At 39.4% G+C, this 472240-nt stretch overlaps 5 protein-coding genes and 2 pseudogenes across 25 annotated transcripts; 5 read left to right on the top strand and 2 right to left on the bottom strand.

Moving 5' to 3' along the window:
* The first annotated feature begins 19839 nt into the window (after window positions 1-19839).
* On the top strand, window positions 19840-287841 carry RANBP3L (RAN binding protein 3 like). 8 transcript variants are annotated; one of them, XM_078066640.1, is made up of 16 exons: window positions 19840-19948; window positions 39810-39955; window positions 265784-265842; window positions 266724-266763; window positions 267265-267342; window positions 268166-268240; window positions 270199-270270; window positions 270609-270748; window positions 273449-273552; window positions 274882-274966; window positions 277358-277460; window positions 278048-278178; window positions 279561-279681; window positions 281133-281275; window positions 285182-285371; window positions 286978-287841. In XM_078066640.1, the coding sequence occupies exons 1-16, from the start codon at window positions 19935-19937 to the stop codon at window positions 287019-287021; spliced, it is 1545 nt and encodes a 514-aa protein (XP_077922766.1). In that variant the 5' UTR covers window positions 19840-19934; the 3' UTR covers window positions 287022-287841. The 8 variants fall into 8 exon arrangements, with proteins under 8 accessions (XP_077922766.1, XP_077922764.1, XP_077922771.1 ...); XM_078066638.1 differs by lacking the exon at window positions 19840-19948 and adding an exon at window positions 28096-28346; XM_078066643.1 differs by lacking the exons at window positions 19840-19948; window positions 39810-39955 and adding exons at window positions 244362-244520; window positions 244752-244955.
* LOC118524451 (centromere protein K pseudogene) lies at window positions 172094-172926 on the bottom strand (annotated as a pseudogene).
* A 4955-nt stretch (window positions 287842-292796) lies between the features above and the next one.
* On the top strand, window positions 292797-334827 carry NADK2 (NAD kinase 2, mitochondrial). Of its 5 annotated transcripts, none has more exons than XM_036107398.2 (13): window positions 292799-293298; window positions 305692-305780; window positions 306664-306752; window positions 307630-307711; window positions 314074-314157; window positions 315985-316121; window positions 317521-317599; window positions 320446-320511; window positions 321831-321926; window positions 328085-328140; window positions 328259-328312; window positions 330510-330633; window positions 332730-334827. In XM_036107398.2, the coding sequence occupies exons 1-13, from the start codon at window positions 292999-293001 to the stop codon at window positions 332866-332868; spliced, it is 1395 nt and encodes a 464-aa protein (XP_035963291.1). In that variant the 5' UTR covers window positions 292799-292998; the 3' UTR covers window positions 332869-334827. The 5 variants fall into 5 exon arrangements, with proteins under 5 accessions (XP_035963293.1, XP_035963291.1, XP_035963292.1 ...); XM_036107402.2 differs by lacking the exon at window positions 292799-293298 and adding an exon at window positions 293737-293853; XM_036107401.2 differs by lacking the exon at window positions 292799-293298 and adding an exon at window positions 293779-293892.
* A 15010-nt stretch (window positions 334828-349837) lies between these two features.
* Window positions 349838-380818, bottom strand: SKP2 (S-phase kinase associated protein 2). Of its 5 annotated transcripts, none has more exons than XM_036107410.2 (10): window positions 380565-380818; window positions 379809-380080; window positions 369042-369153; window positions 366543-366686; window positions 364857-364991; window positions 363289-363387; window positions 361994-362124; window positions 356638-356689; window positions 356354-356461; window positions 349838-351700 (listed from the first exon to the last, which is right to left on the bottom strand). In XM_036107410.2, exons 1-10 carry the CDS (start codon window positions 380606-380608, stop codon window positions 351487-351489), a joined length of 1311 nt encoding a protein of 436 aa, XP_035963303.1. In that variant the 5' UTR covers window positions 380609-380818; the 3' UTR covers window positions 349838-351486. The 5 variants fall into 5 exon arrangements, with proteins under 5 accessions (XP_035963303.1, XP_077922762.1, XP_077922761.1 ...); XM_078066636.1 differs by having other exon boundaries at window positions 349838-350030; XM_036107411.2 differs by lacking the exon at window positions 349838-351700 and adding an exon at window positions 352826-353549.
* Window positions 380819-380923: 105 nt separating this feature from the next.
* LMBRD2 (LMBR1 domain containing 2) lies at window positions 380924-422791 on the top strand. 6 transcript variants are annotated; one of them, XM_036107406.2, is made up of 18 exons: window positions 380924-381124; window positions 390677-390913; window positions 391173-391270; window positions 392757-392852; window positions 395650-395817; window positions 397007-397217; window positions 399152-399226; window positions 400400-400513; window positions 400878-401061; window positions 404162-404343; window positions 404887-405020; window positions 406370-406475; window positions 407139-407236; window positions 410775-410878; window positions 412261-412307; window positions 413647-413752; window positions 416152-416281; window positions 417184-422791. In XM_036107406.2, exons 2-18 carry the CDS (start codon window positions 390740-390742, stop codon window positions 417266-417268), a joined length of 2112 nt encoding a protein of 703 aa, XP_035963299.2. In that variant the 5' UTR covers window positions 380924-381124; window positions 390677-390739; the 3' UTR covers window positions 417269-422791. The 6 variants fall into 6 exon arrangements, with proteins under 6 accessions (XP_035963299.2, XP_035963302.2, XP_035963300.2 ...); XM_036107409.2 differs by having other exon boundaries at window positions 380924-381279; window positions 416155-416281; window positions 417208-422791; XM_036107407.2 differs by having other exon boundaries at window positions 380924-381279; window positions 416155-416281.
* Window positions 422792-434471: 11680 nt separating this feature from the next.
* Window positions 434472-444532, top strand: LOC118545304 (UDP-glucuronosyltransferase 3A1-like; annotated as a pseudogene).
* A 7363-nt stretch (window positions 444533-451895) lies between these two features.
* On the top strand, window positions 451896-471348 carry LOC118545265 (UDP-glucuronosyltransferase 3A1-like). The gene is made up of 7 exons (XM_036107412.2): window positions 451896-451989; window positions 454438-454539; window positions 461715-461829; window positions 464474-465005; window positions 467206-467437; window positions 468938-469157; window positions 470902-471348. The coding sequence occupies exons 1-7, from the start codon at window positions 451896-451898 to the stop codon at window positions 471176-471178; spliced, it is 1572 nt and encodes a 523-aa protein (XP_035963305.1). The 3' UTR covers window positions 471179-471348.
* Window positions 471349-472240: the final 892 nt, after the last annotated feature.

Raw genomic sequence — 472240 nt, 5'->3', positions numbered from 1 at the left:
TCTGCTAATGCTGTGTCTATGGATTGATTCTGAGTAGGATGACCAGGGAAGAAAGCCACCGGAATGCTCATGGATGCCATTTTCCTTGGCCAGGCAGGGGAACTGTTGTCACCTGGTGAGACAGTTCACCTATGGGTCACAGAAGAGGCGAAGGCAAGCCTCCTTCCTCACCCAGCTGCTTCCTCACACAAGATCACACCTGCTGAAGTGAAATGAACTCAGGGTGACCAGTTCATTCCTGTCAGCTGGTCTCAGTTGTGAAAAGGTGTTTCTATTAGAACTGCATTAAGTCCAGTCAGTTCTTAAAAAAAAAAAAAACTCTTAATATCAACAGGTGAAATGAAGGGAGATAATATGGCATTGGAGAAAAATACACTAAAACTGGGTTCGGGGTGTGTAAACCTTGGCAAATATTGTGGCCCTCCCCTCCAAATGAAAGGTGAGACAAGCACTGTGTTTCAAAAAAATTTTTAACCCTTTGTTCAAATAAAATCTCTGTGATGAAACCAACAGCAATGTGGCACATCAAGGATAGGCCATTAGGTTTGCCCTTCCTCTGGCTTCCCCTTCCCCTCCCCCTTTCCTCCCCCCCACTGCCAGCATCTGGGCCCCGAGTGGGTTCCCAGGGTCAGATATGGAAACGACTGAATCAGGTAACTCAAAGTACTCAAATTCTAAGAATAACGCTCTCATAAGCTGGAATAACCTCCGAGGAAAAGACAAAAGACATAAACTCTAAGAACCCAAGTTTTAGTGATGCCTCAATTAATAAATCTTAAAGAGGCTGACTCATTCTAGTAAATTCCACAATACGTAAGATGTGTGCGCTTATGTGTTTCAGGTCTCAGGCTTAGGTCTAGGGGGTTGAGTGATGATGAGACAGACTGGACTGAGGGGCTGGTCATATTTTTTATGGCCTTGTGACCTAGCTAAGCCCCGGGACAGATGTGAGAAATGAAGCACAGCGAAACAAATGGTTTGCCCCAAATCAACCAAGTGAAAATCAGAGTCAAGACTAGAACCCAGTGTTCACTCTCAGTTCCAATCATTTTCAGAGAAACATGTCCTATAATCCCAATTACATTCAGTGAAAGCTTTGTGTGATTTGATTCACTCATGAGGCCAATGTTTTAAAATCCAATATTATAAATCTGTGTTTTCCAATATGGAAGCCACCAGCTACATATAGCTATTGAGCACTTGAATGCAGCTAGTGCAAACTGAGATGTGCTGTAAGGGTAAACTATACACTGAGTTTTGAAAACTTGATCCAAAAAATAGTAAAGTATCTCATTAATAATTATACTGATTACACACTGTAATGATAATATTTTAGGTATTGGGTTAAATAAAATATATTAAACATACTAAAATCAATTTATCTGTTCTTTTTGTTTCTTTTAATGTGACTAGTAGAAAATTTTAAGTTACATATGTGACTCACATTCTATTTATATTGGGCAGCACTGTTATAAAATGGTTATTCTTTATAGAGGAGTTTCTGTTCTTTATAGAGGAGTCCTTGGAATTGGCAGAGCTGGCAAAATCTCTTCTCTAGCCCATTATCTCCCAATTTATTTAAATAGATTAATGTAAGGTGAGAATATTCGGTCTCTGCTAGTGGTAATACTACTACTAGTAAAAATAGCTACCATTACTTGAGTCTTTTCTACATGCCAGGCACTGTGCCAAGTGCTTTACATTTGCTTCATTTACTTGTCACAACAACCCTATTGTCGCTAAGTTTTATTATTCCCACTTTACCAATGAAGGAATTGAGGTTCAGAGAGAATTAGCAACCAGCCAAGGTCATAAGCTGGTTAAGTGGTTGTACTGGGTTTCCACCCCAGGCCACTCACATCCAAAGCTTGGGCACTTGAAGGCCACACAATTCCTCTTTGCCGGAACTAACATTCCCAATGAAAATACTGCCCTCGGAGTTCTACAAATTCCCACATGTTTAAAGGCACTGGAGGGAAGGTGGGACACACAGAGAGGGCCAAAATGGTTGCAGTCCTCAAGGTTATTACAATATAGTAGGGGAAAGCGAACGGGCAATGAAATATATGACAAAATGAAACCTGATGAGAGATTTAAAATGAATTTCTTTAGACAGGATGGGGATTAATTCCAGTTGTAGGGAAAAAGAGTTTCATGGAAGAGACAGCATTTCAGAAGGAACTCTGAAGATGAGGTTTCTCCCACAGTTAGGAATAGCTTGGGAGAGTCATTCCAGGTGGAGGAACGGGCAGGAACAAAGACACAGAGTGGTGTGAGGGGACCAGCAAGGACTCCAGATGGGCTCTTAATACATGGCTAAAGGATATAGAAAAGACCAAAGAGATAGAGTATACCATGTTTTGGACAGGCAGAAAGGTGGGGTGAAGGAAGAAATAACTTGCATACCTGGAGTTCTTGACAATGCAGTTAGAGCATTTCTTAGGTTGAAAAAAAGTCTAGGTGTGACTTTCAAAATCAAAGAGAGTTTTACACTAATGCATTTTGTAGAATGCTAAAGTCTTTTTTTCTAGAATCTGGTATAACAAGCAATACCATTACCACCAACAAAATCAGTCCCTAAGACCTTCCAAGAACTACCCAATCTTCACGAGCCAAAAGGAATATATCCATATGTAACAAAGACACCATGGGAGTGACCCCCTGGTGGCCAACACTCTTCCATATTCCGGGATCTCCATCAGCAGAGACAGAATGCCTTCTCATTCCCCAACCTCACCCCAATCCACACTCTGGTCAAAATCTTGGCTCTCTATTCCATTAGAGGAAGATGTGTCTTGGTGGCAATAGATTCACCCAGGAATAAACATTGCTAACATTTACGAAGCAGACAGAAAAGATTAGAAAAATGCAGCTTTCACCAGATGTAGAAGAGAGTGAATAATTTTATCAGGTAATTTGTTGGAGTCCCTTTTTAGATGTCTGCTATGTTTTTCAAATGTAATATATAAGATAGAATTCACTCCTCATGCCCTTGACATAGTGGCTGACGTTTCCCCTTCCTCTAGGGCTGCTTATACTTGTGTCTTTCCTCCACTAAATCTGACAGGACTCAGAATTTTTTCTGTTGGTTCTGTGTTCAAATTCTTCTGGACAATGGAGCCACCAGGTGAAACCTGTTGTTCTGGAGTAGTTTAGTGATTAAAATGTGGTCCCAATCTAATTCCAGCCTTGTGGGTTAAAATGTATAGGGATGGGATTAGAGAAAGGAGGCATGCTGAGGGGTAAATTTACCCCGGGTTAACTACCCTTTGCACTTTTTACTTCGGATTCATCACCATTAGCCCAGCACTGGCAAATCTTACTCTTCCTGGGACTGGCCCTATTCCAGAAGGCATTTATTGTCAATCCTGGAGCTACCCTTCTGACATTCCTTTTATCCACCAGGAATATCTGGTTTTCCCAACTTCTTATCATAGAGAATTCATTGCTTCCTTGCTGGCCTTTTAGAACTGTTTTCTTGGGTCTTCTTGATGAGATTGCAGTCTTTGAGATATTGGGCTTTATGGAAGAAGCTCCTTCCTACAGGCTTGTCTTGAGCTGCTGAGAGCTGTCTAGAGATTTTATTATTATTTTTATTTTTTAAGATTTTATTTATTTATTTGACAGAGAGAGAGAGAGACAGTGAGAAAGGGAACACAAGCAAGGGGAGTGGGAGAAGGAGAAGAAGGCTTCCTGCTGAACAGGGAGACTGATTTGGGGCTCTATCCCAGGACCCTGGGATCAGGACCTGAGCCGAAGGCAGACGCTTAAGGACTGAGCCACCCAGGTGCCCCTGTCTAGAGATTTTAAAATGCACATTGACTGCCTGATGTGATTTGTGTGATTAGGGTGAGAAAGAGGAAAAGAACAAATGAGAGAGTGGACAAGGGCACAGATAATCTTCAAAAGGATAGAGACAGGCTATGGCCAAAGCTGGGATTTTGTTTCTCATTACAAAGACTGTGTAGATTGGAAGAAGGCTCCTTCCTGATCTTTCTCTTGAGGTTGACGTAACATTTTCAGATTCCTCAGCTCCACCAGCATGGGCCCTACAGATTTTTTCTCTTATTCTAGTGCCCCTTCAGTCTTGTATTGAGCTTGCTCTTGTTGACACATTTAAATAAATTTTTTTTCTCTTTAAAATGTTTAAAGACTTGGGTCCTCAAAATATCTTCTCTTCACAAAAGAGTAAAATAAATAAAGTACTTAGTGTTGCCTTTCTACACTGCCTCACATTCTCAGCCTTCTCTCCCATTCAGATGCTTGTTCACTCTTCATGCAACAAACATTAATTGAGTCCCTACTCGGTGCCCAGCACTATAAATTTGTGAAAAAAGGAGAAGAGTTTTGGCTCTCATGGAGCTTACGTTCTGGTTGGGAGGAGACAGAGCCTGTACAAATAATTGCTCATTGCTTCTGGAAAGGGCTTTGGACCTCACGCTGAGTGGGATAGGAAGCCATTGTAGGGCTTAGCTCCATGCAGAGGAGTGGAATGCCTTTAAAAAGGCTGACTCTGGCTGCTACATGGAGAGTGGTTAGCAGTATGGAGACTAGTTAGAAAGCTATTGGAAGAGCCCAATGAGAGATGATGGTGGCTTAGATTAAGGTCACTGACCAGAGAGGTGGTAAGACGTGGTCCCATTTGGGGATGTATCTTGAAGGAAGAACTGTCAGGATTTAATGACAAATTGGACAAAGGGTATGAAAGAAAGAGAGTAGTGAAGGATGGAACTAAGGTTTTAGGCTTGAGTAAGCAGGTAATTAGAGTTTAACTGAAACAGGGTGGAGAGCCTAAGGTTCAGGGTAGGTGTAAGTGAATGAAGAGCCCTATTTTGGATCCTCTCAGATCTCCAAATGGAGCTGTCCAGGTGGCAAAGGCATCTGAGAGACAGAGAGAGAAAGATGGAACTCCACATTTGGAACTTGTCACACACATGGAATTAAGAGCTTCAGTTCTGTATAAACATGCCAAGAGAGTGCGTGAGAGTGCATGAAGACAGAGAAGATTCATAACTGAAATGGAATGGAATAACTAAGAATTGAATAGTTGAGGTTATTTTGTTTAACATTATATGTGCTAGTACACCAAACACTATTACAAAGGCTAGAATTATATCTAATGGAATCTCTATTATTCTGCCTCATATTGTTAGCCAAATTTTTACAAGCATTTAATGCTTCAAAAAGGATGACACCAAGGTTTTTGGCCTGAGAAACTGGAAGACTGTAGTCGTAATTGACTAATTTGGGGAAGATCCGGAATAGATTTCTGTGGGGTGTGGTCAGGGCAAGAAATCAAAACTTGAGATAATCAAATGGAGATGTTGAATAGGCTGTTAGATATAAAAGAAGGAATTCAGGGGAAAGGTCTGGCTTGAGATTAAATTTGGTATAATCAACATCTAGATAGGGCTTAAAGCTATTGTACATTTCAACAGATGTCATCTCCAGGAGTGTGAATGTAGCTAGAGAAAAGATAATCAAGGACTGGCCCTGTGGGCTCTCCAGTGTCTAGAAATGGAAAACATATGGAGAAATTGGAAGAGAGACAGTGAGGTAAGGGAGGAAAAAACAGAAGTGTTGTCTAATATACTAAATTACCTTAAACATTACAAATACTTACAATATCATATAGTCACAAAGTTTTTTAAAACTTAACACAAGTAGGGGTGCCTGGGTGGCTCAGTCATTTAAGCATCTGCCATGGGCTCAGGTCATGATGCCAGGGTGGGATCGAGTCCCATATAGGTCTCCCTGCTTCTCCCTCTGCCTGCTCTGCCTGCCTCTCTCCCTGCTTGTGCTCTCTCTCTGACAAATAAAAATCTTTTAAAAAAACCAAAAACTTAACACAGGTATATCAGGGCTCCTGGGTGGCTCAGTCGGTTAAGTGTGCGAATCTTGATTTCAGCTCAGGTCAAGATCTCAGGGTGGTGAGATAGAGCCCCGCATCCAGCCTCTGTGCTGGGTATGGAGTCTGCTTGGGATTCTGTCTCCCTCTCCTGCTGCCCCTCACCCTCCCTCTCTAAAACAACAACAACAACAACAAACCAACTTAACACAAGTGTAGAGTCCAAATAATTTGTCATCCAAATAAGTTCAAGGTTGCTTTCCCAAAGGAATATTTTGGAATTATGTTTACAGCTATACATTTCAAGCTAATCAGTGTTGCACACTGACCAGAAATCTTGGCAGGGTATGATATTGAGACTGCAGACATCACGGCGTAGCTTCTCAACCCTTGACTGCCATGCTGAGGTGCTCTTTAGAGTCTCTCCCTCATGAGTTTAGAGGGTAGAGGGTAGGGTGGTCACATAACTCAACTCCCAGGGGCTGATTTCTTTATCTAACACTCAAGTCAGGCTGGAGTCTTTAAGCTACCATAGGGGAGCTAGAGCACTTGATTGGACTCTGCATTTCTTTATCTTTTACAGTTATGTCAAGGTCTTTTTGCTGGAATTCTGAACCTAGGGTTTGAAGAGCCTTCCAAAGGGTCTTCTGGGGATAGAACCCAGGGATCTGTGAACTTGGATGGGAAAAAAAAAAAATCACATCTTTATTTTCATTAACTTTGAATTGAAATTCAGCAGTTTCTTCAATTATGAATGTAGGCAACAGATCACATTCGTATCAGTTGTACCCTGACTTTGATACCAAAAGTAAACACAGATATTATCACATTGCCCTACAATGATTTCAGATATCTTAAAATGTTATCTATGCTCCTCACGATTTCAAAATTGCATAGTTATTAGACCAGACGCTATGTCTTTTTTATTGTTGGTAAAGAAGCACAAACACATATAATTGTATTTCAATATAATTGGTTCCCTTTGTAATCTTTTGCAGTTTATTTATGTACTTACAATTTTTATTTTATTTTGAGGAGGGACTTTATTATACCACCAATGGGGACAATGGTGCAGAGAGGTGGAGAAACTCTCGTGTCTCTGAATCTGTGTCTTAGCATTCTTTCCATATACTTCTCACTTCTTGGCATCACATGACTTAGAGATAGTATAATCATCTTCTACTGGGTACCTTAGGAATTTGGTCAATGACATTATCTTTGTTCACAGTATCTTTTCTCCTCTGAGGTTTTAAATTTTAGGTAATACAGTCTACTATTTTTACTTTTTTCTCTACGGCTTCCAGGTTTTGAGTATTTCTTGGAAAGATCTTCCCCACTCCAAAGTTATAAAAGTACTGTACTATATTCTCCAATGTTTTCTTCCAACATTTTTATATGGTTTTTGTTTTGTTTTTTATCTAGCACTTTAATCCCATTGGAATTTGTTTTTATGTCTGGTATGATGTGTGAAACAGAATAAAGGAAACCTCACTGAAAATGGAGTTGGGAGGCCCAGAGAGCGAGCTCTCATGCCCCACCACTTGTTGTCAGTTGCAGACCCCAACAGGAAGAGGCCTCCTTTCTTTCCAACTCCAGCAGGAGGAAAAAAAATTTCTCTTCACCCAGCAACAAGCTCAGCCAATGAGAAACTGTCACCACCCTAGACTTTGGCTTTCCTCTAATGGACTTCCATTCAAAACAGCACCTCCCAACCTTTGCTTTTTCTCTGTAAAGTAACTTTCTTCTCCTTTTACTTCGGACTTGCCTATGGTTTGCCATGGCTTACATGTTCTTCCCAAATAAATCCATTTTGGTGGTAAAATAACTGGCTGTTTTACCTTTAAGGTCAATAACTTTAATTTGTTCTCCTAAAATGATAACGAATATTCCAAAACCATTTATTGAATAGTCAATCTTGTCTTCATGTACCATTTTTTAGAAGCTTTGCTGAATTACAATTGATACACAACTCTACATATTAAAAAGATACAATTGGATACATTTTGACATATGTATACACCCATGAAACCATTACCACAACCAAGATAGTGAACTACTCTTATTTCTTAATATCTTCAATTTTACTTATTTATCTTTTGAATAGTCAACATATTCACATGATTGAAAATGTAAAGACATAAAATGTTTTATTATAAAATGTTTCATTACTCATACCCAATCCCAGCCTTGGTTGTTCATTTCCTTCTCTAGAGGCAATCAATGTCTTTAGTTTCCTTTATATCCTTATAGAGATGTTTATTTATACACATATTTATTTTTTAAATTAAATTAAATAAATTTTTTGGGTAAACCCTACCCCCAACATGGGGCTTGAACTTACCACCCTGAGATCAAGAGAGGCCTGCTCTACTGATTGAGCAATTATATATATAGCAATTATACCTCAGAAAAGTTGCTGAAAATATGGTAAATGAGGAAAAGATTGACTACCCAAAAATAGAAATATTTGTGCACATATAAGCAAATACATATACTATACACACACAAAATCGTGTATAATACACACTCTTTCTCTCCTTCCTATTTTTCCCTGACTAATATATTTTGGACATCACTCCATACCTATATTTAAAAAAATTCTTCATTCTCTTTTACTTCTTAGAATTCTATTGTATATATATATATATATATATATATATATATATATACACTCAACAAATATTTATTGAAAACATACTATATGTGAAGCACTTTTCTAAGCTCTGATATATTAGTGAACAAAACAAATCCTTTCCCTCATAGAGGTTATATTCTAATGAGATCTATCATAATTTATATAATCAGTTCCCTGATAATGAATATTTAGATGGTTTTCAATCTTTTGCTCCTATAAACAGTGCTGCTGTGAATACCTTGTATATGTCAAATACACATATGCAATATATTGAAAGAATACAATTCTAGAAGAGGAATTTCTGGGTAAAAGTGTATGTACATTTGTAATTGATATGATCAAAGTACTCTTGGTAGAGGATTATCAGTTCATAACTCCTACCAACATTGTATCGATGGTGCTGGTTCTCCATGTACTGTTCTATGTGGATTTTTATTTTTGCCAATTTAATAGGCAAAAAAATGACAAGTCATTGTAGAGTTATTATATGTTTCTTCTGATTAATGATACTGGGTGTTTTTTCATATATTTAAGAATCATTTCATATTTTTTTTCCTTTTTACCTAATTAGTTGTTAGTCTTTTCTTGCCGATTTATAGAATGCATGTATTAGGAAATTTTGGCTTTTCTTCTGTGATTTAAATTTCTAATATTTTGACCAGTTTGTCATTTATCTTTTGATTATGGTTATTATGGATTTTGCTATACATAAATTCTGATTTTTATAAAATTGAAATGATCAATCTTTCCCTTTGTGGCTTATGGGAGGTTTTTATGGTACTTAGAAAAATTTTCCCCACTGCAGGATTATAAAAAACTGCAATGATTTCTTCTTGAATTGTTATTATTTTGTTCTTTGAATTTATTTAATCTACCTGAAATTATTTTTTTTCCATATGGCTGTCCCAACACAACTTATTAAATAATCTTTCTTTTCTCCATTGATTTAAAATGCCATCTTTATAACTACTAAATTTTCACATATATTTCCTGCCTTTCTGCTCTGATCCATTGATCTGTCTGCATATTCAATGTGCCAATACCACAGTTTTAATTACTGTAGCTTTATAATATAAAACCCTTTTCTTTTTTACTACTCTTGTTTTTCACAATTGTCTCAGCTATTCTTGCTTATTTCCATGTATACTTTAAAATCAGCTTACATATTCCAATATCTAATTATTTTATTGGGATTTCCCAGGAGCTCAAAATATAGCATTTCTCTTCTCTGTCCATGTTTTGAACAAATTGAGAAAAAAGGTAAAGAGTTAGGCAGATGGGAAATAAAAATACAACCTTTATTAGAGACCAAGACTGAGCTGGATAGCTAAGTATACTTCTAAACAGGCTTGTGAGCTGAACCTCAGAGCTAGGCAGATACCTTGAGTCAGAGGTAACCTTCTGAGGTAGGAGATGTCCAGGCAAGACTTTGGAACCAATGCTCCTTGTAGTCTGCTCACTTCCAAAAAAAAAAAAGAAGGAATGAATCAAGAAGGTCGATTTTATTCTTCCCAAATTTGTCAGAAGACAAGAAGGAGGAGTGAGTAAAGGGTTGGAAAGACGCCTTAAAATTTACACACACACACACCCCACCCCCCACCATGGGAAAGGAAACTGAAGTTTCCCTTCTAATAATTTGATGCTGGTAGGAGTAAATTATTACCCCCCTTTTTAAGATGAGAGACATAATACACAGAGATGTTAAGAAGTGATGCAGACACCTTCATCTTCTAGCTCGGTTCATTCCATAGGCAAAGACTTTCTTACCTTTGACAAGTCCCCTACACTATTTATTTTGAAATATTCTCTCACCCCAACATAAACATGAGAGAAATGATAAAGATAAATTTCTCCCTTGATTTTTTTTAAATTCATTGAAGTGATTTGAAATGATCTTTAATATCATCTCACAGACAAATTATCCTCAATTCAAACTTCAACGGCTTCCAGCTGCCATTTCACACCGAGCTCAACTTTCCCCAGTGGGACTTGTTCTAGGACAGCATCATCTACCTTTCTTGGCACCCGGTTTGGCTCTGTCTGACTCTCTCACCTCCGATTAAGTAACCTCAAAGTGATGCCAGCCTGCGTGCCTAGTTCCCCCTGCATGGGGTGTTTTCTAGACTTGATGGTGTCTATGGGCTTACTGCTATGGATCTAAAACTGGGAGAGGAAGACCCAGCACCTTTTCTGATTTGCTAAACTTGAAGCTAGAATGATCCAGGGCTAATTATCTACCCTACACCTGTTCTACTACCCCATGAGATCTGGCTGCACTAAAACGGTCCTGTCTTTTGGAGGAACGTATCCCTTCAAGGATCCCCGAGCTCCTCCTAATCTACACGTTCCTCTAGGTGTAGATCCCCCTTAGCCCTCCAACTCTTGCGCTCCACCCTGTGACACATGACTGTGGAATTCCAGGGCAGGGGGCTTTATTCCCAGACATATGCTCTGAAACAAAATAACGCTTTTATATCGCTGTTAATATGGCAGGTGCCCACAGGAAGAGAAAGAATAATCTTAACTGTATCTCATTACTGGAATCAAAAGAGTGAATTTATTTTTGAATGTGCTGATGGAAAGGAATTCAGCTTTATTGCAAACCTCCTAAAGAACTAATGCAAGTCATGATTACATCAGGCTTTTATGGTCTCTTTGTGTGTGTGTGTGTGTGTGGTTTTCTTTCCGTGTCTTTCTTTCTTTCTTTTTAGTTTTAAAAATCATTCTCTATCTTTGTGCTACCAAGTTCAAACACACTCCACTTAAGAGCTTGTTAATGTTCATCACAGCATCTGTGTTGTATTTTGGGCGGTCCATGGAACTTAATTAGAAAGAAAGTTGGCTCTAATTTCGTCTTTTAGTACCCCCTACTTGAAAAAATAAAGACTGGTTGTTTGAAGATCCTTTAAAAAATTATTCTTTAGTTTCCTCTTGATTTGTGTTTATTGCTCAAAGTCTTCCCAGGGGAGGACTGGAAGCAACCGTAGGACAGTTCAGGCGTTCTGTTCTATTCCTTTTCTACCGAAGGGCTCCAGATAACAGCCTTGAAGAAGGGAACACATTCAGGCCTCACAGCAGGATGTCAGTACTTTATAATAACCTCTCCCACAGCCTGAAGCTCCCAGCACCATTCACTTTGTACGAGTACCCTTAACCCAGCACAAAGGAAGACTTTGAATGTCCCTGGACCCCACATCCCTGCTGAGAGCCTAGGATGCAGGATACTGCACAGCAGTCTTCAAAAAGCCCCCTAATTTTATTTCCATCTCTGATTTCTGGGCCAGAGTCGTCTGCTTGAATGAGGGGGAGGACAGCTGTGTAAATAAATACAGATGACTGCAACAAGCTGAATGCTTCCCCCAGCTGCCTGCTATACTCATATAGGCTCTCCCCTGACTGTGTAGGATGGGTAAAGCCATGGACCAAAAGTGCCGCAGTATATGGTATTCTTCAGGGAGGAAACTGGTGTTAAGCACCCGGGAGAGTGTTCTGTATGAAATAGGGATGCTGGGCTGCCAGGTAAGCAGAAACAGTTAACTGAGTCCTATTATTGTACTTAGGAACTTTCAAAAAGCCTGAAAACCAATCAATCATTCATCCAGCAAACATTTGTTGAGTATCTACTACACGCAAAGCATGTTGCTAAATGTTTATGGGGACACTTGGCAAACCTTAGTGAGGTCTGTCTGTGCCCTTAAGCCTGTGGGTCAGAGCCAAGGGATAAGTAGTGATTAAAAGTATAGTTTCTGAAGTCAACTGCCTGAGGCTTGAGTTCTAACTCCATTGTCTCCTCACCCTGTGGCCTTGGGCAACTGGCAAAACCTTTCTGAGCTTCAGTTTATCTCTAATATTATTTTCCATATAATATCATTGTGAGGATTAAGTGATATAATGCACAGGGTCTGCCCCGCAATAAACTTTCAATATAAAGATTAGCTATCCTATTAGATAGGGCATAGACTAAGCTACTATAGACAAAAAAAAAAACCCACCCCAAATTCAGCAGCAGAACAAAGTAGAGGTTTATTTCTCTGTCTAGAGTCAGGCGGTCTGGGGCTCTAGGGGTATCTGTCATTTTCAACATGTGGCTTCATCTCTAAGGCCAAGATGGTGGCTCCAGCCCTTACCACATTCCTGCCAGCAAGAAAAGGAGGGGGCCAGGGGAGAGCATGCTTATTCCTTTTAAAGGTACCACCCAGACGTGGCACATGCTGTTTCTTGTTACATTCTGTTTGCCAGAACTTAGTCATGTGATTGTGTCAAGCTGCATTAGAAGGGTGGGAATGGCGGTGTCTAGCTAGCCTTGTGTTCAGCTACAACTCTTCACTGCGGGTGTGTGAGATGGGGGGGGAGGGGGGCCGCGAACCATCCTAGCCACCGCCGTCTTTGTTAGCTGGCCGTAGGGCTAGTGACGGTTGTTGCCGGAGGAGCCTGGGAAGATCGTAGGAGGTAGACCCTTGGACATGTGGGTTAGGAAAAAAAAAAAAAATCCAGTGGAGGGATAGAGAGCTCAGAGACATCAAAGAGGGGATTTGTTTAGAGTATATTGAGAAGTCTAGATTATCTGGAGTGTGGCATGCAGTAACAGAAGTGTGTGGGAAGCCAAGCCAGAGCATAGGTTAGCAGTGGCTCATGAAGGGCCCGAGAAGTCATTTTAGTAAACCAGGGATAAGATTTTGAGGGCCTGCCCTGGGCTCTGGTGGTGGGGAGATTGTGAAGACAGAGCCAGCTGGGAGGCACTTTTGGAAATAGAAGCAACAGGATATGAGAACTGACTGAGTATGGGTGCGAAGAAAATGGGTCAGGACGGCCCCCAGATTTTCAGCTTTGGTTTTCATCAGGACAGTGATGCCATTAAGAAGGACAGGGAAGCCAGGAAGAGGGGCAGAGAAGAGCTAGGGTAGGGTAAGATTTTGTAAGCAAGTGAAAGAGAGTTTCATGGTACTCTTATAATTATTTATTTTTTTGATAATTGTTTAATGTCTGCTCATTCCTTCACTAGTCTGTAAACTCACCTATAGCCGCAAAACAAATCATCTCAAACTTTGTGGCATGAAACTAGCAAGAAAGGTCATTTATTATTATTATCTTTCATGGTTCTGAGGGTTGACTAGACTCAGCTGGGTGATTATCACTGAGTCTCTTATTCGGTTATAGGCAGACAAGGATGGGAGTTGGACTCATCTCAAAACCCCGTGTCTGGTAGTTGATAGTGACTATCAGCTGAGACCTCAGCTGGGACTGTTGGCCAGAACATCTATATGTGACCTCTCTGTGTGGCCTGGGTTTCCTCATAGCACGATGACTGGGGTCCAAGAACGTGCGCCCCAGAGAAAGCCATGGACGAGTTGTATTGCCGTTTATCACCGTGTCACTCAGGGGCATTTCTACTGCATTCAGTTAATTCGAAGTGAGTTACTAAGGCCACTCATATTCCAGGGATTGATGGGGAGAATGTGAAAAATCTGTGGACTTGTTTTAAGCTCCCACAGTCTGTGAGTCCAGGGCCCGGACCCTGCCAGTTTTTTAAACCACTATATTGTCAATGCTTAGGAAAAAGTAGTATGTGGTGTGGTCAATGAAAGTTTGTTGAACAAGCGAATGAAGAGAAAAATCAAAGGGTTTCAGTGCCACAGATTATTCACGACAAAGACTAGGGCATATTGGCTCTTACTGTTTATTATTAGCGGGCCAGCTGTATGGCAACCATGTCTATGTGGGGGACTTGATTTTCGTCAGCAATCACTAACACCACTGGGGGAACGAGAACATTATACTTAGGGGGCCGTTGGCTCCTGAGTATGGCAAAAGTGGCTCTGAAAGGTTAAAAGATAAATGGAGGCATATTAAAAATTTTAAGAGTTTATTTGAGAAAAAATCTGCTCAAATGGGCAGCATCCAATCTAGCAGACAGAAAGGAGCTCCAAGGAGCTGTACAGAATGAAAGACTTTTAGGGGCAGAAGGGAGCAGGAACAAAGAAGTTCTGTGAAGCCAGAAAGCAGGTTGGTTATTGCAAAGTTTCTTTCCTTTAGGGAGCGGCCGGGTTCTGTGGGTGGATTACCCAACTAGTGCCGATCAGGTGATTCCTGATGGACTGAGTTAAGATTCCACTTTTCAGAGAGCACAAACTACAATGCTCAGTTTGGTGGCATGGGGCATAGCATAAGCTTCTCCAGTCTGGTTTCTAAGTCAGACCTGGTCTCACCCTGAACCCAGTCCGGTTCCTGGTTGGACCCAGCTCCACCTGGACCGGTTTCTCAGTTGGACCCAGTCTGACTCTGGCCGGTTTCCCAGCCAGCCCACCTCCAGACGCAGGGAAGCAGCCAGCTCAAGGGACTCCACAGGTACCTATGTTTGGTTGCTCTGTTGCTCCTGGGGACCCTTGGGGTCTCCTCGGTTCCCTCTTCTGATACTAAAACTGTTGAAAGATAAACCGAGGCATATTAAACATTTTAAGAGTTTGAGCAAAAATTGATTTAAATTGGGCAGCATGGGGTCCAGGAGATAGAAAAGAGTTTGGAGGAGCAATACAAAATGAGAGACTTTTATAGGCAGAAGGGAGCAGGAACAAGGGAGTTATATGCAGCAAAAAAAGCGGGTTGGTTATTGCGAAGTTACTTTCCTTTAGGGAGCGGCAGGGTTCTGGCAGGCAGATTACCTAACTAGTGCTCATCAGGTGATTCCTGACTGACTGAGTTAGATTGCATTTCTGGGAGAGCCCAAACTATAATAAAGTGAAGTCTCAGTTTGGTGACCTGGGGCGTAGCACAATTATTCCGCTTTGGGCCTGTTGTCTTGTTTTTAACAGAGGCAACACCTGAACCGAATGCCTACACCTACTGATGTAGCAGTTTTTGGTTTTTTTTCTGATGCATAACAAATTGCCACAAATTTAGTGGCTTAAAACAACACTCATTTATTAGCTCATATTTCTGTAAGCGAGAAGCCTTGGGTTCTCTGCTTAGGGTCTTCTAAAACTCAAATCAAGGTGTTGGTCAGACTTCATTCTCCTCTAAAACTTAGGGCCCTCCTCCAAACTCATGAGGTTGTAGAAAAATCTAGTTCCCTGTGGTTGTAATACTGAGGTCTCTGTTCCTTGCTGTCAGCTAAGGGTCACTCTCAGGGATAAGAGACTGCCTGCATTCCTTGCTGTGCGACAACCCCCCCCCCATCCATCTTCAAAGCCAGCAATGGAGAATTTCTCTCTCATTGAATCCCTCTTTTTATGCTTCAAATCTCTCTGACATTCTGTCTCTGATCTCTAGACCCAGATTTAAAGGGCTAGTGTAATTAGGTCAGACTCACCTGGATGATCTCCCTGTTTTTTTTATTTTATTTATTTAAAAAAAATTTTTTTTAAAAGATTTTATTTATTTGAGAGAGAGAGCATGAGAAGGAGGAGGGTCAGAGGGAGAAGCAGACTCCCTACTGAGCAGGCAGCCCGATGCGGGACTCGATCCCGGGACTCCAGGATCATGACCTGAGCCAAAGGCAGTCGCTTAACCAACTGAGCCACTCGGGCGCCTGATGAGCTCCCTGTTTTAAGGTCAACTGATTTGAGGACTTAATTACACCTGAAATCAGTATTCGAATAACTAGGAGTTTGCAGTGTTAGCGTCTGAATAACTGGGAGGTATGTGTACACCAGGGGCTAGGAATCTTGGAGGCTATTTTAGAAGTCTGTTACCACAATGGGAAATTCCCCAAACATAGGAAGGTGTATAGGTGGTTCCAATATTAGGAAAAAAAAAAAAAAAACAACTTTACAAATGTCTACCACAGGAAGAAAGAGGACAAATGAAGATATAGGAAAACTAAAAGGTAAGCATCTGAGATTGAAGTTATGAATTCTATTAAGGAACTACAGATGGACAGAGGAGTGAGGAGCAGTGTTGAAAGCCAAGCTAAAGTTGGATGTAGAAAATGGCACTAGAGGTCCTTGATGTTCTTAATGAATTTCTTAAGCAATTAGCTGCAGCAGTGAGTAAAAAAAGATGAAGCTAGAGAAATTGAACACAGGTGTTTACATAGTATGAGGATTGGCACAGCAAACAGCCTCGGTCATGGAAATAGAGGATCATGGTAAGAGCACTATTGCAGGAAAATAAGCTGGAGGTCTGAATTCTCCTTATCTATAAGGGTTTTGCTCTACACCTCAGCAATTGCACTACTTATCCAAAGGGTACAAAAATAGTGATTCGAAGGGGCACCTGCACCCCAATGTTTATAGCAACAATGTCCATAATAGCCAAACCGTGGAAAGAGCCCAGATGTCCACTGACAGATGAATGGATAAGGAAGGTGTGTTTTTTGTACACACACACACACACACACACACACACACACACACACACACAATGGAATATTACTCAGCCATCAAAAAGAATGAAATCTTGCCATTTGCAGCAATGTGGATGGAACTAGAGGGTACTATGCTAAGTAAAATAGGTCAATCAGAGAAAGACAAATACTGTATGATTTCACTCATATGTTGAGCTTAAGAAACAAAAGAGATGATCATAGGGGAAAGGAAGGAAAAAATAAAATAAAACAGAGAAGGAGGGAAACCATAAGAGACTCTTAACTCTAAGAAATAAACCGAGGGTTGCTAGAGGGGAGGTGAGTGGGGGATGGGGTAACTGGCTGATGGGCATTAAGGAGGGCACGTGATGTAATGAGCACTGGGTGTTATATGCAACTGATGAATCACGAAATTCTACCCCTGAAACTAATAATACACTATATGTTAACTAAATTGAATTTAAATAAAAAAATACAAGTAATTCAACTAGAAAAAAAGGAAGAGGTGAGGGTTTTGCAATGGATAATGTTCTACCCCTGGCCCTGTAACATCTGTGACTCTATGGTGTGGCCACAGGGTCCTGCTGAGTGGGAAAGCAAGGAAATAATGCTAGTACAGATAAAGAATAGGGATTGGAAGTCATGATGAGGACAAAAGTTAGGGTCATTAGGATTTGATGCAATAAGAAAGTGTAACGGTAAGAGAGTGAGGTAGAAGTTGATTTTATGCTACTTCCCATAAACTTTTAAAAGTTTATGGTAATATATGTCCTTTCCCCCATACCTTTCTTTGGTCTATTATTGTGGTAGATTTTACTTCTCTGTATGGTATAATCCTCACAGTACTTTTTTGTTTGTGTGTTTAAAGGTCAATTATCATTTAAAGACTTTAGCAAGTGAAAATAAATGTCTTTTATATTTATCTGTATATTTACCACTTATCGCACTATTCATTATTTTGTGTAGGTTTGAATTTCCATCTGATATTATTGTCCTTCAGCCTGAAGCACTTTTAAACATTTCTTTTCTTTCTTTTATTTATTTGACAGAGAGAAACACAGAGAGAGAGGGAACATAAGCAGGGGGGGAGTGGGAGAGGGAGAAGCAGGCTTCCCTCGGAGCAGGGAGCCTGATGCAGGGCTGATGACCTGAGCCGAAGGCAGACGCTTAACAACTGAGTCACCCAGGCGTCCCCACTTTTAAACATTTCTTGAAGTGCATATCTTCTGGCAATGAATTCTCTCAGCTTTTGTTGTTTGTCGGAAGATATTTTTACTTCATTTTTGAAGATTTTTTTTTTTTTAATATAGAATTCTAGGCTTGTTCCCCCTTGGCCCCCAGGCCCTCTTTAAACCTTCAGAGATGTTGGCCCATTTTGTTCTAGCTTGCTTTGTTCATGATGAGACGTAACTGATAATTTTTATTTTCTTGTGTATAATGGGCATTTTTCTCTTCTTTTGCTGCTTTTATAATCTTTCTCTTCATCATTGGGTTTTGGCAATTTTATTATGATGTGCCTTGGCATGGTTTTCTTTTTGTTTATTCTGTTGGGATTTGTTGGGTTTCTTGGATTTGCGAGTTTATATTTTCCATCAAAATTGGAAATATCTTGATCATTATTTCTTTAAAATTCCTTCTATACTCCAGGACTCCAATTACACATATATTAGACCATTTGATATTGTCCCATGTATCACTGATGCTCTAATAATTTTTTTAAGCCCCCTTTAACTTGTGCTTTATTTTGGGTAGTTTCTATTGCTCTTTTTTAAAAGTTTACTGCACTTTTTTTTTTTTTTTTAAAGATTTCTTTCTTTCTTTATTTGACAGAGAGAGACACAGTGAGAGAGGGAACACAAGCAGGGGGAGTGGGAGAGGGAGAAGCAGGTTTCCTGGGAACAGGGAGCCCAATGCGGGGCTTGATCCCAGGACCCTGGGATCATAACCTGAGCTGAAGGCAGACGCTTAATGACTGAGCCACCCAGGGGCCCCTACTGGCCTTTTCTTCTGTAGTGTTCATCAGCTGTTAATCTCATTTAGTAAATTTTTCATTTTGGATATTGCATTTTTCATTTCTAGAAGTGCCATTTGGTTCCTTTCTGATATATTCTGTTTTTCTAATCATTATGTTTATGCTTTTCTTTAGATCCTTGAGCATATTTGTGATATTTTAAACAGTTGTTTTAAATCCATCATCCACTAATTCCATAATTTCTGTCATTTTTGGAGTATATTTCTATGATTAATTTTTCTCCTAATTATGGGTCATATTTCCTTGTTTCTCTGAATATTTAGTGGTTTTTGTTTGGATGCTAGACAGTGCATTTAAGTGTCTGGATCTCTTTATCTTCCTTAAATGGAAGAGCAGATAGATTTGTTCTGTCATGTAATTAATTTACTTGAGGATCAACTTCATCATTTTGAGGCTTGTTTTTAAGGTTTTGTTAAGGCAAATATAGAGCACCTTTACTCTAGGATTAGTCTGGCCCTAACTCTATGGCCTGCCTTTTATGGGGTCTTCAGTGAAAAAAAAAAAAAAAATCTTCTTATTCAGTGAAGTTTCTATTTTTCTTTGATTGGTCTCATGTAGTATTACCCTGTGCATGCACAAAGTTAGTATTCAGTCAAATACTCAAAGAGACCCCTGTGCAGAGTTCTAAAGCTATATCTCTGTCTTCAATGCCCTGCAAATTTCAGCCACCTCATCTTACATAAACTTCACAGAAAAGATCTCTTCCACTCAGTAAGAACACTGTGCTCTGCTTGTTTTCCACTTCCATGACCTGGAGTCTGGTAAATGCCGTCAGAGAAAAATATCATAGAAGTCATCATCAAAATCATTTTATTTGTTTACCTTCTCTCGGGGGTTACTGTTCTCTGATGCTGGTTTCCCACTGTCTCAAAATAGTTGTTTCACACATATTTCCCAGAGAAGAAAATAGGCAAGGGACTCTTGTGTCTACCTCTGACCTTCCTGGCCTCTTCCATAATACCCCTTGTGCAATATGTGAAATTCTGTGTACAGGGGTTGAATGAGTTTTTGGAGTTAAGAGATCTGAGGTGGTGCTGGTTTCTTACTCTCCAATTAAAAATGCAGCATAGAAGAGGAGACTTCAGCATTTCTCATTCAGAGTGCTTCTGGGGAAATTATGAACTGGCTAAGGTAGGTGTTTGGGTGGTTGGTAATATGAGGCAAGCAGCAGCTATCTACCTCCTCTAGGTCCTTACTGAGTTGGGAAGACTCTCATTGATAAAGGCAGGACCTGAGCTAGAGCTTGGGGAGTGGGCTTGGAGGAGGTGGGAGCAGGGTGTAGGCAGCAAGGGGGAAAGTCCCTTGGGGGCTCAAACTCTCTGACTTTCCCCCTTGCTTTTTTTAAGGGATCCCCCTTCTTTTTCTCCCCCCCAAATTCTGATTATGTATTGCCATTCCCTGAGAGCAATACCAAAAAAAAAAAAAACAAAACAACTTTTATTGTGCCTTAAAATAAATGAAGAAGACAAATAAGAGAAATATTTACTCATTGTAGAACACCTGAAAAATACTGAGCATCCTCAGAAAACTGCCTTAGATGGTGTTTCCTTTTAATAAAGTAGTTGGTTGGAATAATATAATGCATGAAGTTGTACATCCAATCTTTAAAACCTATCATTCTAATCATTTTTCTAAAATTTCTAGCTCTGCTTTTACTTGTTGTGTTGGCATGGATGAGTTACTTAACCTCTGTGAACCTCAGTATGCTCATTTGTAAAATGGAGATAACAGTTGTACCTCCTTCAGAGATTGCTATCAGGACTAAATTAGAGAGTATATGTCAAACTCTTAGCTAGTACTTGATTTATGGTAAGCACTCATTAACTGTTAGCTAATACTTTTTCATGTCATGCAGGAATTCATTATATTATCAAAGTATGACTTTTCAATGAGTCTGTATTATGTCATTGTATAACAGCATCATGACTTATTTAACTGTTGCCCTATTTTGGACATTTATTTGGGGTCAAATTTTTGCTATTTCAATAATTTTGTGATGAAAGGCCCTTGAATATACAACTGTCTACCGTTCATGTGAAGGTAAATCCCTGGAAGTGGGAGGAACAGTTGGGGGAAAAGGAAACAGAACATCAGTGGAGGTAGAGTTTCCTTCATCCATCTCAGCTCAGACTCCTCATATAAAGCCTCAAAGGACAGCAGCTTGGGAATGGCTTCTAGAGGAGCCTGGGCTGAAGGAGAAAGGAAGGTCCTTTGGAAGATTTCTGTCTTTCCTCCTTTTTGTTTCAAATTCTCAGAGGGTTGGGACTCACTGAGCTGGGGAGACCTGAAGTCTATATCCAGCTCACTGGCCAAGTATGTGACTTTGGGCATCACTCAATTTTCCTGGGCTGCTTCTTGGGTAAAATGGAGGAGTTGGGCTTCACTTCTAAAGTTCCTTTAAATGCTGGCATCCTACAGATCTAGACTCTGATGACCTCATATCCAATATCAACTTACCCCACTTCCTATTTCAAGTGGAGAATTTAGTTCGTGCAATCTTCAGTTCATTCATTTATTCAGGAAGCATTTATCCAGCTCCTACCATTCATCCATCACAGAGGTGAATTACATGGTCTCCAGTCCTTGAGGAACTCCCACTCCAGTAGGGAAATAGGACAAGGAAAAAATTATATTGACACACTGTGATAATTGCTATAATAGAGGCTATTACTGAATCCCATGGAAGGACAAAAGAGGAGATACGTGTTTTGTTTTTTATTTTTTAATCTTTTTTCTTCTCTAAGGTTTTATTTTTTAAATTTTTAAAAAATTTTTTTATTGTTATGTTAATCCCCATACATTACATCATTAGTTTTAGATATAGTGTTCCATGATTCATTGTTTGTGCATAACACCCAGTGCTCCATGCAGAATGTGCCCTCCTCAATATCCATCACCAGGCTAACCCATCCTCCCACCCCCCTCCCCTCTAGAACCCTCAGTTTGTTTTTCAGAGTCCATCATCTCTCATGGTTCGTCTCCCCCTCCCATTCCCCCCCCTTCATTCTTCCCCTCCTGCTACATTCTTCTTTTTTTTTTTCTTTCTTAACATATATTGCATTATTTGTTTCAGAGGTACAGATCTGAGATTCAACAGTCTTGCACAATTCACAGCGCTTATCAGAGCACATACCCTCCCCAGTGTCCATCACCCAGTCACCCCATCCCTCCCACCCCACCCCCCACTCCAGCAACCCTCAGTTTGTTTCCTGAGATTAAGAATTCCTCATATCAGTGAGGTCATATGATACATGTCTTTCTCTGTTTGACTTATTTCGCTCAGCATAATACCCTCCAGTTCCATCCACGTTATTGCAAATGGCAAGATCTCATTCCTTTTGATGGCTGCATAATATTCCATTGTATATATATACCACATCTTTATCCATTCATCTGTTGATGGACATCTTGGCTCTTTCCACAGTTTGGCTATTGTGGACATTGCTGCTATAAACATCGGGGTGCATGTACCCTTTCGGATCCCTACTTTTGTATCTTTGGGGTAAATACCCAGTAGTGCAATTGCTGGATCATATGGTAGCTCTATTTTCAACTTTTGGAGGAACCTCCATACTGTTTTCCAGAGTGGCTGCACCAGCTTGCATTCCCACCAACAGTGTAGGAGGGTTCCCCTTTCTCCGCATCCCCGCCAACATCTGTCATTTCCTGACTTGTTAATTTTAGCCATTCTGACTGGTGTGAGGTGGTATCTCATTGAGGTTTTGATTTGGATTTCCCTGATGCCGAGCGATATTGAGCACTTTTTCATGTGTCTGTTGGCCATTTGGATGTCTTCTTTGGAAAAATGTCTGTTCATGTCTTCTGCCCATTTCTTGATTGGATTCTTTGTTCTTTTGGTGTTGAGTTTGATGAGTTCTTTATAGATTTTGGATACTAGCCCTTGATCTGATATGTCATTTGCAAATATCTTCTCCCATTCTGTCAGTTGTCTTTTGGTTTTGTTGACTGTTTCCTTTGCTTTGCAAAAGTTTTTTATCTTGATGAAGCCCCAATAGTTCATTTTTGCCTTTGCTTCCCTTGCCTTTGGTGATGTTTCTAGGAAGAAGTTGCTGTGGCTGAGGTCGAAGAGGTTGCTGCCTGTGTTCTCCTTTAGGATTTTGATGGACTCCTGTCTCATATTGAGGTCTTTCAACCATTTGGAGTCTATTTTTGTGTGTGGTGTAAGGAAATGGTCCAGTTTCATTCTTCTGCATGTGGCTGTCCAATTTTCCCAACACCATTTGTTGAAGAGACTGTCTTTTTTCCATTGGACATTCTTTCCTGCTTTGTCAAAGATGAGTTGACCATAGAGTTGAGGGTCCATTTCTGGGCTCTCTATTCTGTTCCATTGATCTTTGTGCCTGTTTTTGTGCCAGTACCATACTGTCTTGATGATGACAGCTTTGTAGTAGAGCTGGAAGTCCGGAATTGTGATGCCGCCAGCTTTGCTTTTCTTTTTCAACATTCCTCTGGCTATGCGGGGTCTTTTCTGGTTCCATACAAATTTTAGGATTATTTGTTCCATTTTTTTGAAAAAAGTGGATGGTATTTTGATGGGGATTGCATTGAATGTGTAGATTGCTCTAGGTAGCATTGACATCTTCACAATATTTGTTCTTCCAATCCATGAGCATGGAACGTTTTTCCATTTCTTTGTGTCTTCCTCAATTTCTTTCATGAGTATTTTATAGTTTTCTGAGTACAGATCCTTTGCCTCTTTGGTTAGATTTATTCCTAGGTATCTTATGATTTTGGGTGCAATTGTAAATGGGATCGACTCCTTAATTTCTCTTTCTTCTGTCTTGTTGTTGGTGTATAGGAATGCCACTGACTTCTGTGCATTGATTTTATGTCCTGCCACTTGACTGAATTCCTGTATGAGTTCTAGCAGTTTTGGGGTGGAGCCTTTGGGATTTTCCGCATAAAGTATCATATCATCTGCAAAGAGTGAGAGTTTGACTTCTTCTTTGCCGATTTGGATGCCTTTTATTTCTTTTTGTTGTCTGATTGCTGTGGCTAGGACTTCCAATACTATGTTGAATAGCAGTGGTGAAAGTGGACATCCCTGCCATGTTCCTGACCTTAGGGGGAAAGCTCTCAGTTTTTCCCCATTGAGAATGATATTCGCTGTAGGTTTTTCATAGATGGCTTTTATGATATTGAGGTATGTACCCTCTATGCCTATACTCTGAAGAGTTTTGATCAAGAAAGGATACTGTACTTTGTCAAATGCTTTTTCTGCATCTATTGAGAGGATCATATGATGCTTGTTCTTTCTTTTGTTAATGTATTGTATCACGTTGATTGATTTGCGGATGTTGAACCAACCTTGCAGCCCAGGGATAAATCCGACTTGGTCGTGGTGAATAATCCTTTTAATGTACTGTTGGATCCTATTGGCTAGTATTTTGGTGAGAATTTTTGCATCCATGTTCATCAGGGATATTGGTCTGTAATTCTCCTTTTTGATGGGGTCTTTGTCTGGTTTTGGGATCAAGGTAATGCTGGCCTCATAAAATGAGTTTGGAAGTTTTCCTTCCATTTCTATTTTTTGGAACAGTTTCAGAAGAATAGGTATTAATTCTTCTTTAAATGTTTGGTAGAATTCCCCTGGGAAGCCATCTGGCCCTGGGCTTTTGTGTTTTGGGAGATTTTTGATGACTGCTTCAATTTCCTTAGTGGTTATAGGTCTGTTCAGGTTTTCTATTTCTTCCTGGTTCAGTTTTGGTAGTTGAGACATCTCTAGGATTGCATCCATTTCTTCCAGGTTATCTAATTTGCTGGCATAAAGTTGCTCATAATATGTTGTTATAATTGTTTGTATTTCTTTGGTGTTGGTTGTGATCTCTCCTCTTTCATTCATGATTTTGTTGATTTGGGTCATTTCTCTTTTCTTTTTGATAAGTCTGGCCAGGGGTTTATCAATCTTGTTAATTCTTTCAAAGAACCATCTCCTTGTATCGTTGATCTGTTCTCCTGTTCTTTTAGTTTCTATTTCATTGATTTCTGCTCTGATCTTTATTATTTCTCTTCTCCTGCTGGGTTTAGGCTTTATTTGCTGTTCTTTCTCCAGCTCCTTTAGGTGTAGGGTTAGGTTGTGTACTTGAGACCTTTCTTGTTTCTTGAGAAAGTCTTGTATTGCTATATACTTGCCTCTTAGGACTGCCTTTGCTGCATCCCAAAGATTTTGAATAGTTGTGTATTCATTTTCATTGGTTTCCATGAATTTTTTAAATTCTTTAATTTCCTGGTTGACCCATTCATTCTTCAGTAGGATGCTCTTTAGCCTCCATGTATTTGAGTTCTTTCCGACTTTCCTCTTGTGATTGAGTTCTAGTTTCAAAGCATTGTGGTCTGAAAATAGGCAGGGAATGATCCCAATCTTTTGATACCAGTTGAGACCTGATTTATGACCCAGGATGTGATCGATTCTGGAGAATGTTCCATGGGCACTAGAGAAGAATGTGTATTCCGTTGCTTTGGGATGGAATGTTCTGAATATGTCTGTGAAGTCCATTTGGTCCAGTGTGTCATTTAAAGTCTTTATTTCCTTGTTGATCTTTTGCTTAGACGATCTGTCCATTTCAGTGAGGGGGGTGTTAAAGTCCCCCACTATTATTGTATTGTTGTTGATGTGTTTCTTTGCTTTTGTTATTAATTGCCTTATATAATTGGCTGCTCCCATGTTAGGGGCATAGATATTTACAATTGTTAGATCTTCTTGTTGGATAGACCCTTTAAGTAGGATATAGTGTCCTTCCTCATCTCTTATTACAGTCTTTGGTTTAAAATCTAATTTGTCTGGTATAAGGATTGCCACCCCAGCTTTCTTTTGGTGTCCATTAGCATGGTAAATGGTTTTCCACCCCCTCACTTTCAATCTGGGGGTGTCTTTGGTTCTAAAATGAGTCTCTTGCAGACAGCATATTGATGGGTCTTGTTTTTTAATCCAATCTGATAGCCTGTGTCTTTTGATTGGGGCATTTAGCCCATTTACATTCAGGGTAACTATTGAAAGATAGGAATTTAGTGCGATTGTATTGCCTGTAAGGTGACTGTTACTGTATATTGGCTGTGTTCCTTTCTGGTCTATGTTGCTTTTAGGCTCTCTCTTTGCTTAGAGGACCCCTTTCAAGATTTCTTGTAGGGCTGGTTTTGTGTTTGCAAATTCCTTTAGTTTTTGTTTGTCCTGGAAGCTTTTTATCTCTCCTTCTATTTTCAATGACAGCCTAGCTGGATATAGTATTCTTGGCTGCATATTTTTCTCATTTAGTGCTCTGAATATGTCCTGCCAGTCCTTTCTGGCCTGCCAGGTCTCTGTGGATAAGTCTGTTGCCAATCTAATGTTTCTACCATTGTAGTTACATATCTCTTCTCATGAGCTGCTTTCAGGACTTTCTCTTTGTCTCTGAGACTTTTAAGTTTTACTATTAGATGTCGGGGTGTTGACCTATTTTTATTGATTTTGAGAGGGGTTCTCTGTGCTTCCTGGATTTTGATGCCTGTTTCCTTCCCCAAATTAGGGAAGTTCTCTGCTATAATTTGCTCAGTTATACCTTCTGCCCCTCTCTCTCTTTCTTCTTCTTCTGGGATCCCAATTATTCTAATGTTGTTTCGTCTTATGGTATCATTTATCTCTCGAATTCTGCCCTCGTGATCCAGTAGTTGTTTATCTCTCTTTTTCTCAGCTTCTTTATTTTCCATCATTTGGTCTTCTATCTCACTGATTCTTTCTTCTGCCTCATTTATCCTAGCAGTTAGCGCCCCCATATTTGATTGCACCTCATTAATAGCCTTTTTGATTTCTACTTGGTTAGATTTTAGTTCTTTTACTTCTCCAGAAAGGGTTTCTCTAATAACTTCCATGCTTTTTTCAAGCCCAGCTAGTATCTTTAAAGTGATGATTCTGAACTCTAGATCTGACATCGTACTAATGTCCATATTGAGTAGGTCCCTGGCAGTCGGTACTACCTCTTGTTCTTTTTGTTGAGGTGATTTTTTCCGTCTTGTCATTTTGTGCAGAGGAGAATAGATTAATGAGAGAACAAAATGCTAGCAGGGTAACAACGTCCCCAAAAAATATACTCTAAACAAATCAGAAAAGACCTGAAGCACTGGGAAAAGAAAGGGAAAGAGAGAATAAAGAAAAAGAAAAAAAAAAAGAAAAAGAAAAAGATAAAGATAAAAACAAACAAAAACAGAACAGAACAAAACAAAACAAAAACAGAATGTTATCAAATATGATCAGGCTGGTTTATAGATCAGTGCCACACACTAGATTTTGGGTGTATTTTGGTCTGTTAAAAGAAAGTGCCTCCCAAAATTTTAAAGAAAGAAAAACTTATATATGTACAAAAATAAGGGTTGATATGATGAAGGGATAGAATATGACTGTAAAGATGGAAATTATAAAAAATTTTATAAAAGGAATTGATAAGTTGTTTGAAAAAAGAAAGAAGAGGATTAAAAAAAAAAGAAAAAAAAAAAGGGAGAGAATGTAATCAGGCAGGGGAGTAGAAAAAAACCATACACTAGAGATTTAGAGTATATTTTGATCTGTTAGAAGAAACTATGTCAAAATTTTAAAGAGAGAACAACTTATATATATATATGCCAAAAATATGGGTAACTACTATGAAAGGATAGAATATGACTCTAAAAATGAAAAATAAAAATGTTTTTTAAAAAAGGGATTGATAAGATGTTGGTTGAAAAAGGGAAAAAGAAAAATTCAAAAAAAAAAAGAAAAAAAAGACAGTTAAAAAAATAACTAACTTTATTTTTTTATTTATTTTTATTTTTTAAAGATTTTATTTATTTGACAGAGAGAGGCACAGTGAGAGAGGGAACACAAGTGGGGGAGCAGGAGAGGGAGAAGCAGGCTTCCTGCGGAGCAGGGAGCCCGATATGGGGCTCGATCCCAGGACCCTGGGATCATGACCTGAGCCGAAAGCAGACGCGTAATGACTGAGCCACCCAGGCGCCCCGGAAAAAAAAATAATTAACTTTAAAAGACTAAAGAATCATGGTAAAAAAGCCATGAATTCTATGTGCAGTATTCCCCTAGCGCTGGAGTTCTGCTGTCCTCATTGATCGGTAAACTTGGTCTTGGCTGGCTGTTCTCGCTGATCTTCTGGGGGAGGGGCCTGTTGCCATGGTTCCCAAATGTCTTTGCCGGAGGCGGAATTGCCCCGCCCTTGCCCGGTCCGGGCTAAGTAATCTGCTCCGGTTTGCTCTCGGGAGCTTTTGTTCCCTGCAAGCTTTCCGTACAGCTTTGGAGGCGGAGAGTGAAAATGGCAGCCTCCCAGTCTCCGCCCCGGAGGAGCCGAGAACTCGGGGTCCCGCTCCTCAGCGAGCCCCCAGAGAAAAGCAGTCAGTCACTCCCATCTCCCCGGTCTCTGGCCGCACTCCGTGCTCACCCGGCCTGTGACCGCGCGTTTCTATCTCTGGCACACGACCCCGGGTGGATTCTCCAAACCCAGCAGATCCCTGCGGTGCGCTCCCGCACCTCTCCTCCCGGGGGAAGAAGGTGAGTCTCCCCGGATCTGCCGCTTGTTGGGTCCCTGCTGGAGGAGCAGTGGCCCGACTGTGCTGCGGATCACAGTTTATGACAACCCCGAGCTGAGAGCCCGCGCCTCGGCTCTGTCTCTGCAGCCGGCTTCCCCGCTCCGATACCTGGGAGCTCTGCCGCACTCAGGCACCCCCGGTCTTTCTGTGACCCCAAGGGTCCTGAGACCACACTGTCCCGCGAGGCTTCCACCCCCCACTTAGCCACCGGAGTGACGTCCCTCAGCGGAGCAGACTTCTAAAAGTTCCGATTTTGTGCTCCGCGGTTCTATCACTTGCCAGAAGCGGCCGGCGGAGGCCCCTCCCCCGCCGTCTATCCTCCCGAATATCGCCTCGGATTCACTTCTCCGCATGTCCTACCTTCCAGAAAGTGGTCGCTTTTCTGTTCAGAGAGTTGTTGCTCTTCTTTTCTTCGATCTCCTGTTGAGTTTGTAGGTGTTCAGAATGGTTTGATCCCTATCCAGCTGAATTCTTGAGAGGAGACGAAATCCAGGTCTCCTACTCCTCCACCATCTTGCTCCGCCCCACGTGTTTTGTTTTTAATAGTGCTGATTGGGTGGGTCAGATGAGGAGTGGATCACCTAGGAAAACAGGCAAGCTATCTCTAATCCCCTTGATGTATGAGGCTGATTCTGAGTTTTAATGAAAGCTTTCCTGATATGAGACCATTTTCTGTCTTAAAACATCTCCATAAGGCAAATATTGTTGAGAAACTCCAAGATGAGAGAAAGAAAGTTGACTATAGAGATGAGCAAGACATTGTCTTTACCTCCTAAATAGTGATGAGAAAAGGCAGCCATGGAAGTAATCAGTATGGAAAGTAAGTGTGGAAGTAATAAAAATCAGCTATGGATGGAGCGATTTTATTCCTGAGAGATCTGGGGTAACTGTTCTCTCTGGTTTGGTGGAAAGAATGCTGGCTTTGGAGTTGGAGTGGCCAAGTAGCTCCAGGGTCTAGGACAAGTTGCCTGATAGCGGTGAGCATCAGTAAACAGAGCCAGGAACACTTACCTGGAGATAATGCATGTAGATCTGGGGTGTATATCAGACACTGAAGAAGATGGTCCTTTCTTCCTGCCTCTGGTTACTAATCTTTTAGAGTCTTTGTTTACACATCCTAACGGTGTGAATAGTATTTTTCCCTGAAGGAGTATAGATGAAGTAATGAGTACGGGGGCATTTGGCACATGCCAGAGCATTACTGTGGTTCTATAAGAAGGATGTGAACTGGAATCTTAAGGAACAGACGTACCCAGTAGACTTTTTAAGGAAGATTTTGGCATTCACCAGGGAGTCGTGCTCACTGGCAGAAGGGCACCATCCGGGTGCAGTTGTTGGAACAGGGCCTGATGCTGCGTGCTAGTGGCGAAAGCTCTCAGAGGAGAGGAAAATGGAGCAAAGGCGAAGGGGGACAGGGCCAGCTGACTACATCTCAGTCTGACTTGGCCCAAATGCCAGTAGGGAAGGGGCACTTAGGCAGGGTGGCATCTGGGGGTGGGTGGCTGCTCATGAAGTGCTGGTCACCTAGCACCATGGAGAATGTGACGAATAGTGGTTCTCACTCCTCCACCTCTGTCCCTCCTTGTATTCCAAAGGGAAAAGCTGTGATGAAAGGGTTTAAAAAAAAAAAAAAAAGTAGGGCAAGGGAAAGATAAACCAAGCAGGGGTTGCCAGGACAATAGTGAACAGACAGCTGGGTTGGGTGTTTGGGGCTGTGCAGTGAGGGAGAAATGCCCTGAGAAGAGCTGTGCTTTGTTCAGAATTCAGGCATAATGTGCAAGGTCCAATGTGACCCTCCCCACCACCCCTCCATCCCACCACCCCCCCAAAGTCCACCCAGACAGAGACGGAGGGAGATAGAGAGGGGGGAGATTTATTTTGGTGTAGGGTGCTTTGAAAGCAACACAGAAGAGAGAGAAAGTGAGCTCAGAGAGAAGGAAAATGCAGGATACCCTAGGGCACCTTCACAAGGCACCAGGACGGGAGAGGGCATCACAAACAAAGCTGTGCACTGACTGTTACTTCCCCATGTGTGGAATGCCCACTCTGTGTGTGGGGTTGAAATAGGCAGCTTTTTTGAACAGAAGAGCATTTGGTTCATTTGCTGCATTTGGGATGTGTTATCTTAGAATGTGTTTCCTATGCTCACTCTCTGTGGCAGCAGATTTCTCTCCCAATAGGTTCCCTCCAGGGTTGTGGAGATGCCTGGTTAGATCACTGTATGAGTCATGTAGTATCTCGTGCAAGCTGAGTTGCAGCATAGCTAGTGGTTAAAAACATGGACTGTGGTGCCATATTCTCTGGTTTTGTGATCCAGTTCTACCACTTGGGCAAGAACTTAACCTTCCTGGGACTCAGTTTCCTCATTTGTAAAATGAGATAATAGTAGTATCAACTATGGATGGGATTAGATGGGCTTCTGCATGTGGGGCACTGAGGACCTGCCTGGCACATGGTAAGAACGTGAAGTATTGGCTATCATTATTAATTATCTGGTGCTTAGAAGGTATTCAATAAATGTTTGCTGCTGTCAGAAAAATCATCATATCAAATACTTCCTGAATCCCCATGTGTCCATGATGCTCTCCTCTATGCTTATTTATGGTGCTCAATTGAAGACATGTTTTCTGCCTGGTAACTTACTTTCTGGGGTGGAGACACTGATTTGGACATACACAAAGAATTGAAAAATAAAATGGGAATAAGGCACAAAAAATAATGCACCAAAAAAATAAAGATGGTGAGCATAAAAAACCAGCCAAAATTTGTGTTTACTGTCTTAACAAAGTAATCTCATTTTTTATTGGTAGGGATTTAAAATTGGTTGTTGATAGGTCAATTTGCAGCTGTTAAATAGTCATATGCCTACATAGAGGGAGGTCTCTATTGGGATATCATAGAGATCATTCTTATCCTGGTGAATCATTTTCCATAAGAATATTTTATTATTATAACAAATGATAAACATATTTAATGTTAATGTTATAATAACTATCATATTATAGCAATATTTTATTTCTATAATAAAATATTAAGAGATATACCAGCTATTGTGTCATTTAGTCATCTCAAGATCCTGTGATACCAAATATTTATTATTATTCCCATTTGACAGATGAGAAAGTGGAGACTTAGTTTGAAATTGCCCAAGTCCACATAATTAATGAAAGGTAGAGCTGGTATTAAACCTAGAACTATTTGAATCCAAACCTATATTCTTAATGACAAAGAATCCAAAGCTAATAATTTAGACAATCAGAAAGATCTCAAAAGACATAGAGCTATGGACTGAAACTAACAAGACTAGATAAAATGGGGGCGCCTGGGTGGCTCAGTCGTTAAGCGTCTGACTTTGGCTCAGGTCATGATCCCAGGGTCCTGGGATCGAGCCCCGCATTGGGCTCCCTGCTCAGCGGGAAGCCTGCTTCTCCCTCTCCCACTCTGCCTGCTTGTGTTCCCTCTCTCGCTGTGTCTCTCTCTGTCAAATAAATAAATAAATAAAATCTTAAAAAAAAAAGACTAGATAAAATGGGGATAGATGGGAAAATCTGAATGTACTTCATAAAACCAGCTGTTTGAGTTTGAAATGGAGAAACTATGGCTTAATAACAGTTTGTGTGAAATACACTTGGGTTTTCTTTCTTTCTTTCTTTTTATTTTTAGATTTAAGTTTAATATGAACCAACAAATATATAACATGGCTGCCCATAAAAGCCAATTGCTGTGGTTGCAGCAATAGACGTATTATCTGCAGAAACACAACCATACAGGGACAGGAACTGGCAAATAGAACACTAAGAGAGCATTCATGTCAGTGAAGGATCTGGAAAATACGTTCGTTTCTAACAATTTCAACAACAAGGAATTACTGAAGGAATCATAGTGGTGGTGTTTTTTTTTTTTTTTCTAGAAAGCAGTAATAATTATAATAATAACACTTAATTCTGATAAAACAGTCTCCTTGACCCAGGCGTATTTATATGTATTAACTCTTTTATATCTTACAGCAACTTCATGAGTAGATCTATTATTATTTTTGTTTTATGGATGAGGAAAATTTGCTTGCAGCATAGAAAACTAAAGGAGTAGCTCTCCACCTTGTGCTTCCTCCCCGCCCCCCCACCTCTTGCTTTTAGCTTCTGCCATGATCACATGTAAGATCCAAGTGCAGTGAACAGAGTTTTTGCTTTAACATGTGGTTAATCTGAAAGAGAACTAATGAAAACTCATATCTCTTTTCCCAACTCTTTCCAGATGTAATGTAGTTAACCCCTCCTTTTCAAGAATAGCATGCAAGGGGGTAGCTGTTAAAAGGAAATGCTTTCACACATGAGCTAACTCCTTTTACTCTTTGACAAGAGGCTGCCTCTGTTGGTCAGTGTCTACCAGCCAGGTGTGCTCAGGTACGTGCCATGAGATTGTCCATCAGCGGGAAACACAGGATATTACAAGTTAGGTTTATGCAAGATATGTGCTGGATGTAAAGGCTGAACAGCCCCGACACAGACAGATATACAGAAAATAGTGTACATGCTCTTGCTATCATGGTTTTGACATTTGTTACTTGGTAACTCTATTTAAAAATTTTGCAGTAAGTACTTTCAGCAGCAACAAGCTAAAAACCAAAAGTAACAACAAAACAAACAAAACCCAAGAGGCTGAAAGAGTATATTTCATGAAAAATAAGGTCCTGAATGTTCATTTCTCAAGTTTGTTGATGATGAATATAAAACTTGCACAAAATGTTTGTTGACATCAGGGGTTCAATGACATCATTAAACACATGAAAAGCAGAGACACACATCTGCTGAAGAAACAATAGCAGCTACTTCAGAGTTAGAAGTTGTTTTAAGAGGATTGTGTCCAAAGAAAATAATTTAACATGTGCAGTTGCGGAAAGGTATGTTTACATATCACTCTTTTGAAGTGTGACTTTTCGTTTAGATCAAATATCTGTTCTTCTAAATTAATTTCAATCATTTCAATCATTTTCAATTTCAGGATTTCTTGTGTATTTACAAAGCAATGTTAAAATGTTGGCTCTCTTAGCAATAGAATAGTGTTATGAACAGTTAAATAATGCCAGTTTTTTGTCAGGGTCATCAGATACTTCAAATAGGAAATCAGTCAAGTTAATTCCAGTTAATGACTCAATTCTTTTTCCATCTGACAACTCGTGAAATCAAAATAAAGCTTTCAGAAGTTTATCTGTGGAAGGCAAAACATCTGATATAATGGGGAATACTGTGATAAATTTAGTAAAAAATTTAACATTGAAGATGAAATTATTTGTTGCTGTGGTGATATTATGAATATATGTTTTGGCAGAGCATAGCACCATGATAAAAACTGTGTTCTCATTATGACATCTGTGGAGCAGAAATATAATGGGAATTGATTTTGGTGCATACACAACTCCTAATTGCATTCAAACAAATTTCAATATTTTACCAATTGAAGTAGAAACTGACAATGGTTAAATTTTACAAATATTTTTATATATACACAGAGGGACTGAATTAAAATTTTGTATGTGAAACTGACATTAAAAAACAGAAACTTCAGCTTAGCAGTATGTATTTTCTCTTAGTCATGCATCATCAGTTGAGTCTTATAAATGTTTGAGTTTTTAAAGAATTACTTAGAAAATCAACTTAAATGTCAACCATGGGGAAGAATTTCTCTAAATTTTGTTTGCATTTTATCCAAAATCAGCTGGAAATATTTAATCAAATTATTCAATAAGGGAACAACCAAGATCTTCAGCTTTTCAAGTTTATAGCAAACTAATTATTAAAATCAAAGCTTGCAAACAGGGTGATATTGATATTTATCCGTACAAAAACAAGGGAAGAAGAAAACACCTTAATTAATGAGAACTCCAATGGTGGAATAGCTCAATGTGTGAATAGAAAAGATTTGAATTTTGATTTGGTAAGTGTATATTGAATTGGATTGAAATTGAGAAGACCTGTGATTTTATATAATCTCAGTTTGATGAACTGTTTAGAAAAATCATTAGAAAACACCTTTTAAAATGAATTTTATCTTATAAAAAATGTTCATTGAAGAAGATACTCTGGGGTAAAAAAAAAAAAAAAAAAAGGACCTCTAAAAATATGTGGGTTGAAATATGAACAGATCTTAATTTTAAAAATTAAAATCTGAGAATAGGCTCTGTTTAGCAGACTTCGCTCAGAGCTGCCTGGAGAGTGCGCAGCCCCTGTAGAGAGGAGTTTCTTGGATAAAAATATGGTCAGAAGAAAGGGGTCAGTGGAAGCTGTCATGAATTTCAAATTTATTAATCATAAAATTCAACTATGAATAACACTGAAGGCAAATTTATGAGAAAATTAAAAATAATAGTTGCACATTTGAAAAAATTCTTCACAAAAGTACCAGTGACAGGGTCTTACAGGCAGATAAAGCTAAAAATTGATTAAAAATATGTGTACTAAGGATAATTATTTCACTTTTATTATTTTTAATGTTCAGATACTTAACATAAAGACTTAAAGTTTGTCCTAATATACTCAGATACATTAATTTTAGCTTTTTAAGAAAGAATTTCGTTTATTTTCTTAAAAGATATTTTCATTTAGTTGAGAGACAGAGCGCGCATGCGCACACGCAAGAAGAGAAGAGGGGAAGAGGGGGAGAGGGAGAGAGGGAGAGGGGGAGAGGGGGAGAGGGAGAGGGGGAGAGGGGGAGAGGGAGAGGGAGAGAGAATCCTCAACCCTTCTGAGCATGGTGCCTGACCTGGGGCTCCATCCCAGGACGCTGAGATCTGACCTGAGCCGAAACCAAGAGCCGGCCACTCAACTGACTGAGCTACCCAGGCACCCCAAAAGAATTTTATTTTTGAAAATAATTTTTAATAAAATAATTTACAAGTTCTCTAATAAAAGAACACTAGTTTGTTGGTCACTTAATAATTCAAAATAGTTACATAATTTTAATGATTTGCCTTAGGTTTTTATTTGGATGCAATTTCGAACTTAGAGAAAAGTTGCAAGAATATTACAAGGAGCTCCGGTATTCCTTCACATTTCCATTTTGCGCCACTGACTTTAACATTTCCCTTTTCTCTTTCTTGCTCCCATATCAATGTGTGTGTGTACATAAAATCTTTTTTTTCTGACACATTTGAGTGTAAGCTTAAGACACCATGTCCTTTGGGGCGCCTGAGTGGCTCAGTCGTTAAGCGTCTGCCTTCGGCTGGGGTCATGATCCTAGGGTCCTGGGATCGAGCCCCGCATCGGGCTCCCTGCTCGGCGGGGAGCCTGCTTCTCCCTCTCCCACTCCCCCTGCTTGTGTTCCCTCTCTCGCTGTGTCTCTCTCTGTCAAATAAATAAAATCTTTAAAAAAAAAAAAAAAAAAAAAAGACACCATGTCCTTTTACTACGAAATCATTTCATGTGGTTTTTCTGAAAATAAGGATATTGAATTCAGGAAGTGTAACATATATATAACACTATAAGCTATAATTCATATCCAAAGTCCATCTCTTGTCTCAAGAATGTCCTTTGTCCCTATTTTCTTCCTGTCCAGGATCCATTCCAGTTATCACATAGAGCAGAAGTTGTCAGGTCTCTTTGGTATCCTTCAATCTGAAATAGTTCCTCAGGTTTTCTTTGTCTTACTTAACCTTGACATTTTTTCAGAGAACAAGCTGGCTGTTTTGTAGAATGTCCCTCAGTTTGGGTATGATTAATTTCAGGCCATGCATTTTTGGCAGGGATAACATGATAAGTCCTTCTCAGTGCATCACACCTGAAAGCACATGGTGTCAATTTGTCCCAATATTAGTGATACTGACTAAGATCATTTGGATAAGTCGGTGTCCACCAGATCTCTCCCCTGAAGGCACAGATATATTTTGTAAGAATTAATTGGAAGTCATACAAATCAAATTTTTACCCACTGTATTTAAATAACATCAGTTGATTTTATCAATGGTCCTAGATTTGACCAATGGGGCTCCTCTAAGCTAGCTGGCTCCTTGTTCTTTTGGTATGATCTCTTATTCTTTAAGCATTTCCTTAATTCTCAGCATGAGGTATTACAGGATCATCCTGTATTCTTACTGCTTCAAGCCTGGAATCAGCCTTTTTTCCAAGTATCCCTGGCTTTTTAGTAAAGAGTGGTATTTATAAACCAAGATCTGACAACTAGGTATGCTTCTTGTTACATTTGAGTCATTGCTTATAAGCCCTCTCGGTGGTAGTGCTGATACACACATACACGCACACGTGTACATCCACACACATGCATATACAAGCATGTACATATATGAATTCCTCTCTCTCTCTCTCTGTATGGGTATAGAGCCATAAATTTATGCTGATACTTCCAAGTCCATCCAGCACCGCAGGACACATTCTAGTCTTCTTCCTCTCTGTATCTATAATATATAATTACTCATTTGTTCACGCCTAGGATATACAGAAAATAGCTTCAGAATTGCTCAAACGTAATGCTGTGAAAAGCAAACCTATTAGCTAGAATTTAGTATACATTTATAATTTTATTAGGTAAATATTACATATATTGAAGTGTAGAATCTCAAGTGTACAATGTGATGGGATTTTCAAATGGATATACATGTGTAACACAATCCTTACCAAGATAAAGAGTATTTCTATCACTCCAGTGAGTTTCTTCTTGCCCCTTCACAGCACATAAGTCCCTCCTGCAATACACATACTCAAAGGTGTTTTTTTTCTTTCCAATTTTTAAAAACCACCTTAATTTAGTTTTTACCTGCTGTAGAACCTCATACGCAGGGTCATGAAGATACTCTCCTAGATCTTCCTAAAAGCTTTACAGGTTTAGTTTTTATTGTCAGGTCTATGATCTATATCAAATTAATTTTTGTGAATGATAAGATAGGAGTTAAGGGTCACTTCTCCTTCATACATATACCTAATTGTTTTAGTACATGTATTGAAAAGGCTTTCCTTTGTTCTCATTGTATTGCTTTGGTGTCCATGTTGAAAGTAAATTAATTGTGTAAGTATAGTTCTGGACTCTGTTGTCCCATTGACAATTATTTATCATTATGCTATTATATTGTCTTGATTATTGTAGCTTTATAGTAAGTCTTAAAATGAGGTAGTATAAGTCTTCCAACTTTGTGCTTTTTTTTAAAAAGATTATTTTGATTACACTAGTTTTTTTTTTTCATTTTCCACATACATTTAGAATTATCTTGTCAATATCTATAAAAATACCTGCAGGAATTGTAACTGGGATTGCTGTGAATCTATAGATCAATTTGTGGAGAATTGACATTTTTTTTTTTTAAAGATTATTTATTTGTTTATTTATTTGAGAGAGAGAATGAGAGACAGAGAGCATGAGAGGGAAGAGGATCAGAGGGAGAAGCAGACCCCCAGCTGAGCAGGGAGCCCGATGTGGGACTTGGTCCCGGGACTCCAGGATCATGACCTGAGCTGAAGGCAGTCACTTAACCAACTGAGCCACCCAGGCGCCCGAGAATTGACATTTTAACAATACTGAGTTTTCCAATCCATGAACATGGCATATCTCTCCATTTATTTAGGTCTTTAATTTTTATCTCAGTGTATTTTATGCTTTTGAGTATAGAGGTTTTGCACATTTTTGCTAAAGGTATTCCTAAGTATTTTATAGTTTTTGATGCAATTGTAAATTGAATTTTCTTAAATTTTGTTTTTCAATTGTTTGCTGCTAGTAATAGAACATAATAATAAAGTCATTTCAATAAAAAAAAATCCTACACAGTAGATTTTTAAATATTGACTTTTTATCCTGTGATTTTGATAAAATCACTTATTAGTTTTACAGTTTTGTAGCTTCCTAACAACTTCCAACTTAACATTTATGATGTCTGTGATTGGGGATTGTTTCATTTCTTCTTTTTTAATCTTTTTGCCCCCTTTTACTGGCCTTATTGCAGTGGCTAGATGATTACATAGTTTTTTTATTGAATCTGTGTAAGATTCTTATTATTACCTCCTTTGTTTCTGATGAGTAGTCTACCATCATCCATACCATTGTTCTTCTTTTAGCAATATGTTTCTTTTCTCTAAATGCTTTCAAGATTTTCTTTTTATCTTTGGTTTTCACTTGTTTGATTAGGATATACCTAGTGTGTTTGTATTTATTGTTGGGGGTTTGCTGATCTTTTTGGATCTGTATGCTGTGTTTCACAAAAATTTAGGAAACCTTTGGCTATTATTTCTTCAAATAGTTTTTCTTCCTTATTCGTTCTTTTCTTTTCTTCTGGGGAGCTTTAATTACATTAGTCTTGTTGACATTGTCTTCTAGGTCCCTGAAGTTTTGTTTATCTTCTTTCAATCTTTTTTTGCTCTTTTTATATTGGATAATTTCTATTGAGCCCCTTATTTAATTCATTAACCCTTTCTTCAAATTCCATACTCTGATTCCTCAAACCAGTAAGACTGGGACTTTTTGCCTATGCTGTGGTGGCTTTAGGCTTGTGTGGACTGGGGAGTATTCTCAGGCAAAAACCTATATAAACACAAATTTTATTGAATTCAGTTCTCTTTCAAAGATTGACTCCAATCCAGTTTCTACTGCTTTTGATTGCTCTCCAGAGCCTTCAGATGGTTGTTTTTAAATAACTTTTTTTCTGAATTATCTGCAGAAAACACAAACTACCTTGCCAATATCAGATATGGAAGCAGTAATACAAATATTATTCCCTAATTTACCTAATAAAGGAAAAATATATGTAATTAACAATTGAAATAGAACAATAAGTTATGAAAATAAAAATTTTAAAAGATTTTAAAAGACTCGTATAAATATTTGGGTTACACTTGGCAAACTTCACCTTAAAATATCTCATGTGTCAACCTGAGGCTATTTCATCACTAGAATGTAGCTCATGCAGTTCACCCAAATCAACAGCCCCTGAAATGCTCCATTTGCTGTTTAATGAGCTGAGTCTACAATTATGTACTTGAGTATTATGGCTGCATCAAATTGCTATCAAGGTGTCTAAATGCATACTCCAATGTGTACGTGTCTCATGGTGGTTCAGCCACAAACATTTCCCAGATTGGCACAAGTCTGCAAAATGCATGATGAGGAGTGCTGATAGACATGACATTCTCCTTGGCACTGTGGACAAACCTCTGAAAAAGAGCAGTGTATGACTATTTAGAACGAGCCAGGTAACTAGTAAGTGTACCCTTATTGTATAGTGAGTACTGCTGACCTTAACCCATCTTTCTTCTTTCTACTCTTTTGTAGTCCACCTTGGCAGAATTCCTGCCAGACTCATGGCATAGCTGTTCATTAGTATCAAGGTCTCTTTCTTCAGAGGATTGGTGGCCAACACAGATATTATAAGTCACCACTGTTGCAGCAATAACCAAGTATCGCATCTCACTATCAAACCGCCTGCTTTCCACAGACACTCCATCAGCAGCAACTGCTCAGATCCTGGCACCCATCAGTGGATGGACTCCTCATGGTTTCCAGTTTTCTTCCATCATGAAGACAGTAATGACTCCTTGGATTTTTTTTCCCTTGGCATGGGAGGTGAGACACCAGGAAGAGGTAGGCATACTTTTTCACAATACAGGAGTGGGATGCACAATTATTTAATTTGAATATTAAAAAAGACAGCCCTCTTTTATACCCCATTTTGGTAAAGAAGGACATATCAGTCACAAAAAGAGATCTATCTAAAACTACAAGCAGCAGAGTCAACAGTAATGCCAGAACTATAGTTTGTATTATGATCTTTATAAATATTGATGCTTTTAGGGCAGAAAGTTTGGTTGAGAATGCATTGACTAAGTGGATAAAATCCTAATTTTATTTGTATACGTCTCTTTCCTAAAGAAGTAGAATTTTATTATGTTCTATTTTTTATGGTATAAACTTGGGCTTCATTACATGTTGAGACCAATGATGAGGATGTTTGTGTGGAGAGAGGAACATGGAGACCTAAATTTAACTGGTTTAGTTTACCAAGCATTATTGTTTTTTGTGATCTGTTCTTACTCTGTTTGGGCCAGTGTGTTGATTTTGAAATGTTTAGCTGCCCCTGGAGATTTCAGTGATGAGAACATTTTAAGAACTCAAAAAAAAAAAAAAAATCCTGTAGTTCTTTAAATGCAATCACCTGTTGGCATGTGGTCAAGACATAATTCACAGTAAAACATTCGTATTGTGGGATTAGTCCATTTCCATCAGGCAAAAGCTTGTCTGGTCAGTTGCCTTTCCCAAAGGTCCTGATGGGGAGTCTTGCTGTCTGTTTTGTTTTAAGATGACTCATATGAAGGGTTAAATTCCTTGATCCTTGCCGGGGTCATGTGGTCAAGCTTATGCTGGGTATGGTATTTTACTTTTTTTATCCAACAACAGAGGCCAAGGCTCTCTTCTTTTCTCCCTCCAAAGTCAGGACTAACCTCTTCTTCGTTCCTCCGTTCCCATTCCTGTTCTCATCTACTTTTTAACGTTCCACTCATGGGCTGCCTGCCTGGATGAGGAGGCAATGAGATTTCCACTTTAATATCTTCTGTAAAAATTTTAGGTGACAAGCAAAGAATGTACAGTCTGGCAGGGAAGATACCTAATGAGAGACAGGTGCTCTAATTAAAGTGAGCACACACTGTTATGGTGCATATAGGAGGAAGCTCACCTTGAGAAAGTCTGAGAAGGTTTTCTCTATTAGAAGATATGTAAAAGAGCACAGAAGTATAATTTGAAAGATAAATATGTGCTAAATCATAAAAAAATTTGAATGACATTTTAAGGAATTCCATCTTTAATCTGAATTATGAGGAGCCATAGAATATTTTTAAGTGGCACATAAGGTTAATATCTTTGAAAGCTCTCTCTAGTAGCATTATAGAGGATGAATTGTAGACAGAAGATCTAATGGGACACAATTGAAGCAGAGCAGGCAACAAATTGTAAGGGCCCGAAAGTAGGGGCAATGAATTTGTATAAGAGGAGAGAAAGAACACAAACTATTTTAGGACAGACTCCCTAGGACTTGGATTGGCTTAGATGAAGGGTGGGCAGATGAAATAGGGCTGGAAAGGAGTTAGGATGAGTCTCCCAGGCTTGAGAGACTGATAGAGAGTAGTGGTACTGGCCAAGAGGAGGAATATAAAAATAGAAACAAGTTAGTTTGGGGGTGTTTGGAAAAGAGATTCTGAGTTCAGTTTTGAGCACACTAGATTTGAGGTATCTATGGGGAGATTATAATAGGTGTCTAAACATGGAATAAAGGAGAAGAGCTTTTGTTTTTTCTTCTGACAATTGGTAACATTCAGTAACTTTTCAGTCCAGTGTATTTTTTCCATCATACTTGTATTGTCACAATTTTCTTGATCTATTTAGTCACTCATAGATATATTTCAGTCTCCTTTGAATTCATATTCTGTGATTTATTTTTGTATCATGACTATTTTCGATTAGAAATACATTTTACTGTAAAATATGCACTTAAGAATTTCTTTTGTTTGCATTATCGTTTGATATTTGAGTTCAAAACACTTTTTACATATACATTTTTTTTTTCCTCCATGCAGCAGTGCTACAAGCAGGTTGATCAGATAAGGAAACTGAGACTCAGAGGTGGCAGGCAAGCACTTGGCTTGTGCAGAGAGAGTACACAAAAATAAAGCTGGAGAGGTGGGCCGGCTGTAGGTCTGCAGAGGAAACGTAACCAGAAGCGAGTGTCAGAGCTGTGATAAGAAGAAATAGTTTGCTGATATGGCAGAGCTGGAGGGGTCACTAGCCAGCATCAGAAACAGCAGAATAGGGCGCCTGGGTGGCTCAGTTGGTTAAGCGACTGCCTTTGGCTCAGGTCATGATCCCAGGGTCCTGGGATCGAGTCCCACATCAGGCTCCCGGCTCAGCGGGGAGCCTGCTTCTCCCTCTGACCCTCTCCTCTCTCATGCTGTTTCTCTCTCGCTCGCTCTCCAATAACTAAATAAATAAAATCTTTAAAAAAAAAAAAAAATTAAAAAAAAAAAAAAGAAAGAAACAGCAGAATATTGCCCTGGGCTGGGCTTCTCCCCATGGGGGACAGTATAGCACCTGGGTCCATTTCAAGGACCTCCAGGCATTCACATTTAATCCCACATATTAATGGAACATCTATGTGATTGGCATAAGGTTAGGAACTGGGGATATAATAATTAAATAAGACAATTCTTCCCCTCCAGGGGCTGGGAGTTAAATCTGTATAAATAGTTGACTATATACAACTGTTAAGTTCTAAAATAGAGTGAAGAATCATATACCTTGGGAATAAGGGAAGAGAGAGTAATTCATATTGTCCAGAAGTTCAGTAAATGGAAAGTGAAGAAAGGAGTTACATTTGAGCCAACTTCAGAAGGCTGGGGAGATGTCTACCAGATTGGAAAGGAAGGCAAGGGTGTTCTAAGTACCCGGAGAACAAGGGCAAAAGCTGGGAAGTAGAAAAGTGTACGGGGGTGGGTATATGTTGGGTCAAAGGGACTACCAAAGGTAGAAGCCCTCATGGAAGAGACCCACAAGGAAAGGTGGACATATTATCACCATTTTGTGGAAACTTTTCAAAGGCAGGGCCAGGGAAGATAGGTGAGGGAGGAACTCACAGACCACCTCTTTTGGTGGTAGAATCAGCAATTTGCTAGATTGCTGACACCTGTGATCTAGATTGTTTAATGCTCTCTTAGGTCCACAGGTCCTAGGAGGTGTGAGAAGATTGGCCATGAGTGAAAAGTTTGGTAGAGAATACCCTCCCTTTCTCTTTACCTTGGAGCAAAGGGAAGGTTTCAAGCAAATAGTTTTCTACAGGTTGTTAGATCAGACACCACAACCTTGGTGTCATTTGGGACTCCCTGCAGCAAAGAGATCTATGAAAAATGGGGTAGAAATCAAATGTTTATCAACTGTGGGAGAGAGGGCTGCCTGAAAAAGACAGCACTCAAGTTCACCTTGAGGTGTAAGTAGGATGAGCAGGTCCACCCAGCAGAGTAGATAGTCTGTGGAGGTCAATAAGATACGTGTTGAAGGAGCGTGTGAAGCTGGCCTCCAGTGAACAGAGCACTATGTCCAGACAAGGCTCATGTCAGCAAGGCTATTTATAAAGTATTTATATCTTATGTGTGGGTGGGGGAGGCTTCTGAGCATTGGGTAGTAAATGAGACCTTTTAGGGAGATTATTTGGATGGATGGAGAGCTGGGAGTCTCTGATTATATGTACATTTTCAACACCTGGGTTCTTACGAAGTAGAAGGAGTCTTCATATCATTTTCATGATAAGCAGACCCATTTGATACACATCAGACTTTTCTTCACAATGGAAGGTTCTGGTAAGCATAGGAATGAGTTGAGGAGAAATCGCACGAAGCCTGCAGTCAGTAGCTGAAACCAGCAGGCATTTTATCATCCCTGTGCCATGTGCAATGGCTTTTCCCAAGTGTTTTTTTATCTGTGTTTGCTTCAACCTCAGAGGACAATCTGGTCAGTCACCAGAAGGGATACCTTCAAAGAGTTTTCTTGGATAAAGTCCACCCATGTGGTCAGCTGTGACCTCATCTTACTGCTCCAGGGGCCCTGGTTTGGGACTTGATATCTCAAGCTCCTGCTTGAATGGGAAGCAAAGAGGCCTTTCTTTTTAATACCTCTCATTTTGGAACACATCAGAAACCACCAGTTAGCTTGTTAAATGTTTTTCCAGATTTTTTTTTCACTCTTAAATAATTTAGCCCATTGCCCTGCTTATTGTCAAGAGTCATTAAAGACAGCCAGCCAACTGCTTATATTCTTTTCACAAGCAAACACAAACTGGGAGGTTTGGGGAAGTGCAGGGTGGGGAGAGGGGGGCTTTTCACTTTGCTGGCACAAAATTTGGAACTGTAGAGAAAGAAGAATAGAAAATACTGGTTCAGATTTTCCTAAACTAAATCACGAACTTGATGTTTCTACCAGCGACCATAATGCCCATCTCCTGGAAATAGTCGCCTTTCTCTTTCTTAGCTGTCTCTTCAAATTTGACACTGTTCTGAGAAGGCTCCACATCCCCCCATGTTATTTATTCTCGAAAGCAAGGTTTCCAGGCTGACTCCTACAACTCCCTGGAGAAGAAGCCATGGCCAGGGCATCTTTCTCCTGCCAGCTGTGGATGCCAATCCCAAGCCCTCCTCTACTCACATCCTTTCCCAGTAACTCAATGGCTTGTGCAGATTGTTTGAATAGCAGCTGAGGTGATAGACGGGAAGGGTGTGAAGGGGTTGGGGGCAGGTCTCTTGTTAGGGCCCCAGAGAATGAGGCTGTGTATGGGACCAGACCTCCTTCCAGAACAGGCCGCTGCTGCCAGAAACAACTCATTCCCTCAAGAGCCGCTGACTCATGCCTCTAATAGGACTATTATGGTTTCCTGGCTGCAAAGTGGTCCTTTCGAAATGCAGGGTTTTTTTTCTTTTTGAAATTTGAATTCTGAGTTATGTGTGTAGATTAATTCCCCTCTTTCATGCTCTCACAGTGCTTTTTGAAGCTCTCTTCACAATATCCCTTTGCCTGACTAGATTTTAAACTTTACGTATGCAAGGACTGGTGTCTACTCTATATGCTACTGTATGTCCAGTACCTGGAATAGTAAATGGAGCATTGAGGCACATGATAATTGTTTGTTGAATGAGTGAATGAAAAAATATGTTTTGCCTATGCAGCTGTACCAAGGAAGAAAAGATTTTAAGAAGCATCAGACGCCCCCACCCCCAAAGCAATAGCAGGGGGACAACTGAGGAACATGTCCCAGAATTTCACTAGGCTTTTCTTTGGGACACGATTCACAAAGTATGGTCATCTGGTTTCTATGCTATAGTATAACAGAAGTAGATTGGAGTAGGGAGGTAAGGTACTGCTAGAGAGAGGTGACTCTAACAGAAAAAGAGGGAACAGACTATAAAAGACAGGCCAAATTTTAGCAAAGTGGAGGAGTGTAAGGCTACTGATTGAAGGGGCCTCTCACTGTACAAACATCACAGGCACTGAGATCATCTCTATATTTCACTAAAATGTAATAATTGTACTGGCAGTGGCGATGTTCAGTTATCTGGGAAGCTTACTTATGTCAGCTGGTTTATTTCCAAATGGTGCTGGGCCCCTTAGGTATTAGCATGTTTTGGAATGCTGATTTTATTTCTTCAAATCCTTTAGAAAATCTACCACTTTTCTTTGACAAGGGTAATAATAATTGTATCCTATTCTGTTTCTACTTCACAAAATATAGGACAGGATGTTCCTCAATGGCCATAGGTCGGCCAGCCTTGTGAGGAGGAAGATCTTCTAACTCATAGAGTCTTTATGCACAGCTATATTGGAAATTTCCTTCAATCAGAAACAAAAAAGAAAAAGTTGAGAGAAGAGAACAATGAAAAGAAGCTATGCTCAGGGTACAGAGATGCTAAGAATTACAGTTCCTTTGTGATGTCTTCTTTGATCCACTGGTTGTTTAAGAGAGTGCTCTTTAATTTCCAGAAATTTGTGAATTTGCCAGTTTTCCTTCTGTTATTCATTTACCTCTAAATTCATCCTGTTGTGGTCAGAGGAGATCCCTTGTATGATATCTATCTTTGTATTTACTTACTTAGTATTGAGATATATTTGAGGTATAATGTTTTATTAGTTTCAAGTGTACAACATGATGATTTGATATTTGTGTATATTGAGGAATGATCACCGCAATAAGTCTAGTTATGAATTTTTTCTCTTGTGATGAGAACTTTTAAGATTGACTCTTTCAAATATATAGTACAACATAGCCAATTTCAAATATACAATACAATACTATTAACTATAGACATCATGCTGTACATTATATCCTCAGCACTTACTTATTTTGTAACTGGAAATTTGTAGCTTTTGACCACCTTCAACCATTTTGTCCACCCCTCTACCCTCTGCTTCTGGCAACCACCTATCAGTTCTCTGTGTCTATGAGGAGTGTTGTTTTGTTTTGTTTTGTTTCCACATATAAAGATCATATAGTATTTGTTTTTCTCTTATGACTTATTTCACTTAGCATAATACCCTCAGGATACACCCATGTTGTCACAAATGAAAAGATTCCCTTCTTTTTTATGGCTGAATAATATTCCATGATATATATACGTTTTATTTATCTATTTATCCACTGCTGGACACTTAGGTTGCTTCCATGTCTTGGCTGTTATAAATGATGCAATAAACATGGGGGTGAAGACATCTATTCCAGCTGGTGTTTTTATTTCCTTCAGATAAATACCCAGACGTGGAATTGCTGGACCATATGGTAGTTCTATTTTTAATTTTTTGAGGAACCTCCATACTATTTTCCAAAGTGGCTGCACTTATTTATATTCCTATCCTTTGTCCTAAGTTTTAGTAATTCGTGTATTTCAATGAATTTTTCATTTCATCTGTTTTGTCAAATTTATGGGATCCAAATTGTTTGTAATATTTCCTTATTAGCTTTTTAATGGCTGTAATGTCTCTAACTAGAGATTTATCCATTTTACTCTTTCAAAGAGACAGAGTTTAGGGCCACCTGGCTGGCTCAGTCAGCGGTGTCTGACTCTTGATCTCAGCTTGGGTCACAATCTCAGGGTCTTGAGATTGAGTCCCACCTTGGACTCTGCCCTGAGCGTGGAACCTGCTTAGGATTCTTTCTCTGCCCTTCCACCTGCTTCTCTCTCCCAAACAAACAAGCAAACAAACAAAAAATAAAGAAACAGACTTTGTTTTTATTGATTTCTCCCTGTTATTTTTCTATTGGCAGTATCACTAATTTCTGCTTTTAACTTTAATATTTCTTTCCTTATACTTTGGATTGAATTTGTTCTTTTTCTTGGCTTAAAGTTAAAGCTTTGCTCATCAACTTTACAGGTTTCTTAAAAAAGTAATTATTTAAACAATTAATATTGTTTGAATTATCTTGTAAGACTGTTTTATCTTCAACAAATTCTGTGGTGTTATTTTTTCATTTTCATTCAGTTAAAAATATTTTCTAGTTTCTTTTGAGATTTATTCTTTTATCCATGGGTTTAGAAATGTACTGTCAATTCCAAACATTTGGGTATTTTTCATATATCTTTGTTTATTGGCTTCTAATTATTTCCCTTATGGTTACAGATATTACTCTGTATGATCTTAGTACTTTTCATTTTATTGAGATTTATTGTATAGCATAGTATATGGTGTTTCTTTATAAACATTCCACATGGTCTGAAAAGAGTACATATTCTGAAATTGTTGGGTATAGTGTTCTATAAATATTAGGTCAAGTTGGTTTGTAGTGTTTTAAGCTCTGGTATATCCTTAATGACTTTCGTTTAATTGTTCAATCAATATTTATGTTTTTATCTGAAACAACAACAAAAAAGCATTTATCTGGTTGCTTAGAGCACTCTAAATAGATTTGGAGCACATCACTAATCCTTTTTACATTGATTTTTACCATTTCAGATTCCTGAACTCTGAACTGTTTTGATCCCTTGCTTACTGGGCTAGATTTCATCATTATGTAGGGTTTTGGAAGATATATTTTTTAAATTTTAATTCTTTATTTAAATTCAATTTAGTTAACATATAGTGTATTATTAGTTTCAGGGGTAGAATTTCGTGATTCATCAGTTACATATAACACCCAGTGCTCATTACATTAAGTGCCCTCCTTAATGTCCATCACCCAGTTACCTCATCCCCCCACCCACCACCCATCCAGCAACCCTCAGTTTGTTTCCTAGAGTTCAGCATTTTAAAGAAGCCTAAGATTTTACATGGTTGAAAATTTCTATCTTTGTTTATGCTTGTCTGAGTATATCTGTGGACTTACTGTTCAGAACTTGGTACACATTATCCCAATGTCTTCTGGAATTAAATTTTCTAGGTACAAGTCTTGGGTCATTCTGAATTTTTGCCCTTATTTATGACATTTTTTCCTGTCCAGAAGTCTTCCTTTATTTATTTTTTAATTTACATAGTTTATTATGAAATGTGGTACACACAGAGATACCTTTATTCCTGAAGTTTAGTAGTTGAACCAAACTATGTCATGATGTCATGTATTAATTTTACCTGGTATGTAGTGTGCCCTTTCAAGTTGACAGATTCTGATCTTTCTTCATTCGAGGGGAATTTTATATGATTATACATCTCTGAATACATTTTCCCCACTATTGTTTTTTTTTTCTTCAAGGACACAAATATATTTAGGATGAATTGTCTTTGTCCTCTCTGTCTAGCATATTGTCTTCATTCATTTCATTTCTTTTGTTTCTCTTATATATTCACTCTTTTTCTCTTAAGACGTTCCTTCATACCATTAATGTAAAATTCAGGCATATCTATTTCATCCTTTGCTGGACCTTGGTTACTTATCTGATATAAATGGGGAGGGTTTTGGGGTACTTTTAATATGCTTTTATCATTCTGCATCCCCTTTTCCATGCCATGTTGTTATAGCATCTTGTCTTTGTACTCTTATTTTACTGAAGTGATATTCTTGTTAAATTCTTCTATAGTACACACTCTAAGAGAATCTGCTTCTGTTTCTTGAGTTCTATTCCACTTTTAGTAATTCACTTGTCTTTTGCATATATTCCTTTATCTTCTTTTTGTTGTATCTCTATACAGCTTCTATTTAATTTCTTTTAATCTTGCTTATGCCTGGGAAGCTTTTGTCCAAACCTCTATTTTCTGTATTATAGCATGAGACTTGACACATATTCTCTTTATAGCAGATGCTTTTAATACCCCACCCCATATCACCTTCCCTCACCTGAGTATACCTGTAGCTGCAGACAGTTCCTGGCACGCTGACAGCTTCCCTTCTCAAGCACCTGCATTTCTCTTTACTGCTGAAGGCCTTCTTTGATAATATGGGAGTTTGCTTGATTGTATACAAGCACACTTCAGAAGTGTGGGTGGAATTTTGCTTCTGGGGGAAACTTTTAACTGATAGGGGATAGGAGTCAGTGGATAAATGGTCATCGGAGAGTATCCACCACAGAAAATACACTGAACAAGTGGACATGATAACTCAGCCATTAGAGATCAGCCAGTCTGTCCTCAGCCACCATGCTGCTTACACAGTGGGCCCATGAAAAGTGTGGCAGTGGTGTCATGCATAGATACTCTGTATGGGTCCAACTGTTTTTGCGCTCTCTCTCACTTAGGCTGATCTAGTAATTGCCATTGCTCAATGTCCAACATGTTAGCATAGGAAATATTGTTGAGCACTTGATCTGACACTACCATTCAAGGATACTAACCAGCTCATTGGTGGCAAGTTGATTCCACTGGACCTCTTCTACCGTAGGGGGAAAGTAATTCTTTCTACTTGAGATTGATAAGTTTGCCATCTCTGTCCACAATGTCTTGGCTAGCACCTAACTGAAAATAGAATTTCTGGATTACTGATGTAAAATCCTGCCTAATGTTGCCTTGGATCAAACATTTACTTTACCATAAGAAAGTGTGACAGTGGGCAATGACCGTGGAATCCATTTGTCCTACCATATATTACATCTCCTAGAAGCTGCCAGCATGATAAAAAGTTGGAATGTCCTCTTAAAAGACACAGACAAGGCTCCAGCTTGGAGAATAATACTTTTAAGGGTCAAAGTATGTTACGTGGTGCTTTGTTCCCAGTAGACTATCATGTGGTGCTTTGTCTTTGGTAGCTAAAATACAAGGGTGGAACCGAGGGGTGGAAGTTGAACCGACTGCCCTCACTCTCTCCATCACTGTCCCAATTAGGGAGTTTTTATTTCCTATTCCTACAACTTTAGGGTCTACAGGGTTAAAGGTCCTGGTTTCCAAGGAGGTAACACTTCTACCAGGGGACACAATTAGGGTTCCACTGAATCTAAAGTCATGACTGTTGCTCTCTTGTCAATAGACTATATAAGGCTAAAAAAAGAGTTAGTATACTGGTGGTGGTAGTCAATACTGACAATCATGAGACTAATGTTTTTGTTGTAACAGTGGGCATGACCTGAAATCAGTAGATCTATCAAGGAGCCTCTGAACATTCTGTGCCTAAAGGAAGGGCAGTTTCAGCAACTAAGGATTGGACAAGGTCAAGGAAAGATCTGCATTTGTCTCAAGGAAAAGCAACCTAAGATGGCAAAAGTTCTGACTGAGTGTGAGATCCAACTAGAATGGATGCAAGGAGAAGGAGAAAATAAAATAAGTTGCTTTGGGTCTAGCTGAGGCCAAAGGGACTTCAGGTTTCCCCATTAACTGTCTTAGCTGCAGCAGCAGGGACTCCAGCTTTTACCCTTAAGCATCATTAAGAGAGTAGAATTGGGTGGGGGGCATGAGCAGATCTGGGAACTACTAAGAGTGACTATGGCAGATGCTGCTAATAGCATTTCCTATATCCCTTTGACCCACCAGAGTTCACCTGCTACCGTGAGGGGGCAGTGGATACCCTCAATGCCCTAGTCTTCTTGTCCTTCAGTGGGACAATTCTGAGGTGCATTCAACAGGATTTCTCAGGAGGTCCCAAAATATTAAGCCTCAGTTACCTATAGCAGTAACCTATCAATACCATTGCTCCTCCAGACTGGCTACCTGAAGATGGGGAAGCTGGAGCATTCATCCACCCCACTGTACCTTGTGCTAAATTGGCTGAAGGTTGCCCTTGGGGGCATGAAAGTCCTGCTCCCACAGACTGCACTAGCCTGTCCTACAAAGGCCCTGGGCAGAATGCAGAAAGACTCAATGCAGGAAGACTATGTAGTAGGCATGAGGAGGGGTACCACCAGTGCAAGGCGAGTCTGAGCCCTTCAGAGCTGTCTGTAGCTACAGGTGAAATCAGAGGTGGGCCAAGGGTGGGATTCTCACATCAGAGCCATCTGCTACACATGCCTCCTTCCTGCCTCCTGCCTGTCACTACTTCCAATCTCTCTTCTTGCTTCACATCTCAGCGTAATCTATTCAGAAGAATAGCCCTCATCATCAAGCATATATGTTGGTGGGAGTGTAAGTTGGTATAGCCACTATGGAAAATGGTATGGAGGTTCCTAAAAAAAATTAAAAATAGAACTACCATGTGATCCAGCAATCCTACTTCTGGGTATATATCTGAAGGAAACAAAATCACTATTCTGAAAAGATATCTGCACCCCCATGTTCATTGCAGCATTATTCACAATAGTGAAGACATGGAAACAACCTAAGTGTCTACTGAAAGATGACTAGATAAAGAAAATGTGGTATATGTATGCAATGAAATATTTTTCAGCCATAAAAAAAATCCCAGGATATTCTGCCATTTGTGACAACATGGATGGACCCTGAGGGTGTTATGCTGAGTGAAATAAGCCAGACAAAGACAAATACTAGATTCACTTACATGTGGAATCTGCAAAAAACCGGACTCAGAGATACAGAGAAGAGATTGATGGTTGTCAGAGGTGGGGAGTTGGGGGTAGGAGAACGGAGCAAAGGCAGTCAAAAGGTACAAACTTCCAGTCGTAAGATTAATTAATTCTGGGGATGTAAGGTATGGCATGCTGACTATAGTTAATAATGCTGTATTGTTTATTTGAACATGGCTGAGAAAGTACATCTTAAAAGTTCTCCTCACAAGAGAAAAAAATTGGAACCATGTGAGGTGATAGATTTTAACTAAGCTTATTGTGATAATCATTTTACTGCATACACATGTATCGAATCATTACGTTACACACCTTAAACTTAGAGATTATGTTATATGTCAATTACATCTCAGTAAAACTGGGAAAACATAGAAAAGAAGGGAAAGGTCATCTGATGCTCCACTGACTCAGTTTACCCAGGTAGCAGCAGCAGGTACTGTAATTTGGATTATGTCCCTGATTACAAGGTCACAGGTGAAAAACCCCTCCCACACTGATATCCTGAAAGAAAGACATTTATCTCCAGCTCAAAGAAGCTGGAGTTGGTTCCATGGTGTGGAATGAAAACACTGACCAATAGAAAGAACTCCATGATGATGGACAAATGACATTTTGCTGTAGGATATTTGATTGAATGTTATTACAAGGAATTCAGACCAGATAAACTGAAACAATAACTATGAACTTCAAGATAATCAGTGTAGAGCCAAGTACTGAGTTCTACATGAAACATTCAAAATAAGAATTTTGTGTCTTTCTACTAAGAGTCTAAAAACTCAAAGGTGGCCTGATCACTGTATGCAGAAAGGAGGTTTTCAGGCACAGGGCCAGGGAAACGTTTTTCTTGTGAAATAATTTCTGCCCTTACAATTTTGGCTCCTTGTAGCTCTGATCAATTGTTTTATTTATCAGTATGTGCCAGGTATACCACACAAAAAGTAAAATGCAGCAAAACAAATCAAAGTAGAATGGCTCTCCTTCGTGCACAACTCTTACTTTCTGGGGCATTATGACTGGTTGCCTATGAGCTCAGGGTTCCAGAGAGCAACCAAAAGTGGATTTTATTAACTCTGCTTATAAATCTGTTAAAAAAATAAAATTCAACCAAGTAAATCTGACAATCTAATTGGTTTTATTAAGTGATTCACGCACCAGGGCAGCATCCCATCTAGCCAGTAGAGGGGAGCTAAATGAAAGAAAGGTTTTTAAAGGCAGAGAGGGGGCATAACAAAAAGAAGAAAGAAATTTCTTAGGAAGGAATGCAGTGTTTTAGGCAAGGTTGCCCTCCTACGGGGAACGGAAGGGGTCTATCAGTACATTGTCTAGTATTGACCAGGAAATTCCATGCTGACTGGTTAAAGGTTACATTCCTAGGGGATTGAAACTGGAGATGAGTTCGGTATTAAGTCTTGGTTTACTGACTTGTGGGCCTTAAGCTAAGTGACATCATTTTGGGTGTGCGGTTTTCTTTTTAACAATTCCCTCTTTTTTTTTTTTTTTTTTTAGAACAGTTCCTTCCTTTTGATCTGACCCTTAGCTTAACTCAGAGATGTGATCAAAATTTAAGACTTTGGCACCACTCTCAGCTACCACTCTGTGGTTCTGGAAGCCTTCGCTGATCCTTTGCATGGCACTCACAAGTCATGAGGTTTTTGCTTTACCTCTGTAATATTCATAGGTTACGACTTTAGGTTCACATTCTTTAAGTTGGTCATCCTCTGTGTTCCTTTTCTGATGTTCCAGTTGTCATTTGCTTGGTGGTTAGCAGCTGGGAACATGTATTTAAAGCTTTTGCCGGGGAGATTATTTATAATGACTATAAGGAAGAGAACTCTCCATGTTTGGAGTACACTTTGAAACCGTGGTTCCCAACACCCAAACCAAACAAAATCACATAAGAGTCACCTTTTTAAGCCAAATGACTTGTTTTGCACTTTTATGGAATTGAGTTTGAATTTCCCGACAGGCGTTAATCCAGGTACAGCAGGTGGTTTTGGCCACAGCATGACACCTCCTTGCTCAGCTCACAGATAACGAAGAGCTGTTTATTATCAAGAACAACTTTGGCCAGAGAGGCTATTTCTGTTGGGCAACTATTCCTTTAGCAGCAGATTCTGTAATAACTTTAAGAATTAAGGAGAGGTTCTTGATCACAGCCTTATTTACATTTACCCCTAGCCAGGGAAGTTAGGGATCTGCCAAAAGGAGTAAATCCTGAATCATGAAGTCTTCCTGGAACATCCTTTTTAACCTGACGATGTGAATTCAGAGGAGTCAACCAATGAGATGTGTTATTTTGCTTGTGAAAAGTTAGGGGCACAGTTAGATTTTTTTCCCCCTGGGCTGAAATAAAATGTTCTAAATTCCAGAGGTTACTCCCCCACACACCCTTAGCAATGGCTTGGGAGATGAAGATGAGGCATTATCTTTCTAGGCCAATGCCAGAGTAAAGAAAAGGAGAAGAAAGAGAAAGGGTTTCATGTTCAGTTAAACTATGAAATCTTGATCTGTCGTCTCGGGCAGAAACAGTCTGCCTCAATTTCAGCTACTTCTCTTCCTCATCAGTGTGATTCGGAGGTCTCTGTATAGGACCAGGTGCTACGTGGAACCTTCTTTAGCTATGTGATGTGAAGCCAGGGCTTGATACCTTCTGGCTCTGTCGCAGTGTCAGTGGTCAGCAGAACTTGGTAAGTTCCTTTTCAATGGGGCTTGAGAGCTGGTTTTCTCTGATGACGTTTCTGAAATACCTAAATCACCAGGCTCTAACCTGTTGATCAACAGAATCCTTTGAACTGGAACCCAGGAAGACTTGTTTCACCTTCTGATCACAGGCTTGAGCAGAAGGCATTAGAGACTGAGAGTAGGTGGCCACACCAGCATGAGACAACAAGGGATCAAGAAGTTCACAAGATTTCGTTAAGACTTGTATGGTTTGCTCAGTGAAGTGGGTGCCTTGGTCACTGGAGATTACAGAAGATATATCCCAAGTGGGAAATGCATTTTTTTTTAAAAAAAGATTTATTTATTTGAGAGAGAAAGAGTGTGAGCAGGGGGAGGGACAGAGGGAGAAAGAATCCTCAAGCAGACTCCCTGACTCATGAAGCCTGACTCGGGGCTTGATCCCAGGACCCCGAGATCATGACCTGGGTGGCTCAGTCAGTTGAGCATCTCAGGTGTCCCTGGGAAACACATTTTTTTTAACAGTTTTCTTTTCTTTTTTTCCTTTTTTCTTTTTTCCCACTGTGAGAGCAACAGGAAAGGCTTCAACCCATCCAGAAAATACACACACAGTAACAAGAACATATCGATTAACACATCCGAAGTGGCAGATATAAGAATGAAGTTCAGCAGTAGGTGTTCAGGTGTTCAAAGGGTCCAGAGGGAGAAGGTCTGAGGCCTCTGGAGACCAAAGCAGTTTTTCCAGGATGATGGACCTGACAAATTAGACATTGCTGGTAGACGGTTTTAGCAATTTTATAGAATTTTCCCCACTAATGTCTACTTATAATTTGAGTCATCTGAACTGCACTGTGGTGGGTAAGGAATGCAAAAACCAAAAAATGGGGTTTGTCAGGGAACTGGGAAGAAGAAAGCGGCTGTCCTGGTTTTCTCATAGCCCTGACTCTTCATTTAACTTACAGCCAGTTTACCACCTTAATTTTCCTGACTTAGGAGCAGACTGTTGCCATGTTATAAGGACATGAGGAGAGCAATAGTCTGGCAATGTGGGGCCATGTTTTGCAGAAGCAGAATGGACTTCATCTGCATGAGTCACAATCTTTATAGAATCTGTTGTTGCTACCTTGTGCAGAAGTCAGGTGGATCACGTATTAAAAGTTTTCAAGGACTTTTTTTTTCCACAAACCTATAACTTTCTTTTTAAAGTTAGATTTTGTCTTAAGTTTTCCTTTTTTATTTTATTTTATTTATTTTTAAAATTTTTATTTATAAGTAATTTCTACGCCCCATGTGGGGCTCAAACTTACAACCCAGAGATCATGAGTCCCATGTTCCACTGACTGAGCCAGCCAAGCGCCCCTTAAGTTTTCTCTTTTTAAATAACCAGTCTTACTTTAAGACAAAGTTACTTTCTTTTTCCTCAACAAAAATGTTTTCTCTTTTCATGCTTTTCCTTACCAAAACATACATCCTACTTTCCTGGCATATAAAATTATTTCCCTTATTATTTCCAGTAGTCTTAATTATATTAATTAGAAGTTGTAACTCTCAGACCCTTAATTTCCAGTGAATGCTTTTCAGTAAGCCATTGTGAACTTTACACCAGTATTCTTTAGATTTGCAAATTTATGAATATATTTCATGATTTTTAGAAGCATATGCTTTTTTCAGTTTTCCAGGGTAGCACTAGCACATCGAAATATCTTTTAGTTTCTTTGTAATAAGAAGCCAAAAGTAGATAAACCTAAGTTCACTAATTAATGTTTTAGTATTTTTATCTTATTTGGAAATCATCTAGATATTTAAAGAATTTAACCTATCATTTAACCTCATTCAGTAAAACTTTAAGGTCTTAGGTTACCCAAAAAGATTTGGGAAAGTTACTTAAGTAGACATTGCTGAAAAGTTCATTTATAAACTTATCTTGCTTTTATTTAATTCACTTGTTTTCAGTAATTATGTTTAGAGTACCTACAAAACTTCATTAAACATTGGACAACTTATTGCAAACTATTATTTTTTCGGTGGTAAATCTTATAAGAGATCACATGAACTTATTTGGCTAGGAAATTCAGGTAGAATAAAAGTTTTATATTTAATACTGATAACCCTAAAGACATGTCTGTTTTAATTAAACCATAAACCTTAAACTAGCTTTTATATCGAATATTTTCCCAGATCACATGAACTTGAAAAAAATTTGGGTTAGTTTCTATCTTTTTGAGGATTTTATTTTTTTAAAGATTTTATTTACTTGCAAGAGAGAGAGAGAGAGGGGGCGCGAGAACAAGGCACGCTCCTGCAAGTGGGGCGTAAGGGCAGAGGAAGAAGCAGACTCCCCACTGAGCAGGGAGCCCAACCCGGTTCTTGATCTCAGGACCCTGAGGTCATGACCTGAGCCTAAGGCAGATGCTCAACCTACTGAGCCACCCAGGCACCCCTTTTCAAGTACTTTTTTTTTTTTAAATTAACATATAATGTACTATTTGTTTCAGGGGTCAAGTACTTTAAATTGCCCGGTCCTTACAAATGCTTGTCTTTAAACCCACTAAATAGAGAGCTCTTTCACAATTTAATTTTAGCAATACCCTCCAGAGGTAGAGCAGTAACTCACATTTATAACATATACACAAACACACAGATGCAAAAATCTTACAGTTACTAATATTTGTGGAGAAGATTCTTAAGGGAACTGTGCTCAAGTTTGGAACAAGTGCCCCTTTAGCAGTTTGTATTTGAAAAAGGCCTCTTTCCCTTTTTTCTTTTGGTCTCAGGTGATTGCGGGCTGTGTTTACATTTCAAAGACATGATAAGAGGTTTAGCTTTAAGGAACAATGAAAGAGTATAAGTTTCTGTAAGGAGGTTTCCTAAGGCCAATAATTTATTAACCTTTTGAGAGGAACTAGGGAAGTTTGGGGATTGGCAAGAAATAGATGAATTTTGAATGGCCACTAGAACTGATTTTTGTTTTACAAAAGATTTGTAAGATAAGGATAGTCGCTCTCATTTCCTCAAAGAATTGGGTTGTAACTTAAATGACATCAAAGGTTGATCTACCTATCCTACTGCATCATCCTCAATTTGTTTCTTTCCCTCTGGGGACATAGTTTTAATTTTAAATATTTTTGGCAGTCTTGAATAACCTCCCTCCACCCCCTTGGGTGTAAGACAGGTCCCCAAAGAGGGTGCAGAGGATATTACCTTCCCCAAATCCAGAGTCACTCCCAAAGACAGCCAAAAGAGAGAACCAACAACCAGGGTTGTCCCTGGCAGGCAGAAAGCCAAGCCCAGTTACGCAAAATGAGACGAGCAAGAAAGCATGGCTGTCTCTGGGAGAGAAAGTGATGCAGGATGGCTGGGTCTGAGGACCCAGAAGGGGTTCTGCAGGACCAGTCAAAAGGGTCCTTGGTTTTGAGAGGGATAGAAATCAAACTCAGGCAGAGAGGAAGTGAAGCAGGGTTTACTGAATAGTGTAAGTGATAGAGCATAGCAGACGGAGCGTCTGGGAGACTCACAAAGGGAAGGAGAGAGAGTCTTGTTTTTGCTTGGGGTCTGGGGGTTTATTGAGGATGGTGGTCTGGTATATGTATCCTCTCAGGCATCAAGGAACTGGTGAAAAAAGAACAAGTGCTCAGGTGTCCTTCACACGTCACTTACACCCTGGAGCCAGAGGTCTTGGTGTCAGTGGTCTTGGGAAAGGGTACAAGATGCCTGTGCTCAGGTGTCCTTCACACGTCACTTACGCCCTGGAGCCAGGGGTTTTGGTGTCAGTGGTCTTGGGAAAGGGTACAAGATGCCTGTGCTCAGGTGTCCTTCATACGTCACTTATGCCCTGGAGCCAGGGGTCTTGGTGTCAGTGGTCTTGGGAAAGGGTACAAGATGCCTGTGCTCAGGTGTCCTTCACACGTCACTTACGCCCTGGAGCCAGGGGTCTTGGTGTCAGTGGTCTTGGGAAAGGGTACAAGATGCCTCTGCCTGGTCATTCCTGAGATGTTATCTATTGTCCTGGAAGACTCCAAAGAAATCATGAACTCCTTTACAAAGGAGTTACAAAGAAGACATATATTATCTGAACTATTAGCATGTGAAAAGCGAGGGTGCCCATCTGGGAGCCCCTCCTATGAAGGTAGATATGGGGTTGTCTGTAAGGCCATTGACTTGGAGGAATTTTGTTTACAGTTGTGTAGTCTCTTCAGAGTGGAAAAATAATTTAGATTAGAATAAGTACTCAGAGGAGGAAAGAGGGGAGCAGTAGCTGTTATGTCACTCTTACAGTCTTTTACATTCCTCCCACGTCTTTAATTTTTCATTAGTCTTTTGCAATGAATCTTTCAATGAAACTATTTTGGAATCTTGAAACCTTTTGGAGGCGCTTGCTTGCCAATTAAAATATGTATCCCATTCAGTTTAATTTGGGAACCCTTTCTTTCAAGTGCAATTCTTAAATGAATGATTTTATCTAATTGGAATATTTCCCATAATGGTCATTGTAATTTTAGCTTGTTTTTAGGAAAATTTTACCATTTTTGTAGATAGTCACAGCTCCCTGCATTGGTTTTTAGACATGAGATAAGCAGGTGTTCCGGAAGGTTTCTTTAGAATTTAAGGATCCCATTAGTTAAGCCTTTATGTACACAAAACAAGTCAAGACAAACATGTGTACCCTCACACACCAGCAGTAACCAAAAGATGTCATTGTGGACTGGCCAAGAGAAGGCCGTGTGCACCCCCAGCAATTCCCAGCATAGATGAAGTCAGCAGACTCCATAAACAGAGACTGTGGATTGGAAATGGGGAAAGGACGAAAGCAGCAAATGCCAGGAAATGCGGAATACAGCTGGGAACTGGGGGAGGGATTCCAGTGTGGGACTGTGGACTGAACCAAGGGCTAGGGACAGGTGCTCCGTGAGAGCCTCCTGTCAGTCTACATTGACTCATTAACCTTGGCCTGGGAAGCCAATTAGGTTGGTAGCTTGAATGCAAAAAGAGCAGAGCTCAAACCAAGAGAGAGTCACTGACAGCCCGCAGAGATGGTGCAAAAGTGAACTCAAAAGGGTTTGCAAGGCATTATGTTTGTTTCTTATTGTCCCTGAGTGCTGGCAAAAGTTCACTTTGGATCCCATTGCTGCCACCAAATCTGTTAAAAACCAAAATTCAATCAAGTAAATCTGAGGCTCTAGTTGGCTTTATTAAATGATTCATGAATTAGGCAGCATCCCATCTAGCAAGTAGAGGGAGCTCCATTGAACTAAGCAAAAGAAAGGTCTTTAGAGGCAGAGAGAGGACATAACAAAGAGAAGAAACGAGTGTATTAACAAGGAATGCATTGCTTTGGCAAGGTTGCCCTCATAAGGGGAGTCAAAGGGGTCTATTAGTAAATTTTCTAATATTCACCAGGATATTCCATGCTGATTGGTTAAAGCTAACATTCCTAGGAGGTTGAAACTGGAGTTAGGTTAGGTATGAAGTCTTGGTTTACTGACTTGTGGTCTTAACCTAAGTGACACCATTTTGGGCCTGCGGTTTCTTTTTAATACAACCTTAAAGCTGGAAAACTAGAGTGTAATCTCATTTTACAGATGGAGAAATAGAGTCCTAGGGAGGTAAAGTGAGTTGCATAAGTCAATGCCACCCCCAGACAGAGTTAGTCACAAACTGTCCTACCTTCCCTTCTATTCTTCTAAGGGCCCATTCATCTTTCCCCCAAATCATTTACTCTCTCCTAAGAGGCCTGCATCCCTCCCTCCTCTTTCCCTATTAAGATGGTATTTAATCCTGAATTCTAAAGCCACCTCTGGGATTTACTCATTTTCCTTGCCTATCTCCTGTGACTACATAAGGAGTAGATGCTAATAATCTGTTTTTCTCCTGTTGATCTCTCTTTCATCACAGGCGTCTCAGCTGAGAACTCAGAAGGGTAGAAGGAAAATGATGTTTTTCTCTCCTGAAAGGCAGATCTAGATTAAAAAAAAAACCCTGGGAGACCTCTACGCATTGTAGGTCTTTGTGCCTGTAGCTCCCACTTGAGGGGTTGTGCTGATGAGCAGGCTGACAAAGGGATGGAATTTAAAATAGCCCTTTGTCTCTGGAGGGAGGGACATGTACCATACTGTGCAGCAGGTTGTTTGCCTGGAAGTGACTTCCCTTTTGCAGGAAGTTTCTTTCCCTTGCTCCCTTCTTTCCTGAACTCCGGATTCTGTTGCATTAGTTTTCCTCAGGGTCCTTTCAGTTTCTGCCTAATGAGACCGGTGGTAGCTGAGTGTGTGATTGACACTCGGTATGTACAGCTCGTATTCATCTTCCTGAGAAAGGGCATTGCACAATAAAGGATTGCCAAGGGCAACTGTGTTGGCATTTCTGGGAGCCCCACAGCATTCCCAGCAGCTCCGTTCCCGCCCCAGGGGAAGGAAACACCGCTGGTGACCAGTGGGTGGAGGGAGGCGGGGCTTCGAAAGTAATTAAAATATTCATATGCAGAGAGACCTTGAGTTCTTTGCTCATTGCCCATTAGACCTCTTTACTTTTCACCCACATACGGTTCTCCTGATTTCCAGGACACAAAGCCAAGTCTACGCTGGAGCGAAATACTTTTGGAGTACAATCAAATCAGTTGCAAATGAGTTACAACATCTCAATTGCTTTAATAGATCAAACAAAACTTCACTGTGTACTCCAGGCACCAGAACTGATCCCCCTCAGTGGAGTTCCCCAGCTCAAAAAAATGCAAATCTTTGGCCTGCCTATAGCGAGGTCCTAAGCAATGCCCTTGAGGGCTTAACCAGGACACAGTACCTTGGAAGAGAGCTCGCTGAGCATGCGGCTTGCCAGGATGGTGTAACTAGCAAGCTAGCTGGAACAGGCTCTCTTGCTTCAGGCCAGTGAATACTTATGTCAGGCCAGAAGTAAGGAAAATTGATTTTACTTACTTTGTACCCTGTGTATTGCCTGCGGAGAGGGTGGGTAAGTGAAGCAGTTGTGTGTGTGTGTGTGTGTGTGTGTGTGTGTGTGTGTCTTGGTAGCTCAGTTGGTAGTTCCAGCAAGGCTTGCTGCCCATACCCTCCCTCTTCCTCTGTTCCAGCTTCTCTCCCTGTTCTGTCTTCAGAACAGAATTCTGTGTGCTGCACATAAATGTGCATAGGATAGGCACACGCCTCCGTGTCTCAATTGGGTCCCTTTTAATTTAGCTGGGTGGTCCTCAAATTCAAACTTCAAAAGCAGGTGGAGTGAATAGAGATTTATAGGACGATCTTTCAAATTGAAAAAAACAAACTCCATTTGATTGATAAAAGTGGTTTACTGATTGATACAAAATAAATTGTACACACTTAAAGTATACAATGTGATAAGTCTAGACATATGTATATACCCGTGAACTCATCAGCATAATCAAGATAATGGGCATATTCATCACCTCCAAGAGTTTCCTCTTGCCCCTTTGTAACCCACCCTTCTCCTCTCTTCCTGGCCCCCACTCACACCATTCCCACACACTAGGCAACCACAGATCTGCTTTCTTTCATATTAGATTTGTCTTCATCTTCTAGAAATTTATATAAATGGAATCACACATGTATACTCTTTTTTGTCTGGCTCCTTTTACTCTAATTACTTTGAGATTTATCGATGTTGACTGAATTTTTTTTTTTTTTTATGTCTGATCTTACATATTGGTTACTCTTAGAAAATCTCATTTTTGACTGGACTCAGACTTAGAGGTAGAAGCTCCCAGAGTGGACAGCCTCCATCTCTTGGCAATCTGTTCCTGGTGTCTTTCTTTGGCTTTCTTCATTCTCTTGGCCAAAAGTTTAGCATATTTTGCAGCCTCTTATTTTTCTTAATATGTTATTTCTTCAGAGCAATATGCTGACGTTTGTGTCACATGATCGGTGAGTAACAAGATGTTGTATCTTGTGCGCTTTGGTTCTAGGTTTCTTACTGTCTTTGTTCAGGGGCGAGAACCACATACTGGCGGGCATAATCTTCTTTAGAGAGATCGAAAAGTTTGCGCATTCTGCTAGCTCTTTTGGGTCCCAAGCGACAGGGCATGGTAATATCAGTGAGTCCAGGAATATTCTTCTCCTCCCCCCGATTTTTTTTTTTTTTTTTTTTACAATAACCAAGTTGAGAACACTAAGATAGACATCCACAGTGCAACCTGGAACAGATTTGTGCTTTCTTTCTTCAGTCTTCCTTGGTCTGTAACAGGAATGCCGTGTAGCAGGCAGACACGGCCATGGGTCAAGACACCCTGCTTCATGGGGAAGCCTTCTTTGTCATTCCCACTACTGACTGGGACCACACAACCCTTCCATTCTTCACCCAGAGCATCAGTAGCAACTTCTGTGGTCATATGCTTCTCATAAATTTGCATTTATTGTCCCCTTCAACGAGTTTCTGGCAGCCGGTAGCTAGGAAAGAGATGTTCAGCTTCACCTTGAAGCAGCTGACCACCTCTGAGGTGCCATGAAAAAGAGCTATGTTGAGTGAACTTTGTTAGTTTGTAACTTTCAAAGAATTGGTCAATTTAAAAATTGTTAAATTTATTGACATAAAGTTGATCATACTAGTTCCTTATAATTCTTTTAATATTTGTAGAATTTAAGGTATAGTCACCTCTGTCATTTTTAATACTATTAATTTTTGTTTTCTCTGGTTTTTCCCCCTGATAATTCTGCTTAGAAGTTCTTCAATTTTATTGATATTCTCAAACAAGCAGCTTTTGGTTTCTTTGATTTCTCTATTGCTTTGCTGGTTTCTGTTCATTGATTTTTGCTTGATATTTATTCCTTCCTTCCACTTTACTTTTTAAAAAAAAAACTTTATTTATTTATTTATTTGAGAGCGAGAGAATGAGAAAGAAAGATAGAGCACATGAGGGGGGGAGGGTCAGAGGGAGAAGCAGACACCCTGCTGAGCAGGGAGAGCGATGCGGGATTCGATCCTGGGACTCCAGGATCATGACCTGAGCCGAAGGCAGTCGCCCAACCAACTGAGCTACCCAGGCGCCCCTCCTTCTGCTTTACTTTTAATTCCTAGGTTTAATTTGCTTTTCTTTTTTAAAGTTCGTAAAGTGGAAGCTGAAGTCATTGATTTGAGAACTTTTTTCTTTCTAATATAGGTAGTTACTACCGTATATTTATCTCTAAGGACTGCTGTAGCTGCATCCCACATGTTTTGATACTGTTTTTCTTTTTTTTCACTTTAAAATACTTCCTAATTTCTCTTTGATTTCTTTTTTGAACCATAAATTATTTAGAAGTTTATTACTCACACACCTTAAATATATATAATCTTGTGTCAATTATACCTAAATAAAACTGTCAAAAATGTGTATTACTTAGTTTCCAAATATTTGGGGATTTTCCAGGTATCTTGCTGTTACTGGTTTCAAATTTAATTCCATTGTGGTCAGAGAAGTACTTTGTATGACATGAATCCTCTTAAATTGACACAGATTTGTTGTATTGCTCAGAATGTGGTTTATGTTCTGTGCGCAATTGAAAGGAATATGTATTCTGTTGTGTGGAATGTTCTAGAAATATCAGTTAGGTCAAGCTGATAGTGTTGTTCAAGATGTCTGTATCTTAACTGATTTTCTGTCTACTTTTCCTAGTAGAATTATTGAGAGATAGATATTATTGAGAGACAGAGATTGAAATCTGCAATTATAATTATAGATTTGAAAAATTTGTTCTAAAGTTCCATCAAATTTTTGTTTCATGCATTTTTGAAGCTCTGTTATTAGATATATACATTTTTGGAATTGTTATGTCCTCCAGAAGAATTTCCACCAACTCCTTGGTAATAGCCATTTTAAAGGATGAGACTGAGACATTACCCCCCCCCCTTTTTTTATTTCCACCAACTCCTTGGTAATAGCCATTTTAAAGGATGAGACTGAGACATTACCCCCCCCCCCTTTTTTTATTTCCACCAACTCCTTGGTAATAGCCATTTTAAAGGATGAGACTGAGACAAGTCCTCCAGAAGAATTGACGGACTCCTTTATCATTATGTAATGAGCTTCTTTATCCCTGGCAAAATTCTTTATTCTAAAATCTGTGTGATATTAAAATAGTCACACTAGCTTTATTTTGATTAGTGTTAATATGGTATATCTTTCCCCGTCTATATTAGTTTCCTATTGCTGCTATAACAAATGACTACAAACTTAGTAACTTTAAACAACAAAAATTTGTTATTTTATAGTTCTGGAGGTCAGAAGTCCAAAATTGGTCTCCTTGGGCTAAAGTCAAGGTGTCATCAGGGTTGGTTCCTTCTGGAGGCTCTAGAAAAGCATCTGTTTCCTTTCCTTTTCTAGTTTCTAGATGCCTTGGCTCTTGGCTTCTTCCTCCATCTTTATAGCCAACAGCATAGTGTCATTACATCCTCTTAATTATCTGTTTCTATCGTCACATGGCTTTCTCTGGTTCTGACCCTCCTGCCTCTCTCTTATAAGGACTCTCATGATTGCAATAGGTCCATTTGAATAATTTCCTCATCTCAAGATCCTTAATGACATCCTTTTGCCATGTAAGGTAATGTGTTCAGAGGTTCTAGGGATTAGGATGTGGATATCTTTCAGGGGACCATTATTTAGCCTACCATACCATTCTTTTCCTTTTAACCTGTTAGTTTCTTATATTTAAAGTAGGTTTATGGTAGAAAGCAAGTTCTTCTTTTAAAATCCTTTTAATTACAGTGTTTAGGCTATTTATGTTTAATGTGACTATTGATAAAGGTGAATTTAAATCTTCCCTTTGCTTTGTGTTTGCTATTTGCCTCATCTGTTCTTTGTTCTCTTTTTCTTCTTTTGTGCCCTTAGTCTGCCATAATAAAATGCCACAGACTGGGTAGCTTAAAAACAATAGAAATTTACTTCCAATGGTTCCGGAGACTAGAAATCTGAAATAGGGTACCTGCATGATTGGGTGAAAACACTCTTCTCAGTTGCAGACTTCTTGTCCTGTCCTGACCTGATAGAAGTAGATAGGGATATCTCAAAAGTCTCTTTTCTAAGGGCATCAGTCCCATTCATGAAGGCTCTGCCCTCATGATCTAATCACGTCTCAAAGGCCCCAACTTCCAATACCATCATCTTGGATATTAGGATTTTGACATACGAATTTTGGAGGGATACATTCAGACCATAGTATGCCCTTCTTTTGGATTAAGTATTTTTGATGATTCCATTTCATCTCTGTTTTTGGATTGCTGTAACTCTGTTGTATTTTTTAGTGTTTGCTTTGTGGTTTATAGTAAACATCTTTAACTTATCACAATATATGCTCATGTGATATACCATTTCAAATACAATATTAGAACCTTATTATGGTATACTTTTATTTCTTCCTCTTGACCTCTGTGCTATATTATTTACATTCTATTTTTATATACATTATAAGCCTCAAAACGTTTTTTCTTTAAAGTCAATTATCATTCCAAGAGATTTAAAAAATAAGGAAAAACATCTGACTTTCATTTACATAGTTATACTTTCTGGTGTTCTTTATCTCCGTATGTATATCCAGATTTCTAGCTGATAAAATTTTCTATCTGCCTGAGTTACTTTATTTGATATTTCTTATAGTTATGGTCTGCTGGTAATGTCTTCTTTCAGCTTTTATATCTCTGAAAAAACAATTATTTCATATTTTTTTAAAAAAGATTTTATTTATTTTAAAGAGAAAGAGTGCGAGAGCAGGGGGAGGGGGAAAGGGAGAGGTAAAGAATCCCAAGCACACTCCGCTTTGAGCGAGGAGCCCAGCTGGGAGCTCAGTTCCACTACCCATGAGATCATGACCTGAGACAAAATCACAAGTCAGATGCTTAACCGACTGAGCCACCCAGGCACCCCAATTATTTCACATTTTTAAAAAAGATATTTTTGCTGGGTATAGAATTCCATTTCAGTACTTTGAATATGTGCTTTAGTCCCTTCTAACTTGCATTCTTTTCACTAGGAGTGTGCTATAATTATCTTTTTTTTTTTTTTTTGCATATTATAACCTTAATAATAGGCCACATAATGACCTCCCTACATGCTTTTAACATTTTCTCTTTATCATTGGAATCTCTTTATTAATGAAATCTCATTATGATGTACTTCAGTTTTCTTCATGTTTCTTATATTGGGATTTTGTTGAATTTCTTAGCACTGCAAATTTATAGTTTTCATTAAATTTCTGACCATTATTTCTATTACGATTATGATTTCCTCTTCCTACTTCAGGAACTCCAATTACGTATATAACAGGCCGCTTGAAGTTGTCCTAGATCCCACTGATGCTCTTTTCATCTTTTTCTTCAGACTCTTTTCTGTTTTTCATTTTGAATACTTTCTATTATAATATCACTAAGCTTACTAATCTAACAGTATGATCCTTTTGGGTCTTGCTTTTAGATTTTGTTAGGCAGGACCAGAACAGCTCTTAGTCTAGGGCTAATTTTCCCCTATTACTAAGGTAAAACTTTTGAATATATGCTAATAGCCCTGAACTATGAGGTTTTCTTTTCTGGTTTGTGGAAACAGGAACTGTTTTTTGGCAATATATGACCTTTGGCTATTGTTCCTTCTAATCTCATTGGGTATCCCCACCACCTTGACCTCAGCAGGCCTCAGGTCATTTCCTGATATACAAATGTTGCTCAGCACTCAACTAAAGACTTATGGTGGGCTATCTGCAGATCTTAAGGGCTCTCATTAAGCCCTGTTCCTTCCAGTACTCTCCTATGCTAACTTTAGCCATTTTGGTCTCCTCAGACTCAGCTCTGTCTCTTCAACTCAGGGATGATGCTAGCTCCAGCTAATTTTTCCTTCCTCTTCCACATCCTGGAAACTTCTCTGCACAGTAAGGTGGGACAATTGTAGATTCATTTCATTTGTTTCTCCTCTTTTAGTGTTCATTGTGTTTCATTACCTGCTGTTCAATGTCTTAAAACAACTGTGTCATACATTTTGTCTGGCTTTTTAGTTGCTTCAGGTGGGAGAGTAATTTGGTTCATGATATTTCATTTCAGCTCACAGTAGAAGTTCTGCAACCCTTCACTTAATTATTTTTTTAACTCAGTGTTTATTTAAGTAGGAACTCCACTATTATATTTTAAGTGTTTGTGTGTTTCCTTCATTAAGGGATTTGACAGAGAATTGGGTGGCTAGAACCTGACAGCTAAAATAAAAGGTATCATTTCCCCAAATGCAAATGAAGTGCCTCTGAAGTGAGAATGGAAGTCAATTAGAAACTAGAGTACTCTGGGGCGCCTGGGTGGCTCAGTCGTTGGGCGTCTGCCTTCGGCACAGGTCATGATCCCAGGGTCCTGGGATCGAGCCCCGCATCGGGCTCCCTGCTCAGCGGGAAGCCTGCTTCTCCCTCTCCCACTCCCCCTGGTTGTGTTCCCTCTCTGGCTGTGTCTCTCTCTGTCAAATAAATAAAATCTTTAAAAAAAAAGGAAATTAGAGTACTCTTTATAAGAATTGATGTACTCATCTACATTTATCTACCTATTATGTAAATATTGAGAGACAATTATCCAATTCTCATGTTTCTGCATTTCTGACCTTTGTTTTGGACTATCTTCTCAAAGATTTTTATATAGCAAACAGCTTGGAAGATAGAGAATCTTCTAGAACAAAAGACAAGATTGTCCATAAACCTGGTATAAAAAAGATTTCTCCCACTAGAGCCAAGGTCAGACCTTTTGCTTTATTTCCTTTTTGACCATTATAAAAGATTCAGGTTCTATAAACTTTCCTGTAAAGCAACCCCCTGTGTGTGTGGGTGTCACTTGATCCTCTTCTCATTGCCTTGTGGGAATTTGGACTTGAGGAACTGGCACCAATATTCTGATGTTTATGCTGTTTGCTGTGCCATGAGTAGTAAAGTCTTTAGTCTCTGACCCAGGAATCTTGTATCTTCTGCCAGCATCCATGAAATTGTGTAAGGCTAGTTTGTTTGCTTGCGAGGAGGGTAACATACCTCCACACATACCAGATTTTTTACAGTTTGACAGTGATATAGAGCATGTTTACTTAAGCTAAAGGCAATTTGACTATGTTTCCTTATACCAACAAGATCCAAACTTCCAGAAAGTGGTAGACATGGAGGGATGAGGAAGATATGGGAGGATTCTGAATGAGTGGCAGCTATGGTATGACATTGTTCTGTGGCTCATAAGTAAGTAAAGCATTATTCAAACACCAGGTGGTGTTACTGTATTATACTTATTAAGGAATCTGAGGATATTTGACTTGGAGAAGGGAAGACTCGGCAGGGCAAGATAGCCATAATCAATTATGTGAAGAGCTTTGAAATGAAGGGTAGAAATATGTGGTGTGGACAGTTAGCGACATCTAATCCTCTTTCTAATCTTATGAGGGTGCTGCACATATAATCACATGTGACCTTCAATTAGTGGGAAAGGAACTGCTGCCAAAGACAAATCTCATGTGCATACCACCAATAGCCATTCTGTTTAGGGTAAGAGAGGTAAAAATATACAAGTACAAAGGGGAGAATCTCCAACCTTGGGCATAGGGCCACAGTGGGCCTTCTAGGGGTTACTCCTGATGCCCTGTCCATATCCCCTCTGGCCTTATCACTGCAGTGCCAGACTTCTCACACCCTAAGGCTTTTTTTCAGTAGGTGAAAAGTGCCTGAGGCTTTGTTTCATCTCCTCTGCACAGCAGTCCGCAACCATGACTGATGAAAACTGGTGTATAAATCTTCAGCTTCCTCGCCTCTTGGGTTTGGTAACTTCAAAGCACATGTTCTAGCTGACTCTTTGTGTTCCCAAATGGTTTTATGCTCCAGTTATTTACAGCAGAAGGGGGCTCTATCATGCACTGTTTATTTGCTGCCTTCTTTTTCCTATCTCATCCCCCATTTCTTCTTCCATTGTTACTGGGATCACCTCCCCCACAAACTCCTTGTACATGACTCCTTTTATCAGGATCTGTAACCAAACTAAGCAGGTAAAGGGAAGAGGATATGGTTACATTGAAAAAAAAAATCACATTTGATGTACTGTCCCACTAAAATCTGAACATCAAAAAGAAAGTTGATAATCCCCTCAGTGAGGCTCTGGAGCTAAACTATAATGCAGTTATTGGCAAGAGGAATGGGTTTTTTTAAATGTCCCTTAGGACATGTCCCCTTTGAAGGAGAAAAATGCCCTTAAAGTTGTGGTGCAATGCTTGCTCAGGAACATAAAACAGATGTCTTTAAAACCCTATCAGTGAGGCTGGGAGTCCAGAGGGCTTTGAGGGCTCCAGCCTTGTGCTTTATTTGCTGGCAAGATATTTTAGATTTGCCAGAGCTTTGGGGGTTGCCATAGTATTTGTAAACAAAACTCTGTGGTCAACAGACTCTGGGGTGGTACAACACTGCTAAGGGAAGTTTGGGGGAAAGCAGGGTACTCTTTCTGGGGAAGTCTTGAAAAATGACATCTTAAAAAGGTCATAGAACACAAAGCAATGGAACTGGCCGCCTTGCTGATTGGGACAGTCACACTGACTCAGTTCCCTCCCTCCTTTCCTCTTCCAGCCTCTTCTCAGCAGATGTTTCACTATTCTTCCATAAAGATGGGAAAGAAGTTAAAACCATGAGGAAATTTCCCAGGTGCCACAAATGGTGTGGCCAGAGGGATAACCTCCTCTTGAGTCTCTGAAAATTAGTCAAAAGTTCTGCTGAGTAGTTCAGAACTGCCTGCTCTTCTGTCTTCTCTAAAAGATATTAATTGTACACAGGGTGCCTGGGTCGCTCAGTCAGTTAAGGGTCCAATTCTTGGTTTTGGCTCAGGTCGTGATCTCATGGGTCATGAGATCCAGCCCAAGTCCAACTCTTCATTCTGTGGGGAGTTTGTTTGAAGATTCTCTCCCTCTGCCCCTCCCCCCAGTCTCTCTCTCTTGCTCTCTCTCTCTTTTTCAAATAAATAAATATTTTTTAAAAAACATATTAATTGCACAAACACTTATTGCACAATCACAAAATGCCGACCTCTGCACCAGATACTGAGGAATATAAAGATGATTAAGATACAGCTCCTGTCCTCAGGAAGTCACTCACCACTAGGGGACACTGTAGAGTGATGAACACAATGACAGCAGCACCAGTCATAGTGGTCAGCAGAGGAAGGAGTGGGTAACTTGAGGGTGTGCTGTGTCTTCCTTGAAGGGCAGGATGGGCCAGTGATAACAGCATCTATTGAGCACTTAGTATGTGCCAGGTATCATTCTAAGTATATACATGTATTAACTAATACAAAACTGCCCAAGTACTATTATTATCCCCAGATAAGTAAACTGAGAAGTTAAGTAACATGCTTAAGGTCACATAGCTAAGCCAGAATTCAGTGCCCCAGGCTACAGTCTTAATGACTGCATAATGCTGCAAAAAACCATCTCTAGGGCTAAGAATATGAAAAATAGGTGTAGATTAGTGATCTTTAACACATTTTATAGGGCTCTGGTAGAGTATAGAGTCTTAGATTTGAGACTAAAATCCAGGATTTCCCAGTGACATTAGAGTCCTTAAGCAAAATGACCACAAAGTTCCTATTTCAGGAAACTGTGCTTCTAGAACCTGTTTAGAAATTCCTCTTCTCTCAAAGATGGTGACTAGGGTTCAGGCAGGCTGCCAGAGGTTTATGCATTAAAATGCAAACAAGACAGGATCCTAAGAGTATAAAGAGCCATAATTTTAGTCCACAAGGCTTCCCAGAGCCAGATCATTGTCATTATCTTTTTTTTTTTTAAATAGGCTCCATGCCCAGTGTGGAACCCAACACAGGGCTTGAACTCACGACCCTTGAGATCAAGATCTGAGTTGAGATCAAGAGTCAGATACTCAACTGACTGAGTCACTCAGGGGCCCCTTATTATCTTGATCAAGATCATTATCGTGAAAATGGGGACCCTTGAGAGCTTTGGAACAGAAGAGTCCCAAATAGGACCTAGTGTGCTAGGGCTGGCCTGAGGCAGGGCCAGGAAGAAGCCATTTTGCAGAAGGAAAATGCCTAGAAAGAGTGAGTGTATATCTAATCCAGAATGAACTTTCTGACAATGGAGAGATTGGGTGGACCTGAGGCAAGAGGAGCCTTGGTAAGAGCAAAACAGAAATGACTGGGAAAATGGGCTTCTAGCACGTAGGTGGTGAGAACTATGACTTGGCTTACTTCAATTTCAACAAGAAGACCTGGGCCAGGGTGGGAAAGAGTTTTCTCCTTCAGGACCATGGGGGAGTTAAAGGAATGACCTCATCCTTTGCCACAGGCATGGAAGTCGGGTGTGCTGCCCAGCAGGACAGTAGCCTGGAGGGTAGGGGTCTTGTGCCTGGCAGGAAGAAGGAAAACAGGGAGAGCCTGGATGGACCTGTTTAAATGTTTAAACTGAAGACAAGCTACTGAGTGATGTGCCACAGTGTTCAACTGTTCTCACCATGAAATTTCCTCAGCTATGTCAGAGTTCATTTGGGATCTTGAGCTGACAGTGTGTGCTGGACTTTAAAAGGCTAGATCCAGAGAGGAGAGGAAGAGGGGCAAATTGGGCCTCAACATGCTTGTTAATAGAGAATGCCTCCTTCCCACCCTCCCTCCCTCCTTTCATTAAAAAAAAAAGTAAGAAATGCACATAATTTTAAAGGACACAGAGTAAGATTAGTTAGGAGAAAAGCAGCAAATTGTATAATGTGACCGCCTGGGGAGGGGCTTTGGGGGTCTGGCTCTAAAATACAGACTTTCAACCAATCCTGTTTATTTTGGCTACCTTGTTCAGCCCCTCTTTCTAGAGGTACCTGCTGCTAATTTCTAAAATTTTTGAGGATTTGTTGGCACAAATCAAATTGTTTCTCAGCTTTCTGGTTTAGGGAATACATTCATGTATTTTCTGTCTTCCAACATTTTGCTCTTAGTTCCTTCTCTCATGGACTACTGGCCTTTCAGATTTATGTCTTAAGAAAAAAGTAACCTTCTGGCATTTTTAGGGGTGTTTTGGGAAGGGAAGAAAGTATGTAGCCGTATTCCATCTGCAGATTTTGTCAGAAGTCACTTACCTTCATTTTTTAAAATCTTTATTTGGTGACTGAAAAATCAACTGTAGAAGTCAATACAGGTGGGATGTAGGTTCAGTTGGGCGTCTTTATGGCTGGTCAGTCTGTCTATCAGTGTCTTATCCCATGACCAGGGACCCATTGTTTGCGTTAGTCACAATGCTTTTAGCTGATCTTGGTTTCAAAAGATATTAAATCAGATGGGAGGTGGGAGTGCAGAAATCAGATCGCCTCATCATCTTTTAGGGACAAATAGTGAATCCCTAGACTCTTGTACTTTGAAGCAAGCTTTTCCCTACTGATTTTCTGGATCCATACCTGAAGATTCATATCATCAAAGGGACAAGCCATGGAATCTCCAGGATGTAGAAGAGCAGGAGTGAAGCTATCCATTGGATAGATGCCTCCAGCTGAGGGCAGAGGCCCAACAAGAACCTCCCTTCCCACACTGTTAACCAATTCTCTGTTATCACGAAGGAAAAGCCAATGAGAGGTGACAAGAAAGGAGAAGTTTTGCTTCAATATATTGGAGAGAGCAGAAATTCTCATCTGTGTGCTGATAGGAACTTAGGGAAAGGAAGAAAATGCCCTTACCCTTCACATTTTCTGTAACTGATGGCTCCTTGCTTGGGCACACAAATATACATGAGCAAGGACTACATCATGTGCCCTGAGGGGTCTTAGTCCATCGTGGACTCTGGGTGGCTAGTCTGCAGGTCCCACAGGCATAGGATCCAAGATTGTGGCAGGGAGGGAGCGAAGAGTACAAATGCCAAAGGACAACTTGCCTAGCTTCCCAGGTGTGTAGACAGTTGATGGGCCCTACTGGATGTCCATACTGCCAGGACAAGAAAGCTTTTCCTTGGGCGCAGTGGCATAGGTGAGTTGGCTCATGGCTTAAAGGAGTGGAGCCCCAGGAAGCAGCATTTGGAACACAGCTTCTCTGGACGCTAGCATTCCTTGGCTTGTCTTAGCATCTCATGCCACTGCCCCACTTTAGAGCTTTCATTGCCAAGACTTGGAACAGTTTAGGATTGTCCCTTCTCAGAATTTGTCAAACCTTCTCCACAGCCACCAGGAAGTTCAAACAAGAGTGTCCATAGGCGCTGGAGCTGACATTACTTAGGACTTATCCTCCACTCTCTGAGGTCATTCCAGAGATTTGGGATAACATTTTCCATGGAGTAGCAGACTTGAGGAACAACTGAGGGTGCTAGTTAAAAGTGAAAATCCCAGATTTTTCCAACTAGAATTTCTTCAGTTAGAGTAGGCACGCCTGGCCATCTTCATTTCTTAAAAAAAAAAGTTCTCAGTTAATTCTTATACGCGTTAAGCATTTGAGAAACTTTAGGCTGTTTCCCAACTTGATAAGATTCACCTACTTTTTAGGCTTCTTCCCCCAAGATTTAATCCAGGGCATCTGGAATGGAGTGTGGGAATTTGTATTTTCAGCAGGTATCCCAGGTGATCCTTATCAGAAAAGTTGGAGAAACCCTGCCCTAGGCTAAGGGATGTGGGAGTGATGACTGGCCCAGGGCTTCTCGACTTGGCTAATCCTCAGAATTACAACCGAGGAGTTAAGGTACATCCAGGTATCCCTTACTTTTCGAAAGTTTGCGTTACACTACTTTGCTTTTATGAAAGACCTACATTAGGCCTGTACCTGTTTTTGCTAACTGAAAGAAATCCAAAGATGATTTGCACTTTTTATGATGAAAAGCAAAAAGAGGGTCCAGCATTTGCTTTGCGGGCGAGTCCTTATATGGGCGCGCACCCTTAGCCATGAGAGTGGCTCCGCCAAGCGGCTGGCCTGGGAACTACACTTTACGTCTCAGCATCAAGCTGCCAGAGCTTGGGACTCTGGGGCCATCTGTCCTTGATCTGTATTTATTTTGTGCATCTGTTAGCAAACTGTGTCCTAAGATAGCAGAAAGGCCTAAGAGAGGTTATTTTTGGATCTTGGCACTAAAAAGTTTTTCCTTCTAAATTAACGGTAATTGCTTCTTTACTTTATGCCATTTTTGCTTACCAGAGATGCCACTGGAATGTTCCACTTTTGGATAGTGGGGGAAACAATTACACCTAGGCCACTCCTGATGACTGATTCAGTAGGTTCTTAGCATATAATTATAATTATTATGCACGCATCTGGGCTAGAAACACCACCTCTGCCCTCCTTCCAGCTGGTCTGATTTCTATGAATTGCAAAAGTAGATTTTACCACCAGCAGGAAGCATTTGAAAGGAGCTTCTTTTCCCTTCTGGAGCAGGAGTTCACTCAAGAAACAACGATGGCAGCTTCATGTCAATTTACAGTTGACACAGCACTTTTGCATGCTTTATCTAATTTGATTGTCACATTGTAGGGTTATGAGGTAGATATTTTCATTCTGTTACTCTGCAGATAAGGAGCATGAGGCTCAGAGAGGTTCAATAACCTGCCCAAGGTCCCACAGCTTGCGTGTATGTGTGGGAGCAGCTCTTTGTCTCTAGTCCCATTGAAACAAGTAGATGAGGCAGGAAAGTTAACAAAGGAGCATTTGCCCAAGGGATTGTGGTGACATTGATGTGGGTCTCATCTGTGGGTGAAAGGCCAGCTGGGGCTTGGACAGAGAAGAGGAGGAAACAGTTATGATGCTAATATGCTTGCTTTTATTTGCTCCTGTGGCCACTGGTAGCCTTCAGTGGGATGTTCCCTTTGAAGTCTCCCACCTCCCTGTCTTCCACTTCCATGACCACTCTGCTATGGCTAGACCAAGGCCACACTGCAGCCCTTGACCAAGGACAGGGGGAGTTGGGGCTGCACAGAACATTTTTCTTTATACAAAGGCATCCTTTTGGGGCCTTTGGGGACTAATCCTTGACGTCATTAGCACCAGTGAACATGGCCAAGTGGATCTACCCTCCCTGACCATAACAACAGTGACCTAATAATCACTGACATTTCACAACTTGTCAGACACTCCAGGAAGTTGGCAAGCTTTGGGAGAGGTGGACTTCTTTTTTCCTGTGGCTCATCATTAGAACCCACACCAAACAACTACTAGATCAGTATTTATTAACAGGAACAGGGACTCCAAGCAAGGCCCCATGCTAGGGCCTCACTTACCTAGACCAAGGGATAAGAAGACGCTCTAATCCACATGACAGAGACTTGGTCACATTGGCCCCTGCCTCATACTCTTATTCACAGGAGAGCAACTGCATCCATCCCAGCCAGGGAGGTCCTGGGGAGAAGCAAAAGGTTCAGAGAAGAAAGAGCGACAGGGGCCTCAACACCCTTTGCCAGGTCCATGCTTGTGACCCGAGTATAATTTGCTTGTCGTTGTAATGAAGAAGAAAACAAGAGTGAAGGGTGAAATGTGAGGAGGAGCCGGCTGCCGAGTGATCCAAGAGTGGCTGGCTCCCTGGAAGGTTTGATTGTATTGGCCTGCATTTCCTTGGCTGCCAACGTATTTGGATCCAAAAATGGCATGGGATTGCTGGCACTAGAATTCTCCTTACCACACACTGGGAAATAATCCCAAACTGTTGGAGCAAGATGTGAGGGTGACCTTTGGCTAGGTAAGGGGTAGAAGGAGCAGAAGGGTGCAGGGCAGGGAAGGAATTCAGAGTCAGGAAGAAATAGTAATTGTTTTCCCATCCCTTTCATCAGTGAAGTCACGGGGCCCCCTGAGCTGGCATGACAAAGGGAAGAATTAAGGTAGAGGGAGAAAAAGAGAGTGCAAGTGAAAGAAAGAAATCTGTGGTAAAGAAGCTGACCCTGAGGAAACAGGGGGAGAAGGACGTGGCTCGGCTTCTGGGCACGTGCGTGCGTGCGTGTACACGCACACACACGCAACACACACACCCCTCTTTGCAATTTCCAAGTTAGCCAAGAATTAATTTTTAGATTGCTCATCTTAATCAACCTCTTTTAAAGTATAATCACCATTAAAAACATTTTTTTTTTTTGCCTTTATGTGTCCCTTTCCTTAAACCACACTAATGTTATTTGGACCACATTATAATTTCATGTTTACTTATTTTTCTCCCTCATAGCCCCACTGTTGACCTCTAATTGAGCATAAATACCTTTCATGGGCAGAGAAAGTATTGTTTCATTTATTTCCTCCTCTGCACCCCAGAGCACCATGCATGCTCCTCTGCATGGACCACGGGCTTCATAAATGCCTAATTGGTGAAATCTTCATAGGAAGGAAGGATCCATGGCTTTCCTGGGCGGCGTCAAGAAGCTGGTCGAGGCCAGGGCTCAGCCGCCGTTCTGCCAGTGTGAGCCTTGCTTTGCATTCCAGAATGTTCAGCCCACTTTGTGTTCACCTGGTCCCACAAGGTTCAGCATCTCGTCTCATCATGAAAGTCCCAATCTGGCATGGCAGAGCTTGGAACCCTACACTAGGACTGCCCTGGAGATGCCCTTTCCAGGCCGTGTTCTCAGTGATACTGTGTTCTCACGCAGTGCTTCTGGTAGTTCTGCTAATCTGACTTCCTTGGCTGGGGCCAGTGAAGGCTTCTGTAACCCTCTATTCTGAGCTAAGGGAAGTCATGTTATAGCAAGGATCCTGTGAAACAAGAATGCCCGACTACTCTTTGAAAAGAATTTCAGAAAATTCTGAGTCAAGCTTGCCATCTGCTGAAGCTTTTTTTTTCCCCACCAGCCCCACCCACATTGATTAATGAGATTCCTAATCCTTTCAGAAGCACATCCCGGTCTCCTCTCCATCTCCTAAGGGAGAGGGAACGTACACATGGTTGCAGTCATGGCTGCTTGGAGTTTCCACCCCCAACAATTCCTAAGGAAACCTAACAGAAGGTAAATGAAAGGAGAAGCTCAGGCAACTGGATCCTTACAGGCTTGCCACTGAAATTCTCCTAACCCAGGAGAGGTCCGAGGCCCCATGTTGGTACCTCTACAGATGACATGGAAAGAGAAGGGTTATTGGTTCTGGGAAATGAAAAATCCCAATGCTGCTGGGGGAAAGCTGAGTCAGCTTGGCCAGAATGCTGCTCCTAGAGATTCTGGCTCAGGAGGGCTAAGGCCCAGCTGGGAATCTGATGCAGAAAATCTAAGGACTGCATTATCAGAAACCCAACATTTGTAAATCCCAAGGCCAGACGTTGGTCCTTGGCACGTTTTGTCACCCTCACTGCCATCACCACCGCCATCTGGGGAATATTTATTGTCTAATGGCCCAGGTTCAACTCACTGCAAAGGTAGCACATTCTTCATCAGACCACATACATTTCCAGGGCCCCCAGGACATGCAAGGTACTTGTATGGTGTGTGCACCTGAGATATAGTAGTGAGACTGAGGAACTTAAAATTTCATTTTATTGTTTTCTAACTTATTTGAGTTTAAATATAAATAGCTACATGAGTCCAGTGTCTACCATGTGGCATAGGACAGAATTAGAGGCAGGGAAGGAGAACTTGATCAGCTCCTGGCTTTTGATCAGATCACCGTTTCCAAAATCAACCCCATTGGAAAATACCAAGTCTAATTGCCAAGAGAATCTGGACAAATACCTAAGATAACTTGGATGATATGTGAGAATTGACCGCTTCTCCCACTCCTCCCTGTACACACCATGATACTGACCTTGACAATCACCAACCTGCTTCCACTCATGGAGCTCTTATATTGGAAGGGGTTATGCTGCCTTTTCCAGTAATCCTAGGAGAGCAAGCCTGGGACTTTGTACCCTGAGAATGGGGGAAATTGAGTGTGATAATGAAGCCAACCCTCGGGGCTACTATAGCTGATTTATCTGACTGATCCCCAGCAACATGGTACAGTAGGACCTGGGCCCGGAAGCCAGGAAGCCTAAGTTGAATCTTACCTCTGCCCCTTGACATGTTCGTGTAACCTTGAGCCAATTACTGTTCTAAACTTTAGTTTCTTTATTTGTAGAATGGTGATGATAACAGTAATTCCAATTTCATGAGGCTGCAAAAAGTCAGCAGTCCTCCCACTCTTTAGTTTTCTGGCCCCTTTCCACTCTTAAAAATTAATGAGGACCCTCCAAAAGGACTTTTTTTGTGAGTTAAATATTTATATACAGTATTAGAAATTAGAAATAAGAACATTAAAACATATTAACTTATTTAAATATGAAACCATTCCATGTTAGCGTAACATATTGTTGTGGAAAATTTACCATTATTTTCCCAAACAAAAGTAATTAGTGAGAAGCGTGATGTTGTTTTACATTTGTGAGGATCTCTTTCGTGTCTGGCTTGTGGCTAGGTTCTTATCTCTGCTTCTGCTTTCCATCTATGGAATGGTTATATTATGATTACACTATGTTGTTTTGGTCAAAGTATATGATGAAAATCTGGCCTCACTCAGGTATTTAATTGGAAAAAAAAGAAGTATTTTCATCATCTTTTCAGATAATTGTGGATGTTTTTCTTAGCTACATAAAACTTGAAAATTGAGTGTTTTTTAAAGATTAGTTGCAATGTAGAATCTGAAACCATATCAGTAAACTTTTCATATTTTTTACACTGAAATCTATTTTTCCACCATGTACTTTTAATGCATCTTTTACCCATGTGTAATTTTGTAACATCATGAATTAGTTGTTTGGGCAATATTGGTTCCTTAAGTTATTCTGATTTTCCAAATGTTATCATATTTTATTATAGAATATCAAAATGTCATATTGATAATATCACCACCAATATCATCAGAAAAAGATTTTAAGTAATAGAAATCTTCTAGGACAATAGTGTTTGCATTCTTCTTGTGGCCCACAGAATCTTAGGTTTATCCCAAGAGTAAAACAAGATGAAGATGGCAATTAATGGCATTAGGTTTATTTTTAAAAAATCCCTCTCTGTTGTCTTTCTAGTAGTTAATTTTGTTACATCTAGTATGTTTACATTTTGAAAAACCTTATGGGAAGAATGTCTGTTCTGTTTTTTTTTAAAAGAGTTATTTATTTGAGAGAGAGAGGGAGTAGGGGTGGAGGGGATGGAGGGAGAGGGAGAGAAAGTTTTAAGCAGGTGCCACACTGAGTGTGAAGCCCCATGCAGGGCTCGATCTCACGACTCTGAGATCATGACCTGAGCCTAAAACCAAGGGTCAGGTGCTTAACCAACTGCATCACCCAGGCACCCCAAGAATGTCTATTCTTTATTCAGTAACACAGGAAATTGGATTAGGTACTTCTGTAATTTCTATAGAGATGAAGGAATCATGAAGAATAATCAGGTTTATTATAGAGCATATCTTAACACATAGAATTATTTTGACTTCCATGTAGAAAAAGAAGTAGGATGATTTGTTTAGGAGCTAGGTAGATACTGATGCCTAAATCTTTAGGCTAATTTGGGGATTATTCAATTTATTTAACAACTGCATAACCAATCACCTCAGAACTAAGTGACTTAGTACAAGAAAAGCATTTCTCATTTCTTGCGTTTTCTGTAGGTCAGGAATTTAGGAATTGCGTAACTGGGCAGTTCGGCTAGGGGGCTGCATAAGGTTTCAGTCAGATGCCGGCTCTCAGCAGGAAGCCCCAGTTACTCACCATGCAGACGTCTCCATAGGGCTCCTTGAGTGTCTTAGTGCATGGTGATGGCTGGCTTTGCCCAGAGCAGGAGACCCAAAAGAGGGCAAGGTAGAAGCCACATGTCTCTTAGGACATAGCCTCCAAAGTCACACATGTCATTTCTGCAATATCCTGTTGGTTATCCACATCAGCCCTTTTTAATGCAGAAGAGACTCCACAGGGGTGTGAATATGAGGACGAGAGCATTGCTGGGGACCATTTTGGAGGCTGCCTACCACAGATGCCTGTTTTAGGTACAGGGTTGCCTTTCCTACCTGCAGAGCCTTTATCTAGGCTCCATTCCCCAGGAGCTTACAGAATACCTACTCAAGGGTGCGGAAACCCACACAACTTAGTGTCAGACCAGGAGACCCGTTTCACAGCGAGGGAGGTGTGGGAGTGGGGCCATGATAATGGGCTCCAGGTTTGTATCACATACTGCGCCATCCAGAAGCAGCGGGTGTCTTAGGTGACACAGTCTTCTAACAGGGCAGCAGGTGCTCCAGCTCAGAGCTAATACTTGTGATGAGGGGCTATCATTCTTCAGCCTATAGTATATATATTAACTCATAGGTCTCTATACGACGCCATGTCACCCACAGGAAGAAGAAATAGGTCTGGGAATCAAGTGGTGGAGGCAAGAATGGTCTCACTGGTGGAATTTATGTTTCTTGTCCCTTTAAGTCTACTTCTGTAGAGTTGAAGGTCTTGATCCCCCGAGTAGGAACACTTTTGCCAGGGTGCACAGCAGGCTGCCCATTGAGCTACAAGTTACAGTGGTGTCCAGGTTCTAGTAGGCAAGAAGAGAGTCATCATACTGACAATGGTAATTTACTGTTAGTCTGGGTCCTCTGAAAAGCAGACACCAAGGCAGGATTAAACATGCAGGGATTTTATTGGAGCAAAAGCCAAGGAAAGAAAATGAGTCATGTGAGGCTGGGAGAGTGGTCAGACTGCGAGGCAAGTCTCGTCCCGAATGAAGTGGAGAGGGAGCAAAGGTTGGGTGGAAGGGTCCTAGACTGCTGTGCTATCTTCAGAAGTCTCAACAAGGTCACTGGGAGCCCTTGACCCAAAGTCAGCCACCAGCAGAGTCCCGTGTCTCCCAGGAAGGGCCACCATAGTATCCCTGCCATGCCCGGTCACTGGCCAGGAGCAGCTGGTGGGAAGGGCAGCCTTAAGTTTCAGAGCCAGCAGCTGGGGCCCTTGGTCAGTTACACTCCCTGGAGTTGGAGTTCTGGGTTCATTCTCTTGGCTGCCACACTGATCCTGACTAGCAGGAGGGGTTAGGACTGCTTTTATACAAGAAGGAAATGAGGAATACATGTGCAACCTCCCGGTACTTCCTTGCCTCATTAGAGCTGTGAATATATGAATATGTATATATATTTATCTGCATAGGATTATAAGACTAGGAAGAAAAATATGGAAGGATACAAATTAACTTGTAAACATGGTATGGAAGATAATGTTGACTTGTTGATGGAAGCCCATCCCAATCCCCTTTTCCATAGCCACTTTTCAGTCAGGGATGGATATATGGCACAGGTCAGGCTTAAGAGATGTAAGCACAATTCTACTGGTCGTCATGTCTCCCTTCCCCCTGCTTCCTGACCAGGATATGTGCTTGATGCATGAAGCTGCAGGAGCCATTTTAAGACCATGAAAGAAAGGCCAAAGAAGTACCAGCAGTGGAATATCTCTAGAACTCATTGAGAAAAAAAACTAGATACCTTTTCACAGTAAATGTGTATTCTAACATATAGGGTATTTTTTGGTTATGTGAATTCATGTGGTGAAGTGGTAGGTCAAGACTTAGATAAGCAAATATAAGATCACTTGAAAAATCATGTATATGATCACATGTCATCATTTACATGCATAGGTCTGCAAATATGTTTTGATAGATGTAAAAACCAGTAAAATGATTAAATATCAAAACAGTAATATTGTCCATTTAATCTACTTTTAAACTTTATTGTCATATTACTTATATATTTAAAATTCATTTTTTTAGTTATGCCTTAAAAATTTGTAATGTTGTATATATTTTTTCTGTGCCAGATGTTGATTTTACTCACCTGAAAAAAAAAAACAACTTAGATTCTGTAGACGTTCTTTATTATTTATTTTCTAATTCATTAAATCCTTACCTTTGTCATTCCTTTCCTTCTACTTTCTTTGGGATACTCTGTTCATTTTCTAACTCTTTGAGTTGAATGCTCAATATTAATTTTTAGCTTTTTTTTTTTTTTTTTTGAATGTAATAAATCCTGGCCCAAACATGAATTTTGGTCTAATGCAGTTGGTGATGGACTCCCATTTCCTGCCCAGCCCCTGTTCTTTATCAGGAGGTTGGATTAAAGTTCTCATCCTCTGTGGAGGTGGGAGAATGCTGGGCAAAGGGGAAATGGCAGGCAGTGGACACAGGAGGTGGGTCCCCAACCCGCTACTCCACCCAGAAGTCTCCTAGACAATACTTAAGTCCCAGTAGACAATCACCACCAGGTGGTGCCCAACCTCAACGGGGACCTGAATGATTTTAGAATGTGGTCAGTAAGGGGATCTCTAGATCTCCTTGCCCATAGGCTTCTCTTTCTTTTCTTCTTTTTTATCCTTTTTTTCTCTTATTATATTGTTTGTTTTCATTACACTGTTCCTCCACCTCCTGTATCGGCTTGAAAGTATTCCTTATATTTCAGATATTTTACTGGCTACAGTAAAAATTTTTTCATGCATACTTCACTAATTATTCAATCTTTGTTCTGCTTCCCCAAATACAAGGATTTAAGATACCTTGTCACATTTTCCATGTTATTGTTCTTTAGTGTTTCACTTGCTTTTGGCTGTTCCAGATTGGCTCTTATGTTGCCATTGTTTTAAGTCAATGTTTATTTCTCTGCTCATTTCTTCATATTTCTTTTGAGATTCAATTTGGGTGTCTTTCTGAAACACATCCAATTAGTAGCTTTTTCAGCAATGGATGTCAGTGATAAATTTTTTTAGCCTTATTTTTGAAAATACCTTTATTTCACCCTCATTCAGGCACAATAGTTTAGTTGGGTATAAGAGAAACACTTCTGTTTTTGCTAGTGATAATTTTGTGGTCAACCTAGTTGTTCTTTCTTTTTAGGTTATCTCTCTTTTCTGGAGCTTTTAAGAGTTTTGTTTGTTTGTTTAAAATTTTGACTCCAGTATATGTATCTATGTGGTTTTTTGTTTATTTTCTTTTATGCTACTTTCTTTGAGTTTCTTCAAACCCCCTTCCCTCTATCCTCTGCTGGACTTTATATTTGATTTAGATTTAAAAATCCAAATATATCAGTCAACTCTCCATGGTCTCTTAAACTTTCTTTGATATAGTCTATGTTCTTATTTTTCTTTGTTTTATTCTGGATGATTTTCTCAAATCAATCTAATAGTTCACTAGTTCTTTTTAAGTGCATCTCATCTGCTGCTTAATTTGATTTAAAAAATTTAATGATTATACTTTTCAGTTCCAGAAGTTCTATTTGATTATTATTCAAATTGCTCACTTAAATTTTTGAGTCCTTTTTTTTAAAAAAGATTTTATTTATTTGACAGAGAGAGAGAGCCTAAGTGGGGGAGGGTGAGAGGGAGAGGGACAAGAAGACTCTCTACTTAGCATGGAGCCTGATGTGGGGTTTGACACAAGGCTCCATCCCAGGACCCTGAGATCATGACCTGAGCCGAAGTCAGATGCTTAACTGACTGAGCCATCCAGGCACCCCTGAATCCTATCATTTTGATTTTTACTATGCTTTCTTTTATCCCCTCAATTTCAGCATACTTATTTTGCAGTGTCTTTCAGATTATTCTGTTTTTTTAGTTCTTGGGTTCATTATTCTTCCATGTGTTGTATCAGCTGATACTCCTCCCTGATACTTTTTCATCATATAGTTAGTACATTTTTACACTAAACTTTTTCTTTTGGTAAGAGTCCCATTCACCCTGGACTGTGGATAATTCCCTGCAGAGCAGTCTTTATTTACTTCTCTCCAGGTTCCCATGGTTTATACTGGTCATGGACCAGTAGTTTTGTTAACTTCTTGCTTGGGAGTCCTATGACATGGAGATAGCTTAAATTCATACCCCATACCTAGATTGGGTTTGGGACTTTCCACAGGATACATATTCTATTTCAACTAGAGCCCAGAAGAGATAGCGTGCTCCCTTGTTGCTTCTCTGGACAGTAGACAGAGTTCTTTTAGCGCTCCTTTCAAGTCCTGGGAGGATTTTCAGAGTCTCCGTTTTAAGCCGAGGTCTCAGTTTCAGCCTGAACAGCTTCCAGGCCAAATTTACTTGGGACCAGTGTCCAGGCCTGATTCTTTCTTGGTCCTTACATGTAGCTGGAGCCCTACATCTCTGGTTTTAAATTTCCTTTTGCTTCTGGCACCTAGGAACTGTCTTGGCCTTTTTTCAGGCTATGCATTTTAAAGTTTTAAAATATTTATCTAGCATTACATGTATTTGTAGTGAGGAAAAGTCTTTGTTAAGTCAGGCTGCCATATTACCAGCATTGAAAGCCTTCCATACTCATGTTTTGGTTATGCATTTCTCATTAAATTAATGAGATGCATTAAATTAATCTGGACAAATTCCCCTGACCCTCACTGATCTCACACCCCAAAGAAGTTAGATAAGCCAGGATCATAAAGTGGCCTACTTGAGTTTCCTTTTCCATTTCATTTGCATTATTTCTCAGAAACAGTAAAACAAGGATGGAACTGGGAGGGACTTTGCAATCCTCTAGTCTGATATGCTCAGTAATCAGAGGAGGAAGCAGGGCCTAGCTGGGACTCTGGATTTTGGATTCTATGTCTGAAACATGTTCAAATTCACTATCTGGAGCTGAGTGTAGAAAAAGGGGCACTGGACTTGGAATCAGAAAACCAAGATTTGCAGCCCAGGTTTGCACCTAACAACTAGCTGTAGGATCTTGGACAAGTCACTTAGCCCTTTGGGACCCAGTGTGTTATCTTTTAGATATAATGGAGGCAGAGTGCATGGGATCTTTGATTCAGCAGGTGTGAAAGGTCTTGGTACATAGTAGGCTTAAGTAATTGGTTTCTTTCTTCCTTATGATTAAGATCCCCCTCTCCCCTCTTAGAAACATCTCTTTGCAGCTGTTCATTCTTACAGAATCTGCCTGGAAAAAGCTCACAAATACCTAGAGACTTATGAAACTGGAAGGTGTAAAATTGGGAAACAGGAGGTTATTTTCCCGTTTCTCTTTTTTTCCAACTCCTGAAACTTTGTCTCTAAAAGCTAATGTGAATCTGTCTTAAAGAGTTACATATAGGCTATACAATTGTAAGTGAAGCTTCATTGCAGTCTTAAAATGATTTTCATTCTGGTTTCTCATTCATTGGCCACTGGCTTTCTTGTGGTGACCACAGAGTGGATTCTAGGCGGGGGTTGTTGGCAAACTTATTCTGTAAAGGGCCAGATAGCAAATATTTTAGGCTTTGAGGGCCACAAATGGTCTCTGTCACATATTCTTCTTTGTTTATAACCTTTCAAACACATAAGAAGCATTCTTACCTTGTGGACTATACAAAAATAGGCCATGGGCTGTGTTTGGCCCATATATGGGTCTAGCCATAGTGTATGGCAGCCTGTTCTGGACCGACATAGCCTCCTGACCAAGACAGTGAAGACCCCCTTGACTTCAGGAAACCTCAGTCAGTGCTTAGGGGCACTTAGCCAAATTACCCCATCAAGTTTGTGCAACCCTCCTTCATCCTCCACCCTCCTTTGTCCTCCACCCCACCAGCTCCTGATTTTTTAGCCTAGTTTTCTTTGTCTAAGGGAAAGAGGAGGAATGTGCATTGAGTCACTCATTGACTGGGTTTCCATCCACCCAATGACTTTGGCTTTTTCATCGGAAAGTGATTTCCTAGGTGGCTAAATTGATGCTTCCCAACACTTTCTATGACATAGCACATTTGGAAAATGACAGTCGTTTGTACAGCTCAGGATTGTTGGGGGGAAGTGAGCAGCAGAGGATTGAACAGATGTAACCCTTCATGTTCGGAGGCAACTTGGCTTCAGGAGGTCTGATGGGATCAATGTCTCAGCAAAATTATTAGGAATATAGCACAACAGTGATTGGAGTCAGACAGTCCTGTATTTAAATCCTAGCCTTGCTTCTTGCTAACGATACGACCTTGGCAAACCTTTTAACCTCCTCTGTCTTAATTTCCTCCTCTGTAGAATGAGGATAATAATAAAACACCTATCTTATAGTGTCTATTTTCATATAAAAATGTGCATGTAATATATGCATGTAATGCCCTTACCAAGGTGCTTGGTAATTAATCCTAAGTAGAATGCATTCTCCTTCTCTTTAAAGTCAACAGTACTTTTGCATTAAATGAGTTTCTTTATTGAAGAAAGTCTCCAGGAATTAATAACTTCTAGCCCTTTGAACTTTAGTTTAAAAACTAAATTGTTTAAAAACTATTGCTTTTATTATGAAGGTTTTTTTTCACTTTGTCTTCCAAGTTTAAGCCTTTGTGACCTGTATTTTTTATACAACTATTTTTGTTGTTCAAACACTGAATGCCAAAGAGTTCCTGCGAGTGATACTCAGAAGACACCATGATGAGCAGCAATCTGCAGGCCCATCTCCCTGCTTTTGAGACAATATACTAGAGGCACTTACGTCCTGCAATCCATAAAGAGTTAAAACACAATCATATAGGGTAAGAATTAAACGGAAAGTATGAGATGACATGAAAAAGTCTGGCACATGGTATGGGTTTGCTACATATTGCATAAACACTTTAAGTAAAGCTTTGGGTTGAGGAGTGTGTCCTTAGTGCCAGCAATCAAGTCATTAATAACCACAATTTGCCAATGGATCCGCAGCTGAGCCACCTGTGGGTAATCAGCATTTGGCCATTCCTAGAGAACGCATCCTCCGTCTCGGAGGGAGGAACGCTTCCAGGGGTCCTGGGATACAACAGCTGCCATAGCAGTGAGAGAGCAACAGTGTCAGGCAGTGAAGGATCCCCTTACAAGTGGAAACCGCAGGAATCCTGGGCAGGCAGAAAATAATCAGGAAAATTGCTTTTTGGCAAGGTGACATGGGTCAGCTCTCCTGGCCTCAAGAACAGTGCTCTGAGATCTGTTGTGGCTTTAATCACATTCAACCACTCTGTAGTTATGGGATGGCTTGTTGCAATGAGTTCACAGTACAATTTTGCTTTACTCTGCCTGGTGCTCTGGGAGGGTGGCGGTGAAGAAGTGGGAGATTTTGTTTCTTCACCTAAGATCCTAAAATTGGCTAGTAGGTCAGACTTTACACATATATAACACTTAAAGATAATAAGTGATGGGAATCAGGACCTCCAGGCTAGAGGTCCTCCCAACTGCTCTAACAAAACAGTAACAAAAAGGATCTGAGATAAAGAGGGTCTGTGAAGCTCCAAATACTAAATTCTCTCCTGAAGAGTCACAAAGAGGTGACCAAGTTAAAGGATCTGAGAAGTCCTGTAGTAAATACAAGATAGCTATGTTTAACAGAGTTTCACAAATGTAATTGACCTTGGTACCTGCCTTCTCACCCTCTGCAGTGATCTGGAGTTTTTTGAGTCTTTGGTTGAAAGGAGCAGATAACCAACTCTAGCTAAGAAGATGAAAAGCTAATGTTCTGGAGGAATACTGGAAGCTTATAGAATTGTCAGGAAGGCTAGAGAACCAAGCTGCCTCCTCCGGTGGTTGCCTGAGAGCTGACATGACTTAGATTTACTACTGAAAACTGGATCATTGTGAAGTCTGGAGGGAGACCATGTGACTTCCCAGAGGTAGAAGCTGAAACTGGCAGAGGGGAAATAGCTTAACTCAAGTCATCTGGCTGGTCATGGGAGAGTGATGTACCTGTTATTTCTATTATACTATCTCCTCTCTTCTATTCCGGTTTTTTCTTTGAGGGGAGAGGGAGTTTCCTTTAAAGCACTGCACCCCCATTCCGCATGCAGAGGAGAAGCCTACATCCTGAGTGTTTGCTTGGCAACCAAGAGCTGACATTTATTTCTACCTCTACCTAACCCAGTGGGAGACCTTATATTTGCAAAATGACCAAAACATGTTTTAATGTACTTCCCACTTATTTCCAAAAAGGAAATATTTTGAGGTGGCTTGACACGTCCCTATGAAAGTAATTTCATTGATCTTTTGAAAGTTGATACTTCCTTGTGGTCATGGTTCATCTGAGGTTAGAGGTTCGATAGTCCTTGCTTCCCTCTCTTTCTTCCTTTCCCATTACCCCTCATCCGGAGAAAAAGTACTCATCTTCAGGACTCACCTTCTCTATGAAACATCTACTACTTCCTCTCTCTCCTCTTCTGGAATTGCCAGATAAAATACAGGACTCCCAGTTAAATTTTAATTTCAGATAAATAATGAATAATGTTTTAGTATAAGCTTCTCTCAAACACTGCCTGGGACTTATACTAAAAAAGTATTTGTTGTTTAGCCAAAATTCAAATTTAACTGGGGATCCTGTATTTTTACATGCTAAATCTGGCAAGTAGAGCAAGGTTTACCCTCGGTAACACTAATCGCTTCTTCTCTTGTCTCCCTTCCCTGATAGTACAGGCCAAGCTCTCAGCACTGTGTCTAGCACTGTTAATCATTTTTGTTATCACTGTATTCTGCAGCTACTCCTGCCATAGTCCTTGTAACATTTTAACACTTTATAACCCTCATGTGGTTTGACTTTGACTTCTCTATCAGTCTGCAAGTCTCATGTCAGGAGAAACCATGTTTTTATAACTTAGCAACTGGATATTGTTGGTGCTTAATACATGTTGAATGAGAAAAAGAAGGAAAGAAAGACACTTGCACAATAGATAGCTGATAGAAGAAGTAATCTAGAGAGACTACTGGAGCTACAAAATTAATAGTGTTTTTTAGTCTGTTTTGGCATCTGACAGTCTTGGGTTTCAAATCACAGGTCCACCACTGACTACCCATGTGATCTGGGACACAGTGGTCTGTCATCCTCGAGATTCTAGTTCCTTATGTGTGAAACGGGGATAATGTGTTTCTCCAGCACTATGAGATTGTTCTTGCCTAGGCCACATAGAGAAGGATCAGTCCAGGTGCCCTTGGCAGTTTCCAGGGGGCTTCCATACGTACGGCCCTTCACCTGCCTTTAGCCAATTCACCACATTTATATGGTGTGGGGTGGCAGCGGACTGATCCTCAGAGGGTCATTTCCTAGAAAAACAGAAGCTGCCTTTTAAGGCACCCTTACTTTTCCCCTTTACCCATTTTAGGAGAAAATCTTCATAGATTATAAACTTTTCGTGCTCTTCTGTCTTTTTCTGTCTTCTCACATTTGCATTTCTTTTTTTTTTTTAGATTTATTTATTTTTGAGAGAGAGGGAGGGAGAGCATTGAGCAGGGGGAGGGGTGGAGGGGGAGGGAGAGAGAATCCTCAAGCAGATTCCGTGCTGATCGTGGAGCCCGAGGCGGGGCTCCATCCCAGGACCCTGAGATCATGACCTGAGCTGAAATCAGGAGTCAGACACTTAACCCACCGAGCCACACAGGTGCCCCTCACACTTGCATTTCTTTTGAATTTTTTTCCTTTAATGAGCAGTGATGGGCCTCAAGTTCCAGAATCTCCTTTTTTTTTTGACACCAAGCAGTGTTTATTTCTTTTCCCTGCTTGTGTGAGAAAGGAAAGCCTAGAGGTTGGAGTTTGTCTAGCTCCCTCATCTGGGGGAGCCCTCTCTCAGTGTGTGGGTTTGTCCCTGGGGTGAACATCCTGCCTTCCAAAACATTTTGGACAGAATGTAAACGTTTTTGGTGGTGCAGAATTATCATTGTGGACTGTGGCTTTGAAGAGACCTAGGACTTTGAGATAATTGGGGGGGGGCGCGGGGCAAGATGGCGGAGGAGTAGGAGACCTGGATTTCATCTGGTCTCAGGAATTCAGCTGGATAGGGATCAAACCATTCTGAACACCTACAAACTCAACAGGAGATCGAAGAAAAGAATAGCAACAACTCTCTGAACTGAAGAGACCTAGGACTTTGAGATTTTGACTGAAAAATCAATTTGTAATAGGAGGAGAAAGAAAATTTCCCTGCTTAACTAAGCAGGATTTACTGTAGTTTAATCAGAGACTTTAACTCCCTTCACTAAAGAAAGACTTTCACCCAAGAGCAGGTGGTCAGTAGGTAATGCAGCAGCTTAGCTCAAAGAGACAGATTGTCAGAACACAATCAGCATCATACAGAAGGATCCCAGTTTGAAGAGGGATGACTGTGCTCTGGGCACTAAATTTGCCTTGAATCTCCCACCAATGCAGAAAGTTTAGTCCAGAGGGAAGTGGTTAAGATCTGCGGGCTCTCAAGAAACTCTCTAGGTCCAACTCCCAGCTTTGCCTCTCACTAGCTGCGGTATCTTAGGAAAGATGCTTAACTGCATCAGGAAGATTAGAATAATAATAGTACCTACCACATAGGGTTGTTGTAAGGATTAAATGAGATAATGCACATAAGCAAGCATGGTGCAGAAACATTTAATAAATATTAAACTTTATGATTCTCATAAAGAAAATTTAGTAACTACTAGAGCCAAGGTTGGACTCCAAGTCCCACTTTTTTTCCCCCCATTTTGCCACAGGGCCACTGCCAAAGGAGAGAGGGAAAGTGGGGGAATTGGGGGCATCAATGGGATCCCGCAAAATTATATCTCTAGTTAGAAGTTTCACCAGTCAATTAGTTAGGATGTAGGTTCTGCTGCTAAAACCCAAAATATCAGTGGCTTAAACAAGACAAGTTTATATTCTTATCAAGAATCAGACCAAGCATAAGCAGTATAAGATGATATGGTAGCTCCATTGTCTCAGTGACCAGACTCTTTCTATTTCTCTGTCATCCTAAATATGTGGCTATTTGTCCCAGCTCCAGGCACCGTGTCCACACCCAAGCCAGCAGATGGTGAGAATGGGGCACATCAGACTTCCTTTCAAAGGACATGACCCGGATGTTGTCCATATCACTTCCATGCACACTCTATTGGCCATACTCAACTGAAAGGGAAGATGTCAAAATATAGTCTTTGTTTTGAGCAGTCTTGTGCTCAGCTATTATACTAAAATAAAAAAGGAAGAATTGTTATTGGGAGCTTAGGTGAAACAGTTCTTTCAATTGATTTATTACCGTTGTCTTGCTTCAAAGCTAAATTGATAACCCTTTCCACTCCCATTCTAGATATGCTGCAATCTATTTAGTTACCAGTAGAGTAAATGGGTCTATTTATTTCATCATTAAATATCCTAGACCGCAAGGATTCTTGGATTCCCCTTTTATCATGCTTTTACTACCTTTTATTTTCTCTCTCATTGCCAGGCTATCCATTGGCATTTTCCTTGGCTGCCAGTCCAGCCATTGGAGGCTCTCCCCTCCCGTGCCTGCCTGGTCCTTCCCTTTCCATACACACTTATATGTTTGACACTTGTACTTTTTAATTTTTAGATAGAGTTGTTTGTAATGCAAAAGGAAACTGGTTTGAGTGAAGGTTAAGTCATCACAACTTTTGTGCTAAGTCCATGGTGGCTATTGGTTAGTGCTTCTTGCTTACTTCCTGGTTCTCAGTTATGTTAGAATAGCTGAGATTGCTAAGTAAGCAAGGAGTCCTGGTATTAGAAGAAGAGAGGAGATGTAAGGAGACCCCTGATGGGGGTGAATGAAGCAATCAGAAAACAGCGCCATCTAGGGAATTTTGCCAGGATTAAAAAAAATAGTACTTAAGAATAGAAAGATGAGGCAGATAAGAAATATAGGAGGAATAAATATGGGAAAGGCCAACAAATATCCAGAGATCAAAAGCAGCTTTCTTAAACTTAAAAAAAATAGAGTTCCTGTATGTGGATGTCTGGAGTGACCCTCGCTACCAGGTTTTGTTCTAATGTGAAGCACAATCTGGGGGCGGGGAAGGGTCTCCAGTTTGTTAAGATTGTGGTTGAATTCATGTTGGGGAACTCAGGATCTGGAGCTAGTGCACAGTTCATCACCCTGAAAGCTGAAAAGAAGGCCATTGAGATGCAGGTCACCCAGGCTCTGGCAAGGAATAATCAGGGAGCTGAATGCTAGTCTTCGCGCAGGCCATTCTAATCACTGATCCTCTTTGTAACGGTCAATTTACATGTTAGAAGATCTAAAAAGCAGGAAGCGTAGAAATGGGCTTTGAATTTTCTTCCTTAGAGTTTGTTTCCAATTAATCTTTCTGAGACAAGAATTGCAATCCACTGCAAACTGTTTTGAAGCTTTTAAGAGCAGGTTTTGCTGCTTCAGACAAGATGCTAACATATTAAAAAGGAGGAAAACAGCTTAGTGTTTGGTTGGCTACCTTCCCCCCAAATATGAAAGCCACCTCTCCATATCAGTAAAAGGGTAAGACAGAAATTTCATGTATGGTGGACTTTGGGCAGCTTTCTTAGAATCACAAGGTTGGAGAGGACTGCCCAGATTTTTTAGAAATGAAAAGACTGAGGCCCAGAGAGGCCAAGCCATTCTCAGAAAGTTGCTCAGCAAATGCGTGGTAGTGCAGGAACTAATCTCCTGATCCTCCACCATACCCTACTGCCACTTCTTCTCAGAATGTATTTATAATGAAGAAAAAAGGGTGGCATCCTAAGCCTGATTAGTTTCTTTGAAATTTCTCTAAAAAGCCTATATTTTCTGAGTGGAAAGGTTTTGTGTTCAAAGAGAAACAGTGCAACCCAGAGAAGCTGCCCTTGATCCTACGTGGAGGCAGTTGGCTATGATCTCAAAGGCAGTAACAGGATGTTTCCTGCCCAAGTCTTTCTTACCTCTCTTGCCTCTGGCCTCAAAACTCTCCTATTATTATTTCCTGAAGCAAAGATATTTAACAGATGGTGGTTTCTCCTTCACACTGTGGTTAAAATGCAAACATTAACTGGGAAGAAAACCTCCTATAATTATCAGTTATTGATATTCACCATCAGTGGTTTCAACCTTTTGTGGGATCATAGATGTATTTCAGAATCTGATGAAATCTATGGCTCTTTTCTCCAGAAAATGCACAAGCAAAACTGTTATATATTTGGGTCTCCACTGCCCTCTGAAACCCGTCTTGAGAACCAGGTAAAGGACCCCCTGTTTTTAAGTAAATTAGCTTGTCCTCATAGCTGGCTGGTCTTAACAAGCAGAGCCTAATGGGCATGGAACTAAGTTTCCATGGGAGAAAAGAGCCCAGAAAGAGCTTCCCCGAAGGAGTGAGAAGCCAAGATGGAGTACTGGGCAAGCTCGAGGGAAGGGGACAAAGGAGAAAAAACAAAAAAAGGGTTCTCAGGGAAGTTTGGAGGGAAGCCAAAGATAAACTTCTCAACTTCATTGCCTTGTCTACGGTTGGCATAATTATGATTTTCAGACTTATTTAACTTACTTAGCTGACCTCTGTGAAGCTGACCTCTCTAAAGTCACACATCTTCCTGAAGTCCTTCCCCAATACACTGACTCTCAAAGGCAGCCCTGTGCTAGGGAATAAGATATCTAGCCGAGAGCTGAGTCCTTGTTTCCTGGCATCTTGCCATTTTATGCTGCTCATGGATCTTTTGGATCCCTAAAAGAGGTGGGAAGTCCTTGCAATAAACTATGGGGAGATGATATATCACTAAAACCCAGACATGATCTTGGCAAGCTCACCAGGTAGTGATGTATTGATAAACATCAAAAGAAGTCATGAATTCCAAGAAAGAAAGTGATTTAGAGTAACTCCAGTGAGTCAGATTTTTTTTTTTTTTTTTTTTTTTAAGATAGAAGGTGATTTGTGCTGCTCGGCAGGGCATGGTTGAGAAATGTGTTCAGGCTCCTCTGAGCAGTGGGAAGCCACAGAGAAGGATCCAAGCTGCCAGGACATATATGTGCCCTGGAGTGCCTAGCAGTTTCAAAGAAGTGAGTCTGGGATGAAGCTTGGGTGCTAAACAGACATTTCAAAAACTGTGAAAAGTTGCAGCAAGTCATGGGCCACTTATCAGGACACCACTAATGCCATTTCAATGGGCAGGTTCTCGCAGACTGGGGATCCTTACGGGAAGAAAGGGAGAATGTGGGAATCCCAGTTAAAAGCAGCTGGGATATAGGACTGGATATTGGGAATCCAGGTGACTGGATGCATCCGGTCAGAATTGTTTAAGAGAGTTTATGTTCTATAATCTGTCCTGCCTAATGGGTAGCCAATAGTCCCATGTGGCTATTAATACTGGAAATGTAGCTAGTGCAACCAAGAAGGACAAAAATCTACTTTCACAAAGTGATCCTTCCTGTGAGGACATAGATAGTTGGGACAGACCATTGCTCCCATGATAACATGGAAACAAAAGTAGATAAACAAAACAAAACAAAAACTCATACTAAAAAAGACATTAGAAAGCTATGGACAGGAATAAATCCAAGGGAATCAAATTCCAGAAAGGGACGAGTCCTTCATAGGTGAGAAGAGATGGTGGGGGTGGTGGGGGTGAGGGAGGTGGGGGTGGAGGGGTGGGTGCCTAGGCACATTTGCAAGTTGGTGTATGGCAGGAGGAACATCAGACAGCCATGCACAGAGGGGCTCTGCAGGGCAATGAAAAGTTCCCCAAATTCTGCATGCAGAGAATTCTATAACATCTGAAAAGCGTATCTCACTCTAGAGACACTTGAGGAGGTCACAGTCATTGTTAAAGACCTGTGTTCTATCTAAGGAACATGAAAGGGATGTGTCTTCCAATGAGTGACATTTCAAGGTCAATGAAACATAGCAGTGGTCATGGCTTTTTTCTCCTCCAAGATCCAACTAAGGCTTTTCTCTTACTTCTTGAGACAAAACTTTGAGAAAATGATTTGATAGATTTTGTGGCACAAATACAATGGAATATAAAATAGCCACTAAAATTCTCAGTAGAATATTTTTATGGTCTAATTATTTATGATAAAATGTTAAATGAAAATATAACACAAAATGGGACTATTTCTTGAGTAAAGTTATATAAAAAAAATTATATACACATGGAAGGCAATCTGGAAAAATATGCCAAACATTATTAGAGGGGCAGAATGATTTCAACACAGTCATATCAGTGTGTGTGTATATACATATATGTATGCATATATGTATATTATATATGTTATGTTTCAGTAAAAAGCTTCTTTGAAAAAATTTTAAATTGCAATTAGACATTGGAGGGTACCGAGTGTGCTGCTGGGAAGAGAGAGCACGTAAACAATGGTGCCCTGGTGGGGGGGGGGGCAGTGTGCAAGGCATGGTCCTGGGCTGGCAGTTCCCCCAGTCCCACCAGGAGGACCTCCATCAGCACTCTGGATGAGCTCAGCTGGACCAAGGGTAGGAGACTACATAATTTTGTCATTTGTCACCTGTGGTCATCAGCCAAGCCCTGTGAGAAAAGAGTATGTGTCCAGGCTCTGACCCAACATCCCAAAGGCTTGCAGGCAAGCCGACCTCACTAGAAGGCAGCAGAAAATGGGTAGAGGGCTTGTCACTGCTTGAGGTACTCATGGTGAAGACAACACTCTCAGGAGAGACAAGTGTCCCACGTGTCACAGCAGAGGAACATTACAGCTTTGCCTTTGTCCATCAAAGTGGAAATGAAAGAGAAGAAAGCAGGCAAGTTAGTTAAAGCAACAATCCATAACATCGACCATCAATGACAAATATGTATCAAGCACATATTTTGTGTCAGGTACTTTCTAGGCACTGGATCATCCCATAACCGATCAGTGTTCTGTGGTCCTCTTCTTCCAGGATCAGAATAATACCATCTGGTGTGATTCCTAGTTATCTTCCTGCCACAATAGCATTACAGTGCCTACCACATGGGAGGCAATCAAAAAATACTTTTGAATGACTGACTAAATAAATAACACCTTGAATAATTTATTAATGAGGCTGGCCTGTACTATCTCTCAATGTCTAAGGGGAGGGCATGGTGGCCACCTCCTTACCATGATGCTGCTCCTGCTTACCAGGCCCTGCCTCCAGGCTTGGCCCAGAGAAGACGAGGCTTCTGGATCAGAGCCCTTACACCATCTCCACTGGGAAAGCCTGCTGTGCTGAGGGTGGAACTTTCCTCCTCCACTCCCTATCCTTCCCGGCAAAGTTAGCATAGACATTTTTATTTAGACATTGGTTGGTGTTTTATAGTTTCAAACACAAGACCCAAGCAAGTCTCCTATACATTCATGTGGCCATTAATAGAGCTTTTCAAAAATATTCCTGTTTTGTTGCTGTTGTTATTGTTAAGGTTTTAGGGTTGTTTTTGTAGCATAATCTAACTGATCCAGACACATATGTGTTTCTGTACATAAATATATGTATGTATATATAAATATATACACTATTTTTGTATGTATGTATATTATACATATTAGTGTGTGCATGTGTATACACTACTTACTATCAGCTAGTAAATTTTTTTACTAAACTTTTTTAATTAATTTTTTTTCTTACTATCCACTGAATCTAAACTATCCTTTTTGCCTGATCATTATTTACCTCTGCTTAGACACAAATACCGCCACAAGGATCAGACTCTCCTTCTAACTGGCAAGAGCAATAACATGTGTCTACACAGATCTCTAATCAACTAACATACATCACACATTTAGCTCATCTTAGGGCTCACCATAGCCTTTTAGAACTCAAAGGCAGTTATAGTTTTTGTGCTTATTTGCATTTCTTTTGCATCCTCCACGTAATATGTTCTTAAGATTCATGTGAATTCCAGTGGTGTTGGGAAAATTGGACAGCCACATGCAGAAGAATGAAACTGGACCACTTCCTTATATCATACACAAAAATAGACTCAAAATGGATGAAAGACCTAAATGTGAGACAAGAATCCATCAAAATCCTAGAGGAGAACACAGGCAGCAACCTCTCTGACCTCGGCCACAGCAACTTCTTGCTAGACATATTTCCAAAGGCAAGGGAAACAAAGGCAAAAATGAACTATTGGGACTTCACCAAGATAAAAAGGTTTTGCACAGCAAAGGAAACAGTCAATAAAACCAAAAGATAACCGACAGAATGGGAGAAGATATTTGCAAATATCTTATCAGATAAAGGGCTAGTATCCAAAATCTATAAAGAACTTATCAAACTCAACACCTAAAGAACAAATTATCCAATCAAGAAATGGGCAGAAGACATGAACAGACATTTGTGCAAAGAAGACATACAAATGGCCAACAGACACATGAAAAAGTGCTCAACATGACTCAGCATCAGGGAAATACAAATGAAAACCACAATGAGATATGACCTCACACCAGTCAGAATGGCTAAGATTAACAAGTCAGGAAAGGACAGATGTTGGCGAGGATGCAGAGAAAGAGGAAATGTCTCACACTGTTGGTGGGAATGAAAGCTGGTATAGCCACTCTGGAAAATAGTATGGAGGTTCCTCAGAAAGTTGAAAATAGAGCCACCCTATGACCCAGCAGTGTACTACTAGGGATTTACCCCAAAGATACAAATATAGTGATCCAAAGGGGCACCTGCACCCCAATGTTTATAGCAGCAATGTCCACAATAGCCAAATTATGGAAAGAGTCCAGATGTCCATTGACAGATGAATGGGTAAAGAAGATGTGGCATATATTTACAATGGAATACTACTCAGCCATCAAAAAAATGAAATCTTGTCATTTGCAATGACGTGAATGGAACTAGAGGGTATTACGCTAAGCGAAATAAGTCAATCAGAGAAAGAATTATCATATGATCTCACTCATATGTGGAATTTAAGAAACAAAACAGAGGATCATAACGGAAGGGAGGGAAAAACAAAACAAGATGAAATCAGAGAGGGAGACAAAGCATAAGAGACTTGTAATCATGGGAAACAAACTGAGGGTTGCTGGAGGGCAGGGCGGTGGGGGGATTGGGTAACTGGGTGATAGACATTAAGGAGGGCACGTGATATAATGAGCACTGGGTATACAACAATATATATACATATATACATTGTATATATATATATATATATACATACACAATATATATACAACTGATGAATCACTGAACTCTACCTCTGAAACTAATAATACACTACATGTTAACTAAATGAATTTAAATACAAAAATAAATTTAAAAAAATTTTAAAAAGATGGAACAACAACAAAAAAGATTCATGTGAATTCCGTTCCCTGATTTCTCTTCCTTTTCCCTCCTAGTCTTAAGACATTAGGAGAGCAGTCAATCAGTACATTCAAATTCACTTGTACAGTTAATTCTTAATTATCGAGCATGAGAGGAGGTATGGGTTACCCCATACACAGTGGAATATTATTCAGCCTTAAAGAAAGAGGGAAATTCTGCCATTTGCGACCACATGAATGGACCTGGAGGACATTATGCTAAGTGACATAAGCCAGACAGAGAAAAACAAATACTGCAATCTAACTTTTATGTGGAATCTAAGAAACTCATAGAATTGTGGTTGCCAGGGGCTGGACGGGAGGGTGAGAGCGACTGTGCATATAAGGGCAAAATCCTGGGAATTGGCAGAGCAACAAGATACAAGGAGTTTGGGGCCCTGACCAGCTGGAGAGGAGCCACCATACCAGCTCCAACTTCTATGTGACAGAGAAATGAATTTTTATCTAGTGTAACCATTATTACTTTGGGTCTCCATTATAAGCATCTGATTCTGTCCTAACTAAGAGGTCTTGAAAGTGACGTGGGAGAAGTTTCCCTGGGGGATAAATATCCTCCACAAGATGTAAAGACTCATAGTTTTAAGAGAATCAATTTCTGGATGCTCAGAATGTCCTAACGATGATGATGATGATAATATTTACTCAAATTTAGCAATTAACTATGTTCCAGCACTCAATACTAATTCATTTAACATATCTTAACTCATACATATTCTTTCCTAAAATAAATCTGTCTTAGAACATGCTGTGGTTAAAGCTGGTTCTCTCTCTCACTCGCCTCCCACAAATTGCCCTTCTCCTGCTTTAAGGAAGAGATGCAACTGTCCATTTCAAATCTTATAATGAGGCCTTGTCCTTGAGCTGTGTTTTGTAACCTTTTTCTCATCATGGTCTCTTAAGGAGACTTCTAGACATTTTTTCCCCAATCATTCCCATCATAAAATTTTAATTCCACAGATGTATTCCATATATCTGTTCATGTACTATATGCATATCTGTACTTTGTACATAAAAAGAGTAAGACTTTTTATCCCTCAGGAACCAATTTTTGCCCGCATTAAGAAGGCATGTCCTAGAATATAAAAACCTGTAGGCCACCAATGGACTATTTGAAATACTGGTGTTCATGTGAGAAATTAAATGACTCTGATTTCACATTGAATCTTTTGCAGCTCATATAATTTCTGAATCTTTGCTTCAAAAAATTCAAGAATGTAGGGGCGCCTGGGTGGCTCAGTCGTTGAGCGTCTGCCTTCAGCTCTGGTCATGATCCCAGCGTCCTGGGATCGAGCCCCACATCGGGCTCTCTGCTCAGCGGGAAGCCTGCTTCTCCCTCTCCCACTCCCCCTGCTTGTGTTCCCTCTTTCGCTGTGTTTCTCTCTGTCAAATGAATAAAATCTTTAAAAAAAAAAAAAATTCAAGAATGTAACAAGTTGTCAGCTGATAAACCATTATTAGCTCAGAAAGAGTTCAAAGGATTGAATGACATTGCCATAACAAAACCCCTTCCATTTCTATATAATTATTCATATGAATAAGATTTATCAGGACTTTCGCATATAAAAATGGAATACATTAATATAATGGGACTGAATGCTGGCTCATTCTAAGGTTAAGTATTGTCTATCAACAGAAATGATTAGAATAACTCCTATTCATTTAGAGCTGCACTTCCAATAAAATTCACTTTTTTATATTTAATGATTTGTAATATATTTATGTTGGTTTTACCAAAATTACAGTGATAACTAAATTTATAAGATATCTTTCAACTCCTAAGACCTTCTGGTCATAGGAAATTATAAAGAGCACATTAAATGCTAGACTTGACATACATCCATATATCTACATCTAAACATATCTCTATAGGTGTACTTATATATAGTAGAGAAAGAAAGTATGATGGAATGGTCAATAAAAGACTATAAGAATAAAAATATAATAGGATAAAATTGTATGGAGGAAGTCAGATGGAAGTATAAGTCCAAAAGGAAAATGAATTGCTATAAAATTTCTGACTGTTAAGGAAGGACTTGTTCATATATAGTTTATATAAATGAATGGATGATGCTGAATACCAAATTGTAATACCTTCTAGATTCCCTTTAGTACATTTAAAGAGTCCTGTAACAGTTCAATTAAAAATGTCAAAATATACAGTATGCCAGAAAGTACATACTTTGCAATGATTTGAACTCATGATGAAAAATGTTAGATATCTACTTAGAAATGAGTGAGGTTTCCTGAGATTAAGAATTCCTCATATCAGTGAGATCCTAAGATACATGTCTTTTTCTGATTGACTTAGGGAAAAATGAAGGGGGGGGGAATCGGAGGGGGAGACGAACCATGAGAGACTATGGACTCTGAGAAACAAACTGAGGGTTCTAGAGGGGAGGGGATGGGAGGATGGGTTAGCCTGGTGATGGGTATTAAGGAGGGCACGTACTGCATGGAGGACTGGGTGTTATATGCAAACAATGAATCATGGAACACTACATCAAAAACTAATGATGTAATGTATGGTGATTAACATGACATAATAAAATCAAAAAAATAAAAAGAAAAGAAATGAGTGAGGTTGCTTTAAAGTTTATTTTGAGGGATGCCAAGCAAAACAGTTGAGGATTACAACCTGTTACTAAGGTTTGAGTCTGACCAGCAAGCCACCAAGAGAGGAGCAGAGGTTGTCCCCATCCCAATTCTGGTTGCTCATTCTAGCAACTGAGGGTGAGCCTGAGCTTACACAATGGGCGGGAAATGGTCCTCTGCATGAGGGGTTCAAAGGAGCAGAGTCTGGGAGTCAGGTTACTGCTGGCTGTGTGGCTTCCTCCTTCCTTGCTGCCTGGCGTCAAGTGGTGAACAGTAGCCCAAAGCTACAGACTTCAGCCTTCTCCATGCTCTGAAGCCCTCTCCTCCACCAAAGGCCTCCAGCTGCCAGGTGGCTGCCTATCACTAAATTCCCTGCGACTCCCTTGCCCCACTCCAACTGTTTTCAGCTCTTACTACACTGACCTTCTCTTTCTCCAAAAATGTGGTCCACCTGTCTAGAATCACCTGGAGTGCCCATCAAAGTGCAGGGATTTTGGTCTCACAACAGACCTATTGTATTGGCATCTCTGCAGGTGTGACCTGGGATTCCACATGATTAACTCTTCAGTGTAAGATTTACTTCTTTGCCTCAGTTCCTTTTGTCCAGCAAATGATGGTAAGTTTCTTTGCTTAGGACAGGAATTTGAGGTTGAGAGTTTGGACTTAAAACACTAGCAAATGGAGACATGGATCCAAATGAATTTCAGCCTGCTTCATTCTTGGACGACTAGCAGATACTGGGGACTTCTTGGCTTTAACCTGAAAGAGCAAGAAGAAAAGAATAATGTTCAGAGCAAGATAAAATGCATTTTCAAAAAAAAAAGAAAAAAAAAAAAAGGAACAGGAAAATCACAAAGCAAGCTGTCTTCTAATCTGATTCTTAGGACCATGACATTGGACCAATGTGTAACACTGACAAAAGAGCAGATGGTTTCCAGCACTGTACCTAACGCAGAGTTGGATGCCATCCCAGTCCTGGGGGTTGAATCAGAGTTTGAACTAGACCAACGCAATTATAAGCAGAGGCCAAGAATGGGTGCTCTGTTCAGGGGAAGCTTAGGAAGGAACCGGGTGCTTTGGGGTCTGTATTTAGCAGAGTCAGATTCAAAGCCAGCTGATTCTGGGAGGGAGCCTGAAAGAAAGGCCCCGTGAAGAACAGAGCTGGGCAGATGGATCCCTTTGATGGCACTGAAAGGGGTTTACCTCAAGAGTCTGGTAAAATGGAGCAGGGCAAACTCAGGATCTTTCTCCAATTTTCTACTTTTAAAATCCAGCAATGTCTCTGAGTTAGAATGTTCAAATTCTCTGATCAGCTACTTAGGCCACGTTTGAAATGCAAGCCACGACCCTTGATTTTTCCTAAGTTTACTACCTGGTGCCTTGTGGCATGGGCCATCAGAGCAATGTTTTCAATTATTTAAAATATTCAGGCAATGCAAAAATGTTTGCTTTGTGCCAGACCCAACAAGCTTGGCTTACTTCTTGTAGCACAGAAGACTCACCTCTTTGTGCTATTGAGAAGGGAAAAAGCAATCCCAGTAGGAGCCCTACAAGAATGGGACAAAAAACTGGAGGAATTTAAAAAAGTTTTTTTGTTGAGTAGTTCCAGCTTTGGGGAGGGTGGAATTCTCAGAAACAACTATTGTCTGGACTACAGAGGAGTTTTAAACTTTTTTGGAGCATTATCATTGCTTCTTTGATTTCACAACACTCTCTTCTCTATTACCACCTTGTTTTTATAATAATTTGGTGAATTAAAATAGTTTATTTTGGGAAATTAGGGAAGAATTTCGTGATGCTTCTGGGGGTGAAATGGAAACCCTTGTGGTCGATAGAACCAGGAATAAGAATTGCTACTCTTCAGCTGGAAGTATCTGAGAGTGGTCTCTAAGGGTTCAGAGAGTCTTCAGCCTTGGACCTTTGTAAGGTAATACTTTGGTTTCTAGCACACATAAACAATTTGTTTCCAGTCTTTTTTTTTTTTTTGGTATATCACTTGTATAGGCAACATTTTTTCCGTTTATTATATTGACTTAAGATTGTTTTAACCCACCAAAGCAAATGGGTAGACACAGATATCTGCTGCAATGTTTTATTTTTCTTGTTTGTTATTCATGTCATTCCCTTACTCACTTTAAGAACACTCATTGTTTTCTTCCTATTTGTCCTTGTCAGTCTGAATCACTTTTGCCTTGTTAGATCATGCATTCATTTATTCAGTTGACAGATACGTATGGAGCACTATCACGTTCTCAGAAATGGACGAAGCTGAGGATAGAGGCAAATGTGTTTCCTATGCTCCAGAAGCTCGCATTCCACCGGAGTTCTCACCATGTTTCTCTCAGGACCTCTATATAGACCTCCAGGGAGATGACATTCTCCTGCTTCTCTGTCACCGAGGCCTGGTGGGGGCACTTCTTGGCCTCTACTTTTCTATTCTGGCTATTTTTCCAAGGACCAGAGGCAATGCCCTTTGGCCCTTTCCTTTCTCCACCAGGGGAGAGGCTAGAGGCTTCTTCACAGGCTTTTTTACCTGACTCACAGGGGGGCCACGGAAGAAGAGTTCTCCTGGAATGCTTGGAAGGTGATGAAGTACCCTACATAAACAAAAGAGATCATAGTTACCTACCTGGGGGAGATGGAGGTGTCTTGACTACAGCCGAGTAGATATATCTGTCCTTGGGTGTTTCGCTGCAATCCTGGGGATTATTGAACAAATCTCCCTTCGTGAGAGCAGCTGTAAATCAAAGAACATAAGGCCTTCATGACACAAGAGCGATAACTCTGCATTACCAAATGGATTTGAAAACATCCAGGCTCAACTCGCAACGTGAGGAGCTCCAGCCAGTCAGCCTGGTGCCACATGTTTGTGCGTCTGCTGGCTTCAGAGCCCTCACCCTCAGCTCAGCTCTCCTCTCCCAGCCTTGAGGGAAGGGACTCACTTGGCCGACTTGATGAATGTCTTTCCTTTTTCGGGTGTGGAGAGTTGAATCTATTATAATGTTCAGCTCATTGCACACTTTTATCATTGTCGGTACATGGCCCCTTTCGTTTGTTTGGTGTTTGTTTTCTCCTTCTATCCTCATTCTCTACTCCCACTCCTCTTCCTCTGTACGTATTTGTTCTTACAAACTGTATCATGCTTGGTCTGCATGTGTTTTCCTCAGCTTTTAATTATAACCACATTCAAACCTAGTGGGAAGTTGAGTGGCCATGAATATGCCTATACCTGCCACCTAGAATCAAACATTTCCTACCATTTTGCTTGTTTAACTCCATATAAGTGTTGAAAGTAAGTTGTAGATATTGTAAGCCACCCCTTCTTCTAAAAATAAGGCCATTCTCCTACAGAAAGAAAAGATGATTTCACACCTTATTAATTATATAATTTATTTTTAAAATTTTATTTTATTATGTTAATCACCATACATTACATCATTAGTTTTTGATGTAGTGTTCCATGATTCATTGTGTATAACACCCAGTGTTCCATGCAGTATGTGCCCTCTTTGATACCCATCACCAGGCTAACCCATCCCCCCACTCCCCTCCCCTCTAGAACCCTCAGTTTGTTTCTCAGAGTCCATAGTCTCTCCTGGTTCGTCTCCCCCTCTGATTTCCCCCCCTTCATTTAATCTAATATCCAGTCTATCTTCAGATTTCCCTAATTACTAAAAATGTTTATAGTTTTTTTTAAATCAGAATTTGATCAATGTTTACACATGGTATCTGATTAAATCTTTTTCACCTCTTCTACTCTAGAATGGCCCCCCTCTTTTAAAAATAACATGGGCTTTTTGAAGAGATATGCTCATTTGTCTTGCAGAATATCCTCCATTATGGATTTGTCTGATAGTTTTCTCAAAGTATTTTATTTGTTCCTTTATGCTTTGTATTTCTTGTCAATGAGAAGTTGGATCTAAAGACTTGATTAGCTTCAGGCTGAAGTTCTGGCAAGCAAACTTCATGGGTGATTTTGTGTGCTTAGTATCACATCCTGTCAGAGGCTCATAATTTCAAAACAGTCAGTTGTCTGACTATAATGTTAAATTCGATCTCTTGGTTAAAGTGACGACTACCAGATCTTTGCATTGTAAAAAGTACAGTTTACCCTTTGCAAATTAACAAGAAATATGTGGGGATGATACTTCGGTGCACTTGCACATCCTGGTCTCCAATAACATCTCCCTTAATAACGATAGCATCCATCAGTGATTCTTGTTGGAATAAATTATCTTATTGGCAATTGTATAATTGTGATATTCTACTGCCATGATCCTTTCTACACTTATTAGCTGGAATTATTCTATAAAGCAGAGCTTTTCTTCATTGACTGTGGATACACTCATGTCTACTACTTCATAAAAAGTTAGAATAAGATATTCAATTATTTCCCTGTAACAACCAGCTCTTGGAGTAATGGGTTAATGTAATAGTCACCTCCAAAGATGAAAAACAAGATTTTTCCTCTTTCTCTTTTTATTTTACTTCATAATTTGAATGTCCTATATATACCTATACCACATAAACCTATGGGTATTATTTATTCAAGATTTTATAACCAATTATAATTATTTTTCCTTTTACTTCTCAAATTTATGTTTTCTGCCAGGACCCTGATTAATAGACAATATATCCTGGACACCACTCTATATCACTACACAGAGGTCATCTTCATTCTTTTATATGGTTGCATAGTACTCCATTATATGGATAGACCATAGTTGACTCACTCTTTGTGGATCAACTTTGACATCTCATCCCTCCACCCCACGAGTCAGTATGATGAGAATAACTTGCTTTATTTGTTTTCTAGTGGGTGACATTGAGCAATGAGGGTCACTTAACCTCTCTGTGCTTCAGGTTTCTCATCTATAAAATGGGGATAATAATGGTACCGACCAATAGCGTTGTTGTGGAGATTTAATGAGTAAATATATGTAAAACTCTCAGAATAGTGCCTAATGTATATTAAGTACTCAGTAACTCTTAGCTATTATAATAATAGCAATTATGATAATATAATTGTCAATTATTATGACTATTATAACCTTCACGTATTCTTATCTGCTTGCTATCAGCCCTGGGCAGTATAAAGATGAGCAGAAATTTTTTTTTTTTAAAGATTTTATTTTTTTAATTTATTTGACAGAGAGAGAGACAGTGAGAGAGGGAACACAAGCAAGGGGAATGGGAGAGGGAGAAGCAGGCTCCTCGCTGAGCAAGGAGCCCAATGCGGGACTCGATCCCAGGACCCTGGGATCATGAGCTGAGCTGAAGGCAGACGCTCAAGGACTGAGCCACCCAGGCACCCCATGATGAGCAGAAACTTTTAAGGGGGCAGTGTGGTTTAAAGAAAAGAGCACTGGGCTTGGAGCCCTGAGATCTGGATTCTAGTCCCTAATTTACTTCTAACCACTTGGGTAATCCTGGAGGAGCCATGAAACTCTCCTGATGTTATCTGTATAAAGAGGGAGCTGGAGAGAGGAGCTTAATTCTCTCCCTGCTCTCTGGTCTGTGTATTTTACTGGATGACTTGTTTCACACTGGCCAGAGGACAGGAAAATCTTCTGCTCTGAAAACTGGGACACCCTCATCTGTCATTTGAATTGACAAGCCCTTGGCTTTCTTCCACTCTGTGGCCTTGTGATGCACCAGAATTAGAATAAAGATTGTTCAAGATCTTTAGTCCTGGGAGGAAAGGAGGGAAGGGGAAAGAGAGGGTAAGAGGGGAGGAGAAGGAGATAAAGGAGGGGAAGAAGGAGGAGGAGGAGAAAGGAGGGGGAGGAGGAGAAGGAGGAAAAATTTATCTCCTTCTCTTCAGTTTCTTGGCTGTAGAAGAAATGTAGAAGCGGGAACTTTTTTTTTTTCTGCAAATGGGTGCCATGCCTCTCTGTACACAATATGGACATCTCCGAGTAAAGTTACTATTCAAAAAAAAAAAAAAAAAACCAGTGAAGTCCTGAGCTTCTTATCTCTAAAAATGTGCTTTTTGGAAAATGAACGCTTGAGATTTCCTTAACGTGCCCCCTGAACATTCCAATCTGTTGGCTGTCCAGTCCCAGCAGTAATAGCAAGGTTTGGGTTAAACTTTTGAACTGCGAGGAGTGTCTCAAGGCAGTCATTTTTGTGGTGTGCAGAGCAGTGTGCGACCTCGACCTCTGAAAGCCCAGGCACAGAATTAATGAGAGGTTTCATGGGCCCCTAACAGAACATCTTACCAAGAATGTATTACTCTTGTTTTTGTATGTTCTCTTGAAAGCCTTCAAATTGATGGTCAGATTGAAAACTTCAAAATTTCCTTTAAAAACCTCTGCCTGGGGTGTGTACACTTCTCTATATGTGTGTTATACTTCAAAGAAAATGTTAGAAAGAAAGGAAGAAAGAAAAACAAAAACTCTGCTTAAGTCTTACTTTCTCTAGGATAAAGCTAACATACCCATCATTCTTTCTTTAGCATTTCCCCACTCAGCACTTTACAAAGCCTTTACTTGGACTCTGGAATTGACAAACTGTAGTGTAGTGCCGAGAGCTCTCAGTTCAGGGTCAGCATCCCTGTCTCCGGAACTGCTTCTTGATTCTTTCACACAGGAGTTGCCCATTGTCGGGCAAGACCCTGGACCTTGTTACGGCTCCATTCTCTTAGCTACAAGACAGGTGTAATGTGGTTAGTAATGAAATGTGTTGTCATGAAGGTTAAATATGATAAGGGATATAAAAATGCTTCATTAACTATAGAAAATGGTAAAAAATTTACAATTAAGGTTTATATCTTCCTATTATATTTTTCTGGTCTGTCATGTTATCATCTGGCTTCCTGGGGTCCACCCTCGGCTGCCCACACTTCGTTTTCCACCCAGCAGCCAGAGGGATCCTGTGAATACACCGTATCTCTCCTGGGCTCCAGTGGTCCTGTTTTTCTCTCAGCCCTCTCGGCTCCTCACTCCCTCTCTGACTTCAATTCCTACTCTTGCCTCTCTTGCTCATTATCTCCCAACACACTGGGTTTCCTGTGAGTCTCCAAACCTCCAATTCGGTCCTGCTTCTGAACCTTTGCAATTTACTCTCCCGGGAATGCTTTTCTCCCAGACATCCATGGGGCAAACTTTTTCACTTCCTTCAAGTCTTTGCTTTTCAGTGAGGTCTTTTTGGCCATTGTGCTATAGTTGCAACCCCAACCCTCCCTAGCCCTCCTTCCTGCTTTATATTTTTCCATCGCCTGTAAACCTCTAATACACTGTGTAAGTGACTTCTTTATTTTGATTATTTTTTGTCTTTCCCTACAAGACCTAAGCTCCACAAGAGCAAGAGTTTGTGTCTGTTTTATTAACTGATGGATCCCTAACACCTAGAGCACAGCTTGACACATAGTAGGCCTTCAATAAATAGTTGTCTAACGAATGAATGAAGACCGTTTCAGGCTCACTATCGGACAGAGGATGGAACTGACATTTCGTGATACTTTTCCAGACATCGCTAGTGAAAATGAGCCTTATTGGAAACTCTGTGTGGATTCTGTATCTTCCCCCCAGGATCTTGACCACCTGGAAGATATTTGTATAATCTCTGCATGCTCTAAAATCAAGAATGCTGTTTCTATTCCAAAGACCTGTGGAGAGGCAGTAAACGCAGTGGAGATGTTCTTTGGAGAAATAGAACCTGGACCATACAAGGCAAATTTGACCCGATGCACTGATCTACTATATGTTATTGTTTCCCCACCCGGGTTTGTAGTATTTTCTTTAGCAGCATGTAATTTGGTCTTGCAGTATCTTAAAAGGTAGAATGATGAGCACACAGCTTTCCCCAAACTGTGTGCCAGGGCACACGAGTTCTAGGAAATGCTTACCTGTGCTCAAAAAAGAATAAGGGCCCCATAGTTCTGATTCACCATATGTATTTGCATCTTAAAGGCTCTGGGGAGTCACATAGCTTACTATAAATATAGGACGAGTGGCCTGCTTAATAGTTCTTAATTTATTAGACTAGGGAAAAACTTTTTCACTGTATACCTATTAATACCCTACCCCACTCCCAGAGAATATACATGAGTACTAACATTTATGGAGTTTTAGTTAATATTTTGTTAAAAGGCCAGGCACTAAAATAACATGTATGCACCAAGTCCATGCATCATGCCAGATTATTTTTGAAATCTAGACAATATTGAATTCTGCTCCAGTATATTCATTTATTTGAAATAACAGAGTAATATTAAAAGGCACTACCTATTTTGTGGCCATGATCCAGACCTTTCCAACTTTCATTTCCCACTGATCTCATGACATCTTGTATATGTTTTATTTGGCCACTGAGTGCTGTTCAGTACTCTGCAAGCTTACCTAAGGAAGGAAATCCATGTGTGGAGTATCCATTATGTTAATAATATATTCTCTGTGGGACTGCAGTTCTTTTTTGATTTTTATCAATGAAGAACTTATGAAGCACTGCTCCTTACTTTATGCCAGGAATTCCATTAGACACAATGAAGATACCAGGGGAACAAGACGTGACAAGATCATGGAGTTTGCATTCTGGTGTAGCTAGGCAAAGACACCACGTAAACGAACCCAATAATCAAAGGTTGAGCCAAGGGTTTTAAAGGAAGAGAGGAGGAGCTGAGGCAGAATAAGGTGTATGTGAGGGTGTTTCCTATTCGAGATGAGGTGACCAGGAGAGAAGGATGCTCTGAGGTAAGGACATTTAAATTGAGGTATAAAGATGATAAGGAGCTGGCCATGACAAGAAGGGGAGAAGAACATTTGTTTTAGGCTGAGGGAATGGCATGACTAATGGCTCAACCACAGGAAGCAACTTGCTAAGAATTGAAAGAAGGTCACATGGTTGGACCATAGTGTTCATGAGAGTCACGAGGTGGGGGGAAGGGTGGCATTCAATGGGTATGGGCAAATCACTCAGGGCTTTTGAGGTCATGGATTAGACTTCGAGAGAGCGATATGCTTGAATTTATGTTTCAAGGAAACCTAAAGCAGAATATACACCAATGTACTAAAATTTTTGTTAAGCGAACAGTGGACATTTTAGAGTGCTTTTAACTATCTAAAAAATACAGATCATATATTTCTCCTTCTCTCTATTCCAAACATACAATATCCTCCAATCCTATGTGAACCACTGGGTCTTGGTGAAATGTTGTTATTCTACTCCGTGTTTTATATGTGAGTCCCCACACCTAGGCTCTCTCTGACAGTCTACTTTGAAGAACAGCGACAGCCTGGGGCACACGTGAGGATTTTGAGGTCAAAGTCTACCTTCTACAGTCCTGGAGCTTGCTTTGGGGGTTTACCCTAAAATCCCCCAACATCATGGCCTTTCCTTCTTCCAAGCCCCCAAATCTTCCTCTGATCTCCATTCCACCCGTTCTTGAGCCTAATTCACACAGAAATCCCTGTTAAAGTGTTAATAGGTAATGATCATGTTAAATAAAGTGCGTTGAAGTGTGATCCTGACCAAAAGCATTTTCATTTTGAAGACAATTCTTTCAGGCAGTCTTGGCACCTAAGGCGTAGAGAGAAGAGCCATAGGGTGAGTAGGTGGGGCAAGAGGAACTCCTGCTCTGGGTGCTTCTAGAGGGTTCCCCATATTAGAGGCACATGCTCAAAATAAACTTATTAAGTCATACATGGGTATCTGTCCCTTAGGATTCTGTGCTCAGTGTTGGCACAGTATGATCCATACCTCTAAACATCCACTCTTGTGACTGACACCATTCAGGCCCCAGGGAAATGCTTTTCGCATCTCTCACCTTGTGTTCCTGAAATATCGGCGGCTAGGTCTAAAGATTTGTGGGTTATTTTACTACTGAAGTCAAAGATAGACACTACTTTGATATGTAGGAGGGATTTGAGCAATGAAAGAACTGAGGTATGACAAAATAAATTATCAGTTTTTCAAATCTCTCCTCTCAGAAAGCATGAATTCAAGAGATGCATCATTTTCCAGTAGTGCTGAACTTCCATTTTCTTGCTCTTCTTCATGCTTCAATGAGTAGTTCTTGAGGTACTCATGAATTAGCATAATACCTTTAACACTTGCAAATGGCAGTTCATCAAATAATTCATGTAACTCTGAAAGTCATATTTATGTCAGTACCGATGTAACGTGCATGAAGTATGATGGTGATCCTTTTTGTTGGCTACTAGATGAACCCTGAACTCTGGAAAAGCAAAGCTTTGTTTTTATAAAAAATGTTTAAGAAAAATGTATCAAATTCTCACAAATGAAATTTAGAATTTCAGCTTTCTTTGAATAATTTGAATTTCACATGTTGATATTTCAATTATAATTTATATTTTGCCTTTTAATTTTAATAGACAATTCTGAGTACTTCAGAAGAAAACTGACTTCTTTGGAAAACTTATAAAATAGTTTTTTACTTTTCTTTTTTTTTAAAGATTTTATTTATTTATTTGAGAGAGACAGAAAGAGCCTGAGTGGGGGAGGGGCAGAGAGGGAGAAGCCAACTCCCCACTGAGCAGGGAGCCCAATTTAGGGCTGCAGCCCAGGACCCCAGGACCATGACCTGAGCCAAAGGCAGACGCTTAACTGACTCGGCCACCCAGGCGCCCCAAAACAATTTTTACTTTTCCAAGTATTTTGCATTTATTATAATTTATAGAATTTGATGAAAACCTGTTTAAATTTTCTAAATTTTGAATTTTAATCCAAAAAATTTTTAATCTTTTAGATTATTGAGAATGAGTACAAATTACAATTATGATAGAAATTAAAAATATAAAACTCCACAAAAGCGCAGTTCAGAGAAGAGAAAAGGCTATAAAGGAAAAATTTAGTAAATCTTCAAAGAAGCCACCTGCTTAAATTTTTAAAAACTGTTAAAAAGTAAAGTGAGCAGGCTTCCATTGGGTATGACCCACATGAAATTTGCAAATAGGACATTACAACCTCTTTTTAAGTCAGGTTTTTGAGGTATAGTTTACATGTAGGAACAGTCAACCTTTTTAGGTGTTCAGTTTTATGTGTTTTGACAAAATATATATACTATTATGTAACTGCGACCCCAATCAAGATACAATGTTTTCCATCAACCCATGCCCCATGCCCCTTTCTAGTCACTCCCCTCACCCACCTCTCCCAGTTCCCAGCTCCTGGCAACCTTTGATCTGATGTCTATCCCTGTAATTTTGTCTTTTTCAGAAAGTCATGTAAATGGAATTCATACAGTATATAATCTTTTGTGTCTGGCTTCTTAGCATAATCCTTTTGAGAGCCATTCATGTTGTTGCAAGCATTGATAGATCAATTTCTTTTATTGCTAGGTATTATTCCATTATATGGAGGAACTACAATTTGTTTAGCCATTCACCACTTGATGGACATCTGGGTTCTTTCCAGTTTGGGAAGATTATGAATAAAGCAGCTATAAGCCTTCTATACAGGTCTTTGTGTGGCTATAGTGGGCTAAGTAGTTGAGTTACAACTTGGACCTAGGTCGTCTGATTCCAAGCTTGCATGTTCAACTTCTAAGTTATATTACGTGAAAACAAAATATGTAAGTAACTCCTAGTTGACTGAGAATATCTTATACACAGACGGCCTTTTGGAAAAGTTGACTTGCCCGTGTGATGGGCATTAGATGATAGCCCAAATTTATTAGAAGGTAAATTACCCATTTCTCTTGGGTAAATACCTAGGAGTGGCTTGCTGGGTCATATGGTAAGTGTATGTTTAACTGTGAGAAACTGCCAAGGTATTTTTCGAAGTGGCTGTCCATTTTGCCCACCACCAGCAGCGTGTGAGAGTTCCCCTTACTGTGCGTCCTTGCTAGCACTTTGTATTATTAGGTGGTTTGTTAGCCTCTTTCTTTTAACTTAGCCATTTTAATAGGAGGACCATTCTCTAATTACTGATCAAAACAGTTAAATTGAGCAAAAAAAAATTATTCTCATCAACAACACAACTTGAATAGGTCAGATGAAATCTTGCCATTTCTTACTACTGGTTAAAATGATAAGAATATGGGCATTTGTTCTCCATTTTTCTCTTGCCCAGGGCCCACAAATGACAGTGGTGAGGCTTTACTCACTACATCCTGTCCTTCTGCTCCAAAGTTGACTCTTTGAGCAGGTGTGTTGCTTTGGGGTCTGAGAGCCTGCCTTGTGAAGGACAGCTACCACCTCCCTCTGCAGCACCCTCTAGTGGAGGTGGAGACTTCAGGATTCAACTTGTCCTCCCTGGCCGCACGGCCCCCTCTTCCCGAGGGCTGAAAGAAAAGTCAGCATGCCACTCTGGGAGGCTTGCATAAACTTGGACATAACATTTGTCATTTAGTCACATACAATTTATCTACCAGTAATATTTTATGTAAACCAGACTTTGAAACAGACTGAGAAGTATTTGGAAAAAAAATCGAATTCCTTATCATTGTGATATAAACAACTAAAACTGGTTAACCAGTTTTAGGTCATATTTCTGAGATGTAAAGTAGCAGAGATCTGTAGTTAAGTAATATGACAATTGAAAGAATATTACAATTAAATTTTTGCACAAGGTTACAAGTGTCTATGGAAATTTTCGTACACACAAACCAGGTGTGTAGCTTTAGGGGTGTCACATGCCACCCAGAGAGGCTGCCAGCCCCTGGTCTAGAAGACAGGACCCGGGTTTAGGTAGCTTTCTCTGTAGGAGACCTAGCATGGCTCCATGGGCCACCTGATGGGATGGCGAGTGATGCCCTGAACAGTCTGTGAGCAGCTGAGCCTTCATTCCCCAACTGTCACTATGAGAAGCCTTATGGGACGTAGTAAATGGTAGCATGCTCTATTTTTCCATCCCTGGTGAGACCTTGCATAGGGTTTCCCATCAGCAAAGAGTTCAGCTTTAGGATCCTGAAATCCTGGAAGCAGGGCATTGGAGAAACCCAGCCTGTGATGGACATTGGGCGGCCTCTCTTAGTAGGTGAGGGAGAGGAGGTGAATCTGAAGCTATCTAATTTATCCTGACAGATTCTAAACTTTTTAGTAGATTGTAGAGAATGCCATGAGGGAAAAATGGACTTCCTCATTTTCAGATTCAGCAAAAAAAGGCACTCAATAGATCAAACTGTTGCCTCTTCCTGCCCACAAGAATGTGTCCCCACAGGAACGGTGTCGTTTTGTCATCTACCAAATGCAGGCTGGGGTAAAATATTTCCTGACTTGGCATTTGTGGAACCTTCAAATATTTAAGGGTACTCGCCTCTCCTCTCAGTTATTTCTTCCCTCAAGGATCACAAAAACCTTGAGAAATGTCAAGCTTCCTTTCCATATTTTCTTTACTGAATTCAAGATCACAACTTTTTTTTTTTTAGCCCTTCTAATAGATTTGGGCTATCATCTAATGCCCATCACACGGGCAAGTCAACTTTTCCAAAAGGCGGTCTGTGTGTAAGATATTCTGGGTCAACTAGGAGTTAATTACATACTTTGTATTCACTTAATATAACTTAGAAGTTGAATATGCAAGTAGTGGAATCAGACAACCTAGGTCCAAGTTGTAACTCAACTACTTAGCCAGCTATTATACTCTCTTAAAATCTGAATGTACTGCCAACCCATTTCCTTATTTATTTATCTTTGAAAGTGTTTGACAGCTTGTGTTATTACTTTCATGTATACAAACAGTTAAAGCACTTTCAAAGGTAAGTAAATTTACCCAGTTGGTCTCACAGTAAGTAAATACTTTTATTCTTGTAATAAAATGCTGTATAGTCGGGCAAGGAACTTATCCTCAATGACACTTTTTCTTTAAACAAAAACTTTTTAATTGAGATGTAGCAAACATAAAGTGTATCAATCTTCGTTGCACAACTTGGTGAGTTGTATACACCCACATAATCACATTAATTATTATTGTGTTTTGCTCTTGGAAAGACAAATATACATTTAAACTTCAACTGCCTGGTGGTTCGACATGCAAAGCACGCAAAAAGAGTGGTATTCCAAGTTACATCTAGAATACTTAACTATAAATGAAAGTGAATATTCAGCTACTAGTAAAATTCCTCATGACAGATTTTGTTTGTATTGACAAAAGATTGACATCGTTACACAAAATCTATGTGACGTTAGCCTAGATGATCTTGAGATCGAGTATACTATAAATTTTGATCAAATAGTTCTCTCCATATTTGTCTGTGTTACACTGCTCAAATATGTGATCTACATTCTTAAGTGCTACTACAAAGCCGTTGCCATATCAAATGACTCAACAGCTCATCTTACACTGAAAACAATACAAAGGATTGCCTGAAATCCACCTCTCCAACAGTCACATAATTAGTGGGACCTGGACAATGGTGAAGATCTGGATTTCACAGAATAACGTGAAATTATTCACACTGATTTTGTCATTCTTTGGCCAGTGAAGAAGACTGAGAAATAAAAATTAGCTTGGGTGGTAAAAAAAATCTGTCCTGTCTTTCATGTGACTAGAATAAAAAACCAAGATAAAGCTAGTTGCAGAATTAATAGAAAACAATATTTCCTCCAAGGACATGCTTCAAATGTCACAATACCTCCTTTCTTTGAGTGACCACTGCTTTCTTACTTATTGAGAAACTTTACTGTTGAACTGAGACTGGTTAAGAAAAAAACATCGCACTCTTGCCCAGAGGATTTAAGTCACTTTGACACAGAGGAGCTGTCTTAGTTTCCAATCCAGGGGCAGAGCTTGAGATAAGAGGTGTCCAGACTCAGCATTTCACATCCATCTTAACCTTGTAGTTTCCAAGGAAACGAGACCCTGCTTTCACTTTGCAGCCCACACTTGATGTTGACTTCTTTGAGTTTATCACAATACCACTTCAGTTAAATTATACTTAATTCTACCTTTCCCCCAAGCCCCAGAATAATCTCTTTTCCTTTGTCTGGTGCCATATTCCATGATTCTCTGGTGTGTGGTTTCCCTCTTTCCAGTGGATCAATAAATCTGCTTCGGTTGGCCTGTGGGTTTGTTCTTGGAATGCTTAAGCTGATTAGGCTCGGACAGTAGATTTCATTATTCCTGTTTTCCCAGATAAGGGAAACGAAACTCAAGAAGGTTAAATAAAATATAAGTGGGGTCATGAATAATAAGTGGTCACAGAATTCAAACCAAGATCTGAAGTGTGATGAATGAAGCCCCCATCCTTTCCCACTACACCATGCTGACCCTCTACTTTTGCTTAACAACCCAACCAATGTGAAGCCACATAATCCACTCATGCCATGTATCTCTTCTTCGCCATAGCTAGTATCCAGTTCTGACACACACCTCTGTTCCTCAAAGTATGGCTTCAGTTTTATAGTGTTCCTTTCTGCCAGGAAGCTGAATGAGCCATCTAACAGTTCTAAGCTCCTTTCTTCCTCAGCCACACCAATCAGCACATATTTCTTATTTATTTATTTATTTAAAGATTTTATTTATTTATTTGACAGAGAGAGACACAGCGAGAGAGGGAACACAAGCAGGGGGAGTAGAAGAGCGAGAAGCAGGCTTCCTGCAGAGCAGGGAGCCCGATGCGGGGCTCGATCCCAGGACCCTGGGATCATGACCTGAGCTGAAGGCAGATGCTTAACGACTGAGCCACGCAGGCGCCCTAATCAGCACATATTTCTAACAACACACTCCGAGTTTTCACAGTTGCACGCCTGTGCTTGTGCTACTCCCTGACCTTGGATTCCTTGCCCATAACTCTCTGCCTGTACAAATCTTAAATCATATCAAAGTTTTTACTGCAGATATCAGAAACCATGCTAGTTTACTTTAGCAGACAAGTACAAAGAATATTGGGTGTTTTTTCACAGAAACCATGAACAGTTGAACCTTCATTGCCCAAACTGTCATTATGAGAAGTCTTACAGGATGCAGCAAATGGGAGCGTGCTCTATTTTCCCATCATTGGTGAGACCCTGGGTAGAGCTTGGGTAGGTAATATGTCACAGAACTTTGGAAGGACCAGCACACTGACTTGAAGGCTACTCCACGGGATGGGTCCAGGATAGGCAGCAATGCTGCCAAGGACACAGGTAACATAGTTTCCATCTTCTCTGACATTAGGGAGTGCTAGACCCTCTCTTGCTGCTGTTTAATAAGCTGGGGGTCCCTCACAGGGACTAGTCAGGTTGGCACCTTATTTACATCATGAGCTTCCAATTACACGGCTGAATTCTCTAACCTTTGTCTATGTATTATTACTTTCTGAAACATCAGCCTTTCGGGAGGGCTGTGGCTCATTGTGGGCACATGCTGCAGAATGATTCAATTACTTGGGGCCCTTCAGGGTTGAATGACCTGCCAAGACCAAAGCCCTTGTGCTAAACACTTTATGAGGAATGCTGGGGACAGCCAAAGGGATCTGCTGGACCCTACAGTGGTCTCCTTTACCTCGCACCCCCAGCTTGAATGCATGCTGAGTGGAGTAATCCCTTTCCTGGCCCCTTTCCTTGTCTCATAAGGTGGGCTCCCTACACTTAGAAATAGCTTTCATATGAGTGGTCTTTTGCTTGTTTTATTCTTGTGATTTTGGTTTTGAAAATAGGCCCAATGTCTTTGGCCAGTGGGTATAATTTCAGTGGATTTGATGGATATGACAAATAAAAGGAATGATGAATATTATGTAACAGCTGGTGGACTCTGAATGGTTTTGGCTGTGATTCTGGAAAAGAATGAGGGAGGGATATGGTTACACACAAAGGTGAAGTTTGAATGGAGCCATCCTAGCTTTCTTTTGGATATCAATATTTCAGCAGGAGGCTAAAGCAGAATGGCAGAGAGACCAACGCAGTCCCTCTCCCGCAGGCTCCCTGCCTCTCTCACAGGACTGAAGAAGTTTCCAGACTTGAGACATTCTTGCATGTTTCTGGCAAGGCATCCCTTCTTCCCTAACCCCCAACACCCACCTCAGTGGGCATTATCTTCCTCTGTATAACTCAGTTACCACTAGACACCCAAGACTGCCTCCTCATTCCCCATTTCCCAGATTCTCTTTTCTGGAAGATCTGAATAGCTCCTTAAATGACTCCATCTCATACTTTTCCAGAACTCAAAACTCTTCCCCTGTGCCTCTGAAATTCAATGGATAGACAGGAAACTCTTCTTCCTCATGTTCCTTTCACCTTCTAGTCCTACCTGGTTCTTCCCTAAGGACCCTGCTCCCTCTGTAGCCCCCTGTGAGGGTAGCTGGTTTCTCTTCCACATCTCTTGGACCAGTGGGCCTACAATAGGACAGGTATCCTCTTGGCTTCTTATTGCTGCTTTCAAACCATGCTCTTCCATAAAAACAGCACTGAAATTCTTAATATTGGACTATATCATCTGCCACTTTCCTTTTGGCAACCATTTACTCACTCCAGTGTCACTTCCCCTCATTCCTGGCTCACTGTCACTTTCTCTGACATCATGTCTACTATGTTCTTGGTGATTTCAGTATCCATATAGATGAATCTTCCAGTTCACTGGCCTTTCAGCTCCTTAACCTCCTCTCCTCCAAACATCTCATACTCCATCCTGCCTCAGCCATTCACTTGCATGCACATACCACATGACCCTGTCTTTACCAAGAATCTTATCCCCTCCACTATCTTAATTTCAAGATCCCATTATCTGGGCACCACTTCTTATTTTATTTGCTTCTACCTATGTCTTCCTTCTCCATCCCACTTCCTTGCCTCCTCTTTATGAGTAACCACTATCCCTAATTTTGCACTTTTAATTCCCCTGATATTTAAAATGGCTTTATCACATATGCATGTATTCCTAAACAGTATATTGTTTAGCTGTTTTTGTTTTGGAACTTTATATAAATGATGTCATACTGCAAATAGTGATTTGAAGTTTGCATTTTTTATATGCTATTCTATACACAAAATGTCTCCATGTTGTTGTGTGCAATGGCCGTGGTTTGGTTTTATTGCTGTATAATATTCTGTGGTGTGAATACAACAAAATTTATTCATTCATTCCTCCCAAGGCTCCTTCCAGCTTTTTGATATTATTAATTCTGCTGCTATAAGTAGTTTGTACATATCTTCTGATGCATATTTGCTAGAGTTTTTCTAGGAGTGGAATCAATGGGTTCAACTTTACATGATGCTATGTTTTTTTCTAAAGTAAGTGTACATCACTTCCATTATTCCACTAAATCCTGATTTTAAAAACTCTTTGCCCTCACCAGGACCTATAATAATTGACTGTACTATCTTCTTACTTTCTTCAATGTCTATTTACCCAGCCTATAGTCCATGGTCTGTCATAATAGTCATTCCTTCATATACACCCTCAGTTCCTCTGCCTCCCCTTTCTTTGTCACGCTCATCTGGCAAAACCCTAACTCTGACCACGGCCAAATCTCTGTACATGCACCCACCCAAGAGAACGTGATTGCAGGTAACTTCACAGCCAGGCTGGCTGTTCTCACTTTACATTCATACCACTCATCTCAGCCTTGCAGTCATACTGTACTTCCTTCGTCTACTAACTCTCCCATGCTTCTTTCTTATACCTTCTCCTCTCTCCTCAAACCTCTGTCACTTCTTGCTGCATCCTCACTCTCAGCAGATGACCTTGCTCCCTTCGTCACTGAGGAAATAGAATCAATCCGAGAAGGTGCGCCATTGGCTCTCACTTCTGCCACGTTCATCTATGCTCATTGTGTTACCCAGTGCTAGGTAACAAAGCACTCTAAAACTTAGTGGCTTAAATAACGTCATTTATGATCTCACAGTTTCTGTGGGTCAGGAACTTGGGCACAGCTTAGTTGGGTCCTCTGGCTCTGGGTCTCCTAGTATCTTCCTTTCGAGTGCTCACATACCCTGATCAGTAAATAAATAGGCCAATTATGCTCCGGCCCTCAAGGACAAGTACTTATTACTAATAATGAGCTGGATGAGAAAGGCCACACGCACTCTCCTCTTCCTATGGAACACACACTAGGCAAAATAAATTTTGTACTATTAGTAAATTGTAAAACTCTCCCACATTAAACTATTTTTTCCTTAAATTACCTTTATGGTATTAGAATAATTAACAGACATCTGGAAAAAGAAAGTGGAATTCTTGCCTCACTGGAGACCAAAATAATTTACAGATGGATCAGTGATTTAACTATAAAGAAAATAAAGTATAAAGTACAAAGTACCAGGGGAAAAAAAGGAAATAATTTTTCTTATCATCTCACAATAGGATGAAAAACCTTCTTGAATAGAGTACAAAATCCAAAAGTCATATAAAAAAGATGGGTAAATTTGATTCTATAATAACAAAAATGTCTACAGGGTGAGAAAAATAATGAACAAAATGAAATGACAAATTACAAACTAGGAAAATATTTTCAACTTACAGACAAAGGATATACAATATATATAATTTATATATAATTTATACTTTGAAAACACTTGACTAATCAATAAGTAAAAGATCAATAATAACCTAATAACAAAGCAGGCAAAGGATATAAACAGACAATTGGAAAGATGCTCAAGTTCACTCAGTTAAAGAAATGGGAATTACAGCTACAATGAATACACATACTTTGTGTTAGACATCATGCTTTGCGTGGATTATATACAAACATGTTTATATATTACAAATATTTAACTCATTTACTCCTCTCAACAACCTTATGAACTAGGTACTATTGTTATTCCCATGTTGTAAATAAAGAAATTGAGGCTCAGCAGTTTGCTCAAAGACAGCTAAAAAGTAGCAAAACCACTGTGCTTCTCACTCTTTTGCACATGCAAAAAGTGATACAAGTACAAGGATATTGACTGCAGAGCATGGCACAAGGCAAACACTGGGTAGGCGTTGGCTCAATAAGTAAATAAGTGCTGCTTATAATAGCAAAGAAGGGCAACAATCTACATGCCCCAGGAGGAAACGGATTAAATAAATATGGTACAGTTAAAAGAATGAGCCACTGAGTGCATCCATAGGGAATAATCTCCAAGATTGATTACTGAGAAAAGCAAGATGCAGAAAAATATAGATGACATGCGTATCAATTACATAATATAAGGGACATATTTGTAAAAGTGTGGTCCATCTCTGGACGTATTCACAAGAAATTCATAAGGAAATTTGCCTCCCAAGAGAAGAACTAGGTGGCTGGCTGACAGAAGAGAGATGAAGAGTACTTTTCATTATATTCCACCCCTCCCACATTTTTTTTTGTTTGTTTTCATGTGTGCATCTGTTACCTATTTAAATGAATGAAAAAAATTAAAAGTGAAGTAGTGATAATTTTAAAAGAAATAAAATAGTCTATAAGCAACAGTATGGAAAAATATAGTATTACAGCATGAGCTGTTCCTTACTGACTATATTTAAAAGAACAGGAAGGAGTGGTTTTATGTGCAAAAAATAGACATGGTCCAGGGATGTTAATATAGCATAGAAGCCAGATATTCTGGATTCATCTCTTGCTTTTGACTTTGACTGCTGGTGCCTGAGGCAAGTGAATTAAGCCAGTCAAATCTGGATAATAGTACTTAATGATCAACCTTACCTCTGCATTGTGAAAACCAATTACTCGATGTTGGTGAAATGCTTTGAAGGTGCAACATTCCAGGGTGCAAGGCAGAGCCTGTTCAGACCTGTGTGCTGTCATGGGAACTAAGACTCTGGAGTCAAGGCTTTGAGGAGACTTCCAATCACCATTTAGTTACACAAATGTTTTTAAAGTGCCGGTGCTTCCAAATGTTTCTTAAATGTGTGTGCCCAAAGTATTAGCTTATTTCAGCTGAGTTTTCGGCAAACACTGCCAATGGTCCAGTGAGTACATTTTGAATATAATGATTTCAGGAAAATGAGTTCTTTTCAGAGAAGGGCAGTGAGGCTTAAGACATCACAGTGTACAATTCAATAAGGAAACTGCAAACCCTTTAGAAATTTACCGTGAGTTAGGGGCTGATGTTGGCTTTTTAACAACGTGTATTAAATGAATCTATAAAAATATAACATCCACAAGCAGCAATGTATAGTCTAGGAAAAGAAAACTAATGGAAATGAGAATGTTGGTAGATAGTTCTCCATGGGTCTCTCACACCGCTGCTCATCTTGCAAGCAATGCAGTGACTATCCTTCCGTCTGGAGTATCTTTTCAAGGATGTTTGTGGAGTTAACAGCCTTGGAAGACAGAGATAGTGTTTTCCTCTAGAGCAAAGACAGGTTTGCCAACTGTGCTTTATCAAAGATCGAAGTTCTCTAAATTCCACGTTCCTTTCCTGTGGTACAATACAGTATATCTAGTTCTTTTCACATCACTCGTGGTAACTGGGGCTTGGGTCTCCTAGTATCTTTCTTCCAAGTGCTCACATAACTTGATCAGTAAATAAATAGGCCAGTTTTGCCCTGACCCTCAAGGACAAGTACTTATTACTAATAACAAACTGGGTGAGAAAGGCCACACACACTCTCCTCTTCCTATAGAAAACATACTAGGCAAAATAAATTTTGTACTATTAGTAAATTGTAAAAATCTCCCACATTAAACTATTTTTTCCTTAAATTACCTTTATGGTATTAGAATAACTAAAAGACATCTGAAAAAAAGAAAGTGGTAACTGGGGCTTGTGTCAGTATGCTGATACTCTGGCTACTGCTGTCACTATGAATAATAGACTATCTTTTGTCTTTGACCCAGGAGTTTCGTATCTTCTACCAGCATCCGTGAAACTGTGATCAAGTGACTTCTTAGCTTGCAAGTTGAGTAATATCTCAAATTCTTCATAGTTCTTGAGAGAAAAGTACTCTCTAGATCGCTGCTATACAAGTGTAAGTCACTCATGTGAGCCACATACATAATTTTCAGTTTGACAGAAGCCACATTAAAAGGCTAGAAACAGGTAAAATTAATTTTAATAATGTTTTATTTAACTCAATATATCTGAAATATTATCTCAACATGTAATCAATATAAAAATTACTAATAAGCTATTTACATTCTTTCTTTAGTACAAAGTCTTTAAAATCTGGGGTGTTTTTAATACTTATAATACATCTCAATTTGTACTAGCAACATTCCAAATGCTCAGTAGCCACTGAGTGGCTTTCATTTTGGACAGTGCAACTCTAGACTGTAAAATATGGTAAAATGAAAGTAAAAGTTTTCAGGCCTGAAATAGATTTTTCTTTTTCTTTTTCTTTTTTTTAAAGATTTTACTTATTTATTTGACACAGAGACAGAGACAGCGAGAGAGGGAACACAAGCAGGGGGAGTGGGAGAGGGAGAAGCAGGCTTCCCGCTGAGCAGGGAGCCGGATGCGGGGCTCGATCCCAGGACGCTGGGATCATGACCTGAGCCGAAGGCAGATGCTTAATGACTGAGCCACCCAGGCACCCGAAATAGATTTTTCTTTAACAAAAAAAAAATTAAGTCCAGAATGTCAGTGATATCACTCATCAGACCTGTCACTCCGGGGACTCTGAACCATGTCCCTCATGTTCCAAAATTTAAGTCTGACAAACCTGTCAGGAAATCCTTCATGCATTATTTAATCCTCCTGTGCCCTTTAAGGTACATTCAGGATGGTTGGTTCTTCTGCAGCTGCATGTAATAAGATAGGAATGTAGGATAAAAGTCATTAAAGACAAATTTGCTACCAATCCATCAAGCCATGCCTTGTCCTCTTGTTTCCAGAAACTGAAATTTAAATGTACCTTCACTTTTTCTTTAATTTTCTCCTTTGAGAAGTTTATCTGCCTAGCTAGAGGAGGAGGGAGATTCCTAACCTCAGCCCATGTGATACTACTATTTGAATCAGAGATGAGTACTTAAACAATTTTGATTAAGGAAAAATGAATGACTTTAGCCAGACTCACTTTGCCTCAAATTTGCTCATCTGCCCTGCCTAGTCCACAGGGTTGCCACATGATCACACGGAATAATAGCAGCCATGGGGTGTTGGCAAAGGAAGGGGGAGAGCCTGAGAAGTAAGCTGCACTGATGATGAATATAATCTGTACTTACTATAAATTTTTTGCTGAACAGCATTCTTCAGACCTCAGAATCTTGCACGGGTTTGATTATGGTAAAATAAAGTAGATAACTGCAAAACTTTATCTTTGGGGCTGAGGAGATGTAACCCAAATAATACTGAGATTTAAAAGCAAGAAATATGGTTTACAAGAATCACGCACATTGCTCCTCCTATATCCTCAAAATCCTCCATAGATGGAAAAACGTAGAAGTTAGAGAATTTTGTTTTAATGTCTAACCTCATGAAATCCAATGTTCAAGAAAAGGACTTGAATAAAAATGTTATGAGATTTCATCTAAAATTTATACAACAGAATCCTTTTTGGAACAATATTGGCACAGGGAAAAGACGCTTAATCAATCAAACTCTTTGTAAGGGTCCTGTAACATTGGCAGTGGATGAATTAAAAAATGACCTAAGGTGTGGTCAAGCACCCTACAGAACAGTATCAGTCCTCAGATCCCAGACCTTAGACAACTCAGGGCCTCCCCATGGGTCTGTGGAGGAGACAATCTGAGTCCCAATATGAGCACAGGGGAGGATTCACCTCCACATAGATTTTCCACCAACTGATGACCTATTGTTACTCATGTCATTCTATTCCATTACATGAAGCTGGCATTTGGTCTAAGACTCTCACAGAGGCTCTGCCTTTCCTTCAGAGTTCTATTTAAGAACTGTTACCAAGGTGCCTCGGTGACATTGTGTCCTCTTTTGTGTGTACCCTTCTCTTTTATCCAGCACCCTGACTTCCCAACCCTCTCCTCAAGAGTCTCTTCATTTCTTCTATTGCCGTGTGTCCCAGTAGCACCACCCTTTGAGTTTCATACCTAGGCTTTGGCCAGATCCTTCCCTGGTTTTGGACCTCACCCATGTTGACACCTGGTCCCTTCCAGACTCAGCTTGCCCTGCTTACCATTTGGCTTCATTCGCTACGTCTTTGGGTAACAGGCATGTCACCCTGCATCACCGCCCAGTTGGGTGCTCTTTTAGGCAGCCGTTAACTTTGCAGGCAGCGGCTCGTTCCTTGTGTTAGACAGTCTTTCACTCTCGTTTTTCCTCTGCTGTTCTCTCTTTTCTCCCTCCAGTGAAATGACAGTGAGCTATAGGAAAAAGCCTATGGAATTTGGAGTTAACAATGACTCCAGTTTGGATGCTGAATATTGAATTCCATGGTGCCACCTTGCTGTGCAACCTTGGCAATACTTACATCTAAGCTTGGCTCTTCATCTAGAAATTTGGGATGATAACAATCAGTCCATAAGTTTCTTATGATGGTAAAAAGATGTGTGAGGGCTAGTGTGCAAGAGCCAGACATAAACTGACACATGAGCATGGCATGTTTGAAGGACAATGAGCTGAGTGTTCTAAAATCAATTGACTTTTTGTTGGCCTGACTCTTTCTGCCTGAATTGGATTTTTTTTTAAAACACATATCTATCTTCTAACTCCTGCTATATTATATTACTATGTCTTTGACATGGTCTGCTTTATCTTTTGTATTCCTTTCAGTAGTGCCTTGACCATCACAATCAGGTATTTCTTGGCTTGAGTGGAACAGAGATTTCCTGCTGGAGTCATGGCACATAAACTTCCCAAAAGAGAACTTCAGATGTTGGGAACCCTTGTAGGTTTTTGACCAGGAAATCCATAGCATGAAAGAAAGTTGTAGGAAAACCTGATACCAGTGTAACAGAACTGCTTGGAAGCAGGGAGGCTAGTGGTCAGAACATTTGACAGATCTGAGGCCCTACATCCTGTCGTCTGTGAGGTTTTGTACGAATTGTTTAGCTCTTCAGCTTTCATTTCCTTGTCAGTATACTGGGGATATTATATCTTCCCCACAGCACTGACAGGAGGATGTATGAGAGAATCCATGATACTGGATTATCACGGTATCTGGTATGGAGGGCCTGCTCAACACACATTAACTGTGAGGGTCTTAATGTTTCCTTTAAACATCTTCTGAAGCTGTTCTCAATCCAGAGTGTTCCTATTAAAATGCCAATCATATCACATCATTCTGCTCAGAGCCCTCCAATAACCCCTTCCATTCAATGGGAAGGTCACGATCCTTGCAGACACCAACTCAAACGCACTATTTCCTTTCTCAGCTCTATTTCCTTTTTCCCTGAACATGCAAAGCCTCTTTACAAAACATTTAATTTACTTATTTGGTATGCTTACTGTCTATTATCTGTCTTTCCCTACTAGAGTGTAAGCTCCGTGAGGGAGGTCTATTCTGTTCACTGTTAGGTCAGTGCTCTAGATTAGTGCCTGGCCAGTGTAAGTGCCGTTTGTTGAATGAATGAATGAATGAATGAATGAATGAATTTCCCACAGTCAGAGGTAGATGGTCTCTACCTCTTCTAAGGGCCTATATGACTTTGATGGCTATTCTCTTATGCTACTTATTATAGTCTAAATTATGCTGTGGTATTTTGAGATTTGCCTCAGTCCCTTAACCAGAGTGTAAGCTCCCTGATTGGGAATGGTGTCTTCTACCAGTTTGTTACCCCCAAAGCCTAGCACTCAGTCATTAGTGCTCTTTTTGGGGAAAAATACCTCTGGAATTCTGGACAATGTTCTCTGTCTTCACCTCACTCCTCTCTTCACCATTTCTTTACTAAGATTAAACCTTATTATCAAAAATTAATTGGTTAAAGATCTGGTCTTTCATTTTCAAGAGCAAATGAATTTAATAAATACCACTTAATAAAATCCATTAATAAGTGGTCAAATTTAATTTCTGAACATAATACTTACATTTTTTCTCAGGAGAAATAAAAACTCGTGCAATGGCCACCTTCTTTAACGTGGTGTGAGTATCAGAGTGAGACGGATTCAGTGGCAGAAGCAGCTCCACAGTGGGCCCCCTCTCCACCTGTTTCCCCTTCCCTCCACGTGGCTGCATTGCACAAGGATGGAAGTCAGGCTCCCGCACCCTCTCCTTCCCCCGGGCCGCCTCCGAGCCGCCTATCCTAAAGCAGTGTGACTTAAGGGCAAAATCAAAAGAAGTGAAAAAGAGCCATTTAAGAAAAGAAGCAGACAAAAAATACAATTCTCTCTCTCTCTCTTTTATTACCTAGGGAATTACAAAAATGTGCTTAAAAGGACATTTCTCTTATTTGGATGCTAACCTTCCTCAGCTTTTTGCCCAACTCGTGATCCCAGTAACTGATGTCTATTAAAATTTGGGCTTGTGTAAAACTAAAGAAGAAATTCCTGAACTTGAGCTTCCCACACAAATAGCATGAACAAGCCCTCAGGCAGCATCTATGGCGTTGAAGAAAGAAAAAGAAGGGCCCTCTTGCACCTCTGACAGAGGCACACTGAGAGTCCCTGGGACCTGAGTTCATCACTGCAGCCCCCGGGGACCTCCTGGAAGGCAGGTGTGCAGAAGGCAATGTTTACTTGCTGCCATCCTCCTTTCTCAACCCTGAAGCCCTGTCACTTTTATTTGATATTTCTATTTGAAACTCTTGTGTTCTCCTCAGGACCCCCAAGGGCACAGGGAGGTCTGCATGCTTCTCTTGGTCCCTCAGGGGTACACTGCCCTCTGTGACATGCTCAGGGACTCACGCTTGGAACGACACGCATTTCCCAGGCTGCTGGGCAGACATACTGGCCGGAGGGCTGTGGGCTTCAAAGGCCCGGATGAGCCCCTGTGGCAGGTCAGCCCCTGGAAGTGCCTCGGATGGGAACAGACACCTGGACAAACACAAAGGAAGCAGGATGGTTCTTTTTTCCTGCTGCCCATCTCCCTGAGCGAAATGTGTCAGAACTACCTTCTCATGGCTCACAACATAAAGAGGATTTTGTGTTGTTGGGGGCCGGGGAAGATGGTGCATGTTGGATGAGAGGCTTCTTGGTGCTAGTCTTTCATCTTTAGACTCTGAGCCAGCCAGTGCATCTGGACCTTGCCGTGTCCAGCAGGGGTCGGCCCCTCATTGGTCCCTTGCCCTGTCACAGCTAACTCTGCCTGTCATGGGAGATTCTCAGCCAAATGGCCATTGACTGATCTTCCACAGAGTGTGTATGTATCACTTTTCAAAAGCACTGGGCTCAGTGCCTGATCCCGTAGGAACACAACAAATATTTGTTGAACAAACAAATGAGAAACTCTAGAACAATTCTAGAACAAAGCTATATTTTGAGGAGTTGGACCATTTGTCTCTGATGGGATTCTTATCCTCCACCCCCTGACCTCCCAAAAGGCAGACTCTGAAACACGGATGTGAGTGAAAATAGTTCATTTGGGAAGTGATCCCGGAAACACCGATGAGGGAATAAGGAAGTGGGACAGGCAAGGGAAAGCAGCCAACAGAGGCTGCCTCATTTAGCAAATTGCCTCTGTGGGCAACTGGAGCGTAGCCCTGCTGGCGAGCTCAGGGAGGCACGGAGGGACACCCTCCTCAGAGGGACCTTCCCCAGAGAGTGAAGGGGCCCAGGTGTGTAGGTATTACCCTTCAGCTCCTGTCAGGCATTGACAAGGACGGCTCTCAGGGGCATCGTCAATCCCAGCCTGCTTTGTGCAGAGTGTGCTCTGGGGCCACAGAAAGCCTCCCAGCAGTTGGAAGTCAGGCTGGTGGGCGCGTAGATGGTGGAGGGCATTTGCAGTGTCTGCAACACCATCCCACCTACTCCAGTTTCCTTTCCCTCCATGTCCTCTGTACGATTAGCTGTCAGGGGACACCGAAGGCCACTGGCTCCTCCAGCCCTAAAGATAACAGTAAGTTCCAGAGACTACAGCCTAGTCAGACGAGTAATCTTCACTGTCTTGTTACTATTATATTGGTGGTGTGGCTAATACACATATGCATTTCAGCAAACCACAGGCTCACTTTCTTGCAGTTCATTTTGGTCGCCTGTGATTCTCTTGCCTTTGTTTCCAAATCTCAACATCTGTGTTTTAGTACTCACGGGATTGAAGAAACAATGCTTGCGTTTAAAATTGAAAGGGTTGGGAAGTTTAAAGAATAGTAGTGTTATTATCATTCAGAGGAATTGAACATATTTAATGGCATTATCATGTCATTTCCACCCAAACCTGACATATTGGACCCATGACAAACCTTAGATATTGTTTAAATGAGCTCATTTTATAGACAATGAGACCAACCAGCAGAGAGGTGAAATGATTTGTCCAAGGTCACACAGCTGGTTAGAGGCAGGACAAGATGAAGGCCTCCTCGCCCCGTCCCTGTCCCTTTGCCCTACTGCTGTTTGCTCTAACCATCTCCAAGGTGTTAGTCTTCACAAAATCTCCAGGAGGTAGGGGTCTGGGTAGTCAAAAACTATACACTACAAACTTTACCCTCCCCCAAAAGTAATTTCTTTGATTTTTTTTTTTTTTAAATAACTGATCTCATCTTGGTCCTAGAACTTCATTCACACACACACCCCCTAAAGTTTCAGTGTAAAATAACGGAGTTTCCCAGGAACTGATTCACGAGGCTAATGGTTTTACTTTGTCAATAGCCCAAAATGAGTTACTTACATTTCTCATGTTCATGCAGAAACACCTTTGCTGGCCTCCAGTGCATCAAAGCAACCCTGGCCATCTGAACATTGGTGACATTTATTCTGAGTGTCCTCCATCTCCATGGAAGTTCCAGGTCTCTCTTCTGTTTACAACATTGGAGATCTTTTTAAGAGATATATTTTTTGACATAGTGTCATGTTAAATGATTACCATCCTGTGACACATCTAAAAGAATAAACCGATCAGTCTGGTCCAAGCAGAGAGCTGACTGTGCAAGAAATAGGAGGCAGGGGGAGAGCCAGGGTGTTGGGGGAGGTGGGGTGAGAGGGAGAGCAGAAGGAGGTGCGGGAAGGATGCTTAAAGCATGAGGGACTTCCAAGAAGGGCAGGCATGGCCAGGACTGAGCAGCAACCCAGTGTGAGGGCCCTGGGAGATTGGGAAAGGGAACTTTGAGTAGGATGGAGTCCAAAGGCATGTAGCAGAACCACTTCCTATGCAGTGACCACTGGGGGCAGGGTTGGGGGTGGGGGGGGATGATGCTTAGACAGGCAGAGAGAATATTGAGGCTGGTGCTCACCATCTTCAGAGCCAAGAGGTGGCCTTCTAATCCTGACTGCACTCACATGGGAGCCAGACCCCCTCTCCTGACGCCCATCCAAAACTCATCATGCCAGGCACAGATGGCATTACCCATCAGTGCCCAAGGGCCAAGGGGTAAGTTTCAAGGCCTGTGCAGTCCTCTTGGAGCTGTGATTTCCTTTGATTCTCTTGTTCTTGTTCTATCCGAGTGGGACTTCTGTTCCCATTCTGAAGGCCACTGTTAAGTCCTATTCACTCTCAATGGCTCATTTAGTTCAGTGGGGGTTTGGGTTTTTAGAAGGTTTCCTCTTTTAAATTCTTTTTTTTCTCCCCCCCTCCTTTCTTTAAAAAGGGGTCATAAAGAGCTTTAAGATGCCATGCATGAAAAGCTCTGGATAAATGCAGCTTGTACTGGATTGTAAAATACTGTATTGTTCCAAGCTTAATTCCTTGTGTGAGACTGGAATTGGTAATTTGCTCGTCCTGAGGCAGAGGCCTAGCAGCGGGTTGCAGACTGAGCGCAAGGATGGGCGCAAGGATGGGCGCCCCTGGGGACCGCAAGGGAAACCGGAGGTCTCCAAGAGAAATTCTCCTTTTGGTCCAGATTTGGTTTTCCTGACTTTTGCATTAAGGTAAAAGAACATTTTCATGAAAAAAAACATAGCTCTGCTCTCTGAAGTGGCACTTTGGGGGCTGGGTCGGCTGCTATCTATGGTCACACAGATTTCTAAATCAGAGAAAGGACCTCCTCCCAACCTTCCTGCTCTAAAAACTCTCCCTGGCTAGTTTGTGTGTGGGGGGAGTCCCCCACGTCTGAGTGATGGAGACAGTTGGCTCTGAAGGTCCTTTTCCCTCCCTTGGCATCCAGGATGAGAGGCTGCCCAGTTTCAGACCAGCAGGATGACTGAGTTTCCCTCCCATCTGCCATGCTTATCCCTGCCTCCTTGTCATTGACTCCTTTGGTCCTTGCCTGGAGTACTCCTCTCCCCCTCTTCTTCTCTGGCTAGATCGTGCCTCTCTGCTTTCAAGCTACCCTTCTTCATAAAACTCTTATTCCAACTCTGCTGAGCTCCCTCCTCTCTGATCTCTGCGGTAGCCATAGTCATGATTGCACATTTTAACCCCCAGCCCCTTGCAGAGCAGCTTACAGAGCATTATTTGTGACTGGAGGATGTCTTGTTTTAGGGTCACACCTATCACCTTAAGTAATTTATAGAAGGGTTTCTTCTAAACAAATCCCATGCTATCTCCACGAATAATCCCAGGGAATTCTCTTTACTCTCCTTATTCTCACAGTATCAGTACTGAGAAGGGTTGAGTTTGCCATCTCTGGATCCAATTATTAAAAGCGTTCATCAGAGAACGCAGCCACTAACTGGGGGTCAGAGAAGTTCCAAGTATCTCCTGCCCCCAGCCTTAGCCCCGTGGGATACCAAGAGTGAGGTCTGGGCCCCCTGGACGTCTGGGCATGAAAAAGTAAACAGATCTCCCAGACACGGAGCTCCCACCCCCCTCCCCATCGGGAGCTGTTCATGTGCCCGTCGCTGGCCAGGGGCTGCCCCTCTGTCCCAAGCTTCCAGCTGCTTGATTCAATTCCTTTCCATGCCTTCTTCCTGCCTCACAGAAATAGCAGTTTTATAGTCATGTCATTTTGGCACAGCAGAGATTTCATGTTAAGAAAAAATAGAATTGGTGCTGGGTCATTGCTATTGAAACTATCACACCATTTTACACTTGCTCTGAAAGGGCCCTCCTCTCAACTCCCGCTCCCAGGCTCCCCTCTCTTGTGTAGCCTTTTGTGCGGCTCCTTTGGTTTTTCTGCTCTTCAGATGTGCACACAGTTTAAATAACATTCCTTCCTGAATTTGTCCCTTCATTTCCCCAGCTTCTGTGCTTGGGGGCTCTCCAGCTCCCATCCTTTTTCTTTCTTGCTAATGTTCTCTCCTCCATCCTTTGTGGACAGGCCAATTTATTCAGCACTGGCCTCCCCCTTCCTCTCCTCCCTGTTTTCCATTCCTCACACTCCTCCTGACAAACACTCCCCAAACAGTGTGTGTGTGTGTGTGTGTGTGTGTGTGTGTGTGTGTGTGTGTTTGGGATCTGGGAGAATAAAATCTATTCTGAAGAATAGATATCCCTGAAGAGGTGGGAAGAAGTTTCTCCTCCTCCCCCACAATTTCTCTTAAATGTCCAGTGTGGCCAGTCTGGACACAGGCTCAATTTTATGCATAGGTTAAGGGCTGTGTGATTTGCAGGGTGCTGGGAAGGCCACATCAGCAGGCACTCTTGGTTGCCTGCCCATCAGCCATTTCTCCCTTTCTCCTTCCTAACTGCACCCGGACTTTGTTTCTCATGTGCCTGCTGCTCAGCCTTGGGCTCCAGAGGAGGTGGGCTCGAGCCCCATTGCTGTGAATCATGATTGGTCTAACTGATCTTGAGCGTTCCATTCCCCCTTGTCCCTGATTGGTGTAGGCATGGGTATGTGAAACAAATCTATCCAATGAGAATGAAGAAGTCAGCTGGGGGCGGGGGGGCATCTGGGAAAGATTGCCCTCTATCTTTAAAAGATAACACAGAGGAATAAAAGTCCTTCTTAATGCCGTGGTATGTTGTCTGGAAGCTGTGATGTTGAGAGCTGCTATAGCTATCTTAAAACATGAGAGGACAAGCCCCAGGAAAAAGCCATTCTGCTGAGAATAGCAGAAAAGAAATATGAAAAGGAGTTGAGTCCTTGACATCCTTGTACTGCGGAAGCTGTCTTACTCTGGATTTCTTGTTTTTGAGATAATAAACCCCCTCCCTTTAAAGTCATTTGTCTTTAGTATTTTCTGTTCCTTGCAACTTAAAGAATCTTTAAACACATAGCTTTTCTGACCTAAAATGTTTCCTCTCCATATATGCCATCTCTCCCCTGTTTAGCTTGTGTGAGATACACAGATCATAATCATAATAACAATAGCTACTAATTTCATATCTCTTTTCATGTGCCAGGCACTGTTCTAAATGCTTAAAATAAAGTAATTCATTAAACCCTTATAAAGAGCTCTAAGATAAGCACTCTTATTATTCCCATTATACAGATAAAGAAACTGCAGCATAGGAAGATTGAGAAAATTGCCAAAGATCCCACAGCTAGTAAGAGGCAGTGATGCGGTCTGAATCTGGGCAGTCTGGCACCAGAGTCCATCCTCTTAACAATGACTCCATTAGCTTCCAGGAGTTGAACGGACTGGGAACTCTGGACTCTGGTTCTCCTGCGAGGGGCACATGTACTCTGTCCCCATCTGGGGTCAAGTTAGCTGCCTTGCCCTCCCTTGAATGAGGAGCACTCTTTGTACCTCCTCATGAGTGTCTCTTCTCCAAGGCGAGGAAGCCCATGCCAATTTTGTGAGAACCAGAATTGGTGGCTGCCTCACTTCTCTGCAGCTGACGGTGTTGTGGCCAGTGCCCATCAGGTGTCTGGAAATGTGATCCAGAGGCCACCATTCTTATGCATTCTTTATTGCTATCACCAGGATGAGTTGAACTAGACATTGGACAGCCTAAAGGCTAGCCCAGAGCCAGACCTGGGGAACCTTCTCCCTTTCCCCGGGCCTCAAGCTCAGATTCTTTTAAGATCCCTCTGTAACTTAAGGACCCCTGACTCTTGACCTCACTCAGTGGCCCCAGTCTGCAGGACATGGAGTTTTGTTATTAAAGGGCCTTTAAAACCCTCCTGGTCTCATCTCCTCCCACCTCCTCTGTATCCCTCAGCATCCAGTTAGGAGACAGAAGCCACACCAACTATTTTAAAAGAGAAAATTTAATATACATAACTGTTATCTAGGCTTGAAGAATTGAAAAGGCAAAAAGAGAACACAAACGTATCAGAACAGCAACGGCAGGAAGCAGCTCCCATCCTTCTGGCTGTGGATCAAAGGAAGAGGTTGGAATTACTAAAACTGAGAAACTTCGAGGAGGTGGAATTCTGAGGAGGGAGCCATACTCTGCCTGCACTGGTGGAGCAAGGAGGTATCGCTGGGGTGCTGCTGACAGGACCCTGAGGCCCCTAGAAACCAACAAGCAAGTAGGAATGAGTGAGTCAGTCCTGCCTCCTCCAACATTGCAGCTGGCGTCCGGTGCTCTCCGTGGTGGAATCCAGCACTGAGCCAGATGACAAAAGCAGCAGGCAGAGCGCAGAAGGGAGGGTTTGAACCTGAAAGACAATAGTTAATGCTCCCTCTCTCTCTCCTTAAGTGTGGTATGACCAGCTCAAGGCACTGCAAGGGCGGACATTTATCAAAGGGAATTCAATACAGTAAGAAAACTTTAATTTCGTCTCCATCCCATTTGCGTTGGAGGTATAAGACACACGTGAGGGGGCAGCCACATGGAAGAGAGAACACTCTAGAAAGGCCAGTGCAGGAGGCTTTAAAGGAGCGTAGTAGAAGCTGGTAGATGGTTTGGTATAGGAAAGTTTACCATGTACTGAGGAGGAGGGCTTTTCTTAAATTTTAGGTAAAACAAAGGAAGGAATTAGATAAGTAAGAGTTTGACACCTATTACTGTCACAGTATTGATACTGTCCTTCCAAAGATCTTTCTGAAAAAAAAAGTTGTTCTTACCTCTTGAATCTCTGGGGAGACTCCATTTCTGCTTATGGGGGGAGGAGTGATGTGTTCCTGAAGGAATGGACGCTTATTAAGGATTTCCTCTGGGCAGACTCTTTTCAGTTCTTTTACCACTTACCATCCATGTAACCCTGGTCAAACTACATTACTTCTTTAAGCCCCAGGACCCACGTCTATGAGATGAAAATAGTGCTATTTCATAGAGCTAGGAGGATTAGGGCAATACTGGAAGGCTCTTAGCCCGGTGTTCTTCATACATTGTCTCTCATTGTTTGTTTAGGTACTTTGCCCTTCTATATAAATTTTAGAATCAGCTTCTCCATATTTATAAAATATTCTGCTGGTTTAACCTGCAAAAATGGATTAATGTGCTAACATCCTTTCATGATTAAAAAACTAACAAACAAGCCTCAACAACAACAAAAAGGAACAGAATGGAACTTCTGCAACCTGATAAAGAGCATCTATGAAAAACTCTCAGCTAATATCACATGTAATGGTGAAAGACTGAGTGCTTTTTCTGCAAGGTCAGGAACAAGATCAGGATATCTGCTCTTGCTACTTCTATTCAACATTGTACTGGGCAATTAGGCAAGAAAATGAAATAAAAGGCATTCAGATAGGGAAAAAAGAAGTAAAACAATCTTTATTCCCAAATGACATGATCTTGTATACAGAAAATCCTAAGAATTTATTAAAAAAATTATTAGAACTAATAAACAATTTCAGCAAGGTTGCAGGATATAAGATCAATAAACAAAATAAATTGTATTTGTATATACTTTCTGATACAATAGCATCAAAAAGAATAAAATATTTAGAAATAAAATTAATAAAAATGCAAGGTTTGTACACTAAAAATTACAAAATATTTTGGAAAGAAATTTTAAAAAAATCTAAATAAATGAAAGTAGGTCTCAGGCTCATGGATTGAAAGACTTAATATTAAGTTAAAAATGACAACACTCCCTGAACTCATCTACAGATTTAACACAATGTCTATCAAACTCCCGGCTGACTACTTTATAGGAATTGACAAGCAGATCCTCAAATTCATAGGGAAATGCAAGAAACCCAGAACAGCCAAAACAACTTTGAGAAAGAATAAATGCGGAGAACTATCACTACCTGGTATCAAGACTTATTATAAAGTTATAGTTATCAAGACAATATGATAAAGATAGGCATGTAGTTTAATGGAATAAACTAGAGAAATATATATATATATATAAATACAGAAGAAATAGAGAAATATTTCAGTTCCATTCTGTTCCTTTTTTGCTGAGGCTTGTTTGTTTGTTAGTTTTTTAACAAAGATAGGTATGTAGTTTAATGGAATAAACTAGAGAAATATAAATATATCTGATTTTTAACAGAAGGGCAAAGGCAATCTGGGAGCAAAAGGAAAGCCTTGTCAACAAATGTTGCCAAAGCATGTAGATACCCAGAAGCAAAAACAAAAACAAAACACAAACAAAATAAAAGATATATAATTCACAAAAATTAACTCAACATGGATCATGTACCTACATGTAAAATGAAAACTAGAACATGTCTAGAAGAAAGCATAGGAGAAAATCTTTGTGACTGTGGGTTAGATTTCATAGATATGATAGCATGATTCACATTAATAAATGAAATTTCATCAAATTAAGAATTTCTGCTCTTTGACATAAGAGAATGAAAAGACAAGCCACATCTTTGTGAGAAAATATTTACAAATCACATATCTGATATTGGATGTACATCCAGAATATATTAAAGAACACTCAAAACTCAATCATGAAACAAACAACCCAACTTAAAAATGGGCAACAGCTTTCAATAGACATTTCACCAAAGAAGATATACAAATGCCAAATAAGCACATGGATAGATGCTCTTTATCATTAGTCATTAGAAAAATGCACATTAAAACCACATTGAGATAACACTACAAATGTATTAGAACACCTAAATTTAAAACACTGACCGTAGCAAGATTTGGTGAGGATTTAGAGCAACTGGAATCCTCATACACTTCTAGTGGGAATATAAAGTGGCCCAACTCCCCTGAAAAACAAATCTGGCAATTTCTTAAGTTAAACATACAGTTACCATATGATGCAGCGGCTTCACTCCTAGGTATTTACTCAAGAGAAATAAAAACATGTTTCTACAAAAATTTGTAATGAATATTCGTAATTTTATTTATAACAACCCCAAACAGAAAACAACCTTGTGGTTTAGTAAAAAAAACAAAACAAAAAACATATATATTTGGTGTTTGTCCCTGGTTCCTGGCACAGAGCTCCTAAAACCCTTGGAATTTCCTGAGTGATAGGAGGCTCTTTTGTTCTTTGTAACAAATCTCTTTAGACCATATCTGAGTTTACGCTAGTGAGGTACATTGCAGTGAAATCCCTTCAGAATAGCTTCAGGATAAGGACTGGTCGCCAGAAAGACCAGGCATGTGATTAGAGGATTAGTACTTTCAGCCCTACTTTCTGACCTCTTTCCTGGGAGGGGAGAGGGGCTGGAGATTGAGTTCATTCACCAGTGGCGGATAATTTAATCAATCATGCCTACATCATGAAACCTCCATAAAATCCCTTAAACGATGGGGGTTGGAAAGCTTTCTGGTTGGCAAACACATGGCTGTTTGGGGGAGGGTAGCACATGGAGAGGGCATGGAAGCTCGACACCCTTCTCCCACCATCCCTTGCCCTACACATCTCTTCTACCTTGCTGTTTCTGAGTGGTATCCTTTATGAGAAACTAGAATCATAAATAAACCGCTTTTCTGAATTCTGTGAATCATTCAAGTAAATTACAACGGAAGAAGGGTTGTGGGAAGCTCGGAAGTAGTAGTCAGCTGGGCAGAAGTGTGGGTTGCATGGGGACTCCACTTTTGGCTGGTATCTGTAGTGGGGATAGTCCTGTGGGACTGAGCCCTTACCCTGTGGGGTCCGTGCTAACTCTGGGTAGTTAGTGTCGGAATTGAATTGCCGGACACGCGATTGATATCAGAGAATTGGAGAACTGGTTGTTGGTGCTGGAAAAAGATATCACAAACCCAAATATCCATCGATAGATGAATAAATTGCTATATAAGCATTTATAAAATGCTACTCAGCAATAAAAACAAATTAACTATTAATACAGGCTACAATGTGGATGAATCTCAAAATAATTACACGGGGTGAAAAAAAACAGACAAAAAGAAGTGTATGCTATATGAATCCATTTACATAAAATAACAAATGTAACCTAATCTATGGTGGCAGAAAGCAGACTGGTGTTGGCCAGGGAGTGGGGGGCAGAGGAAGGAATTACAAAGGGTCATGGGGTTTTTTGGGGGTGGCAGGTAATGGATATACTCATTATATTAATTATGGTGATGGTTTCACACACACATATATGTGTGTATTCACAGGTATATATGTGTATATATATACATATACTTCTCAAATTATACATCTTAAATATTACAATTTATTGTATATCAATCATACCTTAGTAAGTCTGTTATAATTTTTTATATTCAAATGGTTATCTCTACATGATAGATTTTGAGAGTTTTGTTTACTTTTTTTTTTTTTTAAAGATTTTATTTATTTATTTGAGAGAGAGAGAGAGTGCATGAGTGGGGGTAGGGGCAGAGGGAGAGGAAGAGAAAGAACCTCAAGTAGACTCCACACTGAGAGCAGAGCCTGACATGGGGCTCAACCCCATGACCCTGAGATCATGACCTGAGCCGAAATCAAGAGTTGGACCCTTATCCGACTGAGCCACCCAGGTGCCCCTCTGTTTGTTTGTTTGTTTGTTTTTTGAGAGTCTTGTTTACTTTTACACTTTGTTATCTTTATACATTCCTCTAGTTTTGAAGCTTTCTGCAGTGAACTTGTGTATGGTAGAAAATGACTGTATACAGGAATAAAAACAAAAAAATGATATGAAAATATTGTGTAGGGCTAAGACAACGTGATTGATTTTACAGAAACCTTGTGAGTAAAGTAGTCCTTTGTGGGCTCATCTAGGAACCCAGTCACCATTTATAATGAGGCCACTGTGAAAAAAAAAAATGTGCTCTCCATCCCCAAAGCTGATATTAAATGGAACTGAATTGAATTTTCAGAACAGTTTGTTTTGTTTTGTTTTGTTTTGTTTTAGCTCTCTTACCAGTGAAATCATTTTCATTTGTTTCAGGTTTTGTTCTTGAGAGTTTCTTTTATTTTCTTGAGGATTTTTTTTTTTTCACAGTAGAGTAAAATGGTTCTTTAAAAATTGAAGCAATAGTTGGTGTGGGAAATGTCAGTGAGGACTAAGGGCAGAGAAGTTTTCTGTTTGATTCACCAGGAAAAGCTTTCAATGTGGTTACGGTCAGAAACAAGTCTATAAATATTGCACCTTGTTACGGCAAAAGCCTGTCTCCCAGTTTATGAGGCACTAGTGACAGAATTGCTTGGTGAACTGCTTCTCTCCCCACATATAGTCTCTGGCTTCCCCTAAGCCCCTCTGCAAATGACAAAACTTAAGTCAGCCTCCTGTTTCAGGACAGCTTCTGTCCCATCCATGGTCTCTACTGAGTCTGTCCTACTGTCTCATCAGACCTGATCAAACACTTGTTTTCCAGCGAAGTTCTCACCCTGTGAACTTTTTGCAGGCAGTGAAGCATAAAGCAAAAAGCAGGCTGAAAAATTTTGAATTGGTGGGACTCATGATGATTCTTAGGGGAAGGAGACAAAACTCAAATCCAACTGAACTTAGACTTGCTAGAACCGAACTACAACTCGTTAGTCCCTTCAGAACAGGAAAACCAAGGAAACACGAAGGAAGCTTGCACGGAGTTACAGTGGTTTTTTTCAGACTCACAAGGTACAACTCTATTTCCCACTCTTTATTGCCTTGGAAACTTCACACAGTCTCAAAGACACAACCTGATGTCACACCTTGGTCTATTGGAAAGAGCTCAATCCAGATGTTACACAGTTTTCTTTGACTACCCAGAGTAGGCTCAGCTATTGTTCCTTCCATTGGGTTCTTGAAGCACTCAACATTATGTTGGAATTTCTTGCTTATCTTAAAGGGAAAACCTTTCTCTTTCTTCTATGAATCTGCCCCAACATCTAGCAGAGTTCCTGACACCTAGTAGGCACTCAAAAAATGTATAGGTGACTTACGCATACTGTTTTATCAACAAATTCCAAATAAGTAATAAAGCTTAAATAAATGCATTGTTTGAAGGTAACTGATGGAACAGTGGAGGAATAAACTAAGAGGTTTCTTGTTATTTAATTTCACTCTTATTGCTATTATTTTGTAAGTTTCTCAGGGTGCTAAAGAGAAGTACGGTAAATCAGTGGCATTAAGTCATGTGATTTCATCATTCTGTTACCCTCTGCCCCAGCACAGCTGACTCTCCAAGAAATCTCTTGTTGGAAAATAATTTCTTTCTTTTTTTTTTAAGTTTTTATTTACTTATTTGAGAGAGAGAGAGTGAGAGAGAGAGAGAGAGAGAGCACGAGAGGGGGGAGGGTCAGAGGGAGAAGCAGACTCCCCACTGAGCAGGGAGCCTGCTGCAGGACTCAATCCTGGGACTCCAGGATCATGACTGGAGCAGTTGCTTAACTGACTGAGCCACCCAGATGCCTGCCTTATTGGAAAATAATTTTTAAGTCATTTTACGCATTCAGGATTAAGGTTTGTATCACTCAGCATTTTAGTTGCAAGCAATAGAAACCAACTCTAGCTAATTTATGTAGAAAAGGGACTTATTGGATATTGGTAGCTAACAGAATCTTGGGTTGGGCCAAGTAATCAGCCAAGCATAATGCTCCAAATGCCACAGTGAACCTGTTTCCTAAAGGCCCCAGTGTCCCTCTGGTATTGGAGCATCTCCAGCATCTGCAGTGTAGACTTGGACTCTGCCACTGAACCAGTTGCCCCTGTTGGCTCCAGAGATGGAGTGGAGCTGTGGTCACTGTAGCCACCCTTACTGGAATGGGTTGTGAGTGGTCCTGCTCCTTTGTGTCACTGGTCTACTATTGTAAGTCTAGGGCAGAAATAAAACTGAGGTCCAGGCCCTAGATACGCAGCTGTTGGGACAGTGATTATCTGGCATGTACTCTGGGAGTAGAAGGTCTCTGTCTCTCTCAGATGCTGGGGCCCTGGATATCCTTTACAAGGCTGTCTTAACATTACTATCTCAAGGATAGGAGGCTGGGAAATACCTTTAATATATAGCTGCTGAGAACCATCAAATACTATCTTTGTGACAATGACACAAGAGAAAAATAGTGAGACTGAGAATTAGTATAAAATATTGGACAATCATGTATAGAAATCAGTGGGTGAAGTCTGTGAATGCTCTGCAATTTTATGTGAAATTAAGTGTATTTCAAAGGCATGCATTGTGCAAAGGCTTAAGAACCTAGATCTAGATTATAGTCTAAACCCATCACTTCGTAGGCTAGACTAATAAACTGAGGCCCAGAAAGTGGCTTATTTAAGGATGTACAGGGTCTCCTAGCAGAATAAGGACTAGAGCTCATGCCTCAAACATTTGTCTGAAGAACATCTTCCAAGTGCAAAGTACCGTTTAAAGTCATGGGTGTGTTTGTCTTAGAATAACCATGTCAATTTGCACCAACGTTATTACATGTTTTGTGTAAACACAGGAGCCTGATCCCAGGCTTTGATTTCAGCTTTGTTCTTAATTATGTTGTCTTGTATTGGTGTAAATCTCACTTGCTCTCCTTATATTCCCTACCAGTGACCTAGACGTATCACCTGCAAGAAAGAGGGAGGCAAATCAAGCACAGGTGAGAAGCCCCAGGTCAGGCAATTCCAGGACCTATAGCTGCAGTCAGGTTTCTGGAGGTCTCTTCCAAGTTGAGCCCTTTGTGCACAGCTACTCTGGTCTCATTCACAGGCTCTGCTGCCTGGGCTGAAACTGCCCACCCCTCATAGCAAATGGACTGCCAGAGCGATTGCTAATTGCACTGTCCAGCCATTTGTCCAGTAGTCCAGGTGTTGAGAACTCAAAGGTCTATTGGGATCAAACAAGTAACATGAGTGAAGCTGTCCAAGGTAAGACAAGGGGAAGTGGTGGGAACTGGAGTAAACCAAAGCTGGAGCTAGCTAGTTACCAATAGCAGCTGGAGAAAAACAAAGTCAGATTCCTACTTCACTTTTTACACAGAAATAAATTGGGGACTAGCCTCAGTTCTATATATATATCAACTAAATATATATATTTGATCTCAATATCTCAAAGTAATCACTAAGCCTATAAGACCTAAGAAATGAAGATGCCCATGAGTAGATAAAGCTGTATTATATTTTCTTACCCAACTACATGCAAAAGGATTGCCTGCCACTCTTTAAGCAATGTGACAGAAGGGCAGGGAAACTATCCAGTACTTCGGAACAGATGAAAGTAATTTCAAAGCAGGTGCCTGGGTGGCTCAGTTGTTAAGCGTCTGCCTTCAGCTCAGGTCATGATCCCAGGGTCCTGGGATCAAGCCCCGCATCAGGCTCCCTGCTCCTTGGGAAGCCTGCTTCTCCCTCTCCCACTCCACCTGCTTGTGTTCCCTCTCTCGCTGTATCTCTCTCTCTCTGTCAAATAAATAAATAAAATCTTAAAAAAAAAACTAATTTCAAAGCAATAAGGGGCTGACTTGATTGATTTACAGATTGAGCAGGACCATTAGGAAGGCATGGTGTCATGATTTTATTGGGATTTTTTCTTAGTGAACACAAAATAATGGTGCATCTCGCAGTTGATGGTATCCTAGAAACACAGCATATATATTTGCTTGTGTGTGCATATAACATCTCTGGAAGAACACACAAGAACCTCTAGCAGGGGTTGTCTCTGGGGAAGTGGCACTCAGTGTTAAGGGACAGTGTGTTTGTATTTTTTGAACTTTGTAACCAGGTACCAGTATTATCTATCAAAAACTTACTATGCATTATAATTAAAAAATAAAACAGTCGCTGTTTATGTGCTGATGTGGAATGAAACCCAAGATAGTGTTAAATAAAAAAAATTAAGTAGGGCGCCTGGGTGGCTCAGTCGTTAAGTGTCTGCCTTCGGCTCAGGTCATGATCCCGGGGTCCTGGGATCGAGCCCCGCATCAGGCTCCCTGCTCCGTGGGAAGCCTGCTTCTCCCTCTCCCACTCCCCCTGCTTGTGTTCCCTCTCTCGCTATCTCTCTCTGTCAAATAAATAAAATCTTAAAAATAAAATTAAGTAAATGCATAAAGTAGGCAGTTCTTTTCAGATCCCGTCCATTTTGCTACATGGGAATGCCACTGTTCCCAGATCTTCTGATTTTTCAGTAAAAGCTTGAAATCTCAATTTTGTTTTGAAATTTCCTAATTTTTAGGTTGACAAGCGATTCGAATTCTTTCAAACATGATTAGGATTATAAAACCCATCTGTGAGTGGGCTGGGGTCCACGGACTGCCCCTTGGGGACATACATGTTGTTGCTGACAGTGGCCCTGCCACACATAGTTATGCACATTGCCCTGAGGCACCTGCCAAGGGGATGAGTGGGGACTGAAATCAGCCCTGTCCCCTTTCCACGGAGTCTGTGCGCTCCTGGGGGAAGGGTGCAAAGTGCCATCTGCTCACCAAGCGTTCCACCAAAGTCACCAAAGTTGCCCATAGGGGCACTTCTTCCTAACTTAAGCCAAGGTGGTCTACTGGTTAGCTTCCCGCCTGATGGAAGAAAGACCAGTGACTTCAGGTTTTTAAAGGTGAAACTTAAACTCAGATCTGTTTTTTTCTGCTACAAAATCGATTACTCCTCACTCTCTTGGCTTATGGACTATTTGAGGTGAAGGATATATTAGCTCAGAAGGCCAGTGGAATGAATTCACGTGGTTGCACAGGACTCTGAAGTCCTGTGACCGTCTTGGCCAAGACAGATATGGCAGGTTGTCGAGGGTACGGTTCTTTTTGCTTTGTTTGGTAAAACAACCAGCTGCCAAAGCTTTTGTACTTATTCTTCCTTTCTGGAGATGAACACACAGTTGTCACCAATACCTGATTGTCACCAATACCCGCTCACCCACCCACCCGCCAACCAGGACATTATATTGAAGCTAAGGAAAGCAAGTTAAATCAGTAGGGGTGTTTGTTGTGCTGGGCATTAATTGAGATAAGACACTCAAGGGACTTAGTGCACGTGTCCAGTACATAGTGAATTCTCAGTAAATGGTTGCTCATTTTTTTAAAATAAATTGAAAGTAGAATTCATATGTAAAGTCCTAAACGTCTTCAGACTTTATGAAGTTCGAAGTAAAACACCTTTTGTGGTAAGATAGATATCAAAGTCCTAGGCAACCACCCTAGACTTCCCGAAAATACTGGTCATTACAAGTTATGGATTCACTTAAATTTGGCTTCGTTCTAAATGTCCCTTGTCAGCACTGGAAAGCAGGAGAAAATGAGAGACAGAAAAGTCATTCCTCCCTGCTGGCTTTTTTCTCTCTGTTCAAAAATGTCAACTCTACCAAAGTGTTGCTGAGATTGCTAAGAAACTGGATGCTGTGTACTCCGATTTGGGACAAAGCAATCCACAGATTTTCCACACACTTCCTGCCCCCCGTTCCCACTACATCAACAGGGTTAAAAGCAATCTGCAATATATTATACTGGTTTCAAGTTTAGGTCTGTTTCTTCATATGGAAATAGTGATGGTTGAATCCGATGATGATAGTACCTACTTCCTAAGGTTGTTTTAAGGATTAAAGAAAGTAATATCTCTAAAGTGTTCAGTACATTGCCTGGTACGCCGAGGTGTTCAGTTGGTTTTAGCTAGGATTAGGCACCAGAAAGCAGGACTATGAAACTTCATTCATTCGTCATACACTTATCAAATGCCCTCTCTCTCTCTCTCTCTGTGCCAGAAACAAACTCAAAGACAGGAAGAATGAGCCCTTAAGTGGTTTATGTTCTAACAGAACAATAATTTAGGATAAGAGGAAAGAGAGAGGACACAGTCACAGAGTGATAAGCATCCACCCAGAGGCGATGGGAGTCTGGTTTGTGGGAATTTCGTATTTTGCACAGCATACTTTGATCTTGTTATTACCTGCACTATAGCTATAACTTTGTTTTCCATATGGAGACAAGTGGGATCAGTAATTGGGTAATTTTGACAAAGCCATGACTCACAGAATGAAAAGAATGTTGGCTCACCTAATTCATTCCTTGCAACAGTCTTCAAGAAGGTCAGTGACCAAATAATCCAAGATATCCATGTCTTCCCTTTTCCACACGGGGCCTTTAGTAGTAGAGACTCACCTGTCTCTCTGAAGAGGCACCTGTTTAAGAGCCTTCCAATCGAGGCTGCTTCTTTCTCATGTACAACTTTATTTTCCTGCAGTAAATCAAATTCTCTCTATATGAAGGTGAGTAAGCCAGGCAGAATTTCTAGGTCATGGCAGCTCACTGCCCTTTCCACTTCTGCTGATATCCATCCTCAAGAGGAGTTATTGGCCATATTCTGGTTTCTCATTGAAGGAGACATTAGAATGTCATTCTGCCACATTCCTCAGGGAAAGTATTCAGTGGAAGGCCTTCCTGAGAATTTATGGTTAAAGTTTAGTAAAACTGGAAATACCCTATTAATGTTCAAGAAGTTTTAGTAAGCTCCATGTCCTGGGCTGGAATCTGGAGTATGTTTTTTTGTTGTTTTGTTTTTGCTTTTTACGATGGTTTCTCTGACATAATTAGGGCAGCACCTGTAAGAGTTGAGGGCCAAAGGTTAAGGGGGCCCCAACTCACCTGTCTCTACCTCAGTGGAAACGCTCATTTCATTTCAGCAAAAATAAACTGGGCACCTCCTGTGTGCCCAGGACACAAGTATGGCTATTTGGAAGATCAAAGGGTTCTGTAGGTCTGCAGATACCACTCAGCACAGCTAAACCTTTAAAATCCACAGGTGTATTCACTTGCTAAACATAAATTCTTTAGCTCAGACTTAAACTGGCTTAGAGCTGGAAGAGACTTTAGGAATTTTCTAGTACTCCATGAAGGATCCCTTCTCCAGAATCCCTCGTATATGACTGTTGAGCTTGAGCGTTCATATCTCTTGGGAGGGGGAGGTCACTCCTTCCGATGAACACTGTTCCACCTGCCACCCAAAGTTTTTTGTAAGAATTAAAGTATTATAAATCAGGAAACTAGAACATAGTATGCCCTCCTCAAATATTAATTCTTTTACCACTAGGTTGGAAAGTTCTTCCCTAAACTGATCTTAATGCAACCTCTGTCCCTTCTAGTCATATTGGTTCTCGCTTCACCTAAGTTCAACATGAAACCAGTGCACTGCGTCCTGTGCATGACAGCCTGTGAAGCATTTGTGGATAGCTGCCTTCCATCCCACCATCTCTGGCCTCATCCCATGCTCCTCAGTGTCACGACCTCCAAGCAGCCTACCTGACAAGTACAGCCACAATACATCCTCCTTTTCAATCTCTCCATCAATCACCTTGTCTGTCTTCTTCAAGCACTTTTCACAGTCTGAAATTATCTTGCTCATGCATTTGCTTATTTCTTTGGGGTTAACAAGGGGCAGAGATCCGGCCTGTCTTATTCATTACCAGATCATTTGTGCCTCGACCTGGGACTAGCAAGCACTCAGCAAATATTTGTTGTTTATGAGTAATTAATTGAAACCAGTCTTTGAATGAGTTGAATGAGTAATTAACTGAAACCAGTCTTTCAACCATTCCTTATAAGATTTTATTCTATTCAGTTTCTTTGGCTCAGGTAACAGTAGCTCTATCCTAGAGATGGGGATGAAAAATAAAGAAGCTACATTAGAGCAAGGAACATCTACAAGCCACTTCCTTTTCTTACTCCTTTGAATACAGTGTGATACTGAGAGAAAAGAAAAAGCTGTCAGGACCTGGATTCTTGTTTGATATCTGCTGGTATCTTACTGTGTGGCCTCAGAAAAGTCTCTCAACCTTTCTGAACTTTAGTTTTCTCACATGGAAAATCCAGAGGGCAGGCAACTTGATCTTGAAGGTGCCTTGGGGCTCAGAAATTCTGTCAGTGGGCGTATAAACACCAAAAAAGAAGCTTTAGTGTAGTTCAGGTGTACTTAAGATCTGGTCATTCTCCACTAGCAAAGGGTCTGAGATTCCCAAGTCTGGATGTACATTTGAATCACCCAGGAAGTGTTTTATTAAATCAACTTTATTGAAATACAATTTACATGCAATTAAGTGTACATAATCTAAAGTATTCAGTTATATGAGTTTTGACAACTCTGTACACCCTGTAACCACCACTCCAATATAATATACAACATTACCCTGCTACTGGAAAGTTCCCTCGTGCCTCTTTGCAGTCAATCTACATAACCCCCTGCCCTATGCAACCACCAGCTTGATTTCGATCACCAGAGATTAGTTGTGTTTATTTTAGAACTTTATATATTTATGAAGTGTGTCATAATCATACAGTGTGTAGTCTTTTGTGTTTGGCTTCTTTTGCTGAGAATATTGTTGTTGAGATGCCATCCATGTTGTTGCCTATATCAGTACTTTGTTCTATTTATGTAGCTGAGTAATGGTCCATTCTAGAAAAGCTTCTTCAATGTAGACTCCACTGCTGATCTCGATATTCAGACCTCTGAAGTTGAAGTTCAGAAATCTGTGTGTTTAATGTGTGGTAGATGGAATGCTTCTATAGAAGTTGGGTTTAGGAAACTTTTAATTAAGGGATTTCCCCCTCAAGTTCATATAGTTCCCATGATACAACCAACTGGTATGCCTGAGAGTAAATTGGTCAAACGTTCTGTGCAGGGCTGAAAACCCTGAAAAACCTGTCGGTCTATCCCAGCCAGATCTTGTGGCCTTCCAAAGCTCATGGAGTTCGCAGTGCTTGTAACAAAGCCCAGAGAGTCAGCTCTGCAAATATTCTTTCAGCTCTAAGGCACCTGTCAACTGAGTTATGAGTCTCAGTGTTCCCAGGTAAGTCTATAATCTTAATCTATAAAAGCTCACCCCTGTCCCGGAGAACCAGAGGTGCTTAGAACAGCCTTCCATTTCAGCCCAGCTGCTGGAATTACTCATGACAGTTTTATGAGTTGTTTTACTGTCTGGTAAATTTTTTTTCTTTTTTCTTTTTTTGGTCTTAATTGAGGGATGCATTCTTTGACCATAGTACACAAACGCCACCTTCAGGCAGGAAATAGATCATTCTTTTGAAACCACAGGGAAGAATTTTCCTACATGAGAACTTTAAAAAAGTCTTGAGATCAACATACAGTTTATTTTTTTAAATTTCAGTCCAGATTTTTAAGAATTAGAACTTTTTTAGATAAGTTTTGGGTTCACAGAAAAAAGGAGCAAAAGGTATAGAGGTTTTCCATATATTCACTGCCTTTATATATGCACATCCCACCTGAGTGGCACATTTGTTACAATAGATGAACCTATATCATTATCTTGCAAAGGCTATAGTTTATATTAGGTTTACCTCTTGGTGTTGTCCATTCTGTGGGTTTGGGCAAATGTATAATGATGCATGGTCACCATTACAATATCACACAGAGTAATCTCATTGCCTTAAAAACTCTCTGTGCTCAGCCTACTCATCCCTCTCTCCCCTCTAACCCCCACCAATCACTGATCCTTTACTATTTCTATAGTTTTCCAGAATGTCATATAGCTGTATCATACAGTATGTAGCCTTTTCAGATTGGCTTCTCTCACTTATTAACATGAATTTAAGGTTTCCTTATGTCTTTTCATGGCTTGATAGCTCATCGCTTTTTAGTGCTGGATAATAGTCCATTGTCTGGATGGACCACAGTTGATTTATCCATTCACCTACTGAAGGTCATCCTGGTTTCTTCTAAATTTTGGCAATTATGAATAAAGCTGCTATAAGCATCCATGTATAGGGTTTTTGTGGACATAAGATTTCAACTTCTTTGGATAAATACCAAAGAGAGTGATTCTGGATCATATAATAATAGGTTCAGTTTTGTAAGAAACAGTCAAACTATCTTCCTGTTTCTCTACATCCTCACCAGCATTTGTTAGTGTCATTGTTTTGGAGTCTGGCCATTCTAATAGTTGTGTAGTGGTATCTCATTGTTGTTTTAATTTGCAATTCCCTAATAACATATGATGTAGAGCATCTTTTTATGTACTTATTTGCCATCTTTATATCATCTTTGGTGAGGTGTCCATTCAGGTATGTTGCCCATTTTTAAATTGGGCTGTTCATTTTTTCTTTTTCTTTCTTTTTTTTTTTTTTTAAGATTTTATTTATCCATTTGACAGAGGGAGAGAGAGAGCACAAGTAGGCAGACAGGCAGGCAGTGGGAGAGGGAGAAGCAGGCTCCCCACCGATCACAGAGCCCAATGCGGGGCTCAATCCCAGGACGCTGGGATCATGACCCAAGCCGAAGGCAGATGCTCAACCGACTAAGCCACCCAGGCACCTTGGGCTGTTCATTTTCTTATTGTTGGGTTTTAGGAGTTGGTTGTATATTTTGAGTAACAGTTCTTTTTCAGATATGTCTTTTGCAAATATTTTCTTCCAGTTTGTGGCTTGTCTTTCATTCTTTGTCTCTTGCAGAGCAGAAGTTTTTAATTCTAATGAAGTCTAATTTATCAATTATTTCTTTCATGGATTGTGCCTTTTGGTGTTGTATCTAAAAAGTCATTGTCATGCCCAAGGTCATCTAAATTTTCTCCTATTTTATCTTCCAGGAATTTTAGAGTTTGTATTTTACATTTAGATCTATGATCCATTTTGAGTTAATTTTTGTAAAGGTTGTTAAGTTCTGTGTCTAGAGCTATTTGGTTTTTGTTTGTTTATTTTGTATTTTATTTTTATTTTTTGTATGTGGTTGTCTACTTGTTCCAGCACCATTTGTTGAAAGGTTGTCTTTTTTCCATTGTATTTTCTTTGCTTCTTTGTCAATGATTGGTTGACTATGTGTGGGTCTATTTCTGGGCCCTCTATTCTGTTTCATTGATCTATTTGTCTATTCTTTCACCAGCACTGTCTGGACCAGGTAGCTTTATGGTAAATCTTGAAGTTGGGTAGTGGCACTCTTCTGACTTTGCTCTTCTCCTTTAATACTCTGAGTTGTTTGCTTCTCCAAATAAACTTTAGAATCAGTTTGCTAATATCCATGAAATAACTTGCTGGGATTTTGATTGGGATTGTGTTGAATTTATAGATCAAGTTGGGAAGAGCAGGCATCTTGACAATATTGAGTTTCTGTATCAGTGAACATGAAATCTTTCTCCATTTATTTAGTTCTTCTTTGATTTCTTTCATCGGAGTTTTGTGGTTTTCCTCATATAGATCTTGTACATATTTTGTTACCTTTATACCTAAGTATTAATTTTTTGGAGGGCTAGTATAAACGGTATTGTGTTTTTAAATTCAAATTCCACTTGTTTATTGCTGGTAGAAAAGTGATTGATTTTTATATATTAACCTTGTATCTTATAATCTTGCTATAATTTCTTATTAATCCCGGAGTGTTTTCTTAATTCTTTCAGATTTTCTGCCTAGATGATCATGTCATCTATGAACAAAGACAGTTTTGTTTCTTTCTTCACCATCTGTATACATTTTATTACCTTTTCTTATCTTATTACATTAGCTAGGACTTCCAGGACAATGTTGAAAAGGAGTGGTGAAAAGAACATCCTTGTCTTGTTCCTGATCTTAGTGAGAAAGCTTCTAGTCTCATTATTGATGTTAGCTGTAGGTTTTTGTAGATGTTCATCAGTTCATTTAAATCTCTTACGTGTATCTTAAATCTTTTGAAATATTACTAAAAGATGGAAAGAGTGGGCACTCAGGCAACACTGAACCATGAAAGCAGGTTTATGAGACGTTCCTTTTATACTTCAAATTGTTAACTGTGCTTTAAATCAGCTAGTCAAAGAAAATTGTTCATAACTAGTTTCACTTTAAAATCCAGAAAACATGTGTTCCACTGGCTAGTCATTTAATTTCTAAGCAAGTCTCTTGTATTGTAAAGAAATCTATCTGAAAATCAAAACTAATGTGTCAATTTCTCTTTAGTGTATGTATTGTTAAATGAATTCTTTCCTAACTGACCACAATTAAATATTATGGATTCTACCACTATGCTCTGTATTTTGCTTACTGTTAGTTTCATGATGGTTACAGTCATTTATTACATCTTTCAACATCTGTTGTGTGGCTAATAATGTAATAAAAACACAAAGAAATTTAAGTCACAGTTTTTTCCTTCCAGGGATTTAGAAATCCATTAGGGAGTAAAGATAGACATTAGAAACAGCCAAGAGACAATACAAAGCAGAGTGTACTTAATCATCAAAATGAATGATGTTGGCTCTAAGTATAAAAGGAGCCAGGGATATGACAGATCATTGCAGATTAGAGATGGAAGATCCTACAGAGAAGGCAGTAGCAGATTGGTCCTGATAGGGTAAGTTGGATTTGCAAAGTGAAAGGGAGTGGGCAAGGCATTTCTTCCAGATGCTTGGTCAGCATGAGTAATGGTTTGGAGCTGGGAATGAGCATGGCATGAGTAAGAAGAGCATAAGCAGAGCATGAAAAGAATGGTCTTGGGGCTTACTCTCCTTGAGGTGTGATTGTTCACAATGTTATTTTCTGTAATGATAAAGGAGGAAGATTTTAACACTCTACAGAACAAATAAAACCATGATTTAGTTTCATAGTTTATGTTGCTCACTATAAGTGTAACTATCAGAAATATGGTAGAACGATTAAAATCCTGCCCCACCTCTGCCCCCAGTGTTGATATACAGCACATCCTTTCCCTTCCCCTCGCCTCCATTTTTGGGAGGCTGTGAGGGAACTAGTCTGGCTGGAGCAGTGGGTTGCTGCATTGTAGGTAGGTTGGGGGAGATCCTAGATCCCATTAATAATGGCTGGCTTCCATTATTTGACTCTCTATCTTGGACCCCTCTCCCCAAAAGTAAGGGGCTATTCACCCAGAGAACGAAAGCCCTTTTCTATCACTGTAAAGACAGAACTGGGCTGCTGCAACCATAGAAAAATGACTAGTATGCCAAGTATGAGTAACATTGGATTTCCTGCTGCTTCCATTTGAGCCCCAGTTCTCCGTTTTTCTGATAACAGATTTCCTGCATGTATGGCTAGAGAGAGCCTGCAGTGTAGGGCCTGGTGGTATTAACGCTGGAGGTTGCCTCCGCTACCCCTCTGAGGAGTAAGGTGGTAGAATGCAAATGTTCATGGTGCTCTCTGGGGGCACAGGTCACAGGGGTACTGATCATCTCCCTAGTTCCTATCCTACTCTGGGGAAGTTTAAGAGTCACGGTAGCAATTACAACTGCCATATAAAGGTTTCAATGTGAACATTTCAAAACCAAGTATTGTGAGTTTCAAAAAAGGGCACAGAGAATTTCTCTTTCTCTCTTCATAGTGTTGACCACTTATAAAAACTCCCACTCTGAAAGACAGCAGTATATGTGTATATATATATATATATTTTTTTTTTTTTCTCTTGAGGAGTATTGTTGGTTAATGTGGATTAAGACTGCCATCCATTAATACATTCAACAAGAGTTTATTGTATACTCACTTTGCAAAATGCCCATGCTTGCAGATAGGGATACAGTGGTGAGCAAAACAGCTAGTCATTGTTTTCACGGTATTTAGAATCTAGTAGGAGAGGCAAAAATAAATAAATAAATAAATAAACTATAGCAATGAAATGCATTGAATACTCACATGGAAAGAATACACGGGAGAATATAGCAAAAGAACTTAACTAAGTCGAAGGATAAATTTGAAATTAGCCAGGCATTGGGAAGAGGAAGAGTGTTTCAGGAGGAGGGATAGCCTGGGCAAAGGACCAAAGGTGTTACTGGAGCAGAGAGTGGTACATACCAAGACCAGAGGCAGAGGCAGGGGTCTGACCATGATGGTTTCTGGAAGTCCTCTTGAGGAGTGTGGATTTGATCAAAAGTGCATGGGAAACCACTGAAAAATTTAAAGCAGAGGAGCAAAAAGTGCATATTAGAAAAAAGTGCCTTGTACCCCCTACTGAAGTACAGAGATTCAGACAAAGGCTTATTTACAAACACTAAGCAACAGGAACCCTCAAAAGTTACCCCCAATTTGGCTACATATTCAAATAGCCACCTGTTAACATTATTTTTCATTTTGGGTAAGGGTGAAATATGAGAAAGAAAACCAAAAATTGTGTCAGCACTTTAGATTCTCTAGGATTCAGAGGTTTTCATGAGCCAGGATGATTCAGGATAGAACTCACATTTCAAAATAGTGGAGGAAATGGCTTTCTTAGTGTCTGGACCAGAAGAGGTAAAAGGAAATAGGCAAAATGTTGACTGTGGTTATCTCTATTATGAGTGATTTTATTTTATGACTTATGTTTTTCAGTAGTCTCTGAATTTCTGTATATATTTTAAAATCTGAGGAAATATTCTTTTTAATTTAGAATATAACAAAGTTAAACTTTCCAGAATTTTCTCTTCTATTCTTTAATCATCCTTCCATCTTTGCATATCCTAAAGGTCATAGAGAGCAAGTTTTGATTCATTATTCATTATTCAGGATCCTGGGGCCCTGGAGGAGAAGTCTTGGGAGGTCAGGCTTGCACAGAGGCGATAAATTCCATTTCACCATTGATTTTTATAGCTGCTCTGTTTCTTTCAGCCTCTTCTTGCCCCAAGCAGCATTAATAATGGATTTCATGTCTTCTTCCAAATTTAATGTTCAGCTCTAGTCTGTCACTGATGCAGGCTCATGCAAGGAACACCGCTTTTCTTCTGAAATCCTGAACGTCCCGAAATAGCTCAGAAAACACATTTAGAGGTGGAGAGGTGGCTGGCTGTCATCAGATGTGCAGCTTGATGGAAGGACTTGGATGATTTGGTAAAGGCCTTCCATGAGATCAGTGATGGGCTCTCTCATTTTAACAGAGAGGAAATTGAGGCCCAGAGAGGTTAAGCAACTTGACCAAAGCCATGTAGCTAGTTAGTGGCAGACCTGGGACAAGATTTACATTTTCCTATTTTTATAATGTTGTTCTCCCTCTATCCCATTGCCTGCCCATTAATGATGTCAGCTTGGGAGAAGGTATTAGAGTGGGAGAGATGAGTGCATAGTGAGCTATCATAGCAGAGGCAAGAAGGATTGGGGAAGGGGAAGGATGGAAATCAACAGGACGGGAAAGCAGGAGGGCATGCCAACCTCAGGGCAAGGCTCAAACAATCCAGTCCAATCCAAATCAGTCTGGCAAGCTGTCTTTGATTGGTCCATCCGGCTGAGTTCTCCAAGCTGTACTCCCTGAACTGTGCCCAGCTGGCAGGATGAAAATCATTTGAAAAATATCCGGAAATTGGTACTCACCAGGGAGCATCTGTGAAAAATACTGACCGCAAATGAGCTGGCAGAGGCTAGTGACTGCCCCGTCACCCTGCCACAGCAAGTTTGTCTGATGGGGTTCCGGAGTTATTTCTCAGATGGGCCACTCAGCTGCCGTAAGCGGCTGGGCCTTGTGGACTTGTTTTGGTTGTGTTTCTCGTAATGCAGGAGATGTGCTCTTGAAGAGCTGTGAGTGGATCAGAGTTTTGTACCTGCAATTATGTTTTTCAAATGCACTCATGAAAAATCCCATGGTGACTCTCTGAAGTGAAGGATTTTTTTCATAAATAATTTGTCATTTTGTAAATCTGGATTTCTTAGCATAGAATCTACCCAGGGTCATCAGAATGAAGAAATTCTAGGGCACTGGGACATAATCTATATTTTTGCACATTGTTGCTGTGAATGGTAAGCAAGAAGCCGAGTTAGACCCTTTTCCTAGTAGCCTGGGGTCCTGGGAACTGGCCCACCCTGGTGGAAATTCGCCCAGACTCTGAAACCAATGCCTTCATAAGAAATCAAAGCTGGAAAAACCTAGCCCAAAGTGTTAGCTCATCCTTTCTTATCACAGGTTGTTTCCAACATAATTCAGTGATTTTTCTTGTCTCCTACACCCTAAAGTCCTTCTCCAAAATGCTGATGTTCTCAGCAAGATATTATGTAAATATTTTAGTTTGAGCTCTGAGTCCAGGCTCTTTGATCTCATTTGGGAATGAGATCACTGCTGACACCTACTGATTGTCTGCTATTTCCTGTGGTCTTTTCACCTGCTGGGTAGGATCAGCAGTTCATGAAAAAAGGGTGCTCTGAGTTTCAATGAAGCAGTTGAAAGTAAGAGAATAAAATGTTTGCTTACCATGTCTGTGTTCTCCTGAGAAAAAGAGCCTATAGGGTATATATAGATAGATATGAGAGGAAATTTATTACAGGAATTGGCTCACACAATTGTGGAGGCTGAGAAGTCTCACAATCTGCCCTCTGCAAACTGGAGAATCAAGAAAGACAGTGGTGTAATTCAGTCTGAGTCCAAAGGCTGGAGAACCAGGGGTGCTTATGGTATAAGTCCAGGTCAGAGTCCAAAGACCCAAGAAGCAGGAGTACTGATATTCGAGGGAGAAGATGGATGTCCCAGCTCAAGCAAAGATAGCAATTTTTATTTTCCTCTGCCTTTTTGTTCTATTCAGGCCCTCAGTAGATTAGGCGACGCTTACCTTCATTGTTGAGGGCAATCTTCTTTACCAAGTGTATGGATTCAAATACCAATTTCTTCTGGAGACCCTGTCATAGACACACCTGGAAATAATGTTTTACCAGCTGTCAGGGCATCTCTTAGCCCAGTCAAGTTGACATATAAAATTAACCATTACATACTCCAAATTAAATACACAAACTGTTCTGTTCGTGAACTTCTACCCTCTTGGCCTGTCATGTGGCTTTGATCTCTTTTAAACACATGCAAGACCCTACATGCTGAAAAGGAAGAAAACAATGGTGGAAATGACCTCACGAAGAGTAAGACCCTTTCTAGAGAAGCTGACAACGTCTCAGACAGGTGACACAACAGCTCTCAGAGCAGAATTCCCAAGAATTCAGGACATGAGTTCTTCAAAGGCTTTTGTCTTGTGGGTTCCCTTCCCCTGCACTTGACCTCTCAGCCCCAGAAATACAGAGGCTCTCTGGAGAGAGGACTGAGGATCAGGGTGAAGAAAAAGAGACTTTGGGCAGGGGCGCCTGGATGGCTCAGTTGGTTAAGCATCTGCCTTTGGCTCAGATCATGATCCCAGAGTCCTGGGATCGAGCCCCGCATCGGGCTCCCTGCTCCGTGGGAAGCCTGCTTCTCCCTCTCCCACTCCCCCTGCTTGTGTTCCCTCTCTCGCTGTCTCTCTCTCTCTGTCAAATAAATAAGTACAGTCTTTAAAAAAAAAGAGAGAGAGACTTTGGGCAGCTAAGAAGCATGAGGGAGAAAGAACAATGAGAAAGAAGATTTTAAATAGAATCCTATCTTCCATCTGTCCATCTGCTGCTACAGATGTCCACCTACATTGCCTAGGCTAGCCCTTTTAGCTATAGGATCCCACCTTTTTATTATGATTTTATATGTGATTGCTGCTAAACTCCCTTGGCAGATACCTTTGCTTTTTTCATATTATATAAATATTGACAATTCCACTTAAAAATATTCCTTATTTTTCAACAAATGGTGTTGGGAAAATTGGAAGTCACAAGCAGAAGAATGAAACTGGACCATTTCCTTACACCATACACAAAAATAGACTCAAAATGGATGAAAGACCTAAATGTGAGACAGGAGTCCATCAAAATCCTAGAGGAGAACACAGGCAGCAACCTCTGTGACCTCGGCACAGCAACTTCTTGCTAGACACGTCTCTGAGGCAAGGGAAGCAAGGGCAAAAATGAACTATTGGGACTTCATCCAGATAAAAATCTTTTGCCCAGCAAAGGAAACAGTCAACAAAACCAAAAGACAACCAACAGAATGGGAGAAGATATTTGCAAATATCTTATCAGATAAAGGGCTAGTATCCAAAATCTATAAAGAACTTATCAAACTCAACACCCAAAGAACAAATAATCCAATCAAGAAATGGGCAGAATACATGAATAGACATTTCTCCGAAGAAGACATCCAAATGGCCAACAGACACATGAAAAAATGCTCAAAATCACTAGACATCAGGGAAATACATATCAGAACCACAATGAGATGCCACCACACCAGTCAGAATGGCTAAAATTAACAAATCAGGAAAAGACAGTTGTTGGTGAGGAGGCAGAGAAAGGGGAACCCTCTTACACTGTTGGTGGGAATGCAAGCTGGTGTAGCCACTCTGCCAAGCAGTATGGAGGTTCCTCAAAAAGTTGAAAATAGAGCTACCCTACGACTTAGCAATTGCATTACTGGGTGTTTACCCCAAAGATACAAATGTAGTGATCTGAAGGAGCATCTGCACCTCAATGTTTATAGCAGCAATATCCACAATAACCAAACTATGGAAAGAGCCCAAATGTCCATCGACAAACAAATGGATAAGAAGATGTGGTCCATATATACAATGGAATATTACTCAGCCATCAAAAATATGAAATCTTGCCATTTGCAAAGACATGGATGGAACTAGAGGGTATTATGCTAAGCGAAATGAGTCAATCAGAGAAAGACAATTATCATACAATCTCATTCATATGTGGAATTTAAGAAACAAAACAGAAGATCATAGGGGAAAAGAGGAAAAACAAAACAAGATGAAATCAGAGAGGGAGAAATATCATAAAAAGCTCTTAATCATAGGAAACAAACTGAGGGTTGCTGGAGGGGAGGGGGTTGGAAGGGATGGGGTAACTGGCTGATGGACGTGAAGGAGGGCATGTGATGTAATGAGCACTGGGTATTATATAAGACTGATGAATCACTGACCTCTACCTCTGAAACTAATAATACATTATATGTTAATTAATTGAATTTAATTAAAAAGAAATTTTTAAAAAATCCCTTATTTACATGGCTGCCATCCACCAATATGGACTGTACTAAAAGGCAACTTCCATGTCACTTAGACATGGTGTTACTTTACTCTGAGGCTCCAGGCATGGGTATGTATCAGAATTATTGAGTGAGGGAAGGCTCATTAAGCAGTAAGGATTCTAGGTCTCATCCTAGGAATTCTGATATAGGAGCTCTGGAATAGGCCCAGGAATCTGCATTTTTAACACAGACTTCCAGTCATTCTGATATTGGTGGTTCCTGTCTGCACTTTGAGAGAAGCTGATAAAGGTACTTCCCTTTTGTTGTTGTTGTTGTTTTATTTTAAAGATTTTATTTATTTATCTAACAGAGGGAGAGCAAGCACAAGCAGAGGGAGCAGCAGAGGGAGAGGGAGAGCAGGCTCTCTGTTGAGCAGGGACCCCGATGTGGGGCTCGATCCCAGGACCTTGGGATCATGACCTGAGCCAAAGGCAGATGCTTAACTGACTGAGCCACCGCACCCATAAAGGTACTTTCTACAGAGCCGATTCAGAGGCATCTAGTGAGTCACCAGCCTCCCCTAGGCCTACACCCTGTGGTTACTGGCATAAGTGAGCATTTGCAGGGAATAAGCAAGAGCCAGGGAATTTCACTGCCATGTTTTGATGCATAAAATAGTGCCAGGGTCTAGCTTGTCAGAAGTCCAAGAGCCTTCTGGCTAGATAAGCCTTATACACTTCACAGCAAAGGATCCATGACTGAAAGATTAAAATAGAGCTTGCTTTCTGCTTCTTGAAGTATTTGATCATTAAATCATGGGAAGAGAATGGCTCACTGATGGAGGAGACACTGATTTTCTTCATAAACTAAGGGCTGATTTGGTGGAAAGGAGATTACAATTTTCCCATGTGGCTCCAGAAGAGAACCAGGAGTAGTGGAAGTGTAGGAAGAGTTTTGTTCAATAAAAGGAAGTTGATAATTAGGGATCTGGAAAGTAAACTTGGGTCTGTTGTGATGTAGTAAGTGCTCTACCATTTGAGAGTCATGATGAAGAAGCTATGTTAATTCATCAACAAATTTATGTGTTCTACATTTTTTTAAAGTAGTATAAAGTAGTGGAAAGAGTTCTGGACTTGAATCAAGCCTTGATTCAGATCCTGCATTGCTCACTTGCTGTGTGAGCTTGGGAATATAATTTAACTTTCATAGGATTAATGTGATATACAAGTAAGATATGACAAGTACCTGGCACAGAGTAGGTGCTCATATGTATTTGCTCCCTGACCCCTTCTTCTGTGTCTGCCATTGTTCTAGGCATCAGGAAAACAGATGAGTAAGACCCCATGTCCTCCTTCCAGGAGCTCCCTAACTAATAGTGGGAGACACCAGAAACATAAACATGATGAGTGACATGTGAAGGCTAATGGGGGCCCAGATAGGGGTTGGGCTTCCTATCAACTCAAGCTCTTAATGCTGTCATTTGAATTCTACTGGACACAGAGAGTGGTCTTCCACCTTGGAATAAGTACTCATCACTAGGAAATGCTAAGGGGCAATGAGAAATTATGCTATAAACCAAAGGCCAAATTCCCCTTAGTATTTTGATTTTTTTGACTCCATTAATCCAGAAAACATTTTTTGGAGCTCCTATCAGTTCTAGGTAGGGGACCATCAGCTGGGGATCTAGAGTTAATAGGCATGGTCCTTGCCCACACAAGGTTCACAGTCTATCTGTGGAGGTAGGCAGAGGTGGATAAATATACTCCACAATACCCCAATATCCATTTCTATCAACAATGTCTTCTCACTTTTCTGTATTATAGGTATGCTTATTCTTGGCCAGTTAAACTTATTTTGGCCAACATAACACTCCCTTCTATAGTAACTCTGAACTCACAACAGAATTTTTTTTTAATTTTAATTCAAAAGTTTCATTTTAGAACTTTAAAATACTGATATTCAAATTCTTTTGATCACATCTTTTTATTAGTAACTAATTTTTGAACTTGTATGTATATAAATTATATACAGCTACCACTCTTATTAACTAATTTCTCAAGGCACAATCTACCTTGTGGGCAAGGCAATCAATAATAACAATGTTTTTAACTCCATATATTAAATCATCTTGGTAATTTTAATTTGGGGGGGATCCAATTCATTATCAGGTGTGATGAGATAGTAGTTTTTCCCCTTAAATTGTTCCTGAAGGGATCCTATTAGGAGTAACTAGACCTCTGCCATTGTATTTGTATAGGCTTTTATGTTTACATTATTGCAAATATTATCTTTAACACACAGCTCATTGTGGAAGTCCATTTTGTGAGGGCAAGGTTAGTTAAAACTGAATAATGTCATTCATGAAGCCATCTGACTGGGCACGCAAAAACTCTAAATACCTCTGCCCCAAAGCAGAGAAAGGTCAGCCCCACTGCTTTGTGGAACTTCCTCACCTCTCTGAGGACATCTCATGTCCCTCCTGTGAACCCGACCGCTGACATACAGACAGATGGTGATGCCTGGGAAATACTGGTGAAGTTCATCTTTTCTCAACTTTCTGCTTTCCATTGGATCGTCTTGTATTCCGTTGAAGTGTGTATCGCCCACTTGGAGGCCGCTCAGGCTTGACAGCCAGTTCTCCAGTCCATTCTGTTCCGGTGAACGGCCCCGCACAGCTGCCTGTGCTGGACAGTAGCTCCTTTCCTTGATCAAGGAATGTTCCTAAGGCTTCTGATGTAGAAGCATTACAATGAACAATTGAAAATTTGCTACAGTCTGTTCTTCATACTCTCTTTTTAGTTGCAATCCAGCGTTCAGAAAACATCACCCAATATAAAAATTAGAAACAAATTTCATAGTTTTAAAAAGATATTTTTAGAGAACTATGTGTGTGTGTGTGTGTGTGTGGTTTGAGGGAAGAAAGTAAAAGGAGAGAAAGGATTTTTTTCACCGCAGTTTTGGGGTCCAGTTTCATGAGAGGAAAAAGAAAAGACAAATTTTGTACACTGATGATTAATATATTGTGAAAACATTCTTTCATAAAAAAAGAAACGCTTGCTGTTTAATTCTACACATAAGACACTAAACATTATTTTAGTGAAAGAGAGGAGTAGTTCTAATTTTTTTATCCTTCTCTACCCCCTCTAGAATGCATCTAGAACAGTCTTTCTTTTTTAATTGAAGTATGGTTGACATAGAGTATTATATTAGGTTCAAGTGTACAACATAGTGATTCAGTGATTCTATACATTACACAATGCTCACCACAATAAGTATAATCACCATACACTGTTATTCCAATATTATTGACTACATTCCCTGTGCTATACTTTTCATACTCATGACTTACTTATTTTATAACTGGAAGTTTGTTCCTCTTTATCTATTTCTCCCAACACCCACCCCCCCCCCAGCAACCACTAGTTTGTTCTCTGTATTTATGAGTCTGTTTCTTGTTTGTTTTGTTTTTTAGATGCCACATATAAGTGAAATCATATGGTATTTCTCTTTCTCTGTCTGACTTATATCACTTAGCATAATATCCTCTAGGTCCATCCATGTTGTCACAAACGGCAAGATTTCATTCTTTTTTATGGCTAGTATTCCATCGTGTATATACACCACATCTTTATTGATTAATTTATTGGTGGACACTTAGGTTTCTTCCGTATCTTAGCTGTTGTAAATAATGCTGCAATAAACATAGGGGTGCATATGTCTTTTTTAATTAGTGTTTTTGTTTTGTTTGAGTAAATACCCAACAGTGGAATAACTGGATCATACGATAGTTCTCTTTTTAATTTTTTGAGGAATTCATACTGTTTTCATAATGGCTGCACCAATTTACATTCCCACCAACAGTGCATGAGGGTTCCCTTTTCTCCATACCCTTGCCAACACCTGTTATTAGAACAGGCATTCTCAATATCTTTTATGCCATAAACTGTTAGCTGTTTGGTAAAAACTATAAACACCTTCTCAAAATAGCCTGTAGAGGTATAAAATAAAATACATGGAATTTTGTAGAAAACCAATTAAATTGGAATATTCAAAAATCAAAATTTATTTATTTATTTATTTATTTATTTATTTATTTGACAGAGAGCAACAGCCTGAGAGGGAACACAAGCAGGGGGAGTGGGAGAGGGAGAAGCAGGCTTCCCGCTGAGCAGAGAGCCCAATGCGGGGCTCGATCCCAGGACCCTGAGATCATGACCTGGCCTGAAGGCAGATGCTTAGCGACTGAGCCACCCAGGCGCCCCAAAAATCAAAATTTAAAAAGCAAATACATGAGATATTAACATACGTGCTTATTTACTAACACACTGAATAACAAGATCTTGTGGCACGTCTATTGTGATTTCAAAGTACGGAGGAATGTAAACAATACTTTGAGACATCTGCAATAACTAGAATGTGATTAGAAAACATCTCTAATTTCTCCTGTTGACTACTCACTAATAACACCAACAGAGTTAATTGCATATATTCATATTTGAAGAAAGTTGCTAAATTTGAAATAGCAAGTAATGGAAGTAGAGATGCAAGGTTTTCCCCATCCAATTTCATGGTCAAGGTCAAGCTCTGAATCCTACCAAAGGTCAAGCACTCCTCTTTAAATGAGGTTCCTGGGACCTGTCTTGCTCCCTCTCACAAGGGAAATTCTTGGGAGTGTAATGGTTGCATGCTTTCCAGAAGGTGTCAGACTTGCATTTCTGAAGACTGAAATCCAGTTTCTGCTATAATTTCCCCAAATAAGCAAGTTTCCTGACTCAACTTTTAAGGCAGATAATCCACCAAGCTGAGTCATTGAAAATTAGGCAAAAAAAAAAAAAAGGTGCTGATTTCAAAAGAAACAAAGAGCTTCAAGGAAACAAATTCTACAGGGACTAACAAAGTACTGTCTGAATTAAGAAATTTTATGGCAAAAAAAAAAAATCTGAAGAAAGAATTGCTTTCCTGTCTTTTCAGTACGAAGACAGGATTTATGTTGTCAGCAAGGATCAGACACTGAAATTTTTGAAAATACATCACAGTCGACTTTTGGTTGAAGCTGTGTAATTTATATCCTCACAGAGGAGTCCATAAAGAGGAGGATTATAGAACAGAAGAGATACTGAAAATCCAGCCTCTAAACAGAGGCTTCTGGGTACAAAGCAGGGATTAGGTTATAGTTCTTCCTTTCATCTGAGTTGTACCTTTAGAATTCTTCAAACTCTCCAAGAAAACAAAGAATTTATTGGAAATTGAGTGCACTGAGTAAAAGATGTTTCCTAGAGAAGTCATTGTTCACATAAGGACTATTAAGGGCTTCTAACACATCTAACACATATATGTTTAATTATTTAGTGGGGATTTTCTTACATTAATGATTAATGGATAGATTCTGACTATGTTCATTGAATTTGGGGGAATTCTCTTTCCCTCTGATATCTGAGAAAGATATAATTTCTCATTGACCATCATTAGAAAATAGCCCTTGTAATAGTCCACATTATTTCCCCCAATTGTTTGTCCTCCCTAGAAAGGACTAATGTCAAGTTTGGCCAAGCGACTTCCTTTTGTTAATGAAATATAAGCAGATATGATATATGTCAGGTCCAAGTAGAAGTTTTAATAGCCACTGAGTGGTTCCACCATCTTTTTTTTTTTTTTTCTCTTTCTTCTGCCTCAAGAATGACATGTGCTAGATAGGAACTGCTCCAAAGCTGGTATTGCAGAGGAAAAAGACATGTGGGAAAGAGTGTCAGGCTACTGTGGCTGAAGTAATGTGAGTAAGAAAAAAGCTTTTATTACTTCAAGCCATTGATACTTGGAGGTTGGTTGTTACATAGCCAAACTCAATGAAAGCTGATTAACCCAAACTCTGGTTCTTAAATTTTCCATTTTCTCCCCACCCCGGTTTAAATAGTTATTGATCTATAAACAAAATAAAATAAGTTTACTATGGATGCTTCTATTTAATGACCACTCCTGAAATAATTGAGAAAGAAGACAAAACCTTATCTTTTCTATCTTTAATCCTCCTTCTCCTCCCCCTCTTCCTCCCCTTCTTCTTCCTCCTGCTTCTGCTTCTTGTCTTCAACTAAATCTCATTTGTCGGTACCCGCTGGCTGTGGAATCTTTCTAGGTTCTTGCCAAGAAAACATAACTATTGTATTTGGGGTAAGTTGCTAGTTCCCAGGAAAAGCTCTGGGTCTCTTGGACTGGTCAATCATGACTTTGTTCTTTCTTCTGATGGGAAAAGTATGGAATCTAAAGATAAACTTTGTCCATGAAGAGACCAAGTTAAATTGACCATGTGTCATGGATATTGAGGCAGCTCCTAATTCAAATATCTCATCTCACTAACGCAGTGGTATACATAAGGACCAATATTTTGCCTCTAAAAATAGTTATCTTAAGAGAATGCATGATTTTACTTACATAAAGTTCAAAATAGGCAAAACCAAACTACATTCTTAGGTCAGGACAGTGTTTATCTTTTGGGGGAGAAATGGAATGGCAGTTGGGAAGGGGCAAGAGAAATGGAATGGCAATTGGAAATGGCAATTGGGAAGGGGCTTTGAGGTCGAAGTGTTCTGTCTCTTGTTCTTGATGCACAGATCAGTGTTTGCTTTATGATCATTTATTTATGTTTTATGTGTTTTTCTCTCTCTATATGGTACTTCACAATAAAAAAGTTTTAAAAATGCAGTTGTTGTAGCCACAGCCTACTTAAAACACGTATGAAATTAAAAGCTTGAGAATTAACAAACTCTAACTTAGAAGGCCCACTTTGTAGTGTAACTATGAAAAACACTCTCTCCATTCATTGTGCCTTTTCTGGGCTAGGAAGCAAGTGCGGTTCAATTTAGCACTCTTTTCCCCCCTATATTGAATGTTTTGTTTTGTTTTGTTTTGCTTTTGTTGGTTTTTTTTTTTTTTTTTGTAGCTTATCAGGAGGAAAAGACATTAATTAGGTAATTCTACAAATAGGTAATTATATGCTACAACAGGTAATTCTATATTGTACAACTGAGTCATTATATAAGTAATAAACTACACTGCATTTAGTACTCTGAGGAAGTACAGAATGCTGGGAATATGAAGCTTTATCTCTGCCACGCTGTTATCAGCCAACAGAGGAAACACTGTATCAGATACAACTCTCCAATCTAGAAGAGAAAAGCAAGCAATAATAAATTAGCTCAGTAGGTAACAATTTCAGAGAGGAAGCCAATGATGCCACAATAAGAAAATGCAAAAAGTACAGATACTTCACTTGCGCCTAGCTGCTCCTGCCTATTGCTATCAGAAGTCATCCAACTCCGGACAGAATCGCTGACTCCTCAGGGCTCACTTTGATCTTCTTTGATCTTCTTACATCTCTCTTTTCACACAAACCTCTTTATTTTACTTTTTTAAAAAGATTTTATTTATTTATTTGACAGAGAGAGACACAGCAAGAGAGGGAACACAAGCAGGGGGAGTGGGAGAGGGAGAAGCAGGCTTCCCCCTGAGCAGGGAGCCCGATGCGGGGCTCGATCCCAGGATCCTGGGACCATGACCTGAGCCGAAGGCAGATGCTTAATGACTGAGCCACCCAGGCGCCCCGACACACCCTCTTTAAACACAGCTTCAGACACATTCCCAGAGCCTTCAGCAGTGACATATTCCTCTCTACAACTAAGAACCTGAGAGTTGATCCTCAGATTTGTTCCTTGGTATGAACTCAACCACCTCTGAGCTTTATGGCCAGATGACAAGGCTTCTGGAATTCTATGACCAAGAGAGCTAGGCTAGTTTTTTTTCCCCTGAGAAACATTCGGCAATGTCGGGAGACATTTTTGGCTGTCACATTTGTGGGCGTGGGGAGGAGGTTGCGGCTGACAGGTAGTGCGTAGAGGCCAGGGATGCTGCTAACCACCCTACAATGCATAAGAAAGTATTATGCAGCCCAAATATCAATGTGCCGAGGCTGATAATCCACAAAGCACTTCAATTAGTGGTGAAGGGAAACTAAGACACAGGTTGAGTGACTTGGCATCACACAAGTTTGTTATTGGGCTGGGGCAGCTGCCTAGTCCTCTTGATGCTCAGCTCACTGCTTTTTTATTTTTAACTGTAACTATACCATTTCACCACCCCAAAACCCAGATCCACTTTATTCTGTGTCTTCCCTGCTTATTTAATGGGAGAATAAAAAAGGAGACACAGAGTGTAAAGCAAAAAAGTCACACCCTTTTCTACCTAGAGTCAACAATGTTTTATCCCAAGCTTTGAGTGAACAACTCTTTGGTGTAGATCCTTAGACTGGATGCCAGTTTTAAATCTAGGTGGGAAATCAAGGCATATGTAAAAAGAAAGGCCAGGCAAAGCAATGGGGCACATGACCATGCACAAAGAGGGGCCCCTGCAATGTGTGGGTGGAGATGGGGAGAGGGCATCACGGTGGGCTGTGGTGGGCAGTGTTGGTGACAGAGCCAGGTCTCCCAGCCCTATAGACTTCCATCTGGATGTGACCGGTTTGGGACATCAGAATCCTCACCCAGGTTGTAAAATTATCTCTGCCCAGCCCCTGGGCCCAGGCTCCTTCCCTAGGAGTTGATAAAAGACATTTGTTATGGTGGACTGCTCAGCACCCCTCTTCTCCCTTCTTATGGTGCGGCGTTGTGCTTTTCCTTTGCAAAACTGCTCTGCCCCCATTCTATATGATTCTGGCAGGGATTCCAATTACAGCACTCTACTGGGTATCTTCTAGTTGTCTCTCCAGATCCTCTCTCCACTCTTCTCTGTGTCCCAGAAGCCTACCGACTGTAGCTTAGGCTGAGATAATGCTTCTAAGGCCCCTATGACAAAAAGTGTCCCTGCCCTGCTTATCCACAGTCCCCCTCAGATGCAAGAGCTAACCTGATAGATTTCCTCACTGAAGTGATGAGAGCTTCCCTGGGGAGCAGAAAAAACAAAACAAAACAAAAACAAACACACCCAAGTTGAAAATCTACATTCAAATTATGCCTCCTTTTTTTTTTTTTTTAAAGATTTTATTTATTTGACAGAAAGAGACACAGCGAGAGAGGGAACACAAGCAGGGGGTGTGGGAGAGGGAGAAGCAGGCTTCCCGCCAAGCAGGGAGACCGATGCGGGGCTCGATCCCAGGACCCTGGGATCATGACCTGAGCTGAAGGCAGCCGCTTAACGACTGAGCCACCCAGGTGCCCCTGCTTTTTTTTTTTCTTTTTCTTTTATTGAGTCACTTAACCTCTCTGAGCTTCATTTTTTTTTTCCTCTGGAAAACTGAGATAATGTCAGCTGCAGGAAATGGGTCTAGAATGGGTGGGACTTCAGTACCTGGGTGGTAGTGGTGGTGGTGGTACTGGGTGAATATTTTTTTCCTTTGGTGGTGAAGGGAGGTCTGAAATCGTCTTGGAAAGGTTAATATGCAGGTCCCCTGACAACTCCAGACCACAGGCATTTCCTGTCATCCTGGGGATGTGCCTGATGTGATTTTGAGGAAGGCATGGAGCCTGGCAGTGACAGACAGAATCTGGAGCACTCACCCAGGGCCCTTCTTATTCAGAGGCAGCTTGTCCTGCCACGTGCCTCTCGCCCTGGGATGTGCTCACATTTTGAATGTGCTTCCTGAGAGGGCCCCTTGTTGTGATCCTGCGAAGTTGGCCCTGAGAAGGCTCCCTTGCCCTCCACCAGGAGGGCTTCCCATCTCCCCTTCAACTGCAGGGAGTCATGTTACAAGGGCAGTGGTGCTTTGAGAGGCAGAAGGAGCCCAGTGACCGCCTGACTTAATCATTTGCGGTGTCGTAAATAACCCTGATGACCCAGTGCCCGTGGTATCACTTTCAGGAAGTCATTGGTTGGTTTCAAGCTTGCCCTTTCTAGCCAATAAAGGCAAATCTTTCTGTGCACAGCACTAATTCCATGAACTGGTGCTAGACTGCATTGTGTCCCTTCAAAATTCATATGATGAGTTCCTAACCCCAATGTGATGGTATTTGGAGATGGGGTCTTTGGGAGAAAATTAGGTCTAGATGAGGTCATAAAGGTAGGGCCTTCATGGTGAGTTTAGTACCCTTATAAGGGAGATACCAGAGAGCTTGGATGCTCCCTCCTCCCCTTCTCTTCCACCCTCTTCCCTCCTTCTCTCTCTCTCTCTCTCTACACACACACACACACACACACACACACACACACACACACACAGAGGAAAAGCCATATGAGCACACAGTAAATGGCAGACATCTGCAAGCCAACAGGAGGGCTCCCACTAGAACCCATTCATGCTGGCACCATAATTTCAGACTTCTAGCCTCTAGAATTCTGAAAAAATAAATTTCTGTGTTTTTTTTTTAAAGACTGAGTGAAAGGACCCAGAAGATGTTTCATGTAATACTTGCCCAGAGAGAAAAGCAGAAATTCTGTAGACACTACAAGAAATTCCCCCAAAGATCAAGACATGGCACCAGCAGGGCAAGCAGGCATCTTCCTGCCTCTTCCTTTGTCACTCTTTCTCCCTTTAGCCACATTTCTCTACAGTTCTACCTCAGATTGATCCCATGTTAGCCCCGACATACGAGCCCCTCACAGCTTCGGGATGTGTCATTCATCTACTCTCAGCTGTTCCCACACACCTGCAATTTAGCTGTTAATCCTCCCCTGGCTCCTAGAAGAAACAGAGACACTCAAGGAGACATAGCAATTCTCTTCATCCACACTTACTTTGATATTTAAGTTCTGCAATGTTTGTTTTAGCGGTGCTGCTTCACAAATAGGATTTCAGTGTGCCATATTGGTATTCCTATTTCCCAAACATGACTCCCGGAGGAAAGGGGTCTTGCTATTTCTTAACTACAGACCATGACCACAGTGGGTAACCACTCTATTTCTATCTTTTATGTGGTTGACCATACATTGTTAGTCCTAAAGCCGGACTTTGTGATTAGCTTTGAGACTTTGGGAACATTGCTTCTTTTCTCTGTGCCTCATTGTCATCATCTACAATAAAAAAGGGGAGGGGGTTGATTCGAATGTCGCTTTTTTATGTCCCTTTCTGCTCTAAGGGATTGAGTTTCTATCATTCTTCATAAAATGTCAAATGTCCTGGATTTGTATTCTCTTTGTTTCCACGAGTCAGTAAGTATTTTATTGTATTTTTCTAAATAACTATTTCATTAACAAGTATCGCTAATAATGTCTTTGCAATGGGAATATTAATAGATCAGATAGTGGGAGTAAGGCCATGTACCACAGGACATTGGTTATACAATAAAGAAGCAGGAGAGAGCCCTCTGGTGACTCCAGAAGGCAGGAAGACAAAGAAAGCTGGAAGGAAAACAGAACATGACACAGCATTGCAAAGGGTTTATGAAGAAAAAGGCACCCACCCACCCACCCCCCCCCACACACACACGTGGAAACAGCTCTTCTCCATGTATAACCCTTTCCACAGCCAACAAAACAAGCAGTGGAAATTTCCAGCATGACAGACAAGCAGGTTCCAGTCATTAACTCTCTGCTTCCTGAACTTTTGCAAGGCTTCATGGTATTTGTAGGCTACCTCTGACCTTTGCTTTAGAAATTGTAAATTTTCCATGTCCTTTGTCAGCTGAGTGCTCTTTCTTTGTTAAATGATGGAAAACTTCCTAATATTTAAGTTCAATTGTTTGTTTCTTATTGAGACTCTACTGAGCTATATGGATGGATTTTTCAAAAATAACATTTTAAGAATACTAATGGATAGTACCAAATAGCAAATAGAAACATGTGCCCTGTGGCTGTCAGTATTGGTGTCAGTTTAGAAATGAGAATGTTTATTTTTGAACCAATGAATAGACTTGGATAAAACATGCACAATTATTATTCATCCTGCTTCCCCAGTGGGAAATGAAGGCTCACTGAGATTTCACTGATGGCTTTTTTATTTCCCTCTTTCCAAGCAAACAGCAGCTTGGGAGTGGAAGTGCTCTGAGCATTGGTTCAAAGAACTGACTTCAGCTGCTACTGTCAAAGCCTTAGGACCAGAAATGGATGAAACTGACAGTTGCCCCAGGACAAACTACTAAAAATAGTAATGATTGAATACTTACTGTCTGCCAGGTACTGTGTTAAGTCCTTTATAAAGTAGATATATTATTCTCAACCTTGTTTTACATTTGAAGAAACCAGTTTAGAGAAGTCAAGCAGCTTGCTTGAGATCTTGTAGCTAGTAAGTGCAGAATCTGGATTGATTTCAGGTCATGCTAAATCTGGAGACTGAATTCTTAACCTCCTGCTGTACTATCTACTTGGAAAGCTCTTTTTTTTTTTTTTTAATCTATCAAGTATGAGATTTTCAGCACTACCCCCGTCCTCCCACACCCCTAATACCATTCAATTGGGCTATGAATGAGGGTTAAACCAAACAAACAATTCAATTCTGTTTAATAAATGTGTCTTGAAATCCTACAATATTTAAGGCACCATGCTAAGCTATGCCATGGGGACTACAGAGATAAATAACCAAAGTCACAAAATTTATAGTCTGATGGTAGGGGGAAAACATTCCAACTTATAATTATAGTTGGAATGACAGGTATAAGCAGAATGCGATTGTATGATAGAAACAGCAGTAAGGGGTTGAGGAGAGCAAGACATACCTTTGCATGGGAAGTCTGGGTTGCTTTCAGGGGATTCTTGCACTGGATTTTAAAGGATGGGTGGGACTTCAAACATTAGGATTGCATAGAGAGGGTATTCCAAGGAGAAGAAGCAGCAGGAACAAATGCAGTGGGACACAGCTAGGTCCCTGAGCTTACAGTTGGATTATCCTGAGTAGGTCAATGAGGCAGTAACCTACAAAACTATATGGTAGGCTGGTAGAGCCCATCCATGAGAGGAAATGCAATGGTTAGGCTTATGCCAGGCTGCTGGAGTCAGGAGGATCTATGAAACTCTCAAATAAAGGTACCCTCAGAAGGGTGGGGCTCAGGGCAGAGTCCCCTCTTCCCACCCAGAGCCACAGCAGTTTATGAATACCACCCCTGTGTGTGGTGGGCAAAACCACAGAGCCGACCTAGGTGGTAAATCACCTTGGTCCCCAGCATTGCACAGACCGACCCAGGGGCAAACAGGCCACTGGTGGGCAGGACACACCTGTCTGGTATATACTAGGTACACCTGGTTTGGTGTACTGCTGGCAGCTTTTTTGATTGGCCCAGCCTTAGAGATATTGATTTTTATAAAACATTTAAAAGGAGAGGTCCCGTAATGACTGAGCCACCCAGGCGCCCCTGTTGAATCACAGACCCGTACCTCTGAAACAAATAATACATTATATGTTAAAAAAAAAAAGAAGAAGAAGAAGATAACAGGAAGGGAAAAATGAAGGGGGGGAATCAGAGGGGGAGACGAACCATGAGAGACTATGGACTCTGAGAAACAAACTGAGGGTTCTAGAGGGGAGGGGGTGGGGGGATGGGTTAGCCTGGTGATGGGTATTAAGGAGGGCAAGTATTGCAATGAGCACTGGGTGTTATTCGCAAACAATGAATCATGGAACACTACATCAAAAACTAATGATGTAATGATGTATGGTGACTAACATAACATAATTTAAAAAAAATCTTAAAAAAAAAAAAGGAGAGGTCCCTTTTAAGGTGATCACAATATCCTGAAGCAAAGGAACCTTATATAGTTAAATTTTTTTTATTATTTGTAGTTTGTTGTATATATTTATGCTCAATTTACCATTCATAAACTGCTTATAGTTAATTCCATTAATGCATAGTTTGCTTTTTGAAATAATTTTTCTTGATGTCTTTATAGAGTCCCAAGTTAAAGAATCTCTTGAGTGGAAGAAATGGAATTGTATTTACTCATATGTTCTTTTAAAAGGTCTGGGATAATTCATAAGAACATAACAAAAGCAGTTAGCTGATGGGTTTTGGGGAAGGGGTGATGCAGAGAGGAAAAACCATGGAGATGACAGAGAACAGGGTTGACTTTTCACTGATTATCTTTTATATTTGTTCTTGTTTAACTCATGTGAATGTAATATCTCTGACAAAAATAACCAAATAAACCAATAAAAGAACTTCAAATAACCCTATATTTTTGAAAATGCATAGATTATCTCTGGAAGGAGGACACCAAAGAAACTGATCACAAAAGTCATCTCCAGGGAGAACAGAGTGGCCCAGGGCAGGAAAAGGAAGGAGGCTTACTCTACTCCCTCACCTGTGAATACTGTGACATGGACCTTCGCAGAACCTGTTCCTCATACTGGAAATGCTTCTTGGCCTAAAGAAATAGTGTCTTCTCGGAATGGCTAATGCCTAAACTCTCATAATTTGAGTTTCACTTAGTTTAGAAATGGTTTCCTTCCGGTTTTTCTAGGAAGAATCACAACTTTGGTGACCATTTCCAGCCTAGCAAACATGTCAATGTCATAGTGGGAAAGTTCCAAGGAAAACAGAACTAACAACAAGAAATCCCTCCACCCTCCCCCTTTAAAAAAATTTTTTTTTTCCGAAGCATAACAATTTTATTTCTTTAAAATTTCTTGCAAATTAATTATTAGATGTTCCACTGTTTAACAGGTACTTTTTTCCAACATCCCATACTTTCTTCTATATCTGGATTCATTTTTTTCAATCCAATAGGAAAAAAAGAATGATGGTAAAATTTTCATAAGCAAAGCATTTGGCTGATTAGTTACTAAAGTATGGCCATTTTTTAACCTCTAACATTTCATGCAGTGTTATCAGCTGTGCAGTTGATTCTTGAATGTTTTTCTTTTTCTTTTTCACATTTCTATCAGGCAGAGGAAAATGATCTTCCAGAAACTCACCCAAGGTAATCAAGAGTTTCTCCTTATATTCTTTTATATCATGCATTTTAGTTTTCAGCTCATCAAAGATTCTTGATTCAGAAAATGTCACAACCTGATGTTTCAATTCACTGTGTAGTGCATTAAGAGATTGCAGTATCTGTTGTTGTTCATCCAACCACTGTTGCTCCCTTTCCAAGTCTTCCTTTAGCTTTTCATTCTTTGACTGAATAGTAGAGAGCACCAATTCAAGATCATGTCTCAATTTTTGGAGCTCTTCTTTGCCTAATGTTACAAGAACTTCTTCATTCAGTGGAATTATTCCAGGACTTTCTTTCTGCCATTGATTGAGTTCAGCAGTCAAACATTTCGCTTGCATAATTAATAATGACAGCTGAGCATTTGAATCAGTGAGTGTCTCAGTTCCAACAAGTGATAATTTTTTCTGACATTCTTCCACATCATTCCACATTTCTTCACATTCTTTAATAAGTTCTTCTTCAGCATTTGTAACATCTTCCATGTCTGTAGTACTGTCTGGATCTAGATCTTGCTGATTCACTGACATATGCCTTGTAATAATTAGCCTTATAAGAAAAAAAGCTGTGTGACCTTGGGCAAGTCACTTAAACTGTCTGTGCCTCAGTTTCCTTATCACCACAGTGCCACGGACTTCAGGTCTTCTTCGCCGGGCGTAAACAAGGCTTCCTGGACTAGGACGTTTGCGCGCGCTGCTTGCTGATTGGATCTGCCTAAAAAATTTTTTTGGGGGGAGAAGAAGAAAAGAAAAAGTCTTAGAAAAGGGTTGCATTATATTCTTTTGTCTTTCAATTTTCCAGGTTTCTCCCAACCCCCATGCGAACATCTCCAAGTATTCGTGTGAAATAGTTTATTAGATCCTTTTCAGGATAGGGTTTAAAGCAGTATGGAAGGAATAGAGGTCACCAGACTCTGGGGAGGGGAAGGGGCCCTTCTGAGATACAACGTGTGAAAAGGAGAGGGGTTTACCTTGGGTCAAATCAACTGTACTGTTCTGAGAACAGTGTTTAACTAGAAAAGAAGTGTACTCACTTCTTTGGGCAATAATGCAGGAAAAACCTGTGGGTGTTGCAGGGTGGGAGGGCAGTTGGGTGAAGGGGGAGCTGTTCTTACTGGCAGGTGGGGAATGCTGCTGTAAACAAGGCCCTGTTCGAGGAGGAAGGAAGTGTCTATCAGAGAGTTAGTAATGATCAAAGTTGCCCAGGAACATCCTTGTGCGTGAGATGAAGTTCACGTTACCTTAAATATCTAAGAATATACATTTTTCTCAAATACTAGATGGTCTTATTCTTTTGTCCAGTAACTAAAGAATGTAGCTAAAAATTGTGAATTCCTCTAAAGGCTCAGATTTCCTACCTGGCAAAGGAATGCATACCTTCAACAAAATATGCTGGGTTTCTCTTTGAGGGACTTAAATTTACACAAGGGAATGATAAGGGGGAAATGTAAAAAACAAGCCTAGGTTGAGTGATCTGACATATTTTTTTTTTGGATTGCAAAGTTTAATAGCTTGAAAAACAATTTCTAACTTCAGTTTTGTGCGTAGGCATGGTTTTGTGATTTCTCTCTATGGCTGAAGCAATATGAAAATGCAGCTTTCATCTGGTCACTGATCCTGATCAGGGAGCTCTAAAGGTTCTCTATTTCCTACTAGATCAAACTTACTGCCCTTCCTTGCTTGCAGTGTTTTCTGCAATATGGTCCTGAATTTACTCAGTCACTTCCATGACACCACAGCAAGTCACCCCTGCTCTATTTAGTTTTGGTTTCTTCACAGTCTCCAGACAACATACTTTCTCCCATCTCCCACTCACATCCTCCTCTTGCCTGCTGACCTGTTCACTTCCTTCCTTCAAGAACCAAGCCAAATTCAAATTTCCATGAAGATGGTCTTAAGTGGCAAAGCCTTTGTTTGTCTCTCTTCTGAATAGCACATGTCTTATGCAGCTATGGGACTAAGCCATGTCTACTTCTAGGCTTAGTCCCATGGCTAAGTCTAAGCCATGTCTACTTATGGGACTAAGCCATGTCTACTTCTAGGATTCTGACATGTCTGTGTTGACAGGTGAATAGGTCTATTTGCATGAAATGAAAAGATGCTGTCCAAGACAACAGGGCTGGAGCCTCCTGGTAAAGACACATCCAAGTTAGAGTCAAGGTGGACAGACAAGGTTGGCCAAACCTTTGGCTTCAGAGGGAAGAAGCAATGCTGGGTACTTCATAGTGTTTGTCATTCACATTTTCTTCTGCCCCCATGCCACCTTCATTGGGATTCCATTAATAGAGTGTGAAATGAATGGTGAAGAGAGGCATTCAGGTGAAGTTTCTCATTTGAATCCCAGTGCTGTGGCATTCTGAGAACTCAAGGCCATCCTATCAATTCCTTAGGGAGATGGTCGTACCTGGTGAAAGTTGGCAGTGCCCATAAGGAAGGGTTGCCAGATAAAATATTGGGTGCCCTATTAAATGTGAATTTCAGGGGTGTCTGGGTGGCTGATTTGGTTAGGTTTCCGACTCTTGATTTCCACTCAGGTCATAGTCTCAGGGTCATGAGATCGATGCCCATGTCGGGCTCCACACTCAGCAGGGAGTCTGCTTGAGATTCTCTCTCTCTTCCTCTCCCCCTGACCCCCCCCACTAATGCTCAATAAATAAATAAATAAATAAACAAACAAATAAAATCTTGAAAAAATGTGAATTTCAGATAAGCAAGAAATAGCTTTTTAGTATATCTCATGTAACATTTGGGGCATATTTATACTAAAAATTATTTGTTGTTTATCAAATTCAATTTTAACTGGTTGTCCTGTAGTTTCATTGGTAAATGTAGCAACCCTACTAAGAGGGACAGTGGTGCCTGATAAAGGGTAAAAGTCCACTGGGGTTCAATAGAATCTAGAGGAAGGAATCCAGATATGATAACTAGGCAGTTGGCCTGCTTCTCTTTCTGAATAAAAAGACAAAGCACTGAGAAGAGAAAGCCTCTTGACCCTTCCACTTGCTTCATGTCTTTGAATTACTCATGATGCCTGGAGTGATGACAGCCATCTAGAGGTCATGGGCTATAAGTAGGAGGATGAAAAGCCAAGATACCATGGACAGTGAAGCAAAAGGTTGCAAAGAGCTTGGGTCTTTTAAGACATTGTTGAGCTTCATCCAAGGAGGTTCAACCTTCTCTGAGACAACTTTGGGTTGGATCCATACTTGAATAACATTCAAATTCTGTTAGGAAGAAAGAAGGAGGAAATGGATGCTGGGTAGGTTAGCAACAATGTCACTAACAATGTAACCAGCAACCAGTGGATAGTCCTTCTGTAGACATTGTTTCTTTAGGCCTTGATTACTGACCAAAGAACACTAGGATTTTAAATATAGGTACAGAAATTAGAAGTCTAGGAAGAAAAAGAAGATAGGAAGTATATGCAATAAATGTGCTGGTATTCCCTTTTCCTCATTTTTTGTGTTTAATAGACTACCAATGTGGTTGAATGTCAAGCATAGCTGACATGGTTAAAAAAATTAAATGATTAACTTATTCCCTATAAGATCCCTGCTCATATATTCTTCCTTCATCCACACAGGGCCACTTGATCCCCTATCACCATCACTCCCATCTCCTCTTGTATGTACATCCCTACCTCAGTCACTGGAAAATATCTTTTCAGTAGTCAGGGAGAATTTAAGGACCCATAGCAGACTCAATAGCCCAAGTGTAGTCAACTTTGCTACTTATCAGTCATTCTCTGAACTCATACTAAGCTTCATGTCTGACCGCCTACCTCTAGATTTCTGAGAGTTGTGAAACATTCATGTTTTTGTTGCTTAAGACACTGTCAAGTGTTCTATTACCTGCAGACAGAAGTATCCCTAGCTGATAGAGAAGCTGCCAAGTTCTTGTTCATGAGCGTAAGTGAGACACCCTTTATCAACTTTCAGAAATGTTCAGGGGAAGCTTTCCAGGAAAGTAGAGTCCTAAATTATCAGGTAATGGAGAGAGCCAACCAAATATGGGTTACACTTGGCATCTCTATCGAAAAGTTGATACTGGATCTGAGTGAGCATCAAGCCTCCATGAGGACTTCAGCTCCTGAGAGCCCAGAGACTTTCCTTTTTATTCCCATCCCTCAACTGCATGACTCAATACACATTTATTAATTGACTAATTAAAGAATTTAATTGATTTATGGAGGATTTCCAACTTAATCTAAACCTGGAAGGGAGGATTTGAAAGGTGGTGTGGAGAAAGAATACTGTGGGTTAGGAGATATAAGAACAGAGGTCCTGGAACTGGTCATTAGCACAGCATGTTTGGTGCCTAAGGATTAGATCCCCTGAAAAGGATTAATAAGAGTTTTATGACTGGGAGGACGAAATGTTACTGCTGGATACATTGCTAGGTATTTGGGGCTGGTGCAATAGATCACTAGGAACCTAGGAATCACGAGGACTAGTGGAGAAATGCAAGGACAGAGATATCTTAGGGAAGTTCATTAGTCAGAAGCCCATAAGACCTATTAAAAGAAAGACATTGGTAACTAGAAAGGCAGTTAGGGGGTTCTTAAAGTGATTGAGGAATGGATTATAGTGGTGATAAGGAAGCAGGTGGGAAAAAAGTGAATCCTAGAAAGTTTGGTTGGAGAACTGACAGAAGGCAAGAGAAAAAAAATGCTAACATTTACTTGGTGCCTACTTCATACCAAGCATTTCACATACACTGCCCCATTTAGTGAGCTATATTATTATACTCTCCATCCGGGGGGGGCGCAATCTGTAAACATGTAACAATTTTACAGAGGGACAATAGTTCTAATAGAAGTGTATATGAGAAAGCTATTTGGGTATCTAGGAAAGAGGCATGGACCTAAGGAATGTCTTGAAAGATGCATGAAAATTTAACAGAAAAGTCTGAGGAGAACATTCCAGACAGATGGATGGTATGTGCATAGCCATATCTTTGGCAAAATCTTTGCATGTGGTGTCTTCTGGAGAATTCATTAGTACCAAGGAGTTTCTCTGAGATATTTGACTGAGATATTTGCAGGTCAGGGCAGAGGGGCTTTTTGGGACCCTTAAATAATACCTGCCAATTTGGCATCTTAGAAAAACTATAGCTATAGCCAGTAGTGGAAACATCTCCAGAGATTTCTGCTGGAAATAATGCTCCATGATGTGATGATGCAAGAAGGTGGGAAAGTACTGAAGTTCTTCCATGTCCTTCATCTCTCCACACTTCCCAGGATTCTCCAGGGACACCTGCTTCTCCCCATGACCCCCAACCCAACCTGTTTTCCTATCCATGCTAGGGGCTACACATATTCTGAGCACAAAGAGCTAGGCAGCATCCTCTATGTCCCTCATCTATTTGCTCTTGGGGCTGACTTTGCAGACTGTTCCTCTGTCCCCTTCCTGAATATTGAAGACCACCCTTCTCATGATGCCCTGTGGCTGTGGCTTTCTGACATTTGGTCTGGAGTCCCTGGGCCATGACAGCAGAGACCTCCTGCTCAAACCCTCCAGGGTTCAGGACATTGCTTGTTTTTTGTTTTTTGTTCTTTTTTCCTCTCTCTCTGCTGTCCTTGGAGATAGGCAGGAGACCTCAGATAACCCTAATATCAGGAGGGATCATCTCCATCTCAAAAAAAAATGCTCTAGTTCTGGGAGAGGTAGGTGGACTGGCTACAGATGCACTCCCTGTCATGTCCCCTTACTTGGCCAGTTGGAACCTTGCTCTGTGGCATTTGGGGAAGATAAGGAGTCTTCTACAATTTGTTCAAAAGTTAGCAAAGGCTTCCATGTTTCTACTCTAATTCTGCTGCCACTTCAAACCTATTTTTCAAAACATCACGAATATTAACATTCTCTTCATATTACTCTTCCTTCAAATAATTTCTAAGGAATGTGCCCAAATGGCACAGGAGTAGGAGTCAGGAGAGTCAGAAGTCTGCAGACCTCACTTTTGGCTTGACTTCAGCCTCTATCCCTCCATTCTATACCCTTGAGCAAGACATCACTTTTTCAAACCTTATTTTCCCCATTTGTTAAAGAGATGCAATGGAAAAAAGATAGTCTCTTCAATAAATGGTGCTGGGAAAATTGGACAACTATATACAGAAGAATGAAACTCGACCATCCTCTAACACCATACACAAAGATAAACTCAAAATGGATGAAAGACCTCAATGTGAGACAGGAATCCATCAAAATCCTAGAGGAGAACATAGGCAGTAACCTCTTTGATATTGGCCACAGCAACTTCTTTCAAGATTCATCTCCAAACGCTAGTGAAACAAAAGCAAAAATGAATTTTCGGGACTTCATCAAGATAAAAACTTCTGCACAGCAAAGGAAGCAGTCAATAAAACAAAGAGGCAACCCACAGAATGGGAGAAGATATTTGCAAGTGACACTACAGATAAAGGGCTGGTATCCAAGATCTATAAAGAACTTCTCAAACTCAACACCCAAAAAATAAATAATCAAGTCAAAAAATGGGCAGAAGACATGAACAGACACTTCTCCAAAGAAGACATACAAATGGATAACAGACACATGAAAAAATGTTCATCATCATTAGCTATCAGGGAAATTCAAATCAAAACCACATTGAGATACCACCTTACACCAGTTAGAATGGCAAAAATGGGCAGGGAAAGAAACAACAAATGTTGGAGAGGTTGTGGAGAAAGGGGAACCCTCTTACACTGTTGGTGGGAATGCAAGTTGGTACAGCCACTTTGGAAACAATGTGGAGGTTCCTCAAAAATTAAAAATATAGCTACCCTATGACCCAGCAATTGCACTCCTGGGTATTTACCCCAAAGACACAGATGTAGTGAAAAGAAGGGCCATATGCACCCCAATGTTCATAGCACCAATGTCTGCAACAGCCAAACTGTGGAAAGAGCCGAGATGCCCTTCAATAGATGAATGGATAAAGAAGATGTGGTCCATATATACAATGGAATATTACTCAGCCATCAGAAAGGATGAATACCCAACTTTTACATTAACATGGATGGGACTGGAGGAGATTATGCTAAGTGAAATAAGTCAAGCAGAGAAAGTCAATTATCATATAGTTTCACTTATTTGTGGAACATAAGGAATAGCATGGAGGACATTAGGAGAAGGAAGGGAAAAATGAATGGGGGGAAATCGGAGGGAGAGATGAACCATGAGAGACTATGGACTCTGAGAAACAAACAGGGTTTTAGAGGGTAGGGGGGTAAGGGCATGGGTTAGCCTGGTGATGGGTATTAAGGAGGGCACGTACTGCATGGAGCACTGGGTGTTATATGAAAACAATGAATCATGGATCACTATATCAAAACTAATGATGTATTGTATGGTGACTAACATAACATAATAAAATAAAAAAAAAAGAGATGCAACAGAGTCTGCTTCCACTCATTAGCATTTCTATGAGGACTGGATCTGGTTACATACATTATAGTGATATAGGAAGCATAAAATATGATAGATGAGCATTATCACCAGACAGCAGGACAAAGTAACTCTGGAGCCAGACTTTCTTTAAAGCCAGGGTTTTCCCCCTGGAAAATGAGGATAATGATGCAATCTGAAAGCTCCAAAATCCTCAAAGCTTGGGAATTAAAAGTTTTTTCACGAGTGGGGCACCCATACTTATTTGGTGGCAAGATTGACATGAGGGTTTTTATGGTCTTTGTCTAGCCCATTTGCTGCAGAAATCTCAATGTGCTTGCTTACTGGGTGCTGCCCCAGATCCCTTGGGAATCATTACATAGTATGCGATGCATGCACTGTACTATTTTTCTTAAAACACGAACAATTCAGAATTGGAAACACATTTGGCCTCAAGGAATTTAGATATGGGATTGTGGGCTTTGGTACCAAACTCACAGGGCTGTTGTGATGATTAAGTAAATAGATTCAGCATAGTGCCTGCCCCATGGTAGATGCTCAGCAAATACTAGCTGCCATTACTATTCCCTCCATTACTGCAGCCCTCAACATCTTTGAACAATTTCCGCTATTGCTCTAGACCTGTTTCCCTATTTGTGCCTATAACAATTTTTTAAAAGATTTTATTTATTTATTTGAGAGAGAGAGAGAGAGAGAAAGAGTAAGGAGGAGTGGCAGAGGGAGTGGGAGAAGCAGACTCCCCGCTGAGCAGGGAGCCCAAAGTGGGGCTCGATCCCAGGACTCTGGGATCATGATTTGAGCCAAAGGCAGACATTTAACTGACTGAGCCACCCAGGTGCCCCTGTGCCTGTAACTATTAATGTCTAAAATTCTTTCCATTCAACCACTCAGCACTTGCCTTTCCTAAAGCTCCTGTCTTCCCAGTTGTCTGCCAAAATGCTGTCTTCATTTATTTATTTATTTATTTTTAAATGCTTGCATTTTCTTTTCTTTTCTTTTCTTTTTTTTTTAAGATTTTATTTATTTATTTGACAGAGAGAGACAGTGAGAGCAGGATCACAAGCAGGGGGAGAGAGAGAGGGAGAAACAGGCTTCCCGCAGAGCAGGGAGCCCGATGCGGGGCTCGATCCCAGGACCCTGGGATCATGACCTGAGCCGAAGGCAGACACTTAACAACTGAGCCACCCAGGTGCCCCTGCTGTCCTCATTTAGAACAGAAAGTTCTCCCTGTAGTCACCTGAGGTCCCCTCCATCTGCCTTCGTGGTAATTAGTTGGATGGTTTGCTTGTGGGTAAAGGAGGCTGGGAGAGAGTTCTAGAACGTTTTCCACTGGCAGGTCTCAGACTCCTAGCTCACCCTGACATACTTCCCATCGGCTGTGTGGCTGGGATCCTATAGGGGTGGGTGCAGCTCCTCCCCCTTTAGAAAATTTACTTCCACCTTTCTGGACCCCACTTTCACATGGTTAAAGCACAACAGTCAGCCTAGATGATAGCTTTATGCCTCTTAGCTCCCTCAAATCCTACCTCCTGTGATGCTGCCTAGAGATGTTGTCTTTGCATGCTGGGGAACCACATCCTCCATACCTTCAGTCGTCAGCTGATGTTGAAGGGGGAATGAAAGCTGCTTCTCTTCCGCTCTGAGTATATCCAGCCTCAAGAGGGGCCACATGCAAGGCATTTGCAAACCTTGTTACCAAGGAAACTAGATCCTCTTTCCCCAGCTTTCTGGGCACTGAAACTAACCTGACTGTAGGAACAGGCTCTGGGTCATCTCCTGGACAGAATTAGAGATGAATTGGACAGTCTCAAGTTTAAGGAGATCCAGCCTGGTAACTAGGGACTGCAGGCAGTGTTGCCATCCACTCATTAATGTCAGAGGCCCAGCAGCACAGTGACCAGCATTGGAAATCTGGTCAATAGACAGAAGGACCCTACTAGTGGTGAGAGAGGCTGTTGGAGAAGCAGGAGAGGGAGAGAGAGGGATGCTGGGAAGTGGTGAGGCTTCAGGTCAAGACTCTAGTTAGGAGAGAGACTGAGGTATGAGGGAGGATGGGTGATAAGAGGGGAAACAATGGAAGCCTGGTGCTGTGGACGGGGTCACCCAATGGTGGGGAGGAAGCACATAACCCTCAAATGCATGGGCCCCCAGGGCTCTTCCCTGGAGCACCAAATACTGCCATGTTGCACAAGACACTAGTAACTGCCCGACTTGTCTCCTCTTTATCATTACAAAGAGGACCCCAATTTTGTTTCAGAAACAATGTAATCAATTAGAAAACTAATATCCCCAGAGTCCCAGTTGTGTTTGCTAAGATATAAGCAGAAATCCCTGGGAGGAGCTGTGGGAAAACCTGGGGAAAGGGTTGATGTAGCAGGCACATGCATTTGCCCTTCACCCTTGCCCCTTTTTTCTGCCTGAGATTCAGACAGGACACTGAAAGAGAAACAGCCATCTGGTGAGTGGGAAGTCCAAAGCCAGAAGCTAAGCTGGGCGGGGCTGGAAGCTGAAGGAAGCCTGAGACCCTGATGGCACTGAGAGCCACAGGACAGCCCTGAAAATGGTACTGCAGCTTCTTGTCATGTGGGAAAAATGAACTCTTGTTTGGCTAATCTACTGTAGTTGAGCTCTGTTTTATGCAGACGGACCCAGTCCTAACAGACACACATATCTGGCTTACTGGGTTGTTGGGAGGATTTGATGAGATGCCTCAGCAGACTCTGAGGGTTGAGGTGAACCCAGCAGAGATTGCTGAGCACTCAGAATCCAACTTTGGGAACTTGTCCTATTCTTAAGCCCCTGTAGGTGGTGGACACCTAAGCCACTGATACACTTCCTGTCCCCAACTTGATTAACTAACTCCAGACTTAGTGGGGCAGGTTAATCCTGTGACCACAATGGGGATGTGTCAGTAAATCCAGCTGCAGGGAAACAGTTTAGAAAAACCAGAGGAAGCAAGGCAGAGGATGATGTGCATTGTGGCTTACTGAAAGTCCATCTGCACTTCTAGAAAAAATGTCTCTGCTTATATGCTATCAATGGTGGTTCAGTAGCACCTTCTTCACATTCAGAGTAGCTTTCATTCATTCGTCAAATACTTCCTGGGTGCTTACATTGTGTCAGGTACTGTATTCGGTGCTGGAGATACAAAAGTGAGTCAGATACGATCTTTGACCTCAAGCATCTTCTCTGGGTACCAATTTTTTATTTTTGTTTTAATTTTATTTTTTTTTTAGAAAATGGGGCCAAAAGGTGAAGGGTACACTTGAGTTAAATATGAGGGAAGAAAAAGCTCTGACTACTGACATTTTTGTCATTTTGTATGTTCTGACTGATGCTGTAAGAATAATGTACACTGGGTTTTGGGAGGTGGGGGATATTTCCAATCTAGCCTGGAGTGGAAAGTTACTGGTATGCTCAGAAGTAAGCTTCCATAATTATGGACTGAGGTCAGACAAACTATAGAGAGTTCTCAATTTCTAGCATTTCCTTGGGCTGTGAGTAAACTACCACTGGACCCAGGTAAAACATGCTGTCTCCTTAAATGGAAAATACCCAGATGGTGGAAATTTTGTGTTATCTACAAATGGGAAAATATTAGGTCTTCAGTGATACCCACTGGGCCACACTCTGAACAGCTGACTAAAAAGATTGTACCAGCCCACCATTTTTCATTTTTAGCTGCTCCTCACTGGAGAGATATTTGGGTATGCATATATACCATATATCAGAATGCAGGTTCTCAGGTAAGAACACCTTTGAATCCTAACTCTGCTCCTTACCAGCTGGTAAGCAGCCAGGTAGTTACTTGACATCACCGAGTCAATCATTCCTACCACTTAGGGTTGTCATGAAGATTAAAAATAACATATTATACAAAGTATGGACAGTACTTGGCACAGAGTTAGAACTCAAAACATGTTAACTATGGGGAAAATGAGATGGGGATGGGGAGAGAGAGAATGGGAAATCTTTTCTCAGGGGGATGATCTGGGCTAGAGCCATTTACCCCCCAACAGACCTTCTTGTGCCATCTCTGTCCAGAAACAACCCATCCTCAGCAGACCCCAGAGACTGTTAAACCTCTGTTCTGCTGAATTCTGCTCCATTCACCTTCAAGCTGCTGGGGAATGTGGGGGCTCTCCAATTATTTGAATGAAAACTGAATTTCAGTGGGCAGTTTTGGAGGGTCTGTGAAATGAGCAGGTCCGATGCCCCATCGGATGAATCTGTTTTGTGAGACTAGTTGAGGGTTTTCATGAAAGGCTTCCCTATGTAAATATATTAGTTTCCCCGTCTCTGCAATGGAGGTGATTGTCCTGACCTCCTCTGTTGGGGGGGGGGTGGATTAAACCAAATGATAAGTACCTAGCATGATGATGGGGAGGAAGTAGGAGCTCCAGGAAGATTGCTCCATCCTTCCACATCCTTCCCTGCCCTGTTGTCATACTGCCCTAAACTGAGAGTATGACTGCCAGAGAGCTAACAACATGTGGCAGGAGGAATATAGGAATCCACTCTTAGCATCTTATACTTTAGTTGCAATTCATTTATCAGGCCAGCCAGGGCAATCCCTGGCCCAGTTCCATTCAGCCCCATGGCACACTAGAATTTCCGGGCAGCATTTTAAAAATTATTGATATTGAGCATGAATTCCCTTCCCCAAGTGAATCTGTCTTAATGAACAGCTCCTTGAAAGAATGAGTACCTCTCTGGTTTCAGTTTGTTCCTCTGCAAATTGAGAACAGAGAAGTAAAGTAACTCACTGGGTGCTGCACAGCTAGAGAAGGGCCCAGGTCTGCTGAAGCCCAGCTTAGGGCAGTCACCCCAACAGATACTGTCCTTAGTTAAAATTATGATATTCTGTCCATCATGGATTTTTTTTGCATTAATTTTGAGTTTGAAAATAGTGTATTAAAGTATTATATATCTTGATTTCAAGGTTTTTTGGCATCCCCTTAAATTTGTATTCAAGGTCATAGCCAAATGATGGGGAGTGCTCAAGAGAAAACTTCACATCATTTCCCTGGGTCCAGAAATTGCATCTAAAAAGGGACATGAACTGGCCATCTGTCCTTTTCCTTGGAAGGTCATGCTCAGTTTCACTAGGATTTTGTGCTGTGTTTCCAGGAGTGGTGATGGCCAGTCATGAGGATAAGGATGAGCTTCTGGTCTGTGGCAGAGTTGGACATAGGCCCAGTGAATTTCTGAGGCTTCTCTACAAGAAATCAGTTGAAAGTCATTTTAAGACTGGTTAGATTTCAACTGAGGGTTCTAGAGGGGAGGGGGTGGGGGGACAGGTTAGTCTGGTGATGGGTATTAAAGAGGGCACGTATTGAATGGAGCACTGGGTGTTATACGCAAACAATGAATCATGGAACACTACATCAAAAACTAATGATGTAATGTATGGTGATTAACATAACATAAAAAAAAAAGAAGACTGGTTAGATTTTGGCTGTGTCTCTTTTGCAGCCTAAGCAACAGATGAAATTCCTCCAGGAAGTATTCATTATTTAACTGCCACTAGCTTACAGTTAAGTTTTGGCTAGCTTGACATTTTCAGCCCATACTAATCTGAATTAGGTAATAAATGAGTGACAAGACCTGAACTATGCCCTCAGATACCATTAGACCAAAAGATAGTTGATTTGCCTGGAGGGAGCTCTGTGCTTATCAGGTCAGGAACCATGCTAATGGTTTGCAAAGGAAGCATTCCGGACAAGGCGGAGCTGCAGATGCAGGTGAAAAGTCTTTCCCTGAACCGGTAGACAGATACAGTGCGGGGCTCGCAGGTAGAGTCCTACCTGTCAGGCTACATGTGCCTCGGGGAGTGTCTTCAGTCATCTCAAAGGACATCGCTGAAATCTCAACAATTTCTCCAAACTCAACTTTACTTTTATTTCAATTCCCACTAGAACATAAGCTCCATAAGGACAAGAATTCTTGATGGTTTTGTTCCAGGCTATATCCTCAGCAATTAGAATGGTGCTTCACCTAAAATAAGGGCTGATGATCGTGTCACCCTCCTAATTACAGCTCTTCAGTATCTCTCTGTTTCCATTAGAATAAATGCTGAAGCCCTTATGTGACCTACGTGATCTGCCCCCTGATGACTTCTTTAATGTCAGGTCAAGCCATCTTTTCTTCATTCACTATATTCCAAGCTCTGCACTACCAGGCCTCTGCAAATGTTTTCTTCAGCATGGTGAACACATGCACACATACACGCACACACTTCACAGAACCAGCTCCTTCCCAACCTTCCTATATCTAACTATAAAGGTCCTTTTTTCAACCATTCTAAAGATCCTTCTCTGACTATTCTTATCCATGGAGGACCTCTTCTCCTGCATGTCATGTTTCCCTCATAGCACTTTTCTCAACTTGTAATTGAATATTTTTTTAAAAATGTATTCCACTGCTTAATTTCTGTTTCTGTGTTAGACTTCTCAATCTATGAGGAAGTGAATATGACTCTCTTTGTTCCAATATATCCATATTCCTCTGAAAGACCCTGACATAGAATAGGTACTTACTTACAAATTACCTGTTGAATGAATGAATGAACGTCTTTAGTATATATGACCCTGTCCTAGAATAAAATATAAAGATGGTGTTCTCCATCTCTCTTTTGTCCACCCTCTTCTCTTTAGTGCTCTCTTTGCTTGTCCCAGTGGCTAAATACTGCCTGTTAGCTGCCCAGCCTGCCTTATACACCCCGAGCCCAGGTCTGACAGTCTAGACAATGCCCCACTAGGATGCTAAAGGCTGGAATGTCATGATGTACTGTGTATAATATATAGCCTTTAACAGACATGCATCCTTCTAAGTACTGTGGGAATGTAGGACATTATAAATAGCTTATGGGGAAGAAATTTATGTGCGGACAGGAGGGTCATTCACTCCACAGAGGCAGCCAGCTGGCCCGTTGTCTATGCAGAAGAGAGTTCCTGGCATAGCTATCATAATCAGTTAAAAACCAGGTTCATCTGGGATTTTCATACTATTCTCTTCACCATTCTAACTATATATTGCACTATTTTCCCTTCTTACATAAAACTGAAGAGAAATAATAGAGTATCATATGCCACTATGTTAACAATACTTATATTTAGATATTAAGATATGAGTGTTTTTAGGGTTTTCCCCCACATATGTCCATTTAAAACTTTTTATTTATTGAGATTTTGTTACTTTTATAATTTTAGAATATGTATTTCATGTACTCTCCTCTGTATTCGTATATAGTATCTCAATTGTACAGAGCCATGCTGTCCAATATGGTAGCCATCAATGTCATGTGAATATTCAAATTTAAATTAATCAAAATTAAATTCAACTTAAAACTCAGTTCCTCACTAGCCATATTTCAAGAGCTTAGTGGTTACATGTAGTAAGGGGCTATTGTTCTGAACAGCACAGATATAGAACATTTCCATTACCACAGAAAGTTCCATTGGAAAATGCTGGTATAGAGTGTGTAGGTTTTGAACATTTGAATATAAAAACAGAGTCTCACAGGTGTTGAAGAGTATTGTTGATGCAAACAAAAATTTGGAAAGATCAGCTGTCTGGGTTCCTTGTGATTCAAATGCAGTGGTATTGATTCCTCTCTGAGAAAAGGCCCTGATTTGCTCATCAGGGTCTTTGAAATTTTATAGCTGTGGAAGCTAACTGAGTTTAGCCATCTGAGAATTTTTACAGAGTAATCTGTAAAGACTGGACAAGATGCCTGCCATGATGTGTCAGTGTTTCAGGCCACTCCTGAAACTCACCTTTCTATGGGAAATTTTCATAAGCATACTTGAAATTAGATTCCTTATTTCCCTAATTCCTGTTCCCATTAAAAGGCCTTTAAGATCTATTCTTGACTAACTCCTCTTTAATGACCTACAGGATAACAAAATGCTAAGGTAAATTTATTATGCAACCAGCCCAGGGGGTCGTGCTCAGCAAGTGGCCAGGCTCTTCCTTGAAAGGGGAGGGACTAAGTGACCTTTGGCACAACAACACAAGATCTGAGCAGCTAATCTTTCTCTATAATATTCAAAATCTGTCTGGTGTCAAGATGCATTCCCAAACCCATAAGCCTGGTGACCTGAGGAATGTGTCACTTCTGCCTCAGTCATCATTAGCAAGAGGGAGGGACCTAGGTTATTAACTGAGAGGTGTAAAGGTACAGTCATTCATAGATTTTTTAAAAAACAAATCTTCAGTGAGCATCTACGATGTGCTACATCCTGGGGATAGAACAGTAATTAAGGCAGACCTGGATACTGCTTTACAGAGTACCACCTCAAAATATTATAATATCAACCTTGTCAAAGTCAAGGATAATCTTAAATAACCAGAAATGAGCTGACACCCACGGGTCAGGAGTGTCTCTAATGTGCGGTTAAGGTAAAACTCTACCTACGTGTCTAAATCAGAAAAGATATCGAACATATGAGTGTGTTTCATATCAATTAGCTTCTCAAGATATCCCATAAATGTCATTTAGTTCTGTGCAAGAGGAAAGAGACAAAATGTTTCTGTAATCGGGTCCTCTAGGGGCCATTAATCACCATATGAAACAGCGCTAGGTAGTAAACTGCCAAGACCTGTGATGTACTTCACTGTCCTTTCTCTAAGCACCCTGGGTTAACATGGAACAAGGAAGATGTACCAAAATGTTGATTAAAGTCCAGGATGAAAGGTCATTTCCTTAAATAAGTAAGATGTGGAGAACATGTGACAATGTGAAAACAGAAGTACAGAATAAAAAGGGAAAATGTCTTCTTAAAACATCTATTTACAAGAAAAAAAAAGGAAAGAAAGAAAAATTTGGACATAATCTTAAGAAGGACGCACTCAGATGATACCCCGTACAGAGCACATCTAATTGCCCAGAAAGTGGACTAGGGAATCTTATTGTAAATCTCTCTCCTAGAGATTTACTTCTTTACAACACTAAGATGTTGTAAAGAAGTCTGATTGAAGTTCAGGGGCAAGAAAAGAAGGGAGAGGCATGGAAAGACCTCAGTGCTTCTGAAATAAAAATATCTGAGGAAAGAAAGCATATAGAGTGATGGTCAGAAATCAACATAAGGAATTGTGGTGGAGATGTTGCCTTTTCAGACCAGTCCACATTGGCACTGTGTTTGTGTTTCAGAAAATATTTGTTGAGTACAAGAGTATGTAACATTTGAGCCCAAAGAGATTTAGGAATCATCAAGAGTTAATAATTGTTAAAGAGCATGAATGAAATCCCTGGACAATGTAGTATGAGAAGAATAGGGGCCAAGCATGAACACTTGAGTACCCTAAAGTTTAAGGTCAGGATAGAAGATAAGGAATCTATTAAAGGGATAGAAAATGAATGTTCAAAAGGAACCAGCAGTGTGTTGCAAGAGAAGTCAAGGGAGTAAAGAATTTAGAGACGAGATGCCTTTTTAAACACAGCTGGGAAGTACAGCCAGCTAAGGATCATAAACTGTACATTGATTAAACAACATTTGCCAGAGAAGTTTGAGTGGAATAGGGTGAGCATAACACAGATTGAAAGAGACTGAGAAATGACAGGGAGGAGAGGAAATGTGGATGGGACCAGCCATTACTTGGAAGGATACTAAAATGAAGACCCATGTAGACATTGTTAATCAGCTTTTATTCCTAAAGAATCTGGCTTGCTAAATTGTAAAGGTTTATCTCTGGAACTGACCTCCCTGACTACAAGGATGGGACACAATCATACCTGACCTTTCGATCTGAGGAAGTACCCAAGTAACAGAGCATTCTTAACCCGATTCTTCTCTGATTATTATAAACATTGTTTAGTCCTTAGAGAAATAATGCTTTTGAACATTTTCTCCATAGCAGTTTTTCTTGCCCTTCTCTATAGTATAGGCCTATAAGAATTAAGTCTATGGAGTTCAAGAAAAATGAGTTGGCATCTCTTCCTTTGAAAAGTGAGCTTTGGGGGTTAGCACAGTGAGCCCTGAAAAGCACCCACCATAGAGGCAAGGGAGTCTCTTGATGTGCTATACACAGACACTAGGTTCTATGTAGCCTTTAGGTAAACAGAGAAGATGATCAGTGTGCCTCAGATCTGCCATGTGGTCAGCAGGCTTTGCACAGAGAAACACCCTGGAAGGGTTGGCAGGCAGACCTTGCCTTTTATTAACAATCACAGCCTCTAAGTTGTTCATATAGATCAGCCATAATATGCCAAGAAAAATATTTCAATGATTATTTGTTCTACTTCACAAAGCCAAGAGTCCTAGGTTATCACAACATACTAGTGTTTCCAAGCTTTATCTTAGCATCAGCTTCTTCTCATGACTAGGGTACTATGGTTGAAGCTGAGTGAGATAGGGCAAAGTTATCTCCTTAGAAGGCCATGTGGTTTAAAAGCATTAGTCCTGGAAAAGTGGCTCATGACACTGGCTACATATAAGATTCACCTATGAACAAATCCTAATACATTTAGAAGTCCTGATTTAATTAGTCTAGGGAGTAGATCTCGGGCATGATATATATTTTTTAAAGCACCCCAGATTCTATTATGCAGTGAGGGCTATGAACCGCTGCCCTAGTGGAAAACTATTTATGGGGGGTTCCATTCTACTAAAGAAGATAGAATCTATAGTAAAACTGCTATCAAACCAATAGTTAGGTAATACTCTGCTGTTGGTTAATCAAATATTTTAGTTAGTGAATGTTGACAAGTTTACCAATAGAAACCAATTCTACATAATATTAGAATAAAATAATATATACATAACAAAAGTCAGACTGAATAGCTCATTTAGCCAGCATTTATCCAGAAATCATTCTGGAGTGCCTATTATGTGGCATACTCTATGTAAGAGGCTTAGAGAGATGTATAAATTATTCTTCCTAAGTCCTTACTCTCAAAGAACTGTAAGTCTTCTGTGGAAGGTATAATGTATGATATAAAGTAAAATCTAAGAATCAAAAAACACTGGAGGGTCTAATACTATCTTGAGGTCATTGTCATTTTGGTGTGTTAAAGATGACTACAAATTCTAGGGCGCCTGGGTGGCTCAGTTGGTTAAGCGACTGCCTTCGGCTCAGGTCATGATCCTGGAGTCCCTGGATCGAGTCCCGCATCGGGCTCCCTGCTCAGCAGGGAGTCTGCTTCTCCCTCTGACCCTCCCGACCCTCCCCCCTCTCATGTGCTCTCTCTCTCAGTCTCTCTCTCTCAAATAAATAAATAAAATCTTTAAAAAAAAAAAAAAAAAAAAGATGACTACAAATTCTAGCCACTCCTCCCATCAAAAGATGGCATCTATGTTCCTCTCCCTTTATATCTGGGTCAGCCTTATAAACTTTGACCAAGGAATGCAGCAGATGTGATACTATGCTAGTTGTAAGCCATAGTCTTTAAGAAAGTTGGCAGCTTCTTTCTTTGTTCTCTTGAAGCCTTCAGGCATCACATAAAGTGCTCCAGCTGGAGAGAATACATAGAGAGATGCCTGGGGCATTCCAGCCATTTGAACAAAGTGCTAGATATATGAACAAAGCCATCTTGAAATGTAGCCTTGAGACCGTTATGTGAAGAAGTCCACATTTGCCATATGGAGAAACCACGTGGAGAACTAAGGCATCCTGGCCAACAGCCCCAGCTCGGGTACCAGATAGTCTCATGACTGCACAAGTGAGACCAGTGAAAGAATCATTCAATTAACCCATAGAATCATGAGAAATAATATAAAGTTTTTGTTTTAGGTCACTAAGATTTAGGATTGTTTGGTACACAGCAATATATAACTGATACAGAAGTTGGTGGCTGGAAATAAGGTGTAGCCATAGAAAACCTAAAACATGTGGCATTGGTTTTGGACCAGGTAGTAGGTAGAAACTGGAAGGGTGGTAAGGAGACTAGTAGTGGAGGTTTGAAAAGTAGTGAAGTACTTGCTATTGGAAACTGGAGAAAACAGCACTCATATTACATAGTGCTGAGTTGTTTGTCAACACTGTTGCCTCTGATAACCTAGAAGATAGAAAAGTCATCAGTGAATTTATGGATCTGGCTAAGGAGATTTCCAGGCAAAATGTTGAAAGTGAAAGTTGACTTCTTTTCGCCACTTATGATAAAGTATGGGAAGACAGAAATGAGCCAAAGAAGAAACTGTTCCTTTTTAAAACAGAATTTAGGGGAAATGTTTCCAGCTCTGGACTTGGTAGGTTGGAAAATTTCTAGCCTTTCCATGTGTCAAAAAGATTTTCAAAGTTAGAAATGGACTCAGGGTAAAGGTCAAATCCAGAATGCTGACAGTAAAACCTGGACCCAAGTAAAGATCAAATCAAGGTTGTATGACCTTGATTTGTGCTTGTGTGACCCTTTGCTAAGACCTCAGAAAGATGTAAGAATCTTAAGAGCATTGCTCCACGGCACCCTGACTTGCAGTCTAAAGGAAAAAGGGGCCTAACTTGAAGAATTTTATGGGTGTGAATTTTATTTAATGAAGTGAATTTGTAATGTGATGCATAGAAAACATACAAAATTTAGAGGGAATTGTATTGACAAAAGTATCACCAGATTAGACTAAAAGGGATAGGGCAATACAAAATAAAATGAGATTCTAGACTCCAAAATTTATATAGACAGAACTAGGCAAAGAAAGCAACTCAGTTGTAAACTTGACTCTATCTTATAGAAAAGAAAGTTCTCAGGTGAGAGAACCAGATGCAGAGGATAGAAACAAGAGCCACCAAGAACAGTGGGCTGGAAAAAGACTCTGAGAGAGCAGAACTAGACCCTAATCAAGGAACAGTCCCTGAACTGTAGTAGGAGACCCTGACAACTTGTGCCCAGGTGGATTTCAAAATTTCTGTGAAACAGGGAAGCTATGTGCTCCCCTTCTCTCCCTTTTTGAATGTGAGTGTCCATTATTGTTATTCACTTTTGTATGTTGAATGTTTGGGAAGGTGGATAACTTGTCTTTTTAATTCACAAATCTCTGCATAGATGGGAGCCACATCGATTGTCTACGTTCAGGGGACTGCACCTTAGGTGGCTCATTCATATCTGGGCCTAATTTAGATGACAAAACCCTGAATCTCAAGTCTGAGCCTAATGCCATAATGGAATGAGAATATTTTAGGTCTTGGGAAGGGATAAGTGTATTTTGCTTATGGGAAGAATATAAATAATTTAGAGGTTATTAAAGATAGCCACAAATTCTCTACTTTCCTTCAACATCAAGAGATGGAGTTTATTTTCCCTTTCCTTGAATCTGGCTTGGCATTGTGAATTGCTTTGATCAACATAATGTGGCAGAAGTGATGCTAGTCTACTTTAGGCTAGGCTACACTTTAAAAATGGGCAGCGTTTGCTTTATTAGTGTCTTGAGACTTCATGTCGGAAAGTCCAGTTACCTTGCTGAAGAGACCGCATGGCCAGCCCCCAGCTAGTCCAGCCATCTCCACCAAAGTACCAGGCATGTAATGAAGTCATCTTGGAATGCTGCCTTAAGACCACCATGCTGTGAGAAGCCCAAGCCACCATCTGGAGGGAACACATGGAGGAGAATGAACACATGACAGTTCATAGCCCCAGCCTGGCTGCCATCTGAATGCAGTTACAGGACTGACCCAACATAAGACCAGAAGAAAAACTGTTTGTCAACCCACAAATCATGAGAAATAATAAACCATTGTTGTTTTAAGCCATTAAGTTTGGGGAGGTTTGTTTTACAGAAATAAATAACTGACACCATTGTGAGCAACAATTGGAGCATTTAGATAGGCCAAAGAATTTTCAAATAGAGAGTCTTATCTGGAAGTTCAGTTAAACTAGCTATTTTGTATTAGCACTTTTTAAAAATTGCATCTCAGGATGATATCAACAAAAGCAATCCTAGTATGCTTGAGAATAAGTAAACCAGAGTGTCATGCAACCCAGAGAGAAGACCTTGATTCCACTTCTCCTGTAATTATGTCTAGATGGTCAAAGTGTTGGGAAAATTCCTCAACAGAGAGTTATCAAGAACCTCCTATGAATGTCAGACAACCTAAGGAGAAAAATCTTATTGTCAGTTTCTAAGGAAAGACAGGATGTGAACATCTAAATAATCCAAATATTAGCCAATTTCAGACCTTAATTAACTCTGAACACTGGGGAGGTGTTTCTTTTTCTTCTACTATATTCTGGAAGAGATTATGTAGGATTGTTATTAATTCATTATTAAATATTTGGTAGAATTCTCCAGTGAAACCATCTGGACCTGGAGATTTTTTGTTGTTGGATTTTTGAAATTATGAATTCGATATCCTTAATAGTTATAGGACTATTCAAATTATATCTTTCATGTTGGATGTGTTATGGCAATTTGTGCTTTTCGAGAAATCGGTGCTTTTCTTCTAAGTTGTCAAATTCACATGTAGATTTGTTCACAGTATTCCCTTATTATTCTCTTGATGTCTGCAGGGTTGGTAGTGGTAAAACCTACTGCATTTTTTTATATTAGTAATTTGTCTTTGCTTTTTCTTTGTCAGTCTTGCCAGAGTTGGTCAATTTTATTGATCTTTTCCAAGCATCAACTTTTTGATTCATTGATTTTCTGTTCTCAATTTTAGTGATTCCTGCTCTTAACTTTACATGTGCCTCACTTCTGTTTCCTTTGGAATAGTTTTGCCCTTATTTTTCTAGATTCTTGAGGCTTTTTATTCTATGGGAAAATACTACTTCAGTTTATTAAATATGTTTGCATTTCACTAAATGCAGTATATTTATTAGATAGGATTATCTCATAGCTATTACTTTCATAGAGCACATATAAAATGCTTCCCTCATGCTCATGTGGAGCCATCAAGGCACGTCAGAAAACAATAGCAAATCTCACAAAATGTGTGTGGATTTGAAAAAAAAATGCCATCAAACAATCAGTACTAGCTGATATATCCCCTGGTGCTTAGAGAGGCCAATCAAGGTAAATTATACCAGTAAAAGGAGCAGACCATCAGTGTTTTTTCCTGCTGCTCTAAAATTTTCCCCTAAGCAGTAACTTAGCAGTGGAAAATCCCCAGCATGAAGGTTAGAGGAAGTGTGGTAAACATGTGCTGGTCACTAGATTTATCTTTCATGGTGTTTCCAATAATAAATTGCTCTCAGAACAACAAAGAATCTGAGTGTGAAAGGCTCAAGTTAGCAGCTGAGCTAAATAAAGAACAAACTGTGGTTCAAAAGGGATAATTGGCATATTTTCTTATATTTGTATTGGTGTTCATTTGGAATTACTTAGTATATTCTTAAGAGGCAAACAACAAACTACCCAACTGAATTTTAAAATCATACAGTTATTCTTAGAGGTGTATGGACTCCCGGAGGAAACAGGGATCTGGATTGAGTAACTGATTTGCCCCAAATTGCTCAGCCAGGTCCCAGAAGAGCCTGAGCTCAGACTGCCCACCCCTGTTCCACTATTTATTTGGTCAACAAATATTTAGTGACTGCCTACAACATGTCAGGAGCTGTGCTAGGTGCTTGGATGCCAAAGAGGCAAGAATCCTTGACCCCAAAAGCTGGCAGAGGGAGAGAGATAATAAACAAGTAATGAATTAACAAAGTGAATTACACAACACATTATGGGGTGATAAGTGCAATAAAAAAAAGAAAGTAGAGCAAAGGAAGTAGAGTTGGGAGTGCTAGTAGGGGTGACAGTAGGGTGCAATTATAAATAGTGTATTCGGGGCAGTCCTCACTGAAAACACTGGGAAAAGGCAAGGAAATTAGCCATGGGGATAATGGGAGAGAGCATCTCTGCAGAGCTACACAAGGGCCTTAAGGCAAGAATGGGCACAGAACAGTTTCTGAGATGCACCTGCCATGCTTAAGGAATTAAAATCATCTATTACACCATCTGCAGTGTGTCCTCTAAAAATCATGGAACCTATAGACTTTGAGAGTTGGGAAAGCTTGAAAAATTGTGCAGTCCGACCTCCTAGCCATGCAGAAATGTTCAGCATAGTGGCCCAGATCCACAGTTGTCCAGGCTCCAAACGAATCTCTTCAGTCCAAGATCTCATTGGGTCACAGAGCTTGTACCATTTTTTTTTAGCCACTTCCAAAGGTTAGAAAGTTTTGTCTTTGTGGAGCTGAGATCTGCCTCCGATTGGCTTTATCTGTGATTCCACTTCTACCCTTTGGAGCAACACAAACCCCTTCCCCCGCCTCTCAGCCATCGTATCTCTCTTTTGTCTTCTTCCGTTCAAACTGTCTTCTGTTCCTGGCCAGCTTTGATGATTTTCTCTAGACCACCGCTTTCTAAACATTTTCATTACTCATCCTTATCAGTAAAAAAAAAAAAAGAGAAAGAAAAAGAAAAAAAGAAAATGGACATTTATCCCCCATATGTATCTATTAACTTCTTTATAAATCATGTATATGTACAACTGTCCCAACATATCATATACATTATAAAACAGACAAAAGAAACTAAATTAAAAAATAGAATCTCAAATATTTTTCTCCCCATACCTCATGGATTGATCATCTTGCTCACTTTGGACATCTACTCTAGGAAAATTTTAGTTTCTTTATGTCCTCCCCCCAATTGTGAATGGAAAACCACAGTCTTAGGAGAATATTTACAAAGAACATAGTGACAAAGCTCAGCATGAGGAACAGAGAAAACTCAGTTCCATCTGGGCTCTATCATCGTCAGTTGCATGATTTGACGCAAGTTACTTAACCTATCTATGCCTTGGTTTCCTCATCTCTAAAAATGCAGTGAATAGAGCTGTTATTTGGGGGCTGTAATGCTTGCAATGTTGTGGGATACAAATGGGATAATCAATAGAAAGTACTTAATACAGTATGTAGCACAAAGTAGGCATGGGATAACTGTTAACCAGTTATTGTTATGTGGTTTTCAGACACCACTCCAGAAATATCCTCTAAGTCATACATGTCAGTCATTCAATCAAAACTATCTACGTCTATGGCCCAGGCAGCCTGATGGCAGCACATCTCGTCTGGTCTTGGAAGCTAAGTAGGGTTGGGCCCGGTCAGGACTTGGATGGGAGACCGCTCCGGAATGCCGGGTGCCGTGGGCTCTGGTTTTGGGACGCCTGGGTGGCTCAGATGGTTAAGCATCTGGGATCGAGTCCCGCATCGGGCTCCCTGCTAGGTGGGGAGCCTGCTTCTCCCTCTGCCGCTACCTCTCTCTATCTCTCTCTCTGACTCTCATGAATAAATTAAAAAACAAAACAAAACAAAACAAAACTACCTGCAGTAACCCGAATTACTGAATTCTTACCTTAGTAGTAACTTGAAAGTCCTTCATGTCACACGTGAGTGGTATTGTCCAGATGCTCTTTGCCCTTTCATTCCAATCATAGTGGCCTTCTTTTAGTCCTTTGGGTACCGTGTTTCCTTGAACTACCCCAGGGCCCTTGCACATGAAGTTTCCTCTGCCTAGGGTGATGTTCTGAATCATTCTTTACCTAGTTGACTCCTACTTTTCTGAAGGATCCCTTCTCTGTCATCCTCAACCAAATCATACCCCTTTGTGTGTTTTTTTTTTTTTTGATAACTGAAAGGTAGACTGCTTGAGTTAACAGATACCCTTCTTTCAACAAATGTGTGTTATTTCTTTGGCCAAGGACACCTCTGAGACAGTTTGGCACAGAGGCAAGAATGTGGACTCTAAAGTCAGTAGGGGCAGCTTTCATTTAATTTCATAGTATATCTCCGCTGCTAAAAATGCTCAGAGTATACATCCCTGTGAACAAAATTTAAATTCAAAAACCCCTGAACTCTTTCCACCTGGACTTTAAGGAAAGTCAAGTGATCTGCCCAAAGTAGATTATCTGTGGAACATAAAGCCAGCCATTAACTAGCCAGGGTTACTCGTTACTTGTTACAGGAGTTCTGAAATAAGGAACCAAAAGCCAACGAAGCAGAAAAAAGCCTTGGGAGTGAAAATGCTAAAAAAGTAAAGTGCTCTGTTACTAGTATACACGAGCACATAGGTACGGTATATTCCCTTAGGAATTTCCCAGGGGAAAAATGCAGGCAGAGCTGCTGGCCACCCCCAAACACAGACAATGAGTCAGAAGCATGAGGTATCTACCTAGATGCCCAGAGAAATGCTCTGCACACTGGAAGGTCTCCTGGCCACCCTTGGTACCCAGCTTCTTCCAGAAACTCAGGTATGAAATCCACTGAGGCATTTTAAGAGACAATCTCTTAGTAGGGATGAGACAATGAAAGAATGCATCTGCAGATAACAAAGGTAATAACCATTTCTTGGGTACCACCTGTGTGTTGGTCACTGTGGATATATGTATTGCCTCTCCTGAAAAAATAACATGCTCAATACATCCTTGGTCAAATTGTCCCTCTAAGAAGCAGAAGCCAGGGGGCACCTGGGTGGCTCAGTGGTTAAGCATCCAACTCTTAATTTCAGCTCAGATCATGATCTCAGGTCAGGGTTGTGAGATTGAGTCCTGCGTTGGGCTCTGCGCTGGGCATGGAGCCTGCTTGAGGTTCTTTCTTCCTCTCCTTCTGTCCCTCCATCCCCCAAAGAAAACACAGAAGCCAGTAGTGTTAAGACAAAATTACTAATGACCACTCCATCTTTTTCTTTCTTCCCTAACCCCCCTTCAATCATCTCAGCTCTTCTCTCCATTGGGATGGTTGTCAAAATCAGTAGAGCAAGGCTGGATTCAGGCAGGATTTTTTTAAAAAGATTTTATTTTTAAGTAATCTCTACACCCAGGGTGGGTCTCAAACTCACAACCCCGAGACCAAGAGTTGCATGCTCTACTGACTGAGCCAGCCCACCCCCTAGGCAGGATTAAATCAACCCATGTGGCATAAATAGATATGACAAACACTTGCCATGCTTATATATGATCTTTGAAAGATAACACTGAATTTAAATGAATACTCATTCTAAAACTTTCCATACAGCAGGTATGAATTGGAAAGTCACAAAACAGTGATGTGTAAATATGAATCTCATTCTATTTTTATACCTGTGTCCATATTCCTTTGACTAGCCCCCATATTTTCCTGACAACAGGACAATTTAGAGAAGTCAGACCAATCCTCTATGTTTTTTACCCTCTTTTGACTGAAACATAATCTCTCTTCAGTATGTACTCAGTCAAATCCACTATTATCATTATCAGTTTCCATCTAGTTCAATGCTCTCTCCAAGCTTCTGCTCATCCCTTCTCTTCCTGTCTGATCATTCCTGGCAGCCGCAGCCTCACAAAGGGAAAGAAGAGGCTTCAGGGCACCTGGTGGCATATTGGTGATGGAAGGTTCTGCATCTGGTTTGTGGTCACTCCTTAGCTGGCCGCAGCCACTTGTGTCCTTGTCAGTTGAGAGCTCTCAGGTGTGGTGCATTTGATGTGACCTTCTGCACAGCTCTAGGTGTGGATATCCCCACAGGAATGTGCTTTCTTTCCTTCACCCAGAAGCCCATCTCTAGTCTCCTATGACACTGATTCTTCATCAGGCCACATAGATCTGGGTGGCAAGCCAGTTTCTGTGTTTACCAACTTCCAGAGCTCCTGCTGAGCCCATGGAATGCTCACACACTTTTGCCACCCCACAGAATGGAGACTTGAGCTGTCCCCAGACACCCTCTCACCTGTTCTGGCTGATGTGGAGCACCTTTGTACATTACTGGCCCTCCAGAGGGCTCCAGATGAGAAATACACACCAACCCTATCTTTCAGAGTGATTCCTTCAAGAGTCACTGGGCAGATTCTCTGACCTTCCATAGCACTGGAACGTTCCACAAACACTCACTTCTCCAAAAAGAGCTAGTCTCACTTCCCCCAGCCCTTTTAATATATCCTAGTGGCAAAGGTCACAAATCAGGTCTGGTTTGCTCAAATCAATTTCATCCAACACCTGGCAAGTTCCCCACTGAGCCTGGCTGTGGATAATCTACTTTCTTTGTTCTTGGCAGTCATGATGGAATGGCGGGGGTGGGGCTGGGGAGTGAGAACAACGAAAGAAAAAGAGCAGAACCCATACTTCAGTGTGTTGAGTCATTGCCATATGTGAATACTTGGTATGCTGCTCCATTTCACATACCTGCACTCTCCATTCCACAGGACAGATGGCTACGATACTCATTATGGTTATAGACTCATTATGGTTAGGGACTGGATTTTAAGAATATTTTAGAGACAATTTAATCCAATTCCCTTAATTTGCAGATAAGGAAATTGAAATCTATATGCATGCAAATATGAAACTTTTATCTTCTCCCATAGCTTGTTCCTTTGTGCCAGAAATTCTGGGAATCTTAAGCAAAAAAAAAAAAAAAAATAGGTGCCAGCTATTTCAATACAACCTACAAATGCAGGATGATTAGAATTACAGTCTGAAATATTTTAAGCTGTGCTTTTAAACTCATTATTTCCAAGTTCCTTAAAAAAACTCTTAAATTCAAAGAATTTTTCCGACTGCTACATTTCCTTTTGAGGAAAATCTTAATTTGTCTCATCGAAGTGGCAAAAAAGTACTTGGAAAGCCAGACAGACACAGACACCTCTGTCTTCCTATTTGGAGAAGCCTAGGAAAGGGAGGGGTGGTTTATTATTAAGGGAGTATGATGGTTAACTTTATGTGTCCACTTGGCTAGGCTATGGTACCCAGATATTTGGTTAAACATCATTCTAGATGTTGCTGTGAAGGTATTTCTTTAGATGTGATTAACATTTTAATTAATAGACTGAGTAAAGTAATGTGAGTGGACCTCATCAAATCGGTTGAATATCTTAAGAAAAGGACTGAAATCTCCCTAGGAAGAAGGAATTCTGCCTCAGACTTGAATTGCAACATCAGTTCTCCCTGGGATCTCTACTCTGCTGGCCTGCCCTGCAGAATCCTGACTTGCCCTCCCCACTGTGGCATGAGCCAATTCCTCAAAGTAAATCTCTCGCTGTCTCCCTCCCTTACTCTTTCTCTTTCTCTCTCTCTCTCTCTATTATATATTTTAAAATGTATATTTTATATTTAATATATTAAATATTTATATATAACAAATATATATTTATATTTGTATGTAAATATATACACCCTATTGGTTTTGTTTCTCTGGAGAATCCTGATTGATATAGGTGGGGTCAGAGCAGCTGATCAGTTTGCAGTGATTCACACGGAGCCCGACAGTGGCCCAAAGAATGGTTCAGCCCTGACAATTATCTTCACCCAGAGAGATCTGATGTTCTCAGCAGGGCCAGTAACAGGAGATACGAAAGACCAAGGCTGAGACTTACCACCTGGGCAGTGCAGGATTTCCTGGGGAACCCAAACACCATGTCTCATCTGCCTCCCTTGGTGTCAATGGGACCTTCAGGGCCGTGGAGATTTTCCTGCCAAGGCACCAATCCTGAGGGGGGACAGCCCAGGGAGTGATAATGATAGGCCTGGAGTTACGATCTTCTCTGTTCAGGGTGAATCTATCCTCTCAACACTTGGAATAAACTAGCACACTACAGCGGGAGCCCCAATTCTTATGGAAACAAATGTGACTGCCACAGTCATCAGAGGCCTCTTGGCAACAAGAAGTTCTTTGTACTCCATCCATTGCTTTCACTGGTTGTTGAGGGGCAATGTTTGAGCTGGGTCTTTTCTGTTTCATGTGAGGTTGGTCTGTACCTGGCTGGGCCCTCCAGGTCTTGTGAAGAGAATGTGAATGTCTGAACTGAAGGGATAGGCATCGAGTTCTTTTTGGGCTCTGGATATAAAGATCATTTTGTTCTGAAGTTTAGTGATACAGAAACTGTCACAAGGTGGGGTTGTCATTGTTTCAGAGGTTCCGCAACATCACGATGAGTGTCCCTGTGATTCTTTTGATCTTTCTTCCATGGCCACGATGTGGTTGTTCCCATTCCAGGCATGACTTTCATGTTCAAGGAAGGAAGACAAGGCCCAGAGCCACAGCAGCAGGATAATAAATACTTTCCAAATATGCTTATGTCTCATTGGCCAGAACTTGGCATCTGGCCACCCTTAGCCATGAGTGAGGCTGCAGGTGAGGCTGGAGAAATATTTAGAAATATTTAGCTCTGCCAGTCTGCATAGAAGGAAGAAGAACTTTCTAGTATAGCAGCTTTACTCTCAGAGTCTTCCCCGACCCTCTTCCTGGCCTCCATGTGTGTCTCTCCTGCTAATCAACTCCGCTTGAGCCTGCTACTCCCTCTCTACTTCTCTTGCCTTGAGTTCCACCTGGACCCAAGTAGACTATGTTTACAACATCCAATTTTGCTTTCATTCCCCCTAAGAAATTTTCTTCTATTTCCCCCATCCTCCAATATGCATTCTGAAAGGGTCAAAACTGATATCCTTAATGGCAAATTCAGCCTTTCCTGCTGACCGGCCACAATTTGTTATCACTCTGTGGAAGTGTGTGTTTTTGTCAGCGCTCCTTCTCCCTCTCTGAGAGCGTACGTTTCTATCATAGATGCAGTTAGTATCATCTTTATGCCGAAGGTTCTACTACTGTATTTCTAGTCCTGCCCTCTCACTCTTATCCCATACTCCACTTTTGGAAATCTGGAACTCAGCATATCTGAAATGAGATGAAGCACATCCCACTCAAAAGTGGATTTCCCTCCCAATTTCTCTATCTCTGTAAATAGTACAATCTTCCAGTGACCCAGGCAGGCGTTATAGAACCCATCTTTTCTTCTTCGCTCTCTTTATCCTTCACATCTTTCTAAAGAACAATCCCCATGCTGTGGGGCATGGAGTAGCTTTTACTTGTGACTTGTCCCACTCATTGGTAGGGTGCAATCAACTGGAAGGACAAGGACAAGTGCATTCCACTTAATTCCTGGGATTTCCTTTTTTGAAGAGAATCATTATTTTTAAAGCTCCAGATGTAAAATCAATTGTTTTTTAATGAGGAAAGCATCAATTTGTATTTTTTTAGACATTTATTTTCAAAGTTTAAAGCAATGCTGAGAGGCATTTAACATGTAAATGATTACTCTCCATTTAAGAAACTATTTGGCATAGCATCTAAAGAGTCATGAAAATATTTGTACCATGTGGCATAATGATCAAAATTCTAAGAAAAGAAAAGACTAGAATCCTAAGGTGTTCATTATAAGTCTATGGAAAAATAGAAAGTAACCTAACAGTTAAACAATAGGGGAATGGCTTGGTAAATTATGCTTAAGAAATCATCAAGTTCATTAGATATGATGCAGCCATTAAAATGATAATTACAAAAATTATGTAGCAACCTGGAAACATACAGAAAAAAAGCAGCTATGATTACAACTAAGTTAAAATTAGGCATGAATTTTGGCAAGAACTGGAAAGAAATGTGGAAAAATAATTCATTTTAAGATGGTGGAATCTGAACCATTTTTAAAATTTTATTTTCATTTCTTCATTTATTTCCAAAGACATCTTGGTATAGGTAGTGGCTCTTCTGGCTGTGACTCATGGTGAAAACTACATTTTATATCATCAACTAGTATGTGTGCCCACACATAGACACACTTCCACACTCATGTGTAAAAACTGTATTCTATTGTATTATCATTGTAAGATACATAATTTTTCACATTTTAACATCTCTAAATTGAGATGTATGTTACAAATGATGAGATCCTACATTTATAATTGTAAGCATTTTTTTCTTTCTTAAACGTACATACATTAAAGGTACATCTCATAATTAATGTTTTCAGGTTTGATAAAATATGGCAACAAATAGAAATTTCATGACACAACTACTGCTGATGCATGGTGATATTTTCTCTTTTCTATTTGTATCATTTTAATTTTTTAAAAAAAGATTGTATTTACTTGAGAGCGATAGAGGTACAGAGAGAGAGAGTGTGCGAGTATACAGGGGAGGGGCAGAAGTAGAGAATCTTGAGCAGACTCCATGCTGAGTGTGGAGCTGGACATGGGGCTCAACCCCATGACCTGAGCTGAAATCAAGAGTCAGATGCTTAATCAACTGAGCCACCAGGGGCTCCAGTCTTTTCAATTTTTTAATGTTGGAAGCAACTCACTAAATTGAGTTTACAATTCATTAATGCAGAAGTTGGCAAACTGTGGTCATGTTTTTGTATGGCTCATGAGCTAAGAATGGTTTCTACATTTTTAAATACTTGGACAAGAGAAAAAGGATATTTCATGATACACAACAGTGAAAAGAAATTCACATTTCAGTGTCATAAATTTTTCTTGGAACCCAGCCACCCATTTGTATACATATTGTTTATGACTACTTTTACACTGCAAGGGCAGACTTCAGTAGTTGTGACAGAGACCATATGGCCACAAAGCCTGAAATATTTACCATGTGGCCCTTTAACAAAAAAAAAGTTTGCAGATCCTGTGCTAATGGATTGCAATTCACTGTTTAGAACACTTCTGATATAATGGCAAGAACACAGAGGTGGAAGATCTGGGTCCAATTCTGGCTCTACCATTGCTACTACCTTTACATTTATAAAATGGATACAATGCCTAGGGGATAATGCTCCAGGGAGTTTTGTGTGATCATTCATCTAAAATGCTTGGTCCATGGTGGGTGCTTGAACAAATGTTAGGTTTTTTTTCCCCTTTCCTTTTACATTTTGCTTAAGCTATGGCCCCTACTCTTCTCCAGTAAGGTCACTGATGAGTACTACCATGCCACCATCCCCTTCCCAGGGCGGTCTTGAGGGCAAAGTTCAAAGTGGCCTTCCACAAGTGTGACATTTTTGATGTTTCACATTTTATCCTGAAGATGTAGGGGGATTTTTTATTCTATTCCAAAGTATATCTATGTTTGTTTCAACATAAAAGTAATTTTTAGATTGGGCAAAATGGATACCGCTAGAAGACCATCTTTGTCTTGAAGCTTTGCAGCTGTGCTTTCTCAGTGTGAGAAGCATGGGCTTATGCAATGGCATTTGCTATTGTTGCCATTGTCTTAAGAGCTTTCTTTTCCAGAACTTACCTTTGTCATTTGGTTGCAGTTAAACAGGAGTGAAGAAAAGCTATTTTTAAAGAAGGACATTTGGGTTTGGCCTTAGAATGGAAAGTATGAGTATTTAGGAAGGGTCATTAAAACCTAAGATCAGTCCTGAGCTTGCAGGTGCAAAGCTGATTTTTTTCCAGAGTTCCCTGAAGTGGTTAGGATTAGGTAGACTTCCTTGGCTGATGAAGCTCATAAGAGACTCATGCCAGAGGCTAATTTAATAATTTGCAAAGAGAAATTATCAAGTGCGCTGGAAGATTGTCATTGCTTTTTTTCCCTACAGATAAAGTTATATAAAAAGCCAAATCATAGCCAACAGTCTGCTTGCTGAGCATAGACTCAGAGGAGTACAGGCAAAACTCACAGACCTTGTGGGTTTGGTTCCAGGCCACCATAATAAAGTGAATATTTCAATAAAGTAAGTTAAATGAATTTTTCATTTCCTGGTGCATATGAAAGTTATTTTACATTATACTGTAGTCTCTTAAGGGTGCAATAGCGTTTTGTCTAAAGGAACAATGTACATACCTTAATTAAAAAGTACCTTATTGTTAAAAAAGCTAACTATCATCTGAGCTTTCAGTGAGTTGTAACTTTCTTGTTGATGGAAGGTCTTGCCTTGATGTTGATGACTGCTGATTGATCAGGGTGGTGGTTGCTGACAGCTGGGGTGGCTGGGGCAATTTCTTAAAATAAGACAATGAAGTTTGCCACATTGATTGACTCTTCCTTTCATGAACAATTTCACTGTAGCATGAGATGCTGTTTGATAGCATTTTACCCACGGTAGAACTTCTCTCAAAATTGGAATCAATCCTCTCAAACCCTACCACTGTTTTATCAGCTAAGTTTACGTTTGTTGTCATTTCAACAATCTTCATAGCATCCCTACCAGGAGTAGATTCCATCTCAAGAAACCATTTCCTTTGCTAATCTGTAAGAAGCAACTCCTCAGCCATTAGTTTTGTCATGAGATTGCAGCAACTCAGTCCCATCTTCAGGCTCCCCTTCTAATTCTAGTTCTCTTGACATTTCCACCACATCTGTTGTTACTTTCTCCACTGAAGTTTTGAACCCCTCAAAGTCATACGTGAGTGTTAGAATCAACTTCTTTCAAACTCTTGTTCATGTAGATATTTTGAATCTCTTTCCATGAATCATAAATGTTCTTAATGGCATCTAGAATGGGGAATCCTTTCCAGAAGGTTTTCAACTGACTTTGCCCAGATCTATCAGAGGAATCACTCTCTATGGGCGCTGTAGATTTTCAAAATGTATTTCTTAAATAATAAAACTTGAAAGTTGAAATTACTACTTGATCCATGGACTACAGAAGGGATATTGTGTTGGTAGGCATGAAAATAGCATTAATCTCATGGTACATCCCCATCAGAGCTCTTGGGTGACCAGGTGCATCACCAATGAGCAGTAATAATTTGAAAGGAATCCTTTTTTCTGAGTGGTAGGTCTTAACAGTAGATTTAAAATATTCAGTAAACTATATTATTAATAGATGTGCTGTCATCCAGACTTTGTTGTTCCACTTATAGAGCACAGGCAGAGTAGATTTGACATAATTCTTAAGGGCCCTAGGATTTTTGGAATGGTAAATGAGCATTGGCTTCAATTTAAAGTCACAGATGCACTAGCCCTTAACAAGAGAGTCAGCCTGTCTTTGCAGCTTTTAAGTCAGGCATGGACTTCTCTTCTCCAGCTCTGATAGTCCTAGATGGCATCTTCTTCCAATGTAAGGCTGTTTCATCTACATTGAAAATCTGTTGTTTAGAGTAGCACCTTCATTAATGATCTTAGGTAGGTCTTCTGGATAACTTGCTGCAGCTTTTATATTGGCACTTGCTGCTTCATCTTGCACTTTTGTGTTATGAAGATTGGTTCTTTCCCTAAACCTCATGAACCAATCTTTGTTTACTTCATACTTTTCCTCAGCAGCTTCCTCACCTCTCCCAGCCTTCACAGAATTGAAGAGTCAGGGTCTTGCTCTGGACTAGACCTTGCTTCGGCTTAAGGGAATGTTGTGGCTGCTCTGATCTTCCATCCAGACCACTAAAACTTTCTCCATATCAGCAAAAAGGCCGTTTCACTTTCTTATCATTAATGTGTCCCCTGGCCTAGCACTTTTAATTTCCTTCAAGAACTTTTTCTTTGCTTTCACAACTTGGCTAACTGTTTGGCACAAGTGGTCTAGCTTTTGACCTACCTCATGCCTTCCTCACTAAGCTTAATCATTTCTAGCTTTTGACTTAAAGTGAAAGATGTGTGACTGTTCCTTTCCTTTGAGCATTTAGAGGCCATTGTAAGGTTATTAATTGGCCTAATTTCAGTATTGTTGTTTCTCAAAGGGTTAGGATGCCTGAGGAGAGGGAGAGAGACTGAGGAAGAGCTGGCTGGTATAACACAGAACACCAAAACACATGCAACATTTATTGATTAAGTTTTCCATCTTACGGGCACAGTTCATGGTGCTCCAAAACAATCACAATAATAACATCGAAGATCACTGATTACAATTGTCAAATCACTATGTTGTACACCTGAAACATATGTATGTTTGACATAACATTATATGTCAAGTATACTTCAATGAAAAGATCACTGACTGCAGATCACCATAACAAATATAATAATGAAAAAATTAGAAATACTGCAAGAATTACCAAAATGTGACATAGAGACACAAAGTGAGCAAATGCTGCTGGGAAAATGGCCTGGATAGACTTGCTCAATGCAGTGTTGCCACATACCTTCAATTTGTTAAAAAAAAAAGGCAATACCTACAAAGTGCAATAAAACAAGGTGTGCCTATATCTGTATGATCTTAATGGCTATTGTATAAAAGTAGAAAGGCTTGGCATCTCCATCTCTATCAGGTGTGTGCCTACTAATCAAACCAAATACTCATGTTCAGCAGTCAGAGTCTCCCCTACCCAGTGCTGAAGGTAGCACACATTCTAATCTTGGGGGTTTTCCCTTTTCTTGATTTCATCTAAACCTCCCTCCTTCTTCTCTACATACTTGTGTTTATTCATTCTTTCTTCAAATTTTAAAACCATTCATTAGCCTTTTTCAAAGAATACCCTGTAAAATAATAAGTAAGCTTGGAAAATTTTGGGTTAAGTGAAGTTAGACTTTTTATCCCTGTGGGATTTCTCAGAGTCTTTATGTATTGATGTGAATCATGAAGCTCCAAGAAGGGAATCTACTATATGGCATGTCTCAAACTTATTTGAGCACTTTTTATTTCTCAGAGCATCTCTCAGAACTAATAGAAGTGGAAAATGCTGGGCTCCGGTTCTCTTGCCTTCACATTTATTCAAGTCTTGATAACATTACAGGTCCTATTCCTACATTCAGCCTAGGGAAATGCTACCTTGTTACAGTGACTTCTGCAGAAAGATAATCTTACCTGTTTCCTATTGACTTCATTTGCTAAAATTTCCTAATTGTGATAAGGTGTAATAGGGTCACCTAATGTATCCATGTACCAGCTTTATATTATATATAACCTTTTTATCTTACTTTATATATAAAAATATATTTTTTAGTAAAAAGGTAATAATCACTTTTGAAAAGGAAATGAGCTAAAGAAAGGATTACCCATATCCCTACCATCCTAATTCAACCATGTACAAAAAAATCAAAGGACTTATTTTGTATGCTCTTATCGTTCTCCTGAATAAATCATTTAAAAAATACCTTACTTCAATTATTCATTTAAAAAATAATTAAAATCAAAAGTACTTATTTATTACTGTTTTGATATTAAATTTGTAACTAAACCAAAGTGAGTTCACTCTTTGGTGAGTCAGAAACTGTACCAGGTTGAGTTGTCACAGAAAGAAAACTTATTTGCAGCAAATAAGGAGATCACGGGGAATGGCTTCCAAAGCAGTGACTCCCCAAGAGAGGATGAACGGGTTCCTTTTGTTTAGGGTTAGGATGAATATTTAGATAGGGAAGCCTTGTCATCCTATGTAGAGGCAAGCATAAGGTCGCACATGTGCCTGAAGGAAATATGCCTATATATACTTTGTATGATATATAATGAGGCTGAGGCTCCTCCTTAGGCAGAGATTTTAATACTATAATGAGGTAAAGGTGGTTGTACCACATTCCAGAGGTCATTCCATGGTCCATCTGTGCAGGCGTAAGTCGTGAGTCCGGTTTAGCACAAATCGTCTGGGTGATGTGGGCTCACTGGACGTCTTGTCAGGGCAGTCACCATCACCTGGAGGGGTGGTTTGGGGTTTCGTTTACCTGAGTTAAGTGGAAAGTCTGAAAGAAGAGCTTAAGGAAAAATGTAAGACAAAGGTTAGTGAGTACAAGCAGGTGAGCAGTAAAGGCTAGGTCTTGGGGTCTAGCTAGTGACAATGTCTTGCTTTAAAACCATCCATTTAAAAATTCTAAGAGGTTGTTTAATCCTTTTCAGTATATGCAGAAAGTATAGTGCCTAATCTATCTGAAATATGATCACCTGCTACTCTTTTCAAAGACATTTACATGACAGAGAAAGACACAATTTATTGCCATCAGTTGTTCTTCCTTGTGTCTGTCTATCTCCTCCCCCAAAATGGTTACCTTCCTTCCTGTAGTATTTGGGGGAAAGGAGAGTATGTCTCAAGTCTACATCTAAGTAAGTCAGTGCGGCTTCTCTATTGTTCTTTGGCTCCTACTCACAGCTCCTATGGTGAACTTGTACCTCTGTTCATTTCACTATTGGTCACTGCCTAGAATTCTGATATGTGGTGTCAACTGATTTCACCAATGGGTCAGGTGGAGGAGGCTACAATTCCCTTGTTGTTATGCAATAGAATTTTACTGGATGTTTGTGGGTTTAAAAAAGAAAAAAATTTTTGTTCAGCATAAAACGGGAAACAATTTGAAATTTACAATTTTATTAGACATTACTCTTCTTGTAAAAACAATGACTTCCCTATCACTGGGAATTTCTCAAGCCAGATCTGCTGCTATATCTGCTGCCACATATAAAAGGAGCTGCCTCTCCTTTTCCCCTTTCCCTAGATGCCAGCAACATCTCCAAATTGCTGTTAATTTCTAGTGCAGAGCAGTTTATCCATCTAACTCAGTGGCTCTCAGCTGGGCTCAATTTTGCCTCCCCTCCCCCAGGGAACATTTGTCAATGTCTACAGGCATTTTTGATCATCATGACTAGCCATGGAGGTTCTACTCGCATCCAGTGGGTAGAGGACAGGGGAGCTGCTAAATATCCTACAATGTACAGAATAGCTTCTCATAACAAAGAATTATCCAGCCTAAAATGTCAGTAGTGTAGATACTGAGAAACTTTTCTCGAACTCCACCCACCCAACCAAACTAGAATAAGGGCATAGATCAGCAAATACAGATACTGATTAAGGTATTCTGCTGAACAATGGGCCATTTGCTCCAAGACTCCACTCCTGGCTGTATAAAGAATCAACAAACCTTGCAAAACTACAGTGCTTTCTTGAGCATATCTTTATTTGGGATTTGAGCAGAGTTCTATGCCTACCAATATTTCGAAAGTAAGAGGAACAGGAAAAACATTTATGCTTGGGGTACCTGGGTGGCACAGTCCGTCAAGCCTCCAACTCTTGGTTTTGGCTCAGGTTGTAATCTCAGGGTCGTGATCTCAGGGTTGTGAGATGGAGCCCTGTGTCTGGTCTGCACTCAGCACAGAGTGTGCTTAAGACTCTTTCTCTCAAGGGGAACCCTCTTACACTGTTGGTGGGAATGCAAATTGGTGTAGCCACTCTGGAAAACAATATGGAGGTTCCTCAAAAAGTTAAAAATAGAACTACCCTATGACCCAGTAATTGTACTACTAAGTATTTATCCAAAGGATACAAACATAGCGATTTGAAGGGACACATGCACACCAATGTTTATAGCAGCAATGTCCATACTAGCCAAAATATAGAAAGCGCCCAGATGTCCATTGACAGATGAATGGATAAAGAAGATGTGATATATATATGTGTGTGTGTGTTCCTGTCATAGGAACACAAAGTTTCACAACACTAATTCCTTTAGAGAGTAATTTTAATTTTTTTTGAATTTTTTTACTTTTAATTTTAGGTAGACTCCATGCCCAATGTGGGGCTCAAACTCACAGTTCTGAGATTAAGAGTCACACACTCTACCGACTGAGCCAGCCAGGCGCCCCTAGAGAGTAATTTTTAAAAAAGGATTTCCTCTTAACTAGTTTCTCTGGTCCCATTTACTCAGAGAAACAAAACAGTAATTCTAAAAAATGTGTGTATACATGCAAATGTATTTTAACTGGATTTGAGACCTGTAAGAATCTCAAACTTTAGTGTGTATCAGAAATGCCTGGGGAGTTATCAAAACACAGAATTCCAGAGATTTTGAACACTATGACGTGAAGCCCAGAAAACTGGCAATTTTAAAGAAATACACTGTGTGATGCTAAGGCAGTTGGTTTGGAGTCTCATGTGGAGAAACACTGTTAAATAGCTCATAAACTAGGGTATGCTCTGAGGCCATTGGAAGGGTTTTCTGAAAATAACAGCAACAACAACAACAATAATAATAATGTACATTCTCAGACTTCAGCCTAGTTTATTCTCATTCACTAGTGAAACATGAATTTTAGGAGCAGTATGGGTAGAATTCCTTAAATCTTGGCCACGCATGGTCTGAATTGGTCGCATTCTGGACTGGAGAGGGGATAAGTGCAACCATAGGTTAATTTAAGTGGTCCAGCTGAGGGCAAAGGGGGCAGCTACAGAGAAGCAGAGTTGATTAAAATAGGATGAGAAGGCAGAGGGGGCTTCCTAGAGGAGAATTCTAAGTGTCTGCAAGGGCTTCAGAGAGAGGTTGCTATCACCGTGTATTAATTTTAGCTCATTTCACTTCAAAATACAGGGTTTTACTTGGGCTTGATGAAATGTTTTATTCATATGACTCTTTTGTACAAAAGTCATCAATAGGTTTAATGAAAGGAAATGAAGAAGGAAGTGAAGAACAAGAGAAAGGAGAGAAGGTTTCATCCAGGAACAAGGCTGGGGCTGCTAGAAGGAGAGGAAGGTGAGACAGGAGGAAAGAGAGTCGGCCTGGAGCAAAAGAGCAGGAGCGCAGACCGTCCACGTAGTGGCTCCTATCCTACCAAGTGAGAATGCATGGCGGAAGGTGAGACACCACGTAGGTTCAACTCACTAATAGTTTATCCACCAGTCTCCCAAAAGACCTGAGTCCTGTCCTTCACAAGGCTCCCCAACAGTGGAGGGCAGTGCCAAGGACCATTCCTTCCCTACCGCTCATTATTTATTCGTTTACTTCTCATGCCGGGTGCCTCACCGGCCCGAGCTCCGAAGAGCAGAGGCTGTTCTGCTCACTGCTATCTCCTCATTTTGTTTAATTGCCCAAAGACCTAGTTCTTCATGTTTGGAATAAAAGAACATATAAACAAACACCAAGTCCAACATCTCAGGATCTCACAGGCAGGAAGAAAAATGTTGTTCCAAGCTACAGGCAGTAAGTTGTAAGAGGGGCAGCTGCAAAAATAGGAAAAGACCATAGTCTTCTGGTCAGCTTTATTTTTCTTATTTCTGGTATAAGCACACTTATTCTGATAAAAACTGAATTCTGTTAACTGTAGGTAGATAACATGAATGCACGTACAAATTTAAAGGGACAAAAGTTATATGTCTTAAAGGCAAAGGAAAATAGCAAAAGGCTTCACTAGAATGTCTCATGTCTTTGAATCTGGAGAAGCTAAACATCAAAATCATAATATTTGAAAAGTGAACTTCATAAAACAAAGGTCAGAAAACAATGACTCATTCAAACACTTCCTCTTCAGAGATTATTTATAATTGAGTATATATATAGACATTACCTCTCCTGGAATGGGTTTCTAAGCCATTTTTGAGAAGGTGTGTGGCAAAGTTTTTTAAATGAAATGAGAATTTATTTGGTCAAAAATATTTGGGTAGCCCCCTTCCTTCAGCACTAGAAATCCATTATTTTTTTTTCTCTTTTTTAAATTAAAAAAAATTTTTTTAGAGAGACAGAGAAAGAGGCAGAGGCAGAGGGAGAAGCAGGCTCCCTGTGGAATGGGGAGCCTGATGCAGAACTTGATCCCAGGACCCCAGAATCATGACCTGAGCCGGAGGCAGATGCTTAACTGACTGAGCCACCCAAGCGCCCTTCTCTTTTAAAAAAAAATTATTTAAATTCAATTTAATTAACATATACTGTATTATTAGTTTCAGGGGTAGAATTTAGTGATTCATCAGTTGCATATAACACCCAGTGCTCATTACATCAAGTGCCCTCCTTAATGCTCATCACCCAATCACCCCATCCCTCTACCCACCTCCCCTCTAGCAACCCTCAGTTTGTTTCCTAGAGTTAAGAGTCTCTTATGGTTTGTCTCCTCTGTTTTCATCTTAAGAAATCCATTAATTATTAAAAATTTTTTCATGTATATCTGTATTTCTTTGTTCTGGTTAGGAGTCAGAGAAAGATGGAGAAGTATGGTCCCATCCCAAGCAGAGGATGATGGGTGTTTCAAACTGTGAAATTCATGCTTTATCCTACAGTATTTCTTAGTTTATTATTTAGAATCCATTTCATTGCATTTTGCTGATAACACAGCAAAACTGGCATATTATGCAGGCTTGCACTTAATCTTATTAAAATAAGACCAAGACAAAAATTATGCCTATTTTTCAAGGAAAAGAAAATATCTGGAGAAAGTATACTCAAAGATATTAAAGATATAATGAAAAAGCCTTAGCTGAAACTGGACATCAAAATGTAGCAGGTGACATTAAGGCATGAACACATAAATTTAGTATTTTTTAACAGGGTAAAAAGTTAATATTCTAAAACTCATTCTTTCCAGTAGAACCAACGATGTTGCACAAAGATTACTTCATAGATTTGTTATTTTTTTATCATACAAATTAGCCAAAAACTAAAAATTGTCCGAACTTGGCTTCTGGAACTTTTTAAATTTCCATTTCTTCTTTTGGGAGAATTTGACCCTAGTTCAACCAGTAATGTTTTGAATCTAAGTCCAATAGCTTGCTACAACTGGGTAGCTCCTGCTGAGATTCACAAGCATGATCTTGTATGAATCCCCAGAAGCTTCATCAACAAAACATTTGATGGAAGGCTTAAAAAGTTCTTGTGTCATTTAAGAGCATAGGAGAAACAAGACCCCCTAGACCACTTAGTCCGTTAACTGAAGATACAACTCATCACAGATGCCCTAAGTAGTCAGAAGTTCTGGCTAGAGGATTAAATCTGGGCTTCTTAGTTCATAGCATATGAACACACACACACACAAACACACACACACACACACTCTCTCTCTCTCTCTCTCTCTCTCTCTCTCTCTCGTCTCTCGTCTGTGTGTGTGTGTGTGTGTGTGCATGTGCACGCTTCTGTATGATATACACATTTCGATTGCCGTAGGGTTTTTATTCTTAATATATGCAATCATCATAAAGTAATATAGAACTGCAAAGAATGGATCATCAGGCCCAAAGTATTCTCAGTATGGATCTACCCTTAAAGCTACTGATGCTGGCTTTTCCATCACATTTCAGGGTCTTGAGGATTTCTTAGCTATGTTGAACACATCCTCCCACTCCCTACCACCAAGAGAGCATGAGAGAGCAAGGGTGAGAAAGAGAACACTACTTCAACAAGGATTTTTACATTTTTGGACTCAGGAGGCATTTTGGAAAACTGAATTTAGATATTAAGAAAGTGCAATTTTAAGAAATTTCTCACTGGCTTAAGAAAGATGGGGTCAAAGTATTTTTAATTTGGATTTTCTGGTAATTTCTGAATGTATTTTACATGACATACTATGCATATGATGACTTCAGCCTTCTCTATATTCTCTATATGACTGACATCCCTCTCCCCAACTCTCAGGAGATGACCTTGATGTTTTCATGAGTAGGTAGTAAAAGTGCTGTGCTCATGCTGTCTATCTGCCTAACTCTACTCTTAAAATTCTTTTTTTTTTTGCATCAGGTTATTAAGTAGCCAAAAGAGTGTAAGACGTTGTTGAATATATTTTAATATTCGACTCACTCTATAAATATTCTGCATATCTCTTTGCAATTGGCTAGGTTATAAGTTTTATTTTACCAATTAACTATATTTTGTTTGTTTAGTTTTAATCCTAATTCTAGTTGTTATATATCTATATCTTGTAGCCATAGTGGTTTGAAAATTGAAGAAGAGTTTATTTGACAGAAATTCTGGTTCCACATTATGTCTTTTCCTATGAGTTATTTAAAAAAAAAAACTTGTTTTGCAAAATTGAAATTAATCCTAAAACAATAAAAATTGAGTTGTTTTCTTTTTATTAAAATTTGAGAGTTCCTTGTTATATTCTATATATAAGTCCTTTATCAGATGTTTTCTTCCAGTCTACAGTTTGTCTTTTTATTTTCTTAACAGTATTTTTTGAGGAGCAGAAGTTTTTAATTTTGACAGAGTTCAATATATCACATTTTTAAAATGACTCCTGCCTATGAGTATATCATATCATATCATATCATATCATTTATTTATGATTCATGCCTATGAGCCCCTTGTATTCTATCTATGAAATCTTTGCCTAATCCAAGGTCACAAAGATTTTTTCCTCAAAACTGTAAAACTTCTAGAGAAAAATATAGGAAGAATGCTGTTTATGGGTCTATTGGGATGATCATATGATTTTTCTTCTTTGTTTAATATGGTGAACTACATTAATTAATTTTCAAATAATAAACCAACCTTGTTTCTCTGGGATAAATCCAACTAGATCATGATGTATTATCCTTCTTACTGTATTTTTGGATTTTATCTACAATTTTTTTGTTTAGAATTTTGGCATTTATTTTCATGAGAAATATTAATTTATCATTTTATTTTCTTGTAATGGTCTTTGGTTTTGGAGTCAGGGTACTGCTGGCTTCATAGAATGAGTTGGGAAGTGGTCCTTCCTATTTAACTTTCCAGAAATGTTTGTATCTAATTGCTATTATTTCTTCCTTGAATGTTTGGTGGAATTCACCAGCAAAGCCATCTAAGATTTTTTTTTTTGTATGTGTGGAATTTAACTCTAATTTCCTATTTCAATTTATTTAATAGATATAGAGCTATTCAAGTTATGTATTTCTTCTGAAATGAATTTAGTGGTTTATGTTTTTCAAGGAATTTGTCAATTACCTGTAAGTTGTCAAAATTCTTGGCATAAAGTAGTTCATAATATTTCCTTATTATCCTTTTAATATCTATATATCTGTAGTGATGTCACTTTTCTCATTACTGATATTGGTAATTTGTATTTTTTTTTCCTGATCAGTGTGCCAAAGGCTTGTAAATATTAATTTTCTCAAAAAAACCAGCTCTTGGTTTCCTTGATTTTCTCTTTTGTTTTCTATTTTATTGATTTCTTTTCTGATTTTTATTATTCCTTTTCTTCTATTTACTAAGGGTTTCACTTTCTCTATGTAAAAATCATATCTTCAGGTGGACTTTGAGGTCATTCATTTAAGACCTTTCTTCTTTTCTACTATAAATTTTCCCTACATATTGATTTAGTGGCATTCTACAAATTTTGATGTGTCATGTTTTCATTTGCATTTAGTTCAAAACACATTCTATTTCTTTTTGGTTTCTCTAGGCCATAGGTTATGTATAAGTGTGTGTTTTAGTTTCCAAATATTTGGGGATTTTTCAGATATCTTTATGTTATTGATTTCTAATTTATTTACATTGAGTTTACAGACATACTTTGTATAACTTGAATCATTTTAAATGCATGGAGTTTGTTCAATGCTCAGAATATGGTCTTTCTTGGTAAATGTTTTATGTACTCTTGAAAGGAATGTATGTTCTGGGTTTTTGGTGAAGTGTTCTATAAATAAATCAGGTCAAACTGTGTGATAGTGTTGTTCAGGGCTTCTATATCCTTACTGATTTCTGTTTACTATTTTATTAACTATTGAGAGAGAGGTATTGAATCTCTATTTGTCTATTCTTCCTTGCAGTTCTATCAGTTTTTGCTTCATATGTTTTGAAGATCTATAAGTATGTGCATAACATTTAGGATCGTTATGTTGTCTTTGTGAACTGACCCCTTTAACAATATGAAAGGCTCTTCTTTATTCCTGGTAATAGTCTTTAATCTGAAATGGACTTTGACAGTAATATCACCACTGAAGCTTCCTTTTGATTAGTGTTAGCATGGTATATTTTTTACATTGTTTTACTTTTAATCTGTTTGTGTCTTTACATTTGAAGTGGGTTTATTGGAAGCAGCAGAGAGTTAGTATTACTTTTTAATTTAATCTACAATCTCTGCCAGGGTATTAGATCATTTATATTTAGTGTGATCATTGATATAATTAAGTTCAAATCTATCATCTTGCTAGTTTTTCCTATGTGCCCATCTGGTCTTTGTTGTCTTTCATCTTTTTCTACTTCTTTTGGATTGAGCACTGTTTTTACTATTTGTTTTATTTTTAAGTAGACTATATATTTTAGAGAAGTTTTAGATTCACATCAAAATTGAGTGGAAGGTACAGAAATTTCTTATATACCCCTGCTCCCACATATGCACAGCCTCCCTAACTATCAATATCCTGCACTAGGGTGATAAATAAACATTTGTTACAGTTGATGAACCTGTGGTGACACATCATTATCACCCAAGATCAATAGTTTACATTAGGCTTTGCTCTTGTAAATTCTATGGGTTTTGACCAGTGTATAATGAGAGGTATCCACCATTAGAGTATCAGACAGAAAAGTTTCAGTACCCTAAAAATCCTCTGTGCCCCACCTATTCATCCCTTTCCCCCTCCAACCCTCTGGCAACAAGTGATTCTTTTACTACCTCCAGGGTTTTGCCTTTTCCAGAATGTCATCATAGTATGTAGCCTTTTCAAATTGGCTTCTTTCACTTAGTAATATGCATTTAAGTTTCTTCCATGTCTTTTCATGGCTTTATACCTCATTTTTAAAACACTAAATAATATTCCATTGGTTAGATGCACCACAGTTTATTTACCCATTCATCTACTGAAAAACATCTTGGTTGCTTCCAAGTGTTGGCAATTATGAATAAAGCTTCTATAAACACCTGTGTGTAGGTTTTTGTGTAGGCGTAATTTTCAACTCCTTTGGGTAAATACCTAGGAGTGAAATTGCTGGAACATATGGTAAAAATATGTTCAGTTTTATAAAAAAAAACTGCCTAACTGTCTTCCAAAGTGACTGCACCACTTTGCATTCCCACCAGCAGTGAATGAGATTTCCTGGCACTCCACATCTTCATCAGCATTCAGTGCTGTCATTGTTTTGGTTGGCCATTCAATGGGGGTGTAGTGGTATCTCATTATTCTAATTTACAATTCTCTAAGACATATGATGTTGAACATCCTTCTATACACTTGCTTTTCATCTGTATATCTTCTTTGATGAGGTGTCTGTTCAGGTGTTTTGTCCATTTTTAAATCACATTATTCATTTTCTTATTGTTGAGTTTTTAAAAGTTCTTTGTATATTCTGGATAACTGTCTTTTATCAGATATGTCTTTTGCAAATATTTTCTCCCAGTCTTCAGCTTGTTTTCTTATTCTCTTGAAGTATTTTTTATTATTATAATTTACCTCCTTTGTTGGCTTATAACTACAACTTTGTGTTTTGTTGTTTCAAGGGTTTATAAGTTACACCTTTCACAGCTTACCTTTAAGTACATTGTACTACTTTACTTATAGTCTAAGAACCTTACAAAAGTACACTTCCATTTCTTCCTTCTTGATCTTTGTGCCGTTGTTGTCATAGATTTTATTTTTGCAAATATTATAAACCTCACACAGTGTTGTTAATATTTTTGTTTAAAAAGTTAATTGTCTTTTAAGTGTATTTAAATAATAAGAAAACTTCTTACACATTTACCCATGTAGTTACCATTTCCAGTGGTACTCATTCCTTTGTACAGATTAACATTTCCAACTGATATAATTTTCCTTTTGCCTGAAGGACTTCCTTTAGCATTTCTTATAGTGAAGGTGTGTTGATGATTCATTTTTTCAGTTTTTTGTGTGTAAAAAATTATTTATTTTGCCTTCATGTTTGAAAGATATTTTTGCTTGGAGTAGAACTCTGGGTTTACAGTATTGTTCTTTCAATATTATTAAGGATGTTGCTCCACTGTCTTCTCACTTGCATTCTTCTGATGTGGAATCTTCTCTTACCCTTCTCTTTGTTGTGCTGTATATCACATGTGTTATACACGTTTTCACTGACTGTTTTTAAAATTTTTTGCCATTGGTTTCTAACCAATCAATTATGATGTGCCTTAGTGTAGTCTTTATCTTTCTTGTGCTTGAATTAATGGGTTTATAATTTTCATCAAACTTGGAAAATTTTTGGCTATTATTTAAAAAAAATTTTTTTTCCTGCCTCCCCCTGACTCTCTCATCTCTTTTGGTGACCCAAATTACACATATATTAGTTCACTTGATTGCCTAACAGCTCACTGATGCTCTGTTCATTTTTTAAAAATTTCCTTTCTCTATATACTACATTTTAGATAGTGTCTATTATTCTGGTTACAAGTTCATTTATTTTTCTCATCTCCAGTATCCAATCTGCTGCTAATCCCATCCGGTGTATTTTTCATCTCATTTTATTTCTACTTGGGTCTATTTTTTTATATCTTTCATGTCTCTAACTTTTTGGACATATGAAATATAGTTATAGTTACTATTTTAATATTTTTTTCTGCTAATTCTAACATTTATTTTGTTCTGAGTTTATTTTGATTGATTATTTGCCTTACTATGTGTTGTAGGTTTTCCTCATCCCTAGTAATAACTTGCATACCTGGTAATTTTTTATTGGGTGTCAGTCATTGTAAGTTTTACCTTGATATGTACTTTACATTTCTATAAATATTCTTGCTCTTTGTTCCAGGACACAGTTATGTTATGTGGAAACAGTTTGATTTTTTTCGGGTCTTGCTTTTATGATTTATTAAGTGGGATCAGAACAGTCCTCAGTATAGGGCTAATTATTCCCCACTACCCAGATGACACCCTTTTAAGTACTCTACCTAATGCTTTATGAATCATGAGGTTTTCCATCATGATTTCTGGGTGCAAACACTATTCTGACTCTGTATGGGTGCCAGGTACTCTTCCTCTACCTTTCCAGGTGTTTCTGTCCTTGGCCTAAGGCAGTTTCCTCACATGTATTTGCTAGTCAGTACTCAGGTGAAAATTCAAGGGAAACTCTGCAGATCATCAGGTATCTCTGTCTGTAAAGCTCCTTTTTTCCGAGTACTTTTTCCTGTGAACTCTAGCCACCTTTTTCACTGCACACTTTCAGCTCCATCTCAAGTCAGGGAATCATCCAGGCCCCACCTGTGTCCCCTTTTCCTACACTACAGACTGCAATCTCTCTTAAGACAACAAACTGAGATAATCTTAGGACTCACCTCATTTTTCTCCTTTTTTTCAGAAGTCGCTGTTCTTCATTGCATGATATCCAGTGTCTTGAAAACCATTGTTTCATATATTTTCTTCACTTATTGCTTGTTTAAGGTGGAAATGTAAATCTGGCCCTGTTACTCCATCTTGGCCAGAAGTGTAATTCAGTTTCCAGCATATTTATTTGGAGAAGGGTAATGGGTGCTATTCATTATCAGGAAAGAAAGGGGGAAAAAGGAAAGAAAGAGAGGAAGAAATTTGGTTTTAAATAAATCTTATAAAAAGAGGTTGTTGGGAAGTAGCCAAATGAGAAAAAAAGAATAATGTAGAGTTTTTCATTAAGCTAAATTTATTCCATTTAAATGTCAGTTCCTGGGGCGCCTGGGTGGCTTAGTTGTTAAGCATCTGCCTTTGGCTCAGGTCATGATCCCAGGATCCTGGGATCGAGCCCCGCATCGGGCTCCCTGCTCTGCAGGAAGCCTGCTTCTCCCTCTCCCACTCCCCCTGCTTGTGTCCCCTCTCTCACTGTCTCTCTCTCTGTCAAATAAATAAAATCTTTTAAAAATAATAAATAAATAAATGTCAGTTCCTTATGTTAATATATATTTGCTACTTTTGTGTGTTAAAAGGAATTTCAGCTGATTTTGTTTTTTACCTTGTAAAATAAAAAATTGATCATTCTTCCAACTGAAAAAAATACTGGCTTATCAAATTCTAAAGTCTGGAAAAGAGTGATAAATTTGGGGACTAAAAACAGGTGGCTGAGAAATAACTGATTTCTAAGGTGACATATAAAAAAACTGTGGGATCTTTGAAGATTGAGATTGTATCTTTATTAAACATTTTGTTTCTGGTGTCCAGCACATAGTTGGTGCTCAGTATATGCTTGTTGAATGAAAGAATGAATTTGGTGCCTAACCACATAATACTCAAGGACTGCTGGTCTGGCAGGTCCAGGAATTTTCCAGTGTAGCCCTCTTCTTAATTGATCTGCTTCATTAAAGTGGACACAGTGAGACTAATTGGCTTTGACACAGGCTAATTTCCCAGGTCAGTGATGTGGTTGTCACACACCTCTCAGTAAATAAGCTGATGTGCGAGGCACCTGAGGCACAGGACCTAATCAGTTGGCAGGATCTTGGACCATGACAACATAGACAGGGAGAGAAGAAACAGTATAGCATTAACTGGTGAATCTGCCAGGATTTCGGAACACAGACACAAAGAATTGACCAGGAAGATACCTGCTCTGTGGGTTACGACCCTGGCTGCTCTTTAGAATCACTTGAGTTATTTTTATAATATATAGAACTAAATCCTATACCCAGCAATTCAGACTCAATTACTCTGAGGTGGGAAAGGGAATTGGAATATTTTTTTAATTGTACACTTTATATGTTTATTGGAATATTTTTAAAGCTCTTAGGCAAGTCTATTATACAGCTAGGGTTACAAATTACTGTGTCAAGCCAAGAAATTAATAATCCCCACCTTTATATCTTTGTTAGTCTCTCCCATTCAAAAGATGTCTTATTCTCCAGTAAGGCACTACCAGTAAGAGATACGCACTAGAAAAATGCCAAGTCAGACGTTGACAGATATGATACTCCCTTTATTTTGGTATTGGTGCCCATTTTCCTGTTACAAGCCCCCATTTCTGTTCTGCAGCAGGAGAATACAATTTAATGCCATTAGGTAAGCATCCATCTAATTTAATATATCTGTAGTCAAATTCAGGTCAGACCATTTCAATCATGATCCAGTTCAAAATCCTTTCTCTAAGTTGCCTTCACTCCCTACTCTTACTGAATTTCCAGGGAAGAAATCTCATGCTTGACTTTTGTGAAAGCAGCAGGGAGATGCAGTGAGGAAGAATGAGCTGACTGATACAGGCCAGTGGGGCAGGAAACTGAAGAGCTGGTTACAATCTCTTCTCTGCTGATTCCAGATGCCCATGTCATCACCCAGTCTGGTTGTGGGTATCTTCCTGCTGGCTCAGCAGTCCCTGAATGTTCCTGGCATCCTGCGATTTGCCTCTGCTTTATTTCCAGAGTGCTGATCTACCCTGAGTCTCTGCTTGTGGGGTTCCTTCATGCCCACCCAACCTTTATAAGGCCTGAGGCAAATGGAGGCACACATATCTTAAGTCTATATATTTAAGAGTTATAAATCAGGTTAATAAATTGTCAAATGAAATATGTTCTATCCTCCTAACCCAAATATATACTTTGTGAGGACAAATCAGAAAAATACATATAAAGCTGGGAGTTAGCAAAATATCAGTTGAATACAGTTGAATTTAATTTGTTTTGCACATGCCCAGGCAGTCTCTTGATGGGATGTCAATGTTAGGATGACTAAGAGTTCAGAAATTAGTATATATTTGTTTCCTGGAATCTAAATTTTTGAGCCATCATTTCAAGTAAAGTCACTAATTATAGTGATACAATCAAAAGTTTCACATATAATTTGTATTCTTGTGTTCACTAAAGAACACATGGATTAAAAAGTAAAATGTAATTATATTCAAACCATAAAATTCGGATGAATTTTTAGGAAAATTTAAAGTAAATATAAACAATAAAATTTTTTCCTATGTTGTTAAGTAAGATTTCTTCTAAAATATTTTAAATTATTTAAAAAATGTAAAAATTAAATTATTTATTAAAATTAAAAGGCAAACTACAAATTATAATGAATATCAGTTCATTTTTCACAAAATTTTAAATCAAAGTGATTCCATTAAAACTGAAAAACTTAAAAATTTTTAATTCTTATTAAGTATTTTTATAGAAACAGAACTATTTGTAATTCTAAAATTTAATGTCCATAAAATAGCCAATATAAAAGAAAGGAATCGTGCTTCATGCCTGCTACACTAGACCTACTATATATACATTTAAGGGTAATATGAGCAATACTGCAATTATTTCTCAGCTCTCAGGTTAGCTGCTGGAAATAGTGGGCAAATTCATGAGCACCTCTGGAAGTACAAACAAAAAATGAAGAGAAAAAAGAAAACGGACAGTTGGCACAATGAGGGAATTGATATTTCATTATAGAAGAAACTTCTATATGCACACTATTTGAAAGGAAGGATTTACAAGTTAATTAATTTGGGTTTTTTTTCTCCCCAAAGTGTTTTCACCAAATGCACTGCTATAATCCTCCCCACACTCCCAAGCAGCCTGTGCACAAGCGCGGACCACAAACCTTCCCGGCTGTGGACACAATTGCCTTCTGTTGAGAGTATCTAAGGGAGTGGAGCAGCTTTCCCTGAGGCCTGGATAGTGTCAGTCAGAGAGCAAACGTTTAGGGTTTTACGTTGGTCTGTGCCACCTCCTCTGACCTCAGATCCTGAGCAGCAGCAGCACCACGTATTCTTCCGCAAATGCATTTGTTGGTGATTTGCAGAGCCCTGTAAACATGGGGTCCAGGACAGGGGGTCCCTCTTGCCTGAGACTAAGGCTGGTACTGAAACCGTTGCTTCTTTTGTCTCTGGGGAATGAGGGTTTTCTTAGCAAGCCGATCTGTGCTTCTGACCATCTTATTGGACCTCTGGGGCCCTGGGAAGCTTGGACTCCCTGTTAGAACCACCTTGGCTCCATGGAACACTGGGAGGTAATTTGTGGCTCTTCCCGACTTGTCCTGCCCCCTTTCTAATCCCTCTGCCTGCGCCCTGGCAGCCCCGGACGTGCGCACGGGTTCTGCCTCTCAGCACATTCCAGATGAGAGCTGGCACCAGCTTCTGTGTTCAGATGTATCCCTGAACTTCACAGGCTGTTCCCTGGGGATCGTCTTTATAGGAAACCATGGCGAGAGCTCCCCCTTCTCAAGAGTGGGAGGATATGGAAAGAAAGAAGCTTCCAACTCTAACCATCCAAGATCTCGTCAAGAAGTCTCCCCAGCTTTTCTCTCGAATCTCTCTGTAGACCACCCCCTAGCGGTGGAGTGAGGCATCGAATTCACTTTTGATTTGCTCCATTGTTTTTGTTTCTCACCTGGCTGGTCCTCACGGAGTCTACACATCTGTATTTATGTCTCTTCTCCCAGGAAGGGGTTCGTTGCAAGGGGGAAGAAAGTGACACTTGTAGATTGCCATTTTGAAGCCATCCAAGGACTGTTCACCACCTGGCTGTAGCGGACCAGGCTTGATACCACATTGCGGCGTGGAGAACATCTCTTTTTTCATGACGTTCATGACTTTTTTTTGCCCCAGAGGTTAACACCAGGTTGACTCCACAGTCTGTGAACCAGCTTCCCAAACCACACAAGGACTTTTTCAGAAATCTCTGCCCTGTTCTGCTAAACAATTCAGGTATCATCATTTTCTGTCAGTCTTAGTCTCTTTTAAACTACAAAATGCTTGCCTACTTTTAAACTCAAAATGATGCTTATAAAGTTTGTTTCAAATGAGCTTCAAAGGGGGGAAAACCATATATATTTGTATAATAGTTTTTAGACAGATATACTTAACTCTATTTCACAACACTAATTACCTTGGATGAAATATTATTTCTTATCCCAATGCACTCTGAAATGCACTGCAGATAATTCCACTTGGTATCTGCTATGTCTGTAATTTACTGGGTCTGCCAAACGCTGACTAAACAAATCATGTTAGTTGGCTCCCAGTGGGGCTCTCCTCTTCAGTTCACAATGGGCAGCTACCTACATCTTTCCATCATATCTAGTTAACATCTTCCATGCTTTGTGCGATTGTAAATAGTATTTTATTTAGAACTTTGTAAATCATAAAAATGACATAATTTTAAAAATGCATTTCACAACCCATAATAATAAAGTTGGGAAAAACGAAAGCAAAAATATCTGTGTTTGTTTGTTTGTTTTGGGTTTTTTTTTTTTTTTTTGAGGGCAAGAGTGGAGATGGTTTCTAATGAAGCTCTCTCATGCAACTGGAAAATTCCCACAGCTGAAAGGCTGGCTGTCTCTCAGCCATCTAGCTGAAAAAGGTTTCCTCGCACTGAGAGAAAATGGGGATGTGAGAAAGTCAAGGAAGAATGAAGCCCTGCTGCTTTTCTGCTTGATATTATGCAGGTTTTAAAAAGATGTCATTGGAGAAAAATCCTGCCAGGAGTTCTGGGCTCTGCTGTTGATACGAATTTTAGCAATCTGGCTCAGATAAGACCTTGAGTGTGATTTCATGAATTCATTCTTCCAATGAAACTCACTGCCACCTGAGGTGGGCCAGTCTCTGTGCTCCACACTTGGGACCAAAGTTGAATTAGACATGGTCCCTGTCCACAGAAAATCTTGATGTCCTCTTGTTGAGACCCCTGCAATCCACAGGGTTCAAATGCGGTACCTCAAATTTCTCAATTTGCCCAAGAATGTTCATTCTATAGAGAGTTGACTCATCCTAAACAAACCAGAACAGTGGTTTTTTTTCTTAACCGTATATATATGGTAAGAAATATATGTATTCTAAGTCAGTAATTGCTATGCATGGAAAGATGCTAACATCTAAACATCTAAACAGCTTGTACCCAGCACTGAGCTAGGTACAGTTATCTCATCTAATGTAGACTGCATATTAATCTTATAAGATAGGTATTACTGCACTCATTATGTGTGATGCAGAAATGGAAGCTGGAAGATGAAAAGTTGCTCAAGATCATACAGTTAGCAAAGGGTGAAGCCCCAATTCCAGCAGGCCTGCCTGATTTTAAAGCCCTTCCAATTTAATGATCTTGAGTTCATTTAATAGTATTAAAGTCTGCCTTTTGTTCTTAGGTCAGTAGCACTTTATTCTTTCTATTTATTCTAGATATCAACCACTTAATGAATCTACTTTCCCCAACTATCTTTCAAAAGAAAATTGACTGCAATTTTCTCCATTTGGTTTCTTAACCATGAATGGTGCAGAAATTTTCCCAATTTGGGGAACAATCTGCTAAGATCTAAACATGCCACAAGTTGGTTATTTCATCATGGTCTCAATGAGAAAAATGAAAGAAACCATAACATTTTTCTTTCTTCCCTTCTTCCATCCTTTCCTCCCTTCTTTCTTATTGTCCCCTTTCCTTTCTGTCCTTTATTCCTAATTTAATATATTCCTAATAATTAGGTCCAATGCACTCACATCTTCATGGGAAGAAACATATGTGTACAGATAATTATCAGGAAATATGTATATTCAATAATAGAAATATATCCAAAATACAGTTCCATCCTGGAAGACAGTATGATTAACTCTATCCTGAAAAAGGTAGGACCAGGGAATCTTTCACCCAGAAGATGCTTGATCTTGATGCTTGAAAAATGAATAGGCAAGAGGAAAGGCGATTCGGGGAGAGAGTGCAGAGTACGAAAAGCCCAGGTGTGTCTTTGTTGGCTATGAATTCCTGTACCAGTGACTACTAAATGCAATATTAAGAAGAGGAATGGAGATGCAGAAAGGTCAGAGCCAAACAAGTATTGTATTGATATTGGCAAAATGTGTGCGGTTTCCAAAGACAAGTATCCTGCTGCTCTCAGCGGCGTTAGCGTGGAAGGTGAGGCAGCTGCAGGAATGGCACCATGCCAGTCGGTGTGGATGGAATGACTTCTCTTTCCTGGAAAGTATGATGCTAAATACTTCGTCTTTTATCAGGACTTTGTTATAAAAGTCATTTGACATGGTACAAATTAGAGCAAGGCTGTGATGCAGAGCATTTATTTTCTCGGAAATATTTAATGCAAGGAGAGTGGGGTCTTCATGATGATTTAGACCAATCCTTGATGATGGGGATGAGACCCGCCTCTCCGGAGGCACATGGCTGCATAGATTAGAGTTCTGTCAACAAAAAGGAAGGAGGAAATGGCTCAACAATGTCTGCTACAGAGCAAATAAGAAAATTGAGGGACTAGGTGATTGACATTTGCAGTGAAGTATAGATAGTGCATCTGTGTATTAATGAAGAAGGTGCATTGCATGTTTTCTCTCTTCTTTAGTACCATGCACATCACTATAGGTCACATATAATGGTCTGTAGAGGACTTTTCATTAGTTTTTGTTTTGTTTTGTTGTATCTTTATTGCCTTCAAAGCAGTGCTTTATAAAAGTGCTTTGAAATTTCTATTCATCATCTGCAAGGTGCTGGAGATTTAAATTTGCCTTCATTCACTTCATATCTGACTACCTACAGAAGGCAAGGAATTTGCTTTCTGGCAAATCAAAGATGGTAAATAAAAATGTTTCTTTGGAACAATAAAATAGAAGCCACCAGAGGTCCTGGATGACCTCAGATAAAGCCACCTACCTAGACTGGACCACCTGCTCATCTCTGGACTATTATACAGGAAAGAAATTTCTATCTTCTTTGAGGCACTGTATTTTAGAGCCTATTTATTACAACAGCCTATCTTAACTAACACACTTGTTGCCCTTTTTTTTGAAGACAAAATCAGAAGATTTTGTCACAAGAAACTGAAATTTAGAATTTTGTATAAAATCTGCAGGTCTCTCTTTTTTTTTTTTAGAGGTTGATTGTTAATTTAGTATTATTTGAAGCTCTGCTTAAGGCAAAACCACATGTCCATGCATTACCACTGCCCCTTTGGCATTGCTTCTTGCCTCCAACACTTGGCTGTGTGACTGGTTGCTTCTGTGTTTTGTCTCCACCACGGGCGCAACAATATTTGCAGGGAGGCAGAGAGGGGATCCCTGGCCAACATTTGAAAGGAGAGGATGAAAGGTAGGTTGTGGACTCTCTATGTCCCTTTCTTGATACTTTATCAAAACATTAATTTATCAGGTAGAAATACTACAGAGCATCCAGCTCCTCCAATGAAGGATGATTAAGAATGTAGTAGATCATGGCAAATGCAAAGATAGCCTACGGAGGACTACTGAGTGGATTAGATGGGTTAACAAGTGTAAGGACTTAGAACAGTGCTGGCAAACAGTAAACACACAGTAAGGCTGGATGTTAGCATTATGCAACTTGCCCAAGGTCACAGCTTTTAAGTTGAGGAGTACATGGACCTCCTGGATGGACTTTTCATGTTTCAACTTGTTCACAATTTTTGTCTGCTTTTTTGCTCTGCATACTGAAATTTCCTTAACTTTACCTTCTATATGACTAATTCTACCTTTAATCATGTTAATTATTTAGTTCACTTATTAAATGAGGTATGGGGTTTTTTTGGCAATCATATTTTTTATTTCCAAGAATTTTTCTAGAGCCCTGGTAGCTCATTTTTGCATGGCAACCTGTTCTTATATTATGGATGTAATTATCCTTTCTGTTCTGAGGACACTAATTTAAATTATTTTTTTAAGTTCTCTTCTATTTCCTGCATTATTTCTATCTTTTTTTCCCAGGGTCATCTGTTCTGTTTGAGCATCTGGTCCTTTTCCTTTCTTTTATTGGTTTTCCTCAAATATCTGATGATCTTGTATTGGCCATTCACATTTAGGAGTGAAGATTTAAGTTGATTTGTATGGAGAGTTAGCAGGATTTTCCTCTGCAGCCATGTGGGTCTTGTTCCCCTGCAGGCTTCTCCTACAGGTTGGTTTTATGCTTTGTGTAAGTGCACTGGTTGTATTGACAGACTTTTGGGTTCATGAACATAAAGCAGACAGGCATCCTGAAGACATCCTCCAATTACCACAAACTAGGACTTGACTTTGGCTGTGGCAGGCTTTAGCACATTTCTTTCCTGAGAAGATCTACTTTTCTCTCCAGATTCTTTCCATGTGGAAGGTGGAAGGGGGGCAGTCATAGGGCACTTTCAGCTCTACTTCTCTTTCTGGACCCTGTTTAAGAGACTTTTCCAGGCAGATAACTCATGATCTTAAATTGTCAGGATTTATCCTGTGAATAAACACTACTGTTCCACATGCAGTTTTTTTTTATTAATATATGATAATTGCCCATGTTACTCATCTTTATTGCCGCCAAACTTCTTTTTTCTTACTATGGTTTATTCCACTCTATTGTTCCAGATTCCCTCTCTTTTTAATTTTTTTTAAATTTATTTATTTTATTTTTTATTTTTATTTTTTTATCCTTTTTTATTTAAATGCAATTAATTAACATATAATGTATTATTGGTCAGTGATTCATCAGTCTTATATAACACCCAGTGCTCATTACATCACATGCCCTCCTTTATGTCCATCACCCAGTTACCCCATCCCCTCACCCCCTTCCCCTCCAGCAACCCTCAGTTTGTTTCCTATGATTAAGAGTCTCTTATGGTTTGTCTCCCTCTCTGATTTTGTCTTGTTTTATTTTTTCCTCTTTTCCCCTATGATCCTCTGTTTTGTTTCTTAAATTCCACATATGAGTGTGGTCATATGACAACTGTCTTTTTCTGATTGACTTATTTTGCTTAGCATAATACCCTCTAGTTCCATCCATGTCTTTGCAAATGGTAAGATTTCATGTTTTTGATGGCTGAGTAGTATTCCAGTGTATATACACCATATCTTTTTTATCCATTCTTCTGTTGATGGACATCTGGGCTCTTTCCATAGTTTGGCTATTGTGGACATTGCTGTTATAAACATTGGGGTACAGGTGCCCCTTCAGATCAGTACATTTGTATCTTTGGGGTAAATACCTAGTAGTGCAATTGCTGGGTCATAGGGTAGCTCTATTTTCAACTTTTTGAGGAACCTCCATACTGTTTTTCAGAGTGACTACCCCAGCTTGCATTCCCACCAACAGTGTAAGATGGTTCCCCTTTCTCTTCATCTTCATCAACATCTGTCATTTCCTGACCTGTTAATTTTAGTCATTCTGACTGGTGTGAGGTGGTATCTCATTGTGGTTTTGATTTGTATTTCCCTGATGCTGAGTGATGTTGAGCATTTTTCATGTGTCTGTTGGCCATTTGTAGGTCTTTGAAGAAATGTCTGTTCATGTCATCTGCCCATTTCTTGACTGGATTATTTGTTGTTTGCGTGTTGAGTTTGATAAGTTCTTTATATTTTGGATACTAGCCCTTTATTTGATAAGACATTTGCAAATATCTTCTCCCATTCTGTTGGTTGTCTTTTGGTTTTGTCAACTGTTTCCTGTGCTGTGCAAAAGCTTTTTATCTTGGTGAAGTCCCAATAGTTCATCTTTGCCTTTGTTTCCCTTGCCTTTGGAGACGTGTCTAGCAAGAAGTTGCTGTGGCTGAGATCACAGAGGTTGATACCTGTGTTCTCCTCTAGGATTTTGATGGATTCCTGTCTCACATTTAAGTCTTTCATCCATTTTGAGTCTATTTTTGTGTATGGTGTAAGGAAATGGTCCAGTTTCATTCTTCTGCATGTGGCTGTCCAATTTTCCCAACACCATTTGTTGAAGAGACTTTTTTCCATTGGACATTCTTTCCTGCTTTGTCAAAGAGTAGTTGACCATAGAGTTGAGGGTCCATTTTTGGGTTCTCTATTCTGTTCCATTGATCTATGTGTTTGTTTTTGTGCCAGGACCATACTGTCTTGATGACAGCTTTGTAATAGAGCTGGAAGTCCAGAATTGTGATGCCACCAGCTTTGCTTTTCTTTTTCAACATTCCTTTGGCTATTGGGGTTCTTTTCCAGTTCCATACAAATTTTAGGATTATTTGTTCCAGCTCTGTGAAAAAAGTTGATGGTATTTTGATAGAGATTGCATTGAATGTATAGATTGCTCTAGATAGCATGGACATTTTAACAATATTTGTTCTTCCAATCCATGAGCACAGAACGTTTTTCCATTTCTTGTCTTCCTCAATTTCTTTCATGAGTGTTCTATAGTTTTCTGAGTACAGATCCTTTGCCTCTTTGGTTAGGTTTATTCCTACGTATCTTATGGTTTTGGGTGCAATTGTAAATGGGATCGACTCCTTAATTTCTTTCTTCTGTCTCATTGTTAGTTACAGAAATGCAACTGATTTCTGTGCATTGATTTTATATCCTGCCACTTTGCTGCATTCCTGTATGAGTTCTAGCAATTTTGGGGTGGAGTCTTTTGGGTTTTCTACATAGAGTATCATGTCATCTGAGAAGAGTGAGAGTTTGACTTCTTCTTTGCCTATTTGGATGCCTTTTATTTTTTTTGTTGTCTGATTGTTGAGCCTAGGACTTCTACTATTATGTTGAACAACAGTGGTGATAGTGGACATCCCTGCCATGTTCCTGACCTTAGGGGAAAAGCTCTCAATTTTTCCCCATTGAGAATGATATTCACTGTGGGCTTTTCCTATATGGCTTTTATGGTATTAAGATATGTTCCCTCTATCCCTACACTATGAAGAGGTTTAATCAAGAAAGGATGCTGACTTTGTCAAATGATTTTTCTGCATCTATTGAAAGGATTGTATGGTTCTTGTCCTTTCTTTTATTAATGTAGTGTATCACATTGATAGATTTGCGGATGTTGAACTACCCTTGCAGCCCAGGAATAACTCCCACTTGGTCATGGTGAATAATCCTTTTAATGTACTGTTGGATCCTATTGGGTAGTATCTTGGTGAGAATTTTTGCATCCATGTTCATCTGGGATATTGGTCTGTAATTCTCCTTTTTGGTGGGGTCTTTGTCTGGTTTTGGGATCAAGGTAATGCTGGCCTCATAGAAAGAGTTTGGAAGTTTTCCTTCCATTTCTATTTTTTTGAAACAGCTTCAGAAGAATAGCTATTAATTCTTCTTTAAATGTTTGGTAGAATTCCCCTGCAAAGCCATCCGGCCCTGGAGATGGCTTTGTTTTTTGGGGGAGAATTTTTATTGGGAGATTTTTGATTACTGCTTCAATTTCCTTGCTGGTTATGGGTTTGTTCAGGTTTTCTATTTCTTCCTGGTTCAGTTTTGGTAGTTGAGACATCTCTAGGAATGCGTCCATTTCTTCCAGAGTGCCTAATTTGTTGGCATATAGTTGCTCATAATATGTTCTTCTAATTGTTTGTATTTCTTCAGTGTTGGTTGTGATCTCTTTCATTCATGATTTTATTTTTTTGAGGGTCCTTTCTCTTTTCTTTTTGATAAGTCTGGCCGAGGGTTTATCAATCTTATTAATTCTTTGAAAGAACCAGCTCCTAGTTTCATTGGTCTGTTCTACTGTTCTTTTGGTTTCTATTTCATTGATTTCTGTTCCAATCTTTATTAATTCTCTTCTCCTGGGTTTAGGCTTTATTTGCCATTCTTTCTCCAGCTCCTTTAGGTGTAAGGTTAGGTTGTGTATTTGAGACCTTACTTGTTTCTTGAGAAAGGTTTGTTTTGCTATATACTTCCCTGTTAGGACTGCCTTTGCTGCATCCCAAAGGTTTTGAACAGTGTGATTTCATTTTCATTTCTTTCCATGAATTTTTAAAATTCTTCTTTAATTTCCTGGTTGACCCATTCATTCTTTAGTAGGATGCTCTTAGCCTCCATGTATTTGAGTTCTTTCCAAATTTCCTCTTGTGACTGAGTTCAAGTTTCAAAGCATTGTGGTCCAAAAATATGCAGGGAATGATCCCAATCTTTTGGTACTGGTTGAGACTTGATTTGTGACCCAGTATGTGATCTATTCTGGAGAATGTTCCATATGCATTCAAAAAGAATGTGTATTCTGTTGCTTTAGAATGGAATGCTCTATATATATCTGTAAAGTCCATCTTGTCCAGTGTGTCATTCAAAGCCCTTCTTTCTTTGTTGATCTTTTGCTTAGATGATCTGTCCATTGCCATGAGTGGGGTGTTACAGTCCCCTACTATTATTGTATTATTATCGATGTGTTTCTTTAATTTTGTTATTAATTGGTTTATATAATTGGCTGCTCCTATGTTAGGGACATAAATATTTATAATTGTTAGATCTGCTTGTTGGATAGACCCTTTAATTATGATATAGTGTCCTTCCTCATCTTTTGTTACAGTTTTTGGTTTAAAATCTAATTTGTCTGATATAAGGATTGCTATCCCAGCTTTCTTTAGATGTCCATTAGCATGATAAATTGTTTTCCACCCCCTCAGTTTAAGTCTGTAGGTGTCTTTGGGTCTGAAATGAGTCTCTTGCAGACAGCATATCAATGGATCTTGCTTTTTTATCCAATCTGATACACTGTGTCTTTTGATTGGGGCATTTAGCTCATTTACATTCAGAGTACGTATTGAAAGATATGAATTTAGTGTCATTGTATTACCTGTAAAGCCACTGTTTCTGTGTATTTTCTCTATTCCTTTCTGATCTATGTTACTTTTAGGCTTTCTTGTCGCTTAAAGGATCCCCTTTAATATTTCTTGCAGGGCTGGTTTAGTGATCACAAATTCTTTTAGTTTCTGTTTGTCCTGGAAGCTTTTTATCTCTCCTTCTGTTTTGAATGGATATAGTATTCTTGGTTGCATATTTTTCTCATTTCTCACCCTGAATATATCATGCCAGTCCTTTCTGGCCTGCCAGGTCTCTGTGGATAGGTCTTCTGCCAGTCTAATGTTTCTACCCTTGTAGGTTATGGACCCCTTGTCCAGATTTTCAGGATTTTCTCTTTGTCTCTGAGATTTGCAAGTTTCACTATTATATGTTGAAGTGTTGACCTATTTTTATTGATTTTGAGGGGATTCTCTGTGCCTGCTGGACTTGAATGCCTGTTTCCTTCACCAGATTAGGGAAGTTCTCCACTATAATTTGCTCCAATATACCTTCTGCCCCCCCTTTTCTCTTCTCCTGGGATCCCAATCATTCTAATATTGTTTCACTTTATGGGATCACTTATCTCTCAAATTCTCCCCTCATGATCCAGTAGTTGTTTATCTTTCTTTTTCTCAGCTTCTTTATTCTTCATCATTTTGTCTTCTATATTGCTAGATTTATCCTAGCAGTTAGAGCCTCCACTTTTTATTGTATCTCATTAATAGCCTTTTTTTTTTTTTTTGACTTGATTAGATATTAGTTCTTTTATTTCTCCAGATAGGGATTCTCTAGTATCATCTATGCATTTTTCAAGCCCAGCTAGTATCTTTATAATCATTATTCTGAACTCTAGTTCCAACATCTTACTTATATCCATACTGACTAGGTCCCTGGCAGTCAGTACTGCCTCTTGTTCTCTTTTTTTGAGGTGAGTTTTTCTGTCTTGTCATTCTGTCCAGAGAAAAATAGATGAACAAGAGAACCAAATAATAAAATGGCAACAGTGACCCCAGAGAAATATACACTAAACAAATCAGAAGAGACCCGAAACAAACAAATAAAAAAAATTTTTAAAAAGAGAGAATATAATCAGACAGGTGAACAGAACAGAGCAATAGACTATATCCTGAGTGTATTTTGGTCTGTTTGTTAGAACAAACTACATGCCAAAATTGTAAAGAAAGAAAAACATGTATATACAAAAATAAAATTAAATACAATGAAAGGATGAATATAAGTGTAAAAGTGAAAATTAAAAAAGATTTTTAAAAAAGAGTTGACAAAATAAGAAATTGGTTGAAAAGGAAAGAGAAAAAAAATTTAAATTGAAAGACTAAAGAATTGTGGGGGAAAAAAACCATGAATTCTATATACTACTGTCCCCTAGTTCTGTGTGATCAGTAAACTTGGTCTTGGCTGGATGTTCTTGCTGAACTTCTGGGGGAAGGGCTTGTTGTGCTGATTCTCAGGTGTCTTTGTCCCAGGCAGAATTGTACCACCCTTGCCAGGAGGCCAGGCTAAGTAATCTGCTCTGGATTGCTGTATGTGGCTTTTGTTCCCTGAAGGCTTTCCATGCCACTTTAGAGGATGAGAATGAAAATGGTGGCCTCCCAATCTCTGGTCCCAGAGGAGTCAGAAGCTGGGGCCCTACTCCTCAGTGCGCCCTCAGAGAAAAGCAGTCAATCATTCCTGTTTCTCTGGTCTCCGGCCGCACTCCATACTCACCCAGCCTATGAGCGAGCATTCCTATCTCAGGCATGTGACCCTGTTTTGAGTCTCCAAAACCTGCAGACTCCTGCAGCGTGCACCCACATTGCTCCTCCCAGGGGAAGGATGTTGGGGGGGGGTGTCTCCCTGCGGTTCTGCCACTTCCTGGGCCCCTGCTCAGAGACCGGTCGCCTGACCGTGCAGGGGTTTGCAGTTTATGGCAACCCTGAGCTGAGAGCTCACTGGGCTCACTGATTGCAGCCAGCTTCCCCGCTCTGATGCCTGGGAACTCTGCTGCACTCAAGCACCCCCGGTCTTCCTGTGACCCTGGGGATCCTGAGACCACACTGTCCCACCTAGAATTCCACCCCACTTCACCACGTGAGCACCTTTCAGGTAGGGACGTCCCTCACAGGAACAGACTTCTAATAGTTCTGGTTTGTGCTCTGCTGCTATATCACTTTCCAGTAGCCGGCTTATGGAGGCTCCCTACCCCCGCAGTTTATCTTCCCATATATCACCTTGGATTCACTTCTCTGTACCTCCTACCTTGCAGAAAGTGGTTGCTTTTCTATTTGTAGAGTTGCAGCTATTCTTTTCTTGGATCTCTGGTTGAGTTCGAAGGTGTTCAGAGTGATTTGATAGCTATCTAGCTGAATTCCTGGGACCAGACAAAACTAAGGTCTCCTACTCCTCTGCTGTCTTGGACTATCCCCCCCCACCTCTTTTTTATCCACTTGTAAGTCCTCATAATTTCTTACCCAATGATAGCACACACATAAAGATAACTTTCTAATCAACATCACCTATATTTTTTATTTATCCCTTTGTATAACTTTTCATATCATCTGAATGCACTTTTTAAAGATTTTTATTTACCTATTTGAGAGAGAGCAAGAGAGAGAGAGAGAGAGAATGAATGGGGGGTGGGGGGAGAGGGAGAAGCAGAAGCAGACTCCCTGCTGAGCAGGGAGCCCGATGCGGGGCTTGATCCCAGGACCCCGGGATCATGGCCTGAGCCAAAGGCAGATGCTTAACCAACTGAGCCACCCAGGCGCCCCTGAATGAATTTTGAAGTGTGTGCTCAACTTCTTATTTTGATTAGTCTTTTCTGTAGTAAGTTTAAATCACCTCTTCTCTATTGTCTTCTTTAAATGTTTATTTAGGATTGATTATCTCCACGGGTTTATTTAGGAAAGCTGACAATGAAGAAGTATGTTTGCTGACTCAGCTGGTGATATCCATGAAAACATACCAGAAGTTTTATCTAATCGTGCCAATAGCACTTAAATCTAGGCTTCAGAGTTCCTGGGAGAGCTTCAAGCTCCACCTAATTGAAAGACATTTTAAAGAATCAGAAGTAGAAGGCTGATTCTTTCTTGATTTACCCTTTCTTGATTTACTCCACTGGACCCCTGAGACAACGAGCCAGATCCTGTATTCTGACCCTTCTATCCTTCTCACGGATACATGAATATATCCTTTCCATCCTTTTAAAGCTCTGTCACTCTGTGTCCTCACTGGGCAACAAAGGAGTGGATTCAGTGGCTCTGGTACTGATTTAACTGTTCAGGGAGCTCCCACACTACAGCTCACTGGGTGCTGTTGTTATTTGAAGTTGAAGATCAATATCTGAACTATAACACCTGATCCTCACATGTCAGTCATGAATGCCAGGGAGATAAGATGTGTGTGTGTGTGTGTGTGTGTGTGTGTGTGTGGTTTGGGAGGCAAGAAGTGGTTGTAGTCCTACAGTAAAAAGTTAGTTGATATTTCTTGACTATTGTGAACAGGCCTCTAAAGTCATATATGTGGGAATATAAAAAGCTCATAGGTATTTTTTCTTCAGTGCCCCACCAAGGAGCTGAATTTAGATGAAAAACTTGCTTCCATCCTTGAAAATGCAACCTGTTGTGGACTGAATGTTTGTGGCCTCCCCCCACCCCAAATTCATATGTTGAAATCTTAACCTCCAAATGGGAAGGTGTTAAGTGGGGCTTTTAGGAGGTGATGAGGTCATGGGCAAGGAGCCCTCCTGACTGGGATTAGCACCCTCATAAAAGGGACCCCAGAGAGCTCTCTCACCTTCTTCCCACCATGTGAGGACACAGTGAGAAGTCAGCAGCCTGTAGCCAGGAAGAGGATCCTCACCAGAACCCAACCATGCTGGCACCCTGATCTTGGACTTCCAGCCTCCAGAACTGTGAGAAATAAATTTCTGTTGTGTATAAGCCATCAGTCCGTGGTATTTTGTTACACCAGCCCAAACTAAGATACAACCTAATTACATTTGTAATAGAAATTTTAAATAGAAATAATAAAATAGTAATAAAATTAGAAAAATGGTATAGAAGGGAACATCTGTACAGTTGAGAAGTAATGAGTAAAATGACTCTTTGGTTTTCTTTAAAAATGGGTTTGTCATCTTCATGTAAGGTCCAGCCTTCTTCCCCTGCCACAGGGGCCTCTGACTTCAATGGTCATGCCCCCTTGCCAATGGCAGGTGTTTGCCCGTATACCACAATGTGCGTTTGTTTATAAATTGTATTCATGCGCTGCCCCACAAATACATTATGAATGTTAAAATTTCCTATCTTTCTATATATTTTATAATATATTGAGTAAAAAGTTAAATAGGAAAAGAAATTTGGAGAGTTTCTCTCCACATCTTAATAAAACACTTTGCCCATTTCTTGTATCCTTTCAATCAGGTTCATTAAAAGTAATTATATTTTAATTTTTTATCACTGAAATTAAAAATATGTATATAAGAGTAGTCATGAAGGAATAATAAGTCCAATGTATTCATCACTTAATTTTAATAATTATCCATTTATAGCAAGTCTTTTTTTTTGAGTTCTAGGGGGCTTTTATTGAGATAAACTAACAAAAAGCAAGTTTTTATCAGGGGCACCTGGGTGGCTCAGTTGGTTGAGTGTCTGACTCTTGGTTTTTGCTCAGGTCATGATCTTTCAGTGGTGGGATGGAGCCCCACATCAGGCTCTATGCTCAGTGTGGAGTCTGCTTCAGATTCTCTCTCCCCCCTCCTCCTGCTCTCTCTTTCTCTCTCTCTCTCAAATAAATAAATAATCTTTTAAAAAACAACCCCCCCCCAAGATTTTATCAATCATCTTTTCTGAACCTTATAAACTTAGCAGAGATTCTGGTGCATATATGTGTACATACAACATAACACATCCCAACAAAAACAGAGTCCCACTCGAACACTTGCCAATTAACAGAAGGCCAATTTTTCCTATCCCCAAATGTTTTCAAAAATTTGAGTCACCACTGTTCACTTCTCAGTGGAACTGGTCCCTTGTGGCTAGGGACATTGGGATTCTCTCCCATTTTTACTGAACAAAAAATACATTTCTTCAAGTTTTAGTTTTGTTCCAAAACAGGGAAGTGACTGTTTTCTCCAGGTACCCCTCCCCTACAATCACTGGTTAAAATACAGTGGAATTTATGGCATGTCTTATGTCATCTATACCTTCCATATCTTCCTCATTCAAATTATTTTGAAGCAAATTCCAGACATATAATTCCATCTTCAATATATCAAAATTATATTTTATGCCACTTAATTAACATAAAAAATGAGTGAAAGAAGAAATAGAAAAAAAAGAGTGAAAAAGAAGAAAGGAAGGAAGGAACCAACATGCTAACTAATGAAGGAAAGAAGGTATGAGGAAGGTAGGGAGGGAGATACATAGTTTGGTTATTATTTTATTCCTGTGAGTGTAAATTCCTATCAAGTAACAAAAGTTTGGTCTGATGCAAGTTAATTTGCTTTATTTTGGAAATGATCCCAGCTAATGAATGTTTACCTTCAAAGAGTTCAGTTCTACTGCAAACCCATTGACCCCATGCCCGTGTACTTCAAACACTTTTAGGTGAAATTCAGACTCTGTAGGTTCATTTGATCCTACCCAGATGGTGGACATTATGGAACCAGAACGACCATACTCTGGGTTTCCTTGCCACTTAAAACAAACAAAATAAAACTCTGCATTTTTCTGCCCTTTGGTTTTATTTTGTCTTGTTTTCACTTTGGCTGAAAGGCTTCGATAAAACTAGAAAAAATGTAAAGCTACAGAGATTAAATACCAGCGCACAGCAACAATCAAATTTCACCCATAGGAGAATAATCAGGTAACTTTCCTACAACCTCAGACACAGATAATCATTTCCTGAGCTCACAAATACAACACCCCATTCTGTAGGCACTAGATGAAAAGACATGGGTTTATTTTGCGCTGAGGCCAAAGCTATTTTACTAACTGACCTTGGATTCTGCTGACCTCCAGAGGGAGCCCTGTGGCAGCCAAATCTGAGGTTCATCTGTGAAAGGGCCAAAAGTAATTTTGTTTCAAATGCCAAAGCAATGTTTATGGAGTGAGGCAATATTTCTGATAACGGAGACCCAAATGTTGGTGTTCAATGGATTAAAGATCAATGGTAGCAATTTCAGAATAGTGAGCACCTTTAATAAGTAAGCAGTTTGGGGCTACACCAGTGTAGCCTCCTGAATTCATGGAGAGCAACAAGTGTTCAAGCAGAACGATCTCTAATACAACCACTTGCCTCTTCTATGTTTTGACAAATAGCAATTATGTGAATCCAGCCAACTGTGCTACCTGAGAAATTCTTTGAGCTAAAAACATATAGTGACTTAGAGTAACAACAACTCTAGACAGCCACAAAAGCCTGCTTTGCTGGTGTTTTATGATATACACGTTGCATAAGCCATTGTGAGATCTTGAAACTCAACATTCTCCTCCACCATGTCTTTGGTGGAAGGAAGAGTGATTTAGAAAAAAAAAAAAAAAAAAACTACCACGTGACGATATAAAGGAGCAGAAAATCTGTTATTTAAAATCAATAGAGAATCTAAAGTCTGAACATTGGTTCGTCAGTCTTGAACTAAAATGACCGTGTAATAATCCTGCAGTGCTTTGGAGGTCATAGTGAGGTTCTGACCAAGGAGGGCTCATGGTTTTCATGTTTGCATTCTGTTGAGGATCTTTTATCCTATTCTTTGAGGATAAGAGTGATAAATGCAATACTACTGCTTTTTATTTATATTATACTTGTCATTCAAAGCAGTCTGAAGACTTTCAAAGAGTAGATATACTTTTACACTAAATATCATAAATACTTTTGAAACAAGGCAGGTTATTAATTAAACAAGTAACTCACTTGCATACTAATGTACAATGCATGTGTTTCTACTTTTTAAACGTGGTTCAGCTGAAAGACAAAACCTTATAAACTTAGGACCATTTATATTATTCAACCAAGTACTGTGCTTTCTGAGCTATAAATTCTCATCATAAAATATCAATTTTTCTGGTATCTACCCCAAACGCACTAGTTGATAAGATTATTTACCTGTGACATGTCATTCCACTCTACCCCCTGAGAGTACAAAGACACAGGTTAAGCAAAGAGAATATGGGAAAGAAGGAAGAATCCAGACCAACAAAAATAGTGGTATTTTTTTTCATTTAAATTCAATTAGCCAACATAGAGTACATCATTAGTTTTTGATGTAATGTTCAATGATTCATTAGTTGCGTATAACACCTGGTGCTCATCACATCACGTGCCCTCCTTAATGCCCATTACGCAGTTACCCCATCCCCCCATCCACCTCCCTTTCCGCAACCCTCAGTTTGTTTCCCAGAGTCAAGAGTCTCTCATGGTTTTTCTCCCTCTCTGATTTCTCCTTAAGTTTTCCCTCCCTCCCCCTATGAATCTCTGTACTATTCCTTATATTCCACATATGAGTGAAACCATATGATAATTGTCTTTCTCTGATTGACTTATTTCACTTAACATAATCCCCTCCAGTTCCATCCATGTCAATGTAAATGGTAGGTATTCCTCCTTTCTGATGGCTGAGTAATATTCCATTGTAGATATGAACCACATCTTCTTTAACCATTCATCTGTTGAAAGACATTTTGGCTCCTTCCACAGTTTGGCTATTTTGGACATTGCTGCTATGAACATTGGGGTGCATGTGCCCCTTCTTTTCACTACATCTGTATCCCTGGGGTAAATACCAGCAGTGCAATTGCTGGGTCGTAGGGTAGCTCTATTTTTAACGTCTTTTGGAACCTCCATACCGTTTTCCAGAGTGGCTGTACCAGCTTGCATTCAATAGTGGCATCTTTTTGACATCACAGAGAGTCAACAAGGGACAAAGCTTGAATTTCATAGAAATTCTACTTCATTTTTAATCAAATTGCAAGTAAAAAATGCCAAATTATTCACCTCTTTTTTGACTCAACCAGACTTCACTTTCTATAGGCTGACTCCTTGCTTTTATTTACAATCAAAAAGCAAAGTATATTATGCCTATTATGAACTACTAACTTGGTAGTGTTTCTGAAAAATAAGACTATGGCTTACTATAGCGGATTCTTACTATGGCTGATACAGCTGGTGTTATTTTATATATTCCTGTAAAAACACTGCTTTCAGCTATATTGGCTTATTTCCAGTGGAAATTGGTGAGTCAAAACAGAGACTCCTCCCAGAGCAGGCATGTGACCCAACATGCAATGTAGGAGCCCAGGAATCTCCTTAACTCAGTCAATCATAGGGTCACTGCCCAGTGCTGACTCGATGCACAACCGTGGGACACAGAGGAACCAGGTGACAAGTCTCCCCTAGTATTGTCACTAGTCCCTTATGTTGTGGCACTGGAAACTATGTGTAGGGAGTTCTTGTTTGGTTTCATCAGCCCTCGGGAAAGATATAATGAATGAAATAATGGAGTAAACCAGATCTATTTAAGGGGATTAGGCTTATTTACCTTGATAAGAGGACTTTTAAAATATTCCATCTAAAAAAGTCAAACTCAGGGAAACAGAATAGAGTGGTGGTTACCAGGGATTGGGGGTGGGGAAAATGGGAAGTACATTGGTCAGAGAGCAAACATTTACAGTTACAAGATTAACAAGTTTGGGGAGCTAACGTACAGGATTGTGATTATAGCTAATACTACTGTATCATATACTTGAATGTTACCAAAAGAATGAATCTTAAACATTCCCACCACACACACACACAAAAAGTAATTATGTGACAGGATGGAGGTGGTAGCTAATGTTATAGTGGTAATCATCTTTCAAAATATAAACGTATCAAATCACCATGTCGTATACCTTAAAATTACACCATGTTATGTGTCCATTATATATCTCTATCTCTATCTCTATCTCTATCTCTATCTCTATCTATCTATCTATCTATCTATCTATCTATCTATCTATCTAATTTCAGACACCACCCCATACCTCCGACTCTGCAGTTGGGGCCCAGGAATCTATCTTTATGACATTCCCAGAGTAGTTACTCACCAGGTTTAAAAATCGAGGGCTTAGATTTTCAAATGCACTCCCAAATCCTACTCATATTTTTAGGTTTAAATCTATTTCTTTCTCCTTTCTCAGGTCTTTATATTCACAGAATGAGTGTTGAATAATTTCTTGCATTGCTTACTAGAAGTTTGTTTCATTTGACAAATGAAGACACAAACTCAGGGATGTTAAGTACTTGGTTCAAGGTTACACAGTACACTAATGGAGTGCCAGGGCTAGAAAGCTGTCTGTTTTAGCCTCTGTGGTTAGTTGACTATTCCTTTTCCCTTCTTTTCCTCAGCTTTATATCCATGAATAAGGAAAATGGAGGCACGTAGGGGCTTCCTTGAAAAATCAGACATAAATCAGGGTAAATGTAGATATTAATCTCTAAGCAACACTTTCTCTCAGAGAGAAACCTACAGAATGAAAAAGACTTAAGACACATATCAACTAAAGACAGTGTGTGGACCTTGGGGTCCCAATTTGAACAAAATGTAAATTTGTTTTTAAATTATGGGACATCAGGAAAATAAGAACACCACCTGAATATTCAATTACATTAAGGAATTGTGTTTAAATATTAAAAGGCTGACAATTTCATTATGGCTCTATTTTTCAAAGTCCTTGCATTTTAGAAATACTTATTGTAATATTTATGAATGCAACAATCTCTGGGAAGCTTCAAATCCAGTGGTGGGGTAGGGGGCAGGAGTAGCTGTGATGAGACAGATTTGAAATAAGATTGACTATGAGCTGATAATGATTGAATCCAAGTGATGGTGCACAGGACTTATTATGCTATTCTTTCCACCTATTCACATATATGTTTTAAATTTCTTACTATAAAACTTTTTTTTTTTTAAGAATCCATTTCTCTCAAGGGCTGGCTTACAATTTTGTGGGTTATTTGACTTACCTATATAATAATAGGCTTATTAGTGAGGTCCACAACTTGATAGAATATCAATAGCTTTATGCCTTCACCAGCCTTCCACCATGACTGTAGGAGATAAATGCCAACCATTAAAGCAGAAACTATGGTTCTCTAGTAACAGCAATCTCTTTCCAAGCAGCTACATACTTCTATAACCTGTTGCACTGTGAGAGACCTAAAACTGCAATAGGTAAACTATTAAAATGATGAAAACAGTTTAATAAATAATAGTAATTGTGAAAGAGCAATCACACAGATCATAAGAGTTTTCATAACTCAGAGTATGCTTGGGAAATTGTTGTTAACTGTGTCAAAGTAGAAGGAGGACGCACCCAGATCTGGCTAGGGGGTAACCTAGTTAAGATGTCAAGTTTAGCACCAATTTCCAATATGTCCAGGAAGCTGCAGCACCCAGACTTTGAGGCTGAACACTCTGCCTTTCTCCTTTGTCCCAGCCCACCACCTCCATTCAGAATCTACAGAGCTGTGAATCTTAAAGGGCAGGATCTACTAGCATTCATTACAACTTCAGAGGTAGCAGGGTTCCCAGTTAAATGAAAGGTGTTCAGGGTTTGTTTTTTAAACAATAATTAAATATTCTATTATTTCAATGAATATTTCAATGAAATATGCTATTTCAGCACAGGAAAACCCTGGAAAAAGCTTTGTTTTATGACCTAGAAGTGGAAATAGAGAGTCTAAGGGGAAACAGAGGTAGATTTCTGGAAAGATAATGTTTTATGTGTTTATTTGTCTTCCAGAACTCCAGATAGTTGTGTTGGCAGGCAGGCTGCCCTATAACTGCTCCCTTCTGAAGACTCAGAGGTATTTACAGAAACTGAAAGTTCCAGCAGTATATTTCCATGAGCTCATTACCCGTTCCGATGATATCCTTTAGATGTTGCATGTGCAAATGAATATCCATGCGGTATAAACCCCTGCTCTGAGCTTTTGTTTTAATTACAAAGTAGCAGAAGTCAGATATGTGATTACTGTAACATCAGGGCATCTTTTTAGAATCCCTGCTTTGGTCACTATTATTCAAAGCAACTCCAATGACATTTCTTGCCTGCCTCTTTATGCTAATCAGCCTAGCTCACTCGGCTCCTCCTCCTTCAGCTTCCCTTAAGAACTGTTCACTTTCAGCTGTCACGGAGGGTAACTCAGACAAGGCTTAGAAATCACTTGATTTAACTCAGCAGCACTTTTTAAATTTTGTGTCTATTACTCTAGCAGTCCTCTCTAAATACCAGAGGCATTAGGTTCATGTCAGCAGATGAGTCAAAAATTGCCAAAACGGTAATTGGTTAGAAATAGTTATTTTGTAGCATTTTACACTGGGGGAGGAGGGGGGCGGGAAGCTTCAAAGTGCTTTGAAATGAAAGAAGAATTAAGTTGTGTTTTTATCCAAACGAATTGGCATCTTTATTTGTAGGGGAGGTTACACTGGTAAATCTTTATTTCAAGAGTCATGACTTGGAAGCGCTTGGAAGTTTATTAGAGAGGTAAATGTTTTACACTCACGGACAGGATCTGCATGTACCTCTGTGGCTCTGGGTGCCTGGTGAGGACCATTTTAGGTGACTGACCAAGGGAAGGAAATGCCTTAGTGAGACTGGAGTCACAGCCATATTGCCACCACCATGTCTACCATACAAAGAAAAGGCAGAAGCCACCTGTTTAACAGTTTGTACACCTGTAAACTGAAGCTTCCAGAAGACCAGCGACAGCAAGGTGAGTCAGCCAGGCTAATGGGCTGTGTGTTCGGTGATCTCCCAGCCATTCGCATTCCAGGAAGAATGGTAAGCTGGGGAAGTACCTGGGGAATCTCTGGTTGTGAAATGCTTTACGATCTTTGATTTTTTTAACTCTGAGAATAGACATACTAGTGATGCATAAGGGTGAGTTCGCTTGGATTCACTATTGGTTTTTAAAGGACTATGGGAGACTATCAAGAATGCATATTTCTTGGACTTGTCATTCTGCAGCTTATGTGCTTAAACTTCAGGCCACTGTCATTTTTCTAGACTATGCTAGACTTGTGTAATTCAAAACGTCCATCCAGGCAAGGCGGCATCAGCTACTAGGGGAATCTGCTGAGAGTAGCTTTAAGTGAGCCTGGAACTATCTTCCCTGTCCTGTCACTGATGGCTCGCTTTGGGATTTCAAGTTTAAACCTCATTTTTGCCCAGGTCTCTGACTCATTCATTTGTGGGAAAAATAAATATATTTTTGACTCTTCCTGTTACGATGTAGGAAGAGCTGGAGACAGACAAGGAAAAGTGTCACATTTCACATGCTGGGTCCTCATTCAGACTCAACTATCTATCTGGCAGCCCCATTTTCACCATCAGTCTTTTTAAAATTTCAAATCCACTACCCAGCTGCATCGAGTAGTGGCAGAGGGTGGACATGAATAGACCAGATGATTCCTCCAATCCGTTCTGTCATGGACAGCAAAGGACACTTGAGAAAAAGGCAGGGTTCTGTCAGAGATGACATCATCACTCCCCAGAGGCTAAGGATTGGTCCCAGACATTTCTAACTTGCCCTCAATAACCACTGATGGATCTGTCTGTGTATGGAGCTAGGCTACCAGCTCTTTATTTACTTTTCCATAGACACAGTTTTAGATTTTAGTGGCCTGGAAAGTATTGGCTCATGGGCTGAAACCTCCCGTTGCCAAGGTGGATCTGTGTGCTGACATTTGCAAGACAGTGTCAGGCCACCTCCCTGCATTATTCTGGACTTCATGCTGTACAAGGCTTGGCACAGTGTGGGTAGAAAATACTTTATAAGAAATGGAAACAGCAAAAACTTGTAAGACCATTCTGTATCATCAGGGCTTCTCTAAATTATTTTAAACTAACTGCCTTAGCATGTCAAGTCCCGGACTGTGCCAGGGTTCAATCATAGCACTGTAAAATTTTTACCCTTCTGTTAGTAAACTCTAATTCATCATAGGTTTTTGTTGGCTTTTCATTTTGTTTTAAATGCTTAAAGTGACCTCCCCCCTCCGTTGCTAGTATAATATTTATTATATAAAATTTGCCAGGGGGAGAATTAAGGAGATGGTAAAAATCATCAGCCAAAGATAGTTGCTATTAACATTTTAATGTATATTCATATACATTACAAATAAATACATATACAAATAGAGTTATTTTATATATAGTTGTTTTGTAAACTGCTTTTTAATTTAATAATTGATTATGAACAGATTTCCATGTCATAAATTCTTCTACAACCTTATTTTTAACAGTTGTATACTATTCCTTTAAATGTAGGTAGCAAAATTCCTTAGACAGTTCTCTATGATGAGACATTTTATTTCTATTTTTTCACCAATACAAACAACACTGTGTTTCACATAAATCATTGCAGAGATAAGATTATTTTCTTGGATACATTCTTAGTGGTAGAACTGTGAAGTCAAAGGATATGTATGTTTTTAAGATTTTGTGGGTTTTTTTGTTTTTTTGTTTTTTTTGCCAATTGGTCCTCCAATCAGAAGTTTATGGGTATATTCTCAGTAATACTGGGTAATATTTTTAAAAGCTTTTCCCAATTTTATAAGTGGAAATGCTATCTCACTGTTGTTTTCACTGAAGGCAGGCTGTCTTAATATTCTCTCCTCTTATTGGCCATATCCAGAGGACACTGGAAAAATCATTATGATGACATACTTCCCAAAATGCCAACAAGACAAGAAGTCTGGTCTCTTTTCTCAGACTGAAGCTTTTGCCTAGAATGTTTTGAAAGCAACCATATTCTTCCACAACCGAGTCTCAAAATATCAGCCCGCATAAACCACAATCCATAAAGTTGAAAAGCATGTTAATGCAATCCAGACTGGCCACTGACTGCTACAAGAACTGTCATCTAGAGATCTGAATTGACAAGTGACACTGGGCAGTGTTTGCTATGCTGCTAAATAGCATTCTACTTACTGTTTGGGAGTTGAAAAGTATTCATTGAGTGTAGTATCCTCCAAGCTATATTTGCACCTTGCTATTATACAAACTTCAGCAAAGGTCCAAGAAAGCAAAGCCGTTAGTTTCAGAGAGTGAGGTCCGCCTGTGGATTTATTCACTGAGGCATTCTGAGTCTGTGGCTTTGGCCTACCCCCAGCCACACCAAGGTTCCAGCTTTTTAACTTAACATACGGACGTGATTAATTGGCATTTAACTCTTCCGAGGGCACAACCAGATTCAACACATACATACTTTCTAGCCCTCCACACTATATGTTGAAGCGCTTGTTGTTGTAAAGCTGTACTTTTTGGGTGATCACTTACATAAAAGTCACTTGTTCTTTAGCAACTATCTGAACAATGACTATGCAAAGCACTGTGCCAGTCACCGGGTACATGAGTTGAATCAAACCAACTAAGCCGTGGTTTCCAGTCCACACAGTGTTTACCTGCTACAGCAACAGATGCTCTAGAGTCCAGAACAGTAGTCCAGGAGGCTCCTCTCTCTACTTGTTGCTGTCTGATAGCTTCTTCTGTGAGAGTTCAAATCCGCTGATCTGTAACTCGGATCTGAGACCACATTTGTCAACATTAACATGTGTCTGCAAAAACCTCAACAACGTTCAGTACGCATTACATGCAGGTACTAGGCAAACTTTACCATATTTATGTTTTATAATGCTGTATACTTTAAAATTTACAAAGTAAATTTCTAAAATGCTTTAAAAATTACAAAATTTTCAATACGTGACACCTCATTTAATTCTTACAATAGTCAGGTGAGGTGGTATATTAGTCAAGATTCTCCAAAGAATCAGAATCTATGGTGTGTGTGTGTGTGTGTGTGTGTGTGTGTAGATAGATAGAGATAGAGACAGAGATAGAGATAAAGATAGAAATTTATTTTAAATAAATAAAACCTGGGTCGCTCAGTTGGTTGAGCATCTGACTCTTAATTTCAGCTCAGGTCATGATCTCAGGGTCCGGGATCAAGCCCCGTGTGGGGCTCCGAGCTTGGTGTGGTGTTTGCTTGAGATTCTCTCCCTCTCCCCTGTCCCTGCCCCCACTTGCATGCTTGATCTCTCTCTCTCTCTCTCTCTCAAATAAATAAATAGTCTTTAAAAATTAAAAAAAAAAAAGAAATTTATTTTAAGATATTGCCTCACACAATTAGGGAAACTGACAAGTCCAAAATCCTCTGTGTGGGCCATCAGGCTGGAGTCCCAGGCAAAGAGCGGACCAACGTTGCAGTTAAAATCTGAAAGCACTCTGTTGGCAGAATTCCCTCTTGCTCAGGGCAGGTCAGTCTTTTGTTATATCCAGACCTTCAGCTGATTGGATGAGGCCCACCAACATTCTAGAGGGCAATCTGCTTTACTCATAGTCCACCAGTTTGAATGTAAATTTTATCCAAAAGCACCCTCACAAAAACATCCAGAATAATGTTTAACCAAATATCCAGCACTGTGGTGCAGCCAAGTTGACACATAAAATTAACCATTATAGGTAGGCATCATTATCCTCAATTTCAAAGATGTGGAAACTGGGAATCCTGAAAGTCAAGTGATTTTTCCAAGGCTATGTAGTTATTAAGGCCTACTTTCAATGTGCTTTCTGCTATATATAGCTGTCTCATAAAATCCATGTTTCCTAGTGTTATAATGTTTAATTTTTTCCATTGATCCATATCAAAGTAACTTCTCTGCAAACAGTCAAGCTGCATTAGGATTCTTTCTGATTTTGTTTGTTCTGACACCAACTAGGTGTGCTACAATTTAATTCAATTCTGACATTATCCAGAGTTAGTGAAGATTCCAGAACTTACGGGCTCAGTCTCATGAGACTGACAATTTCAAATGCCAGCTACAAAACTTCAGGTGTCTCCAAGCCATCTGCATTTGTGCCTGGATGATTACAAATGCAAGGCTTCCCACAACTCTCCCAGGTTTGAAAATTTGCTAGAATGATTCATAGAATCCAAGAAAGACCTATACCATTTTATTATAAAGGATACAAATGAACAGCCAGCTGAAGAGATACTTATAAGGCAAGGTGTGGGGATTTCTGAGCACAGGAGTCTGGGTCTACCACTCTCCCAGGACATCAGTAAGATCACCAACTAGGAAGTTCCAGTAAGCATGGGTGTCCAGAGTTTTCATATGTGATTTCATTACATAGATGTAATTGATTAAATCATTAACTATGATTGAACTCAATTTCCAATCTCTCTCCCCTCTCTCCCCCAGGTTGGGGGTAGGAAATAGGGCTAGAAGTTCCAACTCTATACTTGCTTGGTCTTTTTAGTGTGGCCAGCCCCTCCCTGGAGTCACCTCATTAGCAAAACAGACACCTGACTCTCAGTCAGGAAATTCAAATGGTTTTGAAGCTCTGTGCAAGGAATAGAGAACAAAAACCAGACCTATTCTTTATTACATCACACTTTGGCCATGATTTTCTGGATGAATTCTGTCCTTAATGTCAGGACAGTTTCCTGAAAGTCAAGAAACATAGATTAATGCCTTCAACCATTTACTTATTTAATGCAGTTTTTACCAAGTGCTGGATGCTGTATTAAACACCAGAAATGCAAAGATGTTTTTCTCCCAGGCTTGTTTTCTATCATGTGTTTTTTAAGAGGAATTCTGTAATAAAAGCTCAGCTAATGATACTTTTTCAACATTTTGGGTGAAAGAAAAAGTGATTTGATTCTATAATGTTCAGACTTTGCTGCATTCATCCTCATTCTTTGTATTTTAGCCACACTCCTCTTGAGGGTTTCAGAAGGCATTTAATTTAGCTTTGAACTTAGTAAAGATAAATATAAAGGTTAAGTGGGGCCTAGTTACTGTGTGATCTAATTTGCTCTGAATCTAAACCATATATTTAGACTGCTGCAAATGCACTATTTCCCTTCAATATATTCTGTAAACATTTATGAATGTACTTAATTTAGAACACCTAAAAAATTTAAGTGCTAAGGATTGAAGACACGACCATGAGAAAGGGAGCCCAGTAGTGGCAAATAATGAAATAATGCCTCCAATATGAAAAGATAATGTGAAATATGTATATTTTGCTTCTCAAAATAGATTTGTATTGGCTTTCCTTTCTGTGATTCTAAAACTGTGATATGGCCTAGACAACATGACATCTTTTGGGTGATACATGTCTAAATGAACAAGGATCAAAGAAGAAGACATGCACATATTTCTGTTCTTCTTCCACCAAAGGGAGCCTCAAGGAGGCTAGAATGAGTTTTGTTCTATCTGCAAAACCATTTTACTCGCATTTAAAGGCACAGATTGATGGAAACAAATATAGACCACTTTAAAATAATTAGAAAGGAGAAAGTTCATATTCTATTAGATTTGATCATATTCAAGCTCTCACCCAGTACAGGAATCCTTTCCATTAAAACCTCCTTAATAGATGAAACATATATAAGGATTTGGAAAATATATGTAATGGCTTAAACTTCATTTTCCCACCTCACGGTCATTAGGATGGCTACCATCAAAAGAAAAAAACACCAGAAGATAACAAGTGTTGGCAAAAATGTGGAGAAATTAGAACCCTTATGCACTGTTGGTGGGAATGCAAAATGGTGCATCTGCTGTGGAAAACAGTATGGCAGTTCCTCAAAAACTAAAAATAGAATTATCATGTGACCCAGCAATTCTACTTCTGGGTATATACCCAAAAGAAGTGACAGCCGGGACTCAAACAGATACGTGCACACCAATGCTCGTAGCAGCATTATTCACAAAAGCCAAAAGGTGGAAGCAACCTATCTGTCCATTGACAAATGCATAGATGAACATAATGTGGTATATACATACAATAAAATATTATTCAGCCTTAAAAAGAAAGGAAATTCTGACACATTCTACAACATGGATAAATCTTGAGGACATCATGCCAAATGAAACAAGCAAGTCATGAAAAGATAAATACTATATGATTCCACTAATATGAGATTGCTAGAGTAGTCATTCATGGAGACAGAAAGAATGGCAGTTGCCAGGGGCTGGGAGGGTGACTAGGGAGTTATTATTTAATGGTATAGAGTTTCAGTATTGCAAGATGAATAGGTTCTAGAGATTGACTGCACAAACATGTGAATGCAGTCAGCACTATTGAACTGTACACTTAAAAATGATTAAGGTGCTAAATTTTATGGCATGTGTATTTTACCAAAATTATTTTAAAGCCATGGCTGCCCAAATTCATCCCTAATTACATTTCTGAATTTGGACTTAAAAAAACAAAAACAAAACAAAACAAACCTTCATTTTTCCTATTCCTAAAACCAAAACTAGAAAGAAATATCCTGCTCATCTCTGATTCCCAAAAGTTATTTCTTTGAAAACATTAATAAAATTAATAAACTCCTAATTTCCATAAAAAAGAAACAAAGCATTACTAATATCAGAAATGATAGAGAGTGTCATTATAGATCCTATGGCCATTAGGAGGATGATAAAGGAATATTATGATTAATACTGTGCCAGAAAGATGCCCCCCCCCCAATTCAACAGCCACTCATGTAAAAACTCAAAAAGGAATTAAAATAGAAGGGAACTTCCTCAGCCTGATAAAGAATGTTTTCAAAGAACTGACAGCTAACATAGTACTTTCACTATCAATGAAAGACTTAACACTTTCCTACTAAGATTGGGAAGAAAACAAGTATGTCCATTATAATCATTTCTATTCAGCATTATGGAATAAGACTGAAGGTCCTAGCCAGTGTACTAGGTTAAGTAAGAGAAATAAAAGTCTTAAATATCAGAAAGAAGAGTTAAAACTATATTCACAGATGAATGATAGTCGGTATAGAAAAACCTTTAGGAATCTACTAAAAGAAAAAATACTAGAACTAATAAATGAGTTTACCAAGGTCACAGGATAACAGCATACGAAGTCAATATACAAGAAAAAAAAAATGTATTTCTATATATTAGCAAAGAATAATTGGAAATTGAAAAATTTTAAGTATTCTTTTAGTAGTAACTTTTTTATTAAAAAAACTTAAGGATTAATTTAACAAAATATGTGTAAGACCTGTACACTTAAAACAAATAAACATTGCAGAGAGAAGTTAAAGAAGATTAAACTAAATACACAAATTGGAAGGCTCAATATTATTAAGATATCAATCTTCCTCAAATTGATTTAGAGAGTCAAGGCCATCTCAATCAAAATTCCAGCAGACTCTTTTCTTTTTCATTAACAAGCTAATTTAAAATTTATTTTTTAATTTTTTAAAAAGATTTTATTTATTTATTTGACAGAGACATAGCGAGAAAGGGAACACAAGCAGAGGGAGTGGGAGAGGGAGAAGCAGGCTTCCTGCTGAGCAGGGAGCCCAATGTGGGGCTCGATCCCAGGACCCTGGGACCATGACCTGAGCCAAAGACAGATGCTTAACAACTGAGCCACCCAGGTGCCCCGCTAATTTAAAATTTGTAAGGAAATGCAAAGAACCTAAAAGAACTAAATGAAAAGAAGAACAATGTTGACAACTTATGCTTTGGATTTCAAGCTATAATAATCAAAATGGTGTAATATTGGTATAAAGATAGAAAATTGATTATTGAAACAGAAGAGGGAGCCCAGAAATTGACTCATTTATTTTTGGCCAATTGATTTTTGAAAAGATACCAAGATAATTCAAAAAAGGAAAAGGTAGTATTTTTTGTAATAGCTCTGAAACAAATGGCTAAACATGTGACTAAAAATGGACCTCATTATCCTCCTCACACAAAAATTAATTTGAGATGAAATATGAAAATACAAAAGCTTAGTCCATAAAGCTGCTAGAGGAAAACATAGGAAAATATTTTCACAAAATTGGAATAGGTAATTTTTAGGCACAAAAAATAAGTAAACTAGACTATCAAATAAAAAATTGTTGTTGTTTAAAAGACAGCATTAATACAAGAAAAGAGAAGAGTGAGGGTGCCTCAGTCGATTAAGCATCTGCCTTTGGCTTGGGTCATGATCCCAGGGTCCTGGTATGGAGCCCCCCGTTGGGCTCCCTGATCAGTAGAGAGCCTACTTCTCCCTCTCCTTCTTGCTCATGCTCTCCCTTGCTTTCTCTGTTTCTCTCTCTCAAATAAATAAATAAAATATTTTTTTAAAAAAAGGAAAAAAGAATATGTATATATGATATATAGATCTGAAAAAAAGCTTGCAATCAGAATATGTAAAGAACTCAATATAAACAATTTCATTTAAAAATAGGCAAATGATCTGGCAGACACTTTAGAAAAAGGATATACAAAGGTTCAATAAGCACATCAAAAAATGCTCAACATAATTAGTCATCAGGGAATGCAAATTAAAAACACTATGAGATATCACTTTACATCCACCAGAATGGCTAAAATTAAAAACACCAATAATACTGTGTTTCAGAGAACGCGGAGCAACCAGAACTCCCATTTACTGTTGTGAAGTGGTATGACCACTTTAGAAAATAGTCTGGCAGTTTCTTTTATATATAGTTAAATCTGTGCCTACCTTATGATACTCGGTTACATTCTTAGGTATTTTCCCAAGAGGAATGGACATGATATGTCCACAAAAAGCTTGCAGAAGGATGTTCATAGCAGATGTTATACCTATGTGCTCCAACATGTGAACAACCCAAATGTACATAAGCAGGTAAATGGATAAGCAAACTGCGGTATGTCCATAGAGTAGAATACTACCCAGTAGTAGAAAGGAATGAATTACTGATGCACGTAACCACACAGATGAATCTGAAATTTCATGACATTTTGAGGGTGAAGACAAGAGGCTGAGCCTATGGGATGAAGGACCGTGAGCCCGGCACACAGGTAGCTCATAGGGCGCTGCTTCACACGGGCTGGAAGCCCTGCCAACAGCATACATTGTAAACCCTATGCTGTGTTACAGAAGGCCATCTACTGAGGACGCTGCAGACACCTCAGATGGTAAGTTCTCCTAGGAGACCTATCAGATCCCTTTCAAAACTAAGATACTGTGATTTGCCCATAATTCTTTCAGTCATTTGGATGTTGCCTGCTCAGTTGTGTTGTACAAACTCTTTGGGAGCAGTCACCTGGGTTTATACCGGGAACCAAGCACAGTGCTCAGGTGTCACCTATAAACAAATCACATTTTGTCATGTGTCAGGCACTGTTTTAAGCACTTTGCATGTGTTAGCTCATTTCTTTATGAAAGTCCCGTGAGGTAGGGAACATCAAGACCTCACAGTTGGGGTCTTGAGCCAAGATCCTAACCCAAGAATGTGCTTTAACACATGTTCACTTCCTCCTAATGGGGGCACAAGACAGATGCTCCACTAAGTACCTGCACACGATCTGAGTGATGGCTGGCCCCTGAATCAGTTTGTGGTTCAGTTTAAAATGTGTTGTTATTGAAGTCACCAATCAATTCCTATATCAACTGCTCACCACATCCAGCTGTCTCCCAAAAGGGGGTAGTTGAGTCTAAAACAACAGACAGACAATGCAGCAGTGTTGGTGCGGACACAGCAGCCCAGAGCAAGTTGTGTGCTTACTGCGCTGCAGTTTCCACTGAAATCGAAGTACCCGCACCGTCCCCATGTCTTACACCGCATAAAGTGTGAAAGACAGCAATGCACCACTTTTGGAACTGGGCCGATATGGCCTTGGACAGATGATTTGAGTTTTAACAAAATACACAAGAGGTATCCAAAACTCCAAATTAAAAAGGGGCTAAAGAATTGTCATCATTATCATTCGCTTTTTTTTTTTTTTTTAAAGATTTTATTTATTTATTTGAGAGAGAGAGAGAGAGAGAGCACATGAGAGGGGGGAGGGTCGGGAGGGTCAGAGGGAGAAGCAGACTCCCTGCCGAGCAGGGAGCCCGATGCGGGACTCGATCCCGGGACTCCAGGATCATGACCTGAGCCGAAGGCAGTCGCTTAACCAACTGAGCCACCCAGGCGCCCTATCATTCGCTTTTTTATTTAAACTGAGGACTCTGTTCAAAGTGCTGGCTCAACTATTACATTAAATCATTAACTTGAAATCTTAACATTTAGGCAAGCTAAGTTTCACACCTGAGTGCTTTTTAATGAAACCTGTTGGTAAAATTAGCATACTATCTGAAAGTCAGGATTCAAAATGCAGTAAATACCAGTGTTCGGTAAGAAGCTGCATTCCTTCTACCCAACGATCAGATGACTCGCCAATAAGTAAGCACGAGGTCATAGGAGTAAGATCTAGACTACTGGCAAAAGATGATAGTCTGAAGGTGGCTTTTGATACTAACTAAAGCCACATCAAAAGAGCATGAAACATGCATCTGTGTGTTGAGCCAGAAGGAGATAGGAGTTAAACTCTGAGGAAATGAAAACGGACCTATATATTTAAGCAGGAGAGAGAAGAAAGAGATTTTTGTAAGTGGCCTGTATCACTGCAGGATGGGCTTCAGGTCCAAAAAGAACCCAAGGGTAACGGGACACAAATTCCTTTCCCTCAGCAGATGCAGAGAAACTACCAGACTTCCAGACACTATAGCTCAGTAACTTGATTGTCCCTCTCAGGTAGGCATCTGTAATGACTGGTTTAAATAATGGGCACCAATGTTTCTTGTTTTGATAAAAGGAGGTAATTCATGAAGAAGGTATGTGACCATCTGGAGAGGAAAGAGTTAAGCAGGGAGAGCGCCTTCTTGTTGGAAATGGACATTTTTGGTCTAGGGCTGTCTGTCTTGCAGAGAAAAGGAGTCGCAGATAAAGATTTGTGCGCGTATGTGTTTTTATAAACTGAGCATGGGTAAGACTTATACCAGTGCTACCGATTATGAGGAGCTCTTTGTCCAGCAAGACCAAAGGACTTCATTCTCAAGTATGGATTAATGTTTTGGTATTATTTGCCATTTTTCTTTCTGAAAATTGAAAAAGCTAAAGTGAATTAGTAGACATGATTGTTTTGATAGTAGGATGAAGCAAAGTAGATTTTGAGGGACTTGGAGAAAACAGCTCTAGCTACAAATATACAGAGAAAGAAACATAAAGATTTGGAAAACAAATCTTCAAAAAATACCATAATAGAGGTATCAAATGTCTTTCTATCTTTGTAGACATTTCTCACATTTTAAGGCTTAAATTCAAAATATTGTTATTGCCTATTACCTTGCTCATAGCAGGCAAGTAATGTTTATTAAATGAATCAATACTTTTTTTCCCCAAAAGTTCATCCAAGTGATTAATATTCCTCAATCACTGAATGTTAGAGCTTCAGATTCTACTTAGTCCAACTGATCTTCACTAGAAAACTGAAACCAGAGGAGAGAAATGACTTACTCATAGTTAATAGTTAGGGCAAAGAGCTCATACTGTATTCCTTCTACATCTATCTGAGAATTTCATGATAAAAGGGCCAGCATAAGAAAAAGTATCTAAGATGGGTAAAAAATTAAGACAAGATAAACTTGCATTTTATCTCATTTAAAAATACCCATGGAAAGAGTATTTATTTGTGTAATAATCCTAATACTAAGCATGTAGATAAAATGATGAGTACATTGGGTGGGGGAGAAACAGGAAATGTGGAGGGAGGGAAACACGTGGGGGGGGGCAAGAAAGCAGGCGCTAGAGAGAAATATGCAGCCAAAAGAGAACAAGGAAAGGAGAAGGCAAATGAAAAAAAAAAAAAAAACAACTGATTATAAAAAAAGGTCCAAAATGTGCTACATACATACACTGGGATATTATTTGACCTTATAAAGGAATGAAATTCTTCATGTATGTCAGCACAGATGAACCTTGAAGATACTATGCTCAGTGAAATAAGTCAGATATAAAACAACAAATATTGCATGATTCCACTTACATGAGATGTCCTAGAGCAGTTGGACTCACAGAGTGAGAGAGTTGAGTGTGGTTACGGGGCTGGGGGGGATGAAATGAGGGGTTAGTTCTTTGTGGGCAGAGTTTCAGTTTGGGATGATGAAAAAGTTCTCGAGATGGATGGTGGTGATAGTTACACCTCAATGGGAATATACCTAACGTCACTGAACTGTACATTTTAAATGGTTAAAATAGTAAATTTCACGTTATGTATATTTTCCCACAGTAAAAAAAAAAAAAAAAAAAAAACCTTGAAGAAAAAAATGAATAAATTTAAAGGATTGTTCTCTGTTTTCTTGAGAATTTTTCAAGTCATATAAATTTGAAAAGTGTTTTTCTCTTATAGCATGGTGAGCAAAATGTTTCTGGTAAGTTTTACAAATTGCTACCTGGCCTTTACTTCTGCCAAATTAGCTCTAAATCAATGCAATAAGGTATCTGCAGCGGGCATCACCCTAGTCCTGTCCAGTTCTGTGCCCGAGGGCCAGCAGGGCATTTCAGTGACGATGAACGCCCTCCTGCTGGCTTCTGTGAGTTCCCAAGAAGAGAATGAGGTCCGGGCCTTCTGGGCTTATGAACGCCTTGGGTGGGCAGCTCTGCTCCTTTCTTCTGGCCTAGGCCTCCAAGGTCTTGTTCTCAGGGGAATAACATCCATTTATTCCTGTGGAAACAAGGAAACAAGGAGCCTTTTCTCCTGCTTGCTCAAAGGCTCAAAGAGGCATAAGTTTAAGGAAAAGAGATTTGGAATTAGAAGAAATTGCAATCAAACTTCTCCATCCGGCCTGTGTCCTTGGAATCCATGGAGGAATTTAAAAATAGTGTGCTTCTTTACTGAAGAGGAAAAGCTTAAATTTATCTGAATTCAAAGTATGAAGCTATGCTTCAGCCATATTGACTTATTAATAGTCTGTGTGACGAGTGACTTAATTCTTACTAATATGATACTTTGTGTCAAAATCACCTCTTTAATTTTAGCAGCCCAGAAACAATGGAGAATTACTTAAAACAAAAAGATACGATTTTAAACCTGTGCATGTGCCTGTTCAGTATTAATCTTCAACATGTCATAAAACCTAGATGATATTTCTCTTCGCCCTCCTTCAGCAAAATTGAGACACCCATTTCTAACATATGGAAGCAGTTTCACACTGCAAGTTATTCTGAAGGGAAAATACGTGATTTATAAATGCTGTCAAATGAAATATGTATTTCCAAATGGTACCAAGCTGACCAAGCACATCCTAGGACACATTCCACATCTTTATTACCCCATGGGCATAAATGAAGGAACAGTGTCGAGAGAGAAACAAACAGTCCCTTTTGGCATTCTCAATCCGGAAGTCCCACGTTTGTTGCTGGTAAACATATTCAAGTCATCAAAGATTGCAAGTGACCTTATCACAAAACTGTTTCATTTATAAATAAAATAGCACCTTCAAATTACGGAGAAGGGGGTATGCTCTGTCAAGAGTAATACATTCGTCTGAGTTATTTTTGTCAGTGGTTGAATATATATATATACACGTATATATACGTATATATACATATGTATATATACGTGTATATATATAGAGAGAGAGACGTGGAGATTTTAGATGGCAAGGATCACTAGGCCACTGGTCTGCCGACATTCTCGAAAAACCTCTTTTGTCAGAATGCGAACAGAGAATGGTGAGACTGGGGCACCTGGGTGGCTCAGTCGTTAAGCATCTGCCTTCAGCTCAGGTCATGATCCCAGGGTCCTGGGATCGAGCCCCGCATCGGGCTCCCTGCTCAGCGGGAGGCCTGCTTCTCCCTCTCCCACTCCCTCTGCTTGTGTTTCCTCTCTCGCTGTGTCTCTGTCAAATAAATTAAAAAAAAAAAAAAAAAGAAATCTTTAAAAATATAAGAAAGTGGTGAGACTAAGTGAAGCATGTTACGGTGTTTACAGAGGGCAAAACAGAAGTGCAGGGAGACTGACAGAGTCTGAGACCATCTCTCAGCGAGCCTTGTCCAGACCACGGAAGGAGGAGAGCTATCACAGCCCAGGCATATTCACACGGTCAGAAGAGAGGAAGCTGTCCAGTAGTCATTTTACTCGCAGTGGAAGCCAGGGGGGAGCCTTGCTTACAGGAAAAAGCTCGAGACTTGGAGTCTGCTCTTGCATGCTTTAGCTGTAAGTATTAGCTGTATGACCTTGGGCACATCCTGTAATTTTACAGCCGTTCTTTTCTCGTGATGAGCACAGGGGTTTAATAACGTACCTTTTGAGAATCCTATAATGCAGTAAGAGCAGCAACTTATTGAGCATTTTGTGTGGGCCAGCCCCTGCCCTAAGCGTTTTGCCCACACCACCTTGCTTGACCCTTACAACTCTGTGAAGACTGTCTTATGCTCTCCGTCTTACAGCTGAGGACACCTGCCCTAGCTCATAGTTAGTACATTCAGGAGATGGAATTTGAATCCAGGTCCGTTTTCTGCCAGAAGCTTAGATTTTTAAAACCATGCATTCTGGCCCCTAGTAGCCTTTTATTTAGTCACCAAAACCTGATATATTTAAATCTGTTTTATAATAGGTGAAGTATGATGCAAATGTAAGTTTTTCTATTACACCAGTGCATAAAATAAGCATCTTGGGAGATCACCAAGGTCTAACTTTTTATACTACCACACTGAGTTAAACACTTCAAAAGGCAAAAGGTTAAAGACTAATTAATCATGACATGCATAAGCATATCATATGGTAGCTACTGTGTTTAAATGAAAAAAAGTAATTCAAAGAGTTACGTTTTGACACTGGAATAATAGTAAAATTTAAAGGAGTATGCTATGATATCTATTTAAAAAGTCACTGATCACCCCCAAATATAAAGCACACTGCACATGATGACCATCATCACATTTTGGGGGATAGGTTACAGAACACTCTCAAGAATATAAAGCCAGTTTTTTTCCTCACCATTGTGTTTTGATTGACAGAGTGATTTTGCCAGATGTTCTATACCAAATGATTTAATTAAAATTACCTGTTTTTTAATCTGTGCACTTCTCTACTTATACAGACATTAGTGAAGTAAGTGACTTTGAAAAATAAAAATTTTTCTTCAATTGAATTACTGCTGCTATAAATCTCCAGATTCTAAAATGCAAATGAAATTAATTCACTGGCTATCTCCCACTACCACATAAAACTGGATAATAAATTAAGCAGCACAGTTTAGAGGTGAGGTTGGGTGGGTGCATTCAGCACAGAATTCTCAGGGCTTGGTCCTACCTCCAGAAGGGTAGCAAGGTTTATATTTGACACAACCTCTGAGTCTTCTTGTTTCTTGCTCACACCAGAGACTTTTATTATCTCTATGCCTTGGTTTTCCAAAATTGGTCCGTGTCTAGATCTAGACGAATGTACAAACCAGTGGAGGAAAGAGTCTAGATTCTTTAGAACTTACAATGAACAGATCTCTTGAAGATTATCAGCATGAGAAACAGATGTGTTCAGAAAATTGGATGCATTGGATAAACTCTGGGTGATGATGGTTGTGTTCAGTGGATTGAAAGAGACTTTTCTCATCTTCTCTAATTTCTTAATCTGATATGATTCCCATTTTGAAAATGAGTGACTTCTTTATCAGCATGGTGTTGACAAGAAGAGCAATAGCTTTCCTGTGCTATTCTAATGTCGATTCTTTTTGTCTCTAGTGTGCACTTCTCATAATGAATCAAAACTAGAAATGCTAGATTTCTTAGAGTGGGCAGTTAATAACTTCATTTTTAACAAGAACTTAAAGCAGCTCAGAAAATTTAGAAGTTGATTGAAAGGGTGTTTTTCCCTTCTACTTCATACACTGTATTTATTACAACAGTTTTGTATTTATAGTACACAAAATTGGTTATGACTTCAGCAGCAATGACCAGGGCTGGAATCATTCCAGCAGGGTCCATTCATCCTGTGTCTCAAGTTGAGCTAGCGCTTTGTGAATCAGCCTGGAAACTTCCTGTGTAAACTGCCTCTGTTTTCCTCTGGGGTCCTGGTTATTTTATCTTCAAGGCAGTACAAAGCATCTCATAACATAGAACCAAGAGCGTCCCATCATAGTTCATAATGCCAGTCTGTGGCCCTACCACCCGCTCTTGTAAAGACTTACTTTTTTATATGTTGGTGGATGGGTGATTTGTTGTTTATTTCGTTCCTTTTGCATTTTTATAGAGCTCCTCCGTGTATGGCGGGAAATAAGTACAGAATGTCTCATGCTTGGGCTTCCCTTGTAAATTGGCACAGATTCCTTTAGCTTCTGGGGTTGCAACTTGCCCTTATTAAAACTGCCTTGGATTATTTTAATATAAGGTTAAGTTTGTGTTTTTTCTTTAAAAAAAAAAAAATCAAGATTATGATTCAGACCCTCTGTGTCTCCTCTTTCCAGGGTCTCATATGGAGATTAAGGTCACTTGCTATGATTTGTCTATTTTTTCTACAGAAGATCTCATTTTTAGAGTTGAAACTTCAGGTGTTTCAGATTTTTGTTGAAGAATCTCAGTACCATGGAAAGGTTTTTGATGTAGTTTATGCTTTCGGCCTAATGTTTTGCCTTGCAGAAATGAACATTTTAATTAACATTTAATAATCTCAAACAGAGACATTTTCTAAGAACATCTTTCAAGAAAAAAAAGTCAGATCTCAGACATATCAAAGCAGCAAACCAACTTTTGCATCAGAGAGGAAATCATTAATTGCTTCAAGCAAAATATCTGAATGACTGATTTCAATATCAATGTCAATATTTTAATATCCTTACTACAGGGATTTCTTTTTAAGTCTTCAGAGTAGCCCTTGACTTCACCCTACATTGAGTCGCAACAATCATAGTACGTAGTTTGAGTAGTAATCATTTTCTCATTAATTGTCAGGTTACTCAGAGCACCTGGAGGGTTAGTCACTGACTCCCCGAGTCTCCACTGCCATCTTCCTAAATTTGGTCTTGGGTGATAGAAACCGGGAGTAGTCTATAGTACTACTATAGATGTATATGTATTTATATATATATACATCACCTGGGGATCATGTCAAATACAAATGCTCATTCTGTAGGTCTGGGGTGGGGCCTGAGAGTCTGCATTTCTAACAAGCACCCTGTAATGCTACTGGTCAATCTGGACCACTTGTTGAGGACCAACAATCTCTGAAACTACGTATGGGCCACAGCCTGAATTCAGGAACTTCCTGGTATTAAAAGCAGAAGAAATAGAGGAGCTCAACGAGGAGAAGTGAGAAGGAAACTAGGGGTAAGAATAAGGTAATCAGCGAAAGGAGAAAGAAAGACTCTTGAGGAACAATGAGACATTTCCCCCAGACTAACATGAGTCTTGGGGTGCCTGCGTGTAACATTGGACGGGAGACGAGGAGGGCAGGGAATCTGACTTTTAGTGAATGTCTTCTGTGCAAACTGCAGTCTGATATATTGCTATATGTTTATGCATGGATGGATAGCTAGATCGATGGATAGATATGGAATATACTGTAAATATCCGGATATATAGAGAGATGTGTGCTTATATGGAGAATGGATGGATGGATGGATGGATAGATAGACAGATGGACAGATGAGGTTCTGCTTTGTTCCAAACAGGTCTGAAGAGGGAGCTGTACTAGGTGCTCCCATACGCATATACTGCTTCAGTCCTGAGGACAAACTTTTAAAAATATATATAGAGAGAGGTGATAAAGCTGAGGCTTAGAGTAATTAAAAACAAAAACAAAACCAAAAGCAGCTCTAGGACTATTCGACTTCAGAGCTCGGAAATCCATGCTTTGACCAGTCCCAGAGCCAGCCACAAGCAAGAGAGGCAGGGGCATAAAGAGCAGTACTGGAGCCTGGGGTAAGAGTGCACAGGGAGAAGAAATTAGAGAAGAGGATGTGGCAGACATGTGGATAGGTCCGGGAAGACGGGAAAAGGAAAATGCAGGACTTGCCAGGGCCTTGGTCCAAGTGGATAGTTCTAGTCCTGGTAGCAATTAAGGAGTGACCCATCTGGCAGGGCCTGCCCCTCTGCAGGTTGCCACTCTCTTTCCTGCCAACACTGTTTCCATGACCTTTCTGGCCCTGGCTAGACTAGCCTGGTTCTACCCAGCGTGGACGACTCAGTTTTCACCTTTCCTGAATTACCAATGCAGCAAAGAGGCGGTCTGCAGGACTCTACGTGGGAGAGACTGTGTAGCAAGAACTTGGGGTCCCTAGCAGCACCTACCCCCACCCCCACTGGGACTCTGAGTCAATGGTACTCCAGGTTCAGGGTCTTCCTCCTCTTCTGGATCTGCTTTTGGCTCCATGGATCCTTTTGAACCTCCTTCTCTGAGATGATTCATTGAGAAAATCCTCCAGTTACTTGCCCAGATGAAGCAGTTTTCTCAGAGACCGTCAATTAAACATAAGGAAATCAGGGCAGGGACAAGGCCTCACAACCCATGTAAAATTGGGGGAGGGGAAATTATGGTACATATTAGAAGAGGAGAAAAAGAAGTTTATATTCACTCACCTTCAGCCTCATCTTGTACCATATTTCCCCTCTCTCTTGCCTTGCAAGGTGTCTTGTACGCAGTCAACCCTCAATACACATTTTTTGAATAAATGGGTTGATTAATGAATACATCAGAAAGAAAAAAGGCTAAATTTAAAAATATAAAATCATAAGAACCTTGTTTTATTTTGAAATTTTCCTACTGGGTCAAGTAAGAAAACTGTTATGGATCTGATGGCTTGATAAATGTGCTTACTTTTGGCATTGTCTTTGGAGCCAAAAGAGTTGCTTGGGAGAATCAAGATGGAGGAGGAGGTGTGGAGAGACTCTGCTTTCCAATCCCTGTACTCGCGTGTCAAGGAGAGACGGTGGCTATGCTGAGGTTACTGTACCTCCCATCAGACAATGTATACCTCCATCCTAGCACAGTGGCTGGCACAAAAAAGATGCTCAATAAATATTCACTGAATTAATGAATAAAAGTGATCATATGTCCTTCAAGCTGCAAGTAACCCTTAATGCTGCCCAGAAGATTGCTTTTGCCTGTGTTTAGCTCAATGTTTTGATCAAGGGAAAGTCAACCTGTCCTTTGTCTAAGATTAGGCCTCGTCATGTTATTTTAGGCCTAACGATCCTAAGTCCAGTTTAGAAGAGGCCAATTTATAATTCTAATTCATAAGTATTCCCCTGAACATTCATGAAGACTATTTTCTTTTGAAGTCAATAGAGTCCTCATTTCTTAAATCTAATGTAATTGCTGGAAGAGGAGCTTGTTCGAGAAGGAACAAAGAATTGAGCTATAGTTTAATATGGATGGGAATGCCAATATGTTCTTGCGCATTTTCTGCTGGGGCTCGCTTGGCTCCAAGGGAAGACAATGGGGTAAGCACTTGCATGAAAAAGTGAACGGTTTACCTCACTGGACTGAAAAAAGGTACCCAAGGTCATGGGACCCAGGAGCTTGGCAAGGGTAGTCTGGCAGAGTTTTGACACTCTCTTATGGGATTAGATTATAGGGAACTGGAGAACCCCTTTCTGGCATATAAAAAAAAATGTAATTGTCTGGTAGTTCCTTGAAACTCAGTAAGGGTTTTATTTATTCAGCCCAGGGATGGCAAATTACCTTGGCTTGTATGGCAGGACAATATATTGATAATGGCTGCTGGAAACCTATAATGAGAAAAATTCTGAGATCATATTTGGGCTCATTAAGAAAGAGTTGTCATTTATACTTCAATTTAAAAAAGAAAGAAAGAAAGTGTTGTCATAAGTTGGCAATGTCAGCTAAGAGTTTTGGAATGGGGATTGGTGGCATGCCCCGTATTTAATATCCTTTCTTTAAAGATTTTTTTCTCCTTTTTTTTTTTTTTTGGTCTTGTAAAAATCTAAGTAATTATATCCAAAAATTCATTTAATTGTCCCATAAGCTCCGTGAGATAAGTACTGTTATAATCTTCATTTTGTTTTCAGATGAAGAAACTAAAGGTACAAACATATTATTTCCCCAAGTATTAGTGCCCACCTAACTTCAGGGCCCAGGCTTTTAACAAACATGTCATTTTCCCTTAGAATTCTGGAGTGCTGATATTTAAGGTTGTTATCACCCTACAGTAAATGAGTTTCTCTCTGTTGTCTTACCTAAGATAGGAAAATATAAAAGATTAATAAGGTCAGCAGGGCTAAAGGCAAAAGACTAAGATTAATTCCTAGTCTAAATATTGAAAACATGGCTTAGTATATGACTACTCCAATCAAGGAAATATGGATTATTTCTGGATCATTCTAAGGATGGAACACAATACATCTATACCATTTTTACCTTGAGATCCAACCCAAGTAGAAGAACTATTCTTAGATGAGATTTTTCACCCCTTGCAATTTTTCATTCTAAAAGCAAAGATGTTAATCATGATGTCCTAATGATATTCTAAATGCAGGTAATTATACTTTGTTTTCCTTAAACACTTAAAGTGTTCTTTTAATGGAATGATCTCACTATTTATGGAAACACATTATTATCGCTTTCCCCAAGTATTTATTTCTGTAATTAACTGTTAAAATCATTTGTAAATACACAAGTTATAGTGTCCACGTAAAAACAGTTTGGATTTTACCCAAAGGCAGGAAAAATACAAAACGAAACAAAAAATCTTCAAATATTCTTAGCTGGTGTTAGAAATGTCCGAATAGAGTTTGACTTTTTGCCTGTTCTCTTTCTTTTACAGAAAAATCTGTCATTGCTCAACCAATATTCGTTTTTGCAAAGAGAGAACAAACTTTTAAGGTAAGATCAAGCTAATTTTCTTTGTTTGACTTTTACTTTGACAAAGAAAATGATGTTTCAAAGAAGCTAGTGATGCTGAATGATACCATGGTTGCCTTAGTTTATCCTCTTGCTCTTCACATAGCAGAGCAGTGCCTCTAGAATATTTATATAGTAGGTTTTTACTGGCAGCAATTTGGCCTAAGTGGGAGGCCAGAGGCCTGCCTTGTCTTGAAGCTATGAATAACATGCCATCTTTACCAAAATTATAGGGTTTATTTGGAGTGACTTGGAAGGGGGCAGAATGAAAGAAGTTAGCAGGGTCGAGACTCCTCGTGGGTCTCCACCACTGACCTCGCTTAAAACCGGGGATAAAATAGGTTCTAAACTTCGTTGCTTGATTCAAAAGGGATCTTAAGGACCCTATCTGCATCATACTTTAGTACCACCTGCTTTGAAAGACCAACGATAAGATTAATAGCTTTCCCACTTTAGCTTGATTAGTATTTTCCTGTTATTTGTTCCCACTTATGCGAGTCATTTACCCTACTACCCACAAAACTCACTAGAGAAGCTCAAACCCCAAGCCCTGGTCGAAAAGCCAGTTTCCTGGGCCCCACCCCAGGCCAACCGCTTCAGATCTCGAGAGCTCGGTTTCACAATCTTCCTTTTAAACAAGTTCTGACAAGGGATTCTGCAGTCACTGAAATACAAAACCGCTAAGACTAAGACTTTGCTTTGTCTTGAATATATGCCTAGGAGTAAAGGAGTAAAGGTGAGTGGCTTTGTCCTGGCCTAGCTGAATAGACCTGGCTTTTGAGAATTCTCTTCTAAAGTGACAGGGTAGAATTCTGACGTAAAAACAGCACTCAGCTCTCATCGGCAGCTTTGTTTCCTTCCAGAGACCTGCAGAAGACACCGCACGTGAGGCAGCAGAGCATGGTAATGACTTACATCCTGTATTTCAAAACCAATCTTCAGACAAAGAAAATAAGCAGGCACAAGTATTTTGGCATGTGGCAAGAACTGGGTAAAACTTCATGGTTTTGCTTGTGTTTAAACACCAAAATAAACTGGCTTTTGTTTTGAAAGATGACACGTAGGTCCCAAGAACACTGACGTTAGCAAAGCTAAGGTCCCTTCTTTCTGCATTGCCTGGGTCTCAACCTACCAAACACATTCTCTACACAATCTCAAAAGTCATATGCAGTTTCTTGCCGAAGCCACTTGTTTCTAAGTGTTTCTTAGGAGGATGATATGCCTATCGCTTTATAATCACCAAGCTATTAACCCCAGCATTTAAACTTGGGCTTCAGGAGTTAACATGTTAGCAGATGATGATCTATGTAGGCAAAAGGTAATTCTATTTATTCTTCCATATCTTGGGTTGAGGATAATTTGTTATTGCCAGCAATTTTACCCGTCATGTTGAATTTCTTGCAGAATGTAATGGTTTTCTAAGAAAGCGTGTACGGTCTTCATCTTTTACTTTGCATACTACAGACCCTCAGTCCCAAGGAGGTAGGTATAGACCTGACTGTTGGCTGTTCACTGTTATGTTTTCTCTGAGTGTGAAATTACTGAGAAACTTTTCAAATGGAAATGTTTAAAAGCCTACCCGTCGGAGAGTGTTTATAATAAATTATTGTATGAAAATAGCAGTCTATAAGATGGATTGTACAGTGAGTCAATATTTAAAAATTCAGTTTATCAACATTGGATGAAAGATGGAAAGGACATCAACCATAATGTCAGCAATGGTTATCTTAGGTAATGGGATTACAGGCAATTTGGGGTTTCCCACTCACTCTGCATTTTGTCATGTTTCCAAAGTGTCTGCATTAAGGATGCATTAGCTTTGTAATTAGGGGAAACTGACATTTCTCCCTAAGTTACCATCTACTTAAACAAATAGATGTCTGCCTTGAAAAGAACACTTTAAGAACATCATATACTGTATTCTGAGTAAACCAGTAACTCAGTTTGCCTCTCTTCTACACTCAAAGCACTCCGTGATTCCTTTTATACATGACCGCATTGTCCTCTGCCTTGTAAGAAAGCTATTTCTGTGTATGTCTATCCCCTCCACTGTGCCTTCCTTGAGGTCATCTTCCTGCCTGATAGAGTGTCTTACACACGGTGAGCACTCCAATATTTATTGAATCAAATAGAAATTAATTTATAATTCTCACCACAAGCCCATTTTATTTCTATTGATTAAAAAAAATACAAAACCTTTTCTAAATCAGTGATACAGAAATTTTTCTGAAACAGCAAAAGTCCAAATCAAAAGAAACACAAAAACCCACTCCCTCACTGACTTCAGTTTGCAATTTGCTTCTAGCATCAACCTTGTTCCAGAATCGAATGAGATCATCATCCTTCACCAACCTCCTGACCTTCCCCCCTTCTGGGCCAGGTAATAAACTGCTTCCAGAACCTCGAGCCTGACACTCTGACTTTTCAAAATTCATTCTCATTGATGGTGTGCTTTCTTACTCAGCTACTATAAAATGCTGGCATTTTAGTGACAAATAAAATAGAGGCAAAGTATGATTAGAAGAATGCCTTATGAATTCCAACTCCACAAATCCAGACAGTGCATCTGTTTATTTTTGGCAGAAATTTTGAATTTGATGATGTTTTTAAGGAATTCATGTTTATGATAGCAATATGTTATATAAGGCAGCTCCATAAGATAACTTGCTTTATTTTACTCATTATTATTCATCTGTACAGTTTATAATATATACACTACTCAAAATATACAGCTATACTTTATTTAAAAGATTTTATTTATTTATTTGACACAGAGAGACACAGCAAGAGAGTGAACACAAGTAGGGGGAGCAGGAGAGGGAGAAGCGGGCTTCCCGCAGAGCAGGGAGCCCAATGTGGGGCTCGATCCCAGCACCCTGGGATCATAACCTGAGCTGAAGGCAGACACTTAACGACTGAACCACCCAGGCGTCCCTACAGCTATATTTTAAATTCTTATTCTAAAGTTTATGCTTTAAGTGAATATTCTAAGGTTTAGAATATGATTCCTTTTATTTTCATTTATTTTTTTAGAATATGATTACTTAACCTTTTCACTAAAACATTACTTCTTTTTATTTGAAATTTATAGTGCTTTGCTAAGTAAATCTATCTTATCATAAAATATTTGAAATGGTTGGAACATTACATTAAAATTACAACTTTATATTCTTTTTGTTTTTGTTTCTACTGAACAACCAGCTGCCTTTTCCAAGTTAAGCTTGCCACTAAGAAATAAAAAATACAAACTATTCACTTCCTTTTAAATGATCCCTCTCTACCTGGGAGCCATAGGGTTTTCAAACTAATGTATTTATATTCTTATTAATAATTCCAAACATGACTGAGCAACATATATGTCAGATACCTTTCAGATACAGAAGAAATACTTTCAAGCTCAATAGACCCCCTTTAAACCTGACTGACAAGTTACAGACATTAAGAGGAATAGGGGCCCTAATCCTAGAGAATTTGTTTTATTATATTTGTGCCTAAAGTGAAGGGATGGATGTAAGTTATCTGAATAACTGTTTCAATTATTTTAAATTAGACATACACATACAAAAAGATTAAATAAAGGAACATTGATATCAGTAAGTACCATTCCATTTTATGTTGTGTGGAATGTTGGTGGTATTGGAATGGAGAAAAATAGTACAATTTGATATGGCCCATTTGTTACTGGTTTTTAATAATAAAGGTCATAAAGCATTTAATTGAACTTTGAATTAGAGAAGCAATTTACCCCAACATTTATAATATGTTTTAATACTTAGAAGAAGCAGTTCTTATTCTTTTCTCATTTCCATTAATCAAATGCTCAAAGGTTGCTGTTTCTGCAATTTGCAAGCAAGAGGTGGGTGATCTCTTTGAAATGTATAATAATCCTATACTTGCAGCCACCACCATAGTCTTATGCCACCAACACACTTGATAGAAAAATCCCCTAGCATGACAGTCATCTCTCTTTAGGTATCACTAGATTGGGGAGAGTGGCAGAATTTGCTAATAGTTTTGTAACATTTTATAAGAAATACATATTAATGCACACAGAGGGTTCACTACCATCAGATTTTATAATATGTATTCATTTCAGTACTCATTTTCGTGATTCTAAAAAAAAGTGCCTGTTCTATTAGTGGACCAACTTTCATTTATATCTCTGAAAGTAAACAGAACTATGTGGCAAAACTCACTGCCATCACCCATTTTTAGCACAGGGCACAGCCTACAGTTGTTAGTGCCAACAGCGACATCTACTGGTGAGTTTAGTACAGGACTGTTAAAACCCGGATTCTGTAGAAACTGACCCTTTGTGCTAAATATTTTTTCTTACAGTGAAGAAAAACAATGTTTTTATGACATCAACTCTTGTGCAAAGGAATGTGGATATGAACAGTACAGATCAAGGTATGTAGTTTATTACAAGAGCCTCTGAAATTTTACATTTTACGTTTATATTTTAATTTGTTGTGTGTGTGTTGGGGTCCGGAGGTAGGGCCAAGTGACAAAACGTGAAAAAACAAATTTGGTAAGCCAAGTCCCATGGCCAAAATGAATAGGTACTGGGTAAAAGTGAGGGCAGAAGTAAGCATTAAGCAATTCACTGGCTATTTTGACATTGATCAGTTAACATTAATCCCTCATTTAATGATGACTTTAGAAAACAAACATTAAATTAGTCAAAAATATGGAGGAAGAAGTATTTCACTAAAGATATATTGACTCTTTAATTCTGTTCTTTTAAGGTCCTGTGAAACATTCTGAACATGTCCTAAGGCCTGCTATTTTGCAGCCACCTCAAGCTCAAAGGTGTGAAAAAGTAAGAAAAACATTTGGACACAATACCTTGGAATCCTGCAAGACTAAGGAAAAAACAAAAAATAAGGTAAGAAAACCTCCTATGGTGGGATTGACATCAAGTTTCCATCTTTCATTTAGTAGATTATTGTGGGCTCTACATTCAGAGTTAGGGGCTGCCTGACTTTTGTTCTGTTGCTGAAGCAGACTATAGATAGCAAACAGCCCTCGGTGAGCTAATTAAAGTTGTCCTCTTAAATTGGAGAGTTGTTCCTAGGAACTAGTTTTGTGGTTTCTCCTAAGCTGTAAAGTTGAGGCCCTTTTGGTAGAAACCTCTGGGCTCCTGTTCTAGTGCACTGACCCCACATGAGAACAGGGGGAGCAATGAGATGGCCAGGACCAGGAGCCACAAGTCAAAAAAGGAACAGAAGTTTTCTGCATCCCCAGCTGGTCGACATCCCAGTGTGGCTTTGCCAGTTTAGGTCACACCGGGGATCCATCCAGACCCATCTTCATGGATAACAGGAGCAGAGGACTACCTGCACGGAGTTGGGAATTGGGAGGACTGGGGAAGCTTCTGAAGACAGAGAAGAAGTCTCCCTTCCAATGGTTGTGGGTGGCTGAATCCCTCGCTGTGGGCCTTTCTAGGGAGATTGATTGTCATTTTGCTCAAGCCATGCAGATATGGGTTTGGGGATATTCTGTTGCCGTGTCTTCCAGAAGCCAATACTTGAGAGGCATGGCACCCAAGATTTTCAGAGTAATTCCATCTTTCATTTGTTTCCAGCTGGACTGTGGAGGGTTGGTCACCTGTTTTGTTTTGTTTTTCCATACTGAACATGAAGACAGTGACACATGGAAATTAAAAAAACCAGTCATTTCGTCAATGCAATGAAAAAAAAATCAGATTGGTACTAATCCTACCTCTGTCCATATCTAACTTAGGTTTACATTCTTGGACAAAGCACCCAATCTTCTCTTTTTAACAGTGAAGTGAGAGAGTTGAACTTGGTCAGCATTTGACAATGTTTTTGTAATTCCAAACATTTTTGTAAGATATGATCTCATGAGACTCATTATGAATTTTAAAAATCATTTCATTATTTCTGCATGGCATATGGCGTGATTTTTAAGTAAAACATATTTTAAATTTCAAATAGGTAGATTATTAAATGTTTTCGTTTAAATATAACCTAATAATCATAACCATATTACATAAATTCTCACTTTTATCCATTTAATAAGTGATGCATGTTGTTTAATTTGTGTTAAGGTATGTAAGAAAAAGTATGGATGTGTTGACTAATTTCTAAAATGTTATTATGTTGCATATGATTTTGGAACAGGATGTACTATAAATTATAGATTAAATTTTTTGTTACATGTTATGATATAAAAAGTAAATCAATGTTTCTTCTTTGGCATGGCTTATTGAAATATTGCATTATGTATTTTAAAAATAAAATTTATTAATATTTTTCTTGCATTTTCCTTCTAAATGATAAAGAATAAGAGAAATTTTCAGGTAATTGTAAGCATTTCTTCTTGAATGCTTGAACATATGAAAGTACTTTTTCCTATTTAGTGAACAGCTTAACTGTATGTGCCCATTATTGAATTTTCTCTAACAATGACCTTTGAAGAGTTAAAGACATACTATATAAAATGCAATGTAAGAACTCTGACAAAATAATGAAACTTATAGATCTAGGGAAAATTATCTCTAGGTGAATTTCATAGAACTATTATTTTCATGTTCCTTAATGACTTGTATATAAAATCAGAGCAATTTTTATTCATTGTCATTAATCAATGGTCACTTATTATGTATAATTTAAATAATATATGCCTAATAAAAACTGTTTTAAGTACAAAGGAGTAAAAACTACTATTTTGGCTAAGAGATAAATCATCTGAGTGAATCACGAGCATGCACTTTGATCTCTGCTAACCAACAACATATATTCTCTTCATACATACTTCTCAGCTCTCAAATTCTGTTATAAAGGGAAAAATGCTCAAAATTATTTTTATTGATTGGTATAAAATTAAAGTGGAAGCAGACCGCAACTACCTTTAAAGATATGAACTCCTTGCAACATCTTTGCAAACCCCTGCTGGGGGAAGGGAGGTGTTCATAAAACATTGGAGATACTAGATCCGATCATTTAAGGGCTCCTTCCAGTTCTAAAATTGCTCACGTCTTCATTTATACATTAATCAGGTAATGTACATTTGCATATACATCAGACAGAGTAACTAGTTGATTAAGTTACCAGCCAAAAATTTTTAGATGAAGAGATGAATGGGATTTCCTCTAATGTTTAATGACCATGCTGGTGAAGCTCTTAGGGTGTTTTGGGGATTAAATAGTCCTGAAGGATATATCTATGAAGCTAAAAATGAGAATTAACTCCATGTGGCTAAAAAGATAAAAGTAACAAAAGGAGGTGCGATTTCTGAATATGATGGCAAAGGGCATAGTCCCTGATGTCAGACAAACCCTGGCTCTGAGGTCAGCCCATTCATGGTTGCCCATACCTGGCCAAGTTATTTAAACTCATTAGGTCAGTTTACTCATCTGTAAACTATAAAATGTAGATGACAGACATACAACCTATACAGAGATGTTGTGAGGAGTAAATGAGATAATGTACAAAAAATGCTTGGGGAAGTACTTGAACATAGTAACTTTTTAACACATTTAACTGTAACTATGTTTCCTTGTCTGATGCTCCTCCCTTAAGGCAATTGAAAGGAACTTTCTGATGGATTGCCTTTCTTTCAGATTTCTGAGGGGAACCCTTCTTTGCTAAGTGAAAATTTACCAAGTGCCAGAATTTCAGTCCAGCTGACTACTAACCAGAATTGTTTAGGTGCTACATCAGTAGGGTAAGTTAATGATGAGGACACAGAAAATATATCCTTTTATTATTGCTTTTTTTTATCATTATAATCATTTATGGAAAATAGCTTTCTGATGTTGCACAGATAAATTGCTAAGATTTCTTTTTTTTAAGATTTTATTTATTTATCTGAGAGAGAGAGAACATGAGCTGGAGGAGAGGCAGATGGAGAGGGAGAGGCAGACTCTCCACTGAGCAGGGAGCCCGATGTGGGGCTTGAACCCAAGACCCTGGGATCATGAGCTGAGCCAAAGGCAGACACTTAACTGACTGAGCCACCCAGGTACCCCAAATTGCTAAGGTTTCTATTTGAGATTTTATAAAGGACACAAGTTTACAATGTTTTTCAAAACGTCTCTAATATTTAAAGATTATCATATTAATATTGGATTATCTCCATTGCTTTGTTGACTTGGGTGAGAATATTTCAAAAACATACAGTTAAATTTTTAGTTAGGAATTAATTATCTGGCTGATAGATTAGCCTTCCCCTTCTGTGGTGTTCTTCCCCCCCCCACTGCCATTTTTCATTATTTTGGGTGTTATTCCTTATTTATTGACATACATTGGATAGACAACAAAGAAAACAGTATAAATGTACAAAATGAAAGTTAGTATTTACCGGTATCACCAGCAATGAAGGCATGTTTGATCTGAGGGAAGATTAAACTGAGCCATAGATCTAACCAGACTCACATGATTAGGGCCCATGTGAGTACCACAGCTCTTACCTACGGTGCACACTGGAGGTACAATGGGGACCCCAGAGCACATTGGCCTACAGATGGACAGCCGTATATCTTTGAGTTTCTCATCATGCAAAACACTTTTAGCAACAACAACAAAAAAGTTCCAGGAGGAAAAAAACCCAAATTAAACAAAAGCCCACTCAAGTATAACTGACAAGATAGATTGGCTGTGCTTTTGCTCTGGAGACCTCTGGTAGCTGGGAGCATTGGCCACTTGGGGAAGAGGACAGAAGAAATGAGAGACTGGAGAGGCTGTGCTGGGAAAGCAAGCAGATAAGGTCTGGGCCAGCCCCTGGTTGATCACACAGCCTGAACAGTGATGGGCATGACATGTGTTTGGACTGGTCTCAATTTGTGCTGTCACAGCTGTCAAGTATTTTAAATATCATCCCCAGGAGTACCTCAATTTTTCCTTCATTTCTCAGCAGCTGCAGATGAACAAGAGTTAGCAGATATTTTTATGCTTTACACAAATCTGTTAAATCTTCCGGTTATTTCATGTGCTAAGATCTATCATGGCTTTATCCATATATTTCAAATTGCAAATGTTCATTTCTTTTCCTTAGATGTCAACCAAATGAAGATAAGTATTCTTTTAAAAGCTGCAGTTCTGATTTCGTGTTTGGAGAAAACATGGTAGAAAGAGTTTTGGTAAGAATTTTGGCATTATAAAGAATTATAAAAGATGTCACTTTGAGTTTCTGGAGGCATATTAATTAAAACAATGTTAAATTGGAGCATACTTTAACTCCTGAGTTCGAAGGCACGTTTTCTTTCTTTAACCAGAAAGATTCTCCTGGGAAGCAAGTTCTAGTTGTTAGAATAATAGGCAGGAACCCACAGAGGAAGGGAATTGTATAATTATAACATTATTACTGATGAGAAATATTAAATAGTTCTTTGACGTGTGTTACACCCAAGGTACCCAAGGAAATCCCAGAATTATCTGCAATAGATGAGCTTAACTGGTAATGATATTTTAATATCAGGTTTTCGATAGCATCTTTCATAACAAGATGCACTTAAAATCATTTGCCAATTTTTTCTTGTTAACCACAATCCTCCCCTTCAAGCTTTTATAGTGAAAAACATTATCATAACCTTTTTTTTTTTTTGCAGTCTTTAAGAGGAAAATCATAGTACTTTACTTGCCTAGGGAAACATACATGCCAAGTGGAAACCCCTAAGGAGTTTTACCAGCATCCCTATTTAGTATTGGGCGTCCTCCTGCATGAGGTGGTTGCCCTTCTGCCCTCCACAGCTAGCAAGCATTAGGACTACTAGTTACATCAAGGATCCAGAGGAGGCTACACAGATTTTAAAACCTGCAGAGAGGCTCAGAATAACAAACGACCAACTCATGAGGTCTGTCTATTCCAAGTTTTTTAGGGCTTTCACAAATCAATCCCTTTTAAGACTTGGTTTATTCTACACCCCCCTCAGGCTAAACCCAAATTCCAAGAGTAGTGTCATAGCTTTTTAGCTTAGGGGCACCCTCTGTCACTCCCAAGATGAAGGGTAACTCCACAGTTTTAGAGCTGTTGATCCACATCTTTGGATCTGAACCAGAATGGACCAACTTGCAGAGTGAAGTTCTAGGCGATACCTTTAGGCACATTTCTTCCATATTGTTTAGTCCTAAATTTGGCACTACATTAACCACAGCTTCTGTAAGATGCCACAGACACAAATAAAATACTTTCCAAGCCTCACAGGATCAACTTTAACACCCAATTCAACTTAACAAACATGTTTTGTGTTCTTATGATGTCTAAAGCTCTGGCGTTGGTCTCAAGTTTGGCTGCGTATTAACAATCATCTCGTGAATCTCTAAAGGATTCAGTATGCCTGGGCATTTCCCCAAACCGATTAGATCAGAGTCTCTGTGGGTGAGGCTAGGTGTCAGGTGATTTGAATGTACAGCCAGGATTGAAAAACACCTGGGTGAGTGGTTATGCAAAGCAAAAGGGAGACACTGTGCTCTAGAGGTGCTTATAATCTAAGGGGAGACAGAGACATACCTGAGCAAATGAACTACAGTTGGGATTAGAAATTTGCTTTGAGGAGGTACCAGTATACATTTCCTGTGGGCACTTTCAATCTGGCTTGCAAAGGAAAACTGAGCTTCCTGTCTCTTTAAGATGATAACATCCTAGGCTAGCAGGAGCTGTAGTGATCACTTGTATGTGTCCTCTGCTTAATCCTATAATCCCGTGACCTTGTGATCTGGGGGTCAGAATGCCCTCCTGACTCGTTTGCTGATCATGCGCTGTTCCCGAGAGTCATGAAACTTTCTGTGCCTTCCTGTTTATTTTCTTAAAATGGAAATAATCACACTCATCTCTACCAATTTTAGCAGAATATCTTAAAATATCCAGTTAAATAATGTGGAAGAGTTTTGAGTTCATAAAGGAAAAGACAGAAACCCAAGTTCTGAAATACTGTTACAATTCCCTCTGTTCTGCGGGGGGATCTCCAGGATCATAAATGGCCGGGCAGTTACTCACTCTTTCTTCACAGGCTTTGGTTACAGCACCTGTCCAGGGCCCCAGGTGTGCTGCCTTAAAAGCGATTTTTGGCAGAAATTGTCTTAGAGGAAAAATTAAGATGAGCTCTGAGACAGTGAGTGGGTTCTCTGGGTAACTTGTATGATTATTTTGGATAGAGAGTGAGGCGCTGGGAATACTGAAATACCTTGAAACAGAGATGAGAGTTGCATCTCCTTTGAGGCATCAGGGTGGTCTGGTGGTAGCACGGAACAGCTGCTACCTCCTTTTGGGTCTCTAAACCTTCTCCCCTTGTTCCTGGAATGAGATCCCACCTGAAGTAGGCTGGTGGTAACCAGATTACGCTTCCTGAGGATCAGGACCAAGGTCCTGTGATGTGATAGGAAGGATTTCCCCGTAGAGCACATTGGGAACCCAAAACAAAAAGATCGCAGTAGAGTTTGCCGTGTTGAAGTAGACGAAAGAAAGGTAACTTTTGGCTTGCTGAAAATATATAGGGATACAATTCTGTAATATATCTTTTTTCCTCACCCAGGATACTCAACATCTCACCCAACCTCAACTCGAAAATGACTCAAACACCAGGGAAAAACCGTTCAAATCCACTCTAGAATTTCCTGTCAACTCTCCAAATTCAAGTAAGAATTATGTCATTTGTAAAAAAAAAAGAAAAAGATTCAACTAGTGTATTTCCTGTTTTCCCATGTCATTTGTTTAGTATCTATAAAATACAAAAACAATAATGCAGTGCTTTAAAACTTTTTGGTAAAGATTAAAGCTTACAAATATGGTTGTATGATACATAAGCTTAAACATTTTTTTACTTGAGCACGTGAGAAATCATTAAAGAGATTTATCTAAACTCGAGTAGTTTCACTTTTTGGGAAACACTCATTATTTTTGTTTTGTTTTTCAAAGATTTTGTTTATTTGAGAGAGAGAGAGCATGCGCGTGTACTCACGCACAAGCAGAGGGGAGGGGCAGAGGAGAAGCAGGCTCTCCGCTGAGCAGGGAGCCCAATGTGGGGCTCGATCCCAGGACCCCGAGATGATGACCTGAGCCAAAGACAGACACTCAACAGACTGAGCCACCCGGGCGCCCCGGGAAACACTCATTGTTATAAAAAGCTTAGGAGACCTGTATATTAATGGGGACAATAAAGAGATTTTACAGTAGAGAAAAATGGAGTCTTTTATGTGTCTTTTCCCCCCTATTTTTTTCTTAGGCACAGACTCTATTAAAAATATATCCCTAATTGAATCAGCTGCTGCTTTCTCTTCTAAGCCATCACCCAAATGCTTGCTGGAGAAAATTGATGTTGTAACAGGGGAAGAAGCAGAGCATAATGTGTTAAAGGTCCGTATACCACACGTTGCTCTTTCTGGCAGCATGTATGTACATGAAGTCAAGTTTCTATAAGCAGGAACCCCTTTAAAAATAAAGGCAGAAGTATAGTTTTCATTAGGACAGAGCTGCTTCAATAAAACTGTGAGGGGCTTCCAAAGACTAAGCCAATAGTTTGTTGTATTCATACGTTAGTATGTGTAGTTTTCAGGAAGATGGATTATTGGGTTTACAAGCATTCACATTAGTCTTTTAGAAAGAAGACAGCCAGGCATCCTGTCTTAAAATAACTTCAGACCTAATTTTTATACTTTTCATGCCTACTTTTATAATCAGTGCTATCATCCTATGATTGAAAATTTCTACTTACCCTGGACATTTTTAAATGATAAGATGAATAGATTTCAGTTCAAGATAATAAAAAAATTCTGTCTTTCTTTGAAAAGTTCTTTTATATAAGTTTTGGATTTCATATAAAGCAAGACTTTCACAGATGTAATATACAGTATCATACATAGGATTTGAATGTTGAGTGGTCTATCAGCCGAGGCACATGAAATGTAATTACTATGACATAATGGTTTTTCAACAAGGTGCAGATTTCCCTTTCTCCTTCTCCATCTGCTTTTACCCCCAAATCTCTCCATTTCTCTTCTCTTCTCCCATGATTTACTGATACATTTACTATACAGATGTGCTTCTAAGCATAACTCTCAGATCATCTTAAACCGAGGTTAAGTGAAATAATTGCTAGGGGTGAGGTCCTGGCACGCTATACTTTTAACAAGTCATCTGGGTGATTCTTGTACACAGTAATATTTAATTCTGGTAAGCATTAAATTATAGTACGGTGCTCTGTGGTACCACATCCTAGTTGCCGTATTCCTCAAAAAATTTTAAGCATGCAAATAGTTTCACTAATCCTTTACTTTCACGTAAGTCACATAGCTCAAATAACATTAAATTTCATTTAAAAGTTGGTACATATAAATATATTGTTAAGTGAAAAATCACGATGCAGAAAGTATGGTATTCTACCATTTATAGAAAAAATAAGGGACATATGTATCCGCATGTATATACATACAAATATCTCTAGAAGGATAAACAAAATATTAGCAACAGCGATCACCTGTTGCAGGGGGTAGAAATTGACAGATGGAGAAGTAGGGTTGGGAAGGACTTTCCATTTTGTACATCTTTTTTGCTTTTTGATACTTGAACTATTCAAAAATTGCGTGTTTTAAAAGTTAAATTTTTAAAGCTGGTTTACAAATCATTAAGAGAGGTTATTCTGGTAAAGTCAGACAAAGAAAAGTGTTACAGCATAGGAAAGGAATCACTTCGAAAAAAAATTTTTTATATATTTGACATTTTAAAAAATTGTCCTTTAGATCAACTGCAAGCTTTTTATATTCAACAAAACAACACAGTCCTGGATTGAAAGGGGCAGAGGAGCTTTGAGGCTGAATGACACAGCGAGCAGTGATTGTGGAACATTCCAGTCAAGACTAAGTAAGGAATCATTTTGTAAAGCAACCCACTCTTTCTCAGAGTAAAATTACCAGTAGGTACACATCATTTTCTGGAGATGTGCTATCAAAGAGTCAACAAATCAGTCTGTTGAAAACAATGTTGTTTCTAATGTACTATAGCAGCTTCCTGTTTAGAGCAGCCTCTGGTTCTGCCTCTATCACTGACTAGTGACCTTGGACGAAGTACTTAATCTCTCCCTGCCCTAGTTACATCAGTTTCAAATGGGGAGAATAGTACTCCATGACTTACTGAGCAATTGTGAGAATTCTGTGAGATAATGCACTTAAGCACCTATGAGCAAGCCCAGCACACACCTCAACAGTAATCTCCGTATTATTTAAAGGCCATACGTAGGATGACATCATTTTTGAAGGAAAAATAGTTTTTCTAAAAGAGAATATCTGCCCTGTTGTTTATTCTTGGCATTCTAAACATTCTAAACATGGCGTGTGGGTTGAGATGAAGGGTCAGATTCCTAGGAAATAAAGGTGTGTGGTTACTGAATCCTGTGTGTGGTTACTGACATCCAGAGTGATGGTGAGAATCTGGAGTCAATCAAACTGAAACACTCAGAAAGTTTTTGGCATCCGAAAAGACACACTGGGCATTGTTCAGAGGCCCAAACTGAAAGTGAGAGCCCTGGGCAGGGCCGGTAGGTTTACTGGTCAACACTGGGCAGTCAAAGCTGTGGAGGGGACCACTGGTAGAAGTTGGATCCATGTATATGGATGTTTATTGAGCTTCAGATATCAAGCTCAAGAAACCAGCGAGGACTAGAACTCACACTAAAAGAATAGGAACCGTGTCTTCAGTTCTATAACTGGCAAACAGGTTTCTAAGTAACCCAACCAAGTATTATTCCCAAGGCAGGTGCTAGTTGTTTTCTACTCTTGTTCAATGCCACTCTTTCCACTGCCTGCCAAAATTTGTGATGCATGGTGTTTACATTGCTGGGTAACCTGATTGTACATTTTATGTGGTATACCATGATCACCTTTCCACATCAGTAGTTATCTTTCTTCCCAGTTCTTAATGGGTTCATAGTATTATCTTGAATAGCCATGTCATTTTTTAGCTAATTTAGCTAATTTCATTTTTTGAATGCCTAAAGCCAAGTTTTCTCCATTGCAAACAATTCTTGGATAAATATTCTTCAGACCACTAGATCCTCAAAGGAGTTCTAAAATTTTAATCATTTTTAAATATTATAGTAAAAAAAATAATTCCGGCTTTTAAGCTAAAATTAGTCCTCCAACATAATAAAGCTCAATTTGAAAACCAACTTATAATCAAGCCAAATTACAATGTAATAGTGAAAATACAGTCTGAAAAACCACTGAAAGATTTATTTTGCTTTCAAAAATGGCAAATTCCCCAGAAGGTCAAGTAATCAACTGTTCTAGTCTTATATATTCACCCTCCCATTTTAGTTATGCGCAATCAAGGCAGCCTGAGGCTGATCCTCAATAGCAAACTCTGGGCTCAAATGGAGATTCAAAGAGCGAACCACAAAAATTTGCGAATAACAGCTACTGATTTAGAAGACTATAGCATCAAAGTGTTTTTAATTCAGGTAAGTAACAAATTACAGTGATAGAGAATTATCCTACTATATTTCTAGATCGCTGCAATTGCTAAATTGTTTAATTTCATTGTAAGCTGCACCACTGGCAAAAAACAAAAAACAAAAAAACAAACTTCAGCCATTCATTTTGGTTGTTTACAGTTTAATATAAGACCTAAATTTTATATGGAAATTTACAGATTAACACCAAAATCTATAGTAATCAGTTGGTATATGTCCCAAGACATTTGTATTGATATATGCTTCAAACCTCCTCATTTTTCTTTACCATTATGTGTAATGGTATTACAAATTATGTCAACAATCTTACTAAGTTACCAAGGGACTGTTGTCAAGACTGGCTCCTAGGAGTCCAGGGGAATACACAGCCCAGTGCTTATACTGAATGCTGAAATTTAGAAGGCTTTGAGATCACTGGAAAGGAACCAGTGAGAAATGGAAAAACACAGGGCTCGTAAGTCAAAACAACCAGTCCAACAGCACATTCCCATTCTGGACATGAGTCAGTCTCCAAGGTAACAGGATGGGAGCACAGACTTAGCTTTTCCCGGCAGCAGGAATGCTTGACCTCAAATACAAGATCCAGGCACAAAAGAGAGAGATCTGGCAGGGATCAAACCAGAAAAAAGGTTAGGTTTCCCACATGGGCTGAGACCCAGAAGACTGGAGCAGACTGAGTACTCACATGACTCAGGCAGAAGGTAACAGTACAAGTAAATTAGCTCCCATAGTAATGGAAATGGAAATGGAATGGAAAGTAATGGGGAAAAAAGTTGCCAAGTGCCCAATGATGAAAAACCAAAGGTTTTATTAACTACCAGTAAGGGCACTGTGAGGTGTAAGTGATGTTGAGTATTGAGATGTTAGAGTAAGATAATGCCCAAATGTTGTTTACCGTCGAGGGAGACAATCCCTGATACTCTGCCAGGCTGGATCCCCTGGCTTTGAGCAAGTAAAGCAGCCTGCCTGTAGCTGATACTAAGATTGAGACCATTAGCTAAGATGAGATTCTGCTGTTCAGTATTTGACCCACGCTGGCTGCATAAATTGTAGGATATCTGCTAGAGATAAGCCAGCTAAATGCAAATAAAAGTCACCCCAAATTCCATTCCCAGGCATGGTCATTACGAACATTTTTCTTATGTTTTAGCATATATGTGTGTGCACACGTATGTATGTATTGTACAAGCTGTATGATCTTCAGGTAGGTTACTTAGATTCTTTAACTTGATTTTACTCATCTGCCAAATAAAGATAATAATAATTTACTTTATAAAGTGGTTGAATAGATTAGAATGTGAATATGTGATTATGAAGTACACATAGGTAACCTTTTCACTCATCAATGAAAGTCAGTGTTTTCCTGTCATTAAATAGTTCATTTCTTGAAAATTCTTTTAATAGGCGAAAAGAATTCTATTATGCACCCTAATTTATTCCATTAATTCCACTTTGTTAAATACTTAGGTAATTTACTGCCTTTTATTATTAAAAATTCTGCAAGAAAGATGTGAGGAATTCTCTGGGTACATACATGTTAATTTTCTTCGGATAAGGTTTTGACTTGTCTTGACAAATTTCTCTTCAGAAAGACTGAATCAATTTTCATTCTCTCCAGCATTTTCTTATGGTACTTCCTGGGAATTATCATTCTTTTAAGCATAGAGAATTTGTTATTCAAAAAATATATCATTGTGATTTTATTTTTAATTTCTTGTTCTGAATTCCTTGAATGAATATATCTGAATGAATTTGGCAAAAGGCAATATATTGACCAGTGGAAGACATATTTAAATTTTAATGTTAGAAAGTCAAGGTGGCAGAGTAGTATTTATATTTCAATTACAAATACTCTTGCAATATTTATTAACTTACTAAGGAAAAATTACACCTTTGCACATAATGTAAAAAATGAAATCAGTCAAGAGTCAACAATTATTTTCTCAACATCTACTATATAATATTTAGCACAATATGAGGAACAAAAATATTTTATTTAACTTATAGTTATTTTCCCCCCAAAGTAATTAAGGGAACTTAAGAACATGCAAATGAAAAAATATAACTCAGGGTGCCTGGGTGGCTCAGTCGTTAAGTGTCTGCCTTAGGCTCAGGTCATGATCCTAGGGTCCTGGGATTGAGCCCCGCATCGGGCTCCCTGCTTGGCGGGAAGCCTGCTTCTCCCTCTCCCACTCCCCCTGCTTGTGTTCCCTCTCTCGCTGTGTCTCTGTCAAATAAATGAATAAAATCTTGAAAAAAAATATATATAGGGCGCTTGGGTGGCTCAGTCGTTAAGTGTCTGCCTTCGGCTCAGGTCATGATCCCAGGGTTCTGGGATGGAGTTCCACATCAGGCTCCCTGCTCAGCGGGGAGCCTGCTTCTCCCTCTCCCTCTGCCCCTGCTTGTGTCCCCTCTCTCGCTGTGTCTCTGTCAAATAAATAAAATCTTTAAATATATATATATATATAACTTAAGACCCTTCTCCCAAAAAGTTGGCATGTAGTTTGTTCAACCCTCATTTCTTGGTTTGAAAAGTAAGACAGCTTTCTGGAGGGTTAGCAAAGAGAATAATTTACCTAGATTCTCTGCGAAATTGTGAAAAGATACAAAAATGTAAACCACTGCCATGTTACCTTAAAAGAGCACTGACTTTGATGACAAAGATCTGGGATGCGAGCCCAACCAATCTGCTGACTAGCTAAGTACACTCAAGCAAGTCATTGTACCTTTCTGAGCCTTCATCTCCTCATCTGTAGAGGGATGTGGGAAATGAGAATATACTGAATACTTGTACTGGGTGCTTTTGCTAATATAAGTGAAATAAATAATTCACTCATGGTTTCATTGTAAGGATTGAATAAAAAAGAGTGTAGTAACCATAACTGTTATACCAGTGTTATTGTCACCATCATTTTTTATATTAACAGCATCCATAAAAACAGCATGGAAAAGTACTGAGAGCAAAGACTTCTGATGTGTTTCTTTTTTTTTTTTTTAAGATTTTATTTACTTATTTGTCAGAGAGAGACAGAGAGACAGAGAGAGCACAAGCAGGGCGGAGCAGCAGGCAGAGGGAGAAGCAGGCTCCCCGCTCAGGAAGGAGCCCGATGCGGGACTCGATCCCAGGACCCCGGGATCATGACCCGAGCCAAAGGCAGATGCTTAACTGACTGAGCCTCCCAGGTGTTCCTTCTGAGGTGTTTCTGATACAATATCATAAGGGTGGCTCTGTGGCACAATGGCCAGCACTCTGAGCTTCTATGCTGCAATATTATAGATTGCTCTAATGAGCTCTGCTCTTTCACTGAGCTGTGAGGCTTGCATGGGACATCGAAACGCAGTCATGTAAAGGAAAGGTGGTCTTTTTTTTCATCCACCCTACAATTTTCTACAGTGTAAAACAGTGGAGGAAGGATAGTCTTCAATTCAAATAGAAATTTTAAATCACAAAATTTCATTTCTCAGTTTAAAATGCACAAATTGGGACCTGTTATAAAATTATTCACTTTCGGATTCAATTTGCTTCAAGATGAATGGCTTTTTACTCTTTAATTTTTAGGGTTATTTATATTCTAGATTTATGCCATATAATTCTTTCCTTATTAATAGTTGAAGATTAAAAATCTCTAAAATGTGGCTATTAAGTTATTTATACTCCTAAGATTTTATTTATTTATTTATTTTGAGAGAGAGAGAGGGCAGGGGGAGGGCAGAGGGACAGGGGAGAGAGAATCTGAAGCAGACTCACCCTGAGTGCACGAAGCCTGACATGGGGCTCGGTCTCACGACCCTGAGATCATGATCTTAGCTGAAATCAAGAGTCAGCTGCTTAACTGACTGAGCCACCCAGGTGCCCCTATTTATATTCTTAACAACTTAATTTTCCTCATGCAGGCCAGCGCCAAAGACACAGGATGTCTGTATGCAGCAATACATCATCGGCTCGTTGCACTTCGAAGCTTCAATAAACAGAAAGATGTAAATCAAGCTGAAAGCCAGTCAGAAACAAGCCTCCAACAATTAAACTGCGAAAGCTGTGATGAGGATGAGGATGATTTCATCCAAGTCACTAAAAATAGATCAGGTAAATAGCTTTTCTTTTCTTAGGTCAGCGGTTTGAGAAAGAAATCTTCTGCACAATCCTAATATATGAAATAGATTTTTGTAAAGTGGAACTAATCTGTTTAGAGTGGATGGGAATTAGAGTCCTAGCTCTTTGGATCAGAGGAATGGGTTTGTAAATCATTGTCTTCTATCTGTGGCCTTCATTATGATTTTGCCAAAAGTCATCCCCATTGTGATGCCCATATGTCATTTGCACATAAACTTAATAAAAATACCATAAAGTCTTACACTGATACACTGAAACTAACTCATTTGTTTCTCTTCACATGGTCTCATTTTCCTATTATTGGCTATAATAGAAGAAATTATAAATATATCATAAAGGTAAAAACACATTACAATGGAGCCCACCAGACAAATCTGGCTTGAAATACCGAAACTCTTATTTATCTCCTTTTTGGAATTGGACTGCTTTATTCTCAAGGACTTTTTTTGCCTAGGGCAAACAGTATTATTTTTTTTATTGTGTCCGGATTCATGAATTGAGCAAGGTTGAAGTAGAACCAGTAGTTGGCAGATTTTTAGGTTTCAATGCTTATCCTGATGAGTAGATTTAAAACAAAAACTTATATCATTATTTTTGGAGAGAAACATTGTCAAGGAAATAATAAACCCAGCTCTGTTATATAAATGGTGCCAAGTATTTTCAGTAATAGTTTCATTTAGGCCTGAATTCTGCTCTACAGAGAACTGAGTAACATACTCATAAAGACAGTGTGTTAGCAAGCATTTTTGCAACTTTTAATCATTTTAAATCTTAAAGGTAACTTAATCATACATAATTTAAGAATCTATCAGAGTACAAGTGCAAAACTTGATGAAATATCTTCCTTTGCCTAATACTAAAAATGTAATCAAGAAGAAAAATGCACAAAATATGCAGATCAGGATTATAAACTGCTTGACTCAGTGAGCCAGAGAACTAAGTGAATATGATTTTTCTTGTCGTTCTTAAACAAATGGTTTCTTATTCTTTAAAATGTGTGAGATGTATAAATAAAATTATCTTTTATAATGTTTGTATTGTCAATAATAAAATGGGGTCTATTAGAAAATGGATTGGTATCCATTAGAAATGTTAACTTGAAATAGGATTAAATGGCAAAATTCTCTCATCAACAAAAGTCATACTTAGGAAATCTATATTTTATTATATTCCATTTTAGGAAAGAGTAATATGCAACTATCCTCATACAAAATGAGAAACAATGGAAATAATGCAAAGTAAATGTCAATCATATGAACCCACCCTTCCTCTGCCATTTTTCCCTTTTCATTTAGTACTTTCTCTAGGAGGTGTGGCATACAAATGCTAAACTGTTAGGAAAGCAATAAAAAGTCTATTTTTTTAAAACTTTGTTGCCCATGAATTAAGGAAGGGTTTAATTATCTGAAATGTCATGTTTAAAATTAGCAACATTTCCAAATGTTACATATAAAATGTATATTCTATATATTGCATTTCCTCACAGTAAGCATATTTATGCATATTCATGTTCAGTTGTGTTCAATATTAAATCTAATCTGAATATAACATTTTATAATATTTTAAATTTATATCACAGATCCTTCTAGGTGGACCCACAGACAGTCGGTTGCCTGTTCATGAACACTATCTACTATAAACGTGACAACATCTACAAAAAGATTGGTCGTCTTACTGAAAATACTAAGCCATCCTAACTAAATGAGAAGATCCTATTCGCTCCTTGAAGAGTTTTTACAGCACAGTTCATGAAAGATAATTTGTTGCAATTAAGATTTTTCTTTTATATAGTCTAATAATTGCAAGGTTTTATATTTTGATTATTGTGGAGAAAATGACAGAATTTAAGAAATTACATGGACTTCGGAAGTTCAAAATTTATCATTTTTGAAGAAGCTAATTTAGAATAGGATTTGATAACTAATTTGGACTATTTATCACATTGGTGGATATAATAGTTCAAATAAATTTCTGGATTTCATAAATATCTAACTAAAATATTTTTTCAGTCATACATTGCCTGGTCATAAAACAAATATTTTACAAGATTTCCAGTCATTTCTTCCAAAACACTATATCTGCATGCTAACATTTCATTAAGTCATGTTTCTCTTCTGGGAAATGTGTATTTTCATTTAACCTTTGGATTTACTACTACTATAAGATTATATATTCATGGTATGAATTCCTTTAAAGATAGTATTGTCTTGGACCTGTATCCATTGCACCTTGTGTATGCTTGACTCCAGTTCAACATCCAATAGTTGTTGAAGGGATGAACAAAATACATTAACTATGTAACAAAACAGTAAGTATACAAAAAGTAAAATATGTTAACTTGCTCTTTGCTTTATCTAATTAGATTGTCATTAATATTCTAATGGGTGTAGCTGTATAGAGACCTTTTAAAAAAACAAAATATATTCATATATACCCAAATGAATTTTTTTCTTAAATGCTGTTATTGTGGTAGACTGTAATAATTTCAACATTTGTGCAACAAAGTTTTGATGCTCCTCTTTTGGGATTTGTCTCAGAGACACCTTATGAGTTACACAGAAAAATTAGTGCTTCTAGCCATATTTCATTTTTCAATCCAGTTTGATCACCCCATGACTTCAAAATGACTTTTGATCATGATTCCTAAATATTCCCTTGTTAGAGGCATCTTAGTCTTCTCAGGGTGTCATAACAAAATACCACACTATGAAGCAGTTATTTTTCACAGTTCTAGAGGCTGAGAAGTTGAAGATCAAAGGGTCAACAAAATAGGCTTATTCTGAGGCCTCTGCTCGTGGTTGTAGGCTGCTGTCATTGTCTCGTGTGCTCGCAGGACCTCTTTGTGGGAGCACGGGCAGAGAGAGAGCAAGCTCCCTAGTGTCTCATCCCATAAGGGCGCTAATCCCATTAGACCAGGGCCCTGCCCCCTTAAATTTATCTAACCCTAATTACCCCCCAAAGCCCCATCTCCAAATTCCATCACATTGGAGTTCAGGGCTTCAACATATACATTTGGAGGAGAACATAAACATTTAGTCCATAACTAGGGAATAGGATTTATAATTCCAAAATGATTTCTGAAGATTTTTTGAACAATGACAACATATTTGGAATAATGGGTCTAACTTCACTAAATGTTACTTTGAAGAACAATATTCATTTGGATATATACATATGAATACACATTTTTTAAAGTTACATTATTTTGCTACAGTACCTTTTATAGTAATAAAAGCAATTATTTAGATATAGATAGATATATAGATTCATACATGCATACATACAGTATGTATGTATGGTATAGTATGGTATAGTTTGGCATATGAAAGTTCAATTAATTCTTTTAGACTCTAATTTGGTTAGTATATAAATTATAAATTATATAAATTATTAGTATATAAATTAGTATATAAATTGTTCAGAGTTTTGCTCTTTCCCTATAACTTTTACTAAGTTAGTTACTAAGAGAGGCTTATTCATTCTAGTGACTATAGAAGAAATACAGCATCCTTCTAAAGTAAGCAATGATTCAGGAAATGGAAAAGAAAAATTAATGTGAGAGAGGAATAGAGAAGAGGTAGAGAGAAGGGGGAAAAATCAAAGAATAGCTCTAGCATAAAAGGAAGAATAAAAACAATGAGAAAACAAAAGTTTAAAGTTGGTTGGGTTTTTTAACCCCAAAAAATGCCTCTGATACAGAACACAGAGGAAAATTTTCTTTAGAAGCGAAAATAAACAGAAGACATCTGGAGAAGAAATTAAAGAATTGGTTCTCTTTTCCTATAAGATCTTAGTTGATATGGGAACACTGTGATTGCACTAAATTGTTAAAGTAAAGCAGAGAACAGAGATCTTTATCTTCCTGACATGTTCATTCTTGTGCTCACTTTAGGGTGGAGATAAAGCAATATTTCTCAATGCCTCAAATATTTTAATATCATTTGAATTCATTCTTTCTTTCTTTGATTTTCCTTCTACTTCTCTTCATATACAGAGCAAAAAAAATTAGACTACTTCAATTACTTATCTACACATTAATGTCAGTGCAACAGAATAAAAAATAGAATATCAGGAAGGCAGAGAGAAAAAGTGAAAATTTCTGGATTATGACATGGTTACCAACGCAGAAACATGATATCTAGCTTGTGACTTTCAAACCACTCTACTATCCACTCTACTATCCACTCTACTATCTGCTCTACTATTCCTTCTTACAATCTTTATGCAAATATTTAGTAATATTTAGGAGGGGATAATAGAAGTAGAAACATCTTATAGTTTCTCTTTGTCCTATATCTTCATCTAACCTTCTTCTTTTTGGCTTTTCTACACATGTTGACCTTTCTGTAAGGTGAAGAGATCATCCTACAATGATAATCATTTTCATAAGTTATTAGGTAGATGATTTCAAAGCATACATCTTAGATTTTGATAGAAGCTGCTTTTTGTCAGGGTGCCTGGGTAGCTCAGTCATTAAGTGTCTGCCTTTGGCTCAGGTCATGATCCCAGGGTCCTGGGATCAAGCCTCGCATCAGGAAGCTTGCTTCACCCTCTCCTACTCCCCCCTGCTTGTGTTCCCTCTCTCACTGTGTCTCTCTCTGTCAAATAAATAAATAAAATCTTTTTTTTAAAAAAAGGAGCTGCTTTTGTCAAAATTTACTGAAATATTTCCCAAATATACTAGATATATATTTAATATATCTAATTATATATCTTATACTCAAGTAACCTTAACATTCTTTTTCAACAAGACTTTAGACTCTACCAAGTTATTCCGCTTAATTATGGACCATCAGAATGTTCTCTTGTAAAATATTATTTTACATCCATTACTGTCAAAGCCAGGAATCCTTAAACCTCAAGGATTAATACCCTATACAAGTCTTGGAATATGTGGATGTCATTTTAAAAAAAAGGGTGTGTGTATCTTTCATAGAGTCAGTATGTACATGAAATGGGTTGGAAGGATACATCTTAACCTTTGTAAATCCTCAAGTTGTGAATATCACAATGATATATAATTTTTCCCATAATATGTTGAGAACAAATAAGCTTCTTGAGATGTAGTTACCAGGTGGTTGGGTAAGCTCACTCACTAGAAAAGTGTATCAGCCCTGCCAGAGATGGGGTTTGAGTTTTTGAAACTCAGTAACATTACAGATTATTTTAGTAGTTTGAGGGTTTTGAAATTCATATTAAATCCATGAATGTAAGCACTTCTGTTTGTTTTGCAATGGACAAATCACACCCACAGTACTGCATGATATGACATCAGACTTGGGAGTGAACAAACTGGAATACATGAACACATTTAAAGTTTCTAAGATGATACTTGGAAACTGTGGCATTGGAGAAGCTGTTGAAATAACTGGCAAATGTGTAGCCTAATAAAGACTTGATGTAATAGTTTTCAAACAATTGGAAGTTTGCCAAAACTTCTTAATTTCTGTGAAGCTAGTGGATATAAAAGACTATTTCAGTGAAATTACCTTGATTTGTATCTTTTTAACTTCTAATAAGGTTGAGTATCTTTCAGGTATTTATTCTTTGGTTGTTTCTTCTAAGAAATTCCTGTCAAAGCTAAGCATGCCATTTTCCCATTTTAGTGGCTTCTTAGCATATATAGGATAAAATCCAAGCTCCTAAGCATGACACTTTCCATGTCTTTCCCCTGTCTGCCTCCCTAGCCTCACTTCCCTTTAAATTCTCTAGCAATTCAGAACTGCTATTTCATTGCTCCATACTTTTGCTCATGCTGTTTTCTCTGTGGAAATCCTTAGGATAACAAGGTGTTGGAAGAGTGAGAAGAGAAAGGATCTTGAGGATGTTCAAGTTATACACGAGTAACTCACACCCCACAGAAGTTAAGAGATGTGCTTAAATTTCCATTCCAAGTCACTACTAGCACCTGCTGTAAGGCAAAGTTCCTGACCAGATGGGATCAGTGACCTACTAAAAGTAGACATCAGCCTTCATTGTGTTATTTCCTATTCTAATATACTCTCTGGCACACAGTAGGGACTCCATAAATATTCAGTGAACCCATGAATGAATGTTGGTGGTGGTGGATAGCTAAAAAAGGAAGAGTCCAGATTCAGGATCAATTTGGGCTTTGAAAGAACCTTGGTATCACTCTAGTTCAACACCCTCATTTTATAGATGAGGTATCTGAGGCCCAGAAAGATGAAGTGACCCGCTGAAGTCCACAAGCTAATTATTGATAATGCTAGGACTATAAAGAAGCAAAGAGGGCACCCAAGCAAGTGGATGTAAGGAGCAGGAAGGATGAACAGTAGGACGTGGATTGCCATTTGATTCTCCCCTTGTAAAAGGAGCGTTTTCTTCTACTTCCATTACTACCAAGTCAACCCAGGGCCAAGTGTAACTACTCCAACAGCGCCAAGTCTCCTTCCTCCGCTTGCCTCCCAATCCACTCAACAGTCCCAAGCCAGATAAACAGTCATCATCGTTTTCAGGACTCACTTCTTTCCAGTTAAGAGCCTTCAAAAGTCTAACTACTGCCTACAGAATGAAGTCCAAATTACTAACATTCTTACCTTTCTCTATTGACCTATCTACTTTTTCCATCTTATCTCCCCATCTAGAAATGCTCCACTTGGCCAGATTCCTCTACCCATTATCCTCTAATTTCCTCAAAGGCTACATGTCTTTCTCTCCCTGGGCTTATAGTTTTTTGGTTGTCCGCCGGGGCTATTACTTGTGCAGTCCCACAAGGCACCATGTTCAGATGGGCCAGGCACTCGGCTTAGTGCTGTCTGTCTTTCAATTCTTAATACTTCCTGAGCAAGAAGCTCTGAATTTTTATTTTGCACTAGGCCGCGCAAACTGCAGATAGTCCTTGGTCAGTCTCCCTGGCCCCCAGCCCAGCGTTCGTCATATCGGCCATCCGACTAGATTTGGTTGAATGAAGGAATAAAGAAGCTAGACTTGTGCGCAATAATGAAAAGGTCTAGTTTCACACGGGCCGATAAAGTGCAATAATGAAACCCAAGCGAGGAAGTGCCCAGAAGCACCTGCTCTCCCGCCAGGCGCTCGAAACCCCACCCGCAGCCCCCGCGCCGCTTCAGACCGGTTCTAGCTGGATTCCTAAGGCAGCTCAATCGCCAAATAGAATTCCAGCCCTTCCTCCGGCCGCAGCCAATCCCCACAGTTCCTCGGGCTCCGAAACCGCTGCTGGCTCTGATTGGCCCACAGAGTTGGGGGCGGGCGGGTGGGTTTGGTGCCCACCCAGGGAAGGGGGTGGAGCAGGAGGTGGGCCCCCAGGCGGCGAAGCGGCCACTGCGCAGGCGTGGATGGAAACGGATACACAAACAAACAAAACCCACCACCCTGAGGCCTCTGGCTCTTCCCCGCCCACTTTTCCCGGGCTTCGGCTCTCCCACCTCCCAGTCGCCCGGCTTTCCCCGCCCCCGTCAACGTCTGGGCACGTCCCCCTCGCGGCGCGGGCCACGCACGGCGGTGCACTTAACCTCTCCCGGTCCGGCGCGGAGTTAGAGGCCCGGGCTGCGCGGGTGGTGCGCACTGCTGGTGGCGGGGAGCCGAGGCGGGAGCCCGGGCCTGCAGCCCCGCCGGGCGGAGGATGACTTGCTACCGAGGCTTCCTGCTGGGCAGCTGTCGGCGTGTGGCGGGCGGCCGGGCGGCGGTGCTGAGGGGGCCGGGCGCGGGAGGCCCCGCCGCGCGGCCGCGGCTCTGCGGTGACGGCGGCGGCCGGCGGCACCTGGGGCAGGGGCAGCCGCGCGAGCTGGCGGGCTGTGGCAGCCGCCCCGACGGCGGCTTCCGCCCGTCGCGGGTGGTGGTGGTGGCCAAAACCACCCGGTACGAGTTCGAGCAGCAGCGGTACCGTTACGCGGAGCTCTCCGAGGAGGACCTGAAGCAGCTGGTGGGTCCCGGCGGCACCCCCCCTCCCTGTTGTGTGCGCGCTCGGCCCCCGTTCACACCCAGGCTCGGCCGCGGCTTTGTGGTGTGGCGAGAGCTCTCGGGACCATCCTTTTCCCCCGGCGCCCTAGATGCCCTGCCTTCCCGGCTCGATGCCCTCCACTCCCTCTGGCTTCGCGCGTAGAGCCCCCCGCCCTCTGTGTGTGTCGAGAGACAGTGAGGGAGAGGGTCACTGTTACTGCAGAGACCCCCCCCAAGACGGGGGAGGAAGACTTGGATGGGGGTACAGGAGCTCCCAGTGGGAAGGGTTTGGGGATTCATCTGTGCCCTCGCCAGCACCACCCCCTATTCTCCCTTTTGGGAATAGCAACAACAGCCCCGAGAAAGGTGGGCGCGTGGCTGAGGTCTGGACGCTCTGGAACAGCTCCCCAAGCCTTCCCCAAGAAGGGGCGCCGGGGCGTCGCTGCGGGGAGGTGGAAGAGAGGGCTGTTACCGCGGACACACCCCCTTTTACTCTGCAGGACTGTCAGGCCTGGGATACTCCGGAAAGCCGGTCTGGGTGAGCCTTTTCCGTGATGGAACGTGGTCGTCAGACAAGGTTCTAGCAGTTTGTTTTAAAAGCACACGTGTTTTGAGTTCAGGGGATAGCGAGGGAGAAAATTTGACTTTGAGTATATGCTGTTAAGTAGAAAGGGCAAGATAGAGGGCAGGTAAACTTGATAATTATGAAATAAAAAGCCTACGTCCATAACATAGCAGTATTTCCACAATAGACTCTGTTTAGTACAGATATTAATATCTTTGCAAAAGTATATAAATCCATCTGAGAAAAAAACCGAATATCTCTCTTCCCTCTCCTTTTGAGACTTCTGATCCCATGCTCCCTGCCCACCAACTTTAGGAAAAGGAGAGTGAAGATACTACCATGAACAATGTGCACCAAAAAGCTTTGGAATTACATGCCTATAACCAAATCTTGTAGGATTCTGTACAGGAGTAGACAGCCTGTTTTAAACTTCTGGTATGGTTTGTATTCTTCAGATTTGTTTGTAATGTTTTGTACAGGTATCAAAATCAAGTTGTAAATCATGTCTGCATAAGTACTGAATCTATTATTAGCATTAAACTTTTTTTTTTTTAAGTTTTTTTTTCATTTATTTGACAGAGAGGTAGAGCCAGAGAGCACAAGCGGAGGGAATGGCAGAGGGAGAGGGAGAAGCAGACTCTGCACTGAGCAGGGAGCCCGATGCGGGGCTCCATCCCAGGCCCCTGGGATCATGACCTGAGCCGAAGGCAGATGAGCCTTTAACCATCTGAGCCACCCCAGCTCCCCAGCATTAAACTTCTTGATTCTTTAACGAGTTAATTGAGGAGGGCCCCTGCTTTCGTTAGATGGAAGTGCTAGGTACAGGTTTTTCTCTCCTTTCCTTTAGTGTTTGAAGATGTAGCAATTCCTAGAAAACAATTGTGTCATTTAATAAGAGTAAATCAATCAGTTTGAGTAGGAAGTTGGAGTCGTTTTGTCATTCGTTTTGTCAGTGTCAGTGAATTTGGGGGTGAGGCAGGGAATAATGTCAGAAGCAAGCACATTGTTTCTGTGTTGGGAAAGAGGTGTGTTCCTTGGATTGTACTCTCAATTTTGCAAGATCTTTTTAGAAATTGTCAAATATATGTATAAATATGTTCTTTATACAATTTTATGAAAACCTCTCAACAGCTTAAAATAGTACACTCTGTTGGCCTGTTTGGAGTGTGGGATTGGGTGTTAGGATCTTGGGGTCCTAGGCCCGGTTCTGTGTGGTTAACTTCCTAGGGGTCTTTAACTTCTGTGGGCCTCATGTGTGACGCTGATACCTTTTCGTTGTACCGTCAGGTTTTCAAACTTCTGCCTAGTTCAGTATGTGAAGTAGTAGGGTTGGACCAGATAGCCTCCAAGGCCTTTTTTAGTGCTGGCGTTTTGAAACTCTGGATGACTTTTCAAGGCCTCAAGAAAATGAGTGTGCTCTGAATTAGATTAACTCTGGGACCTCTGAACTAGATTGCCACTAATCAAAATTTTTAAAATGTAGGCAAATCAGTAAGTCTTTGCAAATTGAACTACCTAGTGTACCCACTCTGAGTATCTAAAGAGAAATCTCTAATAGGTAAATATTTGTCTTTGGCTAGGTAATGCTGTTTGGGATAAGAAAACTTTGAGTTAAAACTTCTGTACTATAGAACACATGGTTTTGTAATTGCAAGGCAGTGAAATAGTTGTTGTCATTTCAATTACATTTTATTGGATTATCTCCTTACTGATTTTTGTTTTACCATTTATATTAAAGCCAGTATTCAGAATGGAATAGCATTAGGTAGAGTCCAAGCCAAAGAATACTGAGCTGTGTAAAGTTGTTCTAAAATGGGATTCTGTGGTAGGACGGATAAGCCGGTTAATATTGTTTGCTATATTGCTGGGGTAAAAGATTCTAAGATACACGAATCATGTGAATTGGGAATAAAAGAAAGTGGCCGTGTGCTTACTTTGTGTCTTTGGCACCGTACCTCTTGTGTCTATAGTGTCATGGTAACCTGAAGTTTTAGATCAAAGGGTTCTTTTTTGTTGTGGAGGTGGTGGTTTTGTTGCAGAATAGATCTCTGTTAGGTTATTTGTTAAAATGCAAAAAGAAGATGAAGGATGGAGTGTCAGTGTAATTTATACCCTCAACCCTCATGGTTTTCTCACTTTGTAGAAACTTAAACAAATGGAGGAAATACTTCTTAGTTGTTAAAGCATGTACAGAGTAGGTTTCTATCTTTCAAAGTCGGTCAAAGTCTGACTTCCAATGACTCTTTCATATTGGTTGCATTGCTTTATTTTTAAATCTTGCAATGATGTTTCCTGTGAATTTCTAGGAAGGTACCTTCGTAGGTCCCTTACCTCTACTGGCTCATTACCTTGCAAGGGCTAATTAAACTGTTACTACGATTTACCTACATCATAAGAGATGCAGCTGTTGGCAGATGTGGGATTTTTATTAATAGGGTCCATGGCACTCAACAAATCAGATCTTTAGGCGAATCAAAGCTGATTGGAAAGGGTTTTGACATTGTAAACATGCCTTTTTGGCCAAAGAGTAGGTTTTATTTAAAAGTATTTTAGTATATACCAAACAAGACATGAACTGTTTCCATTCTTCTCTCCCTCCACCCCAACCCCAGAAGCAACCTTCTTTAATGGTTGCCATTTTTAGTTTTTTTTTTAATTATCTTTATAATGGGATAGAATAATTTCATTTAGCAGTCCCTCTATTACTGGATTAAATTATTCCTAGTTATTGCCTTCTTAGCATATTTAGGAGATGTAGCACCTTGAATTTTGTTTCCCTTACCTGGTATCCTGAAAATGATGGTGTAGCTTAGGTTATAGTTCTTGGGCAGATACTTTTGCCACTGGTGTGCAATGAGTGTAGTGTTCATGAGTATTTATCAAATTAATATCTGGAGTACTTCCAGGGCCTTCTAACAGAATCTCACTCCTTTCAAATCTTTCAGATACAGGCACCAGAGTGGTCTATCTAAAGTGAACATCTGGCCATTTTATTCCTCTGCTTAGAACTTCTCAAAAGCTTCCTCCCCATAACCTGTAGAACAACCTAGAAAATTTGTTAAAATGAGGATGCCTAAACTTTAGCACCCCAAGATTCTGATTCAGTTTGTGGAGACTCCAGACTCTGCCTTTCTGAACCACACCCTTAAGTTTGCTAGCTCTGTCCAGAGATCTGCATTTTTAACAAGCTCTCCAGGTTTACAAGTGGTCCCCAGATCACACTTTGAAAAACACTACTGTATGGGAACCTTTATGATCCTTACTTAGTATGCCAAACAAGGCCCTTCATGAACTGGCTCCTGTCTACCTCTTGAGCTTCATTTCTGATCAATTTTTGTCTTGAGCTTCGTTTTCCATTAATTCCAAACTGCTTTTATTTTCATTAGGTGGTGTGCTGATTTAATTTTATTTATTTACGGATCAGTAGTGCATTTTAAATGGTTCAAAATGTAAAAGATACAGAAGGGTGTGCAATGAAAAGTCTTTCTCTTATTCTTGTCACTGGGCACACAGTTTTTGTCCCTGGAAGTAGCCAGTGTTAGCAGTTTCTTGTTTTTCCTTCCAGAAATAATCTATACATACAAATCAGCCCAGTGAAATATTTTTCTTTGTCCCATCCCTTTTTACTTAGTGATAACATACTATTTAAGCTATTCTGCACCTTGTTCTTTCTTTAAAATAGTATGTATAGTATTCCATTGTGTGCAGGTCTTAATTTATTAGAATAGTCTATAATGAATGACAGTTGTGTTAATTTATTTGTGTGTGAATCAAGCTTGAAGATAAATACCTAAAGGTAGAATTGCTGAGTCAAAAGGCATGTGCATTTGAATTGCTTCCCTTAGAGGCTGTACCAATGTATATCTTCACCAGCAATGGATGAAAGGTGCTCCCCGCCCCATAAGCAATTTATCACATTTTGGGGGTCTAACCAAGCTGGCAGGTGAAAAATGGTATTTCAGGGTGGTTTGATTTGCATCTGCAGCCCCTTTTGCTTTGAAAGTTCCTCCTTCCTCTAGCCAATTCCTAGCCTTCCTTTGAGGTCAAGTTCCAAACATTATTTCCACAGGAAGCCTTCCCTGGTAACCTTGCTGTGCCTCTCTCTGGCTACCAGGGTTGTGTTAGGTGTTCTACAGTGTATCTTCCTAATACTTACATATTTGAGCTTTCCACCTTGGAGTATAATCTGATTATTTTCTTCTCTAGACTTGAGGGCAAGGACCTCATCTTATTCATCATCCTCTCTACCTTCCCATCCTTGCCAAAAAGGTTTCTGACTTTTTAAAAATCAGTTTTAGTTCTTTTCTCCTGGAGGCTTCCAGTCCAGAGCCTTATTTCCAGCTATCATTCTTCCAAAAGATTTTAGCTGTTGAAAGCTTAAGGTTGAGGTTACCAACATGAGTTCCCCAAAAGAGTTTCATGGTTAAATATGTTTGAGAAACAAACCTAAACAAAACAGGATTTTTATTTGACCATGGGATTTGGTGGGGGCGGGGGGGGGGGGAGCAGAAAAACATGTCAAATTTTGTTTGGAAACAAACAAAATAGAGGAAAATAGAGGCTTATGGTATACTCCCTTCCATAAATATTTGCAGTTAAATAGACTCCTGAAGATGTAAAAGGGCTGAATATTACAGTAGTTGAAATTCTACCATTAACATAATCATTGACCGATGTGCTTTAGAGCCCTGATTTTCGCCCTTCAGGATTACCTGGGGGAGTTTTAGAAGTTATATATATGTGGCCCACAATGAGATTGTAAATAACATAATTTCTTACTGTGATCACTTTTGCTATATTTTTAATTACATGAATTTTGTTTTGAGTAAAGTATTGGTGCACATTAATATCTTCTCAGCTAGTAAAGTGTAAGTTACTTTATTTTTCACTATCAGTAATCTTTGTTAATATGTAACAGAAATGTGTATTTCAGAATATCAGCAAGTGTGTGGGTTATTTCTTGCCTTAGCAAAGTTCATTGTATATGATGTGGATTGTGCAGGAAATTCGACCAACCTCTGTAAGACATTTGCATTCAAGGAGAGGTTAGCTGATTGGCTCTCCTTCCTAACTGAAAGTTGGTAGAATTAGGGCATAGGAACAGAATAGTTCTTGGCCTGTGTAACTTAATCATTAAAATTGAGACTTAGTGCCCTAGTGAGTATTTACAGTTCTCAAGCAGCAGTGAAATATATAGCTAATGTAGGAATGTTAGGAGTGTGTGGTGGGCAAGTCCTGGATTAAGAGCAGGAGATAGGAGTTTTGATCCTGGCACCAGTCTATTAGCTTTATAAACTTAAGCAAGTAACCTAACCTCTATTTATCAGCCTCTGACTTTGAAATAGGTATAATAATGTCTGCTTTTCCTTGCTTACATGATTTTTAGCTTTACATAATTTTTTAATCTATAATTTACATAATTTAAAGCAGCATAATTCTAATTTTTCAGCCACAATAATGGTCATTATGTAAATGCCACTATTATTTATTAAGTTATGTACCTAAAATGGTACTGCTTTGGTTACTTCAAAGTAGGTTCCTTTATAAAATAGACTGCTAAAGGAACTGAAGATTTGTTGAATTTAACTCTTGCTTATGTAGTTTTTGTTGTTGTTTTTAAGCCAATCTCTTGGAGGAAGTGACAGTTCTGAATTTTTTTACTTTCTTTTAAGAAGTATTTTTGTAGTGGAGAAAATAATAATAAAAACTATGATCTTTAAAAATACAAGCATACAGTGTCACTGTTGCCAACATTCGTGAACTTTGTTGGTTAACTTAATTTGTTTAAAGTGTCACTTTTGAATATCTATTCGTCAACCCATTCATTGAGCACTTGCTAAGTGGGCATCCTGCTAGGTTCTGGGGAACCACAGGTGAATAAAAAGAGTTCCCAAATGTTTGGGGAAAATATATTAAATTGTGTTATAACTGTTTATAAGTGGTCCATGGGAATACAGAGAAGGGAGAGAATATTTTTGGGGAAGGGCAAGAATGAAAGGGGAAAAGACCTTTGAATTTTTTCAACTTTTAAGTAGACTTTCTAGTGATCTTTTTAAAGTTTAGATTTTCAGTTATGAAATATTTTTACCACATAGAAAACTTTCAGAATAGACACCTATATCTCCAACTACTGGGCCTTAACAGATATTAATATTTTGCCACATTTGCTTGAAATATTTTTAAAGGAATTGTTATAACTAAAGCCCTATCCTTCCACCTTTTCTCCCTCCCTGTGTCCCTAGAGGTAACCACTAGCCTGCAGCTGTTACAGATGTGTGTGTGTGTGTGTATTTATATATATATGTATATATGTGTATATATACATATATATATAAAATCTTTCTCATGCTTATGTTATACATTAATATGACCATGTCCATAAAAAGCATACTATTGTTTTGTGTGTCTTAAAAAAGTTACATCAATTATATATTCATTAGATTGTGCGCTTGTTCTTTAGAAACTTGCTTTCCTTACTATTGGTTTTGAAACTTATTTGATATGTGTTAATTCACTTTAAGTGCTGTCTAGTATTACATTGTTTGGATAATTAGGTTGTTTCCAGTTTTGGGGCGCTTGGGTGGCTCAGTCGTTAAGCGTCTGCCTTCAGCTCAGGTTGTTTCCAGTTTTTTTTATTAAAAAATGCAATTAGAAGTACAAATAATATTTCTGTAAGCATTGAACAGCTCCCTGATTCCCCATGTTCTCGTTGGCACTTGGTGTAGACACTTACATTTTTGCCAATGTGATGAGCGTGAAATGATATCTTTTAAGTTCAGGATATTTTAATTAAATATTAAAAAATAAGGAAGAATTTATATGTGAATGGGAGAGAATAGTACCGGCAGGACAGGGGGAAGTTAATCTTTTTGCCAACAAAAAGAACTTAAATGTTTTTGACTGTAATCTACAGAAAAATTTTACATCATGACTAAGTACATATACTCATTTGAAATAAAAGGTAACATGAAACAATTGAGCCAGTTAACATGTAGTAGAGTTTCTTTTTTCTTTTTTTTTAAGATTTTATTTATTTATTTGACAGAGAGATCACTAAGTAGGCAGGCAGGCAGAGGGAGGGAGAAGCAGGCCCCCTGCTGAACCAGGAGCCTGATGCGGGACTCCATCCCATGACCTGAGCCGAAGGCAGATGCTTAACCGACTGAGCCACCCAAGCGCCCTGAGTTTATTTTTTTCTTAATAATAATGTGGGTCGTGATCAATAAATTGATCAATAAATTGATGTGACAGCCATTTTAAGGGCAGTTTGGAAATCATTGCTTCAAGAATAAGTAGATAGAAGCTAAACAGGTAGGCTCTACCTTATAAAGATATTAAATGTCATATGCAGGTGTTGGCTTTATGTCCTAGTAATTTTCAGTCTTTTTTAGCAGGAGAATACAACTGTCAGTCCTACTCTCTTTCCCCGTAAGAGTGGAGTGGAGGGTCAATTTTTCTGAGACTTTAGCATTCTGGGACTAGTATGAAAGCAGGCTTCTGGTGGTGGTGGTTAGGTTGGCAAAATGGGAAATAAATACTGAAGGAAGTAGTTAGCAGTCCTGGGAGCAGGCTATTGCATGAGACCAGATAAGAGTTGATGTTGTCCAGAAGTCAAGCGGTGGCAGCATGAATGCGGAGGACAGATTGGAGAAGCAGTTTACAGGTGTATTTATTGTACTTTGCCACTGACTGGCAATGGAGATTGAGTGTGAGGGAAGAATTTAAGGGGACATCTGGGTTTATTCTGTTGATTATATAAGTATTGTTAACTGATATATGGGACTGAGATGAGAAGAGCAAATTTGAAGGAGGAATAGGTCATCGGATTTGGATGGTTTTGGGGAGAGGTACTTGATCTACCAGTGGGGGGATTTAATGTAGGCCTTTGAAAATTTGAGCCTATAGCTCAAGACAACGGCATGAGCTGACAGTATATATTTCATAGTTACTGGTGCGTACTTGGGAGATCAAGTCCCTGGAGTGGGGAGGTAACTCAAGGAAAATGAAGTGGGAACAGATAATGAAGATGGAACCTTGAGCAACCCCAACATATGAAGGAGTAGGTAAAAAGAATAAAAAGAGGAATGCAAGAAGTAGAAAGAGAATGATGGAGAAAGTAAAGGTAAGCACCTGGGAGAAGGGAGAGTGAAACTGAAATGATCCAGGATAAATGCCAAATATAGCTAAAGAAATACTTAGGCTTCACTGTACCAGGCCTAATCATGCTAGGTGGAATAGTTTACTTTCTAGCTGTTGACGAGGTGTTACTAATCATTTTAATGCAATTCTGAATTAACACTCATTGTACCATTTAGTTAAGCGGGTATGCTTTTAAGAGTGCTTAAATTAGGCCCGTGAGTTTATGTACCAAATTGTCATTGTCTCAGAAAGTTTGTGCATTTCTTATGTGTTAAATTTAAAAAGACCTATTTCCTTCCATAATTGAGTTTTCATGTGAATTAGTACATAGAGTACAAAGTAGTAATATTGAACTGACTAGTAAAACAAGTCTTAAAAATTTGTATTTCTAATAAACTCAGTTTTGGTCAAGTAAAAATATCTATGATATTTTAATAAAAGTGGTTGGATCATATAGGAAATAGCCTATCACATCTAACCTTAAGGTAGGCAAATTTTTGTTGGTTCAGAATCCTCCCTTATTCCTTTCATGCTTTGTTGTATCTTAACTTTGGAGGTACCTGGGGAGAAGTGATGTTGGCTTTTGTAAATTTTGTAGGAGAAACTCTTGTTGCTTGAATGAAACTCTTTTTTGCTCTTTCACTGAAATGTGTCAGACTATAGATCTTTTAGATTCATATTGCTTTTTCCAAGTATTCTGGTGAATAATCTTTTTTCTATATAATATATATATTCTGTATTTTATATATATATATACATATATATATATATAATCTTTTTCCAAGTATTCTGGTGAATAATCATTTTTTTAATGCACATCAACAGTATTTTTTTTGGAAAAAAGCATGTTAAAACTTTGTTGCTAATACTGGTGGTGTAGCATTGCAGAATTGAGAATGTGTTTTAAATTTCAGTAATTTCTCTAACCTCTTCATTGTAAGACGTAACGAATGTGTTTGTGTTTTTGATTAAAGTACGGTTAAATCTTTGAGGTCTTGTTATTTTCAGAGGGATAGCTAGAAATTCTTACCAGTCTTTGAGTATAAAAGAAAACTTTAAAAACTGTACAAGCCAGTTGAATAGTGATTTAAGAGTTTCTAATTGATGCTTTTACTAAGTGATGCATTTACTAAATGGTAGTGTAATCTGAATGTTATAAAATGCCTTATCTTGTATTTGCCTAGTTTAGCCAGTCCATGTTAATGAAGCTTATTAGCCTAGCCATCTAGATCTTTAAAGAAAATAATTAATATAAGAACTTGTATTCTCTAAATAAATGTATTGAACATGAGTTATAAGAGAATTAGTTCACAAGAAGCATTTAAGTGGGAATAGAATTTATGAAATGACATTTCTGCCCCAATATATTAAGTATTCTGATGCTAAATGAATTTTGTATTTAGGTTTGGAAATTTAGGAATTTTAGTGTTGCTAGCAAAACTTATTAAAATCATGGAAAACTTGGAAGTTTTTTGTTAGTGCTCCAAAATTATTTTCTCCACAAATTCAAACCCCCTTCACCATCTCAAAGCACAGTTTCCTAACCCTCAACTGCTGAGTAATCTTAATTTTCTGGAGTTTGCTGAGAGCCAGGAAGTGAGCACAAAAGCTTCTGAACCACCAGACTAGAATTTACAGTTATCGTACATAAAGGTTTATGTCCTGTATTCCTGGATACATGTTCTGTATTGTCCAAACCACAAATTAGAACATAAGATAAAAATCTGGGCAGGAAATTGAGGACCAGCTACCCTTAAGTTTTATTTATAGCAGGTTAGAAGCAGTACATTTGATGAAACTATTCTAATAGACTTCTTATACATTTGAGTTAGTTCTCATTGTCCTTGGCAGTTTTCAGTGCCCCATTAAATACATTTGATTGAGCTCAACTAATGTTTAAACTAATACAGGAGTAGGCACTCAAATATTTGAACGAATGAATTTAATTTTTTAGAGCTCAATTTCTAGCTACATATTCACTCTTGAAATGGGCTCATGAGAGGTAATTACTGTAACAAAATAATATACCACGGTAACTAATCTGTTAGAAAAGTCAGGAGTTTGATACTGAGTATTTTAGTTTGAGATTCCTGTTGATATCCAGAGAAAGATGTCAGATACACTGATAGATACATTTATTTGGAGCCCTAAAGAGAGGCTAGGGTTAGCAGTTGGGAGTCCTCTGCATACAGCTCTCGCACGGAAAGCCTTGAAGCTAGAGATCCCCAGGGAGAGAGTAGAGATGAAGAGCATTGTGATCCATATTTACTGAGAGACGGTTAGTACAGTTTTAGTTAATTTGTAATTGGCTAATGGTAGTGTAATCTGAATGTTAATGCTATGTTCATTTATATTCAGAAATTCTAGTCTTAAAATAGTTTTTCAAACCTGTTGTATGTTGACTTTTTTAAATTAAATGAAGGATTATCTAATTATGACCTTGGTCACTGCTTTCCTTTAAAAAATATTTTTGATGTTGGTATGATCTGTCTAAATATGAAGCTTATGTCTAGATGTCAAAGTGTTGTACAGATTATCTGATCTAGTGTATCTTTGTGAGTTAACATCTATGTATTAATTATCAAATAGCCAAATGTGTCTTCACCTCCCTTTTTGAGGAACACACATTTCCCTTTAGATTATAGAGTGAGGACAAAACTATTTTAAAACTCTTAACCCTATATTCATAAACAAAAGACTGGAAAGGTAGATATCAAAATATTAACATAAACTGTCCTGGGACAATAAGATTATATATATTTTAAATTTTCTTTATATATGTATCTTCCATGTCTTGTTATTTTTATAAAATTTTTAATATGTAAAATACATATTAAGGATGCTATCTAAAATTTGGTTTTACTTTACAATTCAGTAATAATCTAAAACAAAAGAATATGTTTAAGATTGTATTTTGGACAGGTACTTGAAAAACTGATATTGTGTCATCAAGAGGCAAGGTATAAGGGAAGTTGGAGAAGGAAAGAAATAACATGCTTTTTAATTCTTACATTCACTCTACTGGACAAATTTCCTAGTTGATTAAACGGATATGCATTGAGGATATGTCTGAACTTCTCTCTCAACATTTTACTTTATGGATTATTTCGAAGACATATACTTTAAAAGGAGAATTATTAATGGTAAAGTAGTGACATTGTAAAAATGTCACTCCAGTGGACTAGGAAAGATAATTCTTGAAGGATATATGTCTTTATATCTAAAAGTTATCCAATTTCAGGGAGCTAACCCGGCCTTTGTTTGGATTGCGTGGGGTAAATTCCAAATAGAGTTCATAAATCTGAACAGAAGAGAGCTGCAAATCCAAGTGGAACAAAGGTCATCTAACTGCTTTCTAAAATACTAGTTTGTCTTTGGTCTTCAAGTAGCCACATGCGATGTGTTAAAAATCCATTAAAAAACCCTCAAGTTGAAAAATAAGCAAATTTTGAGATCCTGTTAACTACATGATTCAGGAAACTTAATGCTGTATTTGGTATTGAAACCAAATTATGATTTTCTGAAATCAGTCTTTCTCGTTCAGTTTAAACTTGTAGTCATAAAAATGTGCCTTAAACCATTATATTTTTTATAGGGTTTTTTTAAAGAGATATGTTATAATGTGTAATACATGTCATGTAATGAGACAGAATTTGTTTTATCTTGATACAGCTTGCATTGAAAGGCTCTAGCTACAGTGGACTACTTGAACGACATCATATTCACACCAAAAATGTAGAGCATATTCTAGATAGTTTACGGTAAGTTAATGGGATTGGATCTTTGATGGGCTTTTGTATTCAGGACTTCCAGTTTTTATTTTTACTAGCAGGTGATCCTGAGATTTTTAGTAAAGATTGCCATTATAAAATCATTTTCAGAAAATTATATCTTGGTTAATGGAGTCGATATTATAGTGTTTCTGAGGAAATTTTTATTGTACTCTGAAAATTTCACACATTTTCAGTTAATATTTGGTCTGAGAAGTGCCTATTCTACAGAGATAATTCTGTATACATTAGGCTTCAACTGTATGTGTAATATTTTATTAAATACTGGATTTTATGGGTGTTCATTAAAATATTCTTTGAATGTCTAAAAATTATAGGAACTTCTGTTAATTCTATTAATGCAGTCAGTGAATAAGTTTATATGTATATAAGAGAATCAGTGTGAGAACATGCAAAGTAGGAAGTATTTTAGTCACTGTTTTGGTGTCTGACAATGAATATTTGTTGGATTTAAAATAATGACTGTTTGCTTTTATAATTAAAAAGTCTCTTGAGATGTTACACTTCTTGACCATTTTTGTATTAGTGAATTTTAGCATCAGAGGAATAGAGAAAATGAAATGAAATTCTAATCTATTGATACTGCTATTTGTCAGGGGCAAAAACAAGATGTTTTTGAAGCATGTAGAGATTTTGGATAGTCATTAACTTTCAGTTTATTCATATGCTTCCTGACCATAGTAAATTGGCTATTGTAATTAAATAAATGAAAATGAAGTTAACCTTGCAAAACTAAACATAAATTTGTTTATAAAACAAGTTTGGTTATTTTACATCATTGGAGTAACCTGCCTCAAAACATCCTTCATGTTACTAGTGGACATTTTATATAACTTTTACTTTTTTATCTTAGGAATGAGGGAATTGAGGTTCGTCTAGTAAAGAGGAGAGAATATGATGAAGAGATTGTTCGATGGGCAGACGCTGTCATAGCTGCAGGAGGTAATAGTTTTACAGAGGTAAAGATGTTGGAATACGGAAATGCTCTTTACTATCATTTCCAGATACCTGTGGTCTAGCTGTAATGAAGCCTTCAGAATCCTACCACAAGATACATTTTGGGATTTTTAGGATAAGATTTAAAATATCTGCTATATATAACATTTCACTTTTTTAGTGAATGATGTTATTTGTGAGGTTCTGTGTCTATTTCTTTTTGTATATTTAAGGTGTGCATTTGACTTCAAATATTCAAAAGATGAGTTGTAACTGTATTTTGATTTAGTTATGCCAGTCTTAAAAAAAGAGTTGAAATTGTTTAAGAGTTCAGTGAGATTAGATAAGTTCCATCCCACTCTGGCTCCAATATACTTACAGCTATCTTTCCTGAGCTTTATTATTAAGTAAGTGGACATTGTTGTCAAAGCTTTAAATTGATAGCATTTGTTAGAAAAATCTGCACTGGACACTTTTTTGGATGTATTCTCATTAAAATAATGTATGAATTTGGACTGATGTTATGACAGAAGGAAAGAGATTTGGTTAGTAGAATGATAGGATTAGAACAGTGGTTCCCAGCTGGGGGGCTACTACGGGCAACTAGCAGGTAGAGGTCATGGATACTGCTAAACATCCTGTAATGCACGGGACAGCCCCCCCCCCCCGGCACCCCCCAACAAAGAATTACCCGGCCTAAAATGTTGGTCTTGCCACTGTTGAGAAATCCTGAATTAGGGATAGTGGGTAGAAAGGAAGTGGAATGGACTGGTGGTCAGCAGGTTGGAGTAGGAGTGTGATTGTTAAAACAAAAGGACTTGTGTTCAAAATGATGTTAAAAACTAGTTTTGTAACAAATCTGGTTATGTCTTATGTCCTTTAGGTGATGGCACGATGCTCCTGGCAGCAAGTAAGGTCTTAGATAGACTTAAACCAGTTATTGGAGTAAACACTGATCCAGAACGGTAAGGAAAAACATGTTCTTTTTGTTTGGTATGTGTGTGCTATACATACAGTTATTCTTTGCTTTGCATTGCATAATATCTATTTCTGATAAGTCTTAAATTTGGGGAGCTCCGTATTTTCTCCACCGTAGTCACACTGCTGTGCTCTGTTGCTGCAGGGCGTTTACTGTGGTGCATGATGTTTAAGTGGAAGGATCATTGCTCCTGGTTATCATGAATGTTAGAACCGTGTTCCAGAAACATTTTAGAGATGCAACTGAGGCATGTACAATTCGTTTCTACTTTCAGTAGAATTTTCTTCTATGTGGTGGTTTTCAAGGACCTAGCTCTCATGTATAGCTCAGGCATGAGAAATAGATATGCGTTTTAGCTACCATTGGTGGTAGAAAATTATGATATGGGATTGACGAGTCTTCACATTGGACTTCCTAGGTAGTCTGGGAGTAGTACCTTTTGGCAGAATAGACCTGAGCCCTTGACCTAGTTGGGTACTGGTGACCTTTTGTATTGCCGAAGAGGCATGAGTTAATGCCCCGTCTTCTGTCCTTCCTTATGTCTCTCATCTACATTCCTGGTTATGCCTCTGCTGATTTGCTGGGTGACTTCATTGACTTAATGAAGAGACCAAACCCTGTCATCACTTCTTTTTTTCTTTCCTCAGCTTCACTGACATTTAGCATCATTCTATTCCAGCCACCCATGGCCATGAGCATACCTGGACTTTATGATCATCTAGAATTGCCCCATCTCTCAAATCTTAATTCCACTCTGACCACAGCCTCCTACCTTTAACCGCAGTTTTATTCCCTCAATCCTGCTAAATCTGCCCTTTGGTTTTCAGTGTGTTGAACCCCTCTATTTTCTTAATTTTCCCTCACTTCCTTCACATTCTTGACAAACTTAATTTTCTTTTTTTCTTTCTTTTTTTTCTTCTTCCTTCCTTTCTTTCCTTTCTTTCTTTCCTTCCTCCCTCCCTCCCTCCCTCCCCTCCCCTCCCCTCCCCTTCACTCCCCCGTTTGGAGAGGGAGTGCACATGTGAGGAGGGGGAGAGGGAGAGACAGGCTCCATGCCTAGTGCAGAGCCCATGCGGGGCTCCATCTCACAACCCTGAGCCAAAATCAAGAATTGGATGCTTAACCAACTGAGCCACCCAGGCGCCCCTCTTGACAAATTTCTTAAACATTTTGTACCACTGTCTTTCTGCTCAATCCTACATCAGTCTATCATCCTTTTTATTCCTTCATCAGCACTGCTGAGGCCATCTGGGGGGAAAAAAATAGAAACTTAAGCTTGGTGGCTTGTTTGGGCCCAAATTTACTTCCAGTTTGTCATTTCTAGCACTTAGAACTAGATCCTCAGAGTTGTTAAAAAAAAAAAAAACTTTCTGTGTGGCTCAGGTCTTCGTTTTTTTTTTTTTTTTTTAAGATTTTATTTATTTATTTGACCGAGACAGCGAGAGAGGGAACACAAGCAGGGGGAGAGGGAGAAGCGGGCTTCTCATGGGGCTCAAGCCCAGGACCCTGGGATCATGACCTGAGCTGAAGGCAGACACTTAACAACTGAGCCACCCAGGCGCCCCAGGCTCAGGTCTTCCTCCCTCTTCCCTATTCTCTGCACTAGCTACTTCAAGGTTATTTTAACTTCTGTATGCTCCTTGCTTTCCTTACCCTTCCTCCTTCAACATTTGCCTTCTCTTACCTCATAAAGGAATTGGAAATCATTGGACTTTGCAACTTTTCCCTGGCTTTGAAACAAAATTTTGTTCTGTTATTTGTTCCCTTTCTTCCCCTCTCTCCAGCATGCTTCCTCTGAGGCTATAAACTTGTTCAGGACTATCCTCTTTTAAGAAAATTTAATAAATCCTTTACCCTGTGTCTCTCTCTTGGCTGTTACTCTTTTTCTTCGTCTCTACCCCCAAGCTTGGGATCTCCACTTCCTTAAGTTACTGTTTTGCCATCTTTGCCATCTTTTCTGGATTGCCTCCAACCGGTTCATTGACATTCTTTTTGCCTTACCAGTAATGTCCTGGTTACTGAACTTACTGAACATTTCAGTCCTTGTCTTACTTGATTTCTGGGAAATTTTTGCTCCTTGGTTGCATCTATACTTCTTTGCCATTTATGACATTCCCCCCCACCCCCAACCTTCTTCCTATTCTGGTGGCTACTTCTTTGTCTCTTTTGAAGGATGTTATATTAAGTCACTGCTTAAATAATGGTGTTTTCACATATTATCTTCTGGGCCATCTTTCTCTAACTTTTCTCTAACTTTTTATACTGTCTCCAGTATTAATTAATTAATATTAATATCTGTAGTTGAACTTAAATCCTGGTGACTCCAAAATATTTATAGCCAACATTGATCTTGCTTCCACTCTTATCCTTATTTACATTCTCTTCCCACTGCAGCCAGAGTCATCATTTTATGAAAGTTTGATAACATTATGTGACTTCTCTGCTCAGAATTTTATGGTGGCTCCCCATCTAACCCAGGATAAAATCGAATTCTTTACTCTGACTAGGGGGACCAATGCACCCTGGTTTGCCAGGGACTTTCCTAGTTTTAGCATTGAAAGTTTCATGTCCTGGGAAAATGTCAGTCCCAGGCAAACTGGGACAGTTGGTCACCTTAACAATGACATACAAGACACTACATTTTCTGGTCCCTGACTATTCGGTGTCCTTTTCTCCTGTTATTTTTCTCTTCATGCTATTCTAGCCATACTGTCCTAAGTATCCAGTGGCATTAAAAATGTAACATGTCTGGCTGGCTCAGTCTTAGAGCATGGGACTCTTAATCTCAGGGTCATGAGTTTAATTAAGTCCTACGTTGGGCATGGAGCCTACTTAAAAAAAAAAAAAAAAGGGCAACATGTCTACAAATGAAACTGTTTCCTTTCCCTTCCTCTACCGTACTTGATGAATGGAATCATAATCTGTGCTGAAGCTGGGACCACTCGCCCCTCACCCCCTTTATCACATTGGTCTATGGCTCTAGCGCTAAGTTCTTGGGATCTTATCTTTGAGTCCATCTCTTGCCATCCTCACTGCTACCGAACATAGGCCTTTATAATTTGTTGTTTAAATTACTGTAATAGCTTCCAGTCTTGCTCGTTCCAACCCATCCATTACACTTTATCTTCATGGTCTTTCCGAAGTACAAATCTGATCGTATCTACTTCTAAATTAAAATCTTTTAGGGTTTTTCCATGACCTTCAGAATACATTGCCAATTCCTTAGTATAATAGTATGATCTTTCACCATCTGTTGCCTATTTGCTTTTTAAGTTTCACTGATCCTCATTTACTCGTAGGCACTATACTTTCTTCAGTTAAGAAAAAATTACTAAAGTCCCTCTAGGAACAGCTAGGATTCTTCTTAAGGCTGTTTTTTGTTTTTTTTGGTTTTTTTTTTTGAATTGCATTTTTTTGCCCAGTTTTGTTGAGCTATAACTGACATACAGACTGCATAAATTTCAAGTGTACTGCAGAATAACTTACACCTAATGTGAAACGATAACCACAGGAAACTTAGTTAACATTTATCCTCTCATATGAAAAAAAAGTGTTTTTGTTTTTTTTTGTGATGAGAGCTCTTAGGATCTACTCTTAATAACTCAAATATACAGAAGTATTAACTACAGTCCTTATGTTGAATTGTTACAACCCAGTGTTGGAAGTTTTTACCTTTGACCACCTTCACCCAATTCCTCCACCACCCACTCTGATGGCTGTCCTTAAGAGCAAATGTCAGGTATGAGCATCTGCTAACACCATGGTGGAGGCTTTTCCTCTGGTGAGGAGGTTTGTTGATACTTAAAACAGTAGGATGTGAAAGAATAAGTGAAAGAGTTCTCCAGAAGGTGCATATCATTTTCATGCCTTTATACATGCTTTTGCCTCCAGTGCCCTTATACCACTTACTCAGTTGTGTAGTTGTGTAAATTGTTCATTGAAGACTGGTGCCTCTCCTGGGCTCTGACTATAATTTTCTGTAGAGCATATTTTCTGCTTGGTTGTTGTCTCTTCCATTAGACTATAAATTTGTATTTTAACTCCTCTGTCACTGTTACAGTATTATACCTAGTCCATAAACAACCTTTGAAATGAGTGATTAAATGATCTTAGGGAGTAGGGCTAGGATCCCAACCTAGATGAGTAAATATTACTTGAGTATAAGTAATTGAGATCATTCGTTCAATAATTATTTTTTGATTGCCTTCAGTGTTGATGTGTTTATATTTTAGAACTTCTTAATGGCATAATTTTATATCATTAAGAGATTCTTTAGTGATCACATTTTATATAGTTCGTTGAAATACATTTTCCTTCAAAAAGCTGGCTTAATACTCCTATAAACTTGTGGGAATTTTGAAACTGGTAAGCAGGCAGTATTGCATCTCTAATTTCTACCTAGAAGAGTAGGCTTTAGAAGTCCTTTGGTTTTTCTTCTTGTCTCCAGGCCAACAGTGTATTAAGCCTCCTAGCTTGTTTGGTAATTCAGGTTGCTTGACTTCTTTTTCTTAAGTACTCTGGTGACTCACAAGCCTTAAATAAGCCCAGAAGTTAATGTTCAGCTTAAATTTCCTCTCCTCTATATTAGTTATCAAATGCTGCATAACAAATCAGACCAGAACTTAAGGGCTTAAACAATAATAATCATTTATTATTTCTCATGGTTTCTGTGTATCTGGAATTCAGGAGCTTGGCTGGGTGGTTTGGCTTGAGCTCTCTGATGAGGTTATAGTAAGCAGGGGCTGCAGGCACCTAAAGGCTTGACTTGGGCTGGAGGATACCCTTTTAAGATGGTTCACTTACATGGACTCATCTAAATTAATTATATAACTTCGGTTTGTCTTGTCTGTATTCTGCATTCAGTTTATTGAACCCAATAAATAATTATGACACTTGAATGCTTAATAATTAAAATGGGATAGAAGGCATGTGGTAGCTAGCCTCCAAGGTAGCTGCCTAGCATTCACACCTTTATGTGGTTCTCTCCCTGCTTCTGTATTCAATCAGGGCTGGCCTGTGTGACCAGTGGAATATGGTATGACAGTGTGTGGATTCCAAGGCCAGGTCATAAATGGTATTACAGCTTCTGTATTAGTCTCTTGGATTGTTCATTCTGGGGTAAGTCAGCCGGCATGATGTGAGGATACTCAAGCAGCCCTTTGGAGAGGCTTTCATGGGGAAGAATTGAGGCATCTTGCAAATAGCTCACACCAATTTGCCAGCCTATGAGTGAGCCACATTGAAAGTGAATCCTTCAGGCCAAGTCAAGCCTTCAGGTGCTGACAGCCCTGGCTGAGATCTGACTCTAATCTCCTGAGAGATTGTTCTCTCTTGGGTGTTGTAGACCTGTATTTGACCCTAGCAGGTATTGTTTTATCAAATGACTGTTGATGCCCTCTATATACTTAGCATCGTGTAAAAGTGTTGCAGTGAATATAAAAATTAAAAAACTTAGGCAGGGTCTAGTCTTAATTTCAGTGTTGATTCTCACAGATAAAGAAATTGATCTATCACAAATTTGTAAAAGCCTTTTTTTCTGCTCTTCACGCTTACAAGTTAATGTATAGTTATTAAGAGTTTGTTTTGCCAAGTCTCCTCTCAACCTTTCCTTCAAGATCAAAGCATCATGTAAATGATGATGATTGAACTTTCTGGACACCTTTGGGTGTTAGATGCTATGTTCTCTCATCTTCCTATATCAGCTATAGGCAATGTTAACACTTTGTAATTTGCAATTTAAAAAAAAAATTGTCTTCTATGTCAAGCTCTTAACTTCCTGAAGGAAGTTCACCCATATGTATTTTTTGAATAAATGAATGATTGGATTGGATTAGCTTTATGATTTCTCTTTATGACTTAGAATGTCTTAAATGATATTTAAAAGGGATTTATGGTTTACTTTCACATATAGTGTGATTCCTCAGAATAACCTTTTGAGATTAGTGGTTTTATCACCCTTTTAGAGATGAGAAAGCTGACGCTAAAGTGACTTGCCCATAGTTTATAGTTAAATCATTTAAAGGTAGGGTGGAAATACCACTATACCATTAGATAATTTTGTAGGGTAATCAATCGGTGGCAAACGTGCTGTTATTTTTAGTTTCACTGTGATGTGGAAACTTCAGTAGTGTGTATGATGGCATTGAAGCTGGATGTAAAACCACTATTTCTATTTGGTCTTTTTGTCTTACTGAAAGTACAGAAAATTTTGTTGTAAAAAAAAATGAAGTATAGAACAGAAATTTATAGTTTCATGTCTGGTTTTTGTAGTTTAGTGATACCTTTTGAATTAAGTTTTTTCTTTTTTCCTTTTTCTTCCCTTTACACACTACAAATCTCTTATTAAAGGTCTGAGGGTCATTTATGTCTTCCTGTTCGATACACACATTCCTTCCCAGAAGCCTTACAGAAGTTCTATCGTGGTGAGTTCAGGTAGGAATTTCTTACAATTGTTTTATAAATATCTTTATGTGCCATTAGAAATGCTATTGGACAGAACAAGTTAGATAATATTTGGCTTAGTGTATAGTTATGTATTACTCTTTATGGCTACTGTTATTAGCTGAGTCATCCACACCTCTACCTTTCTTCTAGTCCAACAGGAACTGTGTAGAAAAACCCTGACAAAAGCCACTTTGCCTGTAACCCAACTGCAAGTAGAGGGGTTTTCTCCATCAGTGAGCTAGAGGCCATGTTTCTATTTTCTTAATGTTGTTACATGTTCTTAGCAGTTTGGTAGAAAGCTAGTTAAAACTATTGGCTAAAAGTAAGTGTTCAAATTCACTGAGATTTTATATTTTTATCCTCCTCTCCCATCCAGAATGGCTGAGGGTTGGATTTACTCCACCATTCTGAGGTTCCTGGTATCTTTTATTTTACATAGTAAGTGTTTCTTAAGTAGGGGGATGTTTTGTCATACTTCTTTCACTTAATTTGTTCAGTAGTCAGGCTATCCTGAAAAGAGAAGAGTGGAGGGAGGAGCTGAGATGGGGTTGGTGATTATAGTAGAGAGAGCCAAGTTGGATGACTTTTTATTTCCTGACTTGGACTAGATTTTTATTGTTTGAGAAAGCTTTGTTTTTTTGTGAAATTGTATTAAATCTTGATTTCTGGAATCATTAGTAATGATTCTAGTTTCTGGTTGTTTCAGAAGTTTGGCACCTCTACAAATGTCCAGTTTATAGCTATCAAGTGGGTGTATATTTTTATATACTAATCTAGCAGAATCTGTCCCACTGGCTTTTTGATACATCAGTTTTTGGTTTTGAAATCAATTATACCTAATTTTTTTCCTTCTATCAAAAACGTCATTTAAGTTTTAGGTGTAATCTTAAATGTTAAAAAATTTGTCATTGATTTTTTTTTTTTTTTTTTTTATAAAGATTTTATTTATTTGACAGAGACACAGCGAGAGAGGGAACACAAGCAGGGGGAGTGAGAGAGGGAGAAGCAGGCTTTCCGCCGAGCAGGGAGCCCGATGCGGGGCTCCATCCCAGGACTCCAGGATCGTGACCCAAGCTGAAGGCAGACGCTTAATGACTGAGCCAACCAGGCGCCCCTGATTTCTTTTTATTGCAAAAAAAAATCATTATAGAACTCTAGGAGAGGGAGTTTTGTCTAACCACCTTAACACAATATTGTTTTATCACAGTGGTTTTCTTTTTTGTTTTTTTTTGGGTTTTTTGTTTTGTTTTTGCATGTTATGCTTTTGTATGAGCGAAACACAACTGTATCTTAGTATCTTAGATTTAATGGATACTTGATATAGAATTTGACTTTGATTCAAGTTATGTGGGAGATTTTGTACAAATACATTAGATATTTCTATTATTTCTGAAAAGAGAACTAAATCTTTGACTTTTTTTTTTTTTAAATCTTTTTGTCTTTGAGGAGGAACCTGTAGGTTTTAGGTGTTTCTGGTATAATTTGTTTGTGGAATAACTAGGTTTTTATTTTTTTATTTTTTTTTTTTAAAGATTTTATTTATTTATTTGAGAGAGAATGAGACAGAGCACATGAGAGGGGGGAGGGTCAGAGGGAGAAGCAGACCTCCCTGCTGAGTAGGGAGCCTGATACTGGACTCGATCCAGGGACTCCAGGATCATGACCTGAGCCGAAGGCAGTTGCTTCACCAACTGAGCCACCCAGGCACCCAACAACTAGGTTTTTAATATGAATTTTTTAATTTGGTGAAATTATAATGCCTCATCCTAAGTTTACTTTATCTTAACATATTTGCTTTTCCTTCACTCTTCTAAGGTGGTTATGGAGGCAGCGAATCAGGTTGTACCTTGAAGGGACTGGCATAAACCCTGTTCCTGTGGACCTCCACGAACAGCAGCTAAGTTTGAATCAACATAGTAGAGCCTTCAACATTGAAAGAGTTCATGATGAAAGTAGGTAGATTGGGAATTAGATGTGTTTGGGCAGTATTTAACTTCTTGTTCCTTTGATTTCTAATTTATATAAGTGATAATTTACAATTATTTGGGGATTTTAGTGCTACTGACCACATTTAAGAAAATACAGTGAACTACTTGAGGTGTAAAATGTAGTATGACTAGATAGAGAAATAAGAAATAAGCATACTTCTAAAAGAAATGTGTTCTAGGATGGGTTTGAAAACTTGAAATATGAAAGAATGATAAAATGTCTAAGAGAATAGTTGATATTTAAGGAAGGATTCTTGGCTTTAATCTTTGAAATGTCAAAAAAGAGAAAGAGCAGTAGAAATGACCTAATCTATAGATTTCTTAATAATTATACATTTGTATAGCCATATTTAAATATATCTATCATAGTTATAGTTGTTGGTTAAAATCTTTTTGTTGGGAAATTTTGCATTACAGCCTTAAGATTTGTGTTCCAGACATCTCTGTAAGCTGCTAAGAGAATATTAGTATAAGGTGATATGCAGCTTTTTTTTTTTTAATAAGTGTTAAGGTGAATTCTCAGTTTTGTGGATTGTAATTTAGCCATATTTTCCCAGTAATTTTAAGGCTTTCATGCTACAGGAAGACCCCAAGAGATATACTAAATATCTGTGGACTGTATAAAAAGATATTTTTTTCCTCCTGTGTTTCATTTCTTGGCTAAACTTATCAGGAAAAGCTACCTTTACGTATCTGCTTTGTTTCTGTCTTATCTCATGATTTTCAGAGTTTTTCATGGTGATTTATAGCTTTATAGGTTGGGCTGTTCTTAAACTATGTGTTCGTGTCATATCTTAAAGATTTTAAATTTTTAGTTGGAAATATTACTTTATCCCTAGCCAAAAGAAGTTACTGCTATCACCGGAGATGTTCAAGATTTGGCTCTGAAATTCATTGGCTTTATAAGAAAGCTATAGATTGGTATTCAGAGATTCAGTGATCTCTAATATATAACCGATTTGGTTTCCAATATGAGCCATGCGTGTAATTTGCTGCTGAAATCCGAAGTGGCTCCTGTGGAAGTACTTGATTATTTCCACGTCTGAAGCTCTCAGAGAGAAATTAAGTGTGACAACAAGAATCTTATGAGGTGGATAAGTATATTTCATCACTCTTAAAATATTGTTTCAAGAAGAATTAAGGTTTATTTTGGTGAGAGAGAGAGAGAGGCTTCTTTGGAGATATGTTAGGTGATTTTGAGGTTCATTATGAACACTCTAAATATGAGATTTAACTTCTATGTTAATAATGTTAAAGTATGGATTCTATTGAAACAAAAGTATGAATATTTTAATATTTTATAAAATTTAAATCCTAACATTTCTAAAATTTAAACAAGTTGTTTTTCTTTTCATTACTACAGGACCTGAGGCTTCAGGACCCCAGCTTTTGCCAGTGAGGGCACTAAATGAAGTCTTCATCGGGGAGAGTCTATCATCCAGGTACTTTTAAACCTGTATTCTTGAGTTTGGAATTTAATGTTTTAGTATTTTTTAGATATTTATTTGATTTCTGTATCCTAAGAATTATGAATAATTAATATGGTATAAGTGATAGAAGTGAATTATTTAATGAAATATTTCCAAAACCTTCTCACACATTTATAATACATGTTAAGAGGAGAGAAGGTTCTATGAGCAAAAAAGTTTGTGAAACCCTAGGTTAAACAAAGTTATTCAGGTTCCATTACTACAGAGCCTTTAATCTGTCATATAGGTGCTTTATAAATGTTTAAGAGAATGATATCCTAGGCATACATTTGCAGTGGTTATAAAACTTTTATAGACAGTCCATATTAAAACTTCCTAATTATCTTAATAACGTCACTTAAGGCTGATTTGTTTGCTTATTTTTATCCAGGATCCAGTTAAGGATTATGCATTGCATTTGGCCATCATGGCCCTTTAGAATTAAGAATCGTTCTTTAGTCCCACCCCTGTTTTGTCATTCCTGTTATTAATATTTTTGAATAAGCTAGTTGGTTTGCAGAATATCCCTTGTTTTAGATTTGTGTGATTTTCTTTTTTCTCTGCATGATAAGATTCAGACTAAACACTTTTGGCAGGAATACTACTTGGTGGTAATTGTATCCCTTATGCAACATCATAAGCCAAGTGTATTGACAGTTTAAGATTTGTAAAAAAAAAAAAAAAAGATTTGTAATCATTATTAGCAAAAACTAAGGTTAATAAAGTTCTTCAGTAGGAGTATAAAAGTATAGTATGGTTTTATTACTGATGAAATCTGTTTTGTGGGTGTTGAATATAATTTAGCCTTAAATGGTCAGCAGAATTTTTTTTCAAAACTTTCATGTGATATTAGTTACCAGTTATAAAATGACTGCCATAATGTAAAGTTAATTAAACTCTTGGTTGCCATTTAGAACTTGCCTTCTCATTTTTGTAGATGTAAGTAAATTAGGGGTGGAAAATTAGAGATGAGTCTCTGTCCCACGTGGCTGCTATCAGAACCGTGTGACCCTTTGAGGTCATGTAGTTGATTCCCTAGTTTACTGAGAGTTCCATATATTCTGAAATTCTGATTGTTGACCTGTCTTTTCATAAGTTTAATTATGATGAGAAATATTTGTCTTAATTAAAAGATACCCATGTTTTAGCCCATGACTAATTCAGATAGTACTGAAAAGAACAAAGCCTGATTGAGTAGAATGCCTTGAACAATCTTTTTCAGTTGTAATTATTTTGATTAATGTAATTTTAAATTCAGCAAAATGTATTGTGTACCTGCTACATGCTATATGCAAGTCACTAGGGATGTAAAGATAAAAAAGATAAAGGTAGAAGTAGCATCTTATTTTTTTGGAGGGTGGTAAAATACGTAATTTTAAGAAGTATTTAAAAGTAAAATTCTTTGAAGGAATCAAAAGTATATTCTTTAAAGAACATAAAGTGTAAATACATTTATTTTAACATAGTAATAAGACTCATGCTACACATAAAATGTTTTCTTTTGCTCTATATCAAGTTTGAAGTAATATGGAAATGAATAATGGATACTTGGTGACAGAGAAGGCAGGAAATGTAATTCTAATTAGTGGTACAATCTAATCATGATTACTAAAAACATAAGGCAGAGAGCAACAACTTTAAATGAAATTGGAGAGTGTCTACATTAGAAGACAAATGAAATCTTGCCATTTGCAACAACATGGATAGACCCAGAGGGTATTATACTAAGTGAAATAAGTCAAAGACAATTACCATGTGATTTCACTCATTTGTGGATTTTAAGAAACAAAACAAATAGAAAAAAGAGAAAAAAGCAGACTTAAATACAGAGAACAAATTGGTGGTTGCCAGAGGGGGCAGGGGGTTGGGTGAATAGAGGGGATTAAGAGTATACTTATCTTGATAAGCGCTGAGGGTTGTACATAATTGTTGAGTTACTATATTGCATATCTGAAACTAATATAACACTGTATGTTAATTAAGCTTGAATAAAAAATAATAAAATAGATGGCAAAGGTAAAAATGTTTTGAGAGTTTATGCTGATTCTAGAGAAGCCATTTAATGGCTTATGTTATTGTTTGTGTATTTTAAAGGTTATAACTTCCGAGAGATTCTACTAGTGAGTGTTGCTTTGTAATTTGTACTTACTAAAAATCAAATAACTTATAAAAGGAGGAAAACTGGGATCGATTGACAGACTTCTGGGAATTCAGTGAAGTCCCACTAGATTTTAGATTGAATGTTTTTTTCTGTGGCAGCAGTGATTTGGTTGATTTATCTCCTAAATAATGTCTGATGATGCTTCTTTTTGTGTTGAGCCTCACCTTATATCCTTACTAAGATAAGGACAGCAGCGCTTCTGATGCTATTGAGAAAGTTTTCACTATAGGAGGTATTAGAACTTATTTTTAAGGAATCTATGACATAGACCCTTAGGCAGAAAGGAAATGAATACTTACTGGATGCCTGCTGTGTCAGGCTTTATGTATATTGTGTATATTACCGCATTACACGCTCATAGCAACCCTGTGAGAAAGGTAGTTGTATGTATCAGTGAAAAAGTTGAGATTTGGAGAGTTCTCATAACTTGCCCATGGTCCTATCATTAGTTAGCATCAGAACTGTCATTGTATACCCAGTATTTCTGATTCCAGGTCCTGTATTGAGGCTTCACTATGCCCTGAAAACCCTGAAAACTTAAGGGCTTTGCTTGGAAAATATGAAGTGCAGCAATATTATTCCTGCCTCATTTATAATGTTCTTAGATTTAAGAACATTTTAAAAGCCCAATTTTTTTTTCTTTTCTATTCTAACCTAGAATGTCTTATTCTTGGGCTGTAGCAGTGGACAATTTAAGAAGAAGTATACCCACTCTAAAGGGACTGTGAGTTTTATTGCTGCCTTAAAAAAATAATTTCCCTGAAACAAAAATTCTGAGTTGACTAATCTTGATAAACCTGCATGTGAGAATGACACTAAATTTGCTCATTGTTTTGGGCTCAACACCCCTCACCTGACTATACTTTTCTTCCTCTCCACCTGTTTCTCTTCTATCCCCACTTACCTCTAATCTCATTTGTTTCTATGTGATTCTAGCATAATAGCAGCCATTCCTGTAGAGTTGACTGGCTTGTCTGAATATAATAGGCTCCTAATATGCCTAAAATTCCTAATTTTCTAGGAAGACATAACAAAGCTATGAAATAGATTCAATGTGAATATAACGCCTGCTATCTTTTATGAAGAATGGTGACTTCAGAGAAAACACGAAAAGGAGTTGTGCCATGTAAAACCTTTACAGATTGAGTTTGGCAGGAGAATTGAGGGTTAAGAGATAAATTATCCATTGAGTGTTAGTGTTTGCAAGCATGTCTAATAATTGTCATTATTGGAAAAGCTATATTAAGAGTTTAACTTTTTTATTTGCTGGACAGAAATAACCCAGTGTTGATCAATGACACCATTATTTAAGATATAGTTTTACAAAATAGGCTTTTACAGGTTTCAAGAGTTTTTTTTTTAATAATTGCAAATTTATATGTTCATGCAGTTAAAGAACAGTGTCATTTTTGCTGGTGTCAGAAAACCCATTTGATTTCATATTTATGAACTACTCTAAGAAATAGAAATCTTTAAAGAAATTACAGTTCTAGTTTTATTCCTAGTTTTGTCTACTGATGCAGTACCGTTTGAGAATTTTCTTTAGAACTTGATCTTAGCTTACTATCAGTTCAAAAGGCACATTAGTATATAACTTAAACAAATTGAGCAGAAACTGTTGGCAACTTGAAGGGTGAGATACAGACTTGGAGCTATCAAGGACTAGCTACTGAGAATGAAACTCACCTAAGAATGGTATTTTCTTTTTGAATTGTGAAATAAGGCTCTGTATGTGTTAGATTCCATAAAAACAGTAGAGGCTATGGTAGGTAAAAATTTACCAGGAGCCCTTGTTTGAAATGTTAAAATATTGATAGAAAGGACCATATGGATCAGAGAGGGATGGAGATACACAGATTTTTTTTTTTTTAACTTTTTCATTTAGTATTGGTATTAGCATCATGGTGTGCGTGCCTACTAAGTCAGGTATGTCTAAGTCAAGCTGGCCCACTTAGATTTTATTAGTTCTGAAGAAATGATGTTTGTCTTACTTACTGTGAGCCATAAGTTCAGCAAATCCAGTTTTATATTCTCAATTCATAGGGCTTCCTACTATGAGATTTCAGTTGATGATGGTCCATGGGAAAAACAGAAGAGTTCAGGGCTCAATTTGTGTACTGGAACAGGATCAAAGGCCTGGTGAGTAACTTGGGATGTTGCTTATTGACTTTGTGAAATATTTTAAGTAACGTAATGTACTCGAGGCTGCACATGGGTGTATCTAAAGCCTCTGATATGCAATAGGTAGCCTGGTGGTGTTATGTTGGTTGGCTCACTTTCTGCTTTACTCATCAGTTGGGTCCAGAAGTCCTGCCTTGACTTTGTAGATTAGAGCTGTAGCCTGGATTTGGTCGTTATTTAGCCTATTGCACTAGGTTTGTAAAGAGAAAAAAAGAAAATGAGAAATGTTTTGGGGGACTGTATGGTTTTTTTTTTTTTAAATGAAAAATATTTTAAATAATAGTAAAGAAATGAAAACAAGTACAATAACAACAGCAAACGTCCTGGAGGTTTGTGCAGCAAAGGCCGAACTGGAGATAACTTGGGCTCCTGTATCTTGCTTACCCTCTCACTTCTCTCTGGGTAATTGCTGCTGCTTAGTCATATACATGCAGACGCCTCCCAGACTTTCATCCATAGCTCTCGTCTCCTGAGCACAAACTCCTACCCTAAAATGACCTACTAGAGAGAGTGTTAATAGACCTTCAATTTCAACACATTGAAAACTAAATTTATTATCTTCAGGTTTTTATTCCTGTGATCCCTGTATTGCTTAATAGGATCGCTGTTACCCCAAGTTCATGCTCTAGAGAAAAAACCTTACTCCCCTAATCCTTGCTCTTACTTTTGAGTCTCCCTATTCTCCCCTTTACACATACCAGTCTCTGAATCCTGCCAGTCACACTTCGGAAGTCCTTGCCCCTCTTTTTCAATTTCTCCTATTTCTTTGGTCCAGACCTCCATCTTTTTAGTGAATATTCTTTGTGCCTCATCCTTTATTCTAAAGGCTGTCATCCATTCTACCAACAGAGTAATATTTCTAAAATGTAGATAAATTTGGCTGTATCCCTTCTGTGCTGTAAAAGTTTAATTTACTCCTGACTATGTTGATTACTCAGTCTGTGTATAAGACCCTTTAAATAGGACCTAAGGAACCTTCCCAGCCTATTGCTGCCCTATACTCACCCACCAGCACACCAGGGACACTGCAGGCTACTTGGAATGCTCAGCACAACGTGTTCTCTCTGGGCTTTTTGTTTTTGCTCAGTGCAACTTCTTCCTGCATTGAATGCCTGAACATTCTCCACTTTCCATCCCCTGGCTGAAAATCCAATCTTCAGATGTCATTCTGCATAGGAAATCTTTACTAGGATCTAGTTCTTTTCATCAGCATAATGAACCCTCTTTTGGTGCATCCCTCGCATTGCACTTTTTCCTCATAGCACTATTCTAGCACTTACCACATTATTAGTTCTCTAACTAGCTGACACCTGGCTGGTTCAAGCAACTTGAGGCATTTGGGATGGTGACTCATGGTTTTGTGTGGTTTGTTTGTTTTTCCCCTCCCTCAGTTTTTTGTGTGTATAGCATAGTACCTAATACATAATCAATTTTTTTTTTTAAATAAATGACTACATATACAGTGGAAAACAGTACTTAAACTGTGATTTTAAGTTTGGATAGTTTAAAATGGAGTAATACTTTTTCAGTATTACTTTTTAAAACTTTTTATTGTGGAAAAATTTATATGCAAGAGTAGACAAAATAGTATAATCAATATCCATGTACCCATTAGCCAGTTTCAATAATTATCAACACATGCCCAATCTTTTTCTCTGTTCCCCTACTGTCTCCTTTTGTCTTCTATTATTTTGAATTAATTTTTAGACATCACATTCATTCATAAGTACTCCATAACTTCACATCTTTTTTTTTTTTTTAAAAAAAAGCCTCATCTTTGTCAAATAAATGAACCTTTGGAGAAAAATGGGAAGTATTATTTAAAGATGGGCTAAGATCTCATTTCCCTGAGGGCCAGTGAGAACTAATTTCTAAGATGACTTTTAACAATAATTGTTTGAAAAAATAAATTTAATCTATTATAAAATTATTGTGTAACCCTCTCATAAAATGAAAACATTATAGTTAACTGCCTTAATTTATCATGACATCTTTTCTGCTCACTGTGATGTGTTACTTGTCGAAAACTGTATTGAGAATCAGAAATGGATTCCTAGATCCTTCTTCTCCTCTCTCAGTATTCTGATCCCCCCCAAAGTGGGCAAAGTGGTGTAACTGAAAAGAGTACTAGCATGGAAGTTAGAGCCCTGGCTAAACCACCAGCTAGCTTTGTGATCTTGTACAAGATTCCTTTTCTGCAAAGTGAGGAGAAATGGAACAGATAAAATAAGATTATCTTCTGAACGTGATTCTATAGGTTCCGTTTTATGCGCTAAATACAAGCTATCAGTTATTTAGCCCCTGCTACTTTGAATATACTGTGCTAGGTGCTTTATATACACTGACAATATTCTTACAGAAATCCTGCAAGAAAATAGTTGTAGCCCTGTTTTATAAAGGTAGAAATTAAGGCTTTGCAAGGATAAATAATTAGCGTGAGGTCACAAATAGTGTCAGAAACTGGATACAAGCACAGGCGTGCTTGACTACAAAACCAAGGCCTTTTTGACTGCCAGCTTTGAAATGCAGAGTTCGTACAGTTCAAAGATGTGTTAGCGGGTTGTACTGAAGAATTATCAAGGTTAACTTGCTAATCTTAGTGAAATAGTGGTTATGCTAAAGGCGGTGAATCAGCTTTGACTTTTGCATTGGGGTGTGTGTCTGTCTGTGTGATTTTAATAGTTTTAGTTTTCAACCTTTTAATAGTAAGAAGAGCATAAAGAATAAGAGCCATTAGGCTTGTAAAGTAGTTCTGCCCTCCACTGCCACACACTTTATAGCTGAGTCCTGTGTTGATGTTGGACATGAGTAAGTATGGCTTATATTAGGATTTCAGTCTTTTCTATGTTGCTTATTAAAGTCTCATGTCTCCGATGTTGTGGTCTAGAACTGTCTCTGTCCCTGCCACCTTGGTCACTCAGCCTCTTCTCTGTTCAGCCCTACGTAGCTTGCTTGCTTGCTTCTAACATCTTCTACCTTACTCCCTCCCATTACTGATCCTTCTTTTGCTGTGATTGCATTTCCCATTCATCTTTTGTCCTTTTTCTCTTCAGAAAATGGGTGGATAGAAGAGAAGCCTGGGGGCCAGAAGGGCTGAGGGAAAGCTGTACATTTCTATACATTAATAACTTTATCAAACTACCACTTCTAAGCTTTTTCTTTGTCTTGAGCTTACATATATTATTTAAATTTTCAAAAATACCCTGGAAATAAGTGATTTTATTTTTATTAATAGAGTATTATTAAAAGGTCTCAGGAGTTTCCCAAAGCCATGTGGCTAATAAATGGTGAAGACAGGATTTAAGTTCTGGACTTAACTCTAAACTGTAGACCTCAGGAATCACTGGAAAGAAAGGAATAGAATAGCCTATTTATTTTACTCTTTTAATTCTTGCACAGAGAGATAGAAGTTTTCCTATGTGACCTCTCAGTCCTTGCTTTGAATATGAAATGTGGAAATGTATAACTTTGGATAAGATAGTTATTGTAACTGATAAACCCCCAATCTCAGTGACTTAACACCATAGAAGTTTCTTTCTTGTTCTTATCAAGTCCAGGTGCGTCCTCATTGGGAGGTGGATCTCCAAGTAGTGACTCAGGGTCCAGGCTCCTTCCATCATGTGGCTCAACCATCTTTTAAACATAAATCCTAAAGTCCCTCTACTTATATACATCAAGCCAGAGAAGGAGGAAAAGCATGGAGGATCACCTGTGGGAGGCTTATGGGACACAGGTTTAGACGTGTTGTGCATGACTTCTACTCTCATTCCTGTAGCTAGAACTCAGTCACATGGCTTTATGACAAGGAAGGACGGAGAAGATAGCCTGACTATGTGTGTGTGCGCGCGCGCGCGCACACACACACACACACACACACACACACACACACACACAGAGTCTGGGGATTAGCTATCCCATTTTGCATTCCTAAAAGTTCCTCCACAAGACAGGGTTATGTTGCATAGCAAGTTGTCTCTGAATTGTCTCATTGTCATCTCTGTCCTCTACTTAGTGTGGAATTAGCTACATTCACTGGGAGAAGTACTACAGAGTTCAGTCACATATATTTCTGTTAGTTTTTAGGACTGTTGCCAATCCCCCTCCTCCATACATTGTCTTAGCCAACTTAAGGGTAAGTGTTCTTAAGTGAAGAGAAAGCTTTACTAGCTTAAGAGGATAGGAGATTCGATTTGTCTTTGAATTGGATTGTCTTTAGTGGAAATTATGTGTGATTTCAAATGGGAACTCTTAGAATGGTGAAGGTTGTAGATCTAAGAAAAAATCATCATGTGCTAGCTAATACCTTCTTAGGCATATGGTTTGTCTTTGATGTAGAATATAAACCACTCCTAAAGGGAGAGTGAACTGGCTGAAATCCAGGTTGCAACCATAGGAAATTCCTCTTAATTTAAGCCCAATTCAGAGGACTTAGTTTGGGTTGTCTTGTGGTATCCCTAATAAGTCCTAGTTCTAGGACTATTAGGTCAAGTTGTATGAGACTTTTGTTCTCTTAAGTCTTAACTTCAATATTTTAATTCAATGGAACCCTAATAAAAGAGCTCATTTTATGTGACTTTTAATAAAATAGAGTTCTAAAACCGTATCTTCCAATAATGTGAATATTCAGAAGAATTAGAATATAACTCATGCACAGCTCTTTCATTTGATATTTTCATTCAGTATTGAGTTTCTGCCACAAGCCAGGTGGTGCCTCAGACGCCTGACCTTGTAGTGTGTGGCAGTAACTCTAACGAGATAGGTATTGCAAACCTCATACTCAAAAATGAGTCGGGACACTTATTTTGCTTCATGCCACATAGTAAGTATGAGCAAAGGTACAGAGGCAAGAATGGGCTTGGTGTGGTTGCAGTATGAAATTGGAGAGTAGATAATGGTGAAAAACAGAGTAGGCAATGGCTAGTTTGAGATTTTTTTAGCATAGGCATGTGGTCTGTGAATGACCCCAAATTTTTAATATAAAAATTTGTGTATCTGCATTGTTAAGAGAATGCCCAAATTGTTAATCACATTTCTCAAAATGTGAAGGGTATAGAGTTAGAAGGGTATGCAAGAGTATCTGTTACTCTCCCCTCCTCAAAAAGGTTGAGTCACTGAATTACGTTGAGAGTGTGTGGGTCATTGTTATCTACTGAGGCCATGTGAGAAGAGTTGTGAGGCAGCAGCAGAATTCTAAATCACTGGGAAAAAACAAACAAACAAAACTTTCCATAACCATCTTGGTAGACCCAAGGACAGAGCTACTTTTAAAAGTGATTCATGTTTGTATTAACATTTGTTCTTAAGTGGTTAAGCAAGGCATCACACAGCAGTAAAGATTTCTCATCTTTTCTGTTTTATAATTTAAAGAGATATTTACACCTTAAAAATATGTTAAATAGTATAAAAGGATATCAAATGAAAAGCTAGTCTTTCATTTCATATCTCTAGTACTAATCTCGAGACAACCACCATATATATATATATACACACACACACACACACACACACACATATATATATATATGTGTAATATTTACTTCCCTGTTTGTTTATATATACTACATAATGCCTTTGGTTTTTTAACTTAACATATCCATTATCTATCAGCACATACAGTTCTGTTTTATTCTTTTTAATATGTACATAGTAACATATTTAACCTGCTTCCTGTGAATATGAGTTGTTTTGCTATTATAAACAATGCTTTGTAAATAACCTTGTACATGTCTTTGTGTATTATAGATGCAAGTATATTTTAGGATAAATTAGTAGATTGAAGAATATGTTCATTTTAAATTTTAATAGGGCAGAATTGCCCTCCAACTGCAAGTTCCCCATCAGTGTATGAGAATGTTTTTCTCATACTCATGCCAATATATTATCAGTCTTTAATTTGTATTTCCTTAAGTAGGAGTAAAATTGAACACTTTTTCATATAGACCTGTAAACTGTTTATGTACTTTGCCCACTTTTTAAAACTGGGTGAAGTGGCTATTATCTTTTGGTTGTTTTTTCTTGATAATTCTAAGTGTTCTTTTGTATATTAAGTAGATAATTCCTTTTTCATTTTTAGTATGTTTTTAGAATTAAAGAACTTACGTGATGTTTGTTTCTAGGTCATTCAATATTAACAGGGTTGCAACTCAGGCTGTGGAAGATGTTTTAAATATTGGTGAGTACCAAAATAGCTAGTATGTTATAATATGCTAAATAATGTATAGATTTTATTACATGTTAGCTATTATATGACACAAGATATTTAATCAAGAAATTTCCCCCTTTTTCAATAGCAAAACGACAAGGAAATTTAAGTCTTCCATTGAACAGAGAATTGGTAGAAAAAGGTCAGTGACTAATGATCATAATTACTAACAGTTTCATTTAAGTTCTGCACCGATCTTGAGGACGTCATTGTGAAGTTTACTTGTCTAATTAGCAAAGCCTAGTACTTTTCTGACTCAAACAGGCTCTTGATATAATATCCCTTTACATGTATTTAAGCAATGAAAAGTTTAGAGCTGGACTTTTTATATATTATATTTTTGTGAACTATGAAATATAACCTTCATGTCAAAACGGGTGTTAGCTACAAACATGTCCTGGGGGATAGGAAAATATAGAAAAATATAGATCTGGCAAATGGGAAATGCTTACTTATACTCAGTATGCCATTAATATCCTCTGAATGAGATGGAATTCACTGAGCTGTGAATGCTTATCATCACATTCACTAAAATGTTCTCTTTATAACTTTTGACTACCTACTCCTGCCCAATTGCTTCAGGGTTCCCTTGTGAGAACTAGCCGTGTTGGGAAAGAATACTACTGATCAGGGAGTTCGAAGACCTGGGCTCCAATCCCAGACCAGTCACTCACTGATATTTGAGCAAGACTGATTCCATTCCTCTACTTCCTGGACTGCAAAATGAGGAAGGGGAAGTAGATTGGTAATGAATGCATAGGGATTCTTCAACTGTATTCTTAAAATTTTTTTTTCTAAATATTTAAATTCTTAAATAGGAAAACACATTCGTTTGATTTGCATATGAAATTAACTCACTACAGTCCCATCTCATCTATCAGGAACATTTTTGTACAGACTTCACACTACAGCTTTCCTTTCTGTTTCTGTTTAGTTGAAGAGTATCCTAAGATTAAGGTCAATTGTTTTTTAAAAAATCCAAACTTTTTTCATAGTGTATCTACTTACATATGTAATAGTGTCAGTTCATTTAAGTGTATATTTTGGATTTCCAGGTAAGACTTCCTTTGTTGGGGGAGATGCTTGGCCTTTAATAGTTTGAAAACAGGACTAAATCTCTGATGTCCTTTTCAGCTCTCTAAAATGGACTTTTTCATTCTCTCAATTGGAGACCAAAAAGATTAACATTAAATCTGCATCAAAGAAAGGAAAATTAGGCATTTATAGTAATTTATTCATTATATAATTTAACTTAAAACATAATTATATAAAACAACTGAAATTTGTATCAGGCATGTAAATTTAAGGGTGTATATATAAAATACAGTGATTTTTCTGCTTTATTGAATGAATGTTACTCCTTTGAAAATTTGTCCTTAGAAACAATAGTGAATGCCAGGGGTGCAGTCATTGTTACAGACATTTCTGGAATTACTTCTTTCAGAGCTAGCACTTTTTTTTTTAAGTTCTCTCTATGCCTAACATGGGGCTCGAACTCATGACCCTGAGATCAAGAATCGCATGCTCTAGTGACGAGCCAGCTAGGTGCCCCTGGAGCTGGGGGTGGGGTGGGGTGTGTGTATGTGTTCGTGTGTATTCGTTCCCAGAGAAGCAAATTTTTATTTTTGAGAGTGAATGAGATTTCAAAGAGCCAAATAATGTAAGTGAAATTTTGGTAAATAAGCTAGATTATCTGACAGTCTTACGATCTGTTTTAATGTGGTATTCAACTAAACGTTCTTACAAGCCTGATTTCTTTGTACAGTTGTTTTTGACCAATTTGTGCTTTGCCTATCAACTTTCATGTGCCTCTTGGTTATGAGAAACCGGTCTCAAAGATTTCTAAACATATCTTGAGTAATTGCAGTTTCATTAGAGAAAGCATATTGCCTGTCATTGTTTAAGACTGCATTTTATATCAAGACAATTAACTTATGAACACTTTGACATGGTATTTTGCAAGGGAACTTGGCAAGGGACTGTCGGAACTCAAGTTCCGTTTGAGTGCCTCAAGCCAGTTCCTTACTTCTGTTTAATTACTGGTTTTGTAGCACCCCCCCCCCCCCCCGTCCCGCCCCTGTGTCTGTTTCTGCTACATTGTGGCTGATACAGGCTTTGATGGCCGAATCCTGGAACCTAATCCTCATGGGGGGGGGGGGTGTGGGTGTGTGTGTGTGTGTGTGTGTGTTTGTGAGTTTCAAGAAACTTGCTGCCAAACAGACCTTTTGGAACACAGTTGCTTTTAAGTTGAGGACAGGATAGCATTCATTTTTCATTTTGCACTTTCAGAAGTGACCTTCTTTCATTGACTGCGCTAATACTTTTTTTTTCCTTCATAGTAACAAATGAATATAATGAATCGCTGCTCTACAGTCCAGAAGAACCAAAAATACTTTTCAGTATTCGAGAACCAATAGCAAACAGAGTTTTCTCCAGCAGCCGTCAGCGTTGCTTCACCTCAAAGTAAGCTTTCAAAGGCTGACTTCTGACTGTGCTTTCATTGCTTGTAATTATAAAGGAGTCTTGGTTTTAAAGTATTCAGTTTGATGAAATTCACTCATTCAAACTAATCTGGTAGGAAAAGTATAGAACTTGTGGAACTAATGAGGTGTCATGCTGTACCCTGGTGAGAATGGTATTTTCCTTCCTAACATACTGTACCATTTTAGAGAAACTGTAAGTGAATAGAAGGGGCATAATTATTTAATTGGGTGATGTGGATTTGTTGTTTTAACATATTAAGACACAATAAGATCAAACTATCACTTTTAAAAAAACTGGAAAGCAACTTTTTCATATGCTATGGGATAAAAGCAGGATAAACATTCTATAAAACCTCAGTTGTATAGCAATAAACTTTGAGAGTAGGACTCATTTCTGTCACCTTTTCCTTAAAAGTAACCCCCCCCTTCCCACATCTATCAGATTAGAGTTTTTTTGAAGGGTGGATATAAAAAAATATATAATTTATTTTGTAAAGGTTGTCCAATTTTCTGAACAAAAACACTGAAAAAATGTCATCTGTCTCATGGCAGGCAAAGTATGGTTTAATTTTGAATTGCTGCTTATACAGTGTACATATTCTTTTTTTGAAAATACTGTTGATTTTTTTCTAGGAAAAACACTCAAGGAAACTCGTTTTACTCATTTGAGAGTTAATTTTGATTACTCAATAAATCTATACTCCGTTTAGGTGAGACTACAAAGACATTTAAATTTTTGCTCATATAAACAGAATAGGCTTCATGACTTTGGCAGTTGGACAGTATTTCTTAAACTTGTCATAAAAAGCACTTATCAACAAAAGATTGACAAATTGAACTATATTAGAATTAAGAACTTCTGTTAATTAAGACAACATTAAGGAAATAAAAGGCAAGCCTGTGAGATATTTGCAGTACCTATATCCAACAATGGACTTATATCCAGAATATTGTAAAAATTCCTACAACTCGATAAGAAAAGGCAGCTCAAAAATTGCCAAAGTTTTGGACCGTCATTTCACAGAAGAAGGTATCCAAATGGTTAAGTGTATGAAAAACGTCCTTGACCTTATTATTCATGTGGGAAATGCAAATTAAAACTACATATTCTGATACCATATACTTACCAGAAGAGCTAAGATGCTAGTTGTTGTAAGGTGGGAGTAACTGCAACTTATATATTGTTAGGAATAGTTTGGAAAGTTGTTTGGCAGTTACCTACCAAAGCTGAATATAGCACATGCATGGACCCAGCAGTTCCACTCTTAGGTGTATATCCAACAGAAACGTATATACACAAATGTCTGCAACAAAAGATGCTCAAGAATATACATAGCAGCACTACTTCCAGTAGTAAAAACTCGGGTGTCAGTGAATAGAAGAGATCCATAAATTTTGGTATTTTTATACAATGGAAGTGTTTTCATACAGCAGTGAAAATGAACACACTACTACTAACGGTAATAACCATGGATAAATTTCAAAAGCATACTGTTAAGCAAAAGAAAGCTAGATACAAGCAAACCTATTCTTCCATTTATATAAAATTTAAGAACAAACAGAGCTATTATTACTATGGTGACTGACATTAGGATAGTGCATGTGTAGGAAGGAGCAGGGCCAGGGGCAGTGAAGGGGCTTCTGGGGAACATTTGATTCCTGATTTGGGTGAGGAATGACTACACAAATGTGTTTGCTGAGCTGTACACTACAAATTTGTGCCTCTTCATGTGTTATACTTAAGTAAAAACTATCCATGAAAATAGTTACATTCTTGTTCAATATTAGTACTTGTAATAATAATAACTCAACATTTTCTCATACGAAAAAAGCCTGTGAGTTCCATCAAGTCTGAACTTGTTCCCTCATAACTGTTTGGGTGAAGGGAGCTATCTTGAATACTAGATTTTGGTAATGTACCCATATATACATAGTTACTCTCTCAAACCAAAGAACTTGATTTTAAAAATCAAGGCCAAATGATCTGCCAATTTCAATAAAAATAAGGGTTTTAAAGAAACCATAATTCAAGGTTAAGAAAACTTAATATTTAATGAGATGTTTCTTTCTGCTCAGGGTGTGTGTTCGTTCTCGTTGTTGGGATGCCTGCATGGTTGTGGATGGAGGTACTTCTTTTGAGTTTAATGATGGAGCAATTGCTTCGATGATGATCAATAAAGAAGATGAGCTTCGAACTGTGCTTCTAGAACAATGAAAGATTTCCTCAGATGACAAATTTTGATTACTGGGAAATGCTTTCATTTCACTGCAGAAACAGACTACCACTCATAAAGCTACGTATTTTGGTTATTATTGAGACTGGTTGGCCCTGGGCTTCAAAGGTGACCAAGAAAGTGAGATTTGCATTATTCTTCTTTTGGATTTGGATAGAAAAGATTGTTCGCTGTGTTAGAAAATGGATGGACTAAACTGATTAGAATTGATACCAGTGAAAGTTCTGTATTGCTTATAGTTGGTATCCAAGAGTACTGATATCTTTTTAGAGAGGTAGGCTCAAATAAAGGATTAAATGTTTAGGATTTGAAATTTCACTGTACAAGTTTTTTTTTTTTCTTCCCTTTCCTAACTGTGGAATTGGTCAGACCAAACACATATCATATGATTAGTGTATATTTTTTATAGTACCTAAAAAATCAAGATTTTTAAAAAATTTTGATGGAGAGTTTTGATAAATCCTGACATTGACCTAATTGAAGTAGGTAAATGTGTTTTTTATATGTGCTTATTAGAATTTTCTAATTTCAGAGTACAATATTGTTATGGCTCTTTATTAAGTTCAATCATTTTTGAAATTATCGATGTTTTCATTTAATAATTGACTTTCAGGTTAATTTTGACAGTGCTGGGTGAAATGAAGTATATCTGAAAAAAATCATGATACTGTTACAAATGTATTAATTATCCAGTAGCTTTTTTTAGGTCATAGACCGTTTTTTTTTGAATGCTTTTGAGTCTTAATAGATTTCTTCCATATTTAAAACTCTAACATGGAATCAAAGACTAAAAGGATGAGCTGATTAGACATATTAGGAGTTTGGTGAAACCTTTAAAAAATATTTTCATCTAGTATTAGGAGTATTGTCAGAAAATGGATTCTTTAATAAATATGCAAAACATTAGTTTTGGAACTGCCTTACTTTTAGTATCATGGTAGTTTTCACCTAGCTCATATTCCATGTTTCACACATTAGCTTTGAAAGATAAAATGTTACAGCTTCCTTCACCTCACCCCACCCCCATGAGAGCTCCTTTAGTTTGAGAGGAAATTATCTAATTCTTGATCTACTTATAAGTAATCCTAGAATTTTTACAAAAAGCACCTATTGCTGCATCATGAGACAACTGGTATTCTCATGCCATTTATTCAGAGTTGTATCTTTTTTTCATTTGCTGTTAAAGAGTTATATTCAACATTCAGATATTTATTGAACACGTACCTTGTGCCATGTACTGTGTCAGATGCTGGGTATACATTGATGAATGAAAGACTCTATCCTAATAGAACTTGAGTCTTGTGAGCTCAGAAATTCTGTGAAAGCTAGGAGATGCATAATCAAATTGAGTGCTATTAGTTTTGCCAACGTTTAACATGTTCTTGTCAAATTTTTAAATAAATGTTATATAAAGGTAATCTAGGTTTTGATGTATATCCAGAACAAGAATCTATTTTTCTTTTCTAAGTATCTGCATAGACACTTGGAGCAGTGTTTATATGATGCATACAAAAAAAAAAAAGTTTTCCCAGAGCTGGATCTAGTTTCTGGCTTGATTTAAGATTATTAACTGAAGATAACACTTTATGGTATGGGATTTCAGTTCTTTATAAAAACTCTAAGAGGTTTAACTACCTTCTTAGCAAAAATTCCAGCTCCATCTTTACATCAAGCAAATCTGATTGTCCAAAATGGTACCATAGATCTGTTAATATGTACCGTATTAATAGGTAACCTGCTCTGTAAAATTGTTCATAAGCTGTATTTTAAAGGTGAAAAAGTTAATCTGCTCCCTTTGCAGTATAACTTCTAACATTTCTGCTATGTGGTGGGGATTGATTTAGAAGAGAGAAGAGGCAAAGGATATTACAATAGAAGAAATGTTTTTATGAGTTAACCTTTTAATGGCAACTATATGTGAATAAACATAATTAAATTAATGTTTTTTTTTTTTTTTTAAAAACTACACTTGTTTCCTTAACTCTTAACAGCAGCATTATTAGAAAACCAGATTGACCCAAAATGTTGTTTCAGGTCTTTTCCACTGCTGTGCCCCGCTGACTTCAGTCATTGCTAATATTTCACACAGAACGAGGACTTATTATATAAGCAAAGGGTAAAGTACTTACTATTTTTGATGCTTCACATGTGTTTGTTTATATTCATAGCCCCAGTAAATCAAATCATATTAAATGTTTTACTAGCCTTCAGTATAATTTCCATTCATTTTACTTTTAAGTATCAAAATAAACAATATGTATAAAATCATTAGAACCAGTTAACACAGTTTTGTATCAAAGAGTCACTTGATGCACATGGAACATTCTCAACAAATTCAAAAAGATCGAAATCCTACCATGCATCTTTTCTAACCACAATTCAGTGAAATTAGCAATCAACCACAAGAAAAAAATCTGGAAAGACCATAAATAAATACATGGAGGTTAAATGACATGCTACTAAACAATGAATGGGTCAACCAAGAAATCTTTGGGATGCAGCAAAAGTAATTCTAAGGGAAGTTTATAGCAATACAGGCCTACTTCAAGAAGCAGGAAAAAGCTCAAACACCCTAACCTTACACTTAAAGGAGCTAGGAAAAGAACAAACAAAACCCAAAACCAGCAGAAGGAAGGAAATAATAAAAATCAGAGCAGAAATAAATGATACAGAAACTCTTAAAGAAGAAAAAAAATCAATGAAACCAGGAGCTAGTTCTTTGAAAAGATCAACAAAATTGATAAATCTCTAGCCAGACTCCTCAAAAAAACACAAATGAGAAAGGAGAAATAACCAACACCACAGAAATACAATTATAAGAGATTATGAAAAATTATATAACACATTGGAAAACCTAGAAGAAATGGATAAATTCCTAGAAACATATAACCTACCAAAACTGAAGCAGAATTGAATAGACCAATTACCAGAAATGAAATTGAATCAGGAATCAAAAACTCCCAACAAACAAAAGTCCAGGACCAGATGGCCTCATAGGTGAATTATACCAAACAAACATTTAAAGGAGTTAATACCTATTCTCAAACTATTCAAAAAATAGGAAGGAAAACTTATAAATTCATACTATGATACCAAAACTAGATACAGCACAAAAAACTACAGGACAGGGGCACCTGGGTGGCTCAGTCAGTTAAGTGTCTGCCTTCAGCTCAGGTCATGATCCCGGGGTCCTGGGATCGAGCCCCGCATCGGGCTCCCTGCTCAGCGGGAAGCCTGCGTCTCCCTCTCCCACTCCCCCTGCTTGTGTTCCTGCTCTCGCTGTGTGTCTCTGTCAAATAAATAAAATCTTTAAAAAAAAAAACAAAAAACTACAGGACAATAGCTGATGAATATAGATGCAAAATCCTCAACAAAATAACAGTAAACTGACAATACATTAAAAAAAATCACAATCAAGTGGGAAATCCTAGCCATAGCCATCACGTAAGAAAAAGAAATAGAAGGCATTCATATCGACAAGGAAGAAGTAGAACTTTTACTATTTGCAGATGACAGGATACTATATATAGAAAATCCTAAAGACTCCACCAAAAAACTACTAGAACTGATAAATGAATTCAGTAAAGTCATGGGATATAAAATCAATATGCAGAAATCTGTTGCATTTCTGTACCAAATAAGTAGCAGAAAGAGAAATTAAGGCCATTCCAATTGCACCAAAAATAATAAAACACCTAGGAATAAACTTAACTAAGGAGGTAAAAGACCTGTGCTTTGAAAACTGTAAAATGCTGATAACAGATGACATAAAGAAATGGAAATGCATTCCATGCTCATGGATTGGAAGCACAAATGTTGGTAAAATGTCTATACTATCCAAAGCAATCTGCAGATTTAATGCAATCTCTATCCAAATACAAACAGCATTTTTCATAGAAGTAGACAAACTGTCCTAAAATTTGTAATGGAACCACAAAAGACCCTGAATAGCCAAGGCAATCTTGAAAAGGAGAAACAAAACTGGAAGTATCACAATTAGGGACTTCAAGTTATATTACAAAGCGTAGTAATCAAAACAGTATAGTACTGGCACAAAAACAGACACCTAGATCAATGGAACAGAACAGAAAACCGAGAAACATAATTATTTATTGTATTGTATTGTATATTATATACAATTAATCTTTGACAAAGGACCTAGCTGGTCTAGTGGTGGTAGGCACCATTTCTGGCTCTACCTAGCTAGCTAGTACTGCTTGCCTTGTCCTCCCTGGCATTCCCCTGCAGACCTGATCCATCTAACCAGCCTGCTCCAGCATGTACCCCTCCAAAACAGCTCCTATGCCACTACACTCAGTGGGCCGCCTTGGTCTGATCCAATGCTCCTCTCACCCCAAAGTGGCTCCTCCTCTGGGGTAGCAGCCCAGCCTACCAGTGCATCTACAGCAACTGTACCTGGGTGCTGCAACCAGCTAAGCTGGGGGTCAGTTCTACCCAGCAGCATGTTCACAGCAGTTGTGCCCTAGCCACAACAGGAGAGTGCACACTCCCAACATGTGACAACCCTGGAGTGCCTGGTTCTGGTGATAAGCAGACTGGATTGTACTTCTGAGTCCCACAGGACACCTTCTACATAAGGCCACTCCAAGACTGGGAGACATTGCTGATCTACTGAATATGCAGAAACACAGAGAGGCAAAATGAGGAGACAGGAGTATATTTCAAACTAAAGAACAAGACAAAACCTCAAAAAGAATTAAATGAAACCGAGATAAGCAATCTACTGATAAAGAGTTCAAAGTAATGGTCATAAAGATACCAAACTTGGAAGAAACACAAAACTTCAACAAATATATAGAAAATATAAAAACCAATCAGACCCGAAGAATAACAAAAATACACTAGAGGGAATCAACAGCAGATTAGATTATGCACAAGTACTACCAGCATCTAGAAGACATGGTTGTGGAAATCACCCAAGCTGAACAAAAAGAAAAAAAAAAAGGATAATTGCAGGGACCTCTTAGACGACATCAAGTGTACTAACATTAGTATTATAGGGGTCCCAGAGGAGAAGAGAGAGGGGGACAGAAAATTTATATGAAGAAACAATAATAACTGAAAATTTCCCAAACCTGGGGAAGGAAATAGACATCCAGGTCCAGGATGCAAAGAGAGCCCCAAACAAGATGAACCCAAAGAGGTCTATACCAAGATACAATAATTATAATGTTAAAAAACTAAAAGAGAATCTTAAGAGAAAAAAAAAAAAACTAGTTATGTACCCCCATAAGATTATCAGCTGACTCTTTAGCAAAAATTTTGTAGGCCAGAAGGAAGTGGTAAGAAAACCTACAACCAAGGGCACTCTACCTGGCAAGATTATCATTCAGAATTGAAGAGAAAGTTTTTCAGACAGAAGTTAAAGGAATTCTTCATCCGTAAATCAGCCTTATGAGATATATTAAAGGAACTTATTTAAGTGGAAAAGAAAAGACCATAACTAGAAGAAAATTATGAAAGACTCACTGGTAAAAGCAAACATACAGTAAAGGTAATGGATCAACAACTTTAAAGCTAGTTGGAAGGTTAAAAGAAAAAAGTGTAAAATCAACTACAGCAATTAGGGATACATAAAATACGTCAAAAACAAAACATGGGGAGGTAAAAATGTGTTTCCAGAATGCTTTCAAATGTAAACAACTATCAACTTAAAACAGACTGCTATATACATAGGTTGTTATATATGAGCCTCATGGTAACCACAAACCAAAAACCTCTAACAGATACACCATAAATAGAGAGAGAAGAATCCAAACATAACACTAAAAATAGTTCTCAAACCACAAGGGAAGACAACAGAAGAGAAATGCAAATTAACCAGAAAACAACAAAATGGCAACAATTACCTATCAATAATTACTTTAAATGTAAATGGACTAAATACAATCAACAGAGAGTGGCTGAATATATAAAAATTAAAAAAAGAAAAGACCTGCTGCCTACAAGAGACTTCAGACCAAAAGACACACAAACTGAGAGTGAAGGGATGGAAAAAGATACTCCATGTAAATGGAAATGAAAAGAAAGCTGGGGATGAGCAATACTGTCAGACAAAATAGACTTTAAAACAACTAACAAGAGACAAGGGCCTGACATAATGGTAAAGGAATCAACCTAACAGGACGATATAACACTTATAAATATGCATCTAACATAGGAGCACCTAAATATATAAAGCAAATATTAACAGACATAAAAGGAGAAATTGACAGTAATATGGTAATAGTAGGGGCCTTTTACACTGCACTTATATCAATGGATACATCATCCAGACAGAAAATCAATAAGGAAACAGTAGCTTTCAATGGCACATTAGATAAGATGGATTTAGGAGATATATACAGAACACTCCATCCCCAAACAGGACAATACACATTCTTTTCAAGTGCACATGGAACATTTTCCAGAACAGATCACATGTTAGGCTACAAAACAAGTTTCAATAAATTTAAGAGTGAAATCCCAGCAAGAACTGTCTTCTCTGACCACAACAGTATGAACATAGGTATTAATTACAGGGAAAAAAATGGAAAATATACAAGCATGTGGAGGCTAAACAACAGCAAATGGGCCAATGAAGAAATCAAAGAGGAAATCAGAAAATACCTAAAGATAAATGAAACTGGAAGCACAATACTCCAAAATCTGTGGGATGCAGCAAAAGCACTTCTAAGAAAAGTTTGTAGAGTGATAAGGCCTACCTCAAGAAACAAGAAGAATCTCAATCTACCCTTATAACTAAAGGAGCTAGAAAAAGAAGAATAAACAGAACCCAAAATTAGCAGAAGGAAGACAATAATAAAGATCAGAGCAGAAATAAATGAAATAAAGACAAAAAGAAAGAAAACACTGAATTAGTTCTTTGAAATGATAAACAAAATTGATAAACCTTTAGCTGACTCAAGAAAAAGGGCCCAAATAAATAAAATCAGAATTCAAAGAGAAGTTATAACTGATACCACGAATTATAAGGGACTACTATTAGTAGTTTTACACCAATAAACTGGACATCCTTGAAAAAATGATAAATTCCTACAAGAATATAATCTTCCAAAACTGAATCAGGAAGAAAGAGAAAACCTTAATGGACCAATTACTAGTAAAGAAATTGAATCCGTAATTTAAAAAACTGCCAGCAAATGAAAGTCCAGGACCAGATGGCTTCACGGGTAAATTTTAGCGAATATTTTTTTTTTTTTTAAAGTTAATACCTATCCTTTTCAATAAATTGAAGTGGAGGGAACACTTACTTCCAAACTCATTCTACAAGGCCGGCATTAACCTGATAACAAAACTAGACAAAGACACTACCAAACAAACAAAAATTACAGGCTGATATCCCTGACAAACATAGATGCAAAAACCCTCAACAAAATATTAGCAAACAATATTTTAAAAAGATCATATAGTATGATGGGTTTATTCCAGAAATGCAAGGGTGCTTCAATATCCACAAATCAATCAACATGATACACCGCATTAACAAAGATAAAAATAGGTGCACCTGGGTGGCTCAGTTGGTTAAATGTCTGCCTTCGGCTCAGGTCATGATCTCAGGGTCTTGGGATTGAGTCCCACATCAGGCTCCTTGCTCAGCAGGGAGCCTGCTTCTCCCTCTCCCTCCCACTTCCCCTGCTTGTGTGTTCTCTCTCTTTCTGTCAAATAAATAAAATCTTTAAAAAAAAGATAAAAATCACATGATCACTTTAATAGATGACAAAATTCAATATCCATTTATGATAAAACCTCTCAACAGAGTTTGTATAGAGGAAAGAAACCTCAACATAATAAAGGCCATATATGACAAACCCACAACTAACATCATAATCAACAGTGAAAAACTGAAAGCTTTTCTTTTACGATCAGGAACAAGACAAGGATGCCCACTCTCACCACTTTTACTCAGTGTAGTATTGGAAATCCTAGTCATAGAATCAAATGAGAAAAAAAATAAAAGCACCCATACTGAAAAGGAAGAAGTAAAACAGTCACTATTTGCCTTTTACATGATACTATATATAGAAAACCCTAAAGACTCCACCAAAAAACTATTAGAATAAGTGAATTTGGGAAAGTTGCATAATACACAATATACAGAAATCTGTTGTGTTTTCTATACACTAATAAACTATGCAAAAGAGAAATTAAGAAAACAATCCCACTTAAAATTCTATCAAAAAGAATAAAACACCTAGAAATATATATAACCAAGGAGATGAAAGAAAAACTATGAAGACTATAAGACACCGATGAAAGAAATTAAAGATGACACAAACTGAAAGATATTCTGTGCTCCTGGATTAGAAGACTTAATATTGTTAAAAAGTACATACTTCCCAAAGCAGCCTACAGATTCAGTGCAATCCCTATACCAGTGACATTTTTCATGGAACTAGGATAAATAATCCTAAAATTTGTATGGAACCACGGAAGATCTGAACACAAGCTGAGAGAAGAACAAAGCTGGAGGGATCACTCTGATTTCAAGCTATACTACAAAGCTACCGTAATCAAAGCTATATGGTACCGGCACAGATAGACACACAGATCAGTGGGTAAGAGCCCAGAAATAAACCCATACTTGGAAGGTCAGTTACAGTTGACCCTTGAACAATGTGGGGGTTAGGGGCACTGGTGCCCCAACCAGCACAGTTAATCCTCCAAAGGATTCTGACTCCTCCAAAACTTAACTACTAATAGCCTACTGTTGACCGAAAGCCTCAGTGATAACATAAACGGTTGGTTAACATATTTTGTGTATGTATTATATATTGTATTCTCACAATAAAGTAAGCTACAGAAAAGAAAATATTAAGAAAATCATAAGGAAAATACATTTATAGTACTATACTTACTGTATTTATCAATCCCACAAATTTACGTCATCTGTTTATATGAGTAATCATGTGTCATTACTAATATCAATATTGTCTTATACAAAACACTATTAATGTTACACATATTAACACTAAACATCAAAAATGAAAAGACAGTGTGAAAAACAAATTCATATTTATTTACAGGTATAACGATTCATGCATCGATTACAAAGCAGCAGTAATATCATTGCTTTATAGTAGCCTAGTGTAAATAATATGATGGTTTCACAGTGCCCTAGCCTGTGCACCAGTGAATGAATCATTATAAAATACGGCATATGGGGCACCTGGGTGGCTCAGCTGGTTAAGCGTCTGCCTTCGGCTCAGGTCATATCCCAGGGTCCTGGGGATCGGGCCCCACGTTGGGCTCTCTGCTCGGCGGGGAGCCTGCTTCTCCCTCTGCCTCTGCCTGTCTCTCTCTGACTCTCATGAATAAATAAATAAAACCTTAAAAAAAATACTTATGGCATAGAGTATTACAGTCATTGATAACACAGTATTGGAAACACTGTTACGTTTTTTTTGAAAAACCATGTACCTTGATAATAGGCTGATACAGTTTCTCCAACTACAAGAAAGAGGCATACTGTAATTCTTCCAAAGCAGTTATAGAATAGTAAGAATGTTATTAGTTTTATATTAAATATCACTCACCTTATGCCTATGTAAGGATAGGCTATCTACTTCCATACATGTTTTGCACATGACGTTCTGCCCTATGAATACTTAGGTGATGATGATGATGACACAAAAACGTTATCAGATGGTTCTCGCCATACAGTTAGATTTTCACATGAAGACATACATATGTACAACAGCTAAGTTTATTAACTGTACAGCAGGATTATTTATTTTTCATTAAATGGATCATCATAAAGGTCTTCATCCTCATTGTCTTCATGTTGAGTAGGCTGAGGAGGAGGAAGAGGAGGGGCCGTTCTTGCACAGAGACACAGGGATGGCAGAAGCAGAGGTGGAGGAGGTGGAGGAGGTGGAGGGGAGGCAGGCACACTCAGGGTAACTTCACGGAAATACATCATAATTTCTGTCCTTTTTGCTTTTTCAGTGTTCTAAAAATGTTTCTATACAGTACCAGCTTTCTCCCACCATTTGCTTTAGTTTCAGTGCCCATATCATAGAAGGGTCCAGGTAGTAAAAGAAATCAAAAGCAGTCTTAAAGAATCAGAATCCTTTTGCCTGACTGTCTAATGTCAGTTTGTTTTCTGGCACTGCTTCTATGTCCTCTTCTTCATCACCTGGCATTGGTTCAGAAGCACTCACCTCCATCAAGTTATCTTTAGTTAATTCCTCTGGTGTGGTGTCTATTAGCTCTTGAATTTCTCCAAAAACCTTATCTTGAAAGTCTTCATCCCCCACGTTTTTTTTTTTTTTGCCATATCCACAATCTCTTTCTTGATATCCTTGATTGGCTCTGTCGTAAATCCTGTGAAGTCATGAACAACATCTGGACATGATTCTCTCCAGCCAGAATTTGTTTAGGGCTTGATAGCTTTCATGGCTTTTTCTATAACCATGCCATCTTGAATGGTAAAATTCTACCAGACTTTCATAATGTTCTGTCAGGGTTCTCTTGCATGGCACTGACAATTCTTTCCATAGAGTACTGTGTGTAATAAGCCTGGAAAGTCATTATGACCTCCTGATCAAGAGGTTGAATTAGAGATACTGTGTTGGGCGGGGTGGGGGGGTGGGGGATGGGTGGGTGGCAAGTAGACCACTGTGATAAACTCACAAGGTTTTGGATGGCCAAGGGCCTTGTTCAATATCAAAAGAATGTTAAACAGCAGTCCCCCAATAGCAAGGTACTTCCTGACTTCAGGGACAATGCACTGATGGAACCAATTTAGAAAGAGTTCTTATTGTCTGGGCCTTCTCAATGAAAAAGACTGGCAGTTGGTGTTTATCTTTTCCCTTCAAGGCTTGGGGGTTTGCAATGGGCAGTGCTGGTCATAAACCCAGTTGCATTTGGACAAAAAAGTAGCCAGTCCTTTCCTGCCTTACATACTGGTACATGCTTCTCTTCCTTACTAATAAATGTCTTTTGTCGCTTTTTTTTTTTTTTTTTTTTCTCCAGGATAGGCCACTTTCATCTGCATTAAAACCTGTTCAGGCAGATATTCTTTCTCCTCAATGATTTTCTTAATGGGGTCTGGGAACTTGTTTGCTGCTGCTTTGTTGGCAGAAGCTGCTTCTCCTGTTACCTTGGCATTTTTTAAGCCAAACCTCTTTATAAAATTATCAAACCATCCTTTGCTGGCATTAAATTCTCCAGCTTAAAATGCTTCACCTTCCTTTTCTTTAAGTTGTCATATAATGAACTTGCTTTTTCTCAAATCGTATTCATCTATAGGTATACCTTTCTTATAGCAATCCCAAACCCATATAAAAGCTGCATTTTCAATACAAGATTAAAAAAAAAATAGTATTTTGTAAAAAGTGCATGGTGTTCATGCCTCCTAGTGTAGTGGCACCAACAGCTTCATAAATTTCCTTTTCTTTTTTTACAATAGTCCTTAGGCTGGATTCATTTACCTTGAAATGGTGGGCAACTGCAACCGCAGACCCCAAGCTACAATACATATCAAGCAATTCAAGTTTTCTTGTAACATCATGACTTTTCTCTGCTTCCTGGGACCACTTTCAGTATCACTAATGGCACTTCATATGGGTCCTAAGGTATTATTCAAGGTTTACATTATGGTAGTAAGCACGATGAAAAATATGTGAGAACTGTTGAGAAATTACTTTTTCAAAGCAATATGCAACTTACTGAAGATGAACTGCTCATGAGGAGCTTATTAGCATCACACGGTCATTGAAGTGAATACTCACAATCCTTGAGTTCACTGCAATAGCAGCAGAAGGTGGCTATAAATTTACCACAATAGCACAGTATGTACTACAGTTAATTTTATACAATTACGGTTTAATACTGCATCTTTACATTGTTTACATTTCTCTCAACTGCAAATGGCGCTATCTACAGTCTGTGTGTGCTTATGTAAGCTTTGATAAATTTTAACATTTTATAATAGGTTTGTGTTTATTTTATGGTAGTAACTGATGAAATAGACTGGTGTCTACATATTTTTATGCACTCATGACATACTTACCTTTTTAAAATTTTGTTCAATATTTCTAGGCTACATGGTTCGTCTGAGAATTTTTTCAAATTGTCACGTCTCCAAAAAATTTTCCAATATATTTATTTTTTTTTTTTTTAAGATTTTTTTTATTTATTTGTGAGAGAATGAGAGACAGAGAGCATGAGAGGGAGGAGGGTGAGAGGGAGAAGCAGACTCCCTGCTGAGCAGGGAGCCTGATGCGGGACTTGATCCCGGGACTCCAGGATCATGACCTGAGCCGAAGGCAGTCGCTTAACCAACTGAGCCACCCAGGCGCCCCTCCAATATATTTATTAAAAAAAATATGCATATAAGAGGTCCCATAAAGTTCAAAGCCATTTTGTTCAAGGGTCAACTATAATCTATGACAAAGGCAGGAATATGCAATGGGGAAAAGACAGCCTCTTCAATAAGTGGTGCAGGAAAAGCTGGACAGCCACATGCAGAAGAATAAAACTACAGCACTTTCTTGCACCTGAGACGAAAATAAACTTGAAAACGGATTAAAGACTAAAATGTAAGAAAGATCTGAAACCATAAAACTCCTAAAAGAAAACATAGGCAGTAAACTCTTTTGTCATCGGTTTTAGCAGTATTGGTTTGGATGTGTTTCCTCAGGCAACTGCAACAAAAGCAAAAATAAACAAATGGAACTACATCACAATGAAAAGCTTTTGTACAACAAAGGAAACTGTCAAAAAAAAGAAAATAGTAAATGGGAGGAGATAATTTGTAAATGACATATCCGATAAGGGGCTAATATCCAAAATATATAAAGAACTCACACAACTCAATACCAAAAATAATCTGATTAAAATGGGCAGAGGACCCAAACTGACATTTTTCCAAAGACGACATACAGATGGTCAAAAGACGCATGAAAAGATGCTCAACATCACTCATCATCAGGGAACTGCAAATTAAAATCACAATGATATATCACCTCACACCTGTCAGAGTGGCTATTTTCAAAAAGACAAGTGTTGGCAAGGATGTGGAGAAAAGGGAACCCTTGTACACTGTTGGTGGGAATGTAAATTGATGCAGCCACTATGGAAAAGAATGTGAAGGCTCATTAAAAATAAAACTGCCATATGATGCAGCAGTTCCACTTCTGAATATTTATTGAAGAAAACAAAAACACTAATTCAAAAATATATATGCAACCTTATGTTCACTGCGGCATTATTTACAATAGCCAAAATATGGAAGCAACCTAAGTGTCCATCAATAGATGAATGGGCAAAGATGTGGTATACAGTGAAATATTATTTACCTATAAAAATGAAATCTTGCCGTTTGTGACATGGACAGACCTAAAGGGTATTATGCCAAGTAAAAGAAGTCAGACAGAGAATGACAAGTACCATATGATTTCACTTAAATGTGTAATCTAAAAAAGAAAACGACCAAACAAAACAGAGACTCACAAATACAGAGAACAAACTGGTAGACTGCTACAGGGGAGGAGGGATAGGGGGTTGGGCGAAATAGGTGAAGGGGATTAAGAGGTATGAACTTTGTTATCAATTAAGTCATAGAGATGAAAAGTACGGCATAGGGATATTATTGACTATTCAATAATACTGTAATAATGTTCTATGGTGACCCATGGGGACTACACTTACCATGGTGATCACTTGTAATGTGTAATTGTTGAATCAGCCTGCTATACATCTGAAACTTATGTCAACTGTACTTCAATTTAAAAAAGGACTTAAAAACAAAAAGAGGTAATTCAGGATTTAAATCACTAAAAAATTCACTCCATTGTGCCAATGTACCGTAATACGTGCATCATTATACTTAGGGATAGTGTCTACCAAGACAATTGTGCAAAAAAAATCCAGGGATAACGTGACATATGATATAATGAAAAGAATTCTATGTATGAGAGGGAAGAGATAAGAGTAAATATACTGATGAATTGCTGAGCTACAAGGAGGAATTGTTTATTTCAAATGCAGTGCATTCTTTAACATTAAAAATAAGCATCAGGGGATTAGGGCATAAGTCAACAAGAAGGATTATTAAGTATTCTACATTAAGGAAAATAGAAGAGTATTTTTTTAAGTGTCATGGGTTTTAAGATACATTTTCAAGAAAATTACTGACTAAATAAGGAGGAACTAAAGAGAAAATTAGAAAAGAATATTTTAATTTGATTATTTTATAGGATAGTAAAGGCATGGGTTAGAATTTCATTCATTTCTCTTTTTCAAAAAAGATTTATTTATTTATGAGAGACAGAGAGAGAGAGAGAACGGCGGGGAAGGGCAGAGGGAGAGGGAGTCACAAGCAGACTCCACACTGAGCACAGAGCCCGATGCAGTGCTTGATCTCACCTCCGTGAGATCATGACCTGAGCCAAAACCAAGAGTTGGACGCTTAACCACCCAGGCGCCCCCATTTCTCCTTTTAAAAATCAAATATCAATAGCTAAAAAAATAAAATCAAAATTTGAGATCCTGAAAAAACTGTTGAAGAGATCTGAGTAAGCTTTTGACACCAGTTGATTGCGAGTTCCTCAGGAGTGGGGACAATGAGTTCTCATCTGTACCTTTGCACAATGAGTAAAAACTGACAGAGCTAGGGAAGAAACTGCTAATTACAATAATAAACAATAGTTTTAACATACTGAAATTTAACATTCTTTCCTTATGGTGTGTGTGTGGTGGGGGGGGATATGATAGATGGATATTTGAAATAAGTAGGAAAGTATCTGAGAACCAGGTTTTTACAAACTCTTCTTCTAAATAGACATTTCCCCCAACTACAAATGCTGTTTATTTCCCCACACTTACTTTCTTCGAATGGATGAAGAGGGCTTAAATGACACTGTCATACTAGGCTGGTTCTTCTTGGCTTTCACCAGAAAATAATCTATTTAAAATATCTTTGGTAATTACACTTTATTATATAGCTATTTCCTCCTGCCTCACATCTTCTCTTCACAACATCTTTTCTCTTCGTGGAATGATTCCTCCGAAAATCATTGTATTAATCTTTTAAATGATTCTGTGAGGATTTTAAATGGGTTATTGTAGATTATCCGCTTTAAATGCAGTGTCAGAGTAAAATATCGCCCGTCTAGAGCTTCAACCCGTATCACAAAGAGTTGGCCTCATGATGAAGAGTCTTTTTTTGACTTCCTTGGATATTTGGCTAGTTTGGGAAAGGGAGAGGAGTGTTAACAAGAGGAGGCTGCCTTTTTGCTTGTTCCAGGCAGGGTTAGGGTATCCAGTGGAAAGGGGTTTCTTTCTAGTTTTCCTAGTCTCTGGGTTACTTCGTGCCCTTCCTCAGATGCTCTGCACTGTCCCAGGTGCTGCCGCTCAAACACAGTATCTTCCACATTGTAGATCTTCAGTAAACGTTGGACTGAAATCAAGTGCACCAGAACGGAAGGGATACAAGTTATTTTATCCAGAAATTCAGATCTCCGGAACTTGTGGGTGTAGGAGAGGGAGGAATCAAGGGCCACAGACAGGTGTTAGAAACATAAAAAGAATGACAGCCAGATGTTATGTGCCTCCTGACGGAAGAACATGATACCACCTAGCAAGAATCGATTCGCTAAAAACAGAACTTGTAAGATCAGCCTTGGGATCAGGGTTTCATAACCCCGGCACTGCTGACGTTTTGAACTAGATACTACTTTGTGGTGGGGAGCTGTCCTATATATTGTAAGATGGTTAGTTAGTAGCACCCGTAGCCTCTGCCAGCTAGATGCCAACAGCACCTCTCTGCTTGTGACAACCAAAAATGTTTTCAGATATTACCAAATGTCTCCTGGGTGGCAAAAATCACCCTTGGTCTAGGGCTTTTTGCTGCTGAATCTGGAAGTAGGGGACAGATTAACCTGTTACATGTCACTCCAGGGATCACATCAACAAAAGTCAGAATGTAGAACACAGGACAACCTAGTTTTTTTCAATAAATAAACTGTAAGGCAAAAAGCCGGGGGGCGGGGGGGGGGGGTTGCAGAACTCAAAGATTAAGAGACTTATGAGAGTGCCAATCAAATGCAGGTGTGGATCACGCCGGACGTCTGGAGCCTCATCAAACAAAGCCGTGTAAGGAAAGCACTGGAGACCAACTAAGGAATTTCCAACAGCATCTTGATATTTATGCTTCGGAATTAATTCAGGAGAATCTCTTTCAGATGTATATACTAAAATACTTATAAATTCTGCTTCAAAGTAATTTGTGTGGGTGGGGGTGTGAGTGGGGGGTTGCGATGATGGATAAAATGAGATAGGGTCATAAGTTAATGACAAAAGTGAATGATGAGGTTCATGATAGTCTTTAATTTTTGCACGTATTTGACATTTTTCATAATTAAAGAAGGAAGCGTAGTAGTGATAAGGAGCATAACAAAAAGCAGCAAAAAGAAAAAAAAAAAGGGTGATGTTCAGCAAGAATCACTATTCTACCATTTGAATGGATGGTTCAAAGGGAATTGAATTCTCAAGACCTCTCAGGTCCAGAGTGATCTAGTCAAATAGCTTCCTAACGGGAGTAAAATTTACAGTGTAAGTTGGTCCAGTCTGTATTTAAAAAGTGCTACCAGCTGCCTTTTATTAGTATCACCCTCATTTCAAATGTTTTATAAATATTACTATTTTAGAAGCACTTTAAAGATAAGAGTAAGTCTGTACTCAGCACCTTCTCAGAAAGCATTACACACTATCATTTTAATTTGACTTTTTGTGTCAAATTAAATCCATATGAAGTGGATGGAACAAAGAAGACCATTTTAGGGCTAGTTTTGTAGGTCTTTAACTAGAGGGCTGGGACCAAGGGCACACCATACATACCAAAGGCACACCATACCAAGTGCTTTCTAATTTTAACCACAGTACTTAAGAAAAAAAGAACAAAGGAATACAACTTAGCGGAAGTACTCATTTTTATAAAAATGTGTTTTATTTTAAAACAGGTCTATAAAAGTAGAAATCACATACAAAAATACAGATTACTCTGACATGTTAGCAAAATAGCTTATGGCTAGACTTGAGTTTGGAAGTACTGTATGTTTGAGGGCATCTGGAAATCATAGTCCAAATGGATCCTACTGTCAGCCCCGTCACTAATCTGTAAACAATAATTTCATGTATTATATTTAGCACTTTTTAACTAGCACAAAATTGAAACATAATCATTTCCCGTATAGCGGCACTTTAAAATGTTCTTCCTTAGGTCTGAGCAGATCAGGGCACTTCATAGCGTTGTTTCTAACATTTGAAAAGTCTGATTTAAAAACAATGTTAATAGAAATAACAGGTTTTAGCTCTTTTTGTTCCATTTTGAACCTATGGGAAGGTCATCAATTTAAAGAAATTAGTGTTTTTTTTTTTTAAGTAGAATTTAATCCGTTTTCTTCTAGACACCATTAAAAAAAAAAAATCACTGTTGCTATCCAAAGACTCCACACCTGAGTCTTAACTTTTATGTAGTTTCAAGTTGTCTTTTACTGCTTTGGAACTCACACCTACTTCGAGGGTGTATTTCTGAGTGAACGAACACGTAGTTCTCAGGGAACTCTAGGTCCAGGAACTTTAGACAACAATGACTTTCAAACAATTATTGTGGGAGACAATTTTTTTTTTTTAAGAAGGCAATTTAAAATACTTGATTCCAGAGTAACATAAAAATAACCTGAAGAACCTTGGCAATAAAGGAAAATGGCAGGCACCTTCAGTTTGGCATTCCAGCCAACATTTCAAGAATAAAGACTGGCTACTACCACCTTTCTAAAACACAGCGAGTCATCTTAAAAGCTAAAGAACCCACGTTAACATCATTTGATCATAAAGTCAGAAGACCACAGTTCTATTTCCTCAGCTAATTCGGAATTCTGGGAGCACAGGACATGAAGGAAACTTCGATACTTCAGATTAACCCGTCATAGAAAATTGCCTCTTGAGCCTTCAAAAGCTGTACCAATTCTTTACCGCTGATTGGTTAGTTGTTTTTCATTTAGGTTTTTTGTTTCCATGAACCTAACTTCAAACCTAAAGGCAAAGTTGAAAGGCCTATTTTTCGCTCTCCAGAAGAGATTGCCAAAATGCTACTATCCTAGATTCTCCTTTTGTTCCGTTCACAATACAAATACTTCTACCAATCTACGTCTCATAAAGCAATACTGAGAAATTAAATAGAAGAAAGTTACCATATAGATCATGAAAATGATTTGCTGGTCGTGATTCTTACGCTTGATTCTAAATAGATTGAATAAGAAGGGCACTTGAAAGGTGGCTCAAATCTTGCTGTTTAAGGTATCCTGAAATTAATAGGCTCTCCTAAAATTCCAAAAGGCCTTAAACTTAGGCTCTTAAGTGCACTAGAAGCAGTGACCAGAGCTTTTCTGGTTATTTAGAAAAAGCAAAACTTCATAGTTTTCGCTCTCAAATGGTCATCTAATATACTTGCAGAAGGAAGGCAAAGGGAAAACCAAGAATAAAAATAGCCGAGTGCTCCAGCAGGCGGGCTTCCTGCCTATTTTCCCTGTTCCAAAGAAAAGAGGGGACACCATCCCGCAATAAATACTTCATAGACAACTGGGCTTCTGCAGCGTCAGCCGGCATCTGATGCCCCATATCTCCTGGTTCTTTTTGTTGCCCGTGGTTGGCCTGGCGATGCTGGTGAAATGGGAGCTATTAATCTGTAGATGAGGAAGGGCTTCTTTTAACAGTTGAAGGGTACCGTCTGGCACGATTCCAAAAACTTGTAGTGTTTTTAGTGTGGGAATTTCTCCAAGTTCACTGGAAAGGAGAGAGACCTTTCAGAGTAGCAGTATCTATGGTGACTGATCCACTAGAGTTATATGACCCAATTTTGACCATTTGTATCCTAGTCTATAGAATGCAAACTGAAAACAGAATTTACAATCAATGATCTGAGAAAATAGCAAAGGTGAGTCAAACCAGAAAGCACGGACCACAGCTTGGACAACATGGCCTTAGGACCCACGCAGGCGCATTTTGTTAAATGTTTTCTCACCACCTAAACACGCTGAGGTTTATTTAAAATCCAACCATAGTTGTTTCCCTTCTCCATTCTTGATTTAAATTGAGAGGAGTTACTGTGTGGTGAGAAGCTAGAAGCTAGTGATGGTAAAGAATCATCACAGGTTACATGTAATTTCAAAGCATGGACTTGACCTTTATTTGAACTAGTCTCCTCCTCTCAAAAGATGAGCAGCAGAAGTTAAGGTAACTTCTTAATAAGTCCATTACCTGTGATAAAACCTAACAGCAACTTTGCTAAGGTACTTTAGATAGGGCTATGTAGTTGGGTGCAGATGGAGAAAAGGAGTAATTGGTCACACCTTTTATACGAGAGGCAAAAGCCTTCTGACTTCTCTACATATTACTTTTTTGGGGGGGGGGTCACGTATATGCCAATCCTCTTCTCAACTATTTCCCATTAAGTGAAATACGACTCTGTCAACAGTGACATTCTGGTCCACAGAAAAGGGAGCCTGTTTCCCCAAAGTAAATACTTTTGGTAATGATTCTTTCTTCTTTTACTCAGATCTATGTGCTTAGAAATTCATCTCTCTGATCTGTATTTGCTCCAGGTTGGGACACACAGTACAAAGTCTTAGGAAAGGGAATATTTAGTTTGGAATATCAACAAAATCCCACTGCAGATCAATGAACACATCAATGACCTAGTGTTAGAAGCATCCTTTATATTTTCATATTGCCAATAATTACTAAAAAAAACCCCCAAACTTTCCTCATAGTAACTGTTATCTGGCCTCCAATCTTTCTTCCTTCCAGCCTATTCTATATACCAATGTCCAAGGCATCTTCCTAAAGCCTAGCTCAGCTGATGTCACCCCTCCCCCCCCTCCCCCCCAAGCCTTTGATGCTGCCCTCGTGTTTACGGAACTCAAACTGTTCTGTGGCCTTAGGACTTTCCACGTTCAACCCACTCTCCCAGTCACCCCACTACCCCCTAAATGTATTTATTCCACATTCAACAAGTGTATTAAACACCACAAATGTTTAATACACGTTAGCTGAATAAAGATGAAGGGTAATTTAAAAAATAAAAGTGCTATCTAAGTAAAATAAATATGCTTGGTGTTCATAAAAGGACAATAAGATCTGGAGGTTACAACAGACAAAAAAAGAAAAACAGGAAAAACAAAGTACTATTCTTCTTAAAGTAAACTAACCTCTGGAATACAGAAACAGGAGTGCAAAGAAAGGTCGCAGCACATAGATGTTTATATTCAACATCACTTAAGATGACAGCAATTCTGCCCCAACCTTAAATCCCTCTTATGTGAAATCTGAGTATTTGAGAGCTTTGTAATGACAATCTGGGTGCTGGGATATCTGAGTCAGCCAAACTGTAAGTCATTCTACGGTGGAGAGTACCAGACAGTAATAAAGCAGACACTGCAGGTGGGAGTGAGGAAAGGACATGTAGCAGATAGAGCAGAAGAAATGTTCTCACAACAGCGTTGGGAAGGAGCCTTGGTGGGCATAAGGAAATGACAGCAACACTCTCAGAAGACACTGAGGTGTCCCAGGTGAGAAAGGAGCGAGCTGCATGCCATGGGATGGTGGGCGATCTGAATCAAAAAGCCAGAAAGTCCTTTAAAAGTTTAAGGAGACAAAACAAAAAAACACTGAAAGCCCCTTAGTACATGTGTCATCTACAACACAACAGAACAAATTTATAAGCATCTCTTTAGACTGAAGAGCAACCAAAGGACAGTAAATAGCAATGAATAGTTGAAGAGCCACTATTTCCAATTTAAGCAGTATAAAAGGACACTAATAATGTCTTGTGTATCTTTGTTTCATCTGAGTAAACAAAAGATATTTATAGACCCTTTCACAGGTTCACACCTTACCTCAACTACACAATCCTGTTTTCCTTATAAAATCTTATAAATGCTTAACTACAAATTCTCCTACCACAGACTTTTTATTTAGTCTCTCCTAATCTCAGATCAGTTTATTATCTCCAGTGTGGCTTTCTTACTTGAACGAGAGATATGGAATAATCAGAAGAAAGTTTGGACATAGGGAATAAGATCAATTCAGGCTGAAGGAAACAGATACAATGCGGACATATTCTGTAGAAGAAAAACCTGGAGTTTCCCAAGTATTCTAAAGCACTAGTATTACAGAAGAAAGTCGCTCAAATTTTATTTTCCCACTTCTGAGAAATAAAAATTCTTTAGCATAAATGGCTTTCTCAAAATTACTACTGAGGATCTTAGAATTCTTACTATGAATTTCGAGTACATCAGCTGCCAGAATGGAATTAGAGAAAATAACATTTTATCTTACGAAACTTCTAAGGATAGGGTGTAGGCAAACTCATCTTCATGGATTCATGAGGGTAACTAGTGTACTACTTACATAATGCCTGAAGAAACATACTCTTTTACATTAAAGTACAAGGAGAGCATCTTTTTTCCCTCTGTTTGCATTCTTTTTTGGTGGTTTGATTTGTAACTAAACTCCTGATGCCCGTTTCTCTTATTTCAAGATAAGGTTTAGACAAGTCTCAACAAGGCAGTAGGGGTTCAAACGCAGGTGACTTGAGGGCCACCACCAACTCACACTGCCTGCAGGTAGGACTCCACAGGTGTTATTATCCCACTGCATAAAGATATTAAACCTGTGAGAGCTCACAGCCTTCCCTAAGCCTCTGCTCAAGAAAAAACATTTGGGGATTACCCACTTAGCTTCTTTATCTGGAGAGAAAGAAGTGAGACATGGGGACAGATTCTCTTGAGAAAAGCAACCAAAAAAGACTGAAAATGGCTGATCACTGTAGTCCCCAGGGGCTGCACAGGCAATGAAGCCCAGATGGCAAGGACAGGAAAGACGGATGACAGAGACGCCTTTCTTGGTGGACGCTAGAGGCTCCCAGGAGTTCTGGATACTAGAGGGCACGAGATTTTAATAAGGGTTCCATGTATATGCGTTCACACCCTACTGTCTAAGAGCCATGGAAGCAAAAACTGGCGTCCCTTTTAGGCAGTGCTTTTTCAAACGAGAGACTGGCTGAGCCCCTGAGCCCCAAGATTAATTAAAGTGATTCATTAAAAATGTTATTACTGGGTTCTCTATCTCTAATTCTACTAGTTAACCCTGTATAGCTTAAGTATCTGATTTATTAGTTCTTGAAACTAACTTAGAAGATCCAAACCAATCATTCGAGGACTACATAAATTCTTTGTTCAAATTCACCACCCTTCTTTGGTAGGAACCAGAAGCTAAATCCCCTTCATTTGGGGAGTGGGCTACAAGAAGACAGCAGCCTCAGTCAGGGCATACTGGCTGGAATAAGAAGGGCACCTGGCCAAATTCAAGATACTGACTTCTTGTGGTTTTCAATAAAACTGCTATACATTTACATCCTACACGAGGAAGGATTTTCTAGCCCGTTGGGGATAAAAGAAAGGAAAATAAATAGACAACGTTATTCCTAGGATGACTTGGGAATAGCACCTTCTAAAAGAAAGACCAGACTCCTTTTTGCACTCCCCTGATTTGGTGAAAGTTGCTGAGCAGGTACAAAATTAACCCTCATAAGAGCTACTGGATTAGCTACAGACTATTTTCATCTGTCCAGAAAACCTAGGATGCAGACCTAGCTCAGCCATTAACTTACTTTATAGCTTCAGATTAAGTCACTTCACTCTTTTGGACTTCAGTCTCCCCCATTCCAAGACAGCACTGGACTCATGACATTTACCGTTTACATGATGCCATTCTTCCCATTCTTTGACCACCGTCCAGGATAGACATCTCTAGAAGATTACAGAACTTTCCTCTCAGCCCAGAGGGAGCCCTTCAGAATCAACTGGAGTTGATTTGAAAAATGTGGGGCGGGGGGGGAAGCCCCCATTGGGTCTGCCTCCCCAGTTATACTCTGAGCTCCCTGGAGGTAAAAGTGGTCTTCTCCTTTTGCAAGTCTTCCAAATACTAGAGTATGGTATTCTAATATTTAAACCTGCTTCTAGCTAAATAATAAATGTTTAGTAAACTATCCCAGTCAACTTTCCAAGATATTTTTAAGCAAAGAATTTTTACCTTGGTTTTTCTGTTTTGCTGGACTTCCCTAACCTATTTGTGGTACACCAATATTGATGTTCAAGTTTTATTTATTTTTTAATTTAAATTCAATTAGCCAACATATAGTACATCATTAGTTTCAACGTGGAGTTCAGTGATTCATCAGTTGCATACAACGCCCAGCGCTCATCACAGCACGTGCCCCCCTTAATGCCCGTCACCCAGTGACCCCAGTCCCCCACCCACCTTCTCTCCAGATGTTCCAGTTTTAAGCATCTGCTATTAATAATAACAGATATTAACACCAACTGACATCTCTTTTGTTCCCTGTCTTCTCCTACTTTTAGAAAATGAAATACTTACAGTAAAGTTTCAGGTATTATATCATAGCACCGACTGAGTGAGAGATGTTGGAGGTAGTTGAGCTGGTAAAATTCTGGAAAGCAGTCGTTCTTCAGCATGACACTATCGCTGGAACAGAGCAGAAGAGAAGATTCAAAACCTATGCATCAGTTCAGATGGAGAAAACAGAAATAACCAACCGCTTGGTTCCTTCAATTCAACATGTTAAGATGCTTTCCTCCTTCAATGAGCAGTCATGATTTTTCAATTTTTGTTTTAAAATAAATAAATGAAAAAAAAAATACCTTAAGTCTAGGTGGACAAGATTGGGGCATCTTCCAACTAAAGTAGAGACATCTAGGGAAAAAAATGATGGTCACTATTAAATGAAGAACAAGACAAGGATATCTGCTATCAATGCCATCATTTAACTTTGTGCTAGAAGCTTGGAACAATGAATGCAATTAGAGTCACCCTATTAGAAATAAAATACAAAATCACCATCTTGGCATATAAAATTTTGAACCCAGAAAATCCAAGAGAATCAACTGGGAACAATAAGAGAACTATGTAATATGATAAGTTAATAACAATCCATAGTTTATCTGTGTATCTGCAATACCTAGCTGGGGAAAAAAGAAAAAAAAAAAAATCCTACTCACACTAGCAAAATGCAAAACCAAACACCATCATCTATAAACAAATATTGTATTATAAAGGTAGCACTTAAAATCAATGGGGAAAATCATGGATTATTTTAAAAAATGACATTGCTACTACAAGCAGAAAGAAACTTGTTTCTCCAACTCAAATAATGTCTCCAAATAAATTCCACGTATATTATAAAGTCCTAAAATGCAAAAAATATAGGGTAATTATTCATTGGATCTTGGGATAAGTAAGGATTTTCTAAACACAAAGGAAAACACAAAAGAAACACTGATAATTTACTACATAAAAATTTTAAGTCTACCATGCTAAAGCAAAAACAAAACATAAAATTAAAGAAGTATCAGAAAACTGGGAATGTTTCCAACATACGTTAAACAGAGAGTTAATGGTCTTATATGAAGAGTAAAGAAAGATAAACATAGAAAATGGGCAAAGAATCTGAAGCGATACTTGGCCAAACAGAAATATGGAGCAAGAAAGGCAAAATAAAATTAAAATATTGCTTTTCAGCTACCAAATGAAAAAAAATTCTATCATAATATCCAGAATTGATGAAATATAATAAAGCATGTCCCACATATACTACAAATGCATATTTAATTTTATGTAGCCTTTCAGGGGAGCAAACTGATTTTTTGGGGGGGTGAACTGATTTTTTGATGTGTTCTGAGCATTTTACACTTGACTCTTTGACTCAGTAATTCCACTTTTAGAAAAACAATGAGGTGTGCATGAAGATACTCATTTTAGCAATAGTTATAATAGCCCCTTCCCCAATTATTTCAATTCGTTAACCTCCATCCATTCTGTGGAACACAATACCAATGGCAGTTACTCTAAAGCTTTTAAATAACATTTGATGACATGAAAAAGTACTCAAGATATACTGTATAGTGAAAACAAAATATGTACAACGCACTATAATCTCAATTTAGTAAAAATACACTCAAAAACTCATATTTATATACAAACTCACAGAGAGAAAAAAGGTTCATGGGGTTGGGGGTAGGAGGAGAAGGCTGGACGGAAATACATCCAAGGGTGGTAGGATTACAAGGTAACTTTTCAGAATTTGAAGAGAGTCACATATGCTACTTTGTATTCAGAAAATGAATCAATAGGGGCGCCTGGGTGGCTCAGTTGGTTAAGTGTCCGACTCTTGATTTTGGCTCAGGTCATGACCTCAGGGTCGTGAGGTCAAGGACGCCCCCCCGCCCCCGCTCTCTCTTAAAAAAAGAAAATCAGTCAATAAATGTTATTTATTTTTAAAAATAAACAAGCTTCATTCACGGTTGGGGTTTTTTCTTCCCACAGTTCTGTCTTCAGCCCCATTCCCTCCCCTGGATCCTAGACTTGCATTTTAAACTGGCTCCTCAACACATCCACTGCGATGTGGGACACGCATCTCAAATTCATGCCTAAAAACAAGTATTTCATTTCTCCTCTAAATCTGGTCCTTCCCTGTCTCTGAGAAAGTGCTAATGTCACCGATCCAGCTGCTCAGGCCGAAACCCTGGGAGGCACACTCAGCTGTTCTCTCACATCCCACATCCAGTCTGTTGGCTTGTAATGTCCGATCATTTCTTACCATGTCCCGTGTCACCCCCCGAGTCTCTTACAGCCTTTTCTCAACACAGCACTCGAAGACGACTTTTAAAGGGGAGTCAGATCCTATCATTTCCTGCTCAAAATGCTACCGTGGCTTCTCATCTCACTCAGAGAAAATCCGACGAAAGCTTCTGCCTTGGCTTAGAGAATCCTGGGCTATCTTACCTCCTATTACTGTGCTCCTTGTTCCCTCTCTCACTGGCTCCCATGTCAAGGCCTTTGCACTTGCTGGTCCCAGTTCCAGAACGTTCTTTCCTCACTTATCTACACAGCTCACACCTTCACTCAGTCAGGCCTCTGCTCAGGTGTCACTTCCGGGGAGAGGCCCTCTCTTTGGCCATTCCATCTGAAAACAGTCCCCCTCTGGCCAATACTCTGCCTGGTCTCTCTGCTCCATTTTTCCTCCCTGCATTTCACCTCCTTTCATCACATTTAGTTATTTGTGGGTTGCCTGGATCCCTGCCCGCTGTGTGTTACCCTGTGTGTAAGCTGCACAGCGGTGACTTCACTGGTTTTGTTCAAGGCCACAGCTCCCAAGTCGGGAACAGGGCTTTGTGCATCGTAGGTGCTCAATAAACATTGGTTTAATGAGTGACTAAAAAATGAAGAAGTGCACAGTACAATTCTGAGTGACCCATCACCTAGCCAGCCCACCAGCCATCTCCCAAATCCCCAATCAGATCCAATCTCATTCTGATGCCACCTAGGAAAGAACAAAACCTTGGGGGGTAGAACTGGTCAGTCTCCAGCCCTCATTTGAGCCCTGGCATCCCTCAGTGGAAAGGGTTAGTAAACAGTAGTCACTGCTAAGAGTCCCTCTACACACTGTCCCCTTCATTTTGCCACAAGCTGGAGATCTACCTGAGATACAAGGCATCTTACAAACCCCCAAATCTAACCTGTCATTTTAAGGAGGGAGGCAATGTCGAATCCAAGACCAAGAGCTGGTCCTCCAGGACCCCGACTGTGCTTCCCGACTGCCCCATGGGGCTGGCAAAAATAACAGGGACGATCCCTGCACACTCCCTAGGGTTAACGCGCTCCATGGGATTCACCCACTTCCTCCTTACTACCACTCTAAGAGATGTCTTCCACTCCTATCTCCGTTTTACTGATGGGAAACTGAGGAACAGGGAAGTATAGCAACTTGCTCAAAACTACCGAGTAAACGGCAGAACAGGAACTTGAACCGGGTGGACTGGCACCAGTCTAAGAGCTAAAAGGACATTCGTATTGTCTTCTAAATAGTGAAGAAGTGGGTGCCACTGTTAAAGACATTAAAAAAAATCTCCGATTCCCACTGTGTAACTAAGAATACACACACTCCAACTTAAACTCCAGATCTTAGCCCTTGCCCTGAATGTGTCCAGCAAGCAGGATTTGATTACCTGTTACTCTTGCTAGAGCTTGGTAAACAGGCTCTCTATTCTTTTCTGGAGGAACAAAGAGAAGAGTTTTAAGCCAAACTTGGACAGATTAACAGCAGCCTGCCTACAGCAGAGTTTCTCAACCTTGCACCTAGAGAGAGCCCTGTTTCATTCAGAAAAACTCTCAATAAAGAAATGGGAAATTCAGATATGGGAAGGAAATGTCAATGAGGCACTGCCTTTTCTCGGCTTGGGGATGAACAGGGAAGAACCAGTGGTGGGATTCAATGTGAAGAGGCTGCTCTGCTCGCTGGTGGGAGCTGAAAATCCTTGGAAGGCAATTTGGCAAGAACGACCCAAAGCTTAAGAACAGAGCCTAATCCTTGACTTGGCAATTCCACTTTTAAGAATCCACCCTGAGAAATGCACTCCAAGATTTGTCTCTGTCCGTGACAAGGTTGTTTACAAAAGGAAAAAAACTGGAAAGACTCTAAAAGTCCATTACAAGGAGATCAAGTGAAAAAAATTATTATTGAATCGATACAAATTATTCCATATCTATTTCATGGAATACCACATAGCCACTGAAAATGATGTGGTGTAACTACTAAAAATGGGATTATCGGGGCGGGGAGGGGGGGAAGCATACTACAAAATATTTCATGCACTATGTCCCACTTTAAAAAACACTTTTATGCAGGAAAAAGACCAGCAAGAGGTTAGTGAGATTACTGATGTTTTGTTTTTCTTGGTATTTTTCCATATTTTATGTATTTTTGAGAATGACTATATAATACTGTCATCAGATTTCAAACAATGTTTAAAGGGGAAAAAAATGCAGAACACAAATATTGTGTGTATAGGAGAGCGGGAAGAGAGACACACTGCTGCTGTCACGGCTGTTGAAAAAAAAAATTCTCGCCTGAAGATGCAGGCATCCGGACTCGAGCACAGCCCAAGGCCCCAGCCGCCTGGACGCCCCCAAGAACCCCGCTCCTCTTCTCAAGAGCCTGATACACCTTACTTGTAAGGCAGGGAGAAGCAGTTTTCAACTACTACTTAAATTCTAATTAGACACACTCTGCAAATGTTTGATTCAAATCTTTTAAAGTATCATAAAAACTATAGAAACAAAGCACTTTCATGAGCCAACATCAAGTCGTGAAGATACGGCTGAGGTGTGCTAGCTCAGCGAGGCTCTGTGTAGCCCACGGCCTGGGATCGAGAGGGGAAGCCATCAAAAAGAATCCCTGCCATTTGCAAACACTTCTCTCTGCCGATCAGGATTCCGCCAATATTAGACAACTAAATCAAAGCATGAATGAACGTCGAGGCTCATAAAGACTGTTAACGTTCACACATTACGCCTCACTTCAAATGCCCGTGTTCAACTAGACAACCTCATCGTCCTCTTACGTTGAATTAAAAAGAGCTCTAAATAGAAACCTATAAAGAGAGTTTGTAACAGGGTTTCAACCTGGGCACTACTGACATTTTGGATCAGATTATCTTTTTGTGTTATGCGGCTGTCCTGGGCACTCTGCTCACCAGCACTCCCGGCTTCTGCCCACTAGCTGCCAGGAACACCCCTGCGGCTACGGCAATCAGAAATGTCTCCAGACCTCCCCAAATGTCCCCTGGTGGGCAAACTGCCCCTCGTTGAGAACCACTGCTTAATACTGACCAACACGGCATTCATCTATTTTCTGTTGCAGGTCTTACCTACTAGTTTAGCGGATTAAAAGAAGTTCTGCTTAGAAATAAACTGGTTTCAAGTATAAAGGTTTCCACTTGGAGATTCTGGATCCCGATCTTGACGCTACCCCATCAGCTGTTTGCCTTACCTACCCTTTCCGATCAGCTGCGACCTCCCCTGAAAAATGGGACTAAGAACAGGTGCGCTGGATTACATGCGACAAATGATGCTCTTCAAGAGTTCTTAGGAGCTCTTCAAGAAATCAAACCTACTAATGCCATGGTTGCCGGGAAGGGTCCAGCGCCCGGAGGGGCTTACCGGATCTCTGCAGATTCTTTCGATAGCCGCTGAGATTGAGCTGGGTGATGGTCTCGGACACATGCGCGACAGCCACCTGCACGTGCTTTTCGGTGAAGTCGTAACACCAGGACAGGTTCAGCTCATCCAATCTGCACACCAGAGGAGAAATAAGGAAAGCATGAAACCAGGACACAGGAACGAGCTCTAGGAAGCACGGTCTCAAAGCTGCAAAGAAAACACAAAGCCACAGATTCCTTACCATTTCACGCGTAGAACCTCTGCTTCTCTAAGCAGCTACCTCTGCTCACCTGAAACTGCCTTCTCCCCTCCTGACACAAATCCCCTGCCCTGGTGTGCCCTAGAAAGTTGCCAGGGGATCCGAGCCCAAGTCTTAGTGAGTGATGCCCCCTTCTGGAAATGGAGGGAACACTCTCCTCTCCTCATGGCTCAAACCTCATTACGGGACTAGATGGAACAGTTCTAGCCTCTTGTTTTCTTTCTCAACCACCCAGGTTGTCAGCAAACAACCACAGAGACTGAACAATCACTCGAGAGGCTTTAAAAATTCAATGGGTTATACCGGGGATTCTCAATAAAGAGACGCTGACGTTGCAAAAGGCCACTTCATCTTATCTGGCTTCTGCTGACTGAGCAAATGAATTGAAAGACAATATCCAACGATTAAGCCACACACCCCATTCCTGACATTGCTGAATACATGTAGGGTTATACATTTTTACCTCACGGATAACACCCTTATCCAAAGGCAATCTACTCTGAGCAGATCATTAGCGACACAGGTAGAATGCTAGAGCAGAAAGATCAAGGGATATTAAAAAGGACGCACACACACAGAGTATTCTGTGAGCCACGTCCTCCTCTTACTTAGTCATATCTGTAACTGTGACCTTTATTTATATGCTGACATTATTACGTGACATAAAGATGTTTTTCATGGAGTCACCCAAATTTACGGTATCTGCGTAAGTTAGGTCTATAGATACTACAGGAAAAAAGCCTTATAGTCAGGTATAAACAGATTAATTTCGATAAACACATTACCAAATTTTTCTTACTTTCATAGTAAAAAAAAAAAAAAGGGGGGGGGAAGATTACTACACAAGTCTTCTGCAAACCTAACTGATCTGGCTCCTCAGTTTGAACAGAAAGTTTAGAGGGTAAAGGATACCGCGTATCATCAAGAGCTCAGAGTTAGGAAGAGCTCAAGAAATAGATCCAATTCCTCGCTCGTGTGGGGGATAATTGTATATTTGCAAAAACAGTTCTATAATCAAGTCTCAAATCCTTCCCACCTGGAACAGCTGCTCAGCAAGGTCTTCAGGGCAGATTCGGAGAACCCAGAACACCCAGAAAGATTCAGTCGCACTAAATTTGAGTTTTGTGCAAGATTACTGGAAAAAGAGGAAAATGTCAGAGGAATACCAACAAGACACTGTTACTCAATTAATAAGCATTCCGAGGAAAGCGGGCTAGAGAAGTCAGTAGATAAGCACGCAGGCCTTCGAGCCAGAAGTGAGTTTCAGTTCATGTCTCACTCTCTGTATGACACCAAGCAGGATGCTTTGCCTCAGTTTACTCATCTGTGAAATTGCAGAGTCAGTACCTTCTCGGTATGGGTGTCATGATTAAATTACATAATGTGATAAAGGGCTCAGCACAGTGCCTGGCCCAAAGTAAGCACACAAGAAACACCAAGAATGTAAGTTTTAAATTGAAAAGAGAGTGCCTGAATAAACATTATTTCTATTTCACCCATAATTAGAATTAGCTTGTAGGCCTAATTCTACTTGTTGAGTCTCCAGGTTCCTCCAATTAAACATCTCTCAAATTTGACCTCTCTACCTTCCCAAATGCCTGTGTTAGTGGAACTCCATGATTAAGAGCGAGAGTTCTGGAATCATATTCTATTGCCAAGTTCCAATCTTGGTTCTGCCACCTACGAGCTGTGTGACCTTGGACAAGTTATTCAGCCTCTCTGTGCCTCAGTTTCCATATCTGTAAAAAGGGGAACAATCAGAACTTACGTCATGGGTGACCTTTGAAGAACTGAGTATCTGGCACATAGGAAGTGCTCAATAAATGCTGGTACTTATTATAATTATGATGATGCTGGTTTTTTTTACATCAGGTTTCATCATTTCTCACCTGAATGAACACAACAGTATCTTAACTAGTCCAGTTTTTTCCACATCTGGTTAACACTCCAAGGTGACCAGCAGATTTTATTTCTAAATTTCAACTCTGCACGTTCCCTCCATTCTCAGGACCACTCTCTTTAGCACGCTTCCCTCTTCCAAGCCCACTGTGGAGTCCGGACTTCCTACAGCGCGGCAGGGGCCCATTACGAGCCGCTCCTCCCCTCCTGGCATCTCAGTGCACCCTGTGCCCTAACAGTTCTCACCTGCTACGGCGTTTAGAACCACACAGGCAGCTTTACCTCGTCGGCTTCTTTACCTCACCACGTGGAGCTCTCCAACCTGAATACCTTCAATACTCCGCATGAGAGTCACTTCCTCTAAGAAGGCTGCCCTCCCTCAACTTAATTAGGTCTCTCTGGGTGACGCCACATATAACAAACACAGTGCACTGTAATTATCTGTCTCTCCCACGAATGAGGCAGGGCCCATGCCCTTCTTCATCATCCTTGTATGTCTAGAACCTGGCATATGCATTTGGGCAGCATGCAAACTTGGGTTGCCTGAATGAGTCCTGCAAAGTACTGGAGAAGCTGGGGCACCCCATGGATATTTTCTGAGTCCATCTGGATATGGACAGAAGGGCACCCCAATTATATTCAGGAAACAAAGTTAACACACACAAAAACAACGGCGTTTGTCACATGCTCCTGACTGCCACTCACTTGACAATGGGATCCGACAGCTGCAGGCCTTCCAGGCTTAGGTTCTGCAACTTGGAGCACTGCGACAGAATGCCATGGAGGGTAGACACCTCGATAACAGAGTTGGACAGATCCATGTGCTGCACACGGAAAGGGCTGAACACAGAGGAGGGGAAAGAGAGGCGCCGTTAAGGTGGCTCACACGTGTACCTCCAGATCAAATCCAACCCCATCTCCTCCCCAGATGAGCAGCCAATCACAAACATGACCCTAAATATACATTTCAAGTAGTATAGTTTCCGTCTTAAAATAAATTGCTACTAGATAACTCCCTCCCCTCATTCATTTTAAAATTTAGGATTTTAGGGGGCGCCCGGGTGGCTCAGTCGGTTGAGTCTGCCTTTGGCTCAGGTCATGATCCCAGAGTCCTGGGATTGCACTCCTCGGGCTCCCTGCTCAGTGGGGAGCCTGCTTCTTCCTCTCTCTCTGCCCCGCCCCCCCCATGCTTTCTCACGTGTGCGCACTCTCTCTCAAATAAATAAATTCTTTAAAAAAAAATAAAATAATTACATTCAGGAGGGTTTCTGCCAAGTCAAGATGGTGCTGCCGATATAGTCCCACTTAGGAAATTAATTCGTGGGCATCATGAGAATGAGCTGAATCTGGGTGACAAGAAGATTATGCCTATGAATCTTCCTGACAAAGGTGAGTGAGTAAATTACTAAAACAGAAAAGACAGTGGAACAGCAAGCTGTAAAGGGCTAATATTGAGCTACCTGGAAGAAACGCAGTTGTGGAAGTTTCTAAGTAACTGGGCCTAGGAGTTTGTTTGAAAGAGAGGGCTGAACCAGAGAAGAGAATCTGAAAGTTCCAGCACAACTGTGGGTGTCTAAGACAGTGTGTCCAAGGACAGTGTGTGGATCAAGAGAAGGCAGCCAGGGACCAGGGACAGAACCCAGAGTAGCAGAGGAAAGTGCACACGTGAAGGGGACCCAGAAGGAACAGGCACGGGAGAAGGATAACCACCAGGGAGGAGGGGTGCTGCCATATGGCTATGGAGGGAAGGGGAAAGTATCAGAGTGGGCATGTAGGTTTTGTCCTTAACTCTGCTGTCCTTAGCTTATTCTTCTGTTCAGTACCTAGTTATTCCACTCAAGTCTGAGGTGGCTCTAAACCATACTGCAAAAACTATCAGTAACAGAGAAGTAGTCTTTCAAAATCTTCCGCAAAACGAACAAAAAGAGGGCATTCTTGCTCAGGTTGCAAACTTGTCCACCATAGGATCGGATACCCACAGCTTCAAGTGAGAAGACTCCTCACACTTTGTCTTCATCAGAAATGGGCAGCGTGGCAAGAGCGAGGCTGCCTTGCGTCTGGTAGTGAGTGCTCCACATGGCTTCTGCCCCTTGGGACCCAGGATGCCCATCCTCCGAGGACCCCACTTGAGAAGCAAAATGTGCATCCCTGACCCCCTGGAAGAGCCCAAGAGTAACCCTGACTTAAAGTGGGAATGCCATCACTGAAACCTGTGCCATGTTTCAACACAAAGACCGCACAGCAAAATGCAATTAGCATTCCGTTGCATAGACTTGTCACAGGCCGTAAGGCTGGTTATAGGAAAGGAAAAAAAAAAAAAAAAAAAGAGTTTCCATCTGTTTCTACCTTAAGTCTTACAAACAGCCTTTTCTGGGGATTTTTCTTTTTTACCTGAAATGTTCAACCAATGGTTGATCCATAAATGATCGTGGGCAGCGGAAAGCAACCACCCCTCGAGACAGCAACCGACCAATCACATCTGGGTGCAGGTTTCTACCTGTGAGGTCTAATGTCTGCCACAGAGACTCGTCAAACCTGGAAAAGAGGGGTAGTTAGTAAGCTGGGGGCACTGGATACCGGAGGGCCCCACCACTGCTACTCAACAAGGAAGCTTTGGCCACTAAGTCACCTTGGAGCAGATTCTAAAGGAAGCTTTGGTTTTGAGCTGACTATACAACTAGGTATGGTATTTTTTTTAGGATACAATTGAATATTTCTTGCTCATATCATGGATAAGCTTCCACTTTCAGCTGTACACACACACACACACACACACACACACACACACACACACACCTGTAGGTATTTCCTTCAGATGGTTCAATGCTATCATTAGCAATATAATGATCTGGAACTAGAGAATAAAACTTTAGTGTTCAATACAAGTTGATAATTTTAAAAATGATTGCTCCAATCATTTAACTAATTAATGAAATAGGTAGGTAGATTCAAAATGGCCTCAATGATCCCAGTTGCTGTTTTGGTAAAGCATACATGAGTTACCACAATTACCCTAAGTAACATGGAAATACAACTAAAAGGAGGAAAGTTAGTGCTACGGCTGATCTTTGCAGATGGGCTTGAACTGAGCAGGTTCACTTACATGCAGATTTTTTACAGTACCATAAATGTATTTTTTCTTCTTTATGATTTTCTTAATAACATTTTTTTCTCTCTAGCTTCCTTTATTGTAAGAATAGAGTATATAATACATATAACTTAAAAGATATGTATTAATTGTTTATACTATGGGTAACGCTTCGGGTCAACAGCAGTCTATTAGTAGTTAAGTGGGGAGTTAAAAGTCATATGTGGATTTTTGACTGGGCAGGGGGATCAGTCCCCCTTAACCCCATGTTGTTTAAGGATCAACTACATTATTAAGAGATGACTATCAAATATCTACGAGAAATAAGGAACCCTACAAAGGAGTTCGGGTGTTTTACAATACCCTTTAAGCTTAAAAAAAAAAAGTGTATGCGTGGACAGAAATATATATATATATGTATGAACTAATGTGAAAGGAAAAACATTACTTAGATTTTGGATAGTGTTTCTAAAGCAAAAATGAAGTACGAAGTACCAAAATGTACTAAACAGTACAATAAGGGAGCGTTAACAGCCACAGATTAATTCAATTTAACAAAAAAAAAAGAAAGCATGAGATCCAGCACAGGAGGGAACATTTTAAATGCCTACTAGAATCGTATTTTTTAATACTGCTTGAAATAAGCAGACCACTGGCTGGGCTCTGGAATAATTCTGCATAATGAAATTGTCAAGGCGTTACGGGACCTCTATTATTAAGAAGGCCGTGCTTCACAGATGCCGGCTAGTACTTGTATGACAGTGACGTGAGGATTCATAGACTCTGCATGAAGAGGTCAGCTGGCTGACAAAGAAAATCACTATGGGGTCACCCGGGAGCGATCAGCGCACCTCCACCACCACTCGCTCCAGCATTCCGGGTGCACACTCCCGCCCCCTGGGGCTCTTCTAAGCCAGGAGCCCACTCCTGGAAATGCTTGCGGTGTCTTACTGCCCACACAGCCCTGAATGGAGGGGAAGGGGCTCTTGCCATCTCCCAGTGAGAGCCCTAGATACGTGGAGGGAGGGGAGACGCAGATGGCCTTCAAGCGCAAAGGATGGCTAGTGGTTGGCTGAAGATGACAAGTGGAATTGATGGAGAAAGTTCCAGCTGAAACACAAAGCCTCCCCCCCCCCCGCCCCTCCTGGCCTGTGACTGCCTCCAGCGCACCAGGACTTTCCATGCGCAGCTCACTGTGCAAACCTGAAGGTGCCCCCGAACCAACAAGGCATCAACGACTACTGGCGGCCACGTGCCGCCCGCTCTCACGAGCCAGGCACCGCACCGGCACCTTCGGATTTCATCCTCATCACTGCCCTGTCTGGAACATACTAGGACCTCCATTGTATATGTGGCGGGGTGGACCGAGGCTCAGAAGTGTCAAGTATGTCCCCCGGTCACAGAGTGCTAAGTGGCAGAGATGGGGTTCACACTGAGGTTGAATACCGCTTTCCCTATTGCACTCAGCGCCCAGCCCCCAGCCCCGGTGTGGGGAGTGGCCAGGCCCTCATGCAGCCCCCTGCAGCCCCCTTCACTTCTAGTGCATCAGATGCAGAGTCAGAATCCAATAAGCGCATGAATACAGAAAGAAGTTTTCTGAGGTGAGTAAGGTTACACCTCCAGGAGACTCCTCCCTTCCAGTGTGAAATGAACACCCTAATATTCATAAAAATACGAAGATACCTAGTTTGCTTTCTGCTCCTATATTTTTCCTAGTTTTTAGTTTCACTAGGCCCAAATGAATAAATAAATAACTCTCCCCTTCTTCCACACATATACCAAGAGGGGTGAAAAATACTTACGCTAGGTGATACCACCTCTTACAAACACTGGAGACCTTTAGGAGTTCAGGGAGGCACAGACAGGAAAAGATCCCTAAGAGCAGCTCGTCTGGAAGTGAGTCCCATGAAACACCTTTAAGGGAAAAAAAAAAGTGTTTTCTCATCACCATTCTTTTACCCAATCAAGTCTACTCAGTCTTTTCGTGCTCGTCAAGGGTACACAATATTGAACTTAAAAGGGGAATTTAACATGAATCGAATTACTCATCCCACAATTGTTTTTCTGTTCACTCATGGTCTCTGTACCCAGGGGTAAGCACCACACTTTCTCAGCAAAGGAGAAAAGACAAAACCAAGAATACTTTTTCATACCGTTTTTGTCTTCAGCACCTGCCGGCCAACCTTAGGCAAGGTCCATATTAACGGTGGTACACACCAAGTCCCCACCCCCTCAGAGAGCATTCCATGATGTCCAAGTATGATGCCTCTGGTCACTAAGAAATGCCTTGTCTCTCTCAGAAGTGGATTTGGTGGTGGATTTATTGAGTAGTGACCTTATCTAAAAGGCAAATGAAGTTTCCTCCTCCTCCTTTCAGATTTACAGAAAGCACTCAGAAGTCAACTTGCCTACAAGTGCAATATCCAAAGGGTGCTTTCATGTACCTCTCCACTTACTATGGTGCCATGAAGCACTTTAGGTGTTGAGGAGAGAGCAGGAAATAAGACAGACAAAGCACTTTAGCTTCATAGAGCTTACATTCTGGTGGGAAGAAATAATCACACATAAAAAAATAAGTAAATTACATGATATGTAAAAACTGGATTATTGCTATGCAGAAAAATTAAGCAGGGTAAAGGAGAGGATAGGAAGTACAGGGGCCAGTGTTCAGAAACTCAACAAAGAGGTCAAGGAAGGTCTTACCGAGACAGTGATCACCGAGCAAAGGCTCGAACAAAGTGAGGGAGCCAGCCCTATGAGTACCCAGGGTGTGTTCTAGATACAGGGAACAGCATGTCTGTTTTGAGGAACAGCAAGGCCAGTGCAGAAGAAGAGCGAGGAGAGGGGTGATAGAGGATGATGAGGTAGAGAAGTGAGAGGGGCCAGGTCATGCAGGACTTTCTACATCATGATGAGGACTCTGGCTGTGATGCTCAACATCATGAGGAACCACTAGAGGGTTCTGAGCATAGAAAGTTCTAAAAGCACTGCTTGGGCTCCTGTGTTAAAAATAAAAAACTGGAGGGGAAAAAAAAGGTAGATACATTAAGGTCAGTTTTGTCTTATAAAAGCAATTTCTAAATAGAATTCTTACGTATGAGCATACAGAATAACCTACAAGAACAGGACAACAGGACAATGGCCAAGAAGGAAATGAGTACGAAGCAAAGCAGCTGAGTGCTTAGATTAGTTCAGTAACTCATCTTCCCAGTCTCCCTCTGCCCCCAGTCGCTCTTGTACACCACGCCTAGTGCTATCCTCTCCCCTCTGTGATGGTTCACTCCACGTGTCAACCTGACTGGGTCAAGGGGTGCTCAGAGGTTTAGTCCAACAGTGTTCTGGGTGTGTCTGTGCGGGGTTCCTGCATGAGATGAACATTTGAGTCCATCAACTGAGAAATGCAGATTCCCTTCCCCAATGTGAGTGGGTCTCATCCAATCCAAGGCTGATGAGAACAAAAGGCTGATGAAGGGAGAACATGTCCCATGGAAGTACAAAGATTATTTAAAAATTTGAGCTGGGACATGGATCTCCTCCTGCCTTCAGAGCTGGACTGGAACTTAACCATCTGCTCTCCTGGTTCCCAGGCCTTTGGACTGCAGACGCTGGGGCTTTTCAGCTTCCATAACCGGATGAGCCAATTCCTTATAATAAATCTGCCTACGTCCCCTACTTGTTCAGTGTCTCTGGAGATCCCTGATTGCTAACACACCGTCCCTCCCCATCTAAAAGGTGTCAGCATTTACTGCACAGGTACACCGTGCCAGGCTCTGCAGAGAACTTGATGGAGAAAAGCTGCCTTGGGTTAGTATTCTCGGGCAATCTTTCTAAAACAATCATGCCCTTCCATCAATTAGAACCTTTCAGTGGTGCCCCCAAATATGTAGCCTGAAGTCCAAACTGCTAGGCATGAAATTCAAAGCCTTCATGTCAGGGCCCCACTCATTTTTCTCGGGGCATTATGTAGAGATATGTTGCAGCCATTTGGACCTACTTGTAATTCTCAGAATGTTCTGTGCCACATCTCAGTAGCCCTGTACACACCCTGCCTGCCCCCAACTGCTACTGATTTAAAATCAAGTTGCTAGTAAAGCCCTGATGCCTATGGAAGGCTTCCCATGACATCACCAAGAACAAGTCACTTTTTTTTTTAACCACAATTTTATTATTTACTTACTTATCTGTTTAGCCCCTGCCCCTGCTGGGCCCTGAGTTCTGGAGAGCAAAAAAATGATTTTTTTTTTTTTTTTAAATAATCTTTGTACTCCCACGAGCTAGCTCAATGTCTGATACATTCGTCCATGCATATCTTTATTGAACATGTAGTATATCCAGGTGTCTGTTCTACGAAGACTCATAAGGGATGGCCAGCTCAGAGTCTGAGAAACAAACAGGAAATTTCAGTAAAGTATCATAATGGGCTGCAACAGGGTTCACGGTGCTGTGCTGGGTCTGGTGGTAGAGCAGTGATCAGGGAAGCCTTCCTGGAGGAAGTGGCCTCTACTGAAAAATGAGGAGATACGCAGCTGCTCAATGAATGCCTACCCACCCTCTCTGGAAGACAAAATGAATCACTGTAGCCCTGAAACGAGGGGTAAACAGATAAAGGCAGATCATCCCTGCTGACCCTGGACCACGACCTGGGGAGGCCAGCTGGAGAGGACCCGGAAACTTCTCCGTGTGGCAGCAACCCTCCGTCACCACCACAAGGTTCCTCCAAGCTCAGCATGGGCAGAGGACAGAGGCTCTCAAACAGGGCTCCTGCTCCGCCTCCCAAATTGGAAAAAAGCTGATAGTGTTTTCTAAGTTTTCCTTCCATTAATTCTTCTTAACTCCCTGACCTCTGTCACCTCTTGCCCTGTAGATCAGATTCTAGCAGTTCATTTGGCAAAAGATGACACACTTAGTTATTCTGAATCTAGTAGGCTGAGACTGCACTACGACCCGTCAGCTCATCGGGACACCAGGTGCTTGGCCTCCCGGAGTGTAAGAACTGCGGGAACGCACCTCTGGTGCCCAAGTTTACAAAGCTTGGGCATGGTACTTAATCCCTCGGGCTTGGTTTCCTCATCTGCAGGAACTCGAATAAAGGGATTTATTTTGCAAAGTAGTTCCCTATGAAGACTAAATAATGTAAGGGAAGAGATCACGCAGCAGAGTCGAACTTCCTTTCTCCTTCTTGACTCGTTTTTCTCCTCTCTCCATTAAATCCGTGCCTTTGCCTTTTGTGAGGACCTTTTCTTTTCAATGCTGTTTGGAATTTTCACCTGTTTGAAAACACACCAGGTTTTAATAGGGTTTGGACAAGGGCTACATGGTGTGATTTACCGAGAGCCCCAAACAGCGCTCTATCTAAGTTTGGGATCCCCAGAAGCAGAGCTGGAGGACCTGAATTCAAATAGTTTATTTGGTAAGTAATCCCAGGAAGAACTGGAAAGTGAAGAGATATGGAAGGGAAGGAAGCCAGCGCGGGGTATGTTAATAAACAGGTTATGGCCATGGCCAAGTGGAGTTCAAGTCTGCTGGGGACTCCAGGAGACCCTACAGCTCCTGCCCTAGAGCTGTCCCAGCTGAGGGCACAGGGGCTGGGGTATTAATCCACCAACGCCTGTCAGTCACTGGGTGGGGGCTTCAGGGAGCGGGGCAGGCATGTTACCTCCCCACACGCCTGCCCAGAGAGGTGTCAAGCAGGCACATCTGCATGCAGGAGAAAGCCTTTGGCATATAAAGGAGCGCTGAGCTCCAAGGGGCTCTCGATGGGCCGCCACGCATCTACTAAAGACGGTGGGAAAGGAAATTAGGGAGACTTCTTGTGAAGGGCAGGGTGGGAGAAATAAATTAATGAACTTAGTGTTTATTTTATTGGGAACACATAAGAAATCAGAAACAACTGGAACAATATGAGCTAGGTAATGATAAGGCTTGAAGGAAAACTAGTCAGAGCAACGAAGGCAGAGGTTTGCAGAGGACGCCGAAGCCGGGCACTGAAGCCAGGCCAGTAATACTGCTAGAATGAGGAGGGCCTTGCACTGCAGCTTCTACCTTCACCTGTCCAACTCCTACTCATTCATCCTTCGGATCTCAGCTTAAACGTCACCCTCTGGGAGGAGCACTCCCAGGTCACCATCGCAGCCCCCAGACCCAGTACACAGCGCTATACCCGGCCCCCAGGCAATCAATAAATCTTTGCTGGATGCATTATACCTTTTACTTTCCCTTCATGCCATTTGTGAATGTGCTAATTTTGTATTTGTGTGACTGGTTAACCTCTGCTAGCCAAGTAACTAGTACACACCCAGTGCCTAGGGGAGGGCCTGGCAATGAGTATCAGAAAGTGCTCAGCTGGTATTTCACAAAGGAATGACTGACACCCAGAGGAAGCATGCTGGCTTTAACCCAGAGACAGGCAAGACTGCTGCTGCCTCTGAAGACCAGTTAGGCTCCTCATCTGTAAAATGAGAAGGCTGGCCTATGGCTCCGCTTCAATCAACATTCCTGGGTGCCGAATAAACACAGCAGTGCTGGGAGCTGCGTGTAAGCCACAGTCCCAGCCCCGCTTGGGAGACAAACTAATCAACAAACACATAACCTCGCGTTTAAAAACTGCCGTTTACTGAAAGCATTTATTCAAGCACACGGACTCGAAATGCAGCAACCCTGGGTATTCAGTATGTGTCATTTTACCCAGGAGGAAATTGGTCTCAGCAGAGTTAAGTAACCCCACCAAGGTGATATTAACTGTGGGGCGGCAGAGCCAGGAGGCAAAGTTGGGGCTGCCCTGTCTGAGCATGCCAAAAGCCCACGCCCTGAGGTGCAGGCGTAGACACAAGAGGTGGGTGTTTGGAGGCTGGTCAGGTAGCGGAGGGCGCTGTACCTGCAAAGGAATGACACGGCACTGCTGGGTGTCCAGGGAACGAGGCTGAGGCTGGAGACCAAAACCCAGCGCACAAAGGTAATGTCCCCAGGTCAGTATACGAGTTGTCTGTGAGATGGGGGAAGGGCTTCAGAAGAAGATGCAACCATGACAAAAGAGACAAGGTCACACAACCAATAAGTGGCAGGGTGGGGATTCAACCCTACGTCTGACTCCAAATGATGCCCTTTCGACCACAGGCTGCTCTAACATTCTACGCTCTCCCCTGTCCTGAGTTCTTGATGTTCTACAAGGTTAGGGAAGGTTGAGAATTACACCTGACTTGCTATGGAAAAAGAACTCAATCAAGGCGAGGGAGGGAGGGCAGGCAGGAAGAGGGAGTAAAACAAAGATGCTGAGAGCTATCAAGTGGGCTTCCAAAGGGAATCAACAACGGCCGAGACAATGCATGGCCTCAGCTGGCAGCCAAGTGCCCAGGGCTCCCTCAGTCTGGCCCGAGGACACTGACTGCAGGGCCCCTGGCTGGAGGGCTGAAGCCTGAGACCGGCCGCTGTCCAAGCAGATGGAGCAGAAGTCTGTCCTCCAGCTCCAGTGGCTGGCATCCAGGCTGGTGATATGCTTAATCTAATTTTACTTGCCATATTGAATTCTCAAAACATCAGCCATCTGTTTCCTGGATTCCTAACTACTCTGCCGTCTGGTCTGTTTGCCTGAGCGGATGCGAGAGTCCAGAGCAGGTCTTTCCTCCACTCGCCTCTTCTAAACCCCCCAAGGCTGCACACCAGCCCCGAGCAGTAAAGGAAACAATTATTCAAGCCCACAGTGGCTGCTCTTCAACTGCATGAAGGCAGTTAAACATACTTCAGAGCCACAAACAGGGCGAAAACTGGCCAGATTCACAAAGCTGCTGGTCGTCATCCTTGGCCACTGTCATTTCCACTTCTCCCTCACGTGCAACCCCAGCTGTCCACGTCTGTCACCTCACCGCTGCCCATGCCTCAAATCCTCTGGGGAGAGCAGCTTAGGGAAGAGTTTTCTATGCATGAGATCTTCGCAAGTCTAGGTTACTCATCTTACTTGGCTTATTTATTTCTTGGACTATCACCTACACTCAGATTCAAGTTAAAATTCCAAATTTTAATCATAAACAAAACTGACTCTTAAAACTGCTCCTCTCCTTAAACATGGATCAACAAATGATACTTGAAGAACGAGCGGGCACTGGTGCTCACACTTACGGTTTTTTAGTGTTTAAGGGTGGGGGCTCACTTTATGTTTGCTTGTGCTAGCTTGTTTGAAGTATTAACAACCTATGCTTCCTTTCTGGGAAACCGCAAACGTTCTGCCATGCTGGGATGAGTTTTCCTTCCTCTGCCCACAAATCATAAGAACACTAGACCATATGAACTTGGTATTTTTGGTTTTTGTTTTGGCTAAGTGGGCAAAACTTAAAAAAGCAAAACACAGCAAAACAAAAACAGGGTCCTCAACGACCCTTCAGTCCAACCCTCTATTTCCGTAAGAGACTTGCTCAACCCTGAAATGTGGGAACAGCGGTGGAGAAACCATGGAAATTGCGATTTAGAGAACAAGGTATAATATACACGCTCTACATGAGATCTGAGAGCCAGGCTTTTGTCTGTTATGGGCACTGCTGTATTCTTAATCTCTAGAATGCGCAATAAATACTTGTTGAATGATTAAATGAAAGGAAGCTATAGGGCAAAGAAAAAGATGCCTCAAAGGGCCCCATAAATATGGCTCTTACAGAGCTGAGCTTTGGGAGCTGTGGGCTAAGATTCATTGGTGAGTCATGAAATCAATTTAGTTTGAGCAGCACTGTTTGGAAAGAATGGAATGGAACAGAATAGGAAATTATCTTAGTAAGGGGAAATATAGTTTTGTGAAATTTCTGTTTCCGGCACACACCCAGGATTACAACGTAAAATACATTTATTACTGGCTTAAAGAAAAAAATTGGAGGAAAAATGTTGGCCTGGGGACATTAAAAAGCAGATTCCCAGGCTCAAGACATGACTTCTTGAATCAGAATCTCAGGAATTTTGCACTTTGAACAAGTTCCTTCAGGGATATCAGCAGACATTAAACTTCAGAGTCTCCACTCTGAGAACCATTGCAGGGTCTGGGAATGTCAAGCAGTTTAACAGCCATGGAAAAGCTAATCAACAAATTAGTTCGACAGTGTTTTCATGGCCCTCTTGTTTGTGGGGGGTGGGGGGTGGGGAGAAAAGGGACCAAGATAGGCATTTAATGACCACAACGAATAAAATACAGTTGTCCTCTTTGTGCCTATTATTAACCTCACGACTAGGCCACTTACTGCCAACTCCTTCCATATACTCACCCCGAGGGCCACAAAGACCTGTCCTCATACGGGTTTGCCACAGTTTTTAACTTCCAAAATAAAACGAGGACAAGGATTTAGTCACCAGACAGATGTGTGTGTCTGGCATGGGGCCTGCAGGGAGACTGCTGAGCGAAGAACCAGGAAAAACTCACAGCCCAGGGCCCCTGTCATCAGATCGCTACATAAAGCAGGTGTGGCCTCTTCTACCCTAATCCTGGCAGAGCTCTTAGCCACCTGTCTTGACAACTGCAGACAAACTCCCCGGAACGATGATCCAGATACACTGGAAGCCCAGGCTCCTGGAGGCCCCCTGGGAATCCTCTAGCCCAGCTGTCCCTCCTCCTGCAGCAGTGAATCTACTTCCCCACACCCCACACCAATTAACCAATCCATGTTGTGTGTAATATCACGCACATACAATGTATACAATTAGCTTCCTTCTCTGCCTCTCTCTTAGGTAGTAACAAACATAAAAACTTTTTTTTTCCCCTCTTCTCACTTCAGACATATGTATTTGAGGGCAATTTTAATCTAGACTCACTGACTGGACCATTTCCAGATCTTTCTTTCTGCAGAGCCTCCACTTGTGCTGAGAGGAGGAAGACTGTCCACGTCCACTGGGAATCACCTGGAAGTCCTTCTGCACCTGGGAAGCCGCACCTGCCTCCATTTGGCACAAGGGGTTCCCCTCCTCTGGCCTCCTAGAGCACTTACTACCTGAACTGCTCATCAGATGCTAGTGTTTTAGCCGCCATCTTCTGCTGTGAGCTCCTCCTAGTGTGTATTATCTCTTCTCCTCAACTTGACTAGCAATTTCCTACAAGCCAGGAACCATACCTTCATCTTCTGTAGTGCCTTGCTTAAAAAATGACTTTTTTATTTATACAGCTCTCTCTGGGTATGACTGTGGAAGGACACACAGGAATCACACTCAACGTTTAAAAGCACTGGACAAATTAATCAAAATCTGCTCATCGTAGCAGAAAGCGTCTTTCACCACATTTGGTTGGTCAAGCACCAAATTGCTAGGGCTGCACTCGAGACACTAAAAATAACATTAACATTAAATTTTGAGAAAAAAAAAATTCTACACTAACAAGGTCCGGCTAACAGGATTAAGGACAAAAGCAAAAGTGAAGTGGCTTCAAAATGAGTGTCAGAAATTTTGACCAAATTAACTGGGGTTACTTATCACATGTTACGTGCATGCAGCATGCTAAGTTTTATGTGCACTCTTTCACTTAATCTTCACGCCAACCTATGAAGTATTATTATTCCATTTCACAAAGAAACAAAGGCACAGAGAGCTCAAATAACTTCCCAAGGTTGGTAAACAGCAGAATTAGGATGTAAAGTCAGATCTGTCTGACTTCACAAACCCTTATTGCCTTTCTAATTAATTCAACCCTTCTTGATGTAGATTTCTAGACCATAATCTGTAGGTTCTCTTTCCTAATGAAAGTCAAAACCCCAAAACAACAGATTTTTTTTTTTTTTAAGCAAAGCAACCAACCAACCCTTCTTCAAAGAAAGTCAGATGGGAGCACACTTATCACTACTCCCACACCTCTTAATAAATCTCTAAACTTCTAGGCCTGACCCCCCTACAGTTTAATCCCAACACATCAGAGTGTCCTTTTGTTTTTTTTTAAATATTTTATTTATTCATTTGAGACACAGAGATAGAGAGAAAGAGAGAGCATGAGCAGGGGGAGAAGCATAGGGAGAGGGAGAAGCAGGCTCCCCTCCGAGCCAGGAGCCCGATATGGGACTCGATCCCAGGACGCTGGGATCAAGACCCGAGCTGAAGGCAGATGCTTAACCATCTGAGCCACCCAGGCGCCCCTCGGTGTGTCCTTTTAAAAGGTCACATCACAAGTCTGTTCAACACCACCTCTAGCCCTATCTCCCACTACTCTCCCCTTTGCTCATTCCACATATGGCTTCCTTCTTCCTTAAGCAAACATGACATGCTTCTGCCCCAGGGTTTTTGCACTGACTTTGTCCTCTGCTTGGAGCCCTCTTCTTCAAGATATTTGCATGGCACATTCCTCACACTTCCTTTATGCCTTTGCTTAAAAAGCTCGTGTCTAAGTGAGGCCTTCCCTCAATACCCTATTTAAACTTGCAATCCATCTTCCCACCCCAGGACTTCAATCCCTCATGCCTTGTTCTATATCTGATTTTGGCCACAACATTTATCACCTTCTAACATACTACATTTATTATGTAGTTGTTTATGTTTATTGCATCTACTCTCTCCAACAGAAATTTTACGAGGGCAGGAATGTTTATTACGTTCATTGCATCTACTCTCTCGAAATTTTACGAGGGCAGGAATGTTTAGGTTTTGTTTGCTGCCTTATCCCCAACACCTAAAACAATGCCCCCCACATAGCATGTGCTCAGCAAATATTTGCGGGATTGTTTTAAATGACTTACTGGCAAGAAAAACTGATAACCCAAGTCACTGCACTGTGTTTACCCTATGGCTTTTTGTACCCTTGGGGTTCTGCTCCACTCTGGGAGGCACTCATTGACCTGTTTGAGAAGCCTGGGGATGGGGAGCTATCAAAGAGGGAAATGATACGGTGAGTTCTACATTTCAGTCAGTCCGCTCTAGCTCTGGGGGTGGATCTGTGGAGGATAAGACTGGAATTATGAGTCCATTCCAATATTCAGGCAAGAGATAGTGAGAGTTTGAAAAACACCTAGGAGACAAAAGGGAAAGATTCAATGATTGGTTGGATGCTGGAGGATGGTGGGAAGGGACTGACCCTCATGTTTCTGGTTGGGTGACTGACTGAACAGATAATGCTGCCAGTAATGGAGACAGAGCATACCAGAAAAATCCCACTTGGGAGGTCCCCGGGGATATAAGTCCCTACACTCAGTTTAACATTCACTTTATTAGTCCTTTGACAAATAACTAAAGCAATTATGGCAACAAACTCAATCAAGGTTATAGATCAGCAGAATATAAACAACAACAACAACAAAATCCTACAAGATTATTGCTTATGTCCCCATTTATCAGTGGCACTGAGCTGGCCTTTGTACATGCAGATTCCCTTCATAGGAAAGAGGCAGGAATGTCTTCTGGGTTAAAATTTCACATGGGTTAAAAGTCAATTGTGCACCTGAAAATATATACCTACCAAGATTCCTGTAGATTTCAGTGACCAGTTGTCCCATTTCTTTGAAAAACGACTTCAGAAGTAGGCAATTTTAAAAGCGTGCCATCCTAAAGATCGCTAAACAAAGATTACCAATAAAATACTTCAATCCGCCTCTTATGTGACCGACAGTTTTACCCTCATACCTTACCTGGAAAGTTGTCTCGATTTAGCTTAGGTCTGCGGACTATCACAAAGTCCTTGTCATTCCCCTTGCTTTTCAGCCGTTTTCGGGGAGGGCTCTGAGGGTGGGCCAGGTTTGAGAGCAGTTCCTGGGGGATATTCTCACTGTCCACCTCCTCCTTCTCCAGGGCAGAGACCCCCATGCCCGACAGCAGTTCAGATGTCTTGCTAGAATCCCATCCCCACGTGAAGCTGGTGGTAACGTTGCTACTCTGGTCGGGAATCTCCTGGAGGTGTTTCCTGCAGAAATGCACAACAGCCCATGCTTCTTTCAAAAATACACCCGTGAATAATTCAAAGATAGGCCTAAATGAAACTGCAAGTTATGCAATGCAGAGAACTTTCACAGTGTCTCATAGAATTGCTTTTAAATGCCGGCGGCAAGTTTCTAAGAAGGAAAGAGAAAATAACAGAAAACCAAAAGGGCTTTTTGATTTACGATCACGGAGAAGGCCTCAAGAATGTCTTAAAGTGGAGGGAACAGACAAGCGGGAGAGCACAACGATGGAAAACAGTAGCAGGAAAGCTCAATAAGGGAAGGCAAATAAAACCGCACGCTGATCACCGCACTAAAGCATCCAGCCATCCACTCTTTCCCAAAGAGGGAGCTAAGCAAGTATTCACTTTACAGCATTTGTAACAATATTAGCAAGTAGCAATATTCGCGGCCTAAAAAAACTGAGACCGTTCATTCACTCTCTGCCCCCTTTTGCAATCGGGTTACCTGTGCATGGCGTCCACGGGTTCTGGAGTTTTAAATGCGTACATTAATTGCAGAACTGCCCGCCTCCGGGATTCCCGCTTTGGCGCGCGCGGCGGCTCACGGCCTGCAGCTCCGACCCCCAGCAGCAAGACCCGCGAACTCTAGCAACGTTCCATCCTGGCCGCGCGCGCAGGGCTCTTCTACTCGCTCTCCTCCGCCGCTGCCGTCTGCGGCCCCGCGGCCTGCTGGGAACTGTAGTTTCTGCTGTGCCTCGTAGTCCGGCCGGCTCTCCGATGCTTTCTTCCTTACTACTTTACCCGCCTTCGAGATACCCAGAACTCCCCGCGGCTGCGAGGCTGGGCTACCCACGGGGTAGGCGGGGAAGCGGAAGTGGGCGGTGCTCCGGCTGGCTGGGAAATGTCAGCCGCTTGACTGGGGACGGGTTTTCCTTACCCCAGAGCCTGCAGGCCCTTTAGTGATCGTCACCGCCGTCGCCTCGGACCGTAGGTCCCAGATTTGGACGGCTGTGGCGGACGCGGAGTTTCCCGGTCCTTCCAGACGCTGTCTGGCAAGATCGGACGGTGAGCCTGATGGGGAGAGCCTGAGGCACTTTGGGGTCTGGGGTCTGAGGCCGAGCGCAGGCGGAGATCGAGAGGACCTCGGAGACCCCGAGCAGCCGCCACCGCGGGCCTACGTTCCCGGCCACTGATAGGCGGTAGCCAGGTCCGCCGGCCAGGTGAGAGGTTGGGGGCCGCGGGCGTCACACTTGCTCTCCCTTCCGCCGGGAAGCTGCTTCCTCCATCGGGGGGAGAGTGACCCTTGGAACTGGGTCTATGCACAGGATCCTTTCCTCAACAGTAAAATAGGCACTACGGCTTCCAGGCTTATCTCGAGAACACGCTTGGCCGTGAGGGTCAAGTCAGATAACGCTCGTGAAAGCGTTTTGTAAACTAAAGCGCAGTTCGAACGAGAGGCGGTGGTTTAATTTTAGGGGAGCAGGAGAGCACAGTGGTTCCTGTGTGCGGTGGCAAAGCTGCGCATTCCCTTGCAGCCTTGACGAGTTTCAGAAATGCCAGCACGGGAACAAATAAGGTGACTATATGTTTGCAAAGGGCCTTTCAGCGCAACTCTAGGGGCCACCAGCGAAGCCATTCGGTTGCTCGCGTTCAACGGGCCACGTCTGGTTGCGTCGCCGTGTAAAACCGAGCTGCTTTCAGCCTATCTCCGCCAAGAAGAGTTTGGAGGCGGTTAGAGGAGGGAGTGTGCCATATTCTAAGGTAGGATGACCATGCGAAATCCATTGTGCACACTACACCATGACTGTGACCCCTGGAAAACAGTGGAAGAGAGAAGGGGAATAAATTCCAACCCTCATAAAAATGCAGAGGATTTATAAAGTTCAGAAGTAAGCAGACAAAAATATTAGAGTATTACTTCAGTATGCAGTATGACATACCTTAAAAAATAGTATGACATACCATTAAAAAAACGATTCGCTTTATGCTGGAATTAAACCTCTCTTGCCCGGGTATGTGCTGGTTTCAGGCTTGGTGCTTAGCCTGAAAAGTGACCACTTCTTGATTAAGGTATTCACGAATCTTTAGTTTTTTCTTGAAAATAAGTGAAATTGGTGTAAAGAAGGGATATGCTCACAAGTTGATTTAAACTAGGTGAAAATACTAGGCTGAATGTTCACAATTCATTAAACTGATGTTATGGAAAATATTGTTAAATGCAAGTTACCTTTATGTTACTTTGGCTAAGGAGAAAGCAGTTGCCTTCCTTTGAAATCTACATCCTTTTCCTTAAAATTGCAACTCATTAGAGAACATAATTTTGTCTTTAAAAAAAGTTATAGTCTCTTTCAAGAAAGTAAAACAGAGGGAGTGTATACACTAATGGAGGAGAAAGAAACGAGGAAAAAATATTTTAAATGCCATGATGAGAATAAACAAAGTTTTGAGATATAAAGTAGGTCTTATAGATAGGAAGGTCTAATGGGATGATTTTAAATTTAAAGATGAGAAATATCCTGGTAGTAGGATTTAGTAAGTAGTTTCCTAGGAGCCAGGGAACATTTCTAGTTCTTAGAATACTTGAAATAGCTGAATTGGTGGACAGGAGGCCCTCTATAGAACTTCAAAGAAAGCCTGTCAACTTTGAAAATCAGTCTTCAAATTCTAGAATAGGTATTTTACTAACAGTTTGCCCTGGTAACAAAAATACTTTAGCTTGCTGAAATAATCAGTTTTTTTTCTTCATTATTCTAATCATGGGTGTTCGTTCTCTTTATATAGTAAATAAAAGTTTAAATTGGTACATGGGAGTCTGTTTGATGTAAGGAATCGTGTCTATTGAAGAGATGAGATTATCAGCTACATAGATATTGCAGTCTGGTTTCTTCAAGAATTACACTGTGATTGCTACTGATACGGATTATTTTTTTTTCCTGGTTAATTTTATTTATTTAATCTTGCTCAGCACACCCATGTCCCATTTTAGTGAGAGGTGTAACTAAATTTCTAAAACTAGAATTACTAGATCAGTATCTAGGACAGATGAATTACAATTTTTTTTTTTTTATCTCTGCAAATGACATTAGAGTGAGTAATTTTTAGTACTCTTTAGAAGCTTGAGGTAGAATACAAAGCGACTTTGTAAATTGGGAAAGTGTTTATTGTAAGAGACAAGATGGTCAATATTGTGAGGGCACAGGAGGGGCAAAAAAAGACTGGAAACTACATTTCACTGTAAGCTCTGTGTATATTCAGTAGTATATTAGCGTTCTTTTTGAAAATCACATATGACAAAAGAGATTGTATTTAAATAGAAGAGTGATGTGCTTTTTTTCTTAGTTCCATCAAAGCATGAAATAAATCTTAAAGATTTCTTTAGGTTTTTTTAATGTTATTTAGCTTGGGGGAACAAAAGACCAAGAACGATTATATAGCAAGAAGTTTCTACCTGCCAATCAAATTTCAGAAGGATCCTTTCCCTCCATTATTTTTAAAGTAGATCTTTAGATCTCTGTAGTTTAATGCTGTCTGTGATGGACAGATTGGAGCAAGAACAGAAGGGTTCTTTCCCTATTCTAATTTGCTCTATGTTTGCTTTTCTACCTTTCCCATGTAAATTAGAGTCATATATTACCCTTAAGTAATATAGTAGTCTTACCTGGAAGGTGAAAAGACTTTGCTAAATTCTGTATTAAACATGACTTTTCTAGCATTCTATCTTGATAGATCTAAAGGAATAATTAATAGAATGTTTCTAATTTGTTCACTGTAAAAACCAAACAAAAGAAATTATTTAAACAATTTAAATAGCATTAAGAAAGTATGTCTGGATTTGAAAAAAGACTGTGTAGTATCCCAATTATAGTTAGGATGAATAGGTTTGAATCCCAGCTTTGCCACTCACTGGCTGTGTGGGAATGTGGACAAACTTCTGGCTCTCTCTGTACCTTTTTCTCCTCTATTAAACAAGGATGCTAATAGTCCTTTCTTACTGGTTTGTGTGGTCTAATCTGATAAAGTATGTTAAGTGCTAGCATAATGCTTGGAATCTAGTAAACTCATACTAAATGTTAGCTATTCTTTTTTTAAAAATTATTTTATTAAGAAGGATTCTAAGGATTATTCTTTAATTACCAAAATAAGTCTTATAATCTCTTTACGTGAAATCTTTAAGAATCCATTACAATTCCATTTGTTTTCTTCTTACTTGCATACGTGGTTGCTCCCTTTTCTCTCTCATGTCTTACCAAAGGTTAAGCACTTTGTACATGTCTGTCTTCAGAAGGGCTTGTCACACTTTGGAATTCAGTTTACCTGGTTGGTTTAGCAACTCAGCTCATTTTTTGAAAATGGCTTCAAAAGATATTACAGCTATTTTGTATTTTTAGAGTAGGAGCCACACTGTCTTGGGGTATTCTGTGTATATCCTAAGCTGAATCCTCCCTATACCTGGAATCTTTAAACAGGGAATAATGGTGGTTATATTCGGAAGATTTAACTTTTTATTGGTAGTAGAGAATTGTTGACTTCCACAACACTCACGTGTAGTTCTGATACTTTCAATTTTTCATTATTAAGATCTTGAGTTGTCTCCTAGTTTTTATTATTTCACATATCTGAATAAAGATACGTACGTAAGTTAGCATAGCCCAAGTCTGATGCATCATTAGGTTCTGGCTAGAAATTTTTCATTCAGCTTCAGAATCTTAGGTTTGGACAAAATTTTTGTCTCTGTTCTCTTCAGTTGCTACCACAAATCTTTCCTTTCATCCTTCCTTCTTGTCTTTTCCTTCTCTTTCTCTTTCTTTTTGAAGATATTTGGCGGATGCTTCAAGTTCCAAAATTATCTTAACCTGTAAGTTTTCCACTTAAAGTGTGTTTAGCCTAAAAAACCCACTATAAACCATAAAGTACTTGGGAAACAGTACCCCAAGTCAGTAACATTAACAAGCTAATTATGAAAGGCATTTGAAAGACATTGTACGATATCTTAATAATTGGTATGGGACTAAATTGGATTTTAAGTGTTTAAAGACTTTCAGAACTGGTATTTTGAAAGGTAGACTATGTCTGGATATCAAGCACTAAAGTTAGAACGAATGAACTGGCATTTTGATTTTGAGTAAAATCTACTTTTGCTGCTGTGGCGTTAATGCCAACCTATGATAGCTTTGAATTTCTCTTTCAATTTCTAATCACACGGAACTGAATTTTGATTTGCCTCCAAATTTTTGCATGTTCTTCTTTCATTTTTGCCAGTTAGCCTAAACACATTATTTTAATATTTGAGGAATATTGCTAGAAGTACCACTTTTGTGGTCAGAGGCATATTTCCTCTTTGCCCTTGAGTATATTTTTGCACAGCTGTACATGGTTGCAGGTCAGCAAATGATCCATTTTAATCCACCTCCATTTTGATCATGTGCCTAGAAGAATGGCATTGTCTTTCTATATGACACTGGTGTATCTAATACACCTTCTTGACATGGCTCTGAGATGTGTTCTCCCACTTTACAACAGAGTGTTGAAGGGGTGTTTGGGCTACCTTGTAGACCTAGAGAGGTAATCCCAATTTGTCGAGAGAGGCACAGGGAGCAATTTCTTGGAGCAAAGATCATTTTTTGTTTTATAAGAATCCGGGTGGGCCCAGGCTGTGGTAACCACAGAGAATGAGAAGCAAAAATCATTTGGTATCCATTCATATTTTGGGGGGATGGTGGGAGAGGAAGCTATTAGTGTAAAGCTTTGCTTTGAGACTATTGAAGCAACTAGTTATCTTCTAGAAGCACATGATGTGAAGGAGGTGGAGATGAGCAACTAGCATTTTTTGAGGACCTACTCTGTTTCTAGAACTCCTAGTTGGTGTTTCACTTTTGTATCTCATTTGATCTTCACAGCAACCTGTGTGAGGTGATTATTTATCCTCCCTTAATCTTTTAAATTGCATAAAATTACACAATTAAATAAAGTTGAGATTTGGAGCCCGGGTTTACCACAGTATAACAAAACATTTGTATTTTAAAATAGTTGTAACTTTAGGCACTTAACACCGCAGCAGAATTTCTCATTTCCTATTTGCCATGTGCTTTACTTTCATATTACTGCATTGATTTTTAAATAATTTTGAAATTACAAAATAATAAATGTTCATTATTTAAAATGAAAAACACACAAAAGCACAAAGAAGAAAATAGAAATCATCTGTTTGCCATTTTATGACAACCACTGTTAGCATTTTGGTGTATATTTGTCCCATGCGTTTCTTATGTGTACTCCCTTAGACCCCACCCCTGTCCCTTTTGACATCTCTAAAGTGTCCCTGTGGATCTCACCTTTCCTGTAGACTGGGAGAATCTGGTGTCCTCCTTGAATCACTGCCTGCAATTTAGTTTTGCTGTTATGTAGTCCTTGACTTAGGTGCAGGGGACTTGGTGCCGATCCCTGCTCCCATGAGTCATGGACAGGTTAACAGGATTAGTGATTTATGAAACCCTTGGCTGCTTTTTTCAAAAAGGCAATGGACAGCAATGTGACTGGAGGACATTTTTAAGACTTCCTGGACTATTTAGTACAAACATTTAAGTTGTTTCTATGTTTTCATGTTTAAATAATGCTGCCATGAAACATTATAGGTAAATCTTTGTTCACATTTTGGGTTTTAAGTTATTTGGAGAGGAATTGCTAGGACAAAAGATATGTACCTATTTTAAGGTCTTTAGTATATTTTGCCACATTGCTGTACTCCCTGGTGGTAAGTTTTTTTCAGTAAGCCAAACCTGAGTTGTCTAATCTTTATTTTTTTTAGATTTTAATTAACAATGATTTTATGAATTTAAGATATAAGTAACTAGATCAGATGGAGGAGAAGGTGTACCTAGCTTTGAACACAAAATTTTTCAGTTGAAAGAACCAAAACAAGCTATAGGATATAGGAGTTCATAAAGAACCTTGGAAAGTGCTGTCATTCTGGACTGTAAAAAAATAATTCCTCACTTGAATTTAGGTACAAGGTCAAAGATATAGACTTTAAAACTATTATTTTCTCATCTCAGATTAGGGAAACCCCAATTTTCTTCTCCAATTTAGTGGGACCCCTAGGCCTAACCTTGTGTCATAACAAGACAACAGGAGTTCAGCTTGAACAGAAATAGATGGTGTGTTAAACAGAATAATAGACCCCCAAGGATATCTATGCCTTCATCAAGTGAGGAATTATTTTTTTTACAGCTTTGGTTACTAATATGACTAGATTATCCAGATTTTCCCAATGAGATCAGATGAGCCCTTAAAAGCAGAGTTTCCTCCCAGCTGAGGGTAGAAGAGAAAAGTCTGAGATTCTGAGCCTGAGAAGGATTTGAAAAGCCATTGCTAACTCTGAGGTACACAGGGCCACATGCAAAGACTGGGAAGAGGCCTCTGGAGCTAAGGGCAAATGCTAGCTGACAGCCTGCAAGGAAATGGGGATCTCAGTCCTATAAACGTAAGAAACTGAATTTTGCCAATAGCCTGAATGAACTTAGAAGTACATTCTTCCTGAGAGTCTCCAGAGAGGAACACAAACCTGCTGACACCTTGATTTCCATCTTGAGAATTTAGTTGAACCAAGTTGTGCCTGGACACCTGACCCACAGAAACTATCATATAAGGGTGTTGTTTTAAGCCTGTAAGTTTATAGGAATTGTTTTTAGCAGGAATAGGTGACTAATACACTGAGAATGGGAAGAGATGTAACCAAATCATTTCTTTATTACTAGAATAAAGGATCCATAATTCTGTTTATTCATCTACAAGATTTTAAAGTACTATGAATCAGACTGAAAAATTGACAACCATTATAAAAAAATATTAGTAGCTAGTAGCAAATTTATAACTGATTTTATTGTTTTCTTATGCCCATAATCTTGCCACCTGTTATTAATGTCTTTATATATTTCCTTTTTGTCTTAGTTTTTTATGCATATTATAATAAATGTAAAAATGTGTGAATTGAGGGTTCTTTTCAATTAATATTATGGTAATTTTCTAATGTTATGAAACAATGTTAACAAACATCATTTCTTACACTTCAGTAATATTCCATCATTTGCTTCTGCCATATTTTAGCATTTCCTTGGTAATCTCTGATATTCAGTCTTTTTTCTATGATTACCATATTCCTGGACTGGACAATTTTAGGAAAATAAATATCTAGGTCAAACTGTGAAGGGATTTTCAAATAATAACTGTCTTACATTTAAATTCACATTGAATTACTTTTTTTTAAAGCTGGATCTTGAAGGAGGTAATGGTTTTCATCAGCACACTATATTGAGCTATCCACTTAATCTTTTCTTGGCTTACAAATAAGACTTACTTGACTTACTCTTATTGTGATGGTATAGGTTTTTTTCATAGAATATGAAATTTGAAATTTTGAGTAGTAGTAATGACAATTTTAATAAGTCTTTGTGTTGTAATAAGTATTTGTTATATCAATTTTGGAGACCATAACAGGAATTTTATGTTGTCTTTATAGTCAGCACTAATAAAAATAGTGTATATACTGAAGTATAGAGTAAGTTTTTTATTCATTTATTCATTCAACAAATACTTTTTGAGTATCTACTGTATGCTAGACACTATATTAGAGACTTGGGATGTAGTACTGAATAGTCAAGTCTCTGCTTTCATGAAGTCTGGGGGGTAGAGGTGGGGAGGAAGGGGTTACAGGGAGACAATAAATGTAAATATACATTATATTAAGTGGATAAGTGCTTTGAAGAAAAACATAGCAGGATGTGGTGATAGTGATGAAAGGGGGTCAATTTTAGATATTTAAGAAATATGAAAATACTGGTTGAAATGCACAGAGGAATAGAAAGTACTTCTATAGTGAAGAAATAGTGAAGAAAATAGTTTATTATATGTGATTTTTGTTTGTGATATTCCATGTAAGGATATTTCTTATATGAATTTAAATTTAGCCTGATAATACCCAAACTTTCTTTATTTGTTTTATAACTAGTTTTGGTTGGAGATGTTGGTGTATTTTATTGATTCTGCCTTATTTTATTCTGCATCACAATCTTGATTCTCTGTTAAGATATTAATTCCTTAGAATATTGTAGTCTATGGACAAACAAAAATGCCTAAAATTGATTTTACAAAAGTGAAAAAAACATATTGCATTCAGTTAGTAAAGGTAAATTATTTTAGGGATGCCTGGGTGGCTCAGTTGGTTAGGTGTCTGCCATCGGCTCGGGTCATGATCCCAGGGTCCTGGAATCGAGTTCTGCATTGGGCTCCCTGCTCAGCGGGGAGCCTGCTTCTCCCTCTGCATGCTGCTCCCCCCGCTTGTGCTCTCTGACAAACAAATAAATAAAATCTTAAAAAAAAAAGGTAAATTATTTTATAAGAGTAAAGAGATAACAAACCATTGCTGATGTCTCTATTATCAGCATTTATAATTAAAAATATTCTCAAGTGTATGACTTTATTCAATAATCATTGATAAATTTTTCTGCACTTAATAGTAAGTTTCTTTAAAGAAAATAAGATTTATATAGCTAACGGAAAGTGATAAGTATGCAGCTGACCCTTGAACAATGCAGGAATTAGAGGTGCCAATCCCCTGTCCACTCGAAAATCTGTGTATAACTTTTGACTCCCTGGAAACTTAACTATTAATAGCCTGCAGTTGACCAGAAGCCTTACCATAACATAAACAGCTGGTTAACAGTGTGTGTGTGTGTGTGTGTGTGTGTGTGTGTGTGTTTGTGTGTGTGTGTGTTTTACTGGATGAACTTGATATTTATTTTGTAGTATGAGTATTTTTTTGTTGAAATATAATTAATATTCAACACTATATTAGTTTCAGGTGTACAACATCATGATTCAACATATATTGTATGTAAACTATATACTCACAATAAAGTAAGCTACAGAAAAGAAAATGTTACTAAGAAAATCATAAAAAAGAAAATAAATTTATGTACTCTATTTATCAAAAAAATCTGTGTGGAACTGGACCCACACAGTTCAAACTTATGTTGTTCAAGGGTCAACTGTCTTTTGTGAAGCAGTAAATAAATAAGAATTTCAAGTTGTTAAATTTGTTAGACAAGATTATCACAAGAAAATAAAACTGTTTTAAACAAAGGAAATGTTACTTTCAAATGCTCTTTTTCATGCTCTCTCTCCCTCTTTTGGAACATTTTAAGTAATGGGTTATGGATGACTTAGAAAACTTTATTTTAGAAAATATCTCATTTCCTAGGATCTAGTCAGTAGTGTATTTGTATTAAATTTCTATTGGGACTTATAACCTTAAGGAACAAACTCCAAATGACACTATTAAAACTGTTCACATTTAGTATTCTTATATTGTAATATTTTTAGAACTAGTGTAATTTTTATTAAGATAACTTTTTTCCTGAAGATATAATTTATGTGAAATTTTTAAGATCTGCTTTAAAAAATAAGATGTATATTTGAGAATAAGAATTATCCTTTTCCTTTTATTTGTAGTTCAATGTAAAGACTGACGATTTTCCAAAGAATTTATTAGTAAACGAATATTTAGGAAATTTTCAAGTGGTTATTTCCTTTGTTAATGCTGCTTTTTTTTTTCTTTTCCAGTTTACAGATATGACCCAGACCTGTACATGAGTGACTTTGGTTAGTCAGAGTGAACATTCAATAATGAGCGGTGCAGCTTTGGGACTCGAGATTGTTTTTGTCTTTTTTCTGGCATTATTTCTACTTCATCGATATGGAGATTTCAAGAAACAGCATAGACTTGTAATTGTCGGAACACTGCTAGCTTGGTATCTCTGCTTTCTTATCGTCTTCATACTGCCTCTGGACGTTAGTACGGTAAGAGGTGAAACCGAGTTTTGGAATTCAGAAGGCAATTGTAATCATACAGCATGTTTGAGATATGTTAGTTCTTAAGACAGCTAAATTGTATAAGGTTATACTGAATATTTTGTATTTAAGTCTTACTATAGGAATTTGATCATTAAAAAGCGTAGCCAGGAAGGTAATTGGTGGATAGGTTGATATCCTCCAGTATCCCTTAAGTACTTGGTAACCTTTTGGTTTTCATTTTTAAACCTTGTGTTCACTGATTTAGACTATATACAACCGGTGCAAGCATGCTGCTGCAAACTCAAGCCCTCCTGAGAACAGCAACATCACAGGATTATATGCAGCTGCTACCCCAGTTCCCAGGTATTTGCTTCCTGTTTGTTTGTTTATTTTTAAAAATAGGGTAGAGGAGAAAAAATTGCTTTAAAATTGTCAGTTCTTACCATTTGGATTTTATAAAAGTTGATCCTTACTCATACCCCCCACCTCACTTCTTTCCTTTGCTAGTAGACTTTTAATTACTTTGTATTCTATTTAAATTTAAATCTTAAATAAATTTTAAATATTTATTGGTGCACAAGGCCTTTTATTAGACGCTAAGGAGAAACTTGGAGAAGACCTGATTTTTTTAGCCCTGGTTCTATCTCTTACTAAGAATGTGACTTCCAATGGCTATTTTTTTTCTCAGCCTTTCTCTGGTCTAAATAAATGAGACATTCATTTTCTCTTTTACCCGATTTACAAGGTTGTATAAAGGGTAAGGAGATTATTCTGTATGTAGGGTGTTCCTTTCATATTGTGAATTCTTTGAAATCACTATAGTTTTATTTTTTGTTTTTACTCTTAAAGATTTTATTTTTAAGTAATCTCCATACCCAAAATGGTACTCGAACTCACAGCCCAAAGATCAAGAGTTGCACACTCTTGACTGAGCCAGCCAGGTGCTCCAAAATCATTTATAGTTTTAAACTGAGAATAAATAAAGTTCATATTAGCGAAAGGTTATGTTAAATTCATATCAAACTTCCAAGTAAAAAACTTTAAGAAATGTTGACTATAGCTTTTACCAAGGCTTTAAGTAGTGTTTGCATGCTTCTTTATGCAGCTTTTATTTTTTTTAATCTAACCTGAATAAGGGTAAATTTGAAATGTAGATGTTACTCTCCTTTGAAGCACATTAAAAATCAGATATAGATCAGCAACAGTTGTGAATTGCTAGAAGCTCCTGGACTAAATGATATCCTTACAGTCTAGGAAGACTATTAATGGAGGAGTCTATGGTCAGATATACATATATGCAGAAAATTCAAACAATTATATACAAATGCTGGCATCTCTCTCCATGGGAGCTATCCTACAGTGACTGAGTTTTAAGGCTCCAGTTTCAGGAGTTAATCACCTAATGTCTTTTGCCTCCCTATTCCCCCCTCCCTGGAAAATAACCAACCCAACAAATGGGGTGTGTATTTTATTTATTTTCTTTCTTTTTTTCTTTATCTTATTTAATTTTTCTTTTTTTTAGGGGGTGTGTATTTTAAAGGTAATCAAATCAGATTTAGTTTCATGATGCTGTCACATTATCAGTCTATTAGGTGAACATTATGCCCTCTTTTTACTCAAGAACTAAAAATACACTGAAAGTTGAAAATTTAAATGGCATTCCTTTGTTTCCCTTCTGTGTGTTTTTTTAGTTTGATAGTCTGCTTTGAATTACTAGTTTTCTGTGAAATTTTAGAAGTTAGAATCAGTAACTTAATATCTGAATGTAAATGAACTTTGCATGCATAAATTAATTGTATAATTTAAGTAGTCATCATTTATTAATTGGCTATAAATTGTTATTAAACAGCCAACATCCATGTTTCATGCCATGGAGTTACATTCCTGATGGAATCATGCCAATTTTCTGGAGGGTAGTATATTGGACATCACAATTTTTAACATGGTAAGTGGCAGTGGAGGATAAAAAGTTCTTTAAATTTTGGCTAAAGTAAAAAGAAAAAAAAAGTATGCTTTCTTCACGAACCTTCATCTTTCAGAATTCAAGTGTTACTTATTTTTTTCTTTAATCTGTATATTCTATTTTCTGCTCCTTCAGTTCTCTCCCATCTTAAAAGAAATGAAAAGAAGAAAACCAGGCAAACGAGAAATAGAAAAGAGAAACAAAAAATTTTTCCTGTCACCGTTCCCCTCCAGTTAGTGCCTTCTCTCTTGACCTTCTTCAATTCAATCTTCTTCTAGTCCCAGTTTTACATGAAACTACTCTTGCTAAGGTCATCATTGTCTCCTGGTTTTCTTTCTTTCGTCTTAGCCCAACCTGCTGAATTTCCTTCATGGGTTCTATTTCTGTGGCCCATTTCCTAAATGTTGGTGTTCCCTAGGGTCCGATCTTTGGTCATCTTGTTACCTGACCCTCCCTGTATAGCTCTAATTATAGCTATAACCCCGATGTATTCCAAATGTTTCTACCCACTATAGCTTTGTCTTCTTGTTTGTTTGTTTGTTTGTTTAAGAGAGGGGGTGGTGGGAGAGGCAGAGGGAGAGGGAGAGAGAATCTTAAGAAAGCTCCATTCCCAGCACGGAGCCTATCGTGGGGCTCGATCTCACCACCCCAAGATCATGACTTGAGCCAAAATCAAGAGTCAGAGGCTTAACTGACTGAGCCACCCAGGCGCCCTGAAGCTTTGTCTTTCTGCTGTGCTCCAAACACATTATTCACTATGTACTGAGCATTTTAGATACTCTGCAGGCAACTAAGCTCTAAAACTGAAGCTAGTGAACATCGCATGAGAAAAATCACACAGCAGAGTAGAGTAGCACCCCTGTAAATTCATGTTCATTGAACTCATCTGGGCCCTCAGCATTGCCAGACTTTCCTCCTTTGTGTCTCTAGTCTGCTTGCTCTTCATTCTCCACAGCAAGACTTCAAACCTCAAACCTCTACTGTTCTCTTTGTGGCTCTTTCTCTCTCTTTTACGGCCTAGAATCAGTCACCTTCTCCCCTTGCAGAGGACTTTACTTTCTACTTCACAGTGAAAATAGAAGTCATCAGACGGCAGCTCTTCAGCCTCTCACCAGCACACCTACCAACCCATCCTTTTCCCTTCCTCTCAAAGAATGAGTCACTCTCAAAGTGACTTCAGAGTGAAATCCCTCTTCCTGAAATCTGGACCCATCTCCTTCAGCTCTTGTTACCTATGCCTGCAGCTTCCAGTTTCAACAAAGCATACACAATTCTCATCCTTTTAAAAAAAAGAAAGAAAAAAACCAAAAAAATCTCTCAAATGCAACCCTTTCCGTCTTTCTGGCTTCTAACCTTATTGATCTACTCATCACAGCTTAATTTTTGGAGGGAGACTTTTTTCTTGAAGTATAAATTGGTACAGAAAAGTGACAAATTGTGTTTAGTTTTACTTTTTTCAAAGTGAATACACCTGGATAACCAGCATTCAGATGGTATTATAGAACATTAACAATGTTTATGCTATATCTAGAAGCTTCCCTCATACCCCTCTCCCACCATACCCTCCCAAAGGTAGCCGTGATTCTGACATCCATCCCTATAGATTAGTTTTGCCATTTTTGAGCTTTGTAAACATGGAGTTATATGGTATATATTTTTCTGCATCCCTTTTTTGGCTCACAAATTTGGAAGATTCATCTATGTTGTATTGTGTGTATCAGTATTCTTTTCTTTTTCATTTCTGGAAAATATTCCATGATATGAATATGCCACAGTTTATCCTACCCAGCCAAACTTCTCAAGTGAATTGTCTACATGTACTGTCTTCATTTACTCATTGCTCACTCTTTCCTCAACCCATGGAATCCTGTTTTCTAGCCCCACTTCTCCACTCACATACAAGTCTTCATTGACTTGACTTCTTGGCAGCATTTGATTATTGTTTTCTCTCTCCACTTTGAAACACTTCCTTCTCCTGTTTTCTCCTCCATATGCTCCTTGGTTTTCTCCCATCCCTCTCTGCTGTTCTGTCTCTGTGTCCTTTGCAGGCTCCTCCTCCTCCTGTTTCTCTCCCTCTCCTTTAAAAGATACTCTTTCTCAGGGCTTAGCCTCAGCTCTTTCCTTCTCCTTCTAAATCTCATCTACCAGTGTCAGGTCAGTACCACTGATGTGGTGAGGACTCCTGAATCTATCTGTGTTTCCACCCCTCTCTCCTGAATTCTGAAGCTGGATAGCCAACTACTTCCTGTGTGGCTCCTTTGAGATGTGTCCTAAGTACTTCAATTCAGTGGATTCACAGCCAGTCTTCTCCCCTCCTGCTTCTTACCACATCGCCACCCCTTACCCTCTCCCACGTAGTCCCAGTTTTGTTCCCTTTCAGTCCATTCTTCCTGCTGAAGCCTTATCAGTCTTTAGAAGACTTCAATTTGATCATGTCTCCTGTAAAGAAAAAGGTTCCTCGTTGTCTGAATGCAGTCCAAAGGCTTCACAAAGACTTTAAAGGCTTTTTTTTTTTTTAAGATTCATCATAAGTCCCTCACACTGTTGTACTCTCTGCTGGTTGTTGTTACCAGAAATGTGCTTTGCTCTCTCCAAAATTTAGTATTACAAAAATACTCAGTCATCTATTAGAGTTTGTTCAGTATTAATAATTACTCAAGATCCTATTTATTTGTGAAAAGAACTACACATTAAAATTGAGATTCATATAATTCTGGTATTTTGAGATTAAACAGACATATCAATTGGTTCTTTAATCATATTTTTTCCAACCATCTAGGATTCTGTTACCTTTTATGCAGTCATATGCAAGATCAGGAGGGTTTTCCATCACTGGAAAGATCAAAACTGCACTGATTGAGAATGCAATCTACTATGGCACCTATTTGCTGATTTTTGGAGCATTTTTAATTTATGTAGCTGTGAACCCACATTTGCACTTAGAATGGTAAGAAAAGTTGCCTTCTTAACATTGTTTCTGTGTGTATTTGCATTTTTAAAATTTGTTTTTATCTCACATGTGCAGATAAACACATTTCATTGAGAAATGTATTGTTATGTGTTTTCTAGATTCCTCAAAAAGAAATCTAAGTAATCCCTATTACTAAGAAGAAAAAATGGAATAATATATTTAAATATAGCTATTAGATGGACTAATGCTTTGTCTAATAGCTCTATGTTAGAAGTATTAACCCTTATGCTTTTTTTTAAGTTTTTATTTAAATTCCAGTTAGTTAACATGCAGTGTAATGTTAGTTTCAGGTGTACAATTTTGTATATGACAAAATAACTAGTTTTCTTTTTTCATTGGAACTTGTGAATATTTTTTTAAAGATTTATTTTAGAGAGAGAGAGTGGGTGCGCACACACACTTGAGAGGGGGGTGGGCAGAGGGAGAGGGAGAGACAGAATCTCAAGCCGACTCCACGCTGAGCTGGAGCCCAGTGCGGGGCTCAGTCTCACAACCCTGAGGTCATGACCTGAGCAGAAACCAAGAGTCGGATGCTAACTGCCTGAGCCGCCCAGGTGCTCCAGAACTTGTGAAAATTTTTTCTTTTGTTCTGACTGTAGTTTGAGGGCATATTTCTCTCTGATGTTAGATTCAGACATTATAATAAAATTGAAATCTGTATTATACTTGTGATCTATGTAATATATGTAAAGAGATAGAGCTCAGAAATTTAGGAATAGAGCAGTAATGATAATTCTTACTATTGCATTCCTGAGATTTGTGTCGGTGTGCCTCAACGTAAGTTAAACATTTTTTAGGCTTTAAAATTTTTTCAGGCTTCTCTTGTTAATACTGAGTAAGATAGACCCTAATGAAAAAATTTGGACAAAATACATACCTTTTTTTGCCAGGAATTATCCTAGATTCTAATTATAACTGTAGTGGAAGCAGTGTTAAAGTCTGTTTCTGCAGTCACGCTCTAACTTCCTCTTAAAACACGCAGATTATCTGCTGTTGCTAAAAGAGTAGCTGACGCTTGGAAGATATAATTTTTTTCATATAAAATCCTAACCATCCTTTAGGACTGTTTTCTGAAAAGCTATTTAATACTAGTTAGTTCTATTTTACATTTTTGTTAGAAAAATGTATCTCTCACAGCTCTCTGCTTGTGTTTTCCCTTTCTCAGGAACCAGCTTCAGACAATTGGGATAGCTGCCGCAAATACATGGGGCCTGTTTCTTCTCGTGTTGTTGCTGGGGTACGGTTTGGTAGAAATTCCTCGGTCGTACTGGAACGGAGCAAAAAGAGGTTATCTACTTATGAAAACGTATTTTAAGGCAGCCAAACTGATGACAGAGAAAGCAGATGCAGAAGAGACTTTAGAAGATGTCATGGAGGTAAGCAAGTTCCAACCTTACAGTCAGTCATGGTTGTTTTTTTGCTGCTGTGTTAGCACATCGATGGGCTTTACCCTGGATGTTTGGTGATGTGCGGTCCTTCAGAATGTCCCGTCTGTTAGCATGACTTCTTACTGGCCATCCACACTTCATAAAAGTTATGAACTTTTAAAGGAACCTTAAATTTATAACAGCTATAGTAAATATCAATAATTAACTATTTCAGTACTTATTTTTGTATAATATGGCTCAAGAATTTAAAGGAAAAATACAGTATTTTTATGTATAATGTATAACCAGACTGTATGGTTCATATTCAGAGTTGTGCTAACAAGTCAACAAAACTTGAAGGCAATTTAGTAATAGAAAACTGTAATGCAGTGATGATTCAAGCGTTTTTTAAAAACCCAAGTCTTACCCTGTTACTCCCATATTTAGGCCTCACTCACTGACCTCAGATAAACTTACTCTAAGGCCTTCTGGAGTGCTTTGCTTTTCTTCAGCCTGATCAAGTGCTGCTCAGGCGCTTACCCTCCTTTTCCCCCTGGTCACACTGTACTTCTTTCAGTTCCTTGAAGCTCCTTGTGTACTTCTGCTTGGAGCCTTCGGACAGGCTGCCCCTCTGTTTGGAATATTCTTGCCCCCTCCTTTGGTTGGCTGATCTTACTCCTACTCATGCTTTTTATCTCAGCTTAAATGATCAGTTTATCAGAAGGCCTCCCACACTAGATTACACAGCACTTTCCATACCATTTCTTCTTGAGTAGTGTCTGTTTTTCTCATGAAGCTAAGCTCCTGACAGGAGCAATGTCTGCTGGTACAAATTATTCATAAGGTCTACGTATTTTCAATTTTGATGGGTATTCCTAATTTACCTTTCAAAGAGGTTATATAATTTTGTCAGAAAATTGTTCTTATTTTTAAAATTTGTAATTGTTTTTAGTGAGCTTGACTCTCTTTCCAGACATTTATCGACCAATAGTATTTCTTATGTGTCTTCCCAATTTTCGCTTGATTTGTAAGCACTCTCCATATATTAAGGGAAGTGGATTTTTTTTGTCATATAAGTTTTTTTTTCATCATTTTGTCTATATGCCAGATGGTTTCCCTGACTCCAGTTTTGTATCCCTTAGGGCCATTCTCTCGTCTACAATCAGAATGTTCTTTTTAATACCCTGGTCAGTTCTCTTGCTTCCCAGCCCTTGGATATGCCATTGCTTTTGCCTAGAACAGTGGTTCCAACTTTTAAAAAATTTCATTAGTATTATAGAATATTGTTCTTTGGGAACTACTTCCCAAACCCCTTTATACCTTTCATACTCACTAAATTGCTTCTTACCTCACCACCAGCCCGCAGTCTTTAAAGTCCTGTAACATCCTGTCTTCCTACCACACCCTCCAGCATGGATTGTGGTGACTTTCCACCTAGCACAGTGCTGGCATCTAGTGTGCTCTTAATAAACAAACGTGGAATGAGTCAGTAGTTGGGACTGCTATAGAGGATTCTCCCATTGGAAAGGAGCAGGTGCTTTGTGATGCTTGCTGCCTGTTGCTTCCTCCAGTTTCTTCACCATATTTTAGATGATGAGATAATTGAGCTTCCTGAGCAGGGTGGAGGACCACAGCATCACAGTTTGTCCGATCCTTCATGACTTTTTTATAATGCTTACTCATCTTTGTGTACCAAGTAAGCAAATTATAAGGGAATAAATCTTAGAAAGTAGTAAAAAACCTGAGGGTATAGGCATTGCTATTCTAGCACTATGTATTTTTTACTTATGTTCTTATTCAGCGAATGGAGCTTCATGTATATGCTGAGTAGTTTGGGTTGAAATTAAACTTGTGAGAACATATATAGTACCTAGAACAGTCTCATTTGAAATGTATGATGTACAGAAATGGAAATATTTTTATTCCTCTTACTGTTTTTATAGGAGGTTCGTAAAGTGAATGAAAGCATCAAGTATAACCACCCATTGAGAAAATGTGTTGATACTATACTTAAAAAGGTAATTAATCATACCCTCATCTTTTTTCTTCCGACATACACATTTTTAGAACAGAATATTGTAATAAAAATATGAGAACAGCCTATGACTGAGGTCTTCCCATCTCCTTTCCATTTTCATGGAAATATTAACCATAAACCAGTAGTAATCTGCACATAGAGTTTGTTCAGTTGTTATTACAAATTTGACATTTAATTATTGGCAGTATTTTTCATTGAAATGTGAATGTAGAGGTTATGTTAAATAATGTATAATCATTGCTATGACACAGTGATGGAGATGGACCTTCACAGTTTCTAAGCTGTGGTCCATACAGACCTATCTCCTTAATAAACTAGGGCCTCAATAATCTCTTTTACTCACTTTCTACATGTCAGTTTACGGTATATGAAGTACATCGTAAAATGAATGACCCTATGAGATATTTAACACAGACAAGAAACCATACAATTAAGGTTTTGCTGCATTGAGATTGAATTAGGGGTATTCATATACTTCTAAAATGATTATTCCTAAAAGGAGCTGCTCGGTCGTTGTCTTTGCAACCATAGAACCACTGAACTTTTTCTTTTCCTCTATTTTAAATCTATTATTCTGATTATTAGCTAGTGTTCCCTTCAGCTAAGATGATGGTCATGAGAATCAGTTCTCTAATCATTTCTCTTACATTGCTATCTTTTGAGACCTATTTGGGGAGGTTAAGTAACTTGCCCAAGTTCAGGTAAGTAAGGAATAACTAATAGGGCAGATGACTCCAAATCATGTATGTGTTTGTTTTTCTGTACCATGCCTTTTAAAAATTCAACATCTTGGATTTGTTGTGATTCTTCTTCATTTTTAGCTAGGAAAATAATTGACAGTTTTATCAGGTGCCTGCATAGCCTAATCCACTCACTAGTTGCTGCATGTAGGTTAGCTCCCTTCCCTACCACAGCTAGTATATCTGATCATAAAGGTTAATATTAATAGGGGTACGAAGGCACTCAGTACATCTAAAACATTTTGAAGAAAATGTCAGCAACTAAAAATCCAACTGTTTAGAGATGCCAATAAAGGAAGAAGATGTTTTTGAGAAAATTAGATATGCCCCAGAATGGAAGATTTTATAATAAAAATAAAATTTTAATTTTTTTGCAAATGAGATTTTTAAAAAAATTTACTTGTCCCTTTTAGTGCCCTACAGAGTATCAGGAAAAAATGGGTAGAAACATGGATGATTATGAAGATTTTGATGAAAAGCATAATACCTACCCAAGTGAAAAGAGTCTGGTAAAACTACATAAGCAGGTAACTTTATTAATAATAGCTTTTTTACTTACTGATGATTTTAGTTAAATTTATAATTACTGCCCACAAAAAGGGAATTTGGAGTGACTGTGTATTTGAAAGTTTCTTTGATCCTGTGCATTATTCTTTGAAGTGTTTTAACTGTGTGTTTCTCAACGGGGTACTCTTGGTATTTGGGGAGGGAGAATTACTCACTGAGCTAAGTTGTTACATATATCATAGAATATTAACATCCTTGGCCCAACCCAGCAAATGCCACTAACACTTCCCCACTGTTTGATAACCAAAGCATACTATCTAGCAGGAAGATGAAACACTATTGGATCAGAACACTGACGGATGTAACCCCCATTCTCTTTTTTAGGTGATTTATTCAGTTCAGAGGCACCGGCGAACTCAAGTGCAGTGGCGGATTCTTTTGGAGCAAGCGTTTTATCTAGAAGATGTAGCAAAAAATGAAACTAGTGCCACTCCTCAGTTTGTTCACACCTTTCAGTCACCAGAGCCAGAAAATAAATTTATCCAATATTTTTATAATCCTACAGTTGGTATGTAATTTGACATAAATTTCAAAATTTAGTGATAGTTTTTCTAAAGGAAAAAAGTATATAATTTCACCAGTGCAGAGTTGAATTGTATTTGTACCATTTGATGTATATCATGTGGTAATATTATATATATGATAAACTTCCCCCTCCAAAACTATTTTACTGATCGTATAACAGATAATCTATCAGTTTCCACTGTTACTTCACAGTTAATCAAAATCCTATGCAAAAATATATGCAATACATCAGGCATATTATGTATTCATAATAATCTACTTAAAATAATGAGAATTTTAAGCAGTTTTACATCACAAGTTTGGGTCCCTTCTTCAGTCTTGACATACTACTAAAATATTCCCCTAAAAAATCGTCTTTGATTATTTACATCTGTTGGTCTATTTACAAGACCGACACTAAGTAGTCATGATTATTTCATTCTCTTTAATGATTATTTATGACACTCTCGTCAAACGTTATCAGATTTAGTATGAAGAACTTAATGAAAACATGCCAAAGTGTCATCATATTAAAACTTCCATTTACCTTATTTATCTAAATAAACAATTATGTTCACTTGATTCTCTTTCTCATGTTTGGTCTTGAGTACGAAGACATATGGCCATAAAATATCTCGTAAAACTTCTTCAGCAGAGATCTTTTCTAATTTAATAAAAGAAATACTTGTTTTCATTCATTCAACAAATATTTGAGAATGTATTGCTATCTATTGTTGGGTGCTTGGTATGTATCAATAAATGTAAAGACAAGTGCCTCTTTATGGAGTGAGAAAAATAGGCAATGTACGCGTAAAGGTTTGAAGAAGGTGCTGAGTACGTAGAAGTGGGAGTTCAGGGGAGAAGTCTGGTCTACAAGTATAAATCAGGGCATCATCAGTGTATGTGTGGGCCCGGGGTCAGAACAAAATCAACAAAGAAGTGATTGGGAGAGAGGAGACAAAGTCTGAGGACCAAGCCCGAGGCACTTCAGAAGGCGGACTTCAGCTTGATGGGGAGGTACCAGGAAAAGGCTAAAAGGGGAGTGGCCAGTGAAGTAGGAAGAAAAGCAGGATGGTAAGGTGTTTTGAGGAAAGGGATATGTAAAGTACCTTTCCAGATGTTGTAGATGGGTCTAGTGTCATGCACATGAAGCCTTGACCATTGGATTTCAGAGAAGTAAGGTGGAGGTTGAGGGGATAGGAAAGCCCAGTTGGAGTTTAAAAAGCATTAGAAGCAGGGAGAATAGAAAACTTTCAAAATGTTATCCTTATAAAAGAGAGTAGAGAAAAGATGTAGTAGCTGAAGGAGGATGGCAGAGTCAAGACCAATTATAGCATGTAATTTGGGAATGATACCTTAGAGGAGATGTAATGAGAGAAGAAAACGGCTGGGATGATGTTCATGAGGAGGAGCGATGCAATGGGAAATAGTGAACAGTGCAGAGAGAATGCCCTTAGATTAGGAAGTAAGGCACAAATGTGCCTGAGCAAGTAAGAAGAGGTGGTGGTGGGAACTTGGGGAGGTTCCCTTCTGCCAGCTTCTCAGTGAAATGCTGAGAGTAAGTGTAGGGGAAGAAATTTTGGAGATTTGAAGAAAGAAAAAAAGGTACAAAATAGTTGCTAAGGAGAGAAGGCATGGGAGAAGATTGGTGAATAGTAGTAGGCTAGCCAGGCAGTGCTCAGGGTCCACCTGAAGCTGGGGATTAAAAATTTAGAGTGAGACCAGTCAGCAAAGGTGTGTGTCTCACTTCTGCAGCATATGGGTGGGTGCTCCGTGGGTGCAGGTTCAGAGCAGCTGGAGAGTAGGATCTAGCCAGGCTGTGGTTTCTCTTAGCAAGGGCAGAGAAGCAAGAGACGGCAAAGAAATTGGGATGTTGGAGAGTAAAGACCATGGAATCGGAGCTGGTGAAGAAAGCAATAGGATACCAGGGTGTTAAGTGGCAATACAAAGGTGGTAGAATGAATGGATCATTGGGTTCAGGTAAGGTCAGTCAGTGGAAATGGAATATTAGGTGAAGATATTGCTTGGAAACAGGGCCACTGTAATGAGATAAAAAGGAGTTATTGGCAGTACGAGGTTTAGGGATGGTGGTGGGAATGAGTTGTGAAGGTGGGGTGGAGGATGAGATCACAGGAGGAAAGGAGGGCCAGGAAGTGAAAGGCCCTAGGGTACTGAAAAAAGGATCACCAGTGTGGACCTTGAACTCACCAGGAATTGTGCTGAGAGTAAGGTTGAAAGATTTAGAGTGTGAGCCAAGAGCTCAACACCTCAGTGAATGAAGTGAAAATACAGCCTTTTCAATTTGGGCAGCTTTTTTTTTTTTTTTAACTTTTATTTTTTACCTAAAGTCAGACTTAACTGAAAGTTGCCAGAATAGTAGAAAGAATTCTTGTATATCCTTCACCCAGATTCTTCACATGTTAATGGTTTACCATACTCATTTGCTTTATCTTTCTCTCTGTATACGTATTTTTCCTTAATCTTTTCAGGATTGAATCCCGACATGATGACTTTTTGCTCCTAAATGTTTCAGCGTATATTTTCTAAAAATAAAGACATTTTCCCATATAACCAAATACAATGACCAAAATCAGGAAATGAACTTTGAAACAGAGCTGTTATCTATAGACCTTAATCAGATTTTGTAAATTGTCCCAAAATATTCTTTGTTAAAGATCCCAGATCATGCATTGCATTCGGGGTCATGTCCCCTTAGTTTCCTTTCATCTGGACCAATTTCTCAGCCTTTCTCTCTGTTTTATGACATTGATGTTTTCAGAGACTCTAGGCCTGTTTTTTATTGGGTGTCCCCGAATTTGAGTGTGACATTTCCTCATGTTGGATGCTGGTTTTGCATTTTTGGTGGGAATACTGCCACAGTGATCCTGTGTTCTCGGTGCTCCGTGGCAGGAGGCACAGGATGTCAGTTTGTCCCGTTCCTGGTGATTATTTGGTGAGGAGGAGATCTGCCTGGTTCCTGCACTGCGAACTTACTCTTTTCCTCTTTGCAGTTATGTATCTTGTACAGAGATATTTTGGAACAATGTAAATACCCTGTTACTCCTGTATGGTTTTCCTAATCACCTTTTTCTTTTATCTTCCAGAATGGTACTGGGAATGTCTCTTGCGACCATGGTTTTATAGGATACTTGCCGTGGTTTTGTCTGTCTTCTCTGTGATTGTTGTGTGGTCAGAATGCACATTCTTTAGTACTACACCTGTCTTATCCCTCTTTGCAGTCTTCATACAGCTGGCTGAAAAAACTTACAATTACATTTATATCGAGGTCAGTTTATTTTGTATCTGTCATAAACGTGTGTCAGTTCATAGTATAGCTGTCAACTGTTGTTTTTTTCTTTATATATTCTAGTAATGAGGAGAGCATTGAAGTGCCCCGCAGTGTTACTATTCAGATTTTCAAAAATGAGCTTCATCCATTTGCCCAGACTATAAAAACCAAGAGCTGTGTTTGAGGAGAGATGACAAGGTGCCAAATAGTACAGAATTCTTTTACGAGAATACGTTGAGCCTGTTTATGCCAGTGAAGCCACAGAACTTAAAGAGTCTTCATGTGGAGAGTTGCCAAGGGAGTGGGAGAACGGGCTCACTTCAGGAGGTAGATTTGAAACCCACGGACAGGATGTTGAACTGGTTAAGATGTAGATTTTTTTCCCATAAATTCATTTGCATAGATGGTTAAGAAAAACTGTTCCCATGTTTAAATTTTAGAACGTCAGTAAATGTTAGCCGGAAATAAAGGATGATGCTCACGAATGTATGCAAAGTGTTCAGGTCCGTTCTTCTTCAACTGGTTTTGCTTGTTTTTCAGATTGCTTGCTTCCTTTCCATCTTCTTTCTCAGCATCTGCGTTTACTCTACTGTGTTCAGGATCCGTGTGTTCAACTACTATTACTTGGCCTCACATCACCAGACTGATGCTTACAGCCTTCTATTCAGCGGCATGTGAGTAGAAGGGTGTTTACAAACACGGGACTGCCTCCACTGCGTGCATTCTATGGATCTCTCATTTACTGCTTGTCCTTTATGGGTGTTCCACTCACCCCCATATTTATGTGAGCTCATTGATCAGGTTTAAGCATGAGTTAGATGTTTGATTGCTAGCTGAATCCTGCTTGAAGTTTAAGGTTACAGTAGGTTTACTAGGTTAGGTAGGCAAAGAAAGACAGCCTGGATTTACAGTTCAGAGATTCAATAAATAGGTGAGTAAATACTAGGGCCATTTGAGAGTTTAGAGGCTAAGTCAGACCTAGAGAGTTCTGAGATTCCATGGCATCAGACTGCATCGTGAAGGGCTTAAGAAAATAAACAAGAAGAATCTTTGCTAAGAGATTTAGCAAGAGTTTAGAGCGACAGCTCTAGCTTGGGCTATTATTTGTCCCTATTGTTAAATCGTCATATTGGGTATTTAGAAGGGGTGGACTTAGGGAAGTTCACAGAGGAATCCATATCTGAAGCATCTTTAAGACTTTTTTCTTTTGCCAGTTTTCCTCCAAATAATTGTAGAGTCATAGGAAGTTGTGAGTGTAGTACAAAGAGTCCTATTAACCTTCACCCAGCTTCCCCGAATGGAGACGTTTTATATAGCTGTTGTATAGTATCAAAACCAGGAATTATACATTGATATATTACTGTTAATTAGATGATAGACTTATTTAGTTCTCACCATTTTTATCCTTAATTTGTGCATGTGTGTGGAGGTGTGTGTGTGTATGTGTGTGTGTAGATTCATGTAACCACCACTACAATCAAGATACGGAATTGTTTGATCACACAAAATAACTCTTCATGTTTCCTCTTTATATTCACATCCTCCCTTCATTTCCCTCTCCCCATGTCCTCCAACTCTAGTTCTGTGAGGGTCTCTTTTGAGCTGGACAGAACTGAGCTTAGGCAGTTCTTTATACGTGAACTTGTCAGAGTGACATACTTCGATACAACTTCAGGTTTTATGTAGTGAGTACAGCTCCCCTTGAGGATATTGCCTTCCTTGCCATACTGAGACAGATTACACGGATGGTAGACTTGGAAAAAGTGCAGACACAGGCACTCCACAAATTCTTAGGCTAAAGCAGTGGCAAACACCACCAAAACAGGTAGCCTGAGGCTGGAGTTTTGCCCTGTAGGTGTTGATGTTTTAGGGAGATGCAATTAATAGGATTTTCAGAATGTCTCTCAAGTAAGGACAGTTCACATTAAGAATTCAAGATAAATGTAATACAAATAGATGAAAATAATAAAATGCATTTGCTACCATATTTTTTACATATTCTGTTTATAAATGTTTATTACAGGTTATTTTGCCGTTTGACTCCTCCTTTGTGTCTTAATTTCCTGGGTTTGACACATATGGATTCATCCATCTCTCACCAGAATACACAGCCGACTGCTTACACATCTGTAAGTATGGTTGGAGCACAGTTTTCTTAGATTCATCGTCTCTATGAGATGTATTATTGTGGGATTTCTTTTAATGCCGGCAGAAAAGTTCTGTGGTGTTATTAGGATCTTTTTTTTTTTTTAATATCAAATTTTGTTTTAAAGGTTGTGTATGTAATTTGTAATTACTAATGACTGGATAAGAATTACTTCGCTCTCTTTTACTGTAAAAAAAATTTTTTGGTTCACATAGGTTGTGCAGCTGAGCAATATCAATAGACCTCATTATTAGCTTTTATATTTATAATCTTCATGGACACGATAATTTTCAGTAATATTTATAAAATATTAATTTTCTTGAAAGCCTTAATAAATATGCAAATTCAGACATAATTGACATATAACATTGTATTAGTTTAAGGTGTACAACACAATGATTTGATGTATGTATATATCTTGAAATGACTGCCACAGTATAACATCCATCACCTCACATACTTACAAGTTTTTTTTCCTTGTGATGAGAACTTAAAAATGAATCCATTTAGTGCTTTATTTCTACTTTTCGAAAAGTCCAAATTTGTTAATATGGTTGGTTATGAGTAAATTTTCCAACGGTGGAAAGGAATATAGAAAATATAGAACTGTACTAATTTAACTTTTTTTTTTTTTTTTGCTCTTTAGATTATGGGTTCCATGAAAGTTTTATCCTTTATTGCAGATGGATTCTATATATATTATCCTATGTTGGTGGTAATTCTCTGCATTGCTACTTACTTTAGGTAAGAATCGTAGCATCAATTATTTTTCCTCTAACTCTTGTCCAGTCTGCTCTTTTAAATATTTACTGGTTAGGTTTTGGTTGTTTGTTTTATTGTGGCTTTGGGGGAACTGGGGGTAGTTTAAAGGATTTGCTTAAGTGATGAGGTTAGGCTCTCCCTCTGAAGGTAGATTTCAGAAAAGAGAAGTACAATCATTCTTTTACAAGTATTTAGGCTACAAAGTGATAGGATTGATTACAGAATGTTAACTCTAAGTCCCAGCCTTCAACAATGACAGGCAGTGTAGCTTATAAAATACCCCCATGCCCATCTTTTATCCAGTAACATAAATAAGCCTTAGAGCTTTCCCCACAATCATTGCCAGGTTTCTAGAGGCCTCAGACCTTCGCCAGCACAAAACATCAGATGAGGAGCAATTGTAATTAGGCAGTACATTTAAGGCTGGAAAGGACACAGGCTACTGTTTTTTATAGGATTAGAAAAAAGTGATTGAATCTTTGCTAGGGTACCACTCGAAAGGAGGTAAAGAGAGATGTGCTTGGCTTCTAGCACCTTGTCTTCCCTACTTGCACATGTCAGGTGCCCTCCTCCTGTACTAGGTCTGCGGTCTTCGCTAACTGCGTAAGTGCTCCGTGACACACCAAAAAGACCGCTCTTAAAAAAGTATTTATTTATTTTTAAAGATTTATTGACTTATTTATTTGCGAGAGAGAGCATGCAAGCATGTGTGAGTAGGGGAGGGGCAGAGGGAGAGGAGAGAGAATCCCAAGCAGACTCCATGCAGTGTGGAGCCTGAGGCAAGACTCGATCCCACGACCCATGAGATCACAACCTGAACTGAATGAAACCAAGAGTCAGACACTTAACCAACTGAGCCACCCAGGTGCCCTTAAAAATGTATTTATTGATGTTAATCAGTTTGTTTTTCTGATGAAAATGTTTCACCCAACCACTTTTCATTTAAATCTTCCAGTACCATTATTATAGTTATTACAAATAATATGTGTGTACTTATTAAGAAGGTATTGAATAAACACACAACTATCGTTTGAAATAAATTCTCTCGAATGTTTTAAAACATTTCTTTTTACCGTCTCATAGGTAAAATAAAAGATTGTATTTTAAAATAAAACTGTAAATGTGAACTGATAGTAAATCTAACTTTCAAGTGTTTTTCTGAAGGTAGAAACAGTAGTAGGTTTGTGAAAATGTGTCATCGTTGTGAAAATGATGTAGTAAAGGAAGAGACCATACTTCGCATGTCCAAAACTTAGTTTTGGTTATATGCTTATTTATTTTAAAAGTTTATAAAACTATTAATGAAACATTTAGAGCTTGTAATGTGTGACTTAGGTCTTCACATGTTTGTAGTTATGTTTGCAAGATTAGCATCTCTTGCTACCGATTGTTATATGGATCAAGGAATAGATGGGTGGGATAGTGCTTTATCAACTATAAAATCTTAAATATAAAGAATTACTATGTCTAAAAGGAAAATTATTCATTAAAGGTTTTGTTTTAGAGTTAAATGGGATAAACTTTGAGTGCCAGTTTGTCTTTTAGGAAAAGGCAGGCCAGATTCTTTAATTTTCAAATTATCTCTCAAAATAGATATTCTATTATAGAGATGTATGAAGCAATGCCTTAGTGACATTTTAATGGTATATTGCTTCATAGGTCCATTTTCTTTTGAAATGCTGCCGTAATTAGTCAATTCCCGTGTTTTAGTTTTGTTTTTTTGATTTATTTATTCATTTTTTGAGAGAGAGAGAGAGAGAGACAGAGTACTCACAGAGGGGGGTAGGGTGGAGAGACAGGAGAGAGAATCTCAAGCAGACTCCCCGCTGAGTGTGGAGCCCAACAAAGGGCTCCATCCCACCACCCTGTGATCATGACCTGAGCTGAAATCAAGAGTCAGTTGGATGCTTAACCTACTGAGCCACCCAGGCACCCTACTAATTCCCATGTTACTAACAACGCAGCCATCCCCAGAGTTAATATTCAGACTTAACTGCCTAGAGAGTGTAAGGCTGTTTCCTGACACTTTAGAGAAAGCTATGACCTTCCCAGAAACAAGGATCTAGTTTGGGGCTTCTCGTCCTAGAGTATGGTATTCCCATAAGGACATGAAAATAGTAAGGGAATTATTTAAAGTCACTGAATTAACATGACCATCTACCCAAAACCCCAGTTTTGCTCAATGGTAAATGGTATATTAAAGCAAGGAAATATATTATGATTTTTTACACATCATCAGATTTACACAGTCAGATTTTTTGCATATCGGTCACGTAAAATGGAAGACCTTCACTTTCTTGTAGCTGTTCTACTGTTTTTCTTTCCTCCCAGCGCACATACGCCTGAATCCCCCCCTAGACACACACACACATTCATTCCCCGCTTTCTCCTTCTTCCTCTCTCCCCCTCTTGCTCCATGTATGTGTTCAGGCTTATGCCCTTAGAAGTACATCAGTGAAAAAGTCTGAAAACTAAGGCAATAAAAAGAGCTTGGTCTTTGTTTTGTCTTGGATTTAAATCTCAGCTCTAAAACTTCTAAATGATGATTAGCAAAGTATTTAATTCCTTGAGCCTCTGTTTCCTTATCTGTAAAGTGATTATTTCTTAGGATTACAGTAAGAATAAAATGAGAGAGTATCTGTAAATTGGCTGATGTATATAGTAGGATCTTAACAAATATTAATCCTGCCTATCCATCCATTGCTTCTTTCCTTGTGTATCATATTTTCAGAGTATTCTTGTCCTATACAATAGGTTTAAAGTAAATACCAAATAAGATAAAATAATAGCCCTCAGATAAGATATCATAATAAATTCAGAGTGTATAATTAAAGCTTTTTAAGTGGAATTGACTAGCTCTCAGGTTATTAAAAAAATTGAACATGAAAATCAATTTGCATAATTAAGATTTTCTAAACCAGGTTATCTTACACTTGGGAATACTGGTTGTGTGTGTATTTTCAGCATTAGAATTGTTTGACTATAAGAAAAGAATAAAGGGCGCCTGGGTGGCTCAGATGGTTAAGCATCTGCCTTCGGCTCAGGTCATGATCCCGGGGTCCTGGGATCGAGTCCCGCATCGGGCTCCCTGCTAGGCGGGGAGCCTGCTTCTCCCTCTGCCTCTGCCTCTCTCTTTCTCTCTCTGACTCTCATGAATAAATAAATAAAACATATTAAAAAAAAAAAAGAAAAGAATAAATTGCATTTGTATTGCAACCACTGTTTTGTATTATATAATAATTTTCTGAAGGAATACCTTCAGAAAACCTAATGGCCCAACTCAATTTATTTTTGTAAGAAATCTGGGTATAATGAATACCATGTCAGTGGAGTACTGGCTATATAAACTTCTTAGGAAGAGAAATACGTCCTTCTTAAAGACAAGTATAACTACATAACTTGCTGTGATAACTAATAATAAAACATAGGCTTCTTTGGGGTGACAATACTAAAGAACAGTTTATCTAAACATTTACAATGAGAAATAATGCTTGTCTTTTTTAAAATCTACTTTTATTAGTTTGGGGACTCGTTGTTTGAATCTACTTGGTTTCCAGCAGTTCATGGGAGATAATGATATGACATCAGACTTGGTTGATGAAGGAAAAGAGTTAATCAGACGAGGTAAGATTTGTCTTTTAAAACAAATGAAAGGAAAGTACTAAGACTCAAAATAGAAAATTAGTGTTTGTATAATTTGTAATTTTTAGTCTATCTTCAGAAATGAATGTTTTTGGGGCACCTGGGTGGCTCAGTTGATTAAACGTCTGCCTTCGGCTCAGGTCATGATCCTTGGGTCCTGGGATTGAGCCCCATATTGGGCTCCCTGTTCAACGGAAAGCCTGCTTCTCCCTCTCCCTCTGTTGCTCCCCCTGCTTGTGTGCGCTCTCTCTCTCTCTCTCTGTGTCAAATAAATAAATAAAATCTTGAAAAAAAAGAAATTAATGTTTTTTAGCTAAAAATCTACATACAACCTTCATAGCAAAAATAATTTGAAAACAAATGATGGTTTCATCCATCTTTAAGAAATACTGCAGCAGAAATTTAGTATGTCCTCAACTAAATAATGCTCTTGGATGGCGTTGGAGTCATTTTCGTGTTTTTCTGGAAACAGATTTGCCAAGCTCAGTACAACTACCAAATTCATACATTGAAAGAATCGTCAGTTTAATACCGCACAGGAAATCATTCAAGCCAAGGCTGGTTTTGAGAATGCCATGATCATTAACAACCTGTTAGAATACATGGCACTCTACTAGAATCTAATCCCAACACTGAATACATCAAATTTCCTGCTGTTCAAGTGATGGTAGGGAAAAAAGAAAACAAAACTTGAGTGTGGGAACATTGATTCCTAGACATTCTCCCTACGTGGGTCTGGAGCTTTTGTGTGATCATTAGTTAAATATAAGCCAAAATATTTTGTGGCTCCAATAGAAGCTATTGTAGCCTTTCAGTTCTCTTCTAGGAAGGTGGGGTCTAGTTGATATAATGGTTCTACTGCTTTTTACATTAATTAGATCTCATCTGGAGTATCATATTCAGTCCTGGGTAAGATTTCAACAGTAGAACTGATAAGTTAGAGGTATTTAGAGAAGGACAGCCAGAAGTATGAGACTGTAGAGTGTATTTTATGCAAAAAAAATACTGAGTATATAGCCTGAAAAGAATAAGGGAAAGGACTTTTATGCAGGAAGAAGTATCAACTTAATTTAGAAGATAAGGCAAAGAAAAAGAAGTTACCAACAAATTTGAGATCACCATGAGGAAGAACTTATTCCTCTAAAACTATTTAGGCAAGGCCTAAAGGTCATCTCCAAAAAAATACAGAAGGTATTTTCTTTGGACTTAGGTGACCTCTTAGGTTCTTTCCAACAATAACCTATTACTTTTGACTTTGTAGTAATTTAAAGGAAATTGGTCATAGCCTGATACCTTTACTTCAGTTACTCTACGTCTAATTAAACCATGTTATACCAAATTTGAGACCACTTTTCTGTCTCTAGAGAAGAGAAAAAGGCAAAGGCAAGAAGAAGGTGAAAATCGAAGAAGAGTAAGTATAGTACTTATTAATTTGCTTAACCTAAAGACTAATATGAAATAATCATAAGAATTTTACTGATTTAGAATTGGCTAAAGACCAAAGCACAGTGGGAAAATGACATAGGACACATTTTTTAAAAAAGGTAATTTTAATACTTTCAGATGTACATGCTAAGTGTTTTGTCAGACCTGTTCTAAAAAGTCATTAGTATTAAATTACTTGTGTCCAGCGTCTAGCAGTTTCTTGCCTAAGGTCAGTGCTCTGTGAATACTTAATGAAAGAATTAATAAATTCATGCAATCTTGTTATTAAAGTCATTTTGATTGCTTTAAAATTGTTATGCTTTTTGGTAATATGACATTAATTGTATTCCTCTTCAATTTTCTTCAGTCCTCTGTTTGCTGAGGCAAACTAAACTTCACCTAGAGAGTGAAAAAGCAGAAAATTAGAAAAATTTAGTCACGATTACCACAAGTTTACAACACCTAGGTGTATCTATACTGGAGAAATGAAGACTCAGAGGAGACATGATAGCTGTCTTCATATATGTCAGTGTGTGTCATGTAAAAGGAGACTTGTTCTTTATTTCAGAAGACATAACTGGAACCAGAGAGTGGAAGTTACTGGAGATAGATTTCACCTCTCGGTGAAAACTTCTAACTTCCACAGTTTATCAAAATTGTGATGGGCTGCTCACAATAGAAACTTCCATGTCATCTAATAAGAGAGCCAATGACATGGCTATTTTAGAATGAAACCCTACACTGCAGGGGAGGTCGAATAAGGTGACCTCTAAGGTTCCTTTCAGTTCTAAGAATTGATTGAGTAGCATCCCACTTCATATGGTTTGACTACAGCTATCTAATCATGTTTGTATACAACTCTAATTTTGCTTTCAAAAGTGACTTTTCAGGTCTCTGATATTTGTAGTTTATTTATATAGGAGAAAATTTTGTTAACATCTCATGAATTATTAGGAGTTCTCATAACTTTTATGTGGTCAAGCTAAGCCTGTTGTAGCTATCATGTTGTTTTGACATTTTAGACAGAAGAATTGAAAAGGTTAATTATAGCTAGCAAAGATGTCTATAAATGTTCATTTGGAAGAAAGTTTGGAGACTGTATTAAAATCGGGTAGAGACAAGAAAAATTATTTTTGAAAATTTTCATGGTACTATGCTAATCATACTGATTATCTGGTGAATTTCTGATGAAAATAAGTCATTAGTATTAAATTACTTGTGTCCAGCGTCTTACTCTTACTCTATACATACAGTCTGTTGACACTGATGAATACTTTCTGCCTATGAGTTCCTTTGTTACATATTTATTTGTGTTTCTGACTTAGGAATGGAAAGAACGGTATGGACACAGTAGAGAAGATTCCACTAGAAACAGAAATATTCATGTTGACTCAAAAGAGTCAAGCCTCTCAGATCTTAGTACCACCCGATGTAAGTCGTTTATTTTCTAGTTCCCTTAGAAGTTGTTTTCTTATGCTTGCTTGCATAGAGACTGAGAATTAAGACAGCCATTCAAAAATGCTTTTAGAGAACTGTAGAGGTGGTTCTGCAGTGTCTTTCCTTTTTCACCCCTCAGTGTATAGAAGGAAAGGGAAACTCAAGTGTGCATTCTGATAGGAGATGGAGAATTGGGACAACGCATGAAGAGTTGTAATCATACTACCCTAAATAATATCAGTACTTATCCCAGGCGTGTTGTAGGCAGGTGTTGATTTCTACTATTTACCTAGATGTTGTTCTTTACTTTTCTGTTAGTAGATGTAGGCAATTCACTCATTTTTATAACCGTTGCCTGACTGACCCATATGTCAGATACTTTCCCAGGTATACAGGGATATAGAGAAGTTAATTTCCTGTCCTTGGGATGCCAATTAATTTTGTGAGGGACTGATACCAAGTAGAAAACATTTGCCAGTGGGTTGAGTTAGGATACCTCCCCACATCCTTGACCCTGCCATCTGCCCCTGGGAAGGTGGCAAGAAACCTGTTTTTGCCCAGGACTCTGACCCGAGTAGATGGCAGAGGAGGTTTGTCTTTGGGGGAGATGCAGGAATGCTGAGAGAGTAGAAGGGGACACTCCTGATGCTGAGGGAGCTCAGCTCGGGATAGAAAAAGAGTTCTTTATTGGGAAAGGATTTCTGTGATAAAATAATAGTAACTGAGCATTTGGGAATGAATGGTACTTAGCCAGGTGAAGGTGTTTTAGGCAGAAAGATGAGTGAGTGACTGAAGAGTATCTTTGGGAGAATGCAAGTTTGTTTCTGTGACAAGATCCTAAAGTATGAGGAGCCTGATAAGAGGTAAGGCTGCAGAGACAGTTGGGAAGCAGGTATTACCATGCTCAGAAGTGAAGACTTTCTCTCAAGTGAAGATTTCAGTCAGGAAAGGAGCATGCTCAGATTTTTGGTTTCAAAAGATAAATTTGAATGTAAAGCATGATTTCCGGGGAAGTGGGACACAGAAACCAATTTAACGTCTGTGTTGGTAATGCGATCAAGAAATGAGGGCCTAAAATAAGCAGTGATCCTGGGGATGAGGAGGAAAGGATGTGTTTGAATGAGATTTAGGGTAGAAGATATGGGAGAGAGCTAAAGGTTTAGTTAAAGCTAGGAAAGAGGGGCGCCTGGGTGGCTCAGCCGGTTAAGCGTCCATCTTCGGGCTCAGGTCATGATCCTAGGGTCGGGCTCTCTGTTCAGCGGGGAGCCTGCTTGTCCCTCTCCCTCTCTGCCTCTCTCTCTCTCAAATAAATAAAATTTTCAAAAAAAAAAAAAAGAGCTAGGAAAAAGAGAGGAGATTCTACAAAGATTTGGAAGCTTGCTTACCGCGGAGTAGGAGTTGACACGGTAGAAAGATGTGGGAGTGTGGGAGAATGTTCAAGAGAAGAGGAAATACAATGCCTTAGGATGATGACTTGAGGAGAACCTGGAATGTGGGAGGCAACCAATATTTGCTGAATGAATGAGAGAAAAGATGAAGGGCAGAGTCCAAGATGACAAAAGCGTAAGATACGATCGAATTAGCTTACCTTAAGTTTTCAAAAAGAGCTATATCATAAAGTTCTTTTGAAGCTATTGGACTGCTCAGAAGAACATTGTGAAAATTTAGGTTGTTTATGAAGAAAACCCACCCCATCCACATAGAGAGAAGGGAGAGTTAGTGCAGTAGATCTGTACTGACCAGGATGGTCTGCATTACCCACTTGTGGCCACTGAGCATTGGCAATGTGGCTGGTGCCCCATGTTTAAATGATAATATATCGGATATATTGAACTAGATTAAGTCTTAAAATTAATTTCACCTGTTCCTTTTTACTTTTTTCATGTAGCTACTAGAAAATTTAAAAGTAAATACCAGGCTTGCATTTTGTTTCTGTTGGACTTAGCTACCCTAAACTCTTGTCTCCTGGGAAAAAGACTCAGGCCTTTCTTGAAGACCTGGAGTTGAGTACGCCTTAAAGAAAATTCTAGCCAAGAACTGAGATACAGCAGCCCCTGGATTCACTGTGAAACCAGTTGAAACTTGATAATGAACAATTTCATAGTGTTAATGTTAAATGTTAATTCTGATTCATATTAATTGAATCTTTGCATCGTACCTGCTTCTGAGCTTAGGCTAGCTGCAAGGGAGAAACTTTTCCTTGTTATTTTCTATCATACCATTTCTCATTTTAATCTGATTTTTAAGAAATCAAGTAGTTATCTTTTCTTACTATTGTCTTCACAATCAAAATTCAGATCCTTTATAATCTTGACTTTTTTTCGTGAGTCTAGAGACGGTAACCCATAAAGACAACAGAAAAGTAGACACATTTTTTTTTCCTTCCTTTACAGCAGCATCCAAATATACCAGGGCCAATAACAGGACTGAAAGGGACCGAATAGAACTCCTCCAAGATGTAGAACCTTTGGATTTTAATGCAGAAACATTCACTGATGATCCTCTTGAATCTAAATCAGAAAGGTAAGCTCTGGCTGGGTCATTTTGGCTTCAGCATTCTGAAATTCTGATAACATAACGACTTGATGAGATAAACATAAGGAAAATGTTCATCTTTACTGCTAATAATAACCATATTAATCAACCTTTGGTAACTTTTTATACCTGCTAATGCTTTTATATTTTAAAAATTATAGCATCCAGTGGTGCTGGATAGCTGAAATTGCTATCTCCATAAACTACTAGTGGTATTCTAAATAAGAAAGAAAAATTGAAATTGATAGTAAGGATCTTAACAATGTTTATATGCCTATTTCTAATGATCCCATTTATGAAATCAATCATATTTAGCAACGGCGACATAGCCGTGACCGGGTGTCAGACACTCTTCTAAGCACATCACCGACAGTACTGTCAGTCCAGTTGGATTTGAGTCCAGAGAGGCTTAGTAACTTACCCAGAGTAACACAGCTTGCAAATGGCAAAGTCAGGCATTCAAAACCCAGGACTCTGGCAGTCGAGTCTGTGCTGTTAGCCACTGTGCTCTGGGACGATAGTTAAACAGAAGCCAAATACATCTGCGTGACAGTATTTGCTACAGGATTGCCTGTGGGCAGCAGACTCCCTGGGGTGTTCTACTTCTGTGGAACAATCGAGTGGTTATCAAATCGTCAGTCCCATGATGTGTTCACATCTCCCTCTCCCTTTCTTTTTATGTCTCTCACCCTGTCATACGTGTATTCTAGGCTCTAAAAAAGCTGTTGATTAATTTATAATTAAGTAAACCCCCTTGGGATATCATCTTTGTCAGTTTCTGCTTTCAGCTACTGAATAGATTTTACAAATGATGCTTACAAATTATGTAGCCGCTTCCTTTTAATGTGTCCTTGTTTTTCTCTCCTCCTTTGTTATTTTTGATGCCTCAGATCATTTCTTTATCCACCTTTCAGGTATCAGCCTGGTGGACGATACCTCTCGATGTCTCAAACCGGAATATTTGATGATGTGTAAAGTCTGAAAGAATTTATGGAACAACTAACCAAGATCAACATATCAGTCCAGTCTTTATGAACATACGTGTGCCCTAGAATTTATACTGTACTCGTAGTGAAAAGTGTCAGGACAAAAAAAGGCGCTGAAAGTTACTCACATCTTAGTAATAATAGTTTATTGCCCATTGAATAGAGTGTCATCTTTTTTATTACACACCATTCCTGAAGTGTCTGCCTTAAAAGTACCGGTGTAGTGGAAGGATTCAGTTCATGAGAAAGATCAGTATATGTTGAGAACAGGTAGTTCGGTTTGTTTCAGATTCTTTTTTTTCAGGAAAGTTGTTTTAAAGATCCAAGAAAGCCATACGTCATAACTAAATAACATCATACGGTTTTATTATTGTGATTTACGTTTTTGCTGTTTTTAAAGAATATGTTAATCCTGAATTTCTCAACGAGATGGAGACCTCAAATAATAATGGTATTTACAGAACCCACGTCTTAAAACAAGGCTTACTTACCAGACATAACTGAATGTAGAAAGCTCTTTTTCAACTCTATATGCAAATTAGTGAAGTTTTTGCATGTATAATTAAGATTATACTTCAACTGATAGTGTTAGTATCTTTGGCATGTGTACTATAATTGGGTGATGTATTATTCTTTCAGTCTTTGCTAGTAACTGGAAATTACGTTATGCTTTTGGTATTACTTTGTAAAAGATTTTCATTTCAGGGAGAAATGTTCACCTTTATCATTCAGCATATTGATTTAAGTATTGATCGTTCCACTCAAAGAGAATCTGAAGCATTAATGGGAAATAGTGGGTGGTTGTTGTTTTGTTTTGTTCTGTTTTTTTTTTTAATAACCAAAGAGTCCCACAAAATTCTCTAATTTTTAAAGGTGCGTACTGATGCTTTGTGGAAAATAACATTTGGTTATTTAAAGGTAAAATGTGAATCCACTTACTATTATTATTAACACTTAAATTGTGGTTTATGTGTAATAATTTTGTTAAACATGCTTATTATTTTAAAAAAGCATTTTTAAACTTTTGTGTTTAAGCCAAAGTTGGGTATATTTGCAATCATCCATGTTTTATTGCACAGTGAATATTGCACAGTCGAACACAACATGCTTGCAGAGAGTTTTTCATGTCCCTGAAATGTTTACAACTCAGAGAATCCCTGCTGTGGATTCATCCAGTGGTGACTCTTTGTGAGCTTGCCACAACAGTCTTAGTTTAACACCTGCTATTCCGTGTAATTTTTAATAGTGTTCGCTTTCACTCTGAAGTATCCCAGGTTGAAAATGAATTATATGATCACCCTAACGATATGATTGTATGTTTCTTGAAGGTAATCTTCCCTTGACTCATAATTTTAAATTTTTTATTTTGCTTTTTACTTAGTATTATCATGTAAATTTTAAGAGGCAGATCCGTGCAGATACTGAAAGGAATAGTGTATCATCCTAATTATCTGATTTTGTTCAATTTTATGATATTTGAGGTTAGGTCCCCTTTAAAATAATTATAAACGGATAGAATTTATTCTCAAAGGTTATGCAGGCTGCCCATTTGAGAATACACACACAGCCTTTCACTCTAAAGTGTGGTTAGGGAGCTATAGGCCAGAAGCAGAGATCATTTGGTACTGTTTGTAATTTCATGATTGACCATTGAATATCTCGGGCAAATTATGTAACCTTTCAGTGCCTCAATTTCTTCATTCGTGAAATGAAGATGATACTTGCTCTTTACCTACTGATCTACCTCACAAAACTATTGTGAGGGTATGTTGAGTTGATGTTGATATGCTGGAGTTTAAAAAACAAAACAAAATAAATTGTTTCCTGTGCTACTTTTCCTAGTGGTACTTGAAGGTGTTAAATGGAGAAACGATCAGCCCAGTTTCTTACAATTACAGAGAGGCTTTTAAGTCCCCAAAGCAAAAACTGCTTTTGGACTAATTTATCTAAAGTGCTTTGAAAATAGTATTGTTGTATATTTGGTCTTTGGGTTTACCTTGGAATATTTTCCTGAAGTATAATGTTGTTTCTCATCAGGTTTTGTCATGAAACCCAGATGCTGTAGAAGAAATAGAAGCAGAAAAAGAGATTATCCAGTCACTTTTGTAACTTATAATGCCCTAAAATAAATTGATAGGAATATGTAGGGGAATGTACTACTTTCCTTTATAATAATTGAAGTGTATGTAATACTTACTTCACAAATAACCTAGCTCCCTTTGTGACTTCTGAGTTATTTCCAAAATAACTTTTGGTTGTTTAAGTCTAGAGTGTTCAACGTTTTAAGCAGAATTTATCTTACAGGATTTTATATATGATCATATAGGAAGGTTACCTGGCTGGAAAATTTGAGTTCATAAGGTAATGATTTAACCCCTGAAGAATAAAGAGTTTATTGGTGGGGGGAACTAAGTTAATATTTGTTAAGCCACCTTGTGTAAAAAAAGGTGGAGTAAGAACAGAAGTTTTCTGTTTGGGGATGCTTATTAAAATGTAATGACCTCTACTGCAAAACATTACTACTAAATTCATACACTATAAATGCAAAGTAATTTCCTGAAGAATTACTTCTGATAATTAGCTTTTGATGTCTTTCTTATGTAATAATAGATACCTGGTTAAATTTTCTAAATAATCATTAGGTAAGGATATTCAGTAAGCCAGTAATTCAAAACAACCACTGCAGAAAGTAATCACCTGTAAGTTGCCAATTAACTTTTGTTACTACATCAGTAGCTTGTTCTTATCAGTGGAGCTTTTTTATAAAAATCATTATTAAAATAAGAAATAAGGTATAAGCCTAATTATTAAAATTTGCTCTCTTACCAAATGAATCAAGGGCTTTCGAGTACTTTCAACACACAAGAGGTCCTCATTTCACAAGAGTGGTAAGAGCTAAATCAAAACATTCAAAGGTTTTCCATTTATAAAAAATAGATCAGAAAATTGGACAATCCACGCCATCAAAAATAAATACTGCGAATTGATTTGTTTTTGGACTCTACTGTTTATTAGAATATCCGTTCTTAAATTTACACTGGTTGTGTACCCCAATGAAATTAAAAGTGGATAGGAAGTCAATTTGTGGGATTTTTTTTAAGTACACTTCAGTGTATGGATGAAAGAATTTCATTTATGTACAGTAACAAACCTCATTTTTTTATCTTGTAATAGAGTCAGGGAACATTCTTGATGGTGTGTTGATTACCATCTTAAAGGAAAGTAAACTCTCCATATAATTCACACTGTTCAGTAATGTGAGTTTTGTACTTGTGATTTGAGTGGACCATGCCTGAAAATCACAAGGATAAGTATGTTTGCACTAGAGGCAAAACATGTCCCTGAAAAATCTTAACATACTTGAATCTCCAAAATGTAATGGATCATATTACATTAAATTCTAAATGTTAAGGAGTAAATGGATTTCGAGTTTTATCTTTCCTTTCTTTTCTTCCTTCCTCATTGCTTTTATATCCTCCTTCCTTTCTGAAGCCTGTCTTTACAGTATGACTTTTAACGTGCTGACAGACTTTTTTGTTTTGTGTACACAGCTGTTTCTGATGATCAGTACACTCAAAATGAACTAGTTCTGATTTCACATCCCACTACTTGAATAGCAGTATTGCACCTAAAGTAGTGAAACAGATTTTTCTAGACAACTAAGCAACATCTGAATGTAAATGTGATGTATGCTGGCTTGCTGTCTTGTCTTTAGGTCACTAAAGAGGGCACCTCATTAAAATGAATTACTCTCAGTGTAATGTTTTGGCATAAAAATGGATTTCCAAAAACAGTGATTGTTAAAAACAAAACAGAAAAGCAGAAAGATTAAGAAACTTGAGATACCTTTTTATGAAAAGGAATTCATAAATACCCTACATTGTTGTCAAAGTTTTCATTAGGAGAGGTTAGAACAATACAAGAAAGAGGGTTACAGGAGGCCTTCTAAAATATGAATTCCCTCCATGTAGGGTTTTTTCCCCAATGGACTTTTTCCTGCTCAGAGAGCTAGAAGACCAAGCCATGTCATCCCCTATCCCAACTCCTGCAGACTAGGATCTATGAATCATATTGCCCAGCGGAGCAGGCCCTAGCCCTACCCCATCCTTAATCCCATCAATGGGGACATCACCTCTAATTCCTTTCACACTCAGCCTGGTCCTCCTAAAATTTCATTATCATTGTCAAAAGATTTGTCCATTGAGGTTGATTGAAGCCTTGCTATAATTTTTAATTTGTTAATGAAGCAAGAATATTGGCACGTTCCTCTTCTCATTGATATCCTAAAAGACATTTGTTTTTAACATACTCCCTGGAGAGAATTAACTTTTTTCTCCTGAAAATCTTTTTAGTGGGTATCTTGATCTCAAATCATTTTATAAAAGGAGTTTTTTTTTTTTCTTCTGTATTTAGTGCAAAAGAGTAGAAAGAGTGGTTTACTATGGCAGACATGTAGGGTAAAGTCATAATTTATTAATCTGACTGCACAACACCATTTTGAGTCAATATTACTGATATAAATCGTATCAACCTAGTCACTTAGAGCTGAATTTCTCAAAAGAATGCTGGCTAGCATCTTCCCTACTTAGTACACCAAGTTGTAGGGGAGAGACTTGTATTTATTTTATTAAAAGCAATCCAATGGATTTGTTTTTGTCCATACTTTGAAAACAGCTTGAAGGATTTTTCTCATTTTAGAAGGTAGAAAACATGTGGACATGTCTTTTAAATTACTGTAATCTAATAAATATTTATAAATTATAGTATTGAAAAAAGAGCTCTAATATTGATGTTGTTATTTTCTGGTATTTAATTTCTGTAAAATGTTTTTGTAACTAATTGTAGTGCTTTTAAGCAGTTTAAAAATCATTCTCAAATAAGTTCTGCCCACATCGTATTCCATAGGGCAATATTCCAAAGTTCAGTAGGCCAGTGTGAATTTGAAATATTCCTTCCCCCCTTCAGTGTCTTTTTATATATACCACTACCCAGGCAAAGTATACCAAAAGCCTAATTTCTCTGTTGCATTAGTAAAGTACTTGTTATTTATCTAATTCAGTGGATTAGGTGAAATAGAAGATAAGTCTTTCAAATGTGCATCTGATCATAATTTTTCTAAATGTTCATTATGTTCATCTTTGGTGCATGATGCCAAATTTATCTTTAATCAGCCATTACTACCTGATATGTAATGACAGATGTTTTCGTATCTGACCAATGGGTTGTAGATTTAACTATTTTTCTCTGCAGATTCTCACTACATTTTCAAATATGTATTTGGAAAAAGCTGCAAAGTGCTATCTATAAGTAAGTTAGCATCTTTGGCCTTATCTATGCATAATGTTCTCTCGGTTTGGTTTTGACAAACTCGTGGATTTGCAATTGCTTTGTAGTATTTTAACTTATTGTGATGTAATGAATTTTTTGAAATGTTTATTTGACTAGCTATTAAAATATAGGAAATTATGTGGCTTTGCATGAAATAAAGTACATTTCTACAAGTTCCTAAGAATTTTGCTGATTATTTATGTGTTTCATTTCATACCATCTTTGAGATTAAACTCCTAAGGAGCCTGAAGCTTTCTTTGTTCCTTACAAATATATTACCACTAATATTATATTACATTAGTAACATTACATTACAAACAAAATATTTTAAGATAATTAAATACGTGTACTTTAGGTTCTACATTACTTTATCCAGTGTTTATAATTAAAACAAGTAATTGTTAACAAAAATTAGAAATCGATGAAATTTAAAGCAGGAAAACAATAAAATCAGCAAAACCAAAAGCTGGGTGCTTAAAAATATCAATAAAATTGATTAAATCCTAGCCAGGCTAAGAAAACAGAGTTGCTTTCCTTTATACCAAAAACAACAATTGAAGTTTGAAATTAAAAACACAATACCATTTATATTAGTCCTAGCTAATGCAATTTAAGGCAAGAAAAGGAAATAAAAGATATACAGATTTGGAAGGAAGAATTAAAACTGTCTTTGTCAGCAGATGACGTGATTGTCTCTGTAGAAAATCTAAAGGAATTGACCAAAAAACCTCTTGGAATACATGATTATACTAAGGTTGCAGGATACAAGATTAATATACAAAAGTCAATCACTTTCCCATATAACCAATGGACAAGTGAAATTTGAAATTAAAAACACAATACCATTTATATTAGCACCTCCAACAGTGAAATACTTAGGTATAAACTTTATATATGATCTATCAATCTATCTATACATATATATGTATAAAATGTATTACAAAACTGATGAAAGAAATTAAAGAACCGAATAAATGGAGAGATTCTATGTTCACAGAAAGACTCAACACTGTCAAGATATCAGTTCTTCCCAACTTGATCTATAGAGTCAATGCAATCCCAATCAAAATTCCAATAAGTTATTTTGTGGATATTGACAAACATTCCAACGTTTATATGGCAAAGCCAAAGACCCAGAAGAGCTAACACAATATTGAGGGAGAAGAACAAAGAGAATTGACACTTCAAATCTTACTATACAACTGCAGTAACCAAAACATTGTGAGATTGACAAGAGTAGACAGATCACTGAAACAGAATAGAAAGCCCAGAAATAGACCCACACATAGTCAATTGATCTTTGACAAAGGAACAAAGGCAATTCAATGGAGAAAGGATAGTCTTTTCAACAAATGATGCTTGAATAACTGAACAGCCACATGCCAAAAGGGGGAAAAAAAAAAAAAGGAATCTAGACACTGCTCACTACACCTTTCATAAAAATTAACTTAAAATGAATCATAAACCTGAAACTATAACACAAAACTATAAAACTTCTAGACGATAACAGAAAAATAGGTGACTTTGGGCTTGGCAATGAGTATATATCACACAAAAATGTGTTTATGTGGACAAGAAGACATATAAGAAGAATGTTCATAACAGCATTATTCATAATAGCCTCAACCATAAACAGTTCAATAAACAATAGATTTATTTATCCAACATGATGGATATATACATGAAAAACTAAATGAAAATGAATTAATTGCAGCTATGCAACAACATAGATGAAGCAGTCAATAAAAACAGTCTTTGAGGAAGCCCAGACAGTGGCTTTACTAGACAAAGACTTTTGTTGCTGTTGTTTTTTATTTTATTTTATTATTATTTTTAATTATTAACATATAATATATTACTTGTTTCAGGTACAGGTCTGTGATTCATTAGTCTTATACAACACACAGTGCTCACCACAACACATACCCTCAACAATGTCCATCACCCAGTCTCCCAAGCCCCCAGCCCCCCTCCCCTACAGCAACCCTCAGTTTGTTTCCTGAGATTAAGAGTCTTATGGTTTGAAGAGGGGGAAAGATGGCAGAGTAGGGGACCCTATTTCAACTGGTCCCTGGAATTGAGCTGGATATCTACCAGACCACTCTGAGCACCCACGAAACCAGCCTGAGATGTAAGAAGATCTGGATCTCTACAAACAGAATATTGCAGGCGGTGGGTTTTGAGGTAGGAAGCGGAGAGCCGTGATTCTGCGGGCAGATATCGGAGGATAAACGGCAGCGGGAGGGTGCCTGGCCGTGGGGATCCTACACCGCAGGTGAGTGTCAGCCTCGCGCGCTGAGGACGGGCACAGACTCGCAGACCGGTAGCTGCAGGGAAAGGACTTTAGGGCAGCCCCCGGGGCGGAAACCCTGAGCGGTGGGGTCGTGCCTGCGAACTGCAGCCTCGGGATGGAAACCTGGAGTGGCGGGGTTGTGCGTGTGCGAACTGGGAGCGGCTGGCGGTTTTAGAAGCACAAAGGACAGAGATGAGCCCCGACCTGGAGGCAGGACTGGGAGCGCGGCGGAGGGGCGCACAACCCAGGCCGCTGCAGTTTATAGCAGCACGGACAGAAACGGAGACAGTGTGGCCTGGAGAGCTCACTGAAGAACAGACTGCAGTCTCTCTGCTCTGAGGCAGAGGGTTGGAAATGGTCTCTTCTGCTCTGACTCGCGGAAGAGACGCGGAAGGCCGCCAGGGAAAGGCACCAGAGAACAAAAGCCCCAAAGACTGATTCCCACTGAGCCCATCCCCCGCCACAGGGGCGCAGGGCAACTCCGCCCAAACAGGGTTGCCTGAGTAACAGCGCGGCAGGCCCCTCCCGCAGAAGACAGGCTGGGAAAACAAGAGGCTAGCAACCCTAAGGTCCCAAGAAAACAGGTGCATCTTGCTTGGGTTCTGGTCAATAATTTGGACTCTGTACATTCCCTCAAACACCCATCAACAGAATGACTAGGAGGAGGAGCCCTCAAAATAGAAAAGACTCAGAGATTATGACTTATGCTGCAGATTTACAAATGGATTCAGATATAACCAAGATGTCGGAGATGGAATTCAGGCTAGCAATTGTGAAGACAATGGCTAGAATGGAGAAATCAATTAATGGCAACATAGAGTCTCTAAGGGCAGAAATAAAAGGTGAATTGGCAGAACTTAAAAATGCTATCAATGAGATCCAATCCAATCTAGATAATCTAACAGCTAGGGTAACTGAGACAGAAGAGAGAATAAGCGACCTGGAAGACAATATAATAGATAAAAAGGGAAAAGAGGAGGCCAGGGAAAAACAACTCAGAATCCATGAAAATAGAATCAGAGAAATAAGTGACACCATGAAGCGTTCCAATGTCAGAATAATTGGAATCCCGGAGGGAGTGGAGAGAAAGAGAGGACTAGAAGATGTATTTGAGCAAATCGTAGCTGAGAACTTCCCTAATCTGGGGAATAAAACAAACATTCGAGTCCTAGAGGCAGAGAGGACCCCTCCTAAGATCAAGGAAAACAGGCCAACACCCCGGCATGTAATAGTAAAACTTGCAAATCTTAGAACCAAGGAAACCATCTTAAGGGCAGTTAGGGGGAAGAGAATCCTCACGTACAGAGGGAGGAACATCAGAATAACGTCAGACCTATCCACAGAGACCTAGCAAGCCAGAAAGGCCTGGCACGACATATTCAGGGTACTAAATGAGAAGAACATGCAGCCAAGAATACTTTATCCGGCAAGGCTTTCATTTAGAATGGATGGAGAGATGCAGAGCTTCCACGACCGGCAGAATCTGAAAGAATATGTGACCACTAAGCCGGCCCTGCAAGAAATATTAAGGGGGGTTCTATAAAAGGAGGAAGACCTCAAGAGTGATATACAACAGAAATTTACAGGGACAATCTATAAAAACAACGTCTTCACAGGCACCATGATGACAATTAATTCATATCTTTCAATAATCATTCTCAATGTGAACGGCCTAAACGCTCCCATAAAAGGGCACAGGGTTGCAGATTGGATAAAAAGACAGGACCCATCCATATGCTGCCTATAAGAGACTCATTCTGAACCTAAAGATACATCCAGACTGAAAATGAAGGGATGGAGATCCATCTTCCATGCCAGCGGACCTCAAAAGAAAGCTGGGGTAGCAATTCTTATATCAGACAAATTAGATTTTAAACTAAAGTCTGTAATTAGGGACCCAGAAGGACACTATATCATTCTTAAAGGGTCTATCCAACAAGAAGATCTAACAATTGTAAATATCTATGCCCCCAACATGGGAGCAGCCATCTACATAAGCCAACTGTTAACCAAAATAAAGAGTCATATTGATAACAATATGTTAATTGTAGGAGACCTCAATACTCCACTCTCAGCAATGGACAGATCATCTAAGCAGAAAATCAACAAGGAAACAAGAGCTTTGAATGATACATTGGACCAGATGGACCTCATAGATATTTACAGAACATTCCACCCTAAAACAACAGAATACTCATTCTTCTCGAGCACACATGGAACTTTCTCCAGAATAGACCATATACTGGGTCACAAATCAGGTCTCAACCGATACCAAAAGATTGAGATTATTCCCTGCATATTCTCAGACCACAATGCTCTAAAACTGGAACTCAATCACAAGAAAAAATTTGGCAGAAATTCAAACACTTGGAAGCTAAAGACCACTCTGCTCAAGAATGTTTGGGTCAACCAGGAAATCAAAGAAGAACTAAACAATTCATGGAAATCAATGAGAACTAAAACACATCAGTCCAAAACCTATGGGATACTGCAAAGGCGGTCCTAAGGGGGAAATACATAGCCATCCAAGCCTCACTCAAAAAAATAGAAAAATCCCGAATTCACCAACTAACTCTACACCTTAAAGAACTAGAGAAAAAGCAACAAACGATGCCTAAGCCATGCATTAGAAGAGAAATAATTAAAATTAGAGCAGAAATCAATGAATTAGAAACCAGAAACACAGTAGATCAGATCAACGAAACTAGAAGTTGGTTCTTTGAAAGAATTAATAAGATCAATAAACCACTGGCCACACTTATCCAAAAGAAAAGAGAAAGGACCCAAATTAATAAAATTATGAATGAAAGGGGAGAGATCATGACTAACACCAAGGAAATAGAAACAATTATTAGAAATTATTATCAACAACTATATGCCAATAAACTGAGCAATCTGGATGAAATGGAGGCCTTCCTGGAAACCTACAAGCTGCCAAGACTGAAACAGGAAGAAATTGACAACCTGAATAGGCCAATAACCAGTAACGAGATTGAAGCAGTGATCAAAAACCTCCCAAAAAACAAGAGTCCAGGGTCTGATGGATTCCCTGGGGAATTCTACCAAACATTCAAAGAAGAAATAATACCTATTCTACTGAAGCTGTTTCAAAAAATAGAAACAGAAGGAAAACTTCCAAACTCATTCTATGAGGCCAGCATTACCTTAATCCCCAAGCCAGGCAAAGACCCCATCAAAAAGGAGAATTTCAGACCGATATCCCTGATGAATATGGATTCCAAAATCCTCAACAAAATCCTAGCTAATAGGATCCAACAATACATTAAAAGGATCATCCACCATGACCAAGTGGGATTTATGCCCGGGATGCAAGGGTGGTTCAACATTCGCAAATCAATCGATGTGATAGAACACATTAATAAGAGGAGGGAGAAGAACCATATGGTTCTCTCAATTGATGCAGAAAAAGCATTTGACAAAATACAACATCCTTTCCTGATTAAAACTCTCCAGAGTATAGGGATAGAGGGAACATTCCTCAAGTTCATAAAATCCATCTATGAAAAACCCACAGCGAATATCATCCTCAATGGGGAAAGCTGAGAACCTTTCCCTTAAGATCAGGAACACGTCAAGGATGCCCACTCTCACTACTGTTGTTCAACATAGTACTAGAAGTCCTAGCAACAGCAATCAGACAACAAAAAGAAATAAAAGGTATTCAAATTGGCAAATAAGAAGTCAAACTCTCTCTTTTCACAGACGACATGATACTTTATGTGGAAAACCCAAAAGTCTCCACCCCCAAATTACTAGAACTCATACAGCAATTCAGTAATGTGGCAGGATACAAAATCAATGCACAGAAATCAGTTGCTTTCTTATACACTAACAATGCAACTGTAGAAAGAGAAATTAGAGAAATGATTCCATTTACAATAGCACCAAAAACCGTAAGATACCTCGGAATAAACCTAACCAAACAGGTAAAGGATCTATACTCTAGGAACTACAAAACACTCATGAAAGAAATTGAAGAAGACACAAAAAGATGGAAAAACATTCCATGCTCATGGATCGGAAGAATAAACATTGTTAAAATGTCTATGCTACCCAGAGCAATCTATACCTTCAATGCCAACCTGATCAAAATTCCAATGACATTTTTCAAAGTGCTGGAACAAACAATCCTAAAATTTGTATGGAATCAGAAAAGACCCCGAATCGCCAAGGAAATGTTGAAAAAGAAAAACAAAGCTGGGGGCATCACGTTGCCCGATTTCAAGCTATATTACAAAGCTGTGATCGCTAAGACAGCATGGTACTGGCACAAAAACAGACATACAGACCAATGGAACAGAATAGAGAACCCAGATATGGACCCTCAACCCTATGGTCAAATAATATTCGACAAAGCAGGAAAAAATATGCAATGGAAAAAAGACAGTCTCTTCAATAAATGGTGCTGGGAAAATTGGACAGCCACATGCAGAAGAATGAAACTCAACCATTCTCTAACACCATTCACAAAGATAAACTCAAAGTGGATGAAAGACCTCAATGTGAGACAGGAATCCATCAAAATCCTAGAGGAGAACATAGGCAGTAACCTCCTTGACATCGGCCACAGCAACTTCTTTCAAGATACATCTCCAAAAGCTAGTGAAACAAAAGCAAAAATGAACTTTTGGGACTTCATCAAGATAAAAAGCTTCTGCACAGCAAAGGAAACAGTCAACAAAACTAAGAGGCAACCCACAGAATGGGAGAAGATATTTGCAAATGACACTACAGATAAAGGGCTGGTATCCAAGATCTATAAAGAACTTCTCAAACTCAACACCCACAAAACAAATAATCAAGTCAAAAAGTGGGCAGAAGATATGAAAAGACATTTCTCTGAAGAAGACATACAAATGGCTAACAGACACCTGAAAAAATGTTCATCATCATTAGCCATTTCCTTACACCATACACAAAAATAGACTCAAAATGGATGAAAGACCTAAATGTGAGATAGGAATCCATCAAAATCCTTGAGGAGAACACAGGCAGCAACCTCTTCAACCTCGGCTGCAGCAACTTCTTGCTAGACACATCTCCAAAGGCAGCTTGCATTCCCACGAACAGTGTAGGAGGGTTCCCCTTTCTCCGCATCCTCACCAACATCTGTCCTTTCCTGATTTGTTAATTTTAGCCATTCTGACGTGTGAGGTGGCCATCATGGGAAATCCAAATCAAAACCACATTGAGATACCACCTTACACCAGTTAGAATGGCAAAAATGGACAGGGAAAGAAACAACAAATGTTGGAGAGGTTGTGGAGAAAGGGGAACTCTCTTACACTGTTGGTGGGAATGCAAGTTGGTACAGCCACTTTGGAAAACAGTGTGGAGGTGCCTCAAAAATTTAAAAATAGAGCTACCCTATGACCCAGCAATTGCACTCCTGGGTATTTACCCCAAAGACACAGATGTAGTGAAAAGAAGGGCCATATGCACCCCAATGTTCATAGCAGCAATGTCCGCAATAGCCAAACTGTGGAAAGAGCCGAGATGCCCTTCAACAGATGAATGGATAAAGAAGATGTGGTCCATATATACAATGGAATATTACTCAGCCATCAGAAAGGATGAATACCCAACTTTTACATCCACATGGATGGGGCTGGAGGAGATTATGCTAAGTTAAATAAGTCAAGCAGAGGAAGTCAATTATCATATGGTTTCACTTATTTGTGGAACATAAGGAATAGCATGGAGGACATTAGGAGAAGGAAGGGAAAAATGGTGGGGGGAATTGGAGGGAGAGATGAACCATGAGAGACTATGGACTCTGAGAAACAAACAGGGTTTTAGAGGGGAGGGGGGAGGGGGGATTGGTTAGCCTGGTGATGGGTTTTAAGGAGGGCACATACTGCATGGAGCACCGGGTGTTATACAAAAACAATGGATCGTGGATCACCACATCAAAAACCAATGATGTATTGTATGGTGACTAACATAACATAATAAAATTAAAAAAAAAACCCACTTAATACAACTCAACACCAAAAAATAAATAAATAAATAAATAAATAAATATCAAGACTAAAAAAATAATCCTCAATAATTATCAAATTAATAGGATAATAAATAACATTTATTGAGTGTTTTAAAAAAAAAAAAGTCTTATGGTTTGCCTCCCTCTCTGGTTTCATCTTGTTTCATTTTTTCCTCTCTTCCCCTATGATCCTCTGCATTGTTTCTTAAATTCCGCATATCAGTGAGGTCATATGATAATTGTCTTTCTCTGACTGACTTATTTCGCTTAGCATAATACCCTCTAGTTCCATCCATGTCATTGCAAATGGCAAGATTTCATTTTTTGATGGCTGCGTAATATTCCTGTGTGTGTGTGTGTGTGTGTGTGTGTGTGTGTGTGTGTGTGTGTACCACATCTTCTTTATCCATTCATCTGTCAATGGACATCTTGGCTCTTTGCATAGTTTGGCTATTGTGGACATTGCTGCTATAAACAGTGGGGTACAGGTACCTCTTCAGATCACTATGTTTGTATCTTTGGGGTAAATACCCAGTAGTGCAATCGCTGGGTCATAGGATAGCTCTATTTTCAACTTTCTGAGGAACCTCCATACTGTTTTCCAGAGTGGCTACACCAGCTTGCATTCCCACGAACAGTGTAGGAGGGTTCCCCTTTCTCCGCATCCTCACCAACATCTGTCCTTTCCTGATTTGTTAATTTTAGCCATTCTGACGTGTGAGGTGGTATCTCATTGAGGTTTTGATTTGGATTTCCCTGATGCCGAGCGATGTTGAGCACTTTTTCATGTGTCTGTTGGCCATTTGGATGTCTTCTTTGGAAAAATGTCTGTTCATGTCTTCTGCCCATTTCTTGATTGGATTATTTGTTCTTTGCGTGTTGAGTTTGATAAGTTCTTGATAGATTTTGTATACTAGCCCTTGATCTGATATGTCATTTGCAAATATCTTCTCCCATTCTGTCAGTTGTCTTTTGGTTTTGTTGAAAGTTTCCTTTGCTGTGCAAAAGCTTTTTATCTTGATGAAGTCCCAATAGTTCATTTTTGCCCTTGCTTCCCTTGCCTTTGGAGATGTGTCTAGCAAGAAGTTGCTGCAGCCGAGGTTGAAGAGGTTGCTGCCTGTGTTCTCCTCAAGGATTTTGATGGATTCCTATCTCACATTTAGGTCTTTCATCCATTTTGAGTCTATTTTTGTGTATGGTGTAAGGAAATGGTCCAGTTTCCTTCTTCTGCATGTGGCTGTCCAATTTTCTCAACACCATTTGTTGAAGAGACTGTCTTTTTTCCATTGGACATTCTTTCCTGCTTTGTCGAAGATTAGTTGACCATAAAGTTGAGGGTCCATTTCTGGGCTCTCTATTCTGTTCCATTGATCTATGTGTCTGTTTTTGTGCCAGTACCATACTGTCTTGATGATGACAGCTTTGTAATAGAGCTTGAAGTCCAAAATTGTGATGCCACCAGCTTTGGTTTTCTTTTTCAACATTCCTTTGGCTATTTGGGGTCTTTTCCAGTTCCATACAAATTTTAGGATTATTTGTTCCAGTTCTGTGAAAAAAAAATTGATGGTATTTTGATAGGGATTGCATTGAATGTGTAGATTGCTCTACGTATCATAAACATTTTAACAATATTTGTTCCTCCAGTCTATGAGCATGGAACGTTTTTCCATTTCTTTGTGTCTTCCTCAATTTCTTTCATGAGTATTCTATAGTTTTCTGATTACAGATCCTTTGCCTCTTTGGTTAGATTTATTCCTAGGTTACTTATGGTTTTGGGTGCAATTGTAAACGGGATTGACTCCTTAATTTCTCTTCCTTCTGTCTCATTGTTGGTGTATAGAAATGCAACTGATTTCTGTGCATTGATTTTATATCCTGCCACTTTAATCCAGTGATTACAAATGTATTCAAAAAACTAATGGCAGTCGTGTCTAAAGAACTAAATGAAAGTATGAGAACAATGAGAGTGACTACTAATTGTCTTTTGAGGGTGAGGAAATGTTCTAAAATTGGTTGTGGTGTTGGCTGCACAACTCTGCAGATATCCTAAAACCCACTAAATTGTATATTTTTAAAGAATAAATTTAGGTTATGTGAATTATAACTCAATAGAGATGTTATTAAAGAAAAGAAAATGAAAAAAATCTGAGTTATAAATAAGGGAAAGAACTAAAATTGGGTCTCTTAATATTTTTTTTAATCTAGGTGTGTGACATATTTGATTAGTTTTTCTCTTCTGTCTCTTTGATTTTAAAAAGAAGGAGAAAAAAATACCAAATTGTCAGTTGGTCTCCTCCTGAAGAATATAAACAGGAATTCAAGAAAAATTTTGATTCCCTTTTAAAGGAAACTTTGCTTGGGAGGTAGTAGTTGTTTTGTTTTTTTTTTTTAAACAAAAATAAAGCAATTATTATTTGAGAAATATGAATGAGTGAATGAATGAATGAATGAATTGAACAATTTAAATAATCTCTGAACCGATCACTTCAGACAGTCCTGGAGACATTCCCAGCTTGTTCAGCTTCCAAGGCTGAATGAATAGATATTACCCTTAGAAATTGGGGTGAATCTCACCTTATGAAATTCTCCTACTTCTCTCCTTGCCTTCAATCTCTTCAGCTTAGGGACAGTGATGGACAGCTTACCATTTCATTGTTGGATAAAGTCACAGTCACTCAATTTCACTTCTTTCTCTTCCTTTCTCTTTTCATAAATTTTTTGTTGATGGGGGTCACTTACAAAGATTGATTTTTGCAGAACTTGAAGACGGCCATTAAGATTCATTCATTGTAGAACTGGAACTTGGCTATTTAAGACTCACTTTTAGCCTTGCAGACGGTAAGTCATGAGACTGACTCTTGGAAATTCCACTCATCTGAATCTCAAAATGACAAGGAAGTACTCATTTGAAGTATGAAAGCATAGAGAGGAAAATCATGCTGTCTGTGTTAAGAGATGCCCTTGCTCCTCCCTTATTTCTGAGAAAAGATGTGACTCACTAGTCAAGGCATTTCTTAAATAATGCCTCCTCCATAAAATCTGTTTTATTTACCTCATTTCTTCCTCTAAGCTTCTCTGTATGACTGACTTAACATTTACTTTTGTGCTTTCTCTTTTTCATTAAAAAAGATTTATTGGGGACTTAATATGTGCCAGGCAACGAAGGGGTTAGAGACAGAGCAGAGAATGAAAGCTATTGGAAAAACAAACAAAAAATCCCCAAGTCTTCCCTCTGTTCTCCCATCCTCCAACTAGGTTTAACACTTTCAGAGTGTGACCTATAGGGCCTGGCACTGTGTTTCTGCAAGTCTTTTCTCTCTCGTATTAAGTTAATGTTTATATTTTCATGTGATAATTTCCAAAAATTTATACCAGATGTCTTGAATTTTTCAAAACTATTCCATATGTTACCTTAATTTTTTTTTTTTTTAAATAGGCTCCACACCCAACATGGGGCTTGAACTCATGACACTGAGATCAAGAGTCACATGCTCTACCAACTGAGCCAGCCAGGTGCCCCTTTAAACATTTTTTTAAATGTTTAATTTTAAAAATGTATCCCTACCGATGTATGTGGAATTGGTAGTAGCACACAGAGAGAATCACGGTACTAATTGCTAAGCTAACTAGGTTGTTTGTACACTTTCATAATGCCTAGCTCTTTCTTTTGAAACACTTAACACACTGATAATTTTTTACTTGTAATGATTTGCTAGACATCTGCTTCTGCTGTCAAACTGTAAGCTCCATCAGGGGAAAGGCCATGTTTTCCTTGCATAGTACTAGATCCACAGAATCTATCATAGTGTATAGCACAGAGTAGGCAGAAGGTAAACATTTATTACTGAAAGGTCAAGATTTATAAAAAGACTAGGTCAGATTGTAAGTTACATCTTATCTGACTAGCTTTTTACAGTTATTGAAACCTTTGATATTGCCCCAGATATAATTAGGAAAATTATCCTGATTTGATCATTGAATTCAAGAAGCCTCCTTGGCTTCCTCTCTGGCTTAAAGTAGTGGTCTGTCTGCCACCCCCACTCCCCGATCCAATCAGAACACCCTCGTTAAACTTACTAAACTGACTGCCGTTTGGTCCCATTTATTTTCTCCTCATAATCTTGTGTCCTTTTGGAAGAAGCCTGCCCTGCCCATCGCACTCTGCTGAAATGACAAAACATCTTCCTCTCTCTTGCCCCCAATAATTATCAGAAATTATCCTCAGAGAAAGAATTTTCTTCATTGAAACATAACTTTTAACAACTTTTGTCCCAACATTAGTTCATTCTATCTTCTTCTTTCTCCTGAACAAATTTTTTAAAAAAATAGTTGAACCAGGGGCACCTGGGTGGCTCAGTTGGTTAAGAGTCTGACTTTTGGTTTCAGCTCAAGCCATGATCTCAGAGTTGTGAAACTGAGCCCCACATCAGGCTCAGTGCTTAGCGCAGAATCTGCTTGAGATTCTCTCTCTCCCCCTCTCCCAACCCCTTTGCCCCTCCCACCACTCTCTCGCTCTCAAATAAATAAATAAATAAAATCTTTAAAAAAATAGTTGAACCATTTAAATACACATGAATAGTGGTATACCCTGTGTCCTTATGTTAGGATAAATGCGTATTTGCTTTCTCTCTCTCTCTCTCTCTCAGGATGGTATTTCTCAACCCTGGCTGCATATTAGAATCACCTGAGGAACTTTGAACAATACTTATGTTTGGGGCCCACTTTCAGGAAGTCTTATGTAAATTATTTATGGTGAAGTCCAGGCATAGCTATATTTGTAAAGCTCCCTAGGAATTATAGCACGTAGTCAGGGTAGAGACCTTCCCCCTGGAGCCATGTTTCTATCTCTCCCTTCACCACTCACCAGAGGGCATAGGGCAGGGCTCTCACCTAAGGGTAATCTTTAAGTGGTGGGTCTTCACTTTAGCAAAAGGAAATCAAGCAACTGATGGCTGATCTTCAGTTTATAAGTCTGCATCCTAGTTGGAATCTCATTTTTCAGCCCAATTGTGGATCCTGAATTCAGTGCAGAATCACCATAGCAAATGTTTAAACATTATTAGAAGAAAAGTAAGTGAATCCCCAGTAAAACAAAGTAAATGCTCAAGTAAAAGCTAACACAGGGGGCGCCTGGGTGGCTCAGTTGGTTAGGCGACTGCCTTCGGCTCAGGTCATGATCTTGGAGTCCCGGGATCAAGTCCCACATCAGGCTCCCTACTCAGCGGGGAGTCTGCTTCTCCCTCTGACCCTCCCCCCTCTCATGTGCTCTCTCTCTCTCTCATTCTCGCTCTTTCAAATAAATAAATAAATAAAATCTTAAAAAAAAAAAGCTGACACAGGACATTAATCTTCAGCAAGGTTTTCAGAATTTGTACCACAGAAGAGGCCCTTAGAGGTAGACAAAAGTTCAAAGTCCTTATTCACTGGCCCTTAAGTGGGAAGCCCAAGCAACAGTGACCTTTTTGAAAGTTTTGTTGCCAGTGGAGTGTGAAGGCATCCATTGGCCCAGTAGTTGAAAGCAAGAAACCAGCAGATGTCACATGCACACAGTTTCTACAGTGGTTTCTCCAATGGAAAATGCTGTTTTTTCACTTACGTTCATGGGACCCTGACATCAAGATGCTTATAGCCCCGGGAAAATAAATCCTACACATGTACATTCAAGAACAAAGTTCACATATGAATGAAGGTCATACAGAGCATCACGGATGAGCTTCAGCATTTAGCCAGTGGACAGAGATCATGGGCACCAGCTATAGCTGTTAACATCTCCCAGGGCAGGAAGAGCATCAAAAGATGGGTAGGATTTCCATGAGGGGAAGAAAGGAAGAGGGAGGAAAACAGGAATATTCTAAGCCTCAGAAAGAATTGTAGCAAAGAAAAAAAAAACAAGGAAATGGCATGGTAGATTTAGAGATCATGAAAAGACCAGCATCTAGAGCAGAAAGTTCTCAGGAGAGAACAATAGAACAGGTTATTACCAAAAGTGCTTTCTAAATATTCACTTCTGGTGCCAAGATTCTTTCGTGTGTTTCAAGATTAACACCGTCCATGAATATTGAATATCTCTCCCTCCTTTCTTTCTTTCTTTTCTTTCTTCTTTCTTTCTTTTTCTTTTTCTTTCTTTCTTTCTTTCTTTCTTTCTTTCTTTCTTTCTTTCTTTCTTTCTTTCTTTCTTTCTTTCTTTCTTCCTTTCTTTTCCTTTCTTTCTTTCTCTTTCTTTCTTTCTTCTCTTTCTTCTTTTTCTTTCTTTTTTGCAGGATTTCATTTAAAACATTTTAAAGGTCATGAAGCTCTACATGCAACTCAGTGTAGTCATTTGTTAGGAAGGACAGATATGATGGGCTCCTTAATGAGAGTTTCAACCTAGTGGTGGTTGATGCTAGAGATCACTGCACTTTCCTGGTCGTTGAAAAACTTGGAAGGCCATTTGTGACCATCCTTACCAAACACATTTAGAATTATGATTTTGGGCTGCCTGAGCCTGTGTCTTAGGTTCCAGCATTCTACTCTCCCTGACAGATCACATGGATTTCTGGGGCCGAGTGACGAACTCTCTGATGTTCTTCATTTAGACCTTGAGAGAATGGTATATTCATGCTGTTTGATGACTCTATCAGGGAACATTTCCCAGAAGGCCCTAGGCCAGAGCTATTTTATCTTTAACTGAAAGCAGAGCTATGGTTTGTTAATTCTGATTATGCCTTTATTTTGCCCGGCCCCTGCTTCCCAACACTGTTTATATTGCAGGCTTAATGGTCAAACCTGTTGAACCAATACTCAGGTAAGTAAAACCTTTATGCCTCATTTGGACGTGAGGAATCACCCTCATGTGTCTTTAGTGCACAGATAGCAATTGCTCAGACAAAGGTTAAATCTAGGTAGTTTTTTTTTTTTAAGAAAAAAAATATTACTTTTTTTTTTAAGAAAAAATATTATTTACTTATTTGAGAGAGAGAGAGAGAAAACAAGCAGGGGGAGGGGTAGTGAGAGAGAGAGAGGGAGGGAGAGGGAATCTCAAGCAGACTGTGCTGAGTGCAGAGCCTGATGCACAGGGTTTTCTATATAGACAATGGTGTCTCATACAACTAACAACATTTTCTTTTCCCTTTCCAATCATTATTTCTTTTACTTATTTTTTTTTGTTTTATTGTTCTGGCTAGAGTTTATACCGTGATGTTGAATAAAAGTGGTGAGAGTAGACCTCTCTGCTTTGTTACTGTCTTAGGTGGAAAAAGTTCAATATTTTACCATTAAGTATGATTATAGATCAAGAATTTTTTTCAACATATGCCTTTCTATTCCTAGCCATGTTGAGAGTTTTTATAATAAAAGGATATTGAATTTTGTTAAAGATTTATTATGCATCTATTGAGGAGATCATATGATACTTCCTTTTTACTCTTTTATTGTGGTGAATTATAATGATTAATTTTTGACTGTTAAATTAACCTTGCATCCTCGGATAAAAGAATTGGTCATGATGTACTGGTTTCTATATATTGCTGGATTCCATTTAAAAATATTTTTTTTTTTTTTTTTAAGATTTTATTTTTATTTATTTGACAGAGAGAGAGAGACATCAAGAGAGGGAACACAAGCAGGGGCAGTGGGAGAGGGAAAAGCAGGCCTTCCGTGGAGCAGGGAGCCTGACAGAGGGCTCGATCCCAGGACCCTGGGACCATGACCTGAGCTGAAGGCAGACGCTTAACGACTGAGCCACCCACGTGCCCCTCCATTTAAAAATATTTTAAAGGATAAGCTGGCCTCATAAAACTCCATTGGAATTGTACTCTCTTCTTGTACTTTATGAGGTTATGTTTCTAGAGGTTTCAATTCTGAATTCAGTTTTTGTAAAAAAATTTTGAAACTTAAATTAAGCTATTTAAAGCTATTGAAAATTTCTAATTTTTCTAGTGCCAGTTTTGATAAATTGTGTTTATCCAAATAATGCTCACTTCACATATCTGACAACCAGATATTTCATTTTTCATAGAAACGAGGAGATATATGGGAACTGGGAGCTCTGAAACAATTGCTGCTCTACTATGGGTATCTTATCAGTTATATATGCTGCTTTGTCAGAGCCTTTCCCAGCCCCGCCCCAGGATGTGTAGATAGCTCCAGTGAGCTGTACCCTTCCGCACTGATGCTTCAAGATTATGCAGGTCATGCTTTGCATTAGTCTTCATCAAAGTGTCGTTCTTAGCTCACCTTTGTCAGGTTCACTTGAGATACTTATAAAAAAATGTAGATTCTAGGCCCCACCCTGGACCTACTGAATCAGAATCTCTAGGTTTGAATCCTGGTAATTTGCATTTTCAACAACACCCAAACTGCATTTATACAGACTAAATATTTGAATCTGTAAGATTGACTGTGAGGCAACCACTATTTTTTACTCTTTCCCTCCACAGTTTGTGCTAAATCCCAAAGTGAGCCAGCAAATTAAAATATATTTTCACTATGAGTCCATCTATGAATATTCTAAGAGAAATATATGAAAATCATCATTCTCTCCAAATGTTAGTCCATTTTGATGTTTATAGTAGAAAAAACTTGGACTTCAGAGTCAGACACAATCTGAATTGAATCCTGGTTCTGCCATTCATTTGATATATTCTCTCCAACAAGTGCCTGTGTCTAAGCCTCAGTTTCTGGGGGTGTGAAAGAGGGATAATCTTAGCACTCAGGATTGTTGAGAGAATTGGATATATGTTTTTAAGAGTTCCATTGCAGTGTCTGACACATGCTGGGCATGACTAAGTGGGTCTTTATTATTATTATTGTTACATCTCAGTTAACAAGGACCGAAAAACCAGCCACATGTCCCTTGGCTAGTGTTAACTGGGAGGCAAAGATCCACCTACTTCTTTATTTTTGATGCTCTACATTTCAGTCTGGCTTATAGTTTTCTATGCATTCTTGAGAGATTTATCATCATCTTTTTCATTAGGTCCTCCCTTATCCTATAGCAGCTACTACCATGGGGAAAAGAATGAGCTGAAGCACATGAGTAGTGGTTGACTCCGGAAGCCCAGAAAAAGGAGAGAGCAGAGATTACAGGCCTTCTCAGAAGTGTACCCGTAGAACATCATAGGGAGAGAGTGGAGGTTGGGAAGGACAAAAATACCCATAAATTTAGCTTGCCTTGTGGCAAAGCCCACATAGGTCACTGGAAAGCTTCAGAAAACTGAGAATTTGAGATCATATTGTATCATTTGGACACAGGTATCTCTCTGACCATCTTCCAGCACTATGTATTTTTGCTGCCTCCATAGCAGGGGTAGATGAGATCCAGCTCCTGACCATTTGGGAATCCTGCTTATCTCCCAGTCTCCTCTGGGGGAAGCCCATAGTGCAGGATGAGGGAAGGTGTTCACATAGTCCTCTGGAGGATACTATCAAAAACTCTCCCTGTCTTTCCTCCTGACCCACAAGAGAGGAAATTGAAATTTAGTTCATCAAGTTATAAAGCCTGCAGGGAAAGGATACACCATTCCTGTGATCCTGGAGAAAAAGGATAAATCAAGGCTTAGAAAAATCTCTTTCTTCCAGGCCATCCAGCACATGTTAGCCCGTGGAAAAGAAAGGTTTCGATTTATCCTAAACAAGGGAAACACAGAGAGTTCAGATGTGTGCTCCGTGAATGGTATGACTCTTTTTTTTCTGTTCTCTCAGGAATTTGAGGACTTTACTGCCAAGTTGCAGATAAAGGTTTTGTTCTTGTGACACTGGGCTCCATGGTTTACACCCAACAGATTGAGGAAGTCCTAAAGGAGATGCATGCTGCCTTTGCCCACCTTCCCCCGGGGCGGGGGAGGGGGGTGATGTGGAAGTGTAAGCCTTCTCATTGGCCCAAAGATGTCAAATTGGCAGCCAATGTGAAAATTGTGGACTGGCTTCCTCAGAATGACCTCATGGGTAAGGACTTCCTCCTTCTACGGGCTGCAGCTGTTCTGCCCTTCTCTCTCTCCAGTTACTTTTTCTTTAGGGTTTATTGCCGCTGTCACCCCTGCCTGGGCACTCCACCATCCTTGAAAAGGAAAGCATCTGTTAGCAAAAGTCAAAGCACCAGAAGAGATTGGCACTTTGGGGTCACTTCATCCATCTGTAACCCAGACCGGTTAGCTGTAGCCGCTAGTGATATTCAAGTGGGGTTACTGTGGCCTCTTGTAATTGGTAGGTGATCAGGATCAAACACCTTCCAAGAAGTGCCTACAAATGTTCTGAGATATAACTATGCAGAGCAGGAAGGAAGTACCCAGTGTGAGAGACCTGGGTGCCATGGTGTCTTTCTAATGTGAGACAATTCCTCATTGTCCTGTCTGAGATGTCTTACCGCATCTTCAAGGAGGTTTCTCTCTGGCCAGTGCTGCATTCTGGGGACGCTTCATGTGTATAGCTGCAGACTGGATCAGAATCACTCAGTGAATTGGAGATACAAGTTTTTGATTCTGTCCCTGCAAATATATTTCAATAGCCTGTGGTAGAGACCACAAATTGCATTTTCCAAAAGCACTTTAACAGTTTCTAAGTCCTTGAGCTAGATAAGCTCTTCCTCGTCAACACTTTATTTTACTCCAAATAAGAGAGAAGCAGTATGACAGGGACAGGCAGTGTTAAGGTATAAGGCATAATCCCAGCTTTAAAATGATGTAGAGAGACAATGAAGGAATAAATGGATGAATGGTGGTATATGCTGAACTTAGTGCTCTCTCTGCATTCTTAGCTTTAGCTGGACTCTAGTTCAGGTGTTAGACCCATGTTTCTGAGGGTGCTTATAGAGTGTCTTCCAGGTAACTGACTCTTTAAATTGTTCCCAAATACCTCTAGAGTCCCCTGCGTGTTTCCCTGACATTGCTGCTTTTCCAGATTCCCCACATTCTTTCTCCAGCATCACCTTTCTTGTCCAAGCTCACCCCAGCCTCCACCTATTTGTCACTCATGGAGGGTAGAAAAGTGTGATGGAATGTATCAACCATGGTGTGCCCATGGTGGGGATTCTTCTCTTCACAGACCAGCCTGGAGACCTACTCCAAGTAGAAGCCAAAGACCTAGGTGTCTCCATTCTGATAGAGCAGCTCAAAGGGGAGACCCTAGCTCTAAAGATGAAACAAGTCATGGGAGACAAGAGATATGTATGTAGCCCTTAGGGTAGCACTAGGGGAAATGGCTGGAAGTTTTTTTTTTTTTTTTTTTTTACCCCATATAAGCTAAAACTCAGCTAACCTAAGATACCAGCTGACCTATTTTTACTGAATACCAAGTTAAAGAAATGAGTCTTATATTTCAATAAGGCAAATTGAAGGCAGATGAAGGAAGAACTTTCTGTGTTTAGAAGTAACTTACAAAAGTTTCTCTTTTTAGAGTTTTTGTTTCTCTTGAGATGTTTAATGTACAATTCTAGCCAGGTACAGGGGTGTCCTTTTACTTCTTCAAACACAACATTCTTTCCTCTAGAGATCTTTGCCCTTGGCTGTTCTGGAACATTCTTTCCATTTAGCTCCAATGTCACCTCTTCAGAGAGGCCTTCTCTGATCAATGCCAGTTATTCCATATAATTTCCTTCACAAAATGTGTAATACTTTGTAATTATTCTGTTTATTAGTTTATTGACTCTTTCCTCCAACTAGAATGTAAGCTTCATGAGAGTAGGGTCATATCTTTCTCATTTATCATGGCCTCTCTCACTGCTTTGTACACAGTAGGCACTGCATAAGTAATTGTTGAACAAGTAAAGAGTAACTAAATACTAGTCCTCTATATCAGGGGTTCTTGGCCCAAGCAACGTAGTTAGGCTCCTAGGCCTCATGAACCCCTAGAAATGTAAAATTGTGAATGGTATGTGTTTGCATATATACATTTCCTAGAGTGTGTTTTTATGATGTTCATCAGATTGTTAATGGGATCTAGTACCCAGAAAGGCCAAGAACTGCTGCTTGTGGAGGAGTCATTCCATACCTGAAGTAATTCTTGGATGATGTTCAGCATGACACCTAATGAAATGCAGGACCAGCATTCCCTAGGACACTTTTAGCATCTAGCTCCCTTCCCGGCAGGCAGTTAATATTTGCAAATAAATAAATTAAATGGTGCAGACTGTATTGAGAATCAAGATATTTGGATTCAGTCATTTGTGTATCAGGGTGACTCTCTGGTCTGAAGACACATCTGGGCAGTTCAGAAGCAATGGGCTTTCTTCCTCTGAGATGCCTTGACTATCACTTTCCTGTGGTCCTCTTTACTACTATGAGCCTGCCTCCCCAGAAAGAGGAAACTCACAACCACCCTGACCGGTTGCAACTTAAATTCATGACCATAGGCCTGACGTGGGCCCCCAACAAGCCTGACAACCTGATTGTATTTTCCTAATCACTCCACAAAACTGCTCTCACGCAGGTCACCAGTAGCATCTATGCTGCCAAAGCCCATGCCCACTTCTCAGTTCTTACCTTACCTATCCTACCAGCATCATTTATGTCAACTGATGACTGCCCCACCTTAAACATTCCTTCACATGGTCCCAGACACCACACTCTTAGTTCTCACCCCTCATTGGCTGCTCCTTTTCAATCTCTATGGCTGATACCTCTTCAACACTACACCTCCAGATGTGCTCGGGTTCCAGATCAAGGTCTGGTGTTTGGATCTCATCTAATTTCTAATCCGCACTTCACTCTTGGGATGCTTGTCCAGTCTTATGGTTTGAAATCCTCTCTGTAGACTAATGTTAATTCCCAAATGGATAACTACAGCCCAAACCTTTCTGCTAATGGCAGTATATCATTTTACCTTCCTAACTGACATCTCTTCTTTGCTGTCAGGTAAGCATCTCAAACTTAACATGACCAGATATCAACTTTGGACTGCTCCCAACACCCCTAAACCTGCTCATCAAATCTCCATTTCAGTAAATTGTAACTCCTTTTTTACAGTTTATTAGACCAAAAATTTAGGTGTCTTCCATTTAAAATTTATAAGAATTTAAATACAGAAAATAAGGAAGAGTAATAGAGATTTTATTATATCATAATTCACGTTTTATAGAATTGTTTGTTGTTCTAGAATTTATAACCTAAAGGATCTGCTAATTTAAAACTTATTTTTTAATCACCTAATTTCATTTAGGACATGAGAATGTCAAGAAAAGCCCTACTTGGGAATTCTTCAGAAGTTCATTCTATGGTGATTAGAATTAACTTTAGCCTGAGTCAGCTGAATATTTAACATTTGGTTTTTGACATTTCTCCAAACTGTCTCTCTCTCTATATATATACACACACACAGATGTATATTTATATATATGTATACTGTGTGTGCTTGTGTGTGTGTGTGTGTGTGTGTCTGCCGACAGGTACAAATCAGCAGCAGTGGTCACCAGCATCATCAGGTGCTCCCACCCCCTGACACCCACCCAGCAGCTGGTGGGCTGGATAGACCAGATCCTCCAGACAGCGGGTGCAGCACACCTCAAGTCCCATGCCTTCCAGCAGCCGTGGCATGAGCAGTACCTTCTTGATGTCTTCTTGTTCCTGCTAGTGGTCACCTTGTGTACCATTTGGCTGTGTAGGAAGCTGCTAGGCATGGTCAGGCTGTGTGGGGCCAGGAAGCTGAAACAGATGTGACATGGATACATCCTAGGGTTGGGTGTGTTGGGAAGTCACTGGTTCTTGGTATGTCTCACACTAGCATAGACCATGCTGGTCTCCCACTACCCTGGCTCCAATTGACATCAACTCCTCTTGTTTATATTAGCACAAACTGTTTTTTTGTTGTTGTTGTTGTTCAGTTAGCCACTGTATAGTACATCATTAGTTTCTGATGTAGTATTCAATGATTCATTAGTTGCATATATCACCCATGGATGCGTCTTTGTCTATTAACATTTTCTTGCCAGAACTCTTTGGTTTCTTGGCTTACTGAATAGCTGGGACTATGCTGTGTTTCTGCCCATGTGTAATTTGACCTACTTTTCAGATTTAAAACTTTGTCCCTAGCTCATCACTATTCTCTCCTAGGCACTATGCTCCAGTGATTCCAGTCTCCTGATTCAGCCACTTTCTCAGTCTCTTCCTCCTGCTCTTGCCTCCATTCCTGTAGTAGATGCTATCAAATCCTGCTTCATGCTCTGGACTTTCCAGCGTGCTTTTACAAGTGCCAGAGATCAGTATATGCAACTATAAGCATGAGCGATCCTTTCCCCAGAACTGTGGTAGGCTATGCTTCCCATGTATAAGACAGTCTGGAAGTTCCAGTTAATAAACAGCCTTGGGAGCAACCCTCAACCAGTGGTTCTTGAGATTTAGCATGTAAATAGCCCAATTCCCTTTTCTCTCTTGTGGGATAATTCTGAGTCATGTCTTTTGCACTGTTTTGCAGTTTTCCTATGGAATTAAAGTATGGTAACTGACTTATTGAGTCACCCTTTATTGACTGACTTCCCTTCTCTGTATCAGTTTCCCATTTCCACACCAGTGTTCCCAAGCATTTTCCAAATAAACTACTTGTACTCAAGTCCTTGTCTCAGCGTCTGCTTCTGGGACTGCAATGGACTGAATGTTTCCCCTAATTTCATATGTTGAAAACCATACCCCAATATGATGGTATTTGGGGGTGGGGCCTTTGAGAGGCAATTAAGTAATGAGGATAGAGCCCCCGTGAATATTAGTGCCCTTATAGGAAGAGGCCAGAGAACTAGCTAGTTCTCTTTTTTTTTATTTTATTTTTACTTTTTTATTTTTTAAAAAGATTTTATTTATTCATTTGTCAGAGAGAGAGCAAGAGAGAGAGAGAGCACAAGCAGGGGGAGTGGGAAGCAGAGGAAGAAGCAGGCTCCCCTCTGAGCAAGGAGCCTGATGCAGGACTCGATCCCAGGATGCGGGGATCATGACCTGAGCCAAAGGCAGACGCTTAACCGACTGAGCTACCCAGGCGTCCCTAGTTCCCTTCCTGTCATGTGAGGATAAAATGAGAAGTCAGCTGTCTACACGCCAGGAAGAGTCCTCACCCAAAGCCAACCATGTTGGCACACTGATCTCAGACTACCCAGCCTCCAAAACTGTGAGAAATAAATTTCTTTTGTTTTTTAAATTTTTTTTAAATTTAAAGACTTTATTTATTTGAGAGAGAGAGTGTGTGTGAGAGAGAGATCATGAGATGAGGGCAGAGGGAGAGGGAGAAGCAGACTCCCCATTGAGCAGGGAGCCTGATGCAGGACTTGATCCCAAGATCCTGGGATCATGACCTGAGCTGAAGGCAGATGCTTAACCAACTGAGCCACCCAGATGCCCCAAATTTCTTTTGTTTATAGGCCACCAGATTTATGGTATTTTGATATAGTAGCCAGAACTGAGTAAGAGAAACCCAAATTGCCTCTTCTTCTGAGCTCTCTTCAAAGTTCCAGAAAGCGGCCCCCTAAACATGTGCAGATCCTCCCTCCCACAATCTTCCCTCTTAGAACTCCACTGCAGGTACAGTATCCTCTCCGGCGGGGAGCACCATCTCTGCTGACTACACATAGGGCCTACAGGTTGTTCTACAGTTTCTACTTTCATGAAATCTTTCCATGACACCTGCTTTCTAAAATAGGGTTATGAGAAAGTCAAACGGGACCATGAAAGTTGTACTTAGCCTTAATATGTTTTTGTAAGTCAAGCAGCAGGATATGTGGTGATTTCTAAGACTATTTTGATTCAGGAAAAGAATTCCATCCCCTTTTCATTTCATAGCAATGGACCTTCCTATATGTTATGTATCACTAGAAATTAAATTGACTAGTAGTCATAGAAGTTCAAAAAATAGTGGCTTAACCATATGAAGAGTCTATTTCCTTCTCACATGAAAGATGGCTGGAGGTTGGAAATGTGGGACTAGAATGGCAGTTCCCTAATGTCCACAGTTCCCCAGTCCCCTCTTTCCTTTCTGGCTAGCCACTCTTGCTGGTTGCTTCCATCAAAAGGTTTCTTCATGGGTGCTATGTACTTTCTGTAGCTGGAGCCAGAATATATGTGCTCTAGGCAAGGAAGAAGGAGGAAAAAAGAGTTCTGTGCAATACAGGCAGAATAATGGCTCCCCGCAAATGTCCATGTCCTAATACCTGGAACAGGTAAATATGTTATGTTACATGGCAAAGGTGATTAAGATTGCAAATGGAATTCAGATTGCTAATCAGCAAACCTTAAAATAAGGAGATTACCGTGGGTTATCAGGCGGGCCCGATGCAGTCACAAAGGCCCTTTATAGTTGAAGGAGAGGAGAGGCAGAGAGATGTGACCATGGAAGAATGGCCAGAGAGATGCAATGTAGCTGGCTTTGAAAACAGAAGAGGAACTATGACCAAGGAATGTGGACCTCTAGAAACTGAAAAGGCAAGGAAATGAATCCATCCCTAGGGTCCCCAAAAGGCACAGCCATGCCAACACCTTGATTTTAGCCCATAAAACCAACATCAGATTTCTAACTTACAAAAGGGTAAGATAATAAAGTCATGTTGCGTTAAGCCACCAAGTTTGTGGTAATTAGTTACAGCAGGAAATAGAAACTTAATAGAGCATGTCATCCTTGAAAGCTGTTAACTATTCAGTGACTCCCATTTAACTTCTATTAATAAGAACTCTGTCACATGATGACTCCTAGTTACAAGAGAGGTTGGAAAATGTAGAGGCTTTCCTTTTGTTTATAAGTTTTATTCCAAATAAAATTGAGGTTTGGTTAGTAAAACAGAATGGGAAAAGGAATATTAGGTCAGGCTTTCATCAGAGAAGAGAGAACACTATGAATTATGTAGAGAAAAAGATTTATCATTGGGGCTAGAACTTACATATCTGTGGTAGCAGGTGGGACAGCCCATATGAGCTTCTAGTATTGAGATTTAAGTCAGCCAGACTGGATGCGAGGAAAAATAAAGTGGATGAGATGAGGGGCGCCTGGGTGGCTCAGATGGTTAAGCATCTGCCTTCGGCTCAGGTCATGATTCCAGGGTCCTGGGATCGAGCCCCACATTGGGCTCCTGGCTCAGCAGGGAGCCTGCTTCTCCTTCTCCCTCTGCCTCTCTCCCTGCTCATGCTCTCTCTCTCTGTATCTCTGTGTCTCAAATGAATAAATAAAATCTTTTTTTAAAAAAAAAAGTGGATGAGATGAGAGCAGGAATAAACTGGAACCAGCAAGGATGACCTGGGACTTGTAAGGATGACTAGAATCTGTCTATGTTTCTCATACCTCCAACCTCAATGCCCTGGGGGACCTATAAGAGAAGCTGGCCCCTTTATCACAGAGCTGCATGTGCACTTGGCCCAGGACTCACAGAAGCTGAAGGAGGGAGCTGCAGGATCAGGGTTATGGCTCCACACCAATATGGGATGTGTTTCCATTTGTATCTTCTTTAATTTCTTTCAGCAGTGTTTTGCAGTTTTGATTGTACAAGTCTTTCACCTCCTTGACTAAGTTAATTCCTAAGTATTTTATTCTTTTTTGATGCTATTGTAAATGGAATTGTTTTGTAGATTTCTTTTCAGATTGTTTACTGTCAGTATAGAAATGCAATTGATTTTTGTGGCTTACTTTGTATTCTTGCTATATTGCTGAATTCATTTATTCGTTCTAACAGGTTTGTGTGTGTGTGTGTGTGTGTGTATATAATCTTTAGAATTTTCTACATGTAAGATCATGTCATCTGTGAATAGAGATTATTTTACTTCTTCCTTCCCAATTTGGGTGGCTTTTATTTCTCTTTCTTGCTTAATTGCTCAGGTTAGAACTTGTAGTACTATGTGGAATAGAGTGGTAAAAACAAGCATCCTTGCTTTGTTCCTGATCTTAGAGAAAGCTTTGTCTTTCATCATTGAGTACACTGTTTGCTGTGGGTTTTTCATTAATGGCTTTTATTACGTTGAATGTTTTTATCATGAAAGGGTGTTGAATTTTGTCAAATGCTTTTTCTGCATCAATTAAAGTGATCATGTGGGTTTTTTCCTTCATTCTGTTAATGTGGTATATTACATTGATCGATTTCCACATGTTGAACCCTCTTTGCATTCCAGGATAATTCTTGCTTGGTATTGGTGTGTAATCAACTTTATATGCTGCTGAATTTGGTTTGCTAGTACTATTGACCCTTGAACAGCATGGGGTTAGGAGTGCTAATCCCTCACATAGTAAAAAATCTGCATATATTTGGACTCCCCCAAAACTTAACTACTAATACCCTACTGTTGACCAAAAGCCTTACTAATAGCATAAAGAGTTGATTAACATATACTTTGTATGTCATATGTATTATATATTAAGTGTATATGTATTACTAGTACATGTATAACATACACTACATGTGTAAGTTATATGTATTATAAATAAATGTATTATAAAAAAGCCATATGGTACGTAATATGTACCGTAAATAAGCTAGAGAAAAGAAAATGTTATTAAGAAAATCGTAAGTGAAAATACCTTTACAGTACTGTACCTTATTTATTGAAAAAAAATCCACATATAAGCGGACCCATGAAGTTCAAACGCATTTGTTCAAGGGTCAACTATGTATATCCAGTCTAAAGACAACAAGAACTGCAAATAAAACTTGTCTATTGAGTAGGTTTTTCACAGTTGTGTGGGTTAGTATATTTGACCTCACTTTCTATGCATGATAGGACTGAGCAAATGAGTAAATGTATTGATGTTGTTTCTTACTTTTGGAAAAGAAAATTACAAATGTGGAAATGGGGAAGATTAGAACAACCCCTGTGATGTATTGAATTGAGATATCAGTATAAATTATAAATTGATTTTTTGTAACTAGGTAATAGACATAGGTACAGCATCTATAAGTAGAGAAATAAATATGGGATCTTGCTATCTATATCTATAACCATATATTTCCTAGCTCTGTCCACTGAAAGGATTATAAACAGTGGTGCTTTGTTAGCAATGAGCACACTTAGAAACCATACGGGTATCTTTTGGTCTAGTAGATCATGAACTCCATGAAGACAGGGACTGACTTAGGCACAACTTTACCTTTCAGCCTTAATTTGGATTCTGTGCATACAAGAATCTATAAAATTAAACTGTTTATAGGCACCCAGCAGGTAAATTTCAGGGCCAGATTATAATTACCTGAAAACCAGCCTTCTCTGTCTAGCCTAAGCTGGTGAGAACCTATCATCTAATGCTGTCACCACCCCTCTGTCTCTGCTAACAGGTACAAATCAGCAGCAGTGGTTGCCAGCATCATCAGACACTCCTACCCCGTCTCCCTCCTGTCCCACCCAAGGGGTTGGTGGGCTGGATCTATCACAGCCTCCAGATGGGGTGCAGCACACCTCAAGCCCCACACTTTCCAACAGCCGTGGCATGAACAGTACCTTCTCAACATCTTGTTCCTGCCGGTGGTCATCCTGGGCAATGTGCGGCTCTGTGGGAAGCTACTGAGTGTGGTGGTCAGCTGGCTGTGTGGGACCAGGAAACAGAAGAAGACCTGATGCCAAGGGTAGCCTTAGGAGACAAAGTATGGGGGGGGGGTTACCATTTCTTAGGAAATTCCCACCGATTCTGGCAATTTCTGTTCCCCACATCATATCCACTTGCTAATTTTGTTGCAAATTCCTGCTCATTGGCTTCTTCCTAAAATTGGAATTCTTTATTCGGCCCTTATGGCCTTCTTTATTTGCCAGTCAGCAAGGGCTGTTCTGTGATTTTGTCCCAGGGTAATTTGGAACAGTGACCTTCATATTTTAAGCCTTGAAGCCACTTTCCTCGTCACGCCTCTCTTCGAAGCACTGAGCCTGAACCATTCCAGCCTCCATGTCCAGTATCTTCTCAGCCTGTTTCCCTCTCTCCTGCCTCTACCACTTGGAATCACACCTAAAATGCGTACTTTACAAATCCTTTCATTTTCTATTTGCCTTTCCTGCAAACTCTTGTCAAAGCTCAGAAAGCTATATAATATAGCTTTCAAAGAAATATAGCTCTTTGATCAGGAAAGTAAAAGTTTTCACAGAATTATCCTCCCCTGCCCCTTGGAAAAGAGAATTGTTACCTGTGACAGGCTGTAAGGGAAGCTGCACTGAAAACCTTTACAAGAGGTTTGCTTTGGGGATAGAGAATGTAAAGATGCCTCCTGGGGTTTCCATGCCCTGTCCTTGCCAGGGCTGACATTACAAAGAGGCAGAATTACAAGATGTCTTCAGTTTGGTGCCTGAGGAGACTGTGATAAGATTCCCAGTCCTATTTTATAATTCTCATTCAGAATTATAATCTCAGCTTTAGAGGTTCAAACCTCCAGGTAAAGACTTGGACTTCTGGAGTTAGGACTCTAGCACCTCTTCATGAATGAATGACCTCCTTAAGAGGTCTTCAGAACACAATCCAGGAATGGTAGGTCGACTTCTCTTGCGGGTTTTCTTCTAGAGAGTAGACATAAGCTACTCCCAGGGAGTAGACACTACCTCCAGGGAGTAGCGTCTCAGAGATTTTAAGCAAATATCTAGGGAAATGGAGTATGCGGATGACAGTATGAGGTCACCAGAGCAGTTAGGAGGTGGGAAAATTCGTGGAAGGGTCCCTAAAATGGGGATGGGTGTGGGTCACCTGGAGGTGGAACTATCTTGGAAGCAAATTCCTAAGGTCCCTGCATTCCTGGTTCAGAGTACCTTCTCTGCGGAGAGTGTGGTGATTACGCGGACAGAGAGGGGTTAAGGAGAGCTCACTAACCCCTCCTTCCCGATGTCCGGGGTTAGGAAGGGTGAGGACAAATTAGCCAGTGGAGCAGGCACCCTGGGAGGTGGAGCAGAAGGGCAAGAAACCGCAAACGGAAGAGAACACAGGCGGGGTCCATCTCTCACGTCTTCCCAATCTGCCCGCCAGCGCATTTCCTTGGCTCCGAGCGGAGCGTGTGCCCAGGGCGCACAGGTCGCTGCGCTGTGCGAGGCGCGGGGCGCGGGGCGCAGGGCTCAGCGCACTGGGCTGGGCTCCCCGGCTCACAGCAGAGCGAGCATGGCGGGGCAGCGGGCGCTACTGCTCGCTGGCTTCCTTCTGCCGGGGTTCCTGCTCTCAGAGGCCGCCAAAATTCTAACTCTGTCTTTGGTGGGTGAGTGCTTGGCGGGAGAATCAGGCGCGTCCCAGACACCCGCGGGAAGGCTCAGTCAAACAGCGCTGGGTCAGAGGGTCACTCCAGGTGGTTTTCCAGACTGGGCTTGGGTCCCAGGCTAGAGGGGGAAGAGGCAGGAGGGGGTTGTGGGGAAATGAGGGGCCCCTACCACCGAGAGGTGAAGAAACTTCCTGAGAAAATAGAATACTTTTTCCTCTCTCTTCCTACTCAGATTTGCTCTCTGAGGCGCGGGAAATGGGTCCAGAAGTTTGCGATCCCTCTCAGGGCTGGAGACCCGGGGCTGCCTCCTCCAGGGAGCGGGCTGCAAATTCAGAGGCTCACCCTAAATTTCTGGGGGGCGCGCAGCCGTTGCCAAAAGAGACTGTAGGAGCGTGTGCAGGCTCTTGGAGGCCAGGGAAAGGAGCTTACGGGGGGCAGAAGCACTAATTTTCTGACACTGCAGGGGAGCCAAGGTGGAGCAGGGAAGGTATTTCAATGACACCTAGGAGGGTGGAGTGCTTTCCATCCCGAGGGAACTTGGAGAACTGGCCAGGGCTGGGGACTGGGCCTTGGACATTCGGGTCTCGCCAATGCCCGCTCCTTTCACCGGTGCTGCTGGAAGTGTTTGAAGGATTCGGGGGACTGTTAATTCTGCATTTTGTGGCCCCAGTTTTACTTCCTTTACTTTTGCACCAAAGGGAATAGAAGATGAAAAGGAAAAGAGATAAAGGGAAAAGGATCAGGATAAGGGGTCATCATAAGATAAAGGGACAAGGATCAGGATAAAGGGTTATCATAAGATGGAGATTTCCCAAGATTGTATTTCCACCCACAGTGGGCTCTTTTACGTAACTGTGTATAGATCACTGGGAATCGGGGAAATCTTAGAGCTGGAAAGAACCATAAATAATCGCATTTAGGCCCCACAGTGTTTTCCTGAACAGGAAACTAAGGGTCAGCACATCAGGCACCTTTTGTCAGAGCACACCAGGCCTCCCTAATGGTACACATCAGGAATTTAGTTGGGGTTTCTTATCCCAAGACCAGCCTGTCCACAGCTTCCAGTCTCACGCACTTTTCAGTGGGGATTAAAAAAAAAAAAACAACTCTTTAAGAAACCCTGTAACTCCTTTTGAACTCTTTTTTTTTTTTTTTGTCGCGTTTTGATTGTTAATAGTGGTGATACCAAAGAGCTCCCTCACCTCTTCAAAGCGTGCGTCCTCTGGACTCTGAGAGGGAGCGGGTGTGGTTTGGAGGCGCTGGAAGCCCCACCTCTGGCCCAGAATGCACCGGGCTCACCAAGACGCTCCGGAAAGGCCGCGAGTGCGGGCTGGCTTCTCCCGCGTCTCCTTTTCTTCCAAGGGTTAAATGTGAAGCCAGAACAGGCAGTCTGAGGGGGTAGGAGTTTGTGTTTTATATAATCCGTGTTACCTCAGGCAACACAAGCACAGATTTAAAAACTAGGGTAATTTCCGGTAATTTCCACAGATACACACCGTTGCAGTAGGCCGACATCCCTCTCTGCTGACCCAGTCATCACGGGACTTGCATCTTCCAAACAGCTCCCACTTCCCAGCTTGGGCAAATTCTATTCCTTCCCTCCTGGTCTGACTTCCTCTGCTACTGAGACTCATAGATTCAACCAAATGTCCCATGATTCATATGGTTTTGGATAAGATTTAGTGTGATAGAACCTGTACCTCCCCAGATGATCAAGCTTCTGTTTCCTTAGGATCCCAGGATTTTCCTAGGATGGGTGATGCCCCAGTCTCTCATGCATACAGGATCCTGTAATCCCACCTCAAGGGCCCACAGTTATTCTGAATGCCTTAATTTGATGTTCAGCAAAATTCAGGCACCAACTGAGAAACATCCTGCCAAGTATATTTGAAGCTCAAGGATTTTGGCTTGAGTGGTGGCTCAGCTTCATTCTGGTCCAATGGCTCTTTCTTGGACTGATATTCAAGTTCCCATGTTTCTGCCTCCTACACTAGCATAGATTTCCAAAGAGTAAGATTCCAGAACGAACTCTGACTAATTGTCCATTGGGAATCCTTCACGCTCATATAGGGCACTGTGCCACACTTTACACAAGTACAGTTATTTCTTTAGAGCACAGTGTCTCCATAAGGCCTGGCTAAAATTAGCATATACTTAGGATCAGGAATTCCTTAAGGCATAAGCAGAGAAGCTCGTCACACTGATGGTTGGTCATTTTTGTGACTGGAGTCACAATGAGGATCTGATGGAGGTTTGCCAAAGTCAAGATTTGGGCCACTGGGCCCTGAGTGAGTGGCTGGGGCTTACCCAAATGGAGATGAAGCTCATCTTCCTCTACTCACCATCAGCTTTCTGTCGGCTAATTCTCATCTCCTGGATCTCTTAACCTATCAGCTTTAGGCATTTTATTATCCTCATTTCAAAAGTGAAGTTGTACATTGTTCCTAGGTGGAAGCCATCATCTACTGCTGGACCGGGTGTCTCAAATTCTTCAAGATCACGGTCATAATGTCACTATGCTTCACCAGAGAGGAAATTCATTAATATCAGGTATCTTTTCTCACCAATTTTTTTGTTTCTTTTACTCTATGCAAAGTGTAGAGTAAAACAATACCTTTTGCTTAGAAAACTGTTTTTAAAATCTAATTGGACTGAAAGAATGAAAAGTGTGTGTGTGTGTGTGTGTGTGTGTGTGTTGATGTAAGGTGTTGGAAAACTTCTTGGCTCTATCTCCCAGCACTCCACACTCTGTAGTCCCATATTTTCCCCCCTTACCTTGCCTTCCACTTCATCCCAAGCAACCCTCCATATATTGCAGATTATTTTGGTAAATGGTACTTCATAACAGCTTGAAAGCATGTGAACAGAAGTGTTCAGCCAAATATGCCATTTTCTTTTCTTATATCACAGATTCCTTTTTTTTATATCATAGATCACTTTCTCCTTTTATGATATCTGAAATCTAAGAAAACTTTCTTAAGAAATCCCTTATTTATCCAGCTAAGATCAGAATCTATCACTGAGATGATTTTGTTTTCTAGAAAAATCAATGCCTGGTCAACAGTTTGTGTATAATGATGTTGGACGTTCTTAACTGAATCATTGAATCCAATGAATTTTAGCTAAAATGAGCAAATCTTATCAACTCTTTTCTGTTGAAAGACATGAAAACAGCAGCCCAGAGAACTGAAATGGTTTGCTTAAGGTGATATGGCAGGTTAATAATAGTGTTGGGTGGATTTAGGACTTTAAGCTCTGGATTGCTCAATCTGAAGTTTTCTCAGGCTTTGATTTAAAAAAAGATGCAATTTTAAGCAGCATCTTCAGGGAATAAAATTCTGAAAAATTATAAAACTTTGAAGGTGATCAGGCTTTGTTATTGTTCAGATTTTGTTAAAACAATTTTTTCTGTGAAAATTTCTTTCAAGATTTTTATTGTGGTAAAATATACACAGCATAAAATTGACCTCTTAAACATTTGATTTTTAAGTTTAGTGACTTTAAGTACATTCATATTGTTAAGCAACCATCACTGCTGTTGCTCTCTAGAACATTTCCCTCATCACAAACGAGAACTCTGTACTGATTATATGGTAACTGCCAACTACCCCTTGTGGGCAGCCCTTGGTAACCATTATTCTACTTTATTTCTCAATAATTTGGCTATTCTAGATACCTCATTTAAGTAGAAACATACAATATTTGTCTTTTTGTGTCTGGCTTGTTTCACGTTGCATAATGTCTTCAAGGCTCATCCATGCTGTAGTATGGATCACAATTTCCTTCCTTTTTTAAGACTGTATAATGTTCCATTGTAAGTATATACCACATTTTGTTAATCCAGACATCTGTCGATGGGCATGTGGGTTGTTTCCACCTTTTGGATATTTTGAATAATGCTGCTATGAAAACTGGTGTACCAATATCTATTTGAGTCCCTACTTAAAATCATTTAAATCACCTTCTAGATTAGGTTCTGCATTCATCACTGAACATGATTTATATACATATCTTTTTGCATCTGTGTTGACCACAGACATGATTAAATAGCTGTAGTGTATTATTTTCAAGGTAGTTATTCTTAATTTTGAAAATTGCAATTAAATTTAATTAAAATTTTTAATGAAATTAAGTTAAATTAAAATTTTAGATTGATTAAAAAATAATCCTGGTAGTTTCCATGAATTTTGAGAAACTAATAAAAGCTTCAGACCTTCTACCCCTTTAATAAATATATGTACACAAAAATCTATAAACAATTTGGGGAGTTCATGGATCCCTTCAGTATTTTTTTTTTTTTATTAGTTTCAGAGGTAGAATTTAGTGGTTCATCAGTTGCATATAACACCCAGTGCTCATTATATCAAGTGCCCTCCTTAATGCCTATCACCCAGTTACCCCATACCCCCCCACCTCCCCTCCAGCAACCCTCAGTTTGTTTCCTAGAGTTAAGAGTCTCTTATGGTTTGTTTCCCTCTCTGATTTTGTCTTGTTTTATTTTCTCCTCTCTTCCCCTATGATCCTCTGTTTTGTCTCTTAAATTCCACATATGAGTGAATTCATATGGTATTTATCTTTCTCTGACTGACTTATTTCACTTTGCATAATACCCTCTAGTTCCATCCATGTCGTTGCAAATGGCAAGATTTCCTTTTTTTGATGGCTGAGTAGTATTCCATTGTGTATATATACCACATCTTCTTTATCCATTCATCTGTCGATGGACATCTGGACTCTTTCCATATTTTGGCTATTGTGGACATTGCTACTATAAACATTGGGGTGCAGGTGCCCCTTCGAATCACTATGTTTGTATACTTTGGATAAATTCCCAGTAGTGCAGTTGCTGGATCGTATGGTAGCTCTATTTTCAACTTTTTGAAGAACCTCCATCCTGTTTTCCAGAGTGGCTGCACCAGCTTGCATTCCCACCAACAGTGTAGGAGGGTTCCCCTTTCTCCGCATCCTCACCAACATCTGTCTGTTTCCTAAGTTGTTAATTTTAGCCATTCTGACTGGTGTGAGGTGATATCTCATTGTGGTTTCGATTTGTATTTCCCTGATGTCGAGCATTTTTTCATGTGTCTGTTGGCCATTTTTATGTCTTCTTTTGGATCCCTTCAGTTTTATCCTTAGTTTCCAGGTTTAAAAGTCTAGAGTTTCTTCCAATATTCCCCAATCACAGGTATTTCTGAGGCTTTGAAACAGCGTATTAATTCTTTACCTTAGGAATAGAGCTTGACTAGATGTCTGCAAATGGGGAAAACACATGACTGAGTTATTATTTCTGGCCTGATGCCCATTTCAGTGCATTGTAACATTTGAACCATTTATTAACTCCTTGTTTGGACACACTTCCCCGTCTTGTTCATTTATTTACTACTTTAATAAAGAAATGATATCAGATTGAAGAAGCAAAGATTTTCAATATTCACATACACTACTGCTCCAACCAATATCTGGCATTATAATTGGGTTATTGATAGAGGTTGGAAAAATATTAAGAAGCATGATAGAGTAAGTCTAGATAGTCTTGAAGAGACTATTGGTAGAAATGTGGATGTTAAGAACTCTGTTGCAATATATAAAAATATCAAATCATTATGTTTTACACCTGAAGCTAATGTAATGTTACATGTCATTTGTGTCTTAATAAAAAATATAAGAACTCTGCTAATGAGGACTAAGAAGGAAGTAAGGAGCATGGTAGAGAAAATCTGTATTGTCTGAGACAATATGTAAATCATCATAAACACACTTCTGGTAAAAATACAGATGGTAAGGATTTCTTGCTTCTTATAGTAAAATGTGAGAGGAAAGAGATAAATTGAAGGAAGAACCATTAAGCATAAAGAAATGAAGACTTCATGATTTGGGAAATTCTCAGCCTATCCAGATTGCAAAAGATTCTAAAATTAGGGGATTTGCTGCCAGCAAAGAGAAAACCAGTGGTGTGGCTCGATAACCTCTTGCTGATGCCTCTGAATAGGTCAGAATATTCAGTCTCACAGAGCTCTTTAAATATTGGGTGTGTGAATCATGAGTCCCCTCAGCCCTGTTGGCTGAAGCCAAAAGTAGAGGTGAAATTCTTTTTAAAGATCTGTGTAGCAGCTCTTGTCTAGCAGAGTGAATTCCCATGATATACCCAGAAGATCCATAAGGTACTTGCGAATTTTATACAGGATAAATACTGCCAATTTGGACTAAAAGGACAGAGAAAGAGTGACATGAAAGAAGGTCATTGAACTCAGAAACACGCTCATAAACTATTTAGCTGAGAACTTATGCTACCTTTCATGAAGAACAAATGAAAAGTCTGAGTGTGAAGCAGTGAGTACAAAGGGTAGAACTTCAAGCTTACAGTGCTGAGCTTCAAGTCACAGCAGGTTATTTCCAGTTTTTAAAACCTAACATGGTCTGCCCAGTTGGATGTCAACATTTCTTAGGACCAGAAATTCATATTTTCCTTCCATTTTGTTCCACTTTGAATGATAATATCTGTAACTGGTATCTTAATGTTTCTTGGAAGCAGATAAACTTATTTCCTAATTTTCATAGGTCCACAGATGGATCGTATCCAGATTGTCCCACCCATACTTTATTGAATTATTTGGATAATATAATTTGGGACATTCAAGCTAATGACATTTAGATGAAATTTTGAACTATGAGTTGGTGATGTGATGGTTTGAGACTTGTGGGAATGTTGGGATGGAGTGATTATATTTTGTATGTGATATGGACATGAGTGTTTGAGGTCCAGAAAGCAGAACATGGTGGTAGAAGATAATGTCCCCACCCAAAGATATGCTCTAATCTTTAGAACCAATGAATATGCTGCCTTACATGGCAAAGGAACTTTGCAGATGTGATTAACATAAGGATTTTGAGATGGGAAGATTGTCTTGGATTATCCATTTGGGCTCTATATAGTTCCAAGAGTCCTTCTAAAAAAAAGAGATGATTGGGGAGGTGGGAGGGGTATGGGGTAACTGGGTGATGGACATTAAGGAGGGCACTTGATGTAATGAGCACTGGGTGTTATATGCAACTAATGAATCACTAAACTCTGCCTCTGAAACTAATAATACACTATATGTTAATTAACCGATTTTAAAAAAAAAGAGATGACAGGAGAGTAAGAGAAGGAAATGTGATAATGGAAGGAAAGTCAGATGATGGATGATGTCATTGTCAGTTAAAAGGAGGCCATGAGCCAAGGAATGAAGACAATCACTAAAAGATGGAAAAGGCAAGAAAATGTCTTTCAGAGCCTCCAAAAGGAATGCTGGCCTGCCCACAACTTGCTCTTGTCCTAGTGAGACCCATTTTGGACTTCTGATCTCCAGAATTATAAGATAATAAATTTGTAATAAGTTTGTAGTAATTTACTACAGTAGAAATTGGAGACTAATACTGCTATCAACGGTGGTCTAGAGAACTCCAGAAAGCATGGGAAGAGGTTGCTGAAGCCTTTATAATGAATGCAAATGTGGGGGGCACTAATGACAGTGCGTATTGTATTGTAGTTTGGACAGATTTTAGATCTTTTTGTTATTTGGCCTTATTCAAAGTGGGCTGATTTTCAAAAATAAGTATAAATGGATTTAAGGAAAATGTATAAATCAGAAATATATTGCCTCCAGATTGCAAAAAGGCTTAAAAGTTGTTGGACTTCTTGAGATATTGTGGTGTTATGAGTCAATAGTTGTTTCTTTTTTTTTTTTTAATAAATATTTGGTTCATTTATTTGAGAGAGAGAGAGAGATAACACACAAGCAGTGGGAGGGGCAGAGGGAGAGGGAGAAGAAGAAGCAGACTCCTCATTCAAAGGGGATCCCAACTTGGGGCTCGATTCCCAGGGCCCCGAGATTGACCTGAGCCAGAGTCAGATGCTTAACCGACTGAGCCACCCAGGTGGCCCAGTAGTTGTTTCTTGATAGTGTCATGGATAGAGAGGCCTTAACTGATCAAATACTTCCTAGGAATTTAACCGAGGTCCTAGGCCTTGAGCTTTGCGTGGGACAATGGCACATCCCTTTCTGTGCACTCCTGTGGGAATGTTGCTCTGTCCTGAAGAAGTATGTCAAATGAATCTCCTTAGAGTGGGATATTTTCAATATAATGTCCTACCTGGGCTTCTGGTGAAAGTTGGATGTGGTTAAGATTTTGCCAATAAAATTGTGGCCAATGGTAGGATGTTGAAATACCCCATGGATAACTAGTTAAAGGTGCACTGTGTCCTTTCCAAAGTGAAGGCAAACTGATGTTGAGAGTCTGTTGACATAGGTACTGAAGAACATACTAGCCAAATCTGTGATTGCAAAGTACTTGCCAGTACATACTTGGATAGCAGTACTTTCACTAAGATTGGGCTTGGTAGTTTCAATGTGTAAGACTGTGCATTAATCTATCCCCAGTTTACACACATTTGATTGGATGTTATGACTGATGAAAGCATACATGTATAAGAGAGTATGGAATATTTATTACTCAAATAATAAGGCTCACTATTTTTTTTTTTTAAGAAGAGTAGGAAAGGCTCCTAAGTAAATCTGAAAAATGGCTTTCCAGAGGAGGGAGGGATGACTAGTTTGAGTTTTCATTGTGGGTAGAGAGTTGAGATGTGTTGAGGGTTCCCCCTCATTGGTCTTTACTTGCATGGTTTGAAACTTCCACTGTGGCCAAGGGTAGGAGCATGTTGACTTTCTTAATAGTTTGCCCAAGTGAAACACTGAAGAGAGAGTGGGAGATAGGGCTTGAAAACTGTCAGGAGTCAAACATCATAAATGGACTCAGACTTTTCATTACACATGGATATGTGGGAGAAGTCATGCTGGTAAGTAGAGGTACAGAGGTCTACTATTTTATGTAAGCTTCTTAGTACTTTTTTGTACTTTTTACTGAATCAAAAAGCGATTTGGATTTATCACTCTAAATAATGAAAATGAGCTTTTCTAAAACAGAAAGAGCAGAGGCTCTGGAATCAAACAGACTTTATCACTTCCTATGTGTGCAATTTTGACAAAGTATCTTAATTTGCTTAAGATAATCTTCAATTACCTTTGTTTTCTCATCTGTAAAATGAGACAAATAGCTATACCTTATGGAAGCTTTTTTAAAAATTTTTTTTAAGATTTTATTTATTTATTTGCGAGAGAGTGTGAGAGAGAAAGCACAAGCACGGGGGAGGGGTAGAGGGAGAGGGCGAAGAAGGCTCCCTGTTGAGCAGGGATCCAGATGTGGGGCTCGATTCCAGGAAGCTTCCAGGGCGCCTGGGTGGCTCAGTCAGTTAAGCATATGACTCTTGATTTTGCCTCAGGTCATGATCTCAGGGTCCTGAGATTGAGCCCCTCATCGGTCTCTGCACCCAGCAGAGTCTGCTTGAAATTCTCTTCCTCACTCTCTCTCTCCCTCTGCCCCTTCCCTCACTCACATGTGCTCTCTCTCTCTCAAATAAATAAATCTTAAAAAAAATAAATGGAAGCTTCCATAACTTTAAATTGAGAAGCACTCCTTAATCAGTGTAAGGTTCTCAATACATGTTATCATTTTATAAGATTGAATGAATGAGAATGCAACCAAACCATATAAAAATAGTTCAAAAGGCAAACATTCAAATAAATATAAAATTATTTGAGCAAACAAATATTGATCTTATCACGCTAATGTTAATCCATGTTTTGTGACATACTTAACATTTTTAACCCATGGGTGTTTTTTAGATTTTAAAGAGAAGGAAAAATCATACCAAGTTATTTCTTGGCTTCCACCTGAAGATTATAACAAAAGATTGAAGGAGAATTTTGATTTTCTTATGGGAGAAGCTTTGAGTGACAGGTAATTGTTATTTTTTATTATTTGAACCAAAGAGTCAATTTTAGTGATACAAATGAATGGATGGATGGATGGATGTTTGGACTGAAGACATAAGAAAGGGATGGATGGATGGGTGGGCAGATGAAGGGATACATGATGAGTGGATGGTTGGGGAAACAAGTATTCACACCAAATTATCCAATTCAGTCACTGGAGATTCTTCTTTGCTCTGCACTGTCCCTGTTCCATGAATGGATTTCTGTAGAAAGTAGAAGCTGTTCCTTCTGGGACATCCTTTCAACACTTCTCTTACATCTTTGCTTATAACCTCCCCAACACAGAAGTATAGGTACCTCAACCTATCACTGTTGGTAGGGAAATGAAAGTGACCTTCTTCCACTTATTTTTCCTTCTTTTCTTCACATATATTCCATTCATGGTGGAGGAGACTTATGAACATTGATTTTATAGTAGTTGAACATCTGGTCATGTAAAGTCCTTTAAAAAAAAAAAAAAGATTTATATGCTGGGGCAACCCAGAGAGAGAGAGAAAGAGGGAGAGAGAGAGAGAGGGAGTGAGCAGGAGTGGGGGGAGGGGCAAAGTAAGAGCCAGAGAGAGAGAGAGGGAGAGGGAGAGAATCTCAAGCAGACTCCCTGCTGAGCGTGGAGCCCGATGGAGGGCTCAGTCTCACAACCCTGAGACCATGACTTGAGCTGAAATCAAGAGTTGGATGCTTTACCGACTGAGCCACCCAGGCACCTGGCCGTATAAAGTCCTTGTAAAAAGCCATCAGTCTTATGCAAAATAAGACATGACTCCTTTTGCCTTATCTGAATGGAAAGGAACACATAACTCCTTCGTCTTAGACATAAATGGGGAAAGACAAAAATCCATGCCTATTTTGAATAATTACAGTGGCCTTGCCTTCTTTTCACCTTGAAAATTTTACTTACTAGTCAAGATCTTGCTTACATTTACTTTTTTTCAGAAAGTCTTTTTCCTTAAACTGGGAAGCCACAGTCCCTCTTGTCTAGGTCTGATGTAACCTATTCATTTGATACTTAGTCTATATTATCTTGCACTGTTAGTTATATATTTTAAATACATGCCTTGTCTCTTCTCCCTTAATGTAATATTTTTGGAGACAGGCATAGGTAACCATGCATTCTTAAATATTTTCTTCTGTTTGTTAGCTTAATTTTAAATATGATTAATGCAATACATCCTAGGAATTTTTACAGCACTACTGAAATTATCTAAAATATCTGACAATCACACTCCTTTGTTACATGAAATCTTCAAAAATACACAGCCAAGGATGATTTTTGCCAATTACTTCCATTGTATGACTTGAAGTTGTTCCTAAATATCAGGCAGAGATCTGTATATTGTTAATAAGTTCTTCGCTTCTGGTCCTTCTCTATCTGGGGTGCAATGGTACAGTAGTGTACAATTACAGGGTGCCAGGGTATTGATTCTCTTGGTCCTCCATGTAGCCAGCAGGCCACTGATGTCTTGAGCTTTTGCACTTGTTACCTCTGATACCTTAAAGTGCAGGTGGACATTCTTATCTATTTCCCCATAGGTGTACAAACAGGAAGGAAAGAGTCATATTCTATATAGGCAGTGATGGGAGAGCCTTGTAAGGAGATAGGTCCCTGGAATATTCCCATGGGCAAAGTCTTAATTACATGTTAGTACTCTTTATCACTATCTTCTCTGGACATGTCAATCTGCATTGAAGTAAAAAAGCTAATAATATGTTTATTATTAACCAGGCCTTGCTTTGCTTTGCTTTTCCTTTCTTTATTTTCTCTTCTTTTCTCTTCTCTTCTCTTCTCTTCTCTTCTCTTCTCTTCTCTTCTCTTCTCTTCTCTCTCTTCTTCTCTCTCTTCTCTTCTGTTTCTTTCATTGCCAAACTTGTGGGCATAGAAAGGTGAAATTCCCATCTTAGCTGAAGTTTGAGTTCTAATGTGATAAAATAGTCCCTTGGGTGAGGTGATCTATCACATTTAGAATACACAGTGATCTTTTTTTCAGATGTAGTATTCTATAATTTATCAGTCGCGTATAACACCCAGTGCTCATCACATCACATGCCCTAGAATACACAGTGATTTTTAAAAATAGCCTATATGATCAATATTTATGGAACTGTGTCATCAAGTGACTTCCACAGTTTGGCTGAGTAAACAAGAAAATCACTCATAAAAAGTCAGTATGTAAAAGAAAGGTAATGAGAACATTACAGAATTTATCAAGTAGAAGGAGTTCTATGAGATTTGCTATGGTCAGAGAAGGTTCCCAGAGCAGAAGGTCCAACAGTGACAATTTGTTTTCAGTTAACATAATTCAGTTGTGCTCATGGATTTCAAGAATTAAGAACTCAAAGTCATAGTTTTTTGAATAAAGTGGCATAGAGAGTGCTTGGGATTTGGATGAGAGAAGGAAGAGGAGGGGAGGAAGGGAACACTCTCCAGAGCAGAGCATGTTCTCAGAGTAACTGAGATGAGGGTATTTATGGACAGTGGTAGAATAGGTGCACTGCTGCTAGATGTGGTCTTGCTCACCTGCGGTATTTTCTTTGTAGACCAAGGTTCCTTTATGTATTGTGAAATTAACAACTCCAGTGAATATTCACCATTTTTCTTTTCTTTCTTACAGATACACATTTGGAAAGTTTTTAAGCTTTATGGAACAACTGGGGCTTCAGTGCAGTCATTTTCTAAGGAGAAAGGATATCATGGACACCTTAAAGAATGAGAACTTTGACCTAGTGATAGTTGAAAATTTTGACTACTGTCCTTTCCTGGTTGCCGAGAAGCTTGGAAAACCATTTGTGTCCATTCTCTCTTCCTCGTTTGGCACTATAGATATTGGACTGCCAAACCCCTTGTCTTATGTGCCAGTATTCCGTTCCTTCCTAAGTGACCACATGGACTTCTGGGGTCGAGTGAAGAATTTTCTGATGCTCTTTGATTTCTCCATAAGCCAATGGCAAATCCAGTCTGTATATGACAACACCATCAGAGAGCATTTCCCAGAAGGCTCTAGGCCAGTTTTGTCTCATCTTCTAAAGAAAGCAGAGCTGTGGTTTGTTAACTCTGACTTTGCCCTTGAATTTGCTCGGCCCCTGCTTCCCAACACTGTGTATGTTGGAGGCTTAATGGCCAGAGCTGTTAAACCAGTGCCACAAGTAAGTGATTAGTACTCAATATGGACTTCATGCAGAGCTCTGCAGTGCAGAGTTGGTGGCTCCCATGCCAGTGGGAACTGGGACAGAGTAGGGTGAGGCAAGTGCACCTAAGACATGGTTTTTAAGGAAGACTCACTCTCAGGGTCATGCAATTATAATGTTAGGACTGAATAACCCTGAGATTGAGGACCTCCTTACATAGTATACCCGGGGTCCTCTTCAGTTCTGGCGCTGGTGGGATAAGCTTTTCATTTTTTTTTTTTTTTTCAGTAATCTCTAAACCCCACAAGGGGCTCAAACTCACAACACGGAAGTTGAGAGTTGCATGCTCTTTCCACTGAGCCATCCAGGTGCCTTGGGATAAGGCTTTTAATAAGTTAATATTTTCATGTGCATTTTGTATGATCATATGTATAGTAACTGTGGGGCAAGCATCCATTACATGTGAGAATTGTTAAAGAGATGAGTTAGTCACAATGAAACACACAATACTATGTAACCGAGGTGGAACTGTGTGGGACTGACAGTAAGAACTGTGGACATCATCACCAGCATCCCCAGCCTGTAGAGCCCTAGTTCCTGATTCCACATAGGCCTTCTGATTTGATTGATCTGGGGTCAGTCCTGGGCATTGTAAATTGTGAAAGCTGCTGAGCTGGTTTGAAGGCGTAAACTCAGAACTACTGCAGTAGAAGTTTTTAAAGGGAGGGGAGCTAAGATGAGTTGGCTTCCTGTTGCCTATCAGCACTGGGTTGCCATTTTATGGAATTTATCTTATTTAATATCTTGCCACCTGGAGGGAAGTATGATGATCTCCATTTTTATAAACAAGGAGACAGGGATTTGGCATAAGTGACTTTCCCACTGCCATTCATTTCAGAGTGAGGGAGACTTGATTTGGCCTGGGTCTTCCAGGCCCCCAGGCATCCACCCTTCATTGACTGACCTTAAAGTGAGTAAGCAGGGAGAGTTGGAGAATGATCCATGGGCTAGATGGGCTTTGAGTTGATGGCAGGATTTTTTATGGATGGAGCTAAGGAGGGAGGGAGTGCCAGTTGGAGAGAACAAATAGCTCAAAGTGTCAAAGTAAAAATAAGACAGGCATGACTCTGGGTTCCTTTGGTGACTCTAGCTAGACTGGACTAGAAGATTCAATTGCATAAATATAGCCAGGCCAGATTGCAGGAGACTTTACTTGATAGGAAGGTGGGTTAGGCCTTGGTTATAGGGTAGGGGGAGGGGATTGTTAAACAGGAGCATAATGGAAGTAAGGGTTGTAATGGCTGTGAGAAGAAGAAGCTTTTTTCAAAAAATTTTCTCTATGTTTTCCAGTTTTTACGTAGTGTCTCATGTGGCTTTTTTAATTAAGAAGAACAACAAAGCTGTAGTCAAAGTGGTCCTTTGAGATGGTAAATCAAGCAGTGTTATGCTGGATGGAATCATTCCAGGGATGAGGGTCTAGAAGCTGGGGAACGGGGGCTCCAGTAGTCCAGAGTCAGGGTCTGAAGAAATACTTGAAGCAAGAATTCACCACAACTGTGTTAAAGCCAAGATTACAACATTAAATCCCAACCTTCCTTAAGTATTGCCTGAGGACTTTAAAAAATAAACTGCCCAAGTTTGGAGTTAGGACTGGGCACTACCATTTTTTGTCTTCTTATGTGGATATAATTTGCAGTTGTGTGGGTGAGCCACTGAGGTAGAAGATAAGTTACAAAGATCAGTTAATAAGAATATCACAATGTATCAGAGCAAAGCACTGTACGTGGTACAGAGTGTGAGTAGTCAGGAGCCTTTCTCCATTTCTAATACTTATGCTAGAGGCCTTCTCCCAGCTTCTCCAATGTAGCCTCAGATGTAGCACCTCTCTCTGCTGGACCCTAACACCCCACCAGTATTCTTCCTATGCTACCATTTTCTGGTGGCCTTGGAAAATTCCCAAGTGAGCATGTCTCCATTGACCTACGATGAGCAGAGGGTCTAGGATGGCCCTGACATCAGGATTTTAAAGAAGAAAGATATTCCCACCAACACCATGGGTGTAAGCACCATGCACAGGGTACTGAGCTGTGCCAGAGGCTATTTGCTCAGAGAAGGATAAGAGGGTGTGTTCAGTAAATATCTGGCTTTCATTTCATGGCTGTCTAGGCTTTCATGAACAACTTTGCTCACCTCCTTTTCCTTTCTTACCTTTCTCCAGGAATTTGAGAATTTTATCACCAAGTTTGGAGACTCTGGTTTTGTCCTTGTGGCCCTGGGCTCCATGGTGAGCAACTTTCAAGCCCAGGAACTTCTCAGGGAGATGAACAGTGCCTTTGCTCATCTCTCTCAAGGGGTTATATGGAAATATAAGCCTTCTCATTGGCCCAAAGACATCAGATTGTCAGCAAATGTGAAAATTGTGAACTGGCTTCCTCAGAATGATCTCCTGGGTAAGGACTGCCCAGGTCTGCATCACCCTTGTCATTTACATATTTTTAGAACTCATCAGGCTCTGACCTCTAGTAGGGCAATCCCATTTGCACTAGAAGGAGCTGCTAATAGCTAAAGGTAAGTCTGCAGAAGGCAGGAACAGAGCAGCCAGCTGGAGTTCTTGGGGCATCAGACCCTACTTCTAATGAGATCAGTGCCCAAACAGCCATCTCCCCTTCACTGTTTTCTATCCCAGGCCAGATGTCGGCAGACATCCAAGTCACCTTGACCTACTGCATTTGGTCTTGAACAGGGTCACGCAAACACAATCTGAAACAACCTATGGATTCTAAAGAAAACATACCGGAAGGATGTTGCCACTGTATTTAGTGGCTTCAAGAGTAACTGTTCATCACATGCACTTACATGTATATATATACACCTACTCCTCCCACAAACACATCTTTCTTAGTTTTTAAGGTGGGAGCAATTCATAGCTTCACAGCATTGATGCCAATAGTGTCTTCAGGATGCGCCAAAATACCTGAGTGCCAAGATGAACAACCTCATAGTCAGTTATTTGGTCCATTTTGTCTCTGGAACCAGAGAGTTCCCTCACCATCCCCCCAATAGGTTTTCTTTGTGCCCAGTGCTGCTTTTTACAGACCACTTACTCCCATAGCCACTGACAGAATCAAAGGCTCATGATCAAGATAATGACTCAAAATAACCTGGGGAATTGAAGGAACAGATTCCTGGCTCCTCTTCTGCAAATTTAATTCTTTAAGTCTGGAGTGGGGCACATGGTGCTCCTTTCAAAGAAGAGACAAGGAGATTTTGATGTGCATCCCAGTTGAGTGACACAGGCTGAGACAAACTCTTCATTTTCAACAATAATCTTAGTTAGCTTTAAATAGGATGGGATGGAAATGCTGGAAACGGAAATACTCAAGTGTAGGGTCTAGTCTCTTCTTTCAAGGGGCTAATCATGTATTTGAGGAGACAATGCATATAGTATAAACTTTATGATTGCCACATGAGTTATGATGCCAATGAATGTGTCAGGAATTCAGAGAAGAGGGAAATAAGTTGGCAGGTGAGAAAAGAGTGCTCAAGACAAAGAGAAAGAGAGAGAGAGAGAGACAGACACAATGAGAAAATAGAGATGAGCGAAACAAAGGGAATGACTAGGATGTTAGAGAGAAAGATGGATGGGTGGATGGAGAGAGATATGTGCCTTGCTTAGGAGTATTGTCTAGAGAGTCCCCGGAGTCTGAGTCTTAGCTGGGTTCTGGCTAGGGCAAGGAATTTTCATAAAAAGTCAAGGTTTGGAACCCTTTATGTTAGTAACATGCACCTTGGATGTGTCCCAAGCAAAATATCTTTATAATGGCTCCAACAGACTTTGAAATTCCCTTGGCATTTTCTTCTACCCTTCCTGTTTTCCATGGTTTTCTGAAACTTTTCATTCTGAAATTTGTCAATCTGAAATATTCTGCTCTATTTCTTAATTGAAACAGCTCATCCACACATCCGTCTTTTTGTCACCCATGGTGGGATGAATAGCATAATGGAGGCCATCCAACATGGTGTACCCATGGTGGGGATTCCCCTTTTTGGAGACCAGCCTGCAAACCTGAACCACGTAGAAGGCAAAAAGTTTGGTGTCTCTATCCAGCTAAAGCAGATCAAGGCAGAGACATTGGCTCTGAAGATGAAGCAAGTCATAGAAGACAAGAGGTATGAAGCTCTCTGGGCTTGTGGTCACTTAGACTGAATGAAGACATCAAACACAAAGGGCACTGTGTGCCACTTTTTTGCAATAAAAGCTGAAACATCCGAGACACGGAATAATATGTGGGTGATGCCTACAGATGATGTGTTTCCTCTGAGAACAAGACTAGGCAATTTGGGTTAGATGTTGAAAACAATTTCTGCCTTAAGTGTTGGGAGGACCCTGACCTACTCACACAGGGTCTCTGAGAGGTCTTATATTTTGGGGGTGCTTATAGTAGAATTCCAGCTGAGTCAGGAGGTTGCCTTTCTGTCACCCAATATGTCACAGTGTTTCCTGCCTCAGGCCTTTTGTCAGTGCTGCTCCCTAGAACATCCTTCCCTTCTCTTCACAGTGCTGCCTCCTTCATGACAGTCAGAGTCATCTCTAATGTCCTCTCCTCAGAGGGGCAGGTGGTCTTTGTCTGACAGGCCTAAATGTGCTCTTCTCTCCCACCCTCTTCAATCATAATTCATTTTTCCTTCTTAACACTTCTCAGGATCAGTAACTAACCCAGTTTTTTCTGTCTTAATTTATTGTGTGTCCCTCACACTAGAAAGTAGAGAGTTAGCTCCTCTGGACAGCCAAGTGTGTCTCTTGTTTTCCCTGGTGTTCCCAGGGCCTAGCACAGGGCCTGCTAAAGTAAGTTTGGATGAATTTCCATTAAATGAGTAAATAAAAGGGCCTATGTTTTCTTAGGTAAATTCCCATCTAGTACAGTGATCTCATATGAAGAGAAAAATTTATTCTCTCTACTTTATAAATAAAAAGGACTGAATAACTTAAAGTTTCAAGGGCATAAACTGACTCAGAACTCAAGACTTATCATATAACCTTGCACAAAGGAGACCCAAATAAGTTCTTGTTAGATGACTGGAAGTCCCCACATAGCTTATGATTCTTAACCCTAGAAAAGTTGTAAGCTCCAGGGGTCAGATAACCTCAGACATTTCATTATGTTTGGTATCTCATGAAGAGCAAATGGTCACTTTCTGAAGAATGAGTTTGTGAATTTCATTGGCTATTCAAAGACCTAGATCTGAAATGTCCATAATTTGCTAGCCCTATGATGGTGTCATTTGGGCTGGGATGGTCCCTACACATTGCACATCAGGGCTTGGTATATAATTTGTGGGGCCCAAAGTAAAATGGAAATGTGGAGCCCATTGTTATAAAGTTTAAGAATTTCAAAAAACGACAGCAGAGAATTAAAGCAAGCATAGGACCTGTCTAAGTATAGGGTCTTGTGCAAATGTGTGGGCTGCAGCCCATGAAGCCAGTGCTGGCCAATATGATGCTCTGAAGAGGCAGTAAGTACAGGCCTTGTCCTGGGCCCCCATCCCCAGAGTCACGTTTGACATCTAGCCCAGACACCAGCACAACATAGCTGCTTATTATATATATAATTATTTATAGTATGTGATAAGCCTCCTTGGGTAGAGACTAGCCCTTATAAGACTTAGTCAGTTTTTATAGATTAGCACTTTTAGCACTAGGCATGGATCTTTGCATGGAGGGACCAGGTTGAACTTTTCCAGGGGACCCAGGTAGACTGTGGCAAGGCCAGGCCAACAACTTTTCCTTGAAACTGAGTCTTTTGTGCATATAGATGAAAGTGTGTGTGTGTGTGTGTGTGTGCATGTGTGATACGAGGTCTCTAAGACTTCTGAGAGCACGTGAGTAACACCCTGCCTCTGTCTCTGCCAACAGGTACAAGTCAGCAGCAGTGGCCGCCAGCATCATCAGGCGCTCCCACCCCCTGACCCCTGCTCAGAGGCTGGTGGGCTGGGTCGACCACATCCTCCAGACAGGGGGTGCGGCACACCTCAAGCCCCACGGCCTGCAGCAGCCGTGGCATGAGCAGTACCTGCTGGACGTCTTCTTGTTCCTGCTGCTGGTCACCCTGGGCACCCTGTGGCTCTGTGGGAAGCTGCTGGGCGTGGTGGCCAGGTGGCTGTGCGGGGCCAGGAAGCTGAAGAAGGCCTGATGGAGGTGCATCCATGATGAGTGTTTGGGGAGCCACTGGTTGTAGAAGGCTTTCCCCAGCACAGGACACCCCTGGTGTCTTCCCCATATTGGCACTTGATGTGGCACACAAATTGTGAATTGTGTTTCACTATTTTCCGCCTCTGTTCAGAAATTCTTGTGAAGCACTCTTGGGGGTCTTTCAAAAAAATTATGGTAATATACATCACATGAACTTGACCATTTTAGCCATTAAGTATAGAGTTTAGTGGCATTAAGTACATTCATATTGTGGTTTAAATACTACTACTATCCATCTCCAGAACTTTTCATCTTCCCAAACTAAAACTGCACTGATTAAATAATAACTCCCCATACTACCCCATGCCCCCACCCCTGACTCTTGGCAAATCCCTGTTCTACTTCTGTGTCTATGAATTTGATCTCAGGCTTCTTAACCCTCATCAGTGGACTCCTCACTGAGACTCAAACCTTCAGCAGACAGCCCCCACCTTCCTCCCCACTCCCTGTTCCTAGACACAACACCCTGCCTAGTCATCTTGTTGTTCTCTGAAAGGGAGGTATATGCAAAACTAACTTCAAAGGCCAAAGAAGCCATGAGACTGAAGAAAAAGGCAAACAGGTCCAGCTTGATGAGAAATGGTTTATTATAAACAATTATGATATGAACAGAAGCCTGTCTTGGGCTGCCACAAGATGAGTAGATCTCCGCAACACCATCTCCAGTTAGACCTGCTTTTATGGCCCTGAAGACTGGGCAGTACATACTGGGGGCTCCCTGGAGGAGTCATATCCTGAGCAGATCAAGGAAGCTTTGCCTGGAGGGTATACTTAAGGGTGTGTTAAACAAAAGAAAAGAATGGAGGAAGGGGCTGTACTCAAGAAGGCTTTAGGCCACAGAGCAGTTATCGTGGTGGAATTTCTCAAGATGGCCTTAGTCTGGTTCATATACTCGCCATCTCAGAAACTTTTCAGTCTCTCTCCCTCTTTCTGCTTTTTTCACTTTTTATGATATGACATAAGATATTGGCCTGTTCTTCATTTTGGCCTTTTCTCTTGCACC

This window comes from Halichoerus grypus, chromosome 2 (assembly GCF_964656455.1).
Source record: "Halichoerus grypus chromosome 2, mHalGry1.hap1.1, whole genome shotgun sequence".
NCBI lineage: Eukaryota > Metazoa > Chordata > Mammalia > Carnivora > Phocidae > Halichoerus > Halichoerus grypus.
This window is presented reverse-complemented; position numbering and strand designations above follow the sequence as displayed.

Excerpts from the sequence above, each read along its gene's own strand:
- LOC118545265 (XM_036107412.2), top strand. The coding sequence starts at position 451,896 with ATGGCGGGGCAGCGGGCGCTACTGCTCGCTGGCTTCCTTCTGCCGGGG. Across the intron at positions 465,006-467,205 it reads CTGTTAAACCAGTGCCACAA|GAATTTGAGAATTTTATCAC; the intron begins GTAAGTGATTAG and ends ACCTTTCTCCAG. Across the intron at positions 469,158-470,901 it reads CAAGTCATAGAAGACAAGAG|GTACAAGTCAGCAGCAGTGG; the intron begins GTATGAAGCTCT and ends CTCTGCCAACAG.
- RANBP3L (XM_078066638.1), top strand. The coding sequence starts at position 28,111 with ATGGCAGCCTCCCAGTCTCCGCCCCGGAGGAGCCGAGAACTCGGGGTC. Across the intron at positions 265,843-266,723 it reads AGAGAGAACAAACTTTTAAG|AGACCTGCAGAAGACACCGC; the intron begins GTAAGATCAAGC and ends GTTTCCTTCCAG. Across the intron at positions 279,682-281,132 it reads AACATTCCAGTCAAGACTAA|TTATGCGCAATCAAGGCAGC; the intron begins GTAAGGAATCAT and ends CTCCCATTTTAG.
- NADK2 (XM_036107398.2), top strand. The coding sequence starts at position 292,999 with ATGACTTGCTACCGAGGCTTCCTGCTGGGCAGCTGTCGGCGTGTGGCG. Across the intron at positions 321,927-328,084 it reads GGAACAGGATCAAAGGCCTG|GTCATTCAATATTAACAGGG; the intron begins GTGAGTAACTTG and ends GTTTGTTTCTAG. Across the intron at positions 330,634-332,729 it reads CAGCGTTGCTTCACCTCAAA|GGTGTGTGTTCGTTCTCGTT; the intron begins GTAAGCTTTCAA and ends CTTTCTGCTCAG.
- SKP2 (XM_036107410.2), bottom strand. The coding sequence starts at position 380,608 with ATGTACGCATTTAAAACTCCAGAACCCGTGGACGCCATGCACAG. Across the intron at positions 363,388-364,856 it reads CTGTCGGATCCCATTGTCAA|TAATCTTGCACAAAACTCAA; the intron begins GTGAGTGGCAGT and ends CTCTTTTTCCAG. Across the intron at positions 356,690-361,993 it reads AAAGAATCTGCAGAGATCCG|ATGTCTCTACTTTAGTTGGA; the intron begins GTAAGCCCCTCC and ends TTTTTTCCCTAG.
- LMBRD2 (XM_036107406.2), top strand. The coding sequence starts at position 390,740 with ATGAGCGGTGCAGCTTTGGGACTCGAGATTGTTTTTGTCTTTTTTCTG. Across the intron at positions 395,818-397,006 it reads CCACATTTGCACTTAGAATG|GAACCAGCTTCAGACAATTG; the intron begins GTAAGAAAAGTT and ends TCCCTTTCTCAG. Across the intron at positions 401,062-404,161 it reads TTTTTATAATCCTACAGTTG|AATGGTACTGGGAATGTCTC; the intron begins GTATGTAATTTG and ends TTTATCTTCCAG.